Below are 576,716 nucleotides of genomic sequence, written 5' to 3'. Positions count from 1 at the left end.
TCTAGGACAATGATGTCTTTCAAGACCAGCATCATTCCATCTGGCCTTAAGATGTGCATGAGTCCATCTGTGTCCCCAGGTCCCTGTCTTTTGAAGTCTGGTCTGTCTTGCTGTTCTTGAAGCAAGAGAAGTGCTCACTGGGCTCCTCAACCACTGGACCATCTCTTCTCTACTCCCCACACACTAGTTGTGGGTAAACTCTGAGTTCTTGTCACTTCCAGGGTTCAATATGTAACTAGGTAGGGGCTCACAGATCCACTGAAGCCACCTGATGAGATTCTATCACTCCCAAATCTTTCCAGGGTTTTTGCTGTTGCCGCCCCACCTCCCCACAACTTCCTTCCAACACACATAGCATGGGTTTGACCTCTTTCTCAAAAACACCGATATTTAACTTTCTTGCAGGAGCTCCAATTCTTGCTCTTCCCCTTGGCCCTGGAAAATCTTGCCACATCTTCATGTTATCCATATTCTTCTTATGCCTCTGAACATTTCTTCACTCACTTCCTTCACCCCTAGACATTTGTTCTGTCATCTGCCCATGAAATATTTAGCTTTCCAGCATTCCATCTTTTAGCTCACTGTCTTTCTCAGTTTTCCCGGGTTACCTCTTCCACTTCCAAGGATTTAACTGCTACTCCTGTGTTAATGACTCCTAAATCTACAGCTCGGTCCAAAATCAACCCTCAGTTGCTATACATCTCTTGATCTCCCACAGGCCAATAAAAACTCAACTTTCCCAAACTCTATATATCTTCTGCAAACCTTTTTTTTTTTCTTCTTACATTCTCTCTCTCCATTGGTGGACATAATTACAAACCGCTCAGTTATTGAAGCTGCTCGGTAGAGCTGTTTTCCATCTGTCTAAGGATGCAGAAATAGGGAGGCAAGGGGGCTTCTTTCACTTAGGTGTTACTGCAGGTGGTATCTCTGAATCTGCACAACTCAGGAGACTGAGCACATCACTTTCCAGACCTTCAGGAAAAACAGGCAGTGGTGCACCCACAGGGTGGTGTCCTTGATGGAGAGGAGCATTTAACCATTGTTTGGAATTGTTGGCAACTGAGTCAGTTTTATTATGTTTTCAAATACTAAATAGACTGTACACTTTTTTGCATGCATGTGAAACGGTCTACTCCTGTTGCCTTCTTTCTTGGTATGCCGGTGAAAACTTGGAGGCCTTTAGCCTCCTCTCCTTATTCTCAACTGCTAAAGCTAAATCATTATACTCATGTCTGTGTCTCTAATCATGCTCTTCCCTCTGCTTGGAATTCCCCCTACTTTGTATACACACTGTATCTGGTTTACCCCTTCTTTGTAAGATTCAGCTTAAATGTCACCTCCTCCAAGAAGCTGTCTCTGTTCACCCAAGGCTCAGTCACATGCCCCTACTTGGACTTCCATAGTGTCTTCTAAATACTGAATTTCTGCATTGACCACATTGTTTGACTAATTCGTTCATGATTCTGTCTCCCCCATTTACTGTGTGCAAAGCAAGGTTGTCCTATTCATTTTCTTTCTTTTTTTTATTTCACTAAGATCTCAGGAAATATTATTCATTTTCATATCTCTAGAATCCAGAGAAATACTTGTCACAACACATTTGAGAAAGGTGTTTATATTATATTGAGATATAGGTTTTAAATTCTCTAGAACACTTATTTTTGCAGGGAAAAATATTTGGAGCATGGCCTTAATGTCTCCTTCTATTTCCTTTCCCTGGCCATTAAAAACCTTTATGTGAACTTTCCACATGTCTATTTAAGACCTGGGGTCAGTGTTCACCCATGCTTCCTTGATTCTACAACATTCACAAAGTGAAGGATGCTTTTGAGTTTTACTGAATGTTCTCCCACAGATCTCTGCAGAGCTTTTGTTTTGTCAAGACAGTGACTAAGAGTCTGGTATTCAATTTTTATTTCATTCATTTAACTACACTACAGTAAATAGCGATAGAATTCAGAACTCTGACCTCCCACAGTGTAGAATTTTTAAAAAGGCACTTGAAATCCCTGACAGAGGAAGCAGGAGCATTTAAAATATATATGGCAGGGACAAATTGTGAAATATTCTTTCTGAAAACTTCATCAAAGAGATGTGGTCTGAAATGATTCCTATTACAGGGAAGAAAATACAATCTGCTCCTCTCTATCACTGCCATTTACAAACCACCACCAAATCTTACAGGCAATTTCTTCCCAGTGTCTCTCATAACCAACCCTTTCTTTTCATTTAAATTATGACAACTTTATGAATTTTTCATCATGTCATATGATATCTTATATAGTGATTCTTTAAATAGTATTCTAATCTTGAATAGCAAAAGAGCTGGAAGCACTGGTGTGTTGGTAAATGTTTCACAATCAGCTCTCTGGAAGAAGAAGGTCTGTTTGTAGCACTTGCCAACTTCCATGGTGTAAATACTCCCACGGAGGCAGATCTCAAGTTATTAACTTGATGAGACTACATGAGGACTTGGGGAAAAGGTGGCCACTGTTGGCTCTCATGAGCGAATGCAACCTAGCTGGATGATTAACTTTCCCCAATCCCCATTCAAACCAGACTACCATCAAATTCTGAAATGCACTCCAGCCTCTACTGCCTACCATGAAAAGAGAAAAGATCAGTCTGTCCACTTTACTCTATTACTACAAATACTATGTTAGGCCACTTGATTGGAGACTACTTTTGTACTTAAATGATCTCCCTACTTTCCTTCTTGCCCCTACAATTCCTCTCCTTATACCACTTGGAGTGATTTTTTTAAAAAATTCTAATTTGATGTGTTACCTGCAGGGAGGCAAGTTTATACCACACAAAGGACTATGCCAGTAGTGCAGCATGAAGTTGTATACTACCCAGAGTGTACAAAGTATACTCAGCATACCTGATCTCTGCTTCAAATTCTCAGGTATGTCCCATTACACTTGGAGACTTAAATAATATTTATATTTGTATAATATATGGTCTGATATGGCCTCTAAAGACTTGCACAATCTGATGCCAGCTTCTTCTCTTGCTCCCTCTGTGTTGTTCTCTGACTGCCTTCAATTCCTCTGCCACACCAAGATTTCCCCAGAACTCTCTTTTCTTTGTTTTTTCCCTGGCTAATCCCTCTTTCTCAAGTCTCTGATCACCAGACACTTTTATTTATTTATTTTTAAGACAGACTCTCACTCTCTTGCCCTGGATAAAGTGCCCTGGTATCATCATAGCTTACAGAAACCTCAAAATCTTGGGCTCAATTAATCCTCCTGTTTCAGCCTCCCTGGTGGCTGGGACTACAGGTGCCCACCACAACGCTCAGCTATTTTTAGAGATGGGGTCTCGCTCTTGCTCAGGCTGGTCTCAAACTCCTGAGTTCAAACGATCCAGTCACCTTGACATCCAGAATGCCAAGATTACAGGTGTGAGCCACCGCACCCAGCCACAAGACACTTTCCAAAGAGATCTTCCTTGAATCCTTTTTTTTTTTATTGTTAAATCATAGCTGTGTACATCAGTGCAATCAAGGGATACAATGTGCCGGTTTCATATACAATCTGAAATATTCTCATCAAACTGTTCAACGTAGTCTTCATGGCATTTTCTTAGTTACTGTATGCAGGCATTTGTATTCTGCATTTAGTAAGTTTCGCCTGTACCCATCCTAAGATGCACCGTAGGTGTGGCCCCACCCATTACCCTCCCACTACCATGGCCTCCCTCCTCCCTTCCCCTTCCTTGGCCCTTTCCCCATAGTCTTGTGCTATAGTTGGGTTATAGCCTTCATGTGAAAGCTATAATTTAGCTTCATAGTAGAGCTGAGTACATTGGATACTTTTTCTTCCATTCTTGAGATACTTTGCTAAGAAGAATATGTTCCAGCTCCATCCATGTAAACATGAAAGAGGAAAAGTCTCCATCTTTCTTTAAGGCTGCATAGTATTCCATGGTATAAATGTACCACAATTTGCTAGTCCATTCGTGGGTCGATGGGCACTTGGGTTTCTTCCATGACTTAGCAATTATGAATTGGGCTGCAATAAATATTCTGGTACAGATGTCTTTGTTATATTGTGATTTTTGGTCTTCTGGGTATAAACCTAGTAAAGGAATTATAGGATCAAATGGCAGGTCTATTTTTAGGTTTCTAAGTATTCTCCAGATATCCTTCCAGAAGGAACATATTAGTGTGCATTCCCACCACCAGTGTAGAAGTGTGCCCTTTTCTCCACATCCATGCCAACATCTCTGGTTTGGGGATTTTGTTATGTGGGATACTTTTACTGGGGTTAGGTGATATCTCAAAGTAGTTTTGATTTGCATTTCTCTGATGATTAAGGATGATGAGCTTTTTTTCATGTGTTTGTAGATTGTGTGTCTGTCTTCTTTAGAGAAGTTTCTCTTCAAGTCCCTTGCCCACCCTGAGATGGGGTCACGTGTTCTTTTCTTGCTAATACGTTTGAGTTCTCGGTGGATTCTGGTTATTAGACCTTTATCGGAGGTATAACCTGCAAATATTTTCTCCCATTCTGAGGGTTGTCTGCATGCATTACTTACTATGTCCATGGCTGTGCAGAAGTTTTTTAGTTTGATCAGGTCCCAGTAGTGTAATTTTGATACTGCTTCAATTGCCTGGGGAGTCCTCCTCATAAAATATTCACCCAGACCAATTCCTTCAAGAGTTTTCCCTACACTTTCCTCAAGTATCTTTATAGTTTCATGTCTAAAGTTTAAATCTTTTATCCAGTGAGCGTCTATCTTAGTTAATGGTGAAAGGTGTGGGTCCAGTTTCAATCTTTTACAGGTGGCCAGCCAGTTCACCCAGCACCATTTGTTAAATAGGGAATATTTTCCCCACTGAATGTTTTTAATTGGCTTGTCAAAGATCAAATAACGGTAAGTAGCTGGATCCATCTCTTGGTTTTCAGTTCTGTTCCAGACATCTATTTCTCTGTTTTTGTGCCAGTACCATGCTGTTTTGATCACTATGGATTTATAGTACAGTCTCAGGTCTGGTAGCGTGATTACTCCTGCTTTGTTTTTATGGCTGAGTAATGTTTTGGCTATTCGAGGTTTTTTCTGATTCTATATAAAACAAAGTATTATTTTTTCAAGATCTTTAAAATATGACAATGGAGGTTTAATAAGAATTGCATTAAAATTATATATTGCTTTGGGTAGTATGGAAATTTTAACAATGTTGATTCTTCCCAGCCATGAGCATGGTATGTTTTTCCATCTGTTAATATCTTCAGCTATTTCTTTTCTTAAAGTTTCATAGTTCTCTTTGTAGAGATCTTTCACATCCTTTGTTAGGTATACTCCCAAATATTTCATCTTCTTTGGCACTACTATGAAAGGAATAGAGTCCTTGACTGTTTTTTCAGCTTGGTTATTGTTGGTATATATAAAGGCTACAGATTTATGGGTGTTGATTTTGATAAATCAACATAAATACATTGCTGTATTCCTTGATCACTTCTAGAAGTTTTGTAGTAGAATCCCTAGTGTTTTCCAGATATACGATCATATCATCTGCGAAGAGTGAAAGTTTGATCTCTTCTGACCCTATGTGGGTACCCTTGATCGCATTTTCTTCCCTAATTACAATGGCTAAAACTTCCAGTACAATGTTAAAGAGCAATGGAGACAATGGGCAACCTTGCATGGTTCCTGATCTAAGTGGAAATGATTTCAATTTAACTCCATTCAATACAATATTGGTTGTGGGTTTCCTGTAGATGGCCTCTATTAGTTTAAGAAATGTCCCTTCTATACCAATTTTCTTAAGTGTTCTGATCATAAAGGGATGCTGGATATTATCAAAAGCTTATTATGCATCAATTGAAAGAATCATATGGTCCTTATTTTTTAGTTTGTTTATGTGCTGAATTACATTTATAGATTTACATATATTGAACCAGCCTTGAGAACCTGGGATAAATCCCACTTGGTCATGGTGTATAATTTTTTTGATGTGTTGTTCGATTCTGTTTGTTAGGATCTTATTGAGTATTTTAGCATCAATATTCATTAGTGATATTGGTCTATAATTTTCTTTTCTTGTTGGGTCTTTCCCTGGTTTGGGGATCAAGGTGATGTTTGCTTCATAGAATGTGTTGGGTAATACTCCTTCTTTTTCTTTATTTTGGAAGAGGTTTAATAATATAGGTACTAGTTCTTCTTTAAAGGTTTGATAGAATTCTGACATAAAGCCATCTGGTCCTGGGCTTTTCATTTTAGGGAGATTTTGTATAGTTGATGCTATTTCGGAACTTGATAGAGGCCTATTCAACATTTCCACTACATTCTGGCTAAGTCTTGGTAGGTGGTGTACTTCCAGGTATTGGTCGATTTCTTTCAGATTTTCATATTTCTGAGAGTAGAATTTCTTGTAGTATTCGTTAAGGATTTTTTGAATTTCTGAGGGGTCTGTTGTTATTTCATCATTACCATTTCTGATTGATGAAATTAGAGATTTTACTCTTTTTTTCCTGGTTAGGTTGGCCAAAGGTTTATCTATTTTATTGATCTTTTCAAAAAACCAACTTTTGGATTTATTGATCTGTTGTATAATTCTTTTGTTTTCAATTTCATTTAGTTCTGCTCTGATTTTGGTTATTTCTTTTCTTCTGCTGGGTTTGGGGTTGGAGTGTTCTTCCTTCTTCAGTTGCTTGAGATGTTCCATTAAGTTATTGACTTCCTCTCTTTCCATTTTCTTGAGGAAGGCTTGCAGTGCTATAAATTTCCCTCTTAGGACTGCCTTTGCAGTATCCCAGAGGTTCTGGTAATTCGTGTCTTGATTGTTGTTTTTTCCCAAAAATTTGGTGATTTCCTTCTTAATCTCCTCTATAACCCATCTATCCTTCAGCATAAGATTGTTTAGCTTCCATGTTTTTGTATGGGTATGCAGGTTCCTGTTGTTATTGAGTTCAACTTTTATTCGATGATGGTTTGAGAAGATGCAAGGAATAATTTCTATTTTATTAAATTTGCTGAGGTTAGATTTGTGGCCTAGGATGTGGTCGATTTTGGAGTATGTTCCATGGGCTCATGAGAAGAATGTGTATTCAGTTTTGTTGGGTGAAATGTTCTGTAGATATCTGTTAAGTCCAGATGTTGAATGTTTGAGTTTAAATCTAAAATTTCTTTCCTTAGCCTCTTTTTGGAGGATCTATCCAGCACTGGTAAAGGAGTGTTAAAATCTGCAACTACTATGGAACTGGAGGAAATCGAGTTGCTCATGTCTGTTAGAGTTTCTCTTATAAATTGAGGTGCATTGTGGTTGGGTGCATAAATATTAATAATTGAGATCTCATCATATTGAGTATTACCTTTAACAAATATGAAGTGTCCATCCTTATCCTTAATTATATTGGTTGGTTTAAAGCCAATTGTGTCTGCGAACAGGATTGCAACGCCTGCTTTCTCCTGCTTTCCATTTGCCTGGAATATAGATATATTGAATATGCTAGATATAGAATATAGATAGATGATATAGACCATCCCTTCACCTTGAGTCTATATTTGTCTTTTAATGTAAGATGTGATTCTTGTATACAGCAGATATCTGGCTTGAGTTTTTGTATCCGGTCAACCAACCTGTGCCTCTTTAGAGGACAATTTAAACCATTCACGTTAACTGAGAATATTGGTAAGCCTTTCGAGAGTCCGGTGGACATTTTTAATCCTTTTGCGACTGTGGAAGTTGGAATTTGACAAAATTTTCTGGGTGGGTTTACTTTTGTGGTGGAGGATTATGCTGGTCTTTATGAAAGATAGGTCGGAGAATATCCTGGAGAGCTGGTTTAATTATGGCAAATTTCTTCAACATGTGAATGTTATTGACGTATTTAATTTCTCTGCCATAAATGAAACTCAGTTTAGCTTGGTACAGCATCCTGGGTTGAAAGTTATTTTATTTTAGGAGACTAAAAGTCGATGACCATCCTTTTCTAGCTTGAAATTTTTCAGCAGAGAGATCTGCAGTTATTCTAATATTCTTCCCCTTGTAGGTAATGGTTTTCTTTTGTCTGGCAGCTTTCAGAATTTTCTCCTACATATTAACTTTAGTGAAATGATTATGATGTGTCTGGAGGATGTCTTATTTGGGTTGAGTCGTACTGGAGCTCTGAAACTGTCTGCTATCTGAATTTCAGAATCTCTTGGCATGTCTGGAAAGTTCTCCTTCATAATCTCATGGAGAAGAGACTCTGTGCCTTGTGAAGCCACTTCATCGCTTTCGGGGATCCTTATTAGACGAATATTGATTTTCTTCGAATTATCCCAGAGCTCTCTGAGAGAGTGATCTGTTTTTGCCCTCCATTTCTCTTCCTCTTGGAGAGTTTGGGAGCGTTCAGAAGCTTTGTCTTCAATGTCAGAAATCCTTTCTTCTGCTTGCTCCATTCTGTTACTGAGGGATTCTACTGTGTTTCTCAGATCTTTGATGGCTGCAACTTCTTGCCTCAATGTGTCAAAATCTTTGGTCATTTGGTCTTCGAATTTGTTGAATTCTTGAGATATCTTTTGGGTTACTGCTTGGAGTTCTAATTCGATCTTTTTTGCTTTCCAGATTCTGAATTCGATTTGTGACATCTCAGCTATTTGTTTGTGCATGGGATCTTGTGCTGTGTCTGCCCTATTGATCCTTGGGGGAGTTGATCTACTCTGATTATTCATATTGCCAGAGTTTTTCTGTTGATTTCACCTCATGATTGTTTTTCACCATTGCCTCTGTCCGTCCTCAGAGTTGGGGAGGTGTCTCTCCACGATTAGACCCCAGTGGGATCACTCTATTGTTGCTAGATCTTTGTAGGGAGTGACCCTATGTAGTTCCTCTGGGTCTTCCCCAGCTAGGGAGTTCTGGTTGTGGAAGCAGCTCGGGCGTGTGGCACACCCGGATCCAGCAACAGGCAGGAGGTGGTGAGCACGGTTCTGGGAGTGCCTGGTGCCCAGTGACTTTGGCACAGAGAGCCCAAGGCTTCAATAGTCTCTGGCCAGGGCAATAGCCTGAGTCTCCAGTGTGCCGAAACCATCTCACTCTGCCCCTAAGGGTTAAGGCTGTAAGGCAGCTCAGCCCCCGCCTTTAGGCTGCTCAGTCACTAGGTTACTAGGTCATGCCCAATCCTTGCTCTGGGACCCTGAGGGCGGAGCTTGCCAGGGCAGTTCTCTACAATGGCTCCCTGCCACCCAGTTCAGTGGCTCAGTCTGGGGCCCTAGACAATGCCCAAAGTTCTCCGCACTCCTGCTCAAGCTGTCCCCAAGGCAGTTCAACTGAGTGCCAAGTCCAAAAACACCAAAACAGTTCACAGGTAAGGCCTTTCTGGTTTGCAGTCTCACTGCTACTTGTACTTACGATTGCCAGCGGGATTAGGTCAATTGAACACATTCAACCACTTCACTGTTTTTGTCCTCCTCTTGGGGTCCAGAAGTCCCTTGTTGACTCCCTGTATCCTCAGAGGGATGATTATAGGCAGATCCCACCAGCCAGAGATGTCTGGAGTCTTATCTCCCCAGACTCACTGTGCCGAGTTGCAGGGAAGCTGTTACTCGGCCACCATCTTTAATCCACCCTCTTCCTGAATCCTTTAATCTAAATTAAGTCCCTCAATTTAGTCTCTTTCGTGGCACATTTTTTTCCTTCAGTGTACTATGTAAAGAACTTCCATAGAAGTGTTTTGGTATCAATGATGTCAGTTTTTATGACTAGAAAAAAATTAACTATGATTAATTTAATTTTAGATATCAATATTTAATTTAAGGTTATAAGATCAAATATCTATTTATCCTTAAGACTTTAACTTAAAAATAAAATAAAAATCATTCTACTAATTAATAAATAAGACTTCAACAATAACCTTTAAAGGGATCTTTGAGTAATGTGTGAGCCCACTTACAAACTTAATTTTAATTCCTTAAATATTTGAAATTGCAGGTGGAGCAAGATGGCGGCCGAGTAACAGCTTCCTTGCATCTGGGCACTGTGAGTCTAGGGAGATAGGACTCCAGGCATCTCTGGCTGGTGGGATCTGCCTATCATCACTCCTATGAGGATACAGGGAGTCAGCAAGAGACTTCTGGACCCCAAGAGGAGGACTAAAACAGTGGAAAACCAGCAAGAGGTCGCGTGTGTTCAATCCGTCTAAACCCGCCCACAACTGTAAGTTCAGTAGCAGCGAGACTGCAAACCAGAAAGGCCTTGCCTGTGAACTGTTTTGGTGTCCTTGGACTTGGCACTGAGTTGAACTGCCTTGGGGAGGGCCTGAGCGGGAGTGCAGAGAACTTCGGCCGTTGTCTAGGGCCCCAGTCTGAGCCACTGAGCCAGACGGAGCTAATAGTGTTTGGCATTGGGTCACACGGAACCATTGTCAGTGATCTGCCCCGGCAAGCTCCACCCTCAGGGTCGCAGAGCTAGAAACGGGTGGTAGCTGGTAACCCAGCAACAAAGTAGCCTAAGGGTGGGGTCTGAGCCGCCTTGCAGCCCTAACCCTCGGGGGCAGAGTGAGACCGGTTTTGGCACACTGGGTAAGTGGATAGCCACTTCAGCAGTGATTCCAGCAAGAAAGCTGGGAAAGCTTCTCCTCAGCAAGTTTACAAGTTCAAAGTGCCTTTAAGTGGGCTGAAGAGAGATTTAGGGTGTCTACCTGCTGGGGCTTGAGAAATCAGCAGCCTCCAGTCGGATCAGAACTGTGATTAACATCTCATACCCCAGAAGACCACGTGTTGCCCAGACAATATTCAATAACATATACAAACTGCTTTGTTTTTGGTTGTGTATTTTTTTCTTTTTTTTTTTGTTTGGTTGTTTCTTTTCTTTATTTTGATGCTGTTGATGTTCTTTTCTTTTTTAATTTCAATCTTTCCATACAGATCCCTTTTTCTTTCTCAATTTTTCTAGTTTAATTATAATTTCCCATTGCTGCCTTTTTTAATAACTAGAACTTCATTTTTGCTAGTGTTTCTACCGCTACCATTTGGTTTTTCACCCAATTTTATCCCCATAAAGTTTTCTGTTTGCTTGTTTTGGTTTGATTTATAGCATTTTTGTCTTTCCTCTCTACTTGGTGGAGGTGGGGTACTGTGTCTGATCAGGTTAGCAAAGAGCTGCTGACCTCAAGGGAACCACCCAACGGGGCACCCCCAGAAGGTGGGCTTTTTTTAAGGTTGTGTCAAAGTACCCTACTGTACACCTATATTGCCCTGTCTCCCTCTTTCTTTGCCTCTCTTCTTTTTGTCAATATTCCTTATACCCACCCCCTCTCCTTTCTCTATCTTTGTTTTTTTCTTATCTCTCGGTCCTCCTTTCTTTTATCCCTTTTTTGCTCTTCAACCTTCTCACACTTCTGGTCCTGTAACCCTTAGTCCACAGGCACAAGAACTTAAAGAGCAAGAGGAAGTGAAAGGAAAATTAGGGCAAGGAAACAGATAAAAGAAATCACCCATGAGGAAGAATCAGCAGAAAACTCCAGGCAACATGAAGAACCAGTCTAGAACAACCCCGCCAAGGGACCATGAGGTAGCTACTGCAGATAATTCCACCTGTAAAGAAATGTTAGGAATGACACAAAGGGAATTTAGAATACACATGTTGAAAACAATGAAAGAAACGATGGAAACAATGAAGGAAATTGCTAATAAAGTGGAAAATAACCAAAAGGAAATCCAAAAACAGAATCAAATAAGAGATGAACGATATGAAGAATATAAAAAGGATATAGCAGACCTGAAGGAACTGAAACAGTCAATTAGGGAACTTAAAGATGCAATGTAAACTATCAGCAACAGGTTAGACCATGCAGAAGAAAGAATTTCAGAGGTAGAAGACAAAGTTCTTGAGATAACTCAGACAGTAAAAGAGGCAGAAAAGAAGAGAGAGAAAGCAGAACGTTCACTGTCAGAATTATGGGACTTTATGAAGCGTTCCAACATACGAGTTATAGGAATTCCAGAAGGGGAAGAAGAATGCCCCAGAGGAATGGAAGCCATACTAGAGAATATTATAAAAGAAAATTTCCCAAACATCACCAAAGATTCTGACACACTGCTTTCAGAGGGCTTTCGGACCCCAGTTCGCCTCAACTCTAACCGAGCTTCTCCAAGACACATTGTGATGAACCTGTCCAAAGTCAAGACGAAAGAAAAGATTCTGCAAGCTGCCAGGAGTAAGCGCCAGTTGACCTACAGGGGCAAATCCATCAGAGTGACCGCAGACTTCTCCAATGAAACTTTCCAAGCAAGAAGACAATGGTCATCTACCTTTAATCTACTTAAACAGAACAATTTTCAGCCCAGAATTCTGTACCCTGCTAAGCTAAGCTTAAAAATTGACAGAGAAATCAAATCGTTTACGGATATACAAACATTGAGTAAGTTCGCCACAACAAGACCAGCTCTACAGGAAATACTTCAACCTGTTCTGCACACTGACCACCACAATGGATCAGCAGCAAAGTAAGAACTCAGAAATCAAAGGACAGAACCTAACCTCCACACTGATGCAAAAGATAAAACTAAGCAATGGACTCTCACCAAATAAGACGAATAGAATACTACCACATTTATCAATGATCTCAATGAATGTTAATGGCTTGAATTCCCCACTGAAGAGACATAGATTGGCTGACTGGATTAAAAAACACAAGCCATCCATTTGCTGTCTGCAAGAAACACACCTGGCTTCAAAAGACAAATTAAAGCTCCGAGTCAAGGGTTGGAAGACAATTTTTCAGGCAAGTGGAATTCAGAAGAAAAAAGGAGTTGCAACCTTATTTTCAGATACATGTGGCTTTAAAGCAACTAAAGTCAAAAAAGACAAAGATGGTCACTTTATATTGGTCAAAGGAAAAATACAGCAAGAAGACGTTTCAATTCTAAATATTTATGCACCCAATTTAAATGCTCCCAGATTCTTGAAGCAGACCTTACTCAGTCTGAGCAATATGATATCTGATAATACCATCATAACAGGGGACTTTAACACTCCTCTTACAGAGTTGGACAGATCCTCTAAACAGAAATTAAACAAAGATATAAGAGATTTAAATGAGACCCTAGAACAACTATGCTTGATAGACGCATATAGAACACTCCACCCCAAAGATAAAGAATATACATTCTTCTCATCACCCCATGGATCATTCTCCAAAATTGATCATATCCTGGGACACAAAACAAATATCAACAGAATCAAAAGAATTGAAATTTTACCTTGTATCTTTTCAGACCATAAGGCACTAAAGGTGGAACTCAACTCTAACAAAAATGCTCAACCCCACCCAAAGGCATGGAAATTAAACAACCTTCTGTTGAATAACAGATGGGTGCAGGAAAAAATAAAACAGGAAATCATAACTTCCTTGAGCATAACAACAATGAAGACACAAGCTACCAAAACCTGTGGGATACTGCAAAAGCAGTTTTGAGAGGAAAATTCATCACTTTAGATGCCTACATTTGAAAAACAGAAAGAGAGCACATCAACAATCTCACAAGAGATCTTATGGAATTGGAAAAAGAAGAACAATCTAAGCCTAAACTCAGTAGAAGAAAAGAAATATCCAAAATCAAATCAGAGATCAATGAAATTGAAAACAAAAGAATCATTCAGAAAATTAATGAAACAAGGAGTTGGTTTTTTGAAAAAATAAATAAAATAGATAAACCATTGGCCAGACTAACTAGAAATAGAAAAGTAAAATCTCTAGTAACCTCAATCAGAAACGATAAAGTGGAAATAACAACTGATCCCACAGAGATACAAGAGATCATCTCTGAATACTACCAGAAACTCTATGCCCAGAAATTTGACAATGTGAAAGAAATGGATCAATATTTGGAATCACACCCTCTCCCTAGACTTAGCCAGGAAGAAATAGACCTCCTGAACAGACCAATTTCAAGCACCGAGATCAAAGAAACTATAAAAAATCTTCCAACCAAAAAATGCCCTGGTCCAGATGGCTTCACTCCAGAATTCTATCAAAACTTCAACGAAGAGCTTATTCCTGTACTGCAGAAATTATTCCAAAAACTGAGGAAGAGGGAATCTTCCCCCAACACATTCTATGAAGCAAACATCACCCTGATACCAAAACCAGGAAAAGACCCAAACAAAAAGGAGAATTTCAGACCAATCTCACTCATGAATATAGATGGAAAAATTCTCAACAAAATCCTAGCCAATAGATTACAGCTTATCATCAAGAAAGTCATTCATCATGATCAAGTAGGCTTCATCCCAGGGATGCAAGGCTGGTTTAACATACGCAAGTCCATAAACGTTATCCACCATATTAACAGAGGCAAAAATAAAGATCACATGATCCTCTCAATAGATGCAGAAAAAGCATTTGATAAAATCCAGCATCCTTTTCTAATTAGAACACTGAAGAGTATAGGCATAGGTGGCACATTTCTAAAACTGATTGAAGCTATCTATGACAAACCCACAGCCAATATTTTACTGAATGGAGTAAAACTGAAAGCTTTTCCTCTTAGAACTGGAACCAGACAAGGTTGTCCTCTGTCACCTTTACTATTCAACGTAGTGCTGGAAGTTCTAGCCAATACAATTAGGCAAGACAAGGAAATAAAGGGAATCCAAATGGGAGCAGAGGAGGTCAAACTCTCCCTCTTTGCTGACGACATGATCTTATACTTAGAGAACCCCAAAGACTCAACCACAAGACTCCTAGAAGTCATCAAAAAATACAGTAATGTTTCAGGATATAAAATCAATGTCCACAAGTCAGTAGCCTTTGTATACACCAATAACAGTCAAGATGAGAAGCTAATTAAGGACACAACTCCCTTCACCACAGTTTCAAAGAAAATGAAATACCTAGGAATATACCTAACGAAGGAGGTGAAGGACCTCTATAAAGAAAAGTATGAAATCCTCAGAAAGGAAATAGCAGAGGATATTAACAAATGGAAGAACATACCATGCTCATGGATGGGAAGAATCAACATTGTTAAAATGTCTATACTTCCCAAAGCAATCTACCTATTCAATGCCATTCCTATCAAAGTACCTACATCGTACTTTCAAGATTTGGAAAAAATGATTCTGTGTTTTGTATGGAACCGGAAAAAACCCCATATAGCTAAGGCAATTCTTAGTAATAAAAATAAAGCTGGGGGCATCAGCATACCAGATTTTAGTCTGTACTACAAAGCCATAGTGGTCAAGACAGCATGGTACTGGCACAAAAACAGAGACATAGACACTTGGAATCGAATTGAAAACCAAGAAATGAAACTAACATCTTACAACCACCTAATCTTTGATAAACCAAACAAGAACTTACCTTGGGGAAAGACTCCCTATTCAATAAATGGTGTTGGGAGAACTGGATGTCTACATATAAAAGACTGAAACTGGACCCACACCTTTCTCCACTCACAAAAATTGATTCAAGATGGATAAAGGACTTAAATTTAAGGCATGAAACAATAAAAATCCTCAAAGTAAGAATAGCAAAAACACTGGAAGATATTGGCCTGGGGGAAGACTTCATGAAGAAGACTGCCATGGCAATTGCAACAACAACAAAAATAAACAAATGGGACTTCATTAAACTGAAAAGCTTCTGTACAGCTAAGGAGACAATAACCAAAGCAAAGAGACAATCTACACAATGGGAAAGGATATTTGCATATTTTCAATCAGACAAAAGCTTGATAACTAGGATCTATAGAGAACTCAAATTAATCCACATGAAAAAGGCCAACAATCCCATATATCAATGGGCAAGAGACATGAATAGAACTCTCTCTAAAGATGACAGACGAATGGCTAACAAACACATGAAAAAATGTTCATCATCTCTATATATTAGAGAAATGCAAATCAAAACAACTCTGAGATATCATCTAACCCCAGTGAGAATGGCCCACATCACAAAATCTCAAAACTGCAGATGCTGGCGTGGATGTGGAGAGAAGGGAACACTTTTACACTTCTGGTGGGACTGCAAACTAGTACAACCTTTCTGGAAGGAAATGTGGAGAAACCTCAAAGCACTCAAGCTAGACCTCCCATTTGATCCTGCAATCCATTACTGGGCATCTACCCAGAAGGAAAAAAATCCTTTTATCATAAGGACACTTGTACTAGACTGTTTATTGCAGCTCAATTTACAGTTGCCAAAATGTGGAAACAGCCTAAATGCCCACCAACCCAGGAATGGATTAACAAGCTGTGGTATATGTATACCATGGAATACTATTCAGCCATTAAAAAAAATGGAGACTTTACATCCTTCGTATTAACCTGGATGGAAGTGGAAGACATTATTCTTAGTAAAGCATCACAAGAATGGAGAAGCATGAATCCTATGTATTCAATCTTGATATGAGGACAATTAATGACAATTAAGGTTATGGGGGGGGAAGCAGAAAGAGGGATGGAGGGAGGGGGGTGGGGCCTTAGTGTGTGTCACACTTCATGGGGGCAAGACATGATTGCAAGAGGGACTTTACCTAACAATTGCAATCAGTGTAACTGGCTTATTGTACCCTCAATGAATCCCCAACAATAAAAAAAAAAAAAGGAAGAAAAAAAAATAGATCTGCCATTCAATCCTGTAATCCCTCTACTGGGGGAGACCAAAAATCACACCATAATAAAGATATTTGTACCAGAAAAAAAAAATTTGAAATTGCATTCATAAATTTAATATACTGGCTTTTATTTCAAGTCATTCAGTTATCTAACAAAAAGAATTTAAGTAACTTCAATATGTGAAACTTACAAATATGATGAATATTAGGTTTTCTTACATATTCCAATGCTGTGTTTTAAGTTGAATAAAAGTTTCTTAAACATTGGACATACAGTCAGAAGTTACTTCATTATCCAGTTATAAAATTGATTTTGATTTTCTGATACACTAAATTCTCTTAAACATTATGTGCACTATAAATAGCCAACACATCCCTATTATTCCTCTACTTAGCACAAATATATGAATACATCAGTTTTGAATGAATTTGTTGTCATAATTTACTTTTTTTTTGAGACAGAGTCTCACTATGTGACCCTCGGCAGAGTGCTATGGCATCACAGCTCACAGCAACCTCAAACTATTGGGCTTAAGCAATTCTCTTGCCTCAGACTCCCAAGTAACTGGGACTACAGGCACCCGTCACAATGCCTGGCTAATTTTTTTGTTGTTGTTGCAGTTGTCATTGTTGTTTAGCTGGCCTAGGCTAGGTTTGAACCCATCAGCCTTGGTGTACGTGGCTGGCATTGTAACCACTGTGCTACAGGTGCTGAGCCCATAATTTACTCTTTTAACTTTATTCTTAATTCCAGATCTTCCTGGAATTAACATGGGCAGATGAAGCAGACAGTGATACTAAACCTTTAAGAAGAAAGCACTGAGGATACAAATTGACTCATGATTTTCTTGAGCCTCAGGAATTTGTGTCCCCTCAGTACACCTAGGTCTTTATTACTGGAATTTGATTGCCAGAAAGGATCCCATATCCACTTGCCTTATTCCAGTCAAATTTGGGTCTGTAAACCCTCTCTCAGGTTGTTTCACTTTGAGATTAGGTTCATTTACTCGCTAAATGGTTTTATTCTATTCTAGATTATCTTCTTATTATCTAGAAGTCTTCTTCTTCTATTCTTATTATCTTATCTTAGAAGGAAGGGCTCAGCTCTTATTGATACTTTAATAGAATCCAGTTGGATTCCACATATCTCCTTATAGTTTTATACATCTCTATTTATGACAGTAAGATCATTGTCCATGATAGGAACAGATCTAAAGCTACAAATTCAGGTCTGCGAAATCTCTTACATTTTTGATGTAACTCACCTTAATTAAGTTTTTTTTTTTTTTCTGGGCAAACACAAGGCATTGCTTTTTTGCTACAGGCAGGAAGAGGCTGGCAGGGACTCCTGGCATTAAGGGTCCAGGAGGATGTTGTCTATTCTTTTGAGTTTTTCCTTCTGGGAGGCACGCCTACTGTGATCTCAGAGCACTGCAGCACCAACTGCAACAACAGTGGATGGCACTGAGCAGCAGCAAAACAACACAGTGCTGGTGTAGGTAAAGAAAATGAAGGTAGCATGGTCCTACTGGGAATGGAAGGGCTAATGGGTCTTTAGTCTCTCCTGCACTTCCTGATTGAGCTGTGACCCCCAGTTCCTCCATGGATAGACCTACTTCAACAGAAGAATCCTGGTGCCATCTTTTTCATTTTTTTTAGAAACAGAGTCTTGCTCTATCACCCAGGTGGGAGTGCAGTAGCATCATCATAGACTGCAACCTCAAACTCTCAGCTCAAGTGATCCTCCTGTCTCAGCTTCCCAAGTAGCTGAGACTACAGGTGCTGCCACCATAATGCCCTGCTAGTTTTTCTCATTTTTTTGTAGAGACAGTTTCTCACTATGTTGCCCATAGCGAGTGCTGGTCTCGAACTTTCCCACTCTACTTCCCTAAGTGCTGGGATTATAGGAATGAACCACCACACCTGGTTTAATTATATTCCTGTATTCACCAACCTTCTATATCCCCCAAATTTATATAGTTTCCAGCCTCTATTATTCACTTATTCAAAACTGGATCATATTTTTGAATATCTTATTTTCTTTGCTAAAAATATCTTTATCCCTCTATCATAAAAAACATTTTCCCCTCTTTCAAAATACACACAACCTTTCATGATCGACCTCACTTGTCTATTCATTCAATTTCATTCATTCCTCAAGTTAACAATAAATACTGATCAGAGAGACTATGTATTTGACATTCTAGGCACTGGGGATATAAATGTAAATAAGATGGAGAAGCCCTCTGTCCAAATTAACCAATACATAAGTGAGATATTTTCAAATAGTTATAAAGAATATTAAAACACAGTCATAAGGCATTTTCAGAGAAAGTGATTAGAGGACAACATTAGATGGTGATTTAGGAAAGGCCTCTCTCAACCTGTTTGAGCTGAGACCTGAGTAATGAGAAAATGTGAGGATGGAGCATTTCCGGCAGGAGGATGAATGAATGTGAAGGAACTGATGCAGGCAGTGGTTGGTATAGTTTGGAAAAGCTGGAGTGAGGCTTGGAAATGGAGTAGGGGGAACATGGAGGGGAGCTGTGGGAGATTAGGGTAGAGATCCAGATCAGGCTAGGCCCTACAGGACAAGAACAGGAGTGTGCATTTTTTTCTGAATGTTCTGAAGTACCCTTTAGGGCACTTGGGAGTCTTTGAGACGGGGCTGTGTCATGGTCTGATGCACATTTCAAAAAACTTATCTGGCTGCTGAGTTCTGAGTGAACTGCAAAAGTAAAAGCAGAAAGACCAGGTCCAAGGTAACTGCGTAACATGAGATAATGATAACTTGGCAGAAGAGAAGTGAACAGATTAGATATCTATTCTTGAGGTAAAGCCAACAGGCCTTGTTGACAGGCATGAGAATGAAGGCTGGGCTAGATGGGGAAAGAGTAGAATCAAAGTTGATTTCTAGAACTGGATTAGTGATGCCATATATTGAAATGTGCAAGCAGGGAAGAAAAGATTAGGGTGGAGGAGGGAGGCAGGACTCAAATATTCTATTTGGTTCATGTCTGTGATGCTTATAAGAAATCTAGATGCAGACCTCAAGTATGTCCCTGGAGCCCAGAGGAATGGCAGAATAGGTGGTGGGTAAAAGAGCAGACTCTAGAGTCAGCTTATTCAGTTTTAAATCCTGACTCCTCCAAGCTACAGGCTTGAAAAACTTATTTAACCTCTCTGTGCCTCAGTTTCTTCATCTATACATCATTGGGGATAAAAACAGTGCTCACCTCGTTAATTTATTATGAGGGTTAAATGAGTTGATACAGGGTCTGGCCTGTAGGAATTGACCAGTAATGTTAAGTATTATCATCAACAGGAAGCTGGAATTTGGGTACAGTTGAACATAACTTAAGATATATCAATGAGACTTTAAAACAGTGGGATCAGATGATATCTTCTCAGAAGAGAACACATTTAGAGAAGGTGAAAGCCCTGGGCCAAACCTTGGATCACTCCAACATTTAGAGCTGGGTCAATATAACCCCCAAATGAGAGTAAGGAATAACAGCCAGTGAGGTGGCAAAAACAGGAAGGTGTGCAGTCACAGAAGATGTAGTAGGTTGAATAGTGCCCCTTCTAAATTCACATCCATTTTGAATTTCAGACCATGACTATATTTGGAAATAGGTCATATTTGCAGATATAGCTAAGATCAGTTGAGGTCATACTGGAGTGTGGCGGGAGGAGCATCAATGAGACAACTGATATCCTTACAAAAAGGCCACTTGATGACAGAGGCAAATGTTGGAGTGATGCACCTACAAGCCCAGGAACACCAAGGATGATCAGGAGCCACCCAAAACTGGAAGAGGAAAGAAAGACTTTTCCCTATAGACTTCAGAGGGATCATGGCCCTGCAGACACCTTGATTTTTAAATTTCTAGCTTCCAGTACAGTTCTATTATTTTAAGCCACCTGATTTATGGTGATTTGTTATAGCACCTCTAGAAATCTAATGCAGAAATCAAGAGAAGGAAGTGTTTTCAAAGGGGGGACATGATCAACCTTTGAAATGCTTCTGAGAAGGGCTGATGAGTGACATCAGCACTAGCAAAGGACCTCTGGATTGGCAAGGAGGAAGTTTTTCATGATATTACTAGATTCCCAGGTCCAGTGGAATATATGGAGTGGCATTCTGATTGGAATGGATTGAGAGGGAAATGGAGGGTGAGGAAGTTGAGACAGTAGCTTTGGGCAATTTTCAGAGTATTTCTGTAGTGATGTTGGGTGACTTTATGCTTGCTGGGCATGAAGCCAAGGGAACGATTTTCAAAATTTACAGATTAATAGGAGGGCACACATAATTAGGTTACATTGTTGGCATTTGTAAGTAAAAGTCCCAGTTATAGTTGTGGCCTTCACTCAGGAAGTGTGTCATATATGCATGCAGTGTACCAGTTGGGTAGAAGCTTACTGAATGCCCTTTCTTGAATTTAATTGAGTTTTTCTCTCATGTGAGCATGAGGTTGTTAATCTATTAGTTTCAACTTAGTATTGCGTACATGCTTGTTTTTCCATTCCTGTGATACTTAGGAGAGTATTCTCTAAATCCATCCAGGTTGTTACAAAAGACACAAAATCCCCATCTTTTTATGGCTGAATAGTATTTCACAGTATACCACAGTTTATTGATCCATTTAGGGGTTGAAAGGCACTTGGGTTGTTTTCCCATCTTTGTGATTGTGAATTGTGCCGCTACGAGTGCAAATGTCTTTATGATAAAATAACTATTTCTCTTTTGGGTAGGTACATAGCAATAGGATTTCGGGATCAATGGAAGGCCTACTTTTAGGTTTTAGTTCTTTGAGGAATGTCCATAATTCTTTCCACAAAGGCTGCACTAATTTGTGGTCCCACCTACAGTGCATTAGTATTCCTTTCTCTCCACACCCAAATCAGCATCTGTTGCTTTGGGACATTATGATGTGAGCGATTCTCACTGGGGTTAGGTGGTATCTCAAAGTGGTTTTGATTTGAATTTCTCTGATAATTAGAGATATAAGCATTTTTTCATATGTTTGTTGTCCATTCATCTGTCCTCATGAGAAAAGATTCTGTTCATGTCTCTTGCCCAGTTTTCAATTGGGTTGCTTGCCTTTTTCTTATTGATTTGCTTGAGTTCTTTGTAGATTCTGGTTATTAGCCCTTTGTCAGATTTGTAGCATGCAAACATCTTCTCTTTGCTTTGTTGATTGTGTCCTTATTTGTGCAGAAACTTTTTAATCTGGTCAGGTCCCGTTTATTTTTGTTGTTGCTGCAATTGCTAATGGGGTGTTCATAAATTCTCTTCTTAGACCAGTAGGATTCAGAGTTTTTCCCGTACTTTCTTCTCGAGTTTTTATAGTTTTATGCCTTAGATTTAAATCACTTAGCCATTGTAAGTTAATTTTTGTATGTGGTGAGAGGTGTGTGTCCAGTTTCAGTCTTTTTCATGTGGCTAAACAGTTCTCCCACAACCATTTGTTATTAAATGGAGATTCTTTTCCCCAGTGTAGATGGCAATATGAGGCTGGTTTCATCCCTAGTTTCTATGTTCTGTCCTACAGATCTATGACCCTGTTTTTATGCCAATACCACACTGTTTTGATTACTATAGACTTATCTGATAAAGTGATGCTTCCAGGTTTGTTCTTATTTCATTGAATTGTGTTGGCTATTTGGTTTGTTTCTTGGTTCCACATGAAAAGTAGGCAATCTTTTCAAGATCTTCAAAGTATGACATTAGTATTTTAATGGGGATTGCATTAAATCTGTAGATTGCTTTGGGTAGTAAGGATATTTTAATAATGTTGATTCTTCCCAGCCATGAACATGTTATATTCTTTCATTTGTTAATGTCTTCTATTTATTTTGCTGTTACATAATTTTCTCTGTAGAGCTCCCTCACATTCTTTGTTAAGTATCTTCCATTGTATTTTATTTTCTTTGATGCTACTGTGAAGGATATTATATCCTTGATTTGATTCTCAGCTTGACTATTATTGGCATATGCGATGCACGAAGGCTACTGATTTGTGAATATTGATTTTATATCCTGAGATGTCACTGTATTTCTTGATCACTTCCAGAAGTCTTGTGGTTAAGTCCTTGGGATTTTGTGGTTGAATCCTTGGGATTTTCTAAGTATAAGATCATACCATCAGCAAAGAGTAGTTTTTTGACCTCCTCTGTCCCCATTTGTATATGCTTGATATCATCCTCTTACCTGATTATATTGGCTAGGACAAAGAGAAGGATGTTTTTAAAAGTTGCCAATCTAAGCTGACTTGTGAAAATTATCTGGTAGAATGAGAACTTGATAGTATGAGGAAAGAGGGAATTATTGCAGGCTTTAAGTGCATGGGAAAACAAGATTCAGCTCTCTTGAGGCCTATCTGGTCTTTGGTTGGAGCTGGAGCCACTCTCCCACTGCACAAGGAATAAGGTCTAGAATATCACTACAAAGTCTTGTCACTTTATGATGAACAGACAAGGGATTTGATGGAGTGCTTCTATTTTCTCAGATACTCAGCTGAAAGTAGTAGAGGATGGTGGCGTAGACAGTTTGAGAAGAAAGTAGAGTGTGCCACTGTGGGAGTGGAAACAAACTTACCAGGAAAATGCAGAATTTTTGTGGAAAGTGCTGAGGGCTCAAATTTGAGATCTATGGATAGCTTTGTGATTTATTTAGCAATATCAGCTGCTTAAGTGCAAGTATAGAGCAGATAGAGGGGAAAGAGTTAAAATGCTTGTAAGTGGCCCATTTAAACAATAGACTATAGAACCTATGGTGGGTAAAGAAAGATGCAAGGACATAATAAGTTCAGTAGCTTGGAAGCTTGATGCTGAGAAGAACATTTGAGTATAGGCACTATGAAGAAAAGGGTCAGAGAGAGAGATGCCTGAAAATGAGGTTTTGGGAGGTTGATGTTGATGACAAATTTACTGGAGACATACTATATACACTGTCCTAAACTGGAAGAGAGAAGGAGTGAGGGATTAAAAGAGGCATCAACAGTGGCTCATATTAGCAAAAACTTATAGTCAATTAAGGGATAAAATCTGCATGATGTAGCTCTAAAACAAGGTGGCATAAGTAGGTCCATCTATAACTGGGCCATAGGGGACTGAAGGCAGAAATTATATTTTGTTTCATTTATATCACTTAGTAGAAATTATGTATTCTAATTCTTACATGGTACCTAGCAGGTAACAGATACTATGAATATGTGTTCAATAAGTATCGACTGATACCTGTATTAAGTATCTTTAATATCTCCTAATAGTGAAGGCCAAAGCATGACAAGCCAAAATAAGAACAACAGTCATGATAGTAAATGCTTACCTTAGTGCTTTTGGGATGCTGTAACAAAATACCTTAAACTGGATAATGTGTAAACAATAGAAATTTACTATCTATAATTCTGGAAGCTGGGAAGTCCAAGATACATGTGCCAGTGGATTTGGTGACGAAGGCTTACTGTCATAGATGGCTCCTTCTATGTGTCTTCACAAGTAGAAAGAGTGAACAAGCTCCTTCAAGCCTCTTTTTTAAGGGCACTAATCCTACTTGTGAGAACAGAGGCCCTTACCTCCCAGAGGCCCTAACTCTTAACAATATTGTGTTGCATTAAGTTTCAACATATCATTTTTGAGGGGACACAAACATTTAGACCATAGCAACACTGCTTTTTTTGTGCCAGGTGCATTATTCTAAGTAGTTAATATGTATACTGACACATTTAATCACAAAATCCTATTAGGTAGTTGCTACTAAATGGGAAATTAGGCAGGGAAAAGTTGAGTAACTTGGCCAAGGTCACACAGCTAGGAAGTGGAAGAACCAGGCTTTGAACCCAGTTAGAGTAACTCTAGTCTCACCCTCTTAGCCACCATCTCATTTCCTACTTAGCAAAGGCACTTTGCCACATTGTACTCTGAAGTCTATGACCCAAAGCAAACTTTCTTACCTGGAACAATGTATAGACATTAATGTGTGCTCGTGGGAGAAATTCCAGAAGTGTCCTTTCTGTTTATATAACTATAGGGTGTATGTCAAGTAAAGTAATAACAATTTATTCATTACCAAGAAGACTGATGGGATTTAAGTTCTAGCCTTAGAGATGTGGCTCTGTGAGCAAATTCTTCTCATGCTCTGGTATTGTGGGTGTGAGAGGAAGCAGGTGCAGTGTGGTAGAGGATACTCACAAGGAACCCAGATAGGTCTGGGTTGAATCTGAGTTCTGCTGCTGACTATTTGTGTGACTCCAGGCAAGTTACAAGATCTCTCTATACCTCAGTTCCCTAATTTTTATATTGGAGATAGTCATACAATCTTCAATTGATAATTGGAATGTGTACCATCCGGATATTAATTAAATGTCTCAATCTCCATTCAAAACATGAGAGTCCTGCCATCTATGAAGGCCCATGGTTGACCTTGCTCTCCCCACTCACATCCTCCCCAGGCACCCAGTAGCTGCATCAAACCCACCTGGGAGGAGGCCGCCTGAGGCAGGGCGGGTTGCTGATGGTCTTCAAATTTTCCTTATCTAGTAGGAGGCTAAACTTGATCCTTTCTCTCCTGGGTGCATGTCTTTTTGTAAAATAGCAGTTTATTGGAAAGGATATGTGGATATATAGCAGAAAGTGACATAACTGGTAAAAGAGAGGACACAATATCACTGATTCTCTTATTGCTACATGAAACGACTCCATGCAATCTTTTAGAAGGGGCCCTGGTTTGCAGGACACATAGGTTGCTTCCACATTATGAAATATATAACACATAGTAGTAGTTATTTCATAGAATCTGAACAATTAATACCATACTGCTGCTGCTATTTTAATTGGTGGAAGCTACCTGGCTTTTCATAACTGATAAACTATGGAAAGAAGCCCGTGGCCCTTCATGAATTGTTTGAAGATTCTTAATTCTAGTATCTATGACCTGGGTAGATGCACCTGTGTCCCAGGTGATCACATATGACCCTAGGAATCAAGTTTTTATCTCCAGCTTCTTACTACTGGGTCCCCCCTGTCCTTTTGTTTAGTCCTATGACGTAAGACCCCACACAACTAAGGCCAGTCTTCTTCCCCTCTTCCCTCTGTGGTACATTCATGCTACATGGGAAACTCTGACTAACTCTAGCAGTGCTCATGTATCCCAAGGCAGCCCCTGTATTCTGAAGTCACAGGCTTTTTGCTTTCATTCTCTCTGGTGGGCATCAAGTACCAGCTACAAGCAGGGAACACATTTCAGCCTTTGTGAATGGTCTCAGCATCACTGGCCTGAGAGAAAGGAGTTAGTAACACCACGGCTCCTCCGCCGCTTGGCAGTACTGCCAGCAGCAACTCCCCCAGCAAACCTCTTCCCAAGTCCTCTCTCTGCTCACACTTTTGTACCATCCTCTGAACTCCCCCAGGCTAGATAGTCCAAGAGTCTTAGAACCACATTAGAACCTCTGTAAGCTGACAACTTAAGGGACTGTAACAAACTGGTCAACATACGGAGGTGGTCACCATAAGGAATTAGGACTATGGTACTGATATGCACATGTGGTACATGTCTGGTCTATGAAAACTAGGTCGACTTAAGGAAGTGGTCAACTATGGAGGTTTTACTGTAGTTTGCCCACTACCCTTTGTAAATTCTGCCCACAGGGAAACTTGCCTCATAGGAATGCTGGCACCTCCCAGCCTTATTCTTTACTCATTTAGCCAGTTCTGACATGTTTTTTAATACTCAGAATGTCTCTTCCTTCCCCCAGTGATTCCACAAAATGGGCTAATCCCACCCACCTCACAGCATTTGTATTTTCATGGTAACCTTTGCTCACCTCTATCATAACCAAACCCCACTACTTTGTATGTCTATTATAATCAACCCATACCATTTATGTATCTGACTCCACTCCAAGACACTGGAAATTCTTGGGGTCAGGGACTCAGGGGAATCTATTGATACATACTCAAACCTTAACATAAAATGAAATTTAAACTATCACTAGCAAGAAGATTTTAAAAATCAAGTCTCTAGGGCAGCGCCTGTGGCTAAGTGAGTAGGGCGCCAGTCCCATATGCTGGAGGTGGCGGGTTCAAACCCAGCCCCGGCCAAAAACCACAAAAAAAAAAAAAAAAAATCAAGTCTCTGGACATTAATATTAGAACATGTGCAAGACCTTTATGTAGAAAACTAAAAATCTCAGCAGGATTTTGGGAAACTTGACAAGCTGATTCCAAGATTGATACAGAAATGCCAAGATCCTTTTGAAAACAGAACAAAACAAAATATCAAGTGGAAAGACATGCTGTATTACATATTCTTACTTAGCCTGAGTAACCGAAACAGTTTGGGTTGGCACAAGGATAGACAAACAAACCGGTGGGATGAAATAGAAAGTTCAAAAACAAATTTACTCAGAGAGGTACATGCAGATTCTGACAGAAGTAGCACTGTGGATCAAGAAAAAAACACGTCTGAAATATGCATTATACGCATAAAAAAGCATTACATTTAAATTAACTATTTATGTTCATAAAAAGATATCAATTTGACTATTCAATTTTCCCAGCACTATTTATTAAATAAGGATTCTTTTTCCCAGTGTATATTGTCTGCTTTGTCAAAAATCAATCGGCTTTACACGTATGGTTTTATATCTGGATTCTCCGTTCTGTTCCATTGGTCTGTCTTTATTTTTGTGCCAATACTATGCTGATTTAGTTACTATGACCTTGTAGTCTAGCTAAATGAAGAACAATGAAACAGGATCCATATCTCTCACCACTCACTAAAATTGATTTAAGATGGATGAAAAGCTTAAATATAAGGCATGAAATCATAAACATTCTAGAAGAAAATGTTGGAAAAAACTCTTCTAGCTATCAATGGCAATTATAGCAACAACAAAAATAAATGAATGGGACTTGATTGAATTAAAAAACTTTTTCACAGCCAAGGAAACAATCAACAGAGCAATTAGACAACCTACAGAATGGAAAAAAATATTCTCAAGCTATACATCAGAGAAAGGGCTGATGACCAGAATCTGCAAAGAACTCAAGTGAATCAGTAAGAAAAAAAAATCAACTCCATTAAAAAGTGGACCAGAGAGGACCAGAAGCATTTCAAAAGAAGAAAGACAAGTGGCCAGTAAACCTATGAAGAAATGCTCAACATCATAAATCATCAGGGAAATGCAAATTAAAACCACAATGAGATTTCACCTTACTCCTCTTAGAATGGCTTTCATTAAAAAGTCCAAAAACAATACATGCTGACATGGGTGCAGAGAAAGGAACTCTTTTTTTTATTATTATTATTTATTTATTTTATTTTTATTGTTGGGGATTCATTGAGGGTACAATAAGCCAGGTTACACTGATTGCAATTGTTAGGTAAAGTCCCTCTTGTAATCGTGTCTTGCCCCCATAAAGTGTGACACACACCAAGGCCCCACCCCCCTTCCTCCGTCCCTCTGAGAAAGGAACTCTTATATTTGTTGGTGGGATTACAAATTAGTACAACCTTTACAGTATACAGTATGGAGATTCTTCAAAGAAATAAAAGTAGACCTACCATTCAATCCAGAAATCCCCTACTAGGTATTTACCTGAAGGAAAAGAAGTCATTTTATCAAAAAGATACCTGCATTCAAATGTTTATTGCACCTCAATTCGCAATTGCAAAGATGAGGTTTCAACCCAAGTGGCTATCAATTCATGAGTGGATTAACAAAATGTGGTATATGTATACTAGGGAGTACTACTCAACCATAAAAAAAAACCCAATGAATTAATACCTTTTGTAACAATTTTGATGGAATTGAAGACCATTCTCCTAAATGAAGTATCCCACGAATGGAAAGCAAACACCACATGCGCTCATTATTAAACAGGAACTACCCAGCCAGCACTCATGTGCATAGAGGGAAGTAAAACTCAGTGGAAATCAAGCAGAAGGGAGGGGGCAGAAGGGAATGGGTAAAACCTACATAACAGGGACAAGGAACACTTATCTTGGTGATGGGCACACTTACAGCCCTGACTCAAGCAGTACAAAAGCAATCCATGGAACCAAAAACATTTGTTTAATATGTTATAATATTAATGTTATAATATTAATTATTATTAATTATAATATTTTGAAATAATTTCAAAAAGTGTATTGTTAAGCAGGTAGGAAAGTTTTTCCAAGAAATTCTAATTTATTTTTCAGTATTATAAATTTAATTAGAATCAAGGGTTTTTTTTTGTTTTTTGTTTTTGTATTTTTTGTGAGCCAAAGCACTCTCCTTTATTGTTTACACCAGTCTGGGCTGTGTTTTCTGTTACTTGCCACCAAGCGCTTTCGTGTACGTGCTGTTCACGGTTGTCAAAGTGTTCTCTCGCTACCTGCAACCTCATGGATAGCACATACCCAATAGGTGCTGGGCTAAATTTGGTTCATAGGCTGTGGTCTGGTGACTCCTACTTTAGGACAGTGCTTCAAAAATGTTCCATGAATTGGTAAACCTGACTCAAGAGTTTGGTGGTGGGAGGGGCTTGTCAAAGGCAGGGGTCACTTCTGGAGCACTGGGTTTCCCTAGAATTAAGTTTTAATACCTAAATAATTTTTTGTATCCTCCCATCTTATCTGTTTTGGAAACAGAAGACAATTTTTATAAAAGATGCAAACTTATATTTTGCCCTCTTGTATGATTTTTAAAAATATTTATAAACATCTAGCAATTGAAAAAAAGATACCAATTTCAGACTAAAAAGGGAAGCCACATAACAGAACATTTTGCAGTGCATATAATTACGAGGGGCTCGCATTCAGAATATACAAAGAATTATAAAACAAAACAAAAGGGAAAAGACAAACCCAGAGAAAACTGGGTAGAAGATTTGAACAATTCATTAAAAAGCCAACCTAAAAATGCCACTAAACATGTGAAAAAGTAGTCAACCTTTTTAGCAATCAGAGAAATTCAAGTTTAAAATTCCAGTAGAATGGTTCAAATTAACAGGACCAATAAGGTTATTAACGGGCTCGGATATAGAGCAACAGGAATTCTCACAGTTTGCTGTTGGGGGTGTAAATTGTTGCAAATACCTTAGAAAACAGTTTGGATTACCTAAGAAAGTTGAAGACATTTCCTGAAGAGAAATGTGTCCTCATGGCCGTCAGAAAGACACATGATAGTGGCATGATTTATAATACCTGTAGTTCCAAACTGGAATTTTGGTGTTCATCAACCCAACAGTAAAATCATTAAATAATGTTACATTTATATGATAGAATTCTACACTGCAATGAAAATAAATGAATTGTAGCTTCATACAAGAAGATAAATGAATTTCATGAAAGAATACCCAATGTTTGATTCAATTTATATAACATTCAAGAACAGGCAGAACCAAACTATATTTTGGAGGGATTTTTAGGTGGCCAAAGAAAGAAAAGGAAGTAACCACAGGAAAATGATTACTTTGGGGTTGGCCAGACAGTTGTGAATGAGAAGGACATGTGGAGGACTTCCAGGGTGTTGGCAAGCTTCAATTTCTGGATAGTGGTTAAATGGTTATATTTTATAATAATATATCAAGCTGCAAAATTGTGCTTTTATGCACTTATTATTATTATTATTAATACTTACTATTACTATAGTATCACCTAAATACTATACTTCCTTATCTTCATGTAGCCTGTTACACTCAGGAGTGAGTGAATACCTTGGGACTTTTAGCTGGAAATAACAGAAAACACAACACAAATTGGCTGAAATAAAAAAAATCTGTTGGGTAATATAAATAAATAGTGGGGGGTGAGTGGGCATGCTGGCTTCAGATGAGGCTTAGATCAGGGCTCATAAACTGTGACCAGATCCTGGTTTCTCTTTACATCTCACATTTTTTCTTGTGTTAGTTAAATCTTCAAGTTGGCTTTTTTGTTTGGTATCCGAGATAGACGATTATAGGCTGGCCCTGGGATTATAGGCTTCCTTTTTTATGCCTAGCAGGAAAGAGAACCCCACTGCTCTAACAACAATTAAATCAAAAGGTTTGGTGTTTATCACCCCTCTTATATACTAGGGGAAAAAAAAAAAAAGGAAAAAGAAAAATAAAGTTTTGGTGTTTAGTCTCACCTTGATCAGCCTAACATGGGTCACATATCCTTCCCTGGACTAATCTAAGGGAGACAAGATAAACTGGGTGATCCATCCCTGGTTCAGGGTGATATTAGAAAGAGGAAAAGTAGAATAGTAATAGTGAGGAGGCAATTAACCAAATGTCTATGACAATCAATATCTATTCTATTTAGATAGAGTATCACCATGCATGAAAAGCAACACACAATTTTGCACTACTCTTTAGCTTAGGCTTACTTAGAACTGAGACAAACAGAGGACAGAGGTATTTTAGTTAAGCTGAATTTTGAGGGGCTAGGTGTGGTGGCTAACACCTGCAATCCCAGCACTTGGGAGGCCGAGGCAGGTAGATTGCCTGAGCTCACAGGTTCGAGACCAGCCTGAGCTAGAGCAGCGAGACCCTGTCTCTAAAAAATAGTCCAGTATGGTAGTGGGCCACTGTAGTCCCAGTGACTTGGGAGGCTGAGGCAAGAGGATCACTTGAACTCAAGATTTTGAGGTTGCTGTGAGCTAAGACATGACAGCACTCTACCAACTGTGGCCAAGTGAGACTGTCTCAAAAAAAAAAAGCTGAATTTTGAAAACACCAACAGAAATACTTTTTTTTTCTGCTGATATTAGAAATTCAAATAGTCACGAGTGCTCAGAAAGATTAAAAGCCAAGCTGACTTGTCAGATCTGATCTTCTTGGTGGAAAGGCTATCTATAAAAGGTATTTTGCAGAGAACTGAGAAAATTTGAGTATTGGCTGGACAGTAGAAAATTGAGGAAATGACACTTCATCTTTTAGGTGTGGTAATAATAATTGGTAATATTAGAGAAAGATACTATTTTTAGAAGAGGCAGATCAGAGTATTTACTGGTGATGTGTGTAGATGTCTACAGCTTACTCTCAAATAATTTAGCAAAAGACACATACAAATAGATAACGTAAATATGCAAAACTTGAACAACTGTTGAATCTTAGAAGTTGTGCATATGGGTGATCATTGTAACATTATTATTATTATTATTTTTGGTAGAGACAGAGTCTCACTTTATCGCCCTCGGTAGAGTGCTGTGATGTCACAGCTCACAGCAACCTCCAACTCCCGGGCTTAGGCAATTCTCTTGCCTCAGTCTCCTGAGTAGCTGGGACTACAGGATAATGTTCTTTTAATTTTTTTTCATATTTGGAACTCTTCTAAATAAAATGTTGGGGAAAATAAAAAAAAATGTTTTCAGGAAAATTTGAAACATCCAAACAAGCAAGCTTGTTTCTATGCTTTCTCTTCCTATATAGGTATTAGTTCCATACTAGGTAGAAAGAGATGCATTTATTTTGGTTTTAAACCAATGTAAGTTTTATCACTTTTTCCAATTATTTGTGAAAAGTATTTGTTCAGCACCAGCTATGTGTATGACCCTCTTAGTGTTACTAGGAAGTAACAATTTCACTTCTATCTAACTTTACTATACAATAAAAATTGCCAGCTAAATACAAAAGACAGAGGGAGGAGAACTAATAACCTACATCAAGGGCTTACTTTGTGCCAGGAATATTAGCATGTATCTTTTCATTTATTTTTCATAACAACTCTGTAAAGTAGATACCATCATTATCCCTGTTTTATAGACAAGGAATGGAGGCCTTTGTAAATTATGTACACTTAGCACTCATAGTTAACAAGTGGGAGACATCTGAATCTAAGAGTGAATCTCTCTTCATTCACTGCTGAAGAGAATGTACAATAAAGCAACCAGACTGGAAAAGAGACTGGAAGTTCTTCAAGAAGTTGAACATCGAGTTGTTATCGTATGATGCAGCAATTCCACAGCTAAGTATGTATGAAAGACAAATGAAAATATGACCAACCACTCAACAACTTGTACATTGGTTATGTTCATAGCCAAATGTCCATCAACAAAATATGGTATAGTCATATGATGGAATTTTGACAAGAAAAAGTAATTAAGTACCAATACATGCTATACGTGGATAGACCTCAAAAATATAATGCCAACTAAAATAAGCCAGACACAAAAGATTACATATTGTATGATTCCATTTATAGGAAACATCCAAAACAGGCAAATCTATGAAGACAGAAATATTGGTGGTTTCTTAGGGCTGGGAAAAGAAGGGGAGTAGCTGGTAATGGATATAGATTCCCCCCACCCCCAGGGGGAGGTTGTGATGAAATGTTCTGAAATTGATTATGGTGATGGTTGTATAACTCTGTGAATATACTATAAAGCAGTAGATTGTATACTTCAAAGTAGGTGGATTACATTGTTCGTGAATTAAGCTGTTATAAAAGAAAAAAAGTAAATCTCCCTTACTGCATTATGTTGCCTAACAAAACTATAGTTTTCCTTGTAGAACTGGCTTTCAAAATCAAACCATGATGATAGCTAGGTGGAATGATATGACATATATATATAAAATATATAATATATATTACATATCTCATATATATAATTTAAACTTTTTTTTTTTAATTTTGGGGGATTAATTGAGGGTTCAAGAAACCAGGTTACATTGATTGCATTTGTCAGGTAAAGTCCCTCTTACAGTTGTGTCTTGCCCCCAAAAGGTGTGTCACACACGGAGACCCCACCCCCTCCCTCCTTCCTTCTCTCTGCTCCTCCTTTCCCCCACCCCCTCCCTACAATTTAAACTCTTCTAATTAAGAAAATTGATTATTGGATTTTTCTCTCTCTCTTTTTTTTTATTGTTGGGGATTCATCCACAGTATAAGAAACCAGGTTACACTGATTGCATTTGTTAGGTAAAGTCCCTCTTACAATTGTGTCTTGCCCCCGAAAGGTGTGGCACACACCAAGACCCCAACCCCCTCCCTTCTTCCCTGTCTCTGCTCTTCCTTTCCCCCACCCCTCCCTCCTTCTTTCTCTCTCTGCTCACCCCTTCCCCCAACCAACCCTATTGGATATTTTTGAATATTCAACTTTTTGAATTGAATAGAGAAGAGTTCAGAAAATATCAGGAACAAAAAAGCATGTGAATAAATGAATGTGAAAATTCTCCTTCATATTCCCAGTTGTCAGCTGTCCAAGTTCTTTGGATTTTGGTCCCATAATGTGAAATCTCTTATATGACATCTTATCTCTGGATCTAGAAGGCAGTGCATAATTAACTGGCTATCAGTTATCTGCAGATTTGCAAAAAAAAAAAGACTATTTTTATGTGATTATTAGCAATAGTGGACTCTATAAAGAATTCATGAACTTGTTTTTTAGATGGCTAGAAATCTAACAAATACTTATTCTTTCAAACTTTGTGCTGAAAGTTGGATACATTTAGGAAGGAAGGATGATAGCCTTTAAAATCCTGAATGGTCTGCCATTCTTCAATCATAAATACTCCACTTCTTTCTTTTTAGCACCCTGGGTTAGTTCCTTTTATGACTAAGCACTGGCATTTGGGTAGTTCCTGAAGTTTGTTCCAGGTACTTTTAGCTCCTGGCGTTTCCTGATTTGGACAGGTTTGAGTGCCTCTAGAAGGTACTTCCTCCAAATTGTGATTGCTCTCTTTTTAGTTGAGAGGCCCTCGCTCCTATCCCACTCCTGGTTCTTTTTTTCCTTTGCTTTTCTTTTTAGTTTGATTTGATTACCTGCTTCTGGCAATAGGGAGCTTTCTTAAAACTGGATTGACAGCAACATAAGAGCAGTAACCCTTTCATTACCAGAGTAATTTTCTTTACTTGTTGTTTTGAACTTTAGCATGTATAGGCAGCTGCTATAAAATTAAAAAGTAAAGAGACATGTGATTTTTTTCCTGCTTTTACAAGTCCAGAGTCCTTGTAGGGAGGGTTATAGGGCTTTAAAGCCATCTTTCCCCCTTTAAAAAAGGAGAGAGCTGAGGTAGGCTTTACCTCCATTTAAACAAAACACAAATCCAATAACAACACTAAAGTAATATTTTCAAGATTCTGCAATTTATCCAAGAAAAATAAATAAGTCCACTTAGAATTTAGTGTTATATACATTTTGACTTCTTTGTAATCTTTTTTCTGGTCTTACATTTTCTTGACTTTTAGTAGTAAAGTTATTAAACAGGGAAGGAACCAAGAGATAAGGCCTTGCTATCTTGGTCAGTTTCCTATTCCAGTCATTACTCACGTCTTACTTACCAGGCTATACCAGTATGAAGAGACTTAGAGAACTACTTACCTCGGATGTGATAGGCTTAATGATTATTGTAAAGTAGTTTAAGGCACCTGGATGAAAGGTAGTCCTACAGAGTTAAGAACAGAATTCCCAGGAAATTTTCAGACTTGATTTCTACAGAGCAAACAAACTCATGGAAGGCATGTTACTCTGAATTTGGTTGACTGATGCCTCTAGGGACTTTTCTAAATGTAGAGCTTGTTTTTTTTTTTACAATTTTGGCAAAATACAGAGGTAGTCAGAAATGGGGGGTTGCCATTTCAAGTGTGGAGGTCAGAGATTTGAATTTCCAGGAAGGATCTCCAACACAGATATTGAGATTACAATACATTACAAATTTCTCTTGCACATGCAGAAGTTGAGGTTCCACAATTTCAACTTGACCCAGGATAATTGCAACATCTTATCTACTACAGAGTGCTTACCTTTCATCTGCTTTAAACATCAAAGGGCAGAGCAGTTTCTAGCAAAAATTGGCTCTCCAAGAACTAACCAAAGAGAACTCAAGGTACAGGACTTTCGGTGGTGGGGACAAATACAGGTAGGAGTTGTGGAAGTTCCTTGTGAGGCAGAGTCCTGAACAAACGGGGAATAAGAAGTCTTGCCAAAGATCAGAAGACTGGCGACATCCTTCATTTGCTCTATACATACACAACATTCTTCAGGCTACATAATTGTAGGGAAGAGTCCCTGCCCTAAAAGGTGTTGACATTTAAATTAAGGTAGGATTGTGCATCAGTCAGTGGTAGAGACTGGACAGAACACACGGGTTTCCTAGGTGTTAAGGAGAGGAAAGCATACTAAACTGTTTTGAACCTTAGACCAAGACAAGACAAACACATAAACACCATTTAATTCCATACTGCAGTAAAATTCTTTGAACCAAACTAAGGGGTCATTATTTTTAAAGATACCCAGTAAACAGTTGCTATTAATTTATTAATCCACTCGCTTATTCCACAGAGGTTTACTGAGCGCTGGGCACTGCTTGAACCATCACGGACGAGGTCCTGGGGCCATGGAGTTGACAATCTAGTCCAGTCAGAAGTTAAAAAAAATCTGGCATCATTGCTACTGCGATTGCACCCGGGCAAGATCAACCCTTCACATTCTCCCACGTGGTCCCTGCAGGTGAGTGTGGGTGTGAGCGCGTGCGGCTCGTGGTGTTTGGAGAGTGTGAGAGAGCACGTGTGTCAGAATGGCGCGTGTCACAGTGCGTGTACAGGTGTCTGTGTAGTACGCGTCTCCATAGCCTCTGCCGTCCGATTGTGAGGGCCGGGAGAGGCTAGCAGTGTCTCCCGCCCACCTACCGGAGGCGGCGCGGGGACCCCTCCGCGGGTGTGACTGTGAGTGAGCGCGGGCGCGCGCGGGAGGGGGCGGAGGAGGGGCGCACCGCGCGGGCCCGGCCGCGCGCAGGCGCAGAACGCGGGAGCTCGGCTACGGCCGCCGCAGAGCGCCGGGGGCGGGAGGAGCGAGCGCAGGAGGCCATGGCTGCCGCTGCCGCCGGCTGCTGAGGGGCTCGGCCCGCGAGCGCCTGCCGCCGCGGACGATGGTGACCGCACGGGTCGGGTCGCTGCCGCCGCCGCTGCCTCCGCCTCCACCTCCCAAGACGAAGCAACCAAGGACTGGCGCAGAAGAGCCGCCGCTGTGAGCCGCGCCGCCCCGGCCCCCGCCGCCGCCGCCGCCCGAGGAGAACGGGAGGGCGGGCGAGAGAGCCGGGGAGTTGCGGAGTCCGCTGACCCGTAGCGCCGCCTCGCAGGGAGGGAGGCCGCAGCCCGAGGTGACCGAGCCGCCTGCCCGGCCCCTTCCCATCCCTGCGCCTTGGGTCTGCTTCCCACGTCCATCCATCTCTCCCCACGTCCGTCCTCCCCTCCCCCACCATCGGATTGCCAGCTCCTTCCTCTTCTCCCCCTCCGCCTCTTTCCCTCTTCGCCTCTTTCCCCCTTCCCCCGCTTCACCTCCCTCTTTTCTCCAGCCTCGGCAGAGTCCACATTCCCTCTTCACCTGCCGCACCCCTCCCTCCCATCTTCAGCCGCTCCTGCGGTCCTCCGGGCTCCGACCGGCTCCCTCCGACCCGCCCTCGGAGGGGCCCTGCGCATAGCCCCCTTCTGCAGCTCCGCGGCCCCGGCCGCCTCCCCGCCCTTCCATCCCTTCCTCTCTACGGCCTGGAAATATCCCTCACATTCCTAAGATGCTCTTTACTCGGGGTTCTCCCCTCTTCGGCACCGCAACACCCCATTTCAATTCCTTTTTAAAGACCCAGAGTTGCCCCTTTCCAGCTCATTTTCTTCAATTTACATTTTCAACTTTGCTTTTTTTTTTCGTCTTTGTCCACTTTGCTTCCAAGCTTCCTTCCCTCTTCCTTTCCCAAACCCTCAGCCTCCCTACTTTCCTGCGATGTAAGATTGTTTGCGGCTGCGGAAAGGCCTGACAAGCCATCTTCGAGTGGGGACCCATTGCTCTGCTTCTCGTCTGTCAGTTCCTTTTTACTGTAAGAGGGCTTCTCAGCCCTTTCTGCCCCAGTGATTTCCTCTGTCACTTGCCATCCCCTCTGTCCTCCTTCTCCTGTTCTGCTTTCCCCAACCAAGGACCCCCAGACCCATGTTCTTCCCTCTGGAATAAATCCCTTTTCTGTGCGGGGATGCGGAACTTCACCCTCATCTTTCTTCGCGAGCTCCTTGGAGCGTGTTGGGGCAGAGGGAGCACCTTTGGCGAGACTGGAGGGGAGCTTCCGGGCCTCTCCTGGCAGACTTTTTGCTGAACGTAATACCCTAACCATGAGGCGGTTGCGGCCGGGTTGCTATTGCTGCTGGCTGTATGCTTGCTGCTAGCTGGATTGGGGTTACTATAGTTCAAACGCATGTGAGATCAGCAGTCGTGGTGGGAGGAGGTGCGGGGAGAGAGGAAGGGGCCTATGCAGTTGAACAGGCATCAAAGATTAGTGGATGGTTTTGCATGGCAGTCTGCAATAAACAGGAAACCCGTCTGAAAGGAAAGGAGAGAACTGTGTGTCTTATTTTTTAAAATATGGAATGTGCAGTTCTACTGAATCTTGAATCATGCCCAAAAGGATGAGCTGTCGGTGCGGCAGTCGTGACCCAGGCTGAGTACCCGATGGCAGAGGTAGCAGTTTTTGTTTCTTCTGTCTCTCCTTAAATCGAAAGACGGCCCTTAAATTCAGAGTGGGCTCCAAATCTTTGAGTTTTAGGAGATGACGGGAAACCACAGAATTGCTAGTAGTTTATGTAGAAATCAGGTACATGCAAAGTTATCTTGCAAGGAGTGGGAGTGGGGAGGACCAGCTATATTTAAAACATGTGCCAATGCTTATGTAAGAAGTGCGTTCTCTTTCCTGGTATCTCAGTTCTGGGCTGAGTTTACTTACTCTAGGCTCTAGCTTTGCCTTCCTATATTTTCAGGGCTTACCATCTTAACAATCAGACCGCAGTAAATGTCTTTTCTTAAAATCAGTTGTAGTTGATGGTAGAATTTTTTTTTTTTAATGGTTGGGACAAAGGAGATTAATGATAAATGATAGTGTTTGCTTTTCTCCTTGTGGAGGTAGTGAGGAATGTGTAGAAATCCTCAGTCCTAAAAATTAAGTATTTTACTTAATATTATTACAACTTAGATCATGTGTCATTCTTATTTTTGCTTTGCCTTTTTGAAAAAGTTTAGGAGATGTGAGCACTGTTGTTTTTTTTTTAATCCCAATTTCCACTTCTATTTCTTTCTTAGTTCTTCAGTAGAGACTAGCTGTGATTTAAAAACTTATTTTTTTCATATTGTTTAGGATGATTTGTTTGATTTCTTCGAATCCAGAACCAAAATGCTGTGCCTCTTGTGTTTCCTAACCCACAAATCTGAATGGTATACTGTACAGCATTAGGCTTCTACAACACATTACGGTTTTGTAAGTACTGATTGTTGCTTCCAAGCCTGGGAAAGTCACTTAATGAAATGTTGGAGGTCTTTCCTTTGGTTAGCATTTCGTTGAAACTTTCTTGTGGTATTTGGAAAGAAATGTCTGTTCTTTTTTTCTTTTAACTATTTTACTGTGTAAAATAACTTTAATAAGTTTGAGTCACAGTTGACATTACGTGCAGAGACATCATGTTAGAATATTACTTTCCCACTTGTTTTCACAGTTCAAGGAGGAAATTTTAAGATAGTGCATGGAAGGTGAAACAGTACACGAAGTTTATGTGTTTGGCTTTGGGTATGTCAAACCTTTAAATTTTCTTTGTATTCGGCTCTCCTGTTTGTTTTGTAGGATTATCTGGTATTACATTAGTAGTAGTTTTAGTTTTCTTTTAATTTCAAATATTATAGGGGTGCAAATGCCTTGGTTACTTGGCTTGCTTTTGTACTGCCCATCTCCCAGAGACTGTACATTATACTGGATAGATATGATTTCATCCATCCTCTCCTTCTTTCTCCTATCTGCTTGATGATTTCCATTGGGTTTTATTTCCCTCAGCACATGAGTGATGATGGGATAGTTCCAATTTAATAGTGAACACATGTGGTGTTTGCTTTTCCGTTCTTGGGATACTTCACTTTGGGGAATATAGTTCCAGTTTAATAGTGAGCATATGTGGTGTTTGTTTTTCGATTCTTGGGATACTTCACTTATGAGAACGCTGTCTAGGTCCATCCAACTTGTTGCAAAAGGTTCATTGTTTTTATCTGGCTGAGTAATACTCCATGGCATACATATACCACATGTTCTTAATCCACTCATGAATTGATGGGCAGTTGGGTTGTATCCACAACTTTGCAATTGTGAATTGTGCTGCAATAAACATGCTAGTGTAAGCATCTTTTTGATAAAATGACTTTTTTTTCTTCAGATAAATATCCAGTAGGAGATTGCTGGATTGAATAGTAGGTCTACTTGTAGCTCTCTGAGGAATCTCCATACTGTGTTTCACAGAGATTATACTAGTTTGCAGTCCTTCCAACATTGTATAAGGATTCCTTTCTCTCTGAATCCATGCCAACATTCTATTGTTTTGGATTTTTTGACAGAAGCCATTCTCACTGGGGTTAAGTGATATCTCATTGTGGTTTGAATTTGCATTTCCCTGATGATTAGTGGCGTTAAATGTTTTTCATGTGTATTGGCCATTAGTCTATCTTCTTTTGAAAAGCTTCTGTTCATATCTTTTGCTCATTTTTTAATGAGGTTGTCTGATATTTTTCTTGCTGATTTGCTTGAGTTCTTTGTCGATTCTGGTTATTACATTTCTTTATCAGATTATAGCATGCTAATATTTTCTCCCATTCTGTAGGTTGTCTGTTTGCTCTCTTGATTGATTTCTTGGCTATGAAGAGGCATTTTATTTTATTTTATTAAGGAGAGCCTCAAGCTGTTGCCCTGGGTAAAGTGCTGTGGCATCACAGCTCACAGCTATGTCCAACTCCTGGTCTTAAGCAATTCTCTTGCCTCAGCCTCCCAAGTAGCTGGGACTACAGGCGCCGGCCACAATGCCTGGCTATTTTTTTGGTTGTAGTTGTCATTGTTGTTTGGCAGGCCCAGACTGGATTTGAACCTGCCAGCTCTGGTGTATGTGGCTGGCACCTTAACTACTTGAGCTCCAGGTGTTGAGCCTGAAGAGGTTTTTTAAATGGGGTCTGCTTCATAAATTCTTTGCTTAGGTTGATGCCTACAAGAGTTTTTCGATCATTTTCTTCTTGGCTGCTTTTGTTTCATGTCTTAGATTTATGTCTGTAATCCATCGTGAATTAATTTTAGTGAGTGTTGAGAGATATGGATCCTGTTTCAGTCTTCTGCATATGGCTATCCAATTTTCCCAGCACCATTTATTGAATAGGGATTCTTTTTCCCATATTGATGGCAAAATATGGGCGGCTTTATAAATGGATTCACTGTTCTGTTTTGGTTTCTATAGTCTTGTGGTCTAGTTTATATTCTGGGAAAGTGATGCCTCCAGATTTGCTCCTTTTGTTTAAGGTTACCCACTGTCACCACTTCTGTTCAACATACTGGGGGAAATCTTAGCCAGAGCAATCACACAAAAGAAGGAAACTAAAAGAGTATCCAGATGGGGAAAAAGGAGGTCAAACTATCATTCTTTGGTGATGATAACATCTTATATCTAGAAAACCCCAGAGATTCTGCCAAGAGGCTTCTGGAATTGATAAATTCAGCAGAGGCTCAATTTACAAAATCATTGTGCACAAATCAGTATCTTTCCTATACACCAACAATAGGTTGAGAAATCAAAGGCTCAATTCCTTTCACAATAGTTACAAAGAAAATAAAATACCTAGGAATATATTTAACCCAGGAGGTGAAAGATCTCTACAAAGAGAACTACAAATCACTGAGGATGGAAGTTGCAGGGGATGTAAACCAATGTAAAAACATATATTAATGGATTGGCAGAAATAACATTATTAAAATGCCCATACTATCCAAAGTGATTTACAAATTCAATCCAATCCGCCATCAAAATACCAACATCATTTTACTCAGATCTAGAAAAAATAATGCGATGCTTTGTCTGGAACCAGCAAAGGGCCCAAATAGCCAAAGCAACCTTCTTTTGGTTTTAAGAGGATTTTGAGCTTCCTCCTACTTTAGAATATGCTCATTAGCCCTGTCTGACAATACATCTGGAAAAAGACAAATTAGGTTTGAACCAAACTATTACAGAGGTATTCTCTACTTCAGAAGAGAAATCTCGATTTCTACTTCATGTTGGTATAATGTTGTGACTTGGCTGGTGTGAATGATTTCAGGTATCTGCAAACAATATGAGTATTTGAAAATTCTGTTTAGATGTTGGTTTAGTGTGTGGTGTTATAGTTAGTATATAGTACTTATTTGTGTTGATGATGGTTACCACCTGTAATGTATAGCCTTATTTTAGAAAGGTTCAAAGTTTAAAAAATATATATTTTTTTGCTTTGAGGTATTAAATTTGTTTCCTCCATGCCCTTATACATGGCCAATTTGCCAGTGACTTGCTAAAGTATCACTCACAAACAGAAATAAATGAAAATTTAGTAAGCAATACATTTATTAATAAATGGGCATATTAATTCAGATCCATCTTAAAAATATTTTGAGTCTTGAGTTAACTATAAAGTGAGAGTTTGAGGATCTCTCTACTTGGATATTCTTCTGTATTAACAGCTTTAGGTTCCCAAGATTTTCTCTTTATAGAACTAGAAATACTGCCTGTTTTCTATTTCTTGTTATATTTGTCAGTTAGGAATAGTGGGTAGAAATTAAGAGGGAACAGTGGGGCTGTGCTGCTAATGGCCTTTTGTAGTAGAGATGATCCTTTCTCTGTAAGGATTAGGGAGGTTTTGTTTCCCCTAGCAGATCTTGATTTATAATGCAGGATTAGTTATTTGTTTATATTTTTTTCTTTACTCCTTTAAGAGTTACAATAATGGTGAAAATGGGTTTATTTTAAAATAACAAAATACTAAAAACAGGAAGATTTCAGATCAAATGAAATAAAGGTAGTATTACCTTTACTGAGTAATTACAAAAACAGAGACAGTGATTTATATTAGATTCTAGAATATGGAAAAATAGTATATAACCTGTCGGTGATACTGTTATTCAGTGTACATGGTCATTATCCCATGTGGCTGGTGATTTGTGAGAAAACTTTATTCATATACTTTGTAATAAATTCTCAAAAGGGCATTGAGTTATCATTTTGACCAGTAGAGTAAATAGTTATTTTCTATATATTTCTTGAAGTCATCTAGGTAGCTTACACTAATTATATTTTCAATCAATATTTTCTTTTTAGACTCTTCCCCCTGATAAAATAATACATACATATTTTGGAAAACTTGACAAACAGAAAATGATAGAATAAAAATCACCCCAGCACCATTGTTGAAAGGATATTACTGTGAAAATTTTGCTGGATTATTTTCTAGGATTTTTTGGTTCAAATAATAACATGAACTTGGAGAAGTTTAGTGGGTACCTGGATGTGTAGTTTGCAATAAATGTTAAAGATTAGAGATTTTATTTTTCGGCGCTTTTTCCCTCTTAGGATACAGCTATTTGGTTTTGATTCTCACAATAGTATTTTTTTTTACATAGGAAAATTATGAAAATGGTCTTGTTCATTTAAAGTAATCAGAATTAAAGTAGTTACCTATAAAAATGTTAATTTTATATTATTGGTAGGATATAACTAAGACAAAATTTGGGTTATGGGAATGATTGATATATGATCATTGAAAGCCTTTTATTAATGGTGTATTAAGTTGAGCTGCTTTTAACTTTTAAATGAGCTAGGAAGCTATGTAAATTGGAGGGTAAGATGGAAATACTGACTAATATTTAACTATAGCATAGCAATCTGTCCCTATAATTTTCTTCAGAAATAAATGTTTTCATTTGTCCTGTAATGTCTGAAATTACTGTCAAAGCTGGAAATGTGTTTAACTTTCTCAGCAAAATTCTTAAAAGGATATTGTTAGAGCCAATAATCCAGGATTGTCTTTACTCTTTAAATTGTCCTTTACCCACTTTTGTTTGCACTGTTTTCTTGTAATTCCTTAGATTAATTTGTAGCTCTGCCATCTGAAATAGTGTTGCCTTCAACTGCCCTTTTATTTATTTATTTATTTATTTATGACAGAGTCTCACTATGTCACCCTTGGTAGTGTGCTGTAGCGTCACAGCTCACACAACAACCTTAAACTCTTGGGCTTAAGGGATTCTCTTACCTCAGCCTCCCAAGTAGCTGGAACTACAGGCACCCGCCACACGCCCAGCTATTTTTATTTTTTGGTTATAGGTGTTGTTTGGCAGGCCTGGGCTGTATTAGAACCTGCCATCTCCGGTGTATGTGTCTGACGCCCTAGCTGCTGAGCTACAGCGCCAAGCCTCAGCTGCCCTTTTGAATAGTAGATTGTCCTGATTGATAACTGCCCTTCATTTCCTTTATTATTCATTTATTTTTGTTCTCTTCCTACTTAATGGCCATCTGTGTAAGCAAAGAGCTGCAGACTCAAGGCCTAACTTCTTGCATTTGCCTGCTTGTCTGTGCATCAAGAGAAGAATTTGATGAACTTTATTTTCCCACTTTTAGGGAAGATAATGGAGATTTTAGACTAAGTTTAAAAATTCAAGTAAATAATGTTGCAATAATGTTTCCCTGTGTATCTACATCGTGAATTCTCTGGATCGTAAATTTAGTAATTCAGTTTTAGTTATAAGTGAATAAGGAAAATGATAGTCTGGAAGATACTGCAAGCTAAATTTGCAGTTATCAAATTTTTATTGAATTGCTTAGGCTTTTCCATACAGGAAATATTCAAAATTTGGCCTCTTTTTTAAAAGGTACATAAATATCAAGGAATTTATAGGGGCGAATTGTTCAAGTTACTTAGGCAAAAGTTACTATATTCTTAGTAGTATATTTTGTTTCTGAGTGCTTGGATTTGGACTTAGTGGGTTTTTTGTTTTTTTTTTTGTTTGTTTGTTTTGTTTGAGACAGAGTCTCACTTTGTCGCCCTTGGCAGAGTGCTGTGATGTCACAGCTCACAGCATCCTCTAGCTCTTGGGTTTAGGCAGTTCTCTTGCCTCAGCCTCCTGGGTAGCTGGGATCACAGATGCCCACCACAACGCCCAGCTATTTTTTGTTGCAGTTTGGCCTGGGCTGGGCTTGAACCCGCCACCCTCAGTATATGGGGCTAGCGCCCTATCCACTTAGCCGCAGGCGCCGCCCAACTTAGTGGTTTTTTAAAAAATAAGTTTTGAGGCTTGAACATTTAATTGGAATCCTAAGATTGGGTAGAACGGGAAGGGTCGATGTGGAAACACAATATGAAACTTATGTCATAAGTACTTAAAAAAATAATAGATATGGCTAGGGAGTTTTATGTATTCTAACAGTTTTCGTATAGCATGTGACAATTAATTAGATTAATAAAGGGATATCTAAAAGCTATTTGTGTTGACTTCTTTTTATATATTGTGTCTTCTGAATTTTAGGTCTACTTTACAGGGGAAAAAAACCCAAACAAACAAAGATGGCTGCAAAGGAGAAATTGGAGGCAATGTTAAATGTGGCCCTGAGGGTGCCAAGCATCATGCTGTTGGATGTCCTATACAGATGGGATGTAAGCTCCTTTTTCCAGCAGATCCAAAGAAGTAGTCTCAGTAACAACCCTCTTTTTCAGTATAAGTATTTGGCTCTTAATATGCATTATGTAGGTAAGTGTCTACATCACATTTTCTAACCTTACAGTGAACATTCTAATTTGTGATTCTGTATATTTTTTAATTTGGGTAAAATGAGGTTCATTTGCATTAAGGCAACAGTGATATAGTCATTGATCAATGTTTATGAATCTTGTTTATAATTTTATGTATATTGCCATTGCATATAAATTATTAGTACTAGAGAAAAGTAGGCTGTGTTGGATTGATTTGTTGTATAAAACTGGAAGGCAGAAGAAAACATTTTAGTTTTGTTTTTGTTTTTTGTTTTTAAGACAGTCTCATTCTTTTGCTTGTCTAGAGTGCGATGGCCTCTACCTAGCTCGCACCTCAAGCTCTCACTTTTTGTTCAAGTTGGTATTGAACTCCTGACCTCAAGGGAGCCTCCTGCCTCCCAGAGTACTAGGTGCTAGGATTCAGGCATGAGCCACTGCGCTGGGCCCATTACAGATTTTTAATATGATGAAATGTAAATGTTGGGAAATACTTTTCCAAACATTTGGCTCCTTCTAATTTGTCCTTACATTAGGGTTTGGTAATAATTCAGAAGTAAGTTTTTTGAAATGCAATATTCTTTATTCTCTGAGACAAATTAAAACATTAACACTGGTTGAAGATAAACCATTCATTTTCATTAAATAAAATGTGGGAAATGATACTATGATATTTTCTTCATTAAAAGCAATCATCATGGAACTATAATTGATATGCTTTGGGGTTAGTTATATAATGAAAGAGTAGAGAAATTGTCAAGAAATACAGGCATGAAATACAGTTTATGTACAATAAAAGTCATGATCCTTAGTTTTTATTAAATAGTTCCTATATTTTTATTACCATTGTTGTTGCAGAGCTCCAGATATAATTTGAATGATATAGTGTAGTGGTAGCTGATCACAAAGTTTATCTTTTATAAAATCACAAGCAGTCCCTTCTCTCTGAGATTTCTTTTTACCTATAGACCAACTTTCTGGGTTCCAAAACTTAGTCCTGAGAATCTCTTACAATTCTAAGAGAGTACCAGGTAAGCAATTGTGGGAAGAAGTGTGGTATAGTAATAGAAAAGATAGCAGTAAGGCATCTGGGTTCAGTAGACTCCACCTTACAGATGGCACACTACCTTGGGAAAGTATATGAACTGAGAAGATTCTTTTATGTTGCAAAACCCTGTAATTCTTAGCCCTTTAATAAAGACTTTGTATGTTAGCCAGTTTGTGGAAAGTAATTCCAGCCAGTTATAGAGGAACAGTTGGGTACTTGGCTTAGATTTTTTTTAGCTTAGTCAGCAAAGTAATTGATACTATGGTTTTAAAATTATTTCTGAATAGATTTAAATATTTATTATAAAACAGCTGCCTAATAACCTGAAAGGTTAATTTTAGAAATTGAATGTATTCTAGCTCAATCAAAGTTCATACTGTCTGGTTTATAACTTTGGGAACTTCACTGAGCCTTCATTCTTATTAGGTGCCATGGTAGAGTAAGCTCACTGATTGCATGAACAGGTATTTTTCACCTGGAACAGTTTTTTGGTTGGAATAACCTCTGTCAGGATATTACATAGTATTTATGTAATGCTCCAGTTTATAGAATTTTACCCTTAAAAATACATTTTAAAGTTCTTTTTTTTTTTTTCATTTTAAAGTTCTTAATTTTTAAGATAGGTAATATATTTATGTTGAAAATTTCAAAAGCATAAAAAAGTGTATGAGAAGTCTCTCTCTTTTCTGTGTTCCTCATCCACTAAGTTCTCACTCTGAGCACTAAGTAGCTGTACTGTTTCCCTCTGTATAATTCTAGAGATTGTTTATATTTTTTGTAAGAAAATATAAACATGTTTTCCCCCCTTTTTTATACAAATGTTAGCATAATATACATGGTTCTGAACCTTGGTTTTTATTTGTTGATGTATTGTGGAGCCATAGATATTTATGAACGTTTTTTGTATTTTTTGTTTTTGTATTAATTTTTTATGATGACACTTTTCGTTCTACCACATCTTAAGATTCTTATTAAATGTTGAGGCCTTATCCCTCCCTCTTCCCTGTTTTGTTTTACAGTGGCATAATATCCTCGTATGGATATGCCATAGTTTATAGAACTAATTACTGTATTGTTAGATATTTTATTTTTGTTAGAGAATATTGATTTGTCCAAAAAAGTAGATATTTTAGATAGCTTCTGTCTTCTGCTATTTCATACAGTGTTGTGCTAAATATCTTTGAAAATCCATAACCTTGGACTAAATTACTAAGAGTAAAGTTGCTGGGTAAAGAGTGATTATCCCTTGGTATATGCAGGGGATTGGTTCCAGAACCCCTGCGTATACCAAAATCCACATATACTCAAGGCTTAGGTAATGAAAAATGTATGGTAAAAGTCAGCCCTGTATATATGTGGGTTTTGCATCTTGAAAATACTGTATTTTCAATCTGAAAAAAATTTTTTTGGTGGGGGTACAGAGTCTCACTTTGTTGCCCCCAATAGAGTGCTTTGGCATCGTAGCTCATAGCAACCTCTAACTTGTGGGCTCAAGTGATTGTCTTGCCTTAAGCCTCCTGAGTAGCTGGGACTACAGGCACCTGCCACAACGCCCAGCTAGTTTTTTAGAGACGGGAATGTCGCTCTTGCTCAGGCTGGTCTCAAACTCCTGAGCTCAAGTGATCTACCTGCCTCGGCCTCCCAGAGTGCTGGGATTACAGGCATGAACCATCACACCCAGCAGTCTGAATTCATTTTGGGAAAAAAATCTATATATAGGTGGACTGTCATAGTTCAAACTCTTGTTGTTTCAGGGTCAACTTATATATATTTGTAATGTTGTTATTGCTCTCCATAGGTTTTTACCATTTTGTACCTTCACAAACAGAGGTTGAAAGTTTCTGTAGTTCTACATCTTTATCAAAACCACCTATTATCATACTTTCATATTTTGGCTATGCCAGTAGGTGAAAAATTGATTTTTAAAGAATTTAACGTAGTTTTAATTTGCATTTCTGTTATGAGATTGGACTTACCTGTTTAAGAAAAATTTGTATTTCTTCTTCTGAGAGTTGTCAGTTCATATCCCCTGCTTGCTTTTTTCTATGGGAGTTTTACCCTTTTCTTACCAATTTGTGGGAATTTGTTATGCATTAGGAAAACTAACCTGTGTGATCAGTTGATAATATTTTGTCTAGTTTCAATTTCCCATTTTTCTTATGAATTTTTTGCCATGGAGTTTTTTGTTGTTGTTGTTGTTTGTTTGTTTGTTTTTAGTGTGGCTGAATTTATCATTTTTTTCCTTAAGCTGTAGGATTTTGAGTCAATTAGCAAAGCCTTCCCTAGGGGAAGCGGGGAGGGTTTCCCTCTATTGCCAGGGCTATAGTGCAGTGGCATCATCATAGCTCACTGAGTTCAAGTAATCCTCCTGAGTGGATAGGACTGCAAGTGCATGCCACCGTGCCTGGCTAAGTTTTCTTTTATTTTTTTTATAGAAATAGGGGTCTCACTGTTGCCCAGGGTGGTTTTGAACTCCTGGGCTTCAGCTATCCTTCTTCCTCTGCCTCCAAAAGGATTAAAGGTATGAGCCACCATGCCTGGTCCCTATCTTGAGTTGTAAAGAATTCTATTATATTTTATTTTAACATTTTTGTGGTTATATATATATATATTTTTTTTTTTTTTTGTAGAGACACAGTCTCACTTTTTGGCCCTCGGTAGAGAGCCGTGGCCTCACACAGCTCACAGCAACCTCCAACTCCTGGGCTTAAGCAATTCTCCTGCCTCAGCCTCCCGAGTAGCTGGGACTACAGGCGCCCGCCACAACACCTGGCTATTTTTTTTTTGCAGTTTGGCCGGGGCCGGGTTTGAACCCGCCACCCTCGGCATATGGGGCCGGCGCCCTACTCACTGAGCCACAGGCGCCGCCCTTGTGGTTATATTTTTAACAATTAAATCTTTACTCTATTTGAAATTTACCTGCATGACAGGATGGTTTAGGTATAATTTTATTGTTTTTAAAATTTATTTTATTTATTTTTAGAGACAAGGTCTGGTTCTATTGCCCAGGCTAAAATGAGGTGGTGTGATCCTAGCTCACTGTCACTGCGAACTTTTGGGCTCAAGTGGTCCTCCCGGGGTAGCCTACTGAATGGCTGGGACTATGTATGGATGCATGACACCAGCTGCTAAGTTTTTTATTTTTTGTGGAGACAACTTCTCACCTTGTTGCCCAGACTGATCTTAAATTCCTAGCCTCTAGCAATCTTTTCACCTCAGCCTCCCAAAGCACTGGGATTAATTTTATTTTTTCTACATAACTATTCAGTTATGTCTATGTAGTTATGTCTCTAGTAGTTTATTAGTTTAGTCTAGCTTTTCCTATTATTTCCTAATGTACCGTGTTCTTAGGGTGAAGTTATTCTAAATAATTCTCCTCCATGCAAGAACACAGAAAGCCTTACTATGTTCAAGATTTCTTTTGAATCCCCCTGGAGTATTTTAAAGTTTTCTTCATATATGTCTTAGACATTTATTAAGTTCACATCTAGGTATTTTGTCTTTTATTGCTATTGTAAATGGGTTTGTTAAAGGAGCTTAAAAATTAAAGGAAGGAATGGTGAAGTTTGTATTTGTGGAATGTAATTATACCTTCAAACCTGGAAGCTTTTCATTGTGGATTCCATTGAGAGCAGGAAAGGGAAGTGACTATCCAAGTGTAATTGGTGGGATGTTAATTGTAGGACAGGGTTGGGCAGAGTGGCTCACGTAATATAACACTTTGTGAGGCCCAGATAAAAGGATTGTTTGAGGCCAGAAGTTTGAGACTAGTCTGAGCAATATAAGCGAGATCCATATCTCTACTAAAAGAAAAAATTAGCCAAGCACAGTGGCATTTGCCTATAATCCCAGCTACTTGGGAGGCCTTGGGAGGATTGGATTGCTTACACTCAGAAGTTTGAGAGGCTACAGTGAGCTATGGTCATGCTACTGCACTCCAGCCTGAGTGAGAGAGTGAGATCTTATCTCAAAAAAAAGAATGAAAATTATAGAACTGTTTTGTATGAAAAGGGGAATAGAAATAACCTCGGAAAGATAGAATAGGGCCTTTCGTAAAGAGCCCTGAATACATTTGGTAGGTATTGTGCTAAGTTTGATAGGTAGTGGCAGGTCAGTGAAGGTTTTAGAGTAGGTGAGCTACATTTTAGGATTGATTAGGCAGTGTTGTAGGACAATGGATGGTTATGAGAGAAACTAGAGGTAAGAAGAACAGTTTAGATTTTAGGCAAGAGTCAATGATAGCCAGAACTAGCATGTGAAATTGGAAAGGAAAAGATAGATATGAGACTTTTATTGAAACTACCATCACTAAAATCATTAGTGACCTAGCACATAAAATTTAAGCTTCATTTATGTCTTCATTTTATGGACCTTAACATGTTTATGACTATTTCCTCTTTCCTGAAAGTGTTTCTTTCCTGATTCTTCTCTTAACTTTTTGACCATTCCTTCTGATACTTTGCTTTTACCTTTAGATTTAAGTGTTGACAGCACTCAGAACTTATTTTTAATTTTTTTTTTTTTTTTTTTTTTGTGGAGACAGAGTCTCACTGTACCGCCCTCGGGTAGAGTGCCGTGGCGTCACACGGCTCACAGCAACCTCTAACCCTTGGGCTTCCGCGATTCTCTTGCCTCAGCCTCCCGAGCAGCTGGGACTACAGGCGCCCGCCACAACGCCCGGCTATTTTTCTGTTGCAGTTTGGCTGGGGCTGGGTCCAAACCCGCCACCCTCGGCACATGGGGCCTGCGCCCCACTCACTGAGCCACAGGCGCCGCCCCTTGTTTGGGTTATCTCATATAGTTTTTGGCTGCAAATTTTTATCTTCACTTTCCACTGCTTTTTGACTATCTTTGTTTGGAGTTTGTGTTCTTCCTCAGTGATCACATGGTATCCAGTTCACATCTCCACCATAGCAGTTACTATGCTGCATTCTAAGTACCTTCTCAGCGAAATTGGGAGCTCCCTTAAAGTTGTAAGGAGATTGAATTTTATTTTACTTTTCCTACCACCTGGCTAATGCTGGATTCTGAATAAATAAATTTGTAACTACTGATTAGACGTTTCCACCTAAATAGTCTAAATAGTCCATGGACACTTCAGATCAATCACTGAACTCATCACTTTTAGCTCACTTCAGATTTCTCTCCTGTTTGCTATTTTAATAGCAAAGCTATTTTCTCAATTACCCAAGCTAGAAACATCAGGTCTTCTGTTCTCACACTCAGCTATAGATCATCACTGAGACCTATTTAAATATGTATCTGATAGCTGACTCTGACAACTCCACAAGCAAACGTACTTTTTTAATCTAGGCTTTCATTTTCTTTCCAGTACTACCATAATCTTTAAATAGTAGAAATTATTAGATTCATCACTCTTGTTTTAAGCAGGTCATCATTTTTAAATGCTGCTGGTCTTGCTTTTTAATTATACATTACTGTGGAGTTAGCTTCGTCATTATCAACTGTGTTTGTTTTGTTATGGTTGTTTGGTTACTCCTGTGTAGTGAATAGTTATGTATACTTGCATCAGCAGTATTTTTAGTGTAGCCAGAGTAATCAGGCAGGAGAAAGAAATAAAAGGTATCCAACTTGGAAAAGAGGAAGTCAAATAATCCCTGTTCACTAATAATATGATCTTCCATCTAGACAAACCTAGATTCTACCAAAACCTCTCAGAATTGTTAAATGAATTCGGTAAACTTTCATAATACAAAATCAATGTACAAAAACCAGTAGCATTTATATACACCAATAACAATATAGCTGAGAAGCAAATTAAGAAAGCAATCCATTTATTGTAGCTACAAAAACCTCACAAACTACCTAGGAATATATTTAACCAAGGAGGTAAAAGATCTCTATGAGGAAAGCTACAGAACATTGAAGAAAGAAATTATAGATGACACATACAAATGGAAAAACAGCCTATGCTCATGGATCAGAAGAATTAATATTATTAAAATGACTGCCCAAAGTAATCTACAGATTTAGTGCAATCCATATCAAAATACCAACGTAATTTTTCACAGAATTAAAAAAAAAGTTCTAAAAATCACATGGAACTAAACAAGAGTCTGAATAGCCAAGGTTATCCTAAACAAAAGAAAACAAAGTTGGAGGCATCATGTTACCTGGCTTCCAATTATATTTCAAGGCTGTAGTAACCAAAACAGTATGGTACTGGTATAAAAAAGACACATAGACCAAATAGAACAGAATAGAGAACTCAGAAATGAAGCCACATTATCTGTAGCCAACCAATCTTCACCAAAATCTATAAGAATATACACTGGGAGGGCGGTGTCTGTCGCTCAAAGGAGTAGGGCGCTGGCCCAATATGCCGGAGGTGGCAGGTTCAAACCCAGGCCTAGCCAAAAACTGCAAAAAAAAAAAAAAAAAAAAAAACATATATATATATATATACACACACACACACACACACATACACACACTGGGGGAAGGATACCTTTTTCAGTAAATGGTATTAGAAAAATTGGACTGTCATTCAGAAGAATGAATTGGACTCCTGTCTCTTACTACATACAAAAATCAACTCAAGCTGAGTTAAAGTCTGAAATTTAAGACCTGAAACTATAAAAATACTAGAAGAAAATCTAGAGAAAACTTCTGGATGTTGATCTAGGCAAAGAATTTGTGAGTAAGACCTCAAAAGGACTAAAGTAGACAAATGAGACTTAATTAAACTAAAAGCTTCTGATGGCAAAAGGAATAATCAACAGACTAAGCAACTTGCAGAAAGGGAGAAAATATTTGAAGCTATGCATCTGACAGGGAATTAGTATCCATTTAACAAGACATTAAAACAATTAAAACCCCCTAAATAATCCCATTAAAAAGTGAGCTACAGAAATGAGTAGATATTTTTCAAAAGTAGAAATAATAGGTGTATGAAAAATGCTCAGCATCACTAATTGTTAGAGAAATACAAGTTAAAACCACAATAAGATATTATATTTGCTTGAGCTCACGAGTTCAAGACCAGTCTGAACAAAAAGTGAGACGTCATCTCTACTAAAAAGAGAAAAACTGAGGCAAGAGGATCACTTGAGTCCAAGAGTTGAAATGAGCTATGGCATGACCACACTCTACCCAGGGCAACAGCTTAACAAGATACTATCATTTATCAGTCAGAATGACTATTATTAAAAAGACAAAAAACAGCAGCTGTTGGTGAGGATGCAAAGAAAAAGAAATGCAACATTTTTATTTTACAGTGAGACTGTAAATTACAACAACCTCTATGGAAAATGGTATGGAAATTTCTCAAAGAACTAAAAATAGAACTACCATTCAATCCAGCAATTACATTACTAGGTGTCCACCCAAAAGAAAGTAAACCATTACATCAAAAAGATACCTGCACTTGTATGTTTATTGTAGCACTATTCATAATACCAAAGACATGAAATCAGCCTATTATCCATGAATGGATGATTAGATAAAGAAAATGTGGTACAGATACCAAATGATACTTTTCGGCCATAAAAAAAGAAATCCTGTCATTTGCAGCAACATGGGTAGAACCGAAGGCCATTAAGTGAAAAAGTCAGATGCAGACAAATACTGTGTGTTCTACCTCCAAGTGGAAGCTAAATAATGTGTACACATGGACATAGAGTTCAGAATGATAAAAATTAGAGTGTTGGAAGGGTGAAAGGGGGAAGGAAATGGAAGAAGAGAATTTCTTAAGAGTTCAATGTACATTATTTGGGTGATGGATACCCTAATACCTTGACTTCACCACTATACAATCTGTGCATATAAAAATACACTTTAAGCCATAAATTTACACAAATAAAAAAACCTCAGTTATTTTGGCTTATATTTTTCAAATAATTAGGTTATTTTATACATTATAGTTCAGATGGTTCATTCATACTGTTCTTATTTTAGGGTTAGTATTTATAATCTCTCAAAATTTTCTTGTTTGGTATATTTTATTGTTATTATAGTTATTTTTCCATGAGAAAATGGTATAGATGAGCCATGGGGGTTTTGTTGTTTTTTTTTTTTGTTTTTGTTTTCTTACCTCACATATAAGTGGATTTCTAAAGAATTTGAGAACTACTAGTCCAATTTAAACACTTTATTATTATTTAAAACCTTTATATTGAGACTTTAGCTGCTAGTTCTATCAGCTGCATCTCCCAGGACCCTTTCTGTCAAAACCAAATTCAGTCTAACCCTCAGAATTCACTGTCCCCTGAAAATGTCCTTTTGTATCTGTTCTTCCATTTTTTTAAACTATTTCCACTTTCTTGTTAGCCCGGTACACAGCCATTCACCCAAATTCAGGTCAAACTTAAATCACTCCATCAACTAGCAACAATATTGTATCATAATTACTTTTGTCCATGTTTATCTTTTCACCAAACTGTAATTACTTTACATGTAATGTAGGTAGAATGACTGGACAATTGAAGGAATAGATGAAATGAATATATTCTATCTAAAGGATGTGACAGCTGATTTTACATGAGTTAGGCAGCAGAAGGGAAACAAGAATATTATGGGAAGGAAAATGATATTTCCATTAAAGGGAATTTAAGAAGTTTCATGCAATAGACTGGTAAGAAAATTCTTCAGCTCCAAGCACTGAAAATGCTTACTATCTATAATAAATGTTCCTTTAAATACCTCTAAAGTCATATGAGATAAGGCTTAATAAAACTGGGAAAGTTATTTTAAGAAATGAAGAGCAAATAAGAATTTTTATCTTTGGTTTTTGCTGGATCATCTTTGAAGTTAGGATGTGTAGGAAATCCCACATTCTCTCTCTTTAGTCCCAGGCATATATCGCCCATATTTCCTTAGCTTAAAAGTAATTGATTCAACATGAGAGGGACATTAAGAGCTAAAAAGGGGCTATCTGTGACTTAGTAAAGCCTCATTAATTAAGTGGAATTTGATTACAGGATAAACTGGATCCAGATTGTACAAGAATATAACATGCTGAGGAGTTCAGAACTTTTAAAAAAACTTCTAGAGCAGGAGAATTGTCAAGATAAAAGTGATGGTATTGGGATATTGTCCCATTAATGAAGTATGGGGTGTATAAGAATAGAAAGGGACTCAAAAAGGAGAGCACCTAGTATCCTGTTACACTATGGAGCAGATTAAGATGGGATATAAGGACTGGAAAGGAAGTCCTTTATAGTCCTTATAAAGTCTAACATGCGAGAGACACTTACTGAGGACGGCTTGCAGGAATTGGTGATAAGAGAGGAAAGGTCACTCAGGTTTTGGGTGACTTTGGGATTTAGGAGAGTAAAAGTAGTTGCGCTACCTTGTTGAGGGAGGACAAGGGGAGGTTTGTATTTGTTGAATATGAGACTGTTCATATACGTGAGAATGAATATATATCAGGCATCATGTATAGGGATACCTACTTAGAGTAAGAAATAAGAATGTAGGGGGGCGCCTGTAGCTCAACGGAGTAGGGTGCCGGCTCCATATGCTGGAGGTGGCAGGTTCAAACCCAGCCCCAGCCAAAAACTGCAAAAAAAAAAAAAGAGAAATAAGAATGTATTTTTGCACAGGTAGCAGGTTCTCAGTAACTATTTCTTTTTTTAGAGACAGAGTCTAACTTTGTCGCCCTCGGTAGAGTGCTGTGAGTGTCACAGCTCACAGCAACCTCCAGCTCTTGGGCTTAGGTGATTCTCCTGCCTCAGCCTCCCTAGTAGCTGGGACTACAGGCGCCCACCACAATGCCTGGCCATTTTTTGTTGCAGTTTGGCCATGGCTGGGATCAAACCCACCACCCTTGGTATATGGGGCCGGTGCCCTACTCACTGAGCCACAGGCGCTGCCCTCGGTAACTATTTCTTGATAACATATCTGGAAGGGACGTCAATATTTGAAGCTACAAAATATTTTTTTGTGTCACATACTATATACAGAGTAAAGCACTAGGGATGAATTTCCAATGTTCATTGTAGAATGTGAAAAGAAATGGAGAGGAGAAGTTCTAAGAAAATCCATGTAACAGAGCGAAAAAACAATAGCATTCTGAGGGTAGTTGCTTTCATGCTGGCACCAATAATAAGTAGTATGTTAGATTTGACAAATAGGCAAATCGTTCCAGATTTCTTTAGAGGAGAAGGATAAAAGGGGGTTGTAGATTATAGAGGGCATAGGGAATGATGGTTAGAAGATAAAGGCATTGAGTACAGACATTGTGACATATATGTCAGTGGAATGAGATAGATTAGGTACTGGGAAAAGGAGAAATCCCTATAAGGAGAAGTTGTTTCTTTTGTTTAGAAAGTGGGGAAGAGCCCTGTGCATTCTTTAAAACAAAGATGAGGACTAATGTCAGGGAAACGACTGAAGATATGGGAAATAGATGGTCTTCAGGAGGTGGAGAAAAAAGATCTTGAATCGCAGCCTTAGAGAGAGACATTGAGACCTCCACTTCTTCCTCTAGGGCTAGAAAAGATGAGAGAATTGATATGAAACAAATAGTCGGTAAGGAAAGATAGATGATAGAAGAAGTAATATTGCGCCTTTGTGTGATATATTTCCTTGTAAGGTAGAAAAATCTCCAAAAGAAGTGAGAAATGGCAATGTATTTTCAACAGAAAAGTCCTTAGTAGTGTTACTGTGCTAAATATACTTTGGTAACATAATCAAAAAACCACAAAAGTTGTTGAAAGCTAATCAGAAAATTTATTTCAAGCTTTTTTATTAGTGTAATTAATTGAGAGACTAAATTTACATCATATTTATCTCTCTCTCTTAATTTCTGCTACAGGTTATATCTTAAGTGTTGTGCTACTTACTTTGCCCAGGCAGCATCTGGTTCAGCTTTATCTATATTTTTTGACTGCCCTGCTCCTCTACGCCGGACATCAAATCTCAAGGTAAGAATGTAACTCCATTTTTGAAATGTGTAAGTGACTTAATGTTTTCCTTTGCCAATAAAATATTTTTCACAGACACTATGTAAAAGCTAAGGTAGATATCCAAGATAGATTTTTTTTTGACGTTTATTTTCTAAATAAATATTATCATAAGGACTAATAGCTGGATTTACGCTCAAATTTTATTTGTTTTGTGAAAGAAACTTAGTATGAAATAGACCTTAACTTTATGTTTACAAAGAGCTTTTCTATATTGCCTCAGAAAACAATTTTTGAAGACAAGCTGTGAGAGCATTTTAACAATTACAGATTTCAGTATACTTCCATTATTTTAGGAATTCATCTTCTGATGTATGAGAATTAGCATAAGATGCAACCATGTAGAGTGGCTAATTGATATAAATTATTTGGTGAGGTTAATTGTATTGCTTAGAACTTCTCTTTAACAGTATTGTCTGCTGGACTAAATTTTAAGACTCTGGTCTGCCAATGAATATGAGCTTCCTACTTTGGAACAGAATGTTAAAATACAGGTGAACCAAAAGTAACACCGTACATGTGATGGGGTAAAATAAATTCTGAAGTTTTTTTTTTGAAATTTTAACTTCATAATTCTTCTTCAAAAGGTATTTACTATAGTAAAATATACTTATAGTTCTAAGAGGAATGGCGTTTACTTTGTGTAAAGAACAAGCCATAATCAGAGGCTAGAAACTTAATCTTAGAAATAACATTTTTACATTACTAGAAATAGATCATTGAGTTTTAGAAACCTTTGACTTTTTTCTGTTTATAAATTGTAATGCTAATTCTAAACAATTTTTAGAAAATACAGAAAATTTAAATGCAGTAACAATCATCTGAAATTATGCTATCCAGAGATAGACTTGTTAACATTCTGGAATTTTCTGCCTGTTTTTATATCTTCTATTTCTCACCAGTTCAGTGGATATGAAAGAATGAGAATAAGTGTAATAACTAAATAGTCACTGGCTTTTTGCTCCTCTTGTTGAAGCAGGGCCACGATTCTCCTTAATATTTGGTCTAATTATTTCTGAAAGTCCCCAGGGTGTTTGTCAGAAACTCATTCTTCTCATATTTGCGCCTCTATTTCTACTTCGTTGATTTTCTCTACTCAAAATGCTCCTGGAGGGTGGTGTCTTATTTATTTATTTTATTTATTTATTTATATGTCTTCCTCTTTAATTTTGTCTCTGTCCTTCCCTGGGGTATGTCTTCTGATGTAAAAGTACAAAATCTGGAAAATCTGCCAGAGTAGTGCTGCATTTCTTATGATCCTCACAATATTCAAATCAAGCTATCTATATTCCACTCAGAAGTGGAGATTTTGACATTCCTCATTTTGTGTCACACAATTATGTCCCTTTGTCTTAGACTCCTTTAGGGAAACAACCTAAGCCATTTGTTAAGTATCTCTCTGTAGAAAACTAAAGTAGGAGTTCAAGGGCAAATACTGACACAGGATGATATCCTTCTTATCCTAGTATCACCAACCCCAAACCTTACACAGCCTCTTCCTGTGACCTTATCCAGATACCTCTAAATCTCAGTGTAGGCTCAGCTGGAGACACTTCCCCATCTTTCTTTACTCACTTTAAATGAACTCATATCTGAGATTATGAGTATGATTTGGGTATGGGTTCTGGAGTCACTCTTGCATGGGGTAAATGAGTGCCAAGTGCCTGGCCACTTAAGAGCCACTCATCTATTTCTTGAGTAGCTGGAGGGGTGGTTGGATAGGTTCAAATTCCAGGTTCCATAATTAACTACTGCATAATCTTGGGTGTCACTTATCAGAAAGATAAGGCTTAGTTTCATCACCTGTAAAGGGGTTGTTATAAGAATCAATAAGATGAGTCATGTAAAGCTCTTAGCACAATTTTTAACATAGTACGTACTTAGTGAATTTTAACTAGCATTCTTACATCTTCTTTTTATCAGACAACAATATTTTCTGAACATTTTCTTGTGTGATTAATCTTTTTTTTTTTTTTTTTTTGAGACAGAACCTCAAGCTGTCACCCTAGGTAGACTGCGGTGGCATCACAGCTCACAGCAACCTCCAGCTCACAGCAACCTCCAGCTCCAGCAACCTTAAGCAAGTCTCTTTTCTCAGCCTCCCAAGTATCTGGGACTATAGGTGCCCACCACAACACCCGGCTATTTTTTGGTTGTAGTTATTATTGTTTGGTAGGCCCGAGCTGGATTTGAACCCACCAGCTTTGGTGTATGTGGCTGACACCTTAGCCGCTTGAGCTACAGGCACTGAGCCATGTTATTAATCTTTTAAAATGATTTTTTAAATAGAGTGTTTTATGGTATAGTCATATAATGATAGCTTTTTAGAGTTTATAGGATTTTGATGATCAAGAAAATCTCAAAGTAGTGTAGCCTACTTTGGCATCTGTAGCCTACTTTGTAGTTAGGTCGCTGGCCACGTACACCAGGGCTGGTGGGTTTGAACCCGGCCTGGGCTTGCTAAATAAACAAGCAGCAAGAACAACAACAAAAAATAGCCGGCATTGTGGTGGGCACCTGTAGTCCCAGCTACTAGGGAGGCTGAGGCAAGAGAATTGCTTGTGCCCAAGAGTTTCAGGTTGCTGTGAGCTATGATGCTACTGCACTCTACAGAGGGCTACAGTAAGTGAGACCCTGTCTCAATTAAAAAAAAAAAGAAAATCTCGAAGTTGAAGATAGAACTATTAAAATCATTGCTTTCTTATAGTTATAGTCCTGGGTAAAAAATTAAAAACCTACCCCTTTTTTTCATGATTTTTTTATTTCCATGTGCTCTAGTGGTGGACTAATGGCTGAAATCATGTAATTCAATTTTTATCTATAGTATTGTCATACCTTAGTATCATGGTAGATTGTTAGATTGTTTCTAGGATATCTTAGGGGTACCAAAATCTGTGGATGCTAAAGTACTGATATAAGGTGATATAGTATTTTCATATATGCACACCCTGCCATATACTTTATATCATCTCTAGATTACTTATAGTACCTAATATAATGTAAATGCTGCATAACTAGTTTTTATGCTAAATTCTGTAGGGAATAATGACAAGAAAAACAAGACTACACATGTTCAGAACAAGCGTTATTGGTTTTTTGAATATTTTTGATCTGTGGTTGGTTGAATCCATGGATGTAGAACCCCACAGATAAGGAACAGAAGGCGAACTGTATTTCCAATCAAGGCATTTCCAGAGAGGTTGACATTCTGTTGTGTAAGGAAAAAGGTGACCCAGACAATTTCAGATGTAAAGAAAAGGCTTGTTTCTGACCATTATTCTTGTGGCTATTTCAACTTATTAGTTTTAGTGTGTAGGAAGGCTTTTTCTAAGTTTAAAGTTTATTTTTTTATTAGAAAATTAAAAAAAAATTTTTTTTTTAGTACCAATAAGTCTTTATGTATTTATTGTATTTTCCCAGGGAAAGTAGAAGGGAGGGAAAAGAGTCAGCATGTGTGCTACAAAATGCTCAGAAAATGGGAAAACAAGTACCTAGTACAGTCAAATGAGTTATCAAATAAACTCACCCCAAGTTGAGGTCACCAAAGCCCAAGGGGGCTCAATTTTCTGCAGTTCTGGAAAAGAACACACAAGTACAGGCTTTCCTAACCTCTTTCCCCATAAATTCAAGATTTCACACGAAGCTTTGTTTTCTAGCAGTGAACACGGAGTTACATTTGTATATCTCCTATTAAACAGTCTTGAACCTAAAAACTTTGAAAGATTAAGGATTTTAGTCCTTGCTTCATTTGACATGAGTTTCTTGCACCTGCATAAAAGTTCCTGAGTGACTTGGATATACATTCATAATACCTTTCTTGATCTCCTGCCCCCACTTTCTACATTGAGGTCCCCCAATTGCTTCTCTCTACTTTAGGATTACAGATTAAGTAGGTTTGATCCAACATACCACAAGAATTTGGCAGGAATCACCATCAAGAAATGGTCTTGACTTAGGAAGTAAAAACAAGGAATGGAGGGTTCCTGTCTTCTTCAGGAATTTTGCATAAACCATTTAAGAGTTGTGGAGTCATCTCAGGAATTAAATGCATTTGTGTGTGGGTCTGTAGGTTTTCTTTCGGGAGGGATGGGAAAGAGTAGAGTAGGAGAAAAGTTTTTAGGACAGTTCTGATCAAAACAGGAAAAGGGAAGGAGAACATAAAGAAAGGTTGGTGTTCAAGATCCCTGCTTCAAGGAGAGGGCCTCTCCAAACTAATCCTTCAGATCCTTTTGCCTGATGCAGAACCTCTGTCAAAGATGCTTTGGCTATTTTTCTCTCAGTGCAAAAAGAAGTTTGTAAATAATAAAACCCCAAAAGAACATGAAAATCAACACACTATATTTACACAAACTAAGCCACCAAGCAGTCATCAACTCGGTAAAGTTCTACAAAGCCCAGACAGATACAATAATTAGAGAGGGGCAGCCTTGTTGGGCGACAAGAACCTAGTATCAGACACACATCACCCAGTGTGTTCTATTGCATTTGCCCTGTTGCAGCACATCAAGGAAGATTTGCGGCAGTCTCACAGCATGTAAGCGAAACCTCCCTTTTCTCCTTTAGCTACTGCAACACTATTAATCAGAACTATAGCAGGGCAGGACACAGGCTGCAGGCACCAAAAATGCCCTTGCTTATGAGTCTCCCTGGAACCTAAAAACGTAGAAAGGTTAAGGATTTTGGTCCTTGTTTCATTTAATATATCCATCCCTCAACACAGGATGAGTACAGGGGTACTGGTCTTAAAACTTAATCTTACCAAGTCACAGTTTTTATAAAAACACACATATACCCTGTTGTGCATGGTAGGCCTAGCCTAACCCAGTGAAGGATGGATCAGTTATGTAAAGCGTATCCTGTTCCCTAGGTTTAGAAAACCCTCACTTATCCCTGGCTTCCTCTCTGGGCCTTTCACCTGGCCCAGCCTCTCCTAACTTCTTTGCACCACCTTTTCCTGTTTAGACTAATTTCTAATCTTCTAGTACCTTTTGGTCGCTACCCACAGGAACTGTATTAAAGGGTTGCAGCATTAGGAAGGTTGAGAACCACTGTTATAGTAGAAGGTAATCAAGTTGTGGTGGAAGCTAGTCTCATGAAATATTTTCTAGGTGGAAGGGGTTTCAAGTGGACACTGTGGGAGAAAAGACAGCTCTAATTGGCAAAGATGAGGTAGTTCAGAAGGCTATGCACTCCAAATAGTTGCTCTCCATGGTGATAAAAACAACAGAAAATATTTCTGCTGTGCCGACCTGGAGGTGCTGCTGAACTTATCCCTGAGATTACTCATGTACCTCAGAACACAGTGCAGGAATGAGGGCCTTAGATTAAAATATACAAAAAAATACAAAACCAGAATATTTATATTTTTAAAAAAGTTATAATGCACAAGATACGGCATTTGCACATACCTAGTTGCAGTTGGCATCCTGGAGAAAGTGGGACCCAAGGTGCTGTTATCCAAGGGAGAAAATAAATAAAACCACATTGGCCCGGAAAGGGGTGGGAGTGAGCAACAGGTCTGTAGCTGTTGTGCCATCCATGCTTTTTGCCTATTACCACTACCCTTTGCTTGGGATAGTTCCCAGCACCCCCAGCAGCCTATCTTAAGAATTGGTATGAGAATACAAGATGTAGAAAAAAATCTTGCCTTACTCCTGAGCGATTCTCTCATACAGAATGTAGTAGCTTGTGGGTGGGCCCATCATTCTGGTCTTGTACTTAATCATTTCAGGCTGGCATGGGAGTTAAATAATTATATATCCTTCTTTAGAAGGAAAACAATTTCCTTATCTAAGCCACTTTCAAAAAGGAGAGATTCTGGGGCGGTGCCTGTGGCTCAGTGAGTAGGGTGCCGGCCCCCTATACCAAGGGTGGCGGGTTTGAACCCGGCCCTGGCCAAACTGCAACAAAAAAATAGCCAGGTGTTATGGCGGACACCTATGGTCCCAGCTACTCGTGAGCTGAGATGAGAGAATCGCCTGAGCCCAAGAGCTGGAGGTTGCTGTTAGCTGTGATGTCAGGGCACTCTACTGAGGGCAACAAAGTGAGACTCTGTCCTTAAAAAAAAAAACCTAGAGATTCTGGGAATGGAGTCTCAGTTAAAGCATTCAGGTTCAGATAGAGCATGGGTAGGGTTCCTTGGTCTCACCTGAGATATGCGGCAGTGCAAGGTACCTCCAACCCACCCTAGACTCAATTTCTCCACTCTGCTTGTTCACTGAAACTTCCTGATAGCAAAAGAATTGCCCCCAACCACCGTGACTCAATTCTGGGCTACTGGGAACAGGGCAGGGCTGTGGATCTCTTCCTAGAGAAAGTAGGCTGGCTTCCCCTGAGCACTAGGGACCTGCTGTGCCTTTAGTGGGTGTGAGGCTACCATATGGCTGATGAGCTGACAGAAGTGGCACTTCTTGGGCTGCTATGGCAGCTTGCATTCCTCAGCCCAATGATCTAGACCTCCAAAGTTGTAACACCTGGCTCCTTTTGATCTGCGCTTCTGCATGTTCTTCCCCTTTGGCCCCTCTCACTTCCATACAGAGTGTTCCACCTGTTCAGTGACAAGGATAGATTCCTGGCCCTTGCAGACTTCTTAAAGGTGAATTCCACAGCTTTGCCTTTCATGTGCAGCTTACTCAGTGCACAAAGACATTGAAGGGTGTTTGAGCGCGACCCTAGCATGGATGGTCCTGGACAGGAAGCTGAACCCCCGGTGCGTGTTGAATTGCTTACAGATACCAGTGCAATGTAAAAACTGTGGCTCGGCTGCCACCCAGGCCGTGTCCTACAGCCCCTCCTCTGGCACCGACTCCACTGACTTAGCACAGCCTCAGCAAACTGCACTGCTGGTTGGACACTGGTCATAAGGCTGAGCCTGCAGCCCCTATCCCCTGCTCAGGCAGTTCTTGGTCCTAGAGAAGTCTGGAGGAAAAGAGGTGATTCAGAGAAGAGGCAGCTACATCTTCTCCAGCTTTAAAACTTTAAAGAGTAAAATCAATTATAATAAAATTTTATAGTGGGCACAACCACTTCCCATTCTTATATGACTTTGATCCTTATTATGATCTTTGAGATTTACAGATGAAAACCTGAAGTGAGCAAACAGCTGGAGAGGGACAATCTCACACTTGAATCTAGGTTTTCAAATCCTACTTCAGTCCCATGATTAGTTGAAAGAAAATTAGTTTTAGAATCAAACTGGGTATGAAATTGTTTCACTACTTAATATGTTACCTCAGCAAGTTACTGCTTTAAAACTATAGACAATGCCAATCCTAAGGAGTTTTATTTGATATTGAATGAATTTCAAGATACAACATCCTTTAGGTTTTTTTGGGTTTTTTTTTGGTATAATTTGTACTATATGTGTATGGTATTGTCTCATGAAAGATTAGCAAAGATGTGCTAACCTTGAGTTATTAATAAAAGTTCAGTTAGTAAAAAATTTTAAAATGCCACATTTACAAGATACTGAGGTTGGAGTTTTTGGTTAAAGAAATTTATTTAGATTTCATGTGGAGCTTCGTGACAAATTATAATATTTTTTTAAATAACAGCTTTATTAAGATATTCACATACCAGTTTAAAGTATACAGCCACACACCCCCACCACCACCCAGCCCTATGCATCTGTCAGTCTTTTTGCTGTCTCTGTTCTGGGTATTTCATATGTATTGAATTTTATTTAGCATATTTTCAAGGTTCTTCCAAGTTATGTGTATATATCTGCACTTTATTCCTTTTTCTCTTCAAATCACATTACAGCGTATGGATTTACCACATTTTGTTTATACATCTATTTATCCATTGACAGACATTTGGATTGTTTCTACTTTTGGCTATTATGAATAATGTTATGACCATTCATCTACACATGCACAGGTTTTTTTTATGAGTATGGGTTTTTATTTTTATTTGGAAAATACCTTGGAGTAAAATTGCTAGGTGTGGTCTCTATATTTAACCTTTTAAGAAACTGCCAGACTGGTTTTTAAAGTAGCTGCACTGTTTTACATTTCTGCCAGCTGCGAATGGGGGTTCTAATTTCTCCACATCCTTGCCAACACTAACTGATATCTGTGTTTTTTAGTAGACCCAGCATAGTGACTGTGAGGAGGTATTCCAATGTGCTTTGGATATGCATTTCCCTGACAACTAATGATGTTGAAACATCTTTTTATTTGTTCATTGACCATTTGTAAATCATCTTGGGAAAAATGTTTATTCAGATCCTTTACCCATTATTTAATTGGGCTATATGCCTTTTTTTATTAAGTTGTAGGAGTTTTTATTTATTTATTTTTTTAAGAGACAGAGTCTCACTTTGTCACCCCTAGTAGAGTGCCATTGCGTCACAGCTCATAGCAACCTCCAGCTCTTAGGCTTAGATGATTCTCTTGCCTCAGCCTCCCGAGTAGCTGGGACTATGGGACTATAGGCGCCTGCCTATTTTTTTTATTGCAGTGTCGTCAGGACTGGGTTTGAACCCACCACCCTTGGTATAGGGGGCCAGCGCCCTACTCACTGAGCCACAGGCGCCGCCCAAGTTGTAGGAGTTTTTTATATATATGTTCTATTCCCTTATTAGATATATGATTTACAAATATTTTCTCCCATTCACTACTATCTAGTTATATCAAAGAGTAGTGTGGTGTCTCCTAAGAAAAAGAATCAATATATGGATAATTTTAATGATTAATTTGGTACTTCAGAAACTGGTTATAGAAAAAGACATTTGCATACACTAATTTTCTAAGTTGAAAAAATTTTGTGAAATAATAGCATTGATAGTTACCTATGGTAATCAGATATTTATGTGTCATTTGTGTGCCTTTCCACATTCCAACAAGATTATTCAACCACTACACAACTCACATGTTGTGTACTGGATCATTTCTTCTTCTGGGGGCTATTCTGTGCATTTTGAAATGTTTAGTAGAATCCTTGACCTTTACGCACTAGGTACCAGTATCACCCTTCTCTTCCCCAGTTGTGACAACCAAAAATGGTTTCAGATTAAAATGTTCCTTCAGGAGCAAAATTGCCCTTGGTTGACAACCATTGCATTAAAATTATTCTTCTTGAGAATCTAGCTTTGAAAATCTCTTTCAGTAGAAAGAAACTATTAATACATTATATGCTAGAAATACTGATAATCAGCATAGGTAGTGATAAAGGAGAAGTGCTAGATCACCCATGGAGCTTAGTTACCTGTCACTAATTTTTATAATCATCCCCAAACTGTTCTAATTAAAAAAAAAAGTTAGTTTCAAATTTTGATTTTTTTTTTTTTTTGGTAGTACCCTTTTGGATGATTATGTAAGGGTCATTCCTTATTTGGCTGTGCTGTGCTAAAGGGATTCAACTTAATCACCTAAATGGAAAGTACTTTCATGGAAAAAGTAAATACAGCCATATGCGTTTGTCTGGAAATACTTGAAATTTTCAAACTGTTTTAAAATACAGTGAACAAAGCATTCAATAGTTGTAGAAAAGAGGAAGGAAATTTTTTACACAAATTTCCCTTCTTTGATGCTAAAAGAACTTATCTTGCAATGCTGACACTTCCTAATAAATAAATTAAATGCTCCCCTTTTGTGCTTCCCACCTGTATTTTCTTAGAGTATAGAGTTTCTTTAATTACTACTTAAAGCTTAGTATTTCTCAGTAATCAGATTAAATCAATTAAATTTAAAAAGGAATACTTCATTCCATCTAAAATTTGTTTCAGAATATATATGTAAACTACTTAAATATTAAAATTCTTATCATTAGAGATACCCTATAGCAGGCGTTCTCAAACTGTGGCCCGCAGGCCACATGAAGTGGTGTGATTGTATTTGTTCCTGTTTTGTTTTTTTACTTCAAAATACGATATGTTTAGTGTGCATAGGAATTTGTTCATAGTTTTGTGTTTTTTTTTAAACTATAGTCCAGCCCTCCAACGGTTTGAGGGACAGTGAACTGGCCCCCTGTTTAAAAAGTTTGAGGACGCCTGCCCTATAGAGTTGAAAATGACATTTTTTAGGGATTATCCTTCTGTGACCCAGTTTTATAAACAGTTTGTGGTTTTACCTGTGACTACTAAAATATCATTGGAGATAAAACTTTGGGGGAAATAAAATGAGAGTGGGGTGGTGATGGTGGAGGAGAGCCAAAAGGGGACTTAGTTCATGTAATGTCATTTAAGTAGGAGGATTGAGACATGGCGTCTTAACTGGCTTTTTTACTGGGCATAAAATATTCAGTAAGGCCATGGGAAGAAAGAAAATTTTGTAAATTAGAACTTTGGCAGCCTTCTCTGCATAGTAAAATTTAGTTTTAATTAATTGTGTCTGTTTCTGGTTCATGGCAGACAGAGACGAAAGCCATCTCTGTATAACTTTTTATATCTAAGTTTTTTCTTGAACATCAAAAGGGTTATCATAGTATGCTTTTATAAGAATACTATGATTTAGCAATTTTTCTTCCTATGTGTGCTTGAAATGTATCTAATACATTCTTATTAATTTTCTAATTTTCTTATGTAGGGACTATGTTAGGAGTGAACTGGAGTTCGCCTATGAAGGACCAATGTATTTAGAACCTCTCTCCATGAATCGGTTTACCACAGCCTTAATAGGTAAGTATTATAAAACAATTAAAAGGGTAGGTAGGAAGCTGGACATGGTGGCTCACACTTATAATCCTAGCATTCCAAGAGGCCAAAGCAAGAAGATTGCTTAAGGTCAGGAGTTTAGATCAGCCTGAGCAAAGCACAATCCCATCTCTACTAAAAGTAGAAAAAATTATCTGGGCATGGTGGTGGGTACCTGTGGTCTCAGCTACTCAGGAGACTAAAGCAGGAGGATCACTTAGGCTTACTAGTGTGAGATTACTTATGGTGAGCTATGATGATGCCACCACAGTCTAGTTTGGGCAACAGAGACTCTTATCTAAAAAAAAAAAAAAAGTGTGTAGGTAAGGATCCAACCAATCTTGCTATTTTGTACAACTGGTGCATAATCACTTTAAATAAAAAATAATAATAAATTTGGAAAACTCAAAAGTGACTTATGATGACTTTCTCTATATGGCTGTTGTTTAATATTACATTTTCTTAATCTTTTTTCACATGTGTAGATGTTTATGTATTTATAATTATATTGTGCACAGCCTTTAATTGCTTATGTTTTTTAAGGGCATTTTAAGTATTTAGGAAGATTAAGTTTTAAATAGCAAATTATTACTTTGAAAGATTAAAATGAACTGTATAGTATCTTAAATTTACTTATTGAATTTTGTTGAATTTTGCTTCCCTATTATCAAAAATAAATTTCCAGAAACATCAAGAACTTGAGATGTGATTGAAATATTCAGGTAGCAGAATGTTAAAAATAGAGGTATACTGAGGCTTAAAAATGATATAGATATAGTACAGAGTGAGGTAGACTCTATCATGCCAAAATTGCAAAAAAGTAAATAAGAGAAAACCCGTTTTGTGATTCCTAAACTCCTCATGTAGGAGGTGTTAAAAGGTCAGAGTCTGGAGATTGAAGTAGGATTTCCTCAGAGAGACCTTTTTTTTCTGAAATACCTCCTCAGCCCATCTAAAGCCGTGATCCCCAAACTTTTGGCACCAGGGACTGGTTTCATGGAAGATAATTGTTTTATGGATGGGGGAGGGAGGGAGAGGGAACAGGAGGCAGAGTTTAGGTAGTGATGCATAGATGGAAGGGGCTGTAAATACAGATGTGCTTTGCTTGATTGCTGCTCACCTCCTGCTGTGCAGCTCACTTCCTAAGGGCCTCTGACATTACTGGTGTTTGTGGCCTGAGAGCCAGGCTTGGTGGCTCACGCCTATAATCCCATCACTTGGGAGGCTGAGGCAGCAGACTGCCTAAACTCACAGGGTTCCAGACCAGCCTGAGAAAGCAAGACTCCTGTCTCTAAAAAACAGCTGGGCCTTATGGCAGACGCCTGTAGTTCCAGCTACTTGGGAGGCTAAAACAAGAGAATCGCTTGAGCCCAAGAGTTTGAGGTTGCTGTGAGCTATGATGCTACAGCACTCTACCAAAGGTGACTAGTGAGACTCTGTCTCAAAAAAAAAAAAAAAAAAGATTCAGTGGTAGACAGAGTTATAAATCTTCTATAGTATTGGTGGGAACCATGAATTGGTTATCTGGTTCAGGCGTGCAAAATCTAAAGTTGTACTGGCTAAAGCTAGTCATATGTAGCTACTGAGCACTTGGAATGTGGCTAGTCCAAATTACAGTATGCAATAGAGGTAAAGTGTACTCTCAATTTCTAGTACAAAAAAAGGTGTAAAATGTCTCGTTAACTTTTAATATATATTGAATGTCCACTCTGTATGATAATATTTGGGATCTATTAGGATATATAAAATACATTTTTAATTAATGTCACCTGTTTCTTTTTACTTTTTTAAATGAGGCTGCTAGAAAATTTAAAATTACATGTGTATCTCCTTCCTTCCCTCTCCTGTCTTCCTACCTGCTCCAATCCTGGGTAAGTCAGGGAGAGCAGAAGACAGGTCAAAAAAGATCAACCCTCTTCCAATTGGAAGTTTTCTGTCTGTAGTTACATAGCATGGAGGGCTTGAGCTAGAGTCAGGGAAAAGTCCCAACTTTAAATCAATTTCAAAATTTTGGTTCTTACTAGATTGAGACTATAAACTATGCTAGATTAAGAAAGTTATGGACTTGCCTTAGATTTCATCTAGGGACAGGAAAATGGTCTCTACAGAGTAGATTTTAAAATTTAAATAGATTTTAAAAGGTAGCAGGAGATAAAAATAATGCCACTTTATGACTATCCTATGAATTGGTGCATTTAATAATGGTAACATTCAATTCTGAAAATATTTGCTGAGTTAGAAAGCTTGTAAAATTTTACTTTGTGATGGTTGTATTCAGTATAAATATGAACCATATTTCCATAAACTTTTCTTAGTGGATATAGTCCTTTGTTTTCTCAACTAAGATCTAATTAATCGGTAATAAAACAAAATCCATATACTATTAAGTAGCGTGTTTTCTGCCAACTTTGATTTAAGTATTTACTTCGTACTCCTTTTCTTCATTTCAGTAATAAACTTGTTATGAAAAACTAAGTAATTTAAATGTACCATGATTTCTTGGAGATAGAAATCCTTCTTAGGATTGCAGACTTCTTGGAGATATTTCTAATAGTAGAGTCCTGAAATCCAAAGAGTATATTGTGATTTCAATTTCTTCAGAATTAAAAGTTGAAACAGGCCTATTAAAAAAACAAAAAACATATTCTTCTGGAGCTTTAGGGGAGATTCCACTAAAAATATGACTCCTTCCTGCTTCCACCGAAGCAGAATGAATTAAAGAGAATATGTCATATGAGTCATATTCTTGTAGGAAAGAGAATAAATGGAGCCTGTAACCGCCAGAGCTGCATGTGCTGGCATAGACGCAGGGGAATTTTCAGAGCTTAGAGGAAGTTTGCGTCATGCTGAACAAGGACATTTAAGTATCATAGCTACGAACACAGTGAAAGTAAGATGTACCAGAATTCAATACTCCTAATCTTTCCTACTATTAAAGCATTTTAACTTTCTTTCAGAATTTTAATATTTAATTTTTTTATTAAAGAAATACACTAATTTTTAAAAGTCAAGAAGTATCATAATTGTATAGTGAAAATCTCTCCATATCTCCCCATACCACCCCTTTCCACTCTCAGGTATCCTCAGTTGTCTCTTCTTTCAGCTCATGATCATTTTTTCCTGATATGTTCTCTTTTGTCTCTTTCTGAAAACCTAGTTAATAGGATATGGATCTCCTACACTGAGCCCCTAAATTTCCTTCTATTTTACGTTCTCTCTTACCTTCTTTTTTTTTTTTTTTTCAGTCTTTTTATTTTCCTTTCCAAGATATCCCAACTTTATCTTTAAGCCCTTTGGTTGCATTTTAATTTTTGTTACATATTTGTCTGGAATCCAAGACCATAGTTGTTTTCCCTGAATGTGGTTTTTATAATATATGACAGTCTATTTTATTTCTTAGGTACATCTTTTTTTAAAGCTATTTTAACTTTCTGAAGCTTTTTTTTTTTCCTTTTTGCATTCTTTCCATTTCTCTTGAGATGTTTTTTCTCTTTGTTTATTCATGAGAGAGTAGTGTTTTTCAAGTCTGGAAATCACCTAGATATATTAAAGGAAAGAATTGTAAATATCAATGCATAGGTTCCATCTGAGATTTTTTTTTTTTTTTTTGAGACAGAGTCTCACTGTGTTGCCCTGGGTATAGTGCCATGGCTTCACAGCTCACAGCAACCTCAAACTCCTGGACTTAAGCTACTCTCTTGCCTCAGCCTCCGAAGTAGCTGGGACTTCAGGTGCCCACCACAACTCCTGGCTATTTTTTTGTTGCAGTTGTCTTTGTTGTTTAGCTGGCCCAGGCCAGGTTGGAACCTGCCAGACTGGGTATATGTGACCAGTACTCTACCCACTGAGCTACGGGGTGCCACCCATCTAAGATGATTAAAACATAAATTTTACTCAAATGTCTGGGGGATCCTTGACTGATCATTTACATTGAAGGGAGTTATTCCCTTGTTGATTCGAATCTCTTTAGGCCTTACCGACTGGTGTGAGTGATCAAGTAGCACTGGCTGTTTGCAGGAGGGACCCCAAAGTGTCAATTATTGTAGGTCTTTTTTTACTTAGACTGGTCAGTTTCCCCATGAGTACTCTTTCTATCACCTGGAGGAGGAGGATGAAGACAGTGGCTAGAACTAAGTGATGATAAACATAGCAACACAGTTTATAAGTCTGCAGAGATCTCATTTTTTTTTTTTTTTGTAGAGACAGAGTCTCACTTTATGGCCCTTGGTAGAGTGCCGTGGCCTCACACAGCTCACAGCAACCTCCAACTCCTGGGCTTAAGCGATTCTCTTGCCTCAGCCTCACGAGTAGCTGGGACTATAGGCGCCCGCCACAACGCCCGGCTATTTTTTGGTTGCAGTTTGGCCGGGTCCGGGTTTGAACCCGTCACCCTCGGTATATGGGGCCAGCGCCTTACCGACTGAGCCACAGGCGCCGCCCCAGAGATCTCATCTTTTGGACTATAGTCTTTTGTTTTAATCCCCTCTTTTCATTTGGTCACCTCACCTCTGCCGTGGGCTACGTATAAGGTCCAGCTGCCTCAGTTTCATCATCTTCAGAGAATAAACTTCAGTCTTCCTCCCAGGTTGGGGGAAAGAGTAGTAGCCTGGCTAAACCTCAGATCTGTGTTTCCTATCTTCTATAAAATGTTGAGTATCTCATTTGGTGGTCTGTTTTCTTTTCTTTATTATCATGAGTTTTTCTCTTTTTTGTGCCTTTATGAAAATATTCTTCATGTTATTTGAATATTATTTCTCTAAAGGCTAAAATTAAAATACCTTCCTAATAGATTGTTATAAATGTTTAGCCTTATGTAAATATGGTTACAGTTTTTATATTCTTCTAATAAATACAGATTGAGTATCCCTTATCTGAAAATATAGTTGGGTGGGAGGATTGTAAGACTGAGGGTTTCTTCCCCTTTTTCTTTTTATTATTTTTAGTCTTTAATTTCTTTTTTATGAACATAATATTTCCCTTTTTGTTTCTCTGTAGTCCTAACTTTTCTGTAATGATCTTGTATGAACCTCTATGAGAAGAATTTGCTTAAACATTTCAGTTTTAACTTTCATGATTGAGCTACTCAGAATTGTGTGATCATCTAAACAGAAGATAAAAAATTTCAGAACAAATCTTACTATAGTATAATCTTGGACTTATTATAGTAAAATCTTGTATCACTTGTATTTTATGCTTTCACCTATAGAATAAACTGTTAAATTTTGAGTACCTTTAGAAAAGGATCTATATGTAAACAGTAGCAACTGAATTATTATAATACTGAATTAGAAATTGTTTAAAGCTTTCTTCACATTATACATGCTATCAGGAGGTGATGATAGATAAATCTATCAGTGGAGATTTAATGCTGTTTTTTTCAGATCAGCCCTAGGGAATTAGTATTCAAAATTCATAGAACATGTGAATGTGTAATTATAGTTAGATGAAGTTAAAGTTTGATTCCAAATTATTATCTAAAAGAACTTCTAGCTCTTTGAAAGTCTGCCTTAAAAGCTGTGTTATCCTTATCAACCACGTATTTTGTTCTTATTTTGTGGATACCAAATACTCAAAACTAAATGCATCCTATTTCCCATTTTAGGTCAGTTGGTGGTGTGTACTTTATGCTCCTGTGTCATGAAAACGAAGCAAATTTGGCTCTTTTCAGCCCACATGCTTCCTCTGCTAGCACGACTCTGCCTTGTTCCTCTGGAGACTATTGTTATCATCAACAAATTTGCTATGATTTTTACTGGATTGGAAGTTCTCTATTTTCTTGGGTCTAATCTATTAGTACCATATAACCTTGCTAAGTCTGCATACAGAGAATTGGTTCAGGTAAGACTAACAACCACACACAAGTAGATAAAATTTACATAAATATTAATTAAGTACATTAAAGATCTGGTGTGTTTTTATTTCACAATTATAGTTATGATAACATTCTTTTTTTATAGTTACAAAACAGCAAATATTTTCAACCCAGGTAGCACCATCTGAGATTCTTTATTAAGAAGTTCTGTTGAGAAAGTACTGAAGTGAAGTGACTTTCTGGAAGCAGACTGTCAGGGTTCATACCTTGATGCTGCTTTTTACTAGCTGTGTAACCTTGGGATAATAACTTCACTTTATATAAAACAGAGCTAATAAAAACAGTTGTGTTCTTTCCTCACATGGTTGCTGTGAGATTTAAATCAATTCAGTGCTAGGCAGATGATGTTCAGTATGTGTTAGCTATTGTGACGAAGACAAAGATAGCAAAGAATTGGATACCTAGAATTCAAATCCTGTTTTTTACTCCTGATTATAGTGCCACTGTGAGAACAGTTTCTTCTCTTTGTTTACCTAATTTATTTCATATGAAAAGTTGAATAGTTCTGGGTTATGATATGATGAATTTTGTTTGGACACAGTACTGGCTGGAACTGACTTTGCCAATACAACATGCCTTTTGGAATAGTCATGCTCATATTTTCTTCAGCTCTAAAGTTAATCCCAGAAACAAACAATAGACATTTGGGATTTAATTGTTTCTATTTGGTTTAGTTGTTTAAGTTTTAGTATATAAAATGGATCTTAAACCTGACATTAGTATAAAAAGAGAGTGTTAAAATGATCAGTTTCTTCCATCTCTTGGCTGTGTATATGACCTTAATGTACCAGAAGCTCTCAGATTGACCAAACTGATAATACCAACTGAGGTGTTCCCTTGTAGCCCCAGAGGCAGATCTTTGAGAATAATTTCCCTAAATTCGTGGCTTTAGCCTGATTCTACCTTCTTTCTTTATCTTACACAATGATTAACTTGGGCAGATTACCCAGAAGTAGATTTACCCCAAAAAAGGGGGTTATTTTCACACTCCAGGTGAAGAGCTGCTTCATTGGGGAGGGTTGTAGTTGTATTCAGGGTAAGAATGACAAATTTAATAAATATATTTTTCTTTTGAATTTAGTCATGTGACACTGTCCTACTTTGTAATGAACAGTATATTTTCAGTAAGTACTTATTGAATATTAAATATTTAATGATAAAAGCAACGCCTCCATTTTTCACCATCACATTATTATGTCTTGGTTGCCATTCATATATCACTAGGTGTAGTTGTTGAAAATAAATGATAGGTTATGGAATTTGTGACTTGGAAACAATTGGATAAGCAAGAGATGGAAGCCATCAGAAGTTTCAGTGGTTCTGTTCCTTGAATGGAAAGGAGGAAAAGTATTCTCTGCCTAAATGATCATTTTGCCTCTAATAATAATTTGCAGCTAGTTGTGCAATTTTCTTTTTCTTTTAATATTTTCTGACTTGGAAAAATAGAGGTTAATAGACTAGGTTGTAGAAAAAGCATTTGTTTTCCCAATGAAAAAAGTTTTAAATGTAAAGATGTTTATGGCTAATTGAAACATTCTGGTATCACATTGAGAGATTCCAGCAAGACCAGTTAGCTGCTAGGTTAGGATTTTGTAGGCTGCCTGGCAGAACTCTGCTATGTTACCATGGTCTCATCCCTGGCTTAGTAACTCTAGAAACTTGGGTACATCTATGGTCTGAGATTGAATCAGATTCCAGGAATTGATTTTTGCTAATCAAGTTCATAAGAGATTGTTTTATAAACTGGGAGACTAATGTATTGAGTTATATACCAATAAGCTTTTTTTTTAAGGTATAACTTTTTTCTGGTGATAATGTACTTGGCAAACCAAATGAATTGAGAAATGTTACTTTATAAATACACACTAGGAGCAACGGGAATTAATTTGTATAGGGTAAAAGACTTGCTAAGTAAGTATCTTTGCTCTACAATAGAGGAAACTTCTCTGGTGATTAAATACTCTCCCACTGAATTGTTTCTCATCTATGACATTCCTGAATAAACTCTGAAAATTATTTTACATTTCTCTTTCTAGTCCCTCAAGCAATATTATATCATCGTGCTAATCCTGATTATTTTGATTAGATATGGGTTTCTAATCTTGTCTCCTTAAAGTACCTTTGAGGTTGTTTTGTTGCAGATATGATCTTTTTTCGACCTTATCCCTGAACTGTTAGGGCAATTTACTCTTCCATCAAAGGAGTGTGTGTTAAGTGTTAATAATAGTGCAAAATCAGTTAATTTTAAAAAGCAGGCTATTTACTAACTGTAGAGCTAACTTTAAAGGAATCTTCAGATTAAACTCTTAAATGTTTAAATTATGGTAATGCAAGATATTTTCCTATTTTATTTTCTTATTCAGGTAGTGGAGGTATATGGTCTTCTAGCCTTGGGAATGTCTCTGTGGAATCAATTGGTAGTCCCTGTTCTTTTCATGGTTTTCTGGCTCGTCTTATTTGCTCTTCAGATTTACTCGTATTTCAGTACTCGAGATCAGCCTGCATCACGGGAAAGGCTTCTTTTCCTTTTTCTGACAAGGTAATTAATTAATAAGAGCCTGTGATACTATATAAAACCTTAGTAAGAGAAAACATTGATCTAAGAATAGTAAGTTTTGCAGATTACTTTTATGTGTATCCATTACATTACACAACTTTGTGTTTAATTTATACAGGATTTTAATTCAGTGAAATGAATGAAATGAAATGATACCTAGGTCTGGTAATGCAGGAGGTGCTAATGTAATAATTATGATGGTATATTTGGCTGCAAATGGACCAAAGTGCAGCAAATGATTCATGTAAAGGTACATAGCAAATTGTTAAAGTATTTTTTCAGTGTCAAGTTAAACTATTAGGTCAGTAAGAGAAAAATATGTTACAAAAATAACATTTATTGAGTATTCATTATGTGCTACACTACCAAAACTCTTTTTCCCTCACATTTAATCGTATGCTGCAATCCTAAGAGATAGGTGCTTTTATTATTACCTTTTTAATAGCTGAGGAAATTGACCCAAGAGTAACTTGCCCCAGTGAAACTGCTAAAAGAAGGAATATCGGCACTCAGACCCTATCTGAGTTAAAAATCTGTCACTTATCTGTACACTTTCATTATGTCCTTTTATTCTTAATATTTTGCTTTGGAATTGAGATGGAGTCAAATAATGAATGAAATGACAAATCATAGTACAGGGTATCCCAAATTTTAATTTTATGTAAAATTTTGTAATGAATATTTTGTAAATGAAAGTGCATTTAGCTATAATTTCCCAGTTTCTCTGTGTATGCTGACTTGGGATACCCTGTACTTTTTTAACCCCAAAGAATTTTAAGACATGGTTTTTATTATTTAGTTTTTTTTTCTTTTATAAGTCTTATGTTATGAGTCTTTTGTAAGTCTTATGTTGAGTTCTTTTCCCACTTTAGTGTCTTTGTGAGCTTGTGCTTAGTCCATATTTGTCATTTTTTTCACCCTTGAACTTGACTCTCACTCTCAGAATTTAGCACATGGTATATGTTTTGGTTCCCTGACTCATTGTTACTTTAAAGGCAAGAACAAAAATATGTCCTCCTGAAAAGTAAATATAGAGTTCTAGGTAATGGAGCCATTGTTTCTCAGCCATACAGTATGATGGAAGACTGTTAGGGAATGAGAAATTTAGGACAAATTAACTGCCTTTAACAAGTGTGTTAGTAAGATCGACAACTTTACCCCAAACCTAAATTTCAATAAAACTGTACCAGGGTAATACCTCTTCTAACAACTAAGTAGGATAAACTCACTTATACTGAGTCAGACGTTAGACTGTCTGAAAATTAATAATAATTATAAATAGTTTCTGTAAGCAGGTAGTAAGTTGGTATCAAAGTCAAATACATGTAATGATCAATTTAATATTAAATAAGTTTGCTGGGTTTTTTATGTAAGTATTATGGAGGTTTTATGCAGAATGCAGAATTTTTATTTTTATTTATTTTATTTTATTTTTTTGAGACAGAGCCTCAAGCTGTCTCCCTGGGTAGAGTGCTGTGGCATCACAGCTCACAGCAACCTCCAACTCTTGGGCTCAAACGATTCTCCTGCCTCAGACTCCCAACAGGCACCCGCCACAATGCCCAGCTATTTTTTGGTGCTGCCATCATTATTGTTTGGCAGGCCCAGGCTGGATTTGAACCCACCAGCTCAGGTGTATGTGGCTGGCGCCTTAGCCCCTTGAGCCACAGGCCCCCCGAGCCAGAATGCAGAATTTTTTTTTTTTTTTTTTCAGAATGCAGAATTTTTAAATGATCCAAAAAAGTAGCTGAATTTAAAGAGAAAGAGGTACAATTCTATGGTTAGGATAATAACCTCAGTATGAGACTGAAATTGGTTGTGCTTTAAACCAGTTTATTGTCCATTGCAAAACACAATCAAATCAGGTAGAGCATCGTGTGATAGGCTTAATAAGTCACAAACCCATGGATACATTTGCACTTATTTACAAAGTAAGAAAATAATACTGAAATTTTTGCTCCCTGTTCTCTTTCTATACATAGCCAGAATTGCCCTTTCTCAAGATAGGAATGTTTTGGGCAGTGCCTAAGGCTCAACGGAATAAGATGCTGGTCCCATATGCCAGAGGTGGTTGGGTTCAAACCTAGCCCTGGCTAAAAACTGCAAAAAAAAAAAAAAAGATAGGAATGTTTTAATTTGTTTTTTTTAATTGAGAAGTTCTCATATTGGTTCTTTTGTTCATTTATATCTCTTTAAGAGTTGTTTTCTGTCCTCCTTGCTACTGTTGTTTTGTGTCCTCTTACTGCTTTGTGTGCCAGGTTATATGTATGTGTTTCCTTGCCAAAAAGCAACTTATTTATAAAAAGAAGATTAGAAGTTTACCAGAATACTCTGACTAACAAACCAACAAAAAAGAACATGAAAACAAACTGAAAAACAGGGTTTTTTTGAAGCCAGAAAATAGAAACTAAAATCAACAAAAACATCTCTTATTGAAGAGAGACGGGAAAAAAGTTACATAAATTTTCCAAACTTGAGTGGCACCTGTGGCTCAAAGGAGAAGGACGCCAGCCGCATATACTGGAGGTGGCAGGTTCAAACTCAGCCCGGCCAAAAACTGCAAAAAAAACCCAAAAAAGTCCCAAACTTTTAACTTCCCCAGAGCTGGATTAAAAACTCTTGTATTCTTCAGTATTTTTTCTTTTGAAATATAGTACCATACTCTTTTCTAAAATAAGAGATTATGTAATTAAATCTTGAATATATAATTAAGTCATATTTTGGGGTGTAAAAGATTTCTCTAAATAAGGAGGTAAAAATAGAAAAATACTATAGATCTTTGGTTAAATTTTGGCTTTTTCCAGTGAGAAAGAAATAAAATTTTAGTGTAATTTTCAGCCATGATTCTCATATTTTAAAATTGTAGACAATTTGTTAAAACATTGTATTATGATTTCTGTTGGAAAAATGTCAAACATTTCAGAAATTACATACATAGCGATGTCATAAAATTCTTTATTGTTTTAGTTATCAGTTACCATGATTGGCATATATTTTGACTCCTAACAGAAAAGTAGACCTTTTTTTGTCATTATAGTGTATGTTGTTGGCCCATGTAAAGTTAGATGCTTTCATATAAAAACCATCTTACAATCATTTATGTAGGAAAGATAACTATATAAAGGAATAGAACTGCATAGTAAAGGACAAGCATTGATCTGCTTGAATGAATTCCTCATCTGTACTAATGAAATACTCTGTAATTCTAAAACTTAAGGTAATTGATACTGTGTAAATGCTAAATCCAATGCATTAGTACATAATAGTACATATGTATTTATAAAATACACATAAGTTAGTGGCAAATATGTTCGTTGAAAGTATTTCTAAGCAGTAGAAGTCTAGTGTATAATTTTTCCATTTTTCCTTATGAATGGTATCATAGCACTTTTATGCTAAAAATTAATAATTAAAATTATTTTTAAATGGGTTTGGGCTGAATTCTTGGACATGCCTTTAAAGTAATTCCCTAAGAAATGCATTTATCTAAACCTAACTTAAATTTTAAAATATCAGTAGTATGTATTGTAGTGGGAAGAGTGTGGGCTTGGATGTTGGTAAGTCAACAAATGCCCTGCTTCTTCGGTCAAACAAAAAGTTGCCATAAGTTACTATTTTAGCTGTATGGCCTAAATGAGTTGATTACCCAGAACTCTGTGGAAGGAACAATGGGTGACTGACTGTACAAGCTTCTTTTGCATATTTATCAACTAAAAAATACTAATTGTATTTTTTACTGGTTGAATAAGACTTAAGCACTTTGATTTTTATTGCATTTGTAGGGGATGATAAATGGTTAACAACAATAAAGACTTTGTTTCTGATATGGTGCTATTTACTGGACATTAGCCCAAGAAAAAGTAAAGATAAGTTTGAATAATAAGATGACTTAAATTATTAATGAAGTACTTGGGTGATTTCACCTCAAATTTTGGCTTAGAGCACAGTTCTCATCCTGTGTGTCGGGACCCTTAAGGGATGCGGCTTTAGGAAGGTTGAGAACCATTGGCATAGAAGTTTTTAATTAATGAGGATAAAATCAAATTTGGTGCTTACTTTAAAGCCTTAAAATGTTTCTATTTGAAATGGAAAATTAATGTCTACTAATTCCCTCCCTCCCCCTTTTTTCCAGTATTGCTGAATGCTGTAGCACTCCTTATTCTCTTTTGGGTTTGGTCTTCACAGTTTCTTTTGTTGCTTTGGGTGTTTTGACACTCTGCAAGTTTTACTTGCAGGGTTATCGAGCTTTCATGAATGATCCTGCCATGAATCGGTAAGTTCTTTCCTTGAATGTATCTAGAAATTCAAATCTATAGATAACTTAAAGAATTAACGATGAATTTCTTTGGTTGATGAATTTTAGAGGTAATGAGATTTTGAGGGGTTTTTTTTTTATGGTTACGTAGACTAAAAGTACTATGAAAAATGTAAACATGTAAGAAAAAGATGTATTTTTATTGTATGTATATTGTGCTAAGTGTTGGGCACTCTCCTTTCCCAGATTTCTTTAAGAGATTTTCAGAAGCTTGCTTTTTCCCATTTGAAGTTTTAAAGCATATCCCAGTTAAATCTGATTTGTATACAGTATTTGATACTTTTCTTAAAAGTTTTTAAAATATTTTTGAACATAATTTGAATATTTACTAAAAGTTCAAATGATGAATTAATGAGAATGTGGAATAGTTAACTTACTAAATCACTATGATAACATATTAGGAAATCTATTCCTAGAACTTCTCCCAATTTCTGTTATCTTAAATAGGAGTTTAATGGTTTCAATTATATAAATTTATGTAACCTCTTCTTACAATCCATCATTTATATTACCTCTTCTTAAAGTCCTAAAGTCTTTATGGTCCATAATATTACTGCTTGTCCCAGGTAACACTTTTAAAATGGGAGGGGACAAAGGTGAAGAGGGATCAAAAGAAGAAAATACTTTATGTGTAAGTTTACAAAATTCATACCATTTAAAAGGTATAAAAATGACAAGAGACAGCTCCGTTTTCCTCCTTCCCATTTCCTCTCTCCAAAGGTAAAAAAACAGCTGTAGATCTCTAGATGGTTGACATAAAATAATTTTACCCATAAACATTTCAGTCTGTAAACCTTTTGGAAAAACATAACTACAATGGAATGGTTATTTCTAATAAAAGAATTTCTTTGTATCACATATCCACTTGGTGTTCACATTTCCCCAGTTATCCAAAAAATTTTTAACACTTTGTTTGCTCAAGCCAAGATTCAAATAAGGCCCATATTGCAGTAGATTGATGTGTTTCTTCAGTCTCTTTTAACATTTTGGTCCCTGCTGTCTCTGTATCTTTTTCTGTATAAATTTTATGTGTTAAAGATACTAGGCTGTCGGGCGGCACCTGTGGCTCAGTGAGTAGGGCGCCGGTCCCATATGCCGGAGGTGGCGGGTTCAAACCCAGCCCCGGCCAAAAACCACAAAAAAAAAAAAAAAAAAAAGATACTAGGCTGTTGGGCAGCGCCTGTGGCTCAGTCGGTAAGGTGCTAGCCCCATATACCAAGGGTGGCAGGTTCAAACCCGGCCCCGGCTGAATTGCAACCAAAAAAAAATAGCCGGGCGTTGTGGCGGGTGCCTGTAGTCCCAGCTACTCGGGAGACTGAGGCAAGAGAATCACTTAAGGCCAGGAGTTGGAGGTTGCTGTGAGCTATGCGATGCCACAGCACTCTACCCAGGGCCATAAAGTGAGACTCTGTCTCTACAAAAAAAAAAGATACTAGGCTGTTTATCCTACAGAGTTTTTCAGAGTTTAGATTTTGCTTATTGCATCCCCATAGTATCAAATAACATGTTCCATTATTCACCATATTTTCTTTTATGCAAATATCCTAATTTTTTTAGTATATCGATAGAATAAAGTATTACTAGCAGAATTATTGAGTTGAAGGGCATGTACATTTTAAATTTATTAGCAAATTTTTCTCCAGAAACGTTTGCTCTGTATACATCTCAATGTGAGTATGTGCTCATTTTCTCATATACATTACCATTTAGGGTGTCATCAAACTTTGAAATATTTGCTAATCTGTAGTTTTAAAACTGTGCTCTTTTCTTATTTAAGAGAGAGTTCTTTGCAAATCAAGCTAACAGAATAAAAGGTCTTTTCACTTTGTTAATAGTGTATTTTCCATATGAAAATTAAATTTCAATAAACATTTGTATTTTTCCTCCTTTGTCTTCTGGTTTTATTATCTGTTTAAAGAGACTGTTTTCTCTCCAAAATTATAAAGACATTTACCTATTATTTTATCTTTTGGAATAAAGTTATAGCACATGATGTAAATAGTTATAATTTAGAGGATATCTAAGAATGGCAAAGTATTTGCCTTGTTATTAAAGTCTGGTTAGAAAGCTTTTATTTGTTTTAGAAATTACTACTTTTGCCCTCATTGTATGCTTAATTAATAGCTATTATACTTTCGCATGTGTAGTGATATTTTAACTATATTATTATATTAATGTTATGTAACATGAAGTTAATATACTGATCGGGTTTTAATCTGAATTAAGTCAGAATAAATTCAAAGATCTGTAATAGCAGTCTAAGCCTTTGGATTATTTTCTCTTTGAATTAAATGAGACTTGGATTATTTTTTCTGAAAATGAGTGCTTTGTTTTAGGGGCATGACAGAAGGAGTAACGCTGTTAATCCTGGCAGTGCAGACTGGGCTGATAGAACTACAGGTTGTGCACCGGGCATTCCTGCTCAGTATTATCCTTTTCATTGTCGTGGCATCTATCCTGCAGTCTATGCTGGAGATTGCAGATCCTATTGTTTTGGCACTGGGAGCATCCAGAGATAAGTAAGAAACTTCTTAATAATGCTTTAATTTAATTCATGTAATATTCTTCACATGAATTTTTTGTATAAAGATTCAGGGAATGTTTATAGACAGAAGATGGATGGATAATATTAGCTTAGGTCAGTTCAACAAGTTTACATTTTTATTTTTCTATATAAGATATTTGACTTGTTTGACTTTTCTCATGTTTTCTTTCAAGATTACTGTGGTTAAAAGTCATATCAAAGGCCATGTAATTATAAATCAACTTTTTCTTCTGCAGATAAATTTAATAGTTGTCCAGTTTTAAAATTAAAAACAGCATACAATTTAGTTCAGTAAATATAGCAAATAATGTGTAATTATTTGTTTTAATAATAATGTGTTTTAATCTGTGTAATGCTAAAGGACAGAAAGCATTAACTGGAATGCAAATGAATATGAGTAGAAGAAAGGCTGTCAGATAATCTTAAAGATATTTATGGAGTAACAGCCACGTTTGATGGTGTTTCAGACAATTGCAATTTAGTGAGGTTATAATGGAAATTCTTGACAGCTTCTGGGACCAAGTGAAATTAATAGATGGATTTGTATACAAAAATATTTTTAATCACATATGTATATACTTTTTGGCATATAATCGTTATATATATTTTGCGGGTACCTGTGATATTTTGATATCTGTACATAATATATTATGATCAAATTAGGGTAATTGGAATATCCATCCAGAAATACTCTTAAGGAATAAAAGCCAAATTATTATTTAGTTCTTTAAAGATACAATTTTGGTTTTATACAAGTTTATAAAAGGAAATTCTGTGAGGAATTTCTTAAAATTCAATGTCACTATTTTTTTTCAGTGTTATATCTGCTGATTATGTATTAGACAAATATTTCTTAATTTATTGCCTCTTTGGTAGCCTTTTATGAGTCAGGGAGCAGGCAATTTTTGTGACCGCAGATTTTTAAAACATTCTAAATTAACATTTTAATTATAGTTCATCCGTTTTATCTTTGTGTCATCATAACTTACATTATTCTACCTATGTATAAAATTTTAAGCCATTTTAAACTCACACTGAGTTCACTTTGTGTGCTTGATGTAGGTAGGATATGTTTATTTCTAAATATTATCCTACAGTAAGATGGCTGAAAAATAAATTTAAATAAGCCCAAAGCCCTTGGAAATGTTTCCGATAATCTTAATCATTGTGAATATAGTTATTTGAGATTTGTTTTTGAGGTTTAAGGTTTCTCAACAGAGCGTTTATGATGTTGAACTCAATAGTGAGCTCAGTTAAATAGCCATTTAATAGATGTGAAAAGTGGGTTACTTTGACCTAAGTACAATTTGTATTTTGCTATCTCTGGCAATATCCTTTATTATTAATATACATGAATTAATTTAGCATATATTAATAGCATGATATAATAGTACAGAAAATTTGGAAAAGTGAAAGGAAAATGTATAATTTCATTACTCTAAGAACCAGTAGATCCATTTGTGGTCCTTCCCAGTATGCTGAACTTGCCTTACTTTTGGCTTCCCCCAAAATAAGATACAGAGAAAATTTAGAGGGAAAGGAACACTCTGAGACATTTGGTGTGGGTGGGTGTCTGTGTTGTTACTTGTGGCTTCAGGGGCATTAGCCTGAGACAGAGAGGCTGCCCTCTGGGTTGTGAGAGGAAAAATAAGAATGAATTGCTAAATTCTGTTCTTCTCTTTCACCATTGCCTGTGGCAGTAAGAGAATACTATCAACAGTTACTTGCCAGTACTTTTTAAAATGAGTGAAATGGGGCTCACACCTGTAATTCTAACACTCTGGAAGGCTGAGGTGGGTGGATTGCGTGAGCTTAGGAGTTTGAGACCAGCTGGCATTGTGGTGGGCACCTGTAGTCCCAGCTACTTGAGAGGCTGAGGCAAGAAGATCACTTGAGCCCAAAAGTTTGAGGTTGCTATAAGCTATGTATGATGCGATGGCACTCTACTGAGGGTGACAAAGTGAAACTCTGTCTCAAAAAAGTAGATAAAGAAAACAAATAAAATGGAAAAATGATGAGAAAAATAACAACTGACTCAAGCAGAACTGAAAAGTTTGGGTAGTTTTGTAATTGTTAAAGAAGTTTAAGCAAGTTAGTAAACTTCTTGACCCCAGTGGCATTACAAGCAAATTCTACCAGATTTTTAAGGAACAAATTATCTCTATTTAAAAAAAGTAACTTTTAGATAATAGAAAGAATATTCCCATCTCATTCTGTGAGGTCAGCATAATCCTAATATTGAAATAAATCAAGCAATTTTAGAAAGGTAAAGTATTTCACTCATAGCAGGAGATGTTACATATCATTTGCAATGCTGGCTCAAGGATAGATGTGACCAGAGGAAGAGAGAGGCCCTGAACAGACTCATATATGTTTGGAACTTTGGTCATATGACATAAGTGGGTTATCAGATAAGTAGGGACAGGTGATACTAGCCTTTGAAGAAGCTAGAAAAAACCAGAATTTCTGTCTTATCCTATAAACAAAACAATTCCAGAATGTTAATGACTTAGATGTTAAAAAGAAAAATTTTAAACCCCAGATAGATTAGTATTTTGGACCTCTAAATAGAAGATTTCTTACACTGACAGAACTGACTGTGAAAGACTGAGAGTGATATGACTATCAAATAAGATTTAATACATTTGACTATTAAATTTTTTTTGAGCTGGGGTCTCGCTTGGTCACCCAGGCTGGAATACAGTGGTACAAGCTTACTATAGTGATCTCCCACCGCAATCTCCTGAGTAGCTGGCATGTGCCACCTAGCTAATTTTAAAAAGAAAATTTTTTAAAGATGGGATTTCACTATGTTCTCCAGGCTGGTCTCATGCAATCCCCCTGCCTCAGCCTCCCAAGTGGGTGGCACTATGGTGCATACCACCACACCCAACTTAACTATTGAGAATAATATCAGTGTTTAAACCTAAAGATAAATTAGAAATGATCTTTGCAAATGGAGAAAAGGTATTTGTAGTATGCTTTCCTGATAAAGAATAAATAAATAATTCCTATGAATCATTGAGAGAAATGGACAAAAATAAAATGAGGCATTTAGTAAAAGAGAAAGCACATGTGCATATGAACGAGTTTCGGTATCTTTTGTGATCAGGAAAATGTACATCAAGAACACAGTAAGATGCTATTTTATACCTGTCAGATTGGCAATGAACAAGTAAATCAAAAGGAAAGAAGAAAAAGAGGAAAGGAAATTTCCTAATAATAAGGGTGGGAGAAAATGTAGAACCATGTTACTGCTGAGAGTGTAAAATGATATAGTTACTTTTGGAAAAGTTCGATATTATCTCCTCCTGGGTATATATTCAAGAGATGCTCCTGCACATGTACAGTAGGAGACAAGTAGAACAATGTTCATGGCACGATTTATAATAGCAAAAGCCTGGGAACAACCCAGGTGCTCATCAAACCAGAGAATGGATAATAAAATGGGATAATCGTCATGCGGTATGTTAAAAATAGTGACATATGAGACAGTATGAGTGATTCATAACAATATAAAGTAAGAAAAATCCAAAAAGATGACAATCTGGGATATTATTGTTATGTTAAAAACAATTTTAAAATATACTCCTTAGGAATACATATAGATAAAACCAAAATATAAAAAAGGAAAGCAAGCAAGAGAATGAAACACATAGGATTCGAGATAGTGGTATGGGGCAGGAGTGGAGACATGGTATAGGCAGGCCCGCCAAATATTTAGACGTGAGTCATTGTCACTCTAGGCCTTCACCTGTACGTAGGGACATTTACTCCTGTACATTTACTTGTTCATAAATGCTTGTTGCATTATTTAAAATAGCTAATTAGCTTACTGACTAAATAAAAAGAGGGCACATGTGTCTCACACACAGACCAGTGACAATAGTACATTGTGGACCAAGGATTATGATTAATTGAATGCACTAGTGATTAAAAAAGGAAAGGTAGCTGAGCATTGTGGCAGGTGCCTGTAGTCCCAGCTACTTGGGAGGCTGAGGCAAGAGAATCGCCTAAGCCTGAGAACTAGAAGTTGCTGTGAGCTGGATGCAACAGCACTCTACCCAGGGCGACAAAGTGAGATTTTGTCTCTAAAAGAAAAAACAAAGAAAGGAAAAGTATCTTAAATCTCAAATCATAGCAACAATTAAATTATATTGACAGTTGATAATATGCCTTTCTTTTTTATTAAGGAAATAATTGTTAGGAGAAAAAAAAATTTTTTTTTTTTTTTTTTTTTGAGATAAAGTCTCACTATATCGCCCTTGGTAGAAGGCTGTGGCATCACAGCTCACAAAAGCCTCAAACTCTTGAACTTAAACGATTCTCTTATCTCAGCCTCCGAAGTAGCTGCTGGGACTACAGGCACCCGCCACAATGCCCAGCTATTTTTGTTGTTGTTGTAGTTGTCATTGTTGTTTAGCAGGTCCATGCTGGGTTCAAACCCACCATCCCCGGTGCTTGTGGCCAGCACCCTAACCACTGAGCTATGGGCACTGAGCCAGAAAATGTCTTTGTAAATGTGTCTTTGAATGTGCTTGGGCTATAGTTAATGTCCAGTGTTTAACTTCAGAGGATGTTTGAAATAGTTTTAGCCACAGAGATAATTGCTAATTTTATCTATAAATTTTACTACAATTTTTAACAAGGAATGTTAGGCCTGTAGTCTACTTACTTAAATTTTTAAATTTTATTTCTTTCTTTATTTTGTAAGGAGATGAGGTCTCCACAGTTCTTCTGCTTCAGCCTCCCAAGTAACTAGGACTACATGTGTACACCACCATCCAGCTAACTTAAACTTTTTTGTAGAGTTCTCACTGTGTTGCCCAGGCTGGTCTTGAACTCCTGGTCTTAGGCAGTCTATCTCTAGCAAAGTGCTAGGATTACAGCTATGAGCCTCCTCACCCAGCCCTACTTATTCAAATTATATAGCAGTTCCAAAAGGCATACTTTTTAAGTAATCGGTTGGAGTAAATGTGAAAAAACATTTTTCTTTTTATAGTGTTTAACCTATTAATGGAAAAAAGTTTCTAAAGTTTCCTCTGTTCTTTTTTCATATTTTATTTAAAATTTGATTTTAAGCTGGGCAAGGTGTCTGAGGCCGGTAATCCTAGCACAGGAGTTAGGGCAGGTTATTAAAATATTAGATAGACTTATCTATGTTTCTGTATCTTTTATGGAGGTAATTAAGCCTTTCAGTTTCCCTTTTCCAAAGTATTACGATATAGACCTGTCATATACATAAATAAGTTACTATAAATGTTAAAAGATTGTAGAGCTTGCTGTAGAGCTTGTTTGGGATAGATTTTTAAAGTTAAACACTGTTCTCACAGGTGCTATGGCTACAAAAAGAAAAGTAAAATAAAACTAAAAGCCTGGTGTGGTGGTACACACAGTCCCAGCCATTTGGGAGGCTGATACAAGAGGATCAGTTGAGCCCAGGAGTTTGAGGTTACTGTGAGCTTTTATACCACGGTACTCTACCCAGGGTGTCAGAGTGAGACTCTGCCTCAAAAACAAACAAATAAAATTAGATAATTAGATTTTATTTGATTTTAACTTAGATAAGGATATATGTAAGTATATGTTTAATATACGTACGTATCAAAATTACGTAGAAATTAATTTAAAACTCTTGACATTTTTGTACATTAAAGTGTATATAAATAAATTTGTGTATGTAGATACATGTTTATTTTATATGAATGGATCATAGCTGGCTTGATTTTGAAAAATATATTTAAGATTTTAAGGCAAATTGCCATATTAAAATGATTTATAATTTGACATCTAACACAGTGCAATTGTGTTATAGTAATTCCTTCCTGTTTGCCTTTAAAAAAATTGTTTGTGTTTAATTTCGGAGCAAACCTACGGACAGGTTTACATATGTTCCTTAACGTCTGCTAATATTTGTTTTGGCAAGAAAAGATATAAAACACTTTGTGAAGTATATAGCTTTAATTTAATTTTCAAAAATACCTAGTGTAACATATTTTCTTCTCTGAATTACTAATTATAATAGGACCACATAGTATAGCATTTGATTTTGTGTATGGTATTTTTACTTCCCACCTATATTATAATTAAAGATAAGAAAAATAATTTGTTACTTGTGTCTCTCTGGGACACTTTGCCTGGATTTGAGAACATACCACAGATACTGATATTTAATTAAAAGCAGATTAATTTTATAGTCATGATCTTAAACAGGGAGCCAGTTCACTGTCCCTCAGACCCTTGGAGGGCCGGACTGTAGTTTAAAAGAAAAAACTATGAACAAATTCCTATGTACACTGCACATATCTTATTTTGAAGTAAAAAAACAAAACGGGAGCAAATACAATCACACCGCCTCATGTGGCCCACGGGCCGTAGTTTGAGGACCCCTGGTAGAGAAATAGTGACAAAGGCATTTCTACTGGGATGTTGAGTATTTGTGTTTTCTTGGGTCAGTTAATTAACCAGTTTGACTTATGATGAGGAACAGATGTTTATGAGCTTGGACTGTAAAGTTGGGAGAAGACCTCAAATGCCAGAAGGTGTTGAAAATATTAAGGTAGTTGCAGTGGTTCTCAACCTGTGGGTCGTGACCTATCCTACATGTCAGATATTTACATTATGATTCATAATAGTAGCCAAATTACAGTTATGAAGTAGCAAGGAAAATAATTTTGTGGTTGGGGCTCACCACAGCATGAGGAACAATATTAAAGGGTCGCGGCATTAGGAAGGTTGAGAACCACTGTTAGAGCTTTAGGAAGTTTAATCTGGTGGCTGGTGGTGTCCAGGATAGATCAGAGGTTGGAGGAAGGAAGAAGATCAGCCAGTAGAAGGTCTTACAGTGGTTCTTAGTCACATCCCACTCTTCTTCCAAATGCAACAGATAGGAAGATTAGTATATGAGAGCTATTTCTTTTACTGACACCGTACTCATTGCAGCTGAGATTTTCATAACAGAGTGGAGTAGGTGAGGAGAGGATGTCCTAAGATTTTTTTAAAGACCACACATTATTCTGATGCTCCCTCCCTTTCCTAATAGGGAAAATTACTATTAAAACTGATAAACTTTAGTAGTACAAAAGCTTGAAATAACTTGAACTTACGAGGAAGGGAAATGAAACTCAAAGCAAACCATTGTCAAATAAAAGACTTGATGGTACCTAGTGATTGACTGTGGCGGCTTTGAAATGCTAAGCATGAGTGACTAGCTTAGCAAACTAGCCAGTAAGGGTAGTGCAGTGGCGACTGGCACAGAAAGGGGAGGGGGCGTTCAGTCAGGTATTAATATTTGGGAAATGTAATCATGGCTCCACACCTTAATTGTTAAGGTAATTGGTTGTGTTACTAGGTGGCAAGCTCTTTAAAAGAATAATTTTATCTTTCTGCAGGAGTTTATGGAAGCACTTCCGTGCTGTAAGCCTTTGTTTATTTTTACTGGTATTTCCTGCTTATATGGCTTATATGATTTGCCAGTTTTTCCACATGGATTTTTGGCTTCTTATCATTATTTCCAGCAGCATTCTTACCTCTCTTCAGGTAAGCCTGGGATTAGATTTAATTAACTTCATATAATAACTGATTTTCTTATTTTTCCTCCAGGAAAAGAATTGAACTTTTTTAAAGATTAATGATTGTAAGTGGTCTCTTACGTGATTACTTTCTACCCTCTTTACAAGATCATAAATACACTTTTAGCATAGGAGTTAGGACAGATTATGAAAATACTAGACAGGACTTATCTCTGTCTCTGTATCTTTTACCAAGGTAATGGAGTCTTTCAGTTTCTCTTTAAAATTAAATATCCTCACAGATTCTGAGGCTATACAAAGAAAATAAAAAACTAAACACTCAAAAATATCCAGTTTTATGATGTATATAAATCATACATGTGTATATTATACCACACCATATATACTTAGAAACACGTACATGTACATAGAACATTGCCCTAGAAATGATAAGCATCTTATAACTTAAAGACAGATATTTGCTTCCTGATTAGTAAGAAGTAAAAGAAATATAGCACTGATGAAGATTTTATTTGTTGTTCTTTATGGAAGTAAAAGTTCTTTGGCTCGGTGCCCATAGTACAGTGGTTAAGGCGCCAGCCACATACACCGAGAGTGGTAGGTTTGAACCCAGCCTGGGCCAGCTTAACAACAATGACAATTGCAACAAAAAATAGCCAGGCCTTGTGGCAGGTGCCTGTAGTCTCAGTTACTTGGGAGGCTGAGGCAAGAGAATCACTTAATCCAAAAAAAAATAGTAAAAGTTCTTGGAGCATTTTATAATAGGAATCACTATAGAATGAGGGAAATTAAGGTAGAATTGACGGGATTTGGTGACCTGGGAAATAAAGGAAAGGGAAGATTATCAAGAGAAAACTGATAACTCAATCAGCATTGTTTTTGAAAAGTTGTCTGAAGGTGTGGCTTTTTGGTGTCTAATACCTGGGTGACTAAGATCACCTACATTTTTAATTATGCCAGTGTGTCTTCATTTTAGATTTCATGTCTTTTTCAATTTATTAAAAGCATTTTTCTTGGGTATTCCTATTTATTAGATTTGAAGTATAACATCCTAAAAGTACCAGGAGCACGTTATTGTTTAAAACCTATAAAAAAAGTTTCTTAGAGATCATATTCTCTTTTAATATACATACTTTCTTTTCAGGTTCTGGGAACACTTTTTATTTATGTTTTATTTATGGTTGAGGAATTCAGAAAAGAGCCAGTAGAAAACATGGATGATGTCATCTACTATGTGAACGGCACTTACCGCCTACTGGAGTTTCTCGTGGCCCTCTGTGTGGTGGCCTATGGTGTCTCAGAGACTATCTTTGGAGAGTGGACAGTGATGGGCTCAATGATAATCTTCATCCATTCCTACTATAATGTGTGGCTTCGGGCCCAGCTGGGGTGGAAGAGCTTTCTTCTCCGCAGGGATGCTGTGAATAAGATTAAATCATTACCTGTTGCTACTAAAGAGCAGCTTGAGAAACACAATGATATTTGTGCCATCTGTTATCAGGTAACTCAGTAAGAATCCATTTGGGTGGGTCAGACAGCATATCCCTTGGGTCTGTAACCTCATTAACCAAATTCAATTTAAATTTCTAGGCAGAATTATCTCCTATGTTAAAAAAAAACAAGGGCCTCAGAGATTATTAAAGACCTGATAAAGTATTTCCATTTTATTTCTAAGTTTTAGGTTTTTAATTTAGTCCCTAAAGTTCTAATTTATTGTTATTTCCAACATTATCGCTTACCCATAAATAAAGGAAAAACAGGTTGGGTGTATTTTATATTTACTCCTAAATAGACACATATATTATTTAGTTTTTAATTTAGGTTTTTAATTTAGTCCCTAAAGTTCTAATTTATTGTTATTTCCAACATTATCTCTTACCCATAAATAAAGGAAAAACAGGTTGGGTGTATTTTATATTTACTCCTAAATAGACACATATATTATTCAGATATACTGTCAATTAGGACTCAGCAACTCCTGAAAAGTGGTATGCCAAGATTCTGACTCTTTTCCTTCTAATATTCCCAGAGTGGGGAAGAAATGTTTATGTACTTAATCTAGATGAAGAGAGCATGTGCTCACCCACGGGTTGCTGAATATCTGAGAGGGAGGCCAGCATTTTTGTGTGTGGGGTGGCTATGGTAGAGGCTAGCAATTGGTGTGACACTGAAGTTTGCCTGTCTGCAGTCTGTGGTACATGCACCACAAAGAGACTGATGGCTGCTTTCTATTCCAAATTAAAGATGGTATTTTAATCACCCTGGAAATAAAACAAAAAGGCTTAAAGTTTAATCTTTAGTCATCTATGCAAGAGGGTAACTGGAAATGTGGACAACCACAGAAACTATGTTGCATTTAAAGTCACTCGTAAATTTCAGAGTACAATTTGGTGGAATAAATCTATAGATAGTGATATACAGGGAATGTTCTTTCTTTAGGCCTGCTTTTATAAATGAGGTGGGGTGTGTATGTAACTGTGTATGGTTAAAAAACTGTCTAGTACAGTAATTTTCTAATAGTAGAATGCAACTACCAAGTTTTTTATTGTGATCAGAGCATACTTTTAGATGATAGTACAACGATGTCTTCAATTTGTTTTTGCATTTGAGGCAACTGAGAATAATGTAGATCCTCCCCCCACGTCCAAGTCAGTCATTCTGTTAGCTCTGTTTATTATCAAAGTGAACTCTAGCTCTTTTGTACTAGGTTTCCTCATTGTACTCAGAACAAAGCACATCAGCTTCAGCAGCTGATGTCTAATATTCCATCTCTGGGATTCGAGAGTCCTCTTTTTGTATTTGCTGTTGTCACATCACTTTTTTTGAGCTGCTACAACTACCTGCTGATATCACATAGAAAATGAGATCAAACTGCTTAGATTCCCAGCTGGCTGCTTTTCCTTGGATGGCTTTCTGCTTAAAAGTTGATGCCCAGGTGTTAGCAGTTCTTGGCAAGGAATTTCTGGGATACTCACACATCCTTGTTTTGAGACTTTAACAGAATTAATGTTTGATTCACCAAATGTATATCTTTACAACTTAATTTCCTGTTCTCAGGCTTGCTTCAAATATCTTAACACAAGGAAGATTAATGCAAAGTTTGTCACACTTATTTCAAGTTGAGTGTATAAAAGTCATATGAGTAGCTATCATAACTACAGATTTATCAATTTCCATCTCCAGATATCTCAGTTCAGTAGGTCTGGAATGTCCCAGGAATATGCTTAAAAAGTATTCTGGGGTGGCGCCTGTGGCTCAAAGGAGTAGGGCGCCAAACCCATATACCGGAGTTGGTGGGTTCAAACCCAGCCCCAGCCAAAAACTGCAAAAAAAAAAAAAAAAAAAAAAAAGTATTCTGGTGCAAGTTGAGAAACACTGGCTTACAGACATAAAATCTTAAAATTTGAGTATGCATTGGCCCTAATAAGATTGCCACTTCCAGTAACCTGGTGTTGTATTTGGCTGATTTATCATGGCTCATTTCATCATGGAGTAATCTGTTTAGCTGTGTTGAAGCATAACTATGTAAAAAGTCCTGTCTTTATCAGATTTTCTCAGATTCTAATTATACTCATGTCATACCAAAGGAGACCCAGTAATCATACTGCTACATTTGTATAACCATTGCAGTTCATACTAAGGAAAAACACAGTTAAGAAAGTAGTTCCTTTCTCATTTTTAGTTTTTACTTCTTTTTTTAAAAAACTACTTAGCCAGTGCTTGTGTTATTTGGATAAAGGGGTCTCTGATAGTAGTAGTGTTATTACTGAAATATAAAGTAAGTTTTATTCCAAGATCTGTGTTACACAATTTCTTTTTTTGCAGTTTTTGGCTGGGACTGGATTTGAACCCTCCACCTCTGGCATATGGGGCCGGTGCCTTACTCCTTTGAGCCACAGGCACCGCCCTGTGTTACACATTTTCTACTGTGGGAAAGAAATATTCGAACCAGAACTTTTCGGGGTAGTACTAAAGATTTTAGATAGTAGACATTTATGAGATGTCTTTCCTTTTCCTCTTTTAGGACATGAAATCTGCTGTGATCACACCTTGCAGTCATTTCTTCCATGCAGGCTGTCTAAAGAAATGGCTATATGTCCAGGAGACCTGCCCTCTGTGCCACTGCCACCTCAAAAACTCCTCCCAGCTTCCAGGATTTGGAACTGAACCAGTTCCACAGCCTCATGCTGGAGCTGAGCAAAATGTCATGCTTCAAGAAGGTACTGAACCCCCAGGCCAAGAGCATCCTCCAGGAACCAGGATACAGGAAGGTTCTAGGGACAATAATGAGCACATTGCCAGAAGATTGGATAGCCAGGAAGGGGCTTGTGACCCCAAAGAATATCCTCATAGTGCAAAAGATGAAGCATGTCCTGTTGAGTCAGCCTAAAGGAAAAGAAGTAGGAAAGTTGCTTCTGTACTCTGGAAGAGAAGTTAAGATGAAATTCATGCTCCACTTTCAGGAATGTATGTATGAGATGATCAGGCAGAAAACTGACATTCCAAGGATCTAATCCAGAAATACTCTCAGTGGATATCACCTGCTTTCATCCCCTAACATGGTGGGAGAAATTTTGCAATGTATGCTAATCAAAATGTATTTATATATTCTATGCTGATGTTCTGTAGAGGTTTGCCAAAAAAATACAACCTCAGCAACTCCAGAAACTGCCCCTGATGTGTAAGGGATAAATAAAATCAGATTTGAGTGTTGAAAGAGGCTAAGGAAGACCATGAGGACAGCATGGGAAGAAGCAGACAGAAGTAGAACTGACCTTTCACTTTTCATGGGACAGATCATTCTCATCATCAAGTATGAGTAGTGACCAGCCCTTTTCTCCACCCCTTTCTCCCTTAATTAATTGGAACTCAGGCAGGTGATTAATAAGTCTTGTACAGCACGGAAATGAAATCAAAGATGTAAAAGCATTGATTGTATTCAAAGATTAAAGCACGCTCATACTTCGTATGTGCTTTAGGGAAGGGGGGGGTGGGCACTTAGGCCTTGAGGGTGCATTCATGTAATCTGAGACTCTCGAACTTTATGACAGAGTCTTCAATATTTTGATGTATATGAAACTTTTGTTAATATATTGTATACTTCGTTGGCTGTGTGAAGTAAACTAAAACTCTAATGAACACTTTGGAGTCCACTTTAGTGAAGGAGGCCAAAGTGGGAAGGGCTTTAGGGCACTGATAGAGGCCCTGGGTGTACTTTTCAATCCTGTGTAATGTTTAATTCTTGCGACTGGATCAAAACAGTGTTAAATTATGGCATTATTTGCACTTTGGGAATGAGTACATAACTGTATGATCACATTCTGCAAATGCCACTTTTAAAGCTGTTAATAGACTTTGCACCTTTGACAAGGATGTGTCATATTTAAATTTTTACATTCATCATGGCTACAGGTAGAACCAGGGAGGGGGGAATGTAATTTTTTATGGGATTTTTGATATGAAAAGAAACTAGTCATTTATTTATACAATAGGCTTGGCTCAAAAAGTGTTTTTCCTAATGTGGGATGTGACTTTATTTTATTTTTAGTAGTAAATTTGGATGTAGACTGACAGACATAGCTGAATGTCTTAATAAATTTAAATTTGAAGATAACTATGTTTTGTACCTGTGGTTTGTTATCATTATAAAGTGTTTTGTTGAAATTCTGTTCTTAGGAGGTTCTATTTTTATCTGGCTGGACTTAGTTTGGTCCCTGTCCAAATGCACTGCAAATGGCAAAACTCTTTGAAAAAGATAGTTCTTTGAAATTTTCTGCACCAGTGGTAGCAAACCTAGCTCTGCATCAGAAGCATCTGGTGAGCATTTTTTAAAAAAACACACATTATTGACCCTCACTTTAGACCTACTGAATCAACCTTTGGGGTACCTGAGAACTTGCACTTCAAAACTTTCCAGGGGATTCTATCTAGCTGGCCTGACACCAGCAGTTTTATTATACATATAAAGGGAAAGTGTCTAGACCTGAATTCATTTCTCTCCAGGTGTACCTACCTAGATGTTTCTCACGGTCTCCTTGGTGATCCACGGTAGGCAGAAAACAACACAGATGGCTCCCTCTAGTGGTAACAAGTACTACCAAAGACCTGGCAGCAATAATCTGGAATTTAAAACAGTAATTTTGAAACTTTGTGCAAAAGGTACATGTTCAAATAATAAACATTTTGGGTGTCAAATTTGTAGGAATAAAATTGCAGATAGAGCTGTAATCATTTATGGCATGTTGAACTTGATCACCCTTTAGCACCAAGTACCTGGTTGAGATCTTGTATGGTCTCACCAAAATGCTCTCCCATATAGTCATAAGGAAAAGTACTCAGATACTTTGATAAAAGTAAAACTCTTTGGTATCAATTTCACATCATATACCTTTAGTCTCCAAACTGCAAGTAGAACCCAGCTCTCCAGCAGCCTGTTGGACAGATACCGCTGCAACCGTATGTATGTATTTGCTTCAGTTAGGAAAGCTATATTATAGTTGTAGTTAACAAAAATCCTCAAAATAAAGATGTACATCTCATGTCTGCATACTACAGACAAATCCATCTGCCAGTTGGCAGAGGTGCCCTATTTGGTTCAGATGCTCAGGGATGCAGGCTGGTGGAACAGCCTCTATCTTGGACTTTCTGGATGGTCATCCACAGGGAAGACTGTGAACAGCAGTACGCCAACAATTTTTCCAGGCATGGACAAATGCCATTTTCCTGTCCCTTCTTCACCAGAACTATCGTTAATGACACTACCAGTCAGAACAAGACACAGAAGTTGTCTTATGTGGCCTGGAAAGGAAGAACATGTCAGTGACTAGCACTCTGGTGGGACCACACTTATTTTGCACATCGTTCAAACTTTGAGAGTACACCTATGAATGATTCAAGATAATACCAGTCGAGAAGCTCTGGCTTAATGTGTTCCTTGCACAGGGACAGTGGCATTGTATAATCCTTTCCATATTTGGAATTATCATTTCCTCATCATTTTGTAATAGCTTCCAAACTACAGACTTTTTGACCTAGGAAAAAGAGTTTAACCACTTACTTTGTCCTACTAGAGAGAAAATAAAAGAATTAGATTTAATCTTCCTTCTATCATGTTTGATTTTCTGAAGTCAGAATAAATCCCTCATGGGCCCTTTTAGACCACTTTTCCTATCCACTTAATATTTTCCACTGTTTTCAGATAGTGTATACTTATTTTTATTCATGATTAATATTGTTTTTAATTTTTATTTGAAATAGGGTCTGGCTGTGTTGCCCAGGCTGGAGTGCAGTCACACAATCACTCACTGCCAACTTCAACTCTTGGGCTTAAGTGATCCTTCTGCCTCAGCCTTCCAAGTAGGTAGGACTAGAGGTGTACACCACCTCTTTTTTAAATTGTTCATACCCTGTTTCCCCGAAAATAAGACATCCTCCAAAAATAAGACCTACTTACAGGAAAGATAAGACGTCCCCGGAAAATAAGACCTAGTGCATCTTTGGGAGCACACCTTAAAATAAGACACTGTCTTATTTTCGGGGAAACGGTAGAAGCAGGGGTCTTGCTTTGTTTGCCAGGCTGATCTTGAACTCCTGGCCTCAAAGGATCCTCCTGCCTTGGCCTCCCTAAGTGCTGGGAGGTGTGAGCCCAGCCTATTTGTACAATCGTGTGAAAGATTGAAAAGAAAAAAAGCTGGCTGCATAGTTTACTCATTCCTGCTTGGCAACAGTTGGCATAAGCCACAGTGGGCTGAGTTTCTAATTCACTGTGGTTCTCCTTATCACAACCTGCTCTAGAAAATGAGATTATTGTTATCAAATATTGTTTTTCTTTTCTTTTTGCCTAGAATATGCTTTAACTGAACACTGGACAAGTTTGACATCTCATTTAATCACAGTCATATTTTATATGAATATGTATATTGTAGATATTCTGTACTAAAGAAAGTGAAAAATACAAGATTTTAAAACCAGAAGCTATATGAATAAATTTGATGTTCATTTATTAAAGTGGGAATCCGATTATTTTCATTTTTCTGTAATTACAATAGTAGAGTAAAAAACATCTGTGGTCAAGTATTTCATTTGAATATTTTAAATTTGGATCTGCACTTGAAATTTGTACTGATAATGGTATCACCAGGTTGTTCCATGACCTTGACCAGTGATTTTCAATCTTTGATGGATGTTGGCAGCAGGTTGGAAAGCTTGTGAAAAATACAGATGCCTGGGCTCTGCCCCATAGATTCTGACTGGGAAAGTTTGGGATGGAGTCTGAGTATCTGTTATCTTTTCTCAAAATTTTCAGATGATTCTTACCATGGAAACGCAAATAGATTTCATCTAGAGCAAATATTCCTGCTATTTCTCTGAGTTTAAGATAGTGAAAGGTTTTTATTTTTTTTACTTTCAGCCAACTGCACTCTTTTCTGAAAAACATAAAAGCATGCACATTGATGGCATTCCTAAGGGTTGCTTGTTCTTAAAACTGCCATTTTTTGTGGAAGAAGACTCTTAGACAAGAAGTATATGAAAACGTTTGCCTTTGAGAGACATTTGTGTTAAGGATTTCGGTAACTTTCACAGCTTACAGGATTTCTGCAATGAAGCAACACAGCCATAATGCAGGTGCACGTGGGAGAACTGGCCTTGTCTACCGACCACCAAACCAGCCTGAAATGTCTCAAGCTATTTATATTTGAAAGTAAAACACTGTTAGCCTCCCCCACCCACTCCCCACTTGACCAAGCATGTGGACTTAACCACAGAATTTTTCAAGTAAACCAGCCTTCGGAGATCTAGATCAGTGGTTCTATTTTATGAGAGCCAATTATCAACTTGCCAAAGGCCACACAGTTGATGGCAAAGCCAGGAAGAGTGTTTAGATATCTCCTGAATTCTAGCCGAAAGCTCTTTCCGTATACCATGTCTCCTCAAAAAAGCTCCAAATACCCATGTGTATTATATGTTATTCAATGAAACTGTTTTATGAAATTCATTTATGTGAGCTTTGGTGAAAAGATGAAACTATGAGAATTTCTGGGATATCTTAATATTTTAAATTATTTGAGATCAATCTTTTGGCAAATTATGTAAGAAAGGAAAACAAAATGAAATTTGTGGGTAGGTTAAATCTTCATATAACACAAGCCGCAACCTGTCAAGATAGGAAGTTTGGAAGCTGTTGGCCATAAAATATCTCTGTACCATTTAATATAAAAATGCTTTCTGTAGGCTGGGCGTGGTGGCTCGTGCCTATAATCGTAGCACTCTGGGAGGCCAAGGTGGGTAGATTGCTTGAGCTCACGAATTCGAGCCCAGCCTGAGCAAAAGTGAGACCTTGTCTCTACTAAAAAATAAAAAAAACTGAGGCAAGAGGATCACTTGAGCTGGAATTAGAGGATGCTATGAGCTATGATGCCATGGCACTCTACCCAGGGCAACAACTTGAGACTCTGTCTCAAAAAAAAAAAAAAAAGTGCTTTCTGTATATGAAACCTGCAAATCTGTGCGGACCTTTTAATCACACTGTTTGCAGGAACAGAGGGGAAGTGTTTGAAACTAAGAAGTCAAGTCTTGGTTTAGAGAATTTTTTTTTTCTTTGCAGTTTTTGGCTGGGGCTGTGTTTGAACCTGCCACCTCCAGCATATGGAGCCAGCATATTTGAGCCATAGTTGCCACCTGAGAATTTTAAAATACAAAACTGCTTCCTTCCCAGGATATGTATTAAATCATTCTAAGGGGCACACATGAACGATAAATAGATATAAACATCATAAATCCCATTTTCTCTCCAGTTGCCTAATAAATCTTTTCCAATGATACTAACTAGTCTTTCTAAAATTACCCTGAAGCTCCTCCCATTCCCCTAAAGAAAACGAAGCCCAGGTGACATTGTAAGGGGGCCACTTATGTTTGTTTTTGTTCTCGTGAGCTATGTTGCGCAGTTGGAGCAGAAGTGAACTTGCAAGATGGGAGTTAAGTTCTGTGTCTTGGTGCTGGTGCTGGTGCTGGTGATTGTGGGGATTGATAACTAAAAAGAAATATGTTGACAAGGGAAGGAAGCCAATTAGCTAAGCTAATTTGTATCATAACATTTAAAACTTGCAATCTGTATTTTATGGTCATTGCCATTTATCTTAATTTTTTATAGTTTCTTCCACATTTAAGAAGAAAATAGGGCAGAGGCAAGATGGCCAACTGGAACCAGCTTTCCACAGAGGCTCCTGTCCAGAAGGAGAGTTGAAGGACAGAAGTTTAGCAAGTAAGCTGATGGTTTGGAGCTGAGCCAAGAGAGAAGGTTGAAGGACGCACATCAATCTTGCTGAGGTGAGCTGCGACCCCAAGGATACAAACAATAGGTACAAAAACCATCGCCAAGCAGACGGGAGTCCCATCCCCCATGAGAACACCTCACAATATACTTTCTACGAACAGCAAACAGAATTCAAACATCCTCCCATTTTATCCCAAGGGAGACACCCTCTAAAAACCAGACCTCTTTCCCAGACTAGGGTGCCATGGCATTCTCCTGACAGGCATAAAACTGTATAAAACTCTATATATTCTCTACCTGCAATTCTGAACTCCCAGTATTCCCCTCCACTCTCACCCCAAGGTCTGGAAGTCTGTCCCCCATGGAGTCCAGATTCTTGGGCATTTTCTCAAGAGGTGTGGACAGGGCATGGGCTATTACAGGTCTGTGCTGATTCTGTGGCACAGGGGTAAGGAGAAGATGGTGGACTGAAGGAACCATACAGGAGAGGGAGAGGCGGTGCCCCGTGGCACAGAGCACCAGCAGCAGCAGCGAGAACAATAGGGCTCACACCCCCGGGGATATTTTGGAGAGACACTCCCTGTCTCTCTGGGCAACCAGAGAAAGCCAAGCATCTTCTCCGGTGGCAGACACTGGCAGAACAGATCTGGGATGGTAACGCAGGCCCCATGAGTAAAGGATATGCCTGAGGCAGTACCAGCCTGGGCGGAGCCAGGAGGGGATGGAGAGTAGAAGACGCGTGCCCAGAGATGGCATACTCCCAGGGTGGGGCTGAGCCAGGACTGCTTTAGTGAGCCTAAGAAGCACCCAGCCCTTAGGGGATCATAGCTGAGACAAAGGCAGGCAGGCAGAGGCTGGAACTCAGAGCCAAGTGTGAGCTCTAACCCGACCCATCCAAACACAGACTGCAGCAGAGACAGACACACCAGCTCCAGGCAGTGGCATGGGTGAGGGCTGAGTTGCAGTTTCTGTGAACTCAAACAGTGCCTGGTGTACAGAGGAATATAGCCAGGACAGAACCACAAATTCTGCGAAAATACAAGTGTCAGCAACATCAATCAGGGGCAGGGCTGGAACTGAGTGAACTGCCCCAGCTTCCATTAACCACCCGAGGTTGTCAGGCCTCAGCTCCTCCTGCCAGATGTTGAAAGAGTATGGCGGCCTGGCCAAGGAGACATAGATCTCCTTGTGACTCAGGCAGGCGCAAACCCCTGGAGGAGCATCTACTCATTGGAGGGAACTGGGTCACACCCCTGTGGGGTTACCAGTGACTGGGTGTGACATAGGTGCAAGGTGGGGAAGGAGGCATCAACCTTCCCAGACATATTCATTTCCGGGGTGGGGGGGGTCCTTCTGACTCCACAGAGCACCAGAATGAGTCAAACTGCCAGCACGCCCCTGCTATCTAGTTGCTGGAGACCTTTTGAACTCTCCCACATGAGACTGGGTGCTGACTGGGACAATTGATTTGGATCTCTCGGACTGGACTAATTACCCAAGGACTATCCAAAGTGGTACCCTGGGCATGTGGTTGTGGGAAGGTTTGATTTTTCTTTTCTAGTTGTTGCCCATGGGGGGCAAGGTGACTTAATTGCTGGTATTTCTCCACAGCTGAGACTTCAACCCACAGTAACTGATTCACTAGGGTAGGACAGAGACTTTGAAAACAAGACAGAGGCACTTAGCACCACCACACCAAGCAGGTCCTCAGTGTCTCAGGTCGTAGCACTGTATGGGTCCTTTGCAAAACTCTAGGGGAAAAGGTACAGACACCAGTCCCAGCTCTTGGGCAAAGGGATGGTTAATCACTACTCCAGGAGCCTCCAACCCAACTTCACCTTATCTGTTCATCTAGCCAAATGGTGTAAAATAATCATGAATACCAGAGTAGATCAACTCCCCCAAGGAATGATATCATGGACACAACTGAAGATCCCCTTCATAAACAGATGGCTGAGATGTCAGAAATCGAATTCAGAATTTGGATTGCAAATAAGATTAATAGAATGGAGAAAAAGTTGGAATTAGAAATTCAAGGAGCATTTCAAAAGTGTCTCAAGAATTCAATGAATTCAAAGACAAAATTACCAAAGATTTCGACACCTTGAGGCAAGAATTTGCAGCCCTCAAAGATCTGAGAAATATAGTAGAATCCTTCAGTAACAGAATGGAGCAAGCAGAAGAAAAGATTTCTGACATTGAAGACAAAGCTTTTGAATGCTCCCAAACTCTCAAGGAGGAAGGGAAATGCAGAGTAAAGATGGATCATTCTCTCAGAGAGCTCTAGGATAATTTTTAGAAAACTAATATTCGCCTTATAGGAATCCCTGAAGGTGACGAAGTTGCCTCACAAGGCACAGAGGCTCTTCTTCATGAGATTATGAAGGAGAACTTTCCAGACATGCCAAGAGATTCTGAAATTCAGATAGCAGAGAGTTTCAGAACCCCAGTATGACTCAACTGGAATAAGACATCACCCAGGCACATCATAATTAACTCCACTAAGGTTAATATGAAGGAGAAAATTCTGCAAGCAGCCAGACTTAAGAAAACCATACCCTACAAGGGGGAATTATAATAAAATGACAGTAGATCTCTCTGCTGAAACCTTTCAAGATAGAAGAGGGTGGTCATTGAATTTTAATCTCCTAAAACAAAATAACTTTCAACCCAGAATCCTGTATCCAGCTAAACTGAGTTTCATTTATGATGGAGAAATGAAATACTTTAATGAAATTCACATGTTGAAGAAATCTGCAATAACTAAACCAGCTCTCCAGGATATTCTTAGTCCTATCCTCCCTAGTGACCAGTGCAATCCTCCACCACAAAAGTAAACTCACTCAGAAACTTTTGATCAAATTCCAACTTCCACAGTGGCAAAAGGATTAAAAATGTCCACTGGACTTTCAAAAAACTCGATACCCCAAATTCTACCAGGCTTATCAATATTCTCAATTAATGTAAATGGCTTAAATTGTCCTCTAAAGAGGCACAGGTTGGATGACTGGTTACAAAAACTCAGGCCAGATATTTGATGCATACAAGAATCTTATCTTACCTTAAAAGATAAATATAGTCTCAGGGTGAAAGGATGGTCATCTATATTTCAGGCAAATGGAAATGAGAAAAAAGCAGGTGTTGCAATTTTATTTGCAGATACAATAGGCTTCAAACCACCAAAAGTAAGGAAAGATAAGGATGATCACTTCATATTTGTTAAGGGCAACACTCAACATGATGAGATTTCAATTATTAACATTTATGCACCTCAGAATGCACCTCAATTTAGGAGAGACTATAACAGACATGAGCAACTTGATTTCCTTCAGCTCCATAATAGTTGGAGATTTTAACATTCCTTTGGTAGTGTTGGGTAGATCCTCCAATAAGAAGCTAAGCAAAGAAATTTTAGACTTAAATTTAACCATTCAACATTTGGATTTAACAGACATCTACAGAACATTTCATCCCAACAAAACTCAATACATATTCCTTTCATCAGTCAACAGAACATACTCTAAAATTGATCACGTCTTAGGTCACAAGTCTAATGTCAGCAAATTTAAAAGAATAGAAATTATTCCTTGCATTTTCTCAGACCATCATGGAATAAAAGTTGAACTCAGTAACAGCAGAAATCTGCTTACTCATACAAAAACACAGAAGCTAAATAACCTTACGCTGAATGATAGCTGGGTCACAGTCACAAGTTTAATCTCGGCAAATTTAAAAGAATATAAATTATTCCTTGCATCTCCTCAGACCATCATAGAATAAAAGTTGAACTCAGTAACAACAGGAATCTGCATACTCATACAAAAACATGGAAGTTAAATAACCTTATTCTGAATAATAGCTGGGTCATAGATGAGATTAAGAAGAAAATTACCAAATTTTTGGAACAAAACGATAATGAAGACATGAATTATCAGAACCTCTGAGATACCGCAAAGGCGGTCCTAAGAGGGAAATTTATAGCACTGCAAGCCTTCCTCAAGAGAATGGAGAGAGAGGAAGTTCACAACTTAATGGGACATCTCAAGCAACTGGAAAAGAAAGAACATTCCAATCCCAAACCCAGAAAAAGAAAAGAAATAACCAAAATTAGAGCACAATTAAATAAAATTGAAAACAAAAGGATTATATAAAACAGATCAATAAATCAAAAAGTTGGTTTTTTGAAAAGGTCAATAAAATAGATAAATCTGGGTGGCGCCTGTGGCTCAGTGAGTAGGGCGCCGGCCCCATATACCAAGAGTGGCGGATTCAAACCCTAACCCCCGGCTGAACTGCAACCAAAAAATAGCCGGGCGTTGTGGTGGGCACCTGTAGTCCCAGCTGCTTGGGAGGCTGAGGCAGGAGAATCGCTGAAGCCCAAGAGCTAGAGGTTGCTTTGAGTCCTGTGACATCATGGCACTCTACTGAAGGCAGTAAAGTGAGACTCTGTCTCTACAAAAAAAAAAATAGATAAATCTTCTGCTAATCTAAGCAGGAAAAAAAGAGTAAAATCTCTAATTTCATCAATCAGAAATGACAAAGACGAAATAACAACGGACTCCTCAGAAATTCAAAAAAATTTTAATGAATATTACAAGAAACTTTATTCTCAGAAATATGAAAATCTGAAGGAAATTGACCAATACATAGAAGCAAGTCACCTCCAAGACTTAGCCAGAAGCAAGTGGAAATGTTGAACAGGCCTATATCAAATTCTGAAATAGCATCAACTATACAAAATCTCTCTAAAAAGAAAAGCCCAGGACCAGATGGCTTCACATAAGAATTCTACCAAAGCTTTAAAGAGGAACTAGTACCTATATTATTCAACCTTTTCCAAAATACAGAAAAAGAAGGAATACTACCCAACACATTCTATGAAGCAAATATCACCTTGATCCCCAAACCAGAGAAAGACCCCACAAAAAAAGAAAATTATAGACCAATATCACTAATGAATATTGATGCAAAAATATTCAACAAAATCCTAAGAAACAGAATCCAGCAACACATCAAATAAATTATACACCATGACCAAGTGGATTTTATCCCAGGGTCTCAAGGCTGGTCCAATATATGTAATTCTATAAATATAATTCATCATATACACAAATTAAAAAACAAGGACCATATGATTATCTCAATTGATGCAGAAATAGCTTTTGATAATACCCATCATCCCTTCATGGTCAGAACACTTAAGAAAATGGATATAGAAGGGACATTTCTTAAACTGATAGAGGCCATCTACAGTGAACCCACAGCCAATATCCCATTGAATGGAGTTAAATTAAAATCATTTCCACTCATATCAGGAACCAGACAAGGTTGCTCACTGTCTTCACTGCTTTTTAACATTGTAATGGAAGTTTTAGACATCACAATTAGGGAAGAAAAGGCGATCAAGTGTATCCACATAGGGTCAGAAGAGGTCAAACTTTCACTGTTCACAGATGATATAATTGCATATCTGGAAAACACCAGGGATTTGACAACAAAACTCTTAGAAGTGATCAAGGAATACAGCAGCATCTCAGGTTACAAAATCAACATTCATAAATCTGTAGCCTTTATATATACCAACAATAATCATGCTGAAAAATAGTCAAGGACTCTGTTCCATTCACAATAGTGCCAAAGAAGATGAAATATTTTGGAGTTTACCTAACAAAGGACGTGAAAGATCTCTATGAAGAGAACTATGAAACTCTAAGAAGAGAAATAGCTGAAGATGTTAACAAATGGAAAAACATACCATGCTCATGGCTGGGAAGAATCCACATTGTTAAAATGTCCATACTATCCAAAGCAATATACAATTTTAATGCAATCCCTATTAAAGATCCATTGTCATACTTTAAAGATCTCAAAAAATAATACTTTTTTAAAATATGGAATCAGAAAAAAACCTCAAATAGCCAAGACATTAGTCAGAAATAAAAACAAAGCAGGAGGAATTACACTACCAGACCTCAGACTATACTATAAATCGATAGTAATCAAAACAGCATGGTACTGGCACAAAAACAGAGAGGTAGATGCATGGAACAGAATAGAGAACCAAGAGATGAACCAAGCTACTTACTCTTATTTGATCTTTGATAAGCCAATTAAAAACATTCAGTAGGGAAAAGATTCCCTATTTAACAAATGGTGCTGGGTGAACTGGCTGGCAACCTGCAGAAGACTGAAACTGGACCCACACCTTTCATCATTAACTAAGATAGACTCTCACTGGATTAAAGATTTAAACTTAAGACATGAAACTATAAAAATACTAGAAGAGAGTGCAGGGAAAACTTGAAGAAATCAGCCTGGGTGAATATTTTATGAGGAGGACCCCCCAGGGCAATTGAAGCAGCATCAAAAATACACTACTGGGACCTGATCAAACTAAAAAGCTTCTGCACAGCCAAAAACACAGTAAGTAAAGCAAACAGACATCCCTCAGAATGGGAGAAGATATTTGCAGGTTATGTCTCCGACAAGGGTTTAATAACTAGAATCCACAGAGAACTCAAACGTATTAGCAAGAAAAGAACAAGTGATCCCATCTCAGGCTGGGCAAGGGACTTGAAGAGAAACTTCTCTGAAGAAGACAGGCACACAGCCTACAGACATATGAAAAAATGCTCATCATCCTTAATCATCAGAAAAATGCAAATCAAAACTACTTTGAGATACCATCTAACCCCAGTAAGATTAGCCCACATCACAAAATCCCAAAACCAGAGACGTTGGCGTGGATGTGGAGAAAGGGGAACACTTCTGCACTGCTGGTGGGAATGCAAACTAATATGTTCCTTTTGGAAAGATGTTTGGAGAACACTTAAGGATCTATAAATAGATCTGCCATTCAATCCTACAGTTCTTCTATTAGGTATATATCCAGAAGACCAAAAATGACTTTATAACGAAGGTATTTGTACCAGAATGTTTATTGCAGCCCAATTCATAATTGCTAAGTCATGGAAGAAGCTCAAGTGCCCATTGACCCATGAATGGATTAATCAATTGTGGCATATGTACACCATGGAATATTAATCAGCCTTAAAGAAAGATGGAGATTTTACCTCTTACATGTTTACATGGATGGAGCTGGAACATATTTGTCTTAGCGAAGTATCTCAAGAATGGAAGAATAATTATCCAATGTACTCCATGTACTTGAATAAGTACATGTATCCAATGTACTTATCCAAGCCCTACTATGAAACCAATTTATAGTTTTCTTATGAAAGGGAGGGAGGAGGATAGGTGGAGGGAAGGTAATTGGTGGAACCACACCTATGGTGCATCTTACAAGGGTACATGTGAAATTACTAAGCGTAGAATATAACTGTCTTAACACAGTAACTAAGAAAATGCCATGAAGGCTATGTTAACCAGTTTAATGAAAATATTTCAAATTGTATATAAAACCAGTACATTGTACCCCATGATTCCATTAATGTATACAGCTATGATTTAATTTAAAAAAATAAGAAGAAAATAAGGCCAGGCAGGGCTTATCATGCCTATAATCCTAGTACTCTGGGAGGCCAAGGTGTGTGGATTGCTTGATCTTAGGAGTTCAAGACCAGCCTGAGCAAGATTAAGACCTCTATCTCTACTAGAAATAGAAAAACTAGCTGGGTATTGTATCTTAGGAGGCTGAGGAAAGAGGATCTATTGAGCCCAAGAGTTTGAGGTTGTTATGAGCTATGATGATGCCCTGGCACTCTACCCAGGACGGAATAAGATTCTGTCTCAAAAAAAAAAAAGAAAAGAAAAAAAGCAAATAATAAGAAGAGATGATACCTAAGAAATGCATCTGCTTGCTACCAAAGTGCACTTGGTATGCTGAGAAGAAAGAAAAAGCAACTTTTATTAAAAAAAAAAAAGTGGGGGGACAGAAAACAATATTAACTACTTAGAGACAGAACTTGGATATTTCCAGTGTAATACAGTGTAGATACATACTTCTTAAGTCATAAATGACAATGAAATGACAATTTTGCTTAGTCAAATAGGCATGCATATACAGATTGCATTCTATTTTGAAGAGAGGGGGATGGAATCCAGGGAAGTCAGGTGCAATGTGATACATTCACCATATGAAAGCACAGTTGGTAATGCAGCATTGTAGGACATGGGACTTCAAGGGTCCTCCACCAGCTGCCCCCCAGATAGGGATGAGGGCGTCAGTGTGTGCCTAGTCATTCTCTTTGAATCACCCAAACCTTTTAGTGACTGCTACCACATATTTAAAGAGCTAAATAGAGCCTGACAGCTAGAGAACTTTCCCCTCCACCTCTCCTTAAGATTTGACCTCCACACCTTAGTAACACTTCATCCAAGTCCACTGAGCTAATGGTCCACATCTTCCAAACATCTGACTCTAAAGGAAACACCACATCCTCTTTCTTTTTTACTGTATTGTTTGTTTTATTTTTTTTTTAGCTTTACTGAGATATAATTGGTGAATAGAAATTGTGTATATTTAAGGTATAGGTAGAAGGTGATACTTATATATACATATGCATTGTGAAATGATTCCTACAATCAATTTATCCATCACTTCACATGGTTATTTTTCTTTGTGTGTGTGATGAGAACACTTAAGGTCAACTCTTAGCAAATATCCATTATAAAGTGCAATATTATTAACCCGTAGTCACCACGCTGTGTCCTGGCCTCCTGAACTTATCTCATAACTGAAAGTTTGACCAACTTCTCTTTTTCCCTGCAGATTCTGATTCCTTCTCCTCTTTGTTTCTATGAGTTCAACTTTCTTAGAGAAATAAGTAAGACTTATCCCATTTAGCATATAGTCCTTCAGGGTCATCCATGTTTGGAAATGGCAGGATTTTGTTATTTTCTTATCAATTCGACAGATGCTTAAGTGATTTTCATATCTTGGTTATTGTGAGTAACGCTGCAATGGACGTGGAAGTCCAGATACCTGATTTCATTTCCTTTAGATATATATACCCAGAAATGAGATTGCTAGATCATATGGTATTGTCTGTTGTTAATTTTTTGAGGAACCTCCATACTGTTTTTCACATGGCTGTGCACTTTAAACCACCAATGGTGGACATCAGTTTTCTTTTCTCCACATTTTGACCAACCCTTGTTATTTTCCTTTGTTTGAGATGGGGTCTCACCATATTGTCCAGGCTGGCCTCAAACTCCTGGGCTCAAATAATCTTTCCATTTCAGCCTCCTATTAGTTGTGATTACAGGCATGAACCGCCATACCCTAGCCCTTGATATCTTTTTTCCTTTTATTTATTTATTTATTATTCAATCATAGCTGTGTACATTAATGCAATCATGGGGCACCATACACTGGTTTTATATACCGTTTGACACATTTTCATCACATTGGTTAACATAGCCTTCCTGGAATTTTCTTATTGTGTTAAGACATTCATATTCTACGTTTATTAAGTTTCACGTGTACCCTTGTAAGATGCGCCATAGGTGTGGTCTTACAAATCACCCTCCCTCTGCCCATCCTCCCCCTTCCTCTCCGAACTCTTTCCCCCTTCCCCATATTCTTAGGTTATAATTGGGTTACAGCTTTCATATGAAAGCTATAAATTAGTTTCATAGTAGGGCTGAGTACATTGGATACTTTTTTTTCCATTCTTGAGATACTTTACTAAGAAGAATATGTTCCAGCTCCATCCATGTAAACATGAAAGAGGTAAAGATATCTTTTGACTTATAATAGTCATTCCGTCAGGTGAAAAATATCTCATGGTTGTTTTGCTTTGCCTTTCTCTGATAATCAGTGAACTATATCCTTTATTTTATTTTATTTATTTATTTATTTTTTTTTTTTGTAGAGACAGAGTTTCACTTTACCACCCTCGGTAGAGTGCCATGCCGTCCAGGACTAACAGCAACCTCCAACTCCTGGGCTTAAGTGATTCTCTTGCCTCCACCTCCCGAGCAGCTGGGACTACAGGTGCCCACCACAACGCCCATCTATTTTTTGGTTGCAGTTCAGCCGGGGCTGGGTTTGAACCCACCACCCTCGATATATGGGGCCGGCGCCCTACTCACTGAGCCACAGGCGCCACCCATATTCTCCAGGAAAACAAGTCACACTTACTCTGCAGCCTTCTAATCCTTTCATACATAATAATTCATTTATTCCTTACAAGCTATTGAGGTGGGAATTATCATTCTCTTTTATCTAGGAGAGGCAAACTGAGGCAGAGAATGACTTGCCCAAAGTCCAGAGTCAAAAGTACTTGCAGTCTGGCTTCAGGGTCCACTTAACCATTACATTATACACAAATTTCTCATAATTTTTCAATTTTATACTTAAAAAAGTGGTGGTGGTGCTAAGGAAGACTTCTTAGGAACTACTTCCCAGTTGCTTTTATAAGCTGGATACTTTGCAGGTGTCTTTTATTCAGTAGCCACTACAAGACGACTACTCTGTTAAACCCCACTCCTGTTCTTGACGTGAATACCTGGTGAGTACCACATCTGCTCTATGTACAGTGTTACAGAAACACAACTCCAACCAGTGTCCTGCCTCCCCTTCCACCGTTCCTTATGCCTCCAAGGCATCTAATCAGCATGTATTTGTAAGTAACCACTAGGCACTAGGCACCAGGCACAGGCTAACGGCCAACCTCACCCCTGCCTGCACAGAGCTCTCACATTGCAGGTAGAAAACTCACAGTTAAATGATAAGTGTGATGAGTTCCTTGATGAGAAGCCAAACATCTCTACTTAACCATGGCTACTTGTGAAGGCCACTGTTCTTACCTCTAAAATGACTGTGGAGGCTCGGTGCCCATAGCACTGTGGTTATGGTGCCAACCATGTACACCAAAGGTGGTGGGTTCAAACCTGGCCCAGGCCAGCTAAAACAACAATGGCAACAACAACAAAAATATAGCCCAGCATTGTGTTGGGCACCTGTAGTCCTAGCCACTTGGGAGGCTGAGGCAACTTTTTTTAAACATTAAAACTGGTGAATCTGGGTGAAGATTCAACTTTAAACATTAAAAAATGTTGCTAGAACTGCTATGTACCCTTCACCCAGATTCACCAATTGTTAGCATTTTGTCACATTTGTCACCCTACCAAGGGTGACATATTGAGACTCTGTCTCAAAAAAATAAAAATAAAAATAAAAAAATAACTGTGGAGCTTGTTGCCCTCAGATTCATTTCCACCAGATGTGGGAAAACCTATAAATCTTTACATGTGAGTATACCCTCCTTGCCTTCTATGGAGGCTTCTACAACCCCCATCGCACCCCCAAAGACCAGCTTTATCAACGCTCTGATAAAATGTTCAGCTCAGTGAGAGTGTCCCTTAACGTAGTGGTTCTCAAACTTTCCTGCACCCTGGAATCACCTGGGGTCCTGCCACTGGGAATTCTGATCCCCTCAGGCTGGGCTGACACTGAGATTTTGAAAAGCTCCCTAAGTCTTTCCACTGTGTTTCAAAGCCTGGGAACCACAGCGTTCAAGAGCTCAGTATCCTCTGCTGTTCTGCTGTCTGAGGCACCACTCACACATAGCAGGGTCTCTGGCCTGCAGACGATTTCCCCACACTGAAGCTTAGTATTCTCAACACTGGGTCTTTCGAGGCAGCATTAGGCAAGCAGATTGACTATCATGTCACTGCTCAGCTTCAGGCTCAGACGTGGCAGACTGGTACCTATGAGCCAAATCTGATTGGCAAATTTGTTTTGCTTTTCTTGGAGAGTGGTCTCTAAAAAATTTAAACTGACATTTGAAAATTGGGAGGTTTCACAAATTAAACTTGTTGGTTTGTTGGGTTCAACGTCACTATCCAACCTGAAGAGTTAGTCTTTTGCACCAAATGACAGGAAGTCTGTGAGCTTTCATAAAAATATGTGTGCCTATGAGAAATTTTTCAGACAGCTGGGAAATTTAAGCTAGAAATTTATAATAGGTTTATTTGACTAGCAAGATAATTTCCTAATGAAAAGAGCATGGTTTTGGGTGGCGCCTGTGGCTCAGTGAGTAGGGCGCTGGCCCCATATACAGAGGGTGGCGGGTTCAAACCCAGCCCCGGCCAAACTGCAACCAAAAAATAGCTGGGTGTTGTGGCGGGTGCCTGTAGTCCCAGCTGCTCGGGAGGCTGAGGCAGGAGAATTGCTGAAGCCCAAGAGCTAGAGGTTGCTGTGAGTCCTGTGACATCATGGCACTCTACTGAAGGCAGTAAAGTGATTCTCTGTCTCTACAAAAAAAAAAAAAAAAAAAAAGAAAAGAGCATGGTTTTATCTCAGACTGTGTGCAGCAGTGGGAAGAAACCTAATAGCTGAGATTTTGAAATTCTCTGGCCTGAAGGTGCAAATTTACTTGCTTATTTTGCTCCTTTTGTTTGGTTGGTTTTTAACAAATGAAAATCCTATTTTACCATTTGCTAACTTTTATTTTGAATTTTAAACATACAAAAATGTTGCTAGAACTGCTATGTACCCTTCACCCAGATTCACCAATTGTTAGCATTTTGTCACATTTGCTTATCATTCTCTTTTCACCACATATGCATATGTGCAAATATTTTTGAACCACTTGAGAGCAAACTGCAGACAGAATGTCCCTTTACCCCTAAATATTTCATTGTGTATTTCCTAAGATAAGGACGTTTTCTTACATAAGCACAGTAAAATAATCAACACAGAAAAATTTTAACACTGACACAGCAGTTTTGTTTAATCCATGGTATCTAACTCACAGTTCTATTCTATATTGACCCCAATAATGTTCTATATTTAGGGACATTATTGTTTAGGGACTCAATTTGTACCTGAGAGTCCTGATAGAATCTAATTTAGGATTATGCATTACATTAAGCTACCACATCTCTTTGGTCTCCTTAATAATTCTTTATGCTTTTTTGGCTTTCATGATATTCGTATTTTCAAAAAGAAATAAACAATAATAGCATAGATTTAGGAATAATCTATAGCTCACAGTATTATGTATGCACGAATACATAATCTATAATGGATCTATTATATTATATATAATCAATACATGAATAGACTCATGAATTCTTATTTAATAGACTCCTGAATTCTATAGATTATAGATTATATAAGAATTCATGAGTCTATACCAATAAATAAATACAAACATAAATAAATAAGCAATTATGGAAAGCTCTTTATTCAGTAAATGCTAAATAATAAAAATGTAGAAAGGAATGATAGAGTTGGAAAATTGCCATTTTGTAACCATTATAGTAAAAATTGACTTAGGCAAGAATTATCCATGGATACTAATAGTAGTAGATAAAAATTTAGAACAGAAAAAGATATTTATGACTTCAAAATATTGTTTCTCAAGTCATTTATTATTTAGAAAGGTTTATCTCCTATAAAGAAATAAACCTGATGGATACCACAATAACCACGTGACAAATGTTAACATCACTGGTGATGGGACAGATCTTCTTCATGTGCCTTTTGATACAATGAACTAAGGAAGACATCACTTCACCTATGTGGTATTCCTGATTAAAAAAAAACATAATTGAAGGAAACAGACAAACCCAAACTGAGGTATATTTTGCAAAATATTGTGTCCTTTGCAATGACAAGCCTGCTTAAATCAAGGGCTGCATCAAAAGTTGCATTATCAAAAATACCACTAGATGTCGCTGTGGTCTTGCAACTTGTGCAAGTTTTATCTGTTTTAGCAGGGAATATAAATTCCTTTGTGGCCTGCTTTCTTTGGCTTGTTTTAGAATGAGCACATTTAGCCATTTCCAACATATATAGCCTTTGTGACACCTGCAAGTTAAATAATTGTAAAATCAACGGGGAAGGAGGCAGCAGCTTAAAGTTTCGTCTCTGCTGGTGAAAGCTGTGGGATCCTAGTGTTTGTTTCTAGGTCTTGGTTTCCTCATGAATAAAATGAAGGGATTTAGATTGTTCGCTCTAGTCTCTTCTAGTTCTGAAAGTTTGACTTTAAACTGATGTTTTCTTAAACTTGAGTTATTTTAGTGGCCCTTACAAGATTTTTGTCCAACCTTATTGGATCCAGTACTGTTTTTCCCCCTTAGTATTCTTATTTACCTGATGTTTGTTTGTAAGTTGACTCAGCATTTTAAAAGTGAATAAAGATAAGTATGTATAGGCCCATTACAAGTAGAAACCAATTCACTTGTTATAAATAAAGGTAACTACAAAAATAAATATAATAGGGCGGCGCCTGTGGCTCAGTGAATAGGGCACAAGCCCCATATACCGAGGGTGGCGGGTTCAAACCCAGCCCCAGCCTAACTGCAACAAAAAAATAGCCAGGTGTTGTGGCTGACGCCTGTAGTCCCAGCTACTTGGGAGGCTGAGGCAAGAGAATTGCGTAAGCCCAAGGAGTTGGAGGTTGCTGTGAGCCGTGTGACATCATGGCACTCTACCTGAGGGCGGTATGGTGAGACTCTGTCTCTACAAAAAAAAAAATAATAATAATAATACATAAATAAATATAATAAAAACAACATAATGTAATTAGGTTCAAGCTAGATGGTTTTGTTTCCAAAGGCTCAGAGCCTGTGGCCTACTTAAGGGAGGTTTGGAGGTGTTGAAAAGAAGGGGAAGACAGCCCTGAGATGCTCCTTTCCATGTAAGCAAAAGAACTGAGACTGAACAGACCTTGTTCCCTGTGCAGTCCACACAAACAACCACGATATTTCCTATACTGTCTGGAATCAGTACAATGCCTTTGTAAGCTGTTCGAAGTTATATGATTCTTTCTCCTTTCCTTTCCTTTTCATTTTCTTCTCTTCCTTCTTCCTTCCTTCCTTTCTTTTTTTAAATAAAACCTCTTGATTCTTCAATATTTCTAATAGACCAGAAAGGGTATAATTAGAAGTCATATATTTTAATTGTTTTCTTCAGTCTATATTTAAGTTTTTATTTTATTTTGCTATTCATTTCAATTTGTATTGATTTGACTTCCTTTTAAAGTTTATTTAAATTCGCCTTTATGTTCAGTCTTCTTCCATTTAAAATGCTCCCTTTTTAACAGAGGAGATGATATATACCCCTCTGCTGTCAATGTCGAAGCAATTATGTGCCACCAAATGGCTTGTGATTTGGCATCTCCTCCTGATCAAGGCTGATGATAGATAGGCTGTGGCAGAGGTCAGGAATTCTGCTCAGTACAACCTGAGGGGTTTCTTCAAATTGCTTGAGCTTTATCCAAATCCCCCAGGACACAATCAGAAAACTAGTCTCCTTTAATTTTGGTGCAGAGCTTTTTTCTTCATTCTTCACAGAGATTCAGAGTGAAGATGTGTAAGGCCGAGGCACCTAATTGCACTCTTTACTCCCTAACATTAGTTTAGCCCTTTCCTGCTTTGTATAATCTGTTATAATTACCAATTTGCTGACCACAATTAGCATAGGGGATTTTATTGGAGCAGAAACAATTTTTTAGCTGCCCAATGTTACTAAATAATTTAAAAAGGGGAAGACAACGAATTTCCATCAAATGTGCTTTGTTTTCTTAATGCCCGTGTTGCCATTAAGGAAAACCATGATAAGGTAAAGAAGTCAGGAAATTCATAAAGGTCAATACACCAATTATTTCCCACATTATAAAAGTTGTTTTTTTTCATAATTTTCTTTTCTTGGTGAGGTAGATTTAATTTACCATTAGGAGCACTAAAGCTGAGAGGTCAATTTCACTGTTCCACAAAACAGAATGCTTTTCTTCTAGCATGAAACACTGCTCCCATCTGTAGAAAGCAGACCATAAAGATTTTTTCAGAAAAAATTTTCATTAAAAATTTTCATTGATTTCATGAATCAATGGAAATTTTTTTCCATACCAAATTCCGCAGATCTATGTTATACCCCTTCCCCCAAATCAGAGAAAAAAAACATGGATTGTTTTTGTTTCATTTTTGTTTTTTTTTTTCCAGTTTTCATCAAAATAAGTATCCTGAAATTCAAACCAGGCCAAGTGGACATTATAAGACTTCATGAGATACACTAAACATACTGGTGAGAATCCAATATGAAGCATGATTATTTTCTGGTGAGAGACTTACTTGAAATTTTCTAAAGAATTCAGGTTTCCTTTAACCCCATTTATTCCTGATGCTGCCTGGAGTTCATGGTCTTCTTCATGTTACAGATTCTGGGGCTCCTCCCTGCAACACCCACTCTATTGTTTTATTATGTGTTGACATCAGTGCTGTGGATGATGGTGTTCTGGCACAGTCCCCTTCCAAGTCCTTCTGAATGCCTGTAAATAGAACGACATATAAATGGAATTATATTGTGGCACTTATTTGTACCATTTTCAAAATCTAGCATGATGGAATAAGAAGGTTGACAAATTCTGTCTTCAAAAAGCAATTATTAAACTGTTCTAACACAACCATTTCAGTGGTCTGGAAACTGACCAAAAGCATACCACAAGTTGATGGGATGTCCTAAACTTTGGGTAAGAATATCATGAGTAGTTTGTGGCATGGTCTTCTGGGCTGTCCCATTCCTCCCTCACTGCCAGATCTGTTCTGGTGGTTTATCCAGGTGATCCAGGTCATGAAGACCAGCAGCCTTGCTGCTATTGCCAGAGGGGTTCCTTGATTTACAGCATCATCACTTAAAATGGCAATCATGATAAGAAGAACCACCAGCTCTAATGGCCTGAGATTATGGCCCTATCTGGGGCAACTTCCAGAGATTTAGCCTGGATGTCCAGCTGTAAAACAGCCGTAGAGGCTTGATAACTTTTCCAAGTATCCTGGGTTGACTGGAGGCCATGCTCATGTGCAGTAGAGATAAGATTGAGACCAGGCCACTCACACATCCCTGGCCAATGGAACCTGCACATGTCCACAGAAAAGCCACAAGAGAACCCAGCAGACAAAAAAACCTGGGGCTAGCTTAAAAACATCCTGAGCTCGAATGTACACCGCCTGTCCATATACAGGTTCATCAGCGAAGAATGAAAACCTCACTGGTTTGAGAAATTTGAGCACAATTCCTGACTGATTTTTGCCTAAACTCTAAGCTATGCAGACACAGGGGCAATCCTTAGACAACTAGGCTTAAAAACGAAATAAGGGGGGAAAATGAGCAAAATCATTAGCTGCCATGCATTGTCAGAAAGAAAGACTTTATAGATTCAGTCCAGGAAAGTCACTAAATTAAAAAATACGATTCAAAGTGGCTACAGTATTATCTAAGATGTTCAGTATTCAACACAAAATTATAAGACATGTAAGGAAACCAAAAGTGTGACCATATTTTGGGGAAAAAAGCAGTCAATGGAAACTGTACCCAGATAGATTTAGGAGATAAAAATTTCAAAGCAGGTACTATAAATGTGTTGAAAGAACTGAAGGAAACAACTTTAAAGAATTACAGCAAAGTATGACAACAATGAATAGAGAATCTCAATGAAGAAATAATTATTTAAGACAAATGGATATTTTGAAGGTAAAAAGTATAATAAACTGAAAAGGTCACTAGAAGGGCTCTACTAGAAGTGATATCAGAAAAGAGAACCATAAACTTGAAAATATAGCAGTAAATTTCCCCAATCTGAAAAATAGGGAGAAAATAAGTTCAAGAGAAATGGACAATTCTTAGAAGCCTGTTGGAATAACATCAAATGTACCAACATATATATAATGGGAGTCTCAGAAGGTGATGAAAAAGAAAATGAAATAAAACATGTGAAGAAATAATGTCCCCAAACTGTTTAAATTTATTGAAACTACTAATGTACAGATCCAATAAGATCAAAGAATCTCAAATAGGATGAACACAAAAATATTCTCACATCAGAATTATCTGGTTGAAAATTAAATACAAAGGAAAATTCTCAAAAACACCAAGAGGAAAACAATTTCTCTAATTCTCAGAAAGAATGGAGGCCAGAATGCAGTAGAATGTGTATTTAAAGTGCTGAAAGAAACAAATGCTAACTTAGAATTCTATATTAAGCAAAATTATACTTCAAAAGGGAATGCAAAATAAACATGCACTGGAAATAAAGATTGAAAGAATTCCTTGCTAGCAGACTTACCTTATAAAAATACAAAAAAAAGTCTGTCCACCTGAAAGTAAGTGATAACAGCGGTTCTAATCCAAAAGGGTAAATGAAGACTGTCATAAATGGTAAATATGTGGGAATATGTAAAATTCTCTAGAAATGCATTTTTCTCATTTTTCTTTCAATTTCTTTAACAGGCACAAAATTGAAATAATACTAATAACATTTTATAGCTATATAAGTAATACATACAACATGGTAACAGTAAAGAAAGGGGAAAAGGAGATATACTGGAGCAACTTTTCAATATTTTGCCAGAACTTAGTTAGTATTATTAATATTCTGAATCAGACTGTGATTAGTTGAAATGCATATTATAATCTCTAATACAACCACTTAGAAAATATCTAAACATTATATAGTAAGTAGAAAACAAAGGAATTAAAATGACATATAAAAGAACAGTTTACTTAACACAAGAAGTGAATAAATGAGGAACAAAGAAAATACATGAGAGAAATAGCACTTAGCATAATGGCAGACAAAATCCAAACATTATCAATACTTATATTAAATATGATTGGACTCAACAACCCACTCAAAAGGCAAAGATTGTCAGATTAGATGAAAAAACAAGAGCAAATAATATTTTGTCTATAAGAGATCTACCCCAGATTCAAAGACATAAATAGATTAAGTGAAAAGGATATCATGCAACATAAACCATAGAGTGTTTGGATGGCTACTTTAGTATCAATCAAAATAATCTTCAAAATAATAAATATTACCAGAAACAAGAGACATGTCATAATCATAAAAGAGTTACTACATCAGAAAGATATAACAATTATAAATTTACATGCACCAAATAATAGACCTTCAAAAATACATAACACAAAATTTGAAGTACACAGTTCAATAATAATAGTTGGAGATTTCAATACTTCACACTCGATATTGATAGAACAACCAGACAAGAAAGATATGGAAGATCCAAACAACACTGTCTACCAACCTGACTTAACATTTATAGAACAAACAACCCAATCAATGCAGAATACATACTCTTTTCAAAAGAATATGTAATATCCTCCAGGATAGATTATATATAGTAGTTAAAAAAAACAAACAAACAAATATCCATACATTTTAAAAGATTCAAATCATCTGAAGTTTATTCTCTGACCAAACAGTACATAAATTTCTATAATAGTAGAAAATCCTGGATAAACCTCAAATATTTACAAATTATGCAACACATCTAAATAACCCATGTATCAAAGGGCAAATTACAAAATGTATTTTGAACTAAATGAGAGTAAAATCTCAGTATATAAACATTTATGGGATGAATAAAATAAACACTTTTTTTTTTTTTAAAGAGAATAAGCTTTCTCCTTAAGAAACTACAGGCAGAAGGAGGAGTTGGAGCAGAAATCAATGGAACAGACCTCTGCCATCCTAATGAAAATAGGTAAAACCAAATGTTGGTTCTTTAAAATATTAGCAAAAATAGACAAATTCTTAGCAAGTCTGACAAGAAAAATAAAAGAGAGGATACAAATTGCCAAAAATCAGAGATAAAAGAATGAATACCAACCCTATGGGAACTATAATGATTAATAAAGGAATATTAATGAATAACTTTATTCTAAAAAATTAGGCAATTTAGATGAAAGGGACACATTCCTTGAAAGATACAAATTGAGGACAAAATAGAAAATATGGATAGATCTCTGAGGAGAAATGGATCACTCATGTTCACAGTAGCATTATTCTCAATTACCTTTAGGTGGAAGCAACACAAGCTGACATATGAACGGATAAACAGATGTAGTATACACATACGTGCAGTGGAATATTATTCAGCCTTTGAAAAGAAGGAAATTCTCACACATGCTACGAAATAATGAACTTTGAGGAAGTTAAGTCAGTCACAAAAAGGAAAACATTATTTGATTCTGCTTACATGATGTGCCTAGAGTAGTCAAATTCATAGACATAGAAAGTAGAATGTTGGCTTCCAGGGGCTGGGGGCATGGGGAATGGGGAGCTGTCTAATGGGTATAGAGTTTGAGTTTTGCAAGATATTTTTGTAGAGATTGGTTGGACAACAATGTGAATATCCTTAACATGACTGAACTGTACACTTAAAAATGGTTAAGATAGTAAATTTTATGTTATATAATTTTACCACAATTTTTTTTATAAAGAAAAAAGACTAGCCTGCTTGGAGAGCACAAGACTTCAACACTTGTTACTACACCTGTATAAACACCATAAACCCTAAAGAATTTGTTTAAGTAAAGAAACTGAATTAACAATGAAACATATTTCCACAGAGAATAGTCCAGAACAGATAATTCTAGTAAATTCTAGTAACCATTTTTTTTTTTTTTTGGAGAGACAGAGTCTCACTTTACTGCCTTGATGTCACAGGACTCACAGCAACCTCTAGCTCTTGGGCTTCAGCGATTCTCCTGCCTCAGCCTCCCGAGCAGCTGGGACTACAGGCACCCGCCACAACGCCCGGCTATTTTTTGGTTGCAGTTCAGCCGGGGCTGGGTTTGAACCTGCCACCCTCAGTATATGGGGCCGGCGCCCTACTCACTGAGCCATGGGTGCCACCCAAATTCTAGCAACTATTTAAAGAAGAAATAATACCAATTCTTCTCAGTTTTTTTCCAAACATAGAGAAAGAGGGAACACATTTATGAACTTATTCTATGAAGCCAGTGTTATCCTGTACCCAAAGCCAGACAAAGACCTCAATGGAAAAGCAAAGTATAGGGTGGTGCCTGTGGTCCAAAGGAGTAGGGTGCTGGCCCCATATACCGGAAGTGGTGGGTTCAAACCCAGCCCCAGCCAAAAACTGCAAAAAAAAAAAAAGGAAAGAAAAAGAAAAGTGCAGATCAATTTCTTTATTTTTTATTTTTTTGATTCTCGTTTTTATTATTTTTTTTATTGTTAAATCATAGCTGTGTACATTAGTGAAATCGCCTGTACCCATTCTAAGATGCACCATAGATGTGGCCCCACCCATTACCCTCCCTCCACCCGAAACCTCCCCCCTCCCTTCCCCTTCCTTGGCCCTTTCCCCATAGTCTTGTGCTATAGTTGGGTTATAGTCTTCATGTGAAAGCTATAATTTAGCTTCATAGTAGGGCTGAGTACATTGGATACTTTTTCTTCCATTCCTGAGATACTTTGCTAAGAAGAATATGTTCCAGCTCCATCCATGTAAACATGAAAGAGGTAAAGTCTCCATCTTTCTTTAAAGCTGCATAGTATTCCATGGTATACATGTAACACAATTTGCTAGTCCATTCATGGGTCTATGGGCACTTGGGCTTCTTCCATGACTTAGCAATTTTGGATCGGGCTGCAATAAACATTCTGGTACAGATGTCTTTTTTATTTTGTGACTTTTGGTCTTCTGGGTGTAAACCTAGTAAAGGAATGAATGGCAGGTCTATTTTTAGGTCTCTAAGTATTCTCCAAACATCCTTCCAGAAGGAACATATTAGTGGGCATCCCCACCAGCAGTGTAGAAGTGTGCCCTTTCCTCCACATCCACGCCAACATTTCTGGTTTTGGGATTTTGTTATGTGGGCTACTCTTACTGGGGTTAGGTGATATCTCAAAGTAGTTTGATTTGCATTTCTCTGATGATTAAGGATGATGAGCTTTTTTTCATGTGTTTGTAGATTGTGAGTCGGTCTTCTTTAGAGAAGTTTCTCTTCAAGTCCCTTGCCCACCCTGAGATGGGGTCACGTGTTCTTTTCTTGTTAATATGTTTGAGTTCTCTGTGGATTCTGGTTATTAGACCTTTATTGGAGGTATAACCTGCAAATATTTTCTCCTATTCTGAGGGCTTGAAAAGTTTCAGCAGAGAGATCTGCAGTCATTCTAATATTCTTCCCTTTGTACATAATGGCTTTCTTACATCTGGCTTTGAGAATTTTCTCCTTCACATTAACTTTAGTGAAGTTAATTATGATATGCCTGGGGGATGTCTTATTGGGATTGAGTTGTGCTGGGGTTCTGAAACTGTCTGCTATCTGATTTTCAGAATCTCTTGGCATGTCTGGAAAATTCTCTTTCATAATTTCATGCAGAGGGCCTCCGTGCCTAGTGAGGCCACTTCATCGTTTTCAGGGATTCCAATGAGGCAGATATTAGCCTTCTTCAATTATCCCAGAGCTCTCTGACAGAATGATCTGTTTTTGCTCTCCTTTTCTCTTTGTCTTTGAGAGTTTGGGAGCGTTCAAAGGCTTTGTTTTCAATGTCAGAAATCCTTTCTTCTGCTTGTTCCACTCTGTTACTGAGGGATTCTACTGTATTTTTCAGATCTTTGAGGACTGCAAATTCTTGCATGTGTGTCTAAATCTTTGGTGGTTTTGTCTTTAAATTCGTTAAATTCTTGAGACTACTTTTGAATTTCTCCACAAATTCCTAATTCCAACTTTTGAATTGCTGCTCAAATTTTTAATTTCAAATTTTCCTCCACTTTATTATTCTTGTTTGCAATCCAAATTCTGAATTCAATTTCTGACATCTCGGCCAGTTGTTTATGAATGGGATCTTCAGTTAGGTCTGCCGTATGTTTTTTTTTTTTTTTTTGGGGGGGGGGGTTTGCTCTATTCTGGTTATTCATGTTACCAGAGTTTTTCTGCTGATTCCGCCCCATGATTGTTTTGCACCCTTTGATTTTTTTTTCCCCTGGAGCTTTGTCGAGGACCCGTATAGTGCTATGGCCTGAGAAACTAGGGACCTGTTTGGTGTTATGGGGCTAAGTGGTTCTGTCTTGTTTTCAGCTGGTTTCTGTTTGACCCTAGTGAAACAGTTACTCTGGGTTGAAGTCTCAGCTGTGTAGAAATACCAGCAATTAAGTCACCCCGCCCCCCACAGGCAACAATTGGAAAAGAAAAAATCAAACCTTCCTACAACCACACACCCAGGGTACCACCTGAATAGTCCTCAGGCAATTGGCTCAGTTCAAAAGGTCCAAATCAATTGTCTCAGTCAGCACCTGTCTCAGGTGGGAGAGTTTAAGAGGTCTCTCGGAACTGGATCATGGGGCTCTGGTGACTACTCTGATATGGTTTGCTCCAGTGCTGCATGGAGTCAGGAGGTGCCACCCAGCAAATTGATCAGTCTGGGAAGGTTGATGCCTCTTTCCCCACCTTGCACCTCTGTCATACCCAGTCACTGATAGCCCTGCAGTTGGCTGACCCAGTTGCCTGTAGTGAACAGGTACTCCAGGGTTTTGCACCTGCCTGAATCACAAGGAAATCTATTTCTGCTCAGCCAGGCCACTGCGCTCTGCCTCTATCTAGCAGGAGGAGGTGAGTCCTGACAACCTCGGGTGCTTGATGAAGGCTGGGGGGTGTTCACTCGGTTCCAGCCCTGCCCCTGATTGATGTTACTGACAGAACAGAACAGAACAACTTTGGGGGATTTTGTTTCTGTTCCTGCTAAATTCCCCTGCAGAAGAGAAGCTGTTTTGAGTTCCCAGAGCCTGTGCCTCAGGCCCTGTCTTTGCTCCTGCAGGTTTGTATTTGGTTACCTATCAGTTCTATCCTGCTGCCTTCCTTTGTCTATAGGTTGACGACCCCCTGAGGGCCAGGTGCATCCCCCGCCCTGGGAACTTCTGGGGTCTGCGAGTGCGTTTCTAGTCCCTGCACTCCACCCAGGTCGGTACCACCTCAGGCAAATCCTTTACTCAAGGGGCCTGCGTTTCCATCCCAGAATTGTTCGTGGTGGTTGCCGGCCTCCTAGGTTGCCCAGGGAGACAGGGGGTGTGGCTTCAGAATATCTGGGAGTGAGCCCTATTGTTGCTAAAATATGGCTGCTGCTCTGTGCCTCAGGAAGTGAGGTTCCCTCTGGTGTGGTTCCCTCTCAGCTGACCGTCCTCTCCTTGCTCCCATGCCCCAGAGTCAGCACTGACCAGCTGCAGTTTAGGCTCTGTCCACACCCCTCGAGAAATCACCCAAGAATCTGGACTCCTGGGGGACAGGCCTCTAGACCTCAGAGTGAGAGTGGAGGGGAGTACTGGAAGCTCAGAGTTTCAGGTAGAGAATATATGTAGTTTTATACAGTTTTATGCCTGGAAACAGTTTAAAACTGTTTTTTATACAGTTTTATACAGAATGCTGTGGCACTCTAGTAGGTGATGTAGGTCCAGTTTTTAGAGGGTCTGTCCTGTGGAGTGTAGTGGGAGGACCTTTGAACTCTGCCCATTTGTTTGTGGGGCACTCTGAGCCGTTCTCATGGGGGAGGGGACTCCCGTCCACTTGGTGATAGATTTTGTACCTTTTGTTTGTATCCTTGTGGTCACAGCTCGCCTCAGTGGGGTTGATGTGCGTTCTTCAACCTTCTCTCTTGTGCAGCTCAAATCCACCAGGTTACTTGCTAAATTTCTATCCTTTAACTCTCCTTCTGGATTGGAGCCTCTGTGGAAAGTTGGCTTCAGTCAGCCATCTTGTCTCTGCCCCCTCATTACTATTTTATATAGCTGATGCTTATTTTATTTACCCTTTCCCTACTTTCTTTGTTCTGAAACTTTCCTATATCTCAGATCTTCTTTCTGGTATCATTCTTTCTGGTATCATTCTGCCTGAAGCACAGCAATAGATTCCCTAAAGCGAGAATCTGCTGGTGACAAATTTCCTCACATTTAGTTTGTCTTTCACTGGGCACAGAATTCCATGGTGGCCATTATTTCCATTTGGTACATCGGAGACATCATCCCACTGTCCTCTGTCTCCCATTACTGCTGTTGAAAAAACAGCTAGCTATTTGTTAGCGAGAAGCCAGTCTGTCATTCTTCTTTCTTGCAGTTTTTGGCCAGGGCTGGGTTTGAACCCACCATCTCCGCCATATGGGGCCAGCACCCTACCCCTTTGAGCCACAGGTGCTGCCCCAGTCTGTCATTCTTTTAAAGGCAACTTGTTTTTTTCTCCCCACTCTGGCTGCTTTTGAGATTTTTTTCTGAAATTTTGCCATCATACATTATGTGCTTATTTCTTTTTACTTTTCTTGCTTAAGGTTCCCTGGACCTCCTTAATCTATAGACTAATGTGTTTCTTTAGTTCTGGAAAATTCTCAGCCATTTCTCTCCAAAGAATTCCTCTGGTTCATCATCTTTTTCCTCTTCTCCCAAGGACCTGATCAAATGTATGTAGATTTCTCACTATACCCTCCTTCTGTCTTATTCTCATTTTTGCCTTTTCCTGCTCCATGATTCATGCTGGAGAGTTTATTTTATTTTTCTTTTTATTCATTCCCCTTTATGTTTTAGCCAATCTGCTGTTATATCCATTCAATGAGTTTTTAACATTATTTTAGTCTTCTTTAATAAAAGTTCTGTTTGTTTCTTTTTATAATCCATGACAGATTTTATAGTTTTTCTGTTTCCTGCGGTTATTACCAAGTTTGTCATTTATTTCTTTAAACATAGTAACCATGGTGATATTTTAGTCTGTGTTATACTTTCAATACTTGATGAGAGTGCAGATGTGTTTCTGGTTTCTCTTTTATTTGTTATTATTTTTTGAATTTCAAAGAATTAAGGAGGTTCACTTTCTTTTGATTCTGCTGATTCTCTCTACCCTGAGTTCCTGCTAATCTTTCCCTGCCTCCTTTCCTCACCTTTTAAAGTTACTTGTAGGGATTACCAAGGCCTTAGCACAGGTATGCCCTCCGCATGAGAAGCTTTGGGTTCTGTCAGGTATCTGGAACACTACCAGCCAGGTGCCATTTTAAACCATTTTCATCCTTTGAGATTCTTTAGCCAGCTCAGACTGTGAGTAGCTGGTTGCAAACCCTCCTGAGGGCCAGTCTAGGGCCGAAAGTCCCCCAGAGTTGGGGGGAAAGGGGTAGGCTTAGACCTACTCCATCCTGAAGTCAGAGAAAACACAGCTCTGTGAAATCCTAGCTTAATTTGAGAGGGTCTCCTGAAACTTTCCCACCTTGAATGGCTGTAAGCCTTGACCTTCCAGTCTCTCCCTATGCAGCCCTGGGCAGAAGCCCAGAGGTGCTTTTAGGCATAAGTGCTTTTGTGTCTCATATTCCAATCACTTTTCTGGTTACAGGTGTTACCCCCTCAAATTGGCTTGGGAACTACTCACTGCTGCTTCGGCTCTTCATGCTTTTCAGAGGAGTTAAAAAATATTATAACAGAATGCATCATCAGAATACATGGTGGTGGGAGGGGGGTTAATCACAATGATCGCAAAGACTGAAAACCAGAAGCTCACTGGTATTAATTTTGAACTCCCATATTCTTGAATATGTCCAAGTTGGCATGATATCCCCAGAAAATAATGCAATGTGGGTGCTTAATGCTTGTGAGGTACTACGCATGTGGCTATGAGCTAGCACAAAGGAAAATGAATAGAAAATACACTTTCTTTAAATTTCTTATGCAATTCAAGTTATTTAAGACTATGGACCACCTGTTTGTTTATTCAACAACAACTGCTTGTGACCCCACAACATGTTTCAAGGCAGTGTGACCCCCACAAAGATTAAAGCTTATCCAATCTTTTTAAGTGTTAATATATTTATTGGAGGTGGATTCAGCTAAGCAAATAACCTAATTTGTGAATAGAAGAAATACACAATGAAAGAATCAACAACTGCTCTTCCTTTTTAGAAATAGAGGCTATATTTTATATTTTTAAAATATCAGTGTTTCTCATGCATGCCTTATGCAAAGTTAATAAACTAGATTATTTTCATTAAAATATTAAGAATATGCTATTAAAGCTAAGATTACTGCAAAGACTGAACAAAATTTTAATTCAAAAAAGAATTTAATTCAAATTACAAAAGCTTTTGAACTGAAGATATAAAGTACTCCACAGTCTGCCTATTGCAGCGGGTCTCAACCTGTGGGTCACGACCTACAGGAACTGTATTAAAGGGCTGAGGCATTAGGAAGGTTGAGGACCACTGGCCTATTGTAATGTTTAAAATCTTTGTGAGCATTTGAAGTGCCAACTTCTCTACTGATGTGGGCTACACATTTCAAAATCCAGTCTCTCTTCTGTCTGAAAGGAGGTGCTTTTTGAGACTATCATGTCACACAAGAAAATATTTTCTTTTTCTTATACAACACACACGTTCATGCCATTCCATTTCAGAGTATAAATGCTGTTCTGCATTCTCTTGAAAAGTCAAGTGAGGTAAGAATAATGACCATAAAGTCAAGATCACAAAACAGTAATTTCCTCTCCCTAATGGTTTCCAACAGCCAGGATGAAGTAAGTCTGTGTAGGGTGCTGAGCGTCACGTGGGCAGCAGTGTTCAGCAGTAAGTATCTTTTCTCAAGTTTCTTGAGAATCCCCTGCTGACTCCTAAAACTTTCCCACCTTGGATGGCTACAAGCCTTGACCTTGCTGTTTTTCCCCATGCAGCCCTGAGCAGATGCCCCACCTCGATGTCCAGAGGTTTGAGATCCTGGATGGCCCTTCTGTAGCTGTGTCAAGTCATCTTGGGTGCATCTTGTGTGCACCTTTTCACACATAGCCAGAAATAGATATTTCAAAAGGGAAACCAAATCTTTCTCTTCAGAGGTAGCACAGCAGATGGGTGAAGCAGACTGGTGGCCTCAGGGGTGGCCTGGGACTCAATGGTATCTTCACCTTCATCCACTGCCTTAAGATCTCAGACAAACTATCTCACCCCCTGTGCCTCAGTTTCTTTGTTAGAAGAGATTGTTTCCACTTCATAGACTTGCTATGAGGAATTAATAAGATAATAAATAGAAAAAAATTTTAGAATATAAAAAGTGCTCAGTAAATATTTGATATTATTTGGACTTAAGAAATGTTTTGCAGTTTTGGGTAACTCATCTGGGGAAAGTAATATTCTTGAGACAGAATTTTGAATGTAGTTCAGAAATAATTAAATGCCTTCCTTGATTGAAATAGAAAGGCAATTAAGACAATGAAGTATTTTTCTCTGTGGTATCTAGGACATATTTTTCTCATTTTCCTTTTGTAATGGGAAAATTTGAAAGTCAGGGAAACTTACTCAGAGTGGTGACAAATTCTTCCTTCTGAGGTCAATTAATTCCCCCCAACAAATACATTTCAAATAGGAAAGGTGGATAAGATTCTAGAGGCCTTAGAATCCAATGCTGGGGTAGGATGATGTTTAGAACTTAGACAAGCCTACATTCCCAGTGTTGCTAACATGTGACTTTGGAAAAGTTCTTGAATTCCTCTGGGTCTCAGGCTCCTTAACTGTAAATTAGGGGTAAAAATACCAGTCCACAATGATAATAATGTCAAGTTGATAGGAGGCAGGCTGTGAGTGTTATTATGTAGTAGCTGAGCTGACTTTATAATAGATTCTGGGTCCACTATAGCAGGGAGCAACCTGGTCACATAAAATGGACCAATCAGCTGAGCTCTATCCACATTACCCAAGAAAATCATCTTACAAATGTGTCTCTGGTTGTCTGGGATGGGGCACAAAATAACACACATGTGTGTCTAGGAATAAGGCAGCGGGAAAAAGAGAGGGGGTCAGGGACAACATATGGTGTTATAGATATTGCATCCATACATTTCTCTATGCATATGATTATTTGTCTTATGGTCTTACATTTATTTCACTAACATATACTGGGAAGTCTCTATTAGGGGGTAAACATAAATAACTCAAAATTCCTGTTTTTTATGAACTGTAGGAAAAATGGGGAAGCCTAATCTTTATAGAAAACCATCTTTATGCTTAGGTATTATATCAGAGTAGGCTATTACCAAAAAACAGCTCTAAAATTTTAATAACAATATAAGAGACATTTATTTCTTGCTCATATAAACTCTATTACATCATTTAGGGTCCAAGACTCTTTCTATTTTGTGAAGCTGAAATACCCTAGGACAAGGGTCAGCAAACTATGGTTCCTAGGCTAATCTCTCCTGACCTCAAGAGATGACCCTGCCTTTGCATCCCTGAGTGCTAAAACTTAGGGTTTTCATTTCAATGATAACCTTAGAATGTTCATCATAGGCCCATCTGGACAATTACCTTAAAACTAAATACTGACATAAAATTTCTAAGATCAAATTTTAGTTTGTATTTATCGATGCCAACAGTGATTCTTACTTGTCATGGGCTGTTAAGAGAGGGAGAAAAGCAGATTTGATCCAGAAATTATCCCTTTACATTTTCCTACACAATATAAATTAAGAAATATTTTGTGGTCATTCATGAAAAGTGGTGGAAGAGTCAGGCCATTGTAGAGAATGTAATTGGATAGGCCGGTCAAGCTCAGAAGAACCTACTTCATTCCACTCAGAACCAAGATGACATTTATGTAGCAATTTAGTTTTCACAAAACAATGTCATCAGCATAAATTTATCCCTGGTTTTATGCTTATAAATATAAAAGAAACAAATTAAATAAAAATATGTGTGGTCTACAGAATATTTTCTCTTTAAAGAGTATGTGTAATACAATTCAGGTTTTAACAGAGTCTACTGCAGAGATAGTTTCATTTTACAAATGACTTAAATTTGAATTTGGAAACTGTATCAGTCAAGGCTAAGCTAAGCTGCAATAATGAGTAAGCTTGAAATGCCAGTGTCTTAAACCACCTGCGTATTGGTAAAGAACTGTGTTCATGGTGATCATTACAGTTGGCCCCAAACTGATGGATCTATGCTCAGGAATAACCTTGGTTGAGGGGAACAAGTGCACTAGGGATTTTCTCATCTGTAAGTAAGTGCTCTGACTCAGGTGACCACATCAAGCTTCAAGGAGAAGAGAGCAGGCTCGGCACCTGTGGCTCAAGCAGCTAAGGCGCCAGCCACATACATCTGAGCTGGGGGGTTCAAATCCAGCCTGGGGCCACCAAACAACAATGATGGCTACAACCAAAAAATAGCCAGGCATTGCGGCAGGCACCTGTAGTCCCAGCTACTTGGGAGGCGGAGACAGGAGATTCACTTGAGCCCAGGAGTTGGAGGTTGCTGTGAGCTGTGATGTCACAGCACTCTATCCAGGGGGACAGCTTGAGGCTCTGTCTCAAACAAAAAAAAAAAAAAAAAAAGAGAAGAGAGCAATCTTCATGGACATCCAGAAACAGAGCAAAAGTAGGTGTCTCTTAATGGCAACAATGTCTGCAACAGAAAGAAATCATCCTGCATCTTTTGGGTGGCGCCTGTGGCTCAAGGAGTAGGGCGCCGGTCCCATATGCCGGAGGTGGTGGGTTCAAACCCAGCCCCGGCCAAAAAAAAAAAAAAAAAAAAGAAATTATCCTGCATCTTTGTACAAAGAAGTGCCTTGAGGGATTGTTTTGACATTTTCTATTCCCTTCTAGGGTTTCAGATAGTGTTCTTTTTTTTTGTAGAGACAGAGTCTCACTTTATGGCCCTCCGTAGAGTGCCGTGGCCTCACACAGCTCACTGCAACCTCCAACTCCTGGGCTTAAGCGATTCTCTTGCCTCAGCCTCCGGAGTAGCTGGGACTACAGGCGCCCACCACAACGCCCAGCTATTTTTTTGGTTGCAGTTTGGCCGGGGTCGGGTTTGAACCCGCCACCCTTGGTATATGGAGCCGGCGCCTTACCGACTGAGCCACAGGCGCCGCCCCAGACAGTGTTCTTAATTTCATACGCAGGTGTGGCTTTTGCAAGCTGCTTGCTAGTCACATGGCATGGGCAAATCTAAGCCGCAGTTCCTCCCCTGTGCAATGGGGGACAAATGTCAGTTGGTTTGCCAAGAGGAGTCAAGGCAATACCTCATGTGAAACCTTTGTCAATTTTAAATTATTATCCAAATGAAAGCCATAGTATTATTTTTGGCAGTCCGTCACCTCACATCCAGGATAAAGAACAGATAGTAATGATTTCACCCTACAGCACTTGTCACACAATCAATATTTTCTCACCAAAGACTCTTGAAAATTCGCAGGAAATTTCTTTAGGTGATCAGATAATGAAACCTGAAGAGAATAGTTCTTCAATATAGAAGCAAATTTCTCTTCTTGGCTAGAAAATCACAAACCATTTTACATGGCTCCGAATCTATATGGCCCATTTTTTCTAGCAAATTTCCACATTTAAAAGGTTTCAGGTTGAAGAAAAGAAATGCTATCTATCTTGTCTAAGAAGCAAGTGTTTTAAGTTGGGATCAGTCTGAAAAATTTAAAAAGTTTCACAAAATAGAGTTGGGGATGGAGACAGGAAGATTCTCACATTGTGGCGTCAATTCCCCAGCCTGATATCACCCAAATACCTCAGAATTCCAGCTTAGTTGAACTGGAAGTTATCCTGAAGATCACCTTGTCAAATTACTTTATTTTGCTATTGTTTTAATTAGCTTGGGCTGCTATAACAAAATACCACAGACTGGACGGCTTTCACAACAGGTATTTATTTAACCTATTTCTCACAGTTATGGAAGTTCTGAAGCTTGAGATCAGGGTCCCAACTTAATTAAGTTCTGGTGAAGACTCTTTCTGGCTTGCAGAGGGCTGCCTTCTTGTCATGTCCTCATATAGCAGAAAGAGAAAGGGAGGATAAGAGAGCCTGGGGTCTCCACCTTCCTGACCGCATCACTTCCTAATTACCCTTGGGAAATAATACCATCACATTGGGGTTTAGGGTTGCAACATGTAAATTTTGGGAGGACACAGTCCACAACATCAGATGAGGAAACTAAGGTCTGGAAAAGTTAAATGACTTACCTACATTATGTTCCTTAAATACAAGTTGATTGGCCAAATATTTTTCCCTTTCACCAACCTGAAATTATATTAACTAGAAATGAACATGATGGAGACAGAAAAGTTTCTTTATTCTCTGCTACAATTGCTAATAAAGTGTCTTCCAATCAGAACCTATGGGACTCATTTCATAATGCGTCTGCAAAGGGTGGGCAAATGGCCTGCTAAAAATTCTTGTCAAAGTCCTACAATAATTTTGAGGGTTTTTTTGTTTTGTTTTGTTTTTAAAATTTCTAAAATTCAAATGGCTTTCTCGTTTCTTTCTTTTTTAAAAATAACAGGGGAGAGCGCGAATGTAGTCCTCCACTACCACAAATTATGCAGTTGACTTCCCCATATTTGGGGAAATCACAAGGGTCAACACATCCGGAGTGCAATGGATGAGCCTGGCCTGGGAAAATCACCTTCATGATCATGATATCTTCCCTGCCAGGTAAGTATTGACTTCCTCATTTTTGAGTTTTCCAAATCATGTTTTGACTCCCCCACCCCAAAGAAAAGCAAAGATGAATTACCTTTGTAAGTGCATTAGGAGAGGCTAGGTGATGCTACAGTGAAATAGTCTCTGCAATTTATAGTAACAAAGGATTATTTACCATTCTTGATAAATGTCTACGCATGTAGGAAGGGTCTGTCTACACCATGCACGTGCCTGTGCAAGGAGTGGCAGACTGATGGAAACTCCGTCTGGGGTCAGCAGGAACTGTGCCACAGGGAAGGGGATTTGACAAAGTGCACACTAGCTCTTCATGCTTCTGCCTGTAAGTGACACACATCACTTTTGTTAATTCCTCATTTGCCAAGGCAAATCACAGGGTCATACTAAATGCAGAAGGGTCAGAATACTTCACATTTACTGTACACCTGGAGGAAGAAAACCCAGAATTTTGGTGAACATTGCTAATGTCTATTATACTAGGAAGAAAAAAAAGAAGGAAAAAAACAGAACAGATCCCAACATTGGGATGTCTCACACCATCAACATGAGTCAAATCTCCACCAGGGAATAGTAAAATTTCTGCCTGCTATACAATAAAATCTCTTAACACATTAATTTGAGGCATTTCTTCATCTTCATGTAAGAATATTGCATAGAAGAGAAAGCAAGTACACATAAACTAAACTAAATTAGGGCTGGGGTGAAGTTTCCAAAAATGGATTGTGGGCCAGCTAAATGCAGAGGCACATTTATACCTTCTGTGGATTTTATTAGCCTCATTTCTCTAGGAGAATGCACATGGTTATGACGTGACTATACTAATCAGTATAGTCTAATCAGTAACTTAATAGTAGGAAAGTTATAGTCTGATCAAGCAGACAAGTTTATTTTCACCTAAATTGCTAGTAGAAGTAATTATTTAATGGGTCATTCTAGAAAGACAGCCTGAACCTGTAAAACTATGCCTTAAAAAAATGTCTGATGGTCTGAAATATGTTCACAACCTCATTTGTTTCTTTTATTTGTGTATTATCATTTGCTTAGACATGCATTTTTAATCTTTTCATGTACTAGAAGCAACTCAAAAACTAGTAGCAACTAGTTTTTTCAAACAGGAAAAAACTCACACTAGCTCAGAATCTCCCCTAAATTAAAAAGTAGAGTTTTGTACTTTCTAGAGTAATAACCCCTTTCATAGTCTTTCTTTAAACCTTTCATGGTAAAAATCTACAAAGCAGGAGAAAAGTGTGAGAGGAAAAGTTTGCCGATTAACTTTTAATGATCTCTCTCCACCTAAAATTTGTATAATGGAACAGGGTTAATATTAACACTCCAACACCATAAACTTAAAACATTTATCATAAAAATATTTATCAGGCCAGGCATGGTGGCTCATGCCTATAATCCTAGCACTCTGGGAGACTGAGGTGGATGGAATGTTTGAGCTCAGGAGTTTGAGACCAGCCTGGGGTAGCATGAGATCCCATCTTTAAAAATAGCTGAGCATTATGGCAGGTGCCTGTCGTTCCAGCTACTCAGGAGGCTGAGGCAAGAGGATCACTTGAGCCCAAGAGTTTGAATTTACTGTGAGCTATGACAGCACAGCACTCTACCTAGGATGATAAAGTGAGACTCTGTCTCAATATATATATATACACATTTATCAATAATTCATATCTGAGATGAAAATGAAGAAATAGTAGTGAGATAATTTCATGCAGAAGTACAGTGAATTAATTCTGTGACAAGGGTAAGTTGGTTTTGTGTTTAACTTTTTTTAACGATCAACAATTACTGAGTTATAATTATTGTGCATTGACTAGAGATGAGATACTATGTCAAGTAATTGACCTTTTTTTCATCATTTTACAAATGAGAAAATTGAGGATGAAGTGACTTGACCAAAGTTACCTAGCTAGTAGTGGAATACTCTTCAGGGATAAATTATCATGATATTTCAGTCAAGGTGTCTGAAGATTGCAGTGCTTTTCCTAGCTCTCTACAGAAGAAAGAATTTAAATCGACAATGGTACATGTATTCATAAATACACAAGTACCTACTCTGTCCCCTGTCCTGTCATAAAGCGTGTGGACATACAGCTGAATCAATCTGCAAGCAGCAGGAGTTGAGAAAAGTGGGCGCTGGCAGCAGGCAGGCAGACTTGGGCTCAGCTCCGGCAATGTGAACTTGAATGGGTACTTATTCTCTCTAGCTTTAGTTTCTTCATCTGCAAAATGAGAAACAATATTGCTTACTTCATGGTTTTCTTGGGAAAATTAAAAAACAATGGTGTAAGTAAGTAAAATGCTTAACACAGTCGATTGCATAAGATGTCCCACATTAGGAGCTCAGTGAATAACCAAGTTGTAGCCATACTTGAGGAGCTCTCTGATTAGGGAGGGAGGAGAGATATTTAAACAGTATTTCCTCTCCAATGTGATAAGAACTCTAGGGAAACCAGGCAAAGGCCTGAGTGACAGCTGTGGAAGGGGCTTCAAAGATTTCATAGTGGTGCCTTAGGCGCTTGAGCTACAGGCGCTAGCCACATATACCGGAGCTGGTGGGTTTGAATCAGGCCTGGGCCTGCCAAACAAAGCCAACTACAACCAAAGAAGGACCCGGCATAGTGGCGGGCGCCTGGGCGCCTGTAATCCCAGCTACTTGGGAGGCTGAGGCAAGAGAATCGCTTAAGCCCAGGAGTTGGAGGTTGCTGTGAGCTGTCACGCGACGGCACTCTACCGAGGGCGATAGCTTGAGGCTCTGTCTCAAAAAAAAAAAAAAAATTTTTTTTTCATAGAAATGACCCTTCAGCTGGTGATTACAGGGGCGAAGTGTTTCACTAGGTGGAGAAGGGGGTAGGCGCTCCAGTCGTGCCCAAGGGTGCAGCGGCGAGGCGCGTTGGGGACTTTCGAGGGCCAGGAGAAGGGGAGCGGCATAGTGAGAACAAGAGAAATGGTAAAATTGAGTGGAAAATCAGCAGTGGGAGCTTGGAGGCTTGGACCAGGAAAGCCCAGCCTTCGGTGGCCGTTTCGAGAGGGAGGCTGCAGGATCGCGAGGTGGCGCTGTGGGTTCACCTTAAGGAACGATTTTGGCGCTCGCGGGCCCCTGGTACACTCAGCGCGTCAAAGAGGTGGGACAAGGCGGTCTTGTGGGTTTAGCAACGTCTTCATAGCAGCCACAAAAAAATGACAATGATAAAGATAATAAACCCGCAAGCAGTCTCTTTCAGGGGACATGGCATCGATACTTATAAAGTGTCCCCAAGGAACTAGTGAGAGAACTGTCCAGCAGGGTCCTCTGCAAGTTCAGTCCACATAATTTGTGGGGACCGGTAGTTTGAGCCAGCCTCGCCTGCTGAGAGCTGAGCTGGGCGCTAACCCGCTGCCTCCTCCGGACCGGTCCTGCGTCCTATACGCGGCTCCCTGCTACTTGTAAACCGAAGGCGGAGCATTGGCGATGCCCGCACTTTGGCCCAAAGTCACATCGTGCCTGCTAATTTCCCCTGGCTAGACCTAGTTTTTAGGAATTCTTTGCTGGGTTTCACACGCACACATGTACACACAAATTCTTTGCTCAGGCTCACACGCACATCTAGGAAGTCATTGCACAACACACATGAACTTCTGCACATGCACATCCCACTCACATAAACGAGACACATCTACACGTGACTCTTGTACACTCTACACACATGCACACAGGTACCCATGCTTGTGTGCACCAGTGTCTCAAGCACACGCACAGGCATCCAGCCAAGTGCGCACTGCCATTCACTGGCACACACACTGCACAGGCCCACAAATGTGCAGCCACCTTTCGTTCTTGCAAACATTTCTGCACACTCACATCCTATGTACCCTGCGTTCCGGTAGCCAACAAAGACCTCGCAGCACGCAGCAGCGTGTGACTCTCCAGTGAAGTGCGCCTAAAAGGAAATACTTTTTGTCTTGGGGCATCCTGAGCTGATAGGTTAAACTCGCCCTCCCTCCTCCAACTTTCTCCTACATAGACAGACCTGCACTTCCCTTTCCCGCTCGGTTTGGGCTACGGAAGGGATGCTAATTTCCAAGTAACTGGAGAGCTCCCTTCTCATTCGGACCTCCTTCTACCCAGAGAGCAGAAGGCTTCCTGGATCGGACTCCAATTTGCGGGCTAGGGAACGGTGGGCACTGGTCGTGACCCTGGGCAGCCTCAGACTTGAATATCCTTTCTGGCAGTGCCCCCAGCTGCATTTTCATGACTCGGAATAACTAGCTCTTAGCTATCCATGGTCATGCCAAGGCAGAATCACCTTTTCTAACGTTGTAGCACATCCACAAGGTGTCTAGATTTTTGTCCTCTGATGGCTGTCGGGTACAACCCGGCAAAGTCCAGTGTATAGCTTGTTTCAAGTAGGTGAGCTTGCGTGAGCTCTAAGCCTTCAAACTTAGAGCTCAGGACTAGGAGAAGCGTCTGACTGGTGGTCACATAGCAGATGTGGCAGAGCCCAGCCTGGAGCTGGCACATTGCTGGCATGCAGTGTCTCCATAGAGATAGGACAAAGAAGAGATCGTTATCTGGCCACGCGAATGCACTCTCGATCTGCACGTTAGTTAGGACTTTTCAGAACTTTCTCTCTTCTCTCTCTCCTCAGCTGTCTGCCACTGGTAGACATCGTGAGTCCCTCCCACCCTTTTCATTGGGGTGCGAACCGGAACCAGGGGCTCCAGAGCAAAGGGACTGGAAAGCGTTTGGGTGCAAGAGACATGGGGATGTTCTGGCTTGGCGACTTTACTAACGGTTGGCGGTGCTCAAGTTTTAAAACTTCCATCACAGGGCCTCACTTTCCTCACGTGTAAAATGGAAGTGATTTTATCTTCTTGGTCTGTGCTGGAAATTAGTTTATGTCGGTAAAGCTTTCAGCAAATGCGATCTATTATTATCTGGGACGGCCCTGGGGGAAACCCGAGGGAGCCGCCAGGCTCGCTCCGGGTCAGGTTTGTCCGAACCCCTTGCCCAGGCTTCTGGCCCCAATCAGACTAAGCATTCCCACGCCCCGACAAAGCCCCACGAGTTTGTTTGCTGGGTCTCTACCTCCTGGGTGACTGTGGGTGTCCTTGTCACTCTCTAGGCCTGGGTTTCCCTGTTCGTACTATGAGGGAGGTGTGCTCCGGGGACTGGAAGCGACGGTCATTGGGGCGAGCAAAGGAGGGCCTTGGAAGCAGGAATCAGATTCTGGAAGTCCGGTGGACCCCTGGCCTGCGGCTCCGGCGCGTTCCGGAGGGCGGTGGGTGGTGATCACCCAGGGAAGGGGTCAGGGTTCTGCGGGCGGGCGGGGCCAGATGCTCGACCACTCCCGTGGTCGTCAGGGTTGCTGCTCTGAGGCCCCTGCAGTTCCTCTCTTTTCTCGGCCCGGGGTCACCACCCAATCATCTTCCTCTCCTCCCCCAGTCTGCGCCTTGACCTCAGCTCACCTCCGCCCCGACTTCCCACACCCTCACCCCAGGCTGCCGGGCGACTCCTGCTGAGCGGCCGCAAGCCGAAGGACTTTGTGCTTTCGTTGCTTCATGTTTCTTTTCACCCTTTATTCAGGTCTTCCCAGCCCTGAACGAGGCGTCTATGCTCTTGCCTCGCTCAAAGCCGGCTCTGTCAGGAGTCAAGAGAACGGGGCATTTCCCCAGACAGGCGGCCTTTCTGGGGGCGCGCCCTCACAAGGGGAAGCGAGATCAAGGGAATTTTCTAAGAGACAGGTCCCAAGACTGGCCTCCTGGGGGCAGACGAGCAGAGACGATTCTCTCTCTCCCTGGGACCTTCCTGCTGGTTCAGTTGTATTTATCTGTTGTCTTCTCTTTTTGGGGGGGAGGGGGGAGGTGTTTCTACCTAAGCCCGTAGAAATTACTGCGGCAGCCGATGCCCTTCGGAAAGGGGACTGTTTCCCCGAATTGTTGGGATATCCAAGGGGGGAGAAGTTGGGGGCTTGCGCTCAGGACCTGAGCATCCTTCAGCGCAGGGAGGTGAGAGCTGGACAGCCCTGCCTGCCACAGGGAGCAGTTGAGGAGTTGTGGACTCTAACTCCGACCGCGGAACAGACTCGGAGACGCTCCTGGGGAGACTTGACTCCAGGGGAAACATTAAACCTCTCTAGTTTCTCCTTTCAGCTATTAACTCATTCTTTTGTATTTGTTCTCATGCATATGATATTTTTTCCTCTCTTTCTCCTTTCTTTCTTTCTCAAAGGGTCTATATATCCAAACTCTGAAGTTTCCAAATATCTTTAAATATAGATTCCCAGAGTTCTGATCCTGTGGTCTGGACAAGGCCTGGAAATCTGCATTTCTAACAATTCCCTGCCCTTTCCCATGTGATTAGGCTGATGAGCCTTGTTTGGGGATTACTATTGTAAACTACCTTAAAGTTAAATGAAGATATGCTATAAACTTTGGCAATGCTGTACACACAGGTTTATTCCTTACAGGAGATAGGACTACAAAGCAAGAGGCTGATGGCAGTCTCAGCACATACTTTACAGTCACCCCTCTGCACACATGCCTTGTCTCTGGAGGCGGCCCTACCCTTACTTGAGGAGAAGATTTAGAGGTATTTGAGAGCTTCGTTTTCAAAGTTTTAAAATTGCAAGTGCCAGCTCAATATTCACCAAAGGAAGTCCACAAACAGCTGGCCTGCGTGTCATTCTTGGTTTTCTGTCACTATGTCTCTTTTCCACCTTCTCTTTAGCCTGCTTAAACATTTATTACGGGATGAGAAAGCCAGGTTGAAAGCACAAGGACACCCAGAAGAAAAGCTATGAATACACCCTGCTTGATTAAAATAAAGTAACCTCACCATCCCAGATGAGGTGTTTGCTGCCTCTGCATAGCCAAAGGGAATTAGTCTCATCCAAAAATTCCTGCTCCTTTTATTTTTCTTCCTTCTCTGGCCTGGTGCATGTGGAAATTGCCTCCTACATATTTAGTTCCTGGAGAGACTGGGTCTGGGGTAGGAATTTACCTACTGAAGGCTTCTTTCTCTAACCCAACTTTTCATTTGAGCCATTCAACTTCAAGCCCTTAACAAACTGCTTTTACAGATGCTTATGGATTCCTCCTGACCCCTAGAAATCTATTATTTATCTCTTACTGATCCTCAAGGTGACTGTTTCTCTCCATTCCTTGGCACTTTTGCCACCTCCTTTGGCAGTGATCTGTTCTCTTATTGTGTCTTCCCCATCACTGGAGCATGTACAGGCTCACTTTGGGAGTCCTGCAAACTGTTTGCTGTAAATAAAAGGGAAACTCAAGCAGTTAAAAAGAGGGAGGCATGGGTCTTAAGCCAGGGCTATCTGGGATCAATGCTTCCTGATCCCTTTACAGTGAAGTTTTCCTCTGAGCTGGACAATATGGTCCAGGAAGGGAAAGAGATCGACTCTGGGGAGGCCCTTGGACCTGGGGGCATCAAGTTAAGCTTGTAACTGTGGAAAATTTCCCATAGATCCAGTTTTAACCAGGCATTTAAATTCTATAGAGGTAGAGAAAGTGCCCCTCCCTGTATCCCTCCCTACAAACCAACACTTCAAGTCTCCTCACCATCATACCCCTCCTGAATAAGTACTATGTGCTAGGAACCCTGTTAGATGCTATGGAGATCCTGATGCAACAGACCAGTCTTTTTAGGGGTATCTCAGAGGAGATAGCACTACTTACAGTACCAGGGAGAAAGCACTAACCACACTAGAGGTTCAGAGCAAATGGTATGAGAGTTCAGCAGGCCTCATGCACAGGAGATAAAGCAGTGTTTGAGGACAGTGGCCATGCACATGAGGCCAAGAACACACTCTTTCATCCAGTTTCAGAATCAGAAAGTGCTCTACTTTTCTTCTCTGCCAAGAACATAAAGCATAACTCTTGTTTGTCTTTATTGAACATGGGCATGTATACTTTTCCATCACTGACCCCACGAGCTTCCAAAATCAAATGGCCACAGAAGGCCAGCAGAAAGAGGACTTGGATTTCTGGCAGAGAATTTCCCCGAAGGAGTTCTTAGCAGATTTGGCTGCAGTCAGGGAGTTCCTTTGAGGACAATGAAACAGAAGTTCACCGTGTGCTTATTAGAGGTTACAACCTGCTGGAAAATGATGGGACACATTACCTAGAAATTTCTAGTTATTTCCTTCGTCAGCCACAGACTGAAACACCTGAAGTAGGAAACAGTTTCATTCTCTTTCTTTCCTTTCTTCCTTCCTTCTCTCCATTCTTCCCTTCTCCCTCTCTCCCTTCCTTCCCTTCTGCCGCCCCCCTCCTTCCCTCTCTCTTTTACTTCTTCCCTTCTGTCCCTGCTTCCTTTCTTCCTGTCTCTCGCTCTCTTTCCATATGACAGGGCCAGAAGTTGGGAAGAGTTTGTTCAAGTCTTTTTAAAAGAAAGGGTGAAAGAGGAGAGAAATTCTTCACCAAATAATCAACTAATTAGAGATATACTTGTGGGTTTTTTTTGTTTGTTTGTTTGTTTGCTAGTTACTTAAAAAGCACGCAAAAAGAAACTACTCTGGGGCAGGGGTAAGGGAAGGGAGATTGAATGTAAGAAAATTTAAAAACAGATCTTGACACAGCCCCAGTGGTAACATTCGCCCCACAATTCACTTATCTCGAGACTGCCCGAGAGAAGTGAGCGTTTAAGTGACAACAGTGCCTAATGCTGGCATCCTCCAGCTTAGCCACCAAGCCAAAAGCGATTCAGAGGCCAGGCTCTGGGCAGAGCCTGGGTCCCCAAATGGAGACCCACTGCACCTCGTCTGCTGGGATTCAGGGTCCACCCACCCCTCCCAACTTGGAGGCGGTGCCCCTCCGCGAGCTCCCAGCCCCGACTTCGCGCACCCAAATTCCATCCCACCACCCCGCCTCAAAGCGAAGAGGTGGGCACCTGGGACGCGCGTCCTGCTTTTTCTGCCCGAGCTCTCCTGTCTCCTTCACTTTTGTCCCCGACGTCCTAGAACAGCGGAGCAAGACGCGACATCAGCCCTGGGAGGGCGCAGCCTGTGAGCCTCTGGCGCGCTCAGGGCGCGGCGAGGATGTTAAAGGACTGCAACGGTCAGAATGCAGACCCACATCTCAAATTCCTGGGAAAGACACCCCTCTCCCTTTCCCGGTCCCCTCTCGGTCCTTGCTCAGACCCGTTCCTTCCCAGCCCAGACGCCGGTGCTCAGCGCGCTCTCTCGCTCGCCACTTTGCAGGGAACTTTGGTCCGCTCTCCTGCGCCACCAGAAGGATGTTAATGAGGGGGCGTGGCCTGGAGCAGCGAGCGTGCCGGCTTCTGAAACGCGATTGGCTGCGGCGAGGCGGAAAGATGACGTTATGCAAATTAAAGGGCGGGACCACGAGGCGCGGGCCCCGCCTCCTCCCTTTGGGGTTAGAGTGCCTGTGTTTAGCTCTGGGGAGAGTCAAACTGGATTCCATAGGGAAAGCCTGCAAATCACTTCTATTTTAGCAAGGAGAAAACAGAATCTCCATCCAGCAGGGTCCACCCCTCTCTCTTTCTCCCTCTCCTTTCTCTCTTTCTATCTCTTTCTTTCCCTCCCCCTCTTTCCTCTTTCCTCCCTCCCCCCACCCTCTGGTGTATCTGTCTACGGCAGCCAGCGTCCTCCTCATCTGTACGCACTGAAAGGAAAGAAACATCTTTGGTTGGGAGAGAAGGAGGAAAAAAGAGAGAGAGAGAGAGAGGAAAAACTTGCCTGGTTGTGGAAAATGACACTTGAAGTAGCAAAGCCGGCAGCGCGAGTTGAGTCTATTGTTTCTTAAATTGCCATCAGTTTTTTTTTTTCTTCCTGCTTCTTCAAGTGAAGGGTACCTCTACAAAAGGAAACTCCAGCCCCTCCTGTCCTCCACCGGCCTGCGATCATTACAAAAAAAAAAAAAAAAAAAAGCAAAAAAAAAAAAAAAGCACCCAAACCAAAATCAACCAACCAAACAACCCCCAACAGCCAAGCATACATCTCTAATTTTTTTATTTTGGTCTTTTCGTTGGATTTTCCCTTTCTTCTTTTTTTCAGGGTTATCGCTTAGTTTTGAGCGAAGGTTTACATTTTTTAAAAATTTGCTTTCCAGCCCGCCTTGATCTTCTTGTGCGAGTTGATCGTTTAAAAAAAAAATCTCTGGTTGGCGTTTCTCTTTCCTTTTTTTTTTTTTTTTTTTTAAATATTTTTCAAGGGGGAGGAGATTTTCCACAAGAAAAGGTTGTTTTCATGTTTGGGATTCAGGAAAGCATCCAACGGAGTGGAAGCAGCATGAAGGAAGAGCCGCTGGGCAGCGGCATGAACGCGGTGCGGACGTGGATGCAGGGCGCCGGGGTGCTGGACGCCAACACAGCGGCGCAGAGGTGGGTACCGCGCGGGGACCGCGGCAGAGGAGGTGAGCAGCGAGCCGGAGAGCCGGAGAGCCGGAGAGCCGGGAGGCCACGCCGCGGGGCCGGGCCGCGCTGGTGCGGCTGCCGCCGCTCAGCTCCGCTCGCCGCCGGGGCTTCGCTTTCCCCAGCCGCGTTGCCTTCATAGCTTGCGGCTGGAGAACCGGGAGCTGCCAGCGAAGAGCCCACGCTTGGCCGGCACTTTCCCCGGCCTCGGCTGTGATTGTTTTCATTTTGTTTTAACCAAGAAGAGGCGTCTCACCAGCATGATGTTGGATATTTGTGTTTTTATGTGATCGTTCTTTCCCGACTAGGTATCTGTTCGTTTTTGTCTCTTTTCTTCTTTTCTGTTCCCTTACCTTTTCTTTCCTTTTCTATTTCTTTTTGTCCTTCTTTCGTTCTTTTCGTCTTTTTCTTCTTTGCTTTTTCTTTCTTTTCCCTTTCCTTCCTTATTTCCTCCTTTCTTTATTTCTTTCTCTTCCTCCCCCTTTCCCTCTCCTTTCCTTCCTTTTCTCCCTCCTACTATATCTTTCATTTTTCCTTTTTTCTCTCTTCTTGCATTCTTTCCTTTCTTTCATTTTTTTCCTTCATCCCTTCTCACTCTTCCTTCTTTCCTTCCTTCTTTTCTTTCTTAACACTTCCCTTCTTCCTCCTCTTTTTCCTTCCCTTATCTCCCTGCCTCTCCTGTTTTCTTTCCAGTTTCTCCCACGAGTGTTCTCTTATTTCTCATAACTGGTTCTCCCTCCCTCTCTTCAGTTTTTCTCAGTCTTCCGCTAGACTAGCAACTCCCAACTTTAAGTCTGACATCTTCTAAAAGTCTCCCCCACCCCCTGTCACCATGGTCCCTTCCAGCCCCTCTCCCACTGGCAGCTCGGAGATGCTAGACTGGGTGGCCTGGAGACATTGCCCTTGGAGGTTGACCTGAGGGAACTTTCCTGGGCACACCCAACTACCTTTGGCGGGGGGGCTCCTGGTCCCAAATGAGGAATGGCCTCCTCCTCCCAAGGCCACCAGCTGCCTTGAGGGAGTGGGAGACCTAGTGGCCCTAGGTCTTAACGGATTCAAAAGTGCGGAAGGGGAAGAAGGAAGATGACTAATTATGGGATCTCCAGCTTTCCGGGGCTGGGGACGAGTGTCCCGAGCACTATTCTCATCCCCATTGAGCCTAAGGATGGGGTGGTTGGTAGTGAGAGTCAATTGGGTAACTGCTGGGAGCGAAAGTGTGAGTGTGCGGGGCGCGCGCGTGTGTTGGAGTGTGTGTGCCTATACGCGCTTGTGTCGGGCAGGTCGGGCTGTCAGTGGCCGCCCGGCGTCCAGGGCACGCCAGATTTCAGCCCCGGCGGGCGCGCTCATCCAGCAGCCCAGGCCTTTAGGATTTCTGAAATGAGTATGAGGATTTTTGCTGAACAGTGAAAGTTTTGTCCAGATAGGTCTTTAAAAAACATCCTAGTTCCCTTTCCCACAGCGACCACCCCTGACAACTCTGAGTCCCGCCCTCTGACCCTCTTCACATGCTTTTTTTGGGGGAAGGTAACATGGCTCTCCGAATCACCCGCACCTGGCTGGGCGCTGGAGTTTCCTGAGTGTGCTGCTGCAGCCAGGATCACAGTGTGTTCTCCATCCATGCCCACCTGCTCCAGTAGCCGAGATGGGAGACTGGAGGGGTGCCGGGAGCTGAATGCCGTGCCCCCTCACTCTAAGTTATAAACTAGGAGCTATGTTCTGCTCATCCACCGCCACTTTTCATCCTCCCCACGCAGCGCGCGCGTCAGGTCGGAGTACATGCTTACAGCATTTCATCTCCGGCGCAAAATCCAAACAAAACTTTAACACTTCTTAGGCGAGTTCTGAGGACGCCCCTGTCCTCAGCAGGGAGGAAGAAGGTCATGCAGGGACATGTGTCCGGTCGTTGGCTGGCCTAAGGACCCTTGAGGGGGTGTAAAGGGCACTCACTGGACGCTTTGGGGGCAAAGGAGTTGGGTTTTTGAGGGTGTGCGCGTGTGCTGGGGATAACAAGGTGGGCGCAGGTCGGCGTCCAGCTTAGCCGTCTAACTCTGCGTCTTTGGCCGCAGCGGGGTGGGTCTGGCCCGGGCTCACTTTGAGAAGCAGCCACCTTCCAATCTGCGGAAATCCAACTTCTTCCACTTCGTCCTGGCCCTCTACGACAGACAGGGCCAGCCCGTGGAGATCGAGAGGACAGCGTTTGTGGGGTTCGTGGAGAAGGAAAAAGTAAGTGGGCACAGCGCTGTTGCCCCTCGTCCCGGTTCAGTAACAGGCCCAGGCGCCTTCGGAGGCACGCTCCTCCGTGAGTGCAAAGTACCCAGAACACATTCCTGTACTGGGGTCCCCCAAACCACTTCCCGTTCCGGACCAAATTCTGGGTCCATTGGATCCTGTTTGGAAAAAGTTAGCATCGAGCCTCCTGAGCTGGAGAGAGGCGAGAGCTTGAGTGTCCGGGGTGAACCCACCCTCAATCACCAGACCTAGCAGCAGCCTGCCCCTGATGGCACAGGCTGGAGCCCCCAGACCCTGGGAAGAGGATTGCCCATGCGCGCCCCACGGAATTTTCTGTTAGAGAGGGAGCAGTCAGGAACAGGGGCGGGGGTGCGGAGAAAAGATCACACTTGGCGGCAATTTCTGCTGCAACTGGGGCTGGCTGGCTCGCTTGCCGGCCAGGGGTCCCAGCTTGGGCAAAGTTGCCTTGAAGTTGGTCCACTTGCTCACGCCATCCTCTTCTTTGCGTCTCTTGTGTCTTTGCCTCCTGCTGAAACCCAGGAAGCCAACAGCGAAAAGACCAATAACGGAATTCACTACCGACTCCAGCTGCTCTACAGCAATGGTGAGGCTCCAGCGGGTCTGTGCCCGCATCCTCGGGTTCCGGGATGGGCAGGGGCCGCGGAGAGCTCCAGGTGGACGAAATCCCCCAGTGAAGGCCAGTCCTCCACCAATCTGGAGGTGAACCGCTTCTGCTAAGTTTTACCCTAGGAGGTTTCACGTGCGGAGGCTCTGAGTGACCCGAGGGCAGCCTGTGGGCCCCTGTTTACCTGTGGGCCCCTGTTTACCTGTGGGCAGGTGTGGTGGTCAACCCTCGCTGGGCCGCTTTCATTATGTTCCCCCTTACTGAGGCCTGTTCCTTTGGCTTATCCCAGACTCTAGGCCCAAACATCTTGGGCTCAGAGAGCTAGGAGCAGTCCTGGCCTCAATGGCTAAAAGGTGAGCGAGTGTGGAGGCGGTCTTGCACTGATTAGTGAGAGTAGCCACGTGGAGTTCCTGCCCCAGTCCCAGCTGCCAGACTTGGGGTCCGACTCACCAGAGCACTAAGGCTAGGCCAGCAGCTCCTCTCTGGACACTGGGCAAGGGAGATGTGGCTCTGTCTTCCAAAACAATGAGAGCTCCAATGGGACTTGGAGCCCCCTTTTTGTATGTGTGTGTGGTTTATTATTTGTTTTGTTTACTTATTGCCACCCCCATCATCTCACTTAATTCCCCTTCGTTTCCACGTTTTTTCTTTCTAGGGATAAGGACAGAGCAAGATTTCTATGTGCGCCTCATTGACTCCATGACAAAACAAGTAAGTTTCTTGATTCGGCGCAGCAGAGGCAGGGATGACTCTAAGGGCCATGAAATTCGGCTGAGTCTAGAAAGCGGGTTGCTCCGCAGCAGGAGGGCTGGAACCAGAATTCTCAAAGCCAAGGAGGGACCTCAGACCACGCTCTGACGCAGCCTTCCAGTGCTTGCACTTGGGCCCAGCGGGTGGGGATGAGGGCTTGATGGCTCCTTCTCTCCAGGGGAACTGAGGCCTTGTGAATTAAGACCGCGGGGTGCTGAGTGGAGAGAGAATAGGGCTGAACTTCCTCTGACCCGGCAGGGGAGCCCTAGAGGGCGCAGAAGGTGCCTAGGGACCCTAGTGCAGAGTGGGTTGAACTCAAGCCAGCCAGGCCTCTCCTGGGAAGCAAACCACAGAAGGGCTGGGGCTTGGGCGGTGAGCGGAGGGCGGCTTCCCCAGGCATGGTGAGATAGGTTGAGAGCGCTGATGACCAATCCACAGATTTTTTTTTTTTTTTTAAAGGTAGTAGTGGTGGTAGGGAGTAGGGAGCTACAATTGTTAGAAGATATTTAGTAAAAACCCTCCAGCTTTTGCCTAAGTTTGGCAGGAAGCCAGGCAGCCTGAGTGAGCTTGCGGTCTTAAAGGTACATGGACGGCATTTTCTTAAGCTCCCCAACACGCGGGTGTCAAGCAGCGTGCCTTAAGGTTGAGTTACGCTTTAAAAGATGCAATTATGAGCCGAGTCAGAAACGAGGCCTGACGTTTTAATGAGACACAAGAGTTTTATTTTTTTGTTGTTCACTTCTTAATTTTAAGAAAAAGTTTAGTTTCAGAATTAAGTAGCTGGTTAGGTAGGTGGAGGACTCAGTAGCAGAAAAAGAAGACGGCTTTATTGGTGGAGGAAAGAAATCAGAACAAAGAAAAAAGTTATCCATTGTGTACCAATCGGCAATTAGTTTGAAGATCACAATGTATTTACTTGATTTTGATTTTAGAATATTTTCTTTAAAATAAGGGAAGTGATTTTCTTTCATAAATACTGGCTTACAAAGTTTCAAATCAGCTTATAAATACATATTTTAAAATGGCTTAACTATGTTGTACAAACTACACATAAACTGCTGGGAATTTTAAATTCAGCCCAGCAAGAACCAAGTTAATAAGAGCTAATTTTGATTATTACTTTCATATTTCATTGTGATCCAAGTAGAAAACAGGAGAGTATGAAATATATTTTTAAAAATAATAAGTAAATATCTATGGAAATCTATTTCTTGTTATTTGCCTAATATATTTGGCGCTCATGAAGATCTGTTTTATTAGTTCTTTGCTTAGAGTAAATCCCCATTTATGCTTTTAGTCTTGGTTTTATTTTTTTAATGGATGTAATTATTGCATAAGATAATTCCCTTCCATTTGGACACTATAGACAAAATTTTGTCAATTTTTTTTCCTACCAAGCAGAAACATGAAAGCCTGAACTCAGTAACTTTTTTTTCTTTTATGGTAGCAAAACAAAACTGTCATAGTGGAGTTTTGTTTTCAAAAATTGTCTGATACCCTGGAGATTCTTTCCTGCCATTCTCATCAGAGGAAAAAAAGATGGGAGGGAGAGGGGGAAGGTATGAACTCTAATACACATTTCATATGTATTTATTAGGATCTACTTTTTAAAAGATAAAAAGCACACAAATCAGTACATAAGACTGTCTGTATACAACACTGACCACTTAAATATTAAATCATAGACAATGCTATGAAATGAACAATTGTAAGGAGCACAGAATTAAGACACGTTTGCAGTGATTAACTTCTCTCTAATTTAAATCTCCCCAAAACTTTAATTTAGGTCTCTTTATACAAAAAGGGCCATTAAGGATTGATTGTTCTCGTTATGAAATGAATTGACTTTATACATTTATATAAAAATAGTAGAAGAATGATCTTTTGATTTTTATAAAGAAAAACAACAAATATTTTACTAACAAGGTCATAGAGTTTAAGAAAAGCTGCAGCTTAAGGCATTCTTTGGTATAATCATAAATTCTGTCAGTTCTGTCAGAACAAGAAATAGTTTATTTTTATTAATAGCAGATATGAGAAAGCATTTGCTGAAATATGACATCTTACTAAAAGTTAAAATTAATAAATGTATGTAATTATTTATTTTGGTGGGGAGTGACCTGAAAAGAAGGCTTAATAATTATTTAAGTCTAAAAATACCAAGAGAAAGGGATATTTCAAGACATACCTGTTTGCTTTCATAATAATTGTTTAAATAACCACCTCTCTTTAGCTTTCCTTTTGAAAGGCAATCCCTGCTCATTATCCAATTGCTTGTTCTTTGATTACATGCCTAAGAGTTGTGGAAGTAGGTTAGCTTCTTGTGTACACAGTTAATGCAAAAGTCTCCAAAAAGCAGATAGATCAGCATGAAGAAGCCTAACTTTCCCTGGCTGTATCACAAAAGAATAATTTATATTTAGCCTTTTATGAGTAAAGCAGTGGATCCTCATCTAGCTTGAAATTATCCCATGGTAATTACCAAATTTGATTTTAAATTTTTCATTTTAGTTAAACATGCAGTGGCCTCTTAAATCAGAAGTCAGGGTTGATATAAACTGACTAATTAAATGATTGCATGTTTTTCCCTGTGAAATTCTTCCTGACAGACTCTGGATTTCTGTATTTAGAATACAAAATGGAATACTTTCAGTGATATGATGAGTCACAATAATACTGTCAATTGTGGAAGGAATACCTACCCACTTTTAAGTGTCTTCTCTTAGCTGCCGGTTTAACAAAACATGTTGTGTATCAGAAATGCAGCTTTATGTGTGTGATGTCGTATCCTTGACTTGCAAGTGAGGCTAAAACTCAAAAGGAGTCGTGGGCAAGCAAAATCCAAAGCTAGGTGTTCATTCTACACTTTTATAGACTATTCCTGATCTTGTGTGGAATTAGCAGCATTGAGCTCAAACAGACATGTACTCAACCATCCAAGATGTATTGGTATGACACAATATTTCACACCTTTTCAAAGTGTCTCATTAGACTATTCTGGGTAATGACTCCTAATTTTTGGGCTCTATCAGGAAAGATGAAGCTTCCTTAGATGTAAATGTGTAAGAATCTGAGGCTCCTTATTTCTGTGCCTCCCTTGTAAAACACATAGGATATAAGGTTTTAAAGATTCATCCACCAACTAGTAAAATAAGAGGCTTGCTTTTGGGAAGGGTTGTTCAAAACCAAGTTTAGCTAGACTAAAAATAGTTTGTTTTTGTGTCATTGCTGTTTTTGGTATTCCATTAGTGAGCATGCAAAAAACTCTGTAGGATCCAGAAGTTTGTGGCCGTTGTATCCAGAAACAATACCTACTGCAGAAGCTCAAATGAATCCAGTGGGTGAGATCTGAGTTTTAATGGGCCTCATTTCAGATTTGCATGTAGTTATTTGCAATATGATTACGTTCTGTGACTGCTTCAGTGAGTTATTTATTTTTAGTTTAAAAAAAATTGAAAACTATCCTCCTACCATCTTGCTTTAAAAGAGTGATATTTTATAATTCAAAGAAAGGATACCAAATTTCATAAAATTATCAAAACAAAACACTCCCTGCCCCCCGCCCCCAAACAAAAGCATTTTTGAAAAGGGGAAAACAGTAGTCACTTAATCCTTGTGTGTATAGATTTGAAGGTGGATGGTGTGGAAAGGGGAGCCTGAAAAGGGGGTGGTTCCAGCACAGTGGGGGGTCCAAGGTACAATAATCAGAAATGTTGTCAGGTTTCTCTCCCAGCTAGACTTCTTTATATTTGTTTTGATGTTCCCGGGTACTTTAAGTACTTGACGCAAGTGCATTTTTTTCCTATTGATTGTTTCATTGTATCCTGCCATGACTAGGTAGATTTGGTTAACAATCCTTTCAGTTCATGGCCCTTTATTGGTAGATAAACAACATTTTTAGTCTATCAATAAGTTCCCAAGGCATTCACTAGGCCGGCAGAGAGGTTCTTTCATATATTTGGGAGAATAAACAAACAAAAAGGACAGAGCAAGTTTATAGGCAGAGGCCATATTTCAGCAGCTTTCTTTCTCCTTTGGTAACATGTCAAAAATGCAGGTGATTTAAATTTCCTTGCAAATAGAGGAATGAAGAAGTTTGGAATTTTTATGCATGATCAGGACCTGTGTTTGGGAAAATGTAAACTCATCACAGTGGAAAATGTGTTGTTTGGAGTCTGGGGGTGAAAACAAAGCTGATGGTTTTGGAGAGATTGCTGGAGCCAGATGGCCTAGTACTTCCCCAGTCTGGCGGTCCAACTGCTCCCTCCTGGATAATATACAGCCATTTGTTCGGGGATATTTACGCTAGAGCTGTTTCCATGTGAATGTTTGAACAGCATTAAAAACGAACATATTAGTAGAGATGCATTTATTGAACTTGTATGACGATAAGATAGTCTTTTTTCTCCTTCTTTACTTGTAGTGCTCAGAGGAATGAAGCATATTTGGACACTGGAGACTTGTTTACATAGTTGCTGAGCAAGAATGATTTGGTCGTAGAGAGTAATTAAAATATATAATTTGGAATCAAACTAATAGAAATAATTGCAGCACCTACCTCAAAGCTCTGTTGTGAGAATTAAATTAATTCATACATGGAAAGGGCTTAGAACAGTGACTGGCACATACTCGTATTAAGTGCTTAGTAAATTAGCTGCCTTTATTATTTTATTATTGTTATTGCTCCATTAAGTTGACAAAGCCAGTTTTATCTACTAATATAGGTATGTAGTTACCATATGAGTGAAATATCTTTTATTACTGCTAGAAAAAATATAATATGGGATTGTTAGAACAATTTAGTTTTTTTTACAGCGTTTGAATAATATAAGGAGTTTTAGCTCTTTGAGGCATAAAAGATGCATTCTAAAGCTAATTGCTTTTGGTACACATTCTCTTTTCATTAAGGACCGTGAGGTAACTGAAAATCATACTGAATATGATATCACTGCTTTGCAACTTTCCTAATTCACTTCTAAAAACGGGCCTCCTTAGTTGCTGAGCTGAAATTACATCTTTGCAATTTGTTCATTAGTAGCCAAGCTGCTAATTGAAACAAAATAATTTTTAAAATTTTATCCCACTATTAATGTTGGATTGTTTGACACATTATTTATGGAATGTCAGATTTGTAGTATTTTCTTTGGCATGGCTTAATTTTTAACTAGTGGTCTTCACCTACTGGAAATTTCTAAGACCACAATAGGTAGCATGTTTTTTTTTTTTTTTGTTTGTTTGTTTTGTTTTTTTGTTAATGACAGCCATTAGAACGTGGTGGTCAAATGTAATGATTCTTATTACAGCATGTTGATGTTGCTGGTGTTCATATGGTCTTTTGATTAGTTCGGTTCTTAGTAATTTGCTACCAAAGGCTTACTGACAGTTGGCATGCAGAGGACATTTCACTTTTGGTTAAAGGTGGTGTCTTGTATATTCATGAACTTCTCTAAGGTAACAAATTGTAGGTAGAATAAGAGTCACATAATTGCAGGGTACTTAAAAGAAAATAGGAGTCACATAATTGCAGGTTTGACTTAAAAGAAAATTAAAATTTTTGTTAGTTATAGGTCTTTCCTCCCTCTCTCTTTTCCTTTCTTTTTTCTTTCTTCCCTTTTTCCCTTCCTTCCTCTTTTATTGTCTCTCTCTTCTTTTCCTTTTCTCTTTTTCTTCCTCCTCCTCTTGTCTTCCTCTTCTAATGATGTTTCCTTTTCTTTGGTTGTAAACCTAGAAAGACTCCTAATGAAAATATTGTGTTCTTAAAACCCTGCAGATTTTGCTGAACTAAAGTTAATAGTATTCTCTTCACTTCCTTTATTTTAATGTGGAACACAAAGAGTTAAAACTATTAGAAAAGTAAACACAGAAAAGCCTTGCTCAACTCTCTTTATTTCCTTTGACATCCTATTGATGTGTGGTCCTGGTGTACATTCATTGTGTATTTTTTGTTTCACCGTGTGGTCTTTATCCATTGTTAAGTTTGAATTAACTTTAAAGACTTGGTGATATTTTGGAAAAGTGAGAGGCATTTCACAAGATGCCTTCTAAAACAGCAGCAACTGACACAGGTTTTGTAAATTGATTGACGTATATTTTCAAAAATATTATAGGTTAATATATAATTGAGTATTTGAAATGATGGCATTTTTATCCATTAACAGTAAAATTTCAAGTGCTGGCATTGCGTAAGGATTGAAAGTTTAATAATTTCTGTTTTCTTCTTTAGTTAACTATAAAACGTTATTCTGGAAAAACCCTCAATTTAAAGTGAAGAGAGTTTTAAAAAATAATATGCAGTATGTTCTGTCTACTGATTAGAGTGCAACAGTAGAAAAGGGAGGCTAGTCTATAAAAATAAATCTGCTCCAAATCTGTCCAGTTTTGACAACTTGTTTATCAATTTCACCAGGCTTTATAAGTTGAGATGAAGTTAATACTATTTGTTTTTCAACTTTTCTTCCTATCTGAGCACTTCTACCTCCTTCAGAACTGTATTCACTATGGACAAGATTAATTTAAACTTCATTTTCTACTTGATGCTACATTTTTTGTTTCTTAAGTTACAAACCTCAACTTGATTCACCATCAATTGATTTATTTAAATAGTATGTTTTATATGCTTCTCTCCCCCTCCCGCCCATCTCTGTAGCAGGCCTCCCATCCTCACTTCTGATAAACACATTGATTTATTTAAACCACTGTTGTCTTTGTCCCTCTCACAGCAGACAACCTTCCTCATAGTGAGCAGACGCATGATTTACTATGGAGGATGAAAATAAGCCTTCTTCTTGGTGTTCCATTGTCTGTGTCCTAAACCAGCTGTCTATTAAAATGGTTTCACTTAAAATAGTCAATGCTGTTTATATGCTTCTGTGATCTCCCAGCTGATCCAACCTCAACCAGCTTTACTTACACCCTACAGAGGCACATATTTAAATGAGGAGGAGAGGCAGGAACTTCACCCTAAGTTGGTGTTAGAGGATCTCTATCCTTTTGTGCTTAAAGTCTGAATTGTTCAACTATGAACCACTCTTGATGTGTGTGCTAAACATAAGTGGTAGGGAATTGATTTGAAGCTATCATCTAGAGGGAAAACGTGGTGGCATTAAAAAAAAAAACTCTTATTGTTAGTGCTCTGCATCAGAGACATTTGACGAAATGAATTCATCATACCTTCTTACAATGGCTTTCATCAGATGTTGGTTTTGGGGCACTTAGCTTCTATGCGTGTGTTTTAAGGAGTTGCTTTTTCAGTAACAAAAACTGCTTGATGAGTTTGGAGGTAGATCTGCCTTTGACTGAATTCCACTCTGGAACTAAACCCATTAAACTGGGGTTCTAATTTACTCTAATTAGAGCATTTTTACCCTACTCCCTGGTTGAGTTTTACTATCGTTTATTTCAAAAGTTACAGAAGCAACACTTTTTTCTCTTTTTGTGTGCTAAAAAATATTGTTCTTTAGAGGCCTCTAAGAAACTTCATGCTTTCACCCCTCCCCAGAATTCCAAGCTATTTCTGAACAAATCCAAACTGATGGTTTCATTTTTCTATGCTTGATTTGGAGAAAGATTCTCTGTTTTGCTTCTGCAGCCAGAAGCAAAGTGGCAGTTTGGTATTTGGTAAAGAGATGTGTTATGGAGGTTCTGATCCTTTAAATAAGTGATGTTCAGTCACAAAACAAATAACAGAAGAGGGTGGCACCTGTGGTCAAGTGGGTAGGGCGCCGACCCCATATGCCGGAGGTGGCAGGTTCAAACCCAGCCCCGGCCAAAAAAAAAAAAAACAAAACAAAGAAATAACAGAAGAATTCTGTAAGTCTATGTCATCTACTCTTTGGGGCAGTCGTGAATGTATTTGCATTACCGCACTGAACATCACCAGGGGCCCACTTATTTCAATGGAGCCAATAGTCTCAATAAAAATAATATTCATATCCTCTAGAAAGAGTAAAAATGAGAAGGTCTGATGAAACTGATAATCCCTCATCTCCCCCACAAATAAAACTTTTATTATTTTTTACAGTAGAGAAAACTCCCATCAATATCTATGAATTCATTTACCAAGTTGCTTGTTTTAATTTAGCATGACAAATACTAAAGTTGAAACAGAGGTTATCAAGAGAACATAGAAACAATTTAGTGATAATAGGATTTAGCAGAAATGCATCATTAGAGTGTTTTAGCACTATGTATGAATGAGATCTAATCAGTAATCTACTTTTTTAAAAAAATTTTTCAGCAGTGAGTGCAGGAAATAAAGCAGGCAGATACAATTTTTGGTTTTCAAAACATTTTCAGTTAATGTGTTTTCTTGAGTAAATCAACTTTTTAGGAATTTGTTAAGGTCTTTTAAGAATACAGGAAAGTATGCATACTAAAACAAGTAGATGAAAATTTGAGACATAATACAATATTAATATAATCTAGATTATCTCCCCAGAAGGGGGTTATAATTGTATAGGGTAAAGTGATAATTTTTCAGTGGGGGAATCTGGATGATGATTTCTGGTGGATGGCAGGCACCACCTTTACCAAATGGTCAGAATTTACATTTCCTATAAGTGAACTGGAACTCTTCAACACCATGATTTGATAAACTGAGAACTCAGCCTCACCTCTGTGGTATTCCTGCCCTGAAGTATATAACTTTTATCTAAGCCTGGAAACTCAGACAAACCCTAATTGAAGAACATTCTACAAAATAACGGGTCTGTATTCTTTTTTTTTATTATTAAATCATAGCTGTGTACATTAATGCGATCATGGGGCACCATACATTGGTTTTATACACAGTTTAACACATTTTCATCACACTAGTTGACAAAGCCTTCCTGGCATTTTCTTAGTTATTGTGTTAAGACAATTATATTCTACATTTACCGAGTTTCACATGTATCCTTGTAAGATGCACCACAGGTGTGGTCTGTATTCTTTAAAAATATCAGTGAAATACAAGGATTTGACTTGAATCCAAGGATTCTGGAATGTTCTATATGAAAGGAGACGACCACAGAAGGCAGTACTCAATTTTCTTTTACTGTAAAGAACATTACCGGGTAGTTGGTGAATCTCACTAGTGTCTGCGTATTAGATTGTTGTAACAATGTTAATTTTATGATTTAGGTAATTTTACTGAGTTATGGAAGAGAATTCCTTGTTTTAAGGAAAGACATGCTGAAGTATTTAGGACATTTCTATGATTTACTAATAAATGATTCAGGCAAAAAAAAAACCAGAAAAGAATAAAGCAAATTTAATAAAGTGCAAATATTTGGGCAATCTGATAAAATATGGGTAAATAGTATCCTTGGAATTCTTTATATATTCTTATAATTTTTCTGTATGTCTACAATTATGTCAAAGAAAAACATTTAAGAAAATACAGGGTTATGATAGGTTAGTCATAGCAGAATGGTTTTGATGGGCCAAAGGTAGAGAAATATTTTCTGTTCATGCAAGTACCTTTCCTCATTTTTTAATTTGTTGCAATATTTGTTTTGTAACATGGTCAGATATTATAATCACAGTTGGCTCTGAGGATCTGTACACAATGGGTCTTAGGCTGTACCCATCTTTCACAGGTTCTGAAAGTCTTAGGTTCAAAAATAAAGCATCTTAGAGCTAAGTACAAGTTAGCCACTGCAATATCTCTGTATTCTATAGAAGAATAGTCTTTGGTTAATTTTAGTAGTTTTGTCACCAAGAAGTTGAGGGTTATATGGATGTGTGAAAGTAATTTTATTAACAATTTGAAGCTGTGTGATATTAGTTTTATGCAGTGATATGGTGTTAAATTAGTTAAACGTATCCCAGTACAGAGCACTGCTCTCTCTGCTAATAGCTGTGTTTTTCTTTTGCCCTGATATTAACATGTAGATCAGCAGTTCTCAACCTGTGGTCACGACCCACAGGAACTGTATTAAAGTGCCGTGGCATTAGGAAGGTTGAGAACCACTGATGTAGATCCACAAGGAAGCTGAGGTCCCAGGAACCTTCTTGGTGTCCTTAAGCAAGACATTTATATACATATTATAAAAAATAGACAAGAATATCATAGCTGGTGAGATGGTTTGGTACTCCATATTTTGAGTCAGATGTAATTCTTCTTAGTGTAGGGAGATAACTCTGTGGAATAAACCCCCACACAGCATATGCCTGAGAGTATTCCTGTTTGGGTGGCTGTACACTGAGTGAGAGCACATGTTTTCAGCCTGTTTATGGGAAGAGGGATTTTCCCTGATTGATGACTCATTTTAAAGATGACACAGTTAGTGAATGGACTCATTAGGTTCACCCATACTTGTTTTCTGCTCCTTACCACTAGAATACTAAATACTGGCCCTGGACAGAGTCAAGTGGGGAGACAAATCCATAGCATTTAAAAATTAATTCCATAGGCTTTTTATATTTTAAACAAATAGTATCCCAATCTGCTAAGCTCTCCGGGGCTTGCCACCGTATTGATTAGATTTATTTTATTCTGTATTGTATTAAAAGGAAGCCGGTGGTTGTCTTGACAATAAAAGCCCATGCCACATGCTGGTCCCAAGGTGTGCATGATGATGACGGGTATTGACAGGGCCTGGGGAACATAGCTCATTCCCTTCCATTTGGGTTGCTTCTGAAACAATCAGCCTGAAGAGGCCTTTGGCTTCTGAAAGCTATTTGGCCCTCAGTAGTGGTGAAGTGGTCAAGAACTCAATTGTGAGACTGTGTTTTCTGCCACTTGGTACAACTCTTAGCTAAAATCATGCCTTTGCTTTCAGGCCATAGTGTATGAAGGCCAAGACAAGAACCCAGAGATGTGCCGAGTCTTGCTCACTCACGAGATCATGTGCAGGTAAGAAACACTTGGGCCTCTCCCTTTAATTATATTTCCAACCAAGGTAAACTTAGGCCTCTTTGGGGTATACTTTTGCTTCTATTCGATAATTTACAAAATGTTAGGATGTGAGTATCTAGTTGTAAAGTGTCAGGCTTTGTGGCAGTTCTCAATTATTTATCAGATTTCATCCTGAAAGACATACATTTCTGTTTTGATATGATACTGTTAATGGGCACAAAGCATCGCATTCCCCTTCTCCCTCACAAATGAATGAAATAGAATATAACCATTTTGGTGTTAATATATGCACTCCACTGCATTGCCAGTAAAGTGAGTAAGAGTTCTATTGATGTCAGCAGAGGCCTCTGTTTGGGTAAAACTTGAAAGTTATCATTCCCCTTTTTCATTCTCCCACTTAAAAGTATAACCATCTGTACCTAAGCATCTCTTCTCTGGAAACTGAGTGTGAGTTGTTTCTTTTCATCTGATCTCTTCATTACCCTGTAGATAATTCTGACAATGTAACTAATATTTCTCAGAGGTAGTGAGCTTTTGGAAGGATGGTAAAGATGAATCCCTAAAGGGTGTAAGATTCATGTTACTCACAAATGACTGTCTTTATTTTTGCCCTCAATCAGTCCAAAGCTACATTTGGAAATGGGTTGAGGCCATGAAAGCCTGGCTTCCACATGTGGGGGAGTAGAACAGGCAACAGCCTTTAACTTGCATTCTTATTCTTCATAAAACACCACACTTTGTTCCCAATATATTCTGAATAATTGGATAAAGCACGAAGATGCCACTGTGCATCAGAGGAAGGCTACTAATTGCTCTGCTAGCCATGCAGGCTCTTCCTGGCACAAAGCTGGCTTGGCTGCTGACTGCCACTGACCAGTTCATCTGGGGCTTCGGTGGCTGCCTTGACATGGGTGGTCTTTATTTGGTGATCACAGACTTGTGGGGAAAGCAGCCTTAAAACTCTACAGGTTGAAATAAAATAAAAACGGCTTACTGTGCTTTTGAGCAAAATCCTAAATATTAACATCTATGTCCACAATTCTGTATGTATAGAACATTTTCATTTTTTCCTTCTTGAAAAAAACATACTTCTAATATATTGTTCTAAAATATACAGAAGTTTCGCAAATTTTCACTTCAGTGATTTGTTAAACTTCTTAATTATTACAAAAACTAGAAAAATGTGTTTCTCTCATTTTAAAGCAGTAGCAGAACCCCCAAAATATGGTCATGGATTTCTTGGATCATTAGGCAAAAATTGTGTTATACTGTATATAACAATTGTACAATAAAAGTGAGTTGCACCTTTCGGAATTAAATGAGTAAAATGTATTTTGAAAAGCATTAGAACACGACCTCCTTCATCTTACTATTTTTTCGACCATATCTCTATTTTAGCTTCTTACAATTAGCATGTCATTAGGATGAATTTTCCATGTTCTACTATATGTTATTCTAGCAAAATAGGAAACAGACAGGAAGATGGATCTCAACCAATAGACCAAATAATATCTATATATCATAGATTTGCATCTTATATTTGCACATGTTTGGACTGTGCTAGAAATAATTCTGTTCTTGAAATACTTAAAGATATATTATGCCTTTCGCACACAGGCCTACCCTCCATTAATGCAGTTTATATTTTTCTTGTTTTTAAAATTCATTGGTCCAAAGTACTTTATTATGCGGATTGGTGTGCTTTATTGCTGATGTTCTTTCTGTTTTTCAGAAACATAAACATAGCAAAAATAAAAATTTCAGGCCACTGAAGGCAAATGATGATGTTTGTACTGCTTGGCTAAGAGAAAAAAGGCATATTCAAAATGTCATCGTGCTAATGTTACAGATTACAACGGTTTTCCTGGCTGCCTATAGATGTGTAAGGGGTACTGTTTGTTTACCAGGCCGCCATGACCCTATTACACAAACCTGTCATCTATTGTGTGGCTAACAGTCTTTTAAATTGCAAATCTGATGCTCTTTAGGGGGCTTTAGGAAAAAAATTCTCACTTTCCACACCATCCTATTTCTCTTGATTTCTTGCCTGTTGTAAGTGGAAGTTGGGATGTGCTGAATTTGCACCAGGGGTGCAAATGCAGGCTCAATTATAAGCATAAAATTAGAGTCTGTTCACCATTAATCAGGCTGGCTAATTGCTATGCACCACCATTAGCCATATGGTGTGAAAGACAGCTTGCTCTCCCTAAGATGAAATTTCTTCATTGCAGACATGAAATAGTGAGGGCCCTGGATTTTAAAATAGCTTGATTTAGATATTTAATTTCTAAACAACTTTCTGCAGTGCTTTCTATCAAAGCTAACGGCACAATAAAACTTTGCGTTGATGTCACAAAAGCTGTGTATTTATAGTGTGTTGGCTATGGTGAAGGAGACACAGAGAATTTAGATTGACGAGACAGGGCTTGGTATGATTCTGTTTTGTTGCAGGCAAAGGAAAACACACACACACACACACATATGCACGTGCACACCAGAGAATTGTGTCTCAGGTAGTTGCAAATTAAAAAAAAATCTCTTGTGTTCTATGGAGAAGGTGACCCCACTGAATGGGCTGGATAAAGGACTAGTCATTATTGGATTGTAATTATTACCACTCAGAGACAAAATCTCCTGGACTTGATGACATGGAGTTCATTCTATGGAATTCTGAGTTTCTGCCTTTTTGGTAAATTGGAATCTGTTTCACCAATTGTCACTACATTTTGCTAATACTTAGTGGTTAAGTTCTTAAATAATATGGCCCCATAAATGATTTTTGAGAGTAGGATTCCACAGGGAGTTTGCTTATAAGGAAATCCTGAAATCCTGTGTTTAAATGTGAATAGGATATAGAAACTATACTTGGGCGGTGAACCAAGTTCCCTGTGCTCAGTTTAGAAAAGTACTCTTTTTCCATTATCAGTCCACGGTTTCTTGTAGGTCTATGAGTTCCCAGGGCTGATGCTGACCTGGCCCCTTGACATGCCTATGTTTCTTTCTTCCTTTACCAGCTTATTCTAATCTCATCCTTCAGATTCCCACTTTGTGTGGTTTCTTCAGGGGAGCATCCCTGGCTCCTGGCCTGAGTGGAATCTCATTGTTATGAAATCCTGTATGCAGTAGTCCCCCAATCCCTGGGAGATATTTCTAAGTGCATAAAACTGAGAATTGGATGGTAGCAAACCTTAAAGATACTGTTTCCTTCCTATGCACACCTATCTATGATCAGGTTGGGTTTGTAAATGAGGCACAGTATGAGAAGAATAACAATATTAAAATAGAATAACCATAACACTTTATTGTAATAAGTATTATTTGGATATGATCTCTCAGAATATCTTAATGTGCTATACAGTGGGCAACTGAAACCATGGAAACTGAACCCACAGAAAGGGGGAGCTACTGTACACTATACTTTCCCTTCATAGTGCTCCGAGCCTTTGGAACTTGTGCCCACAGTCTGTCCCTTGGCTGGACTGATTGCTCCTTATAGGCAGAGAAATTACCTGGTTTTCCTCTGTGCTTCAGTTGTCCCATTTGTGAAAGGGGGAGGGAGGTGATATTACTTATTTTGTGATAGTTAAAATTAAATGCTATAATCCCCAGAAATGCTTATCCCAGTGCCTGCCTGACACATAGTTAAGAACTGAATGTCTATTGTTATTATTATATTAATGGAAGCAGAAGCAGCAGTATTCATGGTGTCTAGCAAAGTACCTGGCACACAGTTGCTCAGCAACGATGTTAAGAGAACAGTGAGAAGAGGTGAAGTGTCTATAAAATATTAATGTACTTTGTTCTATTTGTGGTGGTTAAGAATGCTTTCATTCATTCCTTTAGCTCCTACTATGTGCAAAGCACTATAGAATGCAAAACCAGAGGACACTGTAATTGGAGAGAACTTATGGCTAGAAAAATGAGACCTGCTGGTAGACAGCTGGACTGTACTCTAGAAAGGGCTGTTCAGAGAAGGGAGGGCATACTTGGAGGTGGGTAGTAGCAAGAGGGGTAAGATAGGAGGAGGATTTTAGCAGGTGCATGAGGAAGTGTTTGGGCACCTTTGTGGGTGGTCCAGACAGGACTTCTCTGTGGGGAGGTCTGCAGGTGGGTAGACCCTAGACCTGTATCTAGGCAGAGAGTCATGGCCAAAGATAGCCAACTCCAGACATCTTTCCTCAAAAGTGAGAGTTGAAGTCGTGGGTTTAGATAGGCTTGACCAGGGTGGGAGAATAGCACAGGAGAGAGCATAGAGAAACTTCTGGGGAGTAAATGCATTAAGCAAGGAGGGAGGACCTGTTAGAGAATTAGGAAAAAGAATCTGAAAACATACAGGGCATAGAAATAAAAGGAGGGTGTTTCAAAGATGGGGAGTTATCCACATAATAAGTGCTAGAGAGATCCAGGTGAACATGAAAACTGAAAAAGCACCAGGTCACTAATGAATTTTGAGAGGAGATTCAAGTAGGAGTGGAGGACTAGATGCCAGTATTCTGGGATTGATGTTGGAAGGGGAGATGGTGACAGGGAGAATCACTGATGGGGCAGGTCCTAAGTAAGGCAGAAGAGGAGGGCTCTATGAGCTCAGCTACTTGCTTGAGTTAGTGTTATAAGGATAGAAAATTTACCTTAAGATGTGGGAGGAAGCTGGCATCCGTAGGTCAGCGATCATGGGTTCCAGCTTCACCTGGGCCTGATAAACAAAACAACAAGAAGTTCCAAGATGTAGGAGGAAGATAGAGGATATAAGTCTATGATATGTAGTTGATTCTTAAAAACATGTCATCCTTACAACTATTAATCAGACTATTCTGATAATTTATGTATCTCATTCTCTAGCTGCTCTGGCTAAATAGGTAAGGCATCTTTTTTCTTTTTTTAATTGTGAAGCTCAGCACTTAAAACAAGGCTTTTCTTCAGTTGAGAAAGCCTCTACTTCTAGGAAGAAGTTCCATGCTACTCAGATGAAGATCCATAGGTCTCAAGACTAAGAAACATTTAAATGTTTCTTGCCTTGGTTTTTGCAGCGGTGAGTGAGTTCACTAGAAATGCACCACACTGAGGCAGCTATGGAAGAGGCTCGTCAGCTTGCTTTGCTGTTGTGGTGCATATTGTTTGGCAGACACATGATACTGCTGGAGAAAGAGCTGCTGTTGAGAGTCCACAGTGGACATACCATGCCAGGTGTTAGATATGCACTCCTGTGACGGGCTGCATTGTTCTCCTGTCACTTGGGTTGCAGGCTTGGGAGGGACATGAATCGTGGTGGCACCTGCCTGCTTTGAGAATCCTGCTCTGGATTCCTGACAAAGCAAATGGGGCAAACTCCATGTGCCTCCAGTAGATCCCTGCATTAGGGAGAGAATACCAAGTTGTTGCTGGTCCAGTGTCTGATACATATAGTGAGAGCCTAAAAAATACTGTTCCGAGCAGGTGAAGGTCCATCAGTCACACAGTAATGAGGACTTAATTGTCATTGTGAGTTCTTTTATTAACACGGTGACTTTCCCTTTCAGTGTTTGCATCTGTTTCATCTCCTGACTTGTTTTAGTGTGAGCCTTCTCTGCCTTATTTGTAAATGAATTTGTTCTCTTTACAGCTGGTCCATCTTGGTTAATGCCTGTTTAATGCACCCTTTCTTGGTTCTGCTGAGTTTAGTAGAAAGAATTGGGGGCAGTTCAGCTTAAAATGAGGGTGCTCCCATGGGCAGGAAAGACTGTTATGGGGACAAAGGACAGGGCCTTGCTCTGCCTGGCCCTAGGAAGTCACAGGGGGCTAGATGACAGCACAGTTTGAAGGGAGACCTACCTTCCCCACTTGTGGGTGATTTAAAAATTTTTTTGATATGAAAGTAATATTGCAATTCAAAGCAGAATACTTCAGAATTTTGAAAATAAAATGCATATCCTCCATTCTTTCCTACTCCCAGTAAGTTAACTCTTTGAAGTTCCTACTCCTTAAATCAAAAGATATTCCCTAAAGGCCTCCTGTGTGCCAGGGTAAGCTCTGGTTGTGGAGATACAGGGGTGAACAAAATGGTCTGTGACTCTGGCCTTGTAGGGCTTTTATTCCAGTAAGAGAGACAGACAATAAAAGAAGAAAAATAAACATAAAATGTACTGTGATGAATGCTATGAACACAAATCAAGCAGGGTGAGGGCTTGAGAGCTCCGGGCAGTCAGAGAAGGCCATTCGAAATCCTCTCTTTCTCTCCCTCCCTTTCTCTTGTGCTCTTCTCTCTCTTTGTCTCTCTCCCTCTCTTTCATTTTTCTCCCAGAAATGGGGCCATACTATACATACTATTCTGCAACTTGGTATTCTCAATTCACAATTTAATAGCCAGGCACAGTGGCTCATACTTGTAATCCCAGTACTCAGGGAGGCTGAGGCAGGTGGATTGCTTGAGCTCAGGAGACCGAGACCAGCCTGAGCAAGAGCAAGAGCAAGACCCTATCTCTAAAATACTAGCTGGGCATTGCAGTGGGCATATGGTCCCAGCTTCTTGGGAGACTGAGGCTAGACGCTTAAGCCCAAGAGTTTGAGATTGTTGTGAGCTATGAGGCCACTGCACTCTACCAAGGATGACAAAGTGAGACAAACAAACAAAAAAATTCTCAATTTAAGGTGGACCTCTTTCCATGGTGGTACAACAAATGTTAACTTCATTCTTTTTAATGCTGCACAGAATTCTGTAAATGCCTGTATGTATACACGTACGCACATATACACACCCACATGTGTGTACATGCATATGAATTTACAATATGTGTGTGCATCCATATATCATGGGATCATATTGTACACACTTTTGTAGCCACTGAGGTGCACAGCACAAGTCTTGGTATCCCATTTTGGTAATAATGAGTGTGTGGTACAGTGATGTGATCCAAGAAACAGGAAACCTGTTTTTTCATACTTTACATGAAATTTTCCATGTAAATGTTAAGTGACTTCTAGCCCCTTAGTTCTTTTTTCTCTTCTTTTCCCCATTCTTCCTGTTTTTTTTTCTATTCTATCCTTCCTTCTACATGTACGTTTTTTGCATCTGCTGGTTTTCCCGGGTCCCTTTGGTCACAGCACAGTGGCATGGTTAAATTCACGTGACTGCTGTCAGTTGCAGTTGAAGATGAGGACCATGCTTCAGTCCAGAGACGAATCTCAGACTTAGCGTGGCACTTGCTTGGGGGAGGTAGTTTGGTGTGTGGAGTGGGGCAGGGTGCACTGTCCTTACATCTGCAATACCTGCCCAGAGCGTCTGCTTGGCTTTTTGTTATCTAACCTCCTTCTATTCTCTGGGATTGTATTTCCCCTCTAGTATATAACATTCATTCATAAAGTCATTCATTCATTCATTTATTCAATCAGTCATTGTTTGAGCTTATCTATTCTACTGCAGGCTTTATGCTACTCGTTAGGTAAGTAAAATAGACAGTTTTTTCCCTCTGTGGAGCCTGCAGGTTTATAGGGGGAGGAGAAGAGGGGAAGAAAGATGTAACAAAAAAATGCAAAAAAATATAGAGAACAATGTAATTTGTATTGTGTTACGTGCTCCAAAAGGGGAAAAAATACCCAGAGGTACCTGATTAAGATTAAGAGTGGGGAGGGAGTCAGGCCACAGCTCTCTGAGTATGGAGCCCAGAGGTTGAACTCTCAGGGTAGAGTAGTGATAAGATAACTGGAGAAGGGTTGGAGGAGCACCTGGCCAGATAGAGAGGCTGGCTTGGACCTCAGGTCAAACTGAGCAGGGCACATGGGAGGGACTGAAATGGACCAGTGAGGCTACAGCTGGGCAAGTTGGAAGAAAAGTCAGGGGTTGGGAGGTGGTCTAGCATCATATTATTTTGTGGATTGATTCTGGATGCAATGGGAGCCAGTGAGAGGTCTGGACAGTGAAACCACAATCTCACTGATTCAGGCTGCCATAGGGTCAGAGCCAGACCAGGTGGGAGGCCTTTGCAGGGTGTAATGATTTGGATCTTGGGGGGGGAGGGCGGTGGCAGTAGGGAAGGAGGGAATCAGATAGACTTCAGATGTAGATTATTGGACACAATTATCAGCAAACTAGTTGGAAGAGTCTCTGGAGGACATTTCGCCCAGGCAGGACTGTAGTGAGGGTGTGGCTAGCGTTGACTACTTGCTGTTTTGAAAAGGAAAATGAAGGAGTGATAGGCCTTCCCACATATCAGTTTTCCTCCTGGGCAAAGGAGACTTGGGGTCTGTTGATGGCTGCTTTTGGAGACCTGTGGCCTCTGCAAAGCACAGGACAGGTGTGCTCAGACTCAGAGGAAGAGAGAACTGGATGAGGGCGACACAGGGGGTAAAGAATGATGCTGCCCTTCATGGGCCCTTAGTAGGGCCAGGCAGGGAGCCTGTTCCCGAGCACTCAGAAGGTGGCTGCTGCAGTTGTCCCATTTGACACATGAGGAAACTGAGATCCTAGCAGGTGGAGTACGTTGCTGAAGGTGACACAGATAGCTCTGTCAGCTTCCAGAGCCACTGTTTTAACCACCCTGCTATTCTGGCAAGCCTGTGAAAGGTAGATGGAGGGGATCTGAGTTCAGGGATGATGGAGTTTTAATTTTTAAATTGTTTTTTTTGCATACATTCTAACTATTTGCACTTGCCACTACTTCCAATACTTGTTTCTTTACTTGTCTTTTAGCTACTGCTATCTAAGGCTTCCTGTTCTCAAAGTAGTGGGATAGCGGAACTCAGGCCTGAAGGAAACAGTTCCCTCTGAATGAGAGAGTAAAAGCCTGTACATCGGATGGAGTGATTTTTAGCCTGGGCTTTGACAAAGGAGACACAGTTCTTACCATTGTTCTTTATGAAGGAAACAGAGATAGCAAATTTGGAAGACTATTCTCTTCTCAGAGATATAGTTACGGCAAGGAAAGAAACTTTCCAATTTTGGTGAAACACTCCCTATGAAGAAGTATATTTCTGGGTCGTGAAAATGAAGTTCACTGTTTGGTTCTCTCCAGCAGCTCTCTAAATTTAGGCTGTATGATTTACTGAGTTACAGGTGAGTGTGTGTATACACACTTGTTTGTGTGTGTATGTGTGAGACAGAGACACACATTTTACTTGTGCATAGTGATCTGTAAACCTTCCAAGCTTCTTGACTGATCAGATGTGCCCTTTTCCAGTGTGTCCCTGTGTATAAACTTTGTTTCGATTTGCAAACGAGTTTCAGGTGGATAGCTTTCTGTTGACCATGGGTACTTTTCAAAAACATGAACTTTTTACCCCTTAGAAGCATCTCAGTTAAAAAAAAAAACAACAACAACAACCTTGACAGCCGGAAGGCCACTACTGGGGTAGGATTTTGGTAGGGGTTGCTTTTCTTGCCCACTGCTGTTGTTTCTCTAATAAAGAGCACCCACTTTCATGGTTGTGCCATCAACCATTACGGTGCCCATGATGCCACCAGAAACTTAAGCGGTGGCCAAAGCAGGCCATAAAAGCCAGAGAGGTGTAAATCTCCACTTTCTTTTATCTTGCCTCTTCCTTGTCTTAACTATTGTGTTTTATCTTTATTCTCCTGGAGATGATTCAAAAGCAAACAGTTACAGCTATAGGATTTTTGAAAGGCTGTGGTTGAAGGAAATGCCACCCATAAAAGAGAAAGGAAAGGAAAAAGGAATCCATTTAATACAAAATGACTAGAGGGAGAGAAATCACTCATACCTCGTTATTGACGCCTTCCGCACAGTTAATGTGATCTTGAGGGAAGAACGTTTGAGCCACCCACAACCTGGAATATTCTCATTGGGTAGATGTAATAATGCACTTCCCAGTGAACTCTCCCAATACCTCGGGCAGTGATGGGGAGACCCCACCTTAGGGCTCTCAGTCTTAGCTCAGCCAGAGCCCCTCTCCCTCCCTCCCTCCTTTGAGCAGGGAGAGGTTAAGCCTGGCCATTAACCCATAGGTGACCCATATAGCATTTTCTGTCCTAGGGATCCGTTGATTGCCAGGTATGGCTTTGTGGTAATTCTAGCATTTGCAACCCAGCAATTTGAACCTTCTGTCTGCCTAAATGATGATTTTACATTGTAATGGTTGTACTAAATCCTTTCGTTTTTGCTTCATAGCCGCTGTTGTGACAAGAAAAGCTGTGGCAACCGAAATGAGACTCCCTCAGATCCAGTGATAATTGACAGGTAGGGACCACTCTTCTTTCACTGGGCTCTTATTCCTCATTATAATGAAACACCTGCCCTGTGTCGCTCATGGGTGAGGGTCAGGAATGCATGTGGCTGAAATTTGCCTGTTGATCATGACTTAAGCTGTGCGAGAGATTGCGATTCCTGGGAAAGCCATATGGAATGTTCTTTTGGAGGCCTGTTTCTTGGATTGCTCTGGTTTTGTGTCTGATTCATGCTCCTAAAGGAATATTTTTTTTTTCTTTCCTGGCTTTCTGTGGCTCAATCCTCATGCTGTGCCAGGAAGCTTCAGAAATAAAATAGTAATAGTTTGTGATTTATGAAATGTGGTTGGGTGCTTATAAATATTTAACTTTTATTTGAAAAATGTTTGAATCATTATCACTTTTAGCTACAGTGGTTCTGTTGGATGTAATCCATCTACACTTTAAGGCTTTATTTATGCATAAAAGCAGTTTAAAGAGATCTGTGGATCAAGATTTTCCATTGTTATTTCCCCGGTTTGATTGCAGCTCATACTATATTGTAAGTTGATTAATTTATCTTGCTTGTCTTAATTATTGTGTTTTTAAACAGATCCATATTACTAATCTGACATGACCAAGTAAATTATGATAGAATAATAAATCTGTTTCAGTTGTTTGGTGCAATTTCAAGTCACTGTGTGCACACATTATGCAAAGTCGCATTCCAAATATTCATTTCACATTTTAATTATTGAAGTTCATTGTATGGAAACATGTATGATAAACCACTTGTTACATAGCATTACTCATTGGGAGTTAAATGGCCTGGAAGGTTTATAGATACTGTCAATTGTCAGCTAGGAAAAGAACTAGCATCCTGTACTAGTCAGAAAAAGAGTGTTGCCAATAAGACTAACCGATCTCATTGAGGAAATAAACAGCTGAACGAAAAGTCTCTTTTTGGGTTTTGGTAATAATTGATTTTTGATGATGACAACAATAACAAAACCAAACCCTATTTTTTTTTCACTTTTCTTGGGTTTATCATTTTCCAATTAACAACAACAAAAAAACTTCATAATTGATGTCAACAAACTGTTGATTTTTAACCTATGTTTTTCAGACTTAAACCTAATATTGATTGCCAGTTGGCTTTATAAAGGTTATGTTTCAATCAGATATTTTAATTAAATATTTCTTACTAACATTCACTAAAATGTATATTTTTGCTCTGTATAAAAGTATTAGTATGTGTGACTCAAAATCGTAAGGAAGGTTTATTGTATACTGATGTATATTGCCTATAGATATAGATAGAGTTTTTATCTAAAAAAGCAGATATGCCGTTTATATAATTGCTTTTTCTGGGATGGAAGATGAAAGTCTTTACATAAATAAGGTTAAAAATAAATTTAATCTTTTTACTGTTTGTTTCACTTAAATATGTCTGTTCAAAATACTGTTTGTTATTTTAAGCAAGTTTTTCCTACATCTGTTAAAAAGAAAGTGTACTGATCAAAGAAAGGACTGGCTCCAATATTGCCCCAAACTTTGAAATTATAAGCAGTTTGTTCTCACACAGTTCATTTGCTTTAGATGATGCCGAGAACCTTACCTTGCCACTCGGAATGAAAACTTTTTTTTTTTACTTGCAAATGGGTTACGCTTTTAAATTCTTCCTTTGGTTTTAAGCTGTGGCTCTGATATAGAAGGTTGATATGACGGTGGTTTGAATAACATTTGATTTTGACCTGTTTCTGTGGGTTGAGATGGCATAAGAAACTTGACTCAGCAGCGCTGTAATTAGCCTGGCCCCTGTTTTTGAAACAGGATTGTGTTACCTGGATTGCATTAGTGTGGCTTCTATTGTTGCCGCCTTACATCTGTCCCAGTAGGGCACTTAAAACCTTTTCTTGGCTGGGGTAGTTCAAACAATTTAGGCAAAATAAGTATTCACTTTATGCTGTTGGTGGCTTTAGAGACATTACTCACGACATTTATCCTTTTCATTTTTTTCCCTTTTGCTTTGACAAAGTAGAAAACAGTGTGTAGCCAATCTGGGTCTCTTCAGATAGGAATACTTTAAAAGCAGCTGAAACATAGTGTCTGTGCAAAAGTCCCAGCATATGTTTATTTGCTGGCTGTTGCCTTTGTCTCTCCTGAACTATCTTTTCATGCAATGATGCCAGTTAATATGCAAAACCCTATTTAGCTATTTTTATTTGCATCTGAGTTTTCAGAATGTATTTGTCCTTCAGACTGCCAAAGGTTTTAAAAGCTCCAGTCTTGTCTGTGCTGATATTTGAAACTTACATTTTTAACAACAAGAGAAGAGAATTACAAGAAAATAACTTACGCAAGGAAGGGCAAAATAGAAAAGGTTTTCAATTCCATAAAATTGCTGCAAAGGGAAAAAATGATGGCAACTGTGTTTGAATTTCATAGTTTCCTGTTTGATTCTGTATTATGAACTGCATAATATCTGTGTTAGTGCTTAGGGTTTGATTTGCTTTCAGATTTATGGATGTGAATCCCCGAATATTTTGTAAAAATAGGCTAAGGGGCCTGCATTCAGTAGCAATACTAACTGTTTCTATACGATGCATACAATATACAATTATAGAGATGAGGGTACAGGCAATCCTTGCGTTAGGATTCAGCATAGTTTTAACTTGCAGTTACCTCTAGAGCACCAATAATTTTTAGTTCCTTTTGCTTGTCCTTCAGAATTTTGGAGAACACTGCTATTTTTATCATTCAAAAGACTTTTAGCAATGGTTATTCAGGAAAACTATTTATAGAATAGAGAGAAAAGGCTTTCTGGTCATACGGCAGTAGTGCAGGGCAAGCTATTTCTGTATTAAATTTTGGCTGTATAATTTATTGCCAGTGATTTTGAGACATCAGCCTGGCATAGTCTATCAAAAACTGGAATTAAAAAAATCAGTGATTGCATATTGTGATTTAGAAAATGGATTTCTACTTTATTCTAATGGCATGCACAGACTAAAAAAAGTGACCCTACAATCGTGACAATTTGTCAAGTCACTTTAAAAAGTTTATAGGAAAATTGCTGTAAATGTAGGAAGTATACTTCTGGAGTTGGCTGTCAGGTTATATTTCTTCCTGATGCCAATAGCTTGATTTGGAAGCACAAAACCCCACCTATGCCAAATGATCCAGATATTTGGGCTGCATAGACATGGGAGAAGTTATGTTTAATAGCAGATGACCAGGAACTAATAACAGCAAATTTCATTATTATTGAGGTAAAGGGCTATGCGTGGTGATTATTATTAAAGTAAAAAGCAAAAAATGACTTCCAGTTATTGAATTATGGTGGAGATTGATTTAACATATTTACATAGTAACTCATATTTGGATTTAAAAGGTTTGCAATAAACTTCATGTTTATAAATTGAATAAATTGTAGTTTTATTACCACATTGGATATCCTTGTGTCCTAGCCTTTTTCCTTGGAGTTATCTTACTTAAATAAATAAAACCTCATTAGACTATTCCCATTTCAACAAGTTTATTAAATTTTGCAGAAGTAATTATCATAAGCTGTGCTAATTTTTCTGGAAGACTAATGAGGGAGGTTCTTAATTAGGTTTACTTTGTGAGAATCAGAAAAGATGATAATGACAAAAGTCACGTAGGGTAGTCTGAATTGGGAACCCAGTTTTTCTGCATCTATATAAAAATCTTCCATTTTCTATATGGAAACTTCTTTACAAATGGTTAATCTTAATGTATTAAGCATGCAAACCATTATTCCATATCTAGTTAGTTAGGATTACCATCTATTCTTGGTTTGCTTCACGGAACTCTTAATATTCCTAAACTTCGTTTTAGCATCTTTTAGCAATGACATGAATGAATACAGATGGTCTTAAAAAACATTTCTTTCTCCAAATTATGCTATTGGGTTCCTTTGACACAGAGAGCCCTGAAATTTCTGGCTGGATTTGTGTTGCTTATCCAGTAGGGCAGCATAGGGGACAGTTAAATATTTGTTTGTTTTCTCAATTTAGGGTGAGTGTGATTGGTGAAATAGATCACTAAGTAAGAGGTGACAGTATGAGCCCAATTCTTCACTTCCTTGTACTTTGAATACTTAGCTGTTAACAAGTGGAGGGGTTTTTTTTAATAGCTAGAAATAACAAAGGACAAAATTCCTCCTCAAATTGTTTTTGTTCTGTCTCCTGTAAATTAAGATATAGTCCTTTCAGGATATATAATGCATTCTGAGTACCTGCAAGTTTTGGGGGTCCTCAAAGCCAGTATTGAAAACATGGATTTTCTTAAAGCCAGCTAACTAATATACCTCTAAGGATTTTAAGTTTGTTTATTGTTATCTTAACAGATTAGCCATGTCCTTCTTTTAAATCTGTAAGGATCTCTGTATGTACATTTAAAGATATGGGATGTAGAACTTGACATGTGACATTAAAAGAAAAATGTACAAACTTTGTGAAATGAAAAATCTAGCTTGTTTGGAATTATATCAAGCTAAGGGCCTCCTATAGAAAAAGAAAAGCCTGAATTTGTTTTTTCCAGAATTGTCTAAAGATCTTCCACATCTAGATCACTTTCATTTAGGTAACATTAACTGGGTGTGTTTTACGATTGTCTGAAATAGAACGTTCACTAATGAAAACGTTAAACATACTCGTTTTGCCTGTTGATTTTATATGATGTACATTGGATGAACAGAAAACCATGTTGATGTTGTTCAGAGAGAGAATTTTATTGAAGAATCATTCTTCAACTAAGATGTAAAAATGCTGTGGTAAGACTTTTCAGGAAAAGGACAGTATTGTCTCATCATCAAGCTAATTTTCTTGATTAAATCTACTTCAACGATTTATATAACATATATGTCCATCTGTAATATAAGAAAAAAATAGGAAACCTTTAAACTTAGGACACACACACACACACTCACACACTCACATTTTTTTACCATTGTGTGGGGTTTGGTATATAGTCTCCAAAGATTATAAAAGCATCTGGGCATCTCAAAGTGAATGACTTCCTTCTGTCTTTTATCATCAGAGGTAAATTCTAATATTATTAACCATATTTCCTCTTTTATGTGCGTATAAAGTCCTCAACTAACATGAACATAAATGTATACTTTTATTAAAGTTGGAAATGAGGATTTTAGTCAGAGTTTCATGACTTTGTTTCATTGCCCTTTCAACTGTTATTCTTTTGGTCTTTATCCACTTTTTAGATGGACCAACCACCAAACATATCATTCTGCACGACACTCAAACAGACAGTCGTCTGGGACAGGAAGAACCAGAGGCCCAAATCCATTTTTTAGAGTTCTGCTAAACCTTTTATACCTCCTGGTTTCCTTGAATGCTTGGTTAAAATAAAAGAAGGAAGAATTCAGTCTTTAAAATTGCCCCAGGCAGGATAATTGCTGCCTTTTTGCTTAATTTGAGAGGTTTGCAATTTTTTAAAAGTGAAAAGCCAGCATCAACACTAAATTTACGGCTCTTTATTAACCTGCGTGTGTTTAAACATTTGTCTTCTCAGTGGGAATTCATATGTGATTATTAGTGATGAGACTTACGTGAGTATCATTCTAAATTTTATCACATATCAGATGATACCATTCTGAATATGAGATGAGCCCTGTACATTTGCATGCAGTTAGCTACTGTGGTAAAAAAATAACTAATACAATAAGCTAATAGCAGCCTATATTCCATTTGCTATCAGCTATTCCCAAATACACAACCAGGATACATTAAAATGCATTTCAAATATGCTGACAATATATTATAACGCAAAGTACTTTTACATGGTATAATGCTACTGCAGACACTGGATAATGAACAACAGTGGTTTTCCTGTAAAGGAAATAATGGCAGCAACTTCCAAGAAATGTATTTAACAGAGCTTCAGAGAATCAGCCGTGTGTCTGTATAGCATGGCCCGGGTGTCAGCTTGTGGTGTAGGTTTTTAATCCCATGTCATCATAGCTTTGCTTTTGTAACAGTTCTGGAAAAACACTGAAAAGCAGTACAAAGTCCCTTGTGTGTCATGTTAGCAACTTTGCACAATTGTTTTGTGATAAGAACATATCACTATATTAAACATGCTTTTACTTTTCTAAAAAAAGTTGTTTAGAGCTCTAAGTGACTTATCTCCATTGATAAATCCCCCCATTTCTTCACTTCCTTCTATAGCCAGCATCCAACTAACTCTCTAATAAAAATTGACTAGATTTTAAAAATTCTGTTCAGAAATTCCTACACCAAGAGATGATATTTTGATCATTTTAATTTGCCTAAGATGTTATCTGAAATAGATGACCAATTCTTCCTTCTCACCCCTGTCCTATTGCATATCTCTCTTTACAAATTCTATAAGTATCTACTGTCCAGGACAATAGAAAAATGACCTCAGAACTTCTACTGCAATCACTAAAATCAGGTGAAGAGTACAGGTTTTGTTTCCTTGCTTGCTGCCTGTAAAGGTGTGCGTAGGTGAAGAGAAATCTCCCTTGCAAAGTATTTCTCCAGGTACAAGTCTTTGTTCAAATCAAACAAAGGATTTAAGGTTACAGTATTTATTGTAGTAGAATTTTGCTAAAGTGTGAAGCTAACAAGGTGTGTATGTATGCATGTGTGTGCGTGCATATATTCTTCCTGGGAAGCAGAGTCAAGCGAAACAAAACAAAACATATTCTCCATCAGCAGTGGATGGAGTGGGATGGGGAGGGCGTCAGGCACATTAAAAGATGCAAACTTAATGAAACTGGGGGGAAGCACATGACATCGGCATTTCATCTGTGTGATGTGTACCCCACTTTCAGTGGGTACAGAGTGGTCTTCAGTGTGCTTTGGGGATTTTTATTATTGAAAGTGAAGGGCTTGAGTCCACTTCCGAATGTGCCCTCAACCCTACTTGTAATAACTTAACTAGATAAGCTGGCAAATCAGATAGCCTGATCCTACACAATAACATCCAAAATGGCAGGCAGTAACTATACCATCCTGCTAACTGTTTGAGGCACAGTAGTTTTGTAATATAATATAAAGTAATGGTGTTAGCCAACACACCCTTAATAAGATATTGTTCGTGCCTTTGCCATATGCTACAGAGCAGCCTCTCACTCGGTGGGCCTTTTGATTCCTCTCAATAAGATTATTTCAAATACTCTAATCCTGAATCATTGACATGAATACAAAAGCCTAGCGACATCTAATAGATGCCTCTTAGCTTTGCTTTTCCTCTTGTTCCTTTCCTTTTTCTTCTCTTTTTACCTGACAAAAAGCTTATAGACACTTGGGCTCTGTCTCTCAGTAGCAGCATGGGGGGCTCCTCATGAAATATAAAGGGGGAAAAAGGACTGACAGAGGCTACAGAGTGGAGGGCCATAGATTAAAAGTAAATGCCAGTAAATCCTACCCTGTACACTTACTTGTTCTTTCATTGTTTTCTTTAACACTTTCAGTGCCAGTGCTGGGGGAGGAGGAGGGACAGTCACAGTCTAGCTGCGCATGTGTGTTTTAAATCCTGACCCGAACATAGTATACATATTTGCATAAGACTTTGGCAAGGGTCTCAAATTCTGTCTCATGAAAAGGTTGTGGTGGTGTGGTTTAAAAAAAAAATGCTTTTGGTCAGTATCAAGAATCCCTCAAGAACTTTTTTGCTCTTTTGTTGCTCACTTGGGAAGATGTGTGGGCAGGAAGAGCCCTTCTGTAGGGTACAAACAAGGGTATCAGCACATGGCATTTTTGAGGCGGAGGTAACTTTCTTTTTTAATCAATGAATTGGAAGTTATCAAAGTGAAATGTTAGAATATCTTGCTTCCTGCTCTAAGCTGCTGCTTTGTGATACGGTGTCACTCCTGCCAGCGCCGTGCCTGACGGGTCTGTGCTGGGTGGTGGGCGCTGATTGAGACTGACGTGCACCCCAGATAACTGTGCAAGCTGAAGGGCAAAGGCTTGTCCTTCCCTCCGCCTTCCCAGAGAATTTCCACCAGAAGTTCAGATAATCATGCTGCTTGCAATTTCCTTACTCTTGTTCAATAGATAAACTATTTGGGACTTTGCCCACCTGTTTTTAATGTTTCCCATTCATTAATGCGCCTATTAGTCATATCTTAAATATAGTTTTTAATAGTCTCTTGATGCACTATTGGCTAAAATCCCTCACAGAAGGGAAAGTTACTTAGTAGTTTGAAGAACTCTGGACCTGCATCAGATTTGGCTACACACATACCCTCTAAAGACAAAAGGAAAGATAAAAAACGAGCAGTCTCTATTTATTTATTTATTTATTTCCCATTTATTTATTTTTGAGGCAGAGTCTCACTCTTGTTTTGATAGAGTGCTGTGGCATCATAGCTCACAGCAACCTCAAACTCTTGGGATCAAGTGATCCTCTGGCCTCAGCTTACTGAGCTGGCTAGTTTTTCTATTTTTATTAGAAACAGGGTCTCACACTTGCTCAGGCTGGTCTCAAACTCATGAGCTCAAGCAATCTACCCGTATCAGCATCCCAGAGTGCTAGGATTATAGGCATGAACTTAACACACCTGGATCTTTTTTATTTATTAAGAAGTTTTTTATGGTGGCATCTGTGGCTTAAGGAGTAGGACTCTGGCCCCATATACTGGAGGTGGTGAGTTAAAACCCAGCCCCTGCCAAAAACTACCAAAAAAAAAGTTTTTTAGAAAAGGAAGTAGGTTAACACTTTAGATATAATCAGGTGCTAAGTGTTAACCTACTTCCTTTTCTAAAAAACTTTTTTTATTCTTTACAGATAATCAGGTGGTAGCAACAGTCTTGAAAACCGTGTTTCTGGGGCGGTGCCTGTGGCTCAAGGAGTAGGGCACCACCCCATATACTGAGGATGGCAGGTTCGAGCCCAGCCCTGGCCAAAACTGCAAAAAAAAAAAAAAAGAAAAGAAAGAAACTGGTACCCTTTGATACTCATAAAAAAAAAAAAAAAAAAAGAAAGAAAACCGTGTTTCTCTACATAGTCTTGGTGTTTTCATAAAGCCAGATTCTAATCTTTAGTGTATGGTGGACATCTCAGAATATCTTTAAAAAAGAAAAAAGAATCTTTCTTCCTGTGGCTGAGAGTCTGGGAGTGATCTATTCTGGCTCATAAAGAACAGCCTCTGAATCCCAGCCTGTTGGTACTTTAAAACAAAACAAACAAAATCCTTGACCACTGCAGTAAATTGTATCTAAATTGTACTTGCAAATATTTGGAGCACTTAAGGGTATAGCATTTCAGAGAATTCTCTTCTAACAAATCGAATCCATTTGACAGATCTGTAAACTGAGGCACACAGCCTAAGAGATTATCTACTTTATAGTGACAAAGCAAGTGATTAGAAACTCCACATCTCCTAGCTCTCAGCCTGATTTATTTTTCTCTCCTCAATCACCCAGTTAAAAACATTGCTTTGGTATTTCATAATGTCTCATTTATTTTCTTTTTCTTGGTATCCACAATTCATTCTTTCTATATACTACTCTTAACCCATTTACCTAACCAGTTTTCTTAATTTAATGTCACATTTAACTTTGGGGATTAAAATATATAAATGACGTAATTGTTGTACCCATTGCTGGAACAGTGTTTAGTTTTTCTATTTCCATTTAATTTGATGGGTGAACCATTACATATTTCATTGAGACAAAAGTTATCCAGAAAGAAATCTGGCATAGTAGGATGGAAAAGGCATAGGGTTTGGAGTCCATTGCTATGGAATCCATTTCTTCCACTGCTACTTATCACTACCTGAGTCTCAGAGAGCTCAGCTTGGCTATTCCCAAAATGGGAAAAGTCCATTCTATTTTGAAGAGTTGCGAGGGTTCAAATACCTAGCACTGAGCCTGGCAAAGATCAGGTGCTTAAAATCAGGTAGCGTCTGCAATTTGAACATAATATATTCCATGTGGATTGTTATTTTTAATGTGATCATTGCCATGGAACTTTTTTCTTTTTTTTTTTTTGAGACAGAGTGTCACTTTGTCATCCTTGGTAGAGTGCTATGGTGTCATAGCTCACAGCAACCTCAAATTCTTGGGCTCAAGTGATCCTCTTGCTTTAGCCTCATGAATAGCTGGGACTACTGGCGCCCACCACAACGCCTGGCTATTTTTAGAGACAGGGTCTTGCTCTTGCTCAAGTTGGTCTCAAATTCATGAGCTCAGGTGATCCCCCAGCCTCAGCCTCCTGGAGTGCTAGGATTATAGGTGTGAGTGAGCCTGGCCCTTGCCATGGAACTTTCTTAGAAGCACTGTTACCTTACTGAAGTTAATCAATGTAGCTAAATCTCCTGGGATGAGGATTCACTCACTTTTTTCTTTTCACAAATATTTGTTGAATTTCTGCTATATACTGGGCACTATTTTCAGTGAGAAAGACAGACATGATTCTGGCTGGCCTTGTGGAACTTTGTCAGGGTCTCAGAATTGACCCCTTCTGCCCCCCCCCAAAAAAAAAGTTAGAGTAGTAATAGCAGGGGTTAACAAAGAACATATTTAATTGTGAACTGAAGAATGCTATTTTAGATTGGGATCTTGATGCAGAGGAAACATATCCCTGGGTTGAGGTTACCTTTTTGCTCATCCCCAGTGGTTTTGAACTTGTGCAGATCTGCAGCTTCATCACACTCTTCTGAAGCAGTCCAGGAAGTGATTAACACTGGAGGCTGTGAAGTCAGATGCCATACATCAAATCCTAGCTCCTCCAGTGCTGTGGGACTACAGGTGGTTTAACTTCCTTAAGCCTCACTTTTTTTTTTTTTTTTTTTAGACAGAGCCTCAAGCTGTCGCCCTGGGTATAGCTCACAGCAACCTCCAACTCCTGGGCTTAAGAGATTCTCTTGCCTCAACCTCACAAGTAGCTGGGACTACAGGCGCCCACCACAATGCCTGGCTGTTTTTTTGGTTCTAGTTGTCATTGTTGTTTGGCGGGCCCAGGCTGGATTTGAACAGCCAGCTCTGGTGTATGTGGTTGGCACCTTAGCCACTTGAGCTATGGGCACCGAGCCACCTTAAGCCTCACTTTCTTCATCTGTAGCACAGGAATAATAGTAGTCATTCCTGCTTTACAGGGTGATGGTGAGGAACATGGAGAGCCCTTAGCCAATGCCTGGCATATAATACATATGCAGTATAAGATGACCGTTATTTTTAAAATAAAGGTCAGAATGAAATCTTTAAGACTCCTTCCAGCTATGGCATTCTAATTTTATTTTATTTTTTGGCGTGTGCCCATGGGAAGACACAGGGAGGTACACAAACTCTTTAGGAGGTAGACAGTAAGCTACAGATTTGCACAAGTTCAAAACCACTGGGGATGAGCAAAAAGGTAACTTTAACCCAGGAATATGTTTCCTCTGCATCAAGATCCCAATCTAAAATAGCATTCTTTAATTAAAATAAATAAATAAATATGTTCTTTGTTGACCCCTGCTATTACTTCTCTACACAATAACATCCAAAATGGCGCTGCTCAGCACAGAGCCTTGCTCCTGCCTGCAAGGCGCTTAGGGTTTGTTCCCATGAAATGAAAGGAGGAAGGAGCGAGACTTGAAATTGTTGATCTAGTGGCTGATCTCTGCTGCTAAAGACAGGCTTGTTACAACTATACAATAAAGTAAAACGGCATTCTTTAACTGCCATTAAAGAATGATGAGGAACCGAAAATGTAAGATAAAATATTAAATTTGTTACACTTAAAAATGTTAATCTTCACACGATTACCATGCAAATCTCCTCATTACCTAACTGTTTAATTGATCAAGTAAATCTTAGAGCAGACAAGTGAAAAACCCTGCTGTTGACATTCTCACAAAGCATATTTTCAAGAATATATTGTATCTAGAATGTCTATTATGTGTGATGATGTGAATTCAAATATATGAATATATATGTACACACACACACATATATACTTGGCATTCTTTGCAAACCATCAGATTTCAGAGTTCCAGGGTAAAGCTTGATTTTCTAGGGCAAAAACTCTGCCATCTCCCTCCCATAGTATGTCAAACTTGCTTGAAATCAGTGTTAGGGGAATGAGTATTTAAGCAGAGCCTTGGTTAAAAGACTTAAGAATTCACCATTTTTTTTTTTTTTTTTTTTTCAGACAAGTATAGTGTTGACATGCCACTCTGGTCATTGAAGGGTTAATGAATTCTGTTTCTCTCCCTCCCAAATCCTCCTGTCCCCCACCCCCAATCCCATCACGTGCCTGGTTGACTCTGAAAGAAGGGGCTTGAAGTTGCCCACAGGGCATCCCTTTTCCCAGCTTTCACCAAGGCCACCTGGGCAGAAGAGAGCTTGCCTTCTGTCCTTAGGACACAAAATCCAATCAGGCGCTAGAGCTGCCAGTCTCTTTGACCTGCGAGCTAGGAAGAGGGAGGAGAAGCAGAGCAGAGGCGTTCACATTTGATAGGCTGAGTCTTTGTGGCTTTAGGGGGCTCCTGTGTCTACTGGAGGAAGGAAGTTCTCCCTTATTTTCAAGATAAGGTGTCATTCATGAGAGCAATGTGCTGAACTAATCAGGTTAATTGAGAGGCCCTGAGTGTCCTCACTGAGCCCATCTCTTCTTCCTGTTAAAGCCAGATAGTGCAGACAGACAGATTACACACATTTTAGTGTTTTCCCCCCTAAAGGTTATGAAATCTGTTAAGTGGGCAGGAAACACAGGTTTAGTCGAATGCCATTCAGGTGATTTGAGCGTGGGTTCTTATTATAGAACAACGTAGCATTAAAAAAAAATTAAATAGCTGTCCCGGAGATTGAAAGAGGAGTGCCTTGGAAAGTCTGATACCCTCGTTTTTTCCTTAATGTCAAAGTAATCTCTCCATGTTTCAGATGAGCTAGGAAAGACCCTGGGTTGAAGAATCCAGTAAGATTCCTCCCGGCTATTTTATTTAAAGACTGAAACTTAAAAAAAAAAAAATTTCACTGTTATGTGTCATCAGTGACAAGTAGCTTCTGGAGCCATGTTTCGATTTGCCTTCCCAGCCAGACACTGGGGGCTGTGGCCCTGACTAATCGCATCTCCGACCTTCTGGAGCTATGGAGAGGGGAAAAAAACAGAGCTGTTTCAACTGAATTTCTTAAAGGGTGAGGGTTCCTCCTCCCTCTTCTTTACTCAACATAACTTGTCATAGTTTAATTTTAAACACTATCATTGAGTATTCTTTCTTTCTACCCCACATCTTTCCACCCTTTTTTTCTTGGAAGTTCCCGGAATGACTTTAATTACCTCCACAATCAAATTCTCGTTGTTGCCTCTGTGAAAGTGTGCAGTCATAGATTGCAGGGATTATTTTCTTTAGCACTTGGGGATAGAGAAACCGGTTGTTTCAAAATGAGAACCAGCTGGTTCCACAGAGCTCTTATTTAATGGGGAGCCACTTTGTACACAAAGCCTTTGCTCAGGTCAGTCATTACTGCAAACCCCAAATCAGCAGTGTTTGGTCTATCACCCTTTATTAAATGTCGAGTGAGGAGTGATTTAGCAGATATAATAATAATAATAATAATAAAGAAAAGCCCAATACACTCTGCATCTTTAATTTTGTCTCAGCTAAACACTCAGGTTTGGGAGGAACATTTCTCAAACTACTTCCTATGGTAATTATAATCATAGACCTAGTTTCTACTGTTCTCCCATAATTGGCTGAGATGTGTGTGTGTGGGTGTAGCTTTAACCCTCTCTAAATCTAGAAAATAAAATTAAGCTCATCTTTCAATATAATCTTTTATCTGACAAGCACAGTAGATAGATGAAAGTAGATGGCCAAGTTGTGGGTTTCCTTAATAGAACCAATTGGAGGGCAGAGATAACTGCTATTACCAAACATCTTTTATGCCATCCTGTAAAATAAGAACAAGGGTGATATACCATATATATTTTGCTGTCTTTCTAGCTTGTAGAAATTGGTTTGTTGTCATACCCTGTTAATCTCTAACTGCACCAAATTCAGTTTGAAATGCAAAGAGTACTTTCACTATTTGTACAAAATACTTTTGAAGCACGCAAAGAAAGAAAAAAAAAGCATAAAAGACATCTAAAACCATGGTTGATATTCAGTTATGAGAATGATTTGTCTTTAGAACCTAGGTTGCATTTTTATAAGGTAAACAAGTTTTGGGATGCAGCATTTATTAGATCAGGGTTGGAGGGCAAAAAGCTGATAAATTAGATTTTTAAAAATCTAGTTTAGCCAAATTTTATATTGTAAATGTGAGAGATTATTTTGCGTTACTAATAAAAATATGTGGTTAATTTTCTTTTTATTATGACCTGCTTTTTTACTTGGCAGCAACAAGACAAAATAATTTGAAGAAAGAGTAAAGATGTAGAAATTCATTCTTATGAGGGAATTTGATCAAAAAGCTGAGTACCATGCTTTTAATTATTTTATTTTTAGGATTTCCAGAATGAAAGATGGTCTGGATAAAATCTTACCTAATAATTTTGTTTGTTTGTTTACCAACTACTTTGATTATGTAATGTCTTTTTAGTTCAAACTATAATTCTATTGTATATTTCTTATATTTGTATTTTTTAAATTCTGTATGTTTTTTAATACAAAAAACAAATAACTGTTATATTTCCAGTCACTCAAATTTGAACTGAATTTTACTTCCTGTTTCAAAGGTCAAGGCAGGCTGACCTCAACAGCAGTGTGGAGGCTGCTGAATTATTCATATCATTGACTTTGTGTCAGCTTCCACATTTGTGGAGAGGGATGTTTTATTCATTTATCTCATTTAGGGTTCTTCTCTGCACCTGTTTCTACCATTAAGTACCCTGTAATTTGCATTTGATGCTAATTTAGTTTCATATCAGCCTGGTCCCCCCTTGTTAATTTAATTTTCTAAGACCCTTTTCATTACAGTAGAACTGTTTTCCTCTTTAAAGCAAACATCTATACAAGTAATTGTATAAACTGCCTTTTAAATAATATCTTTTAGAAGATTCCATTGTTTAATTCCTTAATTCCTATAATTAGCCACAGTTTGATTAATGTTTCAAAGGGTTAAATTAAAATGCAGAATTACTCAAATGCATACTTAAATAATTTCTTATATATAGCAGAGTTAGCATTGTGGTTCTCTTCCTGATAATTCTCAGAACAGTGTGTCTTAACAGCAGTAATTTTCTTTATTTAGAGTGCTGTTTCGTTTACTAATAGTAGTTTCTTTCAAGTTACTGCTCTCAACATTACCAGTGAAATGTTAGTGTTTTTCTTTCATCAAATTGCTGATAGACAGAGGCCTAAAATGTTTCTGCAACATTAATAATAACACAGCCCAAATAATCAGGGAAGAATTAGGGCCGATTCCTCTATCTACCATGGAAGTTTGGTATAATGAATTTTTTACATTATAGGTCTGTCTCTCTTCTTACCAGTTCTTTTATTTCTTTCTGCTGCTCCTGAGAACTTGTCAGCTTTCCAGACACAATTTTAGCCAGCTTTGGTTTGATACCCATTGGGTGACGGTTGCCACCTATATATTGTAGAAATTAGGAGTAAGTTGTTGGAGGAGGCCTGATTGAAATGGCACTACCTCAGCAGCTGTGGCCATGTCCCTGTAATGTCCGTCAAGGATTTGGCAATCACGAGAACTAGCAACTCAACCAGGTACACAGTTCCTCTGACTGTTGGGGCAAAAATTCTACCGCAGTCCTTTCCCTGGTACTTTTTGAGGGTGCTTGACACAAAGGGCTCAGCATTTCTCAGAGGCTGTCTTAGTGGTGGGAATTTAAAACAGGGGGAAGAATTATGCAATACAAGTTCTAAGGGAAGCAGAAATTAACCAGAAGGAAAATCATGGCTGTGGCCGAACGTTAATGAGAAATGTCGTGTCCCCTTCTCTCCGTGGGTTGGATTGGTTTGGTCTGTTGTTCACATTCTCTGGGAACAGCAACTGGGGCAGTTGCTCTGGGTTTCCAGTAGGATCTCAGGTCTTTCGGAAGGAGTTTGAAGGTGGCCTCCTTTTTTCTCTCAGTTACAAATGATTCCCGGGAACTCCCCCACACAACCTTGTCACTGTGGAAATACGAAAGGGAATCTCTAGATTTCTAGCAAGACAGTGTCATTTGTCTAGTTTCAAGGCAGGCCCAGGGTGGACTCCGTGCTTCTGTCCCCTTCAGCCCAGAACTTCTCTGGTGCACCTTGGACACAGTGAATTTTTTATATCCTATTGTTCACTAAGTTAGTTTTGTGCTTCTGCTGATGGTCCTGAAACAACAGGAGAGTTTTCAGGAATGAAATATGGGATCTTCATTCATTAACAAAAACATGGACTTACTGATTCTCTCCTCCTCCTCCCAATTTAGATATTCCTTTTAGTTTGGGCAAATCTGTGAGCTCCACTAGTATAGTTTCCCTGAGGTTTGATTAAACAACTGGGTTTAAAAACAATAAGGAATATTTTCAGAGTTCTTAAGAATGCAGGAAAGTTTTCCCACCCAATTCTGGCCAATGCTTGGAATTCCACTGTCAGAATTTCATCCCTTTAGCTAAGAATCTTTGACTTCTACTAAGACATACATAACTTAGGAAAGGCTAACACTTAAATTCTATCACTCATTTACCTCTTATTGGGAATGAAATAAAGATCTTTTTACCATCTCTAGTTTTCCTGACAAATCTGTGTGATAGGCAGAGCTTTTTGGTACCTATTACATGGGTGTGGAGAATGAACAGGTTAGCTTAATATAAAGCTAAGAAATAACTGAGCTAGGTCCACAAGTCAAGTTTTCTTAAGAATCTAGATTCTGTAAAGAAGTGACCAGGTTTCCATTTGAAATGAGTAGAGTGGGGTCCACTCAGAGATTACAGTGCAGTCCCTTCATTTTAAAGATGAGAAAGCTGAGGCCAAGAGAAGTAGAACAACGTTGCCCAAAGATCTAATTAGCCTGAGAGCCAGGACCATAAGCCAAGTCCCTGGCTCTGGTTCCAGTGGCCTTTCTGCTACTACTCTAAGCCATCTGGGTCCCTCTACACTCTCCATTTCACCTTGTGTGAAATCAGCCTCAGGGAAGGGTACAACTTGTATTTTCTGGGTTTGAGTCCAAGGAAACTCCTGAGCTCTGTATCTCTAACAAGGCCCAGCATTGTGCACCCAGCAGAAGTTAAATTGTTTCTAAGAAAGTCTAACAGTCCTGGGAGGAAGAAGCTACATAATATCCATCCCAAAAAGTTACTTTTTTTTTTTTAAAGCTCAGGTTTCATATATGCAACTGTGCTTGTTCATACTATGCCCTGACACTGCAAAAAATTGTGACTTTTGTTTTTGTCAGAGATATTTCATCAATTGTCATCTTTCAGCAGGAATTTTATAAAAGGTCTTTCTATTCCAAATGTCTCATCATGAGTGATTGTCTCTATTATCTTTCTCTAGAAGGTACTGACATGCATAAGTATTGACCTTGGCAATTTTCAAAGTCTGCATTTAAAAAACTTACTATTTAAACCTAAACAAATGTAATAAATTATCCTTTCTAAAAATAATAATAAAGGAAATGAAGCATTGTTGCAGAATATAATTCTAAAAAAATTATAGTCAGAGGGGAAAAATGCCTTGTACTGCCACCTACTCAAAACCACTTCTGTGTACAGTTTTGCCTAAGCATGAGCAGGTTTGTCACAAGTTTTGAATTGCCAAGGAAGGGCAGAAGTCATGGGTATGGTGCTGGGAGAAATTAGTAGTCCCTGGCATAGTCTTATGTTGAACTATGAGGAGCAGGGGAATGATTCCAAAAGGCAAAGGGGTATTCACCTGGTAAGCTGGAGCAAGAAGTGGGTAGTTAGCAGTACTTTTTCAGGATATCTGGAAAGGAGGAAGTGACAATTATTCACCCTTTAAATTACATACGTCTATCTGGCCTGGCTAAAAAGATTAAGTTGATTTAGAAAACTTCAGATTTTCTATCTCCATTTAAAGATGTGACTGAATATTGTCAAGAGCTAAGTCCTTCTTCCCTGTGTCCCTCCACTGCCTGGTCATTTAGGACCAACACCCTAATTTTAAAAAGATGGAATTTTGAACATATGTATCCTCTCTCTTTCTCTTGTTCCTTTCCCAAATTGTCATAATCATTTAATAAGCTGAATTCTTTTCTGCTCCCAAATATTTTGGTACTAGAACCCAGAAAAAAATAAATGTGCTAAAGTTATATTTTTTAAAAAGTTGTTTTATGGTGGGGTATTGTCTTATCTGGAAACCATTGTTTTCATTCACAGAGGTGATAAGGACAAGCAGGTGTTGAGTTCAATGACCTCAAATCAGAGAAACAAAAGAATCAACATGTTAATTTATTCAATAAATGTTAATGAAGCATCTACTACAGAAATTAAGTTCTAGCCTCTATCTCAGGTTGGGGACTGCCTCACAGGCACTTTGTGATACTTTTAAGACACATACCTATTGAGGAAATTGCATTTGGAGTAGAATCCCTTTCTCTTTTCCAAAGCACCATCAAATCCATTGAATCGTTCATCTTTCTCTTGCCATAATCTGGCCATTCCCAGGCCTTGTGCCACCTCCAACAAGAGATGTAAAGTAATTCTTTACTCATCACCTTCAGTGGAGGTTAATGCTCTACTATGCTGATTTTTGATCTTCAGGGTACTATTATCTTCATCATGAATCCAAATTTGAAAATGTCCTCTGTTAAGGAACACGCATGCTTTGGTTCTCGTAGAAGCCTGACATGGTAAATTGTTCATTCTGATGTAGGATTTTCATTCATAATGAAAATGAGAAGCAACTTGGTGTGGAATGCTGAACTTGGACACAGGAGACTTGGTTTTTAATACTACTTCTGCTGTTATTTGGGTATGTGAGCCTCTGCAAGTCTCTTTACTTCTCTGGGTTTCAGCTTTCCCATTTATAAATGAGAGAAGTGGGCACTTAGGATCTTTAAGGTTTCCCCTCTCTCAATGGTTTTAATCCTCTCTAGTCCTATAAATCTAGTCACCTCTTATATTTAAGCTTGGACAGTACCCTATTAAACATTTGCTTGAACTGCATGTACCACAAGGTAGATAACAGCCTCATCATCATAACTAAACAACCAGCAACATTCTCAACCAACTTTTATTCCTCCTGTATTACCTTCTCCAAGGGATCAGCTGGTATTAAGAGGATAAGGCAGTAAACACAGCCCACATCTATTGCTAAGCTCTACCTTAAGGCAGAAAGCTATTGGGTGAGATCATTAGGTGATGTACCTTACAAGGCTAATTGAGTTGGCATATTTAAATTTATTGGTAGCATAACTCGGGTGAGGTGGGGAAGGGATCTAGTAAAAAGAATATTGTAGGCTTGTAAAATGTGAGCCACGTGGACCAACACATTTATCTATGCGAGATAATAACCCCAAAAGGCTGTCAGCAGAGGCTACCTATGCAACAGCCTAGAGCTATCTCACCACATTCGTCCGCTGTAGATTTGTCTTCCAGATGAATAGGGTCTAAATGTTGATATATAGGAAATATACACTGAGTTGCACATAATATGTACTCACTAAATTATAGTTTGTTGTCAGCATATTCACTTTGAATCTGTCCTTCTGGGGGTGGATGATTCCCTTTAAGGCCAAGTCACTCTGAGTATTTTAGAAGGAAGCTATGACATCATACGCTCTGCTACCCTGTTTCCCAGAAAATAAGACAGTGTCTTATTTTAAGGTGTGCTCCCAAAGATGCACTAGGTCTTATTTTCAGGGGACGTCTTATCTTTCCTGTAAGTAGGTCTTATTTTCGGAGGATGTCCTATTTTCGGGGAAACAGGGTAGTATCCTGTGCTTGTGTTGTGACAACACAATATATATTCCTTAAGCTTAAGGAAATGAGTTTTACAAAATCTCAAAAACTTTTTTTTGTGTGTGTATAATATGTAGGGATGAGAGACTGAAAAACAGATTTTTTCCAGGATGGGAACAAGCTCTCTTTTTCTAAAGTCTAAACTCACCAGTCCTTCCATATCAATATTATAGTATTTTGACAGATCTCCAAAGAAACAAAATTATAAGTCCCAGGGATAATGATTTTCTGAGAATTCAGGTACAGAATAAGCTCTCTCAGGATTTCCTGTTTTTTTTTTTGTTGTTGTTGTTTGTTTGCTTTCCTTCATTTCTTATGTCCAATAAACCTTTTCTTAAAGCAGGATCAAGTGTTAAGACAAACCAACTACAGAGCTAATGTATAGAACATTAATTGTATAGAAATGCCCTATAAAAACCAAAAGAAATAAGACTATTAAAAGAAATCCATATGTCTCTGGAATTTTTATTTAAGTTTATATTGCAATAATGACCTTAGTTCTAGGGAATTCAGTAACCATTAATGACCAGCAAGGGGTCACTGGCCCCATGGTGCTTTGGGCAAACAACCCCTTCCAATGTGGACAAGAACTGGCTATTTATCCCAAGGAAGTGCCCCAAGGTGAGGTCTTTATCCTGTGGCCATCTGATTGTAATTTAACCTCAGCTTTTAAATGGCCTATAGGATCAAAGATACAATGGTTTGTGCTTTCAGAATTTTAAAGAGTTTATTTTTTGCTGGGCAGTGCCTAGAGTATCACTGAATAGAGTTGTCAAAATAAAGTTGATAATTATGTTCCTTTCGTCCTGGGGTGCATTCACTTATTTTGTGTCTGCATATCTGCTGGCTTATGCTGGTGTAGTATATATCCACACAGAAGCTTATACTCACATTCCTGTGTCTGGTGTGTGTGTGTGTGTAAGAGAGAGAGAGAGAGAGCGTGCTTAAAACACTAAATATTGAATCAACAGAATAAATAAAATTTGGATTATAGAAACTTCAGTCACATTAGTTCTATCTGCAGTTTGGCAAGGATGTAGTTCTATAATATGTAAAATAAGGGCCAGAGGCAGAATAAAATTAGTCCTTTCTTGCTTACAGATAACATAGTGACAGGCATTGGGGTTTGCATGTTTTTTGTGTGATTGTTGTTAATTGCCGTAATTGATGGTGGTGACAAGGATAATCTCTAACATTTTTTAAACTGCATCTTTGCTAAGTATTCTCTCAATCCTAAACAGCTCTATGTGGTGTAGTATTCTTACTTTTTCCCATTTTACAGATGAGGAAACTGTGGCTCCAGAAGGTTAAATAACTTGCCTATCAAAACAGCTATTAAACGATAGAGCTGAGATGCAAACCTGCTGTGTCTGACCCCAGAGATCAGGGTCTTAATCATGGCACTGTTCTGCCTCTATTTAAAACCAACATTTCCATTTTCTAAGTGAAGCCTTTAATATATTCATTTAGGCAAATTTCCATCCTTTGCTGGCATAATCGCTATTCCTTTTGCTGGTCATTGCTCCCCTGGGCTTCCCTCAAACATGGTCAGAGGTGCCCTGGACTTTTTAAAGATGGAAGAAAGGCCACATGGCCCTGCATAATTTGACCGAGACAGCTGTGCAGTTGGTTGTCTCATTTAAATTACAACCACAAAAAAGATGTGCCAGGCTTCATTGACACAAAGCTAAGGGCAGGAACATGGAACAGTTTCCTGAACCTGCCCTGGGTTACTGCCAAAGGTAAGCAGCCACGCTCTGCAGGGTCTCACAGACCACTGAGGAGGCAGTGAGCTTCACTAAAATAATTATCCTGCCCCAGGCCTCTGCTGAATGTTGCAGCTCCAAATTCGCAGGCAAAGGATTCATCCTTCCATCCATCCCTCTGTCTCTTGTCTCTTGATGCCAGCTTGGAATGGCTGACCTGGGCAGAAACTTGAAGACAGTTCATCTGAGAGTTAGGGAAAGAAACAAAGGTGTGGGATTTAAAAGGCAAGTGTTGCAAAGGATCATCTTGACAGGTTGTGGCTCAGATTTAGAGAAATCCCAGTGACTTGCTGAGGGCTGAACACCAAGCCTTTTAACCACAGACCAGGCTTCTTTGGAGAGGTATTCATGAGACCCTACAAGCCTACTTTTAATACAGAATCTGGTAACAAAGTTTCATGAATGTATTTTTGCAGTGTTCCCCCGCCCCCAATACCTTTTGGAATTGAATCTGGTTGTCCAAAGTGTAGTTTTCACATGCAATATTTTCCTCTTTGCTTTAAGATAGTTAGGACCTTTTCTGGGAGATTAAAGCAATAAACATTTGCCTACATGACATATAATTTTTTTCTTTTTGGTGGAATTTTTAGATTGCACATATTTTTCTCTGCTAATTGATTTTTAACGTCAGTTATTTTGTTTCCCATTGCATCATGCTCAGTGCTTCCCCAAATAAGGGTTGGTTTTATTGAAATTATTATGTCTTTCTGAAACAAACATTAAATCGTCCAGAAGCACCCACAATAATAAATTTTTGCACATGAGTGTGTGTGCACGTGTGCACTCTGTGGGTTTGTGTACACGTATGTATGTGAGATGAGTTTTCCATCGCAACTATTAACAATAAAATATTTTAAACCTCTTTGGTTTTTAACGAAGTGTGATGAAAGAAAGGTGGCGAAGATGACTTTCCCCCTCCTTCCGAAGAAAAAAATCACAACAAAATTAACGAGGACAAACGGCGTGTGTTGGCTGCGAATGTGAGCGCGCCAGTCCCGCCCTCGGCCCGCGCCTCTCAGTAGCCGCATTGTGGGGACTCATGAATCGCTTCTCACAGTCGGCTCCGGCTATAAATCCCGCCGTGGTGCCGAGCGCGCTGCGGGCAGAGGAGCGCCGAGCCGCCAGGCGGTGTTTGTGTTGTTGTTAGCGACACGTAGTGAGTCCCTCCTAAGCGGAAAGGCCCCGGCTCCAGTTTGTCGCCAGCGAAAGCCGAAACACGAGTCGCACATGTGGAGCGGGAGCCGCCGGCGGGGCGGGGGCGGGGTGGCCTGCGGGGCCGCGCCCACGGGGGAGGGGAGCAAAGAAAATAGCCCGAGGGAACCAGGAAAAGGATGCCCTGACCCCTGAATGCGATGCCCTCCCCGTGACATCTCTCTCCTTGTCTGGATATTTGAGAGAACGCAAAAAAAAAAAAAAAAAAAAAAAAAATTGCGGCCTTTGTGGTGTGGCTTCAGCATGATTTTCTTTCCCAGGATATCCTGTGTCCCGTCTTTGGATGAACTGTTCTTCGTGGGTTAGTTAGGAGACTGTATACTACCCCTTTAAGAGGTAAAAACACGAAAAAAAATGTAAATGTAGGGACTTTAACACTTCCCCCCTTCCTAACATTCATATAATTGCTGTTAAGCCACATTGAAAACCCTGGGGCCTGGTGTTCACCAGGGTAAAGTTACATTTCACAAGCAGAAAATTGACTCACCACTTAGGAAAATTGGCTACCAATTATGTGTCAAAGGCTCTAAAGTCAGACCTGAGGTTTTCTTTTTGCCAGAATGTGGAATTATAAAGAGCACAGGCACCCAGCTTTGTCCCCTCACCTCCCTCCCTGGAGCGACTTCTTGCTCCTTCAGGCTGAGTTTTCAGAGTTTGCTTCTGAGGCTCCTGGGTCAGGCTGGGGAAGGAGGCCAGACAGACTCCTGGGAAGAGCCAGGATGAGACATGGGGTCACTCAGTAGTTAGAAGTTAATTCATGAGCAAGTATGTTACATATATGTTTATGGGATGTGGGGAGAAAATTGCTCACATCCAACACAGCTGACCAAAGGCTGAGGGCTGTGCCTGGGAGATGGGGGCTGAGGGAAGTTGGGGCATGGAGGGGGCTCCGAAGGCCAAGCCACTAAAGTCAGGGGAGGTGCACTGTCTCTGGTGACATGATTGTCCCTGTACACCATCCATGCACAGAGCCCTTTCTGGAAAGCCAGGGATCCCCCTGTTAGAGGAGAAGCTGCTTTGGCAGGAGGGGAAACCAGTCCCAGGTGGGAGAACTATCAGTGGTTCCAGGTAGGGGATGTGGAGGGTGGAAGGCAGGAGAGAGTCAGGGATATAGACTCACAGCCTCTGGAGCAGGGGCAGAGCAATGCCATGGGGTGAGGAGAAGGTAAACAACGGGAGGGAGGGTGGAGGGGAGAGTGCAGGAGAAGATGGAGGCAGGCGAGGGTGCGAGAGTGAGCACATCTTTCGTCCATCCCTCCCCTGCACAGTCCACCTTCTCTCCAATATACTCTCTTGACACACTCTTTGCCTTCTTCCAAGGTCTGTTTTCTGTTCCTACATGAGCGACTTATCCCTGATTTATTTGTAATGCCTTGAAATTAAACCTTATTTAGTGCTTCATTTTCTACCTCTAGAGGGAGAGAAAGAGAAAGCCTTAGGACCCACTAAATTGAATGAATTTACTGCTGTATCAGAGAGAGTTAGTTTTTTGGGACACTGGGGATGCAAAATCATACTGGAGATTATCCCAAGATAAAGCAACCCTCCCAAACCAGGATGTGATATGTAATAATTTTAGTGAGAAAAACCATCCGCATTTTGCCTTCTGGGAAATCTTATGCTAGCTATTTCTGTTTGATTCCCACTTTGGACAATTTCCAGAGTTCTCAAGAACCAACTATCTTAAATCCTCAATGATTTTGACAGAGAAGACTTTTGTCTAAGGAACAGCAAGGCTGGGGCTGAGTTTCACCCGAAGTGTCCAATTTCTATTTAGTCTTGACTTCTTAGCTGGAACAAAGAGAAGAGAGAAAGAGTTTATACCTTGCAGAATATTTAGTTTGTCTCCAAGTCTTTATTGGGTTAAAAATGTATGTATTTAAGTTTTTCCTTATTTAGCAGTTCAAAATGCATACAAGTTTATGTTTTTTAATTAACAAACATTTTGAATGGATTATTCTTCTTTCCACCATCCTATACATCTGAGAGATCTTTTCTAGTTTTAAGAATCTCACAAACTCCCTCAAGTGATGCTTAATTAGAGAAGGCTTCTATCCACTAAGTATTTTCTTAAATGTATAATTGATTGTGCAAGGAAGGAAGAGCTGCAGGAGTGGAAATCATGCATCATTTCATTATTAATGGCAATGTCTAAATAAAATGCAGACTTTGTCATGCTAATGGGTAGCTGAGTATGGTTAAATCAGAAGTTTTTTTTTTTTCCCTGTGCTGTTCTAGGATCATTTTAGAAAGTTTAAGTAGCATTTAATCTGTTGATAAATACATTCTAATGTACTGGGCTCAAGTGGGAAAAAGGAGCCAAATCTAACTGTAGAGAACATAAGGGACTGGGGTGACAAAATAATAATTCAGGAAGCCATATACATTGCCTTCTTTTTATTACCTGTGAAGAATCTAGATTTTTTAACCTGGATTAAATTCAGAAGACATGTATTTAGCACATACTACATGTACTGTTTCCACTGCAATATTCCGCAAATGTCCTCAGCAAACAACAGAACTGAAAAGTTGCCGAGTGGCTCTCACCCTGTTTTTGGTGTGGAATTGGTTTTGATTGGAGTCTTTCTTAGTTTGGAGTTCCCTAGAAATTAGACCTTCAATAACGATTCAATGTAGGTGGTTTATATGGGCATGACCCTGGGCATGAAAGAGAGAGAAGAGTGAGAATAGGTAAGGAATAAAAACTAAAGCAACAGTAGATTTTCAAAGTCACTGGTTTGGCAGTAGGTACTTGATCCTTTCAAGATCCCTGGAGGGGCAGACTAAATTGGGCCTGCCAGAAATATGCTAGTGAAAGACCAGAGGCTGGAGCATTTATCTCTCAGCTCCCATATGTTGCGGGTTGTCCCTGGGAACTTGTGCATAGGCTGAGCCCCTCCTGCAGAGTTGGAATGGCATGGAAGAAGGCCTTCTTGAGGTGGGATGTAGTTAGGGTAAGATATGTGGCTGAAATCAAAGGTGGGTCACAGCAATATGAGGCAGGTGTCAGAGACATCTGCTACAGAATCTGATTATGATGGTCCTATGCAGAGGAAAGCCCCATAGTCTATCCTTTATTCTTCATTGTGTACCTACTGTGTGCTTGGGCATAGCAGTTATCCAATGATTCTTTGTTGAGTCTATTGATAAGGGCACAAATTCATATACAGCAAATGTTTTTGAGTGCTCATTGTATGTTTAGAGACCAGTCTACCGTCTTCCTCTAAGAGTGTTCATGCTGTTAGACTAGATGTTATGATTTTGTTTTGAAAAATATGGTGCCTACTTTTTGACAGGTCCAGGTGATACAAAGATGAATAAGGCATGATCTGAGTTTTACATCTTCATGCTGAAATGCAGACAGTTCTAGGATGGGCAGCTCCCCTGCACTGGCCACCCTTTAGCTGTTAGCTGTTGAGCATTTGCCCTTTACAAAGTAGCAACGATCAGAAAGTAGATTCTGATGGGGCATTTGAAAGAAGAAATGCAGATAGGATTCTATGAGTTTCCTACAAGGTTTACCGCTGAGGGAGGGAAATAGTTGTATATGGGTTACAGGGCAACTGGTGGAAAAGAATGGGGCGGGAGTGTGAAGGGTCTTAAAGGCCATGAGAAGAGGTCGAGATTTCCTTCTGTAGGGAGTTATATATTTTTTTGAAGTTGCAGTAAGTTATTTAATTTTAATTTTAATTTTTACATATACAAGTGTTAATTAGGTTTCCTTTTTTTTTTTTTTTTTGGCTTGTAGCAGAGTATGCAATTCAATAAGCAATTTGTTTAAAAAAAGGAAGAGGAGCTTGAATCTCCACTCTGTTGCACTGTCTGTCCTACTTCACATGATCTTTGAGAAAGGGATTTTGAAATGATACTTTGTCCCATTCATGGCTTCTTTCCCTTCCCTTTCCCACTAACTTAGGCAATGGCTCTTACACATTCTACTCAAGTTAGAAAAGCATATTTTAATAAGCAGAATTCTTGTAAACAGGCACAAATCAACACAAGGGAATATCTAAATTTCCCAGTAAAGCTAATGGGTTCAATTCAACAAGATTATTGAGGGCCTGTTTTGTGGGAGACACTATTGCTCATATGCTGGTGTAACAGAGGCATTGCCTCTCCTCAAGGGTCTGTGCACTGAGCAGTACAGACATGCAACAGAGAGCTCATCAATAAAACAGTTAGATGGTGGGATAGAGTGTCAGGGGCAGCTAAATGAGAGACTGATTAATTCTGGATGAGGAGTAGGGAAAGCCAGGAAGAAGGGATATTTAAGTTAGACTTGGAGGAATATAAGGAGAACTGTAGGGATTAGAGCCCAGAGGCAAGGAGACCAAGTTGGGAAGTAACTGTTGTAGTAATCGCCCAGAGGTGACGAAATCCTGATAGTACTGTGGCGGGGATAGAAGGGACTATACAAGGAACAAAGGCTGGTTTGGCCACAGGGAGGTGAGGAGAAGACATTTAAAGTGAACGGCCTGAAGCGTTTGCTCATCCACTCCTTTTTGTAAGGGGAAGATGGGAGAATGAAAATGATCTAAATATGGCTTCTTAATGTTCATGTTATCTTGACTAATCTTGATAAGACTTTATGACAACTTTATCTCAAGCTGCTGCAGTTTCAATAGAAATTGGATTGTGGGATGCACAATTTGATTTAGCCTAACAGCTTTGGAGTTGCATCCTATTTCATTGTCCCTGAGTTTCATTACTGTCATTGTCTGCAACCTAATTCCATTTCTATTTGAATCACTCATTAAGTACCTAAAAATTATGCATGTAGTAATTCACAGGATAACATATGCAAATAAGAAGCACCCCTCACCCCAGTCCTAAATAAACACTGTGGGTTTGTTAAATAAATTCAGGAGTTCCAGATTATTTCTTTTATGTAGTACAGTTGTAGCCTCACACTTCCAATACAGATAGGATCCTTTATTTTTTCCTTCCTTTAAATACAAGTAGAAAAAAGAAATTTTTCATTTTGAGTCAAAAAAGAGTGTGGGGGAGAGAGATAAAGTGGAGGGAGGGATAACATCTGACTTCTCTTTTGTTTTTTGGCAAAAAAGGTAGTTTCCATCAACTCAGTTTGGCCAAGAGTGGCCTCCAGATAAGAATTCTTGAGATTGCTGACTCTTCTCCACATAAAAAAATTTTAAACTAATAAAAAAAGAAGAAATTACAAATGATCTGATCTGAATGCCAAAAATCTAACCTTTGATATTGGCTTTTGGAAGTTAAATAATAAACCACAGTTTCTTTTTTTCCCTTTTCTTAAAAAAGGGGCTACTTTATAAATCCTATCTTACTTTATAATAAAAAGGAGGAAAACATAAATAAAAGACACTCAGATATTTATACAGTCATTCAAAGGATTAAATGTATTTGGTAAGGTCTTAAGGTGATTTAGTATTTCCCCCTTCTTTTGAGACTTTGTTTTTAGCTCTGGTAGATTGAGGATTTTTTTTACCCCTGTAGTTTTGTTTAAGGAAATTAACTAATTCCTTTATAATCCTTAAGAAGTTACTTTAGAAATATGCAAATGCAAATGAATGAGGGAAAGGAGATGTATTACCTACGGATGAGAGGAAATACGAAATATTTTCTTCGTAACTTTGCTCATTATGTTAACACACTGCTTGTTTAACACTGGGCGTTATTGAATAAATGACAAAAAGTAAGTAATAGGCTACATATTTGACTCATAGAAAAAAATCTCGGGGATCCATACCTTAGAAGGATATTACTTTACTTCAGATTGGATAATCTGTGACAACGTATGTATTCACATTATTTTTTCCCATATAACTTGAGCTGGGAAAGGTGGAAAATGATTAGGTTGTATGTTAAAAATGCCATCAATTTGTATTTGTCATCATTCCAGGTGATGTTAACTTCCTTCTCTCTGTACATCAGCGAGGATACTCTCGTGAAAAAGACCAAACTTTTTTTCATAGTTTTAGTTTGTTTGATTATATCAAAATTTAAATAGCCAAATGATAGATTCTGGTACATTAAAACAACAGCAATCAAATCGATGTGGTGATGTGAAAAAATAAAGTAAATAAAGTAAACAACAGCAATAGCAACAGCCATCACAACACTTACAATAGCTTAGGGTTCTCTGAAAGTATGGTGTTTCTAATATTGTAATTTGTCAATTAGTAAATAGGAGATTGGGCCCAAATGTCCTCCACTAATATTGTCAGTACTTTCTATTTAGGAAGAATTAAATTTCTCTTAACAGACATTAATGTGTATTGTTTGTAAACAGTTTGGTTCACAGATGATTTCTTTAGGTGATGTACACACAGCGTCATTTTTAGATACAATGGCATAGTTATGATCAATATAGTTTTATCTAACAATTAGTTGTTGCATAAGGCCCTTAGGGGAATTGTATGAAGTGGTCTCTTCTCTCAAAGAACTTCTCACCTAATGACATTTTTGTGTGATTCAGAGGATAACTTGGTGACTTGCTGTGAATTAGGGTCATAATTATGACTATCATTTATCATTGTACTGTGACTGCACAAGTGCTGGTTAATAGAAGATTCAGAACGATAGAATGAGGAATAAATCACATCACCTTTTTTCTGGTGTAGTGTCTTGGTGAGCCGAAGCAGAAGCAGAGAACGGATATTTGTATCATTTCCATCTGCAAGTCCTCATGACGTATGAAGTGCTGTGAGACATTTATGACTTTGTTGCTACCATTAAGACCTTTGGCAGAGTCCTAAACTTATTTCGGTCTCTCTCTTTCTCTTTTTTTTGCTAGCTATTTCCAGCTGCTTATTTTTATCTTGCTTTGAGATTTTAAATGAAAGACATAATTTGAATGTAAATTGTGGTTGTTATCAGATCTGGCTGGAACAGTAAGACAGTGAGAACAATTTGGGTTCTCCTGGCTATATATATTTTGGGCTGAGTTATTCACAGGGAAGTTAAGTTGGCTTGGCTCATTCATTCATTCAGTGAGTACCTACTGTGTACCAATCAAAGACTGTTGCAGACTTTGCATTGACTTTATAGTCTAGTGGGAGGAGACCGTCATTTAAAGGATCACATAAACAAAAGTGAAATTCCAATTGTGTTAGGTGCTGTGAAGGAAAGTGAAGGAGGATGATATAAGTGCGTGTACAAGGAAGAACTACTTTACCGAGGGTTCTGGCAATGTGTTCCCAAGGAAGTGATAATCAATCTGAGGGCAAATCTCTTATGCCTGCATTTTCTGCTTACAGTCCAGTGTGGCAGAGTAGAAACAGTGTAGATCCTAGAATCAGATAGGCAAGGATTCCAAATCTCCAGTGCTACTAACTAGATTTATGACCTTGGACAAGTAACTTTATCTCTTTAAAACTTAGAGTTTTTTCCCCTGCAAAATAGAGAAAACTACATCCCATTCTGCTGGATTGCCTTGTGTGGTAGAAACAATATATTCTTTAAGTGCTTGATTCAGTTAGATAAGTGGGTACTTAATAAATATCAGCTACTATTGTTTTGTGTATGACAAGACAATAGTAGCTGATCTTTTTAAAAGAAGCCTTTCCTGACAGAATAACCTGGAGCAGCTACCTCATACCTCCTCATCAGGACATCCTTTTTAGCTGTGTAATTTTTTTTTAATGTGAATACTTGATAAATACAAAAACAATAAATATAACTCTTATGTCATGAAGTCACCTAAATGCATGAAACTTTACTGAACTTAAGAACTTAGACTTTGAAAAAAATTAAGATACTAATAAATATGGGATCTATGGTACAGTTCTGTTTAGAAGATTTTTTTTTTTTTTAAGTAAGCCCAAAGGAAAGTAAGTATTTTAAGCTTCAAGTATAGTTTTTGTTGCTGGGGAACCAAAAAAACAAAAACAAACATGCACACATACATACACACAAAGAAAAAAAGTTTTGTTTTTTTTTTCCTTTGGGAAAGCAGTAATATGTCTAACCTGGTTTGGAGGAAGTTGATTGTGTCCCAGCCCAGAATGACATTTAGGGTAATATTTGAATTGGTTGGTTGTGGTTTTACGTAAATAAATGCTGAAATAGGGTCAGCTTTTAGATGTATGGGAGAGGAGTGGCTCTGGGCTAAGATGCAGGAGGGAGGCTGTTTTCTGGTGCTGGCTCTGCCTTTGATGGGCTGTGTACCTGGGACTTACTTATTTTGCTTTTCTGGACTTCAGCTCTAAACTGAGTGGATGAAATGACTTCCAAGGTTTGGCAGTCCTTCAGCTTGTGCTTCTGTGACCTGTGGTCTTCTTGGGTCCAGGTCCCTCTGTGAGCAGAGGGTGCAGACAGGGCCAGGCTCCTGCTGGGTGAACGCGGATGCCCGCAGGTGAGCATCTCTTAATGCCAATGCACTGTCTCTGATGGGCTGATGCCGGCAGCAAGCTTCTTTGCTTGGGAAAAAGTTCCCTTCCAATTACACAGCACTTTTGTGGTGGCTGAGGGCTATAATGGGAATGCTTTGCAGCCAAAGCACTCTCATTCATAAATTCCACTGTGCCACTTATAATTTTTTTTTTCTCTTTTGGATAGATCAGTATTCTGTGGTTCCTTCCATCATAGCTATGTGTGCAAAAGTGAGTAGTTAAATATTGTCATGGCCTTTAAGTCACTATAACACATGGACATGACAGCGTCAATCATAAGCAATATTTAGTGCAGTAAATAAAAGCGAACTGACCCTTCTAATACCTCTTAGAAAGCTGTCTTTAAAAGGAAGGACAGGAGAAGCTAACGATGGAAGCTGGTCAGTTTCTAGTTTATGGATTTCTCTGGAAATAGATATTTTATCCTTGTAAAAGCCCTCTGCTCATCACTCACAGCTAGAGCCATGCTGGATGTCAACCTCTTTGTGCAGGTGTGAATATCTATTGTAAATTATGGAAATTTAGGCCACGTGAAAAAATATTTTCTACATCTGTTTTTGTAACTCACACTATTCCTGGGTTCCCTTTTTGGAACTGACAAAAATGCAGAAAGAAACTCAAAGTAAGTATGGTTTAAAGAAATGAAATATGTAAAATAACCACACAGAATCCATACGTGACACAGACTATTTTGGTATTTATTTATTTTTCAAACATGAAAGGTATATTATGTTCAAGTCAATGTGTCAGTCCCTTTAGTGGTGATCTAAAAGATTTATGCTTCATGAAAAACCTACTCCTCTGAGAATCTACATCCTGAGTTTGTGTGTTGCACAGAGCATTAAAAAGTTAACATTTGCCTTCTGCCATGTGATGTTTGCTGTGTTTTCAGGGCAGGGATGAGGGATATTGCAATTAGATTAGCGTAACTGTAATTTCATACATACGATGGGTTTATTCAGGTATCAGGGATTGGTCAACACAGTTCAAATAACTATGGATGTTGTGTGAGGATAGGTACCACAATTATGGCGTACTGAACTGTGGATTATAACTCTGCCAACGGTTTGCCTCTGTATTTCCTTTTGAAAAAGATGACTGTTCCTCTGTAGATATGTAGCACAGAATCTGTTTCTAAACAACTACAATAAAATCTGTTTATTGGTGTCTCTTGTCTACATACAGCCACCTGTCTAAAAGCATAAATTCACATGTATAGAGTGGTCTATTCTCCCTGCATAAGTGTATGTCGCCCCTATCAGCATCAATGGAAGCTGTGTGCTTACCAGTAGGAGAATAGATTCGTGTGCTGTGAAAAGGTATGGAATTCTGATTTACAGTCTGTGTTGCTTTTAATGGATATACCTGCAACAGCCACAGAGCTAAAAACTAAGGTGTTAAAATAAAACATTTTACAGTGCAATATATTGCCTGCTTGTTAGTTAAAAGCACTACCAGGGAGCACATTGTAGTTAAATTTGGCTGTGGTAAAAACATATGTGAAATATCTTTGCTTTCTTTTCTTAATTCTTGCTCTCCCGTTTCCCCGAGGATGTTTTCCCTGTTTTCAGGGACTCACTGCCTGGTGACCTCTAGGACACTGAGGGTGGACATTTGTGTGGCTTGCGATGAAACTAAAATGAAAGATTAAAGCGATTCTGAAAGATTTCAAGATAGGTCCCTGTCCACTCAGCTTTAGAAGAAGAAAAAGGGAAAGAAAACTAGTTTCTCGAGTCCCTTACAATCTGGATTCATAGACCTTTTGGTGGTGGCCTCCATAGATGTAAAGTAGATAGTGCTTTCAAACCCTTCATGCCAGGGCTCAAAAGCCTCAGCAGAATCATGTATTAAATATTTAAGTGTTTCCTCTTTCTGCTCTCTCTCAGCCACAGAGCTAGCCTGATCGCAGCATTTTTTAAGCCCAGTGCAGTCCCAGAGTGTGGTACCCTCCTTAGCCTTACAGGTGAGGGTCAGCTTTGTTTTGGTTAACTCTCAAGTGGCCAGCACTCCTCACCCACAGCTGCTGTCCAGAAAGGGGATCATTAAAAATACAAATAAATGTTAATGAAAGCATGGCATCCTTGTGTGGAGTCATTAATTGTGGTGGCATTGTAAGGAAATCCACAGCACTTTGGAGAAGGATTGTTAATATTACATTTGAATAGAAACCAATTATTGGCATAAAAATTTAGGATTATCTCAAGCAAAGCTTTTGTTTGGTTTTGTCACCTTTTAGAGGTACTCCAGGAAGTATTTTTAAACCTAACCATATACATCAAGGGTCCTTGGGCCTCGTTATTAGAACTGCTGGGTCGTATGCCTTCGATATTTTATTCCTTACATGTTTTACTCCCTGCCCAAGTCTTGCTTTTAGGTGAGCATGAATCAAATCCAAAGGGACATTTTTTTAGCTATTCCAAGAACTCTTAAGAAGGAATAATAGTATGTGTTGGTTTTAAGTTTCATGGTAGAACCACTTTTTAATATTTAAATAATTTTTCTTCTGAAAGGGAGAACTTCAGATAACAATGTTACAATGTTATTTAATAGCCAAGTTACTTCTGCAACTGGCTTTCCTATTTCTTTCTTTCTTAAAATCTGGAATGGTGCTAAAATAAAGTATAACATAATATTTAAAATAAATATACTTAGGACCTGTGAAAATTCTGCTTCACAGCATTTGTAGGGAAAGGTAATGCATGCAAAAGTGTACAGTAGTTTATATAGTAGTTTTATTTTAACTAGTACAATATAACAACCTGACATGCTGTGAAAAATAAATAACTTTTTGAAAATGCAGTTTCCAAGTATGAAAGTAATATTGAAAAACGACTGAGGTAATCACTTTTGTATAGATTCTGAAAGTAGAAGAGAGGGGGAAGAATAATTTATGGTTTAATGCATAGAGTTATACAGAAGTGTGAAAGATTTTCTTTTTTGTGGGACCAGGAAGAATATGCCATGTCATTTTGCAAAAATATCAGGGAACAGAGCTCAGTTGTGAACCAGTGCTTGCAGGGTTTTAGCCAACTCATTTATACCACGGACTCTTTGTTTTGGTTTTGGGGTTAGCAGATGGAGTAAATGGGTTTCTTTTCTATTCCTTCAGAGGACAAAAGACTCTTTTGGCTGTTAAATTCCAATTTTCTGAAGGAAGTAAACATTCAATTTTAGGCTTCTCACACATTCAGATAAACAGACCACTTGGAATTGTAGAATGTTTATCCTGGAAGGAAATAGTCTCTCCATTTTATCCATGAGGGTCCAGAGAAGAGGTCACTTGCCCAAGGTCCTACAACTAGTGGTCATCAGAAACAGGTTCTCTTTTTACCTTGGTGAGAGTCAGAGAGCTGTGTTATGGTGCCCAGCACTAGATCTAGTGGGACTTTGAAAGTGTCTTCGATAGCCTATCAGAGAATGGTTTAGGGTAAGGTCTTAGCGTCCCTCCCCATAGTCTCTTATCCCGCCTTCTCAAATAAACATATAATCTAAACTAGCATTGTGTTATGCTTGCTATGGAGTGTTAGCTAGTAGCTTCTTTGCTAATTTCCTTCACCCTGTAATCCCCAACATAATCATATGTAAACTCCTATTAAAGCATGGGGGCCACCCTGCATTAGGTTTTAACTTTAGGTGTTTTCACCCCAAGTCTTAATGTCTCTCTTTGATATGAGTAGCTATCAAAGGTACATCTTGACCAGATAAAAAGTTATTTTCATTGACTTGAAACCAATAAAATACCTAAGCTGTTACCTAAGTGCAAAGTGGAGAAGGGGGTGCAGGGTGAAGGGTGGGTGGTTTTGCTTCTCATTTCCCTCCACTGCATCCAATGGCTTTTGACTTTTTGCCATAAAGTTTATAGATCAGAAGGAGAGAAAGATGAGTTTGCTGCACTGTCTACCATGGCAGTGGTGGGCCATGGGTTAAGGGAGAACAAAAGAACAGCTGAGGTGAGAAGTGAAAGGCTCAAGATTCCCTGTGACAGCACAAATCAAGGACTGGTAAGGGACAAAATCAACACACTTCCTTCACAGGACCCCAGGAACTATGGTAAGGTCTTCAAAAATAGTCTTGGAGGCCAGTCTCCTGCTATCCTGTCACTGCCCGTGAGCCTAGGTGAAGGCATTTGTGCAGAAATGGTTCTTGCAAATGGACTTGGACTCCAGCCTCATTTTCCTAGGACATCTGAGGGTGGCTGATGGGGGAGATGGGAAGGTGACTGTGGTCCTTCTCTCTGAGGAAGCTTGAGGGATTCAAGAGGTGAGCTTATGTTCAAGAATCAGAAGCAAGGTACCTGGAAGTACTAGCTCCTGGGGAGGGAGCTGAGCAGTTCACGTGCAGCTCTGGAACCCTGATCTCCTACTTGCTTTCTTCCTGCTGTTTTCCTAAGTCATACACTATTCCTCACTCTGCACCCACGAGACCACTACTTTTCAGAACTAAGTCTCTTTAGTTTCACATTCTCTACTGTGAGTATGGGACAAGGACAACATCCATCTTAGATCTTTAGGAAGATCAATCCAAGGGCTGAATCCTTTTTTAAAAAAATTATTACACATACATGATAGTTGTATATCTTTGTAAGGTATGTGTGATGTTTTGATGCAGGCATACAATGTGAATTATTCAAATCAGGGTAACTGGGTATCCATCACCTCAAGTATTTATCATTTCTTTGTGTTAGGAACATTCCAATTCTACTCTTTTAATTATTTTAAAATATACTCTAACTTATTGTTGATTATAGTCACTTTGTTGTAGTATCAAATATTGTTCATTTATCTAACTATAGAACTATATTTTTGTATCCATTAACCATCCCCACTTTATCCTCCTCTCTCTGCTACCCTTCCCAGACTTTGGTATCCACAAGATCAACTACTTTTTAATAATTAGCTGCCAGCACATATGAGTAAGGTCACTTGAGGTTTGTCTTTTTGTGCTTGGCTTATTTACTTACTGTAATGATCTCTAATTCCACCCATGTTGTTAGAATGGCAGGATTTCTTTCTTTCTTTTTTTTTTGTGGCTCTATACTATTCTATTGTATATACACACTACAAACACAATTTCTTTATCCATTCTTTATCCAACTTAAGTGGGGGGGGCACTTAGGTTGATTCCAAATCCTGGCTATTGTGAATAATGCTATAGTAAACATGGGAGTGTAGATATCTTTTTGATATACTGAATTACCCTCCTTTGGATATATACCCTTCAGTGTGATTACTGGATCATATGGTAGTTCTATTTTTAGGTTCTTTGGAAATTTCCATACTGTTCTCCATAGTGGTTGCACTAATTTACACTCCTACTAACAAAGTGCAAGGGTTCCCTTCTACATCCTTACCAGCATTCATCATTGCCTGTATTTTTGATAAAAGCCATTTCGACCGAGGCAAGATTATATTTCATTGCTGTTTTGATTTTTATTTCTCTGATGACTAGTGATGTTGAACATTTTTTTTATATACCTCTTGGCCATCTGTATGTATTCTTTTGAGAAATGTCTATTCAGATCCTTTGTCCTCTTTTAAAATCAGATTAGTTGATTTTTCCCTTTTGAGTTATTAGAGCTTGTTATATTTTCTAGTTATTAATCCCTTGTTGGGTGAATAGTTGGCAAATATTTTCTCCCATTTCTGTGAAGGGGGCTGTCCCTTCACTTTGTCGATTGTTCTTTTTGTAGTTCAGAAACTTTTTATTTGATGTGACCCCATTTGTCCAATTTTGCTTTGGCTGCCTGTGCTTTGTGGGATATTACTCAAGAAGTACTTGTCTAGATGTATGGCCTGAAATGATTCCTCCATGTTTTCTTTTAGTAATTTTATAGTTTCAGGTCTTAGATTTAAGTCTTTAATCCACTTTGATTTGATTTTTGTATATGGTGAGAGATAATCATCTACTTTCATTCTTTTGTGTATGGATATCCAGTTTCCAAGCACTGACTCTTTAACTGTAAAGTTCAAGGTCCTGTAAACACAAGAAAGATTTCAGAGAGTGAGTATTTCACAAAAATACCCCAGTACTTTCGTGTATCAACAAGACTGGAAAGGGCAATAATTTGGAAGGTGAATTCTGATTCTGTATGTTATTCAGTCTTCCCACTCATAAAATGAGACTGAAAAGTTATTTCTTATCTATCTGTGTAAAATAATTTTGGATCTGATTAAATGATTATGGCACCCAACATTACTTATTACATTCAGAACAGCTGTTGGTGTCCTTACGTAGAGATGAGGAAAGCTGAAGCTTAGGTAGGCTAAATGACTTGTACAAGGACTGCAGCTAGTTGTGGGAAAGAAATGGGACTTGAATCCAGGTAGCTGAACTTCAGCATCTGTGTACTAAGCCACCATTCTATACTGCTTCCTTCAAATATGATTCAAGATCTTTCAGTCCTGGGATTTATAACATTAAATTTCTGCCGATAACTTACCATTTGGTATCGTTTCATACCTACAGCTGGCAGTTGGATTGCCTGACTTGAAATTCTTGGCTTCTTCCTGGCATTTACTTTTCATTTATTTGGGTAATTTTAAATGATGTCCCATATATAGTAGAAGTAAAAATAAAAAATTTGTCAATTTAGAAATTTTCCTTTCTTGTAAGTTTTCAGTTGTTGATGGTTGATGTGCTTTTGTGTTTATTGCTCCTTTGATGAAACAGTGATCTGTACTCAGCTGGCTTGGTTCTCTCTGTTTCTCTGTCTCCGACAGCTTTGATGAGTCAATAATATAATTAGGTCACAAAAAATAGAGAATACCTATGGCTTCTGGTTTATTTTTGATTTTCTAGTAGGAAATATCCTTAGTCTCTTGCATATGTTTTCCAAAGAGTACCATGTTGAGCCAGGCTTTATTAAGGGTCTTTGTTTTTATGAGGGAGAAGATGGGAACTGGGTACTGTCCTGAATGGACCAAGTAGTCAGGAAACACAGGGTGGAAAGATTATGTGCTTTGCTCTTGGTTTTTATTACTTGGAGCTCCAGCATGAGTCTCGGGGTAGATTGAAATTTTATATTGAGGCCAAAAGTGAAAGGAAAACCAGGACAAAGAAATCTTCAGGGCAAGGGGCGGGGCTTGCTTAGCAAGGCAATGGAAAACGTCAACATTGAAGTAGCATGTAGTTTGCCGCCTAATATGTGTAAAGCGTTGGTACAGGCAAGATGGAGTTAATTCAATAAAATAAATATAAAATACTCTCTCCTCTGTCAGGCCTCGCTGGAAGCAGGTCAGGGGTCACTGAGCTGCTTCACTGGAGCACTAATCGATTTGCTGTCAAGGTGGCCTGCTGGGGTTTCAAGCAGGAGAGGAATTGAGAGGCGCTCTGGCCCAATTTCCATAATTGCTCACTGCCTTTAGTGTACAACCTTTTATGAAACACAAAAAATATATCATGGAATTGTATTGATTAGCCATTGGGCTGAATAATTCACTTAGTATTTATTACCTGACCCCAAGAGGTTAAATAAATCCACTATCTAACTTGGGTTTGTGAGAAATATTACTTATTCATTGAAATGTGGGCTGATTATTGCACAATAGGCCTGTATCTCTGTTTCTTGATTTTGCAATCAAGATTAACCCTTCTTACATTTGAGGTCCAACAAGTCAGGAAGGAGAAGCATAGTTTGAGTGCTCCCCGAAATGAGCCCAATAAAATCACCACTAAATATCACTTAGAAGCAGTTTTTTTGGTATTAAATTTTAACCCTTTGAGTCAAATTTTAAAATGGCTCCAGGCAAACTTTATGGATGCCAGTGAAATATAGACACAATTCTGGTTTTCACTATAAACACTACATTTTATAATAACAGACTTAATAATGTTCATGACATCCGAGTCCATTTTTATTACACCATTTTTGGAAAGCTTATCCTATTACATTAAAGGCCCATAAATTAAGTGTTCCCAGACACAAAAGGGTATTGGATGGTTGTGTAGAAGACTCTTTTGGTCTTAAAGATCAATCATGGACAGATGACTGATATTTACTCCCAAAAACATAATTTTAAGTAACTTGAAAATATGAAGGAATTTAATCTGTAGGACATTTTGTGCATTTGTAAACTTTGGCATAGCATTAATTATTTACCAGCCAGTGGCATTTGCGCATTTCTGTTACTCTGAATGACTGAGCAGTAAATCTGTTTGGATGTGCTACACAACCCAGTCACAACTGCATGGCATTCAAATCTAATTATGTTCTCAGTTGCCATGAGCTTTCACTGTCAAGATACAATCCTTCCTTACCTCCCTCCAAAAAATATGTTTTTAACTTTTGTGTCAAGTCTTTCTTCAGTTTCCTGTCTGCATCCTCCAGCATCTCAAAGCATTGTTTTTGAAGTTTAACGGAATTTGTTGTAGGTCAAGGAAAGGAAGCCATGTGAAGCTTCCCCCCCACCCCCAACTCCCCCCTTCGATGAAAGGGAAAGGGGAAAAACATTCTTTTGGGTTCAGTGCTAACTTTGTGTTTGTTGATCATTTTACATTTCTGTATCCAGGATCTAACCTGACAATGAATGGTAGGAAAAGCCAGGGCTCTGTAGCGAGACTCAGAGTCTGCCTTTCCTGTGCAAAGTGGAAGGAAGGGACGGCTTAAAGCTGGGCACATGTGTGCAGGACGCCCTTAAATGTGGTCATGTGAACCCTGTTTCCTGTCTTCTGGGGGGGTGCTTACATGTATTTGGGCATTAGTATTCCAATTCTTGTGTTCCCTCTTACCATGATGTGTTGATTGCCACTTTGGAAATTGAAGTTCAGGTTTTGATGTTTAGTCTCTGTATTTCGTTTGGGGGTAGGGGAGGATACGAGAGGGCGAAGAGGGTACAGGAGGGAAAGAAAGAGAGAAGAGAATGCTTGAATTTATTTTTTCTTTTTTAAGTGATGTTTTGAGTCTTGCTTTCCTTCCCCTCCCTTTTGTCTGTGTGGGGCTCAGTTAAATGGAGAACATAGTTAACGAAATGACTTGAAAGCTCTTGATAGCCTCTTGAGATAATTTGGTTGTAAGCACTGAACAAATGCATTCTCTGGATATGCTCATTTCAAGTGCTAATCGTGAATGTTAAATTTTTAAGGAAGCTATTGTCATAATACTATTCATGGCAACTCCAAAATAAATATTAGTGAGATGCTTTAAAAGGAGAGAGTGGTTTAAGAGAGGGGGAGAAAGACAGAGAGAGGGAGAGAATATGACAGACTCTGGTTTCTGTTTCCATAGAACTCTTCTGTAATTTAACTTGGGCTCTGCCATAATGCACAAGTCTTGCCTATGCTTAAGAATAATAATATAGAGATAAGGAATCTGTGGAAGAGGCTGTCTGTTTATGCAGCTTTATGTAATAATCCAAGGAAACTAGTTAAGAGCTAATCAAGGAAACAGTGGCATGTCTTTATTTCTATATATAACAGTTTTGAATGGATGAGGGAAATTGCTTCCTATGCAATAAGTCATGTTATAAATACAGTGGGAAGATTCATGACTTTTGAATGAGATGGTCCTGGGTTTGAATCCTAGCTATCACTTGTATCTGGCAAATTAACTGACTTATCCTGCTTCTTAAATTTGTATGGCAGATAACAATGTAGGGATGTGTACTAATTATTCAGGATGACAGGAGATAATTCTGGCACATAATAAATGCATAAGTAAGTACTAGTTGTATGTACTACTGTTATTATTCAGAATATTAAACAGGAGTGTTTGTTACACTTATTGGTATTGATTAGACATCTTAGGACCTGTCTTGGGGGAGATGCTAAACCAAAAACAATCTATGCCTACCACCAGAGCATCCTAGAATGTATTCACCAAGTAAAAAGGAACATATAGCTTGCATTTGAAAATTTTTGTTGTTTCTGTTTTCTTTTCTTACCATTAAAATTCCTGCAAAGAGGGGAGAGATGTGGCAAATGTTCAGCTGTACCCACAAAGATGGTGGTTTTATTTTTTATTTTAACTAAAAGTGGCCAAGATTTCCCAACTGTTCTATTTTTACAAATTTTAAAAGTTTCATCGCTGGGTCAGATTTAGGCCTGTGTGGGAAACGGCGATTTCTGCCAGCGGTGCAGCAGGCTCCCTGCTGTGTTGTGGTTTCCATGTATTTTTACATTCCACGCATTGCTGAACTGTGTATAGGAGAGAGCTCTAAATCATCGCGCTTTATGCGAGTTGGCGACCTTTTGATTTGGGCTGCAGAGTGAATGCATTATTTTAAAACTGGAGATATTATGCTAGTGACTGTGCTACAGATTTTGCCTCCTCCCCTTCTCCCGGGTTCCACCCTTCACTTCCCTAGTTGAAGTCAAAGGTAAACTTTATATAGCACAGGAAACATTTGGGACTGCTAATAAACAAATGTCAGAAAGGAGGAGGCCTTAATTGTTGGATGTGCATATGCATATTTAGGGTGTTAAAGAAAGCCTGGTGGAGATGGGGAGGTGACAAAGGACTACTGCTTCCCCTAAATGTACAGATTTCTTAGGGACAAATTATATTTCTCAGATTGTATGTGGATTCTGGGCATGTTGCTGTAGGGTCTACATAAAGTCCCTTTCCAGTCCGAGGTCCTCTTCTAGGTGTTGTTTAGGCCCCTGATCTCCTCCTTGCCCCCACCCCACCCCAGCTGTTCCCTGGGCTCTCTTTTACACACTCCAACCCCCATGTCCAGTGTGGAATGTACACTATAGCCACGCTAGTCTCCTAGGAGTTCAGATCTGAACATATCACTTGGTTGTTCACATTCATAGGAACTCTTCTTCTTCTGAATTATTTGGCCTGTGGGCTCAAACCACCTTTTTAGCCTCTAGCCTCCAGGTGCCTCATACTTCTATAGCACAGATTTCTTCCCTTTCTTTTTCCTAGTACACATTCAGTACTAGCCCAACTCCAAGTTCTGGCTTTCTTTGTAGGTTCCTTCTGGCTGGCTGCTGTTCCACCTGGTCATCTGTTCCCTCCCAGTCCTCTACTCAGAGCAGGTCCTGTTGACCCTTTAAGGACCCACACGAATGCTCTTTTCTGCAGAGGATTTCCTTTAGCCCCTCTGGAAGGAACTTCTTCTACCTCTCTCTAGTGCTTTATTCATGATCAGATTTTAATTTAAAAATACATCTATTTATTCAACAAATATTTGTGGAATATCTCTTCTATGTCAGCTCCTTTGCTTGATGTTGGGATGTAGAGATGAATAATAATAATACACCATCCCCTGGCCCTCAAGGCTTATTTTTAAACATTAAAAATGAAATGTTAGAAATGTAACTTAACTACATTACAGAAAAATTGCAAAAGAAACTAAAAAAGGTAAGAAAAGCCCACAATGCAATCACACTCACCATATTCCATTTTAAATTCCTGTGCATTTTTTTACATTTTGAAAGTTATGATGGTATAACTACAATTTTGTTATTTTTGTTTTAAATTCATATATGAGGTCTGACAATTAAGTTCATGAACTCATCTGAAAAAAATTGCTGTATGTCATTATGGTCACCTTCAAAGTACTCCCTTTGGGAAGCTATGCACCAATGCCAGTGACTAGTCTACCCTTTAAAGCAATGTTGGAACTTTTTCTGGAATGACCATCAGAGCTGTCATCTTATAGCACACAAAAACACAACAATAATGAACGCCACTCAGCAAGACAACACCACACGACGCAACACACACAGCTGGGAGACACTGATATACCAAGGTTATTAAACCTTACCGAGTTGTTTGTACAGTGCTGCCAACGTAAGTGCACTTTGGCAAGTTTGTGAACTTGTCAGACCTCTACATAGCCCATATTTAATGGATAATAAATTATCTTCTTATTGTAGAAAATTGAGGGTTTTTTATCTTTCACTCTTATTTTAAATAATACTAATGAATACATTCATATTATTAGTGTACTTTTATAATTTGGATCATGTCTGTAACATATTATGGTTTCTTTAAAAGATTAAGTACCTGAGCTCCTTTTTCAAGTAAACTTGAAACAGACCCTGAATCTCTAAAGCGGAATACTGTGCTGGTTGTCATAGAGCAGGGACATAAAGCCCTCCTTATTCTTCCTCTTTCATGATCATTCCTGGGACTTTGCTGTCCAGAGGTCTTGAAGCTCCTCTCCAGAATCCTAGGGCTTTGCAGAAAATACTTGGAAAGCCTTGTGCTAAATCTCAGAGGAAGACTGACTTCTTCAGACATTATAAACACTTTTATAGCTCCCAATGAGTAATGTCGAATTGTTTTCCAACAACTTGAGTTCTCAGTGCTCTATCATGACAGGCCAGTTTACCTGTATCTTTGCCAATATTGTTTATCTATCATTAACTTTACTTTTTACCTAATTTAATAGATGAAGATTGGACTTAAGTACATATTTATTTTACTATGAGTGTGGTTGGGCATTTTTCCATATGCAAGTTTATTATTTATGTCTTTTCTGGTAACTTCTCTATTTCATTCCCATTGACTATTTATTGGGATTTTATTACTTTTTCTTATCAACTTGTTTAACACATTAATTGCCATGTGAGTTGTATTTAGCTTATGCTAGTTTTAACCTGGGGCCTTGTGAAGGATATATAACTTACACATCTCTTGGCCTATCTTAACCTGATAAAACACTGTGGTCCCAAGGAAAAAGAAATTTCCTCGTATGACAGTCCATGTGTTAAGTCTTTACATATTAAAGACTAGCTATCAAGATTGGGAGGATGGGAAGGGGCTAAGGGATAAGAAATTACTTAAAGTGTACAATGTACAATATTTGGTGATGGTTACACTAACAGCCCAGACTTCATTATTACACCATATATCCATGTAACCAAACTGCACTTGTGACCCTTAAATTTATACCAAAACCCCCACCTTTGTCAGAAAAAAACCCAAATAGCTATCAAAAAATAATGTGCAAATTTAGGGTTGTGAAATACATGTGATTAATTTTTCCATTTTGTTTGCAATACAAACACCTATGATTTCACTTCCAGAACCAGCGACCACATTCTAGCCTCACTGGCCTTCTGAAGTACCAAACCTTTTCATGCCTTGGAAACTTGTTGTTCTTTCTTTCTGGAACTTTTCCTGCAGAATATCCACAGCTGGCTCTTTCTTGTCTTTTAGCTCAAATGTCATCTTCTCAGAAAAACCCCTCCTTAAATGGGCTAAAGTTCCATTTTTCCATCCAACCATCCATCCAGCCAGCCTTTCATTCATCCTTTAACAAATGTCTCTTGAGTCATGCCAACTGTCAGACTGTACTTGGTGCTGGGGATAGTCCTCTGCTTTCATGTGGATTATCTTACTCTTATTTATTCCTTCTTACTTGACTCCCTCACCCCTAAGTATAGAAGGGCCATTCCGTGTGAACAGATACCTTTCACTTCTTGCTCACCATTACATCCCTGCTCTTTATATGCTAAATAAACATTGCCGAATGGATAAATATTTCAAATGACCCCCAGCTCTTCCTCCAGTATGGTACCATTTCGATTATTTGGAGTGTCGATGGCAGATGGCAACTTTTCAGAAGCTTAGACTTTCTTAGCCTAATAGTCTATCTTTTTTTTTTTTTTTTGGAGATAGAGTCTCACTTTGTCACCTTTGGTAGAGTGCTGCAGCATCACAGCTCACAGCAACCTTAAACTCTTGGGCTTAAGTGATTTTCTTGCCTCAGCCTCCCAAGTAACTAGGACTACAGGTGCCTGCCACAATGCCTGGCTATTTTTTTAGTTGGAGTTGTCATTATGGTTTAGCTGGCCTGAGCTGGGTTTGAACCCACCAGCCCCGGTGTATGTGGCCTGGGCCCTAACTGCTGAGCTATGGGTGCCGAGCCCTAATAATCTATCTTAATTGTTTTTTTCTCTTCTTACCTTGTCACCACATTCCTGGATAGAATGAAGTCAAGGATTATTCTTTCTGCCTTACCCCCATACCAAGTCCTCCTGTTCACATTGGGGTTTGACCCAGAGGGTATATTTTTCCTTTAGTGCATGAGCCCAGCTCCCATTAGTGTTAATGAGGAGATTGCTCTCTCATCTAGAGCCTGCTGGGATTTTTCAAGCATTATCTACGTACTTAAAATAGAGGCACTTGAGAAAGTAGGAAGCAGTTGCACAAAGCCCCAACTTCAACCTGCTTTTAATAATAGAAACCCTTATTTGCCAAGTCCATGTCATTTTTTCCCTTGCAAGCTTTATTTGGAAGAGGAATGGGCTAAAGTTCATTTTTCCAAAAGAGAGTAAATGAAAGATCCATATATGAGCTGGGGGAACCCTGGACATGACAACCTTGTTTGTACTTTGTACAGCTCAGGAGCTGTAAACATCCATGTGAGACTCAGCTCTGGTTCACCCTGCTGAGCAGTATTTGTGTGAAAGCTGGAAGATTCCAACCAGAGAGCAGGAACCAGCATCCACATGTCCTTATTTCACGCCAATAAGGGTTTATCAGCTGCCAGCTGGAGGGAGTGGCTGTGATAAGGAGCTAATGTTTAGGGACAGTGTGTGGATCATCTCAGACAAATGAAGATTCCCAAGCCTCAGCCAGAATCACAATTACCGGTGATTGTGAATTAGCAATTTCAATAAGCTCCTTTAGATTCTTTTGCATTCTGTGATATGAAAAACACAGGTCTGGTAGCATGGGAAGGAATGACAGCAAATAATGGTGGAGCATTGAGTGCTAAGTAAGGTGCCAGGACAGGGTGTCAGGGGTGAGCAGTGCCTAAGAAGGCTTCTTAAAGAAGCAATATTGTGCGGGTGACTCGGAAAGGTAGGGATTATTTAGGAGGGGATGGGGTCTAGGCCTGATCTTGGATCCCAGAGGATCCAAGGAATTTAATCTGTCTATGTGACCATCAGGAGTGGGAATAGCATACAAGTAGGAATTACTCATGCATGAAAGCACAGTGGCACTGCCCCTGATATGATATGCTGGGCATACCCTCTTCCTGTTTTCTAATAGAGGGACAAATGGATCTAGGCAGCCACGAAAACATGCACTAATGGCCCAGATAGGTGCCAACTGGGTGGGGTTAATGGAAATTAGGTAGGGTTCATACCAAATGAAATAGATCCTATCTCTTCTTTCTCTTCACTTTTTGGTTTGTTGGATTCCCCCTCAGTGGGAATTTCTGTATGTTGTAGGCAGATGCCTATTTTCCCCTCTTAGCTTAAAGAGACAGGGTTTGATGGTTAGCAAAGAAATTGGCACTGGCCCTTTGCATGTCTTCCAGGCCACATTCTTTCCATGTAGAGGTTCTAAAAGCTATTTGCTGGTCTGATATATTCAATATTTGGGGCTGCATTCAGCTTAGGGAAGGAAAAGTTTGATTTGAGAACATGTGTTACTTAAGGTGTGTGGCTCTGGCTTGTACAGTGTAGGGGAGAGCTGTGAGGCCTGCTTGGGGACTTCTGTCCTATAGAACAAAGGCTTGTGTCATCTTTGGGATGGTAACAGCAATGATGGCCAGCCTAAGACTCAGCTTTCCCCATCACTGCTACTGGAATACGACTCTAAATATGTTATTTTTGCCTCCGTAGTTGTTAACTTTTAATGTTTGGCTGGTGAGTGCTGGTTGGCTTTCCTCTCTGTCCTCTTTCTTCTTTTGTGGTCTCAAATGTTCTTACAATGATCTGGTGATTTAAAAGGGTGAATTTCCTCATTTGGGGATATTTATATTTAATCTGGAATTTTTCTGTCTTCATTCACACAGAAGGCTACTCACCAAAATACTTACTAAATCTTGCTGTAGAATTTGACTTTGTGACCTTTGAGGGTGGTGAATGTCAAAGACTGAGCCCAGGGCAGTGTGAAATAATAAACAATTGGGCCATAAGATCCAGCTTGATGGGCATGATCTGAAATCACCTCCCTGAATTTATTAGAGTTAATCAATCCAGGCTGAAAAATGGAGCTAGGAAATCTCTCCCACCACGCTCATTCACACTTACACCAGGTAACAGAAGTTTCTGAGTTTTCCTTCGCTGTTGTATTCTGTCAGGACAATCAAATGTGTCCCCAAATGGATGCTCCTTGGATGTAACTTGAAAGGTGATAAAATGCCCAAGGAGAAAATCACCAAGTTGTTTCACTTGAATTGTTCAAGGCTTTTTATTCCAAAGGTAAAACTGATTTTTCCTTTTCTGAGGAATACGTTGGTGGTGACAAAAGTTAGCAGGAATCATTGCTCATTTCAAACATCCAGACAGACCTGTAGAGATACATTAAGAAGACAACCCATTGAAAGAGAAGTACCTATAGAAAAAGCTTACAGGGTTCAGGCTAGGGCAGCTGCTTGTGACCTCAAAGATTGGAAATAAAAAGGCTGCTATTAGTTCCACGTCGGTTCTCAGAGTGAATGCTGCAGAGTGATGGAGGGTGTTAAGCTGTCAAATACCAGCAAGGGTTAATAAGGTTAAGGAAGAAATAAAAGCTGGTCAACAATAAAGCAGTGTGGATAAATCAGCACCAATAAATACAGCATGTCATGTCATGTACACACAGTGTGGGGAAAAACAAAAATCATAACTCACATAGTCAGGCAATAGTTGCAAGAATTCTTCAATGGGACGTCCCAGATTATTTCCCTAGGCATCTTACAGGCTCAGTTGGACATCTCAGTGGCTCCTTTTCCTCTCTGGAAGTCATTTAGTTACTTCCCTTGTAGGAGAATTCTCTGACATCAGTTGGAGAGTGTAAAATACTATAAGAAGAGTAGAGCCAGGGTAGCTTAGCACCTGATGTCAAAGAAATGTCGTTATAAACCACCACACCAAGGAGGTGATTCACTTTCAGTCCCCTTTGACCTCTGCCCTGGAAAGAGAGGTCAGATAGATGCCTTCTGTGTGGGCTGAGTCTGCCCAGCAGGGAAATGCAGGGCTTTGGTGGACAAAGGTTTCTACAGATTATTCTGTACATTTGTATATGTCCTGTAAGTAATGCAGGATCTTGGTAAGTCTGCATTCAAAATCCCTTCACACCCATAGCCGCATACTTCTAACAATAGCAAGGCCTCAGAAAAGCAATCTTACAGGCCAGGTGGCTCTTTTTACCTGTGTTGGTGTATAACCTCAGGTTCTAGCTCTGTTTTAAGCAGTTGATTAGCTGGCCATTCCGGCTAACCTCTGAGTCTCTCTTTTATGTCCACTTCCAGACCCAATGACTATGGAGAATGCTTCTGATTAGTGGTCACTCTCACATGGAGGTGATTTTATAAAGCGTGAGTACAAAGAGTCGTATGATACCTTTATGTCTTAAGGAAGCATATGCCAATTACACATTCAAGTCAGCATTACCCTTTTGAGGAACCTTGGGCTTATTGCATTGCTTCAAACCTATTTCAGCCCCCAGCCAGTGGCATATTACTGTGAATATCCTTCAGAGTGAAGAGTCTCCATCTTTGGGGGCTGTGTTTGGAAAGAGCCAAATGTTAGAAGTTGAACAGATGACCAGGTTGGATGCCTTTTCTTTGTTGTATTAGATTATAAAGTATTAGGACTGATTTTTTTGTTTTTGGTTTGGTTTTCAATAGGACCGTTGAAGGCTTTCCAAGAGAGATATTCCAAAAATATAATAATCCAGGGCCATAAAATTGGAAAAAATTACATAGTTTTTTAAAGATTTAAGTTCTGGTAGACACCCATGTTGGTTAAGCCTCAGCCTTATCATTTTATAGTCTTGCTCGTCAGCTGTTGAGCAGGTCATAGAAAGTGCAGTTTCTATTCTCAGGAAGAGTCTTCCAGCACGCAATTAGAAGTCTACAAAAAGTGACCTTAGCACTGTCTCTGCTTGGATCTGTTGTGCTTTTGAAATTCTAGAAATTGGTTTGTGGAATGTGCAAAGGTTCTAGGATCTCAGCATCAGGAGTGCCCCATGTCATGTAGATTTTCGTCAGAGTACTGTCAGTGTTCCCTTTCTTAGGAAGTAAGGTTCTGGCTATCTGCTGTTATTTTCACTGACAATTTATCTTTCCTTGCTTAAGTAATCCCAGCAGCAATCTAAAGAAGAATTTTGATTCCAAAGACACACTCATAAAACTGTGTATTTTTAGGAGAACGTGAATGTTTCTCATAAGCCCATCTCTTACCCATTCTTTCTTCTAACTCCACATTCAACTTAGGATGATTTTATTTAGATATCAACAAAAGCCTGATTGTTTTAGGGCTTTCTCTGTTATACTTCCTGCCACTTATGCTAAACTATACATTTGTGACTTTTTTTTTTTTAAGAATGGATCTGATTTTCTGTATACATTTGAACGGGATGAGTGTACAGAAACTGCAAGAATTTTGTTTTTGTGAGTAAGAGGCAAAGTCATGTAAGAATTAAATAAATGTCTTTTCTTTTCTGTCACTATCTGCATGTTAGATTTGTAACACTGCCAATAGACTAGAGTCGGGGAAAGGTTTCTGTATTCCAGAGACCTCATTCCTTGGGAATAAGCTTTCTGGACACACAACACAGAGGGGTTAAGGATTTCATTCTGAGGCACAAGGAGGTTGAGGATACCAATGAAAAAAGCCACTCACATGGGCATCAGACAGGACAGGGTTAAAATTTCAGCATTTTCCTTACTGGTCAAAAAGCTTTGATTGGTTCAGCCCGAAGTTCATTTCCTCATCTGTGCAATGGACATGCCTGTTTCATAAGTTAGTACTGTGTCTGTCATGGGACTATCATAGCCCGTGCTGAAATGAGAGTGCTCAATGATCTCTGAATACTCTTTCTTTTGTCTGAGGTTATTTGCACAAAATGAATTGCACAAATTTAGCTTTTTTGAGAAAATTCTAGCACCTGATATAGAAAATAAATTAATATTTGCTTATGAGTTCTCTTTTCTGCAGTGAAGCACAGTTTTGATTCCTATGAATGGCTCCAAGCTTTCACAATTCCTCAAGCATAGAGATAGGTCCAAGAAATTTCCTAGGTTGAAGGGAGACCTGGGAAGGCAAGGTCCCAATTCTGGACCATGTGGAAATATCATTTAATGTTATAATTCCTTTTCACATCTTAATTGGTAACTTTAAAAATATTTTCAAAAAGTCATACTGCTAAAAAAAAAAAAAAAAAAAGACAAACCTTTTGAGTACAGAGTTCCTGCGTTTTTCTCCTTTTCCTCTCTGTCCATCTGTCTCTCTTTGAACACTCTTGAAGTGAGGGGCATTTTGAGAAATATGGGACCCTGCATTGCCTAAGCAGCCTGCACCCTGTCCCATCAGCCAGCCAGTCTTCAGAAAACAGAGAAGGCACCTTTTTTAGTCTGTTTCCTTCTTCATTATATCCAAACCTCGAGGCAGAAAGCCTTTTTGCCTGTCGCCTCATTCCTTAGCCCATCCTTAATTAGTGTTTTTACGGCTAATCCCTACCATATATCTTTAAGAGTTTCACATGCGTCGGCTCCCTACAAGTTTTATTGCATTCAAAATAGAGGCAAGCTGGCAGTGTGTGATGGTGGGAATATATACAGTCACCAAGAGGGGCTGGCTGTTTCTTGTAATTGATTGCTCACTGAAGCCTGCCCGTGCTCTTTACCCTGAGGCCCAACTTTCCTCCATATGCCTAGTGTCAGAACTTGGAAGCCAGCTGGTCAGTCAGCACATATCCTGTGGGAAGCGGCAGACACAGGCGGCCGGGTAGCCATCAGCCTCCCCGAGCACATTTCCTCTGTGTTTTGATAATAGTTCTGTAAGCTTTAATTATGCTGTGTGACAACACATTCATGAACTATCAAAATAAATCCTTTGAGGAGATGGCTGCTAACAAGTTTTGAAGCAACAGTGCTTGTTGCAAAGAAGTGAGGAGCAAGGCAATCAGATTTTGCAGGATGCCCCTCGATGTTGAAACCCGATGAAATGTTTGTTCTCTTTGCCTTTTTTTATCATGTTGACAAATGCTCCTTTGAAAGCTGTGCCCTTAAGAAGTTAACTGAAGACACTTACTGCAGCACTCAAGTGTATCCAACACAGTGCTTTACAATTAGCAGTGGTAATGCAAGCATAAGAGCTGTGCCCCATATCACTATATAATCTGAAGGAACACCATAGGGTCCATTAAGGCCATTTACAGTTGGGACTGAGACTAATGGTATTAAATTATTACGGCTATTGCAGAAGGGGCATTATAAGTGAATCCCTTCCAGCTGGGTTGGTTGTGTATGCTCTTTGTCAATAGTACAGTCCTTTAAGGATATCCTTATTGTTCACCATTATTCAGACGTGATGCCGGGAGCTTTACTGAAGGTGTAAATAACACCTGACAGAAAGACTGGGAATTAGGGTTTGATTAAACTTGGCTTAGAGTTAAGTGGTGCTGGGTAGTTCTTGGGCAAATCCTACTTGTCTTTATACACACATACACCCATGTGCTCGACCCACAGGGATTGCCTGTGTTCATGAACTGCATGGACAGCCTTCCTTTGCCCTGCACACACCTGCAGGATAGATCCATAAGTTAGTGAGAGTTGATTGGATTGTCCGATGTGATTGTTCTGTTGGGAATGTGGCAGAATTAAGGGAATTAGTGTTAAAATGCCAGAAAGAATTATCTTTGGAACGCAAATTTTTAAGAAGGGAGAGCAATTTATGCCACTCTACCCCTGCGCAAATTAGTCTTTATTTATTTATTTGCTATGAGGATGTTTGCCATTTATTTGGGCAGGAGATTCCCAGAACCTCCTTCAAAATTGGCAGCATGGTTAACTGTTAAGTTATCTTAGCTCCCCCAACTCCCAGTTGAACAACAGGAGACTGCTATAAAAGAATAATTAAGCACTAGGGCCTTCAGTTTCAATTTACTAAAGTAAGGAAGTTGAAAATAGAAATTTGGGAATACGTTCAAAGTTACTACTGAATTCGAGTAACGAACATGGCAAGAATTTATAACTCCAGCATTTTGGTACCAGGGAGAAAGACTGAAGTACACACACAGAGCCTATCTTCTCAGGAAGAGGTCAAAGGTCAGAAGGGGCTCATTGTAGATGAGATCAGTAGGTTGCCATATTAGATATATGAGGGCCGTCCAGAGAGCATCCAGCCACATAATAGGAAAATAGTATTAACAATGTCTGGATACTTTCCGTATTCATATATATTATACATCACTATAAGCACATATATGTCTATCTCCTTCCCCTTGTGCAAATTAAATAATTATAGATAATTAAGTAGCTGTTATAAATTATCTTCATTGTTTGCTTGATCAGCTGTCCTCTATTTACTAAGCATCTACTTACTTTGTGCTTTTGATTAGCCAGAGGTTGGCTGGACTCTGTTGAGAGCATGCTATGAACTGGGGAGGGAGAAAGTGGTGTCTCAGGCAGTTTACAATTGAGTTGTGGAGGATAAACTCACAGCCTAGATAAACTTGTTGAGAGCTAGATTATATGATGGTAGTTATGAGTGTAATGAAGGTTTAAAGGAGTAAAGTTGGTGAGGTAAACTGGCAGCAAGAGTGTACAGGAAATGGGTCTCAATCTGGGAACACGACTGAGGAACCTGGAGGCGGGAGTAGACAAGGGGAGAACAGGGGCCCCTACCTTGCCAAGGGCCAGTGAAGGCCCAGAGAGGATCCAACAGTGGGGTGTGGGACCCTGTGGCGGCCTGCCAGGTGAAAGCAGCGCCTGTTCCTGCCAAGTACTTACTGTTAAGCTCTGGGGACACAAGTGGGAAAGACACCATCTTACCCTCAGGGTTCTTAGTGCCTCCTGCAGCCATTCTCAACCAGTGCACCTTTCTACAAAAAATAAAAATTTCTTTGCATCGAATTAAAATAACTCAAGCCCTTTCAAAGGCCATCACTTGATTTCTTGATCCAAGGTAAAGAACTGCTGCCTTGTGGGAATGTGGAACATACATTTCAGGGGTAAGGTAGGGGGATGTAAAATCCTGGCAAAAGAGTTTGACAGACATGGAAGGCAACAGAGAGCCTTTGGAAAGACCTACAGGAAATATTAGAGATGGGCCGTTGTCCCATTTACCTCATTTTGGGGAGGGGAAACTGAGAGCTGGGGACTGAGGTCACTGCCCAGGCCCCTCCCAATTGTTCCTACAGGCTTTTTATTATCCCTCACTGGCTAGAGATCTCTAGCTTGGACCAGACCGTCTCAGGAATTATCGGGGTGGCAGGAAAAGGTGCAAGATGAAAAACTGACCTAGGTTAACGTCTCCTTAGCAGAGATGCACAGAGAACAATCAGGGGCAGTCAGAGAAAAGGAGAATTTAGGAGGAAGCTAAGAACAAAGGATGGAGCCCCTGGCATGAAAGAAACTCCCAAATTGAGTTTTAATGCATGTCTCTGCCGGCACATAAGACACTCCTTAGAGAGAAACCTCTTCTTGAACTTTGAGATAAAGCAGAGAATCTTTGCAATCTTTGAAACCTTTCACTTAGGAAATATCCACAAAACAAATGGGAAAAACAAACATTAATGAGGCAGATATAAAACACTTCGAAAAAAATAATTTAGCATTTTTATAGTTGCTATAGAAACACCTCAACCCTCACTCTTGCTAATTAGTTGGATTTTACACATTTTATATTTGGAAATGCAAATCACTTTTCATAAATTATTACTTTTTTTCATTTATATTTATATTACTGTTGTGCAGATACACACAGGAAGTCTAGGGTATTATTTAGTTATATAACGTGGCAGAGTTATATGAGTCTGGCATTCATGTCCACACGACATGTCTTAGTTTAAGTGTTGCCTGTTAAATGTTGTGGGAAATTATACAGAGATTTATAATTTTTACAGAAGAAAATGTAAATTATGTGGTAGCTTACTGAAGTGCTTTCTAATGGAGTCTTGAGGGGGAAGAGGGGAGTTTTACCTCCAGTAGACTCTAAATAATCAACATTTAAAAATGTTTCTCTAGTCGTGGGAATTAGGGTTGGTTTGGGTGTCTTCTGAACTTTTGGTACTAAACACTCACCATCTGTAAACACTTACTGGACTCTTCATGATTGGAGAAGACACAGAAATGTTTGGAGGGAAGAGAAAATAGGACAGCTCCAAGATCTGGGGTAGCTTATCGTCTTACCGAGAGGACGTGAGTGAATGTTCAGATTCCGTAGATGGGAATCTTAGATATATTTTCAGTTCCCAGTTACTAGACAGGAGGAGTGAATCTGTGGACTTTGGCTTTGCTGTGGAGCAGGGTTACTCTTGGATAGACCTGGGTTCAACTCTCAGACCTGCTGCTTTCGAGCTCCATGATTTGGGACAAATTATGTGGCCTCTCCAAGTCTGTCTGTTCCTCTAAAATGGGGACAAAAAGAATGATTCCTACATCCTAGAGGTTGTATGAAGATGAAATAATAGAATATTTATAAAGTTTTGGTTCAGGACCCAACACATACGAAAGTACTTAGTCCATGAAATCTATAATACAATTATGATCACAGTCATCTCTCATTGTGCATGTAATTATCCTTCTGATTTCAACTGTGTGTCCTGGAACAACAAAAAAAATCAAAAAGAAAAGAACCTTAAGAGAAAAGGAGCAGTTTAAATAATGTTTTCCATTCTACTCACCGAATATCTGTCTCCTAGTGACCCCAAGATGTAAACCTGCTGATGATCAGAGCTTTGTATATAGATATTAACATACAAGGCTGTAAACTCACACGTACGACCCTGTACGTGTAATGTAAGGCATTTTCAAGGATTATTTTGACTTTATATAATTTTTTTCTTCTTCACTGACTTTAGATGTCAACTCCCCAGTCACAGTTGAAGCTGCTGTGGTGGTGGCATTGTATTGATAATGTTATTATTGGCCTGACGTGAAGGAACCAATATGGTAGCTATTGGGATGACCTGAGCTACGGTTCAGACCTTGGATTAAGTCTGGATGTCTTTGGATGATTTTGACAAGGAAAGAAAACAGCTATCAAGAAGGGGTGGAAGATCCTTAAATGTCCAGTGTGAGGGAAAAAAGGGGACAGGATTGGGCTAAAAGAGGTGGGTGCCGGGAGGGGGCAATGATCCTTTGCCAGGAGGCCATGGCAGCGGTGGCAGAGAGAGGAAATGGGACTCTGAGAACTGGGAGCCACAGAGAAGAGACCGACTAGGTACTTAGCCACACGTGGGAAATAAGCAACACAGGGATGAAAATGTTTATATCAACATGAGCATTTTTGGAGACTGTCCTTTCAGTGATGTATTTGAATAACAAGGTGTTCTAATGTTCTTTAGCCTTCTTAGTCTTATGTCTTCAGTTATTTGAAAAACAGAGTAAACAGGATCACTTCCTTCCCTCAGTTGAGTTCCGTCTTTTTCTGAATCAATAAGCAAGGATTTGTTTCTTCTTTGTGTATATGACCCCATTTAAATTCAGAGTTCATGGTAACATAAATGGTAACTGGTAAGAAAACAAATAAAGTACAAATGCATAAATACATTTCTTTTTCAAAGGTTACCACATTAAACAAGCCAATAGTTTTGATGTTATCTCCATAAAGTTGTGGCTTTGCTGTTTCTTAGACCTACTGGGATATGTCCAGGCAGGAAGTGTAAGGTATTGAAGGCCCGGGGAGGGACAGTGGTGTTGCAAAATGGAATGAATGCTCCTTCTGTGGAGGGGCCCATGGCCAATTCTCAGCTCTGCTTGTTGCTGTTGGGAAATTTGAACACAGTGTTATCAGACGTGACTTTTCAACGAAGGCCAGAAGTTGATCTTTTAATGTCAAATCTGATCTTAAATTATGGCAACCAATTAAAAAAATGTAAATCACTGTGCAAACCAAAACAAAATTAGTCTGTGGGTTGCTAGTCTGTCAACTTTCATTTTGGGCTGCACTGTCCAGCAGGGTAGCCAATGGTAGATGTGGCCATTGTACACTTGAGAAGTGGCTAGTTCAAACTGCAATGTATAAAAAGTGTCAAATACATGCTTATTTTTGAAGATTATAACTTAATAATTTTTGACATTGATAACATGTTAAAACAATAATGTTTTGCATATGATGGGTTAAGCATATTGTTCAAATTAATTCCACTGGTTTTCTCTTTTTAAAATATGGCTACCAGAACATTTAAAAATCCTAAGTGGATATACTGCTGTACAGAGTTTGGACTGGGCTTTTTGCTCTAAGGCCATTTCTAAGTGCACTTACGGTTTTTGGTGGATGAAGATCCATGAACTTATTTACTTGTCCTTCTTCCTTCTTAGACCAACCAAAAAGTCAAGAAAGGTCTGCCTTGTAGGTGGGTCCTCCAGCCAGGTTAGTTTTGATCCAAGGATAGAGCTAAAAATGGATCTCATGCCTCGAGTTCAGGTTTTGGTTGACTGGTAGGCATGTGTGCACCACTCAGCTGTCATCGCCTGAGTCCCGCTAGTGATGGCCCTGACTTTTGGTGTCGGAGTCATGGGCACGGAGCCTTTAGCAGCTGGTTTCTTCAGAAGACATGGTGATCTCCTGGGAACCACACTTCTTTTGTTTGCCATAAAGCAGGCACTTAAAGCTGTTACCTTTATCCTTGTAGTTCCATTTTAACCCACATACTAAGTTAAACTGTGGCTAGCATCTTAACTGATTCAAATGACTTAATAGCAACTAACCAAGTCTCTAAGGACCTACCTCATGAAGCTTTAATCTATAAGACAGCAATTCCCAAAGGCAAGAGAGTGGTAGCCAGTATATGGGGCTACAACTGGGAATACCAACCTGGAAAGATGGAATGTGTGGGTCCTGCACCTGGGAAGCCTCAGCACAGGCTGTTTTCCCTTTCAGACTGCCCGTCCACTGCCACCTTGGAGAGCCACTGGCCCAGTTCTTCTCTATAGCTTTTCAGAGGACAGTGGGTTTTGGGGTATAAATGAGTAAGGTCTAGATGCAAATCCAGGAAATATTTTTGATTTACTTTCTAGGTGCTGGGCTCTGCATGGATTGTTTTCACAGACATTATCTCATTTAATTCTCACTTCATGAAACACATTTAGTAACCTTTACTGAGATTTTATATCCACAGAGGCCAGAAGGAACCCTTGAGAGTCTCCACCCGCCCCAACATGTGAGGGGATGTAATAATTTTTTTAAAGGCAGGACAGTTTGAATGCCAAGGTATGAACATATGAATTTTTGTTTTGTTTCTTTTTTTTAGTCCAGTGAGGTGGTTCTCAAATTTTAGTAGGTTGTAAATACAAATCCACACATGTGTGGCATTTTATGGGCAATATAAGTGACTCTCAAAGGTGATATTGACTGTATATGATTTTTTCTTTCCATGCTAACTTTAGGACCTGACTTCTTGGCTACGATGGACCTTCACTAGATGTGCAAAAGTTGTGCTTGAGTCCAGGTGGTTGGACACAAAGATGGGGGATATAGAGTCACTGTCCCCAGTGCCTATAGAATAATGTATGTTCTTAACGTGGGCATTGGTAGGGTGGGGAGAAAACCCACTCAAGCCTAGGTGGTCTCAGCATTCCTGAAGTTGAAGGGTAGAAATCTGGTTTGGAAGTGGAGATGGCAGTGGGCAGGCAGTCTGAGAGGGAAAGCAGTCTGTCCTAAGGCTACCTAGAGTCTGGACCCACACATTTCAGCTCTCTCCAGGTGCCTGAGCTCCATTTAAAACATGCTTACATTATCTCTAGAAGGAACACCAAGATTACCTCCTGTAACTTCTGGGAGTGTCAGTTACCAGGCCCTCAACTCTAACTACAACCTGCATGTTGGAGTTTTATAATTGCTTTGGAGAAGAATCCAGTGAAATTCATCAACTTTGCAGGTGTTTACTGTGGTTGTGTTGTGCAGAAACTCCAGTGATAGTGAGCTAACATTTGTTGAAGGCTTATCATATGCCAAGGACAGTGTGAAATATTGCAATACATTTTGACATGTTTAATTCACACAATACTCTGAGGTAGGTATTACTCGCCCTCATGTAAAGATCAGAAAATTGAAAGAGGTTAAATAATTTGTCCAGGGTACCATGCTTTTCTTCAGATGACTGAGGAACTCCTGGGTTGACACAAAACAATGGCCCAAGTAAGACAGAAATTTTATTACTCTCACATAAATAAAGCCTGCTAGTAAGCCCTAGAGCTGGGGCGGAAGATTTTGCCTAGAAAGCCTGGCTCCAGTCAGGCTCCCTCTCTCACATACTTCTGCCATCCCCAGAGGGTGGCATCATCATCCCTTCTGTGCACAATGGAACTACAGCCATCACAGCAACATTCCTCAAAGCAGAATGGAGGAAGGAAAGGGGCAGACAGACTCTTCCTCTCAATGACACACTATTTGCATATTGTACTTAGCACTCTGCTCTTATCTCATTGGCCAAAACTTGGCCACATTGATACCTAGCTATAAGGGAGTCTGGGAAGTACAGTTTTTATTAAGGGCAGCCATATGCTCAGATAAATATCAAGATGTGATCACTACAGATGAAGTAATAAACAGATATTTGGGGCTGGCTGCTGGTAGACTTTGGCCACCACAGTGACCTTGGGCAAGTCACCTAGATTCTTTCCAGTTTCTTCATTGTTACAAGGACATGACGGTGATTAGCAGTTCCTAACTCCAGGGATGTTGCAAGGAATAAGTGAGTTTCAGCATCCCGCCCTATAGCTGGCATCATTTGAAACATCATAGCCCTTTTTAATTATGACGTGATAATCCTTCCTTATTTCTGTTACTTTTGTGACTGTGGAAACATAGTCACTAGAGAAAGATGTTTGTTTTCTACATTTTCTCTTTCACAATCTATTTTCACTATTAAACAATACTCTGAATCTTGCCATGACCATGTAACTTTAGTTTAATATCAATTTTCCTGATAGACAGAGGTGGTAAGATTTATTGATCATGAACCCTAAAAGGTTTAGAGAAGAAATCATAAAAGATCATGTTAAGTTGACTTTCTCTTTCTGTGGATTCTATCACAGAGGCTTTCTTTCCCTAGTAGAACTCATCACTGTTTTTGATTGGCCTAAAAGAGACTCATACTTTTCAGGGCAAGTGTTTCTACTCTTCTTTGGAATGTTGAAGACTGTTGTTACAATTCAACATGTTGGCTTGGAAGGTGGTGAGCTTAAGAAATCTTCATGAAACACGAGAGTGTTATGTCTTTAGCTCGGATCTGTCACTTTGAATTAGGACCCACCCCAGTGAATTTACTTAATTGTAATTAGCTCTTTAAAGACCCTATCTCCAAATACAGTCACATTCTGAGGTACTGGGATTTAGGGCTTCTGTATGTGAATTTTGTGGAGGTTAGGGGAGAAAATTTAGCACACAACAGTGGAATCACAAGGTTCGACAGAAGTCTAATGGTCTTCAACTTATACGTCAGCATTTTCTTAGCAGAGACTAGGGTCATGGCGGCTATGTGGTCCACATTCAAGGGCAGGATTTATTTTCATTATATTTTTCTTTACTGAGGCCATCTTATCTGGTTAGACAGGCTTCTTTAGAACCAAATTTTGTTCTTTGTGACATTTGGAGTTAATATGAGGAAATACTCTTTGTATTGTCTGGTATTGAAAATGTCAGCAAACAAACGCAGCAGTCAAAGGAGGGGGGTTAGTAACAAAAGACATTGTTTCATCATGCAGGAGGCAGCAAGAGTGTTCGGAACAAAGGTTTTCTCAAAATAGGCCTTTTAGCAAAGTTTGGAGCCTGGTTCTTGCACCCCACCCGGCTCCATTTTGCTGAAGCTGCGATGCTGATGATAATACTTATTATTTTAACCAGCCTCCCCCACCCCCCCAACACAAACATACTCTTAATTTCAGGGCTGACAGCAGGGCTGGGAAGGTCCTTATAGGATCGCAAAACAACTCGGGCAGTTGAGGGCTTCCGGCAGCCGGCTAACAAAAATATACTCTCAGAGGATGCAGCTCAGGGCGGCGTGGGACCTGCACAGCAGAGAGCCTGAAAGCCGGCCTTTCCGTTTTTTACAGAGCTTCACCCTCACATCTGGTGGAGCTGTGACAATCAGTGTTAGACCATTTTAGAAATCAGATATCCTGGGTACCAGGAAGTTGATTTGCCTTCAACTTCCTTAAGAAAACACGCATTAATATTTAAGCTGGGTTTTCATAAAAGAAGTGTTGTGTTAGAGATGTGAAATAAAGTTAGGCGCTGGGAAAACTCCCTCAGATATAGTGACCCTGATGCAATTCAAATCATCCTCCAGATTTGAAAAGGAAAAGGAACAGGCAGGACTCACCCTCCCCCCAGGTCCTTGGGGCGTTCTCTATCAACTGTGTTTTATGGCGTGTGTCTATAGTTTGCAAGGAACGGGACTGTAAGTTGTAACTTCCTTCTCTGTAAACAGAAGTTGGAGATTCATGAAGGTTACCTTCTTAAGCGATCCCCCCAAAACACTGTTTACGATTTCCCCTCAGTATTGTTTCTTTGCAGCTTTTTTCGATTAAAGAGCCTTGTGGAGTACATCATCCCAGTACAGGACTCATGGCCCTCTTGCTTTTGAGCTCTAGCCTTGCGCATTTTCCTGCCCTCCTTTGGATCCACTCCCCAAGGAGCTGACATTGAGATTGTGTCAGATAAATCAGGCACGACACTCCTGATAGTGCCATCTTCAATGCAGAGTGTGGATTTGGGTATGTCTAGAAAAGAACTGTGGAGACAAATGTAGTTCTCAAAGGGTGAAAGGGCTTTTTCAAAGATCAGTGTAAATGGTTTACTTTAAAAATAAACATTTTAAATCACTTTGATCTTAGCTGTCCAAAAGATGCAAACTAGTCATGCTTTTAGGGGAGTATTTTCCGGGGTTTTAAATGTTGCATAGACCATTTCCTCTTTGTTTGTAAAAAGATAAATAATTTTTGGAACAATAGAATACACAAAGAAACAATTGTGTAAGTAACAGGCAGGTATAAGACTGAAGGTGTTGTAAGAGCAGAAGTTGGTTTCGTACTTGCCAGTGGAAATTTTGGTAACCTCTTTGGTAAGGTTATTTATCCAGATTTGAATCCTGCAAACCACATTCCTCTTTCTGTGTCCACCCACCCACCCACCCATCCATCTCATCTGCAAGGATCTCATGACCATTTAGGGGTCAGATACTTTACTGAAAATTTGCCCATGCCATGTCCTGGTATATCTTTGATCTTTTGTTTCATTAATTAAACTTTATTCTTTTGGACTACATGTCCACCAGGCAACATCATTTCAATGCAATTCTAGCCACTGACTTAGTATCTGTGATGTCAAGTGCTGTATGTGGTATTTGGGTACAATGGTTAGTAGTTTGAAGATTAGCTGAATTTTAGATTTTGATTAAGTAAAACACATAATTGCAATGAGAGTAAGTTTGGATGGCATTTAAAAACCCAACCATAAATTATGCAGAGATAAAATGAAATTATTTTGGGGTATTCCGCATGTTTTTTTGTATGGAAAAGCAAGTGTCAGCTGTATTAATATCACATATTATTTAATCTTTAAACTAGTGGGTTTATTTTTAATTATGAAGTGTGCTGGTTTTAAATGTGATGTTCAAAATAGTTATCTCCAGTATGACAAGTTTGACAAGATGTTGTCCTTAGTGGATTAGCCATCTTTTTCATATTGATAGTATGAATTGATACTCTAAACATTAAGATGACAAGCGATCATTTTCAACAATATTTTAAGACCAAGACTAACATGGTAAAGAAAGTCTTATATTTTATTTTTAACTGGCTTCTACTGGCATTTCTTAAACAGGGTTCCTTTGTCAAGTTCTACATTTGTAGGGTGGGAGAGGTTTAGGTTTTGGAGGAGAAGGTTCTGTGGAAGCAATGGTGCATCTCCGTGGGTCTGTCACCACTGTAAAGCAATTAACAGAAAACATATGCTTTTTGTTGGACAGACAGAATCACAAAGGAGACAGGATAACCCCAGTGAGGACACTGAGTTTTATCTGAGGTCTTTCACTAAGAAGCCACGTGACCTTATGCAAGAACTTTAACTTCTCTGGGAGGTTTCCTCATCTATTAGTTTGAAAAGGGTTTGACTTGAGATCAAGTCGAAAAGAAAAAGAAAAAGGCTCGGCACCTATAGCTCAGCGGCTAGGGCACCAGGCGCATACACCAGAGCTGGTGGGCTCAAACCCAGCCTGGGCCTGCCAAACAGCAATGACAATTATAACCAAAAAATAGTCAGGTGTTGTGATGGGTGCCTGTAGTCCCAGCTACTTGGGAGGCTGAGGCAAGAGAATCACTTAAGCCCAAGAGTTGGAGGTTGCTGTGAGCTGTGATGCCACAGCACTCTACCGAGGGTGACATAGTAAGACTCTGTCTCAAAAAAAAAAAAAAGCAATCATCCTTGTGATTGAGGAAGGAGGATGTGAGGCTGTTGAGCTTTACATGGGCTGGGCTCTCTCTCAGCCCATGTCAAAATCACCTCCTGCTAGCATCTTTCATTCCTTGAGTCTGAAAGAGATAATATTAATTAGAATTTAAACTGATAAAAGCTGTTTTGACTTTTTTGAGAGAGTCCTTTGCTGATAGTATATGTTGTAGAAAACTTGGAAAATATTAACAAATTTTAAAGGGAGGCCAAAATAATTTCTTAGCATCAATACTAGAGATATACATTTGGAGTACATTTCTTTTCTTTTAATTTTCTTTCTTATCAGTCACCTCTCTCTGTCTCTTAACTAAGGGAATATATAGAGAATATATACTGTGTATACATATGTGTGTGTACTGTGCACATACACGGTAATTTAAGAATCCTTATTATTGGATATTTTGATTATTTCTAGTTTTTTTCTGGTCACACATATCACTATGATGATCATCTTTGACTACAAGTCTGGTTACTCTGATTACAATCTTGTTTTTTGATTTGCTTTTGAGACAGAGTCTCACTCTATCACCCTAGGTAGAGTGCCATGGTGTCATAGCTCACAGCAACCTCAAACTCTTGGGCATGAGTGATCCTCTTGCCTCAGCCTCCCGAGTAGCTGGGACTATCAGTACCCACCATGACACCTGGTTAGTTTTTGTATTTTTAGTGGAGATGGGGTCTCACTTTGGCTCAGGCTCTTCTCAGACTCCCAAGCTCAGGCAATCCACCGCCTCAGCCTCCCAGAGTGCTAGGATTACAGGTGTGAGTCACCTTCCCCAGCCTGATTACAAATCTTAAAATAGATTTTTAAGCACATAACTCCTGGGCCAAAAGTCTGACTTCTTAAAATTTTGGTGATCTCATTTTATTTTGCTTTTATTTGGTATCATTTGTTTTACTAGAAATAATCTCTTGTTCTTACATATGGAACTCCAATAAATTGTTCTGTCAGGTGAAAGAATGTTCTGAGAAGTCATGAACACGAAGCAACTCTTACAGATTAGAGAATGAAATATATCTCCCACATCATTGTTAAGTGGATCATTGTCTTCGTTGAATGTTGTGGCAGAAAGTTGCTTTCCGTTGCTATATCCATGCTAATGTTTGCTATCTGATTGCTAAGCCGTTTTTTTCTTCATGTCTCATGATACTTACCATTGGTTTAAACAAATAGGACTTATGTGTTTCCAACACCCCTCATATCTGAACTCTTATTATTTTTTTTTTTTAAATTGGAACAGTGCATCTTAGGGGGAGAATAAATGCATATTCAAGGTCCCACATATGAATGCTTCTTTCAGGAATTGATCTGCATCTTGGCTGGCAAATTTCTCAGGTGTATGAAGAGGCCCTGGCTTGTTGGTCATTCATGGAAATATATTTTAAAAATGCTTTCTTGACCCTTTTCTAACTGGAAGGCAAGCACATTCCTTACTTTTTCCCAACCACAGCAAACCAAATTTTCATGTGCAGAGATTGTGTTTTCAGTGGATTAGTCCCAAAGCCGTGTTGTTCTGGAGGTCTTAGAACTGCTTATATAGTGCACAATAAGCTTTGTAGCACAATTTAAATGTTGATTTTAACATATAAACAGTTATCCAAAAAGCATTTCAGAAAAGCTGTTTTTAGGAGTTGGCTGGAAAGTGCATTGGATAATGATTTCTCAACCATGTTTATTTTTGTGTGTCTTTATTTAGGTATATAAACGTTCCCCTTTTACTGGGACCCCGTAAAAAGTTCTGCATCCCCCCTTTTTTTTGTAATTCCTTTTTTCCAGCTGTTTCATTTATTCATCTGAGACATTAGATGACATTCTTTATTTTGCCAACAATGACTTATTTATAACTAATTGCCTGGGTTCTGGGATTGTTAGGAAATTGTATTGACAATGATAATTTTTAGTTGTCTCACAATGAGAGCACATGAATTAACACAGATCCTAATCAAAAAGTGGCAAGTGAGAAACAAAACCCCCACCAATGGCACATTTCTGACATTGCCTTTGTTAAGTGTTGCATTAATAGGAAGGTGACATTCTTTTGATAAGTAAAGCATATGTAAATAGGAAGAGTTTTTAAAAATAGAATTCTACAAGTCAGATTCATTTCTGTGGCTTCATAGGCAGAGATTAAGTTAGACAGAAAACTTCCTTTGGTAGAGAATAGAAATTGGAGTTGTTTTTTCTGCTTCCTTTAAGAACCAAACTTTCTTATGTGCTGGGCATCATTGGGTATAGTTGGATATAATTTGGTGTAGCCTGACCTGAACCCGAGGGGAATATGAGCCTTTTTTGGATATGTCTATGATTAATTATATTAGTTTGTGAAACTGTAAATTCAATTTCTGGACAGCATCAAAGGTGGGATTACCTGAAAGGGGTTCCTAAGTTACTTTGTGATTTGGTAATTATGGTTCTTGACTTATGTCTGCTTTTAAAAGGGGAATATGAGTGCTGTACTCACTAGTGACCATATTAGTTGGTTCTGCTCATATGTCCCATCACAGCCTCTTTACCATTCATCCTGTTCAAAGTTGACCTATTGTAAAATTAAATAGTAAAAATGATCAGAGTTGCCAGTACTCTGAGACAATGGTGAAGGACTCACAGTGTTGGTCCCACTAAACATTCCAGTGGAAATCATCACACAATTATTTGTGGTGTCACTCAACTCCCCAAAGAGTTTGGCTTCTTGTCTAGTCCTAATTGTCTCTTGGAAATTGGACCTTTCCAGTTTGATTGCCCCGAGAACACATTGTTTTCTCTTGATGTGTTTTAAGTAGTAGAGATTCAAAAGCAGCTCCCTGAACAGAGTTTCTAATTTAATTTTCCTCTATATTATCACACATAAATTCAATAATACTTCCGGTGAAGAGGGGGACAAGAAGAGGGGATCCAGTAAAATTTAAGTAGCCACTGCACTTGCCATATTAAACTGTAAACACCATCTGTGTGTCTGTTAGTGCACAGGACAAGTCCATCAGATGAACTGATTGTTTTATGGTGTTGGGGGTATTATAATTCAGGAATTCTTACTTACAGGCAATTCAAGATTAGATTTTTGGGTAGGGCCATGAAATTTTTAAAACTAATGTAATGTCAGACAGTGCCTGTAGCTCAAAGGAGTAGGGCGCTGGCCCCATATGCTGGAGGTGGCAGGTTCAAACCCAGTCCTGGCCAAAAACTGCAAAACAAACAAACAAACAAAAATTAATGTATTGTTTCTTATTAAGCAGTAGCCATTTTCCTAGAGAGAGACTTTTATCAAATTCTCAAAAGGATCCAACGTATAAAAAAAGGTTAAGGAATAACTGCATTTTATCTTCCTAATTTTTTGTTTTATTTCTGAGTTGATGTTCTGTTTCCTTTTATTCAGAAGAGACAAAAAGCACATACAACTCTGATATTTCATGATTTTTAATTTCTTCTCCCTACTGGATATCCTATAATAAATGTACAGGAAAGAAATACAAAACGTTCTCCAAACTCAGTTAATAGCTCCGAGAAATGCACATTCAGAGTGCTTTAAAATCAGGTTACAAATATAATTTTCAATTTGCTAGGGAGAAAATAGGAAGGAAGATCCTTTGGAATACAGAGTAAATTCACTGTATGTACGTTATCAAGGTCGGTTCATTATGTTCCTCACTGGCCCAACACAACGCATCTTTAGGAAGCCGAAAGCGCACACACTTTCCGTACTGATGATGGTTAGGGGATGGGCACACATGGTGTCATGTCAACTTTGAGTGGGTTCTTGTAGTCCAAGAAGAAGTAGGTGGAGTTTCAGTCCCTGGTTTCAAAATTCTAAATATGAGTGGTGTTATATATCAATTGGGATGCACTGGAGATTTAATTGAGACGTTTACTGCCCTTATAGATTATTTTCTCCTTTGTGGGGTAGGGTATTCTGGATGAATATCAAGGCCTGGCCCTGACAGATATTAGAAAACATGTGCATGTTAATTTGCTGTGAAGTTATGGGAAGCCTTATGTTGCAGTTTTTGGGCCATTGAGACATACAAAGCCTAGAAAAGTTTGTTGGAGGGTACTTTTCCCTCTTAAAAATTCTCCATTTCCCACAACTGATTTTTATTCTGTGACAGGCTGGAAGTGTTACATTGCTGTGACTGTTTAAGAAGTCTGGGTGCATATATTGTTCACTGGCCCCTTTCAGGAGGAATCCCATTATTGTTGAATCTGGCTATTGTTTTCAGGCACTTTGCCACTTCCATCTCAGGTCTCTCAGGGCTCTTAGCTTTCCCTTACCTCAAAGAATCCAGGCTTTTATCAACTGAAGCCTTTGAGATAGTGTGATGTTATAGTGGATCTGGAGAGTACAAAGCAGAAGTCCCCACTTGGTAGCTAGGAGGGAAGCAGGGGGTTTGTTATATAACGAGGTAATCAGTTGCAAAACGAAATATGGCAACAACTACCTTTCCACCCAGCGACTTTGATAAACATCAGTCATTTACTTATTTGGCTTTCTGGTTTGCCACTTTATAACAAAACGATGGGGTACCAGAAAGCCCAGAATCCTGGCCCTAGATTTTCTAGTCATAGCTGTTGAAGCTTAAGACAGACAGTACTTTCAGCTTCTTTGGACTTTCTTTTACTCATCTGTAAAAAGAGCATAATATTATCTGCTCTGTACTTAATGTAGTTAGGGTAAGGAGGAAATGAGACATCAGTGTGTTATCACATTGAGAAACATTTTAAAGCCAAGTGGGGATTCCTCTGTTCCTTGATAGAAACTCTCCCAACAGTTTTTTGACTTAATCAGAAGCCACATATCTTCATGGTTCACAGTTCTGGCTCTGGAGTCAGACAGGGCTGGGTGAGAATACTGACTGTACTTATTCATGTGTGACCTTAAGAAGCTGCCCGTGTAATCTGCCCCTTCTTTTTCATCTCTTAAAATGGAAACAGTGATAGTTTATACCTAGGAGAGTTGGAGCATGGATTAAATGAAATTAGGAGGATGAAGTCCCAGCACAACACTTCCTGGAATGTGCTCAGTGCTCCACAAATGTAACCTATGGTCAGGCTTCCAGTCCCTTTTTACCTACGTTGCTAAGAACAAGAACATCCTGAAAACAGACCCATGCCTATGTGCTCTCAGAATGCACGGCCCACAGGTGAGCTGTCATTTTAAGAGGAAATCATCCAAGGTCTGCTGGTTAGTCCTTAATAATCACCTTCTATTACAATCAGATTGGATCTTCAAGGAGTGGCACAATGCCAGTTTTTCCTGCAGCTCCCAGTTTCCTATGCCTTCCAGTGGTATTCAAAATACTTCACAATTCAACTCAAGAAATTTAGCACATCTTCAGAATAAATTATTATTGTCATTAGCACATCACCACCCAAGAAAATCTGTATGGGAACAGAATGCCCAGAGCGAGAGGCTGTGTGTGCATCCACCTGAGAGTGCCATATGTACGAGGATGTTTTTGTTTCGGTTGTTGTTTTCTGTACACCAAAGCTAAAAGCCAGACACACTCGATGATGTTTGTTGGTCTTGTGACTAACAGAGTTAGCAAAGAGCTCATGAAAACATTCCAAACAGATGGAAAGATAAGGATGCCAGCACAGAGAAAAGTGACAGGGCCAATATCTCCTGATAAAAGGGCAAAGTGACCAAACTCTTACCTTTTTTAGCTTGTATGTGTGACTGCACTTGGCAGTGAAAGCATTCCTAACTGGCTTCATGGGTGCAGAGATATCTAAAGGACAATCTAGTTTGGTTATTTCCAGAATATTTCCTTTTGATGTGTGCTGATTTTAATCAACTTTCTTATCCAGCTGCAAATTAGTCCTCTAACTATCCGTCCACTGTCTCTCTCTCTCTTTTTTTTTTTTTTGCTTGTGATTCTGGTCATGTGCACTTTAGCACATGACAGATCCTTTTTACTTTACAGGTTTCCAAGGGTGATAATTTTTTACGTTTTACATAACTATATATACTAAAGATGAAGTATTGCTTTAAAAAGTACAGTTTTTAGGTACCTATATTGCTTTATCCTTTTAAATAACATTCCTTTCTCCTTTTCTTTATATATATAAAATATTTCAGCTCTGAACCCAAACTAAAATTTCTTCCATTAAAGGGTATGTTCATTATTTACTCTGCGATGAATGCCCTATAGATCCTTAAGCCCAAGCCTGGAAAATAGGAAATAATTCACTCTGGTTTGAAAAGGGTGGAGATTTCTTTGTTTCTTTTTATATTTATTCAGGAAAAGCTGACAATCGTCCCACATTAATGAACTACGCCATCAATCACTGGGTTGACAATGAGCGGAAAAGCGAGGTATATGTCAGGCTGACGGCATATTGCCTTTTTCAGCAAGGGCATGGCTGTTTATAGCACTTTCATTGGCAAAATTCTTTTTGCACTGGAACAGGAATAGAAAGAAGAATTAGAAAGGCAGCCAGTGGAAAGAGCTTTATGTTTTCAAATTCTTGAAAAAGTAATAGGGGAAAATTGAAACATGATTATTTTTGTAGTTTGTGTATCTATCCCATAGGACTTAAAGAGTAAATGGAAAATGAGAAAGAAGGGGTTTCTTTTATTTCTCACCTTATTCTACAAGGGTAGTTAGCTTTCCCTAAGATCATGACAAAACGTTTCAAAGATTATATACATCCCTACATTGGAACCCTGAGACCATTACAAAAATGAATTGGAAGTAATTGGTTTTATGCTACTCTGAGCACCCACCGTGGATTAACCACACACACATGTACATGATAAAGAAATGGTTTTGGTGGTCTCTGGAAGTGATAGAATTTTCTCCATCTTTGGCTTCCACTCCCCTGAAGCACCAGTTAGAGGAAGAGAGCTAAGCGCTGGTGGAATCTTTGTATAAAGCAACAGTGTAGGAAATTGTGACTCTCACTCAATAGTTATGTGGTCAATTATTTGTGGTGCCACTCAGCTCCCTTTTGGGGGATACTTTATCCTCTCCTTCAGAATCTAAATAGCTTTGGCCAGGTACAGTGGCTCACACCTATAATCTTAGCACTTTGGGAAGCCAAGGCGGGAGGATTGCTTGAGGCCAGCAGTTCAAGAACAGCCTAGGCAACAGAGAGAAACTGTGTCTCCGCAAAAAATAAAAAAATTGGAAAATAGGAAATAATTCATTCTGGTTTGAAAACGGTGGGTTTTTATATTTATAAAAAATATATAAAATATATTTTTTCTTTTTATATTTATTCAGGAAAAGCTGACAGTCATCCCACATTTATGAACTACGCCATCAATCACTGGGTTGACCACTGGGAAACACCTGTAATCCCAGTTTTTTGGGAGGCTAAGGTGGGAGGATTGCTTGAGCCTAGGCATTCAAGTCTGCACTGATCTGTGACCACATTACTGGACCCTGGGTGACAGCACAGAATGAGAGCCTGTCTCTGAAAAAAAAAAAAAAGAAAAAATCCAAACAGCTTTGATTAATTCCCACTGAATAAATTGGCCAAAGGACAAGGTGAAGTTAATAGCAGCAGTTAATAATTATTAAGGTTGAGGACAATGTGGTCATTACTTCATTTAATTTTCATTTCCGTCTTGTAAGGGGAAATGTCACTTATATAGACAAGGAAACTGAGGCTCTAAGGGATGAAATGACTTGCACTGACTGAGTCCTAATTGTGGATCTGTCTTAACTGCAGATTCTAGTCTCTTCAGTGGTACTTCAGTACTTCTCAAATCTTCTGGCTTCACGGCCCCTTTACACTCTTAAAAATTATTGCGAATCGGGTGGCGCCTGTGGCTCAGTGGGTAGGGCGCTGGCCCCATCTACCAAGGGTGGTGGGTTTGAACCTAGCCCCGGCCAAACTGCAACAACATCAGCAAAAATAGCCGGGTGTTGTGGTGGGCACCTGTAGTCCGGCTACTCGTGAGGCTGAGGCCAGAGAATCGCCTAAGCCCAAGGGCTGGAGATTGCTGTGAGCTGTGACACCACAGCACTCTACCGAGGGTGACAGAGTGAGACTCTGTCTCTAAAAATAAAAAATAAAAAAATTATTGAGAATCCAAAGAAATTTTGTGTTTGTGACTTATTTCTCTGCATGTTTACTGTGTTATAAATTAAAAGGAGAAATTTTAAAAATGTTCATTTCTCACTCATTTAAAAATCACAATAGCAAACTTATGTGTGAACATAAAAAAAATTATAATGATAAAATAACTTTATTTTCTGAAAGAAAAATTTAATGAAAAGAGTGGCATTGTTTTACATTTTTATAAATCTCTTTAATGTCTGACTTTGGAGAAGACAGGATTCTCCTATTTGCTTCTACTTTCTCTTGCTATCTCATTTTGATTAAAGTATATAAAGGAATCAAGCTTTGTATAAAAGATGAGTGCTTCACATTTTTCCCCAGATAATCATGACTACTCTTTGATACTACACCAAAACTTGATAAATGGTAATTTCTTAAAGTTAGTTTGGTGTGGTATCTGAGAAACCAGATCAATGAAATGTTTTTACTACTTACATTAAAATTCATTGGTGTATATTCATTCAATGGATCTTGTAGCCACCATCGTTTTCTAACATCGTATAGAGGTCATTTGGAAAATGTTGGTTCAGAGTTCTAGTCACATAGTTTGTTAAACAACATCAAAAATTCACATTCTTCATCACTATTGATCTCATTACAGAAGTTATTACGAAGCCGTCAAGCTCATAGTGGTGGATGCGAGTTTCCCAAAGTTCTAATTTTACCTTGAAAGCTTGAATTTTATCATTGGCAACACATACTGTCAATTGTTTTCTTTGAAGTGATAGTCCCCCTTTTTTTTTTTTTTTTTTGAGACAGAGTCTTACTATGTTGCCCTTGGTAAAGTGCTGTGGTGTCATAGCTCACAGCAACCTCAAACTCTTGGGCTTTGATTCTCTGGTCTCATCCTCCCAAGTAGCTGGGACTACAGGTGCCCGCCACAATGCCCAGCTAGTTTTTTAGAGACGGGGTCTCACTCTTGCTCAGGCTGGTCTTGAACTCCTGACCTCAAGCAATCCACCCATCTCAGCCTCCCAGAGTGCTAGGATTATAGGCATGAGCCAGGGTGCCCAGCTGACAGTCTCACCTTTTGAAAAAATATTCACTAAATACTCAAATCTGAATAACTATAGCTTGACAGCAGTACTTTAAAGTAAAAAAGTACAGCTTTTTTACTATGGGGAAAAAATGACTAGTTCAGCTTACAATTCAGACAGCTACAGGAGTGCTTTCCCTGGATGGGTATATGCTATAGAAAGCTTTATCTGTGATGCTCATTTTATCTGAACGAATATTGAGAGGATATAAGAAGGGCCAATATTTAATAAAATTTAATATTTTTGAAAAGTTTAATAAAATTGACTGTTTTATTACTTTATCATGAACATTCTTAAGTGGCTTTTATGTTCTAAAAGTGTCTGTGTGTGTATTTTATTACACATGCATGATGGTGAATATAGTGACTGTTAAGGGTGGTTTGATGTTATTTTCTTGATTCTCATAAGACACAAATTACTTTTCTGCCTTCAGTCCAAATGTCAGCTGAGTAGTGATATTAGGAAAATATTAATAATTTGACCTCATGTACTCCCTAAAAGAGACCCAGAGAACTTTAGGGTAACATTTGAGAGCTACCTCTCAAAAATGTTAGTGATGGTTGTACAGACAACTTTCTATAGAAAACAGCAAGGCAAGCAACCCATAGGGAAGAGTCAGCTATTATAACAGAGTTTTAACGTGTATTTTTGTACATGTATGTCTGTAACGGCTGCTAGATGCTTTGTTAACACGTTGGCATATTTGTATTTCTTACTGAATCTTTGTGCTTCATTTCAAGTAAGGAAGGAAAAAATCCACTCTGGGTGTGTATCTAGCATACTTTTGAAGCAATCATCAACTGTTGAACTTAGTTTTCACTTTTACCATGTCCACATTGGAACATATCGATTCTCTGTTTATAGTTCTGAAGACTAGCTACTTGGAATAGATTTAAAATATTTGTGTATGGTTACAGCATATTAAGAGGCAAAACCCCACTAATTTCTCATGAATGCTTGGAAAAATTTCCTTTCTCTAACTGAAAACATTTCTTGTTCCCTGTTAGCCGAGAGGGAAAAGTTAGAAGACAGATCCTTTAACTAGATATAAGGAGTTGTCTAAAAATAACTTAAAAACTCATTTTGAAAGAGGTTCCACTTAAAGAAGAGTCTTATCCTGGTTGAAGTGAAGAAAATTGGGGATTTTTGTGGAAACTAATTATGAGTACTAATACTTATTGTTGAGAATGACAGCTAGTGAATTGTCTGTGTCCTAGGCTGCAACAGAGATGAATCTTAGAGTTGAGTCTCTAGATAAGAGTCATCAGTATGACTTTCTTTTTCTTTGAGAATTTCTTTTTCTTTCAAAGAGAAAATGAAACATAAAAACTGTGTGCTTGAGGTTCATTCACTGCAATTAAAGAAGTATGGTATTTGGGCTGAGCCTTTCAAGTCTCTTCATGATAGAGAGATGCTTAGGGTATAGGCACTAAAATTATCAAGTTGTGGATATTTCTCAGTAGTAGGTGAAAAGTGTATGTGATATACTCTGCGATCGGGCACAGTTGGAGAATAGAAGATCTGTCTGATCAAGCCAACGCTATTCCCCTAAGTGTAGTAAGTCACCAGTAAAAGCACCACTGTTGGCCTGTAAGATGATTTTAGGAGATACACAGACATTTTGGATGCAATGATTATATTACTCCTTTTATGGTTTCCTTTAGTCTACTGGTTTTCTGTGTATAGTTTCTTTTTAAAATAATTTTACTTAAATAAAATCCTGAGTCAATTTAAAGAAAAGTTATTAAGCAAGTGACAATAAGGGTGGTAGGTGGGTTGGTAAAATGATAGACAGATGATTGAAGTTTGAGGAAGCTGAAATAGTTCAGAGGTGTTAGTGTGTTCATTTACTTATTCAGCATTATTTATTGACTGCCTGCCTAGATAGATATTGTGCATTTAGCAGTCAGTAATAGAAATAAAGCCCCTGGCCTTGTGAATCTCCCATCCTAGATGGAGAAGAGGGATAAAATACACAATACAACGTCAGGTAGCTAACTTTACAAAGGAAAATAAAGTAAAGGGGCCTGTTTAGAAAGGGGAAATCAAAGTCTTGTTGAGGAGGGGACATTTGAGCAGAAACAATTACAAATTGAGCTTAGTTCATTTTGCAATCATGTATTGGGTGCTTGGCTTTGGAGGAAACAAATATAGATAAAGGCTGGTCAGAAGAAGCTAATAATTTGGGGGCAGAGGTCTTAATTAAAATTTAATAAGATGAAGTACAATAAAAGTGATGTAAGGCAGATACTTTTGGAACATGAACAAGGGGGATGACTGTCCTGAGTGGTGGGAAATGATATCACACCGCAGAAGATTTCCTAGGGGAGGTGATTGTTTTCAGTTGAGTCTTTTAGAATGAGGAGTCAAAGACTGGAGAATGAGGTGGTAGAGGTCAGGGCCATTTATAGCAGAGGGAACAACATATGCAAAGGTAGAAAACATTCCGTGTGAGTGGCTTGTCGAGACATTCAGTGTGTGTCTGTTAGATGAAGAAACAATGTAGGGAGTACTTTGATCTTGCAGGAGCATCAGGATTGAGGGAAGGAGAGTACAGTTAGCAAAGGCATTGCCTTTAGGAAACTTGGACATCTTCCTTTGAGCCATGCAGATCCACTGTAAGGATTTATGAGAGGGCGACTATATGTGCTTCATTTGCAAGCCACTCTTGTGTGAGTTTGGAGGATGAATTTGAGAGAGTTAAAGAGACACACCAGGGGAAACCAGCAAGGGGCAGGTGGAGAGAGGTTCAAGAAGACCCAGAAGGAAGACAAGGACTATAGGGGCTAACTGAAGTTGGCAGAATGCACATCACTGGGTAATTTAAAGTAGCTTAATTTGTGCAGTGAGGGTGGAAGCTAGATTTTGGGGCATTGAGGAGTACGTGGCGAATGAGCAACTCTAGGTATGTTAGCAATTGTTAGGTAATGGGAAACCACAAAATACTTAGCCCTGACTATGCAGAATATCACGTGTTCACTCAGAATGGGGTTAATCTCCAGCATCACTCAAACCCAGTTAAGGGGTCCCAGTCTGGCTCTTCCTTTGCTATCTCCTCCCTATGGGGTGAGAGGCCCTTGCAGCCACGTGGAACCTGCCCACCCTTCTGGATCACACTCAGGGTTCTTGGGACCTAGGAATTCATAGCCCCAAAGGCCCTGAGCCTACTTTTAAGGCCTTGTTCTGGTTCTCCTGGGGGAATGTACTAATACGTCCATCTGAGTCTTGCGGGGTAGGCAAAGGTTGTTTGTTGGAGGTTAAGGAGGGAGATTGGATATGAGCACTGTTGTGTTCATATGTCCCTTGGAGATCTGGATCAGAGCCAGAGGTAGAAAGAAAAGGTGATGGATTGTGATTTGGGCTGGCCTCCCTGGGCCAACAAGTTCTTGAGCAGAACTTGTAAGAGCCTAAGAATTCTAAAATCAAATGTGGTGTTCCAGGTTGTCATGAAGGAATATTTGTTAAGACCAAAGGTATAACAGTTTTCATTGAAAATTTCTTGGTTTGTTTTATAGCTTTTAAATATTTAGACATGTGGAATGTGAGCCTCCTCTTATGAGGAATGGGCCTGAGTATCAAAATTTTTTGCTTTTGTTGCCTTTAAATTAGAAATGCAGGGCAGCGCCTGTGGCTCAGTGAGTAGGACGCCGGCCCCATATACCAAGGGTGGCAGGTTCAAACCCAGCCCCAGCCAAACTGCAGCAACAACAACAACAAAATAGTAGGGTGTTGCCGCGGGCACCTATAATCCCAGCTACTCGGGAGGCTGAGGCAAGAGAATCGCCTAAGCCCAAGAGCTGGAGGTTGCTGTGAGCTGTGAGGCCACGGCACTCTACCGAGGGCAATAAAGTGAGACTCTGTCTCAAAAAAAAAAAAAAAAAAAAAATTAGAAACGCAGTAAGAAGTAGTAAAAGTGTCCAATTCCTATAAGGATCCCTAATACTAAATATGAAGTTTTTTCAAAAAACTATGTTAAGGTTCATCTTACTTTCTCACTTACCAATACCCCATTCTTTGGCCTCCCCCAAACTCAATAAATATGCACATTCAGCATTGAATTAAATAATTTAGAATAAATTCACATTTTAAAGTTACTTTTAAACATCAAATTTGGGGAAAGTGAAAGAATCTCCCATCTCCCCTTGGGATAAAAGACAGAAATCACAACTTTCTATATCCAAAATCTAGACAACAATCTTTGTGGTTAATCCACAGAGTGAGAGTTAATTAAAATATTTCATGAAGGCTCAGCGCCCATAGCACAGTGGTTATGGTGTCAGTCACATAAACCAAGGCTGGCGGGTTCGAACCTGGCCAGGGGTCAGCTAAACAACATTGACAACTGCAACAAAAAGTAGCCAGGTGTTGTGGCAGGTGCCTGTAGTCCCAGCTATTTGGGAGTCTGAGGCAAGAGAATCGCTTAAGCCCAAGAGTTTGAGGTTACTGTGAGCTGTGACACCATGGCACTCTACCGAGGGCACCATATCGAGACTCTGTCCCCCCCCCCAAAAAAAATTCATGAAAATTAGAAAAAATGGTAGCAAAATCATCACTAATTTTTTAAGAAAGCACGTTAAGAAATTGTATGTCCATCAGTTATTTATAAAGTTCTGGACATATTTCTTGATCTGATTAAAACAATATTAATTACTTCCAGAAACATTCCTTTGTAGATAAAACAATCCAAGAAATCGTATGATTATCAGATTTAGCCAATAAAAGAAAGGGCGTAGGAAAGAGTGAATTCCAGATAAGCTCTGTGTAATACTCCTGAAAGTCATGAGGTCACCACTAAATTAAAGTTGGATTTGGCGCCCAGAATGTGTTATAGCCATTTATATTCTCCAAGAGTGGGAGCCAGACTCTCTTCTGGGGCAGGGGCTACCAGGCTGAGATCGTAGGAGGTTAACTCTTCTTCATTGCAGCACATGACCTGTTGTTGCACCCCTGGAATCCAGTAAGTTTCATGAACATGATTTGGGGGGCTTTTGCATTATGTGATAAAATGGCATTCTGACTCTCTGACAGTAGATGAGATCATTTTTCTTAGCCCATTTCATTTCAGGCAACGACCGCCCTCCCCCTAGGTGGAGTGGTACGGAATACACAGTGTTAGGAAGCAAGAAGGGGCTAAGACTCTTACTATTCAGCTATCCTGTGCCTGGCAGGGTGCTGGGCTTTTTCCTTCACCATTCTTACAACAACCTTGTGGAAGGTTCTGGAGAGGTTAAGGAATGTATCTGAGCTCAGAGAGCTTGACAAATGGCAGACCCTGGAGTCCTGCTCTGTTCTGAGCTTTCCTTAACACCATGCTGAGGGCTGTGAAAATCCACCTCTGCACTGGAGGATTGTTAAGTCTCCTGGATTCAAGGCTCAGGAGGACTTAGAGATTATATAGGCACAGAATCTTTCTGAAGCTTTGCACCCCACTGCAGTCCCAGTAGTTCTAAGCCAGACATATCAAGAGTCCCCTTAGCATGTACTCTGCCTAAAATTTTCCCCTTCAGTGACTATTCCACACTGAACCAATATCTCTTGTTAAATAACATGTGACTCCAGGAAGATACTGTTAATACTTAGGTTCAGATTACAGTAGAACTTTCATAGTTAACCCCCTTTCTACATTGACCACCTCCTTAAGTTGACCTAATTTTTGTAGACTGGAGAATTTGGGGAATATGAGCACATGGTATGACACTGGAGAAAGGGTCTACCAAGGCCTCCCCCAGGAACCAAATTTTCCTTTTTCTACTTCTCTGCTCTATGGCATTTTCCCTGGATTCTTGCTAATGGCATAAAATACAATAGACCCTCTATAAGCTGACCTCCCAAGGAATGTAACAAACTGGTAAGCATACAGAGGTGGTCAACATGAGGAACGAGGGCTGCTGTACTGATTTTCACATGTGGTTGGTACATGTCCAATCTATGAGGAGGAAATGATCTCTGAGACAGAAGCTTAGCCGGGTTAAAAGTGGATGCCTTGTTGGACAAAGCAGAGGGTGGAGGACCCTGGCTTCTCTTAGCTGATGGCTGACATCAGAGGCCCCTTTGCTCTTTGTGTGTATTGCTAAAGGCTGGAAGCGTGCCTTTCCTGTTATGGATACATGTCTGAAATGTTAATTCCAGAATGGATTTTCCAAAATTAAAATGAACTAGAAGAATGTGTTTTCTAGTTAAGAACTTTTGCCTGATGGAAAAACCAACCCTGAATTTTTTGCATTGTCATTATTATTAATTTTCAAAAATCAAAATGAACTAGTGGAACCTTGTCATTTAGCTCTGTCTAGAGTAAAGAATTCTTACCCAATGAAAAAAGTCATCCTTGAATTTTCTGCCTTACTAGTTTGGGCAAAACCGTTCTTTTTTTTTTTTTTTTTTTTTTACTGTTGGGGATTCATTGAGGGTACAATAAGCCAGGTTACACTGATTGCAATTGTTAGGTAAAGTCCCTCTTGCAATCATGTCTTGCCCCCATAAAGTGTGACACACACCAAGGCCCCACCCCCCTCCTTCCATCCCTCTTTCTGCTTTTCCTCCCCCCCATAACCTTAATTGTCATTAATTGTCCTCATATCAAAATTGAGTACATAGGATTCATGCTTCTCCATTCTTGTGATGCTTTACTAAGAATAATGTCTTCCACTTCCATCCAGGTTAATACGAAGGATGTAAAGTCTCCATTTTTTTAATGGCTGAATAGTATTCCATGGTATACATATACCACAGCTTGTTAATCCATTCCTGGGTTGGTGGGCATTTAGGCTGTTTCCACATTTTGGCGATTGTAAATTGAGCTGCAATAAACAGTCTAGTACAAGTGTCCTTATGATAAAAGGATTTTTTTCCTTCTGGGTAGATGCCCAGTAATGGGATTGCAGGATCAAATGGGAGGTCTAGCTTGAGTGCTTTGAGGTTTCTCCATACTTCCTTCCAGAAAGGTTGTACTAGTTTGCAGTCCCAGCAGCAGTGTAAAAGTGTTCCCTTCTCTCCACATCCACGCCAGCATCTGCAGTTTTGAGATTTTGTGATGTGGGCCATTCTCACTGGGGTTAGATGATATCTCAGGGTTGTTTTGATTTGCATTTCTCCAATATATAGAGATGATGAACATTTTTTCATGTGTTTGTTAGCGATTCGTCTGTCATCTTTAGAGAAGGTTCTATTCATGTCTCTTGCCCATTGATATATGGGATTGTTGGCTTTTTTCATGTGGATTAATTTGAGTTCTGTATAGATCCTAGTTATCAAGCTTTTGTCTGATTGAAAATATGCAAATATCCTTTCCCATTGTGTAGGTTGTCTCTTTGCTTTGGTTATTGTCTCCTTAGCTGTACAGAAGCTTTTCAGTTTAATGAAGTCCCATTGTTTATTTTTGTTGTTGTTGCAATTGCCATGGCAGTCTTCTTCATGAAGTCTTCCCCCAGGCCAATATCTTCCAGTGTTTTTCCTATGCTTTCTTGGAGGATTTTTATTGTTTCATGCCTTAAATTTAAGTCCTTTATCCATCTTGAATCAATTTTTGTGAGTGGGGAAAGGTTTGGTCCAGTTTCAGTCTTTTACATGTAGACATCCAGTTCTCCCAACACCATTTATTGAATAGGGAGTCTTTCCCCCAAGGTATGGTCTTGTTTGGTTTATTGAGGATTAGGTGGTTGTAAGATGTTAGTTTCATTTCTTGGTTTTCAATTCGATTCCAAGTGTCTATGTCTCTGTTTTTGTGCCAGTACCATGCTGTCTTGACCACTATGGGTTTGTAGTACAGCCTAAAATCTGGTATGCTGATGCCCCCAGCTTTATTTTTGTTACTAAGAACTACCTTAGCTATACGGGGTTTTTTCCGGTTCCATACCAAACGCAGAATAATTTTTTCCAAATCTTGAAAGTACGATGTTGGTATTTTGATAGGAATGGTATTGAATAGGTAGATTGCTTTGGGAAGCATAGACATTTTAACAATGTTGATTCTTCCCATCCATGAGCATGGTATGTTCTTCCATTTGTTAATATCCTCTGCTATTTCCTTTCTGAGGATTTCATAGTTTTCTTTATAGAGGTCCTTCACCTCCTTCGTTAGGTATATTCCTAGGTATTTCATTTTCTTTGAAACTATGGTGAAGGGAGTTGTGTCCTTAATTAGCTTCTCATCTTGACTGTTATTGGTGTATACAAAGGCTACTGACTTGTGGACATTGATTTTATATCCTGAAACATTACTGTATTTTTTGATGACTTCTAGGAGTCTTGTGGTTGAGTCTTTGGGGTTCTCTAAGTATAAGATCATGTCGGCAGCAAAGAGGGAGAGTTTGACTTCCTCTGCTCCCATTTGGATTCCCTTTATTTCCTTGTCTTGCCTAATTGTATTGGCTAGAACTTCCAGCACTATGTTGAATAGTAAAAGTGACAGAGGACAACCTTGTCTGGTTCCAGTTCTAAGAGGAAAAGCTTTCAGTTTTAGTCCATTCAGTAAAATATTGGCTGTGGGTTTGTCATAGATAGCTTCAATCAGTTTTAGAAATGTGCCACCTATGCCTATACTCTTCAGTGTTCTAATTAGAAAAGGATGCTGGATTTTATCAAATGCTTTTTCTGCATCTATTGAGAGGATCATGTGATCTTTATTTTTGCGTCTGTTAATATGGTGGATAACGTTTATGGACTTGTGTATGTTAAACCAGCCTTGCATCCCTGGGATGAAGCCTACTTGATCATGATGAATGACTTTTTTGATGATAAGCTGTAATCTATTGGCTAGAATTTGGTTGAGAATTTCTCCATCTACATTCATGAGTGAGATTGGTCTGAAATTCTCCTTTTTGTTTGGGTCTTTTCCTTGTTTTGGTATCAGGGTGATGTTTGCTTCATAGAATGTGTTGGGGAAGATTCCTTCTTCCTCAATTTTTTGGAATAATTTCTGCAGTACAGGAATAAGCTCTTCCTTGAAGGTTTGATAGAATTCTGGTGTGAAGCCATCTGGACCAGGGCATTATTTGGTTGGAAGATTTTTTATTGTTTCTTTGATCTCAGTGCTTGAAATTGGTCTGTTCAGGAGCTCTATTTCTTCCTGGCTGAGTCTAGGGAGAGGGTGTGATTCCAAATATTGATCCATTTCCTTCACATTGTCAAATTTCTGGACATAGAGTTTCTGGTAGTATTCAGAGATGATCTCTTGTATCTCTGTGGGATCAGTTGTTATTTGCCCTTTATCATTTCTGATTGAGGTTACTAGAGATTTTACTTTTCTATTTCTCATTAGTCTGGCCAATGGTTTATCTATTTTATTAATTTTTTCAAAAAACCAACTCCTTGTTTCATTAATTTTCTGAACGATTCTTTTGTTTTCAATTTCATTGATCTCTGATTTAATTTTGGATATTTCTTTTCTTCTAATGAGTTTAGGCTTAGATTGTTCTTCTTTTTCCAATTTCATAAGATGGCTTGTGAGATTGTTGATGCGCTCTCTTTCTGTTTTTAGAATGTAGGCATCTAAAACGATGAATTTTCCTCTCAAAACTGCTTTTGCAGTATCCCAAGGTTTTGGTAGCTTGTGTCTTCATTGTTGTTATGCTTAAGGAAGTTAATGATTTCCTGTTTTATTTCTTCCTGCACCCATCTGTTATTCAACAGAAGGTTGTTTAATTTCCATGCCTTTGTGTGGGGACGAGCATTTTTGTTAGAGTTGAGTTCCACCTTTAGTGCCTTATGGTCTGAGAAGATACAAGGTAAAATTTCAATTCTTTTGATTCTGTTGATATTTGTTTTGTGTCCCAGGATATGATCAATTTTGGAGAATGTTCCATGGGGTGATGAGAAGAATGTATATTCTTTATCTTTGGAATGGAGTGTTTTATATTTGTGTATAAAGCATGGTTGTTCTAGGGTCTCATTTAAATCTCTTATATCTTTGTTTAATTTCTGTTTAGAGGATCCTTCCAGCTCTGTAAGAGGAGTGTTAAAGTCCCCTGTCATTATGGTATTATCAGATATCATATTGCTCACACTGAGTAAGGTCTGTTTCAAGAATCTGGGAGCATTTAAATTGGGTGCATAAATATTTAGAATTGAAACATCTTGTTGTATTTTTCCCTTGACCAATATAAAGTGACCATCTTTGTCTTTTTTGACTTTAGTTGCTTTAAATCCACATGCATCTGAAAATAAGATCGCAACTCCTCTTTTCTTCTGAATTCCATTTGCCTGAAAAATTGTCTTCCAACCCTTGACTCGGAGCTTTAATTTGTCTTTTGAAGCCAGGTGTGTTTCTTGCATACAGCAAATGGATGGCTCGTGTTTTTTAATCCAGTCAGCCAATCTATGTCTCTTCAGTGGGGAGTTCAAGCTATTAACATTTATTGAGATAATTGATAAGTGTGGTAGTATTCTAGTCATCTTATTTTGTGAGAGTCCATTGCTTAGTTTTATCTTTTGCATCAGTGTGGAGGTTAGGTTCTGTCCTTTAATTTCTGAGTTCTTACTTTGCTGCTGATGCATTGTGATGGTCAGTGTGCAAAACAGGTTGAAGTATTTCCTGTAGAGCTTTTCTTGTTGTGGTGAATTTCCTCAATGTTTGTATATCTGTAAATGATTTGATTTCTGTGTCAATATTAAAGCTTAGCTTAGCAGGGTACAGAATTCTGGGCTGGAAATTGTTCTGTTTAAGTAGATTAAAGGTAGATGACCATTGTCTTCTTGCTTGGAAAGTTTCATTAGAGAAGTCTGCGGTCACTCTGATGGATTTGCCCCTGTAGGTCAACTGGCGCTTACTCCTGGCAGCTTGCAGAATCTTTTCTTTTGTCTTGACTTTGGACAGGTTCATCACAATGTGTCTTGGAGAAGTTTGGTTAGAGTTGAGGTGACCTGGGGTCCGATATCCCTCTGAAAGCAGTTTGTCTGAATCTTTGGTGATATTTGGGAAATTTTCTTTTATAATATTCTGTAGTATGGCTTCCATTCCTCTGGGGCATTCTTCTTCCCCTTCTGGGATTCCTATAACTCGTATGTTGGAACGCTTCATAAAGTCCCATAATTCTGACAGTGAACGTTCTGCTTTCTCTCTCTTCTTTTCTGCCTCTTTTACTATCTGAGTTATCTCAAGAACTTTGTCTTCTACCTCTGAAATTCTTTCTTCTGTTGCTGATACTTTCCATTGCATCTTTAAGTTCCCTGATTGACTGTTTCAGTTCCTTCAGCTCTGCTATATCCTTTCTATATTCTTCATATCGTTCATCTCTGATTTGATTCTGTTTTTGGATTTCCTTTTGGTTATTTTCCACTTTATTAGCAGTTTCCTTCATTGTTTCTATCATTTCTTTCATTGTTTTCATCATGTGTATTCTAAATTCCCTTTCTGTCATTCCTAACATTTCTTTATATGTGGAATCCTCTGCAGTAACTACCTCATGGTCCCTTGGCGGGGTTGTTCTGGACTTGTTCTTCATGTTGCCTGGAGTTTTCTGCTGATTCTTCCTCATGAGTGATTTCTTTTATCTGTTTCCTTGCCCTGATTTTCCTTTCACTTCCTCTTGCTCTTTACGTTCTCGTGCCTGTGGACTAAGGGTTCAATGAGTCCTTTTGGTACGGGACCAGAAGGATGAAAAGGTTTAAGAGCAATAAAGGGATGAAAGAAAGAAGGAACCAGTGAAAAGAAAAAAAAATAGAGAAAGGAGAGGGGGTGGGTAAAAGGAATATTGACAAAAATAAGAGAGGCACAGAAAGAGGGAGACAGAGCAATATAGGTGTACAGTAGGGTACTTTGACACAACCTTAAAAAAACCCCACCTTTTGGGGTGCCCAGTTGGGTAGTTCCCTTGAGGTCAGCAGCTCTTTGCTAACCTGATCAGACACAATACCCCACCTCCACCAAGTAGAGAGGAAAGACAAAAATTCTATAAATCAAACCAAAACAAATGAACAGAAAACTTTACAGGATAAAATTGGGTGAAAAAACAAATAATAGTGGTAGAAACACTAGCAAAAATGAAGTTCTAGTTATTGTAAAAGGCAGCAATGGGAAATTATAATTAAACTAGAAAAATTGAGAAAGAAAAAATCTGTACAGGAAAGGTTGAAATTAAAAAACAAAACAACATCAACAACATCAAAATAAAAAAACAACCAACCAAAACAAAAAAACAATGAAAAACAAAGCAGTATGTATATGTTGTTGAATATTGTCTGGGCAACACGTGGTCTTCTGGGGTATGAGATGTTCATCACAGTTCTGATATGACTGGAGGCTGCTGATTTCTCAAACCCCAGCAGGTAGATACCCTAAATCTCTCTTCAGCCCTCTTAAAAGGCACTTTGAACTTGTTAACTTGCTGAGGAGAAGCTATCCCAGGAATGTGCTTGTCGCTGGAATCACTGCTGAAGTTGCTATCTACTTACCCAGTGTGCCAAAACCCGTCTCACTCTGCCCCTGAGGGTTAGGGCTGCAAGGCAGCTCAGACCCCACCCTTAGGCTACTTGGTCGCTGGGTTACCAGCTCCCACCTGATTCTTGCTCTGCGACCCTGAGGGCGGAGCTTGCCGGGGCAGATCGCACAATGGCTCCCTGTGGCCCACAGCCAAACACTATTAGCTCCATCTGGCTCAGCGGCTCAGACTGGGGCCCTAGACAATGGCCAAAGTTCTCCACACTCCCACTCAGGCTCTCCCCAAGGCAGTTCAACTGAGTGCCAAGTCCAAAGACACCAAAACAGTTCACAGGTAAGACATTTCCAGTTTGCAGTCTCGCTGCTACTGAACTTACAGTTGCAGGCGGGTTTAGACTGATTGAACACATGCGACCACTTGCTGCTTTTCCACTGTTTTCATCCTCCTCTTGGGGTCCAGAAGTCTCTCGCTGACTCCCTGTATCCTCACAGGGGTGATGATAGGCAGATCCCACCCGCCAGAGATGCCTGGAGTCCTTTCTCCCCAGACTCGTGGTGCCCAGATGCAAGGAAGCTGTTACTCGGCCGCTATCTTGCTCTCTCCCTCCAAAACTGTTCTTATATGTTGTTGTTATTTATTTGTTGAGGGATTTTTTTTGCCCTAATGGGTCTCTTTTTAAAAAAATCTTTAATTTTTTTTTTTACATTTCAGATTAATATGAGGGTGCAAATGTTTAGGTTACATTGTTTTCATTTCTAAGGTAAAGTTCAAGTTGTAGTTGAGCCCTTCACCCAGGGACATGTTGAACACCCTCACATTGTGCACATTAAGTGAGATCCCGCCAATCATCCTCCTGCCTTTTTCCCCTAATCTCTCTGCTCTTCCTTCCCCCTTGCTAGACTATACTAGTGTTTCTCAATGCGGTGGTGTATTTGGGATTTTGAGGTAGAAATAAATTTGTGATTAAATAAGCATTTACATGATGAAATGTAAACTGGTAATGCAAGATTAGTCATTCTCATTATGAAGCATCAAACTTATATGATCTTAAATGTTAAAGTCAGACAAAAACTTTAGACTGTGAGTTCAAGGAATATTTTATTCAGAAGGAGTCCAAGCAACATTCCAGAGTTGTGACGGTAGACTGATGTTGGAGGCATCTCCGTAAGTTGTGTTTACACAACTCCCTATAAAAGACACATTCAGATGTTTTTGTGGTATATTTTGTAAATTGAAATCTCCTTTGACTCTAAAACCAAGAGTTTAAAAGGGTGAAAGTTAGGCTTGCTAGCTCAGTTAGGGCAAAGCCATGTAGCACAATAACCAAATAATACCTGCACTCAGATTGCTCTTTGTGTTCATAAAAAAGTGAGTTGTGCTTTGGCTTATTCATATTGTTGGCATTTTTGGTGGGGAAATTTGGTGGGGAAATTGAAGCGGAATCTCATAGTCATTTAATTTGGTGGGCCGGGCAGAGTAGAGATCTAACTCCCATTGCCCTCCCTCTGAGATAGGCCCACACATTAACTCATCCCAACAGGGTTTGGGTGACTTTCCTAATACCTGCTGTTTCCCTGCTTCCTGATGGACAGGAGGTTTGGCTGTGCTGTGGGAACCAGCATCAGAACGAGAGGAGAACCCAAGTAACTCACCTCATCTTCCCGTTTGGCATGACGATAAATGGGGCACGTCTCTGCAATGCTACAAGTGAGGGAGAAAATCACAGGCATTTGCAGGTCCCTTCTCTTCCTACTTGTTTACCTAGAACAGACTTATTTTTTGTCTGGACCTTTCCTCCTCAATAGGACTGCAATTCGGCATTTTCAGACTGGGTTGTTTAATCCTTTGGTTCTGACCATTATCTAAAACTAAGTTTGTTCCTTGGTTTTACTTTTTCAGGTTTGTGATAGTGGTTCTCAACTTAGAAGTTGCTTTGCACACTGCAATGTGTCTTCTCCTTATTTCATTTTAAATACATTTGTCCGGGCTCATAGTATAAGCATCATTAGTCCCAATTTACAAACAAGAAAATAAGGCTCAGAGTAGTTAAAGGGCTTCCGTTTAGCTAGTATCTGAGGGGTATCTGCCTCCAAGTATTTATTCCACTGTTTTTTCTACTAATCATGGTTTTTCCCTTTACCACTGCTATGTCTGTGAGTCAAATTGTTATCCCTGTTTTCAGCTGGAAAACACAGAGACTTTAAGAAACTTTTTTCCCTTTTGTAATATATGGATTCAGTAGATGAGCCAGACACCAGGCAGAAACCTCCTTGTAGGTCACACTCAATCCCTAACACCAGGGCTTTTAATATACCCCTTAGTATAGATAAATGCTGTAAAATTACATTTCAGCAGCAAAATAGACAAGCACAGTAATTTTGGTGTGAAATGTGCAAGGTCTTATTTACAGAACATCTCATGATGCTGTTCCCAGATGTCTTTTTAAAGAAATTTTTAGTTACATGCAAAGGAACTGAAAACCAGAAATATAATTGGTAAAAAACATAAATCTGTCCAAAAAAAACAATTACAACAACTTGATGAGATATATATTTTCTCAGCATCAGCATAAAGGAAAGAACATTCTGATCCAGAAATGGTGTGTAAGTAAATAAACTTTAATTGGTTTGACAATGCCCCTTTTCCTGGCAGTGCCAAGAATCCTAGCATTATAATTACACAGTTCTGGGCAGACATGTGGTTTCCATTAAGAAAGACTTGTGATTGACTGAGTTCATGGGGCATGTCAGAAAAAACACATCAATTTCTTTATAAGACGGGGAGAGAAATAGTTTCAAATGGGCATACATTTCTTTAATTCTGATGAAAAAGAAAAAACATTCGTGAAAGCCTTTGAGAGCATTTTGGCTTTTTTCTTCTGCGTGACCACAAGACAGTGACTTGCCTTTAGGTAAAAGGGATAACTGTTTTTTTTTTTCCCCTTGCGGGGATTTATTTTAAGGGTTCTGGAAGGAAATGTTGAGGAAAGGTCTTAGTTGAATAAGCTATTGCTTATGGGCTTAACCATCACCCCCGTTATTTTCTTTAAGTGGCTTTGCCATTAACAAAAAGATTTTTCGGGCCCATTCTCTCTTAGCCCTGTGTGGTGAGGTAGGAAGGGCTTATATTAAACTCCCCACTTCAGCCCCACCCTGACCTCAACTTCTTAATAGAAGAGGAGACTGAAACTTGGGAAGTTAGTCTAGGTCTCATAGCTAGTAAATGCTTTTAATTTAAAATGTGTTGCAAAAACATTCAAGGGGGTGAAATGGGCAGGCAGGGAGGGATGCCTTAGCCCTTGCATTGAACAAATGCCAACGCTCCATAGGTAACACAGATACAGCTTAAGAAACGGTTTCAATTTTATATGCAGAAGATAAACCTAGCTAGGTTGGGAAAGGGTGGATTTCCTCCAAGAACATTTTAAACTAAAACCTAATGACTTGCCCTAATCATCTAAAGTGACTAAAATATTGAGTAGTTTATTTTCTGCTTTTGCATACTTTTAAGATGACAAACATTTTTAGGTCTGCCAAATATTATCATTGTTTGGCAATGTTAGCATCTCAGACTGATATATTTTCTTGACAGCCCAACAATTGTGTGTGTGTGCTTTTGCTTTTCTTGAAAAACATTTTATTGAGAAGTAGTGGCAAAACATGTGGTACTGTTTTTAAGAAGACTATCTCTACAAAGGCATCTCTTGCATAAAATATGTGATTTTTTAAATGTAAAAAATAAACCAGTGACTTTGCTTTATTCAATGGAATGTCTAAAACCATTTTTGTGATTCAGATATTTGGAAGCAACCATCTGGCATGCTGGAAGTGGATGTGCAAAATATTGTAGTCTGAAATTAATGAAACAATGACCTCAGATGTCATCAATAATAAAAATAACAATGAATAATATTCTCTATTTATTGACTGCTTACTATGTGCCCAGCACTGTACTCTGTGGAACATGTTTATTTAATGGTCTTGTTAGTGGTAGGTGATCAGGACTATTAACTCTATTTTACAGATGCAAAAGTTAAGATTCAGTAGTAAATTGCCCAAGATGACACAGATAGGAAATGGCCATGCTGGGATGTACAACCTCGTCACTTCCCCATAATGTCTGTTAGTCTTTCTGCATTTCAGGACATTGAGACATCCAGCTAGTCCTATGACTCAGGCTCAGTGCTGGGTGCGTTTGCTCAATTCTTACATACTGGCTCTTGCTATCATTTGGCTCATCAGTACTAAGAAAAATGGAGAGTGATGGATTTCATTGAGATTAGCCTATGTCTAGAGTTAGATTATTTCTTATGCAAAAGCTAAGGACGTAAAGAGCCTTGGAGGACCACATTAAAGAAGCAGTGTAATTCTTCTAGGAACCTGTATTTTTATAGTTCTCATAAAAAAGCGAAAACACATTCATACCTGCTCATCCCTAATCATGATTCCTATTAAGAGTCACACTGGACAGTGACAGACAAGGAGAATGACATACACGGAGGATACAGGATGTGCTTGAAGACACACAACTAGATTTTACTCGAATTGGGGCCAGGAGCTAGACTCTCTGTCTTAGAGCCCAATTCTGTATGGAATCACAGTGCTTCCCAAAGCCACACCTGGTGTTTATTTTCTAAGGTCATACTAGTGATGTCACAGTGAGAGCCAGTTTTTGTGTTACTGCTTACTCTTTGGTGCCACAACTGTAGCTCAAGCTTGCCTTGTTGCGTTAGTCTTCTAACTTGACTCCCTGCATGAAACAGTTTTCTCTTTTAATCCACTCCCCCATACTGCAGCTAAGGCCTTTGTTAAGATGCCTCTCTCCAACAAAGAAACTTTAGCTAACCTTACAGAGCCAGGAGAGTTGAATGTTTTACCTTTACCTTCTTGAGATGAATCCAGGACCTGGTTTACCTGGCATGTTCCCACAACATGCTTCATCTCCAGCAGAAGAGCGCTATCATGGTATCATGGTGGTGTTTTTCTTAGTATGGGCTTCCTCCTGTCATGTATGTGCTTGACTGCTCAGCCCCATGTTAAAGTCATTTCTGTACCATCAAGATGTTCATGTTTTGCTTTCTCCTTGGAGCTGCCTGATCCATTTCTTAATATATCCCCCTCCAATGGCTCTTCTGAAACCTTGTTGGTTGGTCTTTAGTTGACTCTCTCATATTACTCATCACATTCCATCTTATATTCTAGTGGGTTTTTTTTTCTATGTTTTATGCCCCTGCTAAAATGATAAACTCTTGGAGGGCTGTGCCATCTACAGTTTTGCATAGAAATATTATGCCCTATAGCACTTAGCAGAGGTCGGGTGGTCAACAGACATTGTCTATAATGAGAGAAGGGAGTGAGTAATAACATGTCTTGAATGCTGTTGTAATGAATTAATATGTCTTGAATGAATGAACACATGAATGAATGGCTGAGATAGACACTTGACCTCTTACAGATCTGTCCATCATCTTGAGAAAGGGGAGTGAACAGTGAAGTTCCGAAGTAGTTACTGCTGATCCTCTTTTCTTATGGGTTTGGAGCTGAACACAAAGGGGTAAACACTTCAGTAAGAAAGGCTGTGTCCCCTGCCAGGTTTCTGTCTGCCTTGATCCCAGGGATGCCTGTATTTGGTTTTAATTGGTGGTGGATTACACTGATCACTGTGACTAAGCGCTTGTCTGAGGTTTTCCAAGAACCTTGTGCCCATTTGTATCCACCATTTGACATAAAGAGTTTTGTGTCTGCTCTCTAGGCTGACAAGAAAATGCCCATCATTTGGCACAGGAGCAACAATGTCCTATCTCAGTAGTCTGCGTTCAGGCCTAATGGTGCATTGTATTAAAAACCAGGAAGCCCAGTTCTCTGACCTGAGGATTGAAGAGGAGGCTCTGCAGAAAGCCCTCCATCTCTAATTTGTCTCTTCCTGTTTCATTCTGGAATAAGAAAGGCATGGCCCATAGCTGCCCAGCTACTGTGATATTGAGGCTGTGTCTCAGTTAGGTGTTGGAGGTGAGGGGAGGATTTACAGGGTATCAGAGAGCCGGGAAATCAATGCACATTTCTTGGTGTGTCTTGGAAGCCTGGAAGCTCGCACTACACCATGGCAGGGCATTTCAACTATGTTCCTCTGAGGCAGAGAAGAGGACCTACACCTGTCCAAGATCAGTGGCTGCCAGAGGGTTTTTTGTTGAATTGTGTAGGACCTGGTTAAACTGGAGATACCAGCTGCAGAGTGAGGCAAAGGGAGAAGACTGCTTTTAGAGTTTAAAAACTTTTCCCCTTCTCTCTTGTGTTTTACTTCATTGGGTGTATTTTGCTTAAGTCTAACCCAGAAGAAGAGAAATGAAACAAAATATTTAAAGCAGATGTTTCTACCTTACATAACTAGGGACAACCTTAACAGGCTGTGCACTTCTCTATATCTATGTAGATTATTGATAAGTTCTGGGAGGCAGATGCAGAACAATGGGCCTAGTTAAAGCCTCTCTTGGAATTGCATCAGTTGGTAGAAAGCAACCCTATCCCCTCAACTCTCCTCTTTCAAGGCAGGGTGGTAGGCATATCAGGCCAGGGTCCCTTGGGTACAAGCAATAGAAAGTGACTCTCAAAAACTTAAGCAGAAAGAATGGGATTATTGGAGAGATAAGGGGTGAGCTTAAGAGTGAGAAGAGATGAGTAGCTAGGTGGTGGGAAAATAAGATGGAGGGTGGCCCTGGGGATGTGGGTCCAGAGGACTGGGCCCCTGATCATTCCTCTCCTTGAGCTCACTATTCTGAAGATTATGTGTCCAAATCAGAGAGTGGGATTGGCCAGACTTGGTTGTCAGAACTTCCAGTTCCCCTAAGGCCAGGAAGAATGAACGAGGGGCAATTCGTGAAAGGAAAAGTGTAATTACAAAGAGAAGGTGGAGGGATTGGGCAGGAAAAATAACAGGCATCTACTAGAATGGGCTAGGTCCCCTGCAGACAGGCTGGCTCACAGCTCCTTCTGTCTTTTCAAGCAGAGGTATCATTTGTTGGTTCATTCATTCATTCATTTACGTCACCTATCAGAAGCCCCTACAATGAGCCAGATAATGTGCTAGATGTGGAAATGTAACACTTAAAAATTCAGTTGACCGGGTGGCACCTGTGGCTCAAAGGGATATGCCGGAGGTGGCGAGTTCAAACCCAGTCCCGGCCAAAAAACTGCAAAATAATAATAATGATAATAATAAAATTAAATTGACCCTGTTGTGAAAGATGTTCCAGAGGCAGAGAAGTTGGGGAGGATGCCCTGCTTTTCCTGGCGGGGTGCTCCAGTGAACCTGGGAACACCATTTCCAATCTGAGTAGGTTTGGGACATACACAGAAGGGGTCCTAGGCCCTTGACTATCCTCAGAAAGGTCTTCATATTTCACTATCTAGTCATGATAGCATTGCTTCTAGTAATTTTCTTTACCTACAAGTATTTATCCATATAATTTGCTGTGTATTAATTCCAATTCATCTATGTTTCTTCAGAAGTGTTCTTGTATCTTTTTCCTGGGCAGTGAGTTGTGTTCTGATCCCTGTTAAATGTTTAGGCACCCACAGACACATATGTTCACCCCTACTTCCTCATTGGAATGTCTAGTAACTGGAAGAGAGCACAGGGTTACGGCTCCTATGCCTTGCTCGTGTGACTCTGGAAGTCCTCTCGACCTCTTGGTGCCTTCATTCTCTCCTCTGCCATATGTGGTATCCTTGCCCTGCCTGCTTCATCAGATTGTTTGGAGGATCAAATGAAATAATGGATGTTAAAAGGCTTTGAAAAATTAAGTGTTCTTAAAGCCGTAGGCAGTATTAGGACTCTGTGGCTTGAGGGTAGAGGGCTGAACATGAGGAGTGATGACTCATAGTAACGATAATGGAACAATAATGGTAGTAATTCAGGTTTCCTCTGGGTTTATTATACTCCAGGCTTTACACTAAGCCTCTACGTGGATTATTTCATGAAATGCCCACTTATTAGTGGACGTAGAAGATACTAATGGTGTTCTCATTTTACAGAAGAAGAAACTGAGGCTCAGAAAAGTAAAATAGTCTGCCCAAGGCACATGGTTGGTACATCAAAGCCTGGATTTTAATGAAAATCTATCTCCTTTTATCCTTAGCTAGACTAATAAACATTGTCCCCTGCTATTTCTCAGGTTTTTTAACTGAAGGGTGGGCAACGCCACTGTAAATGCAGGGTTAAAAACATGAATGCAGGAATTGGCCAGGGTCAACTTCAAATTTGTCTCTAACACTTCCTTGGCATGTGGTGGAAGTCGAGTTATTTAGTCTTTCTGAGCCTCAGATTCTTTATGCGAAATGATAGCAATAACAGGACCTTATTCATAGGGATGTTTAGCAGAAATGTACATGAAAAGTTATAGCGAAGGTAGTAATTATTATTATTTAGATGGTGAGTGATTGAATTGCTAAGCTGAGGTTCAGGTGAGGATTATATAAATCTGGCAAACCCAGTGAAATGAGAGAGATTAAATTCTTAGGAGTTTTCTCCCCGCTCCCCCAACCTCACAATTTAGAAAAGTCCCCGAATGGGTGGGCAGCTCCCTGCATTAATTGGGTCCTCAGATGCATATGGTTTGGTCAACAGAATTTAAAAAAATATTTGAATTTGAGGCCAACATCATGAAATCAGATTTAGCATTCAAATTCATTTATCTAACTGCTTTTATAAAATTGGAAAATGTGTAATCATGGGCTCAGACTCGTGCCTGGCAGCCCCCACTGTGGTTGATTATAGCTCTTTACATGGAGATGCAATGCTTCTGTATGTTCCTGGAGGCATCTGAGTTTGAGACCTCTGCCTGAGAACCACCAAAGTCAGCTTGGGAGAGCTGGGGAAGAGAAAGAAGTGATTCTTTTTAATTAAAAAATAAAGTCTAGTCCTGAAATTGTATCTGTTCCTAATTTTGTCCAGAACTTGTTAGGAGCCTTTACTTCTACCTGCCACACTCTGAAGTAGAGGGCAGCCCCTGAGTACAGACCAAGAAGGGGGAAAACAGAGAGGGAGGGATGGGAATCATGCTCTTCCTTAATTAAGCTGGGAAGGAGACAGGGGCTAGGAGACAGCATGGCTTGTGGATCAGCATTTATCATGCTTTCGACCCCTGACCCAGAGGCTGTGCTGGGCAGGAGAGTCAGACTGCCCGGAATGGCATTGCTGATGTGCCATTCCTGGGGCAAGTAGTCACTGCTGCAGGGGCTTAAGTGGTATGTGCCTAGAGCTAATGCTCCAGTGCTCGGGGGCCTGTGCAGTGCACCCCCCCCCTCCTGGGAACTTGGCTGCACAGTCCTGCCTACTCTTGGATTCAGGGGCTGATCTTCATGGGTCCCTTTGGCACCCAAATCAAAGAATCGCAGCTTCTTCCTCCTCCTCTTCTCCCAGACGCTAGGCTCACAGTGAGAAATCTGAACTGTCTGTCTAGGCTTTTTGGCTTTAGACTCTGATGCCTGAGTTTTAATGTCTTTATTACTGATCGGAGAAATAGGAAAACAGGCCATTAATGGCTTTTGTGAATAATGGTGATTTGGAAGGCGTCACATGTGCAAAATTCAGAAGGAATATGTGGATTCAGAACTATGGTGGGGGGTGGGGAAGAGGAGAGAAGGTTAAAAAAAAAACCAAACCAAATGCAAGGAGAAAATAGACATCTGCATTTAACATTTTTAGTGGAATATTAAGGTTCAGAAGATTTTAGAGTTCTTCTCTACCAATCGTTCTCTGCCTTAGCCTTACATCAGAATTTCCTGGGAATTTTTACAACAAAATAGTGATGTCTAGTCCCCACCTCCAGTGATTCTGAAATAATTGGTCGGAGACAGCCCAAGCATTTGCATTGTCTAAAAGATTTCCAGGTAATTTCATTGTGTGGTCAGATTAAGAACACTGATCTTTTTTACTTTATGGTCAAGGTAGGTGATGTTCAGCGACTTTCACATGGTGACAAAGCTGGCTAGTGGCAGAACTACCACTAAACATCCAGTTTGTCAGTTTCTCAACCCAGCCGCTTTATTTAATTCAGGGTTTCCTTGCAAACACCATTCTTTTTTTTTTTTTTTTTTTTTATTTATTTATTTATTTATTTATTTTTTGTAGAGACAGAGTTTCACTTTATTGCCCTGGGTAGAGTGCTATGGCATCACACAACTCACAGCAACCTCCAACTCCTGGGCTTAAGCGATTCTCTTGCCTCAGCCTCCCGAGTAGCCGGGACTACAGGTGCCCGCCACAACACCCGGCTATTTTTTTGTTGCAGTTCGCCGGGGCTGGGTTTGAACCCGCCACCCTCGGTATATGGGGCTGGCGCCTTACCGACTGAGCTACAAGTGCCGCCCGCAAACACCATTCTTATACCACTGCCATAGTTTTTTTTTGCCATATCCTTTGTATCATCTATACTATTTTAAGAAATAAATGTGTTTACATCAACTCACTCTTTAAACTTGAATTTATTTGAAAAGGAAACTTGGTAGTGGTGCCCTAAGAGGCACTTCAGCCTCAACTGCTGTAAATGGAAGGTAACCACAAAACACACTGAATGAAACACACTCAGGGTGTTGCATTTTCACTGATGCCAGTGACTCTGCTAAACGTGGAGATTGGCAAGCCCAAGGTGTTCAAGAAACGCTAGCTCCAAACTGAGATTTTCTCATTGACAAAACTGAGCAGTTAAAAGAAAATTGAAAAGGAAACAACTCTCTCACTATGGGACTCCTTATTATTGAATGCTCTTGTACCATTAAAATTGTCCTGAATATATTATTGGTATTGTTTCATTTGCAAAAAAAGCGATGCTAATACTTATATAAGACAATTGGTCTTATAAAAGGACAAGTATTCACAAAATAGAAAAATGAAGTATAATCTCACTCAGGTTATCAGATAAGAGACTTGAGAAACTTAAAAAATAGAAGTTGGAAACCTGAAGTATTCATGAATAGCATCATAGAAATCAACTTCAAACCTGGTGACAATATCAGCATTTAGGATTTTGGCTTTTTTTTTTCCGAGACAAAGAGTCTCACTTGTCACCTTTAGGAGAGTACAGTGGCATCATAGTGACAGCAACTTCAAACTCTTAGGGTCAAGTGATCCTCTTGCCTCAGCCTCCCAAGTAACTGGGATTATCAGCACCTACCACGACGTCTGGCTATTTTTAGAGATGTCTTACTCTTGCTCAAACTGGTCTTGAACTCTTGAGCTCGGGCAATCCACCTACCTTAGCCTCCCAGAGTGCTGGGATTGTAGGCATGAGCCACCGTGCCCGACCTAGGATTTTGGCTATTACTGAGATATTGTTAGACTTTGCAGGTAGTGTTCTCTGCTAAAGCAATAAGCTACCTTGAGAGGAGCTGGAAACTTTAAGAAATATTCCTTTAGATTTTTTACCCCTTCTTTGGAGATCCCAGGGATGATTAGGAAGTTTATGAGATTCATGGGAAATAAGCTTCTAACTGAAGGACTCAGACATTATAGTAGTAACTAGCATTTTAATCTTACTTTTTTATTATTAGATTGCTATTAGAAGAGACATAGTTTTATTTTCTTTATTTGGTTACATAAACACACACAGAGACACACACAAAGTTTCAGGATGAGATTCTACCCAGAAAAAGCACTAAAACACTCTCAGACAACTGTGAAGACTTTCTGTCCAAGGCTTGGAACCTATTTCTTTAGGTTTTGGCTGAGCACATTATCTCAGGTTTGCTCATCACCTTCTTACTTCCACAACTCACTCCTACCCATGTGGTAGTATTCACTTCCCAAACTGAAATATTTGCTTCTTATTCCCTTTGATTTTCCAAAAACATTAGAGCTGATAGGGAGTCTCAAATCACCTGGTCAATATTCTCTGATACATTTACCTAAATGGTATGTTCTTCTTCATGTCGTGTGTCCACGCAATAATTAAATGTACCTTCAAACAGTATTGAAGGTAGGTAGTCCTTAAGCTTATTGCTTAATTAGTTCAGGTTTGTCCTATAGTTTCCCATCACTGTGCAATCAATACACCTCTAGAGAACATTCCACCAGTATTGGAAAAAGATGCCTCCTGCCTCCGTGAATGGATGCAGTAGAGTTGAGATGGGGTTGTAATTAGTTGTATTGGAAAGATCATACTTCCAGAGAGCTTGATAAGTGAATCTGCCTCTTCAGAACACACTTATATACACACAACAAAAGCCCCTAGATGCTGCCTTGGGGCCTATTTTTCCTTTATTCTTTCATGTTCTGTAGGTTACCAAGAATTTCAACCAAATAAAAGATGGAGGGCCTTTTCAAGGCTTGCTGCTAAAGGGAACTCTCCTGCTACTTTACCACCTTCTGGGCAATTTGATTGAAATGAAAAGCTGATATTTTTCTGACAAGAGCTCTGCCAGGGAGCCAAGGGAGTAAGGGCTGAGGGAATTAGGAGCCTCCAAGATGGATATCCAGGGCCCCTCAGATGAAGGGTGGCCCATAGAAGCTGGTGCAAGAGGCAGCCACGACTTGCCCCATGAGGTGACAAAGCAGCCCCTCCATGCAAAAGGGGAGTCTAAAGCAAAAGGACTCCAAAAGGACTCTATGGTTTCTGCCATTTGTTATCTTGGATTTCCTTCCAGGGTTAATTCTGGTTAAATCGAGAGCTTCATATATAGAATGCTGGATAGAAGTCTGGCCCTTTTTAGACCACAATATGTATCTTTTCCTTTAAATACCAGTGGGATTATAAGCTCTGATTCCAAGCATCCTGGATATTTTATTAGATTACTTTTGGCTAGGGAGGACGTTTCAAAAAGAGCAAGCTGGATTTATGATGGAAAACTCCAAGTACTGTGAAGCAAAAATAATTAGACTGTGAATGCCTTGTTGGTAGGGGTTTTTTGTTTTGTTATCAACTCATTTATTTAACAAATAAATATCAAGTATTTCTCATGTGCCTGGCACTATTTTGGGATCCGGAGATACAGCACTAACAGTTTGATGAGAATATTTCAGATTGTATATGAAACCAGCTCATTTGTACCCCTTAATTGCACTAATGTACACAGCTATGATTTAACAATAAAAAAAATGTCAAAATAATAAGTTACAGCCCTCCGGTAGCTTCATTTAATCTTGTTATTCTTTGTAGCTGTGTAGCCTAACACATAGTCTCTCCATAAACGATTGTTAACTTGTCTGTAAAGTATGCCTGAGTGCATCCTTTCCATCTGCGTTTTTAAGCTTTGGTCAATCTCCACTTTTGATTGAGCCTTACTGTGCAAATAATACTATTAGTAACAACTGTAGCAGCTAATATTTATTTATTTAACAAATATCAAACGATTTACATTCATTAGCTCATTGTCTCAGGATACTAATCTCTTTGACCTAGAATTTCCAAAGATATTTCTAGGCATGTTTAAAATCTATCTACCTTTTTTATAGTTTCAATTAGTAGGTGGTTTGGTCTAGGCTATTGTAACCTACTTTGAGTCTTCTTGCCTAAGTCATAAATTGACAATTAAATCCCAAGTGTGTATAGCTCATTTGGGACACATAGTAGGCACTCAAATAGGTTCTGGTTGAGTTAATTGGGCATGATTTTAAAATGATGTTATCAGGACCCTTACCTAGCTAGATCATAAATCAAATATCTTAGCTCTTTAGGACAATGATTTGAATCATTATTTAATTGTTTTGCTGTACATGTCTCCCGGAACTTTTTTTTAAACTCATTTTGATGAACTATTTGAAACAAAATGATTACAATTGTTCTAAGTCCGTCCAGTATAATCTTTGCAGTCCAGTATAGTCTGCAAAGTAATCCTACTTGTACTGTTGAGAGCTTGTGTATTGCATCATATGTACAGCAACAGCATAAAACCTTTAAAAATACAGGGCTCAGAGTACTTGAACATTTATAAAGTATTTTTAAATTAATTTTTAATGAGTTTTAATATTTTAATAATGTATTGGATTTTAAGTAAGAAAGTTGTTCTTGTATTAGGCAGTGGTGTACAATATTACAATTCATGGGATAACATTTAATTAAAATATACTAATTTATGTATTTGTTTATTAGCTTTATCCCTAAAGCAGAGAGAACCTCTGCATGATTTTATGAAAAATGTAAATGAGGATTTGGGCATCAAAATAAGGTTAAATTAGAATAGGTAAAAATGTATGCTTTTACCTTCATGACTTTATAAGAAAGAGCTTTAAAATGTTGATTTGACATATAATAAAGATCACTTTTCAGTGAAAAAATTAAACTCTCATGAAAACAACCTTATAGTTTTCTAATTTCCTTTAGGCTTTATTAGGTTTTACCTGATTTGTTCTTGTCTAAAAACATTTTCTCTTACTGCTATAATTGCTGAAGTCATTTTGATACGAGGATATTGTAGTTAAGTTTTTTTTTAAACATTTGGAAATAGTTAGCTACCCTCACCCAGTGTGCCTACTTAGAGTATTGATGTAACAAATGAGAAACACCTATTGAATAGTATGTATTCTTTGCTGATTTTGCTTACTCTGACTTAGATTTTATTGTCCTCAAGATTGGAGCCTGTTTTTTGGTGAAGTTCTGCTGTGGTTTTGAATATCCTTCATAGTTTAGAAATTAGCAATTATATTATAGCCTTACCCTTATGATTATGAAACTTACTAGCTTATTTTTCATTCTGTAAAAACATTGTTCAAATCTCTTGGTAAGGAGAGAAAATGAGAAGGAATGTTAAACTCTGGTTTTCCAGAGTTTTATTTAAATGTTCTAGATACCAGTACACAAACACCTTTTGTTTTTACCGTCCTTGGTGTCACGGCTATACCTTTGGTAGCATCATGTTTCCAGCAGAAAAGAAAATGGATTCAAAATGCATTAAAAGGGCACAGCCATGAGATATTTTCTCTCCAGTCTTCCTTTGTTAGTTATTTATATTCACACTTCTTCACTTCACTACATTCCTTAGTAAACAGCTTGCAGGGGGGTTGATGTTTGTTAATGAACTGTCAATAAACACATGTTCTCCCTGACTTCTTAAAAAAAAAAAGACTATTTTGGAGGTGAGTGTGCTGGTTTCCAATTCATGTTCACGCGTGGAGACAGACAGCGGATGGAGTCTTGGCTGCAGATCGGCCTCAGAGCTGGGCACAGCTTGCAATCACGTGGTGGAAGCACAGCCTTTGTGCAGAAGGGAAGTGGCAGATTTTGATGGAGAGCATGCTAGCAGTTTTTAGGAAGAAATCGGGAAGTGTTTGGAAACAGGGCTGCTAGCACCCCCAACAAAGCTGGAGGAGCAATCTCTGCAAAGAATAAAAGGCAAACACACACTCAGGGTGAGGACTTTCTTCTCTATTGACATAAGAGATGTGAAGTGAGTTCAGAGCTGACCCAGGTTTGGAGAGAGGTTTTGGAGAGAGGATAAATAACATATCTTTGTCCAAGGAAGTGAGGTCCAGTCATTTTCTTTTCCTTTTCTTGTTGTTATTCTTTCTTTGCCTCCTTTTTTCTCTCTGGAGCTAAATACGTCCACTCAAGTGTCTCATGAAGTCCTTCTGATTATAAAATACTGTGGAGAACAACCTTCAATCATTTGAAAAAAAATAACAGTTTCTTTTCCACTGTGGTCCATCCCAATGACTTATGGGCAGAGGGCAAGGAATGATACCACACCTAGAGGGCGGGCAAAATGATACCACACCCAGGGAAGGGGCAGAAGCATGCCCTTTTGTTGTGAGCCTAGTCCTCAACTACAAATTAATGAAAGGCACTTAGAACAGCCTTTTACGAAAACTATTTATAATTTAATTAGTATTATCCCTGACTTCTATTCATTTGGAGACAAATTGTCCCAAGAGCAACAATTCTGGACATTTTTACTTTGGCAAAGAAAAAAATATGTTGAATTTTCCCAGTATCTTTTCCTTTTTTTCTTTTTTTTTTTTCCTTAAAAATTTCATGCATTGTTAGGGAAGAAAAGTCTAGTCTAACTCACAAATGCATCCTTATTCTCATGTATATTTGATACCGGCCCCAGTCTAATCTGATAAAGTGCACTTTGCCTGTGGTGTCTTACAATAAGCTGGCTGCATTAGTGCCGGGAAAAATCAATACCGATTTATAATTTACCATCGCAAAAACCTATCACTTTTTATGACCCTCCATCCTGGCTCATTAATATTACATTAAAACACACACACCCTCTGCAACAGGGGGAAATTGCAGCTTGTCAGGTTTACAGTCATAAAGAAACCTTTAATTGGGCTTAGTTTCGGAATTCAGGCACAGATTTTATTTGTTTTATTTTTAATGTACGATGTTTACCTGGGTGGATTTTTAAGATGATGCATAGTATCCCACCTATTTATCTGAAAAGAAAGAATAAAAGCATGTCGCAGAAATTCTGCAATCCACTTTCCCATAGCCCTTATCATATACATTTTAATAGTCCCTAATAGTATTCTCTGGCCAGAGTCTCCAAACCTTTTTCACTTTCTTCTTTTTTCTTTTTGTATGAGTGTGGGATTTCCTTCTCTGTGGGGAACCATTTCAGCTGATGGTATTTCTCTTATCTTTTTGGGCTTGTCATAGTTGATATTTATTCCCCCACCAGCACCTCAGATCATGAAGAAGCTAAATGCCATCTTTTGCATTGTCTGGCTCCTAAAGAAAGGGTGCATATTTGATTTTTCTTCCACATTGAACAGAGGATATTACACTGACCCTGCTTAGAAACTGAGTGATTCTCCAAGTGCTTCTTCCCCAGCACAGAACTGTAGACTCTGTGTGTGTGCATCTTTAATTATTTTACCTAAAAGAAACCCCCAAACAAAAATTAAACAATACTCTTTCCTTAATCAACTCTATTAATCAGCTTTGCCCTTATATGTTCTTAGACTTAAAAGTCTTATGGGGCGGTGCCTGTGGCTCAGAGGGGTAGGGTGCCCGGCCCATATGCCGGAGGTGGTGGGTTCAAATCCAGCCCCAGCCAAAAACTGGAAAAAAAAAAAAAAGTCTTATGTCTAAATTCTTTCCAGATAATCTTTTTTTTTTTTTTTTTTTTTTTTTTTATTGTTGGGGATTCATTGAGGGTACAATAAGCCAGGTTACACTGATTGCAATTGTTAGGTAAAGTCCCTCTTGCAATCATGTCTTGCTTTCCAGATAATCTTAAAAAAAAAAGAAAAAAGATGTCACTGTTTATGTTGGCAGCAGCAAAGTGCTCTATTTATTTCATACTATTCAAATAGTTTCCAGGGAATTTTTTCTGTTAGAACCATGAAGAACCCACCTTAACACACGGCTTGCCCCTTCCTTTGCTGTCTTAAAGGTTAAGACTTCCCCCCTCCTCGCAGAAAGAAGCAAAATGAAGTATACAGCAGAGCCAAATAAATAAATACGAGAAGGGGGATATTCAGTGTGTTCTCAAGTGTGCAGTAGATCCACACCATGCAGCAAATACGTGTCGTGATTGGGTTTTTAAAAGACGTCCGCCTCGCCCCTGACTGACAGGGCCTATTGATTTTTTAGGTTTCTGCCGTCATCGGTTTCCAGCCTCACAGCGGCCGCATGTCGGGGGTCAGGGCGCACCGGGGCGCAGTGAGCCAGCCCTCGCCACTTCCCAAAGTGAAGGGCCGCTGAAAGAAAATCAATCATGTCATAAGTGAGAAGCATCAAAAATTTTCCTCCTGTATGGCCAAGGCCCATCAGCCTGTCTCCACTCAGTAGCTAAGGTTAGGCATCTGTCAAGTCAGACTAGGTGAAAAGTATTAGAAATGCCAGTTAACCCATGGGTAGACCATGTGCACATGAGGCTGCCTCTTCCCTTTGTCTGGCCGTCCAGGGGGTGGCAAGGTTGGCGTTTTTACTTAATTTTTGAGCCAGAATCACCTATTTTCCCTCCCATTAGCCTGTGTGTGTTGTTCTCTCCCCTCCCCCTCCTCTCCAAGGCAGGAAGGATTGAGGCCTGGTACCCCATGTATTTAAGAACTGGATGCTTTTCCTAAGCAGCCCACTGAGAGGTCAGCTCTATTGCATTTTTACCAAATTGGAAAGTGTATTTTTCTCAAGGAAGCAAATTTTCTTTTCTACCACCCCTTTCATATCTTGCTTTGGAAATGTACATGACACAGATAAGTTTAATTGTGAAATTAATTGTGCATGTCCCATGGTAGAAATTTTATTTGGCCATCACGCTGATGTTTCTGAATGGATAGGAAACTAAATTTTCTTCCTGTTCCACTAATTGGGAGATCATGTATTTTCAGTTATCAGAGAAATGATCAGGAATATACTTGTTTGCTTTAAAAAACCTTTTTATGTTTCTTACCTTCCAAAACTATATAATGAGATTGTATAGTTTGTCAAGAGAAACAGTATTAAGGGTCTAGCTTGAAGAAACCCTTTTACCTGCACCTTGTAGTTCTGAGTTTAGTAATTTACTAGGGTTTAATGAGGCATACCTTTCAAGATCTAAATCATAGATCATGTACTTGGTGGGACAATGATAGGTTTTAATTAACAAATTTTAGATAATTATTATTTTTTAATCAGTAAGATTCAAATGAATAGTTTTGTTTGCCTGTTTTGTTGGACAGGAAGGGTGTATTGAAACCAGCTGCCAAGCTGGCCTCACTTTGTGGTTTCTATCTACTCCGCGCCTCTCCCTTTCAGGTATGTCTCTGTTGGTTGACTCTGGTTTCATGGCAGTCACTGTTAATTTAGGACCTGTTTGAAATTTCCCCAAGGAAGCCTTCTGGAAAATCTGCAGGAGGTGGGCATGAGGGCGATTCTTCTCTGCTTGGGATGATGACCACAGAACATTAGAAGAACCTGAATATGAATTGGCCTGAGAAATGTGTTGTAACTTTTCACCTTAAATTGACATTCACTGCCTGAACCAAGATGTATACTCACTAATAAATATTTTAGCTCTTTATGCTTCAGTGATTATACCGGCCATTCCATACAGATAAAAAGACAAAATGTTTCTTTAATCAGTACTGTGATGTGAGACCGTTAAGGTAATAGTGCTTGAAACTATTAGAATCTCAAAGATATTGACTGGTTTGCTTTTGGCATGGCAATTATAATTACATTTTTAGGTTACACTTTATGGGTTTATACTAGTTATTCTAACATAAAAGGAATTGCTGTCCAGAATTTTAACAGGAGAATGATCTAGTTTGAAATCCTCAGCAGTGCAGACATAAGGGGCTGCTAATATATGATCTAATTGTGATCAATACTTTCTTTTCTAGTTTCTGTAATGACAAGGCCTTTGCAATAAAAACACTACCATCTTTTTGAAATCCACAGAATGATAAATGACCGAGGCCAACTTGGAGGGGGTAGGGAGGAGTATAGTGTATTTTACATTCCTAGTGTTTTATTATGGGTTTGTGCACATAGCTAGTGTGACTTCAAGCTGTTGCAGGGGGAATACCCAACAAAGAAATCCATTCTGTCTAAAATGTCTAGGTTTAAGTCCTATTGCCATTGATGTGAGCTAAGTACTCTCATCAAGAGGCTTAGGAACCCTTGAGTATTTAGATTCTTTTTGTAACATTATAGGAAAGGGAAGAAAAGCTAACACAATGAACTACTACTTTGCTATGTATGAGTGTCTAGGTCAGCCTAACTCAGGTGTTACATAAAAAGGACCAATTTCATTCTGTCTTGACAATAAATAAAATCTCTGCTTTGAAGGTACTCTTAGCTGGGTCTATTTGCTTTTGGAGACAGTCTATTGGACAGGCTCTGGGAGGCAGGTTATTTCAGGTGTAAGAAAGGAAATCTGCTGGTTTCATTAACTATTAGGGATTTAACTTCCTTTGGTGTAAAGTCTAGTCCAGTCATCCCAGTCCTTGAACAGGGGTGGATTGCTGTCCTAATCAAACCCAGCTGGTCATTCAGACCTGAGAAGTAAAGTTTTTGAGAAAGCCCAGTAAAGATTTGTGAATTCTATAGTATAAAAATGTGAAAAATGTCAACATGACCCCTCCTTCCAGCTCCCACCTCTAGTTGTTTGTGTCCAACAGTGTTTCTCATGTGGCCATGGTTAATTTCTTTCTCTTTTCATTTTGACTTCTGTTTATAGGTTGCCTGTGATATTTTGCTTCAGGCCAACACAGCATATAATGTTACAGATGCCTGAAATCTTTGAATCTTTCTTTCTTTTTCCTTCCATCTTCCTTCATTCCTTTCTTTCTCTCACTCTTGCTTTCTCTTTCTCTCTTTCATTCCACCCTCAACTCTTTCTTTTTCTTACTTGAAGCTCTTTTATTTAAAAGAAATGGAGAGTTCAGGATCAGCCTAAGGCAAGAGCAAGACCCCATCTCTACTAAAATAGAAAAACTAGCCAGGTGTCATGGCAGGCGCCTATAGTCCCAGCTCCTCAGGAGGCTGAGGCAAGAGGGTCACTTGAGCCCAAGAGTTTGAGGTTGCTGTGAGTTACGATGCCACAATCCTCTACCCAGGGTAATAGAGTGAGACACTGTCTCAAAAAAAAAAGAAAAAGAAAAACTTGCAAAAAAAAAAAATGAAGTAACTATGTAGCATTCACAACTTGAGGATTGATCCAACATATTTTTCTGCCATTCACCAGACCCAGAATTTTTTTTTTTATGAACCAGAAAATATTCCATTTTTTCCCCTCAGTAAACACAATCTACAATAGGTACTAAGTATAGGGATTAAGTAATGGCTATTTTTCAAAATGATTTTTTGTTTGTTAGGTTTTTTCTTTTCTTTTTAATGAAAGAATTTACCACCCTGAATATGTTTGTAGGTCTGCATGCTCTCCAAGGGAGCATGTTTGTTTGTTTGTTTGGTTTTTGTTTCTTTTTAGTCAATACAGGGTGTGAGATCATCAATCATTCTTTTCTCCTGAATCAGGCTTGGGACAAAAGGGATAAAGAGTGTTTTCCCCTCAAATATCCAATTCATCCTATCAGATTTCCCACAGTGACTTTCCCTACCAAGGTCTTAATGCACTACTCTTAGAATGTCTCATCAGTGACCAGAGCTGATGGGGTCTTTGAACGTTAGACAGTACCCATTAGTCAAGGTCCCTGGGCTAACATCTCTGGATGGCGTTTTCTTCTAAGTGTGCCATTAGTTAGTATAATGGACTGGTGTCTGTCAGCCTTTGGGGCAGGATGGAGAGGCACATCCAAGACCCTTTGTTAGAAGATGGGCTGTGTTTTTTCTTCAACCTGGAAACATGTTCCCAGCAACATTTTTAGCCCTTGAGAGACAATAAATGTTAATGGCTTCAGTGAAATCTTTATGATCTCTCAGATCAGAAATCGTTCCCTCCCCCCCCCTTAAAGTCTCAAATATGGATTTACAAAATACTCTTCAGAACCATTATAGTCTTTTGGGTAAATAGTTTTCATTTTAAAACATTTTTATAACACACACATTTTAAAAAGTGTTCTAAATATGTATTTTTACGATTGATCATGACAGCTCCTTAAAGAGCCATTATCACCTATCTGGGAGATAATGTGTGTGTGTGTTCAAGAAATTGTCTACAAAAAAACCATCTTCAAGCCGTGTATATTTTCAATGAGGATTTTTTTCCCACTAATAAACTTTAAAAAATTATGCAAAACAATTGAAACCTAGAGAGATCATCAAAGTGAGACAGTTCAGAGTTGAGGATTTTAGGAATGCTTCTCAAGGGGCAGTGGAGAAATTTCAGGATGTGAAAGATCAGATGCTGGCTATCTTACTTGAGGCTGTGAACCATTGGCTAGCAAAGGTTTGCGTGATTTGCTGGACTTTCTGCCTTAAGCCTGCATTTTTTTTAAAAGACAAGGCTTTGATTTTATTGGGCTCTCTGAACCACAGGTTGCTGTCTAATCACAGAGGGCTGGAAATCAGTCAGAACAGAGTAACTACTTGTTGGTTTATTCAAACACATTGAATGCATCACTGTGCTAGGAATTAGAGAAAAGAGAATAAGCTCCACTGATGCCCTTGGGGAGCATGCAGACCTGCAAACATGTTCAGGGTGATAAATTCTGCAGTGAAGGTGTCAAACGAATGGGAACACCAGCAAAACGCTTTAGGAATAGGAATGGGGGTGCTATTTGTAAGATCTGGATGTCTTCGGGTTTCCTCAGGGTGCAAGGTGGTGGCAAAGAACTGAAGGTGCTGGGAGCCGGGTGGGGAGAAATGGTGAGAATCAACAGATGACATTGTCGGTGATGACAACAATGACAGTGACCACAGCTTGGACTCCCTCTACTGCTATTAGGAATTATCAAGGCTTTGATGGGACACAGAGCTAAGAATAATATATTAATTAACTTTTACTACAGAAGATACATTCTTACCTTATTTAATCAACAAATATTTATTCCACACCTTCTGTCTATTAGTAGCTTGTGGGCATAATGATAATAGGATCTGCTCTCATAGAACTTTAATAGTGAGGTTGGGGTTCAGAAGCTCAGACATTCAATTTTAAAAATCACACATGTAAATGAAAAATCTATAGGATGATATATTCATAAAGGGGAAGATGAAAAGTATTTGGCTGATTTGATGGACTTACTTCATGAAGGCAAGGGGTATGTATATGGTTAGGAGGTCAGAGAAACCTCTAAGAAAATGGTGAAGAAAGAATGAGAGTTACATAGATGAAGGGGGTGGGATTGGGTGGTAGGGTACAGAAGAGTATTCGAGAGCAGAAGATAGGAGATAAAGAGGGAAAGAAAAGAGGGAGGAGAAATAAAAGGAGACAGCAGGAGGGTAGATACAGCCCTCTCCTCTTCTCTCCTCTTCCCTCTTTCAACAAATACTTATTGAGTGCCTCCTAAGTCCAGGCACTAACCTTGGCAATGGAGATTCCACATGGATGACACAGTGAAAATCACTGCCCTCAAGGAGCATATGTTCTAGTGAGGAGTGATAGATAATACACAAATGGGCCAGTAAAATGATGGTACATCAAATAGTGATAAATTCTACAGAGGAAAACAATTCAGGAAATGAGATCAGGGAATGTCAGGGTGAGGTTACAGTTGTTATCTTAACTACATTAGGCAGGAAAGCCTCCTAGATAGGTTGGCAATTGAGTCAAGACCTGAAGGTGCAGAGGGAGAGCCTTTTGCAGGTAGCTGGAGGGAGCAAACTCTGGGCAGACCTGACAGTGGGAGCCAAGGCCCTGCAGGAAGAGAGTGCCTTGCAGGTTTGAAGCAGGATGCAGCAGCCAGTGGGCTGCAGCTGAACTGACCGATGGGAGAGTAGTAGGTGATGCTGCCTAAGGCTTCCTGGATGCATTTTTGGAGCCCTGTGAGCCAAATGAAGAAGCTGAGCTTTTATTCTGAGTGAGATGGGAAGCCTTTAAAAGTGGAGGATAAAGAGGTGGAGAGGAAAGTTTTTGGGTACTAAGGAAGATGTCCACCCAGTCATTAACGGTGAGCAGAGCAGCCTTTAACTAAAGGGAAGCATTTTTTTTTTTTTTTTCCAACTACAGCCTTTTGGTCTTCCAAGTCTCCTGGCATTTCCTGAGGAAAACCCTAAAAACACTGCAACTTGAGATTGAGTGTTTTTAGAATGGCTTCTGTGTCAGGTCCACTAATAGGATTTTTAAGCTGACCTTGATTCACAAAGATGCATTTTTGGAACAGATCCACTTCACTTCTTAATGATCTACTTTGATAACCCCATTGCAAAATTCTGTTGTCACGAAACCGTCTGTGTGTATCCAAATATGCAAGATGGCATACGCGTGCCTGGGTGCGTGTGTGTGCGCGTATTGCATGGGCTGGTAACAGAAATAAAGCTGGCTGAGGACTGAGTGACAAGGTGCCCAGCTGGGGAGGTGAGGGGGAGGAGGCAGAAAGAGTAGCTGAGAATGCAGATGGAGGTGGGCAGAGAAGACAGTGGCCTGTCAGGATGAGTACCTTTCCAGACAGGTCATCAGCCCATCATGGAGACTCAGCATGAGCACTCTGGCTTCTGTATAAACTGAAACTTCATTCTGCAGAGGAGCCAGTGTGATCTCTGAGAGGAAGGTTAAAAACTATTGCAGTAATTTGCAAGAAGATCAAGAAGAAATACTTTGTTCCTCATATGTAAGGACCTTATTCTGTTTCCCTGTACAACATTCGGTCTATATTCTCTGATATTAATCTTTAATATTAATCTCTCAACACTAGGAAGCAATTTAAAAATTATAGACTTCAGATTCTGGGCATTTTTCCAAGGTTGAGGTGAGAGTGTGCCCTTCTTTCCTGCTCCCCCCATGCCAGAAGATGGTGTTACCTGGGTGTATTGGTTTGGTGGGCTTTTTAGAGGCCACAACAAAAATCTTCTGATGTTCAGATCTATTCAGCATTTGGGACCACTTGTGATGTGTTTCCTGTGGTCTTTGGGTCATCTTCTCCTTGACAATTTCCTCCTGTGGCATTTGTTCTAAAACACAAAGACGTCCTTGTGAGGCTTGGGGCAAACCCTCCCTCTGGATGTCTAGTGAAAAGTCACCGAGTAGGAGTGTCTGGCAGTCCAGACACAAGCGAAGGAGACCCCAAGCAGGGAGCCCCTGAGACCCTGGACTGTGAGTCTGGGAGCTTGATGCTGGGAAGTTATTTCATTTATGTAGCTTGTTAAAGTCTACATTTGCTTTTCCTTGAGGCCCGGCTCCCAAATCTAGTGGACTTTTTACTATCACTCATTTGGCTGGCCACACAGGGCCACAGTTCACAGGGCTCCTGCACAGGCTACTCACTAAGACTGATGGGAAGCAGAGCCACGATCACCTGCTCAGTGACCTTCATCATCCAAGTACTTTCTAGATAGGAGCTCACTCTTCTCTCAAGAATCAGGTTAAGCACTGTCATCCCCACTTTACTCATGGGTGTGCCCTAGCTTCATTATTCCAAAGACAGATTTTGAGTCCATGGTAAATGTACTTAGCATTATAGTAAATTGAAGATGAAAAGATCTAATAGATCATCTGGTATCAGCTCTCACTCTATCCACTACCACATGACCTGAAGAGGAAGCTCCTGGAATCTACTTTCTAGTGCTTTGACCAGTCTTGGTTACAATGTCCCAGGGGATCCTCCCCATAAGGCTAACCATGAAGAACGAATCTCCTTGTATAAGCCATTCCTCTCCTCCCTCCCCAGCTGAAAGGCTGGGAAGTGAGAGGAATTTCTTTGGAAGTCTTTTTTCCTTTCTCCTAGGAGAATCGCAAATTCCAAGAGTCACATGCGTATCTTTTCCTTTTATAGTAGATTTTTATGTGCCTTTCTAGGTTTACTAACAGACATGTGGGATTTTGAGTTACAGTTGGGACATGGGCTTGTGAAATTAGTCTTAACTGCTTTAACCTGTAGGTGCTCGTGTTTATGGAATAAGCAAGTCATAATCGCTGACCACAGCCATTAAAATCTGATGTGAGTCAACTTCGAGTACAAAGACTTTCTATAAGCCAACTCTCTTGAAGCAGAAATGATCACAATTTAATATAATGAGAATAATTAATAAGGAGTGTGCCGGTGACCTTGAATATTAATATTGTTTCCTTTTCCTGTAAACAAACTGGGCTATTTTATTATTATTTTAGTGTGTAATTTGGCATAAACACTCCTTTTCACATAATTTCCCCAGGTGACTTTTGTCTCCTTGGCAATTTCCGGCTTTAATAAAGAAAACCTAATTAAGAAGGAGCTGTTGATTGGTTTGCTAGTGTAATTAACACAGGTGATGCTAATGAGTTTCTATGAAACTGGTGGTTTATGGGAAAAATAAACAGACCGTTGTTGCATATGGCCCAACTGATATCTGCACTCTGGAAGAAACGATGATTTCCAAGTCTCCTGTGAGTGGTTTGTGGGCATGGAATAGGCAGATAAAATATTTTATAAGATTCATTAGTGGAACTAGACCAAATTGGGAGCAAAAGTCTCAGTGTTAGGCGATATTAAAAAATCTGATCTCTATTAGGTTTGTCTTTTATCGTGTACGTAAAAAGGGGCAGATTTCTTTTGTTTGGGGTGTGTTTCTGATTTTCACTGTAGGCATTTTAAATTTGCAAAGCCCCCAGCAGACTTTCTAGAGACATTTTAATTTTCATTCTGTTTTCCTTGACTTTGTCCATTAACCCCTGAGGATGCTTTGACTAGAAAACCCCATGAGATTGCCACAGAAATTCGGGCTCCTGGAAGAACCTTTTCTTGGCCTCCTCCTGCAAAGGAACTCTTGATATGTGTATTTTTAATGGCATCCATGCTAGTCCAGTACCTCCACAATTACTTATAAGAAGCAAACTTCTTTTTGTTTTACTTTCTTTGTGGGGCTGGGAGGGGAGGGGAGGGGAGGCCAGGAGTTCAGATCACGTTTGACAACAACTTTATGCAATGAACAAGACTCCTGTGGCATCAGTGCATATTATCTTGTGGTAAATTTTACTGAGAATACTAGCTATTAGTTTTGATAATTTATAAATGCCTTGCTTAATTTTAAACTTATTTTTTGGGGATCATTTACACAAAAGACCAGTAGACAATAAGCCTTTTGTTGTTTATATACATAGTTTATCCTTCCCCCTTTTCATTGGTATGTCCTTCTTCAAATCAGTTTTAAAATATGTGTTTTCTCGTTATTTTTATTTCATTTTTCATCATTAGGTAGTTAATTCTCTTCTCTCTTTTCATTCTGCCTCCGAAAATGCCTGTTCTACTTTGTCTCTCATCTATTGCTATGTGACAGAAAAACCAGAGACATTCTGTGTCTAGCAGTGCACCTCCAGGGACATCTTTTGAACTCTCATAATTTGTATTTATTGCCACCCACTTTGTAAGTTCACAGTTTAATTTGCCAGCAGTGGCAGTGTTAGGCCGACACAGTAAAACAAGATAACGTTAAAATGTCAGAATGAGAGGGGGCATGAATGATGCATTACCCCTAGCAGGACTTCCACTTGTCATTCCTTTCCTCCAAAGTGATGTTAACTACCTTTTGAGAGCTTTATCTGACTGGTATTACTCAGAAATAGGATCATTAGTTCACTGTTCTGATTAGGAAGCTGCTATGCTTGATTAACTCTTCTTGGACTGGGATCTCAGTGGAAGCATTAAATGAATTGCACTGACTTAGACATCTAGAACTAATTTATAATTATTTTTTTGCAATTATTTGTAGTTGTTGACATGTGTTTTTCCATGATGTGGTACTTAACAGGGAGGAGTTAAACCTCCTGGAGAAAAGACAAGGATGTTTGAACCGCACATTTATTTGAGCCACATTTCAGGAGAGCTTTTCTAGATTAAAGACATCTTTTCTGTGGATAGGTAGGAAGCCATCATTCTTAATAGTATCTATGTATAATTCATTCATAACCTTTTGAAATTTCTGAGTTTTGGAAACTGGCACTTTTGTAGTTTTTGCTGAATCATTGCCCTAGGACAAAACTCTTTGAATTCATGTTTATTCATAGTAGTGATTTCATGGGCAAGAAGCAGGGTTAACATTTGTCTTAAAGAAACTCCCAAAGTGATAGATTTAGAATATTGGGACAGGAAACCCCTCTTCACTTCCCCATCCCCCCAAACCGCATCTTATCTCAAATCTTGTTCTTTCCTTATCTCAAATTTTCTTCCCAATCTTGTGGCTGTCTGTAATCTTAGCATATTGATTCCTTGGCTTCTGACCAACTACTTAACTCTCTGTTCCCTTCCAAATATACACCCAATACTTACACTTTAGCATGGATGAGTTTTAGATTCTCTTAAGAGTGCGTTTTGATAGGGAAAGCATTGAAAGGTTGGGAGGTAGATATGGGAGTAGCTCCAAAGAGGAAATTTGTCCTCCAAGAAGGATCTTGATGGTAATGAAGACTTAATTTGTGTATTATAGAAAAGGACTCCATTTCATAGTAAAGATACTTATTGATTTTGGTCCACAATTCAAGAATGAAACTTGCACTTGAGGTTAGCCTTTTGAAAATAAGAATATTTTTCATCTTCTAATTCCAAACAGAAATTGAGCTATGTGGAACAATCTGAGAGGGGTCAGTGCATTTCCTGCAGCGCTGTATGCAGAGCTTAGTCCTTTAGGTGTAAATTGAATCAATGAAGTTATCACAGTGGAGCAATCTTCTCCATTTGAGTATTTCCCTAAAATGTCTTATTTCCTGAAAGGGCTTTTTATCTGTGCAGATCCAGAAACTTGGATTGTTATCATGGATGCCTCTGATGAATCTCTGGTTACCCTGAGCATATTAACAGCATCCTCCCATTATTTTCCTTTATCATGTACAGAACTCGAATCTGCCCTAAGTTACTATCCTTCAGTATCTGCTTAAGTCAGCCTACATTCTCTTTGGAGATTTCTTGACAGCTAACCCTTGACTGTAGATACAGATGAATGCAACTCTTTGTATCAAAAATGTAACCATAGGCCAGACATGGTGGCTCCTATCTGTAATCCTAGCACTTTGGGAGGCTGAAGCAGGAGGACTGCTTGAGACCAGGAGTTTGAGAACAGCCTGAGCAACATGGTGACACCCTATCTCTGCCAAAAATAGAAAAATTAGGGGGGCGTGGTGGTATGTTCCTGTGGTCCTACCTACTCAGGAGGCTGAGGCAGAAGGATCACTTGAGTTCAAGAGTTTGAGGTTGCTATGAGCTATGATGACATTGCTGCACGTTAGTTATCCTGTCCCAACAACAACAACAACAAAAGTAACCCTGACTTGCTTGTGTTTGGACTTCAAAGCCAGGTGCCTATCATTGGGAGGACAGGTTTAACTGAGATGGTGGAAGCTGGATAGCAGTGTAAGAACTCAAAAGGAGCTTGGTTTGCGGGTATGTGTATCTAAGAGGGACAGGAAAAAGAGTATGTGTTTGGTTTGAGTTTCTTGGGTCTATTAATCTCTCATAACAGTACACTTTTTGTCAGGGTGAATCATTTATAGCAAATTCCACTTTCTTGATATTTTTCTCTGTAAGCCTAATTTTTAAATGGTTTTGCATTGCATTGCCCAGAAAATTAATGCTTTCTGAAATTTGGCTGTCATGATGCTTTTCTAGGGAGAGTAAATGTGAAGGCATAAGAAAACAAATAATTTTCTATAATCTTATGCAGAAAGGTAATCATCAGATTAGAAGGACTTGTATTTTTCCTCTTCGCTCATGCATACCTCTGTGGGAGAACCTTTTGATTAATATAGATCAGGCTTAACCAAAATTAACTTTATTTTAAAATTGCTGTCATTTGGAAGTTCCCTTTCTCTACCCTTTCTTAAAAGGGAAGGTAGGGTGTGGAGTTCTAAAAGACAAGTTGTCAGGCCAAGAAGATATGAAAAATTTCCCCACCCTAAAGGGGCACACAGTAGTGTGTGCTTTAGGGAACCAAGTAATGTGACTTCTTCAGTTGTTACTGAACTGTGATTACTTTCCCAAGTCTGCCCCCTCTGTGTCCTGCATCATCCCAGATAGAGAACAAAATGAAACTCTCACCAATTTTGTCTACCTTTTTTACTCTAAGCCAAGGGTTTGCAGCACCATTAGGATGTAGATTATCATATTTAAAACCTGTGATGACACCGTTGTACCCATCTGAATGATTAATCTGCTCATTAAAAGAGTGCCGATGGGCTAGTCTAATTGGAACATGGATCTTCTTAAAGGACGTTACAGGGTCGGGAATAGGAAATATTACTCATAACATAAAGTAGGGATTAATTATGCTACTAAATACTACTGTGTGAAATTTACATACGGGTCTGGTTAGAGACAAGGATTAGAAAAAGTGTAGCATCCCATTTTATAACATTTATGTCAATTTTAAGACAGGTGGTGTGTTCCTACTTTAATCCCAAATCTTAAATCAACATTTGCAAAAGCTGTTATAAAACTCAAATGCCACAGAAGACTTAGAGATTGGGATAAACATAGAATTTGCATCAGTGAATCACTGTGATTTAACCGTATGGATTTTTTAAAAAAACAACTGTGAAGATACAAAGCTGCAGGGCAATTTCTACTCTCTGTTAAACCCTAAACTTCTAGAGAGTATTAATCTTCCTTAGGAATGAAAGCACAATTGGAATCTTTAAGAAAATAGGCAAATCCACTGAGCAAAAGTTTGAAGGTATCTTCATGTACATAAAAGGGGGACAAATTCCTTTTGGTACTTTAACAGGTTATCCAAGCTTTTTTTTTTCTTCTGTTAACCTTTCTCTAAACAAACAGTATGTTTGCTTATTGCAAAGGATATGGGAGATTTGCAGCTCTACTTAAGAGCCATCTGGTGCAGGGACCCTATGGCTACACAATTAGAAAGCCACCATGCAACGTGGAGGTAGAGCCTAGAGTCTTTGGGTTGAAAAGAATCTTGATAACCTTTTATTCTATCTCCCTCATTTTAAGGCAAGGGAGCACAGAACTTACACAACTACTTAGTGACAGACTAGAGCTAAAAAGCAAAGTTTCTGACTCATAGTCCAGTGCTATTTTCAACAAACAACACGATATCTCTAGTGCTGTTACCAAATATCTTGACACGTTAGAATTATTTGTTTGCCGTGTCATGTCTTAAGATATCTCTGTTTACTGAAGCCAGATCTGTTTGACAAATGTGAAATATATTCCTACATGTCTTGAGGATTTGTTGCCTTTCTACTACTTGAAAATTCATATTCTTTTTTGACTTGTAGGCAGACAAAACGGAATGTTGCTACTCCGGCATAAATACTCTGCCATATGCTGGCTATTGTAGCCAAAAAAGAAATGAAAATCAGAGCACTTGGTTATTAGTGGGCCCCCACCTATTTGGGGGAACTTAAAGGATTACATATCAGTTTTGGGGGGTGCTGCCAAGCTTAGAGAATATCCTTGGGCTTTGGTGACCATATGATATTTCTGGGGTTGGGGAGACCTTAGGCAGAGAATGCTGAGCTTGAAGGTAGCTTAACAGGTTACCAGTTCAATCACCTCCATACTTCTGGACACGTGTATCCAAGCCTCATTTTTGGTCCCCTCTCTGTTTTATTCCGCTTGTCTGACTGAATGGAGTTCACCATCATCTCTCTGCCAGATGACTAGAATAACTTCGTAACTCTCTGTAGCACTTCAGGCTTGACCCTGCGCTTTCTGACCCTCCGACACCACTCTTCTGCTTACAGCTGGCTGTCGCTGGCGTGGCGCAGCCCCTTCTCGTCTCAGCGTCTGAGCTGGTTAGTACTGCGTAGAGTATCCTTCCCGGCCTCGGCGCTTGCTGCCCGCTCCTCACACTGGCCCTCACAGGGATGCCCGCTTGCCCTCCTCTCCGAGCTTGCTTTTGTTTTTGCACTGCTCTTCCCCCACGACTGGTACACCCTTCTCAGCTTTCATCTGGCTGTCTCTGACTTATCCTCAGGGTCAAATTCAGTGTTAGCTTCTCAAAGAAGCCTTCTTGGACCCACTGCCTCAGTGTGCAATGTGCACTCACTCTTCACCATGGCCCCTTTCACATGGCATAGTAACAGCTTATCCAAAGCTTCCCCACACCCACCAATGAGCTTCTTGAGGACAGGGAATATGCTATTATTGTTTTTCTGTTTTTGTGTCCAAGCATGATGTCTGATTCAAAGGAGGAACTCTATGAATGTGGAAAGGAGGAAAGAAAGAAATCAACTCTGACAAGAATTTATACTCTAATATGTTGTGCAGAGGAGATGTTCTAACATAGATATTCCGTCGTATAATATCTTGCATTTATAGCTGGGTAGGTACTTTTTTATTTTAAGTTTAATGTCTTGGTTTGATAATTGTGTTTTTTCCTACAACAGGGATCAGTTTGACCACTAGCTTCCCTAGTAGCACCTTTCATATTATTTTTTGCGTCAGAGTCTCACTTTGTTGCTGCAGGCTGGAGTACAGTGGCATCATCATAACTTATTGCAGCCTCAAATTCCTGGGCTCAAGTAATCCTCCTATCTCAGCCTCCCCAGTAGCTGGGACTACCTGGATAATTTTTTTTTTTTTTTTTTGGCTGGGGCTGGGTTTGAACCCACCACCTCTGGCATATGGGGCTGGCACCCTACTCCTTTGAGCCACAGGCGCTGCCCCCTACTGGATAATTTTTCTATTTTTTTGTAGAGATGGGTGTCTTACTCTTGCTTTAGTTGGTCTCAAACTCCTGACCTCTAGCAGTCCTCCCAAAGTGCTAGGATTATGGTATGATCCACCGCACCTTTTAACACAGTGGTATCGCTTTTTAACACAATGGCTTCCTAATCTTATTCCATAGTGATTCCACTTTACATGATTTATAGTATATTTTGCATGTAGGCAGAGGCCTATAATCAACAGAAGAGATAGGAAAGTTGTTTTTTGGTTGGAGAGGAAAGCCTTTGTTAAAGATTTTGGAGTGTTCTCTAAGCTTGAGTTTTGGTTCTTAGAGGTCAGTGCTGAAGACATTCTTTTTTACTGTATTCTGACGTAGGAGATGAAACTCACAAAGAAGCCTATACGCTCATTCTGTGAAAATTAATAGCAAAGTCTCATTGCAAATCTGTTGGAAAATGTTTGTTTTCTGTGGTAAGCCTCTGAACATTTTTAAGACTCAAGAGTAGTGTGCTGAGAAACTTTCTTTAGAAATTCAGATCTGGTAGAATACCATAATTGTTTAGTGGTGGAACAGACATTTGAGCCTAGTATTCTTCTGTGAAGATCATTTGCTCCTGGAACTCTACAATCAGCAAGTGAAAATACAAACTCAAGTCCTCAAGGGAGGTAGAGAGACACATTATTATAGTCAAACCTTGACTGGGCAAGTACGAGGGAAATGGATTGATTCACAATTTTTTTCCAACCTTGCTGGTAGGAAAAGATTTCATTGTCTTCTTTGGTACATAGTGGTCTGGCTATAGGAATATGTTGAAGGCACAGGAGGTTGGGCTAGATGTAAACTCACTCTTGAGTGTCCCAGAGTTGTTTCCTAAATTATAGAATTGTAGTCCTTTTGAGTCAGTATGAAACTTACCCACAAGTTGATAAAGCCTCACCCTTAGAGTAGTGGAAACAGAGGCTGCAGAGATGAGCCATCTGGCCTGAAGTCCAATAGCCTGTTGATCCCACAGGTGGGATTTATACCAGGTCCTTGGATGGCTAATTCATTTTCCTTTTCCTTGTTCTATAAGTCCCTACATAGGCTTTGTGGGCTTTAAAAGGTGTTTGCTTTATTTTTATTTATTTTTTCCTGTATTGTAAACTCAGTACAGAAAGCAATGCTAGTTTACCCAGGCAAGTGAATAGAATGCATTACGTTGTATTCTGATAAAACTTTACAACAATGATACTGTGTTTACAGCCTGAGAATCTCTGTAATTCTAAAAACTCAGGTAGTGCACAGACTCAAAGGTTGTCAACTTGGCCTGGGAAATTATTTTCTATGGCCAACGTGGTGTCGTCGAATTGAGGACAGGGCACACAGTCTTCTGCTTGTCTCTGTCTCCATGATTGGAGCCTTCATCCAATTTTATTAGTGGCCTGGTCTCAAAGGCTTTTGCATCAATATGATCTTCAGTTTTATTTGGGGCTTATGGGAAGATAAGCAAGAAATGCCCATTTTATTTTTAAAACATCTGAGAAGGGGGCTGCATTTATAGGATGGGCTGGTTGTTGACAATGATGTTTACATATTTGGAAGCATACCGCCTCTCAAGCTGCCACTGGCTTTATCAAATCACTTAAATGAAGTCCCATGCTACCATCAACAGCAGTCCAAATCTGTCACAACTGGCAACCTTCACCATTTGTATGAAAAGATGGTTAATCGGCCTGTGTATCCACACAGATGCAAGGTGGGAGCAAATGAGATTATTGCATTTATGCACTAAACATCAAGGTTTTTCTGTTTTATCTGGAAAAAGGACTTCCCAAGATATAGTTTTTTCATTTTTCTCTCTCCTAAAAAAGAGTCTTCTCTCTCTCTCTCTTCCCCCTGAAACTTATTATTATTATTATTTTGAGACAGAGACTCCCTCCATCTCCCTGAGTTGAATGCTATGGCATCACAGTTCATAGCAATCTCAAACTCTTTGGCTAAAGTGATCCTCTTGCTCCAGCCTCCTGAGTACCTGGGACACAGCTACTGACTGGATTTTCTATTTTTATAGACAGAGTCTCACTCTTGCTCAGGCTGGTCTTGAACTCTGAGCTCAAGTAATCCACTTACCTCAGCCTCTCAGAGTGCTAGGAGATAAAATTATTATTATTATTATTATTGTTTTGAGACAGAGTCTCTACTTGGTCACCTTCAGTAGAGTGATGTGGCGTCTTAGCTCACAGCAACATCAAACTCTTCGGTTCAAGTGCTCCTCTTGCCTCAGCCTCCTGAGTAGCTGGGACTATAGACGCCCACCACAACGCCTGACTATTTTTAGAGATGGGGTCTTGCTTTTGCTTAGGTTGGTCTTAACCTTGTGAACTCCAGCGATCCATCCACCTCAACCTCCCAAGTGCTAGGATTATAGGCGCAAGCCACTGAGCCTGGCTGATAAAATAATTTTTCAAATAGAAATGATCTCCACAGATCCACAGATTGGAATTTTACTGGGTGATGTGTGGTAGGGATATCATTTATTTCTTATTCTTAAAATGATTTTAATTTTTTAAAAATAAAGGAGTAACTTATGTTCTTTGTGAGAAATTTGAAGTAATACAGATAGGAAAACAAAAATCACCTTTTATCCAAAGACTTAGAAAAATCTTCAACATATTCTATTTTTTTTCCAAGAATATTTTCTCTGTATATATTAGAAGTATGTATTTACAAAATTGAATTATACCATTCTGTAACTTGCTTTATTCATTTATTATATTATGAGTATTTTAATGTTATCTTGTAATTTTTTAATGATTTTTTTTATTAAATCGTATCTGTGTACATTAATGCAGTCATGGGGTACAATGTGCTGGTTTTATATATAATTTGGAATATTTTCATCAACCTGGTTAACATAGCCTTAACGGCATTTTCTTAGTTATTGTGTTAAGACATTTATATTTTAGATGCACCATAGGTGTGGTAATATAGGTAAGATGCACCATAGGTGTGGTCCCACCAGTTACCCTCCCTCCACCCATCCTACCCCCTCCCCTCCCTCTCCCCTTTCACCTTATTCTTGGGCTATAATTGGGTTATAATTGGTTTTATAGTAGGGCTGAGTACATTGGATTCCATTCTTGAGATACTTTGCTAAGAAGAATATGTTCCAGCTCCATCCATGTAAACATGTAAGAGGTAAAGTCTCCATCTTTCTGCATAGTATTCCATGGTGTACATATACCACAATTTATTAATCCATTCGTGGGTTGATGGGCACTTGGGCTTCATCCATGACTTAGTATCTTGTAATTTTTTAATAAATGATTGTATGGCCTTACAGCTTATGGGTATCTTAATTAACCATTACTCTGTTGTAGAATGTTTAGCCTGTTTTCAGTTTTATACAGTTTGTTAAAGTGGAACAATGAACCACTTGTGTATGAATCTTTGGGTTACAATCTGATTTTTTTTTTTTTTTCTTTAGGCTAAACTCCTTGAAGTGTATTCTTTGAGTTAAAGGAGATGACTATTTTTAGGCCTTCTGGTACACATGGCTAAACTGACCTCCAGCTCCAGGAAGGTTGTACCTATTTATACTTCTGCTACCAGGTCTGTTAAGAGAGTAGTTTACCAGCATCCTTAACAGACCTCATTTAAAAGCTTTTTACAAGCTTAGTAAACTGAAATACAGTGTTCTTTTTTAATTTGTATTTTGTGATTATTGCTGAGGTGGAATACTTTTCTTTGTGTTTTTGGTCATTTATATTTTTTACATTTTGGTGAATTGCTTGTTCACTTTCTTTCTTTCATTTATTTTTTTTCTCATGAATTTTTACTTTGATTTAAAATGATAAACTTTTACCGTCTCATGATCATTCAAGAACAGCTGTTGTTATCTGAAGGTTTGACTAGGGCTGGGCGAGCTGTTTTTCCAAGTTGGCTCAATCACAAAGCTGTTGGCAGTAGGCCTTAGTTTCTTGATACGCGAGTCTTTCCAGGGCTGCTTGGGCATCATCAAGACATGGTAGGTGGCTTTCCCCAGATAGGGGGAGCCTAAAGAGAGCAAATAGGAAAGTGTAATGCCTTTTTGACCTAGTCTTGGAAATTACACACATCTTGTACTTCTGTCATATTTTATTTATTAGATCTTTAAGACCAGCCCACACTGAGGAGAGGCAAACTAAGTCCCACCTCTTGAAACATTACCTCTTAAGGAATTAAAGGATTGACTTGGCACTTGTAGCTCAAGCAGCTAAGGTGTCAGCCACATACACTAGAGCTGGTGGGTTCGAATCCAGCCTGGATTCGAACAATAATGACAACTACAACCAAAAAAATAGCCGGGCATTGTGGCAGGCACCTGTAGTCCTGGCTGCTTGGGAGGCTGAAGCAAGAGAATCACTTAAGCCCAGGAGTTGGAGGTTGCTGTGAGCTGTGAAGCCATGGCACTCTACCCAGGGTGACAGCTTGAGACTGTGTCTCAAAAAAAAAAAAAAAAAAAATTAAAGAATTTAAGGACATACTTTAAAACCACCACTGACCCTATCCTTTTCTTTTTTTAAAAAAAGTATCTTTCAAGTATTTTCTTCTGTTGGTTTGTCCTTAAATTTTAATTTTTGGACAGAGATTTAATATATTTAAGTTTATTACTCATTTCTTTCCTTGGAGTCTTTCTTTTCACTTATGCTTAGAAATGTCTTTATTCTAGGGTCAGATGTATTCTTAACTTACATTTTGCTTTAGTTCTTTGTTGTTTTCATTTTTTTTAATGTCACCTCTTTAATGTTTCTAGAATTTATTTTGTGTGTGTGGCATTAGATCCAGAATTTTTTTCTAAATCATTAACATTTATTGTAGTGGTAATTTTTTAACAATCTCACTTTCTTCTAATGATTTATAAGGCCTTTTTTTTTTTTTAGTTAATATGAGGGTACAAACAATTAGATTACGGTGTTTGCATTTGTTAGGTAAGGTCCCTGTTGTAGTTGTGTCCTGCACCTGGGAGGTGTGCTGTGCACCCTTACATTGTGCCCAGTAGGTGGGAGCACACCAATCTTCCTCCCTCCTGCTGTCTCCTCCCACCCTCCTGCCTCCTCCCCTGATTTGAATTAAATAGAATTTTTCTCTTGTGTAGGTGGGTTCCTCTACTGGCTTCTTATTTGTAATGAGTACATTGGATACTTGCTTTTCCATTCTTGTGATACTTTACTAAAGAGAATGTTCTCCAACTGCCTTCTTCATTATGCATAAATACAAGGTGGATCCTCAACAAATGCTCATAGTATGGCCATCCCTCTTATTAAAATCTTAAAATTCTTCCATTCTGGTTGGTAAATAGCTGCTGCCCTGAGCTGCTCAACCCTTCCCAGCCCCTCAGTTCAGACCCTTCTTCATCAATTAAAAGGGTCTTTTCTGGCCCACCTACTTTAAAAGGGGGTCAGTACAGGAGCTGGAGCTCCAGAGACAATGTAGTTATTAGTTCTACTGTTTGGGATATAGACCCTAACTAAGGATATACAGGGACATGAGTTTTTATTCTGTTCCATTGATTGGTTAGTCTAATCTGATTCTGTTACTGCACAATTTTAATTTCTATGGCTGTATATAATGTTTAACTTTGTAACCCCTTTCCGTTTTCATAACTATTATTGCTTATTGATTCTTGTATACAAATGATAGAATCATTTTTTAGGTTAAAATAATTTCTTTACAACATTTTATTATTATTTTTTTGTTTGTTTAGTAGGCCTAGGCTGGGTTCAAACCCACCAGGCCCAGTGCATGTGGCCAGCATCCTAACCGTTGATCCGTAGCCACTGACCCTACTCCTTTACTATCCTGAGTAAAGTTGTGTTAGAGTTTCAGGGAGTTGACACCTATATCAAGTCTTTCTACCTTAAAGAAATATGTATGTATGCATATGTATTTATTTCCATTTATTTAAGTCTTTAGTATGTTCAAGTAAGATTTTTCTTTATATTTTTGGTTAAGTTTATTCCTGTTTATTTTATCTTTTTTTGGTGCTTTACTACAGTTATAATGGTAATATTTTTCTAAAATATTGACAAAACGGTTATCACTGTTATTGTTCAGATAAGTTAATTCTTCAGGGGTTCTTTAGGATAGTAATTTTCCATGTTTCAAAAAATGAAAATTGCTAAGATCCTTTAGATAACCCTTCCTCTCACTAGAATTTTGAATTACTTGAGATGATGCACAAAAATTCTGGTCACTCACGTTTCATAAATAACCAGTTCAAAATGACTTTGGGACAACTTGAGTGATGTCAGAATCACATGAGCAGTCATATGCTATTGATATGCTATTGATATCCAAATACCAGCCTTTAAAAGTTTCCTTTTTTAAAGACATTTCTGTTTGAAATTGCCCATGATTGAAAACACAATCAGGACTGGGCATTGAACCTGGGAAGTGTTGTTAAGTTTTGAATGGGATGGTTTGAATGTCATGTTTCTGGTTTTATAATGTCTTATCTGGATCAGAAGCTTATTCCAGAGAGTACCAGGCCTTTACTCCCTCTCCCCTCACTCCACGTTATAAAATGGATTGGGTGACTGTTAGCAAAGCAATAATATCAGTGGGATGTGGATATTAACCTATCTGTGGGGGGAAAATACTGAGAGCAACAGGCCTATAATTTAGGTAATAACGTTAGACTATGAAAAACATGCTGGTTTTGCCTTGATGCTAATCAGGAAACCATCAGACAGTCTTCCCTGACTGAGCAAGGGCAGGGCTGGAAGGAAGTCAGCTGTCATCATGTTTTTGAAGAAGAAAAAAATGAGAGGTGAACTGAACTCTGTGATAGGAACCTCGCTCTAAGGCTGCTTCCTGAATCTAAAGGTGTGGTACTCCAATCAGCACCACAAATGGAGCCATCTGATTTGCATGGATTAACAGGAGTGGGTTGCAACCTTCTGACAGGTCAATGGCACCACTGGGGATTTGAAGAAAACTTTGATTCTCCCTCTTTCCCCCTCTACCGTGAAGCAATCATGCTGTTCTATTGTAAAAGAGGATCCCTTGCTTATAAAGCCAAGCTTGTCATTTAAATTCACCCAAGTTAGGACACCACGGAGCTCTGTCAGATGTCAGTCTCAATACAGCGGGAGAATGTTTTTCAACAGCTTTCTAACTGCTTTGCTGGGAAACACAGAGGCCTGGATCAAGGGGGAGGGGCGGCTGACTGGGCTTGAAGGATTTTTACAAAGGCAAGATTGGAATTTTTCATTTCAGGCAGGTTTTCTTTTTCTTTACGTTTTCTTTTTGCTATTTTTTTTTTCCTTTTCCCTTTTAAGCCTCTTGTAAAAGATATTTCCACAAAAGGGAAACGAAAAAAAAGTAACATTGGTTGAAGGACTACTTCATTAGTGGGTCTTCTGGAAGGCATTTAAGCCTGAGAGTGATGTTGGTGTTTTTCTGCATCAGAGGTAGTGGCTGTTTGCCAATCACTTCCCTCGAAAAATAGTGTTTGGCTTTAAGGGAACTGCAAAATGTTTGGCAGGAGAACCACCCATGGAAGACTATGGACAAAGAGAAATGGAGATTTTTCTGATTCAGCCCGTGGTGCCCAAACCCAGTAAAAATAAGCTCATGTCGGGAACTGGTGCCTTATCTGAAGCACCCTCAGTCAAGGAGCTTTCGAATGGTAGTTTACGAGTCAGGGCCATTATTTTCTTGAACCTCGATTAACCAGATGCTTGGGAGATAGTATATTCTGGGAACCCCAATATACTCACTTGGCATTTATTATTTTCTACATTTACCAGCAACTGTTTTTCAGTATGTCTTATAGGCCAGATATTGTGCCAGGCCCTGGAGGCCCAAAGTGCCACAAAATAAACTTGGTTCCTGTTCTCTTGAGACTTCCTGTTTAGATGTGCCTCAAATATTTTCTTTTCTTATGTGGCTTGATCTTTGTCATTTGAATTCCAGAATGTTTCTCACATCCACAGCAAGGCAGAGGGTGCTTGCATAGTATTTGGGAGCTGCTAGCATTTTTCATTGGAAGAAATGGTGTTGTCAGGGGTAACAATAATGGCCGTGCATGTTTAACATGTAGAACCTCTGTCTAATTAATTCCATTGGAATCTTTCTACAATATTTTTAACTTTTCTCGTTTTTTGGTAAGCATTATCTCCTTCAAAGAATCTTACTATTTGGATGGTTGAAGATAACTTAGAAGCCCTTAAGCTTGTGATTTGAAACAAATTCTGAAGTATGGTTGTAGAAGGCATATTTGAGAGAGAGAGAGTGTTTGTGCATCTGCATTTTAAGATAAGTCCTGCTATTAAGCTTCCAGTTAAAATTCCAGTTTCGAAAAGACGCTTGAACTTCTTTTTGAGTTCTCTGTCTGTTAATGGCACAAATGTTCCTGCAGAGGTAGGTGTTCTCACTCTCTTCCTGGTGAAAAACGTTAGAGACTATTGGGCTGCATCTTAGTGACAGGAAGCTGCGGCATGGGGTCTGATCTGGACAACTTGTGACACACGATTCTTGCATCCCTCCAAAGTAGAGGCTTCATTGGCAGAACAGGCTTGTGGACTGGGAAGTGTTGCTAGAGTTCAACTTTGTTTCAGATCTTACCTTTATCATTGATCTAATGCAGTGCCTGGCATATTCAAGCAGGAGCTTGTAACAAGTAAATAAGAACTGTAACAAATATTATATTTTTGTTGGAATGAATGAGAGCGTTGCTACGGGTATCTTCATCAGGAAGCCATCGCCAGGCATGGTTTTGCAGCTCTCCGTTCTATCAGTTGCAGGCTGAACCTGCAGCACCTTCTCATAACTCTCCTCAACAGTAGCAGGCTTCTACTCTTTGTGGGTTGATCTGAGCTTTGCAAACAGCCAGCAGCAATTTGGTGCCAAGGCTGGTGCAAAAGGTCAGTCTATTAAGGACCATTTTGGATCAGAAGTGATATATGCTTATCAGGGAACTACACTGAGTTGAACTCACAGCATGCTGCCTGGATTCTAACTCCAAATGCGCTTGAGCAAAGTCTTCCAAAAGGGACAGACTGGAATGGGATGGAATTCATTTTTGATGTACATTTCTAGTTTGTTTAAAAATTAGTTACACTTTGGGTCTATTCTGGCCACAGTGCTCTGGAAAGTGAGGAACAGTGAGATATGAGAACTTGATGATATGAAAAGTAGAGGGTGAAGGTCCTAGGCTATTGAGTTAGTCAGTTTGAATCTTACTCTGCTGCTGACCAGTTATGACACATAAGGATTGTTACATCAATTTCCTACTCTGCAATTACTTCACTATGATTTTTCCCCCTGAGGATTGGAGGGAAAAAAGTGCTTGACACATAATAACTCCATGTAAGTTTTCAAGATTATTTCTTCTTTTTACATCATTTTAGTTTCCTTTTCACATATACGCAGGACTCTCACAGCCTGACTCCTTCAGACCTAGAGAAAAATGTTCTGAGAAATGAAGCAGTAGTGACATAGTTGCTTATGGTTTTTTCCCTTCCCATGAATATTTGTACTTACAAATGGTACCTAGAAAGGCAGTGCCTCAGGGAGAGGAACAGTTTCTGATTTTAGCATCTCAGGTGGAGTGGGGCTGGTCTTTGAGGTCAGGGACTACCTACTAGACGGCCAGCAGGCTCCACTAGGTTGGTAGGAAAGTTAAGTTTGCTGGAATCTGTTTCCCACTTCTCTTCACCCCCTCATTAGATTGGTAGCCAACACCGATACCAGTAACCAATACCAAATATGATTCTGTTGCTTGACAGAGGCGTTATTAAGTTGGGGCGCCCCTAAGAACATTAATTGCAAATGATTGTTGGCACATTTGTTCTCATGACACAACTTTCAAGAGCAAATTAATTATAAACTGGTTGCAATTTAATTCAGTTTGCCTGGATTATGCGTTTGCAAGGCCTAGAGTACTTTTGGCACCATTGCTGGCACATTTGGATTTTAATGTCTTTGACAAAGCCACACTTCCTTGGCCTGGGTAAATGGCCTACTGCCATGCTGTCATTTAACCTGATTGTGCCAGGGTGATTCTAGCTTCAGGGTGGAGCTCCAGCTTGCAGCCCCCACCCCAACCTACCCCACTGTCAGCCTCACTATGTTCTGAAAGCTGCCCACAGAACACCCTGGGAAGATGATGGTTAATCGTGTAGAAAACTTTAACTATTTGCATCAGCACAATAATACACAGGCACATAAGACTTTCAGTTCCCCAAACCCAAGAAGAGGTTTAACAACCTTGAGTGAAATCTGACATCCTGCTATACATGTAAATGTGAAAAAGGCAGGTTGGGAAAAATACAGTAAACTCCCCCCATTTATGCAGAGAATTGTGCATATGTTTTTCCCTAATTATGGAAGATATGCTTTTTAAATTCTTTTCTTTAGCCTGTGCTTATGAAATTCAATTATAGAGCTGTTGGTTAAAAATCCAGTAAGGAGATGGGCTAAACTCTTCTTCAGTTTGGGGTCTCTGAATACTTCTCACTCTCTGCTCCTGGCTCTTGCACTCCCTCGCTGCCTCCCAAGACTCCACCTTTTGTAAAACTTTCAAGCTTTACCTCTAGAACCTTTAGGATTCAAAGCAGTAGCCCCTTAATTAAGGACAAGGAAGGAAACCCATGGACAGGATCTTACCTTCCCAACTGCAACTTGATCCTTCTCCCTGAATCTTCCCTTCCAATTCCTCTGCTCCTCTTTCAAAAAGATAGTGTAATGACTGTCAGGTTTCTGGGTTCAGTACACTGACAGATTAAACTGGCCTTACGGAGGTTTGAACTTGTGACTCAAGGCATTGGCTTTCGTGAAAGAGGCCCAAACTCTCCAGGCTGGACAGGTTAAAATTTGAGTTTCTGGGCCTCTGCTGCCTTTTCCCAGCAGGGTGATGATCTCTAGCATTTATCTGTCCATGAGGTTTGCAAAATCATGGCCTGTCATAATGGTAAATAAAACGTGTTAAAGTTAATATGAAGAAGAAAGGAGCAATTACAACTGCTTAAAACAGTCTTCAAATATACTTAAGCAGAGGTTTGCCACGTAAACACACAATTAAAGCAAGAATTTGTGATGGATGCAAGGGGTTGACGGTCCCAGACATACTGTTTACTGGTGTAGTTAGCAGATGGATAAGTCAACTGATCCCAGATGTGCAGCTTATAAATATAAACTCACGTCTTACTAGTGATGTATGTCTGCAAGTAGCAACAAATTACTTTCTATTTAACTCTTTAGTAGGGGGAACTTTGTGATACTTGCTTTACAAAAAAGACAGATTTTTAGCAGGTTTCCTCTTTCAAAAGTGGTAACCAAATATCTAGAAAAAGGCACTTTTGTGCAGTTGTTTTAAAGGACAGGTTTAAATAGGTTTACTTTTTTCTTTTAAGTCCACATATCTAAGCCTTATATCCCTAGCCACAGTTTTCAGATATTTGCAGCTAATTAATTCTTAGGAAATCTAATCTGAATTGAATTAATTTTCCCTTTTAGGGCACACAAAGCAACTTTTAGGTAAGAAAAAAATGAAAACCGCTTTTGTTGCACATAATTCTTGCAACTAATGAAAAGTAATATTGCGGTTCCTTTCAAATAATGCAATAACAAAACACCAAATGAGAGCATTGCATTGTATTGTTATATTTGCTGTTTAAATAATTTAGCTGCAAAAATCTGAAGGCTGCTTTAGCTGTAATTAATTATTCATTAATGACATGCTAATTGCACAATACCTTTGAATATTTAACAAAATGCAAAAGCCCGGCTCTGAAGTTATGTTTTTAGTGCAAGGGGGGAAAAATCCTTTAGTTCATCACTGCATCAGTAGGACAAAAAAAGTCCTTTCTCAGATGTGAGGTAAGGTAGTAGTAGTGGCCTACTTTCCATTCACCATCTCAGTCACCCTTTGTGCAGTGGAATATAATGTCCTTATCTAGACTCAACAATTGACAGGGTGGTAAATCCCTTGACTTTTGTCCAAATGATTTCTCTACAAAAATGGGTTAATTATCGCCTTTCCCTTGCTTTTTGACTAACAAAGGGCCCTGGATCTCTTTTTTCCTTTCTTTCCTATTTACTGTAAAGAGCCCTTTGAAATGTGATAGTTTAATCGGCAACACCTTCTACAGGGGGAATACTGAGAAGCCGGCCTGGCCCTGCCTGGAGCTCAGGTTGCTGTGTGAACATTACCATGGTTAGGAGATACGACCTTTATTATGCCAAAGCCATCCTGGACTTTCAGGATGAAAAACTCCTGAGTGCTCAGTAGTCGACTTCATTTGTTTCTGCTAATAAAAGCTGGTGGGTTTTTAACAGTGTCTTTTAGTGGGTGGGATGACTAAAGGGCACAGTGTTGCACTGGCTTAGTTGTGTTTCATTAATTCCCTGCAAGACTGGGAGTTTGCATCTTTCTGTGCCTGTCTCTGTTTCTAAGCTTCAAAGCTCTTCATTGTCTCTGACCTGTAAGTCAGGGATCTAGTCTTGGTAGTGGATAAGCAGAGAACAGGGACTGTCTTTTTTCTTTTTAATTTGTCATTATCGCCATCTTGGTCCAAATCAGAGAATCATCGGCCCCTAATTTAGTACAAGGCAGTGAGCTGTGTGGCAGCTTGTCCTTGTGGTTGAGAATATATTTCATGCACTAGGGCCTACTTATTTTGCATTTGACTCCCATTACCATTAATGGCATTTATGAACGCACATTGGCGGGAAGAAGATCCCATTGAATCTGTGCATTATCAGAGAGATGGGGAATTAGCATACTCGGTGTCTAGTCCATGATGGATTTTACTGTGCTGTGAAAATACTTAGCAACTAAATGAGAAATCTCCATTGTGAACATGCACCTGCCAGGAAAAAAAAAAAAAGAATGGAGTAGAGAAGGAGGCGCATTCAGTCAAGTGGATGCCCAGTTCCCTCTTTTGCCTCTGCCGTCTCTCATCTGGGAAATGCTACATCGGCGGGGAGCCATTGTTCAACATGGCATGATATAATAGAATTCCTGTTTTGTAAACTCATGGCATTACAGGCCCACCCAGCCAAAAGTGTGTCAGGGTCAAAAGTTTTTATAGTCAATTTAGAAGTCACAGCTTGCTAAGTGAAATAATGCACAAATAGTGTGTTATTTAGTGCTACAGGAATCAGATGGTTCAGCGTTCACAGTGGCAAACCATTTATTTGCTTAGTGCATTCCACAGTCACATGCCTCTTGCTTGGCTTAAATTTTTTTTCTTTCTAAGTTTGAATTAGTATTTAAAAATTGCTGAGATTTGTATAAAAATCCCATTTTCTATCTTTTCTGGAAGAGCTGGAAGGTATAACAACATGGAACTCCCATTCCCACATGGCAGTGATTGGCAGAAGCTGGGTAGCCTGGGCTTGAATTCCCCATTTGAATACATCACTTGTCTAGTGACTGTGGCCATTTGCATTTCCTGCCTTGGGGTGGGGATTTGAGGTAGGAGTGACTGGGTTAGAATGGTCAGGGAAGATTGACTTGTGAACAGTCTCTACCAAGTTAACTACATACTCCTGTGGTATTCAGCCATAGGGAGATCTCAGATGGTTCCCATCTCTCATTTATTGGGGCTTTTTCCTTTCTCAGAGCAAATGATGTCACACACAAAGGTTGTCTCCCAGGCCACTGAAGAAGCAACTTACATTGCTTGCTGCGTGGTTCTCAGACCAGGGCCAGTTTCATCAACAATAATTCTTGTATTTCTTTTTAAATCTCAGAATAACTTTTATCATGCTCCTCTTTTGGGCGAGACATTGGGCTGGGCACTGTTTACATGAATCGGCTCCCTTTGAGCCTCAGAAAGGTTGACTGCGGCAGTTGCTGGTGGAGCATGTTGGATCGCCTCAGTGGAACGTGTGCCTGGGCTGGAGTTTTGTTGGGAAGTGGAGGTAGGAAGAATAAGTTACTAACTTCATCAGCTACTGACTCTGGCCTTTAGCCTGCCCCAAATACCTTTTCTTGGTTGTGTTCTTTGAGGGACACTGTTACATAAAACCTCGCCCCTGCCCAAGTCCTGAAGTGAATAACATCCAAGAAAAGTAGGCAGGAGTGCCAATTTCATGAGCATTAATCAGAGACCTTTAGGCCAGGAAATAGAAAAGCATCGGTAATCCATTTCCCCTTAGCCCACTGCCTCTGTGGAAGCCAGCCTGAAACTTTTCATCTTATTTAGCAGTATTAAGGAAACATCTGTGAACAGGCACCACTATACACCACTGGGAATTGCTTAAAAGTGATACAACATGAATCTGTCAAGTGAAAAATACTGCTGTGAGGAGCTTGACTCATAAACTGTGCATACACACGCACTCTTCTTCCTGGAGGTTTGGATTGAGTTAGGGAACAAATGGGTTACCAGGAGAGAATTTGTTTTCCTACTGTGAATTAGGGTATGAATATCTAACATGGGAGAACTAGAGTGTGGAATTCTTGTTTAAATGTGAGTAGGGTGTGTATGACTGAGAGCATATTTGAAGCTCATGTTGAAAGGAACATATATTGACATCTGAACCAAAGTCCCAGATTGGCCAGCCGTGTCTACATTGGGGATAGGTCACTTTTTTTTTTTTTTCTACTAGAAAATTACCTTGCTTGTCGAGGTGGACTCTTTTGGAAAAAGCCTGAACATGGTTTCACTGTGTGATCTGATGAAAATGTTTGAAAGGATAAAGAAGGATGATAAATGGGAACACCATCAGGGTGTAGGAACTAAGATAATACAAAAATTAAAACTGCTTAGATCCTTTTGTGGATTGATAAGAGACAAGTGATTATGGACGAGGCTGTTAATATTCATCAATGTGAAGAGTTAAGTTGGGGAATTGCACAGAATTTTAAGGAGAATAGGAAAAGGTATAAGAAAGGGGATGTCAGTTACCATTCCTCCTGTATACCCAGGTGAAATCATGAATGTCTGGTATAGAAAAGAGGGGCCTTGAAATCCATTGGCATTTCCAGAAAATATTCCATGACCTACTCCTGTTGCAAATGTGCCTTTTACCATCGCAGGGGGGATAAAATGCCATGATCCAACTCCAGAGCACAATTAAGGGCTTGTGTGATACAGTGGGCAGCCATTCTGTGCCTGAGAGTTTTCATTGTATAATTAAAATAAACTGAGGGGCAGGAGGTGGGGAGAGAAGTGGGGGAGGAAGGTCCGTCTGAAGCATATTCAGACACGACATTTTCTGATGTCGATAACCATCGAGAGCTCAGCTCCGCTGTCCGTGAAGACAAGAATGCCACATGTCAGTCAAAGGCAGAGCCACGGAGCAGGCCGGAGCCTGGAGGAATCCGCGGAGGGCCCATTTGGCCAGGCCCTGCTTAGGCTTTAATTGTGCTTTCTTTGTGTCGATGATGTCCACGTCTGGATTTCTAAAGAGGCCTGATGATACTGAGAGATAGCAGGTAGTGCAAAAATTTGCTCTTCTCTTTCAAGCTGGGATTCTAGGCCATGCTTCATCCCAGTGGAATAGATAAAAATAACACACCCAAGAAGCAATCTCGGGAAGACTTAAATTTTTGAGAGCCAGTATCAGCAGTTCCGGACCTTATATAGCACACTTGTATAATGCCTCTTTTACTAAGTGTCTTTTTGTTTTTTTTAAGCATTGCAGTATACATCCTTCCATCAGGGGCTTTGTTGTTCTCCTTCTGCCTTGTACCAAAGGAGCTTCCCCTCCTCTGGCGGGCAGCACTGACAGTGGCCTGCCCTCAGGCCTTGGGCCTCCCCTTGCATCACAGAGACCAGCAGCACCCAGTTCTCCCCGAGCACAGAAGGGAAGGAGGGCCCAGCCTGGGAGAACGGGGGTGATGTTTTGACTCCCCATTTCCCTCACCCCCGCACAGGGAAGCCTGGAGTGTCTCCGTTCCTGTGACAGTCTGCCACTCTTGCTTCCTGAATAGTGCTTAGGAAGCACACCCACCCTCTAGGAATGGGCAAGTCATGTCTGAAAAGATCATTACAGGTTCTTTAGACTATGCTAAAATTTTTTCTGTTGCAGTTCTGGAGAAAAATACGGGAAGAACAATTGCTTTCAAAGCAAAAGCTGGATTTAAACTGAGTAAGAAAGAATGCTTTAGCTATTTAGTGAGGGACCTTTTTAAAAAGGGCTCTGTACATTTCTACTGTTCATCCTTCCCCTCCCCATTTCTACACTCAAGGGAAATGGTTCTCGACCCAACTCTTCCCTTGCATATTTAACTTGGCTCCGACGTGATGTCTTCTTATGGTTTCTGTTGGCTGCGATCCCTCTATGTACCTTCCAAACTCTAGAATTATAGATTGTCAGGGCATAGATTAGAAAGGACCTTAATAACTGATGAATTTCAAATAACTTTTGTCTCTCCTCTTTACATGAATTGATTGCTAGTGGCTGCCTGGAGCACTGGTTGGGAAGTCCAGGAAAGCGGAATCCGGGCTCAGTGGGAAGGTGGGTGATGATAAAGCAGTGATGTCTTTCTCTGGTAAGAGGGGGAGTAGAGGTGCACATTTTGTATGTCCTATTGCTGATTTTGCATCATCTTATTTTCTATAGTTTATGAGAGAAATTACTATAAGTAATTTGACCAAAACACGCAACAGTTATGCTGCATAGAATATTCCAGTGTCTTCTTTCCTATTTTTGGGTCCCTTCTGCCCTCCCATTCTGTTTCCCATTTCAGCTGAGAGTTCAGAGATGGTTCAGAGCATTCCCAGGAATACAGCCTTGTACTCAGAAGAGGCATGGGCATGCTCATAGGTAGAGTCCACTCAGCTTGCGTCCCCTGACCCTAGAACCCAGACTGACTCTGAAAGTTAGGTCAGAGGTCTGGTATGTGGATAGCATCAGAGAGTTCTGGTTAGTAGCTTTTCTGGTGGGATTTGGATGTGATCAGGGATGCCACGTGTAACACGTAACACAACTAGAATTAATCACTTATTTCTGTAATTGTTTTAGAGCTGTCTACCCTGCTAGATTGCAAGCTCCAGAAGAGCAGTGTTATGTCTCTCTTCGCTACTGTGTGCTCGGAGGCTAGCATAGTTCCCTCGTGTCTGTAGGTGTGTATGTGTGTGGTATAGCGGGGGCCCAAGATACACTTGCTAAATGAAGTGAATGAATGGACATTAGGATGCTTTTAGGTGCTCCAAGTCAGCCCAGGAAGTTAGACCATCTAGTTAGAAAGATGACTGGTCTTTGTGTCATTCTGGCCATGCTTTGCATTAATGTGACCCCTTGAAAGGCAGGAGATTCAATTTGTCAGATGACTACCCTGGATCATTTTTGACTCACGATTAGTCTTTCTAGTCAGTCACCTAGAACTGTCTCTCTTTTTTTTTCTTTCTCTCCCTCCTTCTTCTTTCTTTCCTTTTTCCTTCTCTCTTCCTTCATTTCTTTCCTTCTTTCCCCCTTCCTCTCTCTTTCTTCTTTATTTTCTTGCTTCCTTTCTTCCTTTCTCTCTTTCTTCTTCCCTTCCTTCCTCCCCCCTTTCTCCTATCCTCTTTCTTTCTCTCCTTCCCACCCCAAGCCTCTCCTCTTTTCCTCTTCTTCCGCCTTTAACCCTTTCCTTCCTTATCTTTCCCATACCTGCATTCTCTTCTGGAGACGCCTGGGTCATCACAGAGAGTTTCTAGATGGCTACTATCTCCAGCATTTCTCCCTTGCCATATATTAAGCCTCACTGATCAGAGCTTCCTGAATGATACCACCCCTCCTTGAAAAACCTTTACTGGATCCTTATTTCCTTGTATATGAAATTAAAACTACCGTTTGGAATTTGTGCTAATTAGTGATCCATTCCCACTTATGTAATCCTAATGTCCAGTGAAGCAAAACAACATACAGTATTAATAACAACTCTCATTAACTGAGAGCTGACCATGTGTCAAACACTGCACTGAGTGCTTTTTCCCCAGGTGGTTCTAGCTACTGCTATTATCTCTAATTTATAAATAAAGCTACTGAGACTTAAAGAGATGAAGTACCTTGGCCAAGATTACATAACCAGTCAGTGGAAGAACTAGGATTGAATGCAGGTGGTCTGATTCTAGAGCAGTGGTTCTCAACCTGTGGGTCGCAACCCACAGGAACTGTATTAAAGGGCCATGGCATTAGGAAGGTTGAGAACCACTGTTCTAGAGCAACCGCCCCCCCCCCCACCTTTTTTTCTTTTTTCTTAGAGACAGAGTTTCACTTTGTCGCCCTTGGTAGAGTGCCATGGCATCACAGCGCACAGCAACCTCCAGCTCTTGGGCTTAGGTGATTCTGTTGCCTCAGGCTCCCAAGTAGCTGGGACTACAGGCGCCTGCCACAATGCCTGGCTATTTTTTTGTTGCAGTTTGGCTGGGGCCAGGTATGAACCCGCCACCCTCAGTATATGGGCCTGGTGCCCTACCCACTGAGCCATAGGCACTGCCCTAGAGCAAAGGCCCTTGACAACTAGTTTGTATATTTCCAGTTAGGGGCCGGAAAGATAGATACAGTGACGTGGTACTAAATTTGGTGGTATCTTAGGACACTGTTTCACAGTGGGAAGAATGTATTTTAAATAGTACAGCATCTATATCTTATAGAGCACAGTTTCTAAGAACAATTCCCTCAATGATCTATGAGTCTCACCCACTCTTTCTTTCTTGTTTTCAGTTATTTGTAGTGAAAAGAATATTGCATATTTATAAATGCATCTTTTCTCTAATAGTCACATGCTTTTTGTTTCCTCAAAAAGTACCAAAGCGGTATTAGCTGGAAACTATTTGCAACTGTACCAAGGCTTTAAGACTCTTAGGATCTAGGAATAAGGATCTTTAGGTTTTGGGGAGAAGCAGTTATGTTTGCATAATTCAGTGGAAACCCTGACAATAGCCATATGTCTGCACATGTGCATGAGGGTGTGTTTGTGTCCACATACTGTGCGTGTGTAGTGGGTGTGTAGGAGGAGGAGGAAGGGGACCAGCACAGAGAAGCAGGATGAATGACTGTCTTCCTTAGAGACTTAGAGCATCATTAGGCTTGACTGTAGATGGTTCTTTTTCATGGTTTGTCTCCAACTAGCTGAATTCTTGCTCCCAGAAGGAGGTTTGCTACATTTGTACATGTTCCCGATTTGACATGTCCAGTTGTCACTACTTAGATCTAAACGCTTACGTTATCCATTCTTCCCAAAATGTGTGTGTCTGGAATGAGTGTTTCTTTCTTTCCCTGACAGCAAACCTTAGGATTTTGTGTTTGAATAGTTCAAATACCAATGATTTGGTGCTTGAAAGCCACAAGTGCCCCACACATTCATCCTTTTCATTTTCTGCACCCCCCTGCACTCCCCGTCATGCAGCTGGTTGTTCTCAGCAACAGGTGATTGTTTTCACTTTGCCTGTTCTCCGGGGCCAAGAGCTTTACCCTGATCATCTTCAGAGTGGCTGACATGTTCAATTAAACTCTGCTCAGTCAGACAGACATAACTTCTCACCAAAAGCTGTCAGAAGCTATCTCTTACCCAAATGTTACATAGATAATGATTATAATAATAATTGGTTTCAATTCACACAGGCCATCCTTTCATTGGGGTGGTTTTATTCCAGGGATAGTCCACTGGGAAACGTCCTTCATGCGGAATCATTTCCCATATGAGTGTGCCCCCTATTTCACTAGTGAGGGGGTAATGGTCTGCGCAGAAAGACCCTTTTTCATGTTTTGTTCTTTTAAAAGCCTAGAGTGTATGTGTGTGGGGGGGTGCCCTATCTGAACATCCCATCTTCTTTGTCTTCCCAAGAATGTTCCCAAGATATAGCAACCAAATAGCCTAGCAAAATGGTTGACATCCTGGGCTCTGGAGTCAGACAAATCTAGGTGCAAATCTCAGCTTCACCACTTGGCACCTGTTTGGCCTTGGGAAAGTTGTTATACCTTTCTAAGCTTTTGTTTCCTGACCTTCCACATGGGGCTATTAACACTTTACCTTCAGAGCAACATTAGAGAGGAGAATGTATTTAAATAGCCATTTGACTAATTCGGAGGATATATTAAAATATGACAGGATCTTGCAGTAAGGATAATGTGTTCTTTTTTTAATTGAAAAGGACCTCCAGTTCTGTAACAGCAGTAAAGCTGTTCCAGTGATCCCTATTCCCTAAACTCACCAGTATCTGACGTATACTGGTCAAATCCTCTCCTTTGGTTTCAGCAGGTGTGTGACTGAGACACCAGCCTGGGGACAGTCTTCAAGTTGATCACTCCTCTCCCAGGTGAAGCAGTTTGCAGGTGCCGTCGTTACCCCACTGCTTAGCTAGTTGCATTGTGGTTCTCTTACCAGCAAAGGCTGCAGCTGGTAATTCTACTCAATAAAGGTGGGAGCAAGGAAAACTCTCCCAGAGTGTACCAGGGCAGGGCAAGGCCGGGCGCCGCAGCTCCCTGCCAGGTAAACAGAGCACTTGGCATTGTAGTAGGGAGATTAGGAAAGCATCTGGGCAAAGTCTTTGATGAGGAGAATGATGAGAGGGCATGAGCATATTCCTTAAAATTGTTTCAGAATTCTAGGTTAGAATATTCAGACTCCATCATCCATGGCTTTTGTTAGCTTGGTAGTTGTGTTCATATTTGGGATCCTGGGCTCTGCAGATCTAAGGAGGACTGATTTCCAAGGTGGTAGTTTGTTAGATGATTTCTGTGGTAAGGGGCAACTTCACAGCCCTTTTCCCTCAGGAAAGCAGCCCATGGCTGGCTCTCTATGATTGACTGTTCATTGATTGGTTGCTTAAGAAGTGGAAGGTTTTCCCCACGAATTGTAATGCAGGTGTCCACTTCTCATTAAATAATACCATAGAACAGAATCTGATTATGTCCTTCTCCTATGTACATAATAAAGCCCAAAATTTGCATTCAAGATACCTTGTGTTCAAAAAACTTCCCTTATAATTAAATTTCAGTTTATTCCACCTTTGAGCCAGAGGTGCTGGAGGTGTTCAGCTTCCTTGCCCTTGTTTGTTCTTGTCTCTAACCTGTCCACTCTTCAGCTCCATGGAAATGTCTGTTTCTAAGCTGGAAATGTCTGTTTCTAAGCTGGAAATGTCTGTCTGTCTCTGAATTTCCATAGTAGGAGTCCGTGTTCCTTGGCACTTTCAGCTTTGTACCTCAGGGTACAGATTATTTAATGTAGCTTCTCTCCCTGTCCAGTTGATAAGTCCTTGAGGATTTGTTTCGTGTTCATCTTTGTGTTTTCCAGAAGACCCAACCCTGTCCCACACATACTAAGCACTCAGGACGTGGAGCCCATGAGGAGCACAGAGTAGCTGTGTCCTGCACTTCATGTGCTACTTCTGATTCATTGTATGCAGACAAGAACACCTTCTGTGCCAGGTCTTGAAGTTACAGCAGGGAATGAGATGGACACAGCTCCTGTCCTCCTAGAGACTGGTGGGAGAGCTGGACAAGTAGACATGATTTGTATTCATTGATCCCATGCTGAATTCCAGGATGTTGTAGATGCCTATTAGAGGAGCCCTAAGCTAACATTTATGTGTAGGTCCTGAAAAAGAAGAAGTTTGGAATGTTATGGACTGAAGGTTTGTGTCTCTCCCTATGTGTGATATGTCTTTCACATATCAAAGCTCTCACCCTCAATGTGATGGTACTATGAAGTAGGTAATTAAGCTTAGATGAAGTTAGGAAGCTGAAGTTCCCATGATTGAATCAGTGTCTTTATAAGACGAAGAAGAGAGGTAAGAGTTCTCGCTGCCTATGCCATGTGAACATGTAGGAGGAAGGCGGCCATCTGCAAACCAGGAAGAGAGCCCTCAAAAGACACAGCCTGCAGCACCCTGATCTTGGACTTCCCAGCCTCTAGAACTATGAGAAGTAAATTTCTTTGTTTATAAGCCATCCAGTCTATGGTATTTTGTGGTGGCTGCCTTCAGACCAAGACAATAATAAAGATGGGGAGAGTAGGAGTGTGTTTACGAGAGAAGGACCAGCAAGGGCACTTTCTGGAGGAGGAAGAGGGAACAGAGCTTATTTGAACAACTCTAAGTAACCTATAAGGCTGAAGTGAGAAGGAGGAAAGTTTAAGCTATACATTGTCCAGTGAGTCCTATGGTCTTATGAGACATAAGAGAGCAGAAGGGAGCCATTGATTAATTCAGAGGATGTGTTAAAAATCATACAATCCTTCAGTAAGGATAATGCATTTCTTTTGAATTGAAAAGGATCTCAAACATAACAAAAATATCAGGAATCCAGGAGTAAAGACTAGGGGACTTGAGCCAGAGTTTAAATTCTTCCTTCAAAGCTACATTTTGCCTTGAAGTGTGAACATACTGGGTCCGCAGTGAGATATTATTCTCACGGCTCTCGCTGGCAGCAAGGGTCCGTGGAGGATCTCTTGAAATGAATGGGAATGTTTCTTGAGTGGTATATTGAGAAAGCACAATGGCAAAGGGGTGTGTATGGGGGACAATGCTTTAGGCTCTTGCCAGTGGGTGCCTGATGAAATACATCTTGACGTGCCATTGAAGTGTGGAGCCATGCAGCCCTGTGAGGTCACCTGTCCCACCCCCTGCCCAGGCAGATTATTCCTCATACTCCCTTCTCAGCTCTTTGTCCAGTGGCTTTGTGCACCCCAAGCGATGGGGCTTCCCCCGCCTCCCTGGGGAAGCCATTCCGCAGTCAAATAGAGCCTGCTCTTAAGAAGGTTGCCCTGATATTCAGCCTAAGTTTTCCTTTCTGTAATTACATCCCATTCCTCTCTGCTCTACCCCTTTGCATGACCCTGAGCAATTCTTTCCCTTCATCGGTGTGCCTACACCCTTGCTCTGGGAGAGTATTTGATCCTCAGTTCTTTTTGTCATCCCCGAGCTTTGCTTATTCCTGGCTGGTGCTGCGGGAACCCTTATAAGTAGCTCCCGCTGCTGTTCTCTTTAATCCGCGTAGCTTCCCTTCTTTGATTTCTGTCCAATTTGCCTATTTCTTTCAGGGGGACTGAAGGCCCCAGAATGAATCCTAGGCCTCCTAACTATATTATTTATTAATCTTTTATATGGAAAACCTTCTCAATGATGCTAAACCAGGGTGAGTGGAAAATAAAAATCTCTTTGAAAGATGGAGCTGATGTGAAGTCCCTAGGATAGGACACTGGTACTTCAGAGAAAAATGAGTTTGACTGCAAGGAAAAGTCCCCCACACAGTCCTATGATATTTGTGCACCTGTTCATTGTACCTTTGGGGGCAGAGGAAGTATGAATTTAGGCCACGGAGGGATGGGAATGACCCTCCCCAGGCTCACTAACCAAGGCCTGTTCTCCAAGGCCAGGCTTTTGGCTTCACTCCTCCTTCACCCCTTCTTTGATGTGCCCCCACCCCTGCTTTGGTGTAAGCAGATAAAAATAATCTCTCCTTATCATGAATTGCCATAGTACTTTGCAGAGCTTACTTTTGTGGTCTTTCCTGTTCTCTATTTTATTCGTTTACTCATTCAGAAAACATTTAGCTGGTGCCTTCTCTGTTCATAATATTATGATTCATTTGGGAGAAATGGAAGACAACAAGATAAAAACCACAAGACAAAATTCTTACCCTTAAGGTGTTGCCAGTCCAGAGGAGGAAACCAGTGCATAGCTACAAATGGATGCTGGGGTGGAAATGTGCTCAGAAAACTGTGGACCCCTGGAGCCCACATGCCTTGGGATAAAGTCTAGTTCCCACTGTGGATTGTAGGCCCATGAATATAGGAAGGATCACTGCCTGGTTCTTCTGGGCATTCCCTCCATGGTCTCACGCTTGCCTTCCACCTGCTAGGTGCCAAGCTGATATTTGCCTGGAGTACTTCTATGTGCTAGGCAATGTGCTAAGCCCTTCACTTTGTATGTATAAAGTCTTTACAACAACTTTAGGAAGGAGTATTGTTTTCAGTTATGAAGGAGGTAGCCAAAGTCTCCAGGATCTGAAGGAATGAACCTGAAGTCACCCGGGAGTCGGCGGTGGAGCTGAGGTTGACCTTAGGCCCTTTTTCTGCAGGTTGTGCCCTCCTATGCGCTATGCTGCATGTGTGAATCGTTCACTCATGATCAGCTGAGATGGGAAACTGAGGCAGGAAAAATGGTTCATACAATAACCCGTCAAAGACCTTTTCATATTTTGCCCCATAACACTTTCGCTGTGTCGGTCTTGATAAAAAACAAGAATGAGAACAGCGAGGTCTTTTGTACTGTCAGGCATCCTGGGAGCACACACAGATATTTATTTATCATTTCATTGACTGTGTGAGTAAGAGGACGAAAAACTAAACTTTTCCTTTTTTTAAAATATGTTTTTATAGCCAGGCGCGGTGGCTCATGCCTGTAATCCTAGCACTCTGGAAGGCTGAGGCAGGTGGATTGCTTGAGCTCAAGAGTTCGAGACCAGCCTGAGCCAAAGGGAGACCCTATCTGTACTAAAATAGAAAAACTGAGGCAAGAGGATCGCTTTAGCCTCGGAGTTGGAGGTTGCTGTGAGCTATAACGCCATGGCACTATACCCAGGACAACAGCTTGAGACTCTGTCTCAAAGAAAAAAAAAATAAAAAGTGTTTTTGTCCAGAGTATCAACCTATTTGGAATACTGAGACCTGTCATAGTATACAGGGACCTGTCACATACAGAGGGACCTGTCATATATTAGAAAATGGCCCTCCAGTACAAAGATAGTAGAATAAAAATGAAACATAAATCATCTGGTTATTTGGAAAACCTTGGGGTATTTGGCAGAATTTTAGTCTTATAATGACGTTGTCTGATTTTGGTAAGTCTGCCCAGCAGAGAGTAGGTGTTCACTGCACTTTTATGAATACATAGCCAGGACTTCCTATACATTTTGCACTTTTGGGGGGTGGGTGTGAGTTATTTTGTTGTGTGAATGTGCTAAGAAAGGGCTAATTATAGTAATGGAAGTTGTGATCATTTTTAACAGAGTCAGTAAAGGAAAGAAAATATAATAGTGTTGGTTTGCATTTTTGTATATGCTTCTGCCTCTACAAATGTCTTTCAAGGAAATGGGTCTAGTTTTCTCCTGTTTATGTTTTAGTGTAACTTTGTTCGTGTGTATGGCGAGTGCCTGCCGCAGGGGATGCTGGGTGTTTTAACCAGATGGCCTGCCCCAGTTCACTTATGCTAATCCGGGAGTGGGACAGCAGCACCTGTGCCCATGGCTCCCCAGAGGCTCTGGGCAAGTGGGGTGGCTGTGCTGCAGTAAGCACATTTGTGTCCCCTTTCTGGAATGTGTCCTCAGCTCCTTGGGCTCATGGGCTGTGCTTTCTGGATTCACCTTAATTATGCCCTTGAAACACAGCCTCTGGCCAGCTGCTCCCTTTAAGTTCCCTCTTGCAAAGGGGGGAACAGGTTCATTCTTGCCTTCTCTTGGGTGGGGCAGGGTCAGGGAGCTAGAAGAGGGACACACACCTGCCTGGGCACCTTCTTTGAGGTTAAGCAGAACCTGGGCCCATCATTTCACAAAAGTAAATACTACCATCAGTTTTTCTGTTTAGTAGATTAAATACACAGTAGTACCTAAGTAGTAAATTGACCACCTAAGGGACCGTAACAAACTGGTCAACATATGGAGGTGGTAAAGATAAGGAACCAGGCCTACTGCATTGATATGTACACGAGGTGCACGTCCAGTCTATGAAATTAGGTCCACTTCGGGAGATGATCACATTAAAAGATACAGTGTAGCCTTTAAGGTCTTGAGCTGGGCAGCCCAGCCGCCTGTGTTGCTCCACGACTTTAACACATTCTTGTTGAATCTTGGGAAAATTAACCTCTGTGAGCCTGTTTCTTTCCTCTTCTGTAAAATGGGGATGATAACAGTATCTCCCTTGTGGACTTATGATAAGTACAATTATATACCTAAAGCCTTTAGCTCAGGGCCAGGCTGTAGTTTTGACTTACTGTTTCTAGTGATGACATTCAGTAAATGCTATGTGCCAGGCACTGTACTAAATATTTTCTATGCATTATCTTATTTGATCTTCGTGACAAAGAGGCTATGTGACCAAATAACTGACAGGAATCTAATTCAAGCTGTTGTGAAGTTAATAGAGGAAAACTGTTTGGGCTGATTATGTTGTAGATTGTATAATCTGTACTCTTTCCAGGTATGGACACTGCCCATTGCAAGACTTCAGAGTTGAAATTTGAGTGACTTATCTGAACTATGGAAAACTTTTGAACTTGAGGGCTGGGGAGGAAAGAGGAAGAAAAAGGTTAATCTCAGGATCTTTCACTTTGAAAGTTTCCATTTTCCTCCATCTTCTAAATGCTCTCCCCTTACATCTCTGCAAAGTAGCATGGTGTGCGATCTTCCAGGTAATAAGGAGACAACCCAGTACGGCAGTGGTGTGTGTGTGTTTAAAGTACACTGTTTTGCACTGACCTCACAGAGGTTGCTGACTGAACTAGTGTGCATGTAAATGACACATGGCTTTGAAGTGTGAGTCACTCCCATACGTTCACGACGCCCTGTGCCATCCTCATTACCTGGGAATCAGACCACATACACATTCACACACCCAACACACATACACATGTTCGTCTGTCTGTGTGTATTAGATGTGGCTCCATATTACAATTTGGAGATACTGTTTTCAATAGAATGATAGACGGTAAATGAGGGTCAGTTTTGTTTTTGAGTGATTCAATAAAAGAACAAAACGTAAAAAAAGACGAACACATTGTGACATCCATGCAGATTGTCCTTCCGTGTAGGTGTTAAGCAAAGGAGATGCTGTGTTTCCTGAAAGGTCTCCGTGCTTTCTGTTTATTTGTTTGGGGTTCTTTCTTTTTCAGTGTGAGCAGATCTAATTTATTTGTTTTTGTATGTTTACTTCATTTAAAACGAAGAAGTCCTACATGAAAAAATGTTCATCATCTCTATATATTAGAGAAATGCAAATCAAAACAACCCTGAGATATCATCTAACCCCAGTGAGAGCAGAAAGAGGGACGAAGGGAGGGGGGTGGGGCCTTGGTGTGTGTCACACTTTGTGGGGGAAAGACATGATTGCAAGAGGGACTTTGCCTAACAATTGCGATCAATGTAACCTGGCTTATTGTACCCTCAATGAATCCCCAACAATAAAAAAAAAAAAAGAAAATATTAGGATTATGAAATAAAAAAATAAAAAAAAATGAAGAAGTCCTTATGTTGAACACCACTACTGGTCTAACTCTGTGTTAAGTTACTTACCTTATTTCTCAAAGAGTGTGGAGAGGCCAAGCACCGTTGGCTCAGACAGGTTCATTCATTTGCCCCAAGTGGCAGAATGAGTAAGGGACAGGACAAAGTTGCAAGCCCTGGTTTCTTTGTTCTCAGCTCTCTTTCCCTCACCTCGTGGCTTTGAAAAGGTTAATATAAACAAACAATTCACAAATTATTTCATGAGTAGTTTAAATTTATTTTATTTACTCTCCAGTAGGGGGAAAAATCTATATTATTTGTCTGAGCACCCCAAAGCCCACATAAATCCGAGTGTATTAAGAATGTGGTTGGGAAATATTAGGCAAACAATGTATTGATCCCCTCATCTCCAGCTGACAGGTGGCTTGTTCTGTGCACCTCTTTCTGTGTCTTCACTTTAGTCATAATTATGTTATCCTTCAGAAGGATGACGGTTGCCTATAGCAGTAAGGTTTCTACCTGCAGCTGGACTATCTCCTTTTTCCCTTAGTGGAAAGTATTTTCTTTTTTTTTTGTAGAGACAGAGTCTCACTTTATGGCCCTCGGTAGAGTGCCGGGGCCTCACACAGCTCACAGCAACCTCCAACTCCTGGGCTTCAGCGATTCTCTTGCCTCAGCCTCCCGAGTAGCTGGGACTACAGGCGCCGCCACAATGCCTGGCTATTTTTTGGTTGCAGTTTGGCCAGGACTGGGTTTGAACCCGCCACCCTCGGTATATGGGGCCGGCGCCTTACCAACTGAGCCACAGTTTCAAACATTTCTTTAGAAAGCCTCGAGGGGGAAAAGTTTACATGTGAAAACATGTTCTCCCCTTTACATTAAATTTTTATTTTTTGAAATTTAAGTATGTGCATATTGACAGTTTCTCACTGATTAGGAAGAAAAAAAAATAAGAAAAACCAAGAGATCAAAAAGCCCCACTAAGCCTTGGAAGCCAGTGAAAGTGAAAGTGGTTGCAGACGTTTTGAGGGATCAGACACAGGGTGTCCATCACTCTCTACAGTAAGTAAATGAAACCTTTAAGAACAATATTTACCCATGAGGATTTTGGACAGTGCTGCGAAATTATCAATGACTTTAAATGCTGCACTCTTGCCTCACATAAGTCTGTAGGAATCTTTATACAAATGGACATAGTAACTAATAGTAATATACTAAGGTTATGAAATGTAGAAGAGCAACTTTTGAAGAAGTGTTCTGGGAGTGCCCTCCTGAGAATCTCATAATATTCCAGCAGTTCCCAGCATTTAAGTAAGCTGTGAGCTTGAATGTGGCCAAATAGTTATGAAGTCAATGGAGGAAATTGTTTGGACTGATTATTTTACAAATTATATAATGGTGTAATTATAAATCACACAATGTAAAGTTCCCAATCACATCTAGGGGCATTAAAAAAAAAAGACATATTATTGAATGATTTTTATAATTTCAATATTTTTAAGTGAATAGTTTTCACTAAGTACAATATATAAATATATATTTTGCAGTTTGTTTGGTTTTTTTTTTTGGCCAGAGCTGGGTTTGAACTCGCCACCTCTAGTATGGGGCCACTGCACGCCCTACTCCTTTGAGCCACAGGCACCGCTCTAAGTATAATATTTTTAAATGAATAGTTTTTACTGATTGTAAAGATAAACATTAAAATTACCTTTCATTCCATCTTCCCAAGGTAACCACTGTTCACACTTTGATATTTGTTTACTTTTTAAAGTACGTAGATAGATGCATTGAAATTTAGGGATGTGGGAATATATCATAAGCTTTATACCTAATGTTACATCTTTAGCCTTTGTTGCTATTTTTATTAATATGTATTCCTTGAACACGTTTTTTAATGACTGTGTAATACTACGTCATGTGGCTCTACCATCATTTATCTAAACAATCTACCCATGTTAGACATTTTGGCTTTTAATTTTTCATTATTATAAATAATGCTTTCATGAACATCTCTGATTTCCTTACAATAGATTCCTAGAAGTACAATTACAGGCTCAAAGGATGTGAAAGCCTGATGCAATACCCAGAGTGCTTTCCAGAGAGGCTGTGCCAGGTGGTGAGAGCTCTCATCTCACTGTGTCCTCACTGGCACCAAACATTTTATTAAGGAGCATCTGGGTGGTTACTAAAGTTAAGGTGGGAAATAATTGTGAAGAGAAGCAGAAGTTTAAATTTCCAAACAAGAAACCAAAACCAACAAAGGCATCAGGTTCTTCTAGAAAGATCCTGTAATTTGTAGATGAGGGTCTCCTAACGTCTAGGGGTTGTGTTATCATTTCACAGCCTCCTGGAGTCTTAGCTGCCCCTCAGCCTCTTGGTGAATGTTCTCATGTTTCATTCATGCTCGGTAGAGATTTAGGACTTTTACACCTTGTTATAGTTCTTCTATGCTCAACCCTCCACTAAGAAGCCGGTGAGCTCTTAACGCTTCTACATAGGACCAGGGCATCCTGAAGTCCTCTGCAGCTAACTGGTTGAAAATTGACAATTGATGTCAACATTTGATTTGCCCCACAACACTAATGTTTACATTTCCTGAGATGTTTTAGGGAATTGACTAATACTTTTGAGGTGACAGCCTTAGAGTGTCCTGAAAAACTCACAAGGTCATCTCATCCAGCACCTGCCTGAGGCTCAAACCAGCCCAAGCTAGGAGTACCATGAGGGAGGAAAACTATTTTTATTTCTCAGTCATCATAGTTAAGAGAAGTATCTTGAAAAAGTTCCCCAAACACTTGTTTTTCCTGATCTCTCGTTGGGCAATCAGTAAAGAATTATATTTAGTTTGCTGTGAATTAGCAGCATCGTTACTGTTACTGGAAAAATAGTGACTGATTTAAGTTATGACACAGTATAGGGCAGAGTGGATTTCCTTTCACATTAAATCAAACTCTAGAAATAGACAATAAAGACTGTTTTGGCTAAATCCAGGTAAGATACCAGACTGGACCTGTTACTTTGAGGAAGAGTTTGCACAGCTTTTCATTAACAGCACCCCCTTTCACAAAGAAACAGCTGCCATAGAAGCATTGTAGAAATTTTAAATGTGTGCAGTGTGGAAAATGGGCTGTTTATTGAGTAACTCTGAGGAAACCCTGAGAGACTCTTTGAATTGCAGAGGGGGCACAGCTTGGTGAAATAAAGCGGAACAGGGTTATCCCTACCTTGCCTCTGATCTGGGATAGATTTCCCTGCTTGGTTTACCCTAGCTGTAAAATGGAGACATTTTAATACTTGTTCCCTTTAGACCTTTAGTATTTGGAAAAGACCTTTTTTAATTCTTAGGAAGAAAACAGAGCAGAAATTCACAATGTGATCATTAATTTCCTTATGTGGGTCATACAACCATGATTGTATTTGGGATGCTGGAAATGTTTTCAAGGACGAAGTATCTAAAATATCCCATTCTTGTTCAAATCGCATGCTGAACTGTGTAGCAGCACAGCCTCTGCTGGGGAAGTGGGGCTCCTGGGTGTGGTGAGACGGGCAGCCTCATGTTGTCAGGGCAGCACAATCCTGCGCACACCGGCCAGGCTTAGAGGAACATCTTTTCACCCATCCCACTGACTTCAGCTTTCCTTGATTAGTCATTTGCATGCGCGTTTTTGTCCTGTTCCTCACTAGTAGGGGCTGCTAATTACTAAACATAGGAGGTTTAAAAAACAAAACAAAACTAACCTTGTTTGCTAAAGTTTTGTTTTAGGTCCAATAATTTGGATTGGCAGCCAAAGAGGGGAAAAATGCAACAGATACACCTGACTAACTTGCATTTTGTATTTCTAACATTCAAAAGTACAATGCTTATGGTAATGAATTTTATCTATTATGAGGGAAAACAATCACCTTTGATGACATTATAGAATAAACACATTTAACAGCATGCTGAATTGCTGAAGTATCATTTTCAACGACCTCATTAGTGTCACTTAATTAAAACTTCCTGCTCTTGACTTTGATGCTGGTACAGGCAAAAACACAGAGGGAATTGAACAAACAACAAAAAAGGGAGGGAGGGTGCATTTTCTAATGATGAATCACAGAGGTTGCTAATGAAACCAAATTACGTACCTTTTTCCTGCAACTTCGATAAAATAGTATGAAACACATAGCAACTTTGCATCAAACAAATTAATCAGCTGTCAGCAGATTTGCCTTATAATAATCTTTTGCACTTATTGATCATTTAAAAAAGGGGGGCTTTTTTTTCTCTGCACACAAGCATTAGGTTGGTGATAATTAAAGCCTCAGCTTCAGAAATGCCATAATAACCGTTAATTAGCAGGATGCTATTTTCAACATAATTTGCTAATTAGGCAGTGAGCTGGTATAGTGTATATACCTAATTATGAAGGGTCTTGTGCTGTAGACACATGTGACTGGAGTGTAAATGACACCATTATAGGGGTCCTAGCGGATTTTTAAAAAATATAGTTTGTTCAGAAGTGCTTTCTTTAGGGACTTCTTGGCGTAGGGAATATTACTCTTGGATGTTTTGCATGAGGTATAAGAGGAAACATTATATAGAAATAAACCATTTCTTTTGTCTGGACTGTAGATGGACTGGGTCCCTAATTCTAAAGGGGCTTTGTCACCTGGTGTCTGATATGAGGGCTGATAATTTAGGTACTGAAGTTGTACGTACTCCACTTAGTCTCTATTCACTTACCACATGTGATTCATCTGTGGACTAGAATGCTATAAATCTTTTAATACTGTATGTCCACCATACCCTGATTTTTCTACCATGCACTGATAACCTATAACATGTGCCTCCTTGCCTTTTGGTCTCTCCCTCCTACCTAGTCTAGAAAAATCTAGACTTTTTGAAAATGGATGTTTATTTCTGCACATTCTTTCTCCAGCCCGTTCTCTAACTCCCTTGGATTAGAAAAGAAAAGAAGGTAAAACATTTTTTAAAAGAGCAGACTGATAAAATTTAAAAAGTAAGGGTGAGCTCTCCCACGAAAGTCTCAAATTATATGCATATTAGCAATATTTATGAGTTTAAATTTGGCTTTTTAGCAGAGCATAAGCAGAGTGAGATCATTTGCAGATATATAAACTGGCTTCCTGAGTCATAATAGCCGATTTCTTTTAAATGTTTTACCTTGTTTCAAATAAAACTATATTTCTTTATTCCCTTTAAACGAAATGAAAACTTAATTCAATAATAAATGAGCTTCAGAGCAGCACAAGAGTCACTTAACTTAAATCTTTTTGTAGAGGTTCCCACTTAAGCGGCTTGAAAGACAGTAAATCACACTGGAGAACGGACATCCCAATTTCATTGCTGCGTTGTAGAGAGCTGAATTAATGGCCTTCTCTTCAGAATGTATGGACGCGCTTTCCAGCTGCTGAGCCTGACAGCGTTATAGCTCAATTAATGTGATTTTGATGTAATTGCAGATAGGGAGCATTGTGTCGAAAAATTATTTTTTTCATAAGAATTACATTTTATCATCCAGATGTGGGCAGAGAGGGATGCTTTTCAAGACTGAGTATGATAAATAACAGGGCCTCTTTTTTTTTTTTTTTTTTTAATAATGTATCGCTAAAGGAGGGAGAGAATAATGGATCAACATAGTCACTTCTTGAGCACTTATTGTGTACACCGCACTGTGCTTCACTCCAACATTTCATTTAATTTTCACAAACCTAGGAAGCAGGCCTGTTGTTACTCCCATTAGACAGATGAGAAAAATGAGTCAAAGAGATGTCAGGCTATGAAAGAGCAGGCCTGAGATTGGAACCCCTGTGTGTCTGACACACTGAGATCTTAATTAACCATCACATGTGTTGCCTCTGTAAATTGTCATCAGAGATCTCAGGCAGAGAATGGTAGAATCCATAAGCATTTAAATATTTGGAATAACTTCCTAGAATGTTGTAGTATAGTTTTGTAAGAAAAAGGTTTTAGTCAGGTTGCCTGGATATGAAGCATAGATCTGCAAATTTCTAGTTGTGTTTGACTTTAAGGCAGTCTATTTAACACCCTCGCCCCCTGAGCCTGAGTTTCCTCAACTATACAGAGAGAATAATAAGGGTGTCTTCCTTATATGATTTGTTATAACAATTAAGTGAAAGAATCTATGTGAAGTGTTCAGAACAGTGCCTCGAACACAGTAAGTCATCAGTGATAGCCAAAATTGCTGTTAGCTAAGTGCAAGTCAGCAGGGTCAGTGGTCTCATCCCGTACAGTTTTCTTTGCCTCATCTTATCTGTTGGGTTCAGGCTGCCTCTGGGAACTTTGCTGCAAATGTTTTCTGGGAAGTACCCAGAACCGCATTTAGCATAATATGGGCTGTGCCTACTAACACTTATGTAGGAAGACTTTTATATTTTTGAAACTCTTTTAGTTCCTATATTATTAGAATAGATAATGATGCTAGCTTGGAAAATGATAAAACTTTGCACCTGTTGGTGTATATGACATTATCCATCAGCTCAAGGTCAGCTTGTATGCATGAGGAAAGCATTGAATTTAAGGTGCTGTTTGGGACTCCAGGGGACTGTGAGAACAACAAAGTGGTGTTTTATACCCTAAAACGAAATTCAGGAAGTCTCTTGGGGTTGCTACAGAAAATCCAGTTATGGAGGGAGCACCCAGAAAAACGTTGATGACAATGATGATGATGATGGCGACTGGCATTTAATGAGTGCTTACTGTTTGTCAGATACTCTGCAAAATGATCTCATTCAGTGCTCATAATACCTCTGCAGATAAGAGCTAGTGTTATTTGCAGTTGAGGAAAATGAAGATCAAAAAAGGTGAGTAATTTGTCCAAGGTGATACAGCTGTAAATCTTTCTGTAAATCCTCTCACCTCAGCTACTGACCCATATTGCATAGATGGGATGAAACCACCTCAAATTAGCCCCAAGTTATGGGTGAAGAAAGGCAGGGTCAAGAGATCTGCATTTCTTTTGCTTCCCAGCATTCACTGTATCAGCAAGGAAGGCTTTTTCACTGGCACTTCACTTTGTAAATAATAATGTCCTCTGTTTGTGGTTGTATTGATTGAGTTGCAATTAATAAATTACAATAGTCTCTAAGGGCCATTTATTAAATAGTCTATTATACACATATACAAATAATGTACAATAAATTCTGAGCATTAAATTAAATATAGTTATTTCTAGTAATTTGCTGGATTTGGAAAATTTTAATATATAATAATCATCCTAATTTGTATGATAATGTCATTATTTATTGTTACTTATGGAATCTGTGTGTAAAAATTAACATTGTATTTTGAAATCGCATGTGATACCTTTGTATAACAGAAGCAATTATGTACTTACAAGTAGACCTGAATAGAAATGAGCTATGGTGTTTGGTATAACTGCTGAAATACAGACAGGTACGCATAGGTATATTTCATGATTTTTATAGAAAAATAGTTATGGAAAGGGTATTTTTATTATACATGTAGTACATATATTCGGGGTACATTTTAATGATGGAAGTAAAAATAAAATGTTTTAAATAGGCACTATTGCTTTCATGATTTTTGCCTTCTAGGAAGGCTCCATGTTTGAAGCATATTCAAAGAAACTTCTATTGCACAATTTGGATCTATTCTTTTAGTTCTCCTAATGTCTATCCTATCAAGCTTTGTTCTTGGATGCCTGGGTAGTGGGAGAGGCACCTGGGACTGTGTCTGTTCATGTTTGGTGACCCATTGGTTCTCTTCCAAAAGCATGACCTTCTCCTACTTTGCAAACAGTAGGTATATTAATTGGGATTACATTAGGTTTAGAAATTTACATTCTAATTTTAAATTTAGAAATTTACATTAGAAATTTACATTCATCTTCACTATACCAAGTAACAATAGCTTGGTTTAGAAAATTCATCTTCACTATACCAAGTAACAATAGCTTGGTTTAGAAATTTACATTCTAATTTCTAAATTTAGAAATTTACATTCATCTTCACTATACCAAGTAACAATAGCTTAACTAAGATAGATGCTTATTTGCTCATTTTTTGTCCTGTTTAGGTAGTCTGAAGATAGGCCTGGGCTAGGTGGTGCTCTGTGGAGCTCTGGCTTCTGCTCTGTTGCTCTGTTATGTATCACTTCAATACCCAAGTTCACCCAACTATCAAAGAGGCTACTAGAGTCCAGTCTTTACCTCCATATCACAGCTGGTGTAAGGAGGAAGGGGAGAAGGGGAGAAAAAGGGGAAGCCCTTGCCTTTAAAGAGACTGAAGAAAGTTACACTTACCACTTCTCTGCATCCATTGGTCAGAATTAGTCATGTGGCCACAGAGGAGGCCAGAGGGCAGGTCTGTGATCAGCTAAAAACCAGGGGTTCTGGAGGGAGGGGTTTGGTAAGCTTTCACCTAACAGGTGCAATGTGGGGGTATATGGCATACCTCATAAGTGAAGGGCTCAATGACAACTTGGAATTTACCTAATAAATATAAAAATGTAACCTAATCACTTATAACTATATATTAATCTGAAATTTTAAAAAATGCATTCAAAGAGGTACTGTGAAAAAAAACTCCAAAACAAAAATAAGGGTTCTGTTACTAATAGCCTTCACCCCAGTCTGTCTCCTCTTTTAGGAACCATAGACCCTTTGAGACTCTGATGAAAGCTGTGAACTTCTCACCTGAAAAATACACATAGTTGGAATTTTAAATGTAATTTGAGAGAGTTCTAAGACTTTTGGAAGCCCTGGAGTTCAAGAATTCCAAATTAAGAATACTTTGTCTTAAAAAGTTATTTTTTATCCACATATTCAATTATGCATCATTCATTTAACAAACATTTATTGTACACTCACTCTGTTTGTTTTATTCCTGGTAATAAAAAGATGAACTAAGCAGACAAGGTCCCAGGTCTGATAGTGCTTGCATTCCAGGGGGGAGCCAGAAAATAAACAAGATAAAAATGATAGTGCTTTGAGGAAAATAAAGCAGGTTGATATCATTGAGAGTTGACCCAAGGCCAGGGTGGGAGTTACTTTGGATTGGGCAGTCATAGGTGCTCTTTCCAGAAAGGTGGCCTGACTGGTGAATGCAGTGCCCTCAGGTGTGGGAAAGGGTATTTCAGATAGTAGAAGCAGCATATGGAAAGGCCCTGTGGTGAGAATGAGTTCAGTGCATTTCACCAGAAAGAAAGCTGGGCAAGAGTGGTATGAAATGGCCTTTGAGGGGTGCACAGGAGGTGGGCCCTGGCATGAGTTGGATTTCCTTCTAAAAGCCTGGGAAGCCATCTGTAGGGGAGGTTAACTGCAAGTAAAGAGGACAGGCATGATTCAGTTGATCACTTTCAGAAGATTATTCTGGATGCCACATGGGAAAAAAGGCTCATTTTGCTATAGCTGGTGAAGGGAGAGAGGGATTCATTTACCCTCCACGTGTCATGTCTGTGTTGAACAAATGAAGGAGATTTTCTTCATCCAGTGGCATCCAGAGATTTGCGTTCTGGCTTTAGCAACACAATGAAAGGCTTGCGTTTATAGAGATATGAGGTAAACTGCATGTAACCTCCTTCCCTTCCGCATGAGCAAGGGAGTGAGCATTTGCAGTGGAGAGGTAGGAAAACCAGTCACCAACTCACCTGCCTTCCTGGGAAACTGTTTATTCAGTGTCACGGGCAGAGCTCTTGACAATGGGCTGCCCAAGGCCCAGGGTAAAGCCAGTAGGGGAAAGTTAGGTGATAAAAAGCTCAACAACTAGGAAAATATGATTTGTCTTGTCATTCTCACAAGGGACAGTGTTTCCTGGATGACATATCTGGGACATGGGGAAGGGTTTAAAACTAGTGATTAAAACAGCCCAACTCTGAGTGAACTCGGTTTCAGGTATGATGATGAGAATGATGCTGCTGACAAGGGCTGAGAGAGAGGGGGTAAGCTGCGTCCGGTGTTGGCTTTGGAGCTCAGAGGCAGTGGCTTCCGACTCCTCCTTTGGAATGGTCAATCACTAGTGAGTGGTTTTGCTTCAGAATCCTTGAGATTTGCATTTGAAAGCGCCCTTAAAACGAACGAGGCCAGTTCCTGGTTTTATACAAGGGGAAAATCTGAGGCCCAGAAGAGGAGTGACTTGTGCACTGTTTCTTGATTTAATGCTGTTTCCTCTACAGCAGTCTTACGGGAGCTGATAGTATATCCCTTTGGTATAATGTGGCTATTTTCAAATCCCAGTCCCCCACAACACTTTTATTTCTGGCCTAGTGTTACAGAAGGTCAGCAGAGCTACATGAAATAATCAAAACTAGATTTCCTGTTTTGAAATCAAATGGACTGAGTGATCTGAGATCTACCTCCAAAACACGCAGACTTTCTTCAAATAGTTTGAACACTATAATAGTTTCTCCCAGAAATAACTGAAAGATTCTTTTAATTCCACATTAATATGGGAATACATGTGCTCAGGTTAGATAGTTTGCTTTTGTAGATTTGTGCCCTTCACCCAGGAAGTGTACAGTATAGCCGTGCCATGTATCCGTTCAGTGGGAACTTACCCAAGACCTTCCCTCCTCCCCCTTACTTGAATTTAATTGAGTTTTTCTCTTATGTGAACATATAGTTGTTCATCTACTGGGTCTAATTAAGTACTGAGTGTGGTGGGTGGTTGTTTTTCCATTCTGTGATACTTGGAGAATGTTCTTGCCCTTCAAACCATGAATGGATTAATACACTGTGGTATATGTATATCATGGAATACCATTCAGCCATAAAAAGATGGAGATTTCCTATCTTTTATAACAATATGGATGGATTTGATTTGAAAGATAAATTTTCAACATTAAATATCGGCTGGGAATGTCAGAGAAGTTTTAATCTATACTTTTATAAGAAGGAGAGGAAAAGATGATTTTTATGGATAAGGCAAGATTAGACATATACTTTGTTTTGAATGTAAAGTTACGGAGGTACCTATTATAATCTTTAAAAAAATGCCCCCTCCCCCATTAGAAGGGTGGTACAGTTCTTATTACCTGGGCCTAAAAAATTTTAGAGCTATAGGAATAGACTTATAATTCTCTAATTCTGAGCAGTCTAGCTCTGCTTTGACACACCTAACACTCTTCCTGGGGTTTCTGGAGTCTGTTAGAAAGGCCTCAGGCTTCATGGAAAGGCTTTCTGCTTTCAAATCGCCCCTCCTCCTAATAGACAACCTAATTGGCTAATTGTAGGCTCAGCCTTCACTTGGGCTGCAATTAGCCACTTACTTCTTACTTTGCAGACACAAGTGGCCACTTGAATCCTCAAAAAGTCCATTGTGAATTCAGTTATTTGTGTGTCCAATTTCATCCGGACAGAGAGTAGTTAGACAAAAAAAAAAAAAAAGAGTAAAGTAAAATAACTGATAGCCCTTGAAATAAAATCCCTCTGCAATCTGGTTTAGGCTTTTTCAATTCTGAAATCACAATAACCAGAATGGATAGTTCTTTTTTCAAAAAATGTATATTAAACATACACCCCAATATCCCATTAACTGGAGACTTTATTTTTCTCCTAGTGTCCTTAATGTAGAGCAAGATGAACCCACCTGCTGGTTTGAGGCTTCATAACTTCCCGTAAACCTACTTTTTCAAACCCCTAGATTTGCTGCTTGTAATTTAATTGGCTACTACTGTACCTTTCTGTATAAAATGAATGTGCTAATTTCTAGAATGATGCATTCATTCTCTTTGTTATCCACAAAATTCTGAAGAACTGGAAGATCCATTTTACATGTCTGCCCCTCACTGGCTCTGTTTTTTAGCAAAGCAGAAGAACTGTTGTTTTCAAATATCTTTTTGATGTGGTCGGTTATTGTTATGTTGGGTGAAAAAGACTTACCTGGGAGATGACAGATGCAGACCCTGGGTCCCTGGTTTTCTTTAGAAGTGCATAATAGCAATCAAATAGAATTGTTGAGAGGATACTGGGTAGAAAGTTGCTTTTGGGGGGAATTCCAGGAAAGAGAAGATTGTGACCTCTGTTACTGCACAGTGTCAAGGACAGATGGGAAGAAGGTATGAATCAATATATGTCAACTGCACAGATGGTATAGCCATACAGTGTCCACATCCTGATTTTCTATCCCCTGAAACTGAAATTAATAATACCTTCATTATAGGCAGTAGCTGCCAAGCAGCTGAGAGGACCAAGCACAACTCAAGCACAGCTCTGAGCAAGGTGTTTGAAACAGGACTTCTTTCTCTCTTTCCCTCTCTGTCTCTCTCTCTCTCTCACACACACACAGAATGTCATAAATCATAAGGGAGAAAAGAAATAATGGTGAGTTTTAGGAATTAAACAGATCAAAGACAGGGAAACTGTGGTTGCTTCCTGCTTTGCAATATTTTTATAATAGATAATCCTTTCCCAGGTTCTGACCATGTCATAAGAGAGAGGGTTAACTACACTGTGCCAATTATTGGGCTTGGGGTGCTGGAGATCTCAGACCAGGGTTGAAGTGGAGTGTAAAGTAAAAATAAGCAACCACAAACCGCCAAAACAAGTATTGGCACATCTCTACAAGCTCCAGCTAGTATGATGAATTCAGTATTCATCGCATGGACTAATTAATGCACACTAACACATCCCAGTGCAATTTGCAAGTCACAGATTGCATTAGGTGATACAAATGACTCATTTGTGAACCTGAAGGATGACCTTTGGCAGGACTATCTGCTGACCTCAAAAATATTAAAGAAAGGTTATTTCACCTTGCCATTGTCTCCAAATGCCAAAATAGCCCAATTAAAAACCTTGACTTGGAACCATAGGAGCAGATGCAAGTCCTAAAGGGCATTAATTATTTTCAGTGTCAGCTGGTTGTATAACTGAGGCCAAATGAGAGTTTGGAAAGCTATTAAGGCACTGTATTAGATGCACTGGGTCTAAGATTTGAATTCGCAATAAGGTTTAGATTTCATCTATTTAGGTAAGCTGTGTAGAATTGTGCTGGCTGTCCTGGTAGGAATTAAGGGCTGTAGGTGAAAGGAAGCTTGCCACCCTATGCAATCATCCATTCATTTTCCCAGGTCTATTTGCAGAACCATCATTAGTACCATATTGTGAGGGCAAAAGCCATAAACATGTGCACAGTATTAGCTTGCTTCCAAGTGGACTTTCCTCCCTGTCTACACATCTAAGCACTACAATGTTCCTGAACCATTTCCCCCTAAATGTGGCGACAGATGAAGATATGTACCCAAGCTAGGTTCCCATATGGCTAATTTCTACACTTGTTTTAACAACACACAGATTTTTAGGCAAATTAAAACACAAGGACCTCGGTATGCATGGCTTTCTCCCCAGCTCTGTCGGTTCTTCCTCCCGGTGGGTTTTAGCAAGTCATCCTGACGGCTAGCCTGTGTTGAAAGGAAGAGGGGCAAGCACCATTCATTAGGAGTAATTGACTCGCAAGACTTCCCTGGGCTTTGTGAGCAGCTTTGCCTGCTGCACATGGCTTTCAAGTCACCAACTTTTCACAGTGGACACTGACCCATCAAGGCCCACTGTGTGTCCAGGTGATATAAAACGAAGGTGTTGGAGGGCAGGGAATGACATAATGTTTTTAGCCTCTTCATAGCTGAAGATTCTAGTTGACCTTCACCTCCAGTTGAAAGGAATGGAAAAGGAAGATTCTATGCCTGGATAGTGTGAGTAGCGTAAGAAGACACAGTAGTGTGGTAGAAAGCCCAGGGCATGGGGAATCAGACAAATCTGGGTTTGCATCCCAGTTTGGCTGTTTAATTTCTATGTAAAATTAGGCATGTCAGTTATTTCTATAACAACACCTGACAGCATGGTGAGGCAAAGCAAATGGAGTTGTTTTTTTTAATGTATATGTTATATATGTTATCTTTATTGTTGGGAGTTTAGAGAAGGTTTTCAGAAACGTGATTTGTTTTCCCCTCTAGATTTTTCTTTCTACCCTTTGGTGGAACTGTGCACAGCGCATATGGCTGAAAACACAGCTTAGAAATAAGAGGCCTGTTCTCCTGTTGTCGGATCACCCTTCCATGGGGAAGTGGCTTAATTTTGATAAACCTCACGTTCCTATCCGTAAATGGGAATAATAATACACACCATAGCATGTTTTTGAGAGGATTAAATGAGGAAATTGATGCATATGGTGCTCAGTGTTTGGTAGTGTTTTTGATAAAAAGCCCTATCGTCCTCATCCCAGAATATTCCTACCCTTTGTCCCCACAGATGCTGCTAATGAGCCATTGGGTCAGAGAAGATGTAGTTCTGTTTTCAGGTTTTGTCAGGCCAGTACACTTGCGTTTTATTCTGAAAAATGAGTGCCCTTGTTGGATTACATCTTTTCTAAACATTGATGATTTGCAACTTCTCATTTTCTAATTTGCAGGAAGATCTGTTTCCCCATTTGGTATCTTTATGTTTCTCTATTACTTTCCAGCACATTATTTGGTGATGTGTCCCATATTATAGATCAAGGTATGGCAGGCACTAAGATTGTTCTCACTGGCCCCGCCGAGATGGTTTATCTTATCTATGACATAACTCTCTCCAGGGATTTTCTGGCTACTTAGACTACAAGTTACCCAAGGAACATGAATACCATTTTTCCCCTGCCAGGTTGCTATTATTTCAAATTACCATTCCGAAAAATTCTGATTTTCTTCTAAAAGTCTCATAAATGCCAGCAGCTAAGGAAAGCAGGTTTATTTCTTGCTCTTTGGGAGGTGACCACCCATGTCAGCACTAGAGAGTGCCTGCACATCCTTACAGGCCCAACAAGTGGGAAACAGATGGAGTCTGAATCCAGAACTGAATTACCAGGGAAAAAAATTCTGTCCTCTCACCAAAGGAGATTTTTAACAGCCATTTGCAAAGAATGGTAGGCTACGGTACAGTGGGAGAGTCGTCCCCATGGATAATGAATGTGTTAATTGAAAGTCTCTCAGCAGCTTACCTTTACATATAAGCCCACTCTTAAATTTTGAGAAGACAAGTATGCATTTCCAAGTTTGTGTACAGACGATGTACCAGAGTAGAACTTCTGATTGGGCAGTGGCTTGTCTTCATTTTGGCAGAATGTATGGCCCAGCACACAGAATGTTGCTTTGGTTATTTGGTAAATAAGTAAAAACCTCCTGGTTACTTCATTCTGTCCAGGAAGGAATTCCATGTAAAGGAAGGGTTAAGTGTGGGAGGTCGAGACCGATGGGTGAGAGCTAGGTTTAGTTACATGAGCTCCAACACAACCTTAAAATAGCTTAACCAGACCATAGTTAACAATAACATGTAGTTTCAAATAGCAACAAGGATGATATTGAATGTTCCCAACACATAGAAATGATAAATGTTTGAGATAATGAATATGCTAATTACCCTATCTGATCACCACACGTTATACGTGCCAGAACATCACACAAATATATACAGTTTATTATTTGTCATTTAAAAAAGGTATTCCATTGAGAGATTAGTTTATTATTAAATCTAATTTTGTCAGTCTTTCTCCCCTAGTCTCAGTCTCTCAGTCCCTTGCTCTCTTCTAATCTTGATAGTAATCCATTCTTCCAAGGTGTTGGTTCTTGAGTCTCTCATAGCCTCATCACCAAAGAAACTATTTAAAAATGCAACTCACTGGACTTCACTCTAAGAAGAGTCTGTTTCCATAAAGCCAGGGTGGGCTGAGGAGTGTGCATTTTAACAAAATCCCTCCCCCTTCCTGGGAGATTGTGTATAAATGGCTCTTGAGGACTGTTTTGGGAGAAGCTGGGTGATGCAGATAGAGATGAACCTGCTTCACTCTAAGTAGATTTTAGGGCACTGAAGACCAAAACAAAGAGCCCCTCATACTTTGAAGCCTTTTTATCCTTGCCAGTGTCAGTGGAGTCCTTTAAAACTCATTTAGGCATATAGAATTGTGCTGGCTGTCCTGTTAAGAATTAAGGGCTAACATAGGTGAAATGAAGTTTATCATCCAAACCCATCACCGCTACACAATTCATCCATGTAACCAAAAACCACTTGTACCCCTAAATCTACTGGAAAAAAAAATCTCATATAGAACCCTTCCTTCAAATGAAATCTGGTGGAGAACTCCCCCAGGTGAAATCTCACTTAAGTGAAGCTCAATGGCTAAAGTGGGGGAAGGGGTGGCCCAGGGAGCCCTTCAGTGGCCCTGGTGTTCTGCGCAGTGCCCCTAGAGTTCACTGACCCTTTCTTCTTCTGGGGGCCCCAGTGAAGACCTGAGGCCCTGTCTCTGGGAGAGAACAGGAGATCTGAGTTCCAGCTCCATCCTTGCTGTAGGCCTCAGGAAACTTACTTAAAGGGACCTTCACTAGGAAACCAAACAGGGCTTTGTGCTAGATCAGTTTTTCTGGAAGTTTCATCATTCATAGACTGTCCTGTGACTTTTGCTACAGATGACCACTGCCTGGGGTATTATTTATTTACTCCATATTTGTTTTTATAATAGAAGAAACCTATTCACTGTTTCTTACTAAGTATTCACTTGGATTCTGAGTGAAGTAGTGCTATTAGCGTAATCCAAAGTTTGATGTGCCAATCACAGTTTTTCCTTTTTTAATACACATGATGATAAATATATAATCCTAAAAAAGTGTAGTACCTAAAACCAGTGGTATGCACACAACCCTTTAGAAACATTGAGTTAAACATTCTCTAAAGACCTACTACTCTAACATTCATTGAGATTGGCATCCAGGTAGGCCTATCTTTTTATTACCTTGGGAATTTACAGATTGGGGGTAGGTTATAGGGAAAAACAAAGAAATCCTCTGGGTGTTGTAAGCATGTGGCAGGAGTAGGGAGGAAAAAAATTGCCTGTATTGCTGGGAAGAAGAAGGGAGCTTGAGGCTTGGAGTGTATGTACAAAGGATCTAAATGGCTCAAACAGAGTTTTTAATATTAATTTTGTGGAGACATAGGGCCACCAGCTGCTTAATTTTATTTAGATCTAATAGGGAGCTTAATAACCAAGAACATCATTGGTTTCTTGTTTGTTTCTTTTATTGAGTGTCAAAGACCTAACAGCTTTTATTACAGATCTCCCAGGGCTGAAGCAGACTAGTTAGGACAGTGGCAGTGCGGGGTGCTAGGGCAGAGTCCAAGGAAAGAGTTCTACCCCATGCTTGTCATGTTTGGAAAACTGAGCTCTAAATAGATGGGTTTCAAGAGAGACATTGTGGGAGGCAGAGGATGCTAAAGGCTTGCTTGCGGCGCACATTGCAGACAATGTTTATGACCTGCTTATTCCATACGAACAGGAGACGGTGACTCCAAATGTGTCCCTGCTGAGCTGGCTTGGAAAATGCACGCTGAAGACTTAGCAGTCATGGTGGTCCAGAGCAAGGAAATAAACTTGTAATTGAAAAGCTAGGGAAACTATAGCATAATTAATTATGGCCAGCATCTATGTGCACAGTTATAAAATGGAAACCAGCCCGGAGTATATATTAGGTTAACAGCTTAGGCTCCAGAGACAGACCCGGGTTCAAATCCTGACTGCCATTTCCTGGTTTTGATTCCTCGGACAAAGTATCTAATCTTTCTGAGCTTAGGCTTATTAATCTAGCAATTGGGTATTATATGTACTTCCAGGGTCACCTCAAGCATTCGATGACTTTTAAAGAACTTTTACAATGTTCAGTATATGGAATGATTTTTCAGTAAGTTGTAGCACTGTTCTTATCATCATCACCATTACTATGTGATGAGTTTAATTCTATCAAATCTAATGAGATAAGAGATATAAGAGGCCTGTAGAGACAGAACTGAGATTACTAAGACTCTGGTATTTTCCTGGAAGTGCCCGTGTTGTGCCTTTGTGATGCTATGATGACCAGTATTATTCTTGAAAAACTATTACTTAATGATCTTGAGATAACCAAGACATGGTCACTTGTTTTGCCACATGTATTATGACTAAAGTTTTGAGGACATGAAGTCTTTGGATAGATAATTTTTGTCTTTGGTATTAATGTACTTCTCAGTAAGCGTAGGAGAATTAGGAAAAAGTAAGGAACTCTGACTTGGCTGTAGTGCACTCTGCCAACATCAACCAAATTTGGAGCCCTCTCTGTCAGCAAAGAGATCACCTGTGCTTGTCAGGAACTACAGGTGTTAACTGCACAGAATAGGAGGATCTGCCAGGATGCTGTGAACCAGGGAAGCCAGATCCCTGCTCTTCAGAGACTCTCACACATCTGAAGGTTCTTAATAAACTTTCTCACCTGCCAGAAAGCGTGAAAGCCCCAAATGTGGATCTGTTTTGATACACCTGGCACTGTTGCATTGAGTTTCATAATCAATTTCTAGACGAGATGGTTTATTTTGTAAATTCTTTTCTTGTTCTCACTTAATCTGTTTTCATCTTAATTAATAACAACAAAGAATGCCAGGATCCTCTTACAAGCATTAACCCTCCTCTCTGCCTTGTCGTCTTCCTTGGTAAAAATGCATCGGGTGTCTATTTTTTTAAGGTCACATGGTCTCTTTATTGTTTGTGCCTTCACTAAGAGTTGCTTGTATATCTCGAAGGAATTCCGCCCCCCCATTGCTTTATATAAATGCCCAATTAATGCCAGATAAAAAAGTTCTTGTTCTTGGTCTGTCTGAAGGAAAAGACAAAGAAGGGAAATGGAGGTGGCCCCACCGCTGTTGCCATGTCCTACTTCTGTGATGCATTACCAGAAACTTTGTTCCACATGTTTTTGTATTGTCTCTTCTTACATTTATCCTCTGACTATTGTTTCCCTTTGTTCCAGCAACAGCTGGAAATGGTAAATTTTTGTTTTGAGCCAATGTTTTATTTTGCCCTGGCATTTCTAAACATTTATTTTCCTACGAGCCAAAAATACCAGCAGAGACGCTTTGGGAAAGATCGTCATCCTGACGGCTGCCCATTGCCCTCTGAGGCTGTCCCTTTAAATGAGGCCCCCAGAGTTCACTTTCTGAAGTTCATTAGCTTGTGTTATCAATAATTTAGGATAATACTCTGGTGGAGCCTGAGTGCCTGGCCCGCCCCGTTTTCACTGTCAGTTTTCTCATAGCCTAGCAGTCCAGTGAACTTGATAAGTGTCCCATCATCCTGTTAATCAAATTACTTATGAACTAAAATTGACAGTTTTCATTAATTATAAAGGATTATTCTAATTGCAATTCAAATTTATTCATTTAGAACAGACGGCATTCAGTAATATTTCAGGAAATTTGCATATTAAATGGAGAGGGTCGTCCATTAAGTATGGTAATGTATGCATATTTCCTTATTTTTAACTTCTAGGCCATATGCACTGCTGCTACTTCAGCAGGTGAAAAACCAGAACGTGCTTAATTTGTTCAACAAACACAGGGGCCAGAGCACATCTTTTGGCACTCGGCACCGGCATCCTTCTACCTTTATTCCTTCTGCTTTTTCTTTTCCCACCTCCCACTGCCCCACACACAGCCCAAACCACGGTTGATCTTTCGAAGAAACTTTTTTGATAAACCTGGACATTCCCCCCTCCTCCCTTTTCCTTTTCTTAAATGTAGGCACAGCTGGTAAGGGTTGATTGAAATGTTTTGCCATAGAAGCCGTGTTCATTAATTTCTTCAAGATGCTGAAGTAGGCATTAAGGTTGCCGGCTGGAGTCCTTCCCTGTGACATGTGGAACAGCAAGGGGCCTAATAGTCAGCCTTGTAACATCAACTGGTTACCCCCCTCGTGCGGCATGAACCTTTCCCCTCCAGTGAAAAATGAACCTGTCTGAGACAAAAGCACAAACCACGCATGCAATGAGACAGTGCCATTATTCACACCCATATAGGCTGTTTTCAGAGATCATTAAAAATCATATCTCCATGATATTAATAAGCACCTTCCCTGATCCAGGTCTCGGGGAACAGGAAGGTATATTTAGAGCTGCCCCTACCACCTACCTAATCTGAGATCATGAATCTGGGAGGAAAAAAATGCATGGAAGATGAAGACTAACAAGCTGGTGTGATAGGAGCCACTTGGCTTTTTAAACAGCTGGTGTGTTCCCGCTTTCCTTCCACCAGCCCTAGTGGGAAAAGAAAGGGTGTGGCCCCCAGCCGCATCAAGTACTTTCTGCTGAGTTTCGCCTCCAATCCTCAGAAATTATTGATATCGGGTCTTAATGATCTGAATAAAGCATCTGCCAGCTCATTCATCTCCAAAAACTCACATTGAATAACTGCTTGCTCATTTAGCCTGGTTTCAAGTAGACTTGCTTTCCATTTTCTGCAGTTAAACTAAAAGCTCTGTTGTTTTACACACAGATATTTTATTTGCTAAGCATATTTATTTCAGTCTGTTTGTGTAACACTAGCGCTCTCGTGGCCATATGGTATGGATTGAAAAGCCTCCGTGAACTCGAATTCTGAACAGGCATCGTGTCCTTGGTAGCTGTCCGAGAGGCAGAGACTAAGGGGCCCACTCGCTGCCCTGCCAAGCCCGTAGTCAGGGTCTTTTCCTCCCCAGTCAGGACTGGTGTAGAGTCTGATTAATGTTCCGCTTGTTTGTACAACCTCTCCCCAAATCTCGGGGGATAGCACACAGTACCCAGCTTCCTCCTGGTTGGGGTATAGTCATTTCTGTCACTCAGGAACAATGGGGAGAGATCAGACCACCAAAGGCTATTTTAGAAAATACTAATGGAAAATTCTCAGAAATCATTCAAGCCTGCTGGGGTGTAAGTCAAGAGAAATCTACCCACTGTGTAACATCTTTTCCTCCACTTAGTTCAGCTTTAGAACCATAAAGTCCCGATCTTAATCCTATTTCTGACGAGAGTTAATTTTCAATGCAAGTTTTAAAAAATTTAATTGTCACTGATTACTCTGACATGCAATAGTAAAATAATATAAAAGAATGCCACAAATGATTAAAGTAAAACTTAACGTATGCATTAAAAAAATCCCATAACTCTACTTTCATTATGGGAAATATTAAGTTGCATAATGTGACCCAGCGGTCCAGGATAATTGCGTAAGAAGCTGTATTGTACAGATATTTTGTATATTATATCCTCATGTGCGGTATTTCTGGTGATGAATTGCTCAGCAGAGGGAGGCCCTGTTGAATGGATGTTGATTATGTCAGAATGGGGACTGAATGTGATGCTAGGAATAGAAAAAGCGGGCACAGGTATGCCAGGCACCCTCTGGAAATGCTGAGGACAGTTCCTTGGGAATGGCTCTTGTCATTAACATCCATACTATCTGCACGAACAACCTCTGGCTCCCCTCCTGTGTGCTGCCTGTATATTTTACTTTGGGGATTGGGGACTGACAGAGAGCAGGAAGGACAGGAATACAAGTGGTGCGCAGAGCATGGTACAGGGCCCATCAAGCAGAACTTACAGTGAAGGGAGCTCACTCCCTGAGCCCCGTTTATCATATCTGTAAATGGGAGCTAACATTTGCTCTGCCTTCTTCACAGAGCTGGTGTGAAGATCCCCTGAGACCCATTTGTTTCCCAAATTCTCCTGGTTATCAGAATTACCGGAAAGCCATTAAAAGCACACATTTCCAGGCCCTTCTACTGAGAGATTCCAGTTCAGTAGGTCTGGGGTGGGGCTGGGGAATCTGGATACTTAACTCTTCTCTGGTGATTTTTATGATCCAGCAGCTTTGGAAGGCACTGGTATACTGTAAGTTTAGTGCTCTCAAAAATGCAGTACTCCTTGGGATACAAGGCTTGCACAGCTAGCAATTAGCAACTAGTCCAAGGCTGTACCTATGCTGTGTATCAACAAATTTTAAATTGGGTAAAGCTCTAGATTATAGGAATTCTAAGCATTAACTACATTCTGGAATTTGAACTCTGGCTGAGTAAGTTACTAAGGCCTGTTAATGAAAATAATGACTATCTGAAATTTGCAGCAAAGACTCTTTTAACGTGTCCATCCAGGAGGATTCATAAGAAAGAGCACTCATTACCCTACTGAGACTATAGCTCTGACTAGTTAGATGAGCCCTGAGTCAACAGCAGGTGCTTTTCAACCATCTATCTAGGTCATTCTGTGAATGTTCTTCATAGTTAAATAGACTCTGGAGGTGAAACTATCATTATTCACCCACTAAAGAAATGAATATGGGAAAACAGAAGAGAGGGCAATTTCTTGTCTGTGAAAGTGTATGGAAATGGTGGTCGAGATCAGGTATGGCTGATGCAGAACCACTTCATACCAGGTCAGAGCAGAATAAATTGGATAACAATGGGATGGCAACATCATCTAATCTAATATCACTGTTGCTTAATAGTTACATTTTAGCTGCCAAGGCGGGCACATGGATGGGTGCTGAGATTCTCAGCTCCCTGTGGTTCCAGCCAAGGATTAAAACAGCAGGGATAGGTACACTGTCCTATTCGAGGCACGGGCAAGTTGGGACAGGGTGAGTGAGGCTTTTCAAGGAAAACGATTATTTTGTTATCATTTGCTCACACTGTATGCTATCGTAGTAGAAAATGCTCTATTTTCTCAGGTTGTAGTGGTTATGGATTGTAGCTTGATTTCAGGTGAGATGAAAAAAAAAATAGGTCTTCTTTTCATATCCCCTCCATCCTGACGATTATAGGCAAAGGAGGAAAAAAGAAAACACCTCTATTTTCATCAAACATTTTTGTTAATCATCTCTTTGTAACTAGTGGGCTACCAGGCTGGTTAGAGACAGAATTAAATAGCTATGTCCCTGACCTCTGGGAGCTTACAGATTTAGGTAGTAATATTGAATTAGGCATAAAACGCACAAAGATAAATGAGCAAGCATCGAATATTAAAATATCAAATTGAAGAAAGCTTAAGCATTTTGTACAAAATGGGTGTTACATTTAGTTTCAGCATTGTGTGATTTCATGAAAGAAAGATTTGTGGGGGTTCCTTCTTCCCTCTACATTGAGAGAAGTTTTCTGGAAGTTACTGCAATTTCAGGATGTGCTTTTCAAGATTGGAGATAGAGAGAAGCTTACAGTTCACAGGAGAAGGAAATTCTGTCTTCTGGGTTCTGAGAACCCACCCCTGCCCCCCTCCCTACCTCTCAAGGCATACACACACTGCTTTAAAATGTAGACGGTTGATTTTACTGTTGAATGTGAAGGTCTGGATCAGCAGGTGCTAACTGGAAATGAGTTTTGTGGCCCACTCAGGAAAAGTAATGTTTCCTTGTGGGGTCACAAATTGGACTTTCCAATTCCCTATTGAATCACCCCCACTGTGTCCTGGGGGCATTGTAGTGCTTTCCGAGACCCTGCACTTGTTGTTGTGGTGTGTGCCTAGACATGATAGGGCAGATGGTCCTCTGCGGAAGGCCTCAGAAGTTTGCTTTGAGAAGTGCACAAAGGTTGGGGAAAGAATCATCAGGTATTTCTGAGATAAGTCTGAGAGCATACATCAATTAATTTTTCATTTAGCAAAGGAAAATACATCTAAATAAATACGTTCCTTGAAAAAAATTCTCTCTGCTTCAGAGATTCAACATACTGTTTCTTTAGCATAGGACCTAATTTCACCAAAGTGATTGAAGCTCACAGGCCTCCTTGAAACATTTTCAAAGCAATAGGTGTGTTTAGCATTTGATTATGCCCCACTACATGATGCAATGGTACGTTTCAAAACTATTAAGACATGAGTATAATTGTGATGGATGTGTTACTTAGTTCAATGTAAACATTTCACATTGTGTAGCAAAGCAGTACCCTGAAACCCCATAAATGCATCAATGTACAAAGTTATGATTTAATAAAAAATAATTAACAAAAAAATAATTATGCCCCACTCACCTCAGCATATTCTTATGCTGGTTTATTTCCATGGGTTTCTAAGTAGTATGAATGGAAACTACATGTGTCTTTTTCTCAAGAGAAATGTTAATGGAAGGTTATCCTTTTGTGAAAGAAAGATCAACATGTGAAGGATATTATTTATCACTTGGTTCTGCTATCATCTTTTTCATTCTTGGAAGGGCCACTGCTGGTGGGTGGTTACCATTTCTAATTGGAATGGTGAGTATTTTTTTTTTTTTTTTTTTGTAGAGACAGAGTCTCACTTTATCACCCTTGGTAGAGTGCTGTGGCGTCACACAGCTCACAGCAACCTCCAACTCCTAGGCTTAGGCGATTCTCTTGCCTCAGCCTCCCAAGTAGCTGGGATTACAGGCGCCCGCCACAACGCCCGGCTATTTTTTTGTTGCAGTTTGGCCGGGGCCGGGTTTGAACCCACCACCCTCGGCGTGTGGGGCCGGCGCCCTACCCGCTGAGCCACAGGCGCCGCCCCTGGAATGGTGAGTATTTCCATTTTACAGATTAGGACACTGGGGACCAGAGGAGGACAAATAAATTGTTTCTGGCCAGCGCCAGACTTAGTAATAAAACCACGTCAGACTTAGTTTATAGCTCAATTAAGATGGCAGCGTCTCTTCATTTCAAATGTACACAATTGGGAAATGAAGAAATACACATCTAATTATATTATAAACGCCAATATTTGTCCTTCTAATTCTGTCTCTGTTCTTCTACTATTTCTTGACCTGATCTGTAACTGTAAAAACCCTTATCGGGTGCTTGTTCTGAAGACCATCGTGGTAGAAGATCGCAGATTCTTCCTGATGCAACCAAATGATCAGAGTGTGCCTTGAAGCAGGAGTTTTGATTACCCTTAATTTAGTATGTAGAAGTTCAAATAGTCCTAAAGTTATATAATTATCTCATCCTCTTTAGTGTGCAACTGGGGTTCTTGGGCCTCTAATCCAAGGGGTATTTTTTCATGTTTGGCATTTATTTCTATTTCATTCTAAACTAAAATAAAACAAGCAAATAAAAAACTCTAGTGGGGGGGACCACCACCACCCTAACCTGAGTGTTACTGAAGTTCCCTCAGAGAAGAAATTCTGACACTCAGTGAAATTTGTAACACTTCCATACATTTCACACCTCACATTTCTGTTCTTCTTTTTTTGCTGCTTTCATTTTCCCCTGTGCCATAATATTAATGTTTTTCCCTGCTGGCTTCCTAGCCTGGGGGTCACAGCTCATGTTTCACAACATGAGACACCTAACCATAAATCTCCTTTAAGTAATACAGATGGTAGGAGGGGCACCATCGAGAGCCAGTCGGTCTGAACAAAGTGGCGTTGATGCATGGTAGGCTCAGCAGCTTGACCACAGCCCTGCCGGACAGGTAGAGCATGTGTGGAGCAGCCTTTATTTAAGGGGAGGAAGGCATATGCTCTGCATGGCTCCAAAGAGCCCACCAGTTCTGCTTCTCAGTATGAGTTGGCTGCCAATCAAGGAGCTTTCCCGAGAATAATCATGCCACCTCTTCCTGGCTCCAGCGGGAACACCTGATTAACATAATTTGTGTTTGGAGGTGCAAACACATCTCCTCCGTTATAAATCTGCATTTCTTGAGGCCTCTTAGCCATATTTAAAATGAAGTTGGGAACTGCCAGGGTGGAAGTAACAATGCACACCTGATCAGAATACATGATGTGCTCCAGGCGAAGCTGTTTCGTTGTTCCAGAACCCAGAGTGGTTAATTTGAGGGAACCAGAAAAAAGCTAGGGTTGAGTTAATTAAGGAGCCTCACTTGCAGAGTAGCTAAATACGATGGGGAAGAAAAGAGACAAGTGTTTACCCAGGGATTTGTTTTTGTAGACATAAATTGTAAGAACTTATTGACCCATGGGCCAGGGTATCATCCTAGGATGATATATCTGTGACTATACCTTTCATGAGCGAAGATAATATATGTGCAAGTGTATGTGGACATACAGAGAGATGCTGTGGGCAAAGTCTACAAAATTTAGTTTGTGCGCAAAGATAAACAGTGGACTCCTGTGCGCATACCTGTGTGTGCATGCATGTGTGTGCGCACCTTCTCCCCAACAGTTTGGGAAAGCACACAAGGTAATATATATTATAAGTAAATATGTATTATAATATATATTATAGTGAGAGGAGTTGCAGAACTTCCACCGACATGGTTTTGCAAGGTTTATGCCTTGCTCACCAGTTGCTAGATTCCAGCTACCAAAACTTGGTGGTGCAGTGTTGGGGGGAAGATGGCCATCTTATTTTGTTAATGTTGTTTTGGACTCCTTCTTCTGCAACTATTAATTACACTTTTGAAAAGTCAACATGGCTTCTAATTTCTCAATGACTTACTCGTTGTTGTGGTGTTGGGAGGGGTTTCCACTGAAGTGATTCCGTAATCTACTGATAACTGAGACATGCAATGGTAACAGAAGGGGACCATCTACTCAGGGAGCCATGATGCTGCCTCTGGTTGATTACACCTTTGAGCTTTTGTTATGTTTTATATTGCTGACATGAATCGCTACTATTATAATTGCTATAAAGATACCTTTCTGGGTGATGGTGGTGGATGAGGAGGAGAACTGATTCTATTCTTGCTCATTTAAAATAACAAGCGACACTGATTACTCTCGAATTCATTTGATGCAACCAGGACCCCCATGAGAATGGAAAGGTTTTGTTAACACGTTGCTCACTCAAACTCTTGCTTATGTTCTAAAAACTTTGCTTTTTCAACTTATGTAATTTTACACTGGGCATCTCAGTGATGAGTTCGTGTGGTACAAAATTACTCTAAATGTTAATTGCATATTTAACAATACTCTAAAATACATAGACATTTCCCCATATTTGTAAGCTGTGTGCATTATTTCGCCCTTATCTTTTCTTGGCCTCGTTAAATAAATGTGTGATTTCAGATTTTCTTAAATTGCTTTTTTTTGTTTATTTGTTTCTGATTTTATTTATTTGGGGTGATTTTTCAGAGTGAGAGCAGCACCCTGCCACCACCCTGCCAGCGTGTGCTATCGCTAGGTGCTTGCTGCCCTCCTCCTTGCCTTCACCCCGCATATCTATCTGAGGTCCCTGCTGGGTGACAGCAGAAACAATGTCTGTCTACTTTACTATTGCAACCCTGGTTTCTAGCCATAGTTAAACTTTTAGGATGACCAACTCCCCTGGTTTGTCCAGGACCTTCTCAGTTTTAGAACTAAGTGTTCTAACTCCTGAAAGTCCCTCAGTCCCAGGCTGTCTTGCTGCATAAGTTCTCATCAGTGTTCTCTGAATGACTGAGTCCCTCGTCCTAAAGAGGGTACAGAGTTGTATGAAGGAAAAGGACCCTGTTGAGGATTAGTCAGCATCGGATGTCTATACTCCATCTTCCTGGTCCATCGTAAAGGATGTGAGGGCAGGAACTGTGTCTTTTCTATGTCTTTGAATTTCTCATAGTGCTATAGAAATCACATCTTGTTGAACCGAATTTTGAGTTGTTTTTGTATCGAATAGTTTGCCTGGAAAAAGGATGCTTTTTTGTGTGCTTGATTGGGTTCCAAAATGTTGCATCCATTTTACCCAGAGTCTATTTGATTTCTTCCTGCATTGCCAAGGTAGGAAAGGCAGGTAGCCTGCTTCCAAGCAAGTGATCTTTACAGGTAGGATGGTGAAACTGTCACTTAGAATGTTCTGGTACAGAGTGAACATGAAACAACACCCAGACTGGCAAAGATGGAAGCTCTGGGTGGAGATGTGTGAAGAATTGATTCTATCTTTTCTTTTCTCTCCCTACTGAATATCTTTCCTTTGCCATGTGGTAAAGCTGGGACCTGGGAATGTTGGTATAAACCTCAAAGAGACTAAAAGTACATAGATGAGTGAAATAAAAAATAAATCAGGAGTTACTTATAAATTTTGTTAATGACGGGATGTGCTTCATGGAAATACTCTCATAATAATGGATGCTTTAATTTGTTCTCACCTCTACACCCCTGTCACCTTCCTGCTATTACTAACAGGGAAGAGGGCAAGGCTTTCCTTACTGTTTCCTTGTTTTTTTTTTTTATTTTATTTTTTATTTTTCTGATGGCAAGTGGCAAAACAGAGCAGAGTATCACTGGAACTTTAGTCATTAAATCCCCTTTGCCCTAGCCCCGGCAATGCATATTTTAATAATGAGCAAGAAAAATTATTTTATGGTAGTTTAATCAAAGCAGAAGATAAATGCTGCTCCTATGCAAAGGAACTGAATTACACACTTCATGAACCAAATTAGTACTACAACATTTGGCTTTGTTCAAAAGGTAATACACATTTATGGGCCCATTTTTCAGTAAGATAAATATGACACGCACACCGACTTCCCTGAAGTAAATACTATAAATAATAAAAGACCCTGCCAAGGAAAGCTGAGAAATGACTTAATCCTCTCCCAGTTATATCGCAATGCCAAAGTGCCACTGTCCAGACTTTACAACAAACTGCCCCTTTAATAAACTCATCTCATGATTAAGAGAGTGCAAGGCCCTTTAATTTTCCAATAATAGTCAATATTCCTCAATTCTGGCTTTAAAAAATATTCACATAGGAGCCAAGGTGTTTTATGGCAAAAAAAAATTTGATTACCAAGTAACAAAATATATTTTGAGGGCAGTTGGGAGTCACGCAGCAGCGATGTTTATGTGAATAGGTACAAATGGGGAGTTTTTTACAGAAAGTAAAAGCCATCACTCTAAGCCTAACTCTGCAATCCTCATTTTGTTTTAGCTTATTTCAGTTTTAAAGTTTTCAGCCAGCAAAGGGTGCTAAATGTGTTTCTTCCCTTGGTGCAGACTTGCTTATGAGAAGCTGGGGGGATAAAGAGAAGGCAGGTGGGTAATGAGAATTCACAGGCCCAGCGAGTACCTTCTTGAAAGTCACGCAGATGGTCCTAGAAGATGTTCTAACACAGTTACTGCAGCAGGGCACGCTACTGTTAGTGCTAGAAAATAGGCAAATTTAAATGCTACCTGAGTAGGTAGAAAGTGACTGAGAAACACATTAGAGAGGGGGAAGACCTGCCACGCAGGTAAGCGCAAGCCGGGGTGAGGTGGCAGTTTCTGCCGAGCCCCAGCCAGACAGTTGCCAAGCAGAAAGGGGGACCTGGCATTACTGGGTATTTACTTTTCATGCAATGTGGGAAATCTTGATTTTGTGGTGAAATCTCCCAAGTTTTAAATGCTGATATTAAAAACAAAACGAAAAATGCTCCATATCTCAAATAAAACAAAGGCCCTGGGCTTAGAGTTTGTGACTTGTCCTTTGAAATTTTGGGTTGATGTCAAAGAAAACACGTATGTGGTGATATAGGTATGACATTTAGTCCTGCAGCAGAGATATAGGTGGCAGCTCTCGGGGCTGAAGACTTGCTGTGCTGGGCTCTGTCCTAAGCTCTATGAGTTTGTTTTGCCTCATTGGATCTTCTGACTCCCCTCTCAAATAGGCCCTCTGAGTTAATACTATTCTATGTTTCACAAATGTGGGTTTGAACTCAGATTAGCTCTTTGAGTTCTTCATTGGACCCTTCCACCTTTTTTTTTCTCCCACCTTGATGTGGCAGTGTGGCACAACAGGAAGTGAAAGGAGTTAGCGTCAGGGACTTGGGTTCGGGTTTTGCAGCACCTCTCCCCTCTCCTGTGAGAGGGTCCTTTCCCTGTGACCAGGAGCCTCCAGCGCTTACCTTATCAGGTGGACCTAGTACTACCTTCCCATTCATCTCACGGGGTGTGGGGAAGGATTACATCAGGAGTATGTGCAGAAAAGCATGGAGAATTATGAGTGCTCTGTCAACACGAGGGGAAGGAATATTGTTCATAATTAGAGAATACGGAGAGGTGAGATTGTGAAGCCTTTGTCTTTGGATCAAATACAATTAAATGGCAATCTCTTCTTGGCTTTTCAACTCAATACAGTGTCTATGTGTAGAAATGGCTTAAAACTGAACTCACTTTGAAAATTAATCAGCCGCCATCAATGGCTGGAAAGTTAGCTGATTGCATTTATTGTAAGAGGGAGGGGGAAGGGGAAAGAAAAAGGAGGGGGGGGAGAGAGAGAGAGAGAGAAAGAGAGAGAGAAAGGGAGAGAGAGAGAGAGAGAGAACCTCTTGAACAGAAGTTAATAGCCCAAGACCTTCCCATTGTCTGCCAGGATCATGACGGGAAGACAGGGTGTGAGGGAACCCTGCTGCCAGTGCTGCCTTTATCCCCTAATCAAGGGACTCCTCTTAGGAGGAGCCAGAGAGAGGGACCATTGGGGCCTAACTTCAAACTGTTAATTGAGGGTGGCTGATAAGGGAAACTTATCCTGACCTAGACACAATGAGCATTTGAAGAGAAAAAGACATGCAGAAAAGGTTTATGGAAAATACCCCAAGGATGATGCAGATAGCTGTTTATGCATGTAGGCAGTGAGTAATCTTCTTATTTATAAATGAATGAGCTGACCTGGGGAAGGAGAACTTTGTGGATTATAATCACAATCCAATGTGATAAGCTTCCCCACCAAAGAGCTCTCCCCTCATTGACAGCCAAAGCCTTGCAGACTTTTTTTTCTCCTTTATACTGGAGTCTCAACCTAATGGCAGTGCTAATTTCTCCTCTAAACTTTTGTGAACTGAAGATCCCAGCCATTTTAACTTACAGGGTGTACTTTGAGGAAAATCTCTTCCATGCATTCTAGATATTGTTCTTATCTTTCCAACTTTCCCTTCTCTTTTTCCAGAGCTGTCCTTCCACTCTACCCAGTAAAGTATCTTACTGCGCCACTCACAGTATCTTTCCTATTTCTGAGTTATGGATCAGACATCTCCCTTTAGAACTCTTGACTGCTACGTCTTTGTGCACAGCTGCATGTCCTTGGTGACTGTGCTTAAATATGCTGTCCTCCTACAGGAAACCCTTTGGCTTCACCCTAATTTGGTTTCTCCATGACCCAAGTCAGCTTTCACCTTGAACATAGGGTTTCATCAATACTCTTGCTCAGTAATTAACCACCCAAGGGATGGAAACAAAATGGTCAATGTACAGGAGCATTGAAGATAAAGAACTAGGCCTACTGTACTGATACATGTCCAGTCTATGAAAGTTAGGTCGACTTAAGGAGGTGGTCAATGAGGGGAGGTTTCAACTATGGAGATTCTACCACATTCTGGGGGGAGACCTGCATGTGGCTGTCTCTCTAAGGCCTCCTGGGAAGCTTCCTCGTTACTTCCTAAGAATTTCCTCTTCTCCATAGTAGTAAAAAAATCCATAGACAAGGGCTGCGCCTGTGGCTCAAGGAGTAGGGCGCCGGTCCCATATGCCAGAGGTGGCGGGTTAAAACCCAGCCCCGGCCAAAAACCACAAAAAAAAAAAAAAAAATCCATAGACAAGCACTCACTCCTTACTTTCTGCAGATGGGGGCCAGTATACTGTCAGGGTAGGACAATGGGTTTTAAGAATCAGAAAACTTGATTTTGAGTCTCCTCTTCACTACTTAAAACATGTATAAACCTGGGGAAGTTACTGACTCTCTAAACCTCCATTTTCCTGTCTCTATAAAGAGGGTTAAAAGGATACCTACATTATACAGGGTGGCCATAAAGTTTGTATGCAATTTAAATAGTTATAAGTATTTAAATCATGCACAAACTTTATGGCCCCCCTGTATACCTACCATACCTACACCCTAATAAAGTACCTAAAATATTTTTTGGTAAACTCTTAATAAATGTTAGCTACAATTATTTTTATAGTAAATGGTTGTTGATTAACTTAATTTATCATCCAACCTTTTTGACATTATATAATTAGTGCTCACTTAGGGTTGGATGTTGAATGAAGAAAAGAGTGAATAAATTCACTTGAGCCAGAAGAGACAGGTGTATTCACCCACTTATTGTTGACAGTCTACTGAGTGGCAGCTGGAGATATAGTTGTGAACAAGACAAGTAATATCCCTTCTCTCATGTGCTTCAATCCTAGTGGATACAAACAGGTAAAAAGAAAGTTAAATAAATAATCTAGGGAACTTTTCAGAAGATAAGCTTTAGTGGTGCTAGGTGACGATGAGGTCTAGTATAAAGAACTAATGGTATTTATCCTACAATCAACTCCTTAGAGACTAGAGAGTAGGTTCAAATGTCTGATGAGATGAGAAAGATTTGTTCTGTGTTACTCCAAAGAGCAAGGGCTAGATCCATGTGGTAGAAGTTAGCAAGGAAGCTGAATTTCACTCTGGTGAATTATGACACTTGTGGCTCAGAAATCTAGGAGCAGCACACACTGCCTTGAGGGCAGGGAGCTCCTCAATGACACAGGAGTAGGAGCAGAGTCTGAGGGACATTCTCGAATCATAGGTAAGGTTGCTTAGGATAATCTCTAGGGTTCTTTCTGGCATCAAGTTTCCAGAATTCTCCATTATCCCACTGACAGATGAAGATATCCTTTGGCTTTGGAATCAGATAGACCATGGTTCAAATCTCAGGTCTGCTAAATACTATTTGTGGGACCTGACTTAGCTTCTTTGAATTTCGCTTTCCTCCTCTGTGGAGTGGATAGACCACTAGGAATGAGGTAAGAATTAAATCCACTGAGGCTTGTATTTAGTAGGATGCCTGGTGCTCACCAAGTGGCAGTTGCTGTTGCAGTTGATACTTTTATTCTTATTGCTCTTATCGAACCCGGGGAGCAGGTGTCCCAGTTTTCTGCTACAAGGGATCTTCCCTGCTGAGGCAGTGACTCAGGAGTAAGTCCAGGCAGTAGTGAAGGGTCAGCAGGGAACAGGTGGCAGCTGCCTTGTGAAGAAATTGAGAATTGCATAAATGCTACCAATTCCCAAGGCTCCAGGCATAGGTCATCAGCAAATCAGAACTACTCAGAGAGCTCACCTCCAGTTCTTTCTCATTTTTTCCCTTCTAAGTCACCTTTAGTGTTAATCAAAATTCCATTTAATTGAGAAAGAAAAAGATAGGGGTAGAAAGTGATGGAGGGGTCAAGACCCAGTGTGGTTTATTCATCCCCCCCACACTGGGGAGATGGACTTGGCAATACATTCAGACAGGCCTTTTGGATCCAGGCATCTTCATGTAAAATATAACCCCAGAGAGGGAGAAAAACAAACCCAAGAACCTCTCCTTAGATGATAATCTGCCAATTATTCTGGTCCAAAATGTCTTTGCCTGAAAAATTCCCCACAGAGGTAGAAGGAAGCTCACAAACAGGAGAAGCATGAGACACATCTGGAAGGAGCCCAAGCCAGGAACCTGAGGGCCTGACCATCTGCCAGAGGGCCAGATGCTGCTGCTGGAAGCCTCTCGCCTCCCAGTTTGTCATCTGGGTCCGATGATGCCATCCAAAAGAAGGACCACAGAGTGGGAGGGCAGCGAGCAATCCATCTTCTCCCACCCACAGTTTTTCATTGTGTGACATGAGAGGGAGGGGGAAGGGAATTAAAAAGTTTGCCCACAAAACCACACCTTCCTCCTGGAAATTGCCATCCTAAAACACATGGCTCTGACCACCCAGAACCTATGGAAAATTATTCCATTCAATATTCTTTCTTTTCCTTTGGTCTAAACAGAACGGACAAAGAGGTTTAGCTGTGTAGTTGTTAATGGGAACTCCATTTTCTGTCAACTTGGGAGTATTATAATAGTTTCTAACCAATTGAGTTGGTCATAATATTACAAGATTCCCTGCATTGCAAGTGTTCCTTCTATTAACAGCTTTGGTGTCTGATTTTGGCCAAAGCAGATCATTGGGATTCAGAGGGACATCTTCTTCTTTTTCCATTGCAGAAGCAATCAAGAGTCTGTGCATACGATACTCATAAAAGGAAAATGATTAAACCCACACACACAAAAAGGACTGTTAAATTCCAGATGAGATTACTGCTTCATGTTATTCCCACCATACAGGAATGTGTCTTTCTGTCTCATAAGTGCTCACTTGCAGACACACTTACACAAGCAACATGCTAAACATAGCAAGATGATCTCTTATGCTATTGTGTATGTTTGTATGCTAAACCCTCCTGGATAGACTGTTTTTAGTGCTGGTGGCGGTATACTATATTTTTGTTCTCATGTTATGTTTTAAGGTACAAATTTCTGGGCTTATGTGAGGTAGAAACTTTTCTTTTAAAGTGGCACCTGTTGGAATAGTTTAACATGTCATTTGCAATCTCATATTATTTAGATACATTATTGTGTAACTTAAGCATTGGCAGAAGGCTATTTGATCCAATAATATCGGAACAATTGTATAGTATAATTCTAAAACCTTGGGCTACATTCGTCAGGGAAATGGCCAGGGCATCTAGTGCTGAAATTTTGTTTTCACAGCTCATAGTCAGCAGGTTGTGGTGTCCAGTACAGCCAGGGGGGCGCTGTTTTAGGCTTGATCTTGACTTTTCTTTCTGCCAGGTTGGTAGGAGCATCACCTCACGCAGTCTCTCACTGCCCTGTAACATGGATCCTTCCTGAAGCTTCCTTGTTAGATTGTGTTTCAAATTCTGCCTATTAGAGTTGGTCCTGTAATAGAAAAAGCAAGGTTCCTAAGAGACAAAAAAGATCATCTGCTTAATGTGAGGAAGACAGCACACTGAATACAATACCACCACTGGAAAGTCTGAGGTTTTGAAAATAGCAGAAGTGGGGGAAATGAAAATGTGATGTCAAATTTATACTCAAAATTAAGGATCTAACTTTCAAGGCTAATAAATATTCCAGTTAGAAAAACCTCTGACAATGAGTGGTTTGGAAAAATAATAGTTGCTTTGGGAAAATAAAAGGAAAGATCCTATTCTCTAAGGTTGGAACAAATGCTTTAAGGCTCAGTGGTGGAAAGAACTTCTGATTCTGGTTGGTGGTTTATCAGATATGCTTCAGGAACTTGGGCTCATTTGACTACAATGAGTAATTTCTGAGAAAGTAGAGTGAGGGGCAAAGACTTTTCTGCCAGAGTCAGAAATTCTTAAGTCTGATGTCAAATGATTAATAATGATGTGGAACAGTTGCCACAGCTAATATTGGTAAAAGAAGAACACCTGGAAATATAAAAAAAAAAGACCAGGGGCTATTGAGACCTAAGCTAGATGTTTCCAGTGTTCAGTAGCTAATTATACATACATATACTCTATAATAATAACACCCATCTTTGGTATTTTTTTTTAGTATGTCAAAGCCCAAGGGTAAACTTAAAAGTTGTGGTCTTTAAATAGCGAGAAATTAGTCTTCTGGGAAACTGGACTCTGGCAGAATATTCCCTTTTACTTAGTTTTTGAAATCGGCAGTGACTTTTCAATGGCAAAGAGTAGTAGCTGGCATTTGTGGAGCACTCCAGACGCCTTGGCCAGCACCCTTTGTGCACCCTCTCATTTCTTCCTCACAACAGTTCAGTGGAGGTTAAGTATTAATATCCTCATTTTCCATTGTTGAAGTTTGCACAGGTCTTCACTGTTGGACACCTGACTCTCTTTTCCCAACCTAATCATCTTGTAAGAGGAAGGTGAAGTGACTTGGCCAAAACCAGGGGGACAATAGCACAACTTGAACTTGAAGCTAAATCTTGTGACTCTTTGTGCCATTGGATGGTGAAATTTAGTTGCATGTAGTCAGCGTCATCAATTTGAGTGGTTCATTTCTTGATTTCATGTGTATATTAGCTGTTCTCTTCAACTAGATGAGAGCAAGAATGATTTTAGTTGTAGTATTGAGGGTCTAATAGAGTCTTTTTTTTTTTTTTTGAGACGGAGTCTCACTATGTCACCCTAGTTAGAGTGTTGTGGCGTCATAGCTCACAACAACCTCAAACTCTTGGGCTCAAGCTGTTCTCTTGCCTCAGCCTCCTGAGTAGCTGGGACTATAGGAGCCCACCACAACACCTGGCTATTTTTTTTGTAGTTGTCCTTGTTGTTTGACAGGCCTGGGCTGTGTTTGAACCTGCCAGCTCCGGTGTATGTGGCTGGCGCCCTAGCCACTGAGCTACAGGCACCAAGCAATAGATTCTTAATAAATATGAAATGGCCACTCAAAATGTCTCTTATGTTAGAAGTATCTTGGGTTGAAATCAAGAAGCCTAAATTCTGCCTATCTGTATGACCTTGGCATGTCACTGAAACTTTATCTGGGTCGCCTGGATAGGATGAGTGGGGATGAGGAAAACATTCACATTCCTCCTAATCTCCCAAGGAAAAAAATTAAATATCAAAAGTAGAAATTCTTTGGGTACTTTTTTTTTACAAAGGGTTTTTAAAGAGCTATCAGGGTTGTTTTAGGCTACTGAGACAATTTTGATGGGGTCCCAAAAGAAGATGGTGAGATCATGGGAAATAAAGCAACGCCTACGTGAATTTATCCTCTACGTGAATTTACATTCACATGTAAATGTACCCAACACATATGCACCATCAGACAAATAAGAGTTTCAAATTTGAGTCCCAGCCTCTGCCACTTAGCAGAGTGTGGTCTTGAGCAAGTTATGTAAACTCTCATGCTTTGATTTCTTCATCAGGAAGTTGTGGGAAATTATATCGCCTGAAAACAAGATTAAATTAGAGAATTATGAAATAGAATCAGCACACTAATCACATATCTTCCAAAATGGTAGCTTTAGTACTATGGTACTGTTAGTATTGAATGAGCTATTTATTAAGTGTTAAATCATTCAGAAATGTGTCATGCAAGAAAGTATGGGGTAGAGCTTCTGCCCTCAGGAGGTTACTCTCTAATCTGTAATAGTTGAAGGGAAAACTCCAGCCTTCTATCAATACAGAAAATTATATTCAACATTAGACAATTAAGTGAAAATTCTGTGAACTGGTCTCCACAGAGGATAGTACCATAGTCCTTGAAAGCTCTTTATCTTCAAGTGACTAAAGAATATTTTATTTTGATTGAAAGTTATTTGAAACTTGCCTTCAGTGAAGGGTTAAGAATCTATATTATTATTATTTTACTGTATTATCTTTGTATCTAAAGGAGGTTTCCTTGTTCACTGTGTTTTTTGCCTTCACTTTTCTCTCATTTGTTATCTGTTGTGTAGAATAATTTGGAATTTCTCTTCATTCCCATTTTCTTTAAACCACTCCTCCTCTTTGCCCACTTCAGTACACTGAATCGAGAATGCATTTCAAGAGAAGAAATTCTTGTGTGTGTCAATAGTTCCAAAAGTATGATTTGGCTGATCCCGGGAGTTTTATTTTTAGACGTTGGAAGTTGCATTTCAGCAGCTGGTTGGGAAACTCAAGCTTCAGATGTGTTTACAGGCTGGGAGCAGTTTTCACCTCTGTCACAAGGGATCACAGGTTAGGTGGCTCAGACCACACGTCTTCAGAATCTCCTTTGGCTGGGTCACTCCTCCCCATTTGAATTGCTTACCATTTTCCTCTCAGGAATTAGCTTGTTTATTGATGCCAGTAGAATGACAGCATTGTCTTTAGTCCCTGACTTACAGGTGACTTTCCTTCCTTTGGCCCCAGTCTCTCCATTAGTAGATTGTGCCTGATAATTGGGATCAGTCTTTGTGGACATTAATTGACACAATGCATGGAAAATGCTGAGGGCACGTAGTAAGCACTTTGTTAATGCAAACTGTTATCATTATCTTTATTATTATCACACATCCACACAAATATTATTTTTTATTGCTTTTGTATTTTTTCAAAGTGCTGTGTTGAGTACTTGGCTCCTGGTGAATGCTCAGTGAATAATGTTAGTGATCAGCATTTCCTACCTGGCATTGGACTAAATTGATTTTCATAGACCCTCAAGGGCAAATGATAATTTATTCTCCTAAATTGGTAAATAAAGAACTTTGGAAAAGATTCTTATAGACTAAAATAGATTTGGGCATTAGTTATAATCTTTATTGCATTTAAGGTTCATATTCATATATTTCACTGATGGGTTGTTACTTAATATATAGCAAATGTACTATGTAGTGTTACCCTTCTAAAGACTAAAGAATTCTGAAACATATCTGGCTTCTTAAAGGGTTCAGATGGGGATTGTAGGCTTAGAGATGTGGGGAAATTTCTATTTATAATGCCTTTGTATACACTGACCCCTCTGATTGTTGCAAGAGTGCACTGAAATCGGTGGGGCAGGCGTGAACTCCATTTTACAGAGGAGGGAATGGAAACTCTGGAAGTCACAGTAAATGGCTGAGTTCCATGTTCTTTCTACCACTCTCTGTGCTCTCCTCTGTGATGTTGAAAGAACTGATCCCACCTGTGAGACCATGGAGGAGGTGATATCTGGTTTGGGTTTTTAAAGGATGAGTCACAGATAACTGTAGAAAGGAAGGAGCCAATGCTTCTTGCCTTGGGACCTTCTCAGTGTTGTGGAGAGTAATCTGCCTCTTGATGTAACTTAACTCAAGGAAGTTTCAAGTGTATATGAGTGAAACAAGGAAAAAAATAGATACCTGAAAAGGATAAAGTCATGTTTAGGCATGGGGGAATTTTACTTTTTATTTCTCTGCCCTCTAGCCTATATTTTATCATGTTTATGAGTATAGAGGATTTTTAAGAACCAAAGAATAAAATTAAATGCCTTATTCTTAATCTAATCTTGGAAAAGGAATGGAAATCAGATTTGATTCAAAGAATGCATATTCTCCCAGCATTATATTTTTGCATCAGAATCACATAGGGAAATTTAAAGATCATTTCATTATGCAATAAATACTCCATGGACACTGACTTTTTTGGCAGGAACTTGCAAGTGGCATTTTAGATAGCATGTTAATTCTTCATTCTAGAGATTTTTTTATTCTTCAGTCATTCGTGGAACTTTTTAGTATCTGGGCTAGAACTGCTTAAAATACATTTTAAGTGAAACTTCCCCACCCCACCCGCCTCCTTTTTAATGACATAAGCTTTGATCATTTTAAATGTTTTAACAGAGCTCTTTGAGAAACACCAAATCTCTGTGACATTTCTCAGATACTATTGTCCTACACCTGGAACACAAATCCCATTTTGAAACCATAATTTGCTCCCTAAAGAGCCCTTCAGCCTCTGCTCTGCCTGCTCACCCCGGGTTCAACTGTCTCGAAAGAACGCTGAAGATAAATGGGGCTGGATTTATGCAGAGTAATTTAAAGCCTCCTGCCTATTCTTGTCTGTCTCCTGGAGAATATACTTGGAAATGTGTTTTAAGCTTGAAGCATCCCCTGGACCCCTGATTTTGTGATTTTGTTTTCTTCCTTCCCCTTTGTGGAACCTTTATTACAAGGCTGACGAACCTTGGCCTCAGCAAAGGATTAAGTGAACAGATTCTTCATGTAATAAATCTAAAGACATATTAAAAGCAAGGAAAAGGGATTTCCCCTGTGTTTTGGGGGGATTTATAAGTGCCAAAGGCTAAACAACTTACAAGAGAAGTAAGATTGCCCCTTTTCTAACCTGGACATGTTCTAATATTGTGACACAGTGTAGAATTAAGCTGGCTTACTAAGTAGAAACATGTAATGTAATTGCAAATGCACAGTACCAAGAGGAATCCTCAATACAGCTACATCCTGTTGTGCAGATTACACTGATTTATAAGAATGCCTTAACTCCTAATCCCAGCCATGCAAGACCACAGTCACATCGAGTCTTTAATAAACAGAGGAAGAGAAAAACAGCTTAATAATCTATACTCCCCAAATTGAATATAAATTTGGAATTGGTGGTTGAGCAAGCCATTCATTTCTCTTAAAACAGTGTAACAATGAGAACATTTTTATTACATTTTGACATGTGGATTTTCAAAGAACTTCAGGCATTCTCTATTTCAGAAATGATGGGTATAGCCAAATCAAATGATGAATGGTGTGTTGGGGAGAGGGATAAATATTGTGGGACATAAACTGTTTAGAAAAGATCAGCAAAGAAGAAAAGTGTCAGGCTGGTGAAAATAAAACCAAAGGAATAACCTCGGGTATACAGGGTTAGAAAAAAAATTGAGGTAAAAAAGGACCTTGGAATAGGTGCTGAGGGAGCAAAATCATTATGGCTTGAAATTAAGAATGATAAAGAATAAGAACAGAAATTACGTGCACCATTTCTTCCTTTCTTTTTTAATTTCTTTCTGAAGCATCTTATCAGGAAAAGTCATATCAGGAAGGCTGATCAGAATGGGAAATTTTGAGAGTGTGTTTATGCACCAAAGAAACAGATTCCGACCCTAACCAACTTCCAAGTGGTCTGAGCATTCTTCCACTTCGACTTTTCCCCCTTCTTACCTATGAAATGGGAAATTAATATATATGTTGAATTAGATGGTACAGGTTGAATATCCTTTATCTGAAATACTTGGGACCAGAAGAGTTTTGGATTTAATTTTTAGGGGGGATTTTGGAATATTTGCATGTACATAAGGTATCTTGGGCATGGGGTCCAAGTCTAAACACAAAATTCATTTCTGTTTCATACGTATGCTCTGCACATAGCATGAAGATAATCTTTGTTTTTTTAGAGACGGAACAGAATCTCACTTTATCCCCCTCAGTAGAGTGCTGTGATGTCACAGCTCACAGCAATCTCCAGCTCTTGGGCTTAGGCAATTCTCTTGCCTCAGCCTCCCGAGTAGCTGGGACTGCAGGCGCCTGCCACAATGCCCGGCTATATTTTGTTGCAGTTTGGCTGAGGCCGGGTTCAAACCCGCCACCCTTGGGTTATGGGGCTGGTGCCCTACTCACTGAGCCACAGACGCTGCCCAGCCTGAAGATAATCTTACATAATATTTTTAATAATTTTTGGCATGTAACTATTTTTTCACTATGACCTGTCACATGAGGTCAGGTGTAGAATATTCTTTTTGTGGCATCATGTTGGCGCTCATAAAGTTTTGGGTTTTGAAACAGTTTAGATTTCAGATTTCTGGATTAGGGATTCTTAACCTGTATATTTGTGGAGGAATGAAACACTGCTAAACAGAATATTAAACTTACCAGGAGGAACTGTTACTGAGTGTGCGTGCATGTGTGTGTTCATGTAGGATGTAAGGAAGGGAAAGATCTTTGAAGGTAATATTTCCTGGTATGTTGCAAAACCACAGTAATTCTGGATGAAATCAATAAAGGCTATGTTGATTTTATATCTATATATACAGAAGAAGGGAGACTCTTACATGAACAATAAACAGTTGGAAAAATAAATAAATAATCATTAAAAAAAAAAAAAAGCCAAGGCTGACTTTTGCCTTGTTTGTTTCATAGCAAAATCAGAAGAATGAAAAATGAAATACCAAAAAACAGTTCTTGCTCATAGGAATTGGAAATCAATAGAGTAAGAGCTGAATATTTAAATTATTGCCAAGGAAAATTTACTGAGTCACGAGCTGGCTAATTACTGTGCGTATCCACTGTACATGCATACATATGTACATATAAACACAGGTATGTTTATGTAATATGTATACGTGTATATATAATTCATACACATGCACGCATAACACACAAATATATACACGTATAAATGCGCACATCCATACACACAGTATTTTGCTGGCTCTGAGAGGGAAAAATATCAAAGAAGTAATGATTAGCTCAGAGTTCAGAGCCAGGAAAGTGAGGGCTCTGGAAATGGCAAGGCTTTAGCACTGGGTCTACTTTGATTCCAAAAGGAAATAACAGGGGAGAGCTGCTAAGGAGATTTAATTTTTGCTTGCAGAGAAGTGAGCATTTGGGGAAAAATACACATACCCCGTTTCCCCGAAAATAAGACATCCTCCGAAAATAAGACCTACTTACAGGAAAGATAAGACGTCCTCTGAAAATAAGACCTAGCGCATCTTTGGGAGCACACCTTAAAATAAGACACTATCTTATTTTTGGGGAAACAGGGTATATATCAATGAAAAGGGAAGAGGATTTTGCTGCCGCAGGAGAGGGATGAGCTCTTTTCCACAGTTACAGGGACACAGTCCCTACTGAAATCAATTTTCATTGCTCGGAGACCACTATACTTAGTTTCCTAACTTCACAAGTTGACAAAATACAGAAATGATATATCAAAGCCGAAAGAAAGCAGTGGCAGGAGAGAAGCATGGCGTTTTAAAGATGCCACTCCAGTCCCTCAAATCAGAAAGCTTTGTTGTGCCCAAACCAAACACACGTGTGTGTGAGCATACACACACACACACACACACACACACAAAACTCCAAGTGTGTGCAGTGGTGAAACTGTGAACTTCAATGCACCCCAACTTCGAGATAGCTCACGATTCTATTGTGAGCAACTATCGTGTCCGTTTGGTTGTGGATTAGCTTCCTGGAGGGCAGAAAGTCTGTCTTGCGCTCAGGAGTCCAGGTGTTCTCTTTGTCTTTAACGTTCCAGGCAGGGGGAAGAAAGCTAATAGGGCCCTAAGAAGATGGTCACTAGCCCGGGATGCAGGGAAAGAACACTGATACTAAGTGGCAGTAAACTGTGTCATGAGGCTTGGCTAAGAAGTAGGGGTAGTGCTAATGCTACCAAAGCTTATTAAGTTTTATTTAAAAAAATGTGAAATGGAAAACCTATACCTTCAAGAGTGATCCATCCTCAGGTAAAAGGAAAATGGCATAATCTCAGCTACAGTGTATAAAACTCTTGTATATTTGATACCAGGCTTAGCAGCAGGGTGGCGGGGGTGGCAGGGAGGGACCCAAAACAAAGGCAGCAGACAAAATGAAAAGTATAAATAGAAGTATCGAACATACAGTAACCGGGAGGAAATTACTCTAGTGCTGCTTTCAGTTCTTGTCTCCATGTGTAACAATGAGAAAGAAATGGCTGAGGTGTGTAAGATAATGCTATCGGAGTCCCATGGTTTAGACAGGAAAAAGGTCTGTGTCTTTAGAAAGGAGAAATAAAAGACTAATAGAGCCTATTGAGAGGCATGCAGAAGAGGCAGACGGCTATTCGTTTTGCTGTTAAATATGTGGATAAAGGCTTTTAAGTGAATAAACAAATGGGGACCGTCTTTGACTTTCCTTGTAGGAAAGCACAATTACCACATTAAATAAAGGCCTTGTGGCCAGACAGCAGGAATTAAACAGTTTTAAAAATTAAATAAGTGTAACATTTAGGGAAGAAAACAATATTGTTCGATCCCAGATAGTATCCCAGAGTGACAGTTTTTCTGTTGCCAAAATATTTTTTTTTATGTCTAGTGCATATATTTTCAGTTTATCTATTCTCACCACAACCTAGGAGATCAGATGGGAGATATTATTATAGCCGTCCCTCTATGTCTGTGGAGGATTGGATCCAGGATCCCCCAGCAGATACCAAAATCTGCAGATGCTCAAGGCCTTCGTATAGAATGGTGCAGTATTTGCGTATAACCTTTACACATCTTCCCGTACACTTTAAATCATCTTTAGAGTACTTGTAATATCTACATCAATGTAAATCCTACTCGAATATTTATTCTATTGTATTTTAAATAATGTTTATTTTTTATTCTCATATTGTTATTTCTATTTTTTTATTCAAATATTTTTGGTACAAGGTCCAATCCCCAGATGTGAAATCCTGCTGTGTCTCATCTGCAACGTGGGAGTGTCTGAGCAAATAATTTGTAAGGCCTTTCTGGTCTATACTCAAGGATTCTGCTTGCTTAGTTTCACCAATGAATTAGGAATAGCAGAAGCTAAAATTCTGTTCCCTTGGCTCAGCACCGTAATTTCCTTAGACGCATTTATTCACAAGCTTTCTTGCTCATCTTTGCCATCATCTTTGAGGGTATTTTTCTTAAATTCCCCATTTACAACATTAAGCAGTGGAGGGATTATTAGGGCTAGTAAAAATTCATTTTTTAACATTTTATCTTAAATCTAAATAGAATGACAATGTGAATCCCTTCATTCATTCTAAACTGAAAAGCTAGGATAAATACTGTTCTTAGCAGTATATATATATATTTTTTTACAGACAGAGTCTCACTTTATCGCCCTCAGTGGAGTACTGTAGTGTCACAGCTCACAGCAACCTCCAGCTCTTGGGCTTAGGCGATTCTCTTGCCTCAGCCGAGTAGTTGGGACTACAAGCGTCTGCCATAATGCCCAGCTATTTTTTTTTTTTTTTTGCAGTTTGGCCAGGGCTGGATTTGAACCCACCACCCTCGGTATATGGGGCCGGTGCCCTACTCACTGAGCCACAGGTGCTGCCCCTTAGCAGTATTTTTGAAGGTCCTTCCTTTGTAGTCATATTCTACCTGCAAATACCCACTTGTCCCTTCGTCTTGTGATTTACATAGTAGTGGTTCGTTCAGCAGGTATTTGTTGAACACTTACCATGGACCAAGCATATTGGATTAGGTATTTGAGTTAGCATTATGAAATCCTGGCCACTTTCTAAAAGGTAGGGTTTGAGATTGTGGGAAATCAGGTTAGTTTGGTTGTGGTGCAAGCAGGTCTTTCTCAGTAGGGTACATACTGGGAGAAAATATAGTCAGTCAGTGGGAATTGAATGACTAAAGACATGGGCAGGAAAGGAAAGGAATTTTCAGACATACTGGTGGATGAAGCAGAGGGAAGAAAATTCTAATTGGATTGGTTGGGAGAAGACACATCTATTGAGGGCAGCCACAAGAAAATCTGATGGGAAGGTGGAGAGGAAAAAGATGAAGAGAATCCTTGGTCCACAGATGGAGGTGGTAGGGAGTGTTTGTGTAGTGTACGGGAGGGATGATGGGTGACCAGTAGGGGCACACGGAAGCAAACTCAGAGACACAGATCAAATCCTTTTAGTTATTTTTTTTTTTAATTACAGATTTTCTCCTTTGTTCAAAATCTATCAGTACCAGTTCCATGGTTTTTAATATAATTTGTCAATTTTTATTGGGATCTAGTAGAGATATACATTCTACATTGAAAAGATACAGTCATAGAAAATGTTTTCTTGCCAACTCACTGAACAAATTTAGCACATTGGGTGAAAGCTTTCTGTAGCTATGTAGATTTATTACTTTTATGACTATACACTGGGTCACATTGTTGCCTCTTAGGAATGTACACAACTTTCTCTGAGAACATTTTGGCCCAGTTACATTTTATTAGCCATCATACACACTAGCCATAGTCAATACTCTTGATATTTTGATTTTAACTCAGACATTTTTTCATTCCATACTCCACACATAACACAACAAACACACATACACAAGAAGAAAAAAATAGTGAGTGAATTTTCAGAGCCTCTTTTATTTCTACCAACTGGGAAAAATGGAAACAGAACTGAGTAGTGGTAACTGTCAATATATGTTGCCTTTTGTGGGTCTCTTTCCTTATCAAATATATAATTCATTAGGTTTTGATGACAGAAGGAGGAGACTTTTGCCTAGTCCTCACCTGCCAGCACTGCTTTATGTAGTCTGATTTAGAGATTTAAACAGAGAAATTGTCCTTTCCCCTGTTTCTCCTGGAAACAGTGGGCACTGCAGTGAGGTTAATCATTTGAATTTTGCAATTCATATTGAGGCAAAACAGAAATCATTCTGGGCGGCGCCTGTGGCTCAGTGAGTAGGGCGCCGGCCCCATGTGCCGAGGGTGGTGGGTTCAAACCCAGCCCCGGCCAAACTGCAACAACAAAAAAATAGCCGGGCATTGTGGCGGGCGCTTGTAGTCCCAGCTGCTCGGGAGGCTGAGGCAGGAGAATCGCGGAAGCCCAAGAGCTGGAGGTTGCTGTGAGCCGTGTGACGCCACGGCACTCTACCGAGGGCAGTAAAGTGAGACTCTGTCTCTACAAAAAAAAAAAAAAAAAAAACCAAAACAAAACAGAAATCATTCTTCACATTGGACCCTGGAAATTTGTTGGCAAACTTTTTACAGCTCAAGGTTAGACTTTTCTCCCCTTTGAATCATAAACATGAAATGCTTTAAATACATTGTTGCACAACCCGATCTCCCACTGAAGTAAATCCTACTAGGCAATGTAAAATGGAGTGGAAATCACTTTTGGAATACTGGGTTAGAGTGAAAATAAACAGGAGTATAAAAGGAGCTTCCAATCACAGAGAAACATAGTGGGTATGAAGGTTAGAAACTGTCCATGAAGGTTAAAACAACTTCTTATAAACAGGACATTCTAGAGTTGAGCCTTAGCATAAAGTTACTAATGCAGGATGGGGAACTTTGCAGCAACATTCTAAGTACGCTTCACTCGGTCCCATGGCTGATTTTCAAGAAACTACCAGTAAATTAAAAGCTATTTTTAAAATCTAAGGTAGTTAAACAATGGTAAACTTTGTGGTAAACTCTCTTTTTAGGATCAAAGAATTTGTAAGTTACTGTTAAGGAAAAAATGTGTCTTTGGCTTGACTGTTACAACTCAGCAGATTCTTTTTTTTCAAATGAAAACAGGCACACATGGTCTTCTAAGACTTAAAAAAATGTTATGAGGGCATATCAGCCATTCATGTGCTGAGTCGTTGAAAAAAGTGTTTATTAAGTACCAACTTTTTGGTACTTCTGGTCAATCAGTGTATGAAAAAGCAGCTTAATATTTGAAATTGGGATCTTTGAAAAAGCTAGGTTTCTACTTCTGTAGCATCCTGTTCTATAACATAAAGTCTCCTTTGGTAAAGAGAGTAATCATCCAATTTGTGTTTTGTAATGAAAACATTCATTTTCTCAAAGTGGGTATACTGGACTTGTTAAATACCAGCCTCCTTATTGAGAGGTAGCACTTGTTTATATAGATATTGGGCTAAGAGTAAATCTTTTCAATTTTGAGAAAGAAACAGAATTATCACTTACTTTATATTTGTTTAAGATAGAGACTCTGGGATTGGAGTTCCTCATGATGAAAATCCTCCTTTCTCTCAAACCTATGCAGAAATACTTAATCTACAGAATGCATCTGTGAATCCTTTGGGCTCAAATGCACCAGTGCAGAGCAAATACCCATCCATCTAACTTGGAATGTTATACTTCAGAAATAGCATGGAATTTGTCAGTTATTGATGAGTATTGCTGGAAGACACTGAGCATCTGGCTTCAGACCAGCACTTGATTTGCCAATGCGGGGAATGTCTGTTGAGTCTCTAAAACTCATGGTTTAGCCGCTGGTCCATACTGCTTTTCCAGTGCCAGAAATACCTCAAATTATGACTTTTCCTCTAACGGCTTGCATAGATAACAGCTGTATCATTGCAGATAACCCAGTAGGCAGGTGTTGATGGGTCCCTTTTAAGGGATTAGGACAGGAGAACTGGGCAAAGATAGCAGCTCGCCTTCCCATTCACACTGGGCAGTGCCAGCAAGGCCAGGTTCCTTTCCTGCTTGTGGCTTAGAATAGCCTCCTTCAAACTGTGCTTGGAGTGGGGCTTGGGGGAGTCATGGAGAGGGCGCAGGCGGAAAAGCGAGCTTAATCGATACTTTGCACAGTAACCCAATACATCCAATCACATATCTTCTGACATTTTACTATGCTAGGAAGAGAAAAATAAAAATGATATAGAACAGCAGTGCCCAACTTTTTTGGCACCAGGGAGCAGTTTAATGGAAGACAGTTCTCATAAGGAGCATGCAACCTAGACCCCTTGCATGTGTAGTTTGCAATAGGGTTTATGCTCCTAAGAGAATCAAATGCTGCCCTGATGTAACAGGAGGCAGAGCTCAGGCAGTGACAAGCTGTGGGGAGCAGCTGTAAATATAGATGAAGCTTCACTCACTCACTGGCTGTTCACCTCCTGCTGTGTGGCTCAGCTTCCAGCAGATGAGGGACCAGTACCAGTCCATAGCCCAGGGTTTGAAAACCACAAATGTAGAACTTCCCCAAAGAGAAAAATGGTTAAAAACATAGACTTTGGTGCTTGGCAGACGTAGGTTTGAGTCCCAGTTCTGCATCAGTAGTGTGGCACTGTTACCTTCTCAGATGTCATGGGCCTGTTTCCACATCTACAAAGGAGCCAGTATTTTTCCTATGGAGCTGGGCAAAATGTTAGCTGAGTACCTGGCCCATAGCAAGTGCTCAGTGAACTCAGATAGTAGGATGGTGCTGATTGCATGTACGGATTCTGCTGCACACGACACCCCTGGAGTATGTGTATTACTAGATGATCCTCTTAAAAATCACCAAACCTTCAGTACCACCATCCTGCCAGCTTCATCTGCCAAAAATGTGGGTGTCACCCTTACCTAGTCTATCCTCAACTTCTGACTGTATTACTTCTTTAACATTTCTTATCTTGTTCCAGTTCTCTTTCTCTTAGGGCCCCTTCTTTTTTTTTATGTGGGTCTGTCCTCCTCACGACAGTCAAAGGGCTGGTTCTAAAATATCTCCTGGCTAAAATTTTTCCATTGTCTTCCAGATGAACTTTGGCGTCATGGGGCTTAGCTCTCCTTCCTCTGTATCCCCCCAAAAGGCACCACTGTCCCTGCCACACTGCTCTCCCTGCTGTTATAGGAGGGGGCTGTTTCCCCTTGGGTGGGTATACATTTTCATGGGCTGCCTCTGTTCCTTGGAACACACCCTCTCCCAGTTTGTGGGACCAATAGCAGTTAAGCTGCTAGCATTTTTTTTTTTTTTTATTGTTGGGGATTCATTGAGGGTACAATAAGCCAGGTTACACTGATTGCAATTGTTAGGTAAAGTCCCTCTTGCAATAATGTCTTGCCCCCATAAAGTGTGACACACACTAAGGCCCCACCCCACTCCCTCCGTCCCTCTTTCTGCTTCGCCCCCCATAACCTTAATTGTCATTAATTGTCCTCATATCAAAATTGAGTACATAGGATTCATGCTTCTCCATTCTTGTGATGCTTTACTAAGAATAATGTCTTCCACTTCCATCCAGGTTAATACCAAGGATGTAAAGTCTCCATTATTTTTAATGGCTCACCCTTCTGGTCCTGTAACCCTTAGTCCACAGGCACGAGAACTTAAAGAGCAAGAGGAAGTGAAAGGAAAATTAGGGCAAGGAAACAGATCAAAGAAATCACTCATGAGGAAGAATCAGCAGAAAACTCCAGGCAACATGAAGAACCAGTCCAGAACAACCTGCCACGGGACCATGAGGTAGCTACTGCAGAGGATTCCACCTATAAAGAAATGTTAGAAATGACAGAAAGGGAATTTAGAATACACATGTTGAAAACAATGAAAGAAATGATGGAAACAATGAAGGAAACTGCTAATAAAGTGGAAAATAACCAAAAGGAAATCCAAAAACAGAATCAAATAAGAGATGAACGATATGAAGAATATAAAAAGGATATAGCAGAGCTGAAGGAACTGAAACAGTCAATTAGGGAACTTAAAGATGCAATGGAAAGTATCAGCAACAGGTTAGACCATGCAGAAGAAAGAATTTCAGAGGTGGAAGACAAAGTTTTTGAGATAACTCAGACAGTAAAAGAGGCAGAAAAGAAGAGAGAGCAAGCTACTAGCATTTTGAATCCTGGATCTTCCCCTGGGTAGCTGGGTGACTTTGTGTAAGCTAATTAATTTCTCTGTGTTTCAGTCCTTCATTTTTAATTATGGATAATAATACTGCCTCCTTTCCAGCTGTCTGTTCATCTTTCTCCTAGTCTGAGAGCCACCCTCGCTTCCTTTTTGCCTTTTCAGTTTTATACCTCTGGCAATGAGCATAGTGCTTGTTAAGTAGATGGTGCTAAATAGATGCTTATTGAATATGTTATTCTCATTTTACAGATAAGGAAAGTGAGATTAAAAAAATTTGTGACACTTATTAAGGGGGTCACAGGACTCACTAGACTCATGTTTCTCATCTGTCAAGAAGGGTATACTCGGGTAAGGTGAGGAATAAACGGACACCTCTCTGACTTCCAATCCTTCACTTACTCCACTACACTTCACTTACTGTATTTTGCTCAGATGACACGTAGCAAATTGAGATGGATAACATTAATTTGGTATCACTATATAGCTATTCTGTTCCTTGAACCACAATCAACCTCTGAAAATAAGATAACAATGACGGAAACTTTGGGAGTGGAGAAAATGTTCACAAATAACAGTGAATGTCAGAAACTTTAAATGGTGCAGGGTGTTTGTGCACCTGTTGTAACAGGTTTAAATCAGAGAAAAGATGGTCGGCGTGTGCCTGGGAGCACGCAGCTTCCTTGACGATGTGTTTGTTCCCAAGTTGGTGCTGAGTTTGCCATGTGCCCCCCGACTTTTACTCTTGGAGTGATGTCTGCAGGTTGTGCCTTTCAGTTGAGTATGTGGCTCATCATTAGGTGGTGAGGTCCTCGAGGAGGGTGGGAGCCCTTTCTTCATCATCGTGTTCTCTGTGTTCTTTGCACAGTGCTGGGGTGAAGCGGGAGGCTTACAAGCAACAGGCAAGGAGACGCAGGCTTTGGAGCTTGGCACAGCTGGAGCTCGGTAGCTGACAAGAAATGAAAAGATGTGTGACTTGAGTAAGCCACATAACCTGCCAGAGCCTCAGCTTCCCCCGATAGAATGGGGCTAATTACTCTTGCAGGATTGCAAGAATTGGAGACAGCAATGTTTGTAAGATGCTTACCCCAGTTCCTGCTACCCATTCAAGGCTATCATTTCTGGAATACTTATTATTTGACTGAGCACAGCTCCCTTTGATAGGGAGGGCACATTAGGGCTTGCCGAATGCTTTATCACCATCCACATGGCTGGGGGTTTGTTTATTTATACTGATGTGTGTGTGTGTGTACATATGTACACCTATAAAAGTAAAGAGAGACTGTCATGAGAGATATTCCTTCGTGACATGTGTTATGTGCACACACACATCTGTGGATATGTATATTGAACACATGTACATATGTACACACATATATGTAGATACACACGTACACATGCGTATACACACGTGATGCATGTACACACATATACACAGACACATGTACATATAGTTCAAAAACGTATGACGGCTAAATAAAATCAACTTCAGAGCCCGGTTTGTAGTGCAAAGGGGACATTACAGAAAACAAAACAAAAATGCCTCCTTTGTTTCTCAAGCTTATTGAGGACATAGGAATTATTAATATTTACAAAAACTTCTCTCCTGCTTTAGCTTCCCTTCGCTTTTTCTAGCATTACATATTTTGAAGAAAACAAGATTGAGCGGATCAGTGTCACTGTTTGCAGATATTACCTGGGCTTGAGGGTGGTCTCCTCCTCCATAAAAAAAAAAAGGAACGAATGAGGAAACAAAGAAAATGTTGACAAATAGAGCTGGAATGACTTGCCCCCCTTTTCTTTTTTTAAAGGCTTGTGTTTTTATGCAGAAATGAATACATTTCTCACACAGACTTGCAGATTTATAGCTGAGCAGCAGGGCTCTGTAACATGTTGGGGGTACACACAGTGCTAGGCACGCTATGGTGTGCACTTGTGTATTGCTCTGCGAATACCCCAGTGCTATTGAAACCTCCTATTGGAGAAGATATGTCAAAAGACTACTATCTTTGTAGTCCAAAATCAATTGCATCTCTATGAATTATTGAGTGTTTGCCATTACTTTCCTGTTCCTTTCTTATTATAAGGGCTCACTGTTATGAGAAGGTTAAAAAGGTTTTGCTTTTTTTCCTCCAAGAAACTTTGTGCACATTTATCTTGTGTTGTTATAAAATAATTAGGAGTGTCCACCTTTCTGCACACCTCCCTTTTCAGCTTGGGCATTGAAATGTTCCAGTACTTGGATTTAGTCCTTTGCTGGTTGAGTACCAAGCTTCTAACACATTGCAACCAGAATATGTGAAGGCTCTGGGGACTCCCAACTTACTTTAAGGAGAAAACACTCATTTTTCCCGTGACAATGAGCATGACATTCGCATACGTGCATCCGGTACTGTCTTGCAACTTTTATACCAAATGGAGAGACGTTACTAAATGAACATTTCTTGCTCTTGTGTAAATAGATAGATTAATGGTGTTAAGTGAAAGCCAAGTCTGCCTGAAATGTTAACTTCCTTATGGGGTTTTGAGTTTCTCTTATTTTTGATAAATGGACCAATCTGGCAATAAAATCCTTGCACAGTAGGTTAATAATGTCATAGCTGAACTGTGAAATAGTAATGTGTGTACCATCTCTCAGCAAACAATAATCCTTGAAGCCTGATAAATCTATTTCCAGACCAATTGCCTGTTCATTGTTACCCATGACTCCTTTGCAAACAGAAAACAGTTTTGTCACATGCATTTTAAAGCAGAGGCAACCGGGGAAGTCAAAGGCAGCCGGGGGACGACTCATTTTCAGCTCTCCTGAGCTCCTGCTGCCTTTGGTGTCTGATGCTTCTTAAACCCCCACATTGCTGGTCTGAGGTGCTCTCAGCCCTACCTGAGCCCAGAATGCTGCTGGAGACCTAGAAGGACTGGGGCCAAGGAAGCAGAAAGCCTCCCAGGCCCTTTGGTGTTTATTAGTCACTTAGTTGCCAACAAGGTGCAAGATTTGGTGCTATTTACCCCAAATCCCCATGACAAGAGAGGACATTGGGAGACTTCTCTACACAGACTTCCTGTAGAGCTAGTGATAGGGAATCTGGCAAATGCCTGCAGGCTTTAGACTGCTCGAAGCACACACAGACTTGCCTGTTGAACACTTCAGCACCCTGATCGTAAAACAGAGGAGATGTGGCTGGCCCCTTCTGGCCCCTCTGTGGCCAGCGGCGGGCACCTCCTGGGCAAAATTTACACTGCCTTCGTAAGAAAGAGAACTGTATCCAAAATTATAGCTGATTTTGAGGGGATTATTTAGGCATCAGAATCTAAGTACCTTGGGGCAGGGCACATAAACTTGACAAACAGGCTACTTTAGTCCTGTCTAACTGTATCAGCATAATAGGGCAAGGCAGCTTTTATTCATTCAAAGGAAGGTTGAGTTTGATTGGCAGGGCAGCCTGCCTGAACGCGAGTGGCTCTTTCCCCTAACACTTCACCTGCTATCAATTACTGTTTTGAATACGAAGTGTTTCTACTGTAAAATAATGCCAGTCTCTGCCTCTATCCTCAGGCCAGAGAGCTTCTTTGTGTTATTTATTCATAGTCTGTGACTGTTCTCAACCTTCCACCCACCACTGTTTTTTTTTTTCCCCTTTCTTTCTTTTCTTTTCAGTTTCTAAGTGATGTGACATTGCCAGCAGAAGTGAGGTCCAGTAGAAAACATCTCTGGTCTTTATTTTAATCAATAACCTCCTGGGTGAATGACATTTCCACCTTAGTGATTTAAAATCAGAAGATGGGGATGTCCGTGCTTGTGAATCACCCCAGGTTCCAGGAACAAAGGAGGCAATTTTTTTTTGTTTTTTGTAATTTCCCCTTTGCACTACAAACAACTGGGCTCTGAAGTTGATTTTATTTAGCCATCAACTTCTGTCTAGAAAAATGTGCACGACGGAAGCGATCCCTGTACTTATTTAAATCGGCAAGCGATTTGCTTTAGCTGCCATCTGTTGGCCGGTTAGCTATTTTAATTTGATGCTGGGGACATTACCTGACTTTGTATTTTGCATTTTGATCTGCATCATGTTTGAGAAATATCTGCAAATGACTCTAAGGGAGAGGACTTTGAAGAAGTCTATTGAGCAAATACGTACATATGTTAATGCCGTGCTGGGCACGGGAGTGTGGGAATATACAAGTGTGTCTATAGACAGCCTGTGTTTTAGCTAATCTTTACGGTGAGATTGAGAGTAAATCCTTCACAATTTTCTTTGCTCTACATTTCCAACTGCCCCTTCTCATGTAAGCATCCTTAACTTTGATCTTTCATGCCATCCTTACCCATGTTTCTAAAGCCTCAGTTTCTCAGTTTATTATGTTTATAAGCCTTGAGAACATGCCTTGGTTGGTGGAGTGTCTGCATGGGCCTCCAATCTGAATGCTGGTGGCTTTGACCCTCTCTTCTTCCCTTTCTCAGAGCACCCAGAGTTAGATCACTTCATACGTATTTTTTTTTTTTTTTTTTTTTTTTTTATTGTTGGGGATTCATTGAGGGTACAATAAGCCAGGTTACACTGATTGCAATTGTTAGGTAAAGTCCCTCTTGCAATCATGTCTTGCCCCCATAAAGTGTGACACACACCAAGGCCCCACCCACCTCCCTCCTTCCCTCTTTGTTTCCCCCCCATAACCATAATTGTCATTAATTGTCCTCATATCAAAATTGAGTACATAGGATTCATGCTTCTCCATTCTTGTGATGCTTTACTAAGAATAATATCTTCCACGAGGTGGTGGGACAGAGCTGTTTGGAAAGTGTGCACTGTGAGGAGTCAGCCGGCCTGCTTTCCTGTGGGGCTGGGTGTCTTGCTCTTCATTCGTTGTGTAATTTGGGGCCAGGCCTTTAACCCACCTGCACCTCCATCTCCTGTGGGTAAGATGAGGTGATCGTACTGGGTAATCTCTAAACATGAGACAGAGGGAGACATGTGGCCCAGTCCTGTGCCCTCAAGTATTTCACAAGCTTCTTGAGGACATAGGAATTACTAATATTTACAACACAGTTTCACAATCGGGGCTGCTCAAGTACTACGTTGCCCTCCTCTGTTTCTCTTTTCCTCCCTAATAAACTGTAATTGCCTACAACTTTTGAAAATGATTTATTTTCAGTATCGCCCTCCAGTAACATTTCCTATGAGTTTCTGTACTACTTGTTCTGTGTCTTTCTTTTCTCACACTCATTAACACTCAGGTTGAAATGCACAAGAGCATCTCCACTTGAACTTTCCTCTCTCTTGGTACAGCCTTTTCCTTGGGCAGCTGTGCTTACAAACATCCTGTGTAGCTGAATCACATTTTGCCACCCTGGAGGCACCTGAGGTGCTTCCAGTATATATGTTCAACATCATGGTCCTCGGTAACATATGAGTTCACACTACACACTGTACAGAACAACAATCCTCCAGACATTTACATAAAAAACATTCAGATAACAGATATGAAATATGTGATAATAAGAAGGCAAGTTGGATAGCAGGCATCAGGAAAGAGTGAACAATGGGATATCGAATAGACAAACAAACAAACAAAAAACCCCGGGGATTTTTAGTTTCAAATTTGGAATGAGAAGAGTCTTCTTTCTTCTTCTATCAATATATAATGTACTTTAAAAAATATGTAAAAAAAGTTTAATTTGGCTAAAAGTAGAAATGTGTGCTCTTGGGCAAATTACTTTGTTTGAGCTTTGGTTTCCTCACTGAAAAATGAAGATCATGATTATATATCAACAGCATAGATTTGTCATAGTGGGGTTAAATGAAATAAAATGAGGTAAAGCATTCAGCAGGGCAGCTGGCCCACAATGGGGGATTCAGTAAATATTTTCTATTGTTATTGCCATTATGTGGAAGGCAATAACAATAGAAATGAGTGTCTTAATTGGAGATATTCTTGTAAAGAAATGGGTACTAAGCTTTGACTCGGAAGGTTCCGTGGTGAGAAGTCACTCCAATTTAACCAATAATGCTTTCTTTCTCTGTCCTCTTTGTTGTCCCATACCATTTTCTCATATATCCTGTTTTTTTTTTTTTTTTTTTTTTTCCTGATAGTTATAAATACTAATCTGTGTCCACCCCAGAACAGGTCAATATTCTCACTGTTGTTAATTGCAAAATTATAGGTGATTTATAAAAAGGGAAAATATTTTTTGGATTCTGCAATTGCACACTCAAGTTGTTAGTATTTTCTGGGTTGTCTTCTGCTTGCAAATTGATTTAAACTTCTCCCAAGAGCTGGATGCAAGAACCTGGCAGAGTTGCAGTTGGTCTGGGTTCCATGCAGCAGCAACATGAGGTTATGTTCTTTTCCATTGTGACTCAGGAGTTGGCAATTGTGTTCTATTTCTTGCTACTTTTACAGGCACCGGAAGCTATTATTTCCATAACAAGATACGGCAAACGGAAAGGATTTCTTTCCTAATTATTCCAATGAGGCTTTCTGAGCATTATTGAATAGAAATCAATGGAAAGTATGCATCATCACACAACTTTGTACTGTCAGCATAGCCATAGCATTAGGTTTAAAGAGATTTTCAAAATATAATCCCAATCAGAAAAATTGTGTGTATGTGTGTGCATTTGCAGTATTTGGTTATAAACTATTATCATAACTTAAGGCCACTGAAACGTCTCTGTAAAGGGAGAATGGCTGGCCTAACGGGAGTGAAATAATTTTTGTCTCTATTTTTAATAAAGCAATAATATTTTTGAACAGTCAGCTGAATGCTTCCTAAGTTGCCTGGGTACCTCAAGAGCTTAGAAAGTTCTTCCACGAAGATAAATAAGCTGTCAATTCATGATGAAGAAAATCAAACTCATGGTGTTGATCTTGGCTGGGATGACTATACAAGTATGAGAGAAATTTTTGCCGAGATGTAGCTTAGCCCATGTGTTAGCAGTTAGCACTCCAGTGCCACACTGGGCCTCTGCTAGCCTTTTCAAAAGATAAACATGGCTGTCAAAATAAGGAAAGGAAAAGATTAACCCATTCAGTTGCATGTAAATAATAAATGACACTCCAGCTTCCTAGAGTGTACATGAAGCATAGAGGCAAGGGTCCAGAGAATGTTTTTTGTTCAGTTACCTGGGTTTCCTCTTCTCCACCCCTTTTCAAGGTTGGGCTTAGTGAAACTGAGGCTCCAAAGTGAACCCTTGTGCACAGAGGGGGAAAAAAGGTAGCAGAGTGAGGGGCATACCAGAAATGCATGCCAAAAACCAGTTTGCTTACTTAGTTCCTTACACTTGTACAATATAACAGGGTATTTCTCTGGTCTTGTGGTCTACAGCCATGCATATGTTGGAGGGAGGACCTAAAAGAAAACAGCAGACGGGATAAAACTATTTATGCCAGGCTAGTGCTGGATTGCAGAACGGCCTATATACTTTACCCTCCTGTTATGGAAAATCAATGCTGGCCATGGCTAGAGAGAGTGGAGAACCATGTTGTTTTTAAAATTTGTTTTGTATTAATATAATCAAAAGGGAGCTATCAAAATGCAACCCTGGCCTGCCCTCCAGCTGTGTGGTAGTTGGTATTTCACTTGGTTGCCTTGGGATTTACCAATTCTACAGGTATTTTCATCCCTCCAAATTCAACACAAGGGGTATGGCCAGTGAAACAGTGGCTCAGAACTTATTAAACTGAATAATAGGACAATGTGAAACATTTTATGGGAAAATACTGTTTTTTCCTGATTTTTTTTTTTCTATCCCCTCAGAGATCCTACAAAGCAGTAGACACAGTGAGATGGAAAGCACCAGGGCTTCTCACATCTAGGAAATCTCCAGTCATGATCAATAGTTCCATGATGTAAAGGTATCCAACAGCCAAGGCTGGAGTGGAGAATTCAGATGTAGCTCCCCAAAGAGTGCAGCAGACGGGAAGGGTCATGGGATTGAGGGTAGGAGAGGCATTTGTCTCTCTAAGCCTCTGTTTCTTCATCTTTAAATGGGGACAATCATAAGACCTACCTATTGGAGACTGAAGAAGACAGTGCCTACCAAGTACAGTGCCTACCTTATTGACGTTCACCATAAATATTTGAAGTTGTTACTGGTTTTTATTCTTGCTAGTATTATTATATTATAGTCTGTATCAGTGGTTCACATCCTTCCTAATGCTTCCTAATGCTGCGACCCTTTAATACAGTTCCTCATGTTGTGGTGATCCCCAATCATAAATTTATTTTCATTGCTACTTCATAACTGTAATTTTGCTGCTGTTATGAATCGTAATGTAAATGTCTGATATGCAGGATGTATTTTCATTGTTACAAAGGGGTTGCAACCCACAGGTTGAGAACCACTGGTCTATATCATTATGGGTTCTAGTGTTTCAGTTAGTCATGTGATACTAAATATGCTGTGCAATAGTTTTTCCCCCTCTGAACTTTTCTTATCCACAAAATGAAGCAATTGGACCAGGAAGGATCTTAGGTTCCTTCTTGTACTGAGATACTAAAGTCCTAGTGTCCTGTTCTTTTTGTTGTAACCAGGTGAAAAAAATGCATGTATTCATGCCAAAGGGATGATGATTTTAAAGTTCTCGTGTGAAGGACCTGGGAAAAGTCTCTAAAGTTTTACATTGTAATTACGAAAATGAATTATGCTCAAATTGACTCTGAGAAAGCGATGGTGTTTTCTCTAAACACATGAATGTTATGTGGGTATATGTAAATAAGAGATGGGTGAAAAAGATAAATACTACTCTCTGTAAAATTCAAATGAATATTAACCCTTATTCAAATAGTACAAGTACATTGCACAGAGAAATCAAGACATGAATTTATATGATTTTATTTTTTTTCAGCACAGCACATCACATCCTTTGGTTACAAAAGCAGCCTGGGACTTAGGGCATTTGCTCATTTCCTAGTAGAGTGTGACATCTGGGCTGCTACTTTAAATATAGTAGCTTGTTTGCTCAGGCTTATGGCTCAGTAATATTTGTTTTGTCTTATAAATGTAGTGAAAGCAGGGATTACAGGTATTCCTCAAGGACTAATTAGAAATAAAAGCTTATTTATATGCGGGAAGTTTTGGGGTAGGAGATGTTCTTGCCAGAGTGGTAAAGAAGTGACACTGGTTTTAGTTTCAATTCTGATGCATTGAAACTCCGTACTTTTTGCAGACTGCATTTGGAGAGGTTGAAAAAAAAAATCACGTGGGATTCTCTGCACAAGTTTGGGTTGAAAGTGGCTTATTCTTCCTCTGTTTCAGGCTCTTCTGTCGGCAAATCCACTCCTTCATTCAGTGTTTGGATTTTAAGAAATAAATTTAAGAAAAGAAAAATATATAACTATCTGCACTGTTTCTATAAAATACAGGTGTTTCAGGGATCAAAGAGAAGCCTTGTCTTGGAATACAATTTGGCCCAAACTGCCTGGTGTGTGAGTGTGTGTGTGAGTGTGTGTTCATCTCTCCATGATTCATTCTGAGAGCTGTTTTAGCCTTCATAAAATATTCATGCTAGTTGTGCATGGTTCTATAATTGCCATCTCAGGCCTTGAATTATTTATAGGTTGTACTGTTCACATAGTCTCATTTACTGATAGAGAAGATAACACCATACAAGAGGATCCCAAACACTCTGAGGCCTGTTACTTTGCATTAAGTAGTGGAATTATATTACTGTAGGTGTAAAACGCTGGCCTTTTTTTCCTCCTCTCCCTTTAATATATCATTTCTGTATTTATAATATGCTAATTGTCAGAATGCTGTTAAGCCTCATAATTCCTGCCGAGTTTTACAGAAATCAAGATGTGACTGAGATGATTTAGCTCTTGATCTCAGAATGATTGTTCTAAAAAAAACCTGTCTTTACACACAGCATAATTTAATTGAAATGATGTATGACTTTACATGCATACCTGAGTCCTTTTGTTTTGTACTATTGATCAGTTTGTGTGTCTCAGTGATAATCAACACGTGGTTGGTTTCAGTAGACATTTACCAAGGAGCCTTTCAAGCTTGCTGTCCTTAATTAAATACCGAGTCTCAATTCACATGTGTGACAGTTTCTCTCTACTTATTTATTTTGCCTTCCTAATTCTCTTTTCCCTTTTCTGCCAACTTGGTTTTCTTCCCACGTACATCATATTCTTTTGAAATTTATTCGAGGGTGGGAGTCTACTATAGTTGTATCTTTCTTCTTATTTAGGTTTCAAAAGTACATGTTAATGTTGATAAATATCAAAAGCCAGATTCACCACGTGGTGTACTTTTCTGGTATTTCACTGTCATTGCCCACGTTGAAACAGGAAAAACAGCAAAATCCACAGCAGCTCATAACCATTTTAGTTTTCTCCTTTACTAGTTAAAAACTCATGAATTTCTTCTAGTCTAGGAACTTCTAAGTCAGAACAAGTCATTTAACAACCCTTCCTCCATTTTCCCTCCCAAGACTGATCAATATTTTCTCTCCAGCATTTTTCATCACACAAGTTGTCCTCTCTGTGTGTGGGAGATGTGTACCTTCCCATCCCTACGTCAGCCAGCTCAGTGTCGCTCCCAGTATACCTGCATACTGCTACTGGTGCATGGGCTAATTTTCAGAGGTACCTGTAGGTGACTTTAAATAGCACCGAATCAGGTGATGAGGAAATAATTCCTTTTGAGATTTCTTTTAGTCCCTCTGACTAGACCAAGGTCCCAGTCTCCCAGTTTCCCATCTGTTTTAATGCCTCTCTCACATTTGCACCGCCTCCCTTTTCAATTAATACCCTGTGGTAGGTAGGGTATTTATATATAGCCAAAATTTAGCCCATAGTCAAAATTTAGTAAATTTGTTTTGTTTTCCATTGACTTTTCATGATATTTTTTATCTCAGGCAAGTGGCATAGATTTCGATGCAACTTTAACATAAATAAATTTGGAATGGAAAATGCAACTTTAACATAAATAAATTTATTAGTGGTAAAAAGAAGTGAGTTAGTATATATTACACAATTTTAAGTAAATAATATTATAGGTTAAAATGGAGTAAATACTGGGTGGCACCCGTAGCTCAGTGTTTAGGGCACCGGCCAAAAGCACCCAGGCTGGTGAGTTTGAACCCAGCCCAGGCCAGCTAAACAATGACAACTGCAACAAAAAAATAACCAGGCATTGTGGTGGGCATCTGTAATCCTACTACTTGGGAGGCTAAGGCAAGAGAATTGCTTAAGCCCAAGAGTTTGAGCTTGCTGTGAGCTGTGACGCCAGAGCACTCTACCGAGGGTGACACAGTGACATTCTTGCCTCAAAAAAAAAAAAAAAAAAAAAATGGAGAAAATACTGAAGATGGTTTTGAATGACTGAAGTTCAGAGAACACTTTGATGACATCCAATCCATGGTGAATCATTTCAGAGAGGTAAGGATTGCACGGAGCCAAAGAGAATAGTAGGGTTGAGTGGGAAGTGGCAGACATATAAATCGGTTCATATATAATATTTCATTTTATCCAAACAGTAGGCGTTTCCCGCCCACTTTACAGATGAAAAAAATTCAGACTTAAAGAGATTCATTAACCTGCTGAGGATCACAGAGGTGATTGCCAGTAGGATTTCAATCTGGATCTGTTTGACTCTAAAGTTCAAGCTCAAGCTCTTAACCACCAGATTACTTCTTTTCATGTCCTATACCAATGGTTGCCGGGGGTTAGGGGGGGTTGTCAGATGGTGGTGGGAGTGATGCGTGTGCTTTGGGGCAAGTCAGTTATCTTTGTCTTTAGACAGTAAAATCTCCACTAACTACATGGGGTTCTGTTTATTTTGCTCTTATGACTTTCACCCATGTTGATGAAAACTTTTTGGTAAGACAGCATGGGGAAGAAATTGACTCTCATTAACGAATGAGGGTTTCAAGGCTCAGGTAGGTCGTCATAAGCCATTGCAGATCTTATAGAGTAATGTTGATAGATGTATAGAAAATTAGTGCAGGTCTCTACCATAGAGCCATGGACAAAGCCACAGTTCCCGACAAAGCCAAAATATTAGCTTGTTTTGTTATCCGAAGGGAATGTGCCCCAGGAGACTTCTGGTCTATGCTCGGGACAGTGCCTGGCATGTTGTAAGAGCTTAGCATATACCTATTGTATTAAATTGAATTAACAGTATGTAGCAGGGCTCTGATTAATATTTCCTCAAAAATATACACACAGAAAAGTGGAACATGATTGAAGATGAAATTAGATCATTGTTTCATCTTCTCAGTGTATCCTGCAGAGTAAATGCCTCTGTCTGCACACTGGGGGGTGGCCCAGGCATAAATTATATAGTTCTTAGGAGCTTATGACAGTTCACTTGACAAGAGTGAATTGTGTGGTAAGCAGGTTTTAAAATTAAAATTCAGATGTAAATGTGTTGCATTCTTTATTCCTTCCATCCTATCATACAAATCAGACAAGACCAAACCTTTCTACTTGGATAGATGGAGGAGTCTGGTCTAAAGGCAGAGGGAAGCTTATGGCCATCTTGGGGCTGAGATGACAGCATCCCTCCTGGCTACTTGTTAGTATCTGTTTTGGCAACACAATTGGGCTGTGAAGCTTTTTTTTTTTTTGTAATTCTCTCTGCTAACATTCCTGGACCACCACTACCAAGTAGTATGCACCTATGGTGGTAAATATCTGCCTTCTTTTAGGCTTTCCTTCCATTGCCACTGGCTTGGGTCCAACTGCTTCAAGCTGGGGCCTGTGGTTTTATAATGTTCAAGTTTAGATGGGTGAATCTGGTCCATGGGTATAGAAAGGGGTCTTGGACCATAATGGTAGGTCTGAGGACGGTTGTGGCCCAACTCTGCCACTAATGAACTCTCTGTGTCTTTGAGCAGTTCCACAAAGCTATCCGAGCTTTTCTCTCCCCATCTGTAGAAAGACATGCTTGAGTTAGAGTTTCTCTGTTGTTACCATTTTATGGTTTCATCATTCCCTATTCATCCTGTAGCAATGGGCTTCAGATTCCTGGTCAGGGGGCCATAGAAAATCAGAACATTATTTGTTATAACTAAAAATGTTCGTGGAACACTTTTTAATTCTGTCTCGCTACACATGTGCCTACCTGCAAAATGACTCACTGACTCTTCCCACCCTATTTTGATCATTCAAAATAATGCATGGTACTATTATTATGTAACTATTCCTAATTCCAACAGTCTTGTTGATATAATCATATGGCATTTTCCGAATGGATTCAGAATATCTAGAACATTACTTAATTTAAAAAAAGAGGAGGGAATGGTCATGAAGAATTGTTAGCATACGGAATAGTTTTGTTTTTTTTTTAAGTACTTAACATTTGGTTTTGATATTTTAATTCCTTTTCTCCAGTAATCTGGATGTCAGAAGTCAAAACTCCATCCAAGCTTATGCTAGTCTTATAAGGCTTGGAAATTACTTTTTAAAATTAGTATCTAGCTAGATGACCACCCCACTTCTTTGATATTTCATTGAAGTGATGTTCTGTTTTTTTCTAGAATGTGTGAATCTCAAGGGCATTGGGTCAGTCACATTCCTGGGTCAATTCAGGTAACCAGGGAGCTACTTACTTTGCTTTGCGGTTGTAAACTAGTGAGTAAGCCTCAGATTTCTCATCCTTCATGTGGTGATAATATTTGAAAATATCTAGTATCAGCCATGGTCTCTCTTATAGTAGGTGCTAAATGAAATTTTATTGTTTCTCATTACTAATTTTCTTCCTTGTCTGCCCTAAATTATGAAATGGTGAGACTCCAGAAATTCCCACTCCACTGGGGAGTGAAGCAAAATCTTCAGATTGCCTCAATGATGAACACCACATTTCTAGTAGTATGGCCAAATGTTACTTTACCTTTGATTGAAGCGGAGGGCATGCGCATTTCTTTTCTTTTTTTTTTTTTTTTTAAATATGGAACGCTTCACAAATTTGCGTGTCATCCTTGCGCAGGGGCCATGCTAATCTTCTCTGTATCGTTCCAATTTTAGTCTATGTGCTGCCGAAGCGAGCACGGGCATGCGCATTTCTGTTTCAGGTTCTCACTCTCCTCCTTGCCAGTGTGCTTTGGCAAAACGTCCTTTGTGTTGGCAGCAGGTGTGCTGCTTGTTGAAGAGCAGTAGCGACTCTGGAGCACGAAGACCTGCTCTTTCTGAGTATTCGGCATACTGTGCAATGAGACTTTTGCCTTATCTAGGCTTTCTTGGCTTTCTTCAACTACTTCTCTGTCTGGCCCCCAAAAACAAAACAGTAGGAGTAAATACCATTCTCAGACATGCCTCTTTCTAATCAAAATAAAGGTAAACAAAGTAGGTATCCCCTAGAGCACAGAGAATAGAGTCTCCAGACATCTTCCTGGTGTCCACAAGATCAAGAAGTAAATGAGTCATATGTGATTCCAAGTCACTGGCCTGGATGAAAAAATAGGGAGCCAACTGAAAAGGGATGGGGGAAATTTGGAGTTGGGTGGGTCCCAAAAGAGATGAAAATTAAACAAACTTTGTGTGTGTGTGTGTGTGTGTGTGTGTGTATGAGGACCTCGGCCATTTGGGGGGTGGGAATCCCCCCGCACTGTCAGTATAGCATAACAGAATGCTTCATAACAGAATGCTTCAGAATGCTTCAGAGGAAATAGGAGGAACTCCTTGATTTTGTGAGGTAAAATAGTGCTAAAAAGGGAATGATCCTCCCTCCCCTGCCCCACAAACTGACCTGCAATGCCTTCCCCAACAATGCACTAGACTGAAAAGTGTGGTGTTTTCTCTAAGGAGATCCAGATCCTCTGGGTCCTCCAGATAAGCAGCAGCACATTGTTATGCAAATTGTCCATATTCCCTGTGGGATTTCACTGCCACCTTGTGAAGGCCTCTCTGCTGGGAAAAGCGCTTTTCAGCTGTCTCCTCCTGGGTTGATATCTTTATAGAACGACCAGAGCAGACAGCGCTCTGCATTTTGTTCTCCACAGTGCCCAAAGTTCTGTTGTATTTCATTTCTCCCGTACTTTTGCACACATGCAAACCAAGTACCTTTTTCCTCTGACACCCCTCAGAAGGTACCAGCTCTGGATGGAGAAAACACTGGATGCCACACTTTGTGGTTCTAAAGGAAAAATGACATGTCACCATCCTTCCTTTCTTTCCTGATCCCTCTTTGTCAAAGGAACACGAAACCTTCTTCGGTTGCCATCTGTAGGTTTTCTGAAGTCATTTTGAATATTTTCAAGAGTAGGTTACAAGTTAATGCTTTCAACATCAACCATGTTGAAATCATCTCAAGTTTTTCTCACAGCAAGTCCCCGCTCTGCCCCCAGCATGGCACTGCAATGGCTCTTGACCACTGGGCAGTATTTTCACCTTTTTCACTGCCTGAAAGTTATGCAAACACCCAGCAACTGGGGCCCTAACTTCACTTACTGAGCCATGTGACGCCAGACTGTACTTTGAAACAATTTTTTTTTTTTTGAGCATTTGACATTGCCCAATTTTCAAATAACAAAAAGAACTATGTCCTTGCATCACTGTAAATTTCTCTCTGATCTATTTAGGAGGATGTGAAGGGCGCTTTAGTACTTGAACTAGACATTGACAGACCCCAGGAAAACACATTGGGCAAGATGTTCTCCATGAAACCAAATGCAATGCAAATACTTTTCTTTTCTTTTTTTTTATTAAATCATAGCTGTATACATTACTATGATCATGGGGCACCATACACTTGGTTCATAGACCGTTTGACACATTTTCATCACACTAGTTAACATAGCTTTCCTGGCATTTTCTTAGTTATTTTGCTAAGACCTTTATATTCCACATTTACTAAGATCAAATACTTTTCTAATGAACATGTAATGAAAACAAGTTTGTAGCTCTTATCTTAGTTTCTTTTAAATTTCTGAGTGATACCTTTAAGGAAAAAAAGCAGCATGTATAGTTCCCTAATGTTTCCAACATATAGAGTTGAAGAACTAAACTCTTAGCCATATACACACATACTCTATGAATTCTTAGTTTATAAAACATGACTCTTTGTCTAGACACTTAAATCTTAAGGCTATTATTTACTAATATTAATTTAATGGTAGAACATGGAATATGGAAAATCTTTACAGAAGCCACTTTGTCGTGGCCTATTGTTTGGACAACTCTAATTTTAATCCTGACCAATATAATTTGAGCTAAATCCTTATGACAAAACTACATAAAGAATTTCCAGATATGGATATATAATATTTGGAGAAAAAAGTTTTTTTAAAGATTTTTGTATGGTTTGTATAGTCAGTTAATGGTTTTTGCTGAATTTTGTGGGCAAATAGAAAAAAACTGAGAGCGAAGTCTGAGATCCTGATGGATGAATGACTGTCAAAGGGAGGCATGGTAGACTCCCTGAAGGAGCTATCTGAAACTTTCCAATTATCTAGTTTTTCAAATTTTGTTAAGTTTTATGTCTATTATAATAGTCCTGAAGTTAAGATAGGATGGCAGGGAGGAAGAAAACAATAATAAAATGTCTAACCATATGAAAGTTGGTACAGCCTAATGAATGGAGACTTGTCTTTTTTTTCCCAAACCAAGGCAGGTAAAAAAATCGCGGTCTATGCCAAGAAGTCAGGTTACAAAACCGTGACCTTGTATGTAGACTGAATCCCAAGGCTATCTCTGTCTTTCTTTGCCCCTGGAGTTCTGTCCCTCTGTTCACAGTTTAGCCCAGTGTGAAGATCCGGGTTATTTCTGCAGCATCAGAGCTGCTGATGACATGGACAAAGAAACAAAAAAGAAACACCATTTAAGGAAACATCACACCCCTTCTTGAACCTTGAATTAGATGAAAATATGGAGGTCGAGACACACCCAAATTATACACTAATTATTTTATGAAATGTGAAGTCAAGGCTGATGTAAATAATTCAAATCTGTTTAGAAGCAAATAAGTACACTCTTCCACATTAATCCCCAATGATCATCAATTTTGCCATAAACTGCAGGCCCTTCCTCTAACTGCTGGTATTTTAGGAAGTCTTGTGGGCCTCCCCTTTTCATCAACATCTCAGAGCCTTCGTTATTAGCTGGGATGTCAGGCTGCCCTGAAACTTGGCTAGGGGCAATAGACCAGAACTTACAACACATTTGAAATACACATTGGACCACTTTTATGGAACTGTCATGGCTCCCAGTGCTGCATGTTTAATCTTTTGGAGAAGAAAGTATGGCGGTTATTACACAGATCTTCACCACAAATTATGCATCATATTTATTCCACATTTGTGCCTTGTGTGGGCGCAGGATGTCCGTGTGTGCTGAGACATATGCACTGTGAAGCCACGTGTATACACACGTTATATATATGTATTACTGCAGTCCCTAGTGTATAGTTTGTAGTTTGGAAAGAAATCATCTTCCATCATTCGTCACTGCCTAGCTGTTGTAGACTGGGCCAGAACATCATTTATTAACAGCGACAAAGCCGCACTCATAAACGCCGACATGTAACATTAATTTATAGGCACTGAGTGACTTATTAAAAGTGACGTGTGAAATATAACAGGACCCAGTATGGATGATTAGGTTTCGGGCTTCGAATTGTTGACAAGGCAGGGGTAATGAATTGCGGGACACTGGCTCCTGCGTTTCCCCCTCATTAGTCAGTATTAGCTGCATTAATAGTAATAATTGGATATATTCATCATTTAAAATGTTTTAATAAATGTTTGGATAGTACCCTATTGGAGCTGTCAAATATTAGGCTAGAAGGGTTGTGACAAGAGAAAAATGATGATGTTCTTTAGGGGAGAGATTTATGCAGCTTTGGAGATGCCAAACCTTGACTTTGTGCTCCCGGAGGAAATATGAGTTCAGGTGAGTTAGGGTTACAAACCCTAGAAGTGGGGAAACCTCATTCTCCTCTGTCTTATAGGACAGTTCTGCATGAAGGCATTGAAGGAGGACAAGGGGGCCTGTTCAGAGGGACTCAGTTCTGTGGCTGGTTTGCTCAGGATGGTGTTCTTGAAAGGGAGGAAAAGATCCTGCTTTGACCCAAGTTAGCTTTGTGGCCTTGGCAAGTCCCTTCACCTTTCTGAGCTGCCATTCCCATGCCTGTGATGGAATTTAGCTGAGTCCCTTTGAGATATAACATTATGTGAGTTTGATCATCAAATGTAATCTATACATCTAGAGAGACCTTTAATGAACTTCTCCCTTCCTTCACTCTTACCAGTATTTATTCAGGGCTAATGAATTTGTCCTCAAATGAGGATGGAAAAAATGAATAAGACCAGCATTATCTTGCTCCCCAGGAAAGGGATTATTGCACCTCACTTTAGTATTTGCAGCATTATCCGTGTGTTGTGTACATGGTTATATTTCCTGTAGTAACTATAGCCTAGATGTATCTCAGTTTTATGGTTTAATTCTTTCTGGCTCTTTCTTTGTGATTGTAATGAGATTAGAGTGATTATATTATATGTAAAAGATCTAGGGGGAAAGAGGTTCAGTATAGACTTGCATGGCTGCTAACTCCTAATCCATTCCTCTACCCTACGACTGAAAATATAACACAACACAGCACGACAGATGTTATCTGTAACTTGCATTTGAACAGATACAGATTTTAGATTGAGACAGGGAATGATTGAGATTGCTCTACCTTCATCATCATCATCATTAAACTAGTGATAGCTTGACCTTATGGAGCATTTACCATATACCATCTGTGAACCTTTGGATTTTATATACCTTCTCTTATTTCATCCTCACAAAAATCTTCCCAGGTAGGAAATTATAAGTCCCATTTCACAGATGAGGAGACAAAGGTTTAGAAAGGTGAAGTAACTTGCTTTTAAGAAAAGGCAACTGACAAGTGGTTTGACCAACATCATGTCTCAACCAACCTGCTTCTAACATTGGGGACATGCTCAAGTTCTGGGATAATTCAGAAAAGATGTTATCTAATTACAGAGCATTTGGGAAAGGTGAACAGGATGAGAAGCGGTTGGGAATCCTGTTCTAAGGTGGTAGAAGAATAAAGTGTGCTCATCCTGGATGAAGGCCTGGAAGAGGAGGTGGCTGCTTTCAAATTACTGATGGGTTATCTTGGGGAAGAGGGAATATGTTGCTGTCTGGGCCTGAGTTGAGAACTGAAGTTTCTGACGGCACACAACTGGAGGGTGGAATTCAGTTCTCAGGAAGAAGGAGACTGGCTGGCAGGATGGCCTCCCCACAGGCTGCTCTTTGTCACACTGGAATGATCCCACCTCCCCCGGGACCTCTTTCATGTCCCTTTCCTCCTTATGGCCTCTGCTCCAGCCACACTGGCCTTTGCTCTAATTGGAACATGCTCTGTACTTTGGCAGGTCTGGCTCCTCCTTGCCCTTCAGGTCTCAGCCAAAAGAAGGTCACTTCCAAGATCTTTCCCGACCACCTTCTTTCTAGCATCTTTCATCTGCCATCTTTTTTCTTCCAATTGTTGACTGACATTACCTTGTGTATTTGTGAGGTTTTTATTTGCTTTTTGTCTTTCTTTTCCAGTACAGTGTTAGGTCCCAGGAAAGAGAAGCTTTCCTGTCTTCCTTACTATAGCTCTGAGGCCAGGCCTAGAGCTGCCAGAACAACCATTTGTTGGGATCACCTCTTTGGGTGGGAAGCTCCACTAAATGACTCCTGTTATTTCTTTCTCATTCTTGAAACTTGGGAGCCTCTCATTGTTATAGCAGTTGCCTGTGTTCTTTTTCCTCTTTAGAAAGACAAGAGTGTGTTTAAGGCTTCAAATGATCTCAGTGCCAGCCCTTGACTGACTTAGAAACCAGTACTCTCTTCAGATCTGGGCTAACCCCTGGGTTAGCAGATTTGATTTACCCTCCTCAGTAACTCTGTGGGGCTTCTCCGCATCTGTGGTCATTTAGCTTTGGGTGCATTTGCATAAGACTTTGGCATCATTTATGTTAAGTGTGTTCGGAATGTACCAAAGAAAGTTTGGATTTTTACTAATGAGACTTTACAGAGCTTGTGTTTATTGTTACAGATGATATTCCCCATTTTTTTTTTTTTTTTGTAGAGACAGAGTCTCACTTTATGGCCCTCGGTAGAGTGCCGTGGCCTCACACAGCTCACAGCAACCTCCAACTCCTGGGCTTAAGCGATTCTCTTGCCTCAGCGTCCCGAGTAGCTGGGACTACAGGCACCCGCCACAACGCCCAGTTAGATATTCCCCATTTTCACACACACACACAAGTCAAGATTGTGACCACACAGTATAAAGCTGTGGATGTTTTTCATTTGTAAAATTTGGTTTTGCAAACGTTCGAGCTTATGGTTCTTTACAATAAAGAACCTCGCTGCTTTATTTTGGATTCTTACTTATTTCTGTATTGTAGGTAAATTTTGTCATTTGTTCTTTTTAGAATCAAGTAGATATTTATAAGCTGTATCTCAGGTTTTGAGGATACGGACATGAAAAGTCAGGGTTTTTATCTTCAAGGGTCTTAACTCTCTAGTTGGGGAAGATTGGAAAGAAACTAGCAGTCACAGAGGAATAGGATAGATGTGGTTCTGGAGGAGTGTGCTGTGGGAACTCTGAGATGTGATGTTCCACGTCTTTCTGGAGAAACCTGGGCAGGCGTCTTAGAAGGAGAGGTAGTAGTTGTGGTAATACTTGCAATGTAGAGAATTATTTTAGAGCAGGAGTGGCCTGGAGAGGAGGTTCACATCAGGAGAAAGAAACAGCATTTGAAGAGGCTTAAGACTACTCAAAGGGTTTAGGAAGCATCAGTTAATTTAGTATAAAGGACAGGAGGTGGGGGCTGAGAGATTTAGCTGACTAGTTGGTGCTGGCCAAATCATAAATGGTGGCCCTTACACCATTGACATAGCCAGAGTGATCACATACAGATCTGAGGCAGTAGCAATTGTATTTAAGGCTGATGTCTGAGGAACAAAAGAAAATGTTTTCAGGAATCAGGAAGGGTCTATGGAATTCAGTTGTTTGAGAATGTTACTTTAATTGAAGCCCTGCTGTTCTTGATAAGATGTTCTTCTTGAGCAATTTCCAGGCGTAATTTTAAGAAAATAATAATAACTATATTGTAGACTACTTGTTTTGACTTTTCCTTAAAACATAAGCTCACAATATGGTGTCCACTTTACAAAGGATGCAATTTCTCAGGAACAACATAACTCCCTTCAGGCTTTAAGAAGATCTCTCTCTCTCTCTTTTTTTGGAGTTTTTTTTTTTTTTTTTTGGAGGTGTCTGGGTTTGAAGCTGCTACCTCCGGCGTATGGTGCCAGCACCCTACTCCTTTGAGCCACAGTGCCGCCCAAGAAGATATCTCTCAAACTGAGCCATCACTCACTCTACTCTTGGGTGTGGTATCTTGGTGGTAGGATAGGCCTAGTGGAAACACTGATTTTATCCAACAAGTAACTTTCTCTGCTGTAGTTGAGTCCTTTTCTCAGCCTTGTAGCAAGTATAATGAGATGAGCTGTGAGGCACCCTCCACTTGTGGCTAATTCTTACTCAAGATGATGACTACAGTGTTGTGAGTATCAACGCCTCCCATAGCCACAGATGAAAACAGGGTGGACATATGGATGTGCAGTATATCCTGCTTGCTTCCCTTCTGTTTTTTGTTTGTGTTTTGTTTTTTCATAAATATGGATGTCTCTGGCATCCTTATCAAAACCGTTGTCACCATTGGGCCCAGCAGGGCCCACTTTTTGGAGTTTCCCCAACCTAGTTTGGCTGAATCTCAAGTTACCTTGACCTGTGCCAACATTTTCAAATGAAACTATTTCACACTGCCTCTCTGGCGGTATGTCTCTTTGACCGAGTAATTCTTGTGCTAGGTAATTATTTTAAGGGAATATTTAGGAATGCAGATAAAATGTTATGTGCCAAGATGTTCATTAAAGAATCATCTATAATAGTAAAAACTTTATAGTAATCAAACAATACGTATGATGAAATGTTACGGAGTAAAAAAAAATCACATTTTGAAGGATTACTTAACAACATTAAAAAAGGATGTAAAATCTGTATAATAGTTATACAATTTGTATGTACATGAAAAGGCTTGGACAAAATGGGATCCAAGTAGTTGTCTTTATCACTTTTGGATTTTAAACTTTTTTTTTTAAGCCATAAATCTACCTTTTTAATTAAGAAGACTCTGGATGGTATTTTAAAATATGCCACTTGAAATTTTAAAGAGAAGTCTGTATTTAAGATGCTGTATTACTAGAGAAGAGATAATATGCATGATGGGAAAAAAAAGGTGGGAATTGGTAAAGTCCAGCTAAACTGCTTTGCCACTAGATCTCATTAAGCCGGAGAGGAGCATTAATTTAAGGCAGCATTTGACTAAGTTAATTCCAGACATTTTTCTCAACTCCTGAGCTGTCGGTTTTAAGTTGCAAGAAACATTTCAGGCTTAGGCCAATTGAGGGCGTGTACATAAACATGGGGTTTATTTTGTCAGGGATGTTCTTGAGAGACTAAATTCTTTACAGTTCTTTTCTTGTTCTTTGTGGACATTTATTTACTTTTGAAAATACCCATGTAGATCCTCACTTGAGTGAAAAGGAGATGTGTTCTCAGGGCAGGGCTCAGTCTCTGATCAACAAGGCTCTAAGAATTGAGTATAAATTCAGTTGCTTTTGCTTTGTAACATTCCAATAGACTGGCTTCATTTCTGTAAGTGAATGATTTTGATTTAAATATTTTTTAGGTATTTTAATCCATGTTTTGCATTCCATGGTTCCCATATTATGGGAGACATTAATGACTTTTCTCTCTACCATCAGCTCTTTTTTCTCTTTTTCTTTCTTTCTTTTTTTTTAATCTTGCCCTAGAGTGAGGCTTGTGATTAACAAAGTTTTTACCCACCACCTTGGGAAGGACAAGTGACTAGAAAAGATCAGAATCAATTCTTCTCATCCCCTTAAGTGAGTGCATGAGAAGAAAGGAGATTTACAGTTAAGGTCCTAAATCATATCTGGCTGTTAAAGTTTTTGTTGTGGATTTAGGGAGGCTAAAGCTAAAACTGAGTGTCATCTTGGAGGTTAATCCACCAAGCTCTGGAATGTGTGTCCTGCTTGCTGTGATACTGACATGATGAAACAGCTGACGGTGAGAAGCCCGAGTTTGCCTCTGTGCAGGGTGGTGAAGGTGGATGTCCTGTTGGTGGTGTCAGGGTTCTGAGGCAGAAGGTATGTGTGCCCCCAGCACACATGCAGTGAAGTCACAGCACATGCCCTGGGCTAGGACTAAAGGGGAGAAGGGGCGGGAGACTCTGAGCAGTTAGAAAGTCATTTGTTTATCTTGCATAGCCCCACGCTGACCATATGGGATCAGAAAAGCAAGTGGTGAGGGAGTCAAGAGGCTGAGAAGATGTTCTTATCCTTGTAAAAGTGAGAAGGGCTCAACTGAACCAGTCAAGATGGCAGCCAAGTTCATTGCCAATGAAAACCAAGAGAGGTGGCTTATTACCACATGATGGTAGCTTGACTGCAAACTCTGAAAGGGGCCACTTTTATACCCCAGTCTCATTCCTATGTTTGAGAGCCAGGTTTAGTAGACATCCTTCACAAATTTCCTAAATACTAATCCCAATAAAATGGATACAAACACTGTTGTGAAGAAGAACTTTAAGAATAAAAAGAAGCATAATAGTAATCATCATTATTAATAGTAGCAAAAATAGATATTTATTGGCAGTAGTGTGGGAAGTTTATACATCAATACTTACTTCTTTGGAGATATCAGGATAAAATATTTAATCAATATACAAGCAAGATTCTACTGAACACTGTGGAGGTAATAGGATTGTATAAAATATGTTCCCTCCACTCAGATGCTTGTAGTCTAACTGGCCAGATAAATGAAAGGGCAGATAAGCAATTCCAAGGTACTAAGTGACCAGTGAAATATAAACAAAAGCTGTGAGAATTTAGACAGTGCTGTTTTGGTCAACATGATCAAGGTGGCTTTGGAGCTGGCTTTGAAAAATGGACAGATAGCATTCCAGGCAGAGGGAACAGTATGTGCAGAGGCTTGAAGATGGGAAATGGCCAACTTCCAGGGCCAAAATGATGAAGGGTTTGACCAAAGGTTAAGTGAAGGGCAGCCTGGGAGGCAAAAGTGAATTAGTTTTAGCCAAGAACGGCCTCATGTGTAGTCACTGAAATTAGGCAAAGCCTCTAACCCCATAATCCCTTCCAGGTGTTCACAGCCAAGTGATGCAATCAGATTTATGCACAAATAACCTAAATATAAAATGACCTTTGTAAGTGCCACAAGAAAGACACTCACAGGCCTTGAACACCTTGAGTGTATGGAAAAGTGAGACATTAACTCCAAGTAGGAAAATCTGGGAAGTGTTACAGAAAGAGGAAGAGTCTTAACCAGATGTAAAAGGACAGAGGGACTTCAAGAAGGAGAGGAAGGCATTAAATGATAGAGGTAACACTTGGAGGTTGGAGAGGGCTGTTATTTCCTTGTGAACATGGGTCGTATAATGTATGGGGACCTACAGAGTTGTTCTAAAGTGAGATAAATGCCAGTGTAGTTTGCTGTATGTCATTGAGATGATGTGTAGGAAGGATGAGAAAGAACTCTTCATTTGCTCTTTTTTTCTTACACTAACTGAAATTCATGTCTTGTAGGGAAAATGGACGGGGACTGAGTCTTCTTTTCATAATAGGGGAATTGTGGTTGGTATGGACATCTCCTAGGCCACTCATATGTTCCAGGCAGGAGAAGACTGAGTCTTCTGTCCCTGAGCACACTGTCTCAGGAATGGGGACATATCTACTGTTTCCCTGTCACTAACCCCACCCATCCCCTGACCTCGGTTAGCAGGGAGCATTTACCTTCCACAGACGTGAACCAACGCATCACACCAAAGATCCTCCCTTTTCCTCTGGCCCCGTCTTCCTGTCTCAATATGAAATAGAAATGCACATTTTTCTATCTGTGTTTTAGAAAAAGAGGAGCAGAAATTCAGCCTCTACTAAATCTTTGTCATTTAAGCCTCAGTTTCTTTACTTTTAATACATTGCTACCTAGAAGAAGAAAGCAGTCTTAAGAGAGAGAAAGGGAAAGCACAGTGTCTTCCAGATTTAGCTAATGATGACTTGGTGATCAAGTAGTGGCTGTATTTCAACACGTGTGGCCGTGGGTGTGCGTGTGTCTTTCCATTCTTTTGAGCAAACAGGTACCAAGAAGCAGGGCGTGAGGAAGCAGCATGTGTCAGGCGGGCTGCTATTCCCGCTCAAGAATTGCTGTGTCTCCCTTTCTGAGTTTCTTAAGCACCTGAACTAATGCAAGTTTACCACCAGATACAGCCAGTGAAATGCCAGTGTCATATTACAATTAACAGTAATTCTGGTGGCTGTCATCACTTATTCTGAACAGAGGACCTCCAGCAAAAGCATGACACTGTCATGCTGCTAATTCAAAGGCATTGTGTGAACTATGACAGACCTTCTGGTGTACCTTTTATGCGTATTCAGATGAATAAAGTTGAGCAACTTAAATAGAATAGAGGGAGGAAAAGTTTTAACACATTTCAGAGGATGAGCCCATGAAGGGTCAACATGGAAAAAAAAAGTTCTGTTAAAGAAAGTAATTAAACAGAGGCAGAGAGATTGAATATTAGTGCTTTTACAGACTAAATGAGGATAAATTCTGTTAATTATATGACTTTTTCCAGTACTAATGTGATAATAAAGTACTCTAATTCAAGAGTGGTTTGTCACAATCCCAGCTAAGGCAGTGACCCTTCCACTAGGTGAGACCAAGAAGCAACTTATAAAGCTTTCTAGCAAAAAAGCAAGAAATCAGCGTTAAGTGGATTTTTTCCCCCTCCCTTGGTGTTCAGTGTGGAAAAACGCTGCCCAACCCCACCGTGAGTCTGTCAGTGAATGGACTGTCTCTTCAGAGGCACAAAAGCACTTACGTTTGCTTTTGTGTTTAGTTCCTGAGGGAAGAAATGTGAGCAATTCAAAGAGTATAAATAGCCCAGTGCAGAACTCCAGTCCAATGATTAACAGCACCAAAAAGATTATACTTGTAAGGTTGGTGAAATTTGGTCTTTAGGACATCAGTCTTATAAAAATGTATGTCACAGTAAATGAGTGGGAACTTGTTTTTAGGAGTTGTTTTTAAGGAACTTGTTTTAGGACAGGAGGGGTATGAAACTTGACCTTTAGGCAACATCAAAATTGCAGGGGCAGCACAGAGGAGAGAGTTTAGGGATATTTGGAGAGTCAGGGCAGTTGGTGTCAGTGTGTGTGTGAGAGTTGATGGCTGATTCCACGTTCAGGTGAGAAGGGATGGGAAGGACAGAGAGAAGGTAGGCAGGCAGGGGCCACAGCTTGTGCAGAAGCAGAGGGTGCTGGTTCTCAGAGCAACATAAGCTCTGAGGCAAAGAGTGGGAGAGAGGCGGCAGGGATGATTTTGTTTCAGATTATGAAGGTCTTTGTTCTAGGGGCAGAGGGAGGGATTTTTCTTTCTTTTCTTCTTCTTCTTTTTTTTTTTTTCTAATTTTTGAAATAGGCCTGTGGACAGATTTTTACCATGCAGTGTCTGTAGACTGAGAAGTTTGCAGCCGTGCCAGTGCATTTTGATTGCTGCCCCTCTCCCCCCACTCAGTGGCAAATAGAACCTAGGAGAGCCCTGTTCCAGCTCTTACAAGCACAAGCTGTCTATGCAGTGAGGCTCTGCGTTCAAATCTTGTCAATACCTGCTGTGAGCTGTCTGTTGGTAGGCAAGTACTTAATCTTTCTGTGATTCAGCTGTTTTCTTACCTGGAGAATTGGGGCAGGTAGGTGCATGGGGGAGTGTAGGATTGCTGGGAGGATTAAAATTAAAAAAATGTGTTAAGCACAGTACCCTGGCACAGAGTAATCACTCAATAAACATTAGCTATGCTTGTATCCATTACCATTTTCCTAAAGCCTAACACTTTAGTAAAATCTTCACTTAAGCTACTTTGGAGCAATTTTTCCCTTAAAAACAAAAAAGATTAGCTATCATCAGAAGGAAATTGGTATTCTGAGTCGTCTTGGCTAAGAATCACCACACTAGAGTGTGTCTGCAAACTTGATCCCATAGTTCAAGGAAAAATACATGAAATCCCATATTTTCCCAGGCTGTTTGCTTTGAGAACAATTTATCACCATCATCTTTGTAAGGGAAGAGCCTTCTTTATTAAAACTAACACTCAATAACACTCTCAGAGTTGAAGGAAATAAATGGTTTTGGAAGTAGACTGGTTAGGAAGGGATACGTACAGGGTTTAAATGGACCCAGTGCTCCTTGCCACATCCTTCGGCTTAAATCAAGGGAGATAAATTGAACCAGATGTCTATCCTTCCCCTTACGCCTGTTATCCATCAGCAGAAGACCCCCAGCAGGGGAGATGAAAACTCAGAGAAGAATTAGGAACTTCTGTTATCGCCTGCTATACTCACCTGCAGCTTCTGTGCTTAACTTGGAAGACTCTGTACTTTGTTGCAATAAGGAAAACTATTTATTTATGACCATTTTCTTTATCTCTCCCATGTTTTCTTGGTCTTCCTGCTACTTAAGAATCTAGCCTTGAGTCAACTGAGAAAGACATTGAAGAACAAGTGTGTGTGTTTTGAGGGGTAAGGTGGGCAGGGTGTTCCACCATTATGGTCTCACTTCAGTAGGTGGGACCTTAAATATTAATGGGGCAGGATTTATTTTCATCTGTTACTGTACAAGGGGATTGACCAGAAGTTCTGGAGAAGAAGAAAGTTCTGTTGCTTAGTTGCTATGAAAAATTAAAAAATTCAGAAAGCTGGAAGTCCATCGGGCATTCCTTCATTGATTCATTCAGCAAACAGTTGACTGCCATATGCCAAGCACTATGATAGGCTCTGGGTAAAAGTGACAGTGGTGGGGGCTGCAAAGGGGACCCCTGGGGTAGTGTGCAGGAGAGTATCCCTGGGAGGAGGATATCTAAGGGAGATCTGAAGGAAGGGAAAGAGCAAGGCCCAGAGTGGAGAAGAGTTTGGCAGGTTTGTGGATGTGAAAAGTAGCACCCAGGCCTGAAGTGCTCAAAAATGGAGCCAGAGGCTGCTCCTAGTCATCTGGGTGACTTTGGCCACTTGACCTCTTGGACCTTCATTATACACATCCAGCAAAAGGAAGTTACTTTCTCCATCCCCTACCACATCCTTCAAGAGTTTTGTGAGGATCAATTGAAGAATTAAAAATGATTTTGTATAGAAGCGAAGCATAGTTTTAGAAGTGTAGCCTGTTTTTAAAATTATTATTGATTTAGAGAAGAATTATTAATAATAGAACTTAGCACAAATTTAAACATCTATTTTCTATGCAGGGAGATTTATCCCCATAAATACTAAGTACCAGATGTCAGCTCTTACCAGTTTCATTTCAGAGAGCTGTACACTGAGATTTTGCTTTCTTTATGAGCTGTATCCTGGGATCAGATCCTGGTTCTTCTGTTTATGTGTGACCTTGGACTCTTTTACTGAATTCCTTGGCTTCCGTATATTCATCTGTAAAATGGGAATACTAATGAGCCCTCACCAAGTGGGTGTTGTAAGGCTTCATTGGAATGATTTATGAAAATGCCCAGTGCCTGGTACATGCTAACTGAAGTGGGAGCTCTTTACGTGAAAATGGGAGTGATTCCCATGCCAATAAGGTCTAGCCAGATTTGTGTGTCCTTGCATTAAATGTAGGATGGGAGATAAAACTTGTTTGTTCAGGTTTAAGAGTGTCTTCTTCCAAACAGAGAGCTCTGAATTGCTAACTTGAGCGGGCCCAAACTCTTTAGAAACAAGGAGGAAGGCACAGAGTCAGATGTTTTGTTTCCTGCATGGTTAATTGGTTGTAAAATGCTACTAAAACTTACTGCTTCAGGTTGAATTAAGTGCTCTGGGAAGTCCAGCTGTGAACAGGTGGGTATTGGAGGTTTTCCCTGTGTCTCTATTCACTGTTTGTGGACAGCCTCATGCTGGTAAATACGTACTGCTTTCTCTTTTGGTTCTGAGACCAGATGCTTTTCCCAATTCTTTCCTTCACCCAACAACGTCAGCTGCCAAAGGTCTTCAAGAAAATCAAGCCTGACTATGTCTAAATTTCAGGTGACAGGATTCTTAAAAACAAACAGAAGAAAACATGGCAATGCTTCCAAAGCAAAACCTTCTTTTGTTTTCTCAGTGAGAGGAATCTCATTTAGTGGAGCCATAGGAGTCCTTCTTTGATTATTATTTTTATTTTAAAATGGGCACAAAGTGGCCCTCCCTTGGCCTCACAGGCAAAAGACTTGCTGCTACATTGGTTGTTACGGGTTAGAGCAGGAGATGCAAACTGGGACTCCGAGATACTACTATTTGCAGACTGGCAAATTTCACACTTAACAATATGTATGTCTATCTTTTCTTCACGTGGGAAGGTCTGGCAACACCATGGCCATGTTGCCCCGTGGGGAAGAGGGCAGCTTTCCCTGTACATGAGGCATTGACTCCTCAGTCTTGAGTTCCCAGTAGTATCTGTGGTTTTGCCTGCAATTTCATTCACTCCTTGATATTTCCTGCCTGGGCTTTGTAGGGTCTGAGTTTGAGACACCTAATTTTTCTCATACAGCAATTCTGTATAAGAAAAAAAAATACATACTACATATCTGTATGTTCGTATGTTTGTTTATGTGTGTCTGTGTATATGACCATTATTTGAGAGGAAGACACAGCATACTGCAGTTCTCTGAAAGTTACCAGGACTCTGTAGAATATTTTTCTTTGACATAGCCCCTTTTGAGACCCTTTCTTCTCCTGCCTTCTTCTCAGCATAGTCATGCTGTCAACATCCCCTTCTCTACTTGGCCCCATGTCTCTTGGAGGGCATTGCATGATGTGAGCTCTTCCTATCTTCTCTCCTGCCTGCCCATCAGAGCTCACTTGTCCTATGATCTCTCTTAGGTGGGATATGAATGGATTGCATTCTGCTACAGATTTATTATGAGTATATTGAATTTCCCAGCAACCCTAGCTTCACATTTTTCTAGGTTCAACTCTAATAGAGGGAAATTCATCTCTTATTTAAGCCACTCAAACAAAATTCCTGCAACTAGTGTGGGCATGGGCCTTATTGGCATCACAATCCTGTCTCTAAAGCAGTTGCATACTTGGGGGATTGGATGCCCTGACCAACCAGGCCTGGGTCACAAGTGCCACTCTGGTCCAAGTGTGGAATAAGTCCATGCCACTGACATGCAAAGACTTTTGGATGGGAGTGAACATGTTTTCCAAATAGAGGGAAGACTCATCAAAATAAGAGAAGAAGGATCTGGTCAGTCAACTCACGGATTCCTTCCAAAATCCTCTTAAGCCTCTGGACACAGCAGGAAAGTGTGTGTACAGAAATTTGTGTCCAATGTTGGGGTGTTTAAGGACCCCATGCAAGCCACCCATTGACTCTAGGTTAGAAATATCTGGATTAGATCATTTCTAGGTCCCCATTCCATTCTCGCATTCTTGAGTTTAGTAAATGATCAACCAAGTTTTGTGATAACATAAAAGCTTTTTCAGAACTGTATTTCCAATGCTTCTGGTTTAAACTGAAGCTGTTCAAAGTGACATGTTGTGGGGAGGGCAAGTGAGTGACCTGTGAGCTATGAAGCACCCTCAGAAGGTTTAAATGGTGTCATTGTTTCTCTCTGATATTGCTTTAGTTTCATTTTCCATCAGCATCCTTATGATATCATGAGAAATAATGCTTAATAAAGTGTCAGACTCTATTTTGCATTATGATTTCAAAATGATAAATTTCTTCTTATGTTTTTATGGACTAGAACACACAGACTTATTGGATCGTCCATAATATAAACTGGAATAATTTGGACCTCATAAGATTATTGTCAGTGCTATGTGGGCATCATGCTCTCTGGTCATTTTTATTTGGAGATTGATCCCTGAGCTTTAAATCCAAATTAAGAAGTCACTTGTTTTTATCTGAACTCAGCTTGTGTGGCATGAAGGGATGCAATGATTTTTTTTTTTTTTCAATGAAAGCCATTGCTCAAATTAAATTCATTATCTGCAATGGTGTGTGAGCCTGGGGGATGGCAGGCAGGCAGCGCACGGAGATGCTAAGATTGGGACACAGAGAATATGGTGGGAAAAGTGGACAGACAAATGGAGTGAGAATTTTAAAAGGGTGATGATTATTTAAAATAGTTTCAAAATGATTTTCATCCTTAGCAAAGATTCTATGGGTTCTTGGGAAGTTGCTTTTCCAGCTGATAATCATTCTTCTTCTTCCTTTTTTAAAAAATCAATTAATTAATTTATTTTAATAGAAAGGTACATTTGTTTCTTTCTTTTGAAGCAAAACATTTTCAAATATCAGCTTTGTCTGGCAAGCAGGGGCTCCTTTTTCCTCTACAGCTTGTGCTGGGAACAGGAGGGAAGAGTGAAGGAATTTCATTTTTTTTTTGTTTTTATTTTATTTTTTTACTCTGCAGTGATTTGACATATGTTTCTCTGCTAAGTTTCAACGATACATTATTAGACCCCCATCCCTTCTCTGAAGTTCACTATTTCTGGTACATAACCCCACTTATCACATGGTATTGGTATAATTGTCAATTTTAAAAATCAGTGAGCTACCAATTCTCATGCCCTGCTCCCTGCTCTGTATCTCCAGGGCAGCTTTCTCCAGTACTTATGATGAAGATGGCCTGAGAACTGTACTTTGGTGAGCTTCCATAAGGACAGAGACTGGGCTATCTCTACATGAGTCTGGTTTGGTACATAGTAGCTGCTTGGTAAATCCTTAATGACCTAAGGAAATTGGCTAAAAGAAGAAATAGCAAAGCATTAAGAGTTTTAAGTACTGGGTTTCGACGAAGACAACAGAACAGTCTGTTAAATTTTGGAGAGTGGAGATTCATTTCAGACTTTAATTACATAGCCTTTCATCCCCTTGGATTACACTTAAGTGTTTTAAGAACAATGGCTTAAGATTTAACTTAAAGATACTATTTTAAATCTTGATGCTGAGAGAGCTTTGCATAGGCAATTATAAACAACACCAAGAGTATAGAGTCTGCCCAGTTGATAACTCTTTCATGAATTAGGCATGTCTGAAACTAATAAATGATCTTGATTTTATGGAGTGTGGGTGAACAGGTCTTTGCTGTTCTCATTGGAATTAAATGGCAAATCCTAGAGCAGAGAGACCTTGAGGAAGCCACTCCTCATCCTCAGTTCCCCCTCTGTCCATCACACCAGGGGAACAACATTCTCTAGGTTCTAGGTTGAACAGCATTCACTTCAATTTCTACCAGAATAAAGTTGTTTATTTTTTTTATAAAAGTAGCACTTATTTGGAGAAAATACAGAAAGTATAGTCAGAAATGGAAAGAAGAAAAATAATCTCTGTGCTATCATTCAAAGTTAATTGCCAGGAATATTTACAGTCCATTCAATCTGGATAGTTATTCAGTGTTTTCCATATGGAGCTGCACTGGCCACTGTGGGGACTAGAAAGCCACCCTTGAAGAGGCTGCCTTCTCGGGGGGAGGTGGTGAACACATAAGTATCTGTAGTCCTTGAAGTGGAGACCAAGTGTGGTAAATGCTGAGGCAGAGTGTAGGAGGGAGTGATTAATTCTAGCTGCAGGTATTTGGGAAGATTTCCTGAGCTCAGTACATTGACATTGCACCTGGAAGGGTAAGGAAGGCATTTCAGACCTGCATTCTCTGGTGAAGGAAGGAAGGAAGGAGACCCCATGTTTACGGCACAAGATGACCGTAGGTAAAAATGACCGAGGTAAAAATGTTGGAAAATGCAGAGGGGGCAGCACCGTGCCTGGAAAAACATCATTCACATTATTAGGGTCTTTGAAAAATTCACTGATCTAGCCCCTGCCAGACCACAGATTAATATTTTAAAATGATTAACTTTTCTTGGCTATTACTCAAATACTCTATAACCCTAAGAGAATCAAAGGTTTTCCTGGAGATTTGAATTTAAGTACATTTCTTCTCTTTTATTTTTTTTCTGGAGAAAAACTTGAACCAAAGTCATTGTGATCTTAGTACAGTTGGTATCAAGTGAGAAGAATCAGTACTTATTGGGCTCTATGAAAAGATTCCTTGAGTAAGTGAATGACAATGAACGTTTATACTTCATAAAGTCTTGAAAAGGATAGAAGGCTGAGCATCGCTACGTCCCTCAGGACTTGAACTTCTTGATCTCTCTGGCATCTGTCACCTCCATGGGGGACATTAATATCGAAACTCTTAGATGGGAAAAGTGAAATTCTGACATCAGATTCTAAATGAATCTGCTTTAAAATTTTAAACATGTGTATTGAACAAGGGGCTATTAAAAGCCTTTCATTTTCAACCTGTGGCTTTCTGTCTGCATAAAAGACATTCAAAGTTGTGACTAGGGGAACTCATAACTACATATAGTATAACTAAATCTTAAGATGACATTCATGATTCCTCCCAAGAGACCCAGCTTACATTGGTTAGGTTATTCTTTGGCCATCATTCTCCATATTTGGTTTAGTTCTCTTTCCCAGCCACTCACTGGTCTTTCATTATGGTTAAAATGCATTTGGAGAGATCACAAAAAGGGTGAGAGTAGTCATGAGCAAAATTGAAACATTATAAAATTTACAATTGGTTATATCTAAGTGAAAGCAACAGAAATGTTTATGCTGGCCTCAGCTCTAATTCTGAATGAATCTGGTGATGATGTTAAGAATATAGCCGATATGGTTAATGTTCTGTACTCCTATGATATAATATATATAACATGTAAATGAATAGAGTTTAATGGATGTGGGTTTTGGAGCCAAACTGCCTATGTTCAAATCCCAACTCTTCCAGTTATTAGATGGGAAATCTTGGACAAACTGCATAATCTCTCAGTAGCATTATCTATAAAGTAAGTATAGAAGTAGAGCCTCATAGGGTTGTTGTGGAGAGTAAATAACAGTTCATGTGTTTGCTGTAATAACTGCAAAGTTGAGGTGTTGAGGCTCCTTCCTGCCTCATTTTTTATGCTTGGCTTTGTGGGGCAGGTCACCGTCATTGAAGCCAAGTTGCCACCTACACTTGAGTCTTTTGCGGCCTGGGGAAGGATTTGTACCAGTAACCTAGCAGTTCAAGACCTGAGGGTTTGCTCAAACTGTCCCCAGGTCTGCAGGGACTCTGTACCCTGTGATTCCCTGCAGATTGTGTTCCTTGTTACGGAAGCAGTTTAAGGCAAAGATGTCCTTAGTCTGTCCTCAGCACCAAGAAGGGCGGATGAGCATTTGGTTTTGTTATCTGCCTCATTCCTGCTAGTAGTTTGATATCAAACTAGTAGGATGACTTCACATGCTGCCCAAGGCCGGAGTTGATGACTTAGCAGGAAACATCTTAGTAAGAAACGTTTGGCATTTGGATAGTCTTTGTAAAGAGCATCCTTGAAGATGGATATTTCTTTCTCTGCACACAAGCTTACAATTGTTTAGAGGTGTCATTTTCCCTCATTTCATTTCTGATCAAATGCCACTAGGGGAGTAAGTTGGGCCAGATAGGCAGAGGTCAGTGTGCAGCTCCAGAACCCTCGCTCCGACTAACCTTCTCAGCGTCCTTTCTAAGGAATGACAATTTATTCTCCCCCCACTGGCCATTGGTTATTTGTTTTCCCCTCTTACAAGCACTTTTCCTGCCTTTTAGATTTGACTGCCAGCAAGAGAAGACATATTTGCAGTGGGTCCTTCTCCTTAAAACTGTTTTTAAATTCTTTAGTAGGATGCTTTGCTATCCCAACACCTTTCTTCCTTTTTTTTTAATCCTTGCCACTAATTATGTCCTTCCTTCAAGGCCAAAGTCTGAGCTCTGAGGTAATAATGCTTTTCACATTGATCATGTTCATCCCCCCAGGCTGAGAACACTTTCCAGAAATGCCCAAGATCTGAGGGACCTTGGCCAGGGGAAAAGGTAACTGTCTTGAAGTCAGTAGCCAATAATAGGGGCAGCCACATGCTCTTCCCCTGGGATCCCCAAGATAGTGTCACAACCTGGGAGCATTTCACCTGTTGCTGTGGGGAGGGAGGAGAGGATTGACTTTATTGTAGGATTCACTCTGGGGTCACATTCCTCCCTTTCTGCCCTCCCCACCTCTCAGATGTGACCGTGGGGGCTTAAGTCCAGGAAGTTCTTTCTCAGGAGTGCATTTTTATGTTAGAAAAGGAAAGCAGTGAGAAACATTTACCCCCGCGCATGGTCAGCCTCCTAGGTCTGGCCTTGTGGCATCCTGGGCTATTTTGGCGGACTTGTGGGTATCATTTTCACATGGATGAACTGTACTCTGCAACTGGTTCTGTGTATCAGCAACCAAAACGTTTTCTTTAACGTTGAAAATAGAGTTTTCGCTAAGTGATTTAGTTTGCGCAGTTTCCAAAGGGGATCTGTTTTGTGATAGTGGCAGTGGGACTCTTGTTCCTCTCTTCATAGAGCTCTGAACCTTTGAGGGCTACCATGAGGTAGTGAGGGCATTTCTGAAAAAGGCCTTGGCAGCTCAGAAGGCCTGGAAAGGGACAGATGTTTTCTGGTTGAATATCTGCATGCGCGTATGTGTGTGTGTGTGTGTGTGTGTATTTTACACTTTGAACTTTAACAAGTGTATATATATTGAGACAGGGTCTTATTCTGTTGTCTAGGCCTAGAGTGCAGAAGCATAATAACTCCAGGGTTTAAGTGATCCTCCTGCCTCAGCCTCCTAAGTAGCTGGGACTACAGGTGTCTGCCACAATGCCTGGCTAATTTTTCTATTTTTTGTGGAGATGGGAGTCTTGCTGTTGCTCAGGCTGGTCTCAAACTCTTGATCTCAATAGATCCTCTTGCCTCGTCCTTCCAGAGTGTTAGGATTATAGGCTTTGGTCACCACTCCCAGCCTGGTTCAATATTTTTAATTCGGGAGAATCCTTGTACCGTAGTACTGAATAGATTTTCTGGGTTATTTTGGGGCAGTAGGTTTGGCCATGGAGGCGAGCGTTTCTGGGCTGCTTTGTGGAAGCGAGGGCGATGGTGCAGTCTGTGGAAATAACTCCTCCAAAGAGGTCCTTTAAATCATGAAACATTTCCCTTTCTGCCCTCCAGTGTGTGTGTGGGAACAGCTTGAACTTCATACAGAAAGGACCCCACAGTTGTTCCCACACAGCTGTTTCCTGCATCAGGCCAGAGTGAGTCTCCGTGTCCTGAATATCTTTGAGAAGGATCATCTGCCACATAACCATCTGTGGACATAAGTCAGAGGAACTTTCAGGGAGCCTTAAGATTGCAAATGGGGGTTTATGTCTGGGTTTGGTGTGCCTTGATGCTTTTCCTTTTCAGCCTGGGCATTATGAGAGCAGCTGCAAACATCCAAACGTGATTTTTCAGACTTTGGGTTGGGGGAGGTAAAAGCTCAACCTGCTCAGCCCAGATCTGTTGCAACGCTTTGCATAATAATTAATGATGTACAAGCTGTTGCCTAATGGACAGTTTTACTGTGTGTGCCCTTCAGTTCTGACTAGCTGGAGTCCTCCGTGATTTAAGCCACAACCTCTTCCCTTTATGTGTCTTAGTCTTTGGGTAAAGCTGCTGTCATTATTATCATTTTTCCTTGGTGGTGGTTTCTTTTTTTAAATTTCTTTTGGTAATCATTCAATGAAACCTATAGTCCTTATCAGGTAGATGGGTCTTTGTTTCTTAACATTTAAAGAGAGAAGAATACTTAACATTTAACCTTAACATTTAAAGAGAGAAGAATACTAATATTTATATTTTTTGTATCTGACAAGCTGAACATCTCTGAGCACTAGGCAATGAGCAATTACCAGGGATAAATGACAGTGAAAAGAGCTATTGCTTCTTCAGAGCCAGGTACTTTTTAAACACTCCACATATATTATCTCATGTAGCTCTCATTAACTCTCTGAAATAGCTTCTATTATTTTCCCCATTTTACAGATGAGAAAATTGAGGCACAGAGAGGTAAAATACTTTGTCTACTGTCTCATGATTAATTAAAGCAGTAAAGCTCGGGTTATGATGAAAGATGCACTGTGCTCCTAGGAGAGAGGTACTATTATTCTCATGTTTTAATGAGGTCACTGAGGGTTTAGAGAATTGGTTGAAATTTACATAGGCGAGTCCTCTCTCCAACCCAAGCTCTTTTCCAGTATGCTCTGCTGCTGTCTTTCTTGCTGAATGCTCTGATTTCTGTCCCTCGGAAGTCCTAGATTCTGTTTAATTGAACAAGTATTTACTGACAGCATACTGGGTTCTAGGTCCTATAACATATACTGTGTATACAGAGATTTAAAAAAAATTTTACATCCTCATGTAATTTAGTCAAAGTCCTGTAGGCTAATTTAATTACTTTGGTGTGGGGGTGGGAGGGTGGATCCAGAGTTACCTTTTGGTCTCCTGAGCTCCGCTAGTCACATGAAAGCAGCTTAGACTGGATACTGAATATCTGTTGGTTGTTCAAATGTGATATGGGTATATATCATTAATAAACAATTTTGTTCTACAAATGCTTGTGTTTGGTTCAGTTAGTTCAATAATGGGATGATGTCCTATGTAGGCTTGATTGCTGAGCCTAAACATAATTTTAAATAGGATGTTACTTTTGGTTTTTTGTGGTCACTTTCCCAGTCGGGATGGTAGAATAAGCAGTATTGAGCCCCTATTAGATTGGCTTTCGAGAGTTAATGTCATACTGGATGTACAGCTCGACATTAGGGCATGTGTGTTACGATGACAGCTGTCCTAAGTGTTATTAACCATGTGAGTGCTATCGTGATCGCTCACCTTTCTCATATGCAAAATGAAGAGGTTAGACTACGTGAGGGTTAAGGTCACTTATTCATGGAAAACTCAGACCATGACCAGTCCCTTCAGCCAATCTAGGAGATTAGCTTTTTATTGTAGATAAATCTGTTAATTTTGTTCTTTTAGTTTCCTTGTCTTTCAAATGGTGGTGCTAATTCCTGGCAGGCTTAATTTATACAAATTCCATGAAGAATGAGTGAGATCCTAAGGATATGAGTGCTCTGAATAATTAACACATTGCAGGAACACATGATGATATTATTCATACCGAAAGTTAACAGAAAGGTGTCAAGTTCTGGTTACTTTCCTTTCCCCAATCAAAAAAACAAAAAAAAAAAATACTTCAGTTAAAAAGGCATTGAGCCTGGTCAGGCTGTCTCCTGGAGTTTTTGGAGCTCCTCAGAACTCTACAGGGTCAACAGGGACTTTGTCCTGCTGTGGGTCAGTTTCCCATAGTTGGGGTTAGGCTGCCACACTCTTTGTCCTGACGACACTCTATCAAACATGCCCGCCACACAAAATGCAGTGTGATTCATTAGACAAAAGTGAGGTTTTGAGTTACAGTAACCTCCAATTTGTTAAAAGCCCCTCAGAATCTGAGATCTTCTCCATAGGCCAGCAGACATACACGTGTCCCCCTCCCCACCCCCAGCTTGCAAAGGCCTTGTAAACTTAGCCTGATAAATCATCCTCCAAATTTGTGTCCCTTGTCTAACTCCATCTCTCAGTGGGGATATTTTTAACTGCTCCTTCTAGTTCTTCTCAGTTCCTTTAAGGAAGTGTGATGCGAAAGGGCATCTTGGCATCTACTTAGGGGAAAACTTTGAAAGAATTTCTTAGGCTCCCCCCGGGGTAGGGCTGGCTTTCCCCCAAAGCCCTGGCCCTTCAGAGTGTCTTTGCCACATAAGGGCTTGTGTGAGGCCCCAGGCACCAGTTGACGGCTGTGTCTTCCCCACGACAGATGGTCAAGCCTTCAATTTCAGCAAATGATCCGCTGTGGAAGAGGCAGGCAGGAGCCTCTGCCAGCATGCCGAGTGACAGGCCAGCTTAGGGTAACAGGGATCCGGGGTGTGCCCAGCATAGCTTCTGTGCTAACGATGGGGCTGCTGACAGGCGCCTCACTCTGGCTCATCTTTGTGGTAGAAGATCCCCTGCGCCCTTGATTCTGTTTCTGTCTGGCAGAGCTAATGTCCTGTTTGCGTGTCTTTCAAAATCCATTTTGGCACCAGATGGACCACCTCGTGGTGGCTAGCAGTTGTCTGACTTGAAGATGCCAGAGGGTTTGCTGACAGCTCCTTCTCACACAACCTGAATCTGGCTGTCGGGTCTGGGATCAAATGGCTTAAACACACACAGGCGGCAAATATTATCAACCCCCGGGAACCAGGCAGGGAAGCCCATTGGAGAGAGAATGGCAGTGAGATCTCCCTCCATGATGTTCACATTGCCCTTGTGAAAATAAAAATACGAATAATTACTCTTTAGTAATATGATTTACTCTTATTTACTCTTGTTATAATAGAACAATTGCTGTCACTATACTGTTGATATCAGTGGTACAAGTAGTATAAATATCATTACTGCACAACTTCTATTATTACTAAAACTACTACAGCATGGTGGTTAAGAGCACAGTCTCTGGAGGTATAGTTTGAATTCTAGATTCACACGTACTAACCTTTGGTTGGGTTATTTCACTTCTCTGAATTTCGGTTTTCTCATCTCAAAAAGGGGTTCATAGCCAGGTGCGGTGGTTCACACCTGTTATTCCAGCACTCTGGGATGCTGAGGCAGCAGGATCGCTTAAACTCATGAGTTTGAAACCATCCTGACCAAGAAAGAGACTCTGTCTCTACTAAAAATAGAAAAAAATTAGCAGGGCGTGATGGTATGTGCCTATAGTCCCAGCTACTCCAACTACTCCAGATGCTGAGGCAGGAGTTTGAGGGAGTGAAGAACTAGGATGGTGCCTGTACACTGTAGCCTGGGTGACTGAAAAAGACTGTCTCTAAAAACTAAAAAAACCCATAGAAACATAAAAACCAACACCAGCAAACCCAGGTTACTTAGCAGGATTAAGTGCAGAAAGTATATTAGTACTGCACTGAGCACAAGGTGAGCCATTATTTCTTTCTTTCTTTCTTTATTTTTTTTTTTTGTAGAGACAGAGTCTCACTTTATGGCCCTCGGTAGAGTGCTGTGGCCTCACACAGCTCACAGAAACCTCCAACTCCTGGGCTTAAGCGATTCTCTTGCCTCAGGCTCCCAAGTAGCTGGGACTACAGGCGCCCGCCACAACACCCGGCTATTTTTTGGTTGCAGTTTGGCTGGGGCCAGGTTTGAACCCGCCACCCTCGGTATATGGGGCCGACGCCCTACCGACTGAGCCACAGGCACCGCCCACCATTATTTCTATTACTGCCACATCACCATGCTTACCATGTGTCAAGCACTATGTATGATCTCAACTAATTCTTACTTCACAGGTAAGGACTGTTATTATACCCAGCTTATAGCTTAAGTCACACGAGTAGCTCCTGTAGTCAGGATATGAATCCCATTCTGGATGTTTCTAAAGTCTATGGGTTTTCCACCCTATTATACCAAATCTCCTAGTCAATTTAGTGGGAATCAGCCCTCTCCTGGGGCTTGCAGTGGCTTTCAGATATGGTCTTCTAGCTGTGCTGGAAAAACAGCCAGTTTTCACACATCTCAGGTGTCTTTGGATGTAAGCTTGAATCCTAGCGACAGGGGAAAATCACAGCATTGCCATATTAAGTGGTTTTTGAAAGCCACGTGTGATCATTAGGGGCACGCAGCACATGCCTCTGAGAGCTCAAAGGAAAGGGGTAATGTACAAGATCTTAGGATTTTGACCACTCCCTCAACCCCCCTTCCTTTCCCAAGTCTGCGCTATTGGGAAGAGAGAGTGTTGCTCTTAGTGCCGGAGAAGGGGAACTCAGAGTTGGATTTGCTTTACATAGGTGCACATCAGTGATGTTCTATGAATCATTTATCTGGAAGGAAGAGCTGATAAACTTTGAATACTGTGGTAAGAACCTGGAAGCAGGGTTGATTACACTTGATCTCAGCCAAAAGGCTGAGAAGCAATGGAAGCAGGGTTGATTATTCAGAGGCCTGCTTTCCTTGATGGGCTGTCAAATGTTGTATGATGTTGATGGAGCCATTTCAGGAAGAAGTTTGCATTTTCAAATTGTTAATTCTTTTGAAGAAGTCATTGTTTCTCTTTAAAGACTTATTCCCATATCATACTTTCATTTTATCAGCGTCTAAGAGACCAGGAAGGAAAGAAGTTCTTTTGGGACTTTTCTCTCTGTTTACTATTCACAAATTGGTTGAGCACAGTATATCTTTCTGCAGCGTCCTTATTACAGAAGACCCCAGTGTTATGCGGTTGGTAGACATGGGGCTCAGAGCTAAGTTTAGACTGTGGCACTGTGGGGTGATCATCCTTCATAAGTCATGTGTATTGAGGTGGATATTTTGCTCCATCATAAAAAGTTGAAATGGGGGAACAGTGAAGAAAAGAGAATTCGTTACAAGAATTTATAATTGACCAGGAATTTAATGCAGTCTGATATTTGGGGGAAATATTTGGGCTTAAAACCCACAGGCACACCCAGGCCTAAAAATAAAAGGGATTGAAGAACTCAGGTGACCTTGAAAATCCTTTTTTCCCCAAACATGTGCAGGTGGAGGGCTTTAAGTGCAGGTGTCCAGCACGAATGCTGGCAGGGGTCCTCACACTTTTTAAACAGGGGGCCAGTTCACTGTCCCTCAGACCGTTGGAAGGCCAGACTATAGTTTAAAAAAAAATCTATGAACAAATTCCTATGCACACTGCACATATCTTATTTTGAAGTAAAAAAACAAAATGGAAACAAATACAATCACACCACCTCATGTGGCCCGCGGGCCGCAGTTTGAGGACCCCTGCGACATGACATCATGAAAAGAGGCCGCTTTCCCATGGTGGACTTCAGCAACTACGATGATTACATAGGAAATAACTCAGAAACTTATAGGGTGACTATGTAATTTAACACCCATACCAGTATGTTTTTGAGAGTTAAAGTAGGTACTATTAATACTTGCACCAGTCCAGCTGGTATAAACTGGAATTTTTCTTGGCAAATTGGGACCTTTGGTCACCTTACCAAGTAAAACCTGTAGATCTCACCACCGAACCAACTCAGAAATTAGGGTGGCAAGGAGGCAGAAAGATGCTTATTCAATCACAAACAGCTCTTGTCTGCATCAGGGACTCTGAGAAAAACATTCAGAAGATATTTGAGAAATCAAAAGAGTTTAGTCAGTATGTGAATTGTACTTATTTCTCATGGGTACTACTAATTCAGACATTTTATTTGGAGAGGCTTAGATAAAAAGTGTTTACCAATTCCATACATTCATCCAGTATGTATTTTGCCAGTTCATCGTCTGTGAATTTATAGGGTTTTAAATTACATGTTGTTGAGGACCATGAGTAATTGTCAGACAATTATATCCAATTGAAACCTATTTTAAATGATGAAGACTTTCCCTCTGTGTGGGTAAAAATACTTAATGGGGGACTTAAATTTTTTGTGAGATCTGTTGGCTGTGCCAGGAGGGTTCCCTTCAGAAAGAAGGTTCAGTTTGGATACAAAACAGAGGCTAAAACCTCAAACTCCGATACTATCTCCAACCCCATTTTAAATATTTCAGAAAATGTGTGAAAGGGAATAAAAGTGACTTCTTGCTTTTTTCCCTCCTGCGTCAGAATGTTAACCATACTAATGTGTTTCTTCACAGGTTCTTCTTGAAATTTTTCCTCAAATGTAACCAAAATTGCCTAAAGAATGCAGGAAACCCACGAGACATGCGGAGATTCCAGGTAGGTCTGTTTTGTCATTCTTAAGTCTCCATGATGACATGAGGTCTTGGGAAGGGGTGAAAGCATCTTAGGCAGAGGAGGATACAGAGGGCTGTTGTTTCCCTAGAGCTGAAGAGCAGGTGAGGCCCTGGGTCCCCAGGTATCTGCAGTCTTAGAGCTGTTGTTTTTATTAGAGAAGAATTGGGACAGTACCACCTGCGTTCCCTGGTTGAGATAGTGATGTCCTTTGAGTCTAGTTCTGGCTTCTTGAACGGACTCACATACCTAATCCCCCCAAGTTAAGTCAAGTACATAGAAATGGTGAATGTTTTATCTAAAAATTTAAAAGTAGAAAATTAGTCATAAAGACTAAAGAATAAAACTGATAAAATTGTTCTGTTTTACAAGTGTGGTCCCTGCCTCCTCCTCCTTTTCTCTCTGCTTTCCTCTTCTGATCTTGCAGGCTGTTAGCAGTAGCTATCTAATGCGATGGGACCCCTTAAGAAGCAGAGCATATCTAGAGTGATAGTGAGTGACACTCAGTTCTGTTTCAAAAATGTCCTTATGTAGCACATGTAAGTCTTCTCCAGCATCAGTCAGACCTGCCACCCTTTAAAGCTTGAACAGTATGTTTAACATTATAGAATCAGAAGAGGACTCAAAAACAAATGTGTTAACTTCTAAAACACAGAATGATACTTGGGTTTTAGGAAAGGTTGCTGAGTTCTAGAGACTTAAGTGTTGAGAATCCCTTGGGGACCTTGTTAAAATTCTAATTGAGGTCTAGGGTGGGGCTGCAATTCTGAATTTCTAACAAGCTCCCCAAGTGATGCCAAAGCCAGGCCCACACTCTTGAGTAGCGAAGGTGACCATTCTGTTGCTCTCCGTGGAATCCCATGGCTGACTTACTTACGTGGCCAACATTACTTCTCCCATCAGAGTAATGACCCACAGACATGTGCTCGTACGGGGGCCGTCAGGGAAACAGCACAATGATGAAAGTATGCTCTTAAGTATATTTTGTCAGCTTGAAGTGGATAATCTCTGAGAGGCTCTTGAAAAACTTTAGCTGCACATTCATTCTCTGATAAGAAAAAGGAAAGGGATGATCTTGAACATTGATTGGGGATGTCAGTATCTCTTAGTCTCCAAGATGATTTTTTTAAAAAGAGGCAAGACTTACTAATCTCATTAAAGAACAAATTCAGTGGAAAAAAGACACTTTCTTCTGAAATTCTCAGGTATTTCTATAAAATCATCTTGGCCTCACCACCTTTTGTCTTGACAGAGATGAATGGGGAGGTTTCTAGTTTCTTGGAAAATTTTACCCCCTGCCCTGTCAGCTTCTGATTCCAAGTTGGTAACCTTGGTGTGCTCATTCCCTCCCATATAGGATTTTTTGTGTTGAGTTGGAGTCAGTTTAGCAATTAAACTGGTGACACCCCATGTGTGGTGGTGCTAAGTGTCCTGCACCGTGATGCTAGGGTTCATTATATATTGTTTTGTAGCTAGCTTTGGTTTTGAGGTGAGCGGTATCACTCTCTCTCCCTCTGTCTATCTTTCTTTCTTTTTTAATTGAGACAGAGTTTTGCTCTGTCATCCTGGCTACAGTACAATGGAGTGATCATAGCTCACAGCAACCTCAGACTCCTGGGCTCAAGTGATCCTCCTGCCTCAGCCTGCTGAGTAGCTGGAACTATTGGCACGTACCATCATGCCAGGCTGATTTTTTAATTTTTTGTAGAGATGAGAATCTCACTCTTGCCCAAGCTGGTCTCAGACTCCTGGCCTCACGTGATCCTCCCACCTTGGCCTCCCAGAGTGCTAGGGTTATAAGTGTAAGCCATTGCACCTGGCTTCTGTATCTATTTTCACCATGTTTAGGTTAGAAACAAAGAATAGCCAGGCACAATACAATTTATGTTTAATGAACATGTCTGATGCCTTATGAATAACAGGAGCAAATTTGTCATGCCTCTCAGGGCAGTAGGGTTTGAGATGGACTTTGGGGATCCTGGGAACAGAAAAGAGCATTTGTGTAGGAATTCCAGGGTGTTACATTTCTTCATAGCACCTGCTAGGGCAACGTTGAGAGCCTTGAGTTATAGGAATATGGCTCATACATAATACAAGATGAGAAACCAATTCAGACTATTTTTGAGAGTATTTAGAAAGATTTATTTCTGCACATAACAAGAGTTATTCTTCGTTTAGTGGAAAGGCTATGAAAATGAGGAAGAAAAGGTCAATTTCTGCGTAGTCTTGTAATTCTTTGGAGCCTCAGTTTTCTCAACTGTAAAATGGAGTAAAAATGAGGCTTCTGCTTATTTTACTATACATGAAAGAAAAACAACATTTTGCATGTATAAATAATTTATAAACGATAACATATACACACACCTTTGGAGAAAATCCTTGTGATAAACTGAAGATGAGTCATTAATGCAGTCTAGGCTTTCTCAACCTGGGCACAATTAATATTTTAGACTGGACAGTCCTTTTAGTAGGGGACAGGAGGGCTTCCTGTGCGTTATAGGATATTTTACAATGTTACTAGTCTCTACCCTTTAGATGTCAGTAGAGAACATGGACCCAACCACAAATTATCAAAAATGTCTCCAGAAATTTTCATATGTCTCCTGGTGGAGGGAGGAGAGGTCACGATACCCCTGACTGAGAATCACTGATCTAGTTCTATCCTTGATAGTCTCTGACAGACTCTTCCTGGTGGCAGTGCTCCTGTCCCGAAGGGTCCGCTCTAAGTATGAGAGCCACCCAGCACAAGGTCCATACTGTTCTTCAAATGTGATTCATCTGAATTCTGACAGTGCTCTTACCTGTGAGTCTCAAATGTGTCCTAAGAGAGATAGGCTTTTCTTCATAGGGTCAGCTACCTTGACCACCACAGAGTCAGTTTTTGAGTTGAAGAAGAACTCTCTCTATCAACAATGACAAATTCCTTGTTGGATCTTAGGTTTAACCTGCTTTGTTTTCATCACCTACTCATTACCTCCTGGGAGAGAATAGAGGGAACCCAGGGAAAAATGAACACTGACAGATTTTATGTCACGTGTCTGTGCATTTACATATTTCTTCAGTGATCACTTCTCCACCATCAACATCAAGTCTCATGCATGTAGGCACGTGGATACTTATGCAATCAGAGAATGAATAAATTGCCTCAGGAGAGGAAAACCAAAACCTCAACTATTCCTTACCTAACCTTTTAATTTTTTCCTCCAGTCTCTTTTCTTGTATGACTATTTAATCCCGCCTTTCTCTGCACCATTTTGTCATTCCATCCTTCTTGAATCCATCTTATTTTCCTTGGATTTTATGACAACTGACACTCATTCTCAACCCCCTCCAAGGGATGCTCTTTATCTGCCTGCCTGTACATGTTGGTGTTCCCATGTCTCCTTCAGAGATCCAGATATTTTCTCACTTTATAGGTGTGAGGATCTATCCCATTCTCAGCATCTCACCCGCTATTTGTGTGCTGAGAATTCTGGAGGCTCTGTGAGACCTGACACCTTGGTTCCTTTCCTTCCATCCTGATGGCTACTGGACATTTCCAGGATCTTCCAATTAGTGATCCCCAAAGTTAACTCACTGTCATCCTTATTTTTTGTTTTTGGCCTCCACCCCAGGCTGGCTTCTCTTGCTAAGTGCCCTGTCTTAATTCAGTGCTAACTATCTTAAGTGCTGGGGAGATAACTGTTTATATCTGTGTCTACATTTAGTGTGTTCCATACTCATTTGTGTGAATGTGTGTGTCCACGTGTTCACCTTTAAGTACTTCTGTGGACATTGGTAATAATGATGATGGTAATGCTGACATGTGAAGAGCACATGCTGGGTGCTTTCCTGGTGAGGGGTATTGTATAAAACATTTTATATGAGCTATCATATTATCTTCATCATACCCTTGTTAAGAACATGCAAATATGGATTATTCTCACTTTACAAATGAGGAAACAAGTTTGGAGCAATTAAACTATTTGTGCAAAGTCACACATCTACTAGGCAGGGAGGCAGTGATTCAACCCAGGCAGTCTGACTCAGATCTTATCCAGTGTTTGTTATGATAAAGAAATTGTCCAGAGCCTGTAGGCAGATACTCAGTGAGGAAGTGGGAGATCTCTTAACATCTGAGAGCCATAGTGACTACCCACAAATATGTGCTTAGAACCCTAGGAAAACCTGAGAGGGGTTTTCTAAAGAGATATTTACCCCAATAGAGCCTGAAGATGCCATTTGTATGAAGAACATTGACACATCACCAAAGTTCCTCAGGGAGGGTGGAATGGTATGGAAGGGGATCAACAGGAACATTGTTCCAGAGTGGAGCTACAATTTTTACTATAGGAACTTTAGAAAAAGAAGCCGTGATTTATCAGGAGGCCTGAGCTTCATGTAACCTATGGAGGTTTTAGCCAGCTTTCCAGAGCAAGACCATCCCCACACCTAATGGATCATGTGTAAAGCAGCCCCCAGATATCTCAGAGTGCTCCACTAAGAAATCATACTGAAGTTTCCAAGTCTTAGGGAGCAAACCAAGATGGAGAGGATTAATTTTTCAGCAGCTGTCCTGGCTGACAGAGGTGTGTTAATAATGACGTTGGTTGAAGACTTTTTTATGAACAAGATATATAATCTTCATCATTTTTCTTGTAGCATGCTAATTAGGAAGCTGGTTGCAAATATTTTTACATCCCTGTTGCCTCCTCTGAGGGGAGTGAAAGTGTGCCTTTTCAGCGTGGAAAAACTCTGGGCTGCTCTTCACTTGTCAATGTGGCTTTTACCAGTTACGCTGCAGACCTGAATCCTGGAGACACCTGACTGAAAACACTCTCTTGCCTACTAAGTGGGGCCTCTCCAACCATGGCTGCTGCTCCCCTCTCATCCCACTTTGTATGCTGCTGGGCCAGCCTGATCTTCATACAGCAATGCCAGCACGTGTCTTCTCTGAACAGCAATCAGGGGCCTGTGTAGGTGACTGAGGAGGACATAAGAAAGGTTGTTGATCTCTTGACATGTAAAGACATTCTGTCAAGCAAACTCAGCCTCACAGCGGCTGGGCTTCTGCTGTGTAAACAGAGACTGCTTAATTACGCAGGTCATGTCAATTAGCATGACCTTAGTGTTTTCAAGAAATTAATCACTTTCTGCAAAGCTGGGCTGCGTTCATACTTTAAGGTAGTATAGAATAAACCTTGTAGAAAATCTGGTACAATCTTTTTTTTTTTTTTTTTTTTTCATTTACAATGGATGTTTTCTTTTGAAATCCCTAGACTGCAGTTGGGGTAACAAACTTGCTTAAATACAACAGTGGATACAGGCTTCATTCAGTTCTGGAGGGCGTGGTGGGTTAGGACTAGAGGAAGGAGACGGGGAGAAAGTTGGGGATGCAAACAGCTATGACACAGGGAGAAATTTACTTTGGACTAAATGAGCCTATTTCTTCTTCTTGACACTAAAAAGATGCTAATGTCAAAGGACTGCATTTATAACACATCATGGCTCTGGTTTTTAACTGACAGCAGCCAGACATTTCAAGGTTGAGATTTAGATCCTTATCAACACTTCCCTCCCTGGGACTGGCAGTATGAGAGTGACAAGGGAGAGAACAAGACTTGGGTTCTAGCTGTCGTCTCTGAAGGTAACATAATACTTGGGAATTGTGAAGTATTGATATACATTTCCAAATTAATCTTCTCTCTTCAACAAAGTTTTTCCATAGGCTATAAATCCATGTTCATATATAAATATTAGCTCTATGACTATATATGAATATAAATGTGAGATATATTTGTTCATCCATCCATACATGCATGCACTCAATAGTATTTACTGGCACTGTGTGTACCATGATGAACAAGAAAGGTAGGATCTTTGCCCAAGAGGAACTTGGATTCTAGTTGGAGTCTGTTTGTTGGGCTAACACTAGCTGCTGTAACAAGTGGACCAAAGAATACATAGTGGCTTATATGCAACAGAATGTTACTTCTTGCTCACATAATAGTACAAGAGAGAATTTTCCTGGTTGGTGAGTGAATTTTATCATTGAGGTGATTTGGGGACTTAGGGTCTTTTTGTTTTATGCCTTCCCCATTCCCTGGAACTCTGCTGTCTTTATCTAGTCATCTGAAGGGTGAAGGGCACATGAAGGAGGGCATGGACTTCATAAAAACCTTGGCTCAGAAATAGTCCTTATCAAATGTGCTCACCTTTGCTCAGTCACATGGCCATATATAATCGTGGGAGGGGGGGCTGCAAATGTCTAGTTGTTCACCCAGGAAGAAGAAGAAATGGATGCATGAGGTATAGGTTACCATCGGTTCCCACACTAAAGATAAAAATGTGCATTCATTAATAATTGCAAATATTAGAAATTATGGTTATTGGCACAAGAAAATTACATGAGATGTTCTGAGAGAAATGAACAATATAGGGTAGGAGATGGTAACTTACTGTAAAGTAGGCGACCAGGGAAGGCTTCAGAGTTCCTGGCATCCCAGCTCAGGGATAAAGGATAAGAAAAAAATTATCCCAGGAAGAGTGAGGAGAGGATTCTGAGCAGAGGGAACACCAGGCATAAAACTCCCATTTAGCTAATGTTTATCCAAGGAGGCGAACAATCTTCTTTCACTTTTCAATTATTTGGATAGCAGAGATGAGGAGAAACTTCCAAGTTATTCATCCTAAATTCCCTTTAAAAATGTGTTTTTCATTTACAAATGATGACATGCATTATGACATTCAAAGGCAACTCCCTGCCTTTTTTAGTAAATTCCAGAAATTTTGGAGAATCTTTGTTATTTATTGAAGAAGCTGTGATGTCTCTGACTCAGTAGTTGTGATGAGAGGATTCTTAAAGTACTAATACATGCCTAACCACTGCAGTTTCGGTCTGCTTTTAAAGACACTTACATAAAGAAGAAAATATTCTCATCCCATTTATTTCTTCCCCACCATCCTCTACCCCTGTCTTGAATGTACTTACATTGTTAAAATGCTTTAAAAACAGCACATCTCTCAATTAAATTCTTTACCACCAGAATGCTAGGGACCCACTGCACCCACTCTGTACATACAGAATAATTTCAAGATGCACCATACTGATTAATTATACTGAAAGCTGCTCTAATGATAGTGTCAGGATACAGGATTAATTCACACAACATGGTAAATACAAATGGTGGATTTTCAACCTGATATATTAAACCATTATGGCTTATTGGGCAAATATGTATCTTGGCATGAGCTTTGGCAGAAAGTATGCATCCCTGAGAAGGAATCTTTATGAAGAGGATTGATGAGTGGTAGTGCTACACTTAGAGGAAGTATGTTCGTATATTAAGTACAGTTGCCCTTCACAAAAATATGAAATGCGTTAAAGGATAGATGTAAAAATGTTGAGTTTGATCAGTGATTGCTAATGCATATTGGTTCTGAAAATGCCTTTTGTTACTAGGACTTACCAACAAAAGGTACTCTTACTCTTCCACTTTTTAAGTTGTAACTTACTGAGTTCTTGTTATATATGACAGATGCTGTACTAAGTGTTATGCACTTATAATCTTATTTTTATGTCACTTTTACTCTTGTTCACTTTGCTCCTATCAAGCATGTTGGCCTTCCTTTTCTTTCTTCATTTCTCTTTCCTGAATACAACAAACTCATTCCTGTCTCAGGACCTTTGCACTTGCAATTACACCTTCCTAGGAAACTCTTCTCCCATATGAGTAAGTGGCCAGATACTTCTTACTACTCAGATTTCAGCCAAAATGTCACTTTCTCTGAGAGTCCTTCCTTAATCACTCAATCAATCAAAAATATCTCCCACCGAGGCAGCGCCACCCTCATTTGATTTTTTTCTTAGAACCTTTCACAATCTGAAATTTTCTTTTTTTGCTTCCGTGTTGTCTGACTCTCCTTTCTGTCTATAGCAAGAACTAATCTGGTGGGTAAATGCTTTATCTGTTTGCTGCTTCTTCAGCACATAGAATAATGCCTGGCACCTGGTAGGTACATAGTAGCCTCTCAACTTATTCCTATGATTAAATGACTTATCTCAGGTTACAGACTTGTAAGTGATGAAGCAGGGATCAAACTTGAGACTGAGTGGGCCGGGTGCCTACGCTGTTGCCCCATGTACCATTCTTCACTGTCTCCTGATTCCTGTGTCCATGTGCCGCAGCTCCATGCTAAGAGAGCAAGAATGACAGTTCTCTCTGTTTGTCTCACTCCCACTTAAAATGGACCTTGGGGACACATAAGCCGAAGGCACCAGTTAAACACCAATGCCACGGTCAGGAGTCATCAAAAGCATCCTGGTCTGCAGAGTGAAGAATGAGGTCTAGGTTACTTGGGAGCTTTTCATGGTTAGCAAATGACACAGTTGAGAAGACAGAAGCTAAGCCTAGTTTTCAAAGGTCTAAATTAGTTTGGCACAAGTATCTGAGGATTTGGAAGTGTCTAGTCTTCCTGTTAAGACAGAGCCTTGCCTGAAGCCTTGAAGTGTGGATTTAATTCAGTTAGCCACTCCCTTACTCCAGCAGTTCCACTCCATTACATCTTGTAGGCTCATGCGTCCTCCATAATTTTTAATGAGTTATTTGGGATCTTTCAACCAGATAAGAACTAGCAATCAGGATCATTTCTGAGAATATCTCATTCCATATCCAGCAAGGATATTTTCAAGGACAAAGTTAATGAAGATCTAACTGATGTACACAGCTTTTATGTAAGTAATACTTAAACTGTACTCAGCCACTTAGGCACCCTAGATTTGTACTGAAAAATACTAGGAGAGTCCAGAGAGGGGACTTAAGCCAGAACTGTCTATCAAGCGGCCAGAGGCAGTTGTGTATGAGAACAGGACTCAGAGTCTGGAGGTTTCCCTTCAGGCTTACCTCTGCTCTTAATTTGTCCTATGACTTTGAAGTTGTTAAACTCTTGGGCCTTAGTTTTCCAAGCTGTAAAAGGAGGTGTTGGGCAAATTTGCAGTGTCATAACTACTGAGGGTTCCTTTTATCATTTTCTCCTATGGGTTCCTTTTATCATTTTCTCCTATGAACCTCATGTGATGACACTTTTTTTTTAATTTAATTGTATTTATTGAGTAAGAATCACACTCTCTACTCTAGCATCATTCAAAGCCATGTAAAACTGCCAGTTCGGAGTTTCTCATGTGGACAAAGTAACCAGAGCATGTGGAATCAATATGATTCCAGACAAAGGAAAGTTTCTGAATGTTATAGTATGCTGCCTTGTTGTGGATGCATTTATGATTTTCCCTCTGCAGTGTTGCCCCCATTGCTACCTTTGAAAACTCCTAGTTGGAAGCCACTAGATTAGTTGATCACTCGAGTCTCTTGTGACTCTAATGTTTGACAAATCTGTAAAGAAGTGGTTTAGCAGACAGGTAGGGTATAGAATGTGGGCTGTGTGCAGTTTAGGGTAGAAGTTTGATCAATGCCTTTAAAATATAGAGACTTTATTTTATAGAGAGTTCTCATATATTGCCTTGATTCTTCCCCACCAGTTCCTCCTATTTTGACATCTTGCATTTGTGTGATAACATTTATTACAGCTGACATGCCAAAGTCGATACATTATTAATGTTCATAATTTACAGTAGAGTTCACTCTTTGTGTTGTACAGTCTATAGGTTTGGACAAATGAATGATACTGCGAATCCATCATTACAGTATCATACGGAAGATTCTACTGCCCTAAAACTCTTGTGCCACCTGATCATCCCTCCCACCTCCCAAACTCATCACAGCCACTGATCTTTTTACCGTCACCGTAATTTTACATTTTCCAGAATGACACATAGTTAAAATCATACAACATACAGTCTCTTCAGATTGGTCTTTTCCCCCTTTGAACAGTGCGCAGGTGAGATCCCTCCATGTCATCATGTGGCCTGATCGCTCCTTTCTTTTTATGGCTAAATAATGTTCCATTGTATGGATTGTCAGTTTGTCTATCCATTCACCCACTGAGGTACTTACCGCCAAGATATTCTAAATTTAAACATTGAAAATATGTTTATGGTCTATGCTCCAATTCTGTTTATGTTGGAGAAGTGCTTAAAGATGTAGATTTCACCTGTTCTGGCTGCTTTTGTCATCAGCCTTCTTCCACGTGAGCTGCTACGATCGTTACTGTCATATTCTACTAATGATTAAACTTAGCTGCTTGTGTCTTTTTGAAAATCGGCTCATGAAACAGAGGTTCTGCTTCACAAATCTTTGATAATATACTTAGGACATCCAAGGTCTCCTTCCTGACAGGCAGCGAAGAGGGACAGACTGAGAAATAATGGTGAGGAAGTTCTAACCAGTAACCAAACTCCTGAGAAACTCTCATGGGTGAGAAATATTGGGAACTCCAGGCTGAATCGACATGACGTCTAATTTATAGACTGTTTTCAAAGCAGTCAGGTTTCATTTAGTTTCGATCTGGAATGTAACAGTGGAGGATGCAGATGGGTTCTAGAAAGCAAAATTGCATAAACCAGTGAGAACTGCAGTTCACAAAGGGCCTAAGTTGTATGATGATGTGTTGTAAGCAGAAAGGTCTTTAAAATTGTAAGATTCCCTTGCACGGAGGACATAGAAGAAACACTTTCTGTATCCTTTCATTTAAAATAACGGATTAGGCCCAATCCTCTTTATGACCCTCGAGATATTTCACATTATCAGCCCAATATACTCTTTGGACCTTTTTGTTTAACATCACTAACAACATGACTAATAATCTCCTGCTCCTAATGTTTTTTGAGTGTTCCATATGAACCAGGGACCATGATAGCCACTTTAATTTAAGCCTCACAGTAACCTTTTTTGTTTTGTTTTAAGACAGAGTCTCACTGTGTCACCCAGGCTAGAGTTCTATGGCATCATAGCTCACAGCAACCTCAAACTCTTGGGCTCAAGCCTCTTGCTTAAGCCTCCCAAGTAGCTGGGACTACAGTCATCTGTCACAATGCTCAGCTAGTTTTTCTATTTTTATAGAGATGGGGTCTCAGTCTTGCTCACCCTGGTTTCAAACCTCTGAGCTTAAGCTATCCACTCACTTCGGCCTCCCAGAGAGCTAGGATTACAGGTGTGTGCCACTTGTGCCCAGCCCTCACAGTAACCTTGTGAGTTAAGTACAGTTATTGTTCACATTTCATGGTCAGGGACACTGGAGCTTAGAGAAGTTAATAACTTGGCCAAAGGCACATTAATTGGACAGAATCGTATGTTTTGTGCCTAATTCTTTCAGATTCTGAATGGCTGGTAGATAGTAAAAATGATAACCTTTAGGGATGTGTAGACCCAGGAAAAGGTACTACAGAGCAGAAGCTGAACCACAGATGTGAGCCCTCAAATTGAAAGCATCCATGTAAAATCTCTGAAGTCTGTGAGTAGCTAGAAACTGTCTCTGCTGCTCTCTCTCTCTCTTTTTTTTTTTTTAAGAGACAGAGTCTCACTTTATTGCCCTCGGTAGGATGCTGTGGCATCACAGCTCACAGCAATCTCCAACTCCTGGGCTTAGGCGATTCTCCTGCCTCAGCCTCCTGAGTAGCTGGGACTACAGGCGCCCACCACAATGCCCGGCTATTGTTTTGTTGCAGTTTGGTCGGGGCTGGGCTCAAACCCACCACCCTTGGTATAAGGGGCTGGTGCCCTACCCACTGAGCCACAGGTGTCACCCTCTGCTGCTCTTTTTTCCCCTTACGCTGAGTACTCTGAATTGGAAGGCAGGGCCAGAGAGGAGGTACCATGGAACATGCCGAGTGTTAATTGGTATGTCTTTGGATTGTTTTATTAAAAGGCATAGCTCATTAACAGAAATTCGATTCCAAAAATACAGCTATAAACATGTATATATGTATATAATTCTAAACCTGTGATATTTGTTTCAGGAGACATAACTTGGGCCTCCTTAGGAATCAATTGGCACAATTTATTTCAAAATGATTCCGTAGAACATTCTACAATGATGGAAATATTCTGTTTGCCTTGACCAATGCCATAGCCGTTCGTCACTTGGGCTACTGAACCCTGGAAATGTGGCTACAAAGACTCAGGAAGGGAATTTTAAATTTCATTCAGTTTAAATATGGTAGCACACATTTGGCTACTGTACTGGACAGGGCAGTTCAAAAAAGTAAAGTTCTAATTATAACAGATAGCATAAAATTCTAAATATACCTGTTTCTTATAGTCCCATCATCTCTTTTTCTGGGCGTTAGAGTAAAGGGGATAAAGAGGGAAAGGGTGGTTGAGTCCAAAGGTAAATTCATTTTCCATGTTTATCTGCCTCAAATTCAAGCTGTGTTTTATTGACAAAATTTGGGAAGGTTGAAGATTTGGCAGGCTCCTTGGTCCCCTTGCCTGCATGAACGTGTCAGCACCTCATTAATCTTGTGTTAAACTGTAAAGGCCCTTTTCCCTCCTACTATGCACTACTTTTAAAGGACACTTCAGTACCCCTTTGCAGCTGACAAAGTTTTTTTTTTTTGTTTGTTTTGTTTTTCTTAAATTTTCAAGTTGCTCTGTGGATTAATTTCAGTGCAAGTTTTATTTAAATATATGCTGATCATTTCCAAATTGGAATGAAATTATTTTCGGGTAGGGAAGTTGTGCTGTGAGTTTTTGAGGAACATGTCAGCTGTTTATTTTCTAGAAATTAAAGACGTGAGGACTCTCTGTATTATTTTTACTCTTATTTCAATTAGTCTTTCGATTAAATAATTCCGTCATACAAGTGCTCCTGGTGGTCTTTTTCTTGCCAAGAATAGGAAAACATTGAGGGTTTAGTTTTTTTCCTTCTTAACTGTTTTTGACATTTTTGTTCAATGTAGAAATTAGATGACAGTGTCAGTGAAAGATACTGAATATTTTAAGCCTTCAATCTGTAGTACTGTGCCTTACAGGTGCGTGATGAATTGTCATTGTGTTTTTTTTTTTTTTTTTTTTTTCCTTAAGACAGACATCTAGAGTAACCACTGTCTGTATTTCCTGACACTGGAAACAGATACCGTTTTAGATTCCTTTTATAGTTTCTTCAGCTAACGACTCCAGTGACCACCCAATTGTGGTCTGGTAGTAAATCAAAATTTCTTTGAAAGACCTAGCTCTTGTTATATAATTGTAAATATTCTAAGAAGTCATTTCCCTAAGTAAAAAGAAAGTGAGTTTCTGTTGCTGCAAATAATATTGAGTTTGCCACTGCACAGGCTCGTTTTTGAAAATTAAAGAACAGATCATTTTCTTCTCCTCTTCTTCCCCCTCCTTCCCTTAAATTAAGCTACAATTGATGAGGCATACACAGGAGCCTCAGGCTGTGTCAGATCTGGTTGGTCAATCATGAAGAAAGAGAAGAACTGCTTAGCAAACTGCCACATCAAACTTACATGTGGTCCCATGGATCACTTCTTCTAGATGGAATTTTGGGGTTTCACAATGAACTGGGAAAATACTCTAGATCCCTGAATGGACTCTCGATTGTTTACTATTGATTTTAATAAATCAGAAACAGAAAGTCAACCTGGTGATACCACCATGAGCGAAGCATTCAACGTTCACAGTTTGCATTTTGTTACCTTTGGAACTCTGGGAAGCACTTAGGTCAACAAGGGGGGACACAGTGCAACTTTTAAGGAAGTATGGCAAGGCTGGTAGAAATGGGGGTCCAGAAAGGGAGCGCTTTGCCAGGCGGGGCTGACCATTTGCTGGCATGGGCCAAGACCCAAGGCCTTCCCCTATGCCCAACTCAGCGGATGAAACTGCAGTGTTGCACAAGATTCTAGAAGTCAGAGCCCTCTTTAGCCAACTCAGAGAAAAGGCTTCTGCCAAACTGAGCCTCAGTCTGTGCCAATCCTTGTAAAGCATTTCACCTCTTCAGAGGCTAATGCCTCTCAAAACCAAGAACAATTAAAGCAAGTGTCTTTCTGAGCAACTGGGGAATTGAGCAAAATAAATCAGAAATCCTCAGCCTCTGCTCTGGAGGTTCGCCTCATTATGAGAGCAGATCTATTAGCCCTCTTGCCATTGTCTTTCATTTCTCAAGTGAGGTGATTCTAATTAAATTAATCTGCATGTCAATCTATTGGTGATCAATCAAAGAGCCTGAGGTTTCCCCTATGCTGCAGGGTGCTTACGGCTGACAGGGGCTGATAATGGAGGAAGAAATAAACTGTCGAGCAAAGTTAATTAGTCAACATAATAGGTGGATTAAACGGGAGCAGGCTGATTGCTGTTTCCCATGTCAAAGCATGAGGTGGGAGCCGAAGCTGCAATTATAGACAATTATTATATTTGGTTGTAAGAGGTTGCATGAATAAACATATCTCTGTGGGTTTCAGTTTTAATCCCCTTCCCCATTTAATATAAGGAGAAGTGTAGGTCATTTCTTCTCATTGTTTTAGTCCAAGTTCTCTGAGACAACAACTTTGTCTGTGTCTCTCAGGCAAACCAAGTTCAGGGTCAGTTTATAAGGTGGCTTCAGTGTCTGAATTATGCCTCTTTGGTCAGTCCCAGGATTTTTTCTTTCTTCTTCTTCTTTTTTATTTCAAAACAGATCCAAGATTCTTAATCAACAGGGATTTTGGGGGGAGAGGGCATTGGTCATAGTGGGGAGGGGACTTTGGTCTGATTAACTAAACTAACATGGGAAGAAAAAAGTACAAGAAACCTCAAAAAGACACACGGGAGAAAAAGATGCACCCCAGCTCTTACTGAAACTTCTTTTTTTTATTTCTCTAGCCTCCTAACTCTGACAACAGTGGGGGAGTGGGGGCAGGAGAGAGGGAATATTTTAAAGATTCAAAAGATTTTTATTTGCATGATCAACTGTGATATCTCCTTCAGTGTCTAAACTGAAGGGTAATTTAGGTGAAACACAACCACCCTTGTGTAAAAAAAAATATGCTAATAAAGATCCTCTTGTTAAAATTATGGTTAACAGTGTACCTTCTGCTGCATAACTATAAACTGTGCAATTTTACTTAAAACTGCATCAAAAGCGTTCCATGCCAAAGACCCACTCATCAATAGCTCCTCTTGTTAGACTTGTACAGCATAAGCACCAGTTATTATGTGAAATAGCTATGCAATTTTCTTCAGCTCCCAGCTGTTATTTATTTAACTTGAGTTTATTACCCACCATGCTTTTATATTAAAATGTTCATTCATTTCTCTCTTATATCTCCAGGTCGTGGTGTCTACCACAGTCAACGTGGATGGCCATGTCCTGGCAGTCTCTGATAACATGTTTGTCCATAACAACTCCAAGCATGGGCGGAGGGCTCGGAGGCTTGACCCCTCGGAAGGTACGCCCTCTTATCTGGAACATGGTAGGCGAATCATTTTCATTGGTTGGCATTGCTACTTTAACTGTGGATTTATTTGGTTTCTTTCTTCCACTCCACCACATTTTCTACTGTTTCAAATTTCAAATGTCCTTTTCAACCAGATTGATCCCCTGGGGTTTTTTACTCTTCAAAACATCATGCTGAGTATTTAAAGACAGGAAAATTCTTTGAGGCCCACCCTTTCTTTTTCTTTTTTCTTTTTTCCCTGAGACAGAGTTTCACTATGTTGCCCTTGCTAGAGTGCTGTAGCGTCACAGCTCACAGTAACCTCAAACTCTTGGGGTCAAGCAATTCTCTTGCCTCAGCGTTCCAAGTAGCTGGGACTACAGGCGCCCGCCACAACGTCTAGCTATTTTTCTTTTGTTTTTTGCAGTTGTTTAGTTGGCCCAGGGTGGGTTTGAACCCGCCACCCTCGGTGTATGTGGCTGGCACCGTAACCACTGTGCTATGGGAGCCGAGCCCACCCTTTCTTGTTGTACCACTCTCTTCCCTGGAAATGACTAATGCACTTCCCTCAAGTTGAGAGAGAGAGAGGCAGACCATTGTTTTATTTTAAGCTCCCACTTGACTATAAATAAGGAAAAGCCAATCCTAGGAAAAAATAAGGAAAAGCCACATAAATTTTATATCACAAAAATTGTGATATTGTGGTACATTTTAAGTGTTTATAATTGACAGTTAAGGTTTTATAATGAACATGTGTATATGCTGGTAAGTCTTTGTGACTGTTCAACTTCATTTGAAGATCAGTGTTAAAGTTTAAGTTGGAAGTGCTTTCTAAATATGAAACTCAAACCGATGTCCCCCCATACCTTGTGTATAACTCTCATGTCATCACCACATGATAGAACAAGCTTTCAATAGTAGATTTTGGTGGGAAAAAATCAGATTTGGACTGGAGAACTTTGGAAGGACTAGAGGAAACTAGATAAAAACTTGAAGCAAGAAAAGTGAATGCTACTCAGAAGAACCATGGGCTGGGTTGCATACAGGTCTGAATTTTTCTGTGCTGCATTTGCATATAACATATCCATCTTTTTCTCTGTCTGTTCATCCATCCGACCATCCATCCATCCATCCATGACTGGGACTTTACTGGATACCAAGCACCATACTACATTTTCTCCAATCCCTAAATTAAACTCTTAACCCATTTCCCTCACTTTGCTTTCTAGTTTGCTAGGTCAGCAGGATTCTTTTGAGAATACTACCTCACACATTATCATCTGATTGCCTGATTATTCCATGGGCCATGAGCTGTCTATGATATAATTCATAGGAGAAGAAACTCCCTTCCCTGCCAACACCCCAATTTAATAAAAACATTGCTATCATCGTTTTTGCCTGTTTTTACCTCTTGTGCTTAAGGAATGCACAAACCGTACTTTATATTAATTAGCCAGATATAGCACTCTGAGAAGGGATTCTTCACCACATCCAGTTTTACAGTCTTTTAAAAGTAAACCATCATCTTTCAAAAGCTGCTTCTTTATGGTTTCATTAGTGCTGAGATGGATGGATATTACTTTTTTGCAGGAGGCCATTTGAAACACCTGCTCATGATTACATTCCTAGTTCCATTTCTGTACTTAAAATTATTCTGATCCTTACTTTACAGTAATGTTGCCTTTTAATACCCTTGGAGTCACTTAAGTTGTATGACTAGAGGTGTTTAGGTGATAGGAAGAAGGAAAAAATAGGGAAATCCTCAATGGGCACAGCTTGGAGAAGTTATGTTGTTGATTGTGGCTGATTAGTAGCAATACCTACAGACCATCAGTTTGAAATCTCTGGGTCATGGGTTCACAATTTCAAAATGTGCTCTAAGTGCAGGCCATACCCAGCTCCCAGAGAGAGCTCAGGACACTATGGAAATCATCCCTCCAGCAATAATTACAGCAAAAAACCCCCAAGCAAACAAAAAAACAAGCTGTTAGAAAGGATGCCTCTAGGGGATGGAGGTCAGTCACATTATTTTGCAGTGTGAGGTGGAGGAAAGAGTCTAGAAAGGAGTACCAGGAACCATTCAATTCTTCCTGTCACTCTGGCCTCTGTAAGAGTTGGTCCCTCCCTTAGCTTTTGGAGTACTTGGTTTCCTTCTTAGTAAAATGAAGGTGAAAATCTGTATGGGGGTAAAAAGGTATCTGTGCTTTGGGTGGGGGCAAGTAATTTAAATAAGGGAAGTGGGCTGGGTGGAGGCCAAGGAGGCAGGCAGATACACTAAATGCTCTGCTGAGCCCCCAGCCCAGCCAGTTGTCAGTAAGGGGAATGAGAGCCTAGTGGGGCCAGATGTTCCAGTTTGGCAAGAATTAAAACCCTCCTAAGTTTTAATTGTTGGTAACTAATTGCAAATTTTTTAAACACTGAAGGGAAGAGAGGGGAAGAAATTCATTTAGGAAGAATGCAGCCACAGGCTAACAGTTTGAGACCTCTGGATCAAAACTTCTCTAAGCTTCCTTCCAGCTAAGACATTCTCTCCTCTAGGAGAGTACCTATTAGTATTTCAGTTGGGATATCATGTTATTGTAGGTTTTATAAACAACATTTTATTCTGTACTTCAGTTTACCAGTCCACAAATGGCTGTGTTAGTATTAAGTTATTATTCAAGAAGTTGCCATTTCACTAGGTATAAATCAGTAGCCATCACTGGGGCTGTGGCTAGGTCCTGTTAACTTCAGCTAGGAGCCTCACGTTACCCAGAGCCTTACGTCACTTCTCTGCAGTGGAATGAAAGGGTAGACACATCCAGATCCTTAGTAAGGATGGTGACAGAAATCTGCTTCTCTGCAGAGTGAATCAACCACCCATAACCACCCCCTGACTCAGACACTTCAGGCTCATACCATAAATACCTACTTAGCAAAGGGTGACGATTGAACTCTCTCATTGGTCATGTGTAGGAGTGGGCCAAAATGCTAATTCATGTTGATTTGGGGGTAATACTTTATCCTACCATTGGAAAAGTTCTTTTTCTAATTTTTTTATTAAATCATAGCTGTGTACATTAATGCAGTCATGGGGTGCAATGTGCCGATTTTATATACAATTTGAAATATTTTCATCAAACTGTTCTTTTTTAAAAATGTCTGTTGAAGACTTGACTCACACTTCTACCTCTTTTCCCCACCCCCAGTCGGCTACTGCACAGGGACACTGCAAAGCATTTTCTCCTAATGAGATCTGTAGGAATCTTTGTTTTCCCCATTCTGGTCTTTCTACTACCTCATTGACAGGTAACCTGAGTTATTTTGAGCTACTCTGCACATCTCTATTTATATCCTGCTTATCATACTCTTGGAGGAAAGTTCCTTTGGTGGCTCAGCTTTCTGCGTATAGTAGAAATAAGAGGCCATGATTTACGTTCATGCATAGTCCCCCCTGTAGGACCTGTGGACTCCCAAACCCCTGTGCTCAGATAAATGTCCCTGTATTCCAACTATGAGAGTTGACAAAGGCAAATTTATAGCATAGAATCCTGCATGGTCCAAAGAGAGTGAATCCTGGCATGCTGTAGCTCATGGGAATTGCTCTCCCTCTCCTTTTCCTTCATTCATAAATACTGAGATTTTCTTTGGCTGGATATTTATGGGAGTGTTTAGGCTAGTGAGCTTTCTTCTTTAAGTAATAGCTTTATAGACAATGTACAGTTGTGGAGAGAGGCAACCTCAAAATGTAACTGCTCTCAGGGTTCCAAGTTTCAAAAAGCGTAAACCTGGGACTAAAGGAGCTGGACTGTGGCCTCCCACGGCCACATACAGCCCCTGCCTTGTCCAACATTTGGGAAAATTCATAGGAACTGGATGCTGGAAAGCTGGAAAGGGATCGGGGAGTGTTGTTACTGGTATTGTTGTTGTTCTGAGTTTCAGGATGTGTTCAGTTGAATTTAAAGCCAATTGTGGTATCAGTTTCTCTATTTCTTCCCCTATGGCAAAATGTGGTGCCCTTATGATATTATAGTGTGGAGACCCTGCCAGCTTGCACGCACCGACGCTTTGTGATCTAATGATCTAATGATCTAATATGCAACAAGGCAAAGTGCCGAGGCTCATCGTTCTGACGCGGAATACTGGGCCAAGTGACTAAATTGCTTTATGTACCATTAGCGCTAGCAGCTATGGTGAACTCACTGGCAGCATTTATGCAAATGGCTGTGAATACACCCCAGTGGCTTTGTCAGAGAGCCCTCTGACAAGCAGTCTCAATGCTCATTTTTTTAGGGAATATGTGTGTTTTTTTAAATTTTGGTGTGCATGTGTTTTTCACCCTTTTTTTCCTTTCCCTGTCCCTTCTCAGGAAATATCGGAGGACTTACCTCCCCCATGATCCCGTAGGAACTATGAGCACATTCGAGAGCAGCTCATCTAAGCATAGGGGCCTTTTCCAGGAGTGGGGTTAAGGTTCTAATCTGGTTTTCTTCAGATCTAGTTTTTATTTTCTAGTTATTATGAATTTGTGCATCCTTCATTTTACTTGAAAAAAAATTCATGAAACTCTTAATCAAATATTTATAGAATATGGACATTTAAATACTCATAAATTCTGAGGTCCTACTTAGTTTCTTGGCTGACAGAGAGATATTTTAAAAACACACCTGCTTTTTAAAAGTGGGAAACGACTGAAATTTAGCTTTTGGGGGCAGCAGATATGAATGAATTAAATTTTCCTTCTTATAAAATATAGGTGTGCCAAGATCTCAAAATAAAACTAATCAGAATAATAGTAGAGTTTGGTGAAAGTAAAAATCTTTTAAAGAAGGAAGAGGAGTGATAGGCTCACTGGGCCCATCTTGTCATTGCAGTTACAGCTTTAGAGAGAGTCAGGTGTTCACCACTAACAGTTCTGACCTTTGGTCTGTAGTATCCCATTCCATCTGTCCCTGACAATAATGTGTTATTCTTGATTTTTAGCATATGACCTTCTTTAATGCTTTTGCTCCAGACAGAAGTAGTTTTTGTTTCTGTTGGCTGCCCCTGAGTGCCTAGTCCTTTGACTCCCTGTGTCAAGCTGCACTTAAATTTGTTGTCTATGGGTGTGGTGTGTGGATAAAGAGGGTTCAAGCTTGGGGGAGATTATCCTAAATCAAGCCCATCTTGTTTCCACTTTGTGTAAATATGGCCTTAGGAAGAGGCTGGAAGGAGGATGAGGCTATCTATGTGGCTGGATGGCTGGATTCTAGACCTGACTCTGCCATTAACTAGCTGTGCAACCCTGAGTGGGCACTTTGCTTCTGTGGCCTCAGTTTGGTATGTGTCTAATGAGAGCCAAGGTGGGTCCTCTTAGACTTCCTCCTAGTATGCCCTGTTCTGTGTGCTCTGAACTGAAGCCATGGACACATGCCTTCCTGAAGAAGGTGCCTTTGGAGAAAGAGGACTTTAGGGGAACAGAGAACTCCACTGGCTGTTTCCAGTACTACCCTTCCAATAGATAAGATGTCAGTAAGGTCGGCTTTAAATCATTCTTTCATACTAAGCTTTCATTACATGCCAGACACTAAGCAAGGTGTGGTAGCTTAAGGCAGTCACACTCCCAGAATTTGTGGTGTAACTATAGGAGAAAGATATTAAGCAACACTTACAACTAATGAATGAGAGTGGTGTATCCAACGAGACCATAGAAAAGAAAGGGAGAAGTAAGGTGTCAGGGAAGCCTCCCTGGAGGAAATACTTTATGTCCAAACTTAAAAGATGAATAGGTTTTCACCAGGTGTCTTAGTCCTGTTTCTGTTGCTATAACAGAATACTCCAGGGTGGGTAATTTTTAAAGATAATAAGTTTATTGCTTATAGGTCTGGAGGCTGGGAAGTCCAAAGGCACAATGTTGGCATCTGGGGAGGGCCTTTAAGCTGTGTCATTCCATGTGGAAAGGCAGAAAGGCAAACCAGCCCACACAACGGAAAGCTCGGTTTTATAAGGCTGTACCATGAAAGCTGACCCTTTCCTGGGTTAACTCCATTCATTCACTCATGAGGGGAGAGTGCCAGTGTCCTAATCACTTCTTAAAGCCCTCCCTCTTAATACTGTTATGATGGTAATTGCATTTCAGTATGAGTTTTGAAGCGGAATTTCAACCATTCATCATTCAAACTATAGCACCAGGCAAATGGGACGAAAAGAAAAATCTAAGCAGAACAGTGTGTACAAAGGCTATTTTCCTTAGGTGAGTTCCAGAAATCAAAATGAGATAGGGACCACTCCTGTTGCTCCCGGGCAAGGAGGGAGGGAGTGCAGGAGATGAGGCTGCGGTGGCTGAGGGGGCAGAGCACACAGGCCCAAGTGGGCTGGTCAGCCCTGGGCTCCCAGTGGCAATTGTGAAGTGGTGCGGGGGCTGAGCAGGGCTTTGAGGAACTCAGTGCCAATTACATGGGCTCCTCTTCTCTCATGAAAGCCCAGGGCAAGATTGCTCTGAGTTGTTTATAACTCTGTTCCTCCCCACTAGACTTTGGAAGCTCACTGGGGAGTTGGCTGTACCTTGAAGCTGTCCCCTAATTACAACTCATTCTATCAGTAGTGCGTGTGTACCTTCTAGACAGAAAGCCCAACATTCTGAGAGTTCTTTTCCCAGATGGTTTTGTACCATTGATTACTTTCTCATAAGTAGCATAGAAAGAGTGTACCTGTTGACTTCTTTTTGAATTTGTGGAGACCCTTGCCTTTTTTAAAGCCTTTAGAATGGAGGCCTGCCACGTTATTATGTATATCACTCAAACTAAACTAAAACTGGATCAGTGAAAATAAACTAGAATAACAGAGAAAAAGGCACTCCCCTCCCACCCTGGGCATTGCCTGCCTCACAGCTCATGCTGTATTGACAGTCACTGAAGGGAGGAAGGTCATTTCTTTAACCCCCTACCCATTTTACAGACAGGGACAGTAAGACCTGGAAAGGGGATGGAATCTGCTCATGCCTAAACAGAAGTGTTTCTGTCCAAAGCCATTTAATTCTCTTCGGGCTTGCACATATAATGTTGGCCAGCAAGTGTGCATTTTAGAGGTCACATGGTTTTGTGGCCTGTGGGTAATACCACGCCAGAGGATTTGGGGTCCACCTCAATGCCTATGCAGTTCAGGGTAGCCTAGGTCTGCCTCAAGTCTCTCTCAGATTCCAGGGATCCTGAGAAGAACAAAATTAGTTGTGCTTCCTGAGAGAAATGTACATTCAAAACACAATGGCAGAAGATGAAGGAATGATGCGGAGCTTCCCACACTGCAGCAGCCTCCATGGCACAGAACTCCGGCCAGACCCACTTAGGCAAGAGCATCTCGGTGAAGGGTCTGGATTAAGAAGACAAATATCGGCGTCACTGTTTGTGACTAAAGGTGGCATGTTGCAACTTACCAATTGATTTTCCTACTTGAAAAAGGAAGACAGAGGCCAGAACAGAACATTAGGGTTAAGAATATCCAGATGTGTCATAAAACAGAGCACTGAGAGCCCAGATTTTCAGGCATCACATCGAACCTTTTCCTTCGAGCAGTTGAGAAGATGCCTTTTCTCTTCCCTTGAAATAGAAAGGATGTGGCAAGTAGTCAAGATAACAAACAAGGATGTAAGTGAAGACTGATTTCCAGCATATCCCCTGAGTACTTCATAAAGCAGATAGCACAGAAATCCTCACACTGGGGACTGGGTAGCCAGCAAGATCTCAGCTCCAGACAGATTAAAGGGTTCACAGCGATGGGTCAGGGATAAGCAGATGATCTATGTTTGTTTGTTTAACTACGACACCACCACCGACAGCTAACAAACCACTGACACCACCATTGCTAACAAAAGACTCCGACTTCACTGCCATGCTTGATGGTGACCAGGCCATGGAGTAATATTTATTACTTTTTTGTTATTTTTACTTCTTCTACTGTTATTTCTGAACTGACACTAGCTAACATTTATGGAGCATTTACTAAATACCAGCACCGTGATAATAATTTTACTTATCTTATCAAATCCTCTAGTGAATCTGATAAGGTATAATAATTATTATCTCCAGTTTACAGATGAGAAAACTGAGGTTTAGGGAGGGTCAAACGTGTGTCCAAAGCCACAAACTAATTAGGGTTGAACCTGGGATTTGACCCTAGGTCTGTCTAACCACAAAGCTCTAAGAATAAGGGCAATAAATTTTCACTGAGTCCTTCTGTGACAGGCACAGGGTGCTACAGGCTCCCTATAAAGATGAGGAAACTGAAGCAACAGAGAGGCTAAGTAATAACCCAGAGCCACACAGCAGTTAAGTAGTAGACGCAGGATTCAACCCCCAAAAACTTGACACCAAAATCTATACTCTCAACTGCTGCTCTTAGGCACTATGTATGGTAAATTCTTTCCATCTCCTATCCCGTGTTTTTTTCCCCCTCAATATAAAGAAGGCATTTGTATTCATCTTAAATAGACCTTTTGAAAGTTAGCCCAGAGTGTATCTCATTTTTAAAATGGGGCAGATCCTGTATGCTTACTTCATAGTTCATTTTCTTTCATAGTCACAACACATTCCGCTAGTCAAATAACAAAATGCTGATTTTGTTTGATGACTGGTGTATTTTCTATGGGGCTAGTAAGATAATATTAGTAAGGATGCTGGTAATATTTTATTTATTTGCAAGAATGTTCTAACTCCTCTCCCTAGAAATCATTTGTTGACCATATGGGCTCTCTGGCACATGTACAAGAGTGAGGAAAAAGAAGTCCGTGCAAGCCATGACATTGTGAATTGAGCAATAACACAGATACTCAGGAGTCACTAAACCTCGTGCTAGACATGAAATGGGAAACTGACTTGGAGATGGGGAGGCTGTCTTCTTATATGAATTTCTTGACAAACCTATAAACTGTGGGAAATTTCCAGTATTTGGTACTTTGCTTGAGCTAATGAATGAGTGAGCCACACGTGACATATTTTTATAAGCCCAGAGTGTGATGTGTTTCTGGTGGGGTGAGAATTGCTTTCTGCTTATATCTTAGCCAGAAATGACAGAAGTTTTTTATGGTCTAATTGTTAAAATATTATATTTGGTTACAAAAGCATTGTAATTCCTGTGCATTTATTCGCACAATTGATCATTCCAAACCGAATCTGCTCTGTGTGTACTTGTCACTGGAATCTTCTTTCCTGGAGAACTTTAGAGGATTCAACAGATATTAACATGTAAGTGAAAACTTCAATGTACTGTGTATAAACCCCCCCCCCTTTTTTTTTTTTGAAACAGAGCCTCAAGCTATTGCCATGGGTGCTGTCATAGCTCATAGCAACCTCAAAGTCGGGCTCAAGCCATCCTCCTGCCTCAGTTTTTCTATTTTTAGTAGATATGGGGTCAGGCTGGTCTCCAACTCATGAGCTCAAGAAATCCACCTGCCTTGCTTCCCAGAGTGTTAGGATTACAGGCGTGAGCCTCGGCCCTTCTTAAGATATTTAGGAGCAGTGGCCAGAAGTTGGGTTTGATGTATGCTTGTTTGTCTGGACATCTTCAGTTATATATGCAGAAATAAAGTAAATCTCTGCCACCACCTTGTTCCAGGACTTGGAGTATGTCCTGGGATTTCTCTGGGCCTCCATTTCCTCCTCAGTGAAGGTGGGGTTCGATAGAGCCCTTCGAGTACTGAGGATTTGCTGTTCAAACCCAGCCGATTCTGTGACAGGGTCTCCTAGGTTTTGAGGAGCTACACGCAGACTTGGGGAGTGGCTCCCCAAGTGTGGGGTGATGGTCACTTCAGAGAACAGCTTCCCCTCATGTTGGGCTTCTCTGCAAGAAGCGAACAGTTGGTTCTAGAAGGCCTGGAAAGCCACACAGTGTATGCAGCCGTTGTGTCTTAGCAGCTCTCACTCAACATTTCTCTCCCCATGTTGCTTCAGCAGAGAGGGTGTACTGTGCGATCCGCTTGATGGTGAGCAGTGAACTTTACACCAGAGTTTCCCGTACAGTATGTGAGATAGACTTTGGGGGGCAAAGGCCTGAAAACATTCCCTAATGGTTTTCTGTTTATTTTAGTGCATGAACAAAATAATACAACCCCAAGTCCAAAATCGTGATCTCACAGCTTTTATCGCATAGGCAAGACTAAGTTTAAAGAAAAGATAAGTTGATTGAAACAAAAACAGCAACTAAATAATATTAAGCAGATAACAGCATATTCAGTACAGGAAAATCACGGCTAAAGTTTGGGAAATGCTGTGAGAGAGCACTTTAAAGACTTGGGGGAAGTAGTAATTCTTTCAAGTCACCAGGAAACTATGTAGGACCCTGGAAAACATTTTTTTTTTCTAAAGAGTCAAATGTTTTTTTTAAAGAAAGCCCTTTAGGTTCAGTTTACCATGAGAATGATAGCCTTAATATCCTAATTAGATTTTAAAAATCAAAACTCTGTTTTTATTTTTTTAAAAATAGTGTTTGCGTGTCAGAGGGCAGATAGATATTGGTTTTGGAAGAGAACTTGAAAGAAGAGAGAGAATCAGCCTGGGTCCACCCAGGCGGCGCATTATGATAATACATATGGAACCAGCTGGACACTGAGCAAAGCTGACATTGTGTTGTCAAGGGCAAGATTGCCCATCAATTTCTGAGATAGGATTTGAGTTCAAATGACAAAAAGAGCAGCAACTGTGTTGAAACTGATGCATGGGGAAGGGGCTGGCAGGCAGGAACCAGCAGGGCCGAAAGACAGGAAGTCCTGGTACCTCCGGAAGAGGGTGGCTCTGTTTTGTCATCTGGCTGCTACCCTTCCTTCTAACCTTAACATCTGTCAGCAAGATCCACCTGGCTCCTTGCATGATTAGAGCCCACTTCACGGGGAGCTTACTGGTGCTAATTTTAACCCCCAAGAGAATGGAGGGCCTCCTGCTGGCATGGGGCCAGATCAGCCCAGGAAACCAGCCTGTGGCTTGCACGTAGCCAGTGCTTGTCAACCTAGGAAAGCCATTGTGGGTGAAGTGGCGATTGTTCATAACTGATGGGAGAGTTCCTAACTTTAAAGCTATTCTACTTAGTTCCTTAACATTGTAATAATGTAGGTGATTCCTCCTTAGTTCATTTGCTGATTCATTCAATTATTCATTCATCTGTTTAAAATATATTTGATTGATTATTATATTCTACAATAGGGCTACAGAAGTGAACAAGGGAGGGACAGTTGTTGGCATTATGAGGTGTACAGTCACGTGTGTATGCTTATTTGCATGCCAATATAAGCAAATAATGACCTAAATTGCAATGATGATAAATTCTATGAAGGATAAATATAGAGAGCTAAGAAAGCTTACAACTGGGAGACTCAGCCAAGTCTGAAGCATCAGCAAACCTTTTAAAATTTTAAATAAGAATGAGCAGCATTTAGTCAAACAAAGCAGAAAGATGATTTTAGGCAGAGGGGACCCAACATCAGAAGCTTGAGGAAAGATTAATAGAGAAGGTGTGTTAGGTCTGTGATCTCTTGATGAGAAAATACATTTGAAAAATTCCTATAGGTTGGTTTCTCGTTGACTTGGAGATAGGGCTTCATTGTGTTTTCCTGAGTCACACACTAACTGTCCTAGCATTTAAACCAGTGTTTTAGGTGGTGATGGTTTTGCTGTTGTGATGGTAGCCTCTTATGTACTTCCTACACATCCAGCTAAACACTTGATATTGTCTCTCTCAATGCTCTAACAACAGTAAGAGGGTCCTACTATCACCAGCTACATTTAACAAGTTTGGGAAACTGAGGCCATCCTTCAAGGATTTGGCTGTGGACAAACAGTAAGAGTAGGGTTTTGTATCTGCAGCATTTAGTCCTCCAGGTATTTGACACAAGGGGTCATCACTACTGTTGTTTCTTACTTTTTAGTCAATGCTAATCTCCACATATTGGACTTCAGAGGTGGAGAGAAATTCTCCTGCTATTTGAGCAGGTAACATAATACCTGCTTCGATTGAAGCAAATTGACGACATTACTCAAAGGCAAATTGAAAAGCCAGATCTATGCTAAATCCCAAGGGTAAGTTAGTTGGCATGTGCAGTGATATACGGGAAGGTGCTTTTCTGAGTTAAGATAAAAAGTCCTGGTATCACATCACACTATCAGGCACCCCATCTCAACCTCCCTGTGCCAACCCTGCAACTTGAAATACTCAGTGGACAGAAATGAAACTTTATAGAAATTAGGTGATCATCATCCTTATCAGATGAATATGATGCCATCAGCATGATTTTAGCATCCTTGGAAAAAGAGAGATTTACCTGGAGAGGCACAAGAGAGAGTATCAGGCATGGATTGTACAACGGTTGCTTTTCTGCCCAGCCTGCCATGGGCAAGTGGGCTGGGAGATGACCTAGTAATTAAAATCCTACTCGAACGTATGCGCTGGTCATCATAACAGAAGCACTGACATGAGTAACCAGAGAAGGAAAAGAAAAGTGAAACACAAAAGTAACTCTCCAGCCCACCGAGTGCAGAAATAGATCTGAGTGAACTGAACGTGTATCTGACCACAAGCATGAAAGTGGATCTAAAGCACTGATATATTTTTATCCCAATCTGTGGAATTAATCAATATTTTATATGCAGACATACGCTCCTTGTCGCTGGCTTATTTAATTGACAGTTGCGATCAGCAGGATACCAATTGTTCAAACCCACATTCTTCATCTGAAGTTCTGGGGAGAAATGCAGCAGGGGACACAGGGAATTGGGACGTAGACAGTGTTAGGTTTGAGGTCTTTTCTCCACACATTAGTTTATTATCATTGACCTTGGAGCAAAGTAATAAAAATTTCAAGATACGTGTATATGTAAAGTATGAGCAGATAGCAATATACTTTGGCTGTTGTTTAGAGGAATAGTTAAAATTAACATGGTTGGTACAAAGAACGTTCTATAATTCTTTGTTATTTATTTATGAGACACAGTCTCACTATGTCACCCTGGGTAGAGTGCTATGGCATTACAGCTCACAGCAACCTCAAACTCTTGGGCTTAAGAGATTTTCTTGCCTCAGCCTCCCAAGTAGCTAGGACTGCAGGTACCTGCCACAAATTTGTTGCAGTTGTCATTGTTGTTTTAGCTGGCTGGGGCTGCGTTTGAACCTGCCAACCTCCGTGTATGTGACTGGGGCCCTAATCACTGTGCTATGGGGGTCAAGCCAATTCTCGGTTATTTATTTTTTTTTTTAATCCATTTCTCTTTCGAGCACAGTTGGGGAAGGCAGCAGGCACTGAGCACCTACTAAGTGCTGCTTTAGAGACCAATGCTGTTATCCCTTATCTGTGGAATGTTGGATGAAGGAATGTGTCCCAGCCAGTTCCAATGTATTTTATTATTTCTTGATGGAGGAAGAAAATGTATCTTTGGTCTTTCTTTGCCAAATCTTCCGGCTGTATTGTGAAACCAGCTGTGCTCTTCCAGTAACTATCATGTGCAACAAATCTATAAAGTCAAACCTCATAATCCTCTACTTTTTAACTTTGGCAGAATCCTAGAGACTCTTCTTGGTTTGCTTAGCTAAAGGCCTGTGGAATCTAATCCTTGTTGCTTGGGAAAAAAAGAAAAAGTTGGGGAAAACATTATTAAGGTATTGTTTTAGGATAGCATATTTGTTAGTCTGTAACTTTTATTATTTTCTTTTTAAGTGTAAAATTTTATAGTGAACACCATTGAGATGGATGATGTCCAGACTGAAAATGAAAGTCTGGGGGACAGCCCTGTGCTTTAACAATGTTTCTCATCGTGTTGCTCTCACTTGCATTAAATGTTCAAACTCTGAGGTTAGCAGCCCAACTTTTAACAATAGGAAAGCTTCTAAGCCTGGAAGTTTGGCAGTATTTTCCATGTTCCTGTGTTTAAATTGGCACCTGTGGTATTATATTAGAATGCCATTTTCTGAACTTGGAAATACAAGAAGGTGGAGAGAGATTTTACTATAATTCATATGTGGGCCTGAGTCTTAGGGGGAAAATAACTTTACTTGGAAATAGAGTAGTAATATTCTGTAAAGTTAATAAATATCCACCCTCTATCTTGGGGATAAGAAATTGCACAACTAAGATTTTATGGGACTTTGGCTGTATTTATACGATTGAAGTGAATATTTTAGCCAAACTGAGCAGAAATTTCAGATAAACACCAAAGTTGAAGGGTAGCTTGGGTGTTTTAAATATTTGAGTATATCTGTCAAAAGTATGCTCTCAAAGTCTTAAGTTTAAGTGAGTCTCTGTGATTCAGCAACCTCATTTGCAAAGTGGAATATCATTTGTTTACCTACCAACTCAAGGTTGTTATTAAGAAATCAGATAAGGTGTGGGAAGGCTCCTTAAAACATAATGCTATGTATTTAATTGTCAGGTATTGGTTAATGCAGAGTTCTGTCTCCTAGTCTGTGAATAAAGAGGTTCCTGCCTGCAAGGGTTGCATTGACTAGTTGGGTTTCCTGCATTATATATATATCTATATCTATATATATATATATATCTCCAGCTAGGTACGTATACACATACATATATTAAGATAAAAGTTAAAGGAAGAGTGCAGTTAATAACAAATGAGGGGTTCATTAAAGGGTTAGTGTTTTATAGACATCGTCACACAGAAGATGAATCGTTTGGGCAAAGAACTGTTTGGCTGAATAAAACCGAGTAGTATAACCTTCCCAAAAATATTGGTGGAAAACAAGCAAAGAATGTTTGGAGGTAGTGAATTTGGAGGGCTTTCTGTCCTCATCTTTGTTTTCTTCTTCCCCACTGTCCTCCTCTTCTTCTTCATCAACATCTCACATTAATTTCTTGGTTAGTCTGTGCTGAGCTCTTCAAAACCTTCCAACAGTTTCATGAAGTGGGCTGTCTTGTGATGATTATGTCCAATAAAAAGTGATAGAAATTGAGGCTTAGGAAAAGTAAAGTAATTTGCCCAAGGTAAGTGAAGCTGGAAGGGGAGCTGAGGTCTCTTCAACTCAGAGCCAGTTTTTGTAATTGCTGCCTCCAGCTCAGAAGAGGCAGGAAATGAGGTTGGAAAGGGAGAGCTGGCCGTATTCACAAAGGTGGACTTGACCCTGTGGGCTAAGTTTTAAAAAATGGCATCTGAGAAAGGTTTATCTGGTTTTTGGTAGGTAGACTAGACTTCACACATAATTAATAATTATGGTGTAAAATGAATCACAAACAGGCAGAAGTGAATGTTTGCTCCTTTGGGCAAAGATAGTACAGTCCAAACCCCAAAGAGTAATTTTTGAGGAAGTCGAGTCAGTGCTTCATGAAGTTTAAATGGAAGTGGAGTACCTCTTGTGTGGGTAAGTTCAATGGCACACATTCCTGTGTGTATGACGTCACAGAGCATCACCGCGGAAACATCTGTGCTGCAGCAAATGCTGGATTGCAGCATCACTGGATGTGTCAGGGAGGAGAGGAAACTGGCTTACAATGATAAGGCTCTCAGTAATGAAAGTTCACTCAGATACGTTAGCAAGTACAGCCTCGGATGCTGAGAGAAATATAAGCAGACTTATTCCAAAAGCACAAAGCAGGACTTGTGCATTGTTGAAGGTTGGGCAAGGTTGATTTTGAAATGCTGCTCACATGCAAAACATGGCTTCCTTAAAAAGTCACTATCTATGCTGTCTTACATGATGACAATAGAAATCCTTCAGGAACAAGGAACTCACCTCCCAAATTCAGTATAGAAAAATTGTCTGCATAGTAAAGAAAGGCTAGCTGGGGACTTCCATGTGTTTTGGGAGTGGCAAAATTAGCCTTGGTTGTGGTTTGTGTTTATTGTCTGATGAATCCATGGTAGTATTAGTTATGTGACTTATAGAAATTAATAACTAAAGGCTGGGCACGGTGGCTCACGCCTGTAATCCTAGCACTCAGGGAGGCTAAGGTGAGTGGATTACTTAAGCTCACAGGTTCTAGATCAGCCTGAGCAAAAAAGTGAGAATTCGTCTCTACTAAAAATAGAAAAACTGAGGCAAGAGGATTGCTTTAGCCCAAGTTAGAGGTTGATGTGAGCTATGATGTCATGGCACTCTATCCAGGGTGACAGCTTGAGCTCTGTCTCAAAAATAAAAAGAAATAAAAAAATAAACTAATGGGTGGTGCCTGTGGCTCAAAGGAGTAGGGCGCTGGTCCCATATACCAGAGGTGGTGGGTTCCAACCTAGCTCTGGCCAAAAAAAAATACCTGCCAAAAAACCCCCCAAAATTAATAACTAAAGATGATTCTCTGCTCTCTGAGGATTGATGTGACTTATACACTGGTGGTTCATGAACTGAACCCAGCTTTTATCCATAGTTAGGTTTGGGTTGCATGGTACTTTAAGAAATTATAGATTTGTTGCTTATGAAAATATATTTTTTTTCCTTAAGAGTAGAGAAGGGAAAAAATAAAGAAACTTTATGTGAAAAATCTGCATTTGAAAATTTTGTGTGTAATTGGATGAGCTGGTAGTGTCAGATCCACATTCCCCGTGGCAACAACTAGGTCAGACTCAGAAGTTGTGCGCCTTTTAGCTGGAGCACAAGCTGCGCAGTGAGCCACAGTCCACACCTTTCCCTTTGCACTTCACCTGCTCATTTCATTAATTTACCTTCCCATCTTGCCCTGAGCACATTGGATTTTCTGATCTTTGCTGGAGGATTAGAGATTAAGTATTCCTAGCACTGTTCCTCATATATGGAGGGCACCCTATCGATGGTAGCTCCGGTTAGTCTCTCTCAGTAACAGGCTCAGTTATCTAAACTTGATCCTTAGGTCAGGGCTGTCCAATAGAACTTCTTGTGATAATGGAAGTGTTATCACTAGCCAATGTAACTATTGACCACTTAAAATGTAGCTAGTACATATGACTGAGAAAATAACTTTATTTAATTTTAATTAAACAAAATAAATAGCGGCATGCTGCCAGTGGCTCCTATATTGGGCAAAGCCAATTAAGTAATGAAACTGAACATCCAGTCAGGTGCTCTTATTTAGCTTAAATGTGGAGGATAGACACTAGGGCTGTGTGTGTGAGCTCGCTCTTCCCTTAGGGTCATCTACTTCCAAAAAGGGAGCCACCCTCATTACCAGAGTAGAATGCTTGTCAATGTAAGGGGCCAAAGACATGTATTTTACAAGATATTTACACACATGTATACCAATAAACCTAAGTCATATTAAGCTCAAATAGGGGACCAGGAGGGATAGCTCATGCCTATGATCCTAGCCAAGGTTAGGAGGATTGCTTGAAGCCAAGAGTTTGAGGCAGGCTTGGGCAAAATAGCAAGACCCCATCTCTTCAAAAAAATAAAATAAATAAAATAAAAAAAATTAGCTGGGTATATTGACATGTGCCTATAGTTCCAACAATTTGGGAGCCTGAGGTGGGAAAATTACCTGAAGCCAGGAGTTTGAGAGTAGCCTGAGCAACACAGTAAGACATAGCAAGACCCTGTCTTACAAAAAAAAATTAGTAATAATAACTTGGCATTTTAGCCCATGTCTGTAGTCCCAGCTACTTGGGAGGCTGAGGTGGGCTCATTTGAGCCCAGAAGTTTGAAGCTGTAGTGAGCTACAATCACACCACTGCTCTTTAGCCTAAACAACAGAGTAAGACCCTGTCTCTAATAATATAAAAAGCTCAAATGGAAGTTTCATCATCCTCTGCCTCTGAATGTCCTGTTAAGAGTACCGTTTAAATATCATAATTATAGCTGTGTGTAGAAAAGCCTAAATTATTTGCTGAGCTGCTTGACCTTGCCATTCATGATGACGTCAAGCCGAGAGAGCCAGTGTGAGTGGGGTACTGTGTGAGGTCTGTGGCAGTCTGCTAGACCGCTAAAGGGATCCTCTATTCTTAGGGCTCCACATGCTGCCATCTCTTGAAGTTTCCATCACAAATGCACTGAGCACATCTAATGATCATGATGCTATAAACCTGCCTCAAAGAAGGATTCTAAAAGCCCCCTCTCTCATGCAACATGTTCGTTCATTGACAGGTCATTTGCCTGGGAAGCTTGTCACTGGCCGTCTGCACAAGTCCAGTTGTCAGAGCCATCCCTTTGTCTTTGCATAGGACTGGAAACCCCAGAAGCATCCATCAGGCTCTGGCCTATTGGGGGACTCACTGGCCTTTGTCCTGAAACCTACCCTCAGCCAAGTTTTCCAGCTACTAAGTGACTTTACTTCACTGCTACTAAGGATATAGGCATTTTTCATTCAAGATAAAGCTCTGAATTACAGGCTGTCCCGCTTCTCCCACCAAAAAAGCCCCAGCACAAAAAAGCTTCCTGAACAACATGGAAAAAACTTAATGAAATTGATAGAAACAGTTATATCTAATTTTGTCAAAAGGTGGCTAATATCAAACCTCTTTTAATGGGGAAAAAAAAAAAAAAAAAGAACAAAGCACACATGAAAATCTGCTGCTTGGATCATTCACCCAGTCAGAATTACGTATTATCTAGTCTTAGGGGTGAATTCTGCTGAGAGGATACGGTGTCTTCCTTTAAAAAAAAATCTTTGCAGACAAACACTGATGTAAACCCCTATCATAGCAGTGCGTTGAATGAGTCCTGGAAGCCAATGGGAAGAGAAAAGCAAAACCCTCTAACAAAACATAGATTCTGCGTGCTTTTCAATTTCTTTTTAGCAAAAATGTTTTGTTTTATTTTTAGAAAAAGAGCAAGATAATATCAACTGCAACTAAGTAATGAAATGTTAAATTATCTTGCATTCATCCATGTTTTGAATGCTGAATTTAGTCCTGCTCCCAGACATAAGGAGGCTAAAAATTCATATGCAGATAAGGAAAGGCAAACCTTGGAGAACAGATGGAGTAGAGTTCAGCATAAAGGTTTAATCCTATCAGGCCGATTCCTGTATGGCCATCTGGATAATCCGGCACACACATTCAAGGCCTGTTAAAAATACGACTCCAGCCAAGGTTAACGTCACAGATTTTCCACTAGACTTGCTCATATTTGACTTTATGATTTTCCAGGTCCAGGAAGATTGCTTGTGAATAAAGACTTGAGTATTCCTTGAAGAAGCCGTTACATGTTTTTTTTTTTTTTTCAACCTGAAAATTGTTTCCCCCTTTTTACAATATGGGGTGTCCATTTTTTGAAGGTTATTTTCATTTCCTTTCTAACTTTTCTTATAACAGGATAATAAGGAGCATGGGGCTAAAAATAGTTTTGGGCATGGAAGTTCTCCTTCTCAGGAAGAAAAGAGTTATTTACTTATTGTACAATCAAAGGCAAGTGAATTTACTATTGTTGCAACAAATATCACAATTGGATCCATGAATAATTCTTTTTGAAAATTCTTCTACCCTCCATGACAATTCCCCCCCATTGCTGTGCAATGAAGTGGCTGACAATCATAGAACAAGAAGGAGAGAAAAACAAAACAAAAACAAAACTGATGACAATATTTGCCTAAAGCTGCTCTAGGAATACTATTTTGTACATTTTAATTTTGGATTTGGCAGATCAAAACTCGAGGTAGGTAGGTATGCATTCATACCTTGAGTTATAAAATCCTGAGCGTCTGCAGTGCATTTAACAAACAATTTTTGCATATTATGAAACAATGCTGTGTTGCATGTCATTAAATCAAAAAGCCTTCAATAAGTCTTTCAAGTGCAATTTAGAAGTTACAGGTATATCAAAATGTCAAGATTTTTTCCACTGCTAAATTGTTAAATAACCCTGGGTTGAACCTGCGTAGAGTTCTGGATTTCTGACAGATGAAACTCAGAAATCCGAAAGCCTTGGAATGTTTTGGATGACAATTGTTAAACCAGCATTTCTGTCTTTCCTTTCCTCAGATTTAATGTCCACTGTTTGGTGAAGAATTTTGCTAATTCAGACTGAAATAAGAAATCTGCAAAATAAATAGAAAGTAGTTACAATTTCAGCTTAGTCTGTAATTAGCAAATGGCATAGTTTGAGAGAAGTTAGATGCTATTTCTCTAAGTTTAGGTACATCCAGATATCCACCTCTAGGGCAGGTAAATTCTGCCTTCATGTAGTAGATGGACATGGGAGATACATTTCCAACTAGTGACTATGAATTTTTCTTTTTCTCTTCTTTTGTGAGAACCATTAATGCTGTCAAAGGAAAGGACTTTCTTGCCAAATGAAGTCACTTTGGAATAAAGGATGAAAAACACTTGAAATTCTCAATTTCCTCATTTAATAGTTGATAGGTTTAATTGCGTCTGGTATTGAGAAATCTCTATATCATGGGCTACATTTCTCCTTAAAGTGGCAAACAGACCACATACACACACACACTCTTGTATACGTGATACACGATTCTTTGCCAGGTAATATCTAGATATTCTGGAAGACAGAGCCATAAGTACAGACCAATAACAAAACAAAATAAAACAATATAAAAAGCCTAATAAACAATAAAATGCTTATCTGCATAATGCAATTACTGAAGGAAATAAAGGCAGAAACAAACCCCTAGTAACACAAGTTAAAGCGACAGCAGAAATGTGAAGACTACTACACCTTGTGGGAGGAAACTGTGAAATTTATTTGTTTGTTTGTTTATTAGTGGAGTTTGTTTGGAGTCTGCAGTGATATTAGCATATTGAAAGGGAAGTTTGCATACTTGGGTGCTAAAGTTCAGGTCAGTCATTATAACTGCTACTGGTTTCTATGGCATCTGGTTGGAGAATAGATAAAGAATAGATTTGTCTCCTGTACATGCTGAAAATAGAGCAGACCAGTCTTCTAGCTAGGGACAAACCGTCTATTTGTCCTTTTTCCTTAGTAGCTGCTAGTTTCAGGGTGCAAAGAAGGCAGGTTGTGGTGTGGATGAGCTGTGAGCAGTCAGGAAAGTCATCATTCCCTCAAAACAAAAACCCAAAAACCCAACACCCACCCACAACAAAAACTGTTGTTCAGATTGAGCAGGAAGAACAGATATCTGCATACTGAGTTCACGTGGAGTATTTTGTGCCCCCAACAATCTTTGAAACGGGGTTGCTCCCAAGCACAATATCACCAAAATCAAGTAGATAAAAGCCTGAGATTTTACAAGGTCACAAGTATCCCGTAGAAAGGAGCTGAGCTCATGAGTTTCACATTTTCTGCCAAGTCTCAAAAATTTGGGACAATAACTTTAAAGTCAATTCCTCATTTCTGAAAAGTTTCCCATTAATATTCATTCCAGGCAAATGAGATCCTTAAAAAAACATTCTACTTTGGAAGGACTGATGCCAGTTCCACCTACTCAGTACATTTTGCTGGCTATGTTAACAAGTAGCTGAATTAGGAGTTCTTAGGAAAGTTCTATAATAAACTATGTAATCCAGTTAGTTAGTTACATGATCAGAGTATAGGATTTTCCTATAGATAAATAAACCAGTTAATGGGGAACTTCCCATAATCATAATAATTATAGCACCAACTCAAAATACTGTGTGCCTGGTGCACAATAAAACAACAAAACATAGTAGGTATTTTCTGTACACGTTGTTGGAGTTTCATGAAGCAGGTACACATGTGGAAACTATAGCTTAAAAAGAGTAAAAGATTGTTTCAAGGGCATACTAAGTGGTAGGTGTGGAATTTCAACAGCTGGAGCTCTTGCCCATTTTCAAAGGTTGTCACACCTGAATGTTAAAATCAACTTAACACAATTTCATCTTTCTATCTTTACTCAGAATCCAGTAAAGACTGGTGCCAACATCTTTACCTCCATTGTAAGCAACAGTTATCTGCTCTGTAGAGGGTCATTAATAGACTTTGGTTAACAGAATGTCTGGCAAAGGAGAGTTTGCCTGTTTTCATGCATCATACACAACGGAAATGGATAAGAACCTAATATCCACTTCAAAATGGAATTTTGTCTTCAGATTTAGATTGAGATTAGGAAATAGCTAAATTTGTACCTTTTACCAACTGACAGTGTCCCCCCCCTCCAATGGATTTAAATAAAGGAATGGAGGGGAAAAAAGCCAAACAATCCATCTCTAATTAGGTGTCCACAATAGGGCATCAACTGTCACAGAGGCCTCATTTTAGGGAAAAGGTATGATAAATCCTGAACCCAGGTCATCTATATGGCTGCCCCAAATAAGTCAGGTATTGATCACAGCACAGAGAGATTTCAGAGGCAAAAATCAGAGCAGCCCCAGGGCTCTGCTGATAGCTGCACACACCACTAATTCACCTCAATGGGCAGGCACCTCTGAGCTCAATTAACCCTTATTCCCAAGGCCACCCATAAACCCCGAGGTAAACATGGCTCTCCTGGACCTTGCTTTCTATCAACGGAATAGATCATTTCTATTGGAGGCTGAGGTGCGATTCCAGCTTATAAATTCACTTTGCTAATAAAGAGACCGATGCCCTCAGTGCTAATGTGCAGGAAAAATTTAGACCACAAAGGGCATCTCTGATTTCTTCTGCCTTCTATAGCTATTCTATTGGAAGGAAATATAAATGCTTTGAAGGAAAGGCAGGTGATGGCAATTGTCCCCTGGTGAAATGGTCTGCACACAGAACATTAGTTGTTAAATATGTACTAGAGCTGTTTTTTCTTTCTTTCTTTTTTATTTTTTTTAATTCTTTCCTTACTTCTCACCATGACCATTGTTCAGAAGCAAATTGGAAATCTGGTAATTAGGCCCTGACTCACGGTGTAGTATTAGAGTCCTAAGCCAAAGTTCAACACCCTGAAATGAAATTTAAACCAATTAATCTGTTAGATTTTTATCGCTTGTCCGTGTTTTCTCAGCAATTCCCCCAGCACGTGGCCTTTGATCAACTCTCATACAAACGCTAAAATGTGTGCCTGCTGCTAGCAAGATGGGAATGACATTAACGTGGTACTCATAAAACAATCAGAGCAGAGAAGCCCTCAAACAGGCAGGGCATAGTAATATTTAATAAGAGCACACACATAATCTTCAAAATTAGCATTTTGTGCCTTGCAGTACCTTTGGGAGAAGAGCTTTTATTTGTGGAGTGATCATTATTATAACAAAGAAGAGCTACCTAATAATTTCCACTTTAACTCTGCAATGTGCCAGGAGCATTTCAGAGCCATTATGCTAAACTGTGGTGGGGTAATCATGTTATTGTCATAGTTTGAAGGAAGGAAAATCTCCTCTACTTTGGTGGCTGGTGAGGCGTGGGGGAAGGGATTTTTTTAAAAAGGCAAAAGCAAAAAAAAAAAAAAAACACAAAACCCTAAACTTATATTTTTAATGAGGTTTAGAATGAGAAATTGGCTTATTGGTCTTGTAGATAAGGTGTAAGAATTCCTTGGTGAGGAAGAAAGAATCTTTTACTAATTGAATCAAGAATTCTCTGGTAAAAGTGGTTTTGTATTCAAATATCATCCCCCACCCACATGATATTTTCTCAGAAATAGAATTCTATCGATTATTATATCCCTGGGCTATATTGAACTCTTTTGTAAATCTTTTCACTCCTAAATTCCACTGAATTTATCCACTGTGATTGCAAGAGGGACTTTACCTAACAATTGCAATCAGTGTAACATGGTTTATTGTACCCTCAATGACTCCCCAACAATTAAAAAAAAAAAAAAAAAAAGAAAGAAAATGATCTATCTTCCCTGTATTTCTCTTTCCCAGTATCTTGAATGAAAGAAAAATAAGCCCTTGGCTATTTCCAAACTTCTTTGAGTTTTCTTAGAGAAAATGTTTCCAAAAGAGAGAGAAGAAGAGGGTCAGGGCCCGTTACTCAGCACAGCTGTTTGTTTTGTTTTGTTCTACTGTCGATTTGCTTTAAAAAGTACAACTATTATCTCTCACAGAATTACATGTTCTGTTGTTATTTATTATTACTATAACATATCACCTTAATAATCATTGAGATAATTCAAACCAGACAGATATCCATAGAATAAAAGTTAATTGTCTCCCCTTTTCATCAATATACTCTAGTCACATTCTTTTCTTACAAGGACCCTTTGGGGACAGTTGATGCACATCTTTCCTGCTGGACCTTTGTCCATCATACCTGTTCTCATATAACTGTACACCCCACATATACTAATGCATCATAGATACCATTTTCTTAAATAAACAAAATCACACTTTTCATTAGTTTGCAAATTGCTTTTTTCACTTATTAACATATTTTGACCTCTTTCCACATCAGTTTATAGATTTTTTTTTCATCCATGCTAATGATACTCCTAGTATTCCATAGTATGGATATACTATAGTTTGTTTAACCGCTCCCATGTTGGGCACATGTAGACACTCGAACTGTTTGCTGTCAATACTGTAGTGAGCATTTGGGTACCTGTAGTTTAGATACCATGGTTGCAAGTATTTCCAGGTCTGCATTAAGTCTGGAAAGTTCCAAGTGAAAAGTATGAAATAGCAGCCTGTTTAGTTAAAGCCACCCCATAAACATTTTGTTTGGCCTACACATTTTTAAAAAATATTGAATTAGTTGTCAACATTTAAAAATTAGAGCATTTCATGTAAGAATCTGGATTCCTGTATTCTTTGAAAGAGAAGCCCAAGCCACACTGGGCCTGCATTTGTGTAGGGTCAGCAGAGCTGGAGCTAAGCAGGGCTGCCACCAGTGTCCCCACCATTTCCAGAGCTCTACAGTGCTGTTGTCCATGGCCATCCATCTTTCTCACGCTTGGTCTGAGACTTTGAGCTGCATGCCATTTGTATTTCTTGCCTTGGCCTCCATGAATCTGTGAATTCTTAACAGTGGCTCTAAGGCCTATTTCCTTTAGTTAGTCACAATATTTCCCATCTTGCATTATTGGCATACTGGAGTTATTCATTTTGAGGGACTATTCCATGCACTGTTGGATACTTAGCATTCTTTCTTTTCTTTTCTTTTTTCTTTTTTTTTTTTTTTTCTGAGACAGGGTCTCACTCTGATGCCCTGACTAGGTGCCATGGCATTATAGCTCACAGCGACCTTAAGTTCTTGGGCTCAAACGATTCTTTTGCCTCCATTTTTCTGTTTTTAGTAGAGACCGGGTCTCACTCTTCCTCAGGCTGGTCTCGAACTCCTGAAATCAAGTGATCCACCTGCCTCAGCCTCCCAGAGTGCTAGGATTACAGGCCTGAGCTACCATGCCCAGTGATACTTAGTATTTTTGCCCTCCAGTTACCAAATGCCAGTAGCATCCCTCTCCCCTCCATCTCTCTCTGTGGAATAGCCCACTATTCCTTTATGTATTTTCAATAGGAAGACCCCACAGAGCTTCCTCTCAAGACAAATATGCATAACAGATGCGTAGGAGCACCACTAGAACCCCTTGGGGTCTAAACTTAGAAAGGTCTGCCTGACTGACCTGTTCTAAGAATAGCGTATAGTCTGGAAGCAGGGATGGGCCTGGGTGTAGAGGTAGGATGCACTGAGAGTGTGTCACTCACTCTTCCTGGGCTTCTTTCCTTAAGGTTTTTTTCTCCAATAAAACTAAGAAGGTGGTGTCAAATATTGTTTTCTCACCAAGTTACCTCTGGAAGTTTGATGTTCTTTTATTCCTCTGACTAGTTGACATATAGCTTTGCTTTTGGAGAGTTGCTCATGGTATTTGAGAATGTCACTTTCCTTAGGAAGAGTCTGAAAGCACATACACACGTATGTACTTACATGACCTCTATATCCTACAAATAACAAGTAGAAAAAAGAAGTGTTCAAGTACAAAATCAGTGGCTTGACCATGCTCTTGTAAGGCCTTTCCTATCAGAGGGTTTCTCAAAGACACAGGAACACATCCTTCTGTCTCTTTTTGTGCAATGGTGGGAAAGCTTGGAGGAGATTGTATATATCTAAAGATAATTCTTTTAAATCTTAAAATATTTTAATTGTGTAATTAAAAAAAAATAAAAATGAACAGAAATCCCAAAGCTAATACTGATAATAAACACCAGGTCCATTTTGAGGTCTGTGTGGGTCATCTTAGGGTCAGCAATTAGTGATATTATTGGATTCCACACTTTGTCATCATATAGGACTCTCAAAATCAGCTTAGTCAAACCAATATTCTGTTCTCAGAAGTAGGGGATATGACGACAATGTTTCTACTTCATTATTGCAACTAAGTAGGTTGAATTATAAATTAAGAATTAAGATTTGGGGATATTAACAAAACGTTTCCAAACTGCTTGTATTTTAAGAACTTTATGGAGTTGTTAAATATAGTTTCTTTATTTTATAAATTGCTTGAAATAATACATCATATTTCACCATTGGTTTGGGAGCACTTGTTCATGTATTTAAATATTTTTACCTTTCAAGAAAGCTTTTTCTCTAAGAAAAATTCCTGTGCCTGTGGAACATTGATCACAAACCTCTGTGTGTATTTAAAAGATTAGACAAGAATTTTCAATCTTCCAATCATTTATATTTTCTTGATTGATTATTTTGTTTTGGGGAGAAAATAGAGGACAGAAAAATCATCTGAACTGCAAAAACTTACAGTTTTTGTTGTAAATGCATTGCTATGATTCAGCCAACATGAAATGTTTAGTTTGGATATTTCCAAATTTCTCTGTACAAATTTTTAAGATTAATTTGAATCAGAGTCAAACCCATTCTACTTGTTTGTGTGATGGCACGTGAGCAGTGGTCCCATTGGGCTGGGCTTAATATTTTCTTCCCTTCTTGCAAAAGTTGAAACATGACATTTTGCCAACTTTGACAAAGTCCAACAATTTTTTGCCAGTTTTTTTTCCCTTTAAAATTAACTGGTGCTCTCATCGGCTTGAATGTTTGGAAAGTCAGTCTTAGATACTTAATAAACTTTTTATTAAAGAAGAGGGTCTTATTTTGTCTTCTTGCACAATATCTCACCTTCTTTAGAATTTTGCTTTGTTGTTTTTCATAAAAGCAATCACGAGAACAGCAGCGTGACATTGTGAAGTTAAAAATCCTCAGTGGCACAAAGGTGCCCTCTGAAAGATTTCAAAAATGGTCCAACAATTACATGTACGCCCAGCAATTCTGTTGAAAGTATGCCATGCTCATTAAGCAAACCACCTCCAGTCTATTTGGAATCACAGTATTTGCAAATTATTTCCCATCTCCAAGAGCCATTTGTAATGGAAAGAGAAAAGAGATGAAATTTTGAGAAAGTCATTTCTAGGGTTTTATGCCTGGGAAACACAACAAAGCAAAGATCCTGGGAGCTGTGTGGTTTAGCCCTGACTTAGCCATTTTGTTACGTAAGTCACCCCAAATGACTTGCATTTTTTTTTTCATTTTTACATCTATAAAATGGGATTCATGACATGTATTCGAAAAAAATCTCAATAATTTTTAATGAGAAATGTTTTTATGTTAGTGTCACAGACAGAAGGCGTGGAGCAAGAATCATTTCCTGCTCTGGCCTCTTGTCTTTCTCGTCTTCCCATTGGGCAGAAATGTTTATCAAAAATTATGTAAGTTTCCTTTTCAGGAGGTATACTTAATTATGAATCCTATAAGGCTTTCAGTAGGTTAAGAACACTCACTATTTTTACCAAAAAAAAAAAAAAAATCCTTAACATTTTATAAATTAAGTTTTACTTCTGAGTTTTATTTCATAAGATTTCAGGTTTGATAGACATTTGAGTAAAAGATGTGTGTTCTAATAGAAGCAATGAAAAGAATGCTTTTAAAAACTAAAGTTGCACCCTTAGGTTTCAGGTCCTAATGTGGCTAGGAAATGCAGAGATCTTGAGAGACTTTCTGTGAGTGAAAAGATAAAAGATTTTTTTTTCCTTTTTCTCAAGTCTCCATCATTAAAGTTTGGTTCTAACAGCAGACTCCTTCTCTTTTTCATGTGTGTTGAAAAGCAGCTACTCCCTGTATCAAAGCTATCAGCCCGAGTGAAGGATGGACGACGGGAGGTGCAACTGTGATCATCATAGGAGACAATTTCTTTGATGGGTTACAGGTCATATTCGGTACCATGCTGGTCTGGAGTGAGGTAGGTGTTGTCTGAACATTAATATCTAATAGCTTGATCTAGTTGAAGATACTGTCTATACTTGAATTTCTAATAGAATGTATAGAATTTAGTGGTGCCTGTCTGGGTGGGCCAGCGCCAGTCTGCAGAACTTTGGGAAACCAGGGAAGGTGGACTGGGGTTACCAGGAGGCAACACTTTCTACCAGAGTGACTTCCATTTTCTGGTCTGTTAACACCAGGACAGAGCTTCTGTGCTATGACTTGTCCTCTTGGGCTTGCCATGGTAATATAGGCCTCATTGTGTATTGGTAATTGGGAAAGAGAGACAAAGTCATAAAACATTCAGGAAAAGCCCATTCTGACTTTAGCAAGGTTGTAATCCATGGGTATTCTGTAGATAAAGTCTACTATAGTCCAGTCTTCAAGGGACACCTTTCAAATGGTGGAAATAATCCAGGTATAGCTGATTCTTGACTTATTCAATGATTCTTCATCAAAGAATGTCTGATTTGCTAGGGAAACCTAAAAGAAGCTTGGGCTTTATCCAGCCCTGGGAATTTATAGCTCTCAGGTATCTCAGGGTGTGACAGTGACCCTGTGAAAATGACTATGCTCTGTTTGTTCAGTGCTTTCCAAGCACCACAATCATTATTTTAACCTGCCACTTAATTTACCTGGCCATCACCAGCATTAGCACAAGACTATAAAACCTGAACTTCACCATTTCATAGACGCCATGGCAAACTTTCCATTGCTCTCTGAATTCTGACCTTTGATTTCTTAACCAGCATGCTCAGAGCTCCTTCTCTTTTACCTCACCACAGTTTAGAATAAAAACGATGTCAGGGCTACTAGTTACCACAGGGTCCGTCCATCCCACTTGCTGTGTAAGTACCTAGTCACTCTATTGAGATGTACTGTATGCTGGAGAGCATGCTGAGCTCCTGACATAGACCATCTCACTCTTCTCTCCATATGAGGAGATGCTCTTATCATGTATTTTTTTTAATAAGGATATTAAGGCTTAGAGATAAATAGCTACATAACCTCAGAGCAGCTCCCCAAAACCTGTAGAGGATAAATGATATGTATGTGACCACATAAAGTTTTCATTTCTGGTTGTCCTCCCATGACGCCACAGTTTAGCCCCTCTAGATATTTTAAATGTGTGGTTTTTCTTTAGAGGGGCCAACAGGTGAACTGAGAGTTAAGACTGTGCCACTTCAGTGTGTCTGTCTTTCCAGAGCAAAGCCCTTCCTTCTTTGTAGGTCTTCTGTGTCCACCGCTCACTGCCAATAACCCACTCAAGCCCCTTGCCGGCCTGCTCTGCCACTGCTGTGGTATTTCCCACTCAGCTAGCAAGAGGCACACATGTGGCCAGAGCATCAAAGCTCTCATAAAGCTGAATCAGAGATGGTCTTTTCAGTTCGCCCAACTAATTATCATCCAAATTAGAATATTTGGGTCATGAGAGATAGACTAAGCTCCCCCACTGACTGCAACCCATTTTTTGTTATATCCATTGGGTTGTAAATGATAAGCATTAAACCATGGCATGTTGTGCTGCCAACCTGGAGTCTTCATCCTGCTGGAGACGACAGTCCTCACAGTGACGGCCCCTCCCAGATCTTGTGGGCTGTGTCTGCATTCCTTTCCATCCCTCTTTCTCTTGTTTCTCATGGAAGTTTGGAGAGGAGGAGAACAAATATAAGAGGACTCCTTACTTCTTGTCATTACTGTCAAAATAAGGCCTGAGAAGTGGGACTCAGAATTAGCTGTGAGTCTTATTGACCCTTTGAGGAGAAAGTGGGTTAGTCTGAAGCTTCCTTTAAAACCTTGTGCCTTCTTAGCCCAAGTAGACCTCTCTGGATGTGTAATAAGAACATACCAGGAAATCATTCATTTGACCTCTGCCTTGCCCATAGTCAAGTCCCCCTGTTTCCTCTTCATCCCTATTTTCTTGACCTCTTTTGGAAACAGCTAAGGGAGCTTAATCTCCAACCTAAATTTTTCCAAATTGCTTTAAAGGATTTGTTTCCATATAACAAAGTTGCTAGAAATAATGGAAAGAAAAATCCATTCAAGAAATATTTTCGTCCAGTTCTTTCCTCTCTCCCCCCACTGCCATGGCACTGCGTGTACCCAGAGCCCCTCTTCACCTTGCCTCAGATCCCAGGCCGGGTCCAGCCCAGAGGTGAGAGTGGAGGATGCATGCTCCTTCTCGATTCACCCCTCCTCCCCATGCGCCTGGTTATAGCTATGTCATAAATCAACTATGACCCTGTTTTGGTGGAAACCTACTACATAGTTTCCCAAAATATTTGAGCAGGTATTTTTTTAAAAATAAGGAAATACAACTACATTCACTGTTGAGTATCTGGTGGAGGACTGTAAATTGGGCTGTTAGCATCATGATTGTCCCAATGTTCAGAATAATGAGGCTTGCAGAAGTGAATCTTTTCTGTGTGTTATTCGAAACTTTCTATATTTAGGTTTTCATAAGGTTCTTTGGTACACATGATTTTTCTCTGCCTTTTGTGCAGGGAGAGAATTTGGTACTGTCCCAAATAAAAAAATCCATTGTATAATGGTGAAAAATTGAGAAATAGCTCATACTTACTAAGGGTTTTTCGTGTATAGGCACTTTATGGATATAATTTTGATGCCATGATAGCCCTGTGTTAGATACTCATACCAGTCTGATTTACAGTAAACTGGGAATCAGAGAGGTGAAAAACTTCTGCAACTTACATAGATAGTGCTTGAGATTGGATTTGAACTACACTACATGCTTTTGCAAAGGAAGTAAAAGTCCTAGTTAATAAGAGAACAAATGCAGTCTTGAGAGAGGAAAGAATGAAACTATGTAAATGTCTGGGTTTTTTTTTTTTTGGAGAAGCAAAAATAATATGAACCAAGTTTGAGGCCATTTCTCAAGGCTTGCATGGCATAGAAATCAGAACTTGGTATGGAAAATGTTTAAGAAAAGAAAGTGATGAAAAAGCTATAAAGAACGCAGGGTATAACTCACAGGTAGTATTAGCTAACGTACATCGAGCATTCAGTTTCTGCCAGGCAGTGTGCTAAGTGTTCTAGATGGCCCTCATGCAAGCCTCCCAACTGTATGTGTTGTTGTTTTCATTTTACTGTTGAGGAAATAGAAGTTTGGGGAAGTTAAATAAAAAGTTCAGTTATCAAGTGATAGAGGGGCTCACCTTCTTAATCTTCTATGATTTAGCCCATGCCATTATTTATTTTTCAGTTTAATATAAAGATACAAATGATTAGGTTACATGGTTTGCATTTGTCAGGCAAAGTCCCAGTTGTAGTTGAGCCCTTCACCCAGGGGCTGTGCTGTATATCCTTATATATCCTAATGATGAGACCATACCAGTCCCCCTTCCTCTTCCCTCCCTTTTTCTCCTCCCTTCTCCCCCCTTTCCCTTGAATTTAATTGTGTTTTTCTTTCTTATGGGTGTGTAGTTGTTTTTCTTTTGGTTTTGCATTAGTATTGAATACATTAAGTAGTTGCTTTTCCATTCTTGTGATACTTTACTAAGGAGAATATTCTTCAGCTCCATCCAAGTTAAAGTCACCATCTTTTTATATGGCTGAATAATTCCGTGGAATACATATACCACAGTATATTAATGCATTCATGTGTTGATGGGCACTTGGGTTTATTCTACATCTTGGTGATTGTGAATGAGCTGCAGTAAACATTCTAGTACAAATGTCCTTATGATAAAATAATATTTTTTTCTTCTGGGTAGACACTAAGAAATAGGATTAAGGGATAAAATGAAAGGTCTACTTTTAGCTCTTTGAGGATTCTCCATACTTCTTTCTAAAGAAGCGCTGTTAATTTGCAATCCCATCAACAGTGTAAAAGTGTTCTTCTTCTTTCCATGTCCATGCCAGAATCTGCAGCTTTGGGACTTTGTTATTTGGAATATTCTCATTGGGGTTAGGTGATATCTCAAAATGGTTTTGATTTGCCTTTCCCTGATGAATGAGGACAATGAGCATTTTTTATCATTTGTATCCCGGGGTTTTTCCTACCAGACCAGGATATTATGCTCAACATTGCCATGATGCCTTATGCTGAAGGCATCTTGACAGTTACCATCATCTAATAAGGTAAGGAACAATTGGCATGTATACAATCAGAGAGATAAATAAGTTATTCCAATAAAGTAAAAGAGACATTCCTTATGCTAGGGCAAGATAGTTAAAATGTCTAGGCCTCATTTCCAGAGTTGGACCTTTATCTATCCCAAGTCTCTGCCCCCAGATAACATGATACGGAGGTTCATGCCATCTCTCAGATCTAGTACTTCTCATTTTTAGTTGACTTTTATCACTCCTTCATTTCATTAACTCCATAGCCCAACGTACTCAGGCAGTAGGTTGGTGGGCCAGGATAAGCACTGTTGCAGATTAGCAGCTGATGTTATTGTTTGGAGCCTTCTTTAGCTCAAGAATTTTTAAAAGAGCAAGAGAAAATAGGGCTGGCTGGATTTACCCTCATCTGTACTCTTCCCCTATCAACCCAATCTTTCCCAAAGGAATAGTTCAGTTAAGCTCATTGATTGCCCCCTGAGGGTTGGGAAGAAGAAAGGGGGCACATCATTACTCTAGACTCAGGGAGGCCTCAGGGCTGCCTCTGCCATCTCCCAAATCCACATGGCTTTCTTGTGAATTTGGTCTGCCATCTTTGTCACTCTTTATTATTTCTTGCCCTTTCTCCTTTCCTTCTTTTTAGAAAGTAAATTGTTTTACCAATATTCTTATGTTCCTTACGCTGCCTTATTCCAAAAACCTTAAAAAAAAAAAAAAAAAAACTTTGCAGGGTTTTAGGCATAAGTCTTGAAAAACCAACAAGGTTGATGTGTGATAATGTTTGACATGGGTGGAGTTTTTTCTTGACCAGAAGTGTACTTGGTTGCTTTGCTTTTCTGCCAACATATGATTTGGAGCAGGAAGGGGCTCCTGCTACTGATCTGTAGAAGGAGTCATTATTTTAATATCTCCTCTGAATTCTTCCAGGTTCTAAACAGTGAGTACTGAGTACTGGTTGGCTTGCCTGCTGGGTGTCTAGCACTGAGATAGGTCCTGTGGGTAATTAATGTCGGGCTTTGTAGGACCTGGTGTTTTATTTGGAAAGACAGCTTGCTTCCATGAAGCAAATTAGAGAGTTATGTAATGTATTTATATAATCTATTATTAAATTTGTGGCTTAAAATTTAAGTCAGGGTTCTAGAAGACAGAGAAAGTGTAGGCAGAAGTCAACTGTTCAATAAAACCGATCGAGTTCTTATTATGTATAGATAGATCTCTGTGCTAGATACCTTGGGTTCTTCTACCCCGCCCTTTTTTAAATTACAGGAATATGTGAGAGAATTAATACAACTTCAAGTATTTAAACTGTCTGTGAAAAAAAAAAAGTCCAACAGTGGGATTCCAAGCAACCGTGTAGATTGCATGGGATAGCAGAGGCCAAGGAGCCAGTTGAGAGACCGTGATACTAATTGTCTTTCTATTGCCTAACCAAAGAACCTAGAATTAGTCAATGTTAGTCACTGGGTCTCAGTTTTTCCATCTTAAAATGAGGGGCTTTGACCAAATCCTCTTTGAAATCAGTGCTCTAACTCTAGCGATTCCTTTTTGCTAGAGTTTATCCTCCTGACGCTCCCCCACAAAGTCAGAAGGGAGCAGTGGTGGCGGGTGGGAAACATCTTTTATTCTTCTGCTATTGTTTTTTCCTTTTATAGCACACTTACCTTATACACATATAATGCTTATTTGCAAAAGGATTTTTTGAACTTCAGCGAAACAATTTAATGAGTCACAAAATTGAATCTCCCTGTTGATACAACTTCAGTCAATATTTGTACTCTCTATGCCTCAGATTCTGGTATCTGATATAAACCTGAAACTTGAATTAGAATGTTGCCCTAATTCATCTTCCATCTGGTTGAGTCCTATGGGTTACTAGTTCCTGAGGATCTTAATTGATACCCTTTGGGAGGGAGGGACAATTTTCCTGGAAAGTTTAGGAAATGTTGAGTCAAACAAATTCAAACAAATTCAACTTGTACTTGTTCTAGGACTTTGCAGAACTTTTGAGGTACTAATATGCACTATGAATACTGAGATTCAGTGTTCAGTATATCCCAAACTTTGTGAACACAGAACCCTCTTTTTAAGGATCACCGTACAGGAAGATGTATTGGTGATGGATGAAGTGCATTTTGATTGCACGTTAATGAAGCCAAGTCATGAAATTCAGTCATGAAGTGATTGGGCTGAGATAGATGTGAGAAAATCCTCTGAAATATTTGCAGAGTATCATTCAGATTAGATCAGGAATGTGTAGAGCCATTATTCTTTAGTGCTGCGAGGCTTTGAACAAGACTTCCCTCATATTTTGCATCTGGTTTTAGTCAGTACACCCTTGGAATTAGATGCTGTGTGATTTTCTAGGGCAGCTGTATTTACAGATTGCTGGTAACCACCTAGCTCAGATTGGAGAAGCCAAAGTTTCCTTGTGGCACGAACCATTAGCCTTACCCAGGGGTTATACATTGTCTTCTTCATCAAGGTGAATGTTTGTTTCAACTGCATTCCCAGAGATAGAAAACAAGGTCAAAAGAAATCTCTGGGGAGGAGTTCATCTGTGGGTGAATATAGTTGGGTAAATAGCCACTTGGGCTCTGAGAAGCAATTTTGCCACTTGAATCCAAAAATTGGAAAACAAAGGTTTTTGTTGTTGTTGTTGTTTTGAGACAGTCTTACTATATTGCCCTAGGCTAGAGTGCCAAGTTCCCTGGCCTCAGAGCTCACAGCAATCTCAAACTCCTGGACTCAAGTGATCCTCCTGCCTCAGCCTCCTGAGTAGCTGGGACTGCAAGCACTTGCCATAACACCTGGCTAGTTTTGTTCTATTTTTAGTGGAGATGGGGGTCTCACTCTTGCTCAGGCTGGTCTTGAACTCCTGAGCTCAAGTAATACACCTTCCTCAACTTCCCAGACGAAGTTGGCCAGGATTACAGGTGCCACTGCCCTGCCATTACAAACTCTTAAAGGCAGTTCTTGATTCTTTCTTGCTATCTATCTCTACTCTCCCTGAGCTTTGAACACATAGCTCAGAGAAATGATTGTAAACAAAAAAGAGGGTTTGCTTCTCTGTGATATTACAGAGTGAATGGCCAAAACACATCCCACTAGAAGTTTCCCCCTCCATTTTTGCCCAGCCTTGACTTTTACTGAACCAAAGGTAAAGTGCAGAATTTGGGGTTCTTCGAGAAACTTTTTTAATCATAAAGTACAGCTTTCTTATTTGTTGAGAAAACGAGGCTCCAGGGTGGAACAGTGACTTATCCTGGGAGTGTATTAGGTACTTAATGCTGGGATTATAACCCAGTTCTCCTGACATCCAGCCTTACCACCATTCAGCTTTCAGTTGTACCAGGTTTTCTCATGAAATTTCCACAAGCTTTTAACATACTTTCATAAATTTATGACACCTTTCCAAAGTTTGTACCTAATTGCACCAGCACCCTCATGACTTATCTAGACCACATTGTATATGAGATACGGTTCCTTTAAAATAAAAAAGAAAATGAATATGGAGAAAGACATGCCACCTTTAAGAAAATTCATAATGGAAATGTGATTCTATGTAAATAGTTGTGCTCATTTATTTTAAATGTTGAGGCTTACATGTGTAAATTTAATTCAACATTGATTAAATGAGTGGATCTAAAATAATTTCTAATTGCCTAATTGCTCCTAAATATATATTTCAAAGTTTGTATTTAACCTATGCTTATCGACTACGTATTACAAAGAAATGCTTGAAACAAAATCATGAACTTTATTAGTTAAAAAGAACAGTCTGAATCAGTTGCCTTACACTTTCAGTGTGACTTTGAAGGAGAATTTTCAAGCCCAAGTAATTTTATGGGGAATCATTTCTAAACGAGCCAGCATATTAACAAAAAAACAGATAAAAATGATCTGATGTTTGCATAGTTACAGCCGTGCTCACTGTATTCCTAGGAATGGTTTAGTCTATATTTTTATTTTTAATGACTGAGGCATTTGAAATCTATTTTCTATGTTGATAATTATGGGATAGTTAAAAAGGACTTTAAGATGACATTTTTAGCTAGTTGTTTATAGCATGTTCAGGAGATAGAGATATGTGCCGGTACCTTGAAAAAATGAACCACACCGCAATGTGCTGTGTTTCTAACTTTAATATGAAATACAGGACAGAATTGACACCTGGCTGCAGTCGTGTGACTTTTATGAAAGAAGTGGCTATCCATCCAGTGCAGTACTTTCCTGAGCAGGGAGCCTGCCTGAAGCCCTGAGCTTACAAGCCTTTTTGCCTTCTTCCTTCTGTCCTTTAAGCTTTCTCTTTCCTAGAGCCACAATCTCTTCATTTGGGGTTCAAGCACCCCACCTTAAGATCCAAACCTTTCTTCCCAGCCTCCTCACCCACCATTCATCTTGACTCATGTTCTGGCCACAGAGACTTGTCCACTGCGCCTTGTGGTCACAGTGACTTTTGCCCTGTCTCTTTCATGCTGTTCCTTCCCCCAGGATGCTGTTCCTTATTTTCTGTACCCATCTTGCCCTGCCCTTTAAGATCCTGTAAAATACCACCTTTTTCTGTAAAATCTTCTCTTACCTCTCCAGGTGTGGACTATTTTCTCTTTGGTCTAAATTCCTATATTGCTTTATCTCTACCATATTATGTTCCTTATACTTTTCTGTCTTTAAAATTATTGTGATTTGGGGGACATACCTCTTCCTTAAAGGCAGGATCCATGCTAAATTCAGCTCAGTCTTCTGTAGTTTTTAGCACAGGGCTTCGCACATTAGAGACATTAATGAAAATGTGTTGAATGATACTACTTCCCCTGTCTTCTCTTCATTCATTCACTCACTCATACAAATGCTCCCTGCTAGCAGCTGTTATATTTGATGATGATTCAAAGTGTCACTACTAGATGGATGGTAGTTTAGTTTTTGTTGAGGCATGTGTGGGTAGGTAGTTTCTATTTAGATGTATTTGTTGTGTAATAATTATGCACATAAATGCCTTAGGGCAAATCTATTGGTGATGGTGAGGACTAAGTAGTAACAGAACTGACACTTACTATGTGATTGTTATAGGTATGCTTTCCCCTAGACTCATTATAGGCAGTGTGTTAATTAATCTATATATTAACACAATAGATAAGTCCCCTCCCTGTCCTCCCCAAGCCTTGCCCCCAATAATGAAACTGAAAGTCACAGAGATTGAGTGACATTATCGAATGTCCTACAGCTGGTTATTTGCAAAGCTTGAATTTGAATCAAAATCCATCTGACTTCAGAGCCACCCCTTAACCATCTAATATCACACATGAATGTAGTAAAATTTACGTACTCAGAGAAGTGTTATAATAACCTCAGCTCTCCAAAATTTAGCATGAAATCAGAAGCAAGCAAAAAATAAATAAATAAAAGACTTAGGGGTAAACAGAACAATAATTTTTAACAAACTCCATTATCTGTCTTCCCAGGTGACCACAAATTAGAAGAGCAAACTAGAGGCAGGTCACATGTGGAGGCAGGTTGTTGGATATAGGCTCAGTGGCAGCTGGTGGCCTAATGTCTGGGGCAGAAATGGAAAACCTAAAAAGCAGACACAGAGCTATATCACTGTGCAGCTTATTAATGACTGTTTATAGTGATGGTTGCCCTGAGTCATCAAGAAAAGAGCCAGGAATTATATTCAGTGTATTTAGTTCAACACAGCAAGATGTGTATAGTCCATCCTCAAAAGACCTACCGAAGCAGTTGTAGAGCCACAGGATTCAAAGGGTTTGGATTCATTTTTTTTTTTGTAGTGTTTACTTATGTAGCATCTCTTAGTTCTGAAAGAATTTATTAAATGATGAATTACTGATGATATATGCAACTATTAATGTATGCAGTATGCAAATATGAACAATACCACAAAAGATGTTTGATTGAGACTCAGTATCTTATAGCACTGATATATTTTTTTTTTTCATAAGGCTTTGCAAGACTTCAGAAGTCTTTTGGTGGAAGGTGAATTTATTCTTTTCCATCTGTCAGTCTTTTGGTTGTTGTATTTTTCTTTTTTAATTCTATAGGCAAAGATTCTACCCTATAAACTGCCAACTTTGATAATAATCATTTATCCCCTTCCATAAATGTATATGGCTTTCCTTTTTCTTTTATATTTTAATTTTCAAACAGAAAAGGAACACAGGACCCTGAGCCAGGCCCGAGGTAGGGAATGATGTTGGTCCTTTTTGACTGAATTTAGAAAAACAAGCCTTGAGAAAGAGCTCGTTGTGCAGTTTCAAACCACTGGGTTGGCGTCGCTGCTGTCTGATCCTCTCCTGGAATACCCCGGACCTCAGGGGCTCACCAGTGCTTTTCCAGCTCCCAGATGGTCAGAATGCAATCCAGTCTTTCATGGAGCCCAATTGGCACAAGATCTACATCCTGGGAAGACAGCTGGAGAAAGTTTATTTAAAAAATAAATTACAAAATAAATAAATAAATAAACCCACAAAACCAGAGGTAATTGAAGCATAATGTATTTATTTTAGTCTTTTTTTCTCCCAAATCTGTTATTTTGAAAGATGGCTGTATCGCTGTTTTGTTTACTACAATCAGCTACATTGATTTAGGGGCCCAGTTAGATTCCTGGTTGGAAGAACTGGGCACTATATTTCTGTGAATGCTTAATGAGGCTATCAGGAAATTTGCGGCAGTAAGTAAAAAAAAAATTTTTTTTTTTGATAAAAGGAATTCTCAATGAAGTGGTGTTGATTTTTTTTTTTTTTTAAAGATTTTTTTAAGGGACTTTATTGAATCTTCATCTTAATTATTAGAGGCGGTTAAACGGTGTCATGATTTTACTCATTCAATGTTCAACAAGTTTTTATTGAGAATCAAGCAGTTCCAAGGCCCTGCTAAACCCTGGGAACACAGTGAAAGCAACAAAGGCAAGTTTGTACACTCAGGGCCTGATATTCTACTCAGAAATACAGACGATAACTGGGAAAGTATACATCTCTTTACTATCCGTCTGTGCCTATGCCTATATCTAAGCTGAGAGAAATTTCAGATGGTGTTAACTAGCACTGCTGACTCGGTCTTGATTCCCCTATTTTAACTTAACTCCTGAGACTTTAGTTTTAAACATCTTTTCTAATATTCATATGTAAAGTTTATCTTTGGGGATTCATGTGACTCAACGTATTTGGCTAAACATCGGTTTAAAGTTATTTTCTTGAAAGGACAAAAGGAAACCAGAATGTTTGTGAAACAGCAAATGACTTCACTGGCTCTCTCTCACGTTCCTTGAGAAATCATATACTGCCTTTGAGACAGGCAATTTTGGGGAATGAAGGAATCCGTGTTATGAAATCCAGAGAACTCTGATTAGGGAACAAACCAAAATACACTGAGGAACTCAGGGGAAGAGCTGGCATCCTCTAATTTATGTTGTATCCACTTCAGGGAAATAAAAATATAATATAGAGGTTCAGCCAGTACAGTCGCCAAGAATATATACTCTTCATATTTCAGCTTCCTTTAGGAACTCCTAAAAATAATCCTTTTAAAATGCCGTGTTTCACTGCAAAAAGATGAACGTTTCAGAGTGGAGGGAAAACAACTCTGCGTGTTTGGTCACTGACACTGTGGGATCGCTTTTAAAAAATCCCTTACTTTGATTTGGTTTCAGAGCTTTAATTATTCTCTCATGTTACAGTTTCCTTATTTAAGTGTCTGCTTCATGTCCATCACTCAGTACCCCCTGCCTATCTCGGAAGCGATGGGTGTTATTATCTTAGTTGAGGAGGAGGGAGAATGCTGTGAGCATTATTAATACATAAATTAAAAAATTAATCTGGAAAATGCTTTAGAGTCCCTAGAGAAGCTCTACCCAAACACAAAGCATATTTAATTTTATTATAAGTACCTCCACCCAGCAGATAGGAGCTGGTGCAATGTAAGATTGGTAAACTGAGACACGGAGCTTGGCAGTGGGTGAATGGACTAGCCTTAGAACCCAGACCTTTGAATGGGTAACACTGAAAAACCATCATACCAGTCCCAACTTTAGGCTTTTTCAAGTTATAAATGTTAATTGTTTTTCCAGAGAAGAAATTTGTCCTTTCTTTTACCCCTTCCCTTTGAGTCTTTGCTTGTTTTGGACTTTTTTCCCCTTTTACTTTTTAGTGTCGAAGATGATTAAGGTTAAAATAGTGAATCCTAAAACTAGTAATGAAAAGTCGCTGATGTGCTTTCTAGTAATCCCAGTTATTTTTTGGCTTTGTGGCTTGGAATTTCAAACCATGTTTATTTTATATAGTCCCATTGGTTGGAAAACATGCATAAAGGCTCATCTTGGAATTGCTTTTTTTTGTTTTGCTGGGGAATCATTTTCAGCTTGCCTTTCACCAGTGAGGAAAGTTATTTTGAGTACCTACTGTGTTCCCAAGATCTAATAGGAGAAGCTAAGGAGAGACAATCCATGTTCTCAAAGTCAGGGTAGGGTTCAAAGTCCGTATACCAGAGTTGCAGAAAAATAATACAGAGTCATATGGAGAGACAGTCTTGGTTGTAGAATGAAGGTCATTAGTCAGGCCGATTTGCTAGCTGGTTCCTGGATCATTTCTTAACTTTTGTGAAACTCATTTTTCTCATCTGCGATCTGGCTAACAACCATATCTGCCCCCTACTATTATAGGTTGCAAATAACTGAAAGAGCTTATCCCAGTGCTTGCTACATGGGGAGAAGACAGTGGAGGTCATTATTGCTGGAGTCATCATCTCTAGTCCTCAGCTTAGTGAGAACTAGAGAGACACAGATAATAAATGCTGCTGGCTCACCAGGAGACTGCAATTCCCAAGACTTGCCCTTCCCCCAGAATTCTACAACATGTTCCCATTAACGTTTTAAACATCAAGAACTCTCACTTACTTGTCATGTGGGCCATACTTTTGGTACTATGAGTGTATTTATTTATTTATTTAGACAAAGTGAGACTCTGTCACCCTGGGTAGAGTGCCATGGTGTCATAACTCATAACAACCTCAACTTTTGGGGTCAAGAGATCTTGCATTAGCTTCCCAGATGGTATTACAGGTGTGCACCACCATGCCCAGCTAATTTTTCTTTCTTTCTTTTTTTTTTTTTTTTAGTAGAGACAGGTTCTCACTTTTGCTCAGGCTGATCTCCAACTCCTGAGCTCAAGCAGTCTTCCTACCTTGGCCTCCCAGAGTGCTAGGACGTGAGCCACCAAGCTCACCAATGGCTTTATAAAAACCATTTAGAGAGTTGTCTTCTCCTTCCCTGGCCCTTCTTTCAGACTTTGCAGGCTACTTGTAGAGTTCTGTGTGTACAACTGCTTGATCTGCCCTGATTCATTCTCTCCTGATTCCAGCACTTCTGTCGAGGAGAGGTGGTATTCTTCTGCCTTTGTGTCTGGGTTTCTTCTCTTTCACAGCCACAGCTGCTTCACTTTGTACCCAGAGGCCTCACCTGACCAGCACCAAAGAGCGCTTCTGGTCCTACTCTCTGAGTCTAAAGAAGAGAAAATGCTCACACAGGCAGCTCAGAGGAATTGTTGCTGCCGGCATGTCCTTGGCGTACTGGCAGCCTTGCCTGGGACCCTGCAGAGACTGCGTGTGTTTCATCTTAATGCCACACTTAAAAATTACTTCTTCTGAATGTAACATTAATGAACGTTTATGGTTGAGCAGTTGGAGAATTTAGAGAGGCACATAAGAGAAAATAAAATTACCTATAACTTGACCATTTTTCAAGGTAACATTTTTATATTTTTCCTTGTAGTCTTTTCTTTATGCAAAAATACATCTAATTCTTATATAATCACATGTAATGCATATTGCCCCAAATTGATATTATTCTACTTTTTATTTTTGGTAATATTTTTCTTTTAAAAAGTAATAGCTTCCTATATACAAATTTATTTATTCCATAATTGTTTACATGATTATTGTTTCCTGTACATGTTTGGGGAATTTGTACACACACACACAGGAGGAAGCACAAAACAGAGAAGAAAAACCATGTCTAGTACTTTCAGTCCACAAACTTGCTGCACATTAAGCATAGATCTTTTTAAAGTATTACTTTTTGAACTTTTATTTTGTTCCATCTTATCATTTCTCACTGGAATCACAGACCTTTGTATCCCTTTATTTTTACCACTTAGGTGAACAGTGGTCTTATGCTCAAAACTGAGGGCTGAGACAGTCAAATAATTAATATTAAAAATGAGCAGGGCTGCGGAGGGAGGGCCAGGAGGGGCGGAAAAAAAAATGAGCAACTTTGGTATCAGGTTAAGAACGGTAGACACTGATGGACAAAGATTGCTATGCCTGTGGTGGACCCAAAGATCTTATAGAATTCTGGCTTCACGTACATATGTATTTACCAGCAATGTTTCAAAACTATTCCATATGTCCATCACTAAGTTAAGTGCTTTAGAGGGTACAAACATGTGGGACTGTCTAGTGGGAAAAAGATACATAGGAAAATCTTTATGGTACAAAACAGAACAGGACGCTGTTATAGTATAGATGACATGAGGGTATAAATTCTTATAAACACGCAGCCAACTTTAACTGTTAGGATCAGGTAAAAACTTACCAGACGAGAGAACATATGGTCGGGATCTTAAGGAATAAGTAGAATATCAGTAGGGGAATGTTTAGGCACGGAATGGCATGAAGAAAGCACAGAAGTTGGGCAAGGGTGTAGCATTTTCATTTAGCCACATGCTCTCTGCTTCGGAATGTGAAAGGGTGAAGTTGGAAGTACGCCCAGGAAGGAAAACTGGCTGTCAGGCCTTGGAGTACCCTACATATTATTATGTTTAGGTAGGAATTTGAACTGGCAAAGAAGAGGCAAAGGGGGGTATGCCCATGTCAGAGCAGGACATGATGAGATTATACTTAAAGAAACTAATGATGGTGGAGGAAGTAGAAGAGGGAGACCATTTCAGAGCCAAGTATAATATTGTAGCGGTCTGAGTAAGAAAGGGTGAAGACCGGGACAGGACAAAGTGGAGAAGTCAAGAAGAGCCAGTGGTCCAGTGGAGGCAAATCAACATGACTTTAAAACTGTGGAGGGTAAAAAGAATAAAGATAACCTCAAGTTCTCTATCTTGAGTGATTTGAAGGATAGCATTCTTTTAATGAGATAGGCAACCCAAGAGCAAGAAACATATTTAGAAGTAGCGAGATGATAAATTTAGCTTGGGTCATGCTGAGATTGAGGTGGCAGGGAGACATATTTGGAAAGATTCTGTTACTCTGTTGCTGATAAAAGTTTGGTGCTTGGCCAAAGCGATCAGGTCTACAGGTGTAGATTTGGAAATCAGTGTAGCTGAGGTGGTTGAGCCAAGGAGTGAACTCAAGAATGTTAGGCAAGTCAAAGGAGAAAAAAAAGAGCAAAAAATGCTGAAATTTCTACAATTAACAAGTTGGCAGAAAAGTGAAGCAAGTGAATCGCCAGAAAAATCTCGGTAAAGCCCATATTTACAGATGGAAGAGATCAGTTTTCTTCCCAGTTCATTTGCCTGCCTGTTAACTTTTCTCATCTATAGTCCATCAACCATGAGGATGGGCTTTATTTCTATTTTATTTTATTGATTTATTTACTTATTTTTGAGACAGAGTTTCACTCTGTCACCCAGGCTAGCTAGAATGCCCTGGTTCACAACAACCTCCAACTCAAGCGATCCTCCTGCCTCAGTCTCCCCAGTAGCTGGGACCACAGGTGCCTACCACAACGCTTGGCTAATTTTTATATTTTTAGTAGAGATGGGTGTGGGGAGTATTTCACTTTTCCTTAGGCTGGTCTTGTACTCCTGAGCTTAAACAATCCCCCCACCTTAGCCTCCCAGAGTGCTAGGATTACAGGTGTGAGCCACCACACCTGGCTGAGGGTGGGCTTTAAAAGATAGTGAGTATGAAAGTGCTCTGGTGAACCATCGGACACTTTCCAAGTCTTAATTAAGTCTTATATTTAGTGTCACAGAAGTGAAGAAAATGAAGAATTCTAAGAAGAGGGGGAATTGTGTCAGATGCTATAGAGTTTCAGAAGAATCATTTAGTTTGTAATTTAAAGAGTTAAATGAAAGAATGAGCTTGCCTTCTAAGCAGGTGGAGCAGTATTTACTGAAGTCTGAGGCATGTACTTCTGCAGTACAGAAAGAGACAATTTGGGGTTTGACACAGACATTAAATAGAACTGAAACACACAGTGGGAAAGTCTCCTTTTGGTTTCTCATTTAGTCACTCCTTTTGCTTCTCTTTTAATCTTTGTTTCATTCCATGATTCTGATTTATGTTAAGGGGATAAAGTCTCAGTGAGCAAATAAGTCTTTAACATTTAACACTAGCCAATCAATCACCTTTCACAATAAACTTCGTCAGGTTGTCAATAATATCCAGCTAGAATTGACATCATATTAATTTTAAGATTACTATCTCCAACACCTTCTTATTTTGGCAGGTGATACCAGTCATCTAATTATAGTTAGTGATATAAAGTTTTCTTACAAAATAACTTAAAAACAAAAAGTTATCAGTTTTTTTAAAAAGTATTAAGGATATAATTGCATAGGTGGTACGTAGATATCACAACACTGAGAAAGTTTGATTCCAACGATGGAAGTTAGAAAAACTTAGACTAATCCCCCTGTCTGTGTTGCCTAGAGTGACTGTCCTTAGTTCACCCAGGCTGGAACAATGTGTTAAATTTATCCTGGGATTTGCTGGTTTGGGGTTCTATCTATGCCCTCAAATCTAGACCTCTATCCTTTCTCTAGGATATTGGGTCAGTTTTCGAAGCCACTAGACATTCCTAGATTTCTACGTCCTTAGTATTAAAATGAAAAGATTAACATTAAGTGATCATTAACATTTCTTTGAGAAATAAATTTTGTGATTCTTTGAGTGATTAGTAAGTAAACCAATACTTATAAATCGACAAAAGTTAGCTAAAATGGTTTTCCTCTGAAGTAGCAATATTATGTGTCAATTCTAGAGACTTTTCCCAGACTGACATCCACATCAGGAAAACACAAATTCATTCTCTAGTTATGATTCAGATGCTACCTCAAATGTGAAGGATAGTTGTTTTAAGAAGGAATCTCTGCTTCAGTGAGAGCAATTAATTAAAATTGAAAATGAAATTGTAAATGAAAATTTGTTTGAATTTCCTGAGCCTAATGCTTTATGCTGAAGCTTCACTCTCAGTCGGTAGTTTTACTGCAGTCATATCTATTCGTGAAGCCCATGAATTTTGTTCCTCAGTATAGCAACTCATACATATCAAGTCCTTATACTTAAAAAGAAATCTTCATCTACCTATTTATTGATATCTTTCCATCTTTTAAAATTTATTTCCCCCTAGAAAAGGGAGGGCAGGTGAAGTGTTTTCTAACTGTCTGGAAGTTCTTCTAAGTACCATTGTGAATTAATGCCACTCTGTATCTGAAGTTAACTTTTAAAAATAGAAGCATACCTTCTATTTGGAATACAACAAAGCCGTATCCTTCACTACCAAAAGCACAACCAAAGACCAGGCAATAAATGAAAAATGAAGGTAACACAGTATAGAAAACACACACAAACACACACACACAGTCTCCTTGGATCTGAAAAAACTGAGTTTGTTACTCCCTTTCTGAAATTTCTATATGAACATGTTCTTCTCTCTGATTAGAAAGGAAATAGTACTTGTCCCTGTGATTTTTTTTTTTTTTAAACTGCATTGAAATCACCTTTTGGACTTACTTGCTCTTACAAGGATAATCTTGTATAAGAAACTTAATCATTTTGAGGTTTTGTTTCAGATTTGAAAAACAAAAGACATTACAAATACTGTTATTGTTCTGATCAAATTAGTATTTGCATGTAAAATCTCCAGCAATGGGGATAGTGTAGTTCTTTGTGTGGAAAATGTGGTCTATACCTCCTAGGTACTTAACAAGTTGTAAGTCCCTAGCTACACGGTATCAGAACAGCTGAGATTAGCATCCTCTTGATTTGGAAAAGATCATCTTTCACTGCCTTTCAAAACCTATTTCCACTCCTATTTTCTATCCGATATTAAAATTGATTTCCTGATTTCCATGCTTACAGATTACAAGAATAAATTAGAAGATGTAAAGAAAACTGGGAGGAAAAAGACAAAGAGAATAAAATAGAAATAATTTCAGAATCACAGGAATCTGGAGCCACTTAGTGCAAGGGCAAGGATCCCTTCATATTTCAATAGTCACTGGAGGGATTTTCTATATTAGCAAGGTACAATGCAGGGTGTTCCAAGACCAAAGTCATTTACCAAGATCAAGTTCATTTAATAAATTGTACATATTTTGATTTACCAAGACCTAAGTCATTTAATAAATTGTACATATTCGTTTTTAGAAAACATATAATGTCTTTTGGTAGAATTACAGTAAGAATAGAACAAAATTTTAGGAAAAAAAATTTTTGTGCTTTTTTTGGGTAAACCCTCAGCCACCTAAAACACTTAACCATGGAGATGAACTCAGTTTCCAGGTGTTCCAGGTAAACGTGGTCTTACTGAAATATCTTGTGTGTCTTTAGTAAATACACTAAGGCTCCTTACGTTTTGTGGAAGAGGATAATGCATTTTTAATTGCTAAGTCAAAATGATTTTTATGCAGACAGCTTTTTCTTTGTTTCAAAAAGGAACATTAGCCAGAAATTACTTGTGAACTTTAGCAGTAGCCACTTTTTCACACTCATTTCACCAGGACTTGGTGTTAGGGCTGTTTCCCTAGGTAAACCCCAGATTGTGTTTGGCTTCTCGTGGTATAATCTTTGATTCCCTGGGCAAAACACTTGAACTGATCTGGTTTGCACATTAAAATAAAAGCCCTTTCTAAGTTATTCCCATGAGAATAGCACACACATAAGTTAGTATAAACCCATGTATACTGTATAAATTATCCACTGTATACACACTCAGTACCACAAACGTTGAGTGCTAAGTGCATCTGAAAAAAATCAAGGAGCGGGTAGTTGCAGACCCCCTAGGGGGAGAATGTAGAGGGTGCAGCCATCAGAGGTCAGCCAGTCAGATACCAGGGCTGGATTTTTCAAAGAACCAGATAATGCCAGTTTTATGGCCATTAATAACATTTTAGTTATATAAACAAAGATAAGAGTAATAAAAAATAAATTCTGCTGCACGGTGTAATCTGATTGCTAGCAGAGTGCAGAAATGAATTTTCTCACTGTGCACGTGACATTGTGTAAGGACCAGTGATTATCGTGCGGCCTCCCCAACTCCTTCCAGTCCCCTTTTATGGACAGTCCTCAGTTCTGCCAGAGCCATAAGTTCTTCCAGCGAGGCAGATTCTTTGGTTTCCCCCCCAAAGCTCTTTGATGGTGCCTCTGGTAGTTAATGTGCCAAATGGTCCTAAGGGCTACTCCATACATGTGCTGTGCAGCTAATCAGAGTGCTGTGGCCTACTGTTTTCCTACCTCTGTGTTTTCCACATGTTTAAGGGCTGAGTTCAAACACCAGGCCCGTCAGCTTCTGGAGAGGCATGGCAGACCCCAGCTTTGATTTGAGTGTCTGCTTCAAACAGAGATTTTCCAAAGGATATCCTGTAATAGATAAATCATTTCATTAGGCCAGGTTCCCTTTTCAAACCAGGAAGCAGAGGGCCTGCGGTGTAGGAAAACCCAGATAATGTTATGATGGCTGTATCCAGAGCACTTGTAGATTTTGTTCGGTATCTTTCATACAGGTCCCACCGAGATTGCATTTAAACATTGACAGGCTAATTATGTGTTCTAAGGCTTTGTTTATGGAGAGCTGATAGGAAGCCTGTGAAATGAGTCCTTAACATATCTCAATGACAATTCTTCCCCCCCCAAATGTCTCCTGCAGTTGATTACTCCTCATGCCATTCGTGTGCAGACCCCTCCTCGTCACATCCCTGGTGTTGTGGAAGTCACACTGTCCTACAAATCCAAGCAGTTCTGCAAAGGAACACCAGGAAGGTTCATTTACACAGGTAAGAACCGCTGCAGATGGTAAACACAGCACCGCCCTGGTTTTGTGGGGTCTTTTTAATTTCTCTTGTACGTATAAGCATGTATTTTATTTGTAAATTCAGTTGCTGTTAGGACCTGCTTTTTTTCTCCATTTCACCATATGTAAGACCAAAAGAGTTGCTTCTATTATTATTATTGTACTACTACATCTCAAAAATTCATCCAGGTGTCCATGCTGACTGGCAGGATCTATTGAAGTAACTGGTTAGATATATAAAGATTCAGCATGAGAAATAAGAGAAGGGGAGAGAGATGTAGACAGTCCTGAGTCTTCCTGCGTGTCCAACCAGTTTGTTGGGGTTTGTCTGCTTTGTGTGCTATACTGAACATAAACCTTTCTTCTAGCCCACTCATAGCATTTGTATTAATGCAGTCAGTAGTTTTCATACCAAATTCTGGGTTGGTGACTTCTTCCCCAGTACATTGCATTTTGTTCTCCCCAGACAGCCTTGGAACGTGACCCATCCTTGAGGTAGGAAGTTAGGGTTCAAGGGTGAATGTGAATTCCTCTCCTATTTGACAGAGAGGACCAGGCAGGATCTCCATGGATATACGTAGAGTACACAGGCTGAGCACCCAGTGTGTACTCTAAGAGATGTCCAGGTGGTAACATGCAAACCAAATACCCAGGGATCTTTTTAAAATTCAGTTCCTGCTGTAGTTTCTTGGTGGAAGCTGAGATGCTGTATTTCCTACAAGAGTGAGACTGCTGTTGCTGGTCAGAGGACTGCACTCAGAGTAGTGAAGTTCCGGGCCGTCGTCTCTGGGTAGAGAGAGCTGTCTTCATGAACTTGTCCCAGTTCTCTTTCTTCATTCAGTAAAAGACCATGGAGCCAGATTAAGGACAGAATGGATATTGCCTTCACATGCAGATTCTGGAGCAGTAACGGGATAACTCTGTTAACAAGTCCCGTTTATAACTGTACAATTAAATGGACAAACTTTATTTTGCTATAACATTTTACCTCAAAGCATCTTTCCCTTGTATTTTAATACTAGGAGCAAAACCAAACACACTTCTTCGTCACAGCCTCTCTCTCTCTCTGTTGTTTCCCTCATTCATTCTGTCTTACTCTTGAAATTATAAAAACAATTAATACACCCTGACCCTTGGAAATGCCTCCCAGCCCTTTAAACAAAATGCAGGTTTGGTGCCTGCCTGACGATTAGTTTTAGTTAATTGAAAATTATAGGATTGACCCAAGAGGAAAATTTTGTTTGCACTCCAATCACTTTTACAAATTAAGGAAAATTACCACAATTTTGTTTAGCTAAGGTTTCACACTGAGTTCAAGAAATTAGCTCAGCCATCCCAACAAAGTCAGCACTTTGTTAGCGAGCACTTGAAAAAATAATAGTCTATCTGGAGTTTTGTGGTGTATACAAACGAAGCATAGAGAAAGCTATGATGCTTTATAGAAGTAGGCCAAGTGTTTTTAATTAGGCTCATTGGTTCAGGGTAAGTTTTGAAGAACAATCAAACTAGCAGATTAGCTATTTCTTTTAAAGCTAGGATTTCTTGCCATTCATTTTTCCCATGAGAACTTCTACATAGCATTACTTTTTTTCTTTTTTTCTTTTTTTTACAAGCCTCATTATAGGCCTGCAGGAAAAGGACCAATTGCAACTTCTGATACTGTAACATTCCCCACCATCATTCCAATGGATGGGAGTTTTTCACAATGTTCCTCACTGAACTCAGTGTTCTGGAACATATTACAAAACCACAGAGGCCAAATGTTTTCTCTGAGAAGTTTAGACTCTGTTTTTGGCCAAAAACATTTTGGCCTTGCTGGCTGCTTATTTACTCTGCTGTTAAGAACAAGAAAAAGGAGAAGAAAAAGAAGAAAATACTTGTGTGGTGGGAGGTACGGGAGGCAATCAGCCATGGTTTCCGCTTTGGTGACAACGTCCCTGCCCATTAATAGTTCCATTTTGTGGTCAGGTCTCATTTAGAAGAAATTATTTTTAATCAGTGTTCAAAAAAATATCCCCTAGAGCCACCTGGCCATAAAAGTTTTTTTTTTTTTTAATCATCCCCATTAAATTATTTAAGTTCTCTAAAGAAAAAGCTAAGGACCCATCATTACTTGAAGTTTTTTAACCATTAAAAAAAAATTGCCGTCAACTTAAGAAATCACATCTTGGAAAATGTATCTTATACGGGAATTAAGATCAAAGATAAGAGTGACAGATTTGCAAGTCTAGAAAAGTAGTTATGTATGCATGTGTGCACGTGTGTGCATGTGTGGGGAATTTAAGTATAAAAAAATGCTTCTGGTGATTGGGTCTCAAACTGACAAGACGATTTGGTTTTTTAAGTATTCTAGAAGAGAGCCTAACCTTTCTCTGTATTGGAAAAATAAAATTTTGAAGAAATTGGCTCTCAGACTTTCCCATTGGCATAGTTAGCTGTTAGTGGTTACCATGACATCGCGCCATTTCTGACAAAAGGAGATCTCTGTTTATTGGTGACCCACATGGGCCTTTTGATCACTAGTGTTTAATGCCCTACCAGGGGTGCTACTGGCCCCTGTGATTTTTTTTCAGTTTACCCTTGCTTGTTACCACATACTAGTGAGGATATAGAGATGGCTCATAAAACTTCTCTGCTGCTTATGTCCAAACAACCGCTCAGGTCATTGTAAATGTATAGCACCCACAGAAGTTCACACTTCATTTTTTTTTTTTTAACATCCATAGTATTTTAAGATGTGTGGCTTGGTTTTCTGGACCAGGTAAGCTAACCCCCTTGTTTCTTAGTGAAAGACCACTTGGAATTTTTTCCTTAATCACAACAAAAAAAGGAATATCATCTAGCCAAAAAATAACACCCTAATCTAAAACCCCATTGTCATATTTAGAATATACAAGAGAGAGTTTGGGTGGGTAGATGTGGAAGTCTCTAAAAATCCTTAATCATGGGCAGCGCCTATGGCTCAGTGAGTATGGCGCCGGCCCCATATGCTGAGGGTGGTGGGTTCAAACCCAGCCCCGGCCAAACTGCAACAAAAAAATAGCCGGGCATTGTGGCGCGCGCCTGTAGTCCCCGCTGCTCGGGAGGCTGAGGCAGGAGAATCGCGTAAGCCCAAGAGTTAGAGGTTGCTGTGAGCCGTGTGACGCCACAGCACTCTACCGAGGGCGGTACAGTGAGACTCTGTCTCTACAAAAAAAAACAAAAACAACAACAACAAAAAAAAATCCTTAATCATTAAGCAAAAAAAAGAAAAGAAAGAAAGAAAGAAAAGAAAAGAAACCAATACAGGAACAGCATGGTCTAATCTGTGCAAGTAGGAAGACTTTGCAGAGAGAAAGGAAAGAATTTGACTAAGCATAGCTCTCCATCCTCTGAGGAGGTTTGAGACACAGAAGGAACCCTTAACTGCCAGCAGGTCATTCCCTTGCATTTGCCCAACCAGAAACACAGAGGAAAAGTGAATCCCCACTGGATTAGAACCGAAAAGCTCAATAATACTTCCCAGATCTTACTTTTCTGTGTCCAGTCACTCTTATATAATTGCAGGGCAAGGCTGACTTTAAATTTCCAATAAATGTTTTTTAAAAGAAGTAAATAAAATCCCTTTATGATCACAGGATAGTTTACAGAGTCTGATAATCTTGCTTCTGGCCATCAGTCCAATGGGAGTTAAGTCCACCGTAGCCCACTCTCACATGTGGGGGGGGGGTCTCTTTAATACCTGTCTTGTTCTCCCAGCTTGTTTTCAGGCAGTTGTTATAGCTCTAGGTGGCTTGGCTCCTTTAGAATAGTGATCTTTCCTGCTTAGCCCTAAGTAACCTTAGGAGCTGATTAAAGACACTTAGGAACATTTAGTTGCTTTCTCCAAGTGCTTAGAATTGATTATTTTGATAAGTGGCTAATTCCAAATGCAGGTTTTACTTTCATTCCAAATATTTCTCCCTAAGAGAGCTCTTGGTGTCTGGGGAAAATATGGGAAGAAGGGGGCACCAGGACGATGTTGACCAGCTTAGGTGTATACCAAGACTCATATACTTCCTGACCCCACCACTGTTGTTGAAAGCCCCGATGAATTATCACCCAACAGCTGAGATGTTCGGGTAGGTCACTTGTCAGTTCCTTTCTACTACTGAGTTCTCCTGTGCTAAATGTTTTTCCCCCAACTTCCTGTTCCTGTGGAGGAACCAACTCAAATCCCTGTATCTTAGTCCAAGAACTAACTTTGAAATAAAAAATCTTCCTGGAAATACTTCCTGTTTGTGCCTGTGCCCCCAGTGCCTTGCCAAGGCGTTATGCATCGCATCACATACAGGAGCGAATCTTTCAGCAAACCAAACTTGACAACTTTTGACATGACTTTGAAGTTTCCTTTATTTCTCCCCATCCCCTTTGCTTTTTTCTCTGCTTCCCACTCTCTCCTCTCTCTCATTCTCCCTCCTCCGTGTTTTCTTTCCTCTCCCCCTCCTTTCCTTCCTCACTTCCAATGAGACAGTGCAACATAGTGATTGAGTGCTTGGTTCAAACTAAAGGATGTAGATTGAACTCGAAGCTCTGCTACTTACTGGAGAGGTTATTCTTGGGACATCTACGATGGCTCTGAACTATAGTCACCTCATCGTTGGGAAAGAATAACAATACCTTGCTGGAGTTATTTTTAGAATAGAGGAAATACATGTAAAAAGCCCCTAGCATGGGACCAGATATTAACAATTTTCATTAATAAATGGTGGCCAGGGTGGTACCTGTGGCTCAAAGAAGTAGGGTGCCAGCCCCATATGGCAGGTTTAAACCCAGCCCCAGGCCAAAAACTATTAAAAAAACAATAAATGGTGGTCATTGATATTCATCCATTTGTTACTGAGTCGCTATCATGGAATAGCTATTTTATGCATTTTATCATCCCCATGATCTTCCTAGAGGTCTAAGAAATAATGGCTTTTGGGATTTTTAATGGCACTATAGGCATCAGTACATTAAGGAACCAAATGACACCAATCAGCCACACAAAGAAAGAGCAAAATATTGATAAGATAGCAAGAAAAAAATTCGCAAATGTAAATATAATAATTTGCTTATAACAAATATTTTCTCAGGAACGGCTTCAAATGACAAATATATATTTTTTATTAAATCATAGCTGTGTACATTAATGCAATCATGGGGTACAATGTGCTGGTTTTATATACAGTTTGAAATATTTTCATCAAACTGGTTAACATAGCCTTCATGGCATTTTCTTAGTTATTGTGTTAAGACATTTATATTCTACATTTAGTAAATTTCACATGTACCCTTGTAAGATGCATCGCAGGTGTGATCCCACCAATCCCCAACCCTCCACTCATCCTCCCCCGTCCCCTCCCCTCCCTCTCCTCTTTCCCCCTATTCTTGGGCTATAATTGGGTTATAGCTTTCACATAAAAGCTATAAATTGGTTTCATAGTAGGGCTGAGTACTTTGGATACTTTTTCTTTCATTCTTGAGATACTTTGCTAAGAAGAATATGTTCCAGCTTCATCCATGTAAACATATAAGAGGTAAAGTCTCCATCTTTTTTAAGGCTGCATAATATTCCATAGTGTACATATACCACAATTTATTAATTTGTTCATGTGTTGATGGGCACTTGGGCTTCTTCCATGACTTAGCAACTATGAAAAGAACAACTGATCCCATCTCAGGGTGGGCAAGGGACTTGAAGAGAAACTTCTCTGAAGAAGACAGGCACATGGCCTATAGACATATGAAAAAATCCTCATCATCCTTAATCATCAGAGAAATGGAAGTCAAAACTACTTTGAGATATCATCTAACTCCAGGAATATTAGCCCACATGACAAAAATCCCCAAACCAGAAATATTGGCATGGATGTGGAGAAAAGGGAACACTTCTACACTGCTGGTAGGAATGCAAACTAATACATTCCTTTTGGAAAGATGTTTGGAGAACACATAGGGATCTAAAAATAATCATGGATGTGACAAATATTTTAATAAAACAACCCTGATTCATAAATTTCTCTGTTTTTTTTTTTTTTTTTTTCAGGTACAACACATGCTTCTTCTCTTGTTTTCACCCCAAACTTTAGCCCCTCTTTTGGAGGTCTTAGTAACATGGGGTATGGCCCATCAATAACCTTCTTCAAAGGTATTTAGTTTATAATCAGCTTCTACTACAGGTTCAGGATGTTTCAGGCTAGAACAATCTATTTCTAGTTCTTAGAAATCTCTACAAAATGAAAGTTGTTGCCCTGGGGCATGAACAAAGTCATCATTTTTAGTGGAGAAGTGGAGAGTTGACAAGTTCACGCCTAATGAATCTCCTTTTAGCCTTTTCTCACACTAATTTATTGCTACATTAAGCCTCCAAAAAGCCACTTTTCGTGTGATTACCCTGCAGAGAAACCTTTCCCTTTTGCTCATAGTATGTAACATGTAGCCCAGACCTGGCACTCACAGTGTGCTGTGCTCAGGGCCCAGTGCTTTTTCCACTCCAGCCAAACCAGCTTCCTCACTGTGCCTCAATTTACTGTTTTGCTACTTTGGACTTGGTGATTTCCCTAGAAGGTCCACTCCCAACTCTGCTTTCTTTCCAAAATGTTCTTTGGTAACTGTAGTATTCAGACAGAGCACTGGGCTAAGAGCAAAGAGGCCTATGTTCTATCCGCAGCTCTGCTACTCACTGTGAGACGTAGGACAAATGGCTTGTGTGTGCTGCACTCGAGTTTCTCCATTATAAAATGAGCCAGTGGGACCAGGTGACTCTGACGTTCCCCATGACTCATCCTGACTGACTGGAAGACAGAGATGTCTTTGGATCCCTTCTGTCCCATGTGCTTGGACCACTCCTTTATCATTTACTTACCTATGCCCTTAGCTCTCTCGTTCTGTTCTTGGGTAGACAAATCACTAGAAGTCCACAAGTGTCATGAAGAAAGAGAAACCTCTTCTCGATCTTACATGATTTTATGTGGAAGAAACTTGACTCAGTATTTTATTTACAATAGACATTCTCTGATAATTTTTTCCAAGGTTTTAAAGTCTTAATTATTATGGGTATAGAATAGTTGTGTGTCTTTACAGGGTACATGACATATTTTGATACAGACATGCAATGTGAATTAGTTAAACAGGGTAATTGGGGTATCCATCACTTCAGGCATTTAACATTTCTTTGTGTTAGGAATATTTCAGTTCCACTCTTTAAGTTATCTTAAAGGATCCTGTAACTTCTTGTCGATTATAGTCACTTTGTTGTGCTATCGAATATTGTTGATTCTATCTAACTATCTTAGTATATTTTTGTACCTATTAACCATCCCCACTTTATCTCCACCCCCTCAATTCCCTTCCCAGGCTCTGGTAACTGTCATTCTACTCTCTGTCTCCATGAGATCAATTGTTTTTAATATTGAGTTCCCACATAAGAGTGAGAACATGTGAGGTTTGTTTTTCTGTGCTTGGCTTATCTCACTTCCACTAATGTTCTCCAGTTCCATCCATGTCATTGCGAATGGCTGGATTTCATTCTTGATAATTGATTGACATATTGCCCAGGATCAGTAGGTCTTCATTGATTTCTGTGCTCTGGATGACATAGAATGTAAATAAGAGCTGTTAATTAAGAATCTGTCCTTTTTTACTTGAAGTTTTCAAGTAGTTGGGGTTTCCGTTAAAGAAAAATGGGATTAGTTCATATATTATAAACACTCTTCATTTTCTTATCAGTGAAATAGAGATATTTTAATAGTACCTTCATCTAAGGGGTATGTGAGTCAATGTAAATGTATGTAATTCAATCTTGACACTGCTCGGTTCAGAATGAGTGCTTCCTAAAGGTAAACTAAAAAAGGAAAAGGCAGACAGTGGAGTTGTTGTATCTTTTGAAAAATTCAAAGAATTGGTCATTAAAGCACACTTTGATTGGTATTATATATGTACCAGCTTTCATCAGGCATTTAAGTAGAAATCAAAACACCTGTGTTCTTTTCTGACTTTGCCACTTCCTTTTGTTTGTTTATTCATCTCACAAATGTTTGTGGATTGCCTGTTCTATTCTAAGCAATATTCTAAACTAGTTCTAGGCAATATCCTGAAGCAGTGTTGAGTAAAACCAGATACAATTCCTGTTTTCACTGATTTTATAGACAAAGAGAGAACATAGATGTTCATCATAAGTTTACTATGTTAAACCTGCTAAGTGTACAGAAAGATAGGAACTTATAGTAGAGGAATCTGGACTAATCAATTAGAAATATTTCTTTCTGCGAAAAGGTATACAAGCTAGGACTTGAAGGATGATGAAAAGCTAACCAAGCAAACAGTGAATGATATGGGTGGGACAGAGTTGGGGAAAGAGAATGAGTGTTCCAGCAGAAGGAGGGTATGAAAAGGTCCTGAGGGGGAGAAATGGGGTATCTTGGAAGGTGGTAAGAATTGCAGTGAGGCTCAAAAGCCAAGAGCAAAGAGGAGAATGGTGAGAGAGAAGGCTGGAGAAGTGGGTAGGGCAAGTGTGTTCAAAACCTTATAAGCCATGGAGAGGACTTTGGCTGATATATTAAGAGCAATGGGCAGTCCTTAAAGTGTTAGAAATAACAGGTAAAAACAACCAGACTCAGATTCGGGGAAAGAAAGAATTCTGGTTGGAAGAAAGCATAGGATGGATGTTGGAAGACCTGTTGTAAAGTCTTACAATAGTATGAGAAGAGATTTGGTGACTTTGATTTGGGTGGTAATAAGTAGAGGTGGCATGGAGCGAGAGGAATAAAGAGGTATTTAAGAGGAAAAGTCAAAAGAAATTTGAGATGAGTTGGATGTATGGATGAGAGCAACAGAAGGGCTAAGGCTACAAGATTTTTAGTTTCCTCAACATAAGGGCTGATGGGCCCATCACTCATCTGTGTATCCCGAGGGTCTTGTGACTATCAGTGAAAGAATGAGCATGAAAATATTTTGCACATATGTTAATTGCTATAAAGATAGGTCTAAGCAAACTCAGGAGGAATTGGGAAAAGGAAGGCCAGAATGTGTTTTCTTTTTTTATTAGATTGTTTTCACTCAGAATTCAGCCGAAAAAGCACTGTGTAATGAACACTTGACTAGCAAGCAGTTCTGCCTTAGCGATGTCCTAATTGGAATAGACCCAACAAGAAAGAAAAATTCACAGGCTGCTCCTGTCCACGTCTTGAATGTTATTCCAAATGAGCCATTTACACATAAATAAAAGAATTCAAAGCAGAGGGAATGTTTATTCTTTTTCTTTTGTGATACAAAGGGTAGATCCCAAGCCTTTTCTCCTCCACAGATGAAAGGTTTTCTCCTGCACAAAATATGATTTTTCCTGATCTGATGTATGTTGATGTGATCAGTGATTGTGAATCTGCTGGCATTTGTACAGTTAAACACTATTGGGGCCATAACAGGGATGACAACAACAACAACAAAAGTCACTACAAGTAACCATTGTACTTCTGTGACATCTATAAAATGAAAGCCATTTCTGCAAAGAATAAAGCCCGTCTGAAGGAAGCATATTATTTTGCATATTTTATGTGTATACTTTCTAAGAAATATGACCTTTATTTCCTATTTGGAGTGGAGTGTAATCAGGACTTGAGTAGCTAGTATAACAGGATCATTAAAAGGGATATTTTCACTGACATTAGAGGTCTAAATGGCCACGAGGCCTTATATACAACCTTGGCTTTTTCCTGTCTACCCAGAGTTAATAAGTGATAAGGCCAGGAGAGAGATAAATCACTGAAATCCCTGTCCAAAGAAAACATATTGACTACAGCCAAGCAAATAACAGACCCTAACCAATGGTCCCATTCATCATTCATGTAATAGGGATATAAAGTATTTCCTAGCAATGAAACTGAATAGAAGGAAAAGGCAGATAAGCTTGCCCAATCTAAGGCATGAGATTTGGTTATTAAGGAACATGAACTATTTGTCACATGGCTTTAATCTTTAAGATGTGTTACCATTTCTAAACCATAAATTTCTGGTAAGGGATTAGAAAGCTATTAACAATAAAGGTAGGAACGGAGCTTTATATGTATTCTTGCCAATGCAATGCAATACTGTAAAGTCTTGGACCTCTAATCTTTTTAGTATGATATAACATGATTTGGTTTTCAAAGCCGATAAATGATTTGGAGGTATTCAAGGGTTTTCTTGTTATTATTATTTTTTTTAACCCAACACCATAAGTTAACCCTTCAGCTTTTTAACTAAATTTGTTCAAACTTTCTCTAGTATCTCAGGCTAGGAGGAAGGAAGGGAAATGAATTTCTTTCTTTGTCTCTTTTCCTAACATCTATTCCAAATGTTTGATGGAGGGCCACTTTCTGCGGATTTTTCCATGGCTACAGTGATGTAGGTGTTAGTCTCTTTGTTCGTTATTAAAGTTAACTCAGATGTAGTACCCACTAGAACATTAAAGCTTCTTTTTTGTTTTTTATACCAAAGTAATATACATAATACACCAATAAAAACAATTAATATTAAAATTTCTTACATTCTTACTTACCAGTTTTGTCAAATATAAACACTCAGTAAATGTGTCCTGTTCATATTATTTTAACGGTGTATCTTGCAGTCTTTTTCCTATGCATATGTCTGCCTTCTTACCAGAATAGGGTTTCGAATATTACATAATATTTTTTCATTTGGCAATACATAGATATCAGGGAGTTATGAATTTAAAACAATCTTTGGTCTTTGATACTGATTTAATGCTTCAGGAGAACTGCATAATGATATACAGTCTTGTCTCGGAGTTAAAGCATAAAATGGCTGGACTTTGAGTTCTCTGTTACTTTTGCTTTTTGAAAAATCTATAGCACAGGATCATAATTTGAGATTCTTCAGCCATCCCCAACTGAGTAAGTGTATGTGGCTCTGAAGACCTCATGTCCCTGGAGCTTGGGACCAGCTACCCAAAGCACACTTAGCTACAGCTTAGAGCTATTTCTGTTTTCTGCCCGAACAATCTCCAGAGACAGTGACTTCCATATATTTCCCACATGCTACATAAAGCAGTATTTTTCATAAGTAAAAATGGGACTCATCTAAAACCCTTAATGTATTTTAAATTTAAATCCAAAATTATGACAAAAGTCAGTAAATTTTGGTCCCTCCCACTCTGTAGCTTCCCCAGGATAACAGCATTTCCCACTTGAGTTTTGAACTTATCTTTTCTCTCCCCTCTCTGCTGATTTCCCACTCTAGCAGGCTTTCCATGATCTTTGTTGACTTTTATCCTGTTAGTCCCTCCTATTCCACATCTTTTTGCACACTAACTCTGCCTTTTCTCTCAATCTTCTTCCTGTCTTCATTACTGAAATGCAAAACATCTCTCCCCCAACCAATTTGTATAAGAGAAGCTCTATTATTAAGCCAATTTTTGTTGTTGCTGTTGTTGCAGTTTGGCTGGGGCTGGGTTTGAACCCACCACCCTTGGTATATGGGGCCGGCGCCCTACCCACTGAGCCACAGGCACTGCCCATAAGCCAATTTTTAAGATAAGAAACCTCAGAAAAGTGAAGTGAGTTCCCAGGGTTATTTATCTACTAAGTAAAGAGGCCAAGCTTTGACCCTGGCGAAGGGATATTGGAGCTGACACTGGGGCAAACCCCCTGGCATCTCACTTTACCTTTTAATGTGTGGAATTACCCCATTTCCTGACATTAGGGTTGATGGGGATGGGAGAGTGTCAGTATTTCTAGGTCATATAAGGTCTGACAGGACCTGGAACCTTAAATATTTTAGCCAAATTTTATTGTGAACACAATGCATACTCACATAGAAGATTTTAAAAATATGAAGGAATTATGAAAAAATAGTCCCTCAGAGACAATTACTGTTACTATTTTGAGAACTTTCTTCTGATTTTTTTTTGTGTACCCTTCTCTAGTGTTCTCAGACTGAACCACAATATTATGGCTTATATAGTATTATATATAGTATATATATTACATATTATTATATAATGGGCATTTATATTATAAAAAAACATTTCCTCTATTAGTTCAAAGTCTTTCTGAATGCTTTTTCGTGGCTGTATAATAATTCATTTTATGGCTATACTATAATTTGCTTCATCAAATTCATCACCCACCTTTCATTGAACAACCACATCTTTTCCTCTTCAGAAATTTTAACATTGTATATGCCAGAACACAGCATGATCTTAAATATAAAGTATTTCCCCATTTTCATAATGAAGTTTTAAGTTTTAGAGCCAAGTTAATCATATATGTATTTATAGATACCAATGAATTATCAAATGTCTACTTATAATATTTCACATATTAATTTAGTTATACATACATAAAATCACATACATATCGCAGTTATATTTACAAATATAACTTTTTTTGCTTTTAACTTTCATGCAAACTCTGTAGCCATTTTTGAACTAGATGAGTTACAGCACTTTTTAAATCTGTGCATGACGCTTTCACTGGAAGTTTTATTATAAGCTATAAGTGCCTATTTATTATATTTGATCAAATATAGCCAAAACATAGCCACTTATACCAACATTTTAAAAACTCATCTCTAAAAATGCTTGTTTTGAACAATATTTGTAATGGAGAGAGGCCAGTCTCCTAAAAAAGTTAATGAATTTATGTAAATTTACTATTCCTCACTGACTTTTTCATCTTTGTAAGCAACCCTAAACCACCAAACTACAATTGTCTCACATATCCTTTGCTTAAAATAATGTGATTGAGAAAGCGGTTTGTCATAGCGAAGACTTAAAAGCATTCAATAAAGAAGAAACTTTGTGGCAAGTTAGGGGGAATCTTTTCAGATATTTCAGCATTGATACTTTTTTCTTGCTGTTGGGTCATCTGCCACGTGCAAGCCATAGTACTAGTCAAATTGTCTATACCACATAGGATTTTTGACTTGAATAAAGTATGCTTACCCTCAGAAGGGGACCTCTTATGATTCAGAGTACTGAAAGTACAGGTGGAAACCATCGCATTACTATCAGGCTTAAGGTTCTCTGCGTTCTCTCTCAATAGTGAGAGGCAGATAGAAGCAGGCCCTCCCTAAATCATGGACAGACACCAACGAAGAGCAGACTTCCTCTCCTACCCACTGCCCTTCAACCTGGCACGTGTAATTTTTCATCTTTTTCCTGTTAGCATCAACTGTGGTTAACTTCTTTACATCATGGGTGGAAAGCCTGACGTGTTGGGTGGAGCCACCTGGGATCAGTCTCAGTGGTTTGCATCAGGAAACTCCAACTCCCAGTCAATGTGGAGTTAATTTAGAGCTTTGTTTAATGCCAAAAATATATTCACATTTAAATATCCGCACTGAATATTGCCTTCCCAGCCATTCTACATACTACATCATTTCCTTTTAGTTTTAATGGATTGTTCGAATAGTCGCCGAAGCCAGGACGAGCCTTTGAGGTTGTTGGAGAAATTTCTCCAGAGAATCTGTTTTGAACATACTTGTAGTTCTTGTAATTCTCTAATTTCCTCAAAAATAGAGAAATGAAACATTTGCCCTGGTTAGCTCAGAAGGCATAGTAGGACCAACTAAAAAGGTTTGGAAATGTCTCTTTAAAAGTTACTTAGCATCAGAACAAAACAATTACTGTGACTTATCAGAAAGTTATGTGCTGGCATCTGAAGTCCAGGCCTGGCACCTGAGCCACCGTATATCTTGTTTTCATCTTCAATACAGTTTTATAGTTGACCAAGCCTTTCCCATTGATCAATTCTTTTTCATTTCTTATGAAAAGACAGGTAAGAAGGACAGGTATTTTTAGCCTCATTTCCACACTATGTATATTCCCTAACTAAGCCTGTATGACTATAGATTTCTAGAATCATGACAGAACCCAGTTTGAGTCCTGGGCCAAGTCTCTTCTTGCTAATTTCTTAACAAGTCTGAGACTCCATTTTCTCATCTGTAACATAGGATGCTGATAATATGTCATAGAATTGCCGTGAGGATTTGCTAAGATAATGCACATGAAAAGCTTAGCACTGTGAGTGAGATAGAGCAGGTGCTCATGTAATGGTGAATTTTCTCAAAAAAGGATTCAAGAGAATGGAGCCCTATCAATCTGAATTTTAGAGATGGAAAGGTCCTTAGAGCTATCCTGGATCAATCCCAGGATTGATATGTGATCTGTTTGCAAAAGGGATATCACAGACATTATTGTTCTGATCTGTTTATATCCTTGTCTTTCTGTTGACAAAAAAAAAAAAAAGAAGCAGCTTTCCTTTGCCTTTGAGTAAATCAAAGTCTTGTGGAAAAGTCAAATGCTGTTTTCACCGTTGGTGAAGTGGAGTTATGCAATTTAAGGGAATTTCCTTCATCCCTGTGTTCTTGAGGAAGCAAAACATTAAAACAGAGCATCTGCCAGATACTAGCACATTGTCGTGAGATCTCACGGGGACTGGGGGGTCATATTCCCAGGGTCCAATCAGGGAGAGACTTAGCGGGGTAAACCCAGATATATTGTCCCTTGCAGCACTCTTGCGATCTCATGTCCTATAAAGACTTATGCTGAAGTTTCCTGTCAGCCAGAGGGCATCTGTGGATTACCCATTCTGCCCTTAAATCACAAGGGAAATACCTGTGAAATGATGGTCCTCAGGAACAAGCGTATAACCTGCCTAAGATCTCTCTGCCGTGTGCCTGGCTCAGAGAGGTGCTTTGGTTACTGCTTAATACCCAACACGGCTGCCTGGCTGACAGTGAATGAGTTGTTGCTGGGCTTGTACCAAGTTAGAGGAGAGGAAGGAATCTACCTACCATTCATTGTATCAAAGGCATATCCCAATTCATAAAAAATCATCATCACCGGTGGGATTTCTGCTCTAAACCTTATTTGGGGCTTATGTTGGAATTCAAATAAAAGAAATTTTTTTCAGGCCATTTTAAAAAGGCACTCAAATTGTTGTTGAAAGGCCAAAAGGGGCTAGTTGTTCATTGAGGCTAAATGCGTTAAGTAGAATAAAAATTAAAATTATTTATCCCCCTTTCTCAACTGCAGCTAATTAAGGGTAGCTCATTTACAAACAGACCTAATTTAATCCACTAATATAAGGATTCAATTAAAGTTGTTCCTACTATTTTCTACTCAGAATACTTCTTCATACCTTATATACCATGCCTTCGTGGTGTGAATCCTTCTAAGGGTCCAGGTGGTAATAGAAAAGTGCTTTCAGGACTTCATAATTGCCCAAATTAAATAATATGTGTGTAAATGGAGATCTGAGCATAAATTGTGCACTGTAATGCTATAGCCCAAGATCTTTCAGCCAATCAGAATAAAATGCTCCCAGTTTTATTCTATACTACTTAGAATAGTTTATTACATTATTAAGTACATGTTACAAGAAGCACATTGTTGTTTAAGACTCATTGATTTAAGCAGAACTATTCTTATAAAGTTCCATAGACTTTCACATAAAAAGAGAAGAGCCCATATAAAATTATAAAATCTTAATGTAATATAACAGCCTATAATATAATATTCTCCCATTTTCTAAAGAAACCACCAAAAAATTTTAATGAGTTTATTATAACTACTGTTTGTGAATTCTGGGATGTCATGTCTAATTAGACTTAATGGATTTAAGTATTTCTTTAATGAAATCCGTAGTTTGCTCACCGAGATTATATTCCTTGTCCTCCTGCCCTTAAAATGATTTTACTTTATTTTTATTTTGGGTGGCATTAAAAAGAAATGAAAGGCTATAATTCTGCTTCATTCTCAGATGGATATAGTGAAAAATACAGTGCTTATTATGAAGCTAATGTGAATTACCATGTAATTACCACTGGCTGCACTGTAATGATTATTTAGTTACCACTGAGTATTCTCTGCCAAATAATACACATTATTTCATAGGAAGCATGGAATTAACTCAAGTCATCCCGGAACTCATGAAGGGAGCAGATTCCCCATCTCTTTTCTTGAGTGTAGGCTCTGCTAATGTTAACATCTAAATAATCAAGCTTGGAGCAAACTGACAGCAGAACAAGATATGAGTTTACATGATTTGATTTGCTGATGTTTTAAACACTTAGCAGGAGATAGCTATAGAAACCAATTAAATCTCTCCAAGGTGCATAGAGTTATCTCCTTTGTGAGAAACAATTTAAGGGAATTGCATTGGCCCTTTAAATGGAGGGGAGAGAAAGCATTAGGAATGAAATTTCAGAGGCAAAGTGCTGATCAATCGTGGCTCCTTTTGTGTTTTTCAGCTTTGTGCTCTTTGGGCTGCTGCTGTTTGAAAGGATTTGGACTTTTATTTTGCAAGCCCAGGGTTATGTTAAACTTTCCTCCTTGAAAATTTTTCCTGGGCTATTGATTATGATGTGCCTTTAAATAAGGCATTGTGTCTAAAAGAGTAAAACAAAAACAAAACCAAAAAAAACATGTCAGTACATTCTGTCCCTTTCAGATACTGCATCTTATTTAGTGTACCGGAATTCCCACTTTAAAGTAATCACAAAATTTATGGAGAAACGGATAAAAAAGGTTGTAAAATATCGATTTGGGGAAAATAATAACACAACTCATCTATAATAAGAAGAAAAATGAAGCAATAATTCAGGGGGTATCGAGCGGCCAGCTGCTGGGAGTATTGATCCAGCCCTTTACGGTATAAGATCGCACCTGAGATTGCACTGAAAGAAAGAACAGCATTCCTGTGCTCATTATTTCTCAGATACCATCGCCTTGTTACACGCGTCCTGCAGAGTTGGAACTGTCGCGGCTGGGAGAGTGGGACCCGCAATAATAATAATAAATAAATAAATAGTTCAGAAATCTATATTGCCTTAAAGCCATTGCGCCTGGTCTTACTAACACATTGGCTCTGGCTTTATAAGTTCTTCGTTGCCTTATAGTAGCTAATGACAATTCCTATGCCATATGGTTCATTTAGGGACCAGACAGATCTTCATCTTATATAATGGGTTCTTATGTTTGCAAGGAATTTCTGTCTTGGCTGAAGAAGCATGTATCTGTTGTCTTTCTTGTTAAGTCACTAAATTGAAAACAATACGTTTATGCCACTTTGGGTGGTGGAAAATTCAGGCTTTGGCTTTAACAGGCCATTGTTTCATATTTTAAAATAATTTCTGGACTAGGCAGGAGTATGACTTTTTCTGAGCAAAAATCTTTAAAAACATATGGCCTGAAATGTTGAAATTCATGTTCATAAATCATGAATTTTTGATTTGTGATAACCCTGAATTTATAAATTCATCTGTAATTTCTAAATTCTTCAATGACAAACCAACTTGGCAGTGTACTGTCATCACAATAGTGCCTTAAAATAGCAGAAGGTATTTCACTGCTGAGGAATTCTAGATTCTTTCCAGACTTTAATATGGTCCTATAAGTAGCATTGAGGAAACATGAAGATGTTCTCACGTTATTGTTTTTGGAGGAGAGGGTGCAATAATATTCAAATTCCAATTTAATAAAACAGTTTTGAATACTTGCTATGTTCCAGGTATCTTCTAGGTCAATGGTTCTCAACCTTCCTAGTGCTGCAACCCTTTAATACAGTTCCTGTGGGTCGTGACCCACAGGTTGAGAACCTCTGTTCTAGGTTCTATGACCCTGAAAGATGAGGTTCTTGCCCTCAGGACACCCATAATCTAGTAAGGGAAGGATAGTGACACACAAGTTATGAGGTAGATAAGGCCAGGCAAGGTGGCTCACACCTATAATCCTAGCACGTTGGGAGGCTGAAGCAAGAGGATCCTTGAGCTCAGAAGTTTGAGATCTGAGCAAACATGAGATCCCATCTCTACTAAGATAGAAAAAAATTAGCCAGGCATTGTGGTATGTGCTGTACACCTAACTACTCACCTGTACACCCAACTACTCCCAGGTACTCTGGAGGCTGAGGCAGGAGGATCATTTGTGCCCTCCTAGGAGTTTGCTTTGTCTAATGATACTACTGCACTCTACCTGGGGTGCCAGAGCGAGACTCTGTCTCAAAAAAAAAAAAAAAAAAGGCAGGTAGATAATGATCAGATTGGTAAAAATAATGTGAAAGAAGTCAGAGTTTGATCTGGTAGAGCGTAATGGCAGGACAGGAGGGCTTCTTTACTTGTACATGATAATTTGTATCAAATGGATAGCACTGTGAACCTGCACAGCAATATTCAGGTAAACAAGTATTTGTTTCCGAGCATGTATGGACTTTCCCTGGTGCTAAAGCCATGCTATCATTTTCCCAGAAGCTTCACTCTCCTTATCCCATCCCCCACGCACTCTGTGATCATTATAGAAATATGAGCCACACCAGCTGACTATGTTCTCAGCAGATCAAGCTTCCTGAAATTTCAATAAGCATTGATCCATGTCATTGCACCAGATCCTTGAGATTGTTGTTTCTATAACATTACTCTCTCCATTTCTGACTCTAAAAGAAAAAAAAAGTTCTGTGGAACCAGAGGCTGATGCCTCATGTCAATAAAGGTGGATGAAGGGGAAAAGATGGAGAAGCAGAAAGAATGAGACATCTCACTATCAAGACTAACTCCCAAAATAGCTTTCAATAAACTGCAAAGCATCCCCCTCCTTCTTCATCCATATAGTAAGATTGAAAGTCATCACTGAGTCTTAAACTGTGAATATTGAAATTGTGAGATGTATGGTACATTTAGTGGAGACGTTGGTGAAGTGCACAAGTCATTTTAACTTTGTCTTTTAATTTTAGAGATTTATCGGCTGCAAGGGAAGAGAATATTTATAAGCGTTTTAGGTATTCACAAAACACGTAGTTGCCAAACAGTGCAAAGAATGGAAAGAAATCATCATTACGAAGTTGGATGATTCAGGAAATGGGAGTGACAACATATTATCTCAGCCTTTTCTAGCTCTACATTTTTGAGTCATGATTATCAAGTATGTCACTGTAGGGAGTATGCTCATTCAGTTTGGAGCTAGAGGAATTTCAGTTTTAAAGGAATACTCAGGCAATGTTTGGGAAGTACAAATACAGTAAATGATGTCAAATCATCTCAGCTTGAATAAATATATATTGTATAATTTGCTTCTGTCCTTTAATTTTTCATAATGAAAGGAAAGTGGCAAGCAACAAGAAAGCAATTAATTGTAACAATGATTGCTTAGCTTCTCTAGTGCTTGAATTAAAAAGAACATTAAGATTACTTTTCAAATAGCTCATTTTTTTTTAATCATGGATACTTTGTAAATGCGAATGGAAGATGTGTTTGAATTGTTTTAAAATGCTAGTTTTCTTCTTGTTGGCAAATACTGTTAAAATGAGCCCTTGTCGTTCTGCTGGTTATTTCATACTGTGATCCCTAATTCATGAAGATAAATGTCATATCATAGCTAATCTGTTATAATCCTCCTCTTGTGTGCTTCTTTTAACTTGAGACAGGCTGATTATTGAAAAACAAACTTGTGGTTGTCACTGTGATTTTCCTGTGTGGACTAGTTCTTCCCCATCAGCCCAGGAGCCTGTGTTCAGCAGTGTCCAGCAGATATTAAATGAATAAGGAGATCAAGAGCCAAGACCTTGCTCCTTGGCCTTATACAGCTTACACTACCACATAAACCCCTATTTTCTTATCTGAATAGTGGAGGAAAGCAGCATATCTTCTTCACTAGTTTGTTGTGAGGGTTGAGGTAGATAATATGAGCAAAGCACTTAGCACCTTATAAATGGTGCAGGTTAAGGCCTCAAGAAATGGTAGTTCTTCTGTACTTCTCAGTCTGTGATTATCTGAAAGGCATTCTCTATTCAGTTTACCAATGTATTTCCCTGCCTAGTCCTCTGCCTGGTCTAGACGAGATGCTCGAAAATGTTTGTTGAATGCACACATTTCTTGATTTTTGTTAATAAATACCAACAGCTATTGCTGCTGACACTGAAAAGGCACACTCTGTTTTAAGCCTTCACCAGACCCCTGCGATCCAGTTGCCAGAGGCCTTTTAAACGCTCCTATCTGAGACAGGTGCTGACTGAGACAATTGATTTGGACCTTTTGAACTGATCCAATCGCCCGAGGACTATTCAGGTGGTGCCCTGTGTGTGTAGTTGTAGGAAAGTTTGATTTTCCTTTTCCAACTGTTGCGGGGGGGGGGGGGGCAGGGGGGGGCAGGGTGACTTAATTGCTGGTATTTCTCCACAGCTGAGACTTCAACCCAGAGTAACTGTTTCACTAGGGTTGAACAGAGACCAGCTGAAAACAAGACAGAACAACTTAGCCCCACCACACCAAACAGGTCCCCAGTTTCTCAGGCCATAGCACAGTACAGGTCTTCGACAAAGCTCCAGGGGAAAAATCAAACGGTGTAAAACAATCATGGGGCGGAATCAGCGGAAAAACTCTGGTAACATGAATAACCAGAATAGATCAACCCCCCCCCCCCAAGGAAAGATATGGCAGATGTAACTGAAGATCCCAGTCATAACAGCTGGCTGAGATGTCAGAAATCGAATTCAGAATTTGGATTGCAAACAAGATTAATAAAATGGAGGAAAATTTGGAATTAGAAATTCGAGGAGCAATTCAAAAGTCGGAATTAGAAATTCGAGGAGAAATTCAAAAGTTGTCTCAAGAATTTAATGATTTTAAAGACAAAACCGCCAAAGATTTTGATGCACTGAAGCAAGAATTTGCAGCCCTCAAAGATATGAAAAATACATTTTTAGACATTTAATATTTAAAAAAAACCACTGTGAGACAAGTACTGTTATTAACTCCATGTTGCAAATGAAGAAACTGAGTCAAAGAAAGGGATTCCGAATTTGCTCAAGGTCATTTACTCCACTCTGGAAAGTGGCAGTCAGGATTTTAACAGAAGTAGACTGGCCTCAGAGTTCAGGTCGTAGAGCAGATAGCATAATCTTCAGAAGTAATGGAAATACTGCATTGTACCCTTACCATTTTGTATGCAATAAATATTTATTAATCGTCTTCATATGTTAGTTTAATGAAGATACCATGTACAAGGTGGGCACAATCTCTGCCTTCATAGAAATGATACAGGTCTGATTTCCTCAGATTTCATTAATCCCATGCTTTTCTCACTGACTGTCGTAATGAGAGCAAGTTAGAAGTCTAACTTGACACAGTAGGAGGGGAGCTGTAAACATTTGCAGAAAGGAGAATGTCAAGGTAAGCCTGAAAAGGAGGTGGTTAGGCGGGCATTGCACTGATTACTGTGGTTACCAGGAAGTATCTCACCTTCTCTTTAGAGACTATAGGATGTGTGGGTGTATCCCATCCCTTTGAAAGCCTGGGATGACACGGAGCCCTCTTCCTGCTCTCGAACTCCACGAGGAGATACGTGGCCTTGCCATCTGTACCCCCACACTGATACCTGGCTCTGCACTGAGCAGCGTTACTCCATTTTAGTTGCAAGGAGGCAAGCTCCTGGCTCAGCCTCTGAAGGGTGACAGGGTATTTGGAAAGAACCCACTTTATCTTCTTTTCTGAGAATCTGGGTCAGAAGTCATGTTTTTTACAGAAAAGTCCCACCAACTTTGTCCTTTATGTTCAGTGCTACAACCTCAAGGCCCCATGAATTTGTGCCAAGGAGTGTCCATGTTTTAAAGCTGTGGTGGAATGTTCTAAATTGGTATGCAGCACATACTGTGGCACAGGCCTCAGTTTTGCCCTGTTCTGCTTGTTTCTCTTGCTAGGGTACTTCTTCATTATTTACTTAATTCATTTTTCATTCATTTATTTATCTATTTCTTTATTTTCCAGATATTTTGGGGAAAATGAAAAATAGGCAGCTGAAAGCATAGTGTTTACATGTTGGTCATAGCAAGTGCAATGGCTATCAGGGTGTAAAATGTCAAATGAGTGAGTTGATGGATGGGTGAATAAAAAAAGAATGGGAAAACCATTACATTTGTACTTATTTATACTTTAAGAGGTCATTTTTAATCAGGGATGAATTCAAGTAATATTTGAAGAATGAGTAAGTCATTCAATAAACAAAGGCAAAAAAAAAATTTGAAACCATATCAAATTTATCCCAACAGGATTCAGTGATTTTACAAAAGAAATTCATTGATCTGGAATCTCCTGGTTTTATCTGCCTCTTCCTGGGGTCACCAGTCAAGATGACTGATTACCCTGGGAAAGACTCTATATCCTATCTCATAAACAGAGAAAGAAATCTCTCACACTTGGTCAGGAGGCAGCCCAAATACTTCATCAAGAGACTCGGAAAGTTTAGCTATGGTTGAGATTTGGCCAGAGGGAAAGATCTTGGTAGAAGGACAGCCTGATGTAAGAGGCTCAGCCGCAGTCCACTAGCGTGAGTGTACCTCAAAGACCAGCACACTCAGTAAGTCAGGAGACCAGGATGACTACAAAACTTACTAGGGTTTCCTACTAAGCTCTTAAGCTATTAAAGAACCACAGACATTTTGGCTAGGTTAGAAATTCTAGAAAGAGAGCCTTAAATATTTTTTTTTTTTTTTTGATTTTACACTTTGCTTTTGTCGGTAGGAAAACCACCAGATGCCTTTATCTACACTCTTTCATTTAGAATCGTGGGTGACTTCTGTGTGATCTTTCCCCAACCTATGTTTTGAGTACTAGTGTTCACTTCTAGTGATAGGCCTTGTCCCAAACTCCCTGAACAGTCTCTCCAAATCCACCCATGGCAGCCCTCTTCCTCTTACTTATGTTGCCAATATACATGTGCTGAGCTGATCAGTGTGCATCTGCTTTGTGGCAGACATTATACTGGGTCCCTTGCTGGTTTCAGCCTTAAATAAATAAATAAATAAAAATTCTGTAAGAATTCCAAGTCCTTCAAGTACTGAAAATGCCCTGACAATTCCTGTTTTTCTTTTAGCTTTTAGATCTTCAACCAGCTAATCTCAATAAAAATTTAGGACTTTGTAAATAAAATGAACTTCCTAAAGTAGAAGCAAATCTATTGGTGTCTTTAATTTCATTCTCTGCCCTGTTTCCCCGAAAATAAGACATCCTCTGAAAATAAGACCTACTTACAGGAAAGATAAGACGTCCCCTGAAAATAAGACCTAGCACATCTTTGGGAGCACACCTTAAAATAAGACACTGTCTTATTTTTTGGGGAAACAGGGTATTACTGAATGTCAGCTATGTGCAAAGGATGGTGCATAGCAGATGCGAACAGAGGGCAGGCTATGTTGGCAAATAGGCAAATCAAGGTGATAACATGCTCTGGTAGAAGTCCAGGTAAATGGCCAGGGGGAGGACAGCCCTGCCTGGAAGTCCAAGGAACGAGAAAAGTGGGGAGGGGATTTATCTAAGGGACTGAGGGAGAGGAAGGATTTTACTCTGACTGTGAGTTTTCTGCTTTCTCCCTAATTGTTGTACACCATGCTCTTAAATATGGGCAGTGAAGAAAACAATAAAAAAATTAGTTCATAAGAAAGTTATGTGAGGAAAACTCTACCCCACACCTTTACTCTTACTTTTAATTAGAATATGTGCTTCAAGATTTGAGTATCCATATGCAGATGATTCCCCAAGCTCATCCTTTGCACTATCCCTCTCTGGCCTCTTCTCTCTTTCCCTTCCTCTCCCCTTAAGAGAGATTTGAGGATATTTAGAGTATTTTTATTTTATTCACCTTGCTATGGACAACCTTGAGCACTTACCTGAGTTCACTTTTTTTTATTGTTGTTATTTTTGTTCTGAGACAGAGTCTCACTATATCGCCCTCAGTAGAGTGCTTTGGCACCACAGCTCACAGCAACCTCCAACTCTTGGGCTTAAGCAATTCTCTTGTCTCAGCCTCCCAAGTAGCTGGGACTACAGGTGCCCGCCACAATGCCCGGCTATTTTTGGTGGCAATTGTCATTGTTTTAGCTGGCCTGAGCTGGGCTTGAACCCACCAGCCTCAGTGTATGTGGCTTGGCACCCTACTCACTGAGCTATGAGCGCCCAGCCCTGAGTTCACTTTTTTTTTTTTTTTTGTAGAGACAGAGTCTCACTTTATGGCCCTCGGTAGAGTGCCGTGGCCTCACACAGCTCACAGCAACCTCCAACTCCTGGGCTTAAGCGATTCTCTTGCCTCAGCCTCCCGAGTAGCTGGGACTACAGGCACCCGCCACAACGCCCGGCTATTTTTTGGTTGCAGTTTGGCCGGGGCCGGGTTTGAACCCGCCACCCTCGGTATATGGGGCCGGCGCCTTACCGACTGAGCCACAGGCGCCGCTTTTGAATAAGAAAAATTATTTGCAATTATAATTACTTGCAATGAAATAAATAAAGTTTGCCTCTATTTATTTGTCCAGTGTCACCTAGGCACTTTGATTTAGAGTGAAATAGGGTACTCGTAACAATGAGTCAAATATTTAGGGGTCCTTGTTAAGTGGAGATGGAGTTTTTGATCTGATATTGCAGATTTGGAAATAAGACTGGTGGAAGTGGGTGGCATAGGCTTGAGGCTATGGATAAATTGTTGAAAGATTAAGTGGATGAATGAAGAATACTCCAGCTTAGACTTAGAAGGAAGCCTTCTCTTTTGCTTCCCTCTCAAGATACCCTTGTGTGAATTCTTAAATTACTGAATTTTTTCCATGTCTTGCTATGAAAGCCTCCATTCCCTTGCACCATCAGTGCAATCAGACGGAAATGTCAGTTGAGCAGTTGGGACTGAGATATTTGTGATACTATGGTCTGTCATTCAGGTCTGAGCTCAATGAAAAGTTATTGCCTGAGGGCTGTATAACTTGATTGCTACAGGTAGGGAATGGCCTTTCACCAACACCAAAGATTTATTAACTTTTGGGTGGGAAAAGTCAGATTTTATATTTCACAAGAGTAAATCACCTCTTTTTAATTGTGAAGCTTTCACAGGCTATTTAGGATGGCGAACATCTTCTAGAGCTTTGTGCAGTAATCTGTAAAATATGGAGTTAACCAAGAAGTTTGTAGCTTTGACTAATAGGATTATTTGGCAATGAGTAATACTTCGCGTTTGCCAAGTTCCAGTTTATAGCTGGACCTTCATAAGCCAGAGCTTCGTGTTCTTACAGTCAGAGGCACTCTATACTTGCAACTTCAACTCCAGTTAGAAAAATTATTAGCAAATACTATATTTTGTCCAGAAAAGAAAACCTAGGGCTACAACATTTTACCAGTTGCTAACATTTAGTCTGTCCAACAGTTTTGTTGCTGGGATACTCAGTACAGGTGATACTTGAGGCAAGCAAACATTTTTGGAAGGTGAACATACGTTTGAGAAAGCTATGGCAGGGCTATTAAGTAACATGGGCCATAGAGAATTTGATCAAGGGAGATCAGCAATTTTGGTGGAATAGTTTATTACCCTAAATAGTTTATTTTTGCCCAACACATAGAGATAGTCTACATTGCTAAAAAGGCAAAAGCAGTCATCAATTTAAGGAAGAAAAGAATGCATTCAACTCAAAGTTTGGCACAAAGGAGGAAAAAAAAATAACTGGTTGATTGATTTCATTGTTTGCCTTCCAGCTGGTAGTTTTGGTGTGGTAAAGACACTTCATGGGTTTCCTGTCTTTAACGTGCTAGCCTGCAGCAGACCACTACCTTGAATACAGAAAGCAAGTTGGTCTGACTCTAAAATTATAGCCAGAACTCAGAAAAAGGCTGTAATTTCCTTCCACTACAAACTTCTTTCTACATTCTTGTGTTTTGTCCTGCTTCTAGGTATGTGTTTAAATGATTTCAATATTAATTGTTTTTAGAAGTGCTTTTGTTGTCGGTGGCACTTTTGCAGAGAATAGAACAAGGATGTGCACAGCCTTTCCTTATTAAGAGACTTCCTGCTGGCTTCTACTCCTGTTTCCTTTCATTCTTTCTTTCTTTCCTTTTTAACTTTTAACTTACTTTACCAGAGGGAGAAAGACTAGCTCAATTGTATTATCCCGTTAGAGTGCTTAAACCCTTGTTTAGGTTAAGAAAAAAAAAATTACATTCTGCTTTTTTTTACTACAGTTCATGATTTCTATTTTGTAAGGCATCTTTTCTAAATTTTGTGCTTTATTATTCTTGCGGTGTTGAGCGAGCAAAAACAAACTCAAGTTCATAATTCACTTTAAAAAACATACCCTTTCTTTCTATTTTCTTGTTAAAACCAAATTGTGTGCAATTTGTAGGAAATTGAAACCACATTTTTCACTTAACTTTCCAAAATTAAAATTTATGGGGAAAAAGAAGCAATAAAACAGTTACAATCTGGTCATCTATAATTATCTGTGTGGTTTGAGCAGTTCCATATTTTTAAAAAAAGTGACAGGGATAACTTATCAAGATTTTACAACCGTGGGACATTTCACTTCTTTTTTTTTGTTGTTGTTGTTTTTTGTTTTGCTTTGGAGCCAAGACCTACACAAAATGCTAAAAGTTACACTGTAAATTTAAAAGTCAGATGTGTGAAGAGTAAAATGTAAATGAAACAATGGATAGTGTGCTTGACCAATGGTTTTCTTCCCTCCCTCAATAATGAAATTCGCTACAGTAAAATTGACCATTACAGACCGCTGTCATTTTAAGTATTGTCCTTGATTTCAATTGGTTTAACATTCTCTGTCAGGCTCTACCTGGTAGGAGAAAACTATATAACTAGTGAGATGCGCCGCCTATTTCTCTTTATTGATGCTGTCCCTGCTGTCTTGGTAACACCACTTCTACCACTCTCCCCATCCAGATGGATTCCCTAGGAAATGGAGCCTTGAAGTCATTCAAGTGCTGACTTGTGATTATTTTTCTTGGAATAAATAATTTTTTCATTTGCATGTGCTTTTGATATTGCCATCTCATTATGTCCGTGTTATAATAGTACAAAGTTTTAGATTTCAAGACATTTGATACTTAGCCCTAGTGCTTCGTAAGAGGGAAAGTTTATTTAACAATGGCCCCTTTGTAGAAATATGCCCATATTTAGAAATCCTTCATTCATTTCTTTCTTTCTTTTTTTTTTTTGTCATTCAGTACACATTTATTATACACCTATTCAGTCATGTGTCTTGTTAGAGTCTATGTATAGACTAGAGAACAAAGCACAGCAAGTCATTCCATCGAAATGCATGGACAAACAGATCTTGGGCAAATACAGGAAAACCATTTAAAACCACTACAATCCTGAGTGTTGACTTAAGTTCAACAGCAATTATACCCTTGTCTCAGAAAGTTATAAAAGGTGAAATGTTTTACAAATATTTTGACCATGTCCATTTCTTCATTTGTAATTGCATTTTGATAAATAAAAGTCATAAGTTTATTTCAATCAACAAAATGAAAATGAAAAGAAGTTTATTTCATTCAAAAAAATATTTTAAGTACTTAGTTTGTATTGCACTGTTTTCAGTGTTTTACAAACAGTCACACATTGAATCTTCTAACATCTCTCTGAGGAAGGTGCTTTACTGTCCTGATTTTACAAATAAGGAAACTGAGGGATGGAAGGATTAGGTCTTTTGCCAGAGTTACTCAAATGGTAAGTGGAGAAACCACAGCCAGACTGTCTGACTCCAGAGATCATCTTCTTATCCGCTCCACTGTGCCGTCTTGTCTGAACCCTTCAAAACTTATATCGCCATATACCACCTTTAAAGGTATGATGGTACCTGAGTGTCGGACTCTCAGACACAGCAGACCCGACTCTGCGGAGAGCTCACCTTGCCTGCAAAGGGTCAGGTATCCAAAGAGGCACTGCACAGGAGTCCCTGGCGTGTGAGTACCCTCGGATCATTATGAGCCCACAGCAGTCAGAACATGTATTGAATCTTCCATTCAATCCAAGTTGTTGATCTGTCCACCTCTCTAATGCTTGTTTAGATACAAAAATAATGTGTGCTAATTACAGAAGGTCGTAAGGAAAACCTGATAGCATTTTTAAAGTTAAAAGCACCCAGTTCCCATCACTGGGAAATAACCACTGGTAACATTTTTATGTATTTCTTTCATATTTTTCTATGCATAACAAATACGTATGATTTTTCTCATATTTGTGATTATACTGTGTATGTGTTTATACAAACACAGTTTTATATCCTGCTTTTCCCACATAGCCTAATAAGCATTTTCCCACACATTGAAACTTTTTCAAAAACGTTTAATCTCCCACCGTATGGATTTACTATATTATCCATTCACTATTGCTGGGTATTTAAGTTGTATTGTATAGATGTTTATAGTGATGCAATCTTTGCTTTCTTTTCTAACTTCAGTGCTTGTAAAACCATTGTAATTTCTGGCAACTAAATGTTGTAATCCTTTTTGAAGATATAAAAATATTGTCCTAAAGGATTCCTTTTTACAGGAGGTAGACTTTTAAAAAAATGGAAATGATTTTGTTTTTATCATTTGCACTATAAAATAATGCTATAAAATATAGAATAGTGGAAATAAAATATGCCCAAGTATACACATGAGCTCACAATTAGCCTACAAAATTGTATCTAGCCATAAAGTAACATATTAAAGCTCTTATATGTGTATATACATATATAAATACAATCAGCCATACTTTTTAGTGTATAAGCATTTAATCTATCAGTGTCCTCTCTCTTTTTTATCACCCAGCTGCAAACTGGATTCATTCTGGATAATTACCTTTGGTACTAAATGTATATTATCTGCCCAGTTAGGAAATACATTGGAGGGAATTCAGAAATCAATAGTAATAAAGTAAACAGAGAGAATGGAATCTATTTCCTCTCCTACTATTTATTTGAACCCACTCTACTAAAGAAAGGGACCTTGTCTAATGGATGTTGGACCGAGGACCACAAACAAACTCCACTGGGAACAGCTCTTTGTTAAGAATTGATCTGATATTTCAGTAAATATCCTATTTGCATATTAAAATGGTAGGCACTTAATGACACAAACAATGCTTTGACTCTCGCTGTTTACAGAATTGATTTTAGTTTCTCTTTCAACATTCATATACCTATAAGTGGGTGCATTTTCTTTCTGCCCAGCCTCTCTCTGGCCTTCATAAAACGATTTTTGATGGAGCATTGATGTTAGATTCACTGGTGTTATGCTAACCACAACCTCATTGTCCTAAGCAATGGAAAATTCAGTGCCCCCTATTACTGACTACAATAGGCACTCTCTGTAAAGTGTCAAAGCTGGTATCATCACAAAGAAGGATAATCTCATACTTAGACTGGGACACATCTCTGGCACCTCTCCCTCAGCACAAAAAATGGGGAAGTTAGTTTAGCTTGCCCAGACCCCTAAATATTCTGACGGGCTAATGAAACTCAGAGAAGTGTCATCCTCAGCCTCCCTTGTTGATATGCTAAATCCCAAAGCCAAGAAAATATTCCTGCCACAGAAAAGAAACTCATACCTGCTGTTATTTAGGGTCTGTTTATCTCCTTCATACAATATTATTACTTGTTTTCCCCAAATCCTAAACTGTATAGGAGCTTACTGACTTATGTCACAACCAGTGGCTTTGCTAGCAGGTGCGTTGAGCCATCTTTCACCTTGTTTGCTACCCACGTGGTTGGTCTGGGATTCAAATGGCCTGATTTGGTGCCTTCAACACACACCAGAGTCCCAACATGAGGACTGTTGGAAGTCAGGAATCTCTTTCTGTGGTTCTGGAATTATGGTCATCACTGGTTTTAGAATCTTGCCCAAGGGGAACACTATCAGATTCTGACTTTATTTCAAAGCAAAAGCCAGGATATCTAAAAAGATGGAATCACATATTTTGGGAAATGGATCTTCCTGATGTTTTCTAACATTTTTATTATAATTCTTTTAAAATTTTGATAGTGCCCAAAGAGTTCCAAATGCAGTAAGAACTTAAATATGCTTCTGTCTTTTTACAAAGTCTAATTATAAATGATGTGTTCCTTATCAGAGGTACATAATCTTACACATTTCTGACTTTAAGATTAGTTATAGATAATCTTCCTGTAAGAAGTCTTGCTTCTCCTGGCATAGAGGGCCAGTTAATCTAGGCTCTCTCCCACGGGAACTTGCCATACCATGGGCTGCAACTTGACAAGATTGTTTTGGGGACTCACCTCAAACCCATGCGGCTCTGGAACTCCGAACAGGCCAAACATTTCAGGAGAGAAATCGCAATTAGTGTTCTTCCCTCCTCCTTTTATCATTATACCATCCTTTTATGTCTGCAAAGCTACATTGGCAAGCCTCAGTAGGCACATTCGAAGCCTGCTTAACTGGTAGTCAGAGGGCAGAATGGCGTTATTTGTGATTCCCTTGCAATTGACTTGGAGTGGTGATGGGAGGATGTCAATTTTGCAAGGGCAACATTATTCCCTGCACTCACTGCTCAGCCCCAGAACACTCGTTTGGTTGTGAAGACAAGTGCTTAATATGCTCACTTCTTTTCTCTCCTGTCTCCTCCACATTCCTGCTGAATCTCACATTCCTTTAAGCACAGCCCTGAGAGTACAAGGCTTTAGACAAGCCAGAAAGAAGAGAAGACACTCTGTGAAAATAGGGCATTAATGGTTTGCGAATCCAAAGATAGTTAACTGATGTGTGCATTCAATTAAGATTAGTTTTTCAGTTAAAAGACTCCCCAGGAAGAGTGGCTTTTATTCTCATTTCTGGGGTATGAGCAGTTAATGAAGAAAGTATATCAGAATTCCACCCATGTTATCCAGAGCTGCCTCAAGATTCCACACCGTTTTCAAGTCACTTGATTAAGGAAAACTTGCCAGGTGAGATTAAACAGGCTGGAAGGTGATAATGGAGACATGTGTGTCATTTCTCATCTTTGTTATGGGTGACATCACCACCAGCACCACAGAAAATTGTTTGACCCTTAAGTTGATCCATTTTGGAATGTTTCCTTTTTTAAACTTAAATCTTACTAAATCTTTATATAGCGTGTGTGGATATACATTTATATTTTTCACGTTGACGCCAGATATTTTTGCTTGAGGCATCTTTTATAATTTGTTTTATTCTATGTTGCCCTGAAGGGAAAGATAATATCATCTCTTCCAATGTATTAGCTAAATGCTTCCAGATGGGCCATAGGTATAAAGGGCAGATGAGAGAGTGGGCAGCAGAGACAGACAGCCAAAGTTTCAATCCTGGTTCAGCTCATACTGCTGTGAAACTCAGGCAAGATCTGCCACCTCTCTGTCATCCTTGGGGTCTTTCCTTATCTATAAAAATAGTGATGATAACAGTACAGACTCCATAGAGACAGCTAAGAATTAATATGATACAGTGCTTATTATAGTATGTAGAACATAGTAATTGTGCATTGGTTACTGTGGCTATTATTATTATCTCATTTCCATTGCAAGAATTTAGGTAAAGTCAGCACATATTTTTTTTTTGTTGTTTTTTTTTCATCTTAGGTCTCTTTGCAAAATGGACTTTAGAGAACAACTTGGAAGGCTGTGCATGGTGGCTCCTGCCTGTAATCCTAGTACTCTGGGAGGCTGAGGCGGGTGGATTGCTTGAGCTCATGAGTTCAAGACCAGCCTGAGCAAAAAAGCAAGACCCTGTCTCTACTAAAAATAGACTGAGGCAAGAGGATCACTTCAGCCCAAGAGTTCTGTGAGCTATGATACCATGGCACTCTACTCAGGGCTACAGCTTGACACTGTCTCAAAAAAGAAAGAGAGAGGGAGAGAGAAATGAAAGAGAGAGAGAGAAGAGAGAAAGAAAGAAAGAAATGAGAGAGAGAAAAAAAAAAGGAAGGAAGGAAGAGAGAGGGGAGGGAGGGAGGGAAGGAAGGAAGGGAGACTTGGCAATGGTTTTATAAAATGTGGACACTTTGTAGACATGCCCTTCTCAGGGTCCTGAGAACTGCTGTGAGTCTTCGTTATAAGTGGTATTTATTTTATAAAATGGCTTTGAAATGACCAGTGGTAACAGGAGCTGAATCACTCATATGAAGATGTTGTGTGGTGGGTAGGTTTGGGCTTTTTCCACAGGTGCAATTCAATTAAATTTCTTTCATTGCCTCCCAAAGTCTTACCCACAGACTAGCAGCCTCAGTTTTTCTCATCTGTGAAGTAGGAATGCCTACCTATTGGGATGTTGAAGAAAAAAATAAGTTGGAAAAGTAAAATGCTCAATACTATTTGGATACATGATCTTTTCAATTTTCAATCAGCCTTACACAGAGCAATGACTGACACAGAGGACCTGGGGGTGGATTGGGTTTCAACCCCTGAGTTTTAGTTGTGATCCAACTGCTGACTAGCTGTTTGATATCTTACACTGGCCCACAGTCAGGCTCTCTGAGTTTGATTGTGTTTGCTGTCAAAGGAAAGATGTTTTGCCCCAATAAATAGTTCTGATTTTGATTGAATAAATGTGCTTTGGCCCTTTACCAGTTGTTAATTCTTCAGTCAGAAGAGAGATTTAGAAAAATGTATTGATATCTAACAATTGTTTTGGTTGCTTTTCTAAAATACAACCCAGTATGTTTGATTTTGTCCTTAAAAGGGTCATGGTACCTATTGTCCCGATATAATCACAAAAGTTTTCCATTTGGGAATAGGCCAGTAGTTTATTGAGCTGATATATGCCCCTGCAGACATGTCCCAGCCCTCTGAAAAAGCCAGTAACAATATCTGACATGGTGGCCTCAGGCAAAATGAATTGCACAGGTGGAACTAAATATGTATTTTCATTCCTTCTCAATTCACCAGCCTTCAAGAGGGGCAGGAAGATGGTGGAGAGTACAGAAGGAAAGTCACTTCTTTTTCCTTGTTTCTATTTATTATTTGTTTTAAGTAGGACCACTGCACCCATCAAAATAGAAAAAAAATGGAAGATTCAGTTTGGGGAACTTCAACCTCTAATTCCAGTTACAAGGAAAAAGAAGTTCAGAGGAATCTCAGCAGGAAGAATGTCTTTTTGTCCTACTCATAGCATTTCTGAAGGCTGACAAGATTGGTGTGATTGGTGTGGGACTTTGCCTATTTGGAAAAATGGTGTCTGTGGCCAGTGGACCTACTTTAGGGAATACTCTGACCTTCATGAAGACCCATTCAGCCTCTAAGCAGAGTCTCTACCTGAACCCATATCCATACAGCCAGTTTGTCCTCCAGAAAGCGTGTACCCATTTCTAACCAATCCTCAGCATATAAGAACTTAATGCTGTCATTCAAGTCCCTTTAATTGAGAATTTAACCTACAAAAGTCACTTTTAATAGTAAAATGTAGCTTACTGTTGCTTCATCGTGGGCTCTGACTAATGCTGTCTCCAGCAGCATCCTGGCCTCTGGTCTCTTGTGATGTGCCTACTGTAAAAGGATCATTTGTAACTCTTTGATGGGCTAAACAGAGTTATTAACCACAGTCCTCCCCAAAGCTAGAAATAACCCAAAGCAGCAGTGATGAAAAGGTAATCATGATATCCTTAAAGATGGACTGTGCCATGCCGTCCTTGTCCTTAATAGCTCTTGGCATAACTTGCTAAGCCTCCCCCACCCCTACCCCACCCACAATATTTCCTGTGGATTAGGAAAGCCTCTTTAATGGTTGAGAGAACAAGTGAAAGGATCAGAGCCTGAAGGCAGAGGCTGATTGGTTTCTTCTGTTTACATTAGTGGGTTGGAGGAGGGGGAGTTTGTAGATCCATAACAACAGCCACACTTTCTTCTGGACAGTGTGGTCCATGTTCCAGTTAGTCCCCACCCCCACCCCACTTCTTTACCTTGTGCATTTAAAGAACAAATTTTGTATGTATGGCAATTGCTGTCTGATTACAGTAGATCCCCTTCCTTTGGGACCTACATTCAGATGCCAACCTCTCTAGTTCTTGAGAGTTGACTTAAGCATTATTGAGGTACTACAAAAATTCATTTAAGTGCTTGTAAACAGAGACCTGCTAAACACATATGACACAAAGAGTCTTCTGTACCTGGTGTAGGTGAGTGGGTTCAAACCTTTCTTTTTCTTGCTGAAGGTCAGAACCAGTGTCAAATTTACAGCAAACCCACTTACGGTGCTTGGCGTTCCCCTTGGTTTTTATCGTCACAGTAGGTTTTACCTGACCAAGAAGTAATTACACCATTATTTTTTATGTGGTGCTTTATTACTTGCTTTTCAAAATTGGTTTCCAGCATCTCACAAGCTAATAGCAACAAATATGTGATCGTAATGTTCACTCTGTCAGGAGACATGGGGTTATTGAGGAAGTGGCCACATACCCATTGCCCACACAATAACTGTTACTCCAGAACAAGTGAATTGCTTAACTAAACATCTATTGATTGTAAGACACCAGGGACTAATATTAAGACCACCAACATCCAAAGGGGAAGAGTAAGTTCTGATTATATTCATACACACTCACACACACACACGCACACCGCATTTTGCCAGATAACACAGCTCCAAATCTAGGTGAGTTAGAAGCAATAGAACCTCATTGGGAGGCCTTCAGTCATCAATATGGTTCCGTCAGCTACTTAAAAAGTGCACATCCAGAATGAGAGTAGAAAAAATGAAGAGCTATGGAAATCCTCTTATCCTCACCCCTCCTACCGTACTAATAGGAATGAACTAAATCTAAATTATTATCACAGCAGTTCTAGGTGAAGATCACAACTTTTGTCTCAGGACACCTTGGAGTTCTACACTTTCTCATCTGGGACTGAGTGAGTGTCCTTCACTCTCTCTCTTATGCCTGTTAGGATACGCTAAGCTGCAGTGAGGCAAACAGGTTTGCCAGCCACACTCACTCATTTATGCTCAGATCTTCATATTGGGGGTTATTGAATGAGACTAAAGAAAAACAGAGCTTTATAGTTAAAGCATTCACAAGTCTTCTAAAATTGTACTGGCTATGTATGCTAATGATCTCAGCATTACATTCACAACTTCCACATCTGCAAATTTACAAACTGGTTTCCATTTCCCTCTGTCAGTTTGGCTAGAGTACAATGGCAATGGCACCATCACAGCTCACTGCAGCCTCAAATTCCTGAGCCTCCGAGTACTAAAGGTATATACCACAATGCCTGGCTAATTTTTTCTGTTTTTTTTTTTAGTTTTGGGCTGGGGCTGGGCTTGAACCCATCACCCCCGGTTTTATGGGGCCAGAGCCCTACTCCTTTGAGCCACAGGAGCCACCCTAATTTTTTGTGTTTTTAGTAGAGATGAGGTCTCACTCTTGCTCAGACTGATCTTGAACTCCTGACCTCAGCTGATCCTCTCATCTCCCAGAGTGCTAGGATTTCAGGCATGGACCATCATGCCTGGGCCTTATTTCCAACTATTGACTGAATATTTTTACCTGGATATTTTACTGGCACCTAAAATAATCAGAATTTGAACTCATGATTTGTTTTCCTTCCATATAGTTTTCTTCCTGCCAAATGTCTGCTCTATCTGCTCTGATCAGATTGTGTCACTCCCATGATGTGGAAAATCTTCCATAGCTCCTTGTGCCTGTCTACTCTTAGCAAGGCACTCAAAGCCACCACAGTTAACTCATGGTTAATCTTCATCCGCTCACCTTAACATGTAAACCAGGCTTTCCCTAAACTGGAATAGCCAGGCTTAACCCTTATATATCTTTCTGCTTTAGCTCATGTTGTCCCTTTTGCCTAAAATGCTTTTCTTTCCCTTTTCTGTTGACAAATCCTATTTATCCTTCCACACCCAGCTCAAATATGACCTTGTTGGTAAATATAGCAGAACCTCTATAAGTTGACTACCCAAGGGATTATATTAAACTGGCCAACATACAGAGGTGGTCAGCATTGGAGCTAGGCCTTCTTACTGATACATACATGTGGTGCATGTCCCGTCTATGAAAATCTGGGCAGCTTCAGGAAGTAGTCAGTGTAAGAGGTGGTCACCTATGGATGTTTTTCTGTATTTCCTTGACTCTACTACAGAGAATTAGTTTTTCCTCCTTTTGTGAAGTGCAGTATTAGCACATTAGTAATGCTACACTTTTGTTTCTTTTGGGGTAGCTGATTACGGGCCTTCACCGCACCCTAGTTAATACAATCCTCAAAGATATAGCCCATTGCCTAGAAGAACTTTTCAAATGTGGTCCTTTCCAGCTGGGGATGCATAGAACACTGGACCAGGCTGTGCCTCTCTTACTTTTCATCCCTTAGCACAGGGTTTTGTGCATAGAAAGCATCCAATTTTATTTAATTCATAAGGCAATATAAAACATCCCAAGTCTGGAGAAGAATCCCATCTTCATTAAGTGCCTCCTAACTATTTTTGTTTCCATTTGTTCACAGAAGTTATATTTGTTTTAAAATGGTTGTGTCCTCTTCCAGGTAAAGCTCTATTTCAGGGTGGTAATTTCAAGTTAGTGTAAATGAGGAAGGAAAGGCCAAGCCCCAGGGACAAGGAAAACACACCCAGGGTTCTCTTAGAATGCTGCAACCTTGTGTTGTCACATTTACCAGATTGTTTTAGAGTTCTGTTTGTGTCTTTCTGCCCTTCAAAATCCTGGAGTTCTTTGAAAGTGGGGAATATATAAACATGTCTGATTAGTCCTGAATTCCCTACACCTGCCCCTATTTCTAGCACATGGTGGGTATTTTGAGGTATTCTGTGAGTGGTAATAACAACTGCATGTTTTGTTTTAATATTTATATGCTAATCACTGTACACATCAAGTCTTCCCGTTACAGATAAGGAAGACTTAGAGAATGTAAGTGACTTTTTCCAAAAGGCACGTATCTGGTCAGTGATGTCATCTGGGTGCAAATCTAGCTATGTCTCTGAAGAGAGAAGGGGAAGGATGGTGTGCTATTGATGAGATGGAAGTCAGTGAGGTCTGGAGTAGGGGATTAAAGTTTTCATGGGATGTAAATTGAGACAAAGAAAAGCACTAGAACAGACTGTAGAGAGAAGGGCATGTGAAGAGCAAGACAAGTCTTGGAGGCTAAAATTAGTAGAGACTTGGTCTGGAGACCCCTTGGTTGTCCTAAGTTGGCTGTTCTAACAGGCTCAGAGCAGGGCTCTGGAGACAGCCTCCCTGAGTATGAATCCCTGCCCCTTTAGTCATAAGCTCTATGAGTTTGGGTAAAGTAGGAACTCCTCCAAGCCTCACTTTTCTTCTCTATGTAGTACCTCCTTGTAGAGTCTTGTGAAGGTTAGGTAGGTTAATCCACATAAAGTGTTTGGCACATGGTGTTAGCTGCTGTTGTTGTTGTCATTATTACTATTGTTATTAGAAGAAGAAAATATACATGTGAATGAACACAACAGATCCTTGTAGTATCTTAGCCTTTAATTCATTCCCTGCTTCTGAGTGAATCCATATTTCCTAAACTTACGCACCAAGGTATCCCTGCAAACTCATAAGGATACTGTTGGGTATTTTACATTTGAGGGAAACAGGGATAGTTTATGTTTGTCAAATGCCATATGAACTACTGATTTAAGGTAGTTCAAAGCTTAACAGTAGATTACCCTGCATCCTTTTGATGGCATCAAACCTTTGCAAAGCTGCTTTTCAGCATTCCTATGGTTGAAAGGAAGTGCCGTGTGAAAATCAACGTGGGGTAGAAAATGAGGGCGCCAGTGTTCAGTCTGATTCTGAGATTTGTGAAGTTGTTTGATGCCCAAAAGGAACACACATCCCATTAGTAAGTCATGGTGATTATTTCAAAATAAAATAAAAATATTATATTTTTCTTTCATTTTCCTTGTATCATTTTGATTTTTGAAATGGCCACTCAGTTGTTAGGATAAAAATGTTAAGCTGTTTGCACCTAAGTAGTTAGTGAACAGACTGTTGAGCCTTTCCTTTGGTTAGGTAGGCTTTGAAAGAATTGCTGTGGTGCCAAGGTCCTATAAACAGAGCATTTGAGGAGCTCTGGAGTGCACAGTGAGTAGAGGTGTAGTCAGAGTATGTATGGAGGCCTAGAGGAAAGGCTTCCAGACTCCAGCTTAAGGGAGAGGAGACTTTTTAGCTGAGTCTTAGGATAATAATGCTTTATAATAATAATCATTTATGTTAGGCCAATACTGAAGAAAGCTGAATTTGTTTATTCTAAATGAAGATGCTATTTGGGTTGGAGTTCAGGCTGATAAAATCTTCTAGGCCTATCTGTAAGGCCATTGCAATGCTCTGTGTGGTGTACTTGTTTTAAGTTCCCTTTGACTCCATTAAAATGTTCCCAAATAATCACTTCACCCTTTATGATGTCCCACTTATAAGAACTTTCCTATTAGTGGAATTACTGGATTCTTTGGAGTCACTTTGATTTCACTCTTTTTGGGATTTTTCTTTTCCTCTGGATCTGTCTGCAGAGCTCCACTGTAACTTCATTATCCAGCTCTTCTGAAACCTGTCCACTGGCTTAGAGAAAACGACGCTGTGAACAGTAGGAGTCATTTTCTGAGTTGTCTCATAAAACTGTGATATTAACAATCACAAAGCAGGACCTCAGCCCAGAACTCTGCACCTAGTTAGCTCCAGGCTGGGAGACGGGTTTCTCTCAGCCCTGGAGCCTGACTCGGTGCTGTCCCCTGCTGAGAGTCATAAGTTGCTGGTAGGCTCGTTCCACAGAGTAATAAGTATTGTTGTTTAGCAATTGTGTTGTTGAAATTCAGCTCCACTCTGTCTGACAGTATTTATCTAAAATACTTTCCCTGGTGCGTGTTCAAGTTCCAGTAAACCGTGTCTTATTGTGCGACCTTTTCATTTTCCAGTGAAAAGGGATCAGCTCGTCAGATAAAAGCTACAAGCCGAAGTACAGGAAAAATGCGTGCTCAGAAAATCCAAGCATGATTGAAAACAAGATGTGTTAAATCAATGCGGTTTATCGCCTGCCTATTCCCGGCAATTGCTGTTCTAAGCTCATTCTGAACACACACTGGATGATAAAAGTACAGTGTCACAGCACTCGCTGGGGTGGGAAAGTAAGAAAACATGTTTATCAGACAGGCAGGGTGATTTTACCCCCTCAATAACAGTTACTGTCAGAACTCTTTGGGAAGAAATCTGAAGAACAATTATAGAAGTAATATTACTCTGGTTATATCAGAAGGGAAGCCAGGAAGGGAGAGAATTATGGATTTATCTTTATATGTTAAGGAAGAAAGACAGAGTGTGCTGGCCTTCAATATTTAAACACTGCCATCCATTACATAGTGAAAAATCATCCTTCTCATTTCAAAGAACAAATCTGACTTTGAAACCTAATCATAAATGATCCAAATTAAAAAGTCTGAAATGAAAAAGATGGCAAGGCCAATAATAAAAATTATGAAGATGAAGCTTCTGTTTACTTGAGGGATTTAATTTTAGTTTTAAACTTAAATGAAATTTGGAAATCTACGTGAAGGCCCCTGAAAGGCCATGCTGGTCAGAGCTGTTGTACACAGTAATGGTGACTTTCCATGTCGACTTTATTACAAGTAAGAGAGCAATAGAGTTTCTCCTAAGTGCAGGTTCACCCACTTTCCATTTTAGGTACAGTGTAATCCTCCAGGACAAGAAAGGGATCTGTCTAAAAAGAGATGTTCCACTTCTGCCGGTAATTTCTGACCCATAATCGTCTAGAAAATACCACTGGTTGTGGTATGAAATAAACTGGTTTAACGTATCTCATGGATAGCATTATGTGTCTTTATTTTCTCAAAAGACAAATCAGCTTTTGAGAGGTTCTTACAGGTTTTGACCTATAAGGAGAATTTGATGAGACAGAAAACATAGTTTCTTGATCATTTGTAGGGCAAGTTTAAAATACCAGGGTGGCCTCCACAAAGGGTTTGTATTACATGGTGAGCTTTAAGTAAAGGAAAGAGGCCGTCACATGGCTTGTTCTTCTGTATAAAGTCAGGAGTCTGAGCACAACCATTCCTGTTAGTGTTGGCACTTTGTTTAACAGATACCCTGTTTTCCCGAAAATAAGACCTACTCACAGGAAAGATAAGACATCCCCTGAAAATAAGACCTAGCGCATCTTTGGGAGCACACCTTAAAATAAGACACTGTCTTATTTTCGGGGAATCAGGGTACTATGTATTTAGTTAAAAAGGAGCAGTGTGCTTGATTTGGAAGCAGGATGTGTCCATATGTTGCAAATTGAAGTTGATCAATATTAAAATAAAAACAGTCATCTTAAAATAGTAAGCAAAGCACTGTAAAGAAAAATAATGAGGCTTTTGTAGTAATTTATGCAGCAAGTTTTCTGTGCCTCAATTTCCCACTTTTGAACTGGGAGTAGTAATTTGTAACATTTATGTCAAGGGCATCTTGTAGGAATAAGTGAGATAATTTATATAAAGCACTTTGATATTACTGGGAGAAGAGCCTTACATGACCTCAGGTTATGTTTAAAATGACACCTTTAGAAGGAATCTTTGTGATTGTTAACATGTATAATCTTCAGAGGTTCTTATAACTTAAAGAATAATTGAGTTCAAAGATGCTAAATCTTAAGAATTAGTTTTCTTTTAAAGACACCTTTGAAAGTAACCTGACAAATGTAAATTGGCACAAATTTTATGAAGGATACATATAAAATATACATATATATGAAATTATTTGAAATGTGCACATTCTTTTATCCAGAAATTTATCATCAGCATGATTTATTATATCACTTAAGTCAGTGAAAATTTTGGGAAAACCCCTACATTCCTATTAATAGAGTTTTATTACATAAATTATGTCCATCCATATAATGTAATATAATACAATCATCAAAAAGAATGAGGTGGGTATAATGTATGTACAATCTATATATAAAACAGAATTGCAAAAATATCTGAAAGCATAAATACTAAAATATGAATGGTACTTATACGAGTAGGGGTATTGTAGGGCTTTCCCCCCTTTTGAAAATGTTTTTAGGTATTGATGTCTTTCTTTTAGATTTAGAAAAACAGGAAAGCAATTTCATTTTGAAAGACAAAAGCAAGTACTCTTAATTCTTTCTTCTTCCTCTTGATTACTTTTATGTCTTGGCAGTGTTATTAATTTGCAAACATACACAGGTTCTTCTTGTGTTCCAAGCTTCAGTGCTCAGGCGCTTCATCTCAGCCTCCCTCCCAGAGCCCCTGCCTTATTGTTTCATCCTCCGGGCTCTCTGCTTTCTAGAGGTCTCTCTCTCTTGGGTCTTTGCTTTCCAAGTTCCCTTGGACTGTACTCTTTGGAAAGAGGACTTAGCTACTCAAGGCACTTAATACCTCTGATGGTGCCCACTGGAGAAATATTGCTTCCTTTGCTTGAATTTTGAGTCCCACATATCAGAGGTTTGAAGACTATAAGTAAGAATAAAAGGCAGTTTGGGAAAATCTCCTTTGCCTCCATGTTGGTTAATTCTGCCTGTGTTAGTTTCATCCTGACACTGTGTTGCAGAAAGTTACAGCTGTCTGTGGTTCAGTGAGCCCTGCTCTGGAAGCTCTCCGGAGTCTCCTCCCTCCTGAGGCAGGGGCATCAGGCTGGAAAAGCCTTTCCCACAGAAAGCAGAAGCTCCACTGGAGTGATTTGCTCTTAGGCTTCTTAGGAGGTGTATCTCTTCCGCTGAAGAAATCAGTCTGGCCCGCCATGTGTAGGAAACATCTAAGCAGGTAATGAAGAACCCAAACGACTGGAAATGCAACCAGTTTCCTCAGGAACCATATTTCTGGCTCTTGTTTAGGTTTCTGGTTGATTTTTCGGTTTATATATTTTAAAGTCAGTCTTCAAGACAGGTTCGTGAAGATAACTTGCTGTTTTATTGTTTACCTCTGGTTATTAATTTAGTGACTGAGGGAAAAATGGGGCCATTAAGGAACAAAAAGGATCTTCCTAACACATATGTAATAACTCGTGCCCAGAATGGATCTGCCTTGAAGGGAAATGCTCTGCTGTTACTCCTTTAGTTCAAATATAGAGTAGTCACCAGGGAAGCTTGGAGACCCAGGTGCTAGTTTTATCATTGCCTCTGCTATGAGGTTTTATTTATTACTTGGCATAACTCTAGATATTTGTTTGAACATTAAATGGCAATAGAATATTAATATTGCCTTCCTAATATCTGCATTTCTTTTTATTTCCAGTCAGAATGACATCATGTCACACAACCATTAAAAAAAGGAAATTAAAACCCCAGAAATATGTTAAAGCAGCACAGTGAGTTGCTGAATTATAAAAGCAGGGAACTCTGTGCGCTAGGGTTGAACAGCACCCAGAGCACTTTCCCCTGGTGTTTGTGAACAGAGCGTTAGCCCTCCTCCTGCATTTCCCCTGCTTCCAGGAATTCATGAACTTGAGGAGGAGGGAGGAGTGATTTCTTTAAAAGGAAACTCCAAAAAGAAAAAAAATAGATTTTCATGACTGAGAAGCATTCATCTTGACTACATGATTTTAATTTGCAGATAAATCTACTTAAAGAGGATTTCTCTTATTTGATGTGTTTGTAAAGTGGATTTCATAGAGAAACAAAATGCATGAAAATGCTACATACATATATATATATAGTTAGAATTTACTCGTTACTAGATGTTTTAAATAGAGTTTGTAATCTTGTGATTAGTATGAATGCATCAAATCTGGTTACATTATCTAAAGTTTCTTTGCAGACAGCATTTCATGCTGCATGAACATTTCAGCATTGGAGATAATAGTGTCATACACCCAGCGCTGTTCTGTCTCAACCAGCACCTGGGCTGAAGTCTGCAAGGAAAAAGTTTTACCAGAGACTGGTTCAGAATAGAAAGTTACTGGTTTCCTTTAAAGGTGTCTTAGATGATGAGATTGGGAAGCATGCTGAAACCCTTAGTAATCAATCCCAACACTAAGCCAGATGAAACAGTTTGGTTTTTTTTTTTTTTTGGTCGGGGCTGGGTTTGAACCTGCCCTCTCCAGCATATGGGGCCGGCGCCCTATCCACTTGACCGCAGGTGCCGCCCCAGTTGTTTTTTTTTAACTATTTAATTTACTGTTACTTTTTGCAGTTGAAATGCCATCCTGTGCAGACGGCAGGTATGACCCACCAGCACCCATTCCCAGTATCACATGGGAGCTCTGAGCAAGAGGTTGAGACATCTCAGTTGACACATCTGCCCTGCACGTTTGCTTTCCTGGGTAGAAGCTGAAGGAGCTAAGGAAATTTCTCCCTAAATATGCCTATGTGGCATAAGGAATACTTTGAATGAAAGACCTTTGGAGAAAAAGAGGGAAGATTCCCATGATCCCTACAAAGCGCTTAATTTTGCTCTTTATGTGTTTACAGGAAAGCTTCAGAGGTACTTCGACACACTGTACATAGCTCCTCAACATCCTGCTGAGATTACTCAGTAAATATGTGTCCACCAGTGAATGAGTCTGAGGGCCAGTGAAAGATACCTGGAATTCAGTTATTGGCTCCCCTGTGGCCTGATCCTACTTTAAATGTGTCCCCATTAAGTGCAGTAAGTGTAGTGTGACCCGAAGTGGGGACTTTGTCAGAAATAGGAGCAGAGAAAGACAAAAAGGAAGGGCTCCTGAGTGGGACAGCAGCCTGCAGTGAGAGCCCCAGAGCCACACCCCAGCTCTGCTGTCAGATGTATTTCATCTGTTGCTTCAGGTTGGATTACCTGGACTTTTCAGAAAGTTTGGTTTTTAGGGGCTGTGGTGTTGTGACACAGAACAGTTCATTCCTACAAATACTACCCCATGAGCACATGGTAGGCTCTAAAAATGATTCCCGAATCAATGGATAATTTAATATCCTTAGGAATTTTTAAAATGCATACATTGGCCCTGTTTTGTTCTAATGATGTAAACATCGAAGCTTTTCTATTTGGGATAAGAGTTTTTAAGCCTGTGATCCTTCCTTATTCTGTTACCATCCCTAATGTCAAACTTTTTTTTTTAGTGTTAAATCATAGCTGTGTACATTAGTGCAATCAAGGAGTACAATGTGTTGGTTTCATATACAATCTGAAATATTCTCATCAAACTGTTCAATGTAGCCTTCATGGCATTTTCTTAGTTATTGTATGTAGACATTTGTATTCTGCCTTTAGTAAGTTTCACCTGTACCCATTCTAATATGCACCGTAGGTGTGGCCCCACCCATTACCCTCCATCCACCCTAACCTCCCTCCTCCCTTCCCCAGTTCACTGTCCCTCAGACTGTTGGAGGGCTGCACTATAGTTTAAAAAAAAAAAAACTATGAACAAATTCCTATGCACACTGCACATATCTTATTTTGAAGTAAAAAAACAAAATGGGAACAAATACAATCACACCGCCTCATGTGGCCCGAGGGCTGCAGTTTGAGGACCCCTGGTTAGGGTGACACCCTCTGGAAGCCTTTTCAGAGAGTGTGGACTGGCTGTTAGGAAGCAAGGCCACACAGGCTGGTCTCATCATTCCATGCCTTTTGCAGTTTACAGCTTCATCTGTTTTTCTTTTTTCAACCTAAGATGGTCATGCCTCTTTATTGGTGATTAATTATGCCCAATTAATATTTTTGTTTCTTTCTCTACCAGATTCTCGAAATTACCCAAGTTTGAGGGGGAAAAAATTGATTAGTCTCATTTTTTTCGGTGCTCTCTGAGCCCAGCAGTTGAGTACAATGAGGTCACTCTGTTGAAGGATTAACTTTATATTGCATTCTTGCAGAGTAGATGTATGTCCCTGAGGTACAACTACCCCCACTGATGAAATAAATATACCATTCTTTATGATTCCTCCCTGCTCCCCTCTCTGTTGATTTTCAGAGAGTTTATGAATAGTCACATATTTATACAACTGGCCCGAAGTATACTACTTATTTTTCTTATGGTCTGTAATAACCTATGCAAGGTTATTAAAGGGTATACAGACCCCTTTGAAAGCATAGTTTCTTATGTCATTACTTTATACAAGCAGTCAAATTCCATCTCACCAACAATCTCTTGCTCTTAACTTTTTTCTCTGATTATAAAAATAATATGTGTTCATTGTGGAAAATTTAGAAAATGCACAGCACAGAGGCGGAAGAAAAGTACTATAAGACCCACCACTTAGAAACAACTTCTGTTTGGCACTTTATACACACACACACATACATTTCCCTTATTCTATATTTGTTTGTTTAAATAAAGTAACCATACTGCGTCTGTGCTCCTGTAATTTTTTTTAACTTAGCAGTATATTGTATCAGCAAATATTTTTTTTTTTCCTGTAACTTTGCTTTTGAGGACTGCATCATATTCTGTGTCACAGGAATGCTATAATTTAACCACATGCCTTTCCCAGATTTTTAATTTGATTTTTTTTGGAAGTTGAAGTAACAATATTTATCAGAAGGTAGCTCTCATTCAAGAATTGTTTTCGTTTTTGTCTCTAGTCAGTGCAATCAGAGAAATCATCAGGGTCCTCTGAATTTAGGACAATTAGCTTTGTCTACAGAACTGGACAATTCCACTATAATATTCAATATTTATATTGAGGGTAGGTTAACACATTTCAAAATAATGAGCAGAGAGAAAATCACAAAGCCATGGGAAATAGTATTTTAAATATTTCCCCTCTCACGGTATACTTGCATATCATAAATGCTTATTTTTCTTTGAATAATGAATTTAATATGTCTAATTCCATTACTCTTTGTAGCAGCAGGATGACTTCTCCTCAGTCTTTAGCTATTAGTTCCATATGATATTTGAGGTGGTTCTTTTAATTGTTGATATTAAGTATCAGTTATTCTCTGTGAATTGGCTATCTAGCCAGGAAAATGCATCCTCTCCCCAATCTATCAGAGGGTCAGTCATTCAAGTAACAACCATGGGTTTCCACACGCAATAGGAATTCATTATGCAAATGATAGAAGGGTTGGGTCAGCCATTCAAATTTTATTGGTGGCTTAGACTGAAAAATAAAACCAAGAATTATAATAGGATTTCTAGGATGCTGAATTATGTTTTCAGATATTTAAATGATATATTTAATTGCCTAAAGCTACTGTTTATGGTTCAACATTTTCGTTGGCAATTAGCATTATGAGTGGGAGTGGATATGATAAATAACTGAAACCTCCGTGCTCATTCCTGTCTCCCTCATGCATGTCTTGATTAAATACCATGAATTTTACCGGTAACAGCTTTTCCCTGCCTAAAGAATTCGATGGCTTTTTCTCTACAAGTCTAATTTGAAAAAAGAATTCTTCTCAAGGGTTTAGAAAGTAATTCATGAAATGGGAAGAATAATAAATATTGTGCCTTAACTCATATGCTAGCAGAGATAGAGAGATTTGGTACGCCTGGGTGTAATTTTAGTTAATTTCCACAAGAGACAGGTTGAAAGTTTACTGTTTGGAAAGGGGGGAGGGTGGGTTAAATCTCATATTTGCAAAAATGATTACATTATCTTAAATGAAAATGCTGCTCTATTAACGACTTCAATAAGCATTACATTTGGGGGGGAAAAGTCTTTTTAACAAAAAGTTACCTGAAGTTTAACTTAAAAGACACAAGTGCGGAAAAAGTACTTACTCTGATTTATATGTCTTTTGAAGGTGTAATTATTGGCTTTTACTCACCTATGTAAAACAATGTACTTTTGTAAATGGATTTCTGGCCACTTTATGTAGCCTCCCCCCACTTTTTTTTCTTACATAAAAAGTAAGCACTGTCAATCAAGGAATTTTAAGGTTTATTTCCTCTTTAGAAATGATTGATAGCCTTTTAGATTTACAAGTTGACAAGTTAAAGGGTTCTATTGGTATAATTATGTACTAAATTCACAGTCTTTCAATTTAAATGTCCTTTTAAAACCACAAGATTATCATACCTGTATTTTGAAAAGTGGGCCAGTCAGTTTGGGTTGGTATACAAATTGCTTCCATTAGCCTTGGGACCTATTTGAATTTAATACAGTTTTTTAAAGTTAGTACTAGTAGGAATCTTACTTTTAAAATTTAGGTTAATGGAAATGCATTTTAAGTAAAGCATGTGGCAACTTGTTTTCTAATGTATAGCTAAATGTCAGAACTACAAAAACTGGCTTTTATTCAGTATGGGAGAAAATAAGTGGTTGAATACTTCGGTTACACTAAAAAAGAAAAGAAAAGAAAATTTTCAAACACCCACCTGCCCATTACTTAGGGGATATAGGGGATATGGTAGAGGATGGAGTGGCCATCTTTTCCATTTTTTCACTTTCCTACCCCAGGAAGGATTTTTGAAAATGATGGAGCAGAGTCCATTTTGTGTTGTGTTTAATTTAAGGATGCTTTGAAGAGTCAGTGTCGGCACAGTAAGGCCCATTGTCTCCAAATATTATAGGTGTGCTCTTCTTTTAGCCTTTTAAAGAATTATTTCTGGAGACTCAGCTGCTCTAAGCTGGTACTCCACAGAGGTTGATCTTTTTCTGGAAATAACATCAATGTTGATGAACAATGGATCTATCATTTTAGAGATGAGAGTTTTGAGTCAAGGACATTTTCAATACCTGTCTCTGTACAGACTTTGACAAAGATGGCACAGAATTCCCCTGCCTAGAAGATCCACTCTGCCCACTGTCCTCTGTCCTTACCATGTTGCACGCTTACTTGCAGAGAAGGTGCTGAGATTTTATTTGGAGTTGAGGTCCATTAGGGCTTTTTTTTTTTTTTATTTAAGCAGGTACTTTTTAATTGTGCTGTTTCCAATGTGTAGACCCTTGCATGTTTGTACCTGAGCTACTGAAATAATTAAATCCCTAAAACCTCACATCAAATACCATTTTACTTTTTATTTATAATAATGTAAGGAATATAGAATTTGGCCAGAGGAGCAGTGTTCAAGACTTCCTTCTCGGGGTGAGTTTCTCAGGGTGAGTCATTCCCCACTGTATACGGTGAAAATTTTCAGCCAAGAGATTATTCTTACAACCATTTCATGATGTAATTCAAAAGTATCAATTAAACTTTGGACTTTCCAGTTATTCCCGCACCAGCAGTATTGCAAATCATATTCTGCTTAATTTCCTGAAAATGTTCTAATTGTGTGACTTTTTCATTGCAGCGCTCAATGAACCCACCATCGATTATGGTTTCCAGAGGTTACAGAAGGTCATTCCCCGGCACCCTGGTGACCCAGAGCGCTTGCCAAAGGTCAGCATACCTCCTTTTTTGGGTTATGGTTCTTTAGAAACTTAGATTTGAGTGACTGGCAGAAAACTCTGCTGCTGGTAAAAATGTGTTTATAGATAAGCAACTCATATTTTTGTGCTTGTGTGTTCAGTGCTATAAGATAAGTAATAATAAAAGTAATGAGTACTTATGTGCCAGACAATGCTATGCTTATTTTTACATATATTATTTTATTTTATCCTGTCAACAACCTTTGAGGTTGGTATTATTACCACTCCTATATGTAAAGGAAGAAAAAAATAAAATAAAGATTAAATAATTTGCCCAGGGGCACACAGCATGTAAATTGCTAAACTGAAATTCAAACCTATACCATGACTCCAGAGACCAGGCTATTTAATCACTACATCATCAATTCTCAAAAGGAAAAGGATACATCAACTTTCTACCTACATGAGGATTTATACTTATCCCCAACAAGGAAAGAACAGTTAGAGCGCCAAAGAAAACATGTTGGTTCAGGCTCTGTTCTCCTGAGGCATCCTAGCCATTTGGGAAGTAAGGCATCAAGATGTGAGAAATTAAACAAAAATTAAAGGGAGAGTGATAGGAGTGTATGTCACACGGCAGTATGTCAGTCAAGGCTAAGTTTTCCATCCAGAAAGAAGGAAACTGACTTTTATTGATGATTGTGTACTTGTGAAAATTAGGGACATTCCTAATTTTGTACCTGAGGAATTTGGGTCCCCTGTGGGAGAGATTGCCGGACATGACTATTCATAACTGAAAATAACAGGACATTCAACAAACATACGATGACTGTCCTGTGAGGACTTAGAGAAGAGAACAGTTAAATGCTAAAGAAGGTAAAAATACAGATTTAGTTTCATTACCATTCACTGTTTACTGACAGCAAAATAAAATTTCATTTGCTACACAAGTGAAAACTATTAACTGAGTAGTTTTGTGGTCCTTTTCCTTGCCAGCGTAAGTCTAGAGATAATGTCATTTCTAGATCCATGTATTATAAAACACTTACAAAAATTAAGTTGCCATTTTTCCAAGGAGCTCAGTGAACCTCCTTGGGGGATGAGGTCACCTTCCAGTCCCACCTGTGAGAACATTCCCTGGCCAGGAGATAGCTGCCCCACAGGCTGATGCACAGATGTTCGGGGCTGGGGAGGGAACCACTGCCCCAAAGGAGAAGGTCTGTGATAGGCAAAGGCATCTTTCCTCTACCTTGACCTCAGGGGGAAAGACCACTAGCTTTCAGTCTTAACCTTCAGCTTCCCAGAACTGAAATGCTCGTCCCCTTTGTAAAAACTTCTCAAAGCATTTTACCTACAGAAGATGTATGATGTGTCAGTATGTTCATTCACATCCTTATCTTTGAATGGGGCCTCTATCTTGCAGGTCCTTCCCTTTTCTTTGCCACCCTCACTTAGATTAAATAATCTAACTATAATAATGAATAGCAGTCTCCTTTTGTGGTATAGATGTTTCTGGAAGAGACTTACTCTTAGGTACCTCTGCCTCGCAAAAAATGTACCTCTTGTGCGCTTCCTATGAGACAAACTGGTGATTTTAAAGCACAGTGGTATAAATGATACATGTCTACCTAAGGTTATTGTCTTAGCTGTCTTAGTGCAAGAGCAAAGGATGGGTACAATGCAAAAGATGGGTACAATGCCAGATTCTTCCCTTTGTTCCCATTTGGGGACCATCCTCACTTTATTTTTTGCATTTGCTTTAGCATTTGCTCTCTAGGGTCCCCTGGAGGTATTGAGGAGAGTCAGATTGAGCAAGGTGGAGCTCGGAGCTCAGCCACTTACTAGCTGTGCAACCTAAGTCAAAATTCTTTACCTCTTTGTGCCTCAGTTTTCTTACCTGTTAATTAATAGGGGTGGAGACATTTTCTACCTTGTCAGGTTATTTTTCTGATTATAAAAGATAGCTATTTTTATTTGCTGGTCGAATGACAATGGGATTCTTGCTTCTGAGAGCTCTCCCATTCAGTCTGCAGAGTAGGGAGGGAATCGTAATCCTAGTGAGGAGTTGGGCATATGATTTAGCTATTTCCTCATCTATAAAATGGGGGTAATATGCCAACTTCATAGGGATCATGGACAGATAAAGAGGGGTAATCCCATGGGTGCCCTTGGCATAGCATCTGGCCCATAGTTGCCACTTGAAAAATAGAAGAGATCTGTTTTAATGGCTGGTGTCTAAGAAAGCAGTACTTTTCTTATTTGTAAGAAAAGAAAAGAAATGGGAATCTAGGGTTGAGTTCTGTGTACTTTTGCAAACATTTTTATGGTTGCACGTTATGTTCAGAAATATTGAACAAATAGCACAGGCACATGCCGCTTTGTCCCTTGTGGCCTGATGGTGAAATTCCCAGCCCTTTTCTTCTGGGTTCGGGAAGAGTAATCAAGGACACAATGGGTTTGTGTGTTAAGGAAACACTCCACGGCTTGCCTCTAGCAGGGCTTGGCCAAAGCCCACCCCAGGAAGCTCTCAGGGTGACTCAGAGCTGTGCTGCTGTCCTCTTGGCTTTGAATGTTAAGGTGGAGCTGGAGTTCAAGGGCAGGGTCAGGAAGTGGCGGATGGAGCCAGCACAAGGTATTCCTGTGGACTTGGGAGATTTATACCCCTGCTGTCCATTGTTAGGGGGATACGAATGGGCTCCACCTTTCTTAGACTCATGGTCAGTATTTGTCAAACAGGAGTGTTTCAGTGAGCTGTGGACCACACACCTTAAAAAACAAACTCCACTTTATTAAACCCATGTGTTTGTGAATAGACAAAGCTAGATTCATACAACCACCCACATATTCTGTCAAACGAAACTGTTCCAAAGACCCAGCAGACAGCTTTCCATAATAATATGCCTTTGTATATAGGCTTGTGTTTTTTCAAAAAACTTGGACATGCTTTGTTTTATTGGAGCCCCTCTTGTGAGAGAAGTGTGGGAAGCAGACATCCTTCCCATTTACCAAATGGGATAACAGGAGCAAGCAGAATCCTTCCCTGTAAATTATTTTGTCCCTGAAAATCACCATCAGTGATAGTTGCTGTACACACAAATTTAAAATAACTATAATTATGCTAACCCCAGATGTTTTTTGGTTTCCTTTTTCATATACACATGGAGAAAGGCAGGCTAAGGTTTATAAATCATAGCATTCTGTTGTTTCATACTGTTTTGCCTTCCTCTCTGGATCCTGGCAGGAGGAAGAGGGACATGTGACCAACTTTGGGGTCAAGGGTGACTTTTCTTTTAATTTAGAGGTGGGGAGGGTAAGAAATTCTGAGACGTCCATGATGTAAACCAGAAACATGGAGCAAGGAGCTTTCTCTGTGCTGAAGGCCAGAGGTATCTCCACCCTCTTTCATTTTGTTCTTTATCTTCGTGAGTGGTTGGTAAACCTTAGCCCAAAGGCGGAGAGGGCAGAGCCTGAGCATAGCTGGCAGCCTACATGTTAGACATGAATCCTGGGAAGCAAGGAAATGTTTCCTTCATGCCTACCATGAGCTCAGCACTGCATTATCAAGGTTTTTAAGAACACAGAGGCCAAGAGAGTAAGCTTTCAAAACAGACAGCTGTAGACTACTTGGTGCACATGACTCAATTTCCCAAACCTCGCGTTTCCCCTTTGCCAAGCAGCTGCCCACAGCATTGTTGATTGGTGTTCGTTGGGTAAGTTGTGCAGAGAAGTAGCGAGCATACAGTGAGACTTCAGTAAGTTGGGGCCACCAGTCCCTGAAAGCTGGGTGTTCCCCACTTCAGAGGAGGAGTCAGAGGCCCAAAAGTCCTGGTGACTTGCTAAGGCATCACAGCTAGCAGTGGGAAACTAAGATTCCAACCCATGTTTTCAGGCTCAAAATCCACACTGCTTCCACTACATCAAGTTCCGACTTTTCCTTTGGATCTGAACACCCAGATAATTCCGCCTTGAGATGGCTGGCTTCTCTCTCCCCACCCGTGCCAGCGCCCGGCCCCATCCTCTGCAGAGTCTCACCGGCTTTCTCTCTTTTCCCTGCTGAGAGGAGTTGGCATGGAGACCTTCTCAGGGCACACATGTTTTCCCTCCATGAGCCAGTCCCTCTTTTGTAGAAAATAAAGCAGTTTGAGAAAAGTAACAAAGGCTGCATTTGTGTATTTTGCTTTATGGAGCTGAAAATATCTGGCAAATTGATCCAGTGGGAGTAATAAATACACATTACTTTATCTTGTTCTTCATGTCCTATACCCCTGAGTCTTGATAGAACAACACCACTTAATAGACTTAAAAAAGAGTAATTACACTCATTGGTTGTGTGATTTTTCAGCCCTCCCAGCCCTGCCTGACCTTCTAATTTAGCTCACCGTGTCTAACTAATGCATTTATATTCATCTTTTATGAAGCATGTATAGTACGGAATTGACTTTGGAGCCCTTTTCAAGCTGTCCTCCCAGGTTTCCAATCTGGTTGGCAGTCAGGAGGGTAGGCACCATCCATCTCCATACGTCCGCATGTACAGACAGCACATGTACGTGGTGCGAAGCATTTTTTTTATCCTTTATGAAGCATAATAAAAAGTATTTATTACATTTTTACTTTAAAGCTTTTATACATTCTAGCATTATTTACAGCTAAACATGCAGGCAAAAGATGCGAGTGTTTTAAAAATGATTACTGTTAATGTTTCTGCTTGTCAGAAGTGCTTAAATTTTCCTGCACTTTGTCTAAAAACTTAGTACTATTGCCTTTGAAGAACAACACATTTAAAAGATCTTGCAAGTCAGATTTGCAAACACCGCTGACAGTTTGTGATGAATGATATTGCAAAATTTGCAATATGTTTGTCATTTCGCACAGCCTACATATTAAGGATCCGATTAAGAAATGCAAAACCCCCATGGAAAACAACCGTCCCAAACAAACCTCAGCCAAACCTTGAACCCAGGAAGCACACCAGAATCTCTCAGCCGGGTTTTTTTTCCCCTCCCAAGTTCCCACTCAGCCAGTGGAACCCAATTGTTCTCAGTGCCTTTTCTTCTCACCATATGGTCTCCTCATTACCATACACTAAGAGTCCATATGGGAAACTTGTGAAATGAACTGTATTCATTTTAACTGCCAGATGAGCAGCCTTTGCTTTGCAAGCTTAGCTTAAGTCATCTGCTGTCTTCGTGTTGTTATGGCAACATGGCACCAATAAAAAATCCTAATCTACTGTAAGTGATCACAGTATTTTAAGTGCTTGCCTATAACTGCCCTCAAAGGAGAACGAGAGAGGAGGGGTTGTATTCGTCCCAAGGAGCAAAGGGTTGTTGTTCATTCCAGCAGGTGTCAGTAAAGAGGCCAGTGAGAGAAGGATTGAGGTGCTGCTGTGGCCATGTGGTAAATATGGAATGAGAGGGAGGTGGATGCTGGAGGGGGTGATGGACGGTGGGAAGGACGGATTGTAGGCAGGATGGATGATCGACCCTTTAGTGGGGAGTAAAGAAGGCATCACATTGCATGCACCGTGGTTTCTCTGGCAGACCGACCAGGTAGCTCACCAACCAGGAAGAACACTCAAGGTTTGGAAGCACAGAGGCTGCAAATCCTTGTGGTCATGCCTCTTCATTGGCATTTGAAAATCTCAGTCTCCATGAAGCTGCTCTTCCTGTACATGTGAATTAGTTATTTCAAACACTGGGCTAATTAAAGAGTACCTTAAAGTAATGGAAATAGGCAGCAACATCCTTAAATATAAATCATTTTCACCTCTGCGGGCCCCATGATATGTTGCATCTCTGTCGTTCTATCTGTATTGAAAGTGAATGTTTATAGTCTCAGTTCATCAGTTCACATTAGCCTCATGCTGAATATTTAAACACAGAACAATTTGAACACACCATGAAGGAAGATAGTGACTGCACTTTCATTTGGAACAGCAAGGGCTCATCTAATAATAATTTAGTAAATCAGCCATTTAGTGGCTCGGTTGCGCACTGCATTGTGCCAAATATTATTCAGTTCAACTGTACACTTGCAAAATTGAAATTCAGACTCCGGTCGCAGGCACTGTTTGTGCTCAGTGGAGAGACCAGACCCAGAATCACCCTCCCTAAAGAGTGTTCATGTTTAGTGATTTATCGTAAATACAGAGCTGGGGCAAAATAAAACTGGAGTCGACTATATACAACATCTTCTAATTATGCTTTTAGTGTTTTTAGTCTTTATGCAAAGACCATCAGCAATTCAAAACCTGCAGTTGCATCAGTGATAATACAAATAAGAAAGCGTTGCATAAGCACCGTGCCTCTTAGCAGAGAGCAGGATGACTAAGGGATTTGGGAAAGGATCAAGAAAACCTGACATCTTTATCTTCCACACTGGCCCCTCACACCATCTTGTTTATTTATTTACTTTTTTAATTTGAAGAAACTCTGTTAATATTATACCTAGAAACAAAAGTGACCCTACACAAACAAAACACAGAAAAAAATGCAAATCTTAAGGTATAGTCAACTCTTAGAAAAAAACACATTTGAATTCGATTCCAGGAAACATTGTGTCTCCATATTGTTTTGTCAAAAACACTAACTATGGAATGCTGTACATTTCCCCCTTCTTCTCCTATATCTTCCAGAAAACTTAGAGGTAGATTCCTTTCCTCAGTTGATAATATGCTCAGTGCAGGGGCTTGGTAACCCTCACTACTTATAAGTCTTTTGCCAGGGGAGTTTAGCTTAATCTGTGCCCCCCAGAACTTGCATGTGGAATCCCTGTGTGTGTGGGTGGAGTATGCACACACGCATGCCTGCGCATAGTTTTCCTAGAGAAGGAGGTTATGACTTTATTAAAAATGCCCGTGGCCCCCACAACAATTCTAATTCTCACTTTTTTATTTACTTATTTTATCTTTAACTGACTTGTTTTGCAGTCAATTATTCTGCTCGTTTTATAGTAAACAAAGGACCTGGACCTCTTTCAAGTTCTTTTTTAGCACTAACCTTTTGATGGAGGATGATTAAGTTTAACCTACTGTTAAATGATTCTGTTGTATCATTTCCATCTTAGAGATGAGGAAATTAAGGCTCAGAGAGGACAAATAACCTGCTCAAGCTTGCACAGCTAGTCGATGGAGGTCTCTACTCCCCACATTTCCTAACCCTCTCAGGTTTCATTCATAGGATGACATCTCAACACAGCAGTCAGACACGCAATACACATTGACTGTAAGAATACATATATTTTACCAAAGTTTTCTGGAAATAAGTGGAGGTTATCAATGAGTGCTGCCTATTGCTGGATTAACACTAACTGTATATAATCTACTGAAGCAGGCGCGTTGGCATCAGCACTGTTGTACAGATGAGGACATGAGGCATGTGTTTGCGCCACTAATAGGTCGTGTAGATTCAAGTCAGATTCAGACCCAGTGCCTGTATCTCTAAGCACTGCCTCCTAGAAGTAAGAAAAAAGAATTTGAAGGGATAAGGCCATTTTCCAAACCAATCTTAAAATCTCTCAAGCTTGGTTGGAGGGAGGAGGGAGGTGGTGGCCTAGACTGAAGAGAGCTCACAAAGGGCTGAGCTAGGCAAAGGTGATAGCAAGAATTCAACACACACACACAGGCAAACCTTAGGAATCACTCTTACCCTCGTTAGCTACAGAGCCATGTGGAGGGTCTTGCAATAACAATTATCCAATAGCTCACCCTCTGGACCTCTTTCAAGTTCTTTTTTAGCACTAACCTTTCGATGGAGGATGGTTAGGTTTAACCTACTTTATATCACACCCCAGTACAGGGGCATTGAATATAATTACTCATGAGTTCAGGAGAAGTAACAGGAGTAACAAGGAGCAAACTCAGTGCTGCTTTGAACTTCCCAACTTCCTCCTCCTAAAGACTGAAGCCCTTAGGAATGGTGATGCTAGGAGGTCTTAGGTCTTGCTCATTGTTTTCCGTCCTGAGTACCACTTCAATTAAGCAGTGGAGTAACAAAAACTGAGCCCCAGCGGTCTTGAGGCAGTGGATTTTAATAGTAGTAATACGTAGGACCATGTATAAAGCCTTAGGGATCATTATGGACAGATACTGCTCATCTGAGGGTACAATTAATAACTGATGATGTTCAACAATTCAAGAAGCAAAAGCAAACTATATTTTTGCCACCCTGAGATACATATATATATTTTAGACAGAATCTCACTATGTTGCCCTCGGTAGAGTGCCATGGCAGCACAGCTCACAGAAACCTCTAACTCTTGGGCTTAAGCAATTCTCTTGCCTCAGCCTCCCACGTAGCTGGGACTACAGGCTCCCACCACAATGCCCCGTTATTTTTTTTTTGGTTGCAGTTGTCATTGTTATTTTAGCTGGCCCCAGCCGGGCTGGAACCTGCCAGCCTCAGTGCATGTGGTTGGCTCTGTAACCACTGTGCAACAGGCGCCGAGCACCCCCTGAGATATTCTTGAAGTACAATATAGTTCCAACATGGATACATATCACTCAGGTTTAACACTGTTAATGTGTCTAGAAAAGTAAATATACACATATATATTTGTACATACACACCACATACACACACGTATATATATATATGTATGTGACAAATCTCTTTGTTTACTCTGTGGTCCTTTTACTTTCAAGCTAGATATTTATTCCACCTTGCACCAGGGAAAGAAAAGCCAGAGCCAAAAGGCAAAGAGAAACAGAGGTAGTTAATTTTTGGCTTTTTGTGTTTCTAAAGCCCAGGCCTTGCAGACTTAAAGGTGACTTAAAAGATTTTCAAGGGTAATTTTGACTCTAGGCAGTTTTTGTTTCATGTGCTGACTTTACAACCTACCCCTGAAAAAGGCACCTCTGTCCAGAGCTTTCTCTTTAAGCGGAGACTTTTATCCTGATCAGAAAGTCGATTTCCAAGGCCACTCAGCAGGACCTAACCCAGAGCGTTGGTCTTAAACCAGTACAATGAATTGGAATAAGAAGATACCGCCAGAGGTTACCAAGTTCAGCTCTGTACCTCCAAGCAGGTCATATTCACAGGGGTGCAGACACCATTTTTCACTGTATTTGTGGCGGGAAGCACCCCGGGCTCCCATTCACCAATTACCATGACACCATTTAGAAGAAAATGCCAGGAGACCAAAAGGGGGGTGGGGACCATTGTCATAACTCTTCTCAGGAATACCTGGTTTCACAATTTATACTTAACTGCTGACACTTGAAAAGTCGAACATTTTGGTAAAATGAATCAAGCTGTAATGTTTCTTTTATGAGATCCCCTTGCAGGAAAGGGACGTCTGGCATCTCATGGAGCCCAAGCTGAGTTATCCATCATAGTAAAGTCAGCTGTCCTAGCCAGCTTCTCAGAGGTCACGCGATCGAACCAATGGCTCTTACAACTATATTATTGCTTATGGAACAGTAATTGAGGCACCAGATAAAAATTACGTGGTCTAATAGGCAGCGAACAATTTTCACTCAATAAAATTATGAGCCAAATCATTCATTTCATAACACTCTGGCTAATTTATTTGTTGACCTTTTAATATCCATAGCTCTTCAGTGGTATTAACTGCAACTCAGACAAAATCTCTTGTTCATTTCACTTTCATTGATTTTTTTTTTTTCCACTAAGGCAATAACAGCTGCTTGAAAACAGCCTTTTTCTTTCCACTGTAAAAGTCAATCATGTAAGTTAGTATGTCTTACGTTGATATCGTTGTGTTAGCTTACAACCTAGTTTAATTTCATATGATTGAGAAGTCTCTTACACCATGTTTTTAACAAAGGCAGAGCTTTCTGGGGTACCTCCAGCCACAATAGATGGTAATACATAATAATACATTTGAGAAGTAAGAGGGCTGTCGTCTTATCTGAACATAAAATCAATTCGAAAATTAGAGGAGGTTCAGAAGTACTCCTCGCATTTTCTCTGGACTAGAATGCTTTCGATGCCATGGAGTCTTGTATTAATAACAGTAGAGCCTTTCAAAATATTTAATTCCACTGTTCTGGAAATTTCTGCAGATTTCAGTGGTGGTTTGAATTTCATTTTTTCTTTAAAGATTACGGGTAACAGGTATATGCTAGAATGTTTTGCAGAGTAGTCAAGGCTTCAGCTGAATCTTCTTATATCATAAAATACTATGAAGGATTTAGAATGCATGGTTGTAAAATATAATTGTTCTACATTTGGCATTTTATGCCTCCCTGAAAATAACCACTTGCTACCTATACTTCATTTATGCTCCTCCTTTCCATTTCAATTTACTCTAAAGTGGTCCTCAGCATAATGAGAACGCCCCTTTCAACAGAAACATGTTTAATTATATCCACACTAAATGTAAGTGACTCTTCTCAGTCATAGGGCTTCTGAGTAAAGAGTGTTTAAAGTGTGACACTAAAGGCTTCTAATGATTTGCGGTAACTCTATTTTGAGAAGTTCGTATTACAAGAAAAATGAAAAATTTGAGGAATGTCTCAGAGGATGGGAAACTAAACAGTGCCCAAGTATTATTTTGGTTTGTTTTACTCTTTCCCTCACTGCCCTCATTATACTGATTTTTTAGAATGCAAAGTCTACAATTGTGGAATTTTCCATTTGGCTGAGTAAACATGAAGGAAGTTAAGATTTAAAACTTCCCTCTGCAGGGCGGCGCCTGTGGCTCAGTCGGTAAGGCGCCGGCCCCATATACCGAGGGTGGCGGGTTCAAACCCAGCCCTGGCCAAACTGCAAACCAAAAAATAGCCGGGCGTTGTGGCAGGCGCCTGTAGTCCCAGCTACTCGGGAGGCTGAGGCAGGAGAATCGCTTAAGCCCAGGAGTTGGAGGTTGCTGTGAGCTGTGTGAGGCCACAGCACTCTACCGAGGGCCATGAAGTGAGACTCTGTCTCTACAAAAAAAAAAAAAAAAAAAAAAAAAAAACTTCCCTCTGCAGAAATACATCTTAGTACAACTAGTATTTATTGCACTGTACATCCAGCTCTGCAGGAAATGGGCTGCAAGAAACTTCCAATCAATTTTTCAGCATTTGGGCTTTCTGATCACTAATGTCACCCAGACTTTCAAAAGCAAATGGAGAAAGAGCCAAGACTTAAAGTCTGGAGAGCTGAACGCACTCTTCAAAATCTGGGTTCTACAGTAAACTCCAGAGCAAAAAGGCCAGTGAAATCAATGCTGATTTCATTAATAGGTGCTTATCGTCTCTAAATCAAGAATAATTTTTCCCATCCTACTTCATTTTATGTTGCTGATATTTGGCCTATTGCATCTTGAATTGCCTGATAAGACAGGGTAAATCAGTGATAATCAGGTGTCAGGGAGATGTACAGTGACAGAAAATTATTGTACTTCTTTCTCAGGAATCACCCAATTCAACATGACTTAGATAATTGATGTTTGTGGCTTATCTTCTGTCTTCTACATCTTTCAAAACACTTTTTCCCACTTTAAGCAAGCATGTAGCCAAGTATGAAGGGTTCTCCCAAATCACTCAAGCATCCTTGCACCTTAATTTTATGAGGGGATTCCCAGAGTCCCCAGATCTAATTCTGAAACTTGAACATTAATGTTGTGTTGGTAAGCGGATATTTGTTGACTTTATGAGTTGGCTTGGATGTACTATGAAGGAAAGTAAGTTCAGGCCATCCCTCCCACTCATCTGGGTTTGAGTTATACAAAACACTGAATTGAACTTACAAATGGGTCTAGTACTTGTCAGTTAGACAACTTTCCCCTTCACCCTGGAAGGCTAGAGGTGGTCAGTCAACATGAGCTTACATGCTACACATTTGAGGTCAAATGTTAAAGAGAAGACTCCACGATGGTGAATAATCCTTAGAGAATTTATTGTCATTAAATAGAAGAAAAAAATGAGTGAACTTTGTCTACATATTTTACATGATATGGCTGGTGCCCAATGTGGCTTTCTGTTAATGTGCAAATACCTAAGTATTTCTAAGGACCTAAAAGTACAGTTAATAAAATTCTGATGTACATCAAGACCAACCTCATGTTGCTAGCAGCATATAACTTGAGATAATGTCTGTATTTGACATGATTCATTACATTAATCACAAAATTAAAATGTAAGCACAAGCCAGCAGGAGTGAAAGAGCAAATTCATTAAAAAAGTGACATAAAGAAAACCTCACAGTGATCAAAGCTTGACCTTTGGGAATTTATATATTGGATTAAAAAGTCTATATCCAAATGGAATGCCAAATTTAAGTCTTCTGCTTTTATAACTATGCCAAATATATGACTGTGTCATTTCATCATGTAAATTAAGCATGCACTTTCAAGAGCCAGTAACTATCTTAGTGTAAACTCTTCAACGAGAAGAGGTCTGCTGAACATTGTGCTAGGGGCTTAAAGAAGAAAATTAAAATCTATCCATGCCCTCCAAGAACCTGTAGTCTAGCTGATGGGTGAAGACAAACATACTTCAGATCAGAGCAAAATTACCTCCCAGCCTGTACTTCTCTGCTTTGCTGTCATACAGGTGGTCAGCACTGGTTTTCAGAGGAATGAGGGAGAATAAGAGCTGAGGTATCAGTGAAGGTGGAATTATTTGATACAGTAGAATAATTTTCAAGATCTCAGGCTTTGATATCTAATAGGCTTAGGTTTGGATTCTTTCACAGCCACTGTCAGCTGTGTAAAACTGAGGGGCAGTTAGCAGCTTTGGTGATTCTCAGTGTCCTCATCTGCCAAATGGTGACACTCACGGCACCTCAAGGGGCTCTCTCTTAATTGAATGAGTTCACGTTCGACTCTCAATAAAGGAGATTTATTGCTTTCATTATTATGCCACCACTGCCAGGCTTTAGAAGATGGAGAAGCATTATCCATGGGCACAAGTTGGAAGCAGCATTCCCAGGAAAGGAAAGGCAAATGGAGTGAAAGTATGGAAATAGGAAGGAGCCAAATGTCTCACTTCCAGATTGAGGAGGAAAAGAATAAGAGCTGCTCTTCAGGTGCTTTGGAAAGGAAGATTGGGTAAAGATGGTGAGACCAGATGCTGGGGGCAGTCTTTTCTAACCCCTGGAAAATCCTAGAGCTCAGTTCTATGCCTTGAAAGTTGCTGGAGGATAATATCCATGTGTGACAACTGAGGCAATAAGAAGCTCAAATATAACTGATTGGGTTGCAAAATAGAAAGTAAAGTAAAGTTGAATCTTCCTTTGTACCTCATTCAGCATTTTTATTATAAAGCTGCCAAAACTTAAGTAAAATCCATACTAGTTACCCCCAAATTGTTTCCCAGAACTGCACACCTCCTTAAGTCTCCCCAATATCTCTGTAGACTCTAAGTAGATGTAGCATAACATATCCACTTTTTCCTCTGCAGACCTCCACTCACGTAATCATCAAATGATGGTCATAGCAAGACAGGTGAAGCCAGATTGTGATTGTAAAATGAAATAGATCAGCAAAAACTTATTGTCTTTTAAGGAGTAAACATTTTCTGTATCGTTAAGAGAGAAAACATTCCAAGGCCATAAGAAAGAAAAATCATCTGACTCAGGATGCAGATTGGAGAATAAGCATTACCTCTGTAAGGAGACTCTGGGGCTTTAGGATACTAGTATGTGTCTTTTTAATTCCCAAATGAGATTTTTAAAAATCTAAGAATAGTATTAATTATCTTGGAAGAGTCTAATATCTACCCTTGTGTTTAAAACTGCAAATAGGGAGACATTTTAAATATTATAAAAAGAAGAAAAAAATCTCTCCTGGCAAATAAATACCTTGAAAAATTAGATATTAGTGCTAGTCAAGTGCTCTTTCTTTTCAGAAATATTAAAATCGCATATTAGAATGGAAGGATCCTTGTACCGTGCTCCTGCCTAATGCCACAAAAAAAAAAAAAATAAGATTTTAAGAACAATTTTAGAGACAAAAGATTATATGAAACATCCAGCTCTCTTCCCCTTATGGGAAATTTCTTTTTTTAACATCTAAGGCTCAATCATTTCCTAATGTGAAATTACAGATTTTTCAAATTACCATCTAAAACTGCAAAAAAATTATACCTGTGACCACAGAAGAGATAGCATACACTATCAATTTGATTTTAAAAGGCATACATCTTTTATACTACCTGTCATTTTTATAATGCCTTTTACAAATTTAATCAATACATTTTAACATTCTATATACTTTAAGTGCAATATACAATAAATATTCAAGTTTCATCTGAAACATGCTTTAGCCTTTAAATTGTTAAAACCGCAGTGCCCTTTCAATCTACTTACATAATGTCATAAAATATACATTTCAAGGTAAATGAAGTCAGCTACTTCAATTTAGTCCCTCAAACTGGTAGTAAATGAGAGGTTAACACTATGGTGCCAAACCCATTATTGAGTAAATTTAGCACCTTGGACAGCTCTGTAAAATCTTTATTGCTTTCCTGACCTGCTCGTCATGTTCTGTCTGTGTGTTCAGTGGCTCTCAGCTCTGATTGAAAGGCAATATATTAGATCCCCAACACAAACACGCTTGGGGGCTAGTTCACTGGGAGCGTAATGACACGGAGGTGAGAGCAATTTTCTGGTCACCGAAATCCAAGCACCTTGCAGGTCTGTTGCACTAACTCATAGAAGACCCAGAAATTTCCTTTCTCCTTCCTCTTTGCAGAAATAAATAAAGAAGCTGAATCACACTGGCAAAGCTGAACCTAGTCTCCCTTAAGCCCTTAAAAGTTGGTACTGCAGTGAAGGATATTTTAAAATGGGGGTGATATCATTTAAGGGTGTCTCTTCCAGGACCAGAAATCCTGGTTCTCTCTTCTCAAGTCCAAGAACGCTGGCCTGAAGCGATGCTGTGCTGATGGCCCACCCACGGCAATACACTGAATGCAAAGACAGGCTCTGGCATAATGGATCTAAAAAGAAGAATGCAACTTTCGTAAACAAGATTCATATGTTTCATTCTTAAAAGATTAAATGGCGAGGCAGGCTCTGGATGTCATATTGAAATAAAAAGAAAAAGAAATAAGTACATTATGTCATTGAAAAACTTATCACCGACAATAGATAACATTGAAATATGTAACAAACGATGATAGATAAAATTTTTTTCAGGCTTACAAAAAACTTTGAAGATCTGGGAGTTTAATTTTGAACTTCCCTTCTCTCTGGTTCTGTGAAATTAATTAAAAATAAGGAGTGCCACTCTAAGCCCCCAATTACAGTGTCACGGGAGTCAAGTTTAGGTTCTTCCTGTGCCTCATCTTGCTTTTGAGACACAGGAGACTTGTTTTGTTTTATCCTAACATTAAAAGAAAGAAAAATAATACCTTTGCTGCCAAAGCCAAACACTAGCATAAATATTTATTTGAAGAAATAAATGAACATAGACCCAGAGAAGTCAAATCTTAGTAAATAAACTAACTTAATCTTGTTTTGTTTTAATCTTTCCTGAGAGCCAAATAAAGCCATGAGGTTTTAGGGAAAGCAACACAAGCTGAATTCTATCTGGGGGCAGGGTTTAGAGTGCCCACACCGTAGTAAATTATTAACTGCGATGGTCAGACAATACTGCAAACAAAAAGTAGGGAATTGTCTTGTACCTTGCATTAAAAAGTAAAGAAATGATTTCAGATGCATTGGTTCAAACCACATTGATTATATAATACTTTTCACTCCCCACTTGAAAAATAACTGTTTTAGAAAGTGGGTCTGGCAGTGTAATGCAAGCATAAATGTTTATTGAGAACAGAAAAGCCTTCTATCTCATTTTTGAATTTAGGACATTAGATATGTCATAAGTAGTTACTCTAGTATGACAACTATTTTATCTTATATTATAGAGAATTTAAAATTGAAAAATGCTAATATGTATCTAAAAGCTTGTCATTTCAAGAGTTGTTCAAGGATTTTTGAAGAGGCTATGGTGACAGCAAAATGAATGTAATTATATCCCTATTTTCTGATCAGCGCCTGCAGTCTATAAAAACTGAACAGTACTGCTTCTCCATGCAGAGACCTATTGTGTAAAACATTTAAAGTTAAACTTCTGTTTGAAACTTTACCCACAGCAAAAAAAAGGTAAATACGTCTTCCTGCACCTCACCTCTGATCATGATACCACACCCTTAGTTTTGGTTCTGCTGATAAGCTCTCATTGTTACATACATCAAGTTTAACTTTGCTTTCTTTCTCCCCCACATTTTAATGTAAGTGAGTCTGCAGAAAATTAGAGCAAAATGCATAGGGAATGATTTATTTTCATCAGTATGAAAAAAATTATCCCCACATGCCTTTTTGGAGAGTACCCCATATTATCAGAACCAAGCATGTAAGCTAAATATGGAAGCCCACCTAAATAAAAAGAGGGAGATATTTTTTTCTTCAACTGGAATGCACAGCAGGGCATATAGGTAGGATGAGAATGAATGAGCAAATGACAAACAATACTGAAATAGCAAAGAATTGCTATAAAAGAAACAGACGCTGCCAGTCATGAAAATTGGTACAGAGGGGGCTTCCGGAGGAGGCAGAATCCTTTTGTAAGAGCCTTTGACACCTCGTGCGTTGCCTTACTACGTGGGTTTCCTACATCACTCCCTTGTATCATGGCTCTGCCATACAAAGGAGATAAGCAAAATTTTAGTGCTTCATGCTCCTGGTAAGTGAAGATTGATTGGAAATCCCTTGAAAATGACCTGTCCAATAAGGTCATGGTTCCTGGGATAAGCAATTAAATGCAAAATAAACCCATCTTAAGGATTCATAATGTGCGCTGAATGACATTGATTGTTGTAATCTGGTAAATGACCTCAGAATTGTATTCAGCAATAAACATCTGAGGACTTTATCTTGCCTGTGGCCAGACTGCTGAGTGATATATTTCATCTGGTGGTACTCAGAGAAAGTGATACTCACTTTTTGTTTGACTGAATTAAGTGTGTATGTGAACAGGGATAAATTGGTGATTGGGCACCATTATGGGTTTTCCCAAGTCCCGCCTTTCCAGCAGTGCCTCGGCCAAGTATGGCCGGAAGAACCAGAATGTGACCACATGAAAAGATGACAACAACCTGCTTTCACTCAAAGGATTGTATCTGCTTTTCTCTTGACAGGAAGTAATACTCAAAAGGGCCGCGGATCTGGTAGAAGCGCTGTATGGGATGCCACACAACAACCAGGTGAGTGTGCTGGGTCTCCAACCTGTGTAGACTTCCGCATTCAGTTGAACACCCCAGATTCATTATCATAACCAGAAAGCACACAAAATAGAAAAGCCATGGGCATGAGTGAAGAGTATAATTAATTCAGCCATAACATGTGGCAGGGCTATTCAATCCTTCTCTCTTTTGTAAATCTTTTATTGCCTCTTCTACTGAACCTTTTTCCTTACAAGAAAAGGTTCTCTATTTACAGTTCATCTTCAGTGGGAATGTACTTCATAATGGAAGGGGAGTGTTACTGGTGTTTTATTATATTTCTCTCAGTTTTTCAAGCAAATTTAGGAAGAGAATGAGGGTTTAATTTTTTTCTAAAAAGTATAACAAGGCCTGAATAATATTGTCTACTTCTATTTCATAGAGCAACTCCATGTATAGGATTCAAATTGCTTAGGAAACTGTGAGTGTGACACATCATTCACCTTTTTTTCATGTCACCTGCGTCTTTGTCTGGGGGACACAGTCCCATTAATACTCAGGGACCCAAGTGCTCATCTACAGCCTTCCCTTAACATCAACAGAAGAGATGAACTGCAGACTCACTCTCTCTCTCTCTCTCTCGCTCAGTCTCTCATTCTCTCTCTCCTTCTCTTTTCCTTAATAACCTCCAAGTTCCTACATGTTATTGGTGGGGAAGGGAAACCTCATGGTACTATCATATGCTGACTGTAGGGTAGTATGAAGGAATGGTTAAGATAATGGTTAAAGTCAGACGAATGTAGTTATGAATCTCAGCTCTGTTCTTGAATAGGTGAGTAAATTTTTAGGTCAGGTGTTTACTTTTCTAAGCCTCAGTTTCCCCATTCCCAATATGGGGGTGATGATGCGAGACTGATGTCATAGGTTTGTTGGGAGGCTTAACCATCGAGAACAGTTAACCACTGAAAGCCCTGAGCACAGTGTCTGGCAGTTGAAGAATGGTATTGTTGGGAGTATGATTGAAGGTAGCTAAAGGGGAAATTCCTTTGACTTTTCAGGAAATTATTCTGAAGAGAGCAGCTGACATTGCAGAGGCCCTGTACAGTGTCCCACGCAACCACAACCAGCTCCCGGCCCTTGCTAACACCTCGGTCCATGCAGGGATGATGGGCGTGAATTCGTTCAGTGGACAACTGGCCGTGAATGTCTCCGAGGCTTCACAAGCCACCAATCAGGGTCAGAAGCTGCCCTTCTCCCTCCTGCTCTCCTTGTCCCTTCCTAAACTCAAGCTCCCCTCTCCACATTTATTTGTCATAAAATAATTTAAATTTTTAAAAAATTATTTTTGTTCCAAAGGGGAGATTCTTAGTTTGTGTGTATCTAATGTTACCGCAGAATTTGTTCCCAGCTGTCACTAGGGGGCTAGAAAGGGTGCTTGGATTTAGCCATGCCTACATTTGACTTCACCATAAACCATGAATGACAGATCGCAAAGAGGGATGGAATTAAAGTTCTGAGGGGCCAAAGCACATCATTCTTGCCCAGGGAATAGGAACCTGTTCACTCTGGGGTACATCTCTTAGGTTGGGATTTATTTCTGCTCCAAAATGATAATTTATAGGCCCGCATTGCCACTTCTCACGGCCCTGCTAAGTATTTATGATCTCCTAAGAAATGTGTCTTTTGCTCGTTTCCCATTTTAATCACAGAGCTAGCACCACCAACCCCTGCACATGAATCACCCAATCCCTTCCTTCTGGATTGTGGCGAGGGGGCAAGAAACAGAGACCTTCCTTTCCCGAGTCTTCCAGGATTGCCACCATCTGAACACCACCCTCACCCCAGTTTCACCCCCACCCCTCAGGTTTCACCCGCAACTCAAGCAGCGTCTCACCTCATGGGTACGTGCCGAGCACCACTCCCCAGCAGACCAACTATAACTCCGTCACCACGAGCATGAACGGATACGGCTCTGCCGCCATGTCCAATTTGGGCGGCTCCCCAACCTTCCTCAACGGCTCAGCTGCCAACTCGCCCTATGCCAGTAAGTAGACGTGTGTCCTGCATCTCTGCACGTTTTCCCTGGAAGAACTGAGCATCATACTGTGTGGCCCACTGGGCAGGGCTTCTAGGACTGAGGGCCGCTACCCTGTAAGACATTGCCCCAGGTGATGCCACTAAAGCCACCATCCTCTCCAGCAGAAATCTTTGCTTTCTCTTGCTCACCTTCCTCCACACCAAGTCTCCCCAGCCATCGGAACTTTGCTGCAACCAAAAGCAACTGGATAATGTCATTCCAAGAACCCACACGAAAAGTCAGAGGGAGATGGGTTGGCATCTGCCTCAACCAGTAGCCAGTTGGTGGCCCTGGGCAAGTTCATCTCTTACCCAAGTCTTGATTTTCTCATTGTTAAAATGGGGAAGGAATTAGCACCCACTCATCCACTGCTATGAGACATAGATAAAATAATGTAGGTTATGAACTTGTCCTGATGCCTGGCACAGGAGAAACACAGTCTATAGGTCTAAATAAAAATCATAATGATCCAAAGGTAATACTCAGGGTCATGGTGTTATAATGTAGTAATAATAGTCTAAAACTTAAACTCTTTCCCTTTAGGAATAGGACTCCTTTATTTTTGAATGCTTGGATTTTTTTCTCCCTTGGGGTTTGGTGAATACTTAAAAATATAATAATAATCAAAAAACATACTTTATTTTTTCCAAAAATCTGACAAACTAAAAAAATGCACACATACACAAGAAACATTCCTTGGCATCTCGTTCCTGTCCTAAATAAATTTAGCTTACAGTATTTTTTTTTTTTTTGGTACAGCATTTATATTACATCTAAAGAACCTCAGTGAACTGGCATCTTTGTAGACAGTGCCATAAGCCATGTCCCTACTATTTCTTTTCCCTCTGAGGATTTTTCATGGGCAACCAAGTTCATCTAGATTTGTAGGTGACTCTTTCTAGGTGTAAAATGCAGCCAAACATTTGTAGGAGAGAAGGTCTATCATTAAATGAAAGAATATTCATGATTTTTAAATAAGAGTCTTGACTAAAAATACTAAAAATCAGGCTCTCCCTCATAGTGAAAACCTGGACTGTGCTAATATTTTGAAAGAAGACAGAAAAGTCTTGGCCTTTTGAGAGAAGTTATTAGTGAAAGTATACTTAGGTACTATTACTTTTGGGGTGAAATTTTCTGCTAAGGGTACATAAAATTCTATATTTCTCTTTCATTTATTTATTTTTTGGAATTTGCAGTTCCTTGAACATTTAAAATTCCCCAAATAATCTGCATATATCATGACTGTCTGCTCACAAGTCAATGTTTGGGGTCAATTTCACGTTAGATTTTGATTTATCGAAAGATTGTTTCTCATAGATCTTTCATTTCAGTGTTCTCCCATCTATTCAATCAGAAAATGTTTCGATCATGACCTCAAAATTAAAAGGTGGCATTCTTAATTAAATCAATAAACTAATTGCTATATGGTAGCAATTCAATTTAGGGCCTTGGATTGTTCTACTTCCTCAGCCAGTGGGGGCACTCAGTGACTTCAGCCTGAGATTGCATCTGTCAGGCTGTGAAACTTTGAACATTTAATTTCCATTAATTGATTTCCTCAGCGCTCACAAATATAGTATTAAATTCTCAAATAGGCTCTCAGATGGGACAGTTTTATCTGCATAAATGCAAATAAAACAATAAACACAAAGCCCAGTTGATTTGAATTTTTGCCGCCATAATATTTAATTATTCATAAACCACTCATGTTGAAAAATTCCGACGGAATAAAAAAATAAAATAAGACATTCCACTGGTGAGCACACTTTCTGGTGTGGCAGCCAATAACTAATAATGTTATAACAAATGGAGTTGCCCTGACTGTATTTTACCCCTTCCTCTGATAACCACCACCCCAAACTCCCCACCTCTAAATACACATAATGATCACATTTGCCAAGGAGATTAATTGCCTTCCTCAGTGAACCAGCAGGATTTCAACTCTACGAATATTTAAAAATCAAACCTCCAGTGCAGCAGTTTTGCAATTTAAATGGGTGTTATTATTGAGTGTATTTTCACATTTACAAATCCTAAGAGATGTATAAAAACGCTGGCCTCATTAAAAGAAAAAGTACAGTTTAGAAAAATGTTTGTGAAAACTCTGAGGATGGCGGCTGTACGTTCTGCTCCATAAAGCATTCTGTGTGTCTGGATTGTGTAGTGCCTTGGGCTGATTATAAGAGGTCATTTCCCTGTGATGGCAATTCCTGCCTATGATCGATTTGATTCCCACTTCCTTAACCTTTCAAAACCAGTAGAACCAGGATCAGGCCACCCAGACAGTTCTTTGGATTCTCATGGGCTCATAGGAATGAAGTTTCCCCCCCTGGAGATCTGTTTCCTTTGCCAGGCAGCATAGTGGAAAGAGCTCTGAATCTGGGCTTCATTCCTGGCTTCAGGCATTCTAGCTATGGCCCTTGGGCAACTAGCTAAACTACTTTGAGTCTCTGCTAGCTTAGCTTTGCTCAGTGATAACGCCTGACTTCAGGTTGTTTTGCCAATGACCAGATGAAAAAGGTGGGAAGATTCTTGTGAATTATATGTAATGTTTATTAAATAATGTGGAAAATAATAAAGTAGAAAGATGTGCCTGGAATTTGAAACTAAGTGTCTAAAAATCATTGGACAGAATTTATATTTTTCTGTAGAAAACGGAAGTAGAAAGTGAGTGTATGAAGACATTAGCGTGTGCAAAATCTCTGTCCCTAAAGTAACCCAAAAGATTATTAGCCACGAGCAAAAGATGAGAGGCCAGGCTAGGACTGTGGTTGGTGGAGAATATAAATCTACCCAATTCTTTCTTAGTAGCTCTACCCCGAGTGACTAAGTTCTCTGTCTCCCTGAATTGCCTAAGTTTTCCCATCATTAATTATCTGCAACCCAAGTACTGTCAGACTGTGGGTATTTTACACAAGGCTTTTCTATCTAACTCACAAACATTTATGTACAGCTCTGGGGGAATATAAAGACTTTGGAACTTGGACTTGCAGTTCTGCACGGTCCACAGATTCTGCATGTGGTGGTCTGTTTACCTGCCCTGGCTTCTCACTCACCTGTATTAATGTTGTGCAGCATTGTGGTACAGTTGTGTCTGTAAGGAACTCAGCCCCATGGGGAGAAATGGAACACACACACAACACTGTCTGCCAGTAGACTCAATCGTAGACTCAACCTTCTTCCTTATACCTGTCATTCCATCAGAGACTGTGGCCTCTCAAACCATCCCCCTCCTATTTCTCCTGCCCCCAGCCCATTTGCTAGGACCTTAGTTAGCATCAGTGCTACCTGGAGTGTACTTTGACACCTCTGCTGTGAAGGCTTTTCTGATTTCCCCTTCCTGCCTCCACTGAGTTTGCCTTGCTCTCCCTCATCACTATTTTCTGCTATTCCATCCCTTTTAAGAGGGCAATGCCCTTTTGTTTCCTGGCCTGGAAAACTCCAAGGATGGTGGCTCTGTGTCCCACTCCATAAAGCACTCAGTGTGTTTGGATTGGGTAGTGCTCTGGGCTGATTACAAGGGGTCATTTTCCCCTAGTGGCAACTGCTGCGTATGGCTTCAATGCCTGGCACCCTGCGTGGCACAGGGAAGCCCACAATAAACACATAAAAGATGACCTGCAATGACAGGCAGCATGTGCCAAATACCAAATGGTGAAAGTGGACAGGATCCTGTGAGCTCAGGGAAGGGTCACGCTGAGGGATAGCCTGAGCAGGCAGTGGCCCAGAGCACCTCATCTCAGAGGTGCTCTGAGAAGTGCTGATTTCTCCCTTTCCATTTCCTGTCTCAGTAGTGCCATCCAGCCCCACCATGGCCTCCTCCACAAGCCTCCCCTCCAACTGCAGCAGCTCCTCGGGAATCTTCTCCTTCTCACCAGCCAACATGGTCTCAGCCGTGAAGCAGAAGAGTGCTTTCGCACCAGTCGTCAGACCCCAGACCTCTCCCCCTCCCACCTGCACCAGCACCAACGGGAACAGCCTGCAAGGTAAGCCCCGGGCCCCATCTGCTGATCCAGATCCAATGCCCTGACTTCACCCTCCCAGGACCTGAAGTAAATGCATCACTGTTGTTGAGGGATCAGCCGGGAGCCCTCCTGGTTCTCTCTGCCCTCATCTCTTCTGTTCTTTTGTGCTTACTTTCCTTGGCCCTGGTCCCTGGCCCTTGGCTCTACTCATTGCTCTACTAGAGTTGCCTGAGATGTCCTTTTTCCAACTATAGCCATTCTGCTCAGGCCCAGGATTTGCTTGGGACTGCTGCTTCCACTTACTAATGCCATCATTTCTCTTTTCTCCTCTCTCATTCCCTGTTGTCGCCATTATCAGATCAGTCTTTTGTGGACTCTAGCAAGTTCTCTACTGCAGGGTCTCTCCCGGGACTGGCCTTCTCCTGAAGCAGGTCACTCAACCTTCCCTTCCTGTTGCCTGTGTCAGAGTGAACGTGTGCAGGACTGATAGCAGGAAGGGGTGAGCCAAGGCCTGATCAGAGCCCTGGAGTTAAAGCATTGAAGTTCAAAGGCTTACTACTGGGACCCAGAACCCCACCCAAAACCACTAGGGCAGTGGTTCTCAATTTTCCTGATGCCGCAAACCTTTAATACTGACCAAAGGGGTCGCTACCTACAGGTTGAGAACTGCTGCACTAGGGTACTCTGATTCATGTTAAACTTGTTCAGTCACTTTCCCACTATAGAATATGGAAAACAACAGAGTCACCAAGAGTTGAGATGACCTTTGCATTCATTGAGAAAAAATTACCACCCTGTAAGAATGGGTTCACTGTTTCATAGATTTTTGTTAGGTACCCAGCCCTACATGGTAGTGGTTAGCCTGCACAGCCTCACTTCCCGCCCTTGGAAGATGAGAGAATGACAGCCCAGAGAGGTTATGGAATTGCTTGATGTGCAACAGCCAGTCCGTGACAAGAAACTGGTTTCCAAGTCAGGCTCACAGATTCATCTCTTTCTGTCTTCCAAATACTTTATTACTCAAATGGGGGTAACAAGGACTTATACATGATTCCTAGGGCAGCTGGTAAGAAAACAAGATCAGTAAAATGATCAGCTGCTGTTTGTTGAACACTGACTGAATGGTGTGTCTGTGCTAAGCACAGAAAATACCTCTTCCAATTTAATCCTCACAACTTCCTCAAGTGTAAGGGCTGTTGTGGCCTTCATTGCACAGGTGATAAAACAGAAGCGTAAGGAGGGTAGATACCTGCCCACAGACATAGCTGGTAAGCAGTGGAGATGAATGTAAGCCCCACTGGGCCTGTGCCCTCACTGGTTGAGATCACATGGAGATCTGGGAGGAGTCAGGGAGCAGTGCACACGTCTGGAATTTCTCAGCCTGTTTCGTATGTATAATCCATGCATCTTTATACTTATATACACATACTCTGTGCCAGAGGCTTTCACTGTTGTAAGCATACAAGTGATTTCTCCTGAAGACCCTATGGTGTCAGTGCTAGTTCCATGTATAGACGGGGAAATTGAGGCTCAGTTGGCTCAAAGTCACACAGTGAGCAAATGGTAGAGGCAAAATTGACCCCAAAACATGTGGTGCCAGAGCCTGGGTACTTAATCATTTTGTCTTTCTGCCCCCAGAAGGGCTCAAAAACCTTTTGGCAAGTCTGCCCAGCTCAGCTAATGTCAGTGCCCAGCATAGCCTGCTGATGCTACTTACTCTAATATATCCATCTTCTTAGAGAAAAGAGGAGAAAGCCCCACTCGTGGAACTACACTGCAGGCAATATTACTCATGATAGAAAGTGCCCACCCCTGCAAAGGGGAGCCACCCATTCCTGTAGGTATGACTCTTTTTCAGCTAAAAATAATGCTTCATCACCCTCAGTACACCTCCAGCTGGCAAAGTAGGGGGTGTAAAGCTTGAGTGAATATAACTTATAATAGGTTTATGATCATACCTAGGGAAAGCAGAAATTTGCCATTCTTGAGCTGCCAGTCTCAGCCCTTGTTAAACACAGATTTAATGTCAGAAACAAGGCATGTTGAGGTATGTCATGAACAGTGGCGGGTAGCCCTTTGAAAGGAGAAGGCCCCTGCCATTGGAAGGTCAGTGGCTGTATCACTGACCGGCAAGTGGGCAGACCTCAGCAAGGCCTGTTATCTTCGCAGGCTGCATGGACCCCCAAGAGAGCAGGAAGGGGCTGGAAATAGGAACTGAGCTCAGATTTTAGGACCTCTTGGGTTTCAGGCAGATCTGCTGGCTTTAAGGCAGGGGCACATATAGAGTTTGTGCATTTTTTCTCTGGAGCTTTTGTAAGCCAATTCTAACCAATTACAGATTCCCAAGGCGCAGAGGTTGTCCCCCTCCTTTCTGATGACCAGCTACATCTCTGCCTTGTGTCACCTTTTCTGACACAGGCAGCACAGTGGGGAGGGTTTGAGGTCTGACTAGGGGACACACTTTGGGCTGGAGGTGCTGTTCTGGACACTGCCGCTCTCGCCTTCTGACGGAATGGGCATCATGGAGAATCTTCTGTATTTCCCTTACGCCATGTTCTGACTACTGAGCATGACTTAAAGAAAAAATGTGGGTTTTGTTTTTCCAATGCCATCATATCCCACATCTCCCTGCTTATGAGATGTCAGTGGTGGAAGTTATGAGTAGAGAAATTAAAGTCAAATGAATTAAGTCCATCTTGCTTTTAGCTGTTCTCCTTTAGCCCACTCCACTGCCGGCTGCCACCCTCACAGACAAGGCCTGCACCCAAAGAGTCTGCACACCACCTCCAGCAGGCCAAGGAGGACCCAGTCCTGGGTAGCCAAGAGCAGTTTTTCAAAGGGCTAAGTTTTTCCTGAGAAAAATGACATTCTGGTAGTGGGCTTCTAGAATTGCTCCATCGTTGACTTTCTAAACTCCATTTCTACTATAAAAAGGGACATAGGCAAGTTATGGAATTGGAGTAAAGATCTCTGAAGTGTTTTTTCCCTCCTCTCCTTTGCAGTGTTACAGTAGCACCTAATTCGTTTAGAACCACCTGGTTCAGAACTGTGATCGTTAAGACGGGGCAAGTGACTAAGGAAGAGTTGGTTAAGCAAATTGACCATGTAAACAAGATTAGAGGTGACACATTTAGCCTGTTTTAAAGGCCTATTTACCTCTAAGTACCTCCTTGTTAATTGTAGATCACTCCATTTTTTTCTAAAGCAGCGGTTCTCAACCTGTGGGTCTATATTCAAAGGCCGTGGCATTAGGAAGGTTGAGAACCACTGTTCTAAAGCGTACTCCTTAAGCCCTCTTCCTCAGAAGTCCCTAGTTAGCCTCCTCTAGTCCCTGCAATTATGTTTATTCCCCAAGAAACAGCATTGCAATCTCATATGGTGGTGATGGTGCTCATAGCCACCCAAGTGGGAGGGCTTGATCCCAGCCTGGCTCCCAGACACCTGTTGAGGTCAGTGGTTCATTGTCCCTGTTTTACTGGTGTGGAAACTGCGACTCAGAGGTAAGTTAGCTCATCCAGAGTTACACAACTAGAGACAGGAGCTTCAAACCCAGGCAGATTGACCCAACAATGTTAAGCCCCTATGCTATCTTGCCTTACCATATTCAAGCCACTGGGTTAGGCCCATATGGGCTTTAAAATCCTACCCTTAAAATCTTTCCCTGTATTTGGAGAGACATGAAACCCCAGTATATAAAGTCTATTTGTCTGGGAGAGCCTGGGACCCTCTAGGTGGGGGAGGACAGAGGAAGGAAAGATTAAGGAGAATTCAGAACAGCCTCATGGAGAAGACTGCCTTTGCCCTCTACCTCAGATAAGGGGTCAGTGGGATGAGGCTACAGGGAAGGTGCAGGGGAAGGGTGTTTTAAACAGAAGGACTGAGGGCAACCTCAGCTGAGGAACAGAGGCAGACAAGACGCAGACAATGTGTAGTCCCCAGTGAGTGGCTCAGAGCCTGGAGTGCGGGTGCCAAGAAGCAGGTGTAAGGTAAAAACAGAGGTCTTGGAAATTAGAAGTTCCGCCCTCCTACACATATGTATTTTATCATTCACAGATTCCACCACAATTCCAATTGGCTTTTTCTCCCGGGTAAATAAAAGCTTGGACAATTTGCCATAGGTGTGAGCATTTTTTATTATTTTAGGCAAAGCAACTCTTATCTCAGAACCTCCAGTGCCTCACGAGATGTCCTTTTTAAAAGGATAAGATTACAGGGGGTCAAACCCATTCAGAGATTGATGCTTACTGAATCACTGTCTTTGAGATCCACAAAATGACGGCATCCTGCAATTAAATAAAAATGACTGTTCCATTTAGTTCATTAAACTTATTTGCCTGCAGAATCCTTTTCACTGTATTAAGACCAACGAAAAATTTTGGAAAACTCAACTATATTTTGGATTTAAAGAGAAAAATGCAGAGATACCTCCTTCTATTCTTATCTAGATGAACTCTGATGAATCCTGATTCCAGACTCCCCAAGTATGACTGTTTCTCTAAGCCAAAGACGAGTCACCAACGATGCTCAGCCTTTGATCATGGAGATGTTCTCTGTCTTCTCCTGGGTTCTATGTAATTCAGGTCTCAGAGGATACCATTAATCAAGAAAGAGGCGGCCCCAAGAAGGCTGTCACAATCCACTAGAACCCCCACTAATGTAGCGATTCCAATCCCTAACTGTGTTGCCTATGCAGTGAAAAATTTAAAAACAGAAAGATCAAAGTGATTACCCATATAGACTGATTTTTTTTTTTCTTTTCTACATTGTTGAAGCTTAGACTCCATGGTTGGTTCTCTCAACTTTAAATTTCATGCAGTTCAGTACCAAATCCTCTGAAATTCTCTTTTTTTCCATGCACATATTCAGTCTGTGCAAGATCTACCCACGTCCCTTGTTCCTGATTAGCTCATATGCTTACACATATGGTGATTGGGGGAGACCACACTCCTCCCTCCGACCCCAACTTCTCCCAACTCTGCAAGACTTTCCATTTTCTCTTTATTCTTATCAAAATGAGGAAACTGTAATGAGAAAGGCATTGCTTTTCAAACCAATAGTTTTCTGAGCTTCCATCAGAGAACGTGATCATCTATTTGCTGGGGAAGATGGCAGAGCCTCTGTGGTCTTATGATGTCTTGGCACAAGGTGCTGGGAGTGTGGTGTCCTCAAGGGAATCTTTGTGGGCCCCACTTGGGCAAGTCAGTGTGCCAATGGCATTGCTGGAACATTCCAAGCTTTACACACCCATCCTTCTCACGCACAGAATGAGTGTTCAGATTGCAGCACAGAAGAAAAACGGCTCCTAAAACCCAGCAGCTTCGTGCAATTATGCAGTGGGATTTCTTCATTAAAAAAAAAAGCCTCTTTTGAGGTGTCTAAGCTTTCCCCACAATTTTCTCATCAGCAAGTATTGTATTCTGCCTTTGGAGTGTAGGAAGTGGTGAATGAGATCCGGGGCTCTGTGACCCTGTGATGTGACACGCAGGGGTCCCAGGGATAGACACATGTGGGGCTTCTTCTGGGGAGAGGCTCCATAGCTTCTGTATGACTCTCAGAGAAGTCTGTGTGGCCTTATTAAGGAAAAAAAAAGAGTGGGAACAGGCCAAACCCACCTCCTAGAGCCCCTCAGATACGTTTGTTTCTAATTTCAGTTTTTTCCTAACACATATGAACTGGGCTTTTTTCATCTTCTAAAACCTCCACATCTCCAGCTTCACTTGAAAGAATTCAGAAGCTCAGAGGGCTGTGCTATAAAGACAGGCAACAGTACACAGCAGGCAGCATTTGGTGGGAGCTGTGGCGCTGCCCACTCTGATGGAGGCGTGCCCCAGCAATGTCACCTCCATTCCCACCCAAGGGACTCACTTATGCCTGTTGCCTGCCTGGAGTCTTGAGGGACTGGAGTTATCACCCCTGTAGTTCAGATTAAGGAGTGTTGTTAGCTGTGAACAAGCATGAGCTTTGCTTTAGAACTTCTCATGTGGCCTTAAGTGGAGGTTTAATCTAATTAATCTAATACACTATTCAGGAACCAAAATACTGCTTAGATTTTTTTTTTTTTTTTCTGGCCATCTAAATGCCAAATGAAATGTTTCCAGGGCCCAGCTAATAAATGTTGGCTGGACTGACCCATCAACCAAATTAACAGGAAGTTTGTTGGCTGTCTCCTTTGCTTTGATTCATATTGACACTGCCGGAGCTATCTGACTATACTGTAGGGAACTGCCCTTTAATGCCAGGAACACAGAACAGATTTTGGTAGGAGGTAGAAGTAGACTTGCTTCTTTTGCCACAGGGTCAGCACTCCTGCTGTCTTTAATAAGGGTGCCTGGACCCACCTCCAGCCTGGATGAAAAGACCCTTAGGGAGGCAGAGCCATGCTGGGTTGTCACAAAGCAAAGACCCTCTACACCTCTTTGCCTTTGGAGCAACAGCATCTTGAATTCTTGAGTCAAGGCTTGGGTTGAAAAATGGAGCTCTCAGTTTTAGTCAAATCTAGGGCTCTCTTGAATCTTAGGGGGACTGCATTTCAACTGATCCCAAATCTTTGGAGGTTTAAGTTGGTCTGCATTTGGCAAAAGGCAACTTCCTGTTTCTAAGAAAAAAAGGCTTATGAGGGCTTAAGAAAAGGACTCCAGGAGCTTTTGGGCTGCAAAAGGGCTCTTGCAAAACAACATTTGGATGATTTACGTGTAAATGAATCAGAAACATGTGGATTGAATTTCCTTGTGAATACAGATGGGTTTAAAAATTAACGGAAAAAGTGTTTGGCAAATGCTTTTTGGTTTTTCTTTTAATTGAATCTAAAATGTCAGGAGTGGGAGTGGGGGTGGGGAAACAGGAAGAATGTGGGGGCCTCAGGGCTCAGAGCCTTGCCTGGCCTCCCTGAGCCTACTGCAGGATTTGCAGTAGCAGTGGGGTTCACTTAAAAAAAAAGAGAGAAAAGGCACATTCTTCCAGACACGTCCTTGGTAGAAGAGAGCCACTTCAGAGACATAGTCATCACTGACAAGGACATTACTTTAAATTCAGAATTGCCAATTAAAAGACAGTATTGACTTTCTCTCTCTGCCCGACAGGACACTATAAGCCATTTTGGGGGCCAAACATGGCTGCCCCTTGTGGCTAATGTAAGCCTCTCTGTCACCTTGGCATATTTCAAAGTTGCCACCCTGTTCTTTTTTTTTTTTTTTTTTTTAGACAGAGTCTTACTTTGTTGCTCTCGGTACTCTTGGGCTTAAGTGATTCTCTTGTCTCAGCCTCCCAAGTAGCTGGGACTACAGGCACCCGCCACAATACCAGGCTATTTTTAGAGACAAGGTCTTGCTTTGGCTCAGGCTGGTCTCGAACCTGTGAGCTCAGGCTATCCACATGCCTTGGCCTCCCAGAGTGGCCACCCTGTTTTAATTTTTTTATATTATCCCTTTATTCTCTTTATTCCTCCCACCATCCTGTGAAGTGTGTCACGTGGAATGGTGACTATTTGATATAAGAGGAAATAAGAGACCAGAGAAGTTAAACAATCTAAGGTCACACAGCTAGTTTAGCAGTAGAAGTGATGGCTTTCAAATCATAGCAGCTGTCATCTATCAGGTCCTTCCTAGGAGCTGAACCCAGGATAAGACCTTTACATATGATATTTTTTTAAATCTCCAATAACTGTAAGTGCTGTGATCAGCTGTATTGCCTCGCTAAGGAAGCTAAGAGACAAGTAGCTACTGTAGGGGACGTACTCAGAAGCAGAAAAGCCAGAGGTAGGAAGCTGGCCTGATTCTATGTTCTCCAAATAGCACCATGTGCAGCCTCTTAACTAACTTTGAAAACTTTTGGGTTACCTTAAGCAGCCTTCCCTTTCCCCAGGATCTCACCCCAGCTTTCCTAGGCTGCAATTTTCTAGGAAATATGGTCAGACCATTCCAAAAGCCGTGAGTGAAGCAGTGATGTGGATGACATTCTGCAGTTTCATGCAAACTTGTCTTCTCCTCCGTCAGGGAGCAAGGCCTGTTGTAGCTGGCATTCCCCTCTCCCAGCCTGAAGGCTGAAGCAAAGGTGTTCAGATTGCTGCTCTGTGGCTATTTCCCTGCTAATACAGAACGTAGAAAAAGCCATTCTTTTTTTCATAGAAATTGCTTGCAGTTGAAATGGATCACTTCTTTGTTTGATACTTTGGATATGAAGAGGGGAGTAAGAAAGAGTGACAAATTGAACATTCTCACTATTTTGCAGGGTTTGGGGCTGCAACTTTCCCAGTGGTATTCAAACTATGCAACTTTCTAGTTATGTTTTAAAATTGAAATCAGATTTGGAGGTATGTTGAGGATATTCTGTTCTATTAAAGACACATGACACATGTTGATTGATTATAATTTTTTATAAAGTATTTGTATATTTTATGACCAAAACTTATTCCCGAGGAGACGAGTGCAGCACATTTGTGGCTAATAATCAAACAATAGAGTTATGTGCCTGTGTTTCTTTCCTTCTTTCTTTTTTTGTTAATCTTTATTTTTTTGTTTCTCTATGAGATGATTGGCTGTTTAAACCCCTGACTTCTGTCTTCTCTTTTCACAGCGATATCTGGCATGATTGTTCCTCCTATGTGAAAGAATTGCCTTGAAGAGTTTTATTAATGAAGAGGTTGGATTCTGCTTCAGAGAGTACTGATCAAGTCCCAGAGTAGAACTTTTAACTCAGGCCTTTTTAAGAGGAATCACAATAACTGCAGATTTTTAAACAAAATCACTGACCTTGCAAATACTGAAATTGGAAGGGATCTGCAAGGGCAGGGTGTTGGTTAAAGTTGTACCCCCCAAGTCTTTGGGGGATATATTTATTCTGTATTGATAAAAGCAAATCCACTTTTTCTTTTCTTTTTTTTAAGCTTAACTCTGCAATCATTTGTCTTTTATAAACCGTAAAGCTATATACAAGGGACACTATAAATAAGACTCCATGTTTTAATTTATGATGTTTTTAAAGCTGTGTAAAGGAAGAATGAAGTGGTGATATTTACAAAAAAGTTAAAAAAAAATAAAGAAAAAAAAAAAAAAAGCTTGTATGGGACAGAATAGGAATGCCAGTTAGATTTTTTAGAAAAACTAAGGGTCGGCTTTTGCGTCTTAAAGCATATCAAACAGTAGTTCGCTCAGACACTGCGTTTTCGATATCTAACTGAACATGCCATCCCTTAGCAGTGCAAGCTTATTTATCTCTTTTTGTATTGTTGTCTTAAGTACCTGTGTAAATAAATGCAGCCTGGAAAGTTAAAAAAATGATGTAAGTGATTACATTTTTCCCTCTACTCAAAAATCCAGTGCCTCTAGACAGATTGTTAAAACTGCATATTTAAATCTGATCTCATTCTCTCATTTTACTTAAGTCAACTTCTTCTGAAGCCAATGGCCTCTCCAGAGCTTGGTGTCACACACACACACTGTGTGAGAATCTCCTTTGAGACTGTAAGGAACAGGGTCCAGGCACAGAATTCCACACTCTGCCCTTCAGTTGGCAAGCCAAAATCTCACTTACACTCCCCCATTGACAAGTTTAAAGTTTACTCACCTGAATGCTGACTTCATACCAATCCTCTAAAAGCTGATGCATGCAACATGGCAGGTGTTTCCGATTTTCCTATTCAAGATAGCGCCCCTATCTGTCGACCCTTACCATTTGTAATGTGATAGATTAAAACAACAGGTTAAGTGCTTTGGAATTAAGAGTAAAAAGGAAATGAGGAAAGGAAGAAAAGGTTGAAACCTCCAAAACATAGTTATCTGTTCTATGAAAATTTTTGCTCTCATTATCTGGGAAGTGTTCTTAAAAATAAGAATTATTAGCAAAGATGCAGCAAAGCTCTGAGGATGCATTTGCCTGATATTTTTTTCTTTGCTGTTGTGTTTTTGTATGTAGTTATAAATACTGTAGATCTTTTTGTGATTTTTTGCCAAAGTTGTTGTTCTATTTATACATTTTAATGTCTTAAGACAGTTTTTCAATATCACAAAAAAGATTTTAGTGCATATTTTGCAAAGAAAAAAAGCTCACTACCTTTAGCTTGCACATACTTGCAAAAGTTAATTAAAAGGCTTTTTGTTTTAAAGGGGATTTTGTAAAATATCCATATAAATAATGTATTTATCTTTGGAATTTGTACATTGCTTTTTCCCTTTCTCCTCTTCCTCCTACCCCCAATTTATTTTATTGTGTACGTTTGCTATGTGAAAAGTGCGGATTTGTTTGGTCACCTACACTTGTATTAGAAGTTTCAATGTGATTTTTAAACATTTCATTTATGGTTATTTTTAGTATTGTTTTAAACCATGCTTCAATTTTTTTTTATTTCTACCCAAAAGCCATCGTCTATTTTTGTATTATTTGTAAGTTAAGAAGTTTTTTCCAATATATGGCAAAAAATTAGTAGCATACTATTCTTGTAGTATTTAGTTCTGTAGATTAAAAAAATTGTATCCTTTGCTTTGGAAGCTTACAAAAAGAAACCTAATGCTGTTTTACTCTATTAATATGCATGGAATCTCTCCCTTTGGAGTGACGCATTTAATGCATTAAATTCGGGGGAGAAACTTCATAGAAATCAGTGAACATACTTTCTTAAGTCTGCTTGTATATTTCCTCTGTCTTTCACATAAATATAAACCAGCAGATTGGATGCCTTAACAATGCAAATCATATTCATTTCACTTGTACATTGTAACTGTGCACCCGAACTGTCAGTCATCACTAACATTCTAAGAAAAAAAGAAAAAGAAAAAAAAAAAAAGAAATCGAAAAGCACAAAAGAACTGTTTTGTTACCTTAAGACAATGTAACTTTTTCTAGTAGAGCAAGAAATCATTTACAACAATGCTGCAACTGTGCATGCCCTCATATGGATTTTGCAATGGTTTTCACTAGACTGTCAGAGTGCGATTTTTATGGGTTGGGGTGGGTGGGGAAAGGGAGTTTTGGGAGGGAAGGGAGGGGAGGAAAGCTGATTTTTCATGGTGAGAAATAATAATGATGACTAATAATAATAAAAAACTGGAAAATGTAAGAAAGGTGGACGCATTGCTTCTCGGTACTCAGAAAGGTTGTCTGAACTCTGTGTGGTAAGCGCTGGCCTGAAGATGTATACAATTTAAAGCCATATTTTGTCTGGTGAGCCCCTTTAACTGTTGGTGAAGGAACGGATGGTCAGCCAGTAAGGTGTCTGGCTTAGACCTTGACAACAGACACTACCCATCTGTCAGTCATGTGCAGTGGTTAGAACTTTTCTTGAAAGTCCAAAGAGCCTTTAAAATGTGTATGATTTGTGTTTTGTTGCTTCTATTTATATTGATTAGATGAAATGACATTCTGGCCCTCTTACCCTCTTTCTTCTACACAAAATTTTACAAGTAAAAAATGTTCCCCTAAATAGCAGAATATGGCTTTAAGAAGAAAATGAATAGAGAATTAAGATTTCATTGTTGGGGGAAAAATACAGCTTCTGGATGACTGGATTGCATAACATGCCCTGGCCTCACATTGTACTAGGATGCAGCTTAATGAAGTCATCTCTAAATCTACTAACCTTTCACCTTATTATTAATACTTTTTGAATAGACACACACTGTACAGTTCAATTGTTAGAGAACCTAACTACTGTAGAGATTGTTATAATTTTTTTTTTTTTTGCAAAAATTCAAGCTGTAAAAACTTTTCAACTTTCACAATATTTAATTAAAGTTACTTCCTGTCTGTGATGGCAGCTCCTAGTTGTGTATTCATTTCTCTATTTCAGATGAGCCAGAGTCTAACATCATGTAAACGGTCTATGCTTGCAATTACTCAGACTGGTGTTGATACCCAGAGAAAAGGAATCAGGATTGTTCCGGGACACCCACTTTCTTTCTTTGTAGGTCCTTGGGGATTTGCTAATCTGGAATGCAAATTGAACACACGCAGCGTACTGCTGCCCTCTGCCGGCAACATCTGGGTGTGCACATACCCACACTGGCCCACAGAGGAGTCAAGAAACCCCAACAATTTCAATGGTCATGGAGTGAGACCCCACCCCACCCCCGCAGTCCTTGAATGGTGAATACAGGAACTGGCCATTCTAGAACCTCCATCCTTCCTGCTACAAGTCTGGACCAAGACCTTCGCATACAACTGCTAATTAATCCCACTGAGCCTTCTGGTCAATTAATTATGTGCCCTGACTCATTGATGAGGAGGCATGTGTGAGCTCAGAGCCTATATAATCCACATTTTTTTTTTTATTGTTGGGGATTCATTGAGGGTACAATAAGCCAGGTTACACTGATTGCAATTGTTAGGTAAAGTCCCTCTTGCAATCATGTCTTGCCCCCATAAAGTGTGACACACACCAAGGCCCCACCCCCCCTTCCTCCATCCCTCTTTCTGCTTCCCCCCCATAACCTTAATTGTCATTAATTGTCCTCAGATCAAAATTGAGTACATAGGATTCATGCTTCTCCATTCTTGTGATGCTTTACTAAGAATAATGTCTTCCACTTCCATCCAGGTTAATACGAAGGATGTAAAGTCTCCATTTTTTTTAATGGCTGAATAGTATTCCATGGTATACATATACCACAGCTTGTTAATCCATTCCTGGGTTGGTGGGCATTTAGGCTGTTTCCACATTTTGGCGATTGTAAATTCTGGAAGGAAGTATGGAGAAACCTCAAAGCACTCAACCTAGACCTCCCATTTGATCCTGCAATCCCATTACTGGGCATCTACCCAGAAGGAAAAAAATCCTTTTATCATAAGGACACTTGTACTAGACTGTTTATAATCTACATTTTTTAATCGCATGTGGACATAAGGCTTTCCCTGTTGGACAAAGCCCATTTATCTGTAATCAAACATTCCACAAACACCCAATAGGTAAATACTCATGTAAAATCGCTTCACTTTAAGTTCCATTGTAGTCATGCGTCTCTCCAATTACACATTCAGTTTTTCCTACTGTTGCAATTACCAGACATAATAAGGTTAATGACACTTGTAGAATGCCTTGAAAACTCAGCATATAAGCCATAGGCCAGTGGAAACTTGGTAGCCAGAACTAATAGCATGGCAGACAACTAGCAACACCGTCATTCATGTGGGGCACTGCTGTAGACTTGTGTTCTCAAGTACATTCCAATTGAAGGTAGTGAAAGAGCATGATGTATAAGTCAATAAATGGAGAAGCTGCCATCCTTATAAAGAAATGATTAGTTTTTGCATTCAATATATATGTTTTAGAATTCTGTATTAGATGCAGTTCCTTGTATTAGATACAGAAGATAGAAATTTAACAAGAAGCCCCTGTCCTCCGGATGCTCCCAATCTCAGACAAGACAGACATACCTTCAAATCACACTAGTCTAGAATGGGTTGATAGGTCAAGGCAGACATGCCATAAGGTTCCAGGAGACAAAACTGACTTCCACACCTCTGACATCCTGGCTTCTACATTCCTTAAGCCCTTCCTATGTCTTAGAAGTGTTCATTCATTAATTCATTCATTCAGGTACACCTTGCCTGTTCACTGTGCACCTGGCACTAGACGGAATATATGGGATACAATAATGAGTGAAAAGACATTGTTCCTACCCTCTTGGAGCTTACACTTGAGTGGGGCAACCACACAAGTAGATTTAACAAGGAAATAATGAAGAGAAGGTCTGGAACTCACTAAAAGTACATTATAGTGGGATCTGATTTAACCTGAATTCCTGAGAAAGACACCCAGAGAAAGTGACATTTGAGCTGAGATGTGAAGAATAATAAGCAGGGGGTAAGCAGGTGGACCCTGTTTTTTAGGAAGGGGGAATGATGGCAAGTGTAAGAACTGTGGGCTTTGGGGAGGATACGGTGCAGAAAGACTGTGTGGGTGGAGTATACAAATGTGTATTATGAGACTGTGGACCTTCAGAGTTCAATTCAGAACAAGTATGAGCACCTATAGATGCTTGGTACTATGCTAGATGCCAGGGTGAACTGAGCAAATCAGCTGTAACTCCTGCCTAGGGGGCCTAAGCAAGACTCATAAACTCACAGTCTCATATTGTTCATAGGGGCCATGCTGTTTTAAAAATGAGAGGGTGAGGAAGGGATAAAAACAGGCAGGGAGTGAATGCTTGCTAGCTGCTCCTAGATGGGAATGTAGGCCCAGCAATGCTCATCTTCCGTTTTTTAAGAATTTCAGGTATATTACTGGATTTTTTTTTTTTTGGTGTGAAATTTTCATTTTTAAAATGTTAGCAACTAATCAAACACAGTATTTCTAAAACACTGTCTTTGGCAAAGTCCCTGATCCCTTACAATGTCAATTTGAGACTTCTAGCCAAAAGACAAGTTGTTAAGGCAATATTTACACAGCCTGCTTTAAGAGTCAGAGTGATATGTTCTATTCATGGAGCTCAAAATGCTGCAAAGAAGGAGATGCTCCAGGACTGTTCTGCAGGATGACAGTTCTCCAAACATGCAAGGAGAAGTAGCTAATGGAAGGCCCTGGTCAATGCTCGGGGAGCTGACTTTATAAAAAATATATATATTAAAATTAATAGAAATATGGAAAGGCAGAATCACATGCTTGTGAAAAATATCCCCTGTCCCCTGCAGTGGCCACATTCAATGTACAAGGGTAGTTCAGTTAAAACAAACAAACAAACAAAACCCCTCTTTTTGCCTTGCAGAAAGACCCTATGAATGAATCTCATTTTTAAACAGACTTTCAGAGAAGTGAACGCTTTCCAATATACTGTGCTGACGGTCATGCTTGCTCTAACATGCTCCAAAACACAGTCCCAATAATTTTACTCCTAAAATTATTATCTCCTGTCTCCAGCATCATCAATTTTTCCTTTTTCAATATTATGTTTTGATCAGGCTACAAATATGATTCCACTGGAAGGGAAAAGCCAACAATGATTTTACCTCACTTTACTTATGTGCCAACTGCCCTTCTGCTCCCATGTATAGCCGATCTGTAAAGAGTTGTCTGTCACCTCCTGTATTCTCTTCTTCATTTGTATTTTCTTTTTGTCCATATTACAATAGATGTTTATCATAATGACAAATAGTGGAGAGTCTTACCTGTTGTTAAAAGAAAGGATCTAAATTTTTATTTTAGAAGTATCAAAGAGAATAAATTTGAGGGGGATGGGGGAAAGTAGAAGATAATTAGGACCCCCGTAGTGGTCCAGGCAAGGAATGAGTAGTTTGGACTAGGAGAATAGAAAGGAGGAAAGTAGTTAGGATTAAAAAATATTTAGAGGATAGAACCATCAGGATTTAGTGATCGATGCAATGTGGGGATTGAGGGAGAAGACAGTCATGATAAAGCTCAGTTTTTTGATTGGGGCCATTGCTATTTAAAAAAAAAAAAATTGGTTGATCTCTCTGTTTGGGCTGTTTCCTTGCTATGGAACCCAATGGTGAAATCCCTTCCTACTCTTCCTTTTGCTTTCCTTCCCACTTCCAAATAATGGTCCTCTTCTCCGGCGGCTTCTGTATTTACACAAGGAATGAAATTTAGTTTCCAGAACTGGAAATATTTTGTTCCTTTTTTTTTTTTAACTGAAGCATCAAGCAGTTTTTATCTCTCTTCTCTCAGGAGAGTTATGCCACAGTGGGGCTGATTTTTATCTACTTAGCATACATTTTTCCCACTGATTACAGAATTTTCACTTTCTATATAAAGAACAGACGTTCTGAGTCTGATGGCTGGCCTTCTTCAGGAAGTATCTTGTCCGTGAAGTTGTACTTTAAAGAGAATTCAGTATTCTGCAAAGATGTTGATGAAATATCAACAAAAAAAAGGAAGGAGACCCACTGAAGATGATTCATTCAATAATGTAGGTATGGGTGGGATTCTGCCAGGAAGCAAGGAGAAATGAATGAGAACCAGGCAAAGGTCATAGCCTTCCCAAGCATTTATTTACTCAATATCTCTTTATTGTATATCTCCTTTATGTCAAGTACAAAGGGCTGAGGTCATGATGGTATCTTAAATAGACTTATTTACTTTCTTCATTACTGCCTTGAAGACATGAATCAAAGTAATTACATATTGTAACAAATGCTCTGTAACCCTAATACAGTAGAAACTCCACATTGACTACCTCCCTCAGCAGACCTAATTTTCATAGACTGGACATGCACCACATGTACATTATCAGTACAGCAGGCTTCATTCCTCATTTTGACCACCTCGATTTGTTTCAGTCCCTCGGGTGGTCAACTTACAGAAGTCCTACTGTATATATGAGTAAGCATGTGGCTGTAACTCTACACATAAAGTCAAGCCTTGCTCAACAGCCACAATTAATTAAAGAGGAGTCAAATACCCCATTTAGACCCTTCAAAGGCTATTAAAGATAATTGAAAGTCCACAGTAATACTTATTAAAATTTTCTTCCTTCTATTATTTTTTCCCTCTCATCTCACTTTACTCAGGCACTACTTTCTTCAATCCATCTGACAAAATGCATCTGACTTTATTCTGAGTTTGCATAATGTTTTTTTTAAAAAATACCTTTTCCCTTCTTTCATTTCTCTCATTGCTTTATTTTTTACTGTAGGGGTGGAGAGAAAGCTTCCCTTCCACTCTCTTTGAAGGTTCATTGAAATGACTGACAATAGATAGACTAATAGGAGAAAAAGGCATATAAATTTATTTACATGCATGTGGACACAGAAGTTCTGCAAATACATGACTCAAAGAGGGGCCAGATGGCAGAGGCTGCAATACCTTCTTCATGGAAGAGAGGAAAATGGGAAGGGGGGGGCTATAGGCAATTTTAGAAGGTTAGTAAATAATTTGTAGGGAAAAATGAATGTACCCAGGGGCAGACACTTCTTATAAATGATTTACTTAGAAAACTGGTTCCAGCAAGTTATGGGAAGGTTAGAGACAAAACTGCATTGTGAACAAAGGTTATGTAGAGAACGTCCTCCAGGTAATCCTCAGAGCTGCTCACAAAAGGAAGGCAGGTAAAAGGTTTGTCTGGAAATGGTAAGGACATATGGTCTCTTTTCTTCCCTTTGCTTAATCTTTCCTGGTTATTTGATGAGATTTCTAAGGAGAGGGGGGTCTTAAAACAATTGCATTTCTTTTGGACAGAAGTTTTCTTACATAAGGAAGTTCCTGAGAAAGTCCTTCCCAGTGCTGGAGGGCACAAGAAAGTCAGAAATTTTTGGTTCTGAGGCAGCTTCTAAGGCCTTCTGATTTTTTTTTTTTTTAAGTCCTCAACATGCCAAAGCATCACACGTTGGGGTCTCAGTCTTTGAGCATCAGCATTATTAAGTGTCTTTTTCAGCAAGAAAATCTTTTCTCTTTAGCAGAGCAGGGAAAAAGAGAGATGCTGTGGCGGCCAGATGTTGTTCTCTTTGGCCGGCTGTGGGAAGGGATGTCCACACATAACCCCTTGGCAATAAAGTTTGACCTGTTCTATTTTGAGGGACAAACATGGAGAGTCATGAGCACTTACAAAAAGATAAATTGATTTGTAATGGTTGAGATAAGACCCGAAGAGGCAAAGCAAATCAGCCAGGCAAAGTTAGGAGTGAAGTGGAGAAAACATTCCAGACAAACAACAGGTCACCACACAATGGGAAAACAGAAAAACCGTGGTGTGTGTCCTGGTTCCTACACGCCACACATCTTCCAGGAGAAGTGCTTCTCCCAGAAAGGTGTTGAAACATACGGTTGGGTCTTGAACTGTCCACACCTAAAATAGGCTTGAGCCCACAGTTACCTCAGAGCTGAGCTCTGCTGAGCCTAAGACTGACGCAGAGTTCCCTGCCAGGCCTGCCACACCACCTGTTCCTCAGACCTTCTGCCCTGCAAATCTGTGAACATGGGCAGTAACACTTAACTGTTAAGTCTTGAGTGTCAGAGTGATTTGTTACATGGCATTTTAGTGACAATCACTGATCGGGCACTGAAATAGAAACCTGGAAGTGAGCATGGTTATATGAAAACTCAGAAAAAATGTTTTCAAACTCAGTGGTGAGAGGTGAGAAAACAAGAATAAATAATTATTTATTTAATTCAAATAAATAATTTTGGGTAGGAAAATTGTAACTGTAACATGTTATACAATTGCAAAATGTTTAGTAAAAGTAGTACTTGTGATCATCTAAAAAGGGGGACGCATACTTATCGAACATGGGGAATATGGGGAGGACATTTGGAAATGGAGTATTGATAGCCTGAACTGAAGGTAAGAAATTAGCTACATTTGATAAGGTACTATATTAAAGAGATGAACTCAGAAAAGACATGCCCAGTTTACAAACACAATCAACAGAACATACAGAGAACTCCAAACATCTGGAACATGCTATATTGGAAAATGATGCTGTTTCTCCTCTCTAGACTCTTCATCCAGTGAAATAACCTCAAAGAAAAAATAGTTTGTGGACACCGAAATGCAGCTGCATCCTCTAAGATACATCCCAAGAGCATATTTCAAGTAAAAAATATGGTCATCGTACCCTTTGTTATGACTTCTGAGAAGATTAAAGTGACACCTGGTAGGTCTTCCAACTAGACAAAAGGAGTCCTAGAAAGATCTCACAGAAGCTTGAGGTGCCCAAATTAAGACCCACAGTTAAGTCTGGAGAGAAAGGCATTTTTGAAAAGAATTGTGGGTGTGGCTCTGGTATGATAAATTTACTGAAATCAAATACATAAAGAACCCATTCAGTATTTGAGAGACTTGTATTGGCAAATACGTGGCCATCCTGGCCTAAAAGAGACTGTAGCTGTTAGAGGTGCAAAAAGACAAAATCTGAATTATTCAAATTTCACAGGTAAGAAGTAAGATGAGAAAGTTACTCAGTTGCCAAAAAGGATACCCCTTTTTCTTGGCCTTTCAAAAGTGGCTAAAGAGTAAAATGAAAAAGAAAAAGTCTCCAGAAAGCAGAGCCAAGAGTTGTGGGAAATGATAGTCTAAGGATCCATTTCAAAGGTACAGAATTTGGGTCGGGTATAGTTCCTCGCTTCACGGATGTTGGGAAAGTCACACAACTGGCTTAAACCAATGGAAGGAAAATGGGTAATATGTGAGTGGAAGTCACGTAGCTTGCTCCATATGGCTCTGGACCGGCAGCTCTGTGTGGTCAGAGCCAACACAATGACTCCTTGGGCAGGAGTTGGACCTGAGTACCCTGGATACCCAATTAAAGTAGCCCCTTTCAACTCACATTCTCTAATATCACCATGTTCTATTTTCCTCGGAACCCTTTCCCCACTCTGCAATTTGCATATTTATTTACATATTTATTTTGTAAGCATTCTTATTTGTTGCCATATCTGAGTGCCTAGCACTAATCCTTTCACATATTAATACTGACCAGATGACTTTTGATTTATAGATCTCTTCCTTCTCAAGGATTCTATATTTCTCATAAGCATGGGTTGCATTGGGCTTATTATGAAGATGTTTGGTTTTTGCCTTCAATAATGTTTCAAAAGCTGATACAATTAATATAAAGCACATCTTTGATCTGAAACATTTACAGTTCACTGGGAATGAAAATATAGGCTCTGATGAATTATATCTGGACAAAGCAGCAAGTGGAATCATTTCTAAATAATTCAGGAAAGCAAGTAATCCATGACACAGAAATGTCTTGCCTGAGTTACGATGAATAAGGGTACTACGATGTTAATTCCAGGGTATCCATCTTAAATGTTTTCACTGTTGATAAGGCTGTCAATATAGGGCAAAATAACAATTGGGGGGGATAATAACGGAAATTGATGGGGCTAAAACTAGGCACAACAAACTCCAACTATAAAGAATAAAAGCCAATAAGTCCCAAGCTTTATTTCTTGGGAGCCCTCTGTGTTATATACTCCACATTCATTTGCCCAGAGAACTCCCTCAAGATTTAATTGATTCCTTTATGCAGTTGAAAGTCATTAACTCAGGTACTGGGAAAACCATGGTGACCAAAGTCAGAAGTGGTCTTTGCCTTCAAAGAGCTTTCGATCTAGTGACAGACACTGACCAGATATTATGCAAACTTGATATAGTTTATTAAACTGTAATAAAGTTTATAGGGCCTGTCTGAGGGCTTATCAAGGAGGACAGGAAACCTCCAGAGCATCAAGTTAGAGACTAACCCTGTTCGAGTGATTAAGGGCATATTCCCCAGAGAAAATGGTGCTTTAGCTGAGATCTGCAGGATGAATAAGGCAAAAAAGAACAGTAGAGTTTGAATATCATGTGCAAAGGACTTGCAAAAAGATCAATGTGGCTGGAGCAAAGGAGAGAGAGGTGAAAGATGAGACCAGATACTTGGCAAAACATAGTCATCAATCTGGCCCCATGCAGCCTTGTAGAGGCCAATAAGGGGTTTGATTTTTATTAAGAATAAAAGGAAGCCATTAAAATATTGAGGAAGAACTTACTGACCAGTTTCTAAGAGACTTTGGCAGATGTTGTTAACAAATAGTGGGAGTATTATCTGGAAGACAGTTCTCAAATGTTCCTCTGCCGGTAGGTGCTTCTGGACTGGAATTCAACAGAGTTTTGTTTGTCTTATTGCACCCAAGACACCGAGTGTCAACTTGTAACAGTTGGTTCACCTTTACCTTTTCATGAGACTCATTTTGTTTTTTTAAACAATACCCATCAGACCTTGTAAGGCTTGATATTTATTTTATTTCAACTATCACTCTTTTTGTCAAGTGTAGCCTCATGCACAGCAGGTAAACCTTAATGGTTTAAGGAATAAAATGGAAAGCTGACAGGCTCACACCCATTAGCTAATGGATTACTAAGCAAAAGGGACGACATTCCATCCCAGTGCACTTAGCCCAGGGTTGCTAGGAATTTTAAAGACGACAAGCTAACGTTCTACCTTTACTCCACAGGCCCAAGGGTAGGGAGCTCAAACTCAAATCGGACTCCTTTGATGGACAGGTGAATGAATGTGGCTATCATTATGTAATCACACATCTTAGGATTTATTTATTATCGACTGCACCACACATTCCAGAAATATACTGGAGACATTTGACCTGCCAGGTTGGTATGTTTGTTGGCTCTAACCTGGCAGACGAGAAGGACCCTGGTTGGACAATCACTCAGCCCTCTTGCTTTTAATCACCCCCATCAGTGTCCCAATAACTCAAGGGAAAATGTATTAAGACAAAAAAACAGGCTACTTTAAACACATTTCCCCAAAGTAAAGGTACTTAACATTCTGTTATCTGGAATGTTCCACACCTTTGTAAATTAGCTGCCCCACATGTTGTGCTGAGACCTCCTTTCCACAATCTTTAATCAGTCGTTTCAGACACATGTGTCTTATTAGCATCCAAGTAATGCAATCACTTTTTTATCCTGAATCTCATGATTTTATTGGGCTATTATAGGCTTGATTTGTGGGCAGTGGGAACAGCCAGAGAACTGATGCCATTGATCACATTATCTAAGAGGTGTCCAGAAAAATAGAGAAACGAGCAAGTGAAGCCCCAGATCCCTGCACAGAGGTGGTGCTGGTGAGAGCACAGTGACAGGAGGCTTTCAGAAACTCTATGCCTCAGTGCTCCAGTTCATGTGCCAACCCAAGCGATGACCATAGCCTCTGTAATCACCCTCTGAGACCTTAACTCAGTTTGGAGGGAGGGAGGAAGTGATTGAAAATTAATCTGCTTCCAAATGCGCTTTTTGACATGTTAAATTTACAAATGGAGTTTCAAATAAAGGAACCAAAGAACATTGTAAGAGAACCACAGAGCTATTTCCTACCAAGCTCACACTTGGAAAAATCTGTAGCTAATGATCAACCTTTTCCTCTTTATTCTGACCAAAGAAATACATAGACCTTTATGAGCTGAAGACAAGACCTTAGAGATAATTTTTCTAATGCCCTCCCTTACAATATGAGAAGAAGACAGATTTAGGGGAAAGAAATGTTTTGCCTGACATCACATAGCCAGAGCAGAGCGTGCGCTAGGCTCAGTGTCCCCATTCCTAGAACAAGAGTTGTTTTTGTTTTTTTTTTCACTTGTTTCTGGGTTTCCCTAATTTCTGGGTCAGTGAAAATAAAGAGTTGTAAAGGGGATTTTTAAAGCTGAAAAGTTAAGTAAGAAGGTAAACATCATCTTCTTACTGAGGGATTCTCACATAATAATAGTAAGAAGAATATTAAACTACATCATTTTTAGAAAGCCCAAGTATTTCCTCATTTGTGAAATCAACCAAATGATCTACTCAGCAATAGATGTACAGAATTACCTGGAACGATCAGGAGAAATTAATCAGCAAACAGTCCCAGCCCTTCCACCCATCTGATGAGATGAGGTGTCTTGAAGAAATTTAGAGTCCAGGAAATACCCTCCATCCAGGCAAGAAATGATGGTATTTGCCAACTGCCTCTCACAGTGCTTCTTATTCTGTTTTCTATTACCAGAAAGTGTAGCTTTCTCAAATCACAAATCAGATCACATAACACCTCCTTCATTAGCTTCTCACCATACTTGGAGTAAAACATCTGCCTGATCTCCTGGTCACAAAGCCTGTGTGGTACGAGCCCTGCTGCTCTCTCAACGCGTCCCTTGCACCCCTCTTCCATTTGTTCATGCTCCATTTATAAGTCATGCTCTTTCTCACTTCAGGACCTTTACATGTGCCCTTTCCTCTGCCTAGAAGGGCCCATTCTTTCTCTTTACATGTCTTGTACCTCCTTCTCCTTTAGGCCTTGGCTTACATGTCAATTTTTCTTTCTTTCTTTTTTTTTTTTTTTTGACACAGAGTCTCACTATGTCACCCTTGGTAGAGTGCCGTGGGGTCACAGCTCACAGCAACCTCAAACTCTTGTGCTTAAGCGATTCTCCTGCCTCAGCCTCCCAATTAGTTGGGACTACAGGCGCCCACCACAATGTCCGGCTATTTTTCTATTGCAGTTGTCGTTGTTGCTTATCTGACCCAGGCTAGGTTCGAACCCGCCAGCCTCGGTGCTATAGGTGCCAAGCCTACATGTCACTTTTTCAAACGGAGTATCCTTGAATCTCCCAAACCCCAATCTTTTCCAATCCAGATAGTCTCCATTTTAAGCCCTTGTGTTTCTTTCTTCTAGTACTTATCTTAAACTTTGACTGTTTTATTTGTCTATTTATTTGTGCTTCCTACTGGAAGGCAGGTACAATGGCAGAAACCATGTCTATACCATTCACAGTTATACTAGAACCTCCCTAGTTGACCACTCCCTACCTTGACCGCCTCCGTAAGTTGACCTCATTTTCCATAGACTGAACGTGTAAGCACCACGTGTATGTGTTAGTGGAGCCTAATTCCTTATGTTGACCTCCTCCGTATGTTGACTGATTTGTTGTAGTACCCTTGGGTGGTCAACTTACAGGGGCTCATTCCACAGTACATTCTCAGTGCATATTACAGTGCCTAACAAAACACAACTGTTTAGGAAGTATTTTGCACATTTATGCTGGCGATTAGTATTTTTTTACCAAGCAGTTCATTTTAACAATCTTTTAGACCATTTATATGTGATCTAAAACATGAAATTTGGAATCCGACTCATTTCTGCTGTCACCTTCTGCAAATTAAAGAACTTCCCTGCACTTCCGTGTCCTCATTGGCGAGGACCTACTCTGGGCCTAGAAAAGCACAGGAGTTATGATTATAATGTTACATGGAGAAATTGAGACCCAGTACTTGTCCAAGTGGATCAAGAGCTATCATTAATTTCCCAGGACTGGCTGGTACTGCAAGATATTACTCAGGCGTCTCCCCACCTCGAATGTAGGGATGTGGGAAAGGGCATACAGAGGTCACCAGGCAAGGAGGGCCCTCCAGAGGCTGTTGGAGGCTTTCTGAGACTGTCTAGCTGGTGACTTCTTTTTCTTTTCTTTTCTATTTAAGTGATCTGGGGAGAATTTTTCTGAGCCAGACTCTGCTAATTTAGCTTTCTTTCTTTCTTTTTTTTCTGAGACAAAATCTCACTTTGTCGCCCCTGGTAGAGTGCTATGGAGTCACAGTCCAAAGCAACCTCAAACTTCTGGGCTCAAGCAATCCTCTTGCCATAGCCTCCCAAGTAGCTGGGACTACAGGGACCCACCACAATGCCCCACTATTTTTAGAAATGAGGTCTTGCATCTCACTCTGGCTCAGGCTGGTCTTGAACTCCTGAGCTCAGGCAGTCCACCTGCCTCGGCCTTCCAGAGTGCTAGGATTACATGCATGAGCCACTGCGCCAGACCTAGAAACTTAGTTTTCTAATCTATCTTCTCTCTTTGTCCAACTTCTTTTAGTCTCTTCATTCCGCAGATTGACAACATAATAAAAAGATCAAAATGAGGAAGAAGTTCTCATTTTCCTCATGTCATTCTCGGCGTTCTTCCCTGTACCTCTCCATTTCAAGAATGGGAACTATATAATGTGGTTCTTTTTTTACTTTTGCCTCAAGGGAGCTCTGGAGAAAATCTGAAGTTCAACTATAAAACTTTACCAAACAGCAAATCCTGTTCAACATAAATCTCATCATTCCAAACTTTATTTTATCTATACCATGTATGTATAGGTAAACATACTAGGCTGGGCATGGTGGCTCATACCTGTAATTCTAGCACTTTGGGAGGCCAAAGCAGGAGTATTACTTGAGGCCAGGAGTTTGAGACCAACCTGAGAAGCATAGTGAAATCCTATCTCCAAACAAAACAAAACAAAACAAAACAAAAAAATTAGCCCAGTGTGATGTCACACACCTGTAGTCCCAGCTACTCAGAAGGCTGAGATAGGAGGATTGCTTGAGGCCACAAGTTTGAGATCACACTGATTATGATCTTTCCACTATACTCTAGCCTGGGCAACAGAACAAGACATTAACAATAATAAAATAAATAAAATAATAATACTTCCACCAACAACAACATGCTATACTGTGAGTTGTGTTTAAAAATATATTGGATATATAGAAAAATTAACAAAATTGATCCACTATTCTTCCTCTCAATAGCTCTGCTCATCTAGTGAGATGATCAGAGAATTTTTCTCTCTTTGCCACTCTATAATTATGGCCATAAACCATCACCTTGGTCCATTCCACTTCATTTTCTGAGCAGTTATGCTATAGGTCTTTCCTTACAAGAAGAAATATGTTCTTTTGGCAATGGATGAGAATATAAGATAAATCCTAAAGTAAAGAAGACAAGTAAAGAAAACACTTAGATTTATTATTTGCTATGAGTTTTGCACACATTAGTTTATCTACACTTCTTAACAGCACGGAAACAGTTCACACACAAGGACCCCAGAAGCTCAGTAAAGTTCCGTAATTTGCATAAGGCCAATGAGCAGGCCTGGGTCTTACTCGGAAGCTGGTGTTTTTAATCACAGTGCTAATTCACAGACTTATAACTGGCCATGGAAGTGATCTAAAAGACTGTTAAAAGGAACTGCTTAGAAAAAAATACTAATCGACGGCGCTAACTATATATGCTGATATGCTGTTCTCATTGGCCTTTGATAGAAAAGTTATTTAAATAGTCTCTAAGCAAAGACAGGTTAAATAAGCTGGGATTTTGCAAGTAATACCAAAAATGGAAGATAGCTGGTTTAATTGTAGCTATACATCTTTTTTCCCCCCTCCCAGATTTTCTTTTCTGCAAATCAATTTCCACAGTAGTCTATGGGACAAATTTTTAAAATGGCTGCCAAGTGATGCAAAGCAGGAGGAAAAAGAGGAATTTCTTTCAGGTTTGTGTGGCCTTAGGGTAACAAAGAGGGTTGCAGGTGATGAAAGAGCGTTCGGAGAGGGATCATGAGTTGGGCGAGAAGGCTTAGGGAGAATGGGCTTTGTGGGGACATTAGAATGATCCTGTGAACTTGAAAAAAGCGAGGGGTATGGGGAAGACAGTGGGGCAGAGCCTCAGAGTACCCCCAAGAACCCTGGGGAGGGAATGGCCAGTGAGGAATGAGGAGAGGTCGTTCACAGACAGCCACTCCAGAATTTTCATACCCCAGTGAGGAATCTGGTCATAGACCAGCATTCCTGTCCTCAGGGAGCACAGAAGCACACAGGAGAATTGCCAGGGCTGAAGGGCTGAGAGGGAAGCAGGTGGCTCAGCAGCCACCAGCATGGATTAAAACTAAAAGTCTCCAAGACTCATCCTGCTAAAGAGAGGTGCTTGGAAGACCAGACATCTGGGAAACCTTGTTGATCACCTGGAATTAAAACTCACCCTTGGGGAAAAGGGCTGGGAAAAACGTCAATATGAAAGAAAGTAGCTTTCTGCCTCATCAGTGGAATGAGTTTTGAAACCAAAACTGAGCTCAAAGAAAGAGAAAGTTCAGTTTCTTGCACCATTGGGTATGCCTATTTCCTTGGGCCCTCCGATTGCTTACTATGTGCAGGCTTAGCTCCTAAATACAGTCCCCGAGCTACATTAGCCACTGGATGGAGAGTGAAAGACAGCCTCATCCCACATCCCCACAGTTTTGCAGAGGAGTAGTCTTCATATAAATATACACAACACTCCAGCCTTCAGACACCCAAGCTCGCTAGCTCACATAATCAGACTGCGGCCCCGGCAGCAGGGACGGGGTTATCAGTGTGTGGGTACACAGCTGCCGCTTGCATAAGCGAATCCTCTCCATCCAATTTAAACTGAGTTTCAAGTTGATTTTGGAGAAAATTTATACAGTTTACAGGTTTAAAGCCTTTTCTTCATCCCAGAGGACGAGCAGGCGAGGGGACAGGAGTGGGGAGCCGCTAACATGACAGGGAGGGAAGCAAGGCAGGCGTCCCCAGGAGACAGGAAAAATGAGACCAGAGATGCAAAGAGGCCAGATGACAACTGTCAGATGAGTTTCATCGCTCAGCTCTGCTTCTATCTGTTCCCAGCTTCTCTGAAAAATTGTCCTTTGGGGCCCAAACTTTTCCTGTTTCGTCTCAGCCTAAAGGTGAGTTGGTAGGAAGTTTGAGCAAAATCGTTTCAGGCATCTTGGAGATTTGCACTTAGGCAATGAAATAACTTTGTTTCTGCTTTCCAAATAAATCGGCGGGGTTTGGGTCACAGAGAGCTTGAGAACAAGAAGTAAAAAACAATTGAACTTTTAGACTTCAGGAGTCCCACATCCCTGGTAAGGAAACAAATCTCAAAGCCTGGGAGAAAATCCGGATGAAGAAGACACAAGAGTCTGCGGGTGGGAGGAGAGGTAAAACAGAGTCTGTTAACAAAGTGAAACTTTTTTAGCCTAATTGTGTAATTACTGAGAGATGGAAACCACGGGCCATTTCTTGTACTTTTACTCTTCTTTTCAACCATTGAAGAGAGCAAAATTCCCTTTGCCAGGTTGCTGTTTTTGTTTGTTTAAAAACAAATAATTTTCTTTTTTTTCTTTGTAACCAGTATATTAAGGAGATATTCATACATTTCAAGAACTGCTTAAAAATTTGATACCCAGATTTAAGCACGTGAACATATGTAGACTTTTAAACATACAATTAAAGCTATTCATCATTTGCTATACTATCAACATTAAATTACAGTTACTTTGGAGCATAAGTCAAATGATTTAAAGAAAGCCTGTAACATACCTAAGGAAGACCTTCCTAAATTATGCCTGCAAATTACTTCTCCACATAAAGGTCTCTTCACTTCACTTTAACTTCTAAATTACCCACTTCTGGAAGTCACTACTCAGGGGTTTATCATGGTCCAAAGAGAAGGGGGTGGAAATAAACAAGTGTTGTCAAGTGACACATATATGGATATATTACATACGGATGGCACAGAGGGAATGCAATTCTGTAAGTGCATGCCCTCGAGAAGCAGCGTATTATGATCAACCCTCTTTTTGGAAAGGCAACTTTTCTATTACTGATAACACAGGATAAATGATCTATTATGCCATCTTCAAGTAACAGTTGAGGCAAAATAATAAATGCAGAGGCATCACAATGAATCCCACTCAATACAAATTAACTATACACACCAACACTTCTCTACAAATTAAGTTTTCTTTATCTGATTGCCAGTTAAATACAGAGTTTTAATTTCATAGCTTAACAATGAAGGGTCATACACTGAAGCCAATGCATACACCTAGCATTTCATTCTAAGCTTGTTCATGTACACAGCTGAAATCAATTACAAGATTTGGCCTAACAAATGCTAGAGGAACTCTTTTTTAAAGTCGTTTTTAACAGGTATTAAATTTCATCTTGCACACCGAAGTCATACATACAGGGCAAAGTCAGAGTTTTTATATTTGCATTTATTCTTCATTTAACCTTTAAAACACTACTATAGTTGAATATTAAAACAGAAACAACAGCAAGTCGTGAGCATATTATGATTACAGTTCCTTCACTCATTCGTTACTGCACAAAAATGCCAGCATGAGTGTCACTCACTGGCCCCATTAAGAGGTTTGACACTGAACACCACCTCTGAGCTGATGTTCATCATCCTCATATGCTTCTCCATTGTCTCCATTTCCTTATTTGGATCAAAGTCCACCAGTTCTACTTGAGCCATTTCATCAGTCTCTTCTACTTCCTTCCTCTCTGGTAGAAGTTTTTCCAGCAATGAGAGTTTATCAGGAGAAAGAAAGCCATTTTCAGGAAAGTTTACCTTAAATTCGATGATTAGGTGCCCTTTTCATATGGTCTACGATAAGTTGGCATGCCTTCATTTAGCACACACTTGATATCTCCTTGCTTGACATTCTGACCTGGATGACAGGTGATGACTATGGTTCGGTTGTCAAGAGTAGATATTGGCTTTTGGAAGCCACACAATGCTTCAACCAGCTGTGTATCCATACACACGCACAGGTCTTCTCCTCATCGAGTAAAAATAGCATGGTCCTTCTGATCTAACACAATGATAGTATCTCCTGGCTCCAATCCTGGTTCTTGGTCTCCTTCACCATGTAATGTTATCTTCTGGCCATCTTTCATGCCTTTGTCAATATGAACTTCCAGAATCTTCTTCTCTCAAACTATCTTCCTTCCATTGCAGCTTTTACATCTATCTTTAGGACTGATCTGTTCTCCATGGCCCTGGCACTCCATGCACACAGACTGAATTTGCTGAACCATTCCAGGTCCTATCTGATGAATTCTTATTCGCATTCCAGTACCTCAGCAATTGGGACAGCACTTTAACTGCTCCTTTTTTGCCACCTTGGCCTTTGTCACAAATCACATTCTTTTGCAGAGCCAGTTTTCTTGGGCACCATTATATAAATCTTCTAAGATAACTGAGATCTGATGTACCACATTTTTACCTCTCCTTTCTCTCTGCATCCTTCCTCCTCCTCCAAAAAACATATCAAAGATGTCCATGGGGGAACCAAAACCACCACCTGCTCCACCCTCTTTTATGGCCTGTTTTCCTCCTTTGTCATATAATTCCCTTTTCTTTGCATCAGAGAGAACTTCATAAGCTTGAGAAATCTGTTTAAACTTCTCGCCTTCATTTGTATTCTTATCAGCGTGGTACTTCAAGGCCAGTTTTCCATATGCCTTCTTCAATTCTTCGTGAGTGGCATTGGGTCTGACTCCCAAAACATCATAGTAAGTGGTTTCTTTCACCATTTTCTACAGCAGGTGAGAGGGCAGAGGCCCACGCAGCAGAGTGGAAAGGAGCACTTAGTTGTGCACTGCTCGGGCAGCCGCCGCTCCTCTGCCTCCCACTGAGCGTTCTGGAAAGTTCCCTAAAAACAAATAATTTTCCAGATTACCCTACTATATAATCATATGATTTTAAATAGACAAAGCTTTGTGCTTTTTTTCCTCTTCTCCTTCATTTGGGACAGGAGTAGGTATTTTAAACACACACAAACTAATACAAATCTCTGAATCCAGACAAACAACATATGTAAAACCAAATGCACAAAACAATTTGCACATATTCTGCAGAGAAATTAGGCTCAAGGCACATTTTCTGGATGAAACTCCACCTCTGAGTGTTTTGATCAGTCCAAGGTGGCAACGTTTGGTACAGGTTATGTAGCAGCAGTGCTGTCTTTTCTCAAATATATCCCACACGAATTTAGCAACCCTATAGTCTGGAATATGGGCTAATGCCTATTCCCTGCTCCATGCCAATGAGGCATTGGCACTGATTTTAAAACATGCCTCATCCTTGTATATGTCGCCCTGCTGAAGCATGATAGAATAGTAGACAGGCAGACAGATGTGCATGCCTGCAGAAGCGTGCTTTAAACATCTCAATATACTACCTGCCTGGCTTTGCACACGGAGCAACCCGACTGTTTTCTGCAGATACATCCCTCCTGTCCTCCTGACTTTGATATGCAAGAAGCTGGGGCCAAATCAGCCAGCCACTTCATATTTTTCATTGTAAGCACCTTTGAGGTGCCAGGGCCCCAAATTGGACTCTATCATGAAGCCCTCAAAGCTGAGCGATTTTGCTGAATTTAATGGGCTTTGGGGGACGATTTTACAGACTGATTTTCAAGAGCACAAATATTCAAATTGCTCAGCCCCTATTTGAAGACACATCTGAAGGTGCACCCTCCAACCTGTGTATAGCAGGTTCTTTTGAATCTTGTCCTTGAAACAAAAAAAAAGGTGGGGGGAGAGAAAGAAAGAAATGTAGGGCCCCTGGGACCACGAGCAGAGACTCTAAGTGCAGCGTGACTGCAAAGCCCTGCCAGGAGTCCTTGGGGCTAGAGGGAGGAAGTGGATGAGAGAGACCGGAGATGAGAAGGGCCTTCAACAGCCATTGGGGAGGCTGTGGCGGGGGGAGAAGAAAGGGAGACACGCACTAAAAACAACAGAAACACAGGTGGAAACGGCCTTGTGGGAAATCAGCCTGTCAACAAACAAAGCTGGAGGCTGGAAACCACTGCCTCAACCAGCACAGCTCCTGGGCAAGAAGATTGTTCTGTAAATAAATTAGCGTGGCTTTGACTGCTTAGAAATTAATACTGACACCACAAAAGCAGCAAATGACTTCCTTTTATCAGGAGCAGAAGTGCTACACTTTGCAAAGGGATCTTTTTGCCATTCCTTGTTTTATTTTGCTTTGTTTTCTCGGGAAAAGTAAATTAGAGCCACTTACATTAGCAGCTCAGGTTAAAGGAAGGGGAAGAAGAGGGAGAGAGAAAAATAGTTTCATTTCATGTACCAGTGGTTTAGAACTTCATTTAAAGCTAATCACACCCCGCCCCCACTCCCCCCCCCAAGACATTTCTGACAGCAACGCAGCCCTGTTTGCCCACTGGAAGACCAGATGCAGTGAGCTTTGTTGGAAACACACCCAAAGGCTGGGGAAAGGGTCTCCAGGTTTCCGTCAATGGCTGAGGAAGTGCAATTTCTAGAAAGGGAAATTAACTCCTGGTCAAGTCAGCCAAGAACCAATTGTTAAGAGCTCCCCGTTGCTGGCTTCCTCCGGAACATCACAGGCATTTCCCCACTCTGGGCCCTTTGTCCAGAAGATAGAGCTAACTCCAAATTTATTAGGTGAAAGAACTACCCTCTTAAGAACAGTGACCCAATAAAGCAAAACAAAAACCTTGGAGCTGCTAATCATAGCTATAGTCTGGAGAGAAATCAGAAAATTTTCCTTTTCATTCCAATTCTGCCCTAATAACCGCCCCTCCCCAACAGAGCAGCAATCTTAAAAATCAGATGCTTTTAGGAAAATTAGCATCTCGCAAATCTCTATCACCTCATATCTGCTACTTAAAACTGTCCCTTAACAATTTCTGTACATCTGTGGTAAACTTAAACTTGATGGAAGTGAAAAGGACTTTGAGGCCTCATAAATTCTTAAAGCATGTTCTGGATTATCAAAGATGCAATTATTTGATTGAATTTTACAGGAAATTACATGTTGTGTCTTTATGCCCTGGAAAAGCGATAACCCATATGTAATGATTATGGTGACTCTATAATAGCCAGAATTCTAGATTAGTGAGCATGGCTCTGATACAGCCAGCCATCAGAGGCTTTATTGCATAGTAATTCTTTTGTTGGTGTAGAGACAAGCTTCCTAGGACTCCTTTGTTACTCTGTTACTTCTACAAAGTCTCATGTAGACCATAATGAGAAAAACAACAACAACAAAATTCTTAGCCCTTGCAAACCCAGTAATAAAGGATTGTGATGGACACAGAAGGGATTATCCCTAAAGCATAACAATGTGGTTCCTTATGAAGTGAAATAAAGAAGCTCCAACCAGCTGCAAAGGTCTCTGAAATTTTTTTGTCTAAAAATTTTTTAAAATAGAGATGAGGTATCACTCTGTCTCCTGAGCTGAAGTGTAGTGGTTTCATCATAGCTTAGTGTAACCTCAAACCCCTGGACTTAACTGATCTTCCTGCCTCAGTCTCCTGAGTATTTGGGACTACAGGTACATGCCACCATACTCAGCTAATTAAAAAACAATTTTTTTTTAGCCACAGGATTTTGCTATGTTGCCCAGGTTAGTCTCAAACCCCAGGTCTCAAGCAATCCATCTGCTTTGGCCTCCCAAAGTGCTCGGATTACAGGCGTGAGCCCTTGTGCCTAGCCTTCCTCAAACTTTTTAGAACTAAGAATCACCCAGCAGTAGTTGATGCCAGAAGGGACACAAGAAAAGCATGAAAGAAAGTGGAACTGTGTCAAGGATATTGGGCACATTAGTGGTGAGCCACAGCAGGAACACGGGGTGACTGATTGCTGCCATCCCCCCGAGTCTCACACTGCTGTGCTGGGACCAGGAAGGGACTCATTTCCATATGAGGACACTGATATAAAGACAGAGGGGCTGAAAGCTCTCTGGGCCGTTGCTTTATGGGAAAGAGACCAATTTGCCAAATGAGCAATTTTGAGTAACACATTTGTTGAATCATGAAGTTTACAGGATTCATACTGCAGAATATGTTTTCTACAGTCTTTGAGGATATGTTTTTTTCAAAGTTTTAGTTTCAGCAATTAGAGAAATTGTCATGGACTGGTGAAGATTGGCACACATATAGACTCATTGTTTGGAAAACAAATCAATGGAAAATAAATCGAGCCCCCCAAATAAGAAAAAAATGAATGCAAGTTAGCATGTAAAAGGCATATAGCTCGCTTTGCCTCTGTACAGTTGAGGCTTTTGTGATCTGAATACCATGCAAAATACACAATTTAATCAAGCTAGTTTAATAAATCATAGTGGAAACACAGTAGTTTGGACTCTAAAGAGGTTTTGGAAGAGAATCTTGCCCATTATTTATATAGACCTGGATAAATAACATATGCGCTGCCCCCTAATTTAGAATATAAAGGTTTTAATTCTGAAAATTCAGAGATCCCAAACACTGACTCCAATGACCTTTGGCTCATTTCTGTCAAATGTGTATAGCTAAGTCCTCTAGACCTGGAATAAGGTATTTGAATGACAGATTTGGGTGGCTTGTTAACTGGTCAGATAGGTTGTGCAATGAAGTCCCTTTTGAGAAACCGATCTGGATCCTGCTCAGTGGACCTGAAGTGCTTCTGTCTGCCATGTTGCACATGGCTGCCTGGCAAAGTGTGGTGACGAGCAACAGCGAAGTTGAAGTATGCAGGTGACACAACGCTGCTGAGCTTTAAAAGCTAGCCTCACTGTGAGGTCTTGTACCAGTTGAACAAAGAATAGGAGAATTCCAACATCGTCCTACATTTAAAAGAAGAAGAACTACACATTCACATCTAACTTAAAAAAACATGAAAGTGTTACTGACTCAGATCCTACATGGCATTTGTTCATCTACGAAACAAGAATAGCAATATAAGCACAATAATTACAGACTGCTCGGTCTTCCAAGCCCTTCTGCTAGCAACACAAAATAAAAGCTAAGGGCTATGCTCTCCCTTTTTGTTTATTCATGATTTTTTTTGTTTTTTTTGGTGAGCGGACAGTCTCACTATGTCACCTTGGGTAGAGTGCCGGGCCGTGGTGTCAAAGCTCACAGCAACCTCAAACTCTTGGGCTTGACCTCAAACTCTTGGGCTTAAGCGATTCTCTCTCTCTCTCTCTCTCTCTTTTTTTAGAGACGGAGTTTCACTTTATCACCCTCAGTAGAGTGCTGTGGCGTCACAGCTCACAGCAACCTCCAACTCCTGGGCTTAGGCGATTCTCTTGCCTCAGCCTCTCAAGTACTGGGACTACAGGCGCCCACCACAGCACCTGGCTATTTTTTTGTTGCAGTTTAGCTGGGGCCAGGTTCAAACCTGTCACCCTCAGTATATGGGGCTGGCGCCCTACCCACTGAGCCACAGGCGCTGCTCTAAGTGATGCTCTTGCATTCTTACCACTTAAGCACACAATGAAGACTACTGATCAGTACCTTTGTGCAAATTAGAAAATGGCACCTCTACTTTCAAGACACTTTATTTCCATGGGTCAGAAAATGACTATGATACACTGGTTTTGTTTGAAGTGGAACATCACTGCCATCTGCAGAAAAGTTGTCACAATGATTTTACTAATCCATCTGGTCTGTTATGTGAAGTGTGTTCTTTAGATATGACACCCCTGTGCAGTATACAAATCTATACCGTACAACTACATGTGGTGGCATTAGACCTAGGGACAGAATATGATAGAGGCTGTGGGACACCAAGATTGGGAGATTAGCCGTCATGAAGAAGACTTGTATGAAATTGGCCTGAGCTCAGAGGAGGGGCTCAAATTTGACAGGCTGTGGCTTAGCTAGATATCATAGCTAGATATCATGCATTTCCAGTGCATGCCTCTGACCTAAGACAGAGCTCAGACCTGCCTCATTTTCTTTCAATCTTCTTCTGAAATACCCTTCATATGATTTCATAATTTTGCTAATATTTCAGTGTCTGTTTTGACTTCCACTTTTCAGGAGTTAAGCAAGATATGCTGCCTCGTAACTTATCCATAGTATTTATTATATATAAGATTTGCATTGCCCTGATCGCAGTAGACTGCAATACAGTATTCACATATTTAACATTCTGGGTTCAACGACTCACTTATTTTTCAAATTGTCCAATTCAGAATTACTGATCATTTGACCAAGGCAGAGATTTTTGAGCTCGAGATCTGCAGGGTTCCTGAGAAGGAGCCTATGTCTTACCTGTGAGTTAGCTGAATGTTCTAATCAGCATTCACATCTCAATTCAGTGTTGCTGTTCTCATCTCATCTTTATCTCATGATAAAATTGTGCATACTGGGGGACTCAAATGGTCTCTGAACTTATCCCTTTTGAATGTCAAGAGCCTGCTCTATATTCAGTTTTGTTGCTAACAATATATTATATTTTATATTCAGCATTTATTTGTGTTAGTCCTTTGAGGGCAGGAATCATGTCTTAACATATTTTTGTCTTTTTCTCAATACTTAGCATGTAACAGAACTTATTCTCAATAACTTACCAACTAAAGGATTTACTCTATGTGAATATTTGAAACACCTTTACCATAATACGAGAATAATTAATAACAAAATATTTATGGCATACCTTATAACTGATTTTGATACTCCGGTTTGCCATGATTTGCAGGTGAGACAAAGAAGAATTGAACTTCTTCAGGCTGTTCCAATATACTAATTTGGATTTAATTGCATAGATAGTGAGGTTTTAAGGATCTGTAAGTTCTTACCCACCAGAGTATTCTCTCATCACTTTGTACTATTAGACCAATTCCAGAAGAATTTAGTAAGATCCAAATAGAGGCAAGTTCCTGATAAGAAGTTATAAGGTTATTGAGCAGGGTGTGGTGATGTACACCTACAGTCCTAGATACTCTGGAGGCTGAAGTGGGAGCATCACTTGAGCTCCAGGAGTTTGAGGCTGCAGTAAGCTATGATCCTGCCTATAAATAGACTCTGCACTCACTCTAGCCTGTCTAGCCTGGGCAACACAGCAAGATTCTGACTAAATAAAATAAAATAAAATAAATCCCCAAAGTTGTGAGGTTATGAGTCAGAGGACTCAATTATTTTTCACTGATATCCTGTACAACGAATGCCCTTTGGAGAATCCTGGAGGGGCAGCTCATAGCCCTTCCCAAAGGAGGATAGATCGAATGGAAGGACTAAGTCAAGGGAATGAATGTTGACATTGGTTAGATACCTACAAAAAAGCACTTCCCAATTTGTATTCATGGATTTTTAGTCTCAAGAGATGGTCAGACCTTTCTTATGTTCCCATAATGTGGGAAACAGAGTCTTCTCTTTGGAGAATAACAATGTCCTTAACATAATAAAGACTTAATTCATTTCATCCAGTCTTTCCTAAATATATTTGAAGTAAAAACCCATCCTCTTCTTTGGTATCTCATTAACATCCTCCAGAACTAATGCTCCATGGAAAATGCTTGAGGAATAATGCTTTAAAAGACAAGAAAGAAGCCAGATAATTTAATGACAGCTAGTGAAGACTCAAATGCATTTAATTATTACTGATGAGAAACTTATGTGCTAAGCAACATATACCTATGTCATATCTTTATTCATAATTGGCAGAGAATAATTTGCAAAATTTAGGGGATAATGTGTAAATAAATAATAGGGCAATTTGAAAATAACTTGAGCAAGCCTAATGGACAGCATCTAAATGTTATTCAGCTGCAAGAGAAAGGTAGCCTGTGTGATCATGAAAAAACACACCAGTGACATGTCCAGTAAGGCTTCCATCTGGTTCACTACAACATAATCAGGACACCCCAATTAATGCCCATTATTGACCAGAAGGCAACCCACAAAATCAGACAAATTACTTAAGAAGACAAACCTTCTGAAGACTTGCCTGAGATGTTAGTGTATTTCCTGATGACTTCCACAAGTCTTTTTTTTTTTTTTTTTTTTTTGGTTTTTGGCCGGGGCTAGGTTTGAACTCACCACCTCCGGCATATGGGACCGGCGCCCTACTCCTTGAGCCACAGGTGCCGCCCAACTTCCAGGAGTCTTATAGTTGAGACTCTGGAGTTTTCAAAGTGTAAGATCGTATCGTCAGCAAAGAGCAAGACTTTGACCTCCTCTGTTCCCATTTGAACACCCTTGATATCCTTCTCTTGCCACACAGCCTCTTTGGAAAGAAGTATGGAGAATCCTCAAAGAGCGAAAAGTAGACCTTCCATTTCATCCTGTAATCACATTACTTAGGTATCTACCTGGGGGGAGGGCAAGGGAAACATTTTACCAGAAGAACATTTGCACTAGAACTAGATTGTTTAGCACAGCTAAATTCACAATTGCCAAGATGTAGAATCAACTCAAGTGCCCATCAGCTCATGAGTGGATTAATAAACTGCGGTATGTGTCTACAATGGAATATTACTCAACTGTAAAAAAGATGGAGACTTTACATCTTTTGTATTAACCTGGATGGAGTTGAAGAACATTCTCCTTAATAAAGTATCACAAGAATGGAAAAGCAAGTATCCAATGTACTCAGTATTAATATGAAACCACTAGGTGAATAACTATAAACCCACACAGGAGAAAAAACAGAATGAAATTGAAGTGGGGCAGGAGGAGAGAGGAGGAGTGAAGGGGATTGGTGAGTTCTCACCTAACAGGCACAGTGTACAGGGTACATGGCATACTTCCTGGTGAAGGGCTCCACTACAACTTGAACTTCACCTAATAAACACAAATAATGTAACCTAATTGTTTGTATCTTTTATTAATCTGAAGTTAAAGAATAAGACTCGCCTCAAATCTCAACCTCAGATGTACAGTATACGGCAAAGGCAATGTAACTTCTGTTATAAGACTGGATGGTGATATATGAGAGAGAGTTAGCAGAAGATTTTCCAAAGGATAATTGGAATAATTGAAAGGTCAAAATCGAAGGTTTTGGCTCCTTTAGAATGTTGAATAATTGTACTGACAGCAATTTCCAAAAAATATTGGAGTAAGAAACAAGGATTTTAGGGCAACTTCCTTCTACAGTGGTAAGTTCTTAGTATGATATGCTTAGAAATCTTTATTTTTCAGCCTTCATCGTGATATGCTTAAAATCAAGGTAGTTGTATCACTTGAGGTTACGAATTCAAGACCATCCTGAGCAAGATGGCATGGGCCTGTAGTCCCAGCTAAGTCGGGAGGCTGGTGTAAGAATGTTTAGGAGTTTGAGGTTACAGTGAGCTAGATTGCACCACTGTACTGTATCACGGGTGACAGAGTGAGACTCTGACTAAGAAAAAAAAAAAAATTGTATTTTCCAGAATCACCTGCTCACCAAGTGAGGAAGAGAAAAATCTTTGACTGTGAAAGACAATGAGTTAGGTGAGTCTAGAGACAAGACAGATTAAATCTATTCCACTGAAAAACAGATAATTTCTCTCTAGAGAGTACCAAATACTGACAAAATAAACAAATAACATGTTTCTTAACTTGTGAAATGTGACAGTCAATGGCAGATGGCAAAACAAAATGCAAGGAAACAATGTTACAGGTTTTCTAATGAAAGAGGAAGAGGAAGCCATGTCACTCCTCTTTAAAAGAAAATGCTGGGTGGTGCCTGTGGCTCAAGGAGTAGGGTGCCAGCCCTATATACCAGAGGTGGCAGGTTCAAACTTGGCCCTTGACAAAAGCTACAAACAAAATAAAATTAAATTAAATTTAAAAAAATGTTTAAGAAAAAAAGAGAAAGTGCTTAAAAAGCAGTCACTTTCTAAAATGCTTTATAGGAGTCCTCTTATTGTTACCATAGGCAGGTCTTTGTAGTCTGGGGACAGGGAAGCAAGATCCCCCAAGTCAGCTATTCAGAATTTTCTAGAGTATCTCTTCTGCCTGGGACCTTTGCTCCCAGATCTTGTCTGAGATAAGAGCCACGGGCAAAGAAAACTACAGAGATAGTCAGTTCCTGGTATTATCTGAGTACACGTGTCTGTCCATTCTGAACTTTTTATCTACACTAGTTAATACCTTTTACACTTACCCAGTATGAAGTTTCCCATCTTCCTCCCTTTCTTCCTCCTCCTCTTCCTCCATTTCCAACCTAATGATAAAGAAGCCCCGCCTAGATCAGGGCTTATAGTACTTGATATGGACAAAGAGCTGGTGACCATGGGTCACGACCAACAAATTGTAAAGCTGTGCATGTAATGATCACTTCGGGGGCTATGCTCAAACATATTCTTAAGTCTGACGAATGCTTGATGGTCTACATAGCAGTATGATACATGGTAATAAGTCAAGAATTTTAAGCAGTTTGTACGCT

General features: G+C 39.7%; 2 protein-coding genes, 2 non-coding genes and 1 pseudogene across 12 annotated transcripts; 2 read left to right on the top strand and 3 right to left on the bottom strand.

Moving 5' to 3' along the window:
* The first annotated feature begins 36,317 nt into the window (after positions 1 to 36,317).
* Positions 36,318 to 96,106, top strand: RNF145 (ring finger protein 145). The gene is made up of 11 exons (XM_053566951.1): positions 36,318 to 36,621; positions 44,845 to 45,066; positions 56,891 to 56,999; positions 67,565 to 67,656; positions 73,274 to 73,509; positions 75,907 to 76,082; positions 80,233 to 80,373; positions 82,752 to 82,934; positions 90,352 to 90,499; positions 91,637 to 91,993; positions 94,517 to 96,106. Exons 2-11 carry the CDS (start codon positions 44,883 to 44,885, stop codon positions 94,880 to 94,882), a joined length of 1,992 nt encoding a protein of 663 aa, XP_053422926.1. The 5' UTR covers positions 36,318 to 36,621; positions 44,845 to 44,882; the 3' UTR covers positions 94,883 to 96,106.
* A 36,689-nt stretch (positions 96,107 to 132,795) lies between these two features.
* LOC128569452 (U1 spliceosomal RNA) lies at positions 132,796 to 132,958 on the bottom strand. The gene has a single exon (XR_008375394.1). It is a non-coding gene; the product is annotated as a U1 spliceosomal RNA (small nuclear RNA).
* A 9,700-nt stretch (positions 132,959 to 142,658) lies between these two features.
* On the top strand, positions 142,659 to 549,286 carry EBF1 (EBF transcription factor 1). Of its 9 annotated transcripts, none has more exons than XM_053566782.1 (16): positions 142,659 to 143,301; positions 145,398 to 145,554; positions 146,101 to 146,164; positions 146,841 to 146,896; positions 157,699 to 157,772; positions 167,873 to 167,941; positions 402,978 to 403,059; positions 418,258 to 418,375; positions 446,170 to 446,300; positions 466,293 to 466,419; positions 514,336 to 514,424; positions 531,480 to 531,545; positions 532,562 to 532,739; positions 533,368 to 533,547; positions 537,372 to 537,566; positions 546,117 to 549,286. In XM_053566782.1, exons 1-16 carry the CDS (start codon positions 143,168 to 143,170, stop codon positions 546,146 to 546,148), a joined length of 1,752 nt encoding a protein of 583 aa, XP_053422757.1. In that variant the 5' UTR covers positions 142,659 to 143,167; the 3' UTR covers positions 546,149 to 549,286. The 9 variants fall into 9 exon arrangements, with proteins under 9 accessions (XP_053422757.1, XP_053422756.1, XP_053422754.1 ...); XM_053566781.1 differs by having other exon boundaries at positions 446,167 to 446,300; XM_053566779.1 differs by having other exon boundaries at positions 418,258 to 418,399.
* Positions 374,204 to 374,310, bottom strand: LOC128569482 (U6 spliceosomal RNA). Its single transcript, XR_008375417.1, has one exon. It is a non-coding gene; the product is annotated as a U6 spliceosomal RNA (small nuclear RNA).
* Positions 549,287 to 565,948: 16,662 nt separating the features above from the next.
* Positions 565,949 to 567,128, bottom strand: LOC128569060 (dnaJ homolog subfamily A member 1-like; annotated as a pseudogene).
* Between the last annotated feature and the right edge of the window lie 9,588 nt (positions 567,129 to 576,716).

Source organism: Nycticebus coucang, chromosome 17 (genome assembly GCF_027406575.1).
Source record: "Nycticebus coucang isolate mNycCou1 chromosome 17, mNycCou1.pri, whole genome shotgun sequence".
NCBI lineage: Eukaryota > Metazoa > Chordata > Mammalia > Primates > Lorisidae > Nycticebus > Nycticebus coucang.
Note: the sequence above shows the minus strand (reverse complement) of the source record. Positions and strands in the feature narration are given on the sequence as shown.

Coding starts and splice junctions, on each gene's coding strand:
- RNF145 (XM_053566951.1), top strand. CDS start 44,883: ATGGCTGCAAAGGAGAAATTGGAGGCAATGTTAAATGTGGCCCTGAGG. Junction 57,000..67,564: donor GCCGGACATCAAATCTCAAG/GTAAGAATGTAA, acceptor TTTCTTATGTAG/GGACTATGTTAGGAGTGAAC. Junction 80,374..82,751: donor AATGATCCTGCCATGAATCG/GTAAGTTCTTTC, acceptor GCTTTGTTTTAG/GGGCATGACAGAAGGAGTAA.
- EBF1 (XM_053566784.1), top strand. CDS start 143,168: ATGTTTGGGATTCAGGAAAGCATCCAACGGAGTGGAAGCAGCATGAAG. Junction 446,301..466,292: donor CCATGCTGGTCTGGAGTGAG/GTAGGTGTTGTC, acceptor TGTCTCCTGCAG/TTGATTACTCCTCATGCCAT. Junction 533,548..537,371: donor TGCCAACTCGCCCTATGCCA/GTAAGTAGACGT, acceptor TTCCTGTCTCAG/TAGTGCCATCCAGCCCCACC.